This window comes from Poecile atricapillus, chromosome 2, assembly GCF_030490865.1.
Source record: "Poecile atricapillus isolate bPoeAtr1 chromosome 2, bPoeAtr1.hap1, whole genome shotgun sequence".
NCBI lineage: Eukaryota > Metazoa > Chordata > Aves > Passeriformes > Paridae > Poecile > Poecile atricapillus.
This window is the reverse complement of record NC_081250.1, coordinates 10,035,394-10,558,756: the sequence shown is the minus strand read 5'-3', so window position 1 is coordinate 10,558,756 and position 523,363 is coordinate 10,035,394. Positions and strand designations below refer to the sequence as shown.

The window sequence follows — 523,363 nt, the reverse complement described above, 5'->3', positions numbered from 1 at the left end:
AAAAGGAAACACTAAAGCTGATATGTTGTTTACTGAAGGTTCTATTCATTACTGGTTTCATCAGTTTATTAGACAAGGTATTGGCTTGATCCTAAATGCGATTTCAATGTTTGGGTTGGTGCTTTGGTTTTATGCCGCTTGAATCTGGAGATGTCCTGGGATTATTTTTGGCTTCAGCTGGGTTTTGAAGTTCTTCTCAAAGAAGGTCTTGCATCTAGGAAAGAAGAGCTTCTGGGATATCCTCTGTCTGCATGAAAGACCATTTTGGAGATAATTCAGATACCACCCCCCCACCCCCTTTTTTTTTTGTTTTGTTTTTTTCTCTTATGCAGCTATATCTGACCAATTATTACAATGGATGCATGGAAGTATTAACAGTTGCTGTGGTTTATATGCATCTTGGGAAATATTGCAGTATTATTCCTCAGGCTGATGGTTCTGTAAGCTCCTGGACAGGTTAGACTGTTACTGCTCCTATTTCCTCACTACTGTCCTCTCAGCAAGGTAGGCCAACACAGGCATACCAGCCTGCACTGGGCACTGTGAGCATCTCCAGGCTGGAAAACTCACTTAGCCACTGAGCTTTGGTGATGACCTGGGCTACGAGTAGTTGAATGCAACCAGTTTTCACTTGAGCATGGTCTATCCTGTTCTGCCCTTAGGACAAAGTTTTCTACCACTTAATGTGTTAAAATGCATGGAAATTTGTCAGCAATGTTGCCGTAATTCTGAGGTGACTCTGGAGGACCACCCAGCTCTGACAGAAATTGGGGATCTGTTTGTTTGCACAACAAAACTGATTTTCAGCACCCTTTGTGCTGATTTTCCTCAATAAAAAGTGATGTTCAGTGATGGCTGCAGCAATGTTCATGCTAAACACGTAGTTTTGTGTCCTCTTGGGCATGATGAGAGTCAGTGTAGAAAACTACGTGTAATTTAAGCATCCAAAGGTTATTTATTGTCAAAGAAACTGATTCATTACGCTTTCATCCTAAGGCAGCTTTAGAAAGTAAGATTTCATGAAGTTTTTAGTTTTCTCATGTGCTTTTACTTCACAAACCTTTACATTGAAACTTCCTGTTCTGGTGTAGCAGAGCTTTTATGATTGCAACCATTTAAGTCAGGGAAGAAGTGATTGAATTTCAGATTTTGCTGGTGCATAGATGAAAGCAGTGTTACACACTTCATCTCTGCTTTTGAGTGAATAAGCTCTGCAACAGCCTGGTGCCATCTGGTTACGGTAGCTCGGTTACTGCAGCCTCTACTCATCATGGATATACATCTTTGCATATATTTCAATGCCCAACATGAATTGATCAGGTAGAAATTTAACTCCTATGGAAGTGGCACATGTAATACAGTTCCTGAGCTGTTGTGCCAAATAAGCACAGAAATGCTGCAAAGAGGCTGGCTGGCCTCAGCTGTGCCATCCATCCTGCCTGTGTGCTCCCTCTCATCTGCACACTGCTGGCTCTGAAAAGTACCCAGGAAAGGGGAGGGCTTGGAATAGGTCAGCAGCTTTAGTTGTACCAGCAGTACAGTGGAGGAAGGAACAGGAGTACAGTTGGTGCCCAGAATAGTGTCATGGTGATGGTCCTGGCAGGAACACTGTATTACAATCAGCCAAAGTAAACTGAGTGTTGGTACAATTGGCTTACGACAAATGGAAGGCAGAAATCTTGGCTTAGATGTTGCCTCGCTCCCTCCAGTGAACGTGGCTCCATTCATCAAGCTTGGTCATTTTTGAGCCTTTTTCCTCACAATGGAGAGGAGAAAGGGTCCAGTTTCTGCTCTAATGGTTTTTGTTATTATGGTTGTTATTACAAGCTGTAAATGTGCTAAATACTCAGTCTCTCTTATGATAGACTATTAAAGGTCTTTGTGCATCTTGTCACAGGTGGTTTGGGAGCAGTTCACTGTTTTGCAAAATGGAGGGCAGAAGGGGTGGGTGTATGCCGGGGAAAGGAGTCAAAAGATAAAATCACTCCCTAATTTCTCTGAATTCCATCAGTTTAAGGAGCAAATTGCTCTGTGTGCTTGTGTTACACACGTAGTGTGCGGAAGCCATCCTGCAGCCTGATGGCTTCACATCCCATTTGCTGAAGGCAGATGGCATCTGCGGAGCAGTAAATCTACCATGGCCAAGGGTGCTCTGAGGAAGGAGGGATAAATGGAACAATTTAGAGTTGTAAAACATGCCAAAGCTGGACAGATCTAAGAAATCTGCATGGGTGCAATTACTGATACACAATGAAATGTGTCTAATGTCCTCCAGAACAAAATCACAAGCACACTGTGCAGCTTGAGATGTCAGCCCAGGTAGAAGAGAGCGAGATTCGGCAGGTCCAGCCTGTCACCTCCAAGGCTGGGGTGTTTTCCAGGAACCCACAGTTCATGGGTTGTGGCTCACACAAGAAATCTTTGTCACTTTTGCTCTTTTGTCTCTGACTCCAGTGTACTTAGCTCAGGTTTAGGGTGTCAGCATGGGGTGGAGCTGGCTCTGCACAGCAGTGGCTCGCAGCCCCCACAAACCAGCCCTGTTTGGGGTGGGAAGCAGCTGGTGCCTCTCCTGCAGGAGGGCAGCAGGATGTACTTTGTGATGGGAACAAAGGTGGGCAGTTAAACAGGCTCTGTGGGGGAGAAGGCCTTTCTCCTAAATGGAACTTCTTGGGATTCATGATGTCTGTGGCTGGCCTGACCTTCAAAGTCTCTTACTCAAGGATCTTGTTCTCCTTTAGAAATGGGGTGTGTAAAATTCGTAGTCATTTTCCCTCTCTTGTTACAGTCACCTTTTCATCTCTAGTGATTCAGTGCTTTGTATTCTTGGGAGCTGCATGGCTTACGGTAGATGGCAGCTCCCTGCTCCTAAGAATTGCACCTGTTTCCAGAGATACAATAGATTCAGCATTTTGAAGCATTTCAGTTTACTGGAGGTTTACATTTTGTCCCACTCAGTAAAGCAAATTAGAGGAGGATTATCTAGGTATGTGTTCAAAACTATAATTATACAATAAATTCAAAAATGTATGCTCTATCTTTTAATATTTACAGTTGTTGCTGGGTTTAAGGTGTTTCTGTGATATTTTCTTCATTTCTTTGTTTGCTGGGGTCTGTGTCTTTCCTGCATACTGGGAATGCATCCATCTCCTCTGGGATGAGTCGTGCTGGTGCTGGAGGAGGATTCCTGCCTTGAAGCTGTGGCAAATAAGTGTTGGAGAGACTTGTTGATTCAGACAGTGGACACTGAAGTGATAGATTTGCTAGAGTGATTTTCTCAGTGGATTTTACTGCTTGAACTGCCAAACAAATGCCACCTTGGTAGCAAAGTCTTTCAGATAAATCTTTGTATTTTACTTTTCATTTGAACTAATGATTCCTACTGAGACACAAACTGCTGGCTGCCATCCTGAGTGCTGATCCATGCTTTGATCCCAGCCTAGGAAATCAGAAGGCAGCCACACTGGGTTGCACACATGGACGTTATGTGCCAGGTTTAATGTACACTGAGCTTGAAAATTTAAAAAAAAAAGGCCAGATGTGCTCTGTGGAACACTTTTTTAGTTCTGACACAAAAAAGGAGATATGGGTACCACAGGTGGTTCTGGAACGGGAAGGCAAGGAAGTACAGCAGAGCTGGACTTAGCAACACACCTTGTGCAGGCAACACACCTCATGTGTCACTGCTCAGCCTCAGCAGGTGTCTCAGTGGTTCTGACAAGCCAGGATACAGCAGACATAGGCATTGACTTGGTGTGAAAAGTCACTACTTTATTTCTGCATCAAATTATGTAGAATTGACTGGTATACAATCCCCTTTTCCTGTAACTTCAAGTTGCAGGGGTTGCTCTTCAACTGTAAGGGGGTGTGAGTTGCTGATTGTCTACCATATTTCTGTCCATGGTTTAGCAAAGATTTGTTTTGTTTGATGTTGTAGAGTTGGTGATCTCCACAAGGCTGGAGAAATGGGCACCAACAGAAATCCTACAGAGGGAAATGCCAAATCCTGCACCTCCTGCTGCAGGAACAACCCCATGAACCAGTTGGGGTGTAGAAAAAAGCTGGAAAAACAGCTTTGTAGAAAAGGATCTGGCAGTGGCAACAAGTTGAACATGAGATAGCAATGTGCCCTTAGAGTACAGAAGGCCAGTGGCATCCTGGACAGCCTTCAAAGCATTGCCAGCAGCTCAGGGGGCAATGATCCTCTCTGCTCAGCACTGGTGAGGCCACACCTGGGCTACTGGGTCCGGCATTGGGCTCCCTTGTCCAAAAAAAGTCATGGACACGTTAGAGTGAGTGCAGTGAAGTCTATGAAGAAGATGAAGCAATCTGGAGCATCTGTCAGACAAGGAGAGTGTGAGAGCTGGGACTGTTCATTCTGGAGAAAAGACAGCTCAGGGAGATCTTGTCTGTGTTCACAAATACCTGAGGGGGAGAGAAAACACGTTGGAGACAAATTCTTCCCAGTGGTGCTCAGTGATAGTAAAAGAGAGTATACTCTTATGAATATACTCTTCTACTCACACATGAATAGTAAGTTCATGTGCGCATGAACTGGAACAGGGAATTCTGCTCAGGCAGAAGAAGCCCCTTTGGTTTTTCTAAGGATAGTTCAACACTGGTGCAGGTTGCCTGGAGAGCTGTCTCCATTTGTGGAGCTACTCATTGTCACCAGAGTCAGCCTCCCCTGATCCACAGTCACCTTCAGGTGTTTGGCAGCATTTCCAGGAACATACAAATGTTTTCTGATTCCGTTTCTCTGAGAACTGGTGATCTAAAATTCCTGTGCACCAGGAAGAGAACAGCAGGCTGAGCCAGGTGACTGTGGGAGCTTCTCACGCTCCATGGAGGCTTGGGCACTGTGACTGCAAGACACTTCTCCATTAAGACATGCAAAATGTTGGTCCCCTCTGCTTCTTATAGTTGTCATCCCATCCCTTGTCCACAGCTGCCAAGACAGACTGAGCTCAGCATGGTAAAAACTCCCAAGCAAATGACACTAGATTTGACTTGTAAGCACTTAAACGGGGGGTTGTGTTAGGCAGTTGTCTGCTAATAAAACATAAAAGAGCAAGGGATGTGGATATAATTCACAGAAATTAAGTTACAGACCACTAGGCAGTGGTTGGGACTCAGCTTACAGATGTACATAAATTGAATTGTCTACTTGGTCCATGGAGATTGGATCAACAGCCAATGGAGCCCAGAGAGCTGTTCATCTGCATCTTGATCAGCTGAATTTTGATTCTGTGTCTTGCATCTGTTTGAGTAGCTCTTCAGCTCTGTTGAAATATGAAGCCACACATTTACACAGCTTGTATAGACAACTGTAGCTCAAAGGCTTGATCTGTGAACTCAATTTCTTACATGCAAGTGGCCAAGTGATGCAATTTTTATTAATATAAACATGCATACCATGTTTCTTATGACAGTCTTTGTTAGGCTGTGGCTGCAGCTCATAGAATGGTTTTCTATTTGCTATTAAATATTTTCCTGTTCAGCACAAATTATAGAAACATTGATGAGTTCTGGTCTGAAGGGATCTCATGAGATACATGGTGCTTATAATGCCAAAGAAGTGTGTTCAGTGCCCCCATAGTCCTTTCACTGAGAGCTGGACTTGATGATCCTTTTGGGTCCCTTTCCAACTCAGAATATTCTGTGATTCTGAGGTCTTTGGTTCAACATCTTGCTCAAAGGAGGATCAGAGCTGGTTTCTTAGGCTCCATTTGGGCTTTGAAAGCCTCCAAGGATGCCCAACCTCTCTGGGCAATCTGCTCTGATGTTTGACTGCCCTGGTGAAGAAGGACTTTCTCCTTAAACCCTTGTGCCTCTTCCCTCTTGTTTTCCCTCTGCCCTGCTATACAGATCCCCTCTCTGTTTCCTAGATGGCTCCCCATAGGTATGGAGGTAAATTTCCCCAAAATAATCCCACCTCAGTGCTGAGCAGCTCCCTCAGCCTCCCTGCCAGGGCAAGGGCTCCAGTTCCGTGGTGAGCCCTTCTGGACTGGCTCCAATTTGCTGGCTTTATTGGCCCAAAACCAAAGCCAATACTCAAGCTGTAGTCTACCTTCCAGAACTTTTCCAGTCAAAAGAGAATTATTCTGGTTGTCTTTCACCTTTGCATAAATGGAGACTTGAAAAATTTCAGAACTCTGCTTCTCCTAAGAGGCAGTGTAATACTTAACAAAGTCTGAAGTGAGACAAGGAGGCTGCTTATAACCCTCATCATTGCTCCTCTGGGTTAATGACTACTTCTTGTTTGGGTTTTTTCTAGTACCCAGTGGTTGCTATTATGAGACAGTAAATTTTTGAAAGTATGGATTGCTCAGTATAATAGGGAGTAAAGTTCTAGAAAGGCCTTCAGAAAATTAATCTGTTGCCTTCCTTTTGCTCCCTTAGCGCCAGACAGATTATTTGTTGCATTCATTTTGTTTCCACAGTGGAAACTACCTTCTCAAGCAGTCTAGTCCAGTGTTGTCCTGACCTTATTACCCTTTTCCCAGCTTCTTCCCTTGTCCAGCTTCAGCCAGCCATCCTGGCCCTTCTCCCTGCTCCTCTGGGGCATGGGGAAGGAGTCTGAACTAGCAGTGAGCAGGGGCAAAGGAAGGGACAGTCAGGGAAAAGCTGAATAAAGTTCCTCAGCATTAAGAGTGTGAGGAGGGGTTGGAGCCCTGTACAGCCCTGTGTGCCAGCAGGGCTGTGGCCAGCGATGGAGGGAAGGCTGCACAGCCTGGCTGGTTGCCCTGGCCCCACCAGCCCAGCCCTGCTGGCACCAATATGGTGCATTTATTTGGAATGTCTCTCCCAGACAGTGCTGGCTCAAGTGTAATGCTTTGCTGGCATTCAAGTAAGAGGATCATTCCCTGTTGGAAATTTACAATCCACTTTATAAAAACCAGCGTTGTAGTTCTGGTTTGCATTGCAGCTGCTATTTAATCTGGTCAAAGAGAAGAAGCAGAGAACTTGTACAGCATGATTTATGATGTTGTCAGTGTTTTGGCACTTACTTCAGCTGTATGAGTTATAAAACCAAAGACCATGTCTCTGCAACCTGAAGAGTGACTCTTGGCCAAAGCTGTATCGTAGTAAACTAATGGTCTGAATGCCTTTTTGACTGCATCCAAGAATACTTTGCTAGATGGAGCAGTTGCTTTCCCAAAGTGTTCTTTTTTGACTAGGAAATTATCCCTGTCTTATAAATACACTCCTAGTGCATTAAACCCTTGTCAAATGCAGAGTAGCCATTTGTCGTGGCTTAACCCCAGAGATAAACCCAGCCCCACACAGCCACTCACTCACTCCCACACCAGCGGGACCGGGGAGAGAAAATCAGGAAGGTCAAGGCTCGAAAATTGATGGGTTGAGATAAAGACAGTTTAATAGGGAAAGCAAAAGCCACACACAAGTGAAGCAAAGCAAGGAATTAATTCAGTTCTTCCCAAGGGCAGGCAGGTGTTCAGCCATTCCCAGGAGGGCAGGGCTCCATCACACCTAACAGTGACTGGGGAAGACAAACCCCATCGCTCCAAACCTCCCCCTTTCCTCCTTCTTCCCCCCAGTTCATATACTGAGCATGATGGCACATGGTCTGGAATATCCCTTTGGTCACTTTGGGTCACCTGTCCTGGCTGTGTTTCCTCCCAGCGTCCCAGGCACCCCCAGCCTCCTGGCCACTGGGGCCATGCAAAAAGCAGAAAAGGCCTTGGCTCAGTGTGAGCCCTGCTCAGCAATAACAAAAACATCTCTGTTATCAACCCAGTGTTCAGCACAAATCCAAAACACAGCCCAGTACTAGCAACTGTGAAGAAAATAAACTCTACCCCAGCTGAAACCAGCACACTCATTTGTCTTAAGTGGTCATCTGATGGCTCAGTTTATCTGAACTTAGCCAGATAACTGGACATGGCTCAGCTGCTCAGTTTGAAGCAAATCAGCTGCATGCATCAGCTGTTCTGTGCTCCCAGCACTGGTCTAGGACTGTATGAAAGAGGGCTGAGCTTCCTCAGTCCCAGCATCATGGAATTGATTGGCGTTGGGAGACACCTTAAAGATCATCTTGTTCCAAACCCCTGCCATGGGCAGGAACATCTTTTACCAGCCCAGGCTGCCCAAAGCCCTATCCAGCCTGACCTTGAACGCTTCCAGAGATGGAGCAGCCACATCTTCTCTGGGCAGCCTGTTCCAGTAACTCCTTACCCTCACAGTAAATGTGTGTTCCAGTAACTCCTTACCCTCACGTTACCCTTCCCAATGTCTAACCTGGATCTGCCCTCTTCTAGTGCAAGACTGTTACCCTTCCCTGTCACTACACTCCCTGATAAAAAGTCCTTCCCCATGTTTCTTGTAGACCCCTTTTAGGCACTGATAGGTGCTCTAAGGTCTCTCAGCCTGTTTTCACACAGGATGTCATGTGGGACAGTGTCAATGCTCTGCATAACGCAAGGCAGATGACATCAGTTGCTCTTCCATTACCCACCAGTGCTGTGGTAGATATCCACACACTCCATCTAAGAAGACAATCACATTTTTCAGGCACAATCTGTGCTTAGTGAAGCCCTGTTGACCTACCAGACACTTCAGTATTTTCCATGTGCCTTAGCACAGCTTCCAGAAGAATCTGCTCCATGATCTTGCCAGGTGCTGAGGTGAGACTGACTTTCTCAGTCTTCCTTTTTTTTCCTTTTAAAAAATGGGATTATGTTTCCCCTTTTCTGCTCGGTTGGAACTTCCATAGGCTGCCATGACTTCTCCAGTAAGATGGAGAGTGGCTCAACCATTTTATCCAACAGTTCCCTCAGGTCCTGCAGATGCAGCTCATTAGGTCCCATGGACTTGTGCACCTTCAGGAGCCTCCTGGATTGCTTGTGCCCTGATGTGTTGTCCCTCCAGCAAGTATTGGGGTGGTTGAAAACCCCCTTGAAGAGCAGGGCTTGTGAAGCTGCTCCTGTCTGTCTGTCTCATCCACCTGGTCTTCCTGGGGGAGCAGCCTGTAGCAAACCTCTCCCCCATAATGTCACCTGTCCCTTCCCTCCCTTTTACTCTGACCCATGAGCTCTCCTCCATCCCCAGGCAAAGCTCCAGGCTCCCCAACATTGACATAGACAGCAAACACCATCCCCCTCCTCCATCTCCCCTCCCTCTCTTTCCTAAAGAGCCTCTATCCTTCCACTTGAACCCTCCAGCCACAGGAGCCATCCCTCCAGGTCTCCTGCTGGCCTGTGCACATCTCTAACCTGTGATAAGCTCGTATTTGACAGAGACAAAGAACATACATGAGACTGATTACTGCACGTTGCCTTCTGGTGACAGTGAGTCTCAGCCCAGAGGTCTGGAGAGAAAGTAGCATCCTTTGAGAGGAGTGTCTTTCAAAATAATTAGTCACCACTGTTGTTAAATCAACTAAATGTCTCCCACCCGCTCTGCTTCTACTTAAATCCATCGTTGGAAAAAGGGATTTGCCACAGATAGCAAATTGCTGTACTATTTAGAGTATATTGGTTCTTAAAATTACTAAAGTGTGGCATTAAATACTGAATTATCAGTGTCAATTCTTTTTGACCATGGGTAATGTGCTTTTTACTAAGCAAGAAATCTGCAGATAAAGATTTATAGGATCTTCTTTATATTTTGCAGTACTTAAGAGAGTGTCCAATTTCACAGATATTCTTGGACAGGAATTTCCCAGCAGTCTGGCACACCAGCCTTCTCCCACTAGCTTGCAGTGGAGAACTCTACATTTTTCTTCTTGGTGTTCCTGTCCCTGGGAGGCCCAAGTGAACCACCCACATGATGCTGGTTCCACACAGGGAGATGCTGGAGCTGTTTGTGAAACACTCCACAAAATGACTTTGTCTCACAGAGGTGTCTGCAGTATGTTCTCATGTGTAGATACCTAAATGAACACCATGTATCATGCTGTCTTTTCCTAGAGACCTAGCTTCTGCTGGGGAAGCTTTAGTGATGTTTTAAAAACAAAGCACCAATTCCTTGATTGTTTTAACAAAAAAAAAAAAAAAAAGAAAAAAAGAAAAAAAAAGAAAACTAATTCTTTCATGCTCATTTTTAATGAGTTTGCATCCAGTTGCTTCTCTTGCCCTTTATTCAGGGAGATAACAGGCAGATTAAATCACCCCCCTCAAACCCCACCTGGGGCTCTGGGGTCAGGGTTGGACCTGTGCTGCTTAGCTGCAGCTTTGGAGATCTTACACCAAGGAAGGAATTCCCAGAACTCTCCAGCCTAATGTTATTGTTGGTGATCAGGGCTATAATTAAGTTTGTGAGAAGACTTGCTGGGAGATCTGTCTTGAGCCAGTCAGAGCAAGTTTATTGACAGAGCCTACTGAGAGTCTACTGATTATGGCTGTGGGAAGAGGAGGCCTCAGTCCTCCCCACACCTGGCAGTGTTCCTGGAAAGTGGAATTAAAATGGAGACTTGCAGGATACCACATAGAGCTAGGATTGGGTAAATACCCCTCTGTTGTTGTGTACCCCTTGGCTGGGATTAGAACATAGCAATCCATCTAGGTCAAGGTTTTTTAGGTTCTTCAGTCACCTGGGGCCGAGGAATGGTGGCAATGTTTGCAGGTTAGGTGAAATGAGAGCTTTTTGGTGGCAGGGAGGAAGCTGGATGTGTGCTTATGGAGGCACAGCTACCCAGGATAGTGTGTCTTTGGGGTAACCTGAGTCAGGGGCTGGCTGAAGGGGTGGAATCTGTTCCTGCTGCCTTGGTGCTGTTATGGCTTCTCCCAGCAGCGTTTGGGCTGGCATCAGTGGGAGGTTCCCATCACACAGCTTTGGGTTTATGCCAGGGATGAGTTTCAGCACAGCGCAGGTCCTGGGTGTTTTAGTGCTCCCTGAGGAGACAGGTGTCGATATTCACTGAAACAAAATATTTAGGAATGTCAACATATTTTATGGGATGGAATTATTTTCTAATTAAACTGTGCAAGCTGCAAATGCTGTGTTTGTATGTACTTGTGCTTGAATAACTGCTGCTCTCACAGGACTGCAGTCTTCCCAGATCTGGTCATGAGGATTTCCAAACCTTAGCTGCCCTCTCCCTGTGTCGTTACATATTTTCATAGTAAAAAAAAATACTTTTGTTAGTGTCATTAAAAAAAAAAAGGCAGGAAGGCTAGGTCTGCACTGGTTAGGGATAGAGCACAGAGTGAGGGAGGACTTGCTGTGGGAACTGCTGCCTGGTTGTCTATGGCATTTATTATGCCACAGATAGAGATCATGCTGGTTCTTTCTGGCCTTCAGTCTACAAATCTCTGCAGAAGCCCCCCTGCCCCATGCTCTCTCAGGCAGATGGTGAGGCAGATGAGGAGCAGAGAGGCACCACTTCAGCAGGCGCCTTGTTGGTGCCAGAAATTTTAAAAAGTAAGTTGGAGGAAGAAAAATGTGCAACAGCATGGGCTCAGACTTCCCAGTGAGAAGCTCTGTGCTGGAAGGACACACAGGATGGTGACTGGGGAGGAGTGGGGACTGGGGATCAGTGAATTGAGTCTAACTGGAGGAAAAGGAGGAAAGGAGGGAAAAGTGTCACCCCGAAGTACAAAGGGCTGGGATGGTCTTTTCCATCTTGAGCACATTGTTCATCTGGCACTGGTGTGTGGAATGGGGAGTTTGCACTGCTTCCCCGTGTTAGATGAGGATAACAACATCCCTGGAGAAGCCCTGTAAACACTGTGGCACAAAGGACACAAACATCTTAGACAAGTGTGAATTTCAACATGTCAGGTGAGAAAATTAGAATGACAGAGAAGGCATCTGAGAAGCAGGTTGGTACCTGGGATCCCAGTGATTTTAGTGATATCTAGCTGAGAATAAAGGATACTGACAGGGCAGAAAAGAATCAAGGATACAAGGAATGGCTTATCAGCTGAGACAGGGGAAAGCCTTCTGTAGGTGCTATAAATCTGGTTTTCCCATGAATTTGTGAGGCTGGTGACTTATAGCTGGTTCTTGAGGTCTGCACAGCAGGAGAGGTGATGTCTTTCCCAAAATACCTTCAGCACTTTAAACCCAAGTCCATGAATAAATACCACAACACTGTACTATTCTGCTGTCTGCTGGGGGGAGGAGAGAAGTGACCTTTTTGTGTTCTTTCCCTCTCCCTGGGAGCCTGATGGGCTGTGATAACCCACTTAGTGTGTGTGTGGGTGGCGGGTGATGGCGTCAGAGTGACGAGAGGGAAGCAGCTCATTCCATATCCTTAGTGCTACGACACTAAAAATAAACACGTCTCACGTCGGGAGTCTCTGGCTGTGCCTCAGCTCCTCTTGGCTGTTCCTGTCCCTGGTGTGTCTGTCAGTGCTGCTCTGCAGCAGCTGATGCACTGTGCTGCCTCTGAAGCCTCTGAGTCACCAGGGACCGGGCTGCTGGATGGTTTTGTGTGGCAGGGAGCACAGAGGAACCATGGAGCAGTCATCAGGCCCCACTGCTGGAATTTCAGGGATCAGTGCACCTGCAGCAAGCAGCTCCTCTGGGTGCCAAGCTGTGAAGCAGAGATTTGGCCTCATCCCAAATCTACACAGCAGCAATGAGAATGGCAGAGTGGGTTCAGTTCAACACACCTGGCACAGGTGGGCAGGACTGTGCTGGATGAAGGGAGCATCTTTGCTGCAGAGCAGGGGCAGGCAGGCAGCTGAGCTGGCTCAGGTAGGAGGAGGTCACAGGCAGGGCCTGGCCAAGGATGCTGCCAGAGCCCTTTTCCAGGGCTTCCACACCTCTGGCAGCATCCTTGGATCTGTCTCCCTGGGTCATGTCAGGACCCTGCAAACTCACCACTCATGTTGTGAGCAAACAGGCTGTGGCAGCCCAGTCCCGTGGTGCAGCCCTGACTGGCAGTGCACTCAAACACCTCACCAGGAGCTGTAGCAGCAGAGGACATGACGTGGGGCTTGGGCACATCTGGCACACTCAGCTTGGGACAAGAAGGCTTACCTGGAGAAGCAACGCTTTGACAGGTGACATATTTACACATAGCAACAATGGTTACTGCAAACACAAACATGAGCAGTAAAAGAGAACAAAAGATAAAATAAAACCCTGGAGGACTCAGTTGCTGTAAGAAAAACACAAGTGCCATTGCTGTAGGAAAAGCACATCCAGCACCGTCTCCCTTCCTTTCCTTGAATTTCACACATGAGCTCAATGCGTCGCCCACCTGGCTCACTTCAGCCCTGGTGCCTATGGGCACCCACTGGAGCAGACTGGGCTGGGCTGGGAAGAGGCTGAGTGTCGCCCTGAAAACTCAGCTTCTGAGCTTGCTGACATGGTTTTCTAAAGACTTTCCCAGGACAGTAACTGTAAACATAGATATGTGTACATTCTTTCTGTTACATGTCTTGTGATGGGCATCTCTCATGGCCAGTGCAGTGAGAAAGTGTTATCCTGACCATCCAATCCCTGGCTGTGGTCAGAAGCCTATAAATCCTGCGAGGAAAAATAAACTTGCTCTTCCTTTCACCACACCTCGACCTGTGTCTGTGCGATCTATTCATCTTCAGCAGCAACAGCTGAGTTTGGGCTGTGATGTTTGTGCCACCAGTGAGACCAGCAGTGCTTATGAGCCTGCTCTTGATGAGGTCCTCACCACCCTGCCCGAGGAGCTGTCACAAGCTCTTTATCCATCACCTACATTGTTCCTGCTGCATCGTTTCTCCAGTCCTGAGCTGTGACTCTCCAGCCTGGAGAAGAGAAACTGCAGAGAGATCTTCTGTGCATGTAAAATATGTGCTATGGGCAGTAATGAGAGAGGACAGAGCCAGGATCTCCTCAGGATATCCAGAGAATGGAAGAAAGGCAATGGACTCAAATCAAAGCACAGGCAATCACATTAAGCATAAGAAAAAGCTGATTTATGATGAGGAATGTCAAGCACTGGATCGGGTTCCCCAGGTGTTGTGGAGGCTCCATCCTTGGACACACTCAAACCTGATAATACACAGCAATGAGAATCTGCTCTGGCTGACCCTGCTTGAACAGGGGATGGACTGGGTGACCTTAAGAGGTCCCTGATGTTCCCAGCCAATGTGTGGTCGTGTGGTCCTGCTCCTTCATCCCTCCCCCAGCTCCTGCTGGCCACATGACCTGAGACACAACCATGCACTGCTTTCAACAAGTGCTGTCTTCCTCCCAATGAAGCCCCTGGGTCCTCCCCTTATTGAGCAGTGTCAGGAGAGATGGATGCGTCGTCTTACTAAAGCGCAATAAAGTGGCACATTATCTCTGGGCTGAGGGAGATTGCGTGGTAGGTGAGGGAGAAAGGAGCTTCTCTCTTTTAATTGCCTGTGTGACATGAAGGCAAAGCTTGTGGCTTCCATCACTGCCCTCCTGAGCTGCTCAAAGACATTAACCAGAAGAGGATTGGATTGTTTCTTAAATAAAATAAAAAAGGCTTTAACTGGTAGCAAGTCAGAGATTGTAGCATCATTTCAGGCTGAGATGGCTTTAGAATATAGCAGCTTAGTGAGGAGAAGAACATCAGTCTCAGGCTGCTGTGGCACTCCTTTGGCCAGGCAGACTAGTGCTGGATGGGGGCTGGCAGAGCAGGGCTGAGGTCAGTGCAGGCAGCTGTCCTGGAACTGCATCTCATGGGGAAGGAACAGAGCACTGACTTATCCCTCAGCATCCTCCAGTGTGCTTCTGTGACTGTTCCTGTTGAAAGCAGCAGCCTGAACCACATCTGAAATGTTCTTGTGCAGGTGTGAGTGTGTGTGTACCTGTATTGCTCTTTATGGGACCTGGGAGTTGTCCAACCACATGGAGAACTGTTTCCATAAAGAGGGGAAAATTATGTTGGAAAGCTCATTTTCTGCCATCCTACCCTGTTTGTTGAGGTATAAAGATATGTGTAGGATAAGCATATAAGGTGTTACTGCATCACAGGAGTGACTGAAGCTGAGTTTCAAACTCTGACAGGCAAAAATAACCTCAGAGATGCTCTCCCTCAGCTTTTGCATCCAAGCTTGCCTGTACAAGATGCCTTTTCTGTGTCTTCTGCAAGTTTTTTAACCCCTGTGTCACTACCTTCAGAGAACACCCCCTGTACCTTGCTTGTGCTGTGTTTTCAAGTGAGTTCAGGTCCTGGCATTTACTGTGGAATTATGATGATTTTCACAACCTGAAACTGTAGAAGAAAGCTGGGGCTTCCCACAACTAGCTGGAAAAGGGAGCAGTGAGCATGCACCATGTTTACAGCACACTTTGTGGGGGCATATGAAGGCCCTGGAATGCCCTCCTTTACCAGCCTGCAGCAGCAGCTGCCATAAGAAGTTTCCATTTTCCATAGTTTCTTCCTACAGACCCTATGTCAGATTTTAAGTTCCTGAGAACAGTAGGGAGCAGAAGAAAAAGGAAAGAAAACTAATGTCCTCTTGATGCTCTGATTTTGATTTTGTAGGTGTCGTGGTTTTGAACCGGTAATTAACAAAAAGGGGAAAAAAGAATTATTTATCTCTTGCTGTGAGATATGGATTAAAATGAGAGCAAACCAGGCATAAAACTTAAAAGGAGTAAAGAAAGTTTATTGACAAACTATAAGAACACTAGAATAAACTTTTAGAAAAAAACTTTTCATTTCTCACTGCCTACCATTCTTTTGTTCACATGACAACAGAGACAAAAACTTTATAATTTTGATGGTTTAAATAATCTCAATTTTCTTTACAGTCTTTCCATCAGTTTCTGTAAAGAAACAGAAGTTTCTTTCTGTTAATTTATGGAGTTTGTAACAAGAAAACTATTTTTGTTATAGTTTTTCGTTTTTCTGATATCAGCTGCTCAGAGCTACTGTTATCAAAGCCCACCCCTCCCATTCCACATTACTCTGAAATGTGTTATGGGCCATGAGTTTGAGGATAGCATTTTTAAGGATAAGTTAGTCAAAGGAAAAAAAGTATTCTTCATCTGCTTCTGTGAGCTTCACTAGAAAACAGTTTTCTCATTGCCTCTCAAGGCTTTAAATCTCCCAGCACTTCACTATACTACAATTACTTCACTTTTTACTCAAATTTACACTTTGAACACCTTATTCCTCTCCATACTCTATTATGAATTAAAGGAGTTTTTTTCAGGACTTCATTGTCCATCTCCATAGTTTTAACAGAAAGATATTTCAGCTTAATTAAAGCATCTTCTTAATTCTGTACCTTTCTTGAAGTCTCTTTTCTTTCTTGCTACTAGTAGTTTATAAAGTCTCTTCTCATGTTGATCACTCTCCTTTTCTCTCTCTGGATGAAAAGATTAATCCGCAAGTCTCATCTGGATAAGAAAGAGTTAAAATCTTGCCCAAGCTTTTGTAGATGGTTCGGTGATCTCTGCTGAACAGGAGCTGGAGCTGTTTGCGATGAAAAGTTCCTCATAGCTGCTTTTGAAGAGTGTGGTCTCTGTCTCTGCTTGCAGCAGGCTTAGAGCTTTTCTCTTTCTTTACTCGGCAGTTTTCTAGTGAATGTAGTTACAGCAAAACCTCCAGCTGAACCAGAGATCGGGCCGGGCCCGGCCCAGCCTGACCTAGCCCAGGGCAAGCCTCATCTCCCAGCCGGGAGACGAGAGACGCGGCGGGCCCGGCCCGGCCCCCGCCCGGCCGCATGGCCTGGGCAGAGAACCGGAGGCCAGCCGGAGCTCCGCCACCTTTCACAGTCAAGAAACAAAGAAGAACTACAGACTTCTGGTTGGACACTTTAAGGTGGGGTTCACAAGTTGATTCTACTTTTCAATGGCTAAAACTGCTGTCAATTCTCAGCAATGACCGATAATTGGTCAAGAGAAAAGACTCCCAAGAGCCCCCAGCAACTTTAACTTCCTTAAAAGTAAACTAACCCCATGACAGTAGGAAAGACAACAGCAAATCCTGATTAAAGTTTGGGGTTTGCCCTGTTGTCTTTTCTCCAGTAGCAACATCATATTCCACTCTCTGCATCTTATCTAAAGCTGCACTACTGTCCTCCCCTGCATCCCCTCAGCTGCAGATCCCCCTGGATCCTGTTTTTGGCAGGGTACCCTAAAACAGCAGTGGTCTTCCTGGAGATGTTTCCTGGCACCTTGCAGTGCTTGTGCCCTGTGTGAGCAGGAATCCTGTTTATAGACAGATATGAGGAAATAACTGAGCAGATAAACAGACTCAGAGAAGCAGAAATTCAAAGCAGTTCTTTCTTTGTGACACTGAACAGCTCATCACCTTGCAGTGCTTGGAGTTGAGAAGGTAACACACTGAAAAATTCATGTCAAAGTTTTGAAACATCCTGATTTGGAGGCACAAGAGAAATAGATCAGAAACAAGAATAAGCATTTTGAAATTGAAATTGAGTAGTTAGGCAAAATGTACATAATCACAACTTGCTTTCTCAAAGGGAGGATGTGGCTTAAAACTCTTTGTTTTGTCAGGCAGCAAAGACAAGAGGGAAGACTTACTTCTGATCACTTTTCTTAATTGCTTCCTCTGTGACTGTGCAGAGGAGGAAAAGGGAGAGGGGGAGGGAAAACTGTGGGTAACATAGTATTTTCAAGATGTTGTTGGTGCCCAAGGCAACTCCAAGGGAACCCAAAGCAATGTGTTTCTGGAGGGATGAGCAATTGGTCAGGAACCCCCAGCCAGTGTGTTGCCTCAAGGAAGGACATTAGACCTTTTAAACTGCAGTCTGATGGGAGGTGAGGCCAGTGTGACACTGCTCAGTGGCTCAGAGAGCTCTGCCTTTCCTCCTGTGGGACACTGTGGGACATGTCCTCCTCTTGCCCATTTGGTGACCAAGATGCTCAGCCCTGTAAGTCCTCATTAGGCTGGCTTGGCACTGATCACCTCGGGAAGCTGACTGCCAGCCCTGCACACCGGCTTACCGGGATCTCAGCATCATTCCAGGCTGCACCAGTCAGCCCTGTTGAGACTGGGCAAGTCCTTCATCTCCCTTTCACATCGTCTCCCACTCCTGTTTGTACCTGGGATGCCCTGGAGCTCTCCCCTACTGCTGGCAGCTAAAAACCAGGTGACAGCTCCCCTGTTTTACAGGAGCTGTTGAAATTATGGCAGCATGGCTTTTCCCTTACACGTTGTTAAGCAAAATGCTGTCAAGTGCAAGTGCACACAGAAGTGAACACTGGCACAGGGAGCGCTCCCCAGCTCAGCCACCTTTCCCACCACATTTTTGGGAGAGCTGTCAGGGTAACAGTCTGACTCAGCCTGATGAGGTGGTGTTCAGAGGCAGAGATTAAGAGCAAGTGTGAATTAAATGAGGTTCGAAGTGTTCAACAGCAGGCACTTCCTCAGTGTAAACATTTTGTCTCAAAGCTTTGTCAGGTTTTAATCTCAAGGAAGCAGCGAGACTGGAGCAGACAGGTCTTTGGCTGAGATACACCTGTCCCGCCCTGAGCCATGAGCTCCTGCCTTACCTGTGAGTCTCCACTGCTTTTGGCACGCCTGGGTCCCGGTCAGCAGCAGAAGCAATGCCATGTGCGCTGTCCCCAGCTCGCCCTCTGCAGTGTCGCGTCTGGCTCCTAAAAGGCACCACAAACCCTGCTGACAGTGGCTTTTGTGGCATCACTTCTCCTGGCATGCATACCTAAACCGGTATCAAAGCATACAAATAGGATTTTCTCCCTCCTATTTGTCTATTTAGCCTGTATATTTCAACAAGGAAATTGCAGGCTGCTTTCCTTACATTTGTTTTTTCTCTCCGGCACTAGAGGGCAGAAGGAAGGGCGGTGGAGCCGTGCAACCCTGACCTGTCTCAGCAGCTATCCAAGGGTGCAGAAATAAATCTGGCTTGAAAGGCTTTTCCCTTTGCCCATTACGAGCGCTCATCAAGAGTTCCGTGCCCCAGCCTCTTTAGTGTTATTAAAGTTTAATACCTCTTACACTTGTTGATAGTGAAATTGCATTTCAGAGGTAACACAAGGCGAGCCCGGCGTGCTCCCGGGCAGGCACCGCGGCACCCCCGCCTGCTCGGGCCAGTCCTGCAGTTTGGGAAATGGCTTCGTGAGATGCAGAGCTTTGCTTCTTCCCCCCTGGCTGGGCTGCCTGCCCGCCCCCAGCATCCCTCTCCTCCCAAAGCCTCGTCCCCCCCCCGTGCTGTGGGAGGGTGTTTCGCTGCTCCCCAGCAGGAAAGCGGGATGTGCAGGGTGCGATTTGCCTGGGGGTGGTGATGGAGCCACACTATAAGCCAGGAAATAGCAGCTCTTAACAGGCGGGGAGGATTTCTCATTAAAGCCGCCGAAGAAGGGGGCACTTTGGCGGGGCGCACAGACGGGTGCCTCATCTCACGGTTCTTCTCTCGGCCAGGGAAGCGCGGTCTGGGAGGCACCAGGGCTGTGGCACGGAGGATCACACCCCACAGGGATCCCCGCAGGGATCCCCGGCTCCCAGCCCGCCTCTGCCGGGAGGAGAAAAGAGCCGGAGAGCGGGAGCACAGCGTGGGCCGGCCCCGAGGGATGTCTGCTCCTGGCCCTGGCTGAGGAGTCCCCGAGGGAAAAGCTCGGTGGCTTTGACACTGGATTTGCTCCGGGATGAGGAAAACCCAACCGGAGCACCGGTTGGTGCACCCCTGCTGCACCCCCATTGCTGCTGTTTGATGGCTGAAGAGTGAGGGGCAGATGGCAGCCGCCAGCAATTCCTGTTGAGCCAATTCATTTTATTCTGCGCCCGATTTTTGCAAGGTTTCTAATTACCACGCATGACATAAGTAGTCATTTAATTGACAAATAAGACTAAAAATATTCTTCCCTTTTATTTTTCATTCAGTTCATCTCCTCAGCATATCCCTTACTAGGATGAAATTATCTGATATTTGTGGGTAATGGAGGGAAACTAAACTTCTTACATTCAAATGAAACTGCACTGAAAAGGGTTTTCACAGTCTGCCACACTTTCTGAGACTAAGAATTTTATTTTGTTTTCTACCCAGGAAAATGAATCTCTCATATGCTGGCAGTAAAAAGGATGCCAAAAGAGTTTGTGGATACTCCACTGGTCAGGACACTTCATTTGTGGAAGAGCTGACACTGGGATTTATTGTCTTTTCATTTTCATCTCTTCTGCACATTTTTTCAAGAAAAGCTCTGGTTTTTCAAGCAAAATATTGGTTCAACAAGTCAGTACTCCCTGAGTGGAGAGAACAACTCTCCTGACCATCCTATCACAGGAGCTCTGAATGCTGAGGGAAGCTGGGACCAAACCCAGCACTGCCTCACCTCATGCTGCAGCAGCACCTGGGAAGGAGTCATGTCCTGGGTCCCAGCTGTGCTCTGAGCAGACCCAGCACAACACCAGACATTTCCTGCACTCTACTGCAAGGCCAGGATGCTGATATTTGCATCCTGGAGTTAATTTAGCAGCTCGGTTTTGTTTGTGGTCTAATGCATGGTTCTTCATTCCTGGTGTGTACAGGCCCACGCTGCTGAGCCTCAGGAGCCTCTGCAAAGTCCAGCTCCTTCTCCTGGCCAGAGGGGAGATGAATGGAAGGACAGCACCAAGGAGGAGGTGTCTGCTGGATCTGAACTCTTCTTTATGTTTGGACAGCTGACACTTGTGCAGTGAGGCCTGATGGCTGAATTAGACTTTGGTTAACTTAAGGACTATTGTCTTTCTGAAAACAAACCTCAGAAACTGGTTAACAGATGATACACACTCATACACAGATTTTTGGGTGAATAAGTTATCCCTGGCTGAAATGGGTTTGTAAGGGTTCTTCAGCAAGTAACACAGACACCTTGATGACAGTTAGGTTTAATTCCCAAATAACATGTAAACCCAAAAGTGTTTGTCATAAACTGTGAATAAAAAGCAATTGAACAAACCAGAGCAAAACATGTGCAAGGAGCATCCAAGCTTCTGTTTCTGTGTAATGCTGGCAAACTTTCAGGAGGTTGAACAAATCATTGAGTGTTTTACCCAGGATAACATTTGGAAGACGTCAAGAATATATGTCCATAAACACCAAGATGTGGGATCAGAAACGATCCCTACGCAGAGGGAATGAGACTTTGTGCTTCCCCAGTGGAACCAACCAGTTTCAGGCAAAAGATGTTTGTGTTCAGTGCTGTTGGCCTTAAACAGCTGCTGAGCACTCTGCTCTGTTCCTTAATGAGTGTGTCTAAGGCTGTCATGGATAGGAAACTTCAGATTTACCTCTGATACTATTTCTATATAGAATAAAAAGTACCAACTACTTCAAAATCCCTGCAGGGGAACAACTAATAGCATGTCTGTCTCATGAGATCACTCTGTGGGAGAGGAGCCCATCCTTCTTAAAATTTCTGGAGTCCAAACACCATCAGGTCCTCTTACTGCTTGCCAGAATAAACCAAGGCTTGGCTGGTCATAGAGTGCTCCATAAAATATTTTAGTTAACAGAAAATTCGAACATTTGAAAATTTGAACATCCTTTTCCTTCAGCTGGAAGCTCTTTAGGGCAGAGACTTAATCCTTCACCCTCACCTGAGGGGACTCCTAATAAGGTGGAATGGCACAGGTCATTAGATGCCTTGGTTTGTACTGCCTATGGAACTGGTAACTCCCCAAATTGTTATGTAGTACAGTACAAGTGTTTTCCAGGCCCCATGGATGAGCATAGTCCTGGATAAGCAAGGCTTTCTCCAGCCCCGTGTGTTAGCCTAGGGCTCTGTCCTGCAGCTGTGGCATCTCTAGCACACAAAAGACATCATTGTGATTTGTAGTAAAGATGTGCACTCAAGACAGCTACAGAAATGCAACCTGGACGAATAGTGTATGTGTGATGAGGAAAGGGGATAAAAGGAAGCAAAGAGGATTTCTGTGAGCTACTCTCTTGCAGGGTGTGATACCACAGCTCTGTTGCTCTGACCAGATTTTAGGAATTGAGGGGAGCACTTCCAGCATGATTCACAATGGCAGCTGGGGGCACAGAGTGGCTGTTGGCTTAGCAGCAGCTGCCCAGGGCACAGGAGATTCCCAACCCATCCCTCCATCTCTCACACACCGTGGCAGCAGATGGTCACAGAGTGGTACTTGCCACTGCTCCCCTTGCCCACTCTGCCCCCAAAGCCTGCCTGTTAAAGCCTCTGCTGAAAATACTCAAGTGAGAAAGTTCTGAATTTAAATGAATGGGTGAGAGTTTGGGATGAGCTGCAATCCATGCCATGAGCAGTCCCAGTGGGGGCATTCTGCAGAGAGGGGAGGTAGATCTCAGCAGCCCAACACAGCCTGACCCTGCCTCAGTTGACAGCTCAGTCACAGCTAGGCCTCTGGGAATGCTAAGGAACTTTTCCAGGTGTTTATCACCTTCATGATTTTAGAGGCTTAGGGGGTTGTTGGCAGAGCAAGGGGGTGCTGGTGGCCCAAAAGGGCTTCTCTGCTCTGTGTGCTTCAGCACCCTTATGTTGGGAGCTCTTTCTGTACAAGATGGAAAGGGGAGGAAAATCTGTATCTCTGAGCAACCATCACTGTTTCTTCTTTTTAAAGCCTAAAGATAGACTCCATATGGGCTCTGTGCAGTGCAGTCTGACCATACATACGGTAGATCTTTTCTCTTGGCATTTTTTCAGGCAGCAGTAGACCGATGGTGAGAGGCATCCCAGTGGTGGAGCCTACTCCTCCAAGAGTCTTGGCGATGTGTGCATTAGAGAATGGTTCTTCTGCCAGGTCAGGATAATAAAATACACCTTTATTTTATCAACTATACCTTGCTAATATGACAAATATGACATGATATTGCATAATGCCTCACCAGTCTAGAGAGGAGAGATGTGCACAGGAAGGGAAAGCAGGAAGGGTTTGTTTCCTGCAGCACCTGGGGTAGATGCAGGGGAGAATGTCAAAGCTGGTCCTGCTGCCCAGCAGGACACGTCCAGGCTCAGTCAGACAGCCCCAACCTCTTGCACAACCCAGCAGCACAGCCAGCTCCTTTCCTCTTCTTCTCCACAAGGAGGGAGACAAAGCTGAGGGAGTTCTGGAGCTCAGGGGAGGGGAAGGAGATCCCAAGGTCTGATTGCAATGTCTCCTACATGGAGGAGATAAGCAAAGGTGATGCTCAGCACGGCTGCTCTCCCCTCCTGCAGAACTACAGCCCTCCCTGCAAGCCCCACCTCTCACATTCATCCTGTGGGGACTTGTGCAGCATCGCTGAATTGTGGCAGAGGCACCACGCTGCTGCTGAGGGCTGTGACACCCAGCAGCTTGGCCTGTGTCTGGCATGTTTGTCAGTCTCACTCCCCTGTCTCACTCATTTCTGGGGGTACTTACCCAAAAACACACGGTCACGGTGTGATAGAAGTGCAGGGCTTCTGCGGGGAGATGAAAGTGGGGATTGCTGAGAACCTCTCATTTTAGTCTGAAAAGCCAAAAGAGATTTTAAAAAAAATCACTTTCATGTTTTTTCGCTAATGTGATTCTGCTAGTAGGGCCTGTATCACTGGTTCTGTCTGGCTACAGAAAATAAACAATTCCCACCTGACTATTTCCATTCCCACAACTGTGTTTTTCAGCAGCCTTTGGCATCTTCAGACTTCTGCTGAAATGACTTCTGCAGTGATGGAGAGAGGAAGATTGCTCCAGGGAACCATGGACACCGGACCAGAAGCTTTGCTTCTGCTTGGCTTGTTTTACCTTGGCATTTCTGTTCCTCAGATGTGCAGCCACCACACAGACCCATGGAAGGGTGTTCTCTAGCCACCACCAGGAACCCAACACCTGGGAGTTTTTGCGTGTTCCAGGCATGGAAATGGGAGCAGGAGGCTTAGCCTGCAAGCAGTGTTTGCAGGGCTGGTTCTCCCACTGCTGCGGTTTGGTGTCTGTTCATTGCAGTCCCTGCTCAGCAGGCACAGTTCAGGAGGGAAAGCTTTTCCTATGGAAAAAACAAGGGCAAACAGGCAAACCAGTGGAAAAATGCAAAAATACAAAATCCAGGCATGGAGGATTCCTTCTCTGATTATGCATAGCATGGTATGGCAATTTTTAGGGAAATAGCCTCTTGTGGTTTACATGCACCTGGAGACACAACAGCTCCAAGACATAACTTTGCTTTTCCCTGTGTATCTGTAATAGCGCTCTGTGGTTTTGGATCTCAAAGAGCCTGTTCCAGTGGCAATCACTACCCAGCAAAGAGGAGTTTCTCAGTGGTTGCAGGATGTTTCCTCCTGTCACATGCTTGATGTGCCTGTTCTGGGGACAGCTACCTGCACACAGCCATTTTCCACTGCTCATTTTCTTTTCCCCTACCTACTGAGCTGTGAATTCCCTCATGCACCAGTGGAGCTACTGCTCATTAAAACTAATCAGCTGAGCAGATGCTGAAGAAAATAATGGGCCAGGAATAAAGAGAACATTGGTCATACACTGCCAAAAATCTCTGCAACAGGCTTTTGTAGTTCACTGAGTTTTCATTCTATTCCAAATCAACATGCAAACCAGCTCCACCGGGAGGAGAGCAGTTCAATGAGGAAAGGGAACTTCAAATTATGAAGGATTGATTGCCAAATGCTACAGAGGGGACCCATTACATGAAATATTCCACACCGAACAAAACTTGCAACGCAGTAATGGGTGTAAGTGCAAGTCAATCTCATCCAACCACCACCACAGCCATAACTGGCAAAAGGAAAACTCCCTGCCCATGGCCTGAACATCTCCCTGCGATACGGGAAGCTAAGAAGGATGGCCTCACTTTCAGTAAGTTGATACACACTGCAGAGAGGAACCGAGCTCAGAAAATGTCCTACATTAAGTTAATATTCGAGTATACAAATAACTTAGGGCCAAAATTAGCCTTCAGTTGCATTAGTGTAAATGCAGTACAACATCCCCGAGTGGATGAGATTTTCTGGACTGTAAATGGAGGGAGGATTTGGCCCTTGGAAGGCTGTAACAGGAAGAAGGGAGAGTGCATCCCATTATCTGGCTTTGCAGGGGAATTGAGAGTGGTTTGTGTATGTGTGATGCTCCAGACAGCTGGTGAGAGCCCTGCCAGCAGCACAGGCGAGGCTCAGGTACAGCCTGCAGTGCAGGAACCCACTGAGGAGACTGCAAAAGCACAGCAACAAAAGGTGGGGAGGCAAAGCCCTGTTTGCTAAGGACGTTTGTTCTAGCAATTCCAATTAAAAGTCAACATAAGCGCATTTTTAGCATGTCAAACATACCTGTTGTTTTCCTGGCAGGGATGCATGAGGGGCTTCATATTTTGTTTGTTTACCTTGGTGATGCTGCCTGATGCTTTCTCGCATCAGATGCCCAGACAAACATATTTTCACACCTAACATAATTTTCTCCTTTTGCTTTATAATTTTAATTTGCAATAAAAAACATGGAATCTTTTTAGCTTATTATTCACATTGACAACTTTTTGAAATGTATTTGTGATCAGTATTTGATTTAGATGCAGAGCAGAAGAAATGTTAGATAAGGTTTTATTTGAATACAGCAAATATTTTTGGTGACATTATTATAAAACTATCTCAAATATTTTCAGGAATTAATATCCTCTTTTTCTCTTTTTTTGGTAATTTTGCTTGTTGTGTGTTTCTGATTTTTTATTTCTCCTTAATTTTGTTTGCATACTTTTGAAGTCATGTTTATAACCAAGAGCACAAGTGATTTACCAGTAGAGGTGTACAAATGGCAAATTTTCCAGTTTAGGGGCCAAGCTGGGAAATGAGGGGCCAGTGAACTACGTGCATTTGGAGCTGCTTTGAAATACAATATTTCTTCAGAAGCTAATTTTTACCCCCTTTAAGGAGTCAGCTCAGCATCAAACATGAGCAAAACGCTGCATTTTGCAAGGCCATGAAGCCATCTTTCCTGTTTTTTTTCTGCTGTCTAAAACCCTTTCCTGGGCTTTGTTCTCCAAACCTGCACTCCACAGAGGTGAATGCAAGAATGCCTGGAGGACAGAGGATAACAGCATGGGATAAGGAAGAGACACTTTCTTGGAAACAGATTTCCTGGGGCTGTAAATTGGGAGTGAAGCCAGGCTGGGGGATTAAGGTCTGAGTGTCCTCGTGTGTTTTGTGAGTTCATCCAGATTTCCATTCTGGGGATATGTCCTTCTGTAATTAATGGGCCTTAAGCTCAAGTGTGAATAGGAAGCCTGTGAACAACCCTTCCTGGAGCCAGAATTTTGTAGCCTTGGGACTTAACTCTACTCGGTCTCAGTGTTGCTAAAAGCAAGTTGTTCTTTTTGTGGAGCTGCCAAAAGGAAGCACTCGGGACTGTTGGGAGAATTGAGTTCCCAATGCAATCTTAGAAGAAAGACTTTAAATACCCAAATCCCCAAAATTCCATGTGTCCTCTTTTTTCTGCTTCTCTCCTCTCTCTACATATTCCTCTCTCTGGTTCTTTTGGTTTCCTTCTTTAGCCCATGAGAGCGTTGGTTTATTCCCTCAAGCTCTGTGGATGGAGCAGGTCCTTTCCTCCTGTGCAGCCAGCAGAGGGGGTGGTGTGGGTTCCTTTTGCTTTTTATATGAGTGGTACAAAGGTCACATAGGAACATCTGTTTCCCAAGTAATTATTATTCCCAATGAGGGTAAAATGCACAAGACCCTTCTGCACATGTTCTGCAGTTCTTAGTGGCCTCCTGGTGGCTTCTGAAGCAGCTCACAGCGAGGTCAGATGGCCAGCACACGGGTGGCTTAAGAGGACAGGATCTCATTCTCATATCCTACAGAAGTCATGGGCTGATCCCGTTTTCTTATCCATAATGCCTTGCCCAGGCTTTCTTCACCACCCCATTCACTGTCATATCCCATGTCAGCAGCATTTCTCTTTCTCCTATCAGTGGGTCTTTTTTCTTTTCTATAAGCCTATTTCTTTCTGTTTACTTCACTTCATCGCCCCTACTTGTCTTTACTTTTTTTTTTAAATGTTTTGCCACCTTTTCTCTGTTTATATTTTCAGTAACCTCAATCCTGTGATGGAGGAGAAGGAATAAAAATAACAACAAAATCCCTTACTCTTTTCATTTTTTAGATCAAAGATGACTGAGCAACCAAGGGGGAGAATTCAGGGCAGCCTTTGATGCACATTATTGATGTTGGCTTAGCATGAAAATCTCCTTTTGCTATATTTGGCCAATTATCAGAGGTCCACACAATTAACCTGAGACACAGTAGCCCCATGTGAAGCAATGAAATTTAAGGACTAGGGATGTTCATTCAAATCTTAGATGTTTCTGTGTTTGGAGGTTACTTACCCCGTTCCTATGTAATTTCTGGGAATCTTGTGCTGAAGGTTTTGATACTGCACTGAAGCTGAGCTTGGCAGCCTGGCTCTTGCTGGCATCCTTTTTCTCTTTATAGTTTTTGATGACCAGGTTTGGGTCAAGACAAGATGTCACACTGCAAAGACAGAAATTTTGGAGACCCACAGTTCTGTCTTCAGTGGGCGCTGGCATTTTCTGACTCCAACCACTCCTCAGAAAACTCAGTATTACCTGTAGCTATGAATATAATCCTTCTTCTCCATGCAGGATTTGAGAAACTGCACCAGTGTCCAATCTCGGGCTCCCCAGGACATGACAGGGGCAGACTGGAGTGGAAAGCTACCAAAAACAGTCAGGGAGACCTCTCTTTATTTTTTTAATTTGCAGGCCTCAGTGTGTAGTTTCATTCAGACAAGTTATCATGGCTCAGATCCACAAAATGATGTATTCAATTACCTGGGTCTCTTTGGGATCATCCATTCAGAGATGCTGTGAAAAAAGACCCCCCTGGGCCTCTTTGGAGCTGGCTGGTGTTTCCACAAGATCAGGTACGTGAACATCTGGAAGATGGCTCCCCCTCCCTCATACATGTCCCAGTGCTCCCCTCTCCACATCTGGCTCTTCCTGTGCTCAGAGGCTGCGCAGCCAACCTCTTGCCCCTTCTTCACCTTGTCCTTGAGAGCAGAGCTGGTCCCAGTCATCCACGCTATGACACTGGTTTGGAGCTAAAAACCGGCCCGAGGTGCACCACCATTCTGCAGAGGAATGGGCTGGAGTTACAGCCCAGCAAGAAGGTTTGCCTTGCAGGAGTCCCAAAACTTCTGGAAGAGCACAGACAAGGTCTGGATTGCATCAGAGCCAGACCTTCTACACATTCCCTCTCCAGGGCCTGCAGAAACTTCTTCTATTACTTGTAGTCTGGCATGGAGCCTGCTGGCACACACAGCCCTCCTCCCCTTTTGTGGCCTCTGACAGAGGCAACTGACAAAGCTTTTGCTTACACCTGACAGGTCTGAGATCAGACAGCACTGGGCAGCTGATGTGGTTTCCTACAAGCACCTTCTCAGGAACTGAAGATTGCTTCTGCAATCACATTTCTTCTGATGGAGAAGGAAACATTCCTCTTGCACCCCTGGGCATAATCCCATATATCAGTCATGGACACACTTTTTGTGGGGACTCCTTATCTCTTATTCCTTTTTTACAGCTCTAGGTTATGATGAGAGTTTTGTCAGCACTTCTAAGTTTTGTCCTTCTTCCCTATTTGTACGGTCCATTGTTTACCAGCTGGTGTGATCCTACTCTGGCTTGAAGAGAGCAAATTTTGTTTTAGGTGGACTCATCACTTTTGAGATGTCAGATTGCCACTCACAGCAATGAGTTATGTCATGGTGAGTGGCTGCAGTTCAGACTTTTGCTGCAGTCGTGATAATGAACTCATCTCAAACTGAGCAGGTTTGCCTTCTGTCTTGGAAAAAAATGCAAAAAGAGAATTTTTACCTGTTTGTGCCTTGGCATATGGCAGTTATGGGTTTCCTTACCCCTTTTTTGTTCATTATATTATTTTTTATGTTTAACTTTGACTATATGGACAGAGATCAATCATCTTATTGATCTTCAAAGCACTTTCCATTGACACTGTCTGGTCTCAACAACTCTGGAGTGCTTCAGAAGAGTGGATGGCTCATTACTTACAGGATCATCAAAGTGGGACACAGGTAACAACAAACAATCCATCAAATCATCCAGCCCCACCCCTGTCAAGAAGCAGTTTCCTTTTTTATTTCTCACTGGACTGTTGAACCAGTTCAAACCCAGCTGAGGAAGAGCTGAATCTCTGCCTTGTCTCACACACTGTGTGTCACCTCCATGGCACATCCCAGCAGGAGCACCCAGGGCTGCAGGGAAGGGTGGCAAAGCAAACCTGTTCCCCTCAGGGTCACGAGCTCCAGGCCAGGACTCAGGCAGAAACAGGAGCTGCCTGTAACAGGAGCTTGGTAAATTTGTCACTTCTTATTCCAAGGCAGTTTTGCAGATGAAAAGAAGGCTTGAGTCCCCAAGGCTCTCCATCTGGCACCTTTCATGAGCACTAAATAATTTAGTAAAGAAAGTCTTTACATGTTCAGTGGTCCTTTCCTATATCTGGCGCAGCTCAGTCAAAACCTTGCTGAAAATAAAAATGCCAGAAAATATTGCTTTCTAAACATAGTCTGAACACCAAATATTGTTATAGTTAACTTCATCTGACCTTTGGTCACTGTTTTCTGTTAATACCAAATCTACATAATCTTAAAATCAGACTTATACCTGTTGTAAGAGCTTTGTCTTTGTTAATTTCCTGTGCTGCAGTTTGGATATCTTAGCAGGTACTGTGAAAATGCCTTTCTTTGTGAAGTTCTTTATTCTTTTTAGATTCTGCAATTTTCTAAAGCATGGTTGCTAACTGCTGTTTTCCTATGCAAAATAGGTTTTTTTCCTGTTCCTCATGTTCTTTCAGTTTTATATGGAGAAAGAACAGTCTGCCTGAGCTTCACATCCTGAATGCTCCAAAAAAAAGGTTGGTATGTTTGGAGTACCAATTTGAGAAGTCTTCAGAGAAACCTGGTTTGAAAGCTAGGGGTGCTCAATACTGGCTGAAAAGAGCCCTAAAAACCAGAGCACAAAACACATGCCCCTGCCCAGGTATTTCAAGCAGGGGATCTACTGCCATCAGTGTTTGTGAAAGCTTTTATTCCCCTTTCCTTTTGTCTTCTCCAGGCACAAGGGATACAAAGGAAAAATTATATGACTCCTACTTTTAAATACTCATAGATTTTCCAGCGTACCTGCGACAGTGGTGTCTGGGAACCAGTGATGGGATGCCTGTTTTTTAGAGCCTGCCAAGAGGTGTGAGGCTACTCTTCCTGGAAGCCAGAGGAGGGTCCATGCTGTGGGAAGGGAGGTTACTGAAATGGAGGAATGTGAAGCCCTGCTGAGATGGGCCCTCCCTGGTGAAGGAGACCTTCTCACAGATAAAAATACATTTATATTCAAGGAAAAGATTTGGACAGATTGTATTGTATGGGAGAAAGGGACAGCATTGACTGCAGATGTTCAGAGGAGCCTTGGGGAAAACCACTTTTAATGAGCTACAAGATGCACTTCTTGAACCTGGAAGAGTTTGTTATTCCTCTGTCCAAGTTTAATCTGAGTATATTTACTCCAGTCAGAAGCCCTATTCAGCAGGTTCTTACAGCCTGTTGGAGTCCATAGGAGTTGAATACATGCTTCATGCTTTCAAAGCCACAGATTTCAACTATTTTCCCCCCACTTTCTGTGTTCCTCACACACTGGTCTATGCACGTAATAAAGCAACACCAACCAGCCAGTAGAGCTGCCCTGGATCACAGCACTCCATGATCTGCAGCCTCTGCCAACTCAAATCTCACCAAAAGCCACAAGGAAACACTAGGGAATGGATTTTGCCTGTGAAAGACACAGAAAATGGGTCTTCAAAGGCTTGGTGGTGCATTCAGTCAGCAGACACTCACTGCCAGCGTGTCTGGGGAGGGCTCTGGGCTGGGAGAGCTCGGCAGACGGAGCGTGGCGCCGGCTGAGCTGCACAGGAAAGGCTTCACAGAGGGACACACATCCCGCCTGGAAAACTGACCCAGGGCTGGGGCAGCAGTCAGCTGGCATCTCACCTGGCCCCACCTCTGAATTCTGGCCTTGCCAGCTGCCCTTCTCACAAGTACTATCTACTCTGCAGGAATTGCCCCCATCCACAAGGAAAAGATTTTAAGGGGGTATGGTTTTGTCCCTCTGTCCATGTATGCATCTCATGGTAGAAGTGAGTTATTTACAGCCACAGATCTGGGTCTCTGAGAAAACATTTGTCCAGACCTCTGATAGGGATGTGCTGAATAAGTACTGCCGTGTCCTAGTGTGGGTTGGAAAATTGTATTGCATCCTTGGAGCAGGATCTGCCTCTTGGTTGAACTCACTGCCCCACCAGGAGCAGTTGCATTTAGAAACCGAGATCCACATTTGGTGCTCTGGCTGTCACAACATCATGTGGGTGAATCAGGCTGGGAATTAGAGGTATATTTATACAGCTTACCTCCCCACAGGCCAAACTCCCTCTTGGAAGGAGAAGTTCCAGCTTTCTGGCACACAGACCATCTCAGAGACATTGCTAGGAGTATTGTAGGCTGACTGAGAAACACGATGCTGCTCCCAGCCCTTCCCAAGCTCATCAGAGAGCAAAAGGAAAACAACAACTGGAAATGCACCTTTTGGGAGCTACGAGCAGCTGAGCAGGTGAAACCCAGGAGATCTGTGGGCCCTTTTGGGAGGCCAGGTAAAAGCTATGGTATTGAAAGAAAAAATTATTGTGTATTAACATAATTGGATAGAATTACACCTTTTATCTCGTCCATATTTATGAAATAGTGAATGGGGAACCCTGAAGGAATTCAAGGAAGAAATCACCTTACTGAACCCTCCCTGTGAACTGAGGTCTACTGTAAATCACATTCCCCTGCTTTCAGTACCTCACCAGAAGGGCTGAACTGCCCCATTAATGTCAGCTCTGCAATGAGCTCTGCCAGGCCAGCAGGCAGCTGAGCAGGCTACATTTTGAAACTCACAGGAAAAGCAGAATAATCTGACTACTTGGACTGCATAGGTCTAGTGACACAGGCTAAATTTTCTTGTCTCTGCATCCTATAATGCTAATCCCTGACTGATTTACCCAGGAAAATAGACACTTGTCCACTAGCTATTCTTGCAATTATAGTTGTGACAATTAAAAAAATATATCATTTAAGTATTTTAAAATAAGGCTTTTTAATTTTATGCTTAATTTCCTGGGGAGCTGGAAGGTTATGGGCATCTGCTCGGATAACTCTCTTATTGCAACACAAAACCTTTGTAATCCTAATCTGTGTTTTGAGAACAGCAGGGGTAGTTTTACTACACAAATAAACAAACAGAGGGATGAATGGAAATACTGTTCAATTGAGAGTCCCTCATTGATAAAATACCTGTCACATACTTCTGCCTGAAGCACACAGACAAGCTTCTATAGCAACGTGGCAAGTGGTCCAATAATCATATTCCAAGTAAGTCCTAAAAAGGAAAATTCCTACAATCTTCAAATCTATAGAGGAGCAGATGGATGATGGCAAACTCTAAGTGCTTTACTGGCTGCCTGCCTGCCATCCTCTGAACAAGGGCTAATAATAATACCACTTAAAAGAGCCGCTGAAAGGTTAGATTAGTTTCACTGCTGCAATTTGCAAATAATCCAATATGTGAGTTTACTACATCCTTTGCTATGGCCATGGTCAACAAATTCCTGGGTGCAGTATGTTTACCCACTGATAAGGGCTTGTGCTTACCTTTCAGCAAGAAGAAATCAATAGAATGGATCTGGGTCCTTGTGAACTCACTGACAAAATAAAAAGGAAGTTTCACCAGTCCTTTCTTTTTACAACTCCCAGTTTATTCAGTCAAGGAGCAGGGAGGAAAGCCTGCTCCCACTCACCTTCTGGCTTTTTCTGCAGCTTTTTAAGCCTTTCTTGACAGGAGTTTGGAGCCTTTAAGTGCTGCATGTGAACTGAGGGAAGCATTGTCTCACCTTGAATTGCTGGGCAGGCATGTGGTAAATCCTGGAGTGGTTTGCATAGCTCTGCTCTGTCATGGCCAGGGACCATGGGGACCTCTCCTGCAATCACACTCCACCCAAGGGGCTTCATGCTGCCCCTGGCCTGGCCAAAATATTGCACCATTCTCAGCCCCAACAAAACGTCCTGCTCTGAAGGAGGCAAGCATGGGGGGCAGCAGTAAATGCAGTGAACTCTCTCTTGTCAGACACCAGACAGAGACAGGGCTACCAAAATTAAATAGCTGGCAAATAAATCTGGATGAGCAAGTTTGATGTCTCTCTTTTCTGTCCTCCCTCATTTCCTACATGGTGAGGTCTGTGAACCTTTATGTCCAGAGCCATCAACAACCATTGCCCTCCCTCTCTGAGGGCTAATAACCTCAGGTTTGGATTTTACTAGCATACAGGGAAGGCCGTATTTTTACATGAAACTATCACCACAGAAGCTACATAAGGAAACAAAATCATCTTGGAATGACATCATATTGTGGATGAACCCCAGCTGGCAGTTACATCCCACACTCACTCACCAGCCTCAGTGGGATGGGGGAGAGAAACAGAGGCGTAAAAGTGAGAAAGTTCATATGTTGAGATAAAGACAGTTTAGCAGGTAAAGTTGCACACACAAGCAAAACAAACCAAGGAACTCACTCGTCACTCCCCCTTGCCAGGCAGCTGTTCAGCCATCTCCAGGACAGCAGAGCTCCATCACCTGTAGTGGTGACTTGGGAAGGGCTACACAGTCACTCCAAGCATCCCCCCCTTCCTCCACTTTCCTCAGCTGTTGCTGCTGAGCACGGTGTCATACGGTGTGGGACACCCTTGGGTCAGCTCTCCTGGCTGTGTCCCCTGCCAGCCCCTTGTGCACCCCCAGACTCCTCACTGGAGGGGCAGTGCAAGAAGCAGAAAAGGCCTTGGCTCTGTGTAAGCCCTGCTCAGCATTAACAAAAACATCCCTGTGTTGTCAGCATTGTTCCCAGCACAAATCCAAAACCTTGCTACTTTGAATAAAATTTACTCCATCCCAGACAAACCCAGCTCTTTTTAATTCCAAATAGATTCAGAAAATATCTGAATACAAGAAAGATGAGGATTGGCACCCACAAAAAAGACCACAGCCCTTGGATCTGTTCAAATTGACCAGTGTGACATGGAACACACTTGTTCTTTGTTTCCTGAACCTGACATCTCCAGAAGTCTAAATGGTTCATCCTGCTCAATCTGTTAATTTCTTCATTTGTCTTCCTCTCTCTATTTGGCTAGAAATTAATATTTCTTCCATTTTAATTGTGAGTAAACAAGAGCCATCCCAGCTGCACCCTCCTTACCAGTTCCTGCTCAGACCATCGACTTTCTTGGTGGAAAGACCAGATTTCCCCATTTGATGGGAGTTTGGTCACCGTATGACTCCTACAGTCTCCTGGGCAGGACAGGCAGGCTGTGATGCTCTTGCCCCTGGATGATGTTACTACCAGGCTTTCAATCCTTCTGGTCATCTTACTTTTTGATACCAATGTGACATCTCTGCCAAGCAATCCAAACAACACAGGCAGGATAGGTATTTGCTGCACAAGGGAACTTCTTACACTAAATGGAAACAAATCACAAAACTCACCCATAATACTGCACTAACACACATTTTGCAGGGTCAGTGAATATTTTTTTCCCCTGCAGCAAGAACTGCCAGCCCTCCCTAGGGAAGCACTTCAGGCAAACACATCTCACTGCACTCTGGCTTCCACAGCAGACCAGGCTGATGCACAGGGGACACACACAGAGCAGCACACAGACACCCAGGGACACCCATACACAAAGCCCAAGGAAGCACAGCAATCCCCTGCTGACCTGGGAGCTGATCCCAACATCACCAAACAGACTGGTGCAGGACTGTTATTGCCACTGCTGTCAATAGTAACCCATCTCTTTGGGCCACTTAATACTTTCTGTCACTGAGAGGTTCTGCACTGCTGGTGTTTGCAGCCAGCCTTTGAAATGTTGCAGAAGGAATCCCTAGAGCTATGGAAATGCATTTTCTTTTTCCACAAGAATTCACCTAGATTTTGCTGAGTTATGAATTTCGAAAACGGCAATTTCTCTTCTTTCATGTTTCTCCTGGAAAAAGTTAGTCGTGTATTTTCAGACTAATTGATCCTGACTGTTCTTGTGCCCCAAAGCAAGTCTAGAGAGAAGGGCTGGGAGTGCTGGGAGGGGCAGCTCCAGACCCAGGGACTGAACAAGCTCATCCAGAAGGAGCACGGCTGGAACCTCCACGCTGGAGGAGCGATGGTGAGCTGGGGTGGCCTCAGCCACTCCGTGGGTCTGATCACCAGCACTGCCTGGACAGGACATGTGGAAATATGAAAAGAGAGACTTGGGTTCTTCCATCCTCCCCTCTCCTCCTGTCTCTGGGTGTGTGACCCCTCACCCCACCAGCAGCTTTGCACGAGCACCACTTGGTGTGACCAGACCTGGGCAGAGGTGGTGGCAATGCCCAGCAGTCAGCACACCCCCACAAGGAACTGTATAATAAATGCACGCACAAAAAGGCAAGAGCAGACATAAAATAATTCCATTTTTACCTCTTTTTTTTAAAATTACACAGAAAATGACACTTAGCAATACATTAAAAGAATTCTATTTAAGCTTCAAAGTTGTGCATCGGAGATGAAAGAAAGGGGTGATTAGTGTGCAACATTAATTCTGTCCTCTATCTGCATTATGCTACAGAATTTAATTGTTGAATCACTTGTGCCTCAGGGACAGTCCAAAATGGGAGTTCAAGAGGCAGAATCAAGACAATTTTAATGCAGCATTGATTTCTCAACATTGTGGTACACAGGTTTTGCATCCTGAGTTGCTTTTTTGAATGTAATTTTAAAATTAAGAAAAAAAAGTCTACAGGAAAGGAAGTATAATTATTTATGAATGGGAAACTGAGATGTGAAGCAATTAAGAAAGCTGTTCAGCATCACATAAAAAATTGGCAATGGAAAGGAAATTAAACCCAGTTTCCCAGTAGAGTTTTTGATTGCAGGAAACTGACCCATGAAGAAGACTTCTGTGCAACTGTTGTTTAAAATAAGATGATTTATGATTTTTATAAACAACTTTTATCTGTGATGTCTGTGTTTTTAAAGTGTTGGACTCTCCTGTACTTTAAAAGAAAAAGTCCATGTCCAAAAGCGTGTGTAACAATAACTTTATATTGGAATAACTTTTTATAGGAATGTCCTTTCTATATTTTCTATCATTCACCTTATTACATTCATTTTCTTTACTGCAAGTTGAATTAAGAAAATGATGGCACTGGGACAAGCTTTTCTTGCGGGCCACCCCTCCCTCCACACTGCCCTCCTGGGCATGGGGGCCCTGTGGGCTGTGGAAGGCTTTCTGTGCTTCTGGTGAGTGATGCTCAGCACCATTTTCCAAGAAAAGTAACTGTCCACTAGTTTTCTGTCTCTGCATGTGTGCACACAGCACAGAAGATCCTGGCAGGCACCATCTGACCCTGGTGAGGAAAGAACAAGGTACTGCTCACCCCAGGACCCCATTGGTCCCCCTGGCTGACCTGGAGAGACATGATCAAGGAAACAGCAGCATCTTGAAAACAGTTGTGGAGTCTGATTGTCTCAAAAATCGTTCTCAGTAGACAAAGACTTTTGTGGTGGGCTGGGTGACCTTTCTGTGGCTAAGGGGCTGCTGTGAAGCTGCTCTGAGAGCTGAGCTTGGCCTCACTCGTGAGGATGCTCAGAGGTGGGGTCAGCTGCTTCAGCAGAAATGTCTGTGGCTACATCCCTCTTGTCCTTCCTCTGCTCATTTCCAAAATGCCCCATCCAGGTGCCCTGTGGCCACCACAGCACCTGCAGCCTCCAGGGAAGGAGAGTGTAGGAGGGCAAATGAAATGTGCTTTTTCCTTCTGTCAATCTGGAAGGGATCCTAGGAGGCACATCACCCCCATCACTCTTTCCCCAGCCTGTTTCCAGCTCACAGGGGGAGCACAGCTGCTTTTCCCTGCAGCCCTCTGAGTTCAGGAGCTTCCTCTCCTTCCCTCCTCCTGCCGAGTGGCCTGTCCTGGTTTCTCTGTGCACAGCAGCACCCAGGTAACCCTGCCCAGGCCCCACACACCTGGGCACCCTCTGGTGATGAGACAGAGCTGGGAGCCAGGGCAGGGCATCTCCTCCAGGCCCTCAGCCCTGTAAGTGCATCCAGCCTTGTCTGGGGAATGCCTGTGAGCTTTGGGGATTTTGTCCCATCCCTGGATACAGTTATGCAGCCTGTGTTTGTCTGCACAGATTGGTCTGCCTTTAGCTTTGGGCTTTGTGCAAACAGCCAGGAAGAACAGCTGATGGCAGGCACTGAGGATCCTGGGCTCCCCCAGAGGTACTGCTCTGTTTGCAAGGGCTAAGGCTGGAAGGGTTAAGATGTATGTCTGAGCCAGCAGGGATAAATCAAAAATATCTTCTCTCTTCAGCTTCTCTTCATCTACATATATGGCCTTCAGCTCAGCCTCCCACCAGATTACAAGCGCATCCCCACAGCTCCCTGTGAAAGAGCCAGGGCTTGACAGAATCTCTCAGAATACTTTAGGTACAAGATCATCCTCCCCTTAGATAGAACTCTGAATAAAACCATCCTGATGCCCAGAAAGCATCAGTGCTTCTTTTTTTCTGCATGCCTGGGTTCTGCCATTGGGACACCTGGCATGCACAAAAGCCTTTATTTACTACGAGGGATTTATGGCACAGCCAGAAATGGAAGGGAATGCTGCTTGATGCCTTGAAATCACTTTGCAGCTCCCATCCCACACGACCACCTTGGAAACTGTGAACTGCTTTGTGGCCCCTTTTGCAGAAAAAAAATCCATTTTCCCCAGACTTTCCAGGTCACACTTTATTTTTCAGCCTCCCTGAGGATACAGTTGCATTTCCCTCACAGGCACAGCTGAGTAACTGCAGAAAACTGGAGACCCTGGTCAGTACTGTTGGGTAAAGGAGAGGTGAGGAAGTGAGGAAAGCCGGGAGATCATTCTGTGGAGGTCTCTGCAGTGGCTCAGATGTTTTCCTGAAGTTCAGGACAAGCTCACTGAAGTGACTGGGATGTTTGGCAGAGGAAGAAGATCAATCCTTTTATTTCCTCCTGGAGTTGTTGTGTCTCAGAGAGGTGCTGACCGTGGCTTTTCCTCCATGGTAGACAACAGGCTAGAGGGCTGATACAATCCTCAGTGGGAATAGACAGAGACCTCTGAAGTGACCAATACCCATGAAAACTGAATTCAGGCTTTTGTTTTTCAGCTCATCCCAAAGGGAGTTGAGAGCTTCTTTGTATGGTGAGGATCAGCCATGGGCTCAAATCCAGAGCAACAAGCTGGACTCACTCATCCCAGCACTCATCCTCCCATTGAGATATGGATGGATGGATGGATGGATGGATGGATGGATGGATGGATGGATGGATGGATGGGTGGATCCCAGAAATATATCTAACAGGGACATGAGGAACATGAAGGTTCCAGTTAGCTGTTTGACACTGTGGATGAAGTTGTGAATGTCTCCCTTCTAAAGTAGTACCAAAGGCACTGCTGAATTTCCTCATGTCTCTTATGTTGCTCCCCTTGCATGATCAAATTAAAGTTGGCCAGTTTGGTCATAAACTCCTGGGAATCTGTGGAAGTCAATGACACATTCCAGCCAGTTTGTAACATTATTAATGAGCAGTTAATTATCTTGGATGGGAGAGCATCCCTACAGGACTGCAGCATGGAGAGACACCATGTTCTGTAAAAATAGAAAAAAAAGATAACACTGTGATATTAAAAAAGAGCTTGTTTTCAGTGAAACAGATGCTAAAATATTACAAATACCCTGACAGACTAAGCAAAGCTACAAGCTGAAAAGGAATCCTGTTTGTTAGGAACAGGCTTTGACACATCTTTCTGAACTGCTTCTTCACCAACTGTCTCACCCCATCAGTGGGATGAGTTGGGCTGTGGTCTCTTCAAGGATATAGAACAACCTGTGACACAGAAAAAATAATTCCTGCCCAGCACTGAGCCCAGACAGGTATTTTTGCATTTTCTACAGTGTCCCACACTGACTGGAGCAGGGCATCAGTCCAGCACCAACCTGGAAACCCACTGCCTGCACTCACGCTCACCTGGGACACTGGTGCTGCTCCATCTCCACAACCAAGCCAGGGACATCTCTGCCCTCATCCAGGGCCTGAATCCAATCCTGGGCTAAGTCATCCTGTGCCTTATAGTGCAGTGTCTAGGTTGGAGGCTTGAGGTTGGAGGGGATACCTGAGGCTCAGGCTCAGGAGTATTTTCTTCTGGCCATTTTTACCCAACCCTCTCTTTTCATTTGCATCATCTCCATGGCAGGGTCTGCTGTGGTTTGTATGTGTGAAACAGCAGTTTGTACCCAACTTGGTCACTTTGCCTATCTTCTGGGCCTGCCTTAAGGCTGGATGTTGTGACATTTCCATGTTATCTAAATTAGACTGAACCTCATCATATCCCAACCTCTTCCAAAAAGTACAATGTCACACCTGCTCCCTGCAGTCTCCCAGGCATCTACCACCAGAGAGGTTTTTTCTCACCACAGCTTACAAGATCTGGTTCTCACTGCACTTTACCCTAGGCATGTTTACTATTTTATTTTGTCCCCACCTTGCAGTCTATATTTAGGACTGGCTTGTAGGACTGATTGCTGGGTGTGCCATCATACATCTGCCTCAACTGTGAGACCCAGGTGGCTCCATTCTTCCCCTTGTTTCATTGCTAAATCACTAATTCGTTTTACATCAATATGTCAGACAGGATTTTGAAAGCTTTACTCATAAACATGAGCATTTACTCATATTAATAAGCTTCCTTATGTTATGGGTGTGCTTCCATGCCTATTCAATGAGTAGGAGAGTATGACCTCTCAGTCACACTGTTAGGAGGCAAATCTAGCTCTAATTTTGGTTTTACCCATTCCTGATTCTCTTAAGACTTCCAGAAAGTCACATCTATAGCTGATTCTTTCTGAGCCTCACTGGAGGCATGTAGAAACACAGGCAAGGAGCTCAGTGCCAAGGTACCATCTTGCCAGTCCACACATAAGGAAAGGGGGAATGTGGCAGGTTGTTGGGTCAATTTGTCCTTCACCTCAGTTACAGGACAGATTTAACCCTTCAGAGGGCCATGAAGAGCACAAGATATGCTGCTTGATTCTAATTTGAAGAGAGACCATATTATTTTCTTAGGACTTTCTCAAAGTCTGAGGAAGCTGAGAATAATTACGAGGTTAAAAACAGGGGGCAAAGCAATTATGGCTAACTTGCAGTCTCATATTTCTATGGAAGATCAAAGTAACCTATGTACTACAGGAAAGACTAATTCCCAGTGCAGTGTTTCTTACTGTTTCTGCAAATGTTACTCCCTCCTTAGTTTAAAGTAGATTTTTCTACAGAAATTATTCTTCCAGTATCTTATATTAACATACATTTCCATCTCCCATATATATATATATATTTATAGATAGAGATATATTTTTACATATATATGTTCATTCCAGCTGTATCATTCCCATCTCCTCTTTTAATATCAATCTTGGTTTATGACCTCAAATTATTTGCAAGAGGAATACAACTTGTAGTTCTGAGCTTCTCAATATGTTTTTAAGGCCACAAAACAAAATCTTAACTAAAACTTCTTTAATAGGATTGTAGGATTGTCCAGTCATTAAAAAGATGGTACCTCTTTCTGAGGCACAGTTTGCTAGCTATGAGAGTCACACATTGTGCCAGCATGTATCTCTTATTCAGATTTATTAGTGATGGATGTTAAATAAATTTGTTCTAGGAATTAAGTTGGAAAGTGGACAGACCAACCTTATTGCATTTAAATTCATAACTCTGACACTGCCTCTCTTTTCTATGTTCGAGCAACTTGGACAACTTTGTTGTAATAGTTTGTATACAAAACACATACTGGCATGTCATCATTTTAAGCAGAGTTACATTTTGACAGCAGGGTGGTACAGTGAATGAGGTGAGACAAAAGAAAGAGTCCTTGGCTAGGCTCTAAATAACTGACTAATGCTCAGATTTTATGTCCCCATTTAACTTTCACTGGCTTGAAGTAACTGAGTGGGTCAATTAATCCTCATAACAGAAAGCAATTGCATTGCTGTTCTAATCCAGGATGCAGAAAAAAAAACCAAAAACAACCAACTTGTTGTTTTCAAAGAAAGCAACTGCTTTACCAAGCCAGGGTCCTGGACAATTTATTTAGTGTCAATTTGTGACAGCCCCCAAGATCTGCACTGCCATGTCTGTGTATTTAATGTCGTGGACCTGGACATAATTGCTTGTCATGAATGTTGCAAAGTCCATTAAAGAGCTTTTTCCCTTCAGGGGAGAACCAGAGCTGCACCTGTGATCCGTGTGGCAGTGGCTTTGTCTGCAGAGACCTGATGCAGGACTTCCTCATCCTTTGTTCCATGGCCCATCAGGTATCAGATGTGATGTATTCCTGTACCTCAGGCAGCTGAGAGATTTGCTCTGATGGCTTGTTGAGGAGTGTGCTCACGTGGCAGACAGGTGCTCTATGGTTCATTATCTCTATTGCAAGAATGGGCACGTGCATCGTGCACTGAAAACTGTTCATAATCTGCTCTTGAAAAAAGGATTATTATGTATGAATTATTAGATAGAAAATTTCCTCATTAGCCTTCCCACTGTGTTCACTACTGTAATATCTGAGGTCCATAGCTAAATCAGGAGGTGTGAACACACTGAGTGTGGTGTGGCTGGCTTTTGACAATGAGCAGATTGAAGATGTTTCCTACCCACAGGTAGGAGCTGGGTGACTCCTGGGTACCTAGAATAGAAGGTACCAATGCTAAGATGAGATAAAGGTGTAATTTGAATTTTTTCCTCAGATTATTTTGCCTTTTAGTCCTAAGTCCCCTTCAGGAAAAAGTGAGGACTAAGTACAGCAAAAAGAAGATTGTTGCCTATGCTTTTTTCTTTTCAAAGAGGAGGCAGTTCTCATTATAGCCAGTAATATAATGAATGGAACATTCACCCAGGATGTAGGTGATAGGTTAAATTCCTTTCTATTACTGTGGAAATGTCCCACTGATTTCACGTATATCATCAGTCCTTCTTTGATCCAGTGAATGTGCACACTGATCAGATTCTTTGTTCTTTGCAGACTGTCCATTTTTGCTGGCTTTAGCTCCTCTTCCCATGTAGACTTTGCAGCATATCATGTCTTTGAAAGTATTAATAGTTTCTTTGCCACTGCCTTGGTGCTGGGAAGCAGCATTAGACCTCAAAATAAATCTATTCAGGATTCATTTAGACAATGGCTTGTTTCATTCTCTGTTTTATTTTAATAAGCCATCTTTTATATAGGTAAGTTTCTCTGTATGAACCTTTATATACATGGGCCTGTGCATGTGCCTCAGCACCACCTAAGTCCCTGAGGTTTGTTTCCCAGCATCTGTCCCTGTTAGAGGCAGGAGGAGATGGCTGCTGAGCAACATTAGAGAAAAGAGAGACCAATTCCCATGGCAGCTGCCTGGAGAGAGGGAAGGCAGGGCCTGTGGCTGGTGTTTTATCGATTGCAGTGCAGACACACACTTTGCTATGATGCAGTGCCACTCCAGACTGATGTGGGAGAGGTTTTCTGATGGGCTCTGAAGGCTTGATGGCCTTGCACCTGCTGAACATCAGCTCTCTTGCTTTTCTGAGTGTCTAACTGGGAAGCTGCAGGTGCAAAACTTGGGGGATTACTTCAGAGGTGAAGATATAGAAAGGCTCATGACAATAAAAGCAATGACACACAGGTGAAGGTGGATTTGTTATGAATTCATATCTTTTTCAGAGGTCAGACTGACATTCTTCTTGCATGGCTGCAGTGTGGCTCCTGCACAGGACACAGAATCACTGCAGGCTGAGCACATTCCTGCAGGTTAGGCGCAGACCCCCTGCCGCAGATTCACCACTTTCATTCACATTTCACCTGCCTGGAGTCTTACATCCCATGGCAGCATCAAGGGCTTTTGCTTGATGTGTGAAGCAACAGGAAACAAGGCTGCTCAGGATTCGTCTTGATAAAATTCCTTTTTTTTTTTTTGCTGTAACTTCAATTGCTTGCTGTCTAATTAGCCAGCACATTTACCAGTGCTCATTCAGATAAAACTTATCTAGGGGAAAACTGGTGCTTCTAACTCATCATTTGCAACTGTATGAGACTGCAACTGTATCAGATGTCCCCTTATGAATATGACTGACAAAGTTTAATAATTAATGTTTCAAAAAAAATTAGCTGATGAGGCAAACAATACTCATTTCCTTCAGAGAAAAATCAGCCTTTATGGTATGAGTTAATTCATAATCATCTGCCTTGAATTACAACACAACAAAAGCTATTTCTTCCAGTCTTCTATGTAGAAGTAGGAAAAGAAATAATTAGCATGTGATGATGGAACTGCAAAGGGTATCTTTAGTTCGACCATGTAGTCTGCTACACTAGCCACATGTGGAACTCAATATTTTGATTTCAAATGACAGCACTTACTACATTCCTCATTGTACAAATGATTTTGCAGTCATTGGTAAATAGGATTATGTAAAGGCCTGACTCATGGCATGCTGTATTAAAAAGGACAAATTGATGAGGAGCAGCCCATGAAAGGCCTCGGCATTTCTGCAGATTGAATAAAATTGTCAAGAAATTGCAATCACAAGTTTTGCTAGAATATTTTCCTTTAAATACTGAATGACAGACTCCCTTAAAGTAGCATGAAAGGAAAAAATTAAAAAGAAACGAGTCTGTTATCCTAAGTTGACCCTAATAATTGTCACTTCATGTTTAGCAAAAATATTGGGAGGAAGGGAAAATCCAGACTTCCAGGAAAAATATCTCATCAAATTCCTAACTAGAAATTGTATGAAGAATGGTAGACCATAATCTCTGAGACTGGCTCTTTAAAACTCTATATCCCATTCTCCTCAGCAGTGGTTCAGAAGAAAAACTTTATGCAAAGCTGATACTGCTACTTGTCAAATCCAAGGTTTCAATGGGAAATATCATTGTTTTTTGAGTACTATGAAACGAAGAAGAAATGGTGTTGTTGGTGTTCCTGCTTCATCTATTATCTTTTATAATGAAGGAATGATATCCTACTCAAATGCACTTTAGTTCAATCACTGATAAATCAGGAGTCCCTCCCATGCTCCCATCAAAGATTCTTGAACATCTGCAGAATCTGAGCTTTGTTTTTTAAACAAAATCATTTCTAATCTCTGTGCTTGAAGAGGGAAAAGCTTCAACTTTCAAGTATGACCCAAATGCAGGCTGATGTTATTCTCTGTTATGAGCTGAGATAGTAAATCAATAGCAATATGAAAGATGAAATCCCTCCCCATCTCCCACCTTTCATTTCAGTAGGCTGAAGACTCTGAAGATTGTCTCTGAAGGGTGATTTTAGTGTCAATGTTGTTATCAATTTATTTTTCCAACAAAGGCTGTAAGGAACATGGAAATAGGACTGAGAGATCCTTCTGAGTCACAGAACTGACCTTCCTGCCATGGCAGCACTACAACATACAGCTGTCTCCAAGAATGAATAGTGTTATTTTTAAATCTAACTTTGTTTTTTGGCCCACACTATTCTGATTAAAGGCTTCACTCGTCCAGGGTAGCAGGTACTTTCTTCTAAAACCAAGGCCAAGTATATTCAAGATCAGCTTACACCCATCTGAGAGTGTGCCAACATCACTCTTAAGTGTAAATCACTCTTCTCCTTTCTTGATGTTAACCCCACAATGAATTTAGCAGTGATCACACCCTGCTCTCAGCCTTCACTTGCCAGACTAAACAAGTGAAGGTCTGTAAATCTCCTTGAAGCTGGCCACCACTACCCTGATCCAGCTGGAATTTTGTAGGCTATCCCAAGTAAGACTCACCAGTAATGTTATGTAAATGGCAATAATATTATCCTGGTTTTGTTGGGAAAAGTCTTCTGAGAATCTTTAGTTTTCTTTTAAATTCTGTCAGGTCTGAGAAGAAGAAACCAATAAGAATTATCCAGACTGATGAGGTTATTTAAAATATGCCTTTGGGCACCCAGCTAACAGAGTGCCAGCTCTTTTGACTGCTGAGACAGAACTGGGGAGGCTGAGGTCCCCATGCATCTCAGAGCACACACAGCCTGGAAACAAAAAGAGGAACAAGGAACATTAGTTATTATTTCTTAAGTAATTGTTTTTATAATACATTTTTTAAAGCTCAAATTCTCTTACCATATTAATTTTTCCTGCCCTGGTGGTGGCACTCTTTGCTTCACGAGAGAAACCAGTAAGAAAAGCCAGGAACTGCACAGAGCAAGGAGGAGGCTGGTGCATGAAAGGATCTGGTAAGCCTGGCAGTAGGGAGAGGGAGCTGGCAGTGAGAAATCCATCCTGAGGACACTCCTTGTCACAACAGGGCCACTGCAGGGTGCTCCTGCCAGTCCAGCACTCTCCATCATCCATCTGAATGGCTGCCTTGTGACATGGCAATGTCCCCACCATGATGGGAATTTTCATAAAAGATACATTATAATAAAATGCAAATAGTGTACCGTGTCTGAAAATGCCCATAGCTGAGTGGGCATCATAATGACATTAATTCAAGCTTCTAAACAATATCACTGCTATTGGTATTGATCTGACACCCATAATTTATATTAATGGGCTGTATGCACAGTTTAGTTACTCCCTTCTAAAATATCACCTTGAAATTTTCCACTGCTGATAGCACACAGGGGTGTGTCTCTTTCCAGAACAGGTAATTGAAATGTGGCCAGAGACAAAGTAATGGAAAGCAGCAGAGATGGAGACAGAACAGCTATGCAAGAATGCCTGTAATAAAAGAGGAGAAGAAGGACAGAGGATAAAATGCTACTAAAATGGCCCATACTGTGGACTGACTGTATCTGTATAGAACAGTCCTGTCTCTTGCTGGGGTTGTCTCAGTTACACAGATATAGAATAATAATTTGCTTTTGCTATCAGCTTGGCCCAAGACAAGCGTTCTGGCCCTCTCACTAAGGTGAGGTTCCAGCAGCAGGAAAAGGGCCCAGGTCTCTGCCTTGACTCACACAGACCCTGAACTACCAAACCAGCTCCTGTTGGTGGGCAGAAACATCACTGAGGGCAGCACCCCCGAGCTGCACTGCTTGGAACACCCAGCCACCACTAGAGAGAGCACTTCAGACCTGTCTCAGGAAACTCAGAGCTTGCACCCAAGTACTGAGCTGAGAACTTCTTTCTGCTTGTGATCCACACAGACCTGCTCCACTAGCAAAGGGTTTCGCTCTAACCCAAAGCATGGCAGCTGCTGGGCTGGGCTGGTGGAGATGCAATTCGAGCTCTGCTGTGGCCAAGTCCATAAAAACACCTTAGCCTGAATTTAAAAGTACTTCAATAAGTCTTCCATCCTTATGAATTCTAGATTAGGCTGAAAACACAAGTTGTGTGGTCTGATCACTGAGAGTGAGCACTCAGGACCTTTTCCCAGTGTTTCATATTGGTCTAGGGACAGATAGAAGCACCAAGCCTTGATCCTGGGGAAATGAGTGCTGTAAATCAAGCTTAAATAAAGAAACATTTCCATTGCAGTATCTTTCCCACCCTTATGATGAAGCAAATTCACGTGCTTGCTTCCCCAGGTTTTCCACAGTTGTTTTTTCCACACCTTTTTTTTCTGACAGGATATTTATTTTCTCCAGCTGTGCTACCTTGAAACTGTAATTGCAAAGCTCATCTTCCAGTGTCTTCCTGTCTTCCAGTACCTGCATTCCACAACTATCCATCCTATTGAGAATGACATGGGAAACCAAGGGTTTGCTATTCTCATAAACCTCCCAGATGTCATAGATACATAGCACTCTGGAAAATTTCCTGATAGCCTGTAATCTTCAAGAATCCCATAGCAAAAATAATTCATGTAACCAGAAACAAGAAGGAAAGATGCATGCTATCTGAATGTAATTGCAGTGTCCTCAGAGATAATTGCTTGAAGTGCTTGAAAGAAATCTGTCAGGGTGTAAGAGTTGTAGAGTTTTCTCACTGCCCAGGAAACACAGTGCTGCTTTTCCTGGGCTTTGCATGTTAATTCTGTGCAATATCACTGGTAATACTCAGACACTTCTTGCTGTGTGGGTAGGACTAATGCAAGATGGTATGATGCAAATATAGCTTGCTTGCTGAAAGTGAGCTGGGAAATTGTTTCACATGTTCACTAAGCTATACTCCGTGAGGCACATATCAAAATGCATTCAGAAGTGGATGTTATTTCTGTGCATCAAGAACATAAATTAGAATCCAGGTTTCATAAAGACAGCAAAAGATGTGTCTACCAGAATGGAGAGAGCACAGGTTCAAGACAAACAATTGAATGTCCTCAGTTTAATGAGCCATCACAGGCCACCTGAGCCACTGCCCCTAACCATGTACCTGTCCTTCCCCTCTGGCAAATGTGAACTAAAACACTGACCAGACCTGATTTACAAGCTGGTAGGAATGACCATATTTTTCCTGACACTGGCCCAGCTATTGTCCAGTAGTGTGTCCAACCAGGAGTCACATCCTTCTCTGCAAGGTGGACACTTACTGTTTTTCTGGTCCAGGCTCAGGAGAATCAAGTGCTACCAGCACCCTCAAGCTCCAGCTTTGGGAGAGAAAAGAGCACCCAACACTGCTCCCTGAGGAGCTGCCAGCCCCTGTACTGGGAGCTCAGTTGCTTTGTTGAGTGGATCTCCAAAGGTCCTTAAAAGTTGCTTTGATCTGCTGTGGTGCTGAATACAGAATCTTGCTGTGGATTTAATGGGATCCAGAAAAGCTCAGCATTCCTGGAAAACAGTCTGCTTAAATCTGTTGGCATTAAATATACTCAAGGGTTTTTTTACTTGTATTAATTACCTAAGGTGTTGAATCAGCATTTTAATGTCAGAAGTAGTAGAAAGCAAAGCATTTCTACCTCTGTCTGCACTGAACCAATCACCCTTTCATGAAGTGATTAAGGCAAAAGATAATCACAGTCAGGGTGCACTGTTCCTGAGTTACACATACAGCACTGGGTATCTCAAGAGCTGTCATCACCTTCTTACTGGACAATACAGTGATTTTTTTACTCCAAAGAAAGGTGTGTAACTTGCTAGCTGGATGCTCCTGTGCATTTAGAAATAACCTGGAGTACCAGAAAGGCCAGATGCTGAAGAACACTCAAGTTTCAGGGCTTCTTCCCTGACCTTTTGCATATTGCTGAGCATGGCTTGATTTTTGAAGGGAAAAAGCCATATTTAATAATAGTTTACATCCACTTTTTGCAGGAGGCATGGCTGAGTACCGAATAAACTCTGTATTAAGGTTTGTGGTGAGTTCCATTCCATGTTCTCATTTTAACCATTGTGGCATCCCCATTTCCCAACATGAGCGGCACTGGATATGATTTCATCTGCACTCATTAAAGACAGAAACTATCTCACTACATATCTTAAAGATACTTCTGCATTAGAAACTACATTCTGTCTTTCTGAAGTAATTTCTACTTGAGGTATCTAAGTCTTGATTAATGTACATGTACATCTGATATAAGAGCAGTGTCAAGTATTCTTCTCTGTAGCCTTTTGCAACATGATTTGCCTACAAAATAATTTTGAATATTCATGTGAGTACTAAAAAGCCTATTAATTGTTACAGTTTGGGAACATTTTAAACCAATGAGATGAAGGTCAGGTTGGATGGGGCTTTGAGTAACCTGGTCTAGTGGAAGGTGGCCCTGCCCATGTGCTAGATGACTTTTAAGGTCCCTTCCAACAAAAATAATTCAATACAGGATTTTCCACACAGCTTTTACTCATGTATCAACCTTTTTGGCACTGAATATAATCTTCTAGCTTTTCCACTGTAAGTGACCTACAAAGAGAAAAAAAACTTAAGCTCCTTTTTTTTTTTCAGTTCATTTTTTCTGTTTTAATAAATATGACTTCTTGCCTTTATCCCTTTCTGCTGAATTTGGCAGAGGAGAAAAAGACACTGGAGTGCTGCAGACCTTGTGGAAATGGAGAGGAAGGAGACTCCAATTGCTGTCCCAGAAAGAATGACTATGGGTCAAGCCCAGTCACACTGTAGGGCCTGGCTATGGGGACCAGGCACTGAGCAGGAACAGGGTTAAAACCCCCAATCCTTTATTAGAGTTTGAAGGAGGTGAAAAGGTGTCTCTCTCCCTTGCCCTACATCAGGGAAAGCCAAATGTAACAATTCTGATGTATATTTACCACAGAAAAACTGAGTAAAAAAAACATTGTACATTTTTAATCTTGTATTTGAACAAAAAGGACACAAATACAAACCAAGCAAAATTCCCAGAAGAAATCTCATACATCTCTCCACAACCAATGTGACTCCAGCTGAAAGCAGGAGATATGTATTCTGTCTCCCTAAGAAAAACTCAGGCTCTTAATATACTACCAATTAGAGTTAGAATTATGTATGGATTGTTTAAATGGTTTATTGACATGCTAGTGAACTAAGTACTTTGCTTTATTAGTATTATATAAGTCTGTATTAGGAAAGCCATTAGAGAATTTAATCCCTAATAGCAATAATAACTAGCTAGATTTTTGAAGGAAAGGCAAAACTACCTATCTGTCAGTTCCACAAAACAACCATAACAAGCAATGATCCTAAAAGCATATGAAATTCTGAGTTGATCACAGAACTGATAGAAGAGTAACTCAAGAGTTTCTAAATGCCACTGTTTTCTGTGATAGTTTAACCTTTATGTGATATCCCTAAAATAATCAATCATATCTGCATTACACAGAGCATTTATTTCTGATGTATGCCTTTGCATGAACTTATCCATCAAAATTGTGCCCCAGCATTACCTCTTTCACTAAACTGCAAGTAGGTTACAATAGAAATATTGTCCATGAGTGGTTACACTGTAACATACAAAAAAAATATTATGGCTATTTTGTTGAAAAGTATCCATTACATACAATAACAGTGATTGATTTTGCAACATCTATTTTATGCTTCCAAACTACATGGAAAGAACACTTTTCCCGTGGCATTTAAAAATAAGACAACACAGGAGGGGTTTTAGTTCCCTTTCTGTACCAGAAATAAGCATGAAAGGGACAAAATTTTGGCCCATCCTTTTAGGTGCTCAGAGAAAGCTGAAATAACAGGGCTGGTGGTGTCACTGGCAAAGCCATTCAGGTGCCACCAGCAAAGGGTGAGCACCAGGTCTTGGCATTAATGTTACCTGTAAAGGTGAGAAAACAGCAGTTCCTTGGAAGAGGAGCATTTCACATGCCTTGTTTGCTCTGAGCCTAAGAGCCAGAGCTCTCTCCTCTCCCACCTGCAGCACCAGTCCTGAGGCACCATCCCCACAGGCTCTCTCCTGCTTGCCTCTTCAAGGTCCTGGAGAATCCAGGATTCCTGTCACAGCCCAGGCTGATCCCTCATCCCAGCTGAGAAGGTGCAAAAAAGCCCCTGGGATTGATGTGCCCTGCCCAAAGCTTTGGGTCAGAGGGGAGCTTCTCAGAAGCAAAGTCACAAAGAGCACAAAGGGCACAAAGGCACAAGGGAATGTGAGGAGTGTGGATTATGAGAGGCAGCGAAGACAGAGACAACTGGCTTTAGAACTGGAAGATGAAGCTGGGGATCTGGGAGGTTTGTCCCCAGTGTGTTCAGAAACCAAAGTCTTAGCCAAATGAAAACATTATATGAAAGAATATATCAAATTCATGTAAATTGCATTTTCATCCTGAAAATGCACTCAAGCAAGATATCAACTGGCTATTCTGGCTAAAGATATAAAAATATCTTCTTCTCTTGTATGTGTGAAATAGTCACATCAGGTGTTTTTTCAAATGAAATCCCAGAAAACATTCTGTGATGACCTGGAGTTAGCTCACCTGTGCTGAATCAACATCACAGCTCAGAGAGGGGTGAAATCTTGGAAAAACTGAGAATCAAACTTGTTCTTGCAATACAAACTGTTTTAGTTTTTTGGTTTTTTGGGTTTTTTTTTCCCTAGGGGAACTACATATAAGAAAATCAAGGATGCAAGTTAACTCAGTGGGAAGAAGTTTCTCGTACCAATAAGAAAAAATGACAAGGCATCAATACATTTAACAAACTTTCTATATAAAGAAGGTTGAGGAAAAGGAAATAATTACTTGAAATCTTCCCCTGGGCAGAATTTCATTTGAATCAAAAATTTTAATAGTGCATGACACTAAGTCTTCCCTATTACATTACCAATTTAACTGGTGTAAGCATTCTGACTTTGAATTAATGAAACTTTTACTTCATCTTGGTTTTTATTTGTTCCCAACTGATGCAAGCTAACTGATATAACTTCAATTTAATTTGAAACAAAAGTGGTTTAGATAGTTTTTAACTAAAACTGCTTGGAAGAAATGTGCAATCTATTACCATGTGATCTGGAGGCTTCATATCAAAATAAAGATGTTCATATACCAAAAACATGCAAAGGTTTGAATTTCATCCCATCTATTTTTTCCCTGCTCATTAGTACCCAGACAAACCCAGGGTCAGGTACTCACTACCTTCCAGAGGTTTAGCACTTCATACATCTGATAACATTGCAAGACAAGGCAAGAGTCCTCCTCTTGCCTCCAAAGTGATGTAGGGGAGGTTTTAAAGGTCAGTAAACAGATCAGCTAAAAATCAAACCAAGAAATGGTAGGAAAAGAGCAAGAAAAGAGAACGAAGCAAGATCAAGGTGTGTGATTGAAGCCTGTTCTTGGGATGCAGGGTTTTCCTCTTTGGAGAATGCTGAGCTCTCCTGCTTTCTCCAAAAGACAAGATTTAAATCCCAGAAAGTGAAAACTTATCCCTCTTAATTGTGGTGAAAGGGCATTTTTTTAAAATCTCAAGGACAGTCTTGAAACCAGAAGGAAATACTGGAGGCATTTTAATACATAAAAATTGTCTCAGCTCTTAAGTAAAAGTGCTTCCTTATATTGCTAAAAAAATGTTTAATGTTAGATATACATGGTATCTGTGGAATTCGTGGCATTCCCTGGAGAAACACACAAGTACAATTAAATAAGTGGTCCTCACAGCACCTGATGATGTAAGTAAATATTATTCTGTTTTTACACAGCTAGATGTTACCTCATTCTCTGGATGATAACCCCCCAAAAATTAGATTATTTCACTGCTAGCTCCAATGCCTCTGGAAGCCAACAGACCTTAGACAGGTGTCTGTACTTAGAAGCATTAAGAAGATGAAGAAAGAAGTAATTTTAAATTTTGGAACTGAATTTCCCAGCTGTCAATCCTGACCTGAATTTCCTGGATTATTTAAAATACAAATGTAGAAGCTTGTCACCGAAAGTTAAACAGTATAAAGATGATTAATCTGAGCTGCTGACATGGGGTTGTAGGCCAGTGATGTCGTGTTTGTGGACTTTCAGTATTTCCTGGTAAGAATAGCTCCCAGGGCCAGAGAGAAGAGGGGGCAGGAAGCCCTGTCTACTGTTATTAAAATGGTCCACTGAGCTCATGCCTTTAAGGAGGCTCAGCCAAATAAATAGTCAAACATTAACCTTTTTAGCTTAGAAAGGAAAGAAAAAAAGTCCATGCACAATGAAAATCAGTACTGTGGTGAGCCATGCCCCATCTGCAGCCCTGGTCCTGCCCAGATGTTTGGTCCCCCTCTGCTGCCAGATGTGGCTGCTCACAGTGGTGCTCACCATGGAGTGCATTTGTCCACACATCAGGGACACTGAGCCCTGATTTCTCATTTGAGAAGTACATATTAATTCATGGAACCAGAGCCATTTAGCCTAAAAAAGACCTTTAAGTTCATAAGTCAAACCATAATTCATTAATCTGCTGTGTAAGCAAGGTGAAGACTAAATCAATGACCTAAACATTTGCAGAGAGCACACAGAAATGAAAATAACTTGGTTAATCCTGTGTCCAGAACTGAACTCGACTTCCATGTAATTATTTAACAAAAATTGACATAAATGCACAAGTAAGAAATTCCTATTCTGTGCCTCCCTGAGGCAGTGATAAATCATGCACCTTAAGTAATAAGTGGGGGTGTGGTTGGAGCCTTTGCCTGCAGAACCAGCTTAGTGCAAAATCCTGGGCTTTGCTCTTGTGAATCAAATGAAGAAACATCATGCAAAGGAGAAAACTTCTAGCCTGTTTCATTAATGGACATGTAAACAGCAGACACTTGCCATTTAAACTCTTGCAGGATTTTTTATGCAAATGGCCAGTGAGAATTTTTTTCAGGTATTTTGAAAGAAAATAGGAACCCAGATCTTTCAGAAAAGGTATTTCTATGAAGAAGCTTGAGTACAGTTCTCTTTAAAATTTCTCCAGGTCTCAGCAAGTCCTGAAAGACTTCAGCTCATACAGAAGCTGGTACTGCAAACTTGAGTACAGAGAATTGTTGAAGACATCTGTCAGAGCCTCATGGTAACGTTAGAAGGAAGAAGTGGCTCCTTCTGAGAGAAAAATAAATGTGGGAGTTTCAGGACAGCATCAAATTAGACAATTCTCCAAAAAAAAGAGAAAAATTAGCTTGCCTAATTGAGCAATTGCTCAGAGGTGAAGAGCCTGGCCAGAAGGAAACAAAGATGTCTGGAGAGCTGGGAGGAATGAGGGTTGAATTCCCAGAGGGCATCCCTGAGGTTGCACTGTTTGCTGGAGGCTGAGCAAAATGTGTACTTGCTTTTTGGGAACAAATATCCAGAACCAGTTGAGCCAGCACTGAGGTGCACAGACTACAAGGTGATAAAGAGCTGAGTACTGGTTATTTGGATTTAGCTGAGTTACATTCTTACAAGCATTGTGACGGTGAAAGTGATGATGACAGCAGTGTTTTCTCAAATGCCTCAGAAATGCAAAAGCTTTCTACTTCCAGAAAGACAGAAGAAATCAGTTGATGCAGGTAAGTAGTGAGATCAGTAATTAACATACGTTTACTGCCATTTGCTAATGGTAGATGTCAGACATAAGACAGTATGTAATTGGAGCAGATTGTAAAGATAATTATAGAACACTTCTCAGAGTATAATTCAATTTTTTTTTTTTTTTGTTGCTAAGTAAGAAAATATTGAAAATGAAAAGTGGTGCCACAGACATTGTGAAAGTATATGAGAATATTTCCACTGTTGTTTAACTGGGCACTATTTTTGCTTCCAAAAGTCACTGATAATTCCAGTTCTACATCTTGTTGGCATAAATCCTCAATCTCTTAACATAATAAACTGGCTCTCATGTCAGCTAGGAAAACAAATAAGAAAAAATACATTCCTCTCAGAGTGTATTTTTTCTGTGACCACTTAATATTTAAATCACAGAGTTACTGAAATTCTTTGGATATACATCTGTTACTCTGCACAAACAAAGAGTAACTTATCATTCTGATTATTATCAAGAAAGCAGGAAACTCTCCTAGGACTACCCCAAAATATAAAAAACATTCAAAAGTGCAATGTTTCAAATTTTTAGAATGCATCATCACTGCAGATTTTAATCCTAATCCTAATTTTTTTGATAATAATCAAACTGAAATGGATTTAATCTATCTCAGGTAGTAAAAACTGGGTGAAATGGTCAATGTTAAAATATCCTTTTATTTTTAATAGAAAAATACATCTTTTTCCTCATTTTCTGAATAATTTCACATTTATAAAGATATTTTGTTGTTGATTGCTGCAAAACTATGAAAATATTAAGGCATGTTCAAATACGAGTTTATCCATGTCAGTAGAAAGAATCTTAAGATGTTTTCTGATTATTAAAAGTTATTTTTATAAATTAATTGTACATTAACCTGTTGTAATTTTCACGTTCTTTAGGTAAGGTAAAGATGGTCAGTTCAGAGAGGCATATTAGATAACAAAATATTGCTCATATTAATTTTACAATGTACCAACAGTTTTGTATGAAATCTTAAAGCACCAATCTGCCTTTCTGTTGCTAAAAAATATGATATAATGAATTAACTGGCGGGCAAGCTATTAAAAATTGCTAGTTCCTTTTTCATCCATGGATGTTTTCCCTAAAAAACTTCACAGAAAAAAACCAGGAACATGTAAAGGAATTTACTTCAGGAAATTTGCTCTCCTATACTCAACTTCACATTTCTACTTCAGTAGATTAAAAAAGTCACTAAAAAGTTAAAAGATTTTGTAGAAGAAAAGCTGATGACTTTTCCAGAGACTGTAAGCATCACTGGTGCTTCAAACCTTGATGAGAGGGTGAGCAGCTATTATTCCTATAAGGCCCACGGTGGGGTGAGAGACCAGCTGTGCACATGTGTGTGTTTGGATCTTTTAGTGTATTACAGAATATTCTTACAGAATATTGGACATTTCCTATCTCCAGATTCCAGTACCCTCAAATTCTCTGAACTTGTGAAATGTGTTATCAATTCCAACCTCAAACAGAGCAGTGGGGAGGATCTTTATTTTGTGTAAACAGGCTTTGCCAGACTGCAGGAGCCTAATAAACACATCTTATGTGGGACTGACTTTCAAACCAAAGTTAATTTAAACTTTGCCAAGAAAAGCTTTTTATTAGATTTTTGCTTTTAATAAAAAGAACAGTTTATGAAAATTATTAAAATGCACAAAATACCATTGTAAAAAATACCTTAAATGTATAATAATCAAATAGTTCCTTTAAGAACAATGAAAATGCAACACAGAGAGAGAACTATCTAATATATTAAGAGGAAATATATTTCCCAAGGTTTTATTTTCATTCCTTTTTCTGTGCAGTACCTCACATTTAGCCAAGAAAGTTCCCTTTTATGCATCTTAGCTCAAATCCAGCATGTGAGCTAATATGCCCAACTATGTGCAGAAAGAGCTCAGGCATGAATTCATGTTCCCTGCTGCCAGCTGTGCTACAAGGCCAGTAAGCTCTGGCACAGGGACAGGAGGAGAAAGGAACTTCACAGTTTCCCCACTACCAGAGCTCATCTGCAGTGGTGTAAAGGAAGAAAATGACTGAAGGTCATGAAGTTTCCTCTCAGTGGTCCAGGATTTGCTGCACACTCTCCTGTACACTGAGGTAGATCACTCTGTCCACAGTATTCATTTGGCTTTCCTGGGATGCACTTTCATAAGCCATGGTGAATTAAGAAAGGGACTTCTAAATCATTTCAAAGTATTAAGGCAGAGAATGAAATGCCCAGATATGCAGCAATTGACATCTGCCATGTGCCCACGGTAATTAAAGGGATCTCAGGTGTCTAAACAGCTTGGAGGAATGGAATATGGTACTTGCTCAGGTGGCACAACAAAAAATGAGAATCATATGTGAGAAAGGTGGAGTCACTTCCCTTCCCCTTCTTTTTCTCTTTGCCTTCCCTTCTCCATCCCTTCTCTGTCCCCTTCTGCTTCCCCAGGATAAAAATCAGAAGATGTGATTTGATTTATATTTTAAGCATGAAAATAAATTAGAACCTAACTTGGAAATAATTACAGAACCCTTTGCATGCCATTCACAGGAAACTTGATTAATTTATCTAAGTAACAAATTCTTTATTTACAGTTGGCATCAGGTAGCCATCCAGACACATATGTGGTAGATACAGCAAAAGAATAATACATTTCATGATCTGTTTGTGAGACACAAGCAGACAGATGCAAATAGATGGAATGGAATTGGAGAGGTGAAGGGGAAAAAAATATATTGACTTCAACAGGAAAAGAGAAAAGCAGTGCATCTTTGCATAAGCAATGCCAGACAAGCATGTTCATCCCAACCCACAGTAGGATTGTTTCCTACAGCATATTCATGATTGCTTTGTCTACTCTGGTTTTAATGTTTCAAATTATGGGGATTCCACCATTTCCTTTGAGAGCCTCCTCTGCAGTCTAATGCTGCTCATCCCCTGGAAGATTTCCCTGATATGTGTTTCAGATTTCCCTTCTTATTTCCATGACATTATTCAGTTATGTCCTCTTTACCCTGCTTTTTTTCCCCCACTTCAACTTCCCTGATGCTTCTGCCTTTGAAATCATCACAAGCAGCTGCTTGGGCCATCTCTTGCTGTTGCTTCACAGAGTAAGCACTTCTGTAATTTCTTCTGATTTTTTTCCAGTGTTTTTCTGTGAATGACTCCTGCTTTTGACTTTTCTTTTGCTACTTTGGCCAAACCACCTCTTCTCCCCTCACTCAAGAGAGAAGAGAAGCTGACCTGTTCATTCACAGACAGTCCTCTCACTTCTGCTAAGGTGTGCAGGAGACACACACATCATTTTAGGTGCTTTAAGTTAACAGTGTCTCTATGCAAGAGCTTTTTCCTTCCCCTAAACATTTTTAGTGCCTTGTCCCCTTCCTAAATGTTGAGATGCTGTGAATATGTTCTACTATAGACCTGGCTTTGGGCTAAATCTCTGCAATCATGGATACATCTTTTGCTGAGAAAGCTAGGAAAAATACTTTTTTACTTAAGCAAGTTCAACTCTGCATGGTCCTTCAGAGGTTTCACCCAGATAGCAATACCATAAGGTGATCCATAGTCACCAGTAGGATTTGACCACTACACAGGTACTGTTAAGCAAAAATACACTTATTTCTGACCATGGTAATTAATCACTGCATCCAAAATGAAAATAGCATTCTGCTCTTTTTGGAGTCTGGAACGTCCCAACCTCACAACCTCTCACCTATAAGCCTAAAAGGATCTATGAATAAAGACCAGCCAACCAGATCAAAAGTTCTGATTTCTTTTTCACTGCAATTTCAGTGTTTCACCAAAACTATTGTGCAAATTTATATGCTTGAGATTTCCTTCCTGGAGTCTGGGCACTGATACTTGGCACAAGTAAGAAATGTTTCCTCTTGAGATCAGCCCAAGGGAGCAGGTGGTGTATCTGAAGGAGGCTGCCATGGCCCCAAGCACATCCCCATGCCGGAGCTTGGCTTTGGAGCCCCACATCAAGGCTCCCACAGCAATCACCTCTGCACCTCGCCCCAGGTGATGGGATGGCCCTGCCTGACCAGGGGACCCTGTAGACCCCAAAGACCCTCCACAGGAGCCAAGACCCAGAACATCACCCTGAGTGAGTGCTGAATTCAGCCATTTCCACTTCTGCTGGATGACATCCAACCCCAGGTGATTACTCTTCCTTTCAAACACCTAACAGCTGAAACCCTGGCCTTGTCACGGAACAGTCAAACAAATTCAGTCACAATGATGTGAGTGTTCAACCATTTCTCTTTAGGACCCTTCATATAACTTCATGAAAAATTTTTAAAGTGGTAAACACCAGCAGTACAGATCTGTAAAGACCAGGTAACAAGTTAAATAATCATATTGTATCAGTACGGGGGAAGTAAAGTTGCAACTCAGAGATAACACATCGGTGAGGGAAGCTGGACCGCCACAAAGCCTTCCCTTGCCTCCCTCTAGGCTGTCTTCATCATGGTTGAAAAAGCCACCCTGCAGAGGGCTGATACTTTCAGCCTATTTCATCCCACCTAACACAACAAACAAACAAAACTGAGACTCTCAGGTAGGAACCCTGAAGTATATTTGGACTTAATTGCTTTTCTTTGTTTGGATCTGGATGTAATGAACAAGAAAGACCTGGATAAGTTTTTGAATCTGTATTTGAAACATGCAGTGCTCAACAAAAGGTAAAAATTCTTACTTCTGTGTAAGTGCACAGTGCACAGTGCTGGAGGAGAGGCATTTGTACTGCCCTAAATAATGTGTGTCACCATGCTGCTGAAAACAATGGCCCTTCTCAAAGGAGGCTGACCAGGTGGATTTCCTTCTCACTGCATTGAAGAGAAGCCCATAAAAGGTTACAAGAAAACAACATATATGACAACGAAACAAACAGCAGCACCATAAAATTAAGGGACACTTTGTGTGCTCAAGCCTTGTTTACACCAGGCAAACTCATCAAAGAATCCCAACCAGTTCTGCTGCTGGTCTGGCTGGAGTGATGCTGGCATGGGCCACGGTTGGGTGTAAACAGCTCTCCAGTCTGGGGCTGGTAACCAGCAAAAACACGAGAAACCACCAGCCCTGCACATGCTGCAGGGATCACTCCAGTGCTAATGCCTGTACAGCACAGCTGGCAACATGATGTAATTTGGTTCCCTTCCACAACATAATAAAAAACTACTTTGTTTAGTATAGTTGCAGCCTAAGCTTTATCTTTCCAAGAAACTCCTACATCCTTTTCTTTCACTGACTAGAACAGTAAGCTGGCAAGTCACAGCTGACCTGGGGATGATTATGACTATTCCTTTCTGCTAACATTGTGTCCCACAAGGACCTGTTCTACCTTTCAGACTCCCAAAGATTTTTGAAACCATAGGTGCTGTGGTGTTTTGCTCCTTCCTTCTTGTGAGGGATTAAAAAAACCCACCAAACCCAAAGCAAACTAATAATCCCCAGCCCAAACCAAAAAAAAAAAAAAAAAAAAAAAAAAAAGGAAGAAAATATGTACAGAGAAAAAAAGGAAGATGTTCCTTTTGGAATGTATTTGTTGATTGGAAAGGCAGTTTTATTAAATGTTTTCAAAACACCCCTCCTTTTGTTGGAGTGGTGTAATTAAGAGTCCTCAGTGTTTTTTACCGTGTTCACCAGATACTGGCTCAGTGTCAGCTGGTACACATGTCAACTTTTTCATCATATTAACTTTGCTACTCTTTCATGGCAATGTGCACCCATGGGTAAGTGATACACACACTGGAATTGCCATGGCTTGTTTGGAACAGAATAAAGTAGAATTGGAATTGGAATTGGAATTGAAATAGGATAGGATAGGATAGGATAGGATAGGATAGGATAGGATAGGATAGGATAGGATAGGATAGGATAGGATAGGATAGGATAGGATAGGATAGGATAGGATAGGATAGGATAGGATAGGATAGGATAGGATAGGATATGATGGGATGGGATGGGATGGGATGGGATGGGATGGGATGGGATGGGATGGGATGGGATGGGATGGGATAGAGTAGAGTAGAGTAGAGTAGAGTAGAGTAGAATAGAGTAGAGTAGAATAAAGTAGAGTAGAGTAGAGTAGAATAGAATAGAATAGAATAGAATAGAATAGAATAGAATAGAATAGAATAGAATAGAATAGAATAGAATAGAATAGAATAGAATAGAATAGAATAGAATAGAATAGAATAGAATAGAATAGAATAGAATAGAATAGAATAGAATAGAATAGAATAGAATAGAATAGAATAGAATAATTTTGGTTGGGAAAGACCCCTAAGATCATAGAGTCTCCCTCTGTTAAGCTGACGCTGTGCAGTCCTCTATTGACTGTATGCAGAGATTGGAGTGAAAATAGGGTTAGGCTGGAAGTTGTCTGGCAAGTGGGGAAGGAAAAGGGGGTACAGGGTTTTGGAATTTAATCTCTGCCTGCCTCGAGCACATAACTCCTTCCCCACCTTCTTTGGCAAAACGGGACATGCAGCCCCACTCCTGGGAGGTGGCACGAGTGAAACCAGTGCAGCCCCTTCCCGTGCTCCCCCGGAGCCCCCGGCATCCACACATCCCGGACATCTAGTACATCCCGCACACCTCGGACATCCCACACATCTCCCGCACCCCACACACCTCCCGCACACCCCGCACACCTCCTGCACCTCCCGCACACCCTGCACACCTCCCACACCCCGCACACCCCGCACACCTCCTGCACCTCCCGCACACCCCGCACACCTCCTGCACCTCCCGCACACCCCGCACACCTCCTGCACCTCCCGCACACCCTGCACACCTCCCACACCCCGCACACCCCGCACACCTCCTGCACCTCCCGCACACCCTGCACACCTCCTGCACCTCCCGCACACCCTGCACACCTCCCACACCCCGCACACCCCGCACACCTCCTGCACCTCCCGCACACCCCGCACACCTCCTGCACCTCCCGCACACCCTGCACACCTCCTGCACCTCCCGCACACCCTGCACACCTCCCGCACCCCGCACATCACTCCTCCCGCACATCACTCCTCCCGCACATCACTCCTCCCGCACATCACTCCTCCCGCACATCACTTCTCCCGCACATCACTCCTCCCGTACATCACTCCTCCCGCACATCACTCCTCCTGCACATCACTCCTTCCCGCACATCACTCCTCCCGCACATCACTCCTCCTGCACATCACTCCTCCCGCACCCCGCACTCCTCCCGCCCATCACTCCTCCCGCACATCACTCCTCCCGCACATCACTCCTCCCGTACATCACTTCTCCCGCACATCACTCCTCCCGCACATCATTCCTCCCGTACATCACTTCTCCCGCACATCACTCCTTCCCGCACATCACTCCTTCCGCACATCACTCCTCCCGTACATCACTCCTCCCGCACATCACTCCTCCCGCACCCCGCACTCCTCCCGCACATCACTCCTCCCGTACATCACTCCTTCCCGCACTCCTCCCGCAGCTCCGGCGGCAGCGGCGGCCCCGGGGCGCGCGGGGCGGGGCCGGAGCAGCGCGTGGCGCCCCCTGCGGGCGGCGGCGGGGCCGCGCGGTCACGTGGATGTGACAGCGGCAGTGCCCGGCCAGCCCCAGTCGCGGCAGCGGCACCGCAGCGCCAGCGCCGCCGCCAGCCCGAGCCGGGCGGGGACAGCGGGGCCGGGGCCGGGGCGAGCCCAGGGGGAGCCGCCGCCGCGGTGCCGGGCGGCGGCGGGCGGGGAGGGTGGGCCGGGCGCGGCGAGGAGCCGATGCGGAGCGATCGCGGGCGGGCGGCGGGAGCAGCCATGGCGGGGCCCCGCTGAAGGAGGCGGCGAAGGAGGAGGAGGAGGAGAGGGGAGGAGAGGAGAAACCTCCGCATTCCCTCCCTCCGCGCCCCGTCCCCCCGTGCGGACCGCCCGCCCGCCCGCCTCCCCCTGCATGCCCGGCTGAGACCGCGGGGAGGACTCAGCCACCCGCCGCGGCCCCGCCGCCTTCCCGCGCCCCGCCAGCCGCGGACAAAGGGGGAGAGCGGGCAGCCAGAGGAGGGGAGAGCCCGTCCCCGCCGCACGAGCATGGCGGACCGCAGCCTGGAGAGCGTGTCCCTGCCGCTGGAGGTGCGGGCCCGGCTGGCCGAGCTGGAGCTGGAGCTCTCCGAAGGTAAAGGCGCGGCGGGGTGGGCGCGGGCGGCGCGGCAGCGGCGCGGCACCCCCGGCCCGCTCCCCCCCATCGCACACCCTCCGCCCTGCGGCCCTGCGGTGCCGGCCCCGGCCCGATGGCGCCCGGGGGGCTCCCCTGACGGCCCCTGCCGCCGGCGGGGGACCCCGGCGCGGGGGTTTTGTTCTACCTGCGAGCCCCCCGCGCTCCGCCGCGGCGCGGGCGGGGGCGGCAGGGGGGCTCTGGCGGCGGGGCTTGGCCGCGCACGCGGTGGTGCGGGAGCTGGAAAAATCCGTGGGGATGGCTTGGAGGGGCTCCTGCCCTGCCCGGGAAACGCGGCTTCACGGAAACGTGCCGTGTACCTGCGTGCCAGACCCCGCTGTGGCCGCATCGAGAGACTCCCACGGAGTCCACGCAGCGTGTGTGTGTGTGTGTGTCGGCTGCAACAAAACACCCCCTCGTAAGGTCGTTGTGGACAATACCAGTCAGGTCACTCAGACGAAACGAGATATATATATTTAATTGCGGGATTTATTTATTTATTTTTTTATAAATGTATAATTGGAAGCTTGTGGCGGCTTCTTGGCGTGGTTGGTTGTGATGCTCCGCCGGTCCCCGTGCTGGGAAGGCGCGCACGCAGCCCGAGCTGTTGCCGTGGCAGGGAGGATGAGCAGGAGCCCCAGCCCGCCCTCCGCTCCTCGGCCCGGCTCCCGCTCCCCGCTTCCATGTGTGTCAGCGCCGGGGTAGGAGCGACAGGCAGCAGCGAGGAGCGCCTGTCAGTGCCCTCTCTGATGGGCACTGAGCGCCCGGAGCCGTGCAGACGGTTTTAGTGTATCTGATGGAATCGGTGTCTCCCGGAGGAAGAGGGTGGGCAGTATTCATATGTACTGATATACCAACTGTAGCGTTGGCTCTTTCTTGAAACGCAGATCTATCTGCTATTAGCTGCCTCTTCCTTTTTTTAAAAAAAAAAAATAAAAAAATAATGCTGCCCCCAAATATCAGGGTTTGTTCACCACCAAGAGGCTACAGCACTTCATAGAAGGGACAAATGACCCAGCGTGTCCCAAATTAGTTATTGGAAGTGGTCAATATATTGAGCTGTCTGTCTGTCTTCTGTCTTTTTGTAACGGTTTGTGAGGGCTCCGAGCCAGAAAGTAAAATGCGCTGGAGCCAGTTTCATCAGCAGGGAGGAGCTGATGTTGACATTGTATTTTCCTTTTAACGCTTTGAGGGTGAAGAGAATGAGCTACTGAGATTGCCTGTGGCTCTCATTTCTGTGCCTCCCCCTCCCTGATGGGGCCCTGAAAACTTGAAGTAAGAGGAGTTAAATACAGTATTGCCTTTCTGTGATGCACTGCCCGTCCATTGGCCATCGTCTGTGGTAGTGAGGGTGGGAAGAGCTGTTTCTATCATGGTACATGCAATGTCTTTATGCAGAAAATGCTTCTTGGTGTGTGTCACATAATTGTCTACACACCAATGAGATACTAATTAAAACATCTGTTAGTAAATGCTTACCAAAAACCTGAAATCAAACTGGCATAGACCTTCAGTAAATATGCTAATGCAGTGTTCCAAAGTTGTAATACAGTTTTGTGGTGCAGTTTCTGTTGCTGTAAGTATAATCCAAGAAAGCTCTGAGGAAGTGGGACATGGTTTGAAATTGGGCATCTGTATCTGCACTGCCATAGCTTCCCTGCAGCTAGATCTGGAATGAGTTTAGGCCACTGACAATGAATGAGTTTAGGCCACTGACAATATAGTTTTTTATGTGCCACTGTCATTACATGCAGCAGACGGGGTGGCTTGTGTGTTCTGACTGTGGCAGCCTAAATGAGGATCAGTTGGAATTGGGAGGCAGGTAAAGAACAGGCAATATCACATTTTCAGTGTCTTCCCCCAGGCTGCTCTTGGTGTGTTCATAGTCAAGTACATGACAGTGTTCAGTGCCTGAGAAAATGAAATAATTTACTGCTTAAAGCTCCTACCTTTAGGCATGTTGCAACTCTTGGCTGTTCCCAAAATTAGTCCCTACAGAGAGTGGGATCAGTAATTTGTACAGTTTTATTGTGTTGTACAAGTCTGCTCATACTCTGGCCATGCTACTCCTGAGTTAAATGGTTTTCAAGGCAGCTCTCTGTCTCTACACTCTGAATGTACAGAACCTTATGCTTATGCTTCCCTTGGCTGTAATGAGCCAGTCCACTGCCTTCATTCACTGATACACACTTATGCAAGTGCATGAAAGTTCACATGATTGAGGTTTTAACATGTGTTCTGCTCATGATGTGTTAGGGTGTCTCTGCTGCCTTTGTGAAGCAGGAGACTTTTGGAGGCAATAGGCAACTGCATGCTTTAATGTGTTTGGGTCTTATTGATAACACTGGGAGCAGAGTGACTGCTGTAATTTATGTCCCTTTTTAAAGTGCTTTCCCAAGTCAGATTTCCTTGGAAGATGTTTTTTCAAGTGCTGCATTTCTGAACCACTGTATTTGTTGTATTGTTTGAGTATGAGGTTTTTATTTCTGGATGCTGTGGGTCTTAGAGCTGCTGCCTGTACCCAAGCCACATGGTTCTCTGTGCCAAAACCTGCTATGGACATTGCAGCTTTGGGAACACTTTCTGAAAGGGAGCTGCTGCTTTGTGGGAAAGAGAGGAGCACCAGCAGGATTATTGTGTGGTTGTTCCTTGGCTGTGAGCTAAAGCTGTCTCCTTCCTAGCTCTAGGAAGTGTGATAGAGTGGGTCCTGCCCACGCAGTGCATCTCGAAGCTGAACATAAAATAGCTGGTGTCCCTGTGCCCAGACCTGGTTACTGTGCCACTAGCACAGCGGGCACTGTGCAGGTGTTGGAGCCACAGTCTTTGCTGGGAGTTGTCATCACACATTTCAGCTGGGCCGTGGTGTTTTCCCCAGCCCATGTAGCCAAATCCTGAGCTCCTTGTTCAGCTGCACACTGGGCATAGCCTCTCTGGCAGCAGAGATGTGGCAGGAGAGCCTCAGGAAGTGTCAGATAGCACGTGCTTTGTAGTCCATAGAGCAAAGTGCCTTTTTTTTTTTTTTTTTCCTGTTTTTTAGCAGTTGTGCACTGCTTGTTTGTTGAAAGGGAGGAGGAAGGTTGAAAGGACTTTAATGGTGCTCTGTGAAGTTTGTCTCTGTGACAATCCTAACCTGTTGGTTACTGTGGGCAAGCCACATGCCTTCCACCTCACCTTTGCTGTGGTCTGAATGGGCTTTTTTTGGTTTTAACATAGCTATTTAAAAGGTACTATGGATGCAAATGAGAATAACCATTTTAGATTTTGTTAGTTTCATTAGTATGACTTAGAAGGTGAAGATCAGGCAGACTCAGAAATGCATAGCAGGTTCCTCTGTGTCCAGGTTGCCTGCCCCACACGAGGAGCGAGTGCCAGAGGTAGTATGGCACTCCAAAGAATGTTGAGAATGATCACGGTGATGTGGTGGCATGAAGTGTTACATTCAGCCTAGGGCATCAACAGCACACTTCTTGTTGGTGTTTTCACTTCATTTTGGGAAGGGAATATTGCTTCTGGTTTTTCAGGACACAGCAGCTCAACAGAACTTCCACTTTTTTAAATATTTGAAGTTGTGGAATCATCCTTGATTCCAGATATTCTGGAGACATTTGTTACACTGTGTTTGAGTGAACATGCTTGATGCTGGTATGTTTTGTACATGTTCTCTGACACTGGTAGTTTCCCTGAGCTACTCAAGCTTGCATTGCTCAGAAGTAGCCCTTCCAGGCTGATGCAATCAACATGTCACTCTGCAGTAGCTGCTCTTCAGGGCTGCTTAGGATTTTATGAGGTTTTTAGTTTTCTAACCATGTATAAAATTGTACTGGGTGGAAATAGATGAATCATACTGTTTTTTAGAATAGCTTGGGGGTTGTTAACTGAAGAACTGATTAAATAAAACCAGGAGTCTTGAAATGTGCTGTCTTATTAAAAAAAAAAAAAAAGTAATTCTACAACCCCTTCATTCTTAAAAACACAGAAGAGTTTAAAAAATGCTCCCTCCCCCTTTTCTCATTTTGTCCTCAATTTCAGGGTATACAAGGTTAAATTGCCCTTCCAATTATTTAGTGAACCAAAATTAATTGGACAAAGATGCTCTATATTTCTTCCAGTATTTTATCCAAGATAACATAGCAGAAACACTTAAAGAACCACAGACACCACATGGAAAATGTGAAAACCATCGTGTTCAGAAACTATTTTCCCTATGTTCCATACTATAATTCTAGTCCTTTTCCATTTTAAACACGTGAGGCATTGCAGGTTTCTTTTTTTGAAAGTCTCAACTTTTCTCCAAAGAGCACTTTCAAAAAAAGTCTCAGCAGATCTTTAATAAGTGATTACTTATTCCCAAAGGCACTGGATGTGAAGTCACCTAATTAATTTGGTCCTCTGCTTTCATTGTATTGACTGGCTCAATTATATTTGGTAATATTGCTTGGGTTGATTGAGTTACTTTCTGGCCAGGTTTATTATTTTATTTGCTGTAAGTTATGTCTTTTATTGTCTGCCTGTAGTTGCTGGGTTGAGACCAGAGATGTGTAGTTAACTCCTCTTGTTATTATTTCTCCCTAACATTTGCCAGCTGACTTCACTTGCAGAGAGGTTTTAAAGTGTGAAAATTTCAATAACTAGCACACCTCTGTGATTTGGGACGCAGAGTCATCCTTTTAATTCACTCCTTGAGAGATAGTGCTCTGCTTAGAAAGTGAGTATCACCTGTGCAATGACAGAGTGTTAATGCTTCCTGAGTTTAGGTGAGAAATGAACTAAGAAATTCAACACTCACATTTGCTTCGTGTTGTTTTTTGAGCTGTTGGGAGTTGGCTCATGTTTTCAGTTACTTTTCTTCTGGCGGAGAGAGGACTAATTTACTCAAAATACATAAAGCTGAAATTTTCATGTCAATTACATGGAAGACTAGGGCTTTAAGAAAATATACTGGATATCATGGAAATTATGATAAAATCAAGAGCACTGTCAACAGAAACCTTTCTTTTTAAGATGAAGCTACTCTCATCAGCTGTTTTGTTTCTCTGATGGTGCTCAAGTTGGAGAGGGACAGTAAGCTGATTATTTTAAAAACAGGTTCAATTCGTTCATGAGTTAATTATTTGTATTTTCAGGCACTGGAATTTGAAGGGTTTCTTCTTTTTTTTTTTTTAAATTCTAAATATTTTTAATTGCCTCCTTCACTGTGCTATTTGGACTTAAGGGCTTTTAATGTGTGTCAAAAGAATTCTCTGCCACTCCTTCAGTAGAAGTACATGGTAATGCCTTGTAAAACAGACTATGCAAATCTCCAGGATGTTCCCAGAACAGCTGTCCTGAAGGCATGCTGTAAATATACCTTTATTGCCAGCTGATGCTGAGCAGCATTGATGCCCAAGGGTTACACTTAATAGATCATTCAGATGATCTTTACTGTATTGCACAACTGACGTACTCGAGAGGCTTTTCCCAAGGATGTGTGAAAGTTGCCGAGGGGGTGTCAGTTTTATAGGCAAAGCAGGGAGTAAACAATGTATTTCTGAGGAGAACACACGCTGCAAGGAGCTGCCCTTTGCAGCTTCAGGTTACGTCTGGGTGGCTGTGCTGCACAGCGCAGGGAGCAGGAGCCAGCGCTGCTTCCCCTTGCCAAACCTGTGCGCACCTGTGGCTGTGAGTCAGCGTGCTGCCCTTCCCTGGAAAGGTGCTCACCTGCCTGTGCTGATCCATCAGAAGGGAAACACAGTCATTCTGATTCCAGCAAACCAAATATCCTTTGGTATCGGAGGAATTCAGGTTTAGCACACCTCTTTCATTGGGGTTAATTTTTCCTGGGGGAAAGTGTTTTCATGCTGTCTAAAAGCAGAGATAATAAACTGATTTTTGATGCAGGATTTGGATTGGGAACGGCAAAAAGATCAGTTTCTCTGAAGGGATATCAGCAGATTCCTTTAGGTCTTCCTAGCTCAGAATGGATGTTTGTGGTACGGTACGCAGAATCCTAAATGTACCATAGCTCTCCTATACTTAAAAATGCATTGACTGCGTTTTAATTTTTTAAGAGGCTATTTGTATAACGCGTCAAGCAGGACATATAATTTTTTAAAAATAACTGCTTTAATTCCCCAGCAACTGTCAGACAAGATGAGTCACTGCAGTATAAGAATTCACCACAGTGCATCACAGATTTGACACAAACTCTTAATCCATGTAAAATTATGCATGTATATTCCCCTATCTTCTCAGTGGGTGAGCTTCATTTTTGCCAAGCTCATGATGATCCCATTCTGCCTTCTTTCCTCCCCCGCCTCCTTTTTTCCCCCTTTTCTTCTTGAGAACCTCCTTGCAGTCAGCAGCCCCAGCGCGGGATCTGGATGAAGCAGTCTTTTCCTGGCTTGTGAGGAGCCTTTCCTGATTGTTAACCACAGCTCCTGGTTCTCTCCTTGACTGTGGTGGTATGGGGGCATTTCCAAAACATGATTGCTCTCTGCAGAATTCTGTTCTTTCCTTGTATTACTAGGGTAAACATACATTAAAAGATGGGAACTGGTTTATTTAACTCCACTTGGTGTAGAATGCTGGGGAATTGCTCATTTTAGACCTGTGTAAATAAATCTCTTTTTTTCATTTTTTTTCACCCCAGTAGTATTAGCTTGGGCATCTAATTGCTAGCAAGTATTATTTATCCCCAGGATTAAGTATCAAAACAGTGTAAAATATACTGAGGACACCATCATATTCTGCAATAAAACAGTAAATATAGGAGTAGAAATACTTAGAACAATACAGCTTGAGACAGATGCTGGGCAGAAGACTGTGGCCATGGCTTTAGCTGGAGCCTCTTGCCACAGAAGAGGAGTTTCTGTGTAAAGCTGTATGAAATCCTATCAGGGCACTCTGTGCATGGCTTTTGGGATGGAGGGAGGTGTGCCAGAGTGCTTCTTGCAGTCCCTTTTTGGAGAGCAGAGTCATTTGCTGGTTCCTGGCAGTTTGGTAGGCACAGTCTAACTTGCAGTGCTTAGAGCAGCATCCAGAGCCAGGGTGTGCATAATTGCCACATTATTTTACAGCAGAAGTTAATGTTGAAAAGTATATGATGTTTCAGTGATCTCTTTTTAAGACTTGTGTTAAGTGGTTGGATAACTAGAGGAAGGACTCTCATGAAGGATCTTGATAACTTGGAAGAGAAGATGTCTCCTCCAACTTTTGAAGGGGCTGTTTGCTTTCCAAAGACTGAACCATACATATACTGTCATTTAGGATGCTTGAGGGGGTTTTTGCTGTTATGTGTATGGCTGGGTCTGCAGAATGCTGGCAGTGGAGGGGACAGAGGGATTCTTCAAGTGCTGTCTGTGTATGTAAGTAGAAATGGATGTTGGGACTTGTTTGGTCCTGTATCTCTCTGGATCCAGAGTCCGTATCTCCAAACTGTGACATCTGCAGTTTATTCACTCAAATCTTGGCTTGATCTGTATTTAAGATTAAAATATCAAAAAAAGATCCTGTAAGTGTGGTCTGGTAAGAGCTGCTCAGAAGCCAAGGAAATGTTTCTTAATGAACCTGTGACAAATACTGAAGTGTAAACAATGGGGCCTAGTTTTTCACTGGTAGGCTGCTGGTTAAAAGTTTGCCTACACCAGCAAAAATTCAGAGACTTTTGGTTGGCTTAGACACTCAACAAAGTGTTCTGACACTCTTTTTCCTACTGTGTGAATGTCCATGTGTCCATAAACAGCCTGGCAAAATAGAGAGACCCTAGCAACACTCTCCTCAGAGAAAGCAGCCCTGGACTGGTCCATCTGTGTGGACCCTCCAGGAAGAGTTATGTGCTATTAGCAGGATGGCTGCAGGGATATTGCATTTATTACTGCCATTTAGTGAGAAAATAGACCAAACTGGTCTTTGGACTTTTCATATCAACTCTTACTGAACGGCTCTGGAATTGTACAGAAAATTTCTTTCTGGTAGTAGCAAATAATAAAGCCTCACCTTTCTTCTTTTGTGGGGATATCCTTAGTCATATTAACTCACATTTTTCATTGTTATAATTGCAAGGAGAATGAGTGAAGTTTAGAATTTTGTGTGCTATGCCTCTTATCCTTGAAAGAAATATTTAAATGACCAGTTATTTTTTATGAATGTGTGAAGAAATAAAATTATGGCATTGTGGTGGCATGCAAGCAGTTCAAATTTAGTGAAGAATCTTGAAGTAAAAATTGTTTGAAATGCTAGACTTCTTTGGCAGATGCCTGAGGAGGAACCAACAACACTTACCCAGTGAAACAGCAAAATGTAGAAACATCCCTGCTCTTTCCTGAATGATGATAATGGCAAACCCCTTTGCTGAATTTGTTGGAAGAGCTCAGTTTCATTTGCCATGTCTTTTTAGTCTGAAAAAAATAATGGATACTTTCTTTAGTAGATGCCGTAAGTTCTCTGAGTGTTGTGAAGTAAGGGATTAACCTTTTTTAAGAAATAGTACTGTTGGACTGTGGAGTAATGTTTATTTCTGGGAGGGAAAATAACAGGCTGTACTTTTAATTTGCTCTACTTCAAATTTGCTTTGTATTGTAATAGAAAAGGTTGATTTATTATGTTGAGCAGCAACAATGGGACTATCAGCAGTTAAATTTAATAATATTTTGCTTTTATGGTGATGGAAAAAAGTCTTGTGTTTTATGTTTATGAATTTTATGCTGTTAACGTTTGGCACATTCCAATCACAAGGTTTTATCTGTGTCTCTGGCAAACACTGACTTCAGTCACAGGCTTGGGAGAATTGGACAAGCATTTCAGAAGAGATCTTGAAGAGTGACCAAGAGTAGAGGCATGGACATTGGGGATTAAAGCAGTCTTAATAAACATTGTTTACCAGAAGAAAGACTGGAGTTTATTTTGATTATTTGAGAAGTCTTGTGTTGGGGATGGAGGAATACTTTCTCATACTGCAGAGCATTAGCAGTCCAAAACAACAGAAGATTGAACTCCTAGGAATGGAAATTAGACAAATGGAGTTTGAAGATAAGACAGAAAATATTAATAACAGTAGATAAACAGTGAAACACTTGCATAGAAGACTCAACAGCTTTCAAAACAAATCTACCTACAAGTAGAACTGATGGATGGCTCCTTTCTAAGACATAATAAATGTAAGAAGTTTGTGTGTGTACATAGGTATGTAAACCACTGGAGCCACCCTTGACCAGAAATACACTGGTTTAGTGCTTTTGTAGTGGCATTTTTTAAATGTCTAGTCCAATATTATGATATACGTTTTCCTGGAAACTCCAAAAGGCACTGCAACATCTTAGAATTTCAGGTTTAGTATGTTTTCAGTATTTTACTAGAGATGACTTGACATTTACTTGCAGTAGTAATTTGTTTTAAGTCAATATTGAACACTGTAAGGATTGTGCATACATTACAGTTTGAGAGGGTATCAAAGGCAGCCGCTCTGATAATACTTGCTTAAATACTGGCTACTCATATATTTGCCTGTAGCTCAGGGGACTTCTATATAAGCAAGAAGTGGCAGAAAAATAACATTTTTAAAAGCTTCCTTGAAATTTATTGTACTTTGCTTAATCATTGGTTTCTACGTAAAGATATTGTCCATTGTAATAATTTGGATAAAAAATAAGAAAGTACTTACTTCCTCTAAAGATTAATCCTTCTTGCATCCTATGCCCAAGGTTGCTCTTTGCTGTGATGTCTTTGCTTCTGCCTCACTGTCTGACTGTAGTAACTTGTATTTTCTCTTCACTGTAGTGGTAGGTGAAGGGTGTAGGAGCAGGAAAAGTGACTCTGTGCCTTACTGCTGCCATCGGAATGTCTGTGAAAACTGTTTTGTTTATTGGGAGTTTCACAAAGCTGGTGTCTTTGACCTCCAGCAGTCACTTCTGGAGCAAGGTGAAACAGAGAACATACTCCTTTGTTTGCAGTGGGAGAAGATATTTGTTGTTGCTTAGCCCAGACACTGTTTTTCTTCCTGAGCACAATAATGCTGTGGCTGGTATTGTCTGCTAGTGGTAATTCTGAGGAAGATGAGGGCTCCTGGCAAGTCTAATATTTCTTCCTTGGCTTTGAAGGTCAGCCTCCTATCTGTTTTTTGTTCTACCAAAGATGCTGTGTGGCTGAGCGAGGTGATTGGGGTCACCTTGTGAAAAGTGAGGAAGCTGTGTGTGGGATGTATTGAGCCAGAAATAGCCACAGCGATGTTAAATTTCATCTTTGACTGCTGGACCTTTCAGAGACATTTGTTAACTTGTGGTAACCTTGTCCATAAGAGTTTTCTCTCCATAGGATACCTTTCAAACAAGTCTAGGAAGCCTGGATCCTTTCTCATCAGTGCCAGTTTCTCTCTCCTGAGAGGAAAGAATTCCAGCTGGTTCATGTACCAACTCTTTCTACTATTGAGGAAATACTCTGGGCTCTTTTCTTTCATGAAGATCATGCAAAAAACACAGCATCTCTGAAACATAAAGTCCTCTTACTGTGTGATGCTGCTTGTCATTCCTAGGTGGTGGTCTGGCTTTGGCTGACCTGCAAAGTGCTTTTCTGAGTATTTTGATAAGGTAATATCACCTGCAATGTTATGTCTATTGTACATCATTCAAAATGTGGAACTGCACATGTATGCTTCTTCAAATGCCCATTTGTTCTTAAGTGTTGTAATTGGTTACTTCTGGTAAATAACAAATACAATTTCAAATTTGACTTTCTTTATAAGCCACTCTGGTGCAGGATACATACTAGAAATACCACCAGGCCTCATCTGCCAGCTTGATCCTTTGTGCCTTCTTCAGACCAAAGCAAATTGAGTATCTAGGACTAAATTAGACTGACATTGGGAAGAAGAAGAAGCCAAATCTTCTTAAAAGTGAACTTTTAAAACATGAATAACTCTGTGTTCTGAATTTTAGAGGTTTTTTCACTCTATCATAAATCAGACACCCAAAGACATCTCCCCTGACTTTCCCCTAGAGTAAAAGGTTCTTTTGCTCATGGGGACATTGTAAAAACTGGTAGTTTGAAAATGGTAGCCAGTAGACACTACCAAAATGTCTTACTTAAATATTAGTGAAACATATGTGTCCTTCTTTCTCAAAAATTGCTCCCATAGTTGTGTTAGAGTTAAGAGAGGATAAAGCATCTAAGTGGCCACATCCTTCTGGAACACTGTGGCACCTGTTCTCCAGGCTCCTTTTGAGAATACTGTATGACTGTTGTCATGGGCTGGGTTATCCCCTTCACTTGTTTCTGCATTCCACCCCTGAGCCCAGCACAGACAATAAAGCAGCCACACCTCACCGAGTTGGGCTCCTAGGAGAGTACAATAGTAATTACAGTAAAATTACAATAGGAATTACAGTTGAAAGGTGATTGAAATCTCCACAAAATAGCAGTATGGTAGTATTTTCAATGTAAAAGCTGAAGCTTAACTTTCAGGGGCTCAGATAAGGGCGGGGGAGTATAAGTTTTTCCAAAATAAATTCTTGTATTTATTTTTTCACTCGGAACCAAGTCCAGTTCACCTAAAAATAAATGGCAAAAGCTATGCTGGCATCAGGACTGCACTAATGGGTGTATTTCCCTTAAAGCTAGGTCTGTGAATAGTCAGAAGCAGTCTGTGATATTTAAGGATCTGTGCTAGGGTGTATGGCAAAAAGATACAGATACTTTTTCTTCACTTTGTGTGTAGTCGTTGGTGGTAGAACATCTTGCGTTTGAGACAGAGCATTTACTTATATGGAGCAGTGGGCCATGATGTACTCCCAGTGGAAAGATGGGGACCTCATTCAGGACTGGGAAACCTGTCCATATTTAGAGAAGTTGTTACTCATTGGCTGGAAGGCACTCATTAGCACAAAAGCTCTGTAGCATTTCTGGTCCTTTAATATATGGTTGGTATCACCTGTTTCTGTGTGACAGAAAGCCAACATATGTGCCTTTTACTTTCATTTTTAGCTTCTTCTCACCTCTCTGTTTTCCCTTCCCCTCACTGTTTAATTTCTGACTTTCTTCTCTCTAAAGCCATCTGGCCATGGTGTGGCCTGTCAGGGTCATTCCATCATCCTGCCCCACCTTCCTTGGTCATCTGTCTTTCCACCAGGGCTTAAACAGTCCACTTGGTACAGGATCATCATGTAGGTAATTCATGTGATGCCCCCTTTTGCAGTTGGTCCTTTTCCACATGGGAAACATTGCTCTCAAAGCGTGTCAGGGCCAACATGTTGCAAATTGAAATATTTTATTCTTAAGTTGATTTCAGACAAATTCCTGTCATGGAATAATAAACTTGTTAACTGCTGAAACTTACAGGCTGTAGAGACACTAGCTGAGTTACGTGTTCTATTGGTCATGCTTGATGTTTGCTTTTTTGGTTGTTGTTGTTTAGTTCTGTCATGTTTGCTTAGAGCTAAATTAGGGTATCCTCTGTACAGTGCAAGGCATTTATGGAAAATGTGCATCTTAAATTTCTTGAAATCTGATCTGGAGCTAAGTCGTGACATCTATTTTCCATCTAAAAATGCATTTCTCTTAATTATATCCCCATTCAGTGTGGGTGGTTTTTTTTTTTTTCCTCTCAATTCACGTGAAACCCACACTAAACAAAAATACAGCTAATAGAGCCTAAAATTATAAAGGAACTACTTGCAAAGAGCTGGCAATGCTGTCTACATCATGAAAGCAATTTAAATTGTTCAGGCATAAAGCATGGATTAGAAACTGTATCTTCAAATCATCTTTACATATTTATGAGTACACCTGTTATATAAGCAGTGGAAAGTGCAGAGATTCCTCCAGCCCTCTGCCACCGTATGCAGGGTGAAGAAGAACCCAAGATCGTTTGTCAGTTTAAGTCTTTCAAATCCAAAGTGGAGCCTTATCTGCCTAATAGCCTAATACCAGAGAAAGATACTGTTTGTGTTCAGCAGGGCTGTATTCATGTGACTGTCAGGGGCTGAATTACTGCTCTCAGTTCTATATAAAGATTTCTGCTCCCACCCTGCCCCTCCCCGGCACTGTCATTTAGCACAATGCGCAGCATGGCTGTAAAACATCCCTGGCATACTGAAGCGTGTCTCCTTTCACACTTGTATGTGGAAAAGGAGAAGAAAAATAAAGGGCCTTCTTCTTGGCTTCTGTTAACTTCCTAGCTGCAGAGGGTTCAGTGCCAGCTGGGGCAGAGTCATGTTACTTGCACCTATTTTCCAGCTCCAGGCCTAAATCGAGAAGAGTTGGATTGTGTGATTGCTGTATCCTGCACCTCTTCTCTGCTCAGTGCAAGTGCTATGCCCAGTTTAGCCTGTGGTGTTAACATGAGTGCCCACAAAATACAAAATACAGCTTCCTGGGGAGCCAGACTTGGAACAACAGGGCTGAGGGCTATACATGATGTGGCGTGAAGCTGGATTTTAAAACTTTTCACTGTCACTGCTGCCTTATTGCTGTTTGCGGGTGGGTTATGATTCCACTGATGCCTGGGTTTACAAACAACAAAACAAACCCAAAAGAAACAAGAAAACAAGAAAAGCAAGAAAATCTCATAGTTTGTTTTTTTTTTTTTTTCCCTGAGTAAGTTTCTTTTTGTAGCACTTAAAGTTGGATCAATTCAACTTTATTGAATGTGTGCTATAAAGTGCAACTTCAGAAATAAATGCATCCTGCTGAGAACAGGGTCTGAACAGTATGCATAGAGAAAAAGATGGATGCATTAGGAAGGGGTGCATGTATAGAAACATCTAAATCCAGTTTTTCTGCTGAATAAAATAATTTGTGTAACTACCCTGAAGATAAGGAAAACATTTTGTTACTTTGAGGCTATTACAGCTTGCACAGGGTGGTTGTGACTCCCTATCCTTTGAGATGCTCACAATGCTATCTGGACATGGATAACCTGTTCTAGGTGGCCCTGCTTGAGAGCGAGAATTGGACAGGGTGACCTCTTGAGGCTCCTTCCATCCTCAGCCATTCTGTGATAGCCCCCTAAATTTCCACCCTTTCACTGATAAGTAATTTTGTGCTTCCCAGTACATTTCTTGTGGATCACCCACTGTATGTGGATTTTAGAATGGCATACTTGGCCTCTCCTGCAGTGAATTTTAATACCTGAGATTTGCTGTAACACCAAGTTTTAAAATTTTGGATGTAATTATGCCTTGTGCAGTTTAGTGATAGTCAGCAAAAATATGCCACATGAGAGGTGAAGCACAGTGCATTAAACAGATACTTGGTTCTGAAGTTGTTTCCCTTAAAATAATGTTACTGCTTTTTGTATGCAAAACTTGATAATGACAGTAAATTTGCATCTTATGTAAATGAACTAGAATCCAAGCATGGGTAAGGGTGCTTGTGATGATTTTAATACTGTCATTAGGATCATCACTCAAGTATATGACTGTCAATTAAACAATTCCTGGTTTGTTTTTTTTTTTGTAAGATGGAAGTATATGCTTGTTTATATCTATGGAAAAGTATTTCCCTTGGTTCTGTGAGGAGCAGGGAAATGAGCAGACCTGAATGGCTTTGAAAATAATTTTGTTCAATTACTTATTAACACTGATTTTAGATATGAAAATACCTTGAATGTTGATGAGATCTTTTATTATTTTTATTGAAATCTATTTTGAGAGTAGTATGCAGCTGTAATCACGCAGTTAAATAGTGCATATTTTTCAAAGTTTCATATCAGTAATGCAATAATGAGTCCCCCTGGCAGAGGTAGAAATCAGTCACCAATTCTTTGCCTTGTAGAACAACCCACAGTGAGCCTTCTTATGGGAGTGATTTTGTAGCTGTGGTCCTCAGATGAATGTTTGGCCTCACACTATTAATACTTTCTCGGCCACCAGGCTTTCTTTTCCTTTCTATAAAAAGCGAAACTGGGCTGTATTTTTTGGGGTATGAATACAGCTTTCAAATATGGAAGAACTCCCATATCCACATCGTCTCCTGACTGTTCAGTGAGCAGCTGGACATAGCTTTTGTGAGAGAAAGCTATGTAGAGTATGGTCCCAGTTCAGCAAGGCATTTTAGGCATGTGCTTCAGTCTCACTGGTACTGCCAGCTTAACTTAAACCAAATTGTCACACATGGAGTGAACATGTTTGTCTCCTGCATGGAAAAAAAAGGTTGATGGCATCTTCACTGCTTGCTTAAAAAAGAGATTCAGTGTTAAATCAAAGGATCAACAGTCTTTCTTTTGGATTACTGAGCAAATGGAAAGGGATCTTCAAGCAATTTTTGTTTAAATGATGCTTCACTATATGTTTAAGGTCAGGTCATTGATGAATGATGAATCGAATGAACCTATGAATTGACCATACCTGTATCTCATTTTCTGTGCTTGCTCAGTGCTTTATAGAATTTGCAAGAAAAAGCGAGCAACTCCAGGAGAGTGAGTGTCAGCTGAAGAGCCCCCTCATTCAATACATGCTGTGGAGAAGGATACATTCAGTAGCTTGTCAGAAGACACGTGTCATGGGCAGGGGCCTTCTGTCTGCAGCCAAACGTGTGCAATCACCTTAAAATCCCAGTGCAGGTTCTTGCTTTCAGCACGGTGTGGAAACGGGGGAATACAATGCTTGCCTTTCCTCCTGAATACAAGTTGATCTAAGCAGCCATCTTCTGGAAAATGTTTTGAAGCTGTTTCTCTTCACCTTTTGCTGCAAGGCAAGAATCATGAGGAAGCAAGGAAGAATTGCTCCAGCCTTGCACTTTCTGCCTTTTTCTAGCATTGCCTTAAAAAAAGTGGTTCATTGACCAATTAATGTAATTACCAGTCAAAGAAAAAATGCCTATCTCTTGCTTTCCAGGGCTGGGTTTGCAGCTCAGGGGTATTAAAAATCTGGATTCAATAGGGTAATTTCCTGAAGACTGTATTCAAGCCATTCTCTTATGGGAAAAAGAGGCAGTTGAGGGGTGGGTGAGAATATACGTTTAATTTCTTCGCAGGATTTTCAAAATAGCAAAAGAACAGGAGAGGCCAAGTGATCAGTAGCTCAGTCCTTTGACATTGTATGTCAAAGGCATAAATTGTTTCTGTTTTAGGAATTTGAGAGTATATTGCTGCATTCAGCACATGAGATAAAAGATTCTATTCAGGACCATGCAATACATTTATGGCTAGTTTTTAATTTTCATCTTCCTTTTACCATTCATCGTGATGTTTTCCTGGTGTACTTGGAATCTACTGAACTTGGTCTGAAGCCTCATGAGTTAGTTTTGCTTCACGAACCTGTGTGAAAATGTAGTTGATTCAAAAAGCTTGGTCCTTTTGTGGTATCCAGCATTTATGGTGGTTTAGTCCTCTGTTCCTGTGTTTCATAAGATGTGGATAGCAGAAACTTTTGATTGTTTGTGTTGTGAAAGGAATGGTCTGCAAAGTCAAGTATGCAATTGTTTCTACCCACTGCTGCGGGGTGAGGAGGGTAAGAAGTTAGTCTGTCACTGATAGAATAACTAAAATTTAGATATAAGAATGTGGACAAGGACTGTGTATTCCATTAAAGGCTAAATGTGACACATTAAGGAACTTAAGAATTTAGCTGTGGAAACATCTCTTTAGGCAATGATTTATTTTCAGTGATATTTAAGGAAGGAGCTTTTGAAATGTAAAAATCCGTACACAGACGTCATTATTCTTGCAAGCAGTGTGTGAGTGTATGTAGGCATATTTAAAGATATAAAGAAATATACATTCATAGGAGGGGAAGAAAAACCTCACACACTGACTCTTGGAATGAACAAATCTTCCCACTTAAGGGAATGTTATAGGAGGCAGCAGCTCCCTTAGGGATAGGCATGCGCGAGTTACCCGCTCTGAGTCACGGATTTTTCCACAGCTTTGTGGCTCAGATGTGCAAGCCCCTTCCCCACAATGCTCCCAATTCCTTAAATAGCAGCTGAGGTCAAGAAGGACAAGGGACAGATCACTGTCACTAGGAGGCCTTCTAAATCACACCAGGGTATGTGGGGTTTCTTGATGCTCAGTCTCAGCTGTCTGGCAAAAGAAGATAATTTTAATCCCATTATATTTATTGCTTCTCAGTAGTGTATTGGCTTTTATACTGACTCACACCCTTTCAAAAGAGTCACCGACGTTTCTGTTAAACAGACTAAGAAGACATCTTTATTACAGTTAGTTTTGTGATGTGCATGTTTCAGTTCAGTCACCTGAAATGAATTACATGCTCTTGCTGAATTTGCAACAATGTCTTTTGGCTTGGAACAATTAACCATTATGACCTCTGGTACCTCAAAATACACAGTCAATAAAGTAAAACTCTATTGTATATATCTTGAGGTTTACATAAACCTGTTGTGCCTTTCCATTTACAGTGTCTGGCGATCTGTAGGGGCTCTGGCTCTCACTGAACCAAACTGAAAACTGGAGCAAATTCAGACCCATTTCCAGGTTGGGAGAATAATGAGAGAGGGAAGATCAGCTTGGCAGACAAGGACACAGACATACAGAAGGTTTTGGGTTGGAAGCAAAAGAGCTTTGAAATCCAGAGCTGGCTCTAAGACTTGCCCAGCATCTTGAAGCAGAGGTGGATGCTGCTTCTGAGCCAGAGTCCTTCCTCTGTCCTTGGGCTGGTGGCTGGAGGTGCGTGCTCAGACCTCCCATCAGTGGCAGAAGCAGTGTTGTGTTCTTCTCAGAGCCTCAGCAGGGCACCAGCAAAGCTATGGTGGGTTCACATCCAATAGCAGCTTAGTTTGCTGATGCCCATGACCTGTTCTCCTGAAACATCTCTAGATGAATATGTGCCCGTAAAGTTAAATCTCCAACTAACATGTCAATAAGCACTCCAGAACATTTGTAATATATACCAGGAGCTCAATACATTGAGCTGTGATTATCCCCCACGCCCCTTTACTTATTTTTATTTTTTCTGTGATATCTCAAGGATTCATATGTTGATAGCTGTTTCGTTTGAGTTTTTCTTTCAGGTCATAGGAAATTCAAATGTTTGCTGATCACACAGACATGAAAAAGTTCTCCTTGTATTTCCTACCTTATATCTAATGTCTTGTGGATGAACTACGATTCTTAGATGCCATTCTTTCCTGTGCTGCAGGAAAAAGTGTGCTTTGTTTACAGATGGTGGATGTTCTCCAGTGGTGATTCATCTTTAGGTTAAGAACAATCTCTTATGTTTGAGAAACTAATACTGTATATGGGTTCTTAAAAAAGTGTTAGCTTCAGACATGAAGTTATGTATTACTGACAAACCTCAGGTTGATACAACATTGTATATTGAGGTGAGACACCATTATACTTTAAGAAATAGAATTGCTACTCTGGGAGCCCTCTGCTACCACTTAAAGCCAAGAACAAGTGTTACATCTTTCTTTACAGTCTAGTATAAAAAGCTGTGGGGCATTTTATCGTGGATTATCCTGTGAAAGACTGACTGGTCTGGAAACTGCAGTGTGACATTCATGTAGAAGAAATTTTTATCAGAATAGTTCGGAATAAAGCTGTGCAACTGTGGATTATTTTATTTGATTATGGAAATGTGTAGGCACAAACATAGTTGCATGGAACATGGTGCTTTTATTATGGGCTTAAGACATATTGAAGACAATTAGAGCTGAAATACGTGATTATAAGTGTGCATGTGCTTGGGGCTTGCATGGTTAAGGATTCTGCTGTCCAGGGATGGACTGCACACCTAGAAGAAGAAAGCATCCAAAAGGACATGTAAAATGAAAGGATACCTAGGTAATCCTTAAAGAGTTCAACTGGTGATGTATGAGAAAGACTATAAGAGACATCTCAGCCATTTCAGGAGACTACACTGTTCAGCAATTTTTGTTCTAGTAGAAGTGAAGATGAAACCTCCCTCTGCTGCTATTTTTAATCTCCACAATCTTTGCAGTATTGAAGTGTTATTGAGTTCTTTAGCCTCAAAGACTTTCACATCTGGAATAAACTTGTTAATTTTTAAAAATCATCAAGACAATACTTGATTACAATCCTGTAGTACTGTACACTGCAAGAGGAGTCCTAAAGAAGGAATAAGCTTGATGGTCCTTTAAATTATTTTCTTCCACTGGACTAAATGCTTCCACTTTTAAAGCTGGATAAATAGTATTCTGGATGTAGCTGTAACTTTTTTAAAAGGTTCTTTTAATAGGCAGGAACTGCAGTCTTGGAAACACATGTTTCTTCTTATTCCCTCCTCCCCTTTTTTTTATATCTGGCACAGCAATGAAGGAAAAACAGTAACAGTGTCCAGTGGACAACGGGAAAAATACTATATTGGAACATTTCATCAGTGAAGCCCAAGCATCTGTTCTTCAGCACCAAGGCTTTGTTTGCCTTCAGCCAGGCTGTGTTGTTCAGTGGGATTCCCTCAGGTGGCATTGCCTGGCCTCTGTGCTGTCCCCGTGCTCGTGGGTGAGACAGCTGAGGATGTGTGTGGTACCCAGCTGTGCTTGGTTCTGTACGTTCCTTCAGACCCTGACTGATGTGCTGGACTGTGAATGGAGGGACCTGCTAGCACACATTCACTCCTGCCACGTTTGCTGTGGCTTTAGTGGCTGCAGGCAGAGGGAAACAGTGGCAGCTGGATCCCAGCAAGAATGAGAGCATGTCTCTGCAGTTAAACTTTACCAAAAAAAGATGCAACGGGATTGGAAATGTTTGGGTGGGTGTTCCAGGACACTTATTTGACTTTCCCACTCTGTCCCTCAGGATTTTGAAAGCCTATCTCTAGTGTAAAAGTAATTTTGGGGGTTATTTTTTCATGTTGGGTGTATAATATTGGAAAAAAAAAAGGTTGATTTTCAAGGTTTAACATGTTTTTTTTCATGACTCAGAAACATCTTGTGTTTGTAGCTTTTAGATGTTTTTCTGGTAATAAAAAAACAAACAACTCATTGGAGTTTTGAGCGTATTGAAGAGAATGATGAAGGATAGTTCAGACTTTGGAGGCAGCCAATGAGATGTCCACATCAGCCAGCTATAACGAATTAGTATCTGAAAATCAGGGATCAGTTTACACAAACAGCATTTGATTTCTGTTGCAGAGCTCAGGCTGGCATTATATGTGCATTATACACCTAAGCAATTCTTTAGACCACTTTCCTCACATTTCCTAGAAATTATCTATTTAACATATGGATAAGACACTGTAAAATAACCTTGCCTTGAGATGTGGAGGTTTCAGGTGTAGACATCCACCCTTTGTTAGAGATAAGAAGAGGGAGCATCACACAGGATTGCTGCAGCCTCTGCTGAGCACTGTGTGCTGCCAGTGCAGAGTTTATGAGCCTGTGGTTGGTGACCTGGCATGAAGGTGGCTGCTTGGCTTCCTTATGAGGAGGGGTCATTAGTGAGAAGCAGGAAGAAGAAAATAAAACTAACAGAAAAATAGTTTCTGAATTGAAGGCATCTGGTTTTAATCAGAGATGCTAATAAATACTTTTTCTTAGTTTTGACATCCTGTATTTTGGTCAAAATTTTTTCCCTATTTTTTTTCCCCATGAGCTGATGTCATTGCTGGATCCACCATGAAGTTTCAGAACTATTGCTTTTGATTGCATCATAGTGTTAAAACTTTCCAGTTTTGGCCCAGGATGTCTGTCTTAGAACTGTATGCAGATGACCCGTTTGAATAAAATCTTGTAAATTTTAAGCAATGTACATTGTAGAACCAATAGCAAGTTGGATCAAGCTGTTTGTGACTTCAGTGGGTCCTTTTTTAGAATTTTATGCTTGTATTGAGTATATTTCCAAAGTCATGGAAATACGGGAGGCATGAATAGGGTATGAAAAAACACTGATTAAAAAAGGCTGTCTCTTCCTTTGGATTTTTATTTCATGTTTCCTCCTTCGTTGCATCTCTGAAAATACATGAAATAAGTCCCTTCAGACCATGTTCTTGTATACTTACCTCCCAGAGGGTAAAGTTGTGCTCAGGGGGAGGGAATTGGCTCAGATATGTGACTAACAATGCAAGTTTGCTATCAAGAAGGTGTAAAGTCTTATTTACAACAGTTTAAAACAAAATAATAACCAGAGCTATCAGTAAATGACAGTAATGACTGTCATAAAAAGGTACAGTAATTCCATATTTATGAATTTTTTGTTAAAGTCTTTTAATCTAAGAAGTAATAATGTTAACATCTGTGGATATTTAAAATATTTCTTGTCTCATTACACTGATGTGTTCCTCAGCCTTAGTGTGTGTCTCATTCAAAAGAAGTGAGCTTGACTCTCACTGTGCTTCAGAGTAACTGGGCTCCAACTACTGGTGTCGAGGAGAATTTGTAATACCTGAAACTACTCAGGGTAGCATTTTTATTTTTGCTGTATTTTTGGTAAGACCAAAAAGGAAAGGGGCAAAGGCAACACTGGAAGTCCAGTTGTGTCAGGAAGTTTGTGAAAGAGGGTATTGGTATTGCTGCAAACCATTTCTTCTGTCCCTTGACTGTGACATGACTTAAGAAAATGCTCCATTATGAGCTTGTGTTAATGTGTAAGAAAGGCAGTATTTGTAATAAATAAAATAAAGGTTGTTCTAGATATGGATGCTTTTTTCTTAATGAAAACATTTTAACAAACATAGTATTTTCTGTCTTAGCAAGAAACCAAACAACAGTGGAAAAGAATGCCTGATTTCTATTCTTGTCCTGAATTTATATGAATTTGCTGAATTAATCTAGCTCCATTTGCTCATGTTGGATCTCTGTGTGGAAGACTGTGTTTTTTGGCTCTATTGCTTCTTCTAAATGGGTGCCACTTAGTGCAACAATGTGCCTAATGGAGTCTAATTCTGTGATCTGCAGTTTTGGAGTTTTATTATTATTAATGTGTGGTTTCAATGTTTTGGATATTTGTTTTTATGAAATGTTACAGTTTACTTTGTAAGATGATAAATAAAGTTAATAATTAACCGTGTTCTGCCAAGAGTTTGCATGTGTTTTGGTTTTGGTTGAGTGACAAACTAAGCAGCCCCTAACTATATCCCTGGATTTTCTTTTGCTGTTCCAGCCCTAGAGGAGTGGGGTTGCCTCTTGTGCATTTTGGTGGTATCATGCCACATCAGAGGATATCCTTGTGCCACATCTGCTTACATGAACTGGCAAAAATTTCTTCCATTGGTTCAAAAATAATGCAACATTAAAAAATACCTTTGAAGCAGTGGCACTGTTAAGAACAGTGTGTATCCTGATACTTGTTCAGTGTTTCTCATTAATTCTTAGCTCATCCTGTGTGGATATCATCCTGGAATGAAAATTGTAGGCCTGGCTGTGATGCCAGAAATGTAAGTTAATTAATGTGCCATAAAGACCATAGAAACAATATGGTCAGATGACATAACCCCAAATCTCATTAAGAAATCACTTAGGTCTTGCAGAGGAATGTTCTTACCACATGTTAGTTTTCAGTGGACAGTGTTTCTTTTTTGCGTTTGAAATAGTGCATTGTGTTTCAGAAAAGTGTCACACAGTATCAGGCCAGAAATACAGATGTAAAAAAAAATCTTATTAACATTCATGTTTTCTGCACTGGTTCTGGGCAACATTGTCTTCCTTTGGCTTCTCTATAAAGATCTACTGTGACAACATTTCATATTATCCTTCCTATTTCGGTACATCTTTAAAATCAACAGTGTTAGAGATGCACCTTGTACCTTCTATGTTAGTATTTTCCCTTCCTGTATAGATTACTTCTTAGGGCATACCACAGAGTAAATTTAGCTGTGTCCTCTGCTCACAGCCACAGGATTAAGTGTCAGTGTTCTAACTGGCATTGTTTTGATGCAGAAAGTGTCAAAGATGTTCTTGAATTCATTGGAAGAGCATTCTGCCTGCACCCCTGGCACCAGTGGGAGAATTTCAGTACCTTCTGCATCTGCTCACTCACATTGTAACTGCAAGGTTTAAAGGAATGATTCCTAAAATTTGGGATTAACTGGCATTCTTTGGTGTTTCCTCTAAGTCCTTTTTAGTCAAAGATGATTGACTTGTGGAAAGTGTGAATCTGCTTGTTTATATAAAAATATAAAAATTAAATATATAATAATATAAAATATAAAAATATATCTAAAGTAATATATAAAAATATATATATAAAAATAATGTTATTAAAAATTTTAACAGCTCATTTTACCAGTTTCATCTTCAAAAACAACCGAGACGCTTAATTTGATTTGAACATTTTTGGACATAGTGTAGGCTCTGTGAACTGAATATAAAAGGTGCCTAAGGGTTTTGGAGTCACCTGGCTGAGAGCAGTCAGAAGGGTCTGGTCCCTTGGGTGCATGGCTGCATGAGCAGGGCTTTGCTGCAGGCATGAGGGTGTCCTGACATCACACCTGGGCCGTTTGTCGTGGATTTCACGTGCCTGTCCTTGTGAGAGGCTGCTGCTGCTGCAGCCCTGTTGGCCGTGCATGGAGGGCAGTTGGGTACAGAGAGCTTGGAACACCTGCACCCATTTGCCATCTTATGTGGAGCTGGTAAGATTTTTTGGGAATGGCTGGCTGGGGAGCCAGGGCTTGAGATTGAATGTTTACATCAGCTACTACAACCTCCTGCTTCTGCTAAATTATTTTGCCCTGCATCCTTTTTCCTTAGAGACAAATGATCCCACCCTCGAAGCAAAGCCAGGCTGGTTGCTCACAAGGTGTGGGGTGACCCACGTGTGACAGCATGTCCTTGCCACCAAGAGCTGCTGTTCCTGGTCCTGCACTGTGCCCCATGGAGTTGTCTGCTCCCTCAATAAGCACTGCAGTCACTCGCAGTCTAGAGATGCAAAAAACCCCTTCCTAGTGCAAAGGTAAACTGGCCTGCATTGCCAGGAAATTGCTTACAGTGTGAAATGCTATATTAGTGTCACCCAGGCTAAAAGATTTGATGCTTTTTATAAGGTAGCAATCAGTTTTATATGTCTTATTGATTTTAGAAGCCTTCTATTACTCTGTTGGCTTAAAAAGCTGTTTGACCTTCAGATATTATATCTAGTTCACATTTGCGGATTTTGTTAGAAGAATTGAGAGGTATGGGGAAATTTTAATTTATTTTAAAAATATATCATATTTATACTTTTAATCCTGGTCTGTTGGACACAAATTAAGATTGTAGAAAAATGGTAACTTACTGCAAACCACTTCTAAGCAGATTGAACATCGCTGTTTTCAGTCTCCAAATGTATTATACTCCAAATGTATTATGGTCTGATGACTTGAGAAATGGAGACTAAAGGTGATCCAATATTTCAAATATCTTATATTAACAGGAAGCTTAAGAAGATGCTAATTTTGTCCAGTGTGAAACAAAATCAGATGTTAAATTGTCATATTCCTTGATATTATCTCTGGATATGTGAGGAAATTATGCAGTTGCTCTTTTCTTACCCTTTGTATGATAGCTCAATGTGAAGCTTTCAAAATTGGTGCAATGGAGCCTGACCTATTTTTCTTTCATTATTCTTGTTGGGAGCATCCTCGGTTTTGATGAGTGCAGGGCACAGTCACAAATAGCATGGAATGATGTAAATATTTCCTGTATCCCTTCAGGACAAGATTTATAGACCACATTTTCCCCAGCTGAAACTTCTGTGTGAGTCTTATCTCAAAGTCCAGGCAAAGGTTTGATGTGTTCCCTTGGAGCCTGGCGTTTAGTGCCAGTGGTGAGCTGGGTATGAGCAGAGGGGTGGGTGTGCTTCCATCCTTGCCAGGTTTACTGCTGCTTTCACAGACATTTCTCCCCAGCAGCCTGGGAGCCATGCAGGGCTCTGTGTGCACCCTAATGTGTACTGCACCAGTGTTGCTCAAATGCAAGAGCATTTGCTCATGCTAGAACATGAGTATTACTAAATCTCAACTGAATATTCTAGCAAAGTGAGTGTTCATTTAACAAAATGTCAATTTCTTTGACACTTGGACACTCAGAGCAAATGCTTACTTGTTTGACTATCAATTTTTAATCAAGTAAAAACATCAAAATCACAGAAACATATCAATATCAGAATATCACTGAATGGATTATTATTCTAGAGATGTTGTTTGTGCTGCCTGATCATAGAGACAGAATTATAATGCATTTGTTTGTGAGCATGAATACATTAACAGCACTGGTATTTCTCTCTCCGCTTGCTCATTCTGTATTTTTACTCCAGGGTTTAGACTGCTGAGGAGACTTAAGTAAGAACATCTTACAGATTTCAGTCTTCAAACATCAGTTACACTAAATGTCTGCTACTGAGCATGAAGACAAAGCCTTGAAAATTTCTTTTTCTGTGGGTTTTTTTTTTTTTTTCCCTCCTTTCCCCTTAAAATTACTAGATCTATGAAAAGCTGCTCTTCCCTGGATTGGCTGCCTGGTTGCTGGCATGGCCTTCTCTCTAAGTGAGGACTGGAACTGTGTCAGTGGGTAGCTTGTGCCTTGGCTCATAAGTAGCTTAACAACTCCTAGCGAGTGGCTATTAGTAGGACAGGTTGAGTGATGTGAGTAAAATTGTGCTGAAAGGTACAATAAAAGCACCTGAAATATGCAAGTAATATACCTTTGATATAACTAATGTTATTAGTCTTAAAAAGTCTTGCTAAGATGATTTTGGAAAGTGCTAAATACATATAAAGAAAAATAAAGGCAGAGCAGAACTCTCCAGTACAAGTTCCAGCTGTTCCTTTTTGTTTTGACATGGTTTTTGGCCAGATGGGGATTGTGACCTCACTGTTTGTTAAGTAGTACATAGCTCCTCTTTTTTTATGTAATGTGTGACTAGTTTTTTAATACCATGGATTTGCAGCAGTAATCAATAAAGCGGTGGTGGGTATGATGTGTGTACATGTTGCACAAATACATATGGTCAATTAATTGTGAGTGCAGAATCATTTGTATGGAGAAAGGAAATGTTAAGTAAAATAAAAGAAAGTTTATAATTAACATGCTATAAACTTGTGCCTGTTACAGTGTCTGTGCAAGGGGGTGTGAATTCTGTCATAGTTTGATAGCATTTGCTGTCCACAATTGCAAAAGAAAATGGAAATCCTGTGTTGCTTAGAGTAGTATTCCACATACTGTGTGCCCCAGAAGCATGTGAACAACGCAGCACAATACTGCACAATAAATACGAACAATATATAGATTATATATGTGTGTATATATATATATATGTATGTATATATGAAGGAGCAGAGACCTAATAAAAGAGAAGACTTGTAAAACTGTCTCTACAGCAATCTGTATCCGTATTCAAAATGGGGGTGGAAAACTTTATACTGTTGCACAGTGCCAGGCTTTGCTTGACACTGAAGTTGTCACAGGAAGCTCAAGATCTGTTTATAGGGTACTTTATAGCTTGTACTGCTTTTAAAAGCTGCAGGGGAGAAAAGAGTTAATGTTTTGGACAATTATTTATGGCCTTTTCTTTGTTGCTTTCTCACTTCCAGGAAACAAATCTTTAAACAAAGACAAGCTGTTGAAGGGATGCTCTAGATCCTTGCTAGTAACAAGGGCTTTGCTGTTGCTACTTAATAGATTACCTAATTCTAATATCAGAGCATTCTCACTCTCTTCCTTTCACTTCATTACCATGTGTTGAACTTGACAGAGGGGAATTCATCATTGCTGCAGGGATGTGTGGAGAGCAGCTCCAGTCAGAGTGCAAGGGCTGCACAAGTACCAGCTCCTGTTCAGAAGGGCCCAGGGCAAACAGGCAGCAGAGGGCTGTGTCTGCAGGGGGAACAGCAACTAAAATTGAGGACTGATTTCCTTACTGACCTGCTACCCTGTGAGTGCTTGTTGGTTGCCAGATTCTCTGCTGTCCCATCAGCTTGGAGGTTGTCCTCCAGGAATAATGGATTTGTTCTACACAATGTGCCTGGCTCTTCCCATCGTAGCCTTTTTCACAGCCTGGTTTGGCCAGGGCTGGTGGTGAGCTGACATCCCTCCTTTTCCCATGTTCCTCTTATTTTCATCTGGTGCCCTGCACAGAGCCACTCTGGTGCTGGGAAGGCTCTTCTCAGGAACAGACCCAGGCCACTGCTGTGAAGAATGGAGGAACTGATTAGAAATATCCCTGGGCATCATTTGGTAAGAAAGCAAATGCTATTTTATATTTACTGCCAGGCTTTAACCTGAAGCATTCTTCTTCCCACCTTTTTCCAGTAAAGGTAAGTTGTACCCTTTTTCCTCACTGATTTTCCCCACTGAAGTTAGATCCTGCATGTCTTTCACATGAGCTGTTCTGCTTTCATGTGATGTTGGTTGGAGATCTCCCCCAAGAGATCTGGCAGTATTCTGTGTGAGGCTGGCACATGGAAAATGTGGGCAATCCTCTTCCATGGCTGTATGTGATCACTCATCAAAAGGAAGATTTTGCAGTATCTGTTAAACTAAAGGATTTTCAGCTTAAAGAACTTAAATGTAATTTTGTTGAGAAAATTGTTCATTGCTTTCACAAATAGCTTTTATTGATACAGCTGTTTTTCTTTAAAGAAAGCACTCTCTGTGCCCTCATTTCCATATTAACAGGATCAAAGAATGCCCTTTATAGCTTTTGGATGCTGCAGGAATGCTGACGTTCTGATAGCAAATAGTCAGACTTGCAGTCATTTTTCCATTTAAAAAGGTGACAATATCTGGAAATGGTTCCAAAGAAAAATCTGTCAGTCTTCAAAAAGAGGAGTTTTTTTCCTTCTGGTTTATACTGTAGTTGTCTTTGGTGTGCTCTAACTCCAGCTCATTTGTTTCCACTTCTGTTTTGGATATTTTCCAAAATGAGCTTGATTAGAAAAGATCATGGAAATGCCACACTTGGATATATTTAAGCCATATAAATGCATACAGATACAGTGAGGGAACTTGCTCAGTGTTCAGTCCAATTCTCAGATGCTGCCAGGACTAATGAAGGATTTATCATGAAATCCTTTTCAGTCCTACTTCCTGCTCTCCTAATGTTTGTAATTCTGCAAGTTGCAATTCTGGGACTGTGGGTGAGACCTTATCCTGTTCCCAAAGCCACATGCAAATCTGTTGATTCTTATGGTGTGCTTTGAGGTAGTATCATGTCCTGTCTAGAAGATCTGTTTGTTTTTCAAAAGGTACACATTCTGTACAAGGACAGTTTTACCCAGTATTCAGGCAAAGTAAAAGCCCTGTTGGGAAATGCATGGAAATGGTTTTTTACTCAGTCCAACTTCTTTTTCTTAAATCAAAGCCCAAAGTCTTAAAGGGATGCTCTAGGTTACATTACAATGGTACTTTTGGTGCTGCACCAGATAGCAGCAGGTGGAGGAAAAAGGATCTTTTTGACTATGTGAAGTGTCTGCCATTCAAATTCTCACAAGCAGAATCACTTGTACTATGATGAAGATTATAATAATAATTATTATTATTATCGTTATTATTATGACAAGAGGAAAATATAGTAGTGATCATGCTATGTGAAAATGCTGTTTACAGTGTCTTCTTTGCACTTTAGCAGTGATGAAATGTATTTAGTAAATCCCAGCTCTCTAGCTGGGAAGTGACAACATGACATTCTGGAGACTGTGTTCAGAGGTCATTTAACTTCATTTTGTGGGTTGGTTTCAAATGGGCAAGCATCCTGAAAATACTGTGTACTGGATATGTGGCTTCATAGTGGGATGTGCTCTTACAAAGTGGCAATGTGCCTTTTTTACATTCTGTTGCTGTAGCTGGCAAACAGTGGCTTACTGTTTAGAAACCCATGATATTGAAATTTCAAGTGTGAAGAGGAAATGTAATCATTGAAAGACTGTAAGTTTTTTTTGAACCTTTAATGGATTTTTTTAAGAGAGAGAAGACCATGGGCTGAAATGCATTGCTGGAAAATTCTCTCTTGAAAACTTTTTCCCACCTTAGCTCCCTGCTCTCCAGAGACATCAATAGAAAAGCCCCCTGAGGCTCTGCACAGCAACTAAATTTTCATTTTCATTTGTTCTCCTTCAGAATGTCCTTGGGGTTTCAGAAACTAACAGGATGAGAGAAGAGAGATGCATCTGATCCGAAGTGATAATTCGCATGACATTTTGGGATATGATTCTGCAAGGCTTTAGCAGAAAAAATCTGCCCAAATTGGATTTATACTATCCCATCATCCTTATTGAGCGGTAGAGATTAAAATCTAAGACAATATTTGGTTAACACATTTCAAATTTAAACTCAGGTGTGCTATAAAAAACCCAAACAACTGAATCTAAATCCACCAAAGGCAAATGATTAAACATCGAGGAAAATGAAGTATTTCTGTGTGTTAAAGCACACACAGAATGGCACACTATATAAGTGCAATGCATTTGGTTTCCATGACGTTCTATCCTAGCAACACATTTCCATGTTTTGTTCTTTTCCGTTCTGCCTGCTTTTTGCTGCAGAAGATACAGAATGCAGCGTGTCAGTTGAGGTCTCTGGGTGATACTATTGTAGGAGGATTAGATAATTTTAACAACAAAATATGTAGCTAGGATGGTATCTTCCACTTTGATGTGTAGACTTCTTTAAAGTGAGAGTGCAACAATATTAAATACATTAAATCTTTAAAAATTGCAGTTTATCCATAGACCAAATTTTAATTTATTTTGAGTATCCACAGAAACTTTGTGTGTATTTTACTGATTTCGGTATGAGGTTTCCTGTGATCTAATGCTGTCAGTCATCACTGGCTTTAGAGAGACGTAAGATTTGCACAGGGAGGCAATCTGGGGAGGTGAATTTTGGAAGTGGAATAAGAGTTGTATGGTGGCAGCTATGAGTTTTTCTGTATTTTGACACTGTGTGTGCCACAGGGGTTGAAATGAGATGGCATTATCCTTCCTGTCCTTAGTAATTCCAAGTAAGGTTTGTGGAAATACATAATTCTTCAAGCAAAAAGAGGTCAGACACTTGGTGTTTCGTAGCCTGGCTGACCAGTTGCTGGGCACTGAAGCTGTGCTATGTAATTGGAGTCCTCTGTGGTCCCTTCTTTCTGCTTTTCTGCTGCTGAGACTGCTGGTGATAATGGGCAGGCTCAAACAGGATCCAGCATTCCATGAGCTCAATCCAAAGCCTTTGGAAGTGTTTCTGAATCTTTCCACTGATTTTCAATGGCACTTGAAACCAGGAGCTCTGTTATTATCTGAAATTTGAAAGTAAGTTTACTGCCTTGAGGGTCATGTTTAATTTAAATAAATAAATAAAGTTACCTTGTAGGACAGGGGTCTGTTATGTTCAGGCTGATGAATCAGTAAGTCATGTATTTTCTGTGTGAGTAACTGCTCCACATTATGATTCATGGCCCAAGCAATGCTTAGCATTGCAGTTTTGTCTTTAAGCATCGTGAATGAGACTGGAGAGGGTATAAAAGCAGCCTCCATACACTGCAGTAAGATGTATGAAACCACAAATTTGAAGACTGTCAGCTTCCCCTCTCTTGCAGATGCTTTGCTGGGCCACCTCCATTTCAGTTGAAATTTTGTTTGTGAATAAATAAGAGTTGTAATGGTTGTAAAGATGGTGTGACTGAGGTGAGGCTTGGCCAAGTGGAGTTCCCTCTCCCTCTGTTTTGAATCCAATTTGAGTTTTTCCATGTAACTTCTTTAGAAAACAGCAAATAAAATGAGCTTTTGAATTTTCCACCCAGATTTGGTTGGTCCTATTGCCTGTGTGCTGTGGCACAGCAGTGTTCTGTAGCTGCTTGGCATTTGGGATGTGGATTTAACCAGTGAAGTTTCAGTCAAGGTTCTGGTCATCCCAGCTCAACCAGGGGGTCCTGGGCTTTGGTTTTAACATCTGGAAACTCTCCAGATTCTGCTCAAGTCCAAACACATGGAGCATCTCAAGTAAAATTCCAGCTCTGGTATAATATTTTAGTGCCTTAGAGGTGACAGTGTTTTATGTATAAAATAAAACCTGCTAAAGTTTATTTGCGTTATAAAATGCTCTGTAATGTATTTTGAGATTGCTGTGTGGATTATGCTATGCAGCAAAGAAGCTTTGTTGACAGTTTGATTAACCTGTACCACTAGATTTCTAGTTCCTTTATTTTCTGTAAATACATAATAACATACCAGCTAGTTTTAGCTCCAAGAAATATCATTAAATCAATATAGATCAAAATTGAGTCAGAGTGTGTAATGGCTTAGTAAGCTGGGATTTTTCACTAATTCATTTTATAATGGGAATTCTTTAAAAAAAGACTTTTCATCTCATCCATCATCAGTTTACATATGCACAGAAATAAATGGTGATTGGGATATATGCTAGTATGAATAAGATGAGAGTATGCCTATCCAGATTTCATCTATTTTCACTTCCATCTCTTTAATAAACAAAATGTGTAAGTTACCAGGCTTTAAAATCTGACATTGAGCCACAGCATTTTGATATAAGTTATTGGAAAAGAGATTTGAGCTGTGCGTGTCACTGCTAGCAAAGTGCTGAGTGAAACTTGGAGGATGAGGAACTCCAGGTGAGAGTTGCCAGTGCTGCCAGGTGGGAAATGTTGGTCATGGAAAGGAGGGTGGGAGTAGGGACAGCACAGCCTAGGGCTGCAGTTCAGTGGTAGACCAGATTTCTGCAGTGGTTTCTGCTGCTTCCTTTTCCCAGGCACTCACTGGTGTGCCACCCCTGCCTCTCTGTGCAAGGGGATTGATTTGGCTTGAAAACTGCAGAATTGTGTGGCTGGGTCAGTTTTTGGTGCAGTCAGCATCATGGCTCTACAGAATGTGTCAGTGCAGCACTGGTAGAGCAGGAGCTGTAGGAATGGCAGAGGTGGAAAGCCTTTGTTAAACCATGGCAAGCACAAAACCAGAAGCTGCTGGTGAGACAGCAGAAATGGGAGCCTGTGGGGAATGCAAGAGAGATGTGAGAAGGATGGTTAGCATCTGGAGGAGGTAAATGGGATCATAGGCTCAGAGTGTGAGGTTAATACATGTGGTCAGTTGCTAAGTGGTTAATGAAGGACTTTGCTCCATCTTCTATCACGTACTTGTCTGTGTCATATGTCTGATTGAAATGGAATGTGAGAAACATAGAGGCATCTTTTGTATATGTGAAAGTATCCACAGGAGGTGCAAAGGCATTTCATCTCACTTTCAGGAGGCTTTGTTTTGGTCCTGGAATTAAGAAAACAAAACTCTACAGCACATCAGTGGATGTTGATTCGTGGGTTTGGCCTTCAGTGGAGTACACATACACTGATCTGATCTTTTCCTTCCAACATGCAAAGGTATTCTAAAGTAAATATCATCTATTACTGACCACTCTTCCACTTCTTGTTGAGACCACAGTCCTTTGAAAGACTGTTTTATTTATCTTTATTTCATATTATTTACAGATATGTTTATCGACATAATTTGCGATCTCCAACTCTGTGTTGTCTTGAATTTTTGCAATACCTTATTACGCCATGGAAGAGCACAAGGTGAAATAGAATATGTATTTAATATTCTGTTTCTTACTAACAGTGGTTAAAAGCTCTTGAGGTGAAGGAGCTAACTCCTGAGACACATTTAGCAGTTGCTTTGTAAGATGGGTGTCACAGAGCACAAGTGCTGATTTCTTCATCCCTTGCTCTACTGGGCTTTTGTTTCTCTGGAGATGCGTTTCAGTGGGTGTGGAGAGATCTGAATTCATGCACATGCACTTTGTACCACATTCCTGCCTTAATTTAGAACCTCTTGGAGACCAGCTGCAGCCTTACTTAAAAAGAGGAGAGGGTGGGTGGTTAGCGATGGAAGCGTCCTGCAGAGTAGGAACAGTCAGTTACAGTTGTGAATGGAGGTACTTTTTATCTTGCCTTGAAACTGTGTGGCGTATATCTCGATTTTTCAAATTCAACACTGTCTCAGAAAACTAAAGCTACCATTTCTACAAAATTATAGCAAGCAAGAAACCTATAATGAGATAAAATAGAGAGAGATAGGTGCCAGTCACAAGATTTATTAGAATTTTTCAACTGTCTATTAAATTGTTCAGTAGAAGTAGAGGTGGTTATTAAAATGGCAGATATTAAGTGCAGTGTTTGGCTACTGATTCTTTTAGAACTGCCCTGCCAATACTTAATATGAAGAAACTATTTCTGTAGTGCAATTATCACAAAGAAATGGAACTTGTAGGATGTACTATTGATGCACTTTTCTTCAGGAAAACAGCAGAGGGTTTAATGAGGTAGTGCTGGGAACTTGCTCATCTTTTGATAACAACCTTTTAGTCAAAACATGATAAGCATGTAAGGGCAGGGCAGAGGGGTCACTGTATTTGCCAGTTTGTTTCTAAACAAGCTTGTTGATTAAGGTAAAGCTGAGCCTGGAGCCCATGACTTCACCTCCTCAGAGTTCTCTCCCTGGCTGCCAGCATTGTGTTAAACCATCCTGATTGGTTTAGAACTATTCATTGTTGCTGTAGTTTATTTTTTATTACCTTCTCCAGTGTTATCTCCTGGTGTGTGACTAACCAGTTCAAACAAAACAGTGCGGAAGTCTTTCTCCCAGCAAGAAAGAAATAGAATCAGCTTTTAGTGCCAAATTTAAGGTTTATTTCCACAGAGTTGGAATTGATTTTATTGGACAGATCTTCAGGGGCTTTAATCTTCTTCATAGGTGCAGTCTCCCGTGGAGATGGGGAGGCCTCTGCCTCCCTGGGCAGAGCTATTCTCTGCAGGGGCTGCTGGCTGACCCAGCTGGGGGCTGGAGCCCCTTCTGCCCTCCCTGCTTCCAGAACTCTGCAGTTGTCAACCAGGGTCCTGCCACCCTGCAATCTGAAACAGTCTGGTGTCACTGAACACTGCCCTAGTGCCAAGCATATCTTCAGGCAGAGATCAAAATTACAGGTCTCTGCAATTCTGCAGCTAAGGCTGCAATCTGGTAATTAAAAGTGATTTTCCTTTCTTAAGTAATGTGCTTACTTTGCACCTGTCCTCATCCTCAGGCTTATGGCTTGGGAGAGGGTTATTGTAAGAACAAGGGAAGGTGAAGGCTTCTGAAAATGCAATAGATAGTTGTGCCATGTTTGAGGAAGCTGATTAGCTCTAGTATGAAGTGACAACTAGGTTAAAATTACAGGATTTCAGATGCACTTGTCAGGTTCCATACAGTGCTTCAGCTGTAAGCTGCAGCAGTGCCTTACCATAGCTTGGAACACTTAATTCAGGTACCTGAAACCAACGGTGTAGTGTGTCTGCTCTAGTATTTACACCTGATGCTTCAGAACTGGTGTTCTTGTGAGCATGGCATAAGTAAAGCAGTATTTGTTTTATCTGAAGTAAGAAGATGCCATGAAATGTAGTTTTGAAGCTGCCACTTCAAAAAATTGATTGGCATTTTGCAGTAGTCAGACTTGAAGGGCTGGATTGTGGTTACTGTGTGTAAAAGGAGGTGGGGCAGGAGATTAATCCTCTCTGGGTGCCCTACAAAGAGCTAGGCACATTCAGACTGTAATAATGCATTTTTGTTAAACTGGGATTTCATTCACTAATAAACTCCAATCAGCTCCTGTGGCCAAGGTCTTATACTTTGTCTTTCATTTTCTCAGCTTTTCTTTTGACTCCACCAAGCTCATTTTTATTTCTATCTTTCCTTTATTCTTTTGGTTGCTTTTTAGATAACTTTGGTTTAATTGATAACTTGGTTATTTGATCTATTTAGTCTTAAATTGTGTATTTTGGGCTACTCTTGTCAGGTTTTGCTTTTTTCTTTGTGGCTTATTGTTCCTTAATTAGAACCTCATTTAATTTTTAAGGCTGGTGAGTAAATAGGTGTTTTTTTTCAAGAAAAGACCAAGAACAGTATTTGCATTCATGTAACAATTTCCATCCTAATTCCCAAGCTGCAAGCCCTGTGGCTTTGCTGAATTGCAGCCACCTCAGAGGACTGTAGCAGCCAAGTAAAACAAGGCAGGAATCTGTTTTTTTTCCAAAAAGCCCCAAGCTATCTTCTTTGTCCAAGGCAGGCACAGAGTGTATGGATATTTAAGGTCTCGTCTGAAGGATGCAAATGAGCAGACTGCTATGAGTTAGAGGTAATTAAAACCACATATTGAGATAATCGGCCAGTTCAATTCTTGCTTTATTGTAATCTGTTTTTTAATCCGAGGGACTTGTTTTTCACAGTGTTAAATTTTCTGTACACTGACCAATGCACAGGAAAGGTAGCTGCAGGTAGCCTGCTTGTGCCAGCAGAAAAGAAACGTGTTTGTGAGCGTGAACGATTGGCATGCCAGTGTTGGCAGGGTGCATTTTTGTGGAGCCACGTATGGACAAATGGGGAACACGTGAAAATCTACTCTCAGATATTTTATTCCTCATGGAATACAGAGGAGGGCTGAGCCTGTAGAGTCTTTGGTCACTTGGAAATGCTCAGGGAGAGAATTTTTTATACCAAAAATTATTGGTCTTTCCTTTGCCTGAAAAAGCAAGTAATTTTCCATGGCTGGTAGTGGTGAGTGTAGTTAAATCCTTGGGAGGTGGGATGGTATCAACCACCTTTTCCAACAGTGGGGCTGTATGAAACAGTTCCTGTAATGTGCACATTGCTGTGTCTGTCGTGATTTAAAACTAATGTATCTCATGGTTCTTGAGAACGTTTTCATAGGCAATGTAGGGTGGACTGATACTGGTTTTCATCTCTGAAAAATCTGGCCCTTTTTCTTTCATTTTTTTCTTTGAGATTGTGATGGTGACTGTCCCATCCCTCTGCACTGTACAAATATCATGGACTGTGAACTCCTCTTGCTGGGGGAGGGCTTTTGGGGCTGCAGCTCCAGCTTAAGGCTCCCTCTGTAGCTCAAGTGTGGGACCAGGGCTTGGCCATACACTGTCCCCTCTGCAGCAGAGCTGCCCCAGCTGCATCCGAGCTGGAGGGGGCATTTTCCAACATGAACAGCAACTGCTGCCAGGATGAGTCCTTAACAGGTTTTTATTGCACTCCTATTTTTGAAGCTCCTTCTGTTATTTCATTCACTACAGATGATGTGGTCTAAGCTTCATTTGTATTTACCTCGTGAATGAAGCCCCTTTTGCTTTATCTGAACTTGAATGAATAGCTGCTTTTAGGAAATCTGGACCTTAGGTCTGAGAGGAAATAACCCAGAAGCAAGAACAGGAGCAATAACTGATGCCACTGTAAAAAGCTTAGCCTGATGTGGACAGCACTCTTCCAGGACTGAGGAAATGAAGGTGAAGAGAGCTAGAACAGTATGATTTCAGTCTTTTGAATAATGAAAGATAATGTAATGGCCACACACAAAGGATTAATTTTTGCCCAGTGAATTTAATTAATAACTTTCAGGAAGTCAGTTTCTGCCTTCAGTCAAACAGATGAAGGACAGAAGATCAATTTTCCATCTTCATTTGGTTTCTGGCAGGTTTAGGACTTCAGGGGTCTTTTTTCTTCTCAGTGCTCACTACATTTGGCGGCACTTTGTTCTAGATACGTGTTTGAGCCAGAGCAGGGCAACAGGTGGAACTGATTTTGTTAAATCTTATCTCTGTTCATTAATCTCAAATAGCACCATGCCAAAGTGTCTGTATTAAAGCAATTATCATAACCTGTCTTTCTAAATCTGTATGCTACAGCTAATACTTTGGCTTCCTTCCCTCTGATGCTGCCACAGTCTGGTGCATTCTGTGTTTTTGCCTTGTAAGACTTGATCCCAGAAGAAAACTCTGGAGGATGTTGTGGGTTTTTTTACACCTTGCAGCAACTTCCCACCCCAATAATGGATTAAATCTATTTAACTGGGTTAATTGGTGTTAGTGAGAAAAAAAAAATCTGTTCTGGCAAAGGGCTTGAATTACAGACTGAAGTTACCTGTTTTACCTAGAGATCTTAACCCTCAGATAACATGATGCAAGGGACTTTGTGTATTATTGTAACAGGTCTCCTTAACAAGGAGGGATTTTCCCTGCCTAGGGAGTTAGCCTAGGGGGAAGAAAGCCTCAGGTTGAGTTTCTGCTGCACACAGCTCTGGCACCAGTTCTGGTGTGCAGAATGGGAATGAGGTACCTCCCTGGCCTCAGCAGCACTGCCAGGAGTTTGCAATATTGGTGTGATTTGTGCATTGATAAGAGAGGAGGATCTCTTTATATGAGGAACTTGGATAGGAAATGGGTCAGTGGCTCACTGAATGCATGGGATTATCTTCTCTTTATTGTAGAGCTTAACTTTCTTCCTAACTCTTCACAAATCTCAGCTTTGATATGTCTTTATACTGTAGGGAGAAATCAGGCATTTGAATTACTGCTCTTTCTATGATTCCTTTTCTTATTTTTGAAATTGAGTTACTGTTTATTCTTTAGCATTTACTACAGAGATAACTGGTAAAATTTAATATTGACTTATTGTCTGACAGAACAAAAGCTCTGGGAGTTGCATTGTAATGATTTAAAATATTATTACTAGTGAAGTTGTCCTCAGGGTTGAGCTCCATTTCCCCACCTTGCTGCTTTCACAAAATAAGCAAAAGACACAATGTGACTTCTTTTCCATAAAAAGGCAATTCCCCGCCAATAAGATGAGTGAGACTGGCACTATTTTAGTTACTTGGAAGCTTTCTGTAAGAATCCTCTGCCTTGTGTTTAGGAAGCCCATTGCAATTCACCATTGCCTCATCTTGGTGGCCTTGGGTTTGTGTGTGGTGTCATGGTGGCTTATTAATGAAACTTCTTCAATAAGTTCAGTAAGTTTAAATTATGGAGACTAGGACCTTGGAGGTACTGCCCTGTAGCTCGTTTGGTTATTTCTGATGACTGTGAAAGTATGCTTGGTTCATTTAGGCACAGTACCTTTTCTGGCAAAACTAAGAAATCAATCAAAAAGTAAAGGGTAAGTTCTTTAACTGTTTCCTCTGTACATTGCATAGTGATGAATTAGCTTACTATGCAATTCCTTATAGCATGAATGTAGTGGTTAGGAAAAAACTAAGTTATTATTTACTAACAGACATTGAGGCCATTACCAGCTGCTTGCAGATTCCTAGTTACAGGCTTTCTAAAAAGATAATACAATTCTGTAAAGGTTCCAAGTAAAACTTTCAGGGATTATTCTGCAAAAAGTCCTTAGCCCAATGAGGTGTGAAAATTCCTACAGTTTGTTATTTTAATTAGTCATTAAGTGCATGATACTTTTTTTCCCTTGATTTCTTTTTCTGTGGAAAATGCACATGGCTTCTACTTAAAAATAACTTCAATGACAAAATGTCCTGTGTCTTATGAACTCTCAGCAGATCAAAACAGATAGGCAGAATAAGCTCTTGGATTTCTCTTGATGTGTTTTACTGCAGCTGCCATTTCTTTCTGAGCATGACCTCCTCAAGGAATATAGAGCATAAATAGGAATAACATATTTCATAAAAAGATTGTGTTCCTAGAAAGGTTATGGGGATAGAGAATCTTCATAAACATGTTCTCAGTTCTTGCCTGTAGGAGCAGGACTTGTTCGGTTTGTAGTGTTTGTTTCCATTTACTAGCTCAGTGTTATATTGTAAGCAGAAATTCCACTAATGGCTACTGATTTCAGGTACTGTGGATATGTAGATTTGGTAACTATATCATTGGTAAGGTATTAATGATACTTTCTGGAGTTTGTAGTTAAATGCTCTAAGAAATTTTTATTCAGGATCACAGTGCATTAAGAAACTTGTTATGGAAATTTTAAATTGAAGCTTTGCCTGTCAGGGTGGGAGAATTCCTGTCTATAAGTTGTCATATGTTCACATCCCAGTGTTCTAAGTGAAGGCAAAGTGGTTGGAGTAATGTGGGCAATATCAACAGTGTATTTCTTTGTGAAGTTGTTAGGAACTGTATCATGATGGCTCTTACTGTCATAAATCTTCTCAACTAGCAGAAATCAAAAGCCTGAAAATACACTTTCTGGATTTTGTAATCAAGGATTGGGGCTGGATTGGGTGGAACCAAGGTGCTTGATTCAGTAGTTGTTTTGCCTTCTCTGTGGGTGCAGTAAGATACTTTCGGTTATACTAAATCAAACACCAGTCACAAGCATTTAAGTATTTTTAATTTGTGTCCCTAGAAAACTGTCTGTACTAGTCCAGAAAAAGTGTTAAAGTTGGCAGAAGCTATGCTCTCTGCGTGGTAGCAAAAGAGGAATCCCAGATTACCACTTTGTAGCAAAAACACCCTGATGGAAGCAGGGTCAGCTGTTGTGGTTCAGGTTCCGACTCCTCTTGTGGTGGCAAAGGCGCACTCACACTCAAACCAGACTTAGGAAGGATTGGAAGCTCCTTCGAGCTGCCTTGGGAGAGCACTGATTGATGTTGTGTATTGCTTCTTCCATAAAACCTAGTAAGGGGACAATGTTTCATTCTCCTCCCCAGTTCATTAGAGTTAGGAGCCAGAACTGGTAGCAGTTCTGAAGGAAAATGGGAAGAGGGAACCTGGCAGGTTTTTTTTTTTTTTGTTTTTTTCTTTTTTAAGTAACATTTATTCCTGTGGAGAACTGGTTATAATGTGTGTCTTCACCCTTTTTTAAATGAATCTGGTGATTAATTATATTCCACTGTTTCAGTAATTTCCCTGTTTCATATTTTCTTTCTTTTCAAAAATAAAAAGGCTATATTTTTCTCTTCCTACACCTACACTTGAAGTGCATTTTGGCAGGATATATGAATTTGAAATGTGAAGCAAGTTTTCTGAACTGTGTGACTGTGTAATATCAATCCAAATTGGTTACCTAATGAGGAAAAGCATCAGAAGATTTTTGTTGAAGGGTCTGCTGAAAGAATAGTATCATCCTAAATCTCAGCAATGTCAGCCTGAATTCATCTTACATCACGTCTCTTCTAAGCACTCTCTTGGATTATTTAGCTCAGGAGATCAGAGGGAGATGTTTTGAGTTTTTGAGTTTCTCTCTTGTTTGTTTTCCATGTGTACTTGACACCATATTAGGTTTAATTTTATGAATGGCTTGGAAGGGCAGGCCTCATTGATTTCCTGTGCTAATGGAGCTCATAAAGCATGAGGTCCTTCTGGAGCTGTTCCCTGTTGGGGTGTCTGCAGCGCTCCCCCAGCGCAGCTCTGCCTCCACGGGGAGCTTTGGCTGCGGCTGCCTTGTGCTGGGAGGGAGGAGGATGCTCTGGTTTGTGCCCTCCAAGGCATGGCAGGGGAGCAGGCTGCAGCACTGGCAGCTTGCTGTGCTGGGTTCTGCCCTTCAAATGGTGCTGTGCTGCTTCTCTGCTCTCTGCTGAGATGCCCCAAACACAGCGAAGAAATTAGTGTGGTGATAATTACATAGGCTTGTGTCCCAGTGTTCCTCTCAGCTGAGAAGGCTCATCAGCTGCTCCTTCAGAACCAGCTTTGAGGATTTTTTCCTGTCTTAAGAGGCTGTTTATTTTGGAGTGAGGGAGTTTCACCCATACTATAGGTTTCTTAAGGAAGGAGTACTTGTCTCAGGATGACGAACTGCACTCCCATCAAGATAGTGCCTGCTCACCTCCAAACCTTCAGTACAAGTTCTTGGGAAGCCCAGCACGGGGCTGGAGTCACAGGTTGTTCTTCTCCCTACTTCATCTAGCATGGCAGAGCTCCTGCCTTCTGCCACAGAAAGCAAGCAGCTTCCCAAATTCATGGAAATCCAGTACCTTCCCATCCTAGGTGCTACTCTGTAGACTTAATTACATTAATTTTTCAGTGTCTTCCTTCCTAGTGTAAGTGTGGTGCTTTTGGCTTGAAAGTGATGCTGATTTATCTGTTAGCAAATCCTTTTGTGTTCCCCACTCTAGAGGGAAGAGAGACAGATTCTAATCTTGTATCTTTAATCTACCAGTCTAGGAATGTGTCTCCATTTGTTCCTTAAGTACAAACAAATAATTATTTGTGTATTTCTCTAAAGCTGGTAGCTTCGAGGTATTTCCATCCACTGGCTAACATAAAACCTGTTGTGCACTTGTGATAAACTGTGATGAACAGTCTGACATGTAAGCTCTTCCGAACTATTGACTCGGAATATTAAATATTTCATCTTGTGTTTACCATGAAAAACTTAGTTGAAAAAGCTCTGGTTGAGACACTTTTAGGCATTTCTAATAGCTGTTCATGTCAGCACTAACATATGCATATGTGCTAAATATAGAATGCAAATTACCTGTTCTGTGCTGCAATCATTTTTCTAGTTATTGTATTCTTAGAGCTTCATTTATCGTGGTTTCTAGGCAATAAAGCACAGCAAAATAGGAGTGAGGACTTGGAAGAAAAAGTGGCTTTCAATGCTACTTTTTGATACATTTATATTTGCTTGTTATTTTGTGTCTGCAAAGAACAGATGCAAACCTACCCTTCTTAGTTTGGTGTGTTTGCATTTCTGGTTCCTGTTGGATCTAAAGGAAAGGGAACGGCCGTTTAACAGCAGAGCAGGTTTTAGTGTATGACTCAAGCAAAGTGTGTGAGCCCAGAAAAGCCAGTTGCTTCTAAGAAATGCAAATTCCATGTAAAATGGGAAGGAATAGAAATGCACCATTGGAAATGTGCTATTTTGAAATTAAAATGTGATTAGAGACAGTGTGAAATTGTGTTAACGTTGACAACTGTGGGTCTGTTCTCAGGAACAGTCACTGCAGCTTGGAGGGCTGAGCGTTTTCAGCTGCTGGGTTCCTTGCTCAGAGCTCTTTGCTGCACATGGCTGTGGCTTTCGTAGCCAAGTGGCAAATCTGGGAGTTTTCCAATACTTATTCCTCCTGCTTTGTTTCCTGCACAAGCCATTCTTCCTTCACAGGCCATTGTACCCATTTGGCTTGCACTGTTGTACCCAATTGGCTTCAGACACGGAATTTCGTACGGATGTCCTTGGATTGGTAATGCACTGTAACAAGTGGACAGGCAGTGTTTGAGGTGTAGGGCTTAGGCGAGGCTGCCTTTTTCTGAGTTCTGAGCTGCTTTTCTCTGACCCTGCACTATAGCAGTCTTGTGTTTTTAGCAAACTGGAAGGAGCTCCACTGGAATCAGCGTGGCTGGACTAGCCATGCCTGGGACATTTGGGACCATCCGTACTTGGGCCAAAAGATGTCCATGGCCAGGTAAACAAAAGCCAGCTTGTGGTTTAAGTAGAGACAAATGCCCATTTATATCAAGGGTTGGAGTTGCCTACCTGGTTTACTGCTTTTGTTTTCAGGTAGAGATGAAAAATGTTGCCATGTACAGTAATCCAACCACTTGATTCATAGAAGTGTGAAGCTTTATCAGTTATCAGTTTGATTTTGCTTCTTATAGACTAAATGCATTTTACTGAGTGAGTTGTTGAGTGGATGGAGCACATCCACTTCTCTCCTGTTTAATGTCCTTGAAGTAACCTCTATGCTTGAGGGATGATGTTGGTTTATACTCACTTTTTTTCTCTGATCTGAATAAAGTAGAATCTAACTAATGTTAGTGTTTCCTTACTGCTCTAATAATGACCTTTTTTTTGGCACCATCTCATAAAATGAACACAGCCATTTGTAATAAAACAAGGTTTGTGGCTTTAGTCTTGAAATAAAGATTTCATTTTTAAGATTCATGAGGCATTTTTGTATTTTTTTTTCATTTTGCATAATTGTCCAAGCCTTATAACTAACCTTTTCATTTAGCTGAAATAAGTCACTTAAGCAGGCATATTGTTGAAATCATCTAATGTGTGTTTATTATATGTAAAAATTAAATATTGAAGTTAGGAAATGTTTTTAAATTCTTCTTGCTATTTTCTTTTTCTCTGACATAAATTATTCTTCTGGTTGCAGGCTGAAGATGTTTGTACTTAACAACAGTGATAAGAAAAACTAAAAATTTTCTGCCTTTATGTCTGACTACTTTTTCCACTTTAGCAATTTATAGTGGCAGTGGGTATTTTACTAAATGGAAAAAGTGTTCTGGAAGAGATAATGACTTAGTTCCATACAAAGAGTCACACTTTGTTTCTAATGCTCAGTGTTCTGGGTTGATTTTTTGTGATAAATAGATATGTTTATGCAAGGCAACCAAATCTTAATTTGATGGTAGCATTTGTCCAAAGGCTGGTTGTTGCTTCTGGCAGAGTATTCCTTTTAGCTAAAACTTTTGTTATCCACTGTGGCTGTTAATTTCTTAAGTTTCCTTTTCATGTGCGCTTCTAACACTGTGTTAATGAAAAAAAAATAAAAAGTTGAAAAATATCAGGCAGTCACTGCTACCATCCACTGTACTGGAAGCACATGGAAGAGTGATGGAGGTTACTGGGGAGTCCCAGTATGCAGCAATTTAGTTCTATACAGCTCCAACAGAACACAAGCCTTCCTCATAAATGCTGTTAAGCCCCAGTATCTTTAAAACAGTCAAAAAAGCTCTTGCCTGGCCCTTGAATTGCTGAAAGAGTACATTGTAAGGTAATTCGCTGTAAAGTTCTCTTGAAATAATTTCAGTGTATTCACTGTTGGTTGGTCTTTCTAAACCAATCCTATTATCAGGATGCGAATTTGATGTATGGACAAGGCTCAAATTAGGTTCAGGATTTAATTCTTGTCTTTTCACTGCATGCTTTAGATTCAGTCAGTGTTTTATCAATCAAGGTTTTATGAAAGTGAAAATTACTTCTTCATTCTTCTCTTTAAGGGTCTTAGTTTTTTACTACTTTGTCAGTCCTCAGCTTGCCACATCACCCCTTAATACTAATTTCCATTTTAGATTTATCCAGGCAAAGTCACCATTTTAGATTAACAAATAGCTATTAACTTGTGCTAAATCTATTGCATAATCTTCTGTGTAATACAGTGGTATTGATCACTAAAAAGATTAAGTAGATCTTTATGTTTTCAGATGCTTTCAAAAATTATTTGGTCAAGTTAGTGAGAATGAAACTGTAGTACAATTTGTCATCTAAAATGGCAAAAAATCAGTCAGAGTTAAGGATGTAACATTCCTGGATGTGTTTTATGAGATTCTTTTAATCAGTGGCTGTGCCAGTGGTTAGGATCCTGTGGGTCAGCAGTGATTTTATTTCATGACAGGTTTCAGCTAATTTAAAAAAAAATAAGAAATGGTTGCCGATTTGCATTATCCTTCTTGCTTTAAAAAAGTGGTGATTCATATTATCCCCTCCTAAGATACCTCAGGATTTGCTGTGGCTGTGGGAGGAGTTCAGCTGAGAGAGTCCTTCAGACGGAAACTGCCAAAGCTTGCTACTTTAGTCATTATTCCTAGTGCAAGTTACAGGCTTAAGGCTATTATTAGCTTGCATACAAAGCCCCCCCACTAAATACATAATTTGACAACCAACTCCTACAAATTACCCATTATCCATTTCTTTAAAAACTGTGAGCACTTCTGTATTCAGGCCAGTTTCGTGCTTGCTCTTAGTCACTGTCATGGGGCTCTGTGTTAATTTGACTGGAGCTGGCAGATGCAGGGTGTGCTGCTTAACGTGCTTGCCAGCACCTCATCCGAGGTTAGCTTGCAAAGAAATAATACAGGATTTGCTTTCAGAGAGGCAGACTTTGGGTTCAAGTGTTTTCCTTTCCTTGCATTCATCCAATGGCCAGCTGCACAAGTGTCTCTCCAATTTTAGGGCTGTACTTCTGTTTGGATCTCGAGGTTTAAACCTGAGCCTCCAAGCTGAAATGCCTGAATGAGATTTCAAAACCCACTAAAGAACAGGAGTAAGTTTTTTCTTTGTTTCTCCATTGTTAAGTACAGCCTATTCTGTCAGAAGTTCGTGTGTGGTATGGGGTGGCTGTTTTATTCAGAAAGTCCTTATCTGACAGAACTGAATGGAGTCTGGGGACAAAGAGAGTTACTTTCCTCTGTCCAAGGAAAGTGAAGGAATACTTTCAAGTGTTTCTTCTTTTGTTTTCCCGCATAATGGTATAAAGGCTTTCTTTTACAACCCATGGATTGAGTTCAAGACTGCTCAATAGCATGTCTGGCTCTGGCCTTTCATGTTTTTGAGCACAGATCCACAAAGGAAATGAGAAGGGAGCGAGGGATGCTTCCTTCTGCACGTTAGTCCAAACGCAAGAGCTGGATGCTCGGAGTTCAGCAGGCTGATGTGAGAGACTCCAGGTCACGAGGCTGGGACAGTGTCATGCTGGCACAGGTCACAGTGAAAAGGGCTGTGACTCGGTGATGCTGCTGAAGGGCTAGGTCGCCTTCCATGTAAAGCTCTCCAAGAAGATCCCCTTTGGGGTCATGGCTATTTTTTATCAACAGAGGCTGGTTGGCTGTGTCTGACATCTGAATGGCAGCATGGTTCAGACCCTGAGCTATGCAACTCCACACAGGGAGCACAAGGTGGGAGCCACTGGATGAGCTTCCTGTTTACACAGCAGACACCAGATGAGAAATAAGTGGTTAAAAAGCAGTGAATAGTGGAGTGTGTCAAGGAAGGTTCATTTCTTTAGTTCTTCAGTTTCCCACGTTGGAGAAAGGAAAGGTGTGAACCAAGCTCACTGTACTGGAAGTAGCTGCCTGGTGCGTGATTGAGCTGCTCAGAGGTAAGAAAAGAGTGGTCAGAGGTCGAGGGGATGGCAAGCCTTTAGCAAGGGTTGAAAGATATAAAAGGTCCTGGTAGCACTTACTTGCTTGAAAGGAGAAGATTAAGTCCTGACACTGACATTGGCTGGATCATTGGAAGCACTGAACTTGGTTTGAGAGTGCTGAAGTTCCTGCTTTAAGAAGGAACTTCTGTGTTCCATTCTAGGACAGTGTTGCCATTTATTTCAAGTGCTGGCTGTAATGGCTGAGAAAGCCATCGAAAATTTGTGCCTAACAGAGCAAATAATTGCATAAGGATCAAGCTTGTGATCACTCTGAATAAAAACTGGAACATTTGAACTTAAAAACACAGACTTCTTGTAAAATCTCTCCTTACTTAATGATCATTGACATTAACATTGGATTATAAAGACTGCAACATTTCTCTCTGATAATTTTTTGTTTCCTTCCCTGCTGCAGAGGTAATGGGTAGAATAAAAAAATGCAAGGAGCAAGAACTGACCAGCAAAAGTCCCTTTTTGACATGTATTCCTGATGGAAAATAATGATGATTTCTAGAGATCAGCTTCATTTTTCTGTTTATTTGAACCAAATTAAGAAAAAACCTCATTCCAGATGTCACCTTTAGGAGTTTAAAAGGGAGGAGAATCCCACTGTGTTTAACCATGTGAATGAGCTAAGCTTTTATTCTTCCCTGATTAAAATGCTCTGAGCTTGTGATTTTGGTATTTGCCATGTTGGGTTTTTTTTTTAGCAGAATGGGTAAATTGGAAGGAAAATTGAAATGTGAAATCATGGCTGGTGTACATACTCCAGTTTCCATCCCAGGCTTTGCCAAGCAGCAGTTGCATGCTCACTCTCTTTAACAGGTATTATAGTTAGACAGTGCCTTTGGAAGTAGCAAAATAAGTTGTAGGCTTGCAAAATCTTTGAATGTATTTAGCTGGAGAGCAGTAATGAGGTGAGAAAGGATATACACTAGTGCAGACACTGAAGTGGTACTGCTGGTTTGTTCCAAGTAATTGAAGTGCCATAGTGAGAAGAAGTCAGCTGGTCTCTTGTAGAGTATTTAACATCCAGTGCACTGTGCTGGTTCCTTTCCCATGCCATCCCCACCTGTTGTCCTTAGTCCTGGTCTTTGTTTGGGAAGTAGTATCTGTTGAAGCAATTTTGTAAAATAAGTCTGTTAAACTGGGTCAGAATTACAATGAAATTTTATAGTCTATTTACTGCTTTGTGAAGCAAAAAAGTAACCCAAGACATCATGTGCTCGAGAGCTTTGTCATTAAAACCTGAATAAAATGTTAAATTTTTAAGCACCTGAGAATTTTTTCCCCAATTACATTACTGGCCCTAATACAAAAATAAGAAGCAGAAATACTAGGATTATGACATTTTGTTTAAGAGGAATCATACTCTGGTTTATGTTGCAAAATGAACTGCTGGTGCTTTACATTGTATTTGGGGAGGAACTGGGGTTGGAATATAGCTTTAAACTGAGTCAGTGGAGTCTTGGACTCTCTTGGAATGGCTGTCACCAACTATGACACTTGTATCCCATTTTAATTTTACTGAAAAACTGGTTGTGATCGTAAGATGAATCTTTCAGTTTGGCCTCCTTTTTTGATGTTTATCTTTGGGGTACCCAGGGAAACACTAAAAGTAAGACTATAAATTAGAGTGAACCTTGCTAATGAGACCTGTTTAATTACATACATTTGCATGCCTTCAGTGGTGAGGTGAAATTTACTTAAACTCTGGATTCTCTCCCTATATGAAGGCTTTCATTTTATTTTTCATATCAAAGGTCACATCATGGATCATGGGTTGACAATTTTAATAGTTTGTAAAACACTGTATTTTAATTTCTGGTATTATCCTAATTTGTCTTCCCTTGCTTTTAAAGGCTCAGTTGACAAGCAAAGTAGGGCGACTGTCTCTAGAAATTTTTGTTACTATCATGTTTTGTTTAATGCAGAGAAGCTCCAGTGTATTTGACTTTCAGAGTTAGTGAAAATATTTTTTTTGTGTACTGTTCACACTGGGCACAAGTCAGGAGATATGCTTTAGACACTTCCAGACTTAGGGGTATTCTTTCCACCTGATTTGAAGAGTGATGTATCTTATTCAGAAAGCCCTGTGCCATTAAAGGATCACACTCAATATTGTTCACTCATATGACTTACATGTCATCAATTGTTTTGAAGCCTCAAGGCCATTTTACACACGGTTGGACAGTTAAATGTTTAAAATGATTTTGGGAAGGGCCAGGAGCTATAAGAGTCATTGGATTCCTTACTATTGTGTTTGAAATGTTACAAGCAGCAGTTGTGTCCTGTGCATCTGAGGAATGTGGGTAGGTCAGATAAAACAGCCAAGGGCAGCGGGGCGGTTTCGCAGCTCCTCTGTGACAAGACCTCATTAGCAATACACAGTTCAGCCTTGGTTAAGCCTGGTGGCAAATGTGCCATCTGCTTGCAAACAGTCTTGGATCCTGCCAGACCTGTGTTCAAAGGCATCCCTCAGATCTGTCCGAGCATCCAAGTCCTGAGAACGCGCTCATGGAGGTGACAGTTGTGATCACAGGGAGCATCACACAGGGATCACCGAGGTGTGGATAAACTCAACAAAAAAGGAAGCAAAACCCACACATAATATAAAATTAATCTGTGAATTCTGTGAAGTTATTCCAGGAAAACATATGTACACCATAGTAGCACTCAGGTGAAGTAAGCAAAAAGAGGCTTCAATTATAGCAAGTAAAGTAAGGGGTGGAGATTACGGATACGTGCTCTCATGCCTGGGAGCTGAGACTAGTTGAAAATAAATGAGTTTTATGAAGAAATTTCTCCAAGAACAGATTATTGTGTAGTGGTTTCCTGAAACTTCACTACAGCTTTACATTTATATGTCCCTGTTGTCAGGGGTAGGACATTGACCCAAATAGCTGACTAGTCCAATCTGATATTCCAGATCCATTTTGAAAAAAAGAAGGAGACTGAGCAGAAGGATACTACAGTGTAAATCATGATAGCAGAAAATTGTGTTTAATGAAAAAGTTATTTAGTGTTCATATAGGAAGGACATGGAATGAAGCATTTTTATTGCACATAAGAAAATGCATAAAGCAGAAAAAAACCACATTGTTTAACTGTGTGGAAGATTGAAGTTGAGCATTTGAGATTTTAATGAGTCAGGAATATGGAGCACAAATACACTGATACTTCAGTTTAGAAATATTTTGCTGCTTTCTTCCTTTGGCTGAAATGCTGTGCCGTATGTGAATTCTAAAAATACCACTCTCAAGTCCTGTTGTCAAAATAGTTTTCTTTTCCTTTAAAACAGCACATAACAAACTGGCATTTTTGCTATCCGAAATGACTTCTGTGTGTAATTACACATTTTAACTATGCAATCTTAGCTCTTGTTAAGAGCCATGAAAGGTAGGTTTGCACAGTGCAGTCAGTCTGGCTGCAGGGCTTTGCTTGGCCCTGCTCACCTGCTTTGCCAGTTAATCGAGGCTGCTCCCCATGTGGTGACGTTTCACTTTGAGTAGAGGCTCTCTGAGTAATGTTAGGGACAGAAATAGGAATGAAGTTGGCAAATTTAGTACTAGTGATATTTTAGGATGAGGTCTTTTTTACTTACAGTCATTTCATGTGTGGAAACATTGGAAACTTGGTGGTGTTGGTGATGGTGGTGGTTTGGGGTGTGTTTCTGGAAGGCTGATTGTCCCCCATCGTATTTGATGCAGAACTGTGGCCCCGTGTTTAAGTCTTTGTTTTTCCCAGCTGCTGACTGAGGCCTTGTACACACTGGAAGGATCAGTGCTGTGCTCTGGGTTTGTAGGAGTGACAAAGTTTGACAGCAAGTTATGACCAGAGAGAGAATATTTCACCCAATTATTCTCCAGCAGTGAATCTCCTATAAAAATATCACAGGGATAAATTTTTCTTTACCCTGTGTGTAAAGAAATTCTATCTGTCTATATAAAAAAATGTATTTATGTATATTAAAAAAGTCACTCTCTGCTTATGAAAGGTTTTTGGTGAGAAACTGTAACCCCCTTTTTATGTTTCAGGTCCAGTTATTTCTTTCTCTTCCTTTTAAAATTGAGTAATCTGCATTGTCACTCCTAATTCTGTACAACAATGCAGGTCCTGTTTCAATCCTATTTAGAACAATAAGATATCCAATTTGCTGTTAAATGGCTTGACAGACTGTTTAGTTCTCCATGAGCTCTGAGTGAGTGTCAGACCTTCCAACGTCATATTCGTATGTCAGCTGCAATTTTATAGATACTCTTTACCCCTGTAAGTATATAAAGACATTAGCTGGAAAAAGAAAGTGTTTGTTGTTATTGTCTTCTGGAAAGAAAGGCAATTCAATGTTTACAAAACTCACAGGTCAATAAGACAGAGTTATTATTAATGTTTTATTTTTGTAAAGAGAGACTTGAAATTGTTTCAGCTTCAGAATAGAAGAATTGCATCATAAAATCCTGACACTAAATTAGGAAAGGATTATGCTGAAGAGAAAGCCCCATTCATTGCTCAGAATCCTATCACAGACAGAGGGAGAGGACCTTTACCGTTGGCTGAACGGACTGGAGATTTTGTGCATGATGTATTGCACCGTTTTATGACAGATGCTCATTGTTTAGTGACTTTTATACTTCAGCTAAATTCGTACAGCTTACTTTGCTAACAAAGAATAATTATTAGAGTTAATATGCCATCAGCAATGCACATTATAGGCTTACTGGATTTGAGACCTTATTTATCATTTTTAAGAAAACCATAATCTTTTATTAAAATAGGTGTATTTTCCTTTTTTCCCATCTACAAAATAATAAGCAAACAAATGTGAAAATGCAGAAAGAGGGAAATTGGCAAAATCATTCTTTGAAAAGAAGTCAGATTGTTTGCAACTTGTACAGCTACTGTCTAGCACTGTGCCTGATGATCATAATTGGTCTTTCAAACAATATATACAAATTAATTGACATTTCTATCTGGCATTCGTCTAAGATGTAAATATGGGCTTTGATTGCAATTCAGATTAGTCTGAAATTTAATATCTGGTTATAATCAGAATTGCTAAAGATGTCTAGCTAATTTAATTGACATAATTGTTATAACATCTCTAATTTTATGTTGATGTCTGAGGTAATGACTGCTGAGTCACCTCTGCTTTGGGAGGCTTTTAAAATAAAAATGAGCTTACACAGGACTGAGTTGAAAACATGTAAAGAAAGAGAGTTTATATCAGTTTTTCTCTCTCTTTTGGTAGGTTGCTGCAGGGGAATGAATGAAATCTGGAGGTGTACAGCGGTATACCAGCCCTATCATTCTCTAGTAAAGATCAGCATGAAAAAGCAAATGGCTCATTTATTGAACTGAATCATTGTTACTTATTTACAGGACCAAAATAGTTTCCTTCACATAAAAAAGCCTTCAGCAAGTTCTCAGATAGGAGGATTTATTTATGAAGTCTCTCTGGGATAATGTGGGATGATTCACTGTTTTTGCTACTTGCCAAAAATGACTCCAGCAGATTAGGAGAATTTAAGCTATTGTAAGTACTGGATAACTTGTTAAAATAAGCCAGGGACCTAATTCAGCTGGAAGTGCCAAAGGACATTTAAAAATCTACCTGATGGAGACATCTTGCTGGTGGTGGTGCTGTGCTGGTTGGCTGCTGACATCCCCGTGTTGCCACAACCAGTCCAAACTACTTGGGTGGGAGAGACTGAGAAAATGTGCAGAAATGAGGACATTTCTGTCATTCTCCAGCCTTCTGTCTGATGCAAAAGCTTAAAAATTTTCTTAAGTCGGCCGGAGCAGAGCTGAGCATCGATTTATGAGCTAAAATTATCTTGGTTACTTGACCGTAGAGATCAGTCTCCTGACTTTGCCTTCACCCCATGTCTCCAGCTGAGGACAAATGGGTGATTGTGTGTGGAAGATGAGAAACCAAACTGACTGCTTAATTCAGGATGTGCTGACAGACGGACCCTGTTCCTGATTTGGGGAGGAGGGGAGGGGGGAAGCTGGAGAAGCATCAGGGAGAGGGGAGCTGCTGCAGAGGTGCAGCCGAGCGGCTCTGGGGGCTGTGGGCTCTGCAGGCTGTGCCCGAGGTGTGGCTGAGCACTGAGCAGTGCTCGGGTGGCAGCCATCTATCTGACTAAAACCTGGGGTATTATTGCCTTCAGTTCTGTGAATGTTTTATGTTTTAACCCTTGACAGGTGAAGATTCAGTACAAAGGTAGTGATTGCCAAGATTTATTTTATCTGTGTTCTGTGTCTGTCTGGATTCCATTTGCAGGAGGTTTCTCATTTCTAGTGGACTACTTGAGTTTAGGCTTTATGTGCTCAAAATTCAGATGTTCTCTATCAATATAATGGTTGTCTAACAAGCTATCCATCCTGCTGCTCTTGGATTTTCAGTAAGCTTTTCAAATATCTGAGAAGCTAAAGCTTTCCTTAGAACAGAAATTATCTTCCTCACTCTAGTCGGGTGCCTTTTTTTCTTTTCTGATTTGGCAAGTGCCTCCAGATGATATCAGATGTGAGAAGATCCATTCACTACCCTGTCAAAGATGTAGGGTTTTTGCAAGCAGGAGGATATATATCCAGCCTGCTGTGCACCAGTGGTTTGGGTCACCTCTGGCCTTGTCAGAGGGGATGGTCACAATGTTAGTGGGCAAACCATTCCACCTTCATGCTTTTGTAGGAGCTACAGAGGGGCAGTATGTCATGTATTGTTTGAATATTGTTTTGAAATGGAAAGAGTGGATTAATATTCCCTGGGGAACAGCAGGGGAGGTCTGCTGATGTCTCCATCTGCTCGTGTCCCTCCCTGAGAGATGAACCTTGTTGTGCTCAGGAGCAGTGTTTTCACAGAGGTAACCATCATTGCTCTGACATCAGGTGTCTAATAATAACTGCCTGGCAAGTCATCCTCTCTTCTGCTTCACCCACTCTTAGTCACTATACCAGTTTCTGTAGGCTAGAAGTAGTAGGCTATTTATTAAAAGCAGTAACTAGTGAAAAATGGTTTTCTTAATCAAGTTTCTCCTGCCAAGAATATAAAATCAGACCAATTTTAGGTGCTTTGAATCTTGTCCAAGTCAGATTACTTGGCAACTTGTATTACCTCAGCTGCTTCTATACCTTCCATTCACATTCCAGGTGCTGAGGAGCATTATTTGAAAAATTGTGGTTATTAAAACTAATTCCTTGAAATTCTTTGTAAGGGAATAAGGGTATTTGGGTAACATCCTCCCTGTGTCCCATCCACATCTGGCACTGCATTGCATGGTAGAGAGTCTTCATTTACTCTGAAGGAGAGGGTCAAGGTTATCTGAGAATAAATCTCCCTCTCCCTTATCCCTCTCACCTCAGCATTACCCATGGGGTCATGCCTGGAAATGCCAAGACTGCTGAAAGCCTGCCTGTAGGCACAGGGCTTTGTGGTTTTTCTGACCTTGTTGACTTAACAGGTCAGTAGCTGTGCTTATCCCGGTTTTCTAGGTGAGCTCACTTGTCCCCAGGTTCTTGCAGGAATGTGACATTTCATTTCCTTTTTATAATCTGTCACTGATTGACAAGCTCTGCATGGGGAGTTATTCTGACAGCAGGGGAGCAGCAAAGCCAAGCACCCTCTGCTTCCCACACAGGCTGGAGCTTGTCCTGCCTTCCGGGAAGGACGGAGAACCGGGAATGCCCTGGGGAGCTGCTTTGAATGAGATCCAGAAATGTGGGTTTGTAGCAAAAAATACCTTTCTAATTTAGTTTGTTCAATTTTTAGGTCAATATCCTGCTAACAAAAAAAAAGAAAAAGAATTGTATGGATTGGGAATTTCCCAGTGGAAGATTATTTGTGAATAGAAAAGCTTATGCAACTCATTGCTCAGAAGCAATGACAATTTTCAATACCACATGGCAGCTTTAAGTGGAAGCTGTCTAATGATATGGAGACTCCACCACATTGTCATTTTACTTCATTTTATCTACATAGGTTTGTCAGTGTGCCAATTTATGGGAATATTCCTCTTTAACTTTTGCACCATCCTTTTCCTGTATTCATTTTTCTATTTTCTGTACGAACTCATGTTTTTATGGACTATAACAGGAGAGGGAGCACAAATTAAAAATTTTAAACTTTAGAGCTTTTCCACTAAGTTGGTTTATACTCTGTGTTTCTGGGCCAACTCCTTAGTTCCTGGTGTGTTAAAGAGTAGACTTGCTGCTTCCATGGCGATCTTAATTTTATTGCTCTTTCTGTTAGGTACATGACATTTCAAAAATAATTATATTATCAAAGTTATTTCTGGAGTATTTCTCTTTTTGTCAGAGCATTTTGTGCATAGTTACATTTTTCTTCCACTTTACCATTTTTTTGTTCATTCCAACTATATTGCTAAAGTGTTTATGCTCACAAAATAAAAGGAAAAAGGTATCTTTAAGTAGTCTTAGGAAGATGCCAGTGTTGAGCTTTTAAACAGTTTTATACTGCTGGAAAAATGCAGATACTTGGCTGATGTTGGGGAAGAGCAGGATTGGAGTTAAGGGTTTGGATTAGCCTTTTTTGCCACCTGCCTTCTTTCAGCCACCTTTCATACCTCTGGGTTCAGGGGTGCTCTTTGGTGCAGGATGGGTGTGTTTGACAGATGAGCTGACTGGTTAGGGGAATGTGGTTTTAAAAACTGTCTGCACTGAAACAGCTGGAAAACATCTTTCTCACTCCAGCTTCGAGAAAGAGTAATAGATGTATTTGACAGCATTGATATTTCACTACTACTTGCCGTTAATCATTAAAATATATGTAAAAAACAGTGCAGGAAAGCACCAGGACATAAATGGGATTTAAGTGTCCATGGAAGAGACAGACAAGAGAAGGGGATGTGCCTGTGGCTGTGTGAGCGTGCTTGGAAAAAGGACCATGATGGAGAATCTGGGTTCAGGTCTCAGTGCCTGGAGGGTACTGAGTTGGTTTATATTTTATTTATTTAATTGCTTTTGTGAAAGGGGTGTTTTTTTTTATGTTGTGTGGTATTGTGGGGCTACATTATAAATATTTTATTGGAGGAGTAAAATATAATATAGCAGTAATTTCATCTTTCTGTGCTGAATAGTTTGTCTTTTGGGGATGTTAAAAGCTGTTGCTGGTGTTTGATTATTTTACTTTAATAGATCATCTGGAGTTTTAAAAATCTTATGAGACCAGCTGTGAGTTTTCTGCCTGAGAGAGAGTTTGCTGCTCCTTTCCTCCCTTATAGCCATACTGCTTTGCAGCTGCTCAGCCTCAGTGAGGTGATGGATGAGATGGCCAAACAAACTGCAGGCATCAGACAGCTGAGACAGGCACCTAAGACCACAGTCTTTTTAGTCCAGGATCTGCCAGTGAAGCTTTATTTTTAGTTTTTAGGTTTTCTGAATCTTGACTTCTATCAATGACATGAGGAAGGTGGGGCTGACCTGACGGGGGGAGTGTAAAGAAGCTGGAGCCAGGCTCTTCCCATGGGATCCAGTGATAGGACAAGGGGCAATGGGCACAAGCTGAAATGCAGGAAATTCTGATGACAATAAATGAACTAGGGATGTCTCCATCCTTAGGACTATTCAAAACCCAGCTTGTCATAGTCCTGTGCAATTCACTCTAAGCAGTTCTGCTTTGGGTAGAGGACTGAGTAGAGGTGGTCCCCAAAATCCCTGCTGACCCCAATTCCTTTGTGATTCAGTGAGCTGATATAAGGAGCTGATGTGGGGGCTAGCGGATGCTGGCACATGTGAATGCAGCATTCACTTAGATCTCTGAGCAAAACAGTGGCAGGGATGTCAGTGAGTCAGTTGGCAGCATAGCTTGGTACAGCCCATTTATATGGACATCCCTAAAAGTATTCTGCCTACTGTCCATTACTCTGGGAGGTGTTCATACAAGTTTGAGAAACTCATCTTATGTAGGTGTAGGGAAAATTCTTTCCTATGTTTCAGGATGTGAACTGTCTTGCACTGCCCAAAATTAGAAAAACTCTCCACCCATAGAAATGTTCTTGGATCTATATCCTTTCTAACCCCTTTGGTTGCTCACACATCACCACACAGGTTAATGTTAGCTGTTAACAGCACAAAGGGGAAAATCGTGCACCAGGACTGAATAAAGTGAAAGTTTTAAGTCCTATGAGCTGCAGACTCCTTGTTGCTGTTTTCAGGCACAGGAAGAGATGAATTGGATCTGACAAGCCCAGCATGTTCCTGGCCAGCACAGATAGTGTTAGGAAGGGGTAAGCACAGGGCAGCACTTCCCTGGTGAATCCCCTGAACTTCCCGCAGTTGGCCAAGCCAGAGGCTTTCCGAGCTGTTAGCTTGGTCATCTTGGTCAATAGTCAGCTATGAACTTATTTCCCCTGAATTTTTTCCATAAAACCATTTATACTTTTGGCCTCTGCAGCATAGAGTTTCACAATTTAATGATTTTGTTTGTGTGGAAAGGTCCTTCCTTTTGTTTTAGTTTGAGTCTTTTTTAACCCGCTGAACAGTAATTTCTGTGAATCCCCATGAGTTTTTTGTGTTTACAAGAGAGAGGATAATAATTCCAAAAGTTAGATAAAATATGAAACTGCTAGAGAAAATTTCCTCAATCAGATGGACCGTTAGCTTCATCCTCTGTAACAGTTCATTCATTCCTGCAAATAATTAGGTGAAATTCCTGTAAAGTCCTGCGAGTAGTTCTTAAAGAAAGTGATATTCCAGGCAACTGGGCAGCTCCAGTTTTTGCATTGACTTCCTGTCTCTCTGAGAGTACATTAATATTTGTTGGGTTTTTGCCTTTTAACCACTCTTCAGCATTTAAATGAAGTGTCTCAGTAGGTGACAGCATCCAGGATCCAGCACACAGCCAGAGGAGTTGTACAGTTTGAAAAACTCAGTACATCTATATCTGAAGGATTCAGGCTTTGTTTGAACAATAGGGAATTAAAATGTTCCTGATTTTCTATGTATTGTTTCTCTCTTAAGGTTTCTACAGTGACTTTGAGATGTGAAGAGGTGGAGTGAGAAATTAAAGCAATTTCAAAATAGCTCAAAGGTTAAAAAATTGAAACATGTATTCGTGGCTGTTTCAGTTCTGACTCCAAAATTACTGAAGAAAATGAGAACAAGAGATTAGGAAATGGCATTTAAGAGCAGATTCATCCAAAAAAAGGAGTTGAAAATTTTGCAGTATGCTTTCTTTTCTCTGGGATGTGTTTTAAGAGAATATGCATTCCTGTTCCTCATGCTTTTAACATGTATTATATCATTGTACATTTTACAGAGATCTTATAAATTTACCAGGTGGAGTTCAGTAGTAATGGCAGCAGGAAGGGAATTCATTCTACTGCAACTAATTTTCAAGCAGATTATTTTTTAAATTATTATTATAAATATCCAGGATTTATTATTAAAAAATATCCAGGGTCATATGGAGAAAGATATTTTGGTGGTGAATGTTTGAAAAAGTTGGAAATCTATTAATGATCTTAACAAAACAAAGAAACCTCATACTTGATGGAATACCTCTGTTATACAAAAAGTGTCTTAGTTTATGGTAATCTGATCATTAACAAATATAACTGTCCTAGTTTTTGGTTTTGACTTGGGATGGAAAAACTGATGAAAGTCTGTGAGAGGAAAGATACCTCTTATTTTTCTGGCCTCTCATCATCCTCCCACCCACAGCCCCCCAAGTGTGATTTTGTCGGGGTAAGTTGAGTCTATTGTTATGTGTAGTACTCGTGTTTACCTTACTGGAGAATAGTGGGAAAAAGAAACACACAGTATTTGAACTGTGTCTGTTGTCTTTTCCAATTCAATTATACTGTGTAATTTCTTTCAGCTAGCCAGTTTGTTAATGGAGGCCTCAGGTGAGGTTATTTACAGCTGTGATACAGGGGGATGTTTAAGGCAGCATCCTCCTACATTGATCTGAGTTGGTGCTGGACTTGCTTTGGCTCAGCTCTTGCACTGTGGCAATGTACACAGCTTTAGAGACGTGTATGTTGTAATAGCTTCATTATCTGTGGCCACTGGATCTTATTTTTTTAATTTAACACTGCTGCTGCTTTCTCCTAAGGAATAACCAGTGTTTATGTTGCAACTTCTTCCTGTGTAATTAATTGGTGGGTTTTTGTATTGACTCCAGAGAGTCTAAATGGCAAAACAGAAGACTAAAAGGAAAAACGTGCTACATAAGGTGGTTGCCAGAGGTGGAATTACACTATTGTCATTAGGGTAAAAACAATATAAAAAAAGTTGCATCATGTGAGTTTATGTCCAATCAGGAGAACTCTATTTGTGAGATAGCTTTGGTTCCTGTTTGCATATACTATGGAAATACAGTATTTTAAAAGTGAAGTTATGTTTGCAAGATTGTTTTGAAGCATGGGATTAATCAGCAAGATGAATTCTGTATAGGATTAGTTCACAAGGTTAACATGAGCCAACTGGGTTTTCTAAACCAAATGTTTTTATCCATAAGATGCAGTTTCAGGATTGTGTATTTTCACAGACCCCCTTGCAATTAGATTTTTAACTCCTAATTGTTCTGCTTTACCATACAGCTTGCCACTGAGACTCTAAAATGTATCATGAGAAAAGATTTGAGCTAAATATAGCATGTCCTCTTCATTTGAAAATGAAGGAACATAAATGTGTAAATGACTATGGCAATGTGGAGCAGGAGAGTTACTGAATGGCTGCTCTTCCTGCCTCCTTGCTCCCTTTCTGAGCTGTCTTGCTGCCTCTTTGGCTTGTGCACTGTGAGTCACGCTGATGTCATTCCCCACGCTGGCAAAGCAAAATTTGGCAGATCCATGACTCTTTCTATTTTGGGACCTACAGATTTGGGATTTGGTAGCATTGTGTGTATCTGAATACAGGAGTAGCAGTTTTACTGTTGTGTTACCCCCACCATGACTTCATATATTCCACAAGTGATGTCTTTCCCATCAGTTACACCTGAATGATAACATTTTCTTGAAGTTTTTTTCTCTTTCCCTGCCTACTCCTCATCAACGCTTTTCATTAGCGTTAGTTAATTAGTGATAAAGCTTCATAAGTTAAGAACTGTCAATACAACAGAGCCTGGAGGTTGCTGTTCTGGAGGCTCCTGTGTAGTGTGAGAACTCCAACCCCTGCTGTGTTTCTCCTTGCAAGGATAATTTCTTTATTGAAATGGTGATGATCCTAGCAGAACTGGAGATTTCTGTTTCAAATACCTTTTCTGTGCAGGTTCGTCATACTGTGCTGCTTTTTGAAAGTGAAATTGGACATATTACTAGCTCTGTTGAAAGTGAGAATGCAGGTTGCTGAAGCCTAAAATTACTCACCATGATGAAAAAAGAATTTTTATTAAAGAAAAACAGTGCTGTTTCTTTTGTGGTGTGCAAGGTTTAATGACTGATGCATCAGCTATGAAAAACCTTCAGTTTCCAGGTCTGCTGGAAAAGCTGTCATATTGCAGTTGGCCTAGATGATCTTTGTAGGTCCCTTCCTAATGAACTATCCTATCCTATCCTATCCTATCCTATCCTATCCTATCCTATCCTATCCTATCCTATCCTATCCTATCCTATCCTATCCTATCCTATCCTATCCTATCCTATCCTATCCTATCCTATCCTATCCTATCCTATCCTATCCTATCCTATCCTATCCTATCCTATCCTATCCTATCCTATCCTATCCTATCCTATCCTATCCTATCCTATCCTATCCTATCCTATCCTATCCTATCCTATCCTATCCTATCCTATCCTATCCTATCCTATCCTATCCTATCCTATCCTATCCTATCCTATCCTATCCTATCCTATCCTATCCTATCCTATCCTATCCTATCCTATCCTATCCCATCCCATCCCATCCCATCCCATCCCATCCCATCCCATCCCATCCCATCCCATCCCATCCCATCCCATCCCATCCCATCCCATCCCATCCCATCCCATCCCATCCCATCCCATCCCATCCCATCCCATCCCATCCCATCCCATCCCATCCCATCCCATCCCATCCCATCCCATCCCATCCCATCCCATCCCATCCCATCCCATCCCATCCCATCCCATCCCATCCCATCCCATCCCATCCCATCCCATCCCATCCTCTTTTGTAGTTATATCTAAAGATACTGCAGACCAGTTTTTTCATGGAACTAAACACATTTTCAACTACCATGGGGTTGCCATAATTGTAATTTATTTTCCCCAAAGTGGTAGGAATGTAGCCCATACACAGCCCATGTAGATTCTGTGTTACATTCCTGAAGGAGGAATGTCTCTTTCCATCTTGGATTTTATTGAAGTGCTGGGTGTCTGTCAAGCTCACTTTAGCTCAATGTCTAAAATTCTTTGAGCCCTCTGCTTTGCCCTGTGTAAGCCTGACCATAACAGGACCCCTCAGGGATTAGTTTACTCACAAAACACAATAAAGTAGGTTGTGACTACACCTGAATGTTAATGGAAGCTGTAATATAACATAGGCATTTCTCAATTAATAAAGACCTTTTCAATAGCTTGGGATGTAAATAATTTTGTATGTATGCTATATTAAAAATATTGCTGCCTTCTACTTTTTGATCATGTAATAGAAGTCATAAGCTGCAACCAAAGGTAATACAACTAAGTAGTTCCTATATTTTAAGGTCATAACTTATGGAGGCATAAACAGTTTAGTCTTTTGAATATTACTTCTTACACACTGGAAATGGAAAAATTTACTGAAGATAATGTGGCGAAAATTATCTAAAGCATGTGGCATGCACTGCTAGAGAAAAGGAGTTAATTAACCAAAAGACTTCAACAGGGTCTACATACGGCATTTAAACTTTTATAACCTCAGAATTTTGGATGCTGTTTAGTGTGCACTTAATTAATTTTCATTCAGTGAAGGTAAAATTTAATGTGGAAAAGTTTATTGCAGTAATCTTGTAATAAGATAACTACAGACAGAACTGATCAGTATTTAAGGAAGACATTCTTAATTCACCATGTAGGTTGAAAGAATGAGGCTGGGTTGGAAAGTTAGAGTCAATAGCTCAGAAAACAAAATGCCTTCTGATTGCTGCCTCCTTTTTGGTCTTAGTTAGAATTTTGAAATTATGTTGTCTGTTGTAACTCAGATCAGTGACAGGAAAACCAGGGGAGATCTGTGGCAATGATTTTAAATCAACCTTGTTATTGCTCCTCAGGCGCGGTATTGCTGCCACACTCTGACGGGGAAACTCGGTCTTGCAAAATCGTGGCCATTCTTTCCTTGGTTACATTTCTACAGGACCACACTTTTACTTGGGATTATTCAAGTGTAGGTGGCTTTAATGAGAATTGAATTCTCTGTCTTTTGCAAAGCAAAATGCTTGTGTGCAGTGAGATGTAGCAGTGTCAAAAGTCTCATTGTTATCCAAAGTAAATGAAACAGATTTTCTTGTTAAGACCGTAAAAGTCAGCATTAGAACCAACATATTTACTGTGTGATTAAGAAGTTTCTCAACGAAAGTTTTGTTCTTTCTTAATGAAGGAAACTTCACAGTGGATTAATAGCATTAAAACTAAGTCTGTGGAAAACAGATTTAATACCACAATAATTGTTTAAATAGAGACTTAATCACAGTGATTAATGTAGTTCTTATTGAGTGATAATACATTCCAACTCAAAATTTTAACTGTGTTTTAAGTATTACTGTGTAACTATGCACAGTAAGGCTTACTTTATCTGAAAACAATGTTTTATGGTAGGAAGTAAAAGACTAATTTGATTCATATGTGTCTGGTGTTTTTGTTTCATATAAGTTACCTTGAGATGGGATGCCCAGTGGAGTTCACAGGGGCATTTCCCTGGAGGTCCAGAATTGAATGAAGAATGACTTTCACTTTATTTCTTACTACTGCTCACTCAGTGATTTCTGGGTAATGTTGCAGTTTTTATTTCTTCAGGGCAGGATGTTCTCCAGAATAGGAGGCTTTTAGGTACTTCTTAAAAGGGTCAAGTTTTGTATATTGCATGGCAGTGGATTAGGGTTTGAGCAACTCTTCCCTTCCATATGCTTTATGTCTGTTGTTAATAAACATCATGGTAGCTGTGATGGACACAGAGGTGTTCATTCAGTCACAAGTGCAGTGTGTTCCCAGTGGGGTGCTTTGTTACGCTTCATCCTTGCCAGTTTTAAACACTTCTTAAATTCCTTGGCCAGCTGCTCCTGACCTCTATTTTCATTCTATGATTGCATTTTTTAGCAGAGTGGGCCCCATGTAATAAGCATTAAGAATATGTTCACTACCCAGTTTAAATAACAATGTTTGGGAGGAAGACATTGCCTTTTTTCCATGCAACTCATTGGAATAATTTTGTGCATCAGAAAAAAGTCTTGGGCCTAAAAGTGATGGTGTCTCATGTGGGTTGAGTTCAAGGTTGTGACCAGCAGGCTGCAATGATGGCCAGTTTTGGCAGAAATAAAACATGCAAGAGAAATTTTTTTTTGGGTGTGATTTGATTTATGTTCTGACTGTTACATGTGAACAGCTAAGCCATGATTCTGCTTAAATTTAAACTTGCACGTATTCCCACTGGCTGAAATGAGACTGCCTGTGCTTAAGTGAAATGTAGGCATTGGTGTTCCCAGAGCAGTAAGACAGTGGAAAATGCTCTCTTTCATTTGCTGTTTCATGCTGAAAAGGGGAGGGTGGTCTCAAAATTGTAACCAGAGCACTAACAGCTGCAGTATATTTAATTTTAGAATGAACATAACCAAGTAATACTGTATATTTAATTAAGCAGATTGCAAAAATTTATGACACAAACTATAACCATTGGACACATCAGATTAAATGCTGCATTTTAGAATGGCACATTTAATAATTATTTATAGTCTTTTGTTATAAATATTCATTAAATTTTTGGTTATATGTATATATATATTTAATTCAGAAGTATTTATACTTGATCTTTATTCTTTTACTTTATGCTGGGCATAAATTAAATGGTTTGGACTCTATGTCAGGAGGCAAGTTTGTCCTTCGGTTTCACACTATGTAAAGAAATAAAATTGGTTTATTGTATTTTGTTAAGCTTTTAGAAGAATTCAGAATTTAGAAATAGCATTTTGCACAATGGTTTCAAAAGAAGGCTTGGAAAACCTTGGTTGAGTAGAGTTCAAACATGAAAAAAGCAGGAGATCTGAAAAGTTATTGATCTTGGCAATGCTTTTTCTAAGAACTGAGCAAAACATAATTAGTGTTCTGGAAGATAACTGGCAATTAAAAATGGTCAGATCTCCTCAAGAAGAGGCATGAAAGTTCATATTCAGCAATTGAGTCAAACGGAATGGGAACATGGCTTGGTTGGCTGCTCCTTTTCCTGGATAATGCCTGACGGGAACAGATGAGGCAGCACAGCTCACAGTTTCACATGCAGCTTTAGGCTGGGTTTCCTTAACTTTCCTTTCTTAGAAAGAATGTCTTAGCTAAAGGCAAGTCAGAAAATATACCCTGAGATCAGAGCTGCTTTATCCTGATAGATAATTTTAGTAGCAGGACCTAGATATGTCTTTCTCTTTCTCATGGATGTTGTAGTTGTGAGATGAAGAAACACTTAATACCATAAATAGTGATAAAAGCTCTTCACAGAGTACAGTATACAGTTGTATTTTATTTAAATACACCCAGAAATTTTCATTGTGTATGTTTTTATGAAAACCTATTTTAATACGAACTGTATTTGAGAATATTAACCCCAAAATTATTAACCTCCAAATAACCTCGTTGTCATGTAATACAGATGACAGTTTATGCCCTAACGTTATTTTTTCAGAGCTTTCAACTGTGTAAAAAGAAGTATCTCCAAAGCCTAATATATATAGTTGCTGATGTGCCTGGGGGGTTGCAATGCATACTGCCTTAGTGTATTAATGCACGTAGTTCAAATTCTCTTTATTGTTAACTTGCCAAAAATTTAGCATTTCTAAATCATTAACAATGGGACAGTCAATTTGCATATTGGCACAGGGTTATGGTCTTGGGCCAGACTGTAGAGCTGAGAAGCTGGTCTGGTCTCTGTGGCATTGGTAATTGAGATGTTACAGAGTTTCACAGATAAGACCTGTCTGGATCCACACAGTGGAACCTGAAACATTTTTTGTGAAGAGTAATTTTTACCTCTTTGATCATTGGGGCAGTTAAATCCCTGATTTTACAGTTACAGGTAGTTAGCTGTGCCATTTTTGACATCTGTGTTGTGTCCATTGTCTCAGGGGCCCTTTTGTTTCAACAAGCTTGTTTGACTACATCCTTACCATGAAATATGATGTCCTTTTTTTGTTATTTTTAATTGAAATATAAAGGTGGCTGAGCAGTAGGCTGTGATGCAAGTGATGCAGTCTATTCTCCCATCCCCTGGACCACCCAAAAAGCCTTCCTTGCCTTGCCACACTATCCATGGCAGGAAGTTTCAGGATTTCATAGCCATGCAGGACGAAATGGTCTGAGTTCCATCTACTCCTCTTGACATGCGGCTGAGGGTCTGCATGAGCAGAGGAGGTTTGATTCTTCATGTGCTGTTTGCATCCCAACCATCAGTCTTGGGAGGGTGTCCTTGCACAGGGTGAGCCCTCTGCCCCAAGGTGGGTTGTGCTTCCTCAACCTGCCGTTCCTCCAGGTTGGTTCATCGCTATGATTGTCATGGCATTCAAATCCCGGTGTTTATAAAGGTTTACTAAACACTTGAAATTTATTTACTATGTGGTAAGACACGTTTTTCTTTTTGCCTGGCTTTCACTGCATAGATTAGTGTTTTGCCAGGGGTATTGCAACACTTCATTATTTAAGTGGAGTGTTACTTTATAATGTATTCAAGCCAGTGCAAGACCTGTTGTTTTAATGCTATCAAATCCAGGTGCACAGTGATGGATGCATTCCTATCCAACAGAAGATATATTCCCATTTCCTGAAGCTTTATATGCAATCTGGGAATTTAAATTAAAAAAAAAAAAAGGTCTGTCAGGACCCTTGAAGCAGGGTAGTATTTGTTGCCACCAGTGTAAATGGTTTCCGTCAAGGGACTTTCAGGTTTACTGGCTACTGCATTGTCTTCTTCATTCCCTCCCCTTGGTCTTCTTAGTACAACTTTTATGGTTTTATCTAGGCTGTTTATTAGGTGGGAGTATACTGCCATAGGTGTGTGAGATCTAGTCTTGCTAAGCCATCTTGGGCATTTTTCTGATCTGGAGATAATAAATGGTGTAGATCCTTTAATTACAGTAGACTGTAGTTCAAACCGCTGCTGTTGAGCATTGTGGAAAGTAAGAGGCAGGGGCAGTCATAGGAGTTTACAGTATAAATAGACATGAGAAATGAAAGCTGGTACATGAGGGGCATTATTATCTTCCCCAGCTACGAACAGGTAGCTGATCAGAAGTAAAATGATATATCTAGTGCAAGCTACCTTGGCCACATTGGAGGTGAGACAGAAGGAGCCCTGTCATTATATGAATAGTTCTAATTAATCTCTCCTGACAGAGCAATATAGATGTGATTTTTATTTATGTTTAATACAGTCAGTGTCAGGCCCGGTCACTCCAGTTTATTTTACAAAAGTATAAAAAGAAGCTATTTTTACCCCAAAGACATTACATTCCAGGGTAAGAAAAAGTGCTGGTGGGCAGACATTGTGGAGGGGGAGGCAGGGTAAAGAAGGTGTGTGAATTGCAGTGTTGACAGATCTCATGGCTACACAAGAGTCACTCTCAAACCACAGGAAGCACTTGGCATCTTGCAGGATAAGCTCTCTCCAGGTCATCACTCAAATAATATCCTCCTCATTGTACTAGTGATAAATGTCTTTTGAGTGCAGGAGAAGCACTCAAGAAGCAGCTCCACTGCTGTTGGTAAGAAATGCAGGTGCTCAGCATCTTTGAATTATTAATTTAGAAAGAATGAAACGCAGAACACCTGTGGTTTTTGTTGAACTGTTTAATTTATCTAACCTGTGTGCATCCTTTCACCTGTTTCTAAAAAATACATGTAAATATGCTGTATACTGACTATCCTGTTGGCTGTATTGCAGAAGCATAATTGTGTAAGCTTGTGGAGGGAATATTCTCCATATAGATACACCCGGAAGCACTGCCTGGTGATAACTAGGGCCTTTATGTGAAGCTGTCTGAGAGCCAACTGTATGAAGCTTTGGAGGTTACCTGCTTCTTGCTGTAGGATCAGCCAGATCACACAGGAATGAAGGCACTGCAGCGTGGTTTGTCATGAGCTGGGATTTTCATGCATTCCTGCTACTTGGACAGAAATTTTCAGTCCAACACATTAGAGTTTGTATGGCATGTAGCATTTAATTTAAAAAACAAGTGGTATTAAAACAAATTGTTTCTGTTTTGGCATCTCTCGTCTGTATATTTTTTGAAATGTGAATATAGAACACAAAAGAGATTTCCCATAGAACTGGCTGTGATAACTCAGCCCTGTGCAGCAGGAGAGCTGAAGGGATACCTGCAGTTCTTATACTGACCCTGATGGGTCCTGGCAACTGAGTGGAGAATATTGGTTTATTTTGGCTAATGGCTGCACAGAGGCCTCTGTCAGAGCTGCTGAAGCTGTGAACCATCTTGTATAAGGTTAGATAGCAGTTTGGGTGTCTACTTCTGATCAAATTATACTAGGATCCCTATGTGACAAAGGAGCAGTTTTTTCTTGGACACAATTCACCTGATCCTTTCTTCAGACATCTGAGGGTCACGTGAATTGTAGCCCAGGAGTGTCTGTCTCTAACCATTGCCTAGGAGTGGAAGCCAGATTAATGAGATGGATTCATTTGACAAAACTGAGACATCCTAGCCAGAGAATCTCACTATAGGTATTTTTAAGGTTTCTGATCAGGCCCCAGATGGATTGATTCAGTGACTCTACTGGCAAACAATGGAAAAATGGAACAGGAATTCTGACTAGGACTTCTATGTATTCCAGAAATCCAAGTAACCTGAAAAGTGGATTTTAGTTAAAGTTATTTTAAGTCATGTATATATAACCAGCAAGGTAGAAAAGAAGGATTTTTTAAAAAAAAAATACATGGCTTTTCATGCAAGAAAGAATGGATTCCTTTGTCACAGCTGGAATAGGATTTGTTTGTTATAATCAGAATAAGACCTTCTACTTCAGAGTTCAGGGGCCTTTCAGTTCCAAAAGCTGCTTTACAGATTTTGCAGCTATCCAGCTCCAGACTGATAGTCTGTGGATAGCTGCATCACGGACACCAGACACCACTCTGGTGCAGGGAGGGACCACAGCTGATTCTCTTGCAAGACCTGCTTAGCAGAAGGGAAAATAAGAAAAGTCAGAGCCTTTTTTCATTGCTGGACTGCATTTGGGATCATTTCCAGGTATGTTCTTCTATTCCTGGGTTCCTAACATGTCTAGGAAATAAATGCAATGAACCCACACATTCCCTGTTCCAAACTTTCTGGGAGCTGTTTTGGTTGACATACCTGGAAAGGCCAATCCCCCTGGGATGTCACTCCATGTGGGCCATGTTGGATCCCCCGTGCAGGGATTGACAGCATGAGTGCCATGGTCAGGGACAGCATCAGGGACAGCTGGGGAACCTTTCCTCTCATCTCCATCTCAGTCTGCACCCAGAGGTCTGTGACCGGTTACTGATGTTCAGAGGACAGTGTTGGCTTCAGTGCAGTTAAAGTTCATTTCACAGCCCTTTCAGTTTGCAGAGTTGTATTTTCTTGCAGGAGCAGAGGTTTCTTACAAGGCATTTCCATCTATATACGGTGGAAATGTTTTGCATGTTGCCCAGAAATATATGAAACTTTAGGCACTGAGTTAAGCATCCCTTTAGGTGCTTGTAAGGATGTTTCTGGACACTGCTGAAACATCTTCACTGCCTGCATTATCAGGATGTTTCTAGACACTGCTGAAACATCTTCACTGCCTGCATTATCTTGAAGTACTAGTTGCTCACTAGCTAAGTCATACTGGTACTTTGGTATCGTATTTTCTTATATCTACAGAAGGCATCCTAGTTTCCTGGCATTCAAAATTAAATCTTCCTTGGTTGTCTTCATTTAAACTACATGGCAGGCACCAACCCACTGCTTAATTTACATTTTCATGTGATATTTAAAGAAGAAACTTTTTTCCCTGGATGAAGTTTTCTGTTAGCAGAGAGCTGAATTATTTTTATTTCATTACAGAAATATTTTTATTGACTTCATTGGGACAATTTAGTATCAGTGAAGCTAACAGCATTTTGCTTGTAAGCAGCAGAATTTAACATGCAATGCAACTTAAACAAAAATGCAGATTTCTAGATCCTTTTATTCTTTTGAGCTCTAGACAATGCTAATTTAACTAGTGTTGCATCTTGTATTGATTATAGTGCCTTTAGATTTTAATGAACATTTCCATCCTTGGCATTTCAGCTTTGGGAATTATTGGCAAACAAATTAATTTAAGGGTTATTGGTGTATTTGTTTATCAAGATGTTTTTAAGTCAGTCTTTCAACCATTCACAATTGTTCTCTGAGCTGGCATCCCTTGAACACAAGAAATCACTGAAGGCCATCTGTATATCTTCCTGAATTGAACAGGACTGTTGTACAGTAACTAGATCCTTTTGAAAAGCTTCTGGCCCATCTCCTAAAAAAATGGCAAGGACTGGAACAGGGGAAATCAAAAAGAATGAGATTATAATTGGTACTTTATGAGCACTTGTGAGGTTTCTGTAAACTCTGTAGCTGCAGCAGGCTAGGCATGGTCAGGTGGGAAAGGAGCAGAATAGTATGTTTTGGATGAAAAAATGTTACATAATTCCCTACAAAAAGGGGTTGGAATCAGAGACGCTACAGCACAGTGATTGTTTATGCCTGAATGGTAGCGGTTGTACACAGTGAAGATTTTTAGGAGTTGAGCTTTGCTTTGTATGTTTGAACTTCCCAACCATGATGTTGAAATACTAGTAAAAATGCTAGGTTCAGAATACCTTTTAAGTTACAAATTACACTAAAGTTGCCCTAGATTTGTCCTAGATAAGTCAAACTAAAGTATTGAAAACAGAGAGGCTTAGGGAGTTGCCTTCAGAAATGAAATCATTGTGACAGCAGAGTTTTTCAAGTTAATACTAATTCTGACCAGTTGAAAAAAAATCTTTATTGGATGCAACTTAATTAGGTAAATTATTCACATAATTGAAAACACATTAAGGGCCTAGTTGAGGGAAAGGTATATGGGAAGTTATAATGTGCCAGCCTGCACCTTTTAATGCTTGAAATCTTTCATTTTAAGGTTTGTGCTGGTCCTGTTTTGAAGGTATTTCCAAGGTCTGGGCTGTTGATCAAGAGGAAAAGAGATTCAGAGATTGTGAATTATGTTCTTCTACTGGTACCTGATTTTGTCCCTTTGAGTATCTGTGGGAATTCACCTGTTGTCCTCCCTCTTGGATTGTGTTAGCTGCAGGAATGGGTGAGATGAGTGTGTGGGACCTTCATCCATATATGTCTTCAGAAAAGAGACTGTGTTTTGTGTCTGCCTCGGCATCAGCTGGAGACCTGGTGGTACTTTTTACAGCTGCAAAGGCTGGGAACATGGCACTGAGCTCAGCTGCTGGGGGAGAGAAACACCTTCACTAGCAATGTCCCTGCCCAGTGACCCCAAGTTAGGTTTTTTTGGCTTCAGAGGGATTTGGGGTTTACTCAGCCAGAACAGGGGCCATACAACTGGGTCTTGGTGTCAGTAAAAGCAGGAAAGCTGTCAGTTCTCAGATTGAACCTGGTCCCACCAGTGTAGGTGCAGGTGATGGGAATGGAGAACACAGTAACCTCTTCAGACACCTAATGGAACTGATGTGGCTCATTAGCAGGAATGCTGTTTTAGCCTGTTCTGACTCTTTAGAGGGGGCGAATAAAAACTTTTCTAAAAATCTTTGTGTGTTTAGACTGGTCATTTCAGTAGTAGAGCTCTTATTTGTTTGATGAAATTAATATATGAAGTAAATACAAAGACTGAAGAAGGCCAGGAGAGGGGTTTGTTGGTAACAGAGCCAGCAGAGTTTCTCTCAGAGTAGTTTTGAGCAGCACTCACATGTGAATGTTTGTTATTTTGTGCTGCTGCGCTCTTGTTTAGATACAGAAGGTCTCGTATCCTGGGACGGGCCGTGCACTGATTCTGGCTTGCCATCGCAAAACTCTTGAAGCAGCAGTAAACTTGTGGTTTCTGCACCTGTCTTCATGGATTAGTGCCCAGAACCTGTAATTAATGTGAGTCCTTGTGTGTCTAATTTGCCTTGAAATATTAGACTTTCACCCCAGAATGCACTTGGTGCAACATTCAGAACAGCCCGTGCAGGCTGTGGCACTTGACAGGGTGGGATCAATACTCAGTGGGAGCTGGTGGCACCGGCTCCACACTGTCACATGGAACAGCACTGGCTCCCTGGGTGGCTTCTTGGCCTGCTTTTGCCTGTGTGTCCTGCACTGGTTGCGTGCCCATTAGGAAATCCCAGGTAGTTGTATTTGCTCTGTGGTAGGTCCCCATCTCCAGCCATCCCATGTGGCCTTGTGGTGACAGCATGAGGCAGAAATAATGCAAGGAGTGTGTTTTGGCAGTTGTCCTAAAATCCTTCCTAGAAAGAATGTGAAATTGCTTGTCAAGGAGACAGATGGGATTTGGAGGCTGCTGGGCACAGGCAGTGTGAGGGTTCTCCTTGAGCGCGGCCGCCAGGTCCTGGTGACGGCCTGGAGCTGGGGCAGCTCCCAGAAGCTGGCTGGTATTCCATGGGCATCATCCATGTGCTGTTTCCTGGGAGGCACCTTTTAAACTGGTGTGTTCCAAAAGGCTTCTGAAAAGCACATGCATAGCAGTGTCACTCTGAATTGCAGTAACCAGCTTTGTCAGCCTCCTCTTGCAGGTGGCTTTGGTTCACGTGACAGGTGATGAATGTGGGTGTGGACAAGGAAGGGTTAAGGGATATAGAAGATGTCAAAGAGTTAGAGCTTGACTTCCCAGTGTATTGTTGTCGTTGATTACACTGTATAATTGGTATGAATTTATGAATACTGTGAACTTACCAAATTAAGAAATGATAGGAAGTATGATGCACACAAACCAGAACAAGTTGTCAGGAAAGATGATTGAAAAATACCGTGTTAGAAAATACCAAGTTTCAATCTTGTATTCTAGTTTTAAACATGAGAGTTTTTTTCAAATTCTCAAGAGCTAAGCAGCAATAGCTATGGAATATTTGACCAGCAGCTTTGTCTCTATGTAGCTGACACGAAATGCCAGCTGAACTCTGTTAATTGTGATTTTATGCTTTCTGGGAAGAGTTGAATTGGGAGCCTGCCAGGCCCTGAAGACAGAGATGGTAGGATTTGTTTTCCAGAACCAATTTCTGGAAATACTAGTCAAGAAAATGAGTGACAAGTTGTACGTATTCACCATAATGTTGTAATAAGGGGGCTCTGATTTAACAGGATTTTTGCAGTCTTTAGGAGAGGTCACCATGGCCTCAAGGTAATGAGGTTTTGCTCTTGGTTTCTTTTCTGCTGGGATTTCACCATGTGAGTTAATTGTCATATTTGGTGAGGATGAAATAGTGCACACAAGTACCAGCTACCTTGAACTTATTACAGTCATGTTTTACTTTAACCAGGGATCATTTCAATGCTTGGGTAACTCCAATTGCCAAACTCATTAAGTCCTTGCCCAAAGTGGATCATGAGACTATGTTTATGAAATTACTGAAGTGGAACTACTTCAAAATAGTATACCAGGTGATTTTCCCAGTTGTCCCCAACATATTTTTCCTTGTGCTATAATGTGAAGTACAAGAGTGATATGAATTCGGGTTTTTCTTGTATCACCTGGAGATGCAAAGCAGAGCTTATGTAACAGAGAGGCAGGATAATTGAAGGAGCAGTACAACTGCTGAGATACACAGTACTTGATGTCGTTTGTGATAAATGTAGGTAATTATTTTGCTTTTAGTGGTGAAATTAATATAATCTGTCTGCAGTGTTGATCTAGACAAATGCAGTTATAATGTTTTGTTCAACTCAGATCTTACCCTTAGCAGATTTCTTTTGCATATTGTTGAAGAGGAAAACCAACTTCCCTGGTCTGAGATGTAATGGATTCATACTGCAAATCTGGGTTGGTCACTGATCCTGCTCAGTCAGGAGGTGGACATTGGGGCATCTAAATAACCTTTTAATTTTCCCAAACTATTCACACAAATAATATATTAGATTGCAGAGACGGAATTGTCACTGTTGAAGTTAAAAAGTTGGCTGAGTATTAGGGTTGTTGGCATGCACCTAATACCATTCTCATTTAAATTTTCTAATCCAGGGTGATGCACATGTCCAGGTCCCATAGCAGTGACAGAAATGTGCTCCTGTGTGTTGGCAGATCCCTCTTTGGAGGAGGGCTCTGGCAGTGCTTGGCAGCAGGCTGGGCGTTGTGCTCTCCTCCGCGGCTCCCGGGTTGTCATGGGGATGTGTTTTCAGCTGGTGAGATGAAGCAGAAGGGAGTTGCACTTCCACCAGTGAATCAGATCTTACAAATGCTGCAACAATATCACATAAAGGTTTGGAGGCTTCATAATTTTAAGTAGCTCTTAAGAATATTTTTTTTTATCAGGCATGTTGTCTTAATATGAGACCTTGGGTTCACATTTTCCTTCTGGAGGAGGTTGATTACTTGGAAAAATATTGCCTCCTCTAGCTCACATATTTCCAGTTTTGCAGTGTGATCAGTCTTACTTGAACATGCTTTTGTTTTCATGATCAAGATGCAAGGTCTTCTGCCTTTCTTGCTGCTTGTTCCAGCTCAGAAGCTGAAGCTAATCAACAGTGTAGGGACAAAGAAGACTTAACTCTAAATGGGTTCAAAGTGTATCAGCATCAATCCATCAGAAAGGAAATCTAAAATCTATGAAGCCATTGCAGAAGCTGGCCCCCAGCTCTGAGCTAATTTCTTCAGTCCCACTGAAATAATTTCTTTGGTGTTACCTGAATATTCAGTCAAACAGAAAATAAATCTCAGTACTGTTTATTGGAACAGAAATCTTGCTTTCATTTTTTTTTTAGAAAGAGAAACAGGTTTCAAATTTTCCAAAAATAAGGCCAAAAGAGTTCTTCTTGCATGTTATATGTATATCATAGTATCAACTTTAATTACAAATTAAATTGAGAAGACAAGTATTTAAAAATTTAAAACTTAAGCCTTTTTGATGCCTTTGGAAAGCATCAGCAAATCCATTTACAAAATAACTCTTGATTACTGTCTGTCAAGTCATCTTTTCCTTTCAGAGAAACAATCTTAACTTGATTTCACTTTTGTTCTTGTGACCACTAAGCTGATTTCATCCTGCTAACAATATGCCATGTTATTACTGTACCATAAACCAAATTCCTTAAGTCTTGATAAAGTGATGATACTCATCTTCCCAGGATTGTCAGAATTTATTTTTTTATTTTAGAGATAGATACTTGGTAATACAACAAGGTCATTGTTGAAACCATCTATGAGCTACTCCTGAAAAATGCAGTCTGTTAATTTAGGTCTCCATGTCAAGGAAATGTTAGAACAACAACACACATAAATAATGGCTCTAACCTAATCTCTTACGCTACCTAAGGCAGAAAAAATACTTCTTACTAATCTCTGTACCAGTGCCCTGAATATAGTATGAAGAATTTTAACAAAATATCCGTGGCTTGAACTCAGATTTAACTAAACCATTAACATTTAGACTAAAAATGCTGTCTGTTACATCTCAGCTTTGTAGCTGCATTTCAAATCCCCCCAGGCAAATGAAGAGTGAAGGGTGTTGAGAATGCTGTGGAGATTCACAGTTTGCCCCAACTCCATGAGAGGTGAGGAGCAGAACCCTGCAGTTGCCTGTGCTAGACCTTCTGCATCTTTCTGGTTCTGAGGCCACAATTAAGTTTTATTTTAAAACAAGTTTCTTCTCAAAACAAACACAGCTGGAATGGTTTTTTATGACCCTTTTCTGTGTTTGTAAAATTTGTATTTCTGGCTGTTCAAATGTTATAGGAAGATGGCCAAAATTCCTTTAACTTGTTTTCTGGCAGTATCTTTGTGGCTCTTTGGAACTCTTGTGTTTTCTTGTCACTGCAGAAACCATTAAATACTGGGTTTGGAGTAATTCAGTTTACCGTCCTTCTGAAGCAGATATAGGTTTCATGGAGTGGGATCAGGAATCTGAAGAGTAGATGTAATAACTGAAGGTCATATTTGGTCTCTCCCTTTTTTCTGGAAATGGATCTGTTCTGGCCCAAACCATCCAAATGCATGGATGCATTGATTGCTCTTGGTGCTTTGTTTGTGGAAGTTTTTATTTCCTTGACAAAGTCAGTTTTGCCTGTGTGATACTCATGGACAGCTCTGGGACTCTGAGATGAACCAATTGGAAATACATGTTGAAAGTACAGTAGGTTATGTGGATTATGAAGAGAAAATGAAGTCACTACTCTATCAACTTAAGGGCCAGAATGCAGGAGATAACTTTGTGTGTGCTTGACTGTGGAGCAGGGGAACCATCAGTAATTGACAAATTTGCTGTACTGTTGACCGGTATTTTGAATACTGGTGACAGTGTCATCATCTGAGATGGAGCACAGAATGTGCAGAAGTAGCTTGGAGAAATGTAAAATGCATTTTCTTCTCATTTCACAACAATAATAATTTCATTGATTTCCATAAGTATAACTTTGCATAAAGCTGAAGTGAAATCATGATTTTCTCTTTTGCTTCCTATAATTGCTCATGTTTAACCAAAACTTGGGTATTTACAAAATGGTGATTCAATGCAGGGAGGAAGTGCAGTAGAAATAGTGCTGATATTTGTAGAAAACTGCTTTGAAATCTGCTTTTTTATGTTGATGGAAAGATACTTTTTTACCCCTTTCTTGGTGAACTAAGCAGTGATTGCAAGGAGGTGGGAGAACTGTTCTTTACTACAAATTTTCCCCCTTTTCTCTCTTGTCTTGTTTTCTGGCCAATTGAAATAAGGTTTTATCAGTGCATGGTACCAATTGGAAACTTCTTCTGGAAGCTTTTTATGTCTTGCAAATGTCCTCCCACATCTCTTTCTTCCTCCGCAAGCACAGAGGAGAATGAGAAAAAAGTGAGCAACACATTTAGGTAGAGGATGGTTTAACAACCTTTTTTTCTGAATAAGAGCAACATTTCTTTCACAGTAAATGGCTTTAGTATCATTTTTGGTAATATTATTAAAACTATAGAATAATGTGCTCCTTATTTAAGCTAGAAGAACTCCACCAGCAGACTGGTTAACAGATCAAGGCAGTCAGCTGATGAGACACATATGGCAAAAACTGCTGCATATGAATTGTTAATGATCTTCACTGAGGAAAATAACCTTCTTCCTGTTGGTATGGAGCCCAACTGGAGTGTGGAAAAATCCATTAAATATATGAAGATTACAGTGAGTCAGACTTCATATCCTCTCTCAATAGGTTGTTGTGTGAAACAGTGATTTAGACATATTTTCTGCTTTCTATAATATTACCATTTGACCCTGAAACATCACTAGTTGAAACACCATACTAAAGGCTGGATGCTCATCTGTGTGAGGCAGAACCCAAAACCTGGGTTGTCTCTAGAAAGGTCTTTGCATGACAGAATTTCACACGCTGTTGCCAGCGCTGAGCAAAGGGGACTCGATCTCTCTTGGCCAAACACTGTTCCACCTGCTGGCACAATACAGAAGGGTTTGGGCATCCATGTCACCATGGGCAGGTCATGGAGAGCAGCCTGGAAGTTCTGTCCTGCAGGCAAGCAGATCATGGTGGTTTAACAATGCTGTTGTTCATGAGGATGAATGAGATTCTCTGGGAGAGAATTAGAACTGCTTTTAGAGTTACGATGTGGAGCACCCCCCTTCCTCTGTTGGTTGGCAGGGAAATGTGGATATGGCCAGCAAACCTTGTGGGTCCCTACAGAGCTTGCAGGAACAGGGTCTTGAATCTTGTGCCTTGGGGAAGCTTTGCTGTTGTGGGGATTTGCCTGGGCATTTATCCTGGTCCTCTTCTCTGTGGAGGTAGAAGGGGAAAGTTAGCAGTGAGGAGTCGTCTCTGGCTTTTGAGACTCTTTCCACATGTGCCATTGAACACATGCATGTTGCTGACACTGGTGGGAAGCTGTGGGTGAGAAAAACTTCCCTATTCTCTGAGAAAAAATAATTTTACTATGAAATTACTGTTACCAACTTTCTACTGTTATTAGCTTTCTAACTTTCATATTCTGCTATTATCATTGTCATTACAGTAAAGGAATTGCAGTATGCTTGGTTGTAGGCCTAAAAGCAAGGGCTGTCTTAATTTAAGAGCAAAATATGGTATAGAAGAGCAACTTGCTCTTTCACTGTCAGTGCCACTGACTTTGCTGTGCCTGAATGTGGGATAAATTCAGGAGTTACCTTTAGCAACCTGTGGAGCTGGGTGTGTGGGACCCCAGACAGGCAGGCAGCAGGATGGGCAGCTGGCAGAAATGCCTGACCCAGATCGTCTCTGTCTCGTGTCACTGGTTCACTAATCTATTATATACTTGCCAAAATATTTCAAGTACTGTAAATCTCAGTGAAATTAAATGACAATGATAAAAGTTTTTCAGGGAGATTTAAATTCATCATCTTTGAAGGCTGTTTCGGTTAAATCTGCCCTTCTGTAATTTTTGGTTGCGTTTACAGCAGAACTGTTTTTGGATGAGGGAGGAAAGACTGGCATAAAGGGGCCGCAAGTGCCAGTTTTCATTCCAACTCATCATCATCAGGTACTAGAGATTTGTTTGAAGAGAAAAACATCACTGCAAGTTTATCAGTTTAAGAAACTGAGAAAAAAAGTGGAATGCATGAAAACGGAAGACATTATTTCTAGAGCTGTAACATCAGCCCCATTTAGTGCATTTCTGAAACGCTTTCTTACATAACACCACTGGGTAAATTCAGCTTTGCAGAATTTGGCCTTCAGTAAATATTTTTAGGTCTATTTATAGTTTGTTAATATGACAGGGTAAAATTGCTACAACAGAAGTGCTTTCTCTCTGCAGCTTCAAGTATTGTCTGTTTATTTTTGGTACCAAAGGAATATTTAGCTTGACTTTTGCATCTCTGAGGATCGGCAGGGCTAATGTGGTGTTAGCAATTGGGCTAATGGTGCTGTGTAAACCAAGGAGATTGAAGCTTTGATGGAGGTTTCAGCCCTGGCAGTCAAATTAAATGATAGTTTTATTTTTATCACTGAGGAGCAATAAACATTTCCCTACAACATGACTGTGAAGTTAATTTTCAGAGGAGATCTGCACTCCCATTAAAACATACGGTTATCTGGCAGTAATTGTTTTCCCTGCATGGCTTCTTTTTAGAAGGCCTACGGGCTATTTATGATAAAACTGTCAAAATTTTGTATCCTCCTGCTTTACAGATTGCTCTTGGCCAGGATGTATTTTAAGTCCTGCCTGTGGGTGTTATGTAGTTGTGCAGCCTCAGGTGAAAATCGGGGGAGGAACCGTGACTCAGAGGTGAAGAGTGGGATTCATGTACCTTCACTCAGATGCCCAACTGTGAAGTGCCTGGGTCAGAACCGGTCCTTCTGGCTCTGTTTGTAGCCACTGGAGGGAACTGGCTCCTGCCAAGGGTGACTCACCTGGGACTCACCGTGTGCCTGGGGCAGCGGGTGCTGCTGCCAGGGGACCGACTCTGACATGGCTCCGGTGCAGTGGGGTGGGCAGCTCCGGTGGGGATGGCCAGCAGCAGCCAAGGTGACCTTGCAGATAGACCAGCACTCATTACATTTGCATGGGGGACTGCAGAAACAAATTATCAGCTGCACCATGTCAGAGAACACCCTTGGGACTGCTGTCTGAGGTGGTTCACACATTGCCCACCTGTTTGCAGCTCAAGCATCTTTAATCCCCATTTCCTAGCTTGTGTTTGGGAAGGTTGGGAAGGGAACATGCAAGCGTGTATCTGCTTGGATTACGTGCCCCTTTAAGACTGTATTAGAGCTATGAAAATCTTAACTTTTCATCTTCTACCTTCAGAAGAGGGACCATGTATTTTATCCTTGATGCTTTCATGTGTTACAGAGCATGTAAGATAGAAGGAACTAGTGAAAGCATTGGATGTTTGAAATATTTATCTCTGGTTTTATTTTTGTTATGTGGTAAAGCAGGTATGTGCAATTAAACTTCCGAGTGTTTAATCTCTATAACAGATTGATTTGAGTTGGTCTGCCAAGTTAGAAATTGTTTACTGTTATCTTTGTATCCATCATCAAAACTTCAGTGGTTCTTCATGATACATTTAAATATTTTTGTTTCTAATGTGTATCTGATATGACTACAGTTTTTCATGCACCTTCATTGCCTACATAATGCTAAAAACAAGGGGGTTTTGGTGTCAGATGCAAATTTATGGCTAGTTCAGATAAAATAAAAATCTGTTGCTTACAGCTTTTTTTTTAATTTGTTCTTTTTGGCTACAGTATTGAAATGTATTCTATACAGTTTCTGTCTCCAAAGCTTGAGTAGGACATCACAAGCTGTAACACTAAATCCTTGATTCTGCAAAGAATGGTTACTGCAGAGGAGTTACTCTAACAGGACTGTGCAAATGATTTACTTTGCTTTGTTTTTTCTCTACTTAGGGTTCAATTTTTTTCAGTGTATTAGAAGAATCCCAAAGAAGTTTTTTGTAATGTTTATTACATCATTTCTTCAAATTAGAGATTTGTTGTAAATTGTTGTTTGAGCCATTAACACAAGACTTGAGATGAAAGACTGCAAAAATGCTGCAGCTGATAAAACTGCACAATAACTTGCATATTAGATATTTTAGAAATCTGATTACTGTTGTTCTTGACCTTGGTCCTTTTAAGGACACTTTTGACAAGCATGTCACCCTAAGTGTGCACAGGCCTCCTGAAAGTTTCAGCCCTGAAACTCTGACATCTGGAGCAGTGTGAAGTTCTGCATTGCTCTGTGGCAGACCTGCTAGCTTAAAGCCTGTTGTAGGAAGCCACCAAAATAATTTTTTTTTTTGTAAATAATGTTAATTAACAAAGATGTGTGGTTCTTTCTTGGTATAGTGGTGTGAATGCGATTTTCTTCACTTACATATGAGCGTGTTAGGTTGTTACTCTGAGGAGAGCTGGCATTTTGGTGTGGAGAGGAGGGACAAAAATCTTGCCCTGTGATCCAAATAAAAGTCAGAGCAGCCCTGACATTGTGGCTTTGAGCAGTACAATACAAATTTTATGGCAATGTTTTTCATGAGGTACTTGTCCGTGCAGAGGGAAATGCTGTGATGCACACTGGCACTGTTCCCTGGTGATGTGTGTCTTGGGCTGAAAAGCAGAGAGGATTTTGATTTAGGCTTTGCTCTTGAGGCTAATTATTTTCTGTCTTCTGGGTGTTTGTGCTCTGTATTCCATTGTTCCTCTCCAGGCTCTTCACTCCTGCCTAGTTTCATGGGATCCTGACTCTCTGCCAGGGTGTGCCCAGATTCAGGACACCCATATTTCTGCTGGGCTGTGTTGATTACACGCACTTCAGAGCTCCCAAAGGCCAGGGAAATCTCACTGGTCCCACTGGAGCTGGTGCAGGCTTGGCACCCGGGCTGTTGCTCTCGGTGGGTCCTGCCTGTGCCAGCTCAGGGCTGCCCTCCATGCAAGGTGCCACTCTTGGCACATGCTCAATTAACAGCTGTGCCTCGTTATAAAGTTGACTGATTCTTTAACTCACTAAAGGACATATGAGGTACCACACTGTTAATTGTTACACTGACAACTTAAAATACAGGGAACACAGCAGTTGATTATAATGCTGCTCATGCATGTTCTTTCCTATTTTAATAGTTATGTCTGTTGAAAATAAACATCTATTTGAATGATTAATTTTCTTCAGGCTACATGAAGTGATGTATTGAATGGCTTTTTGTTAAAATGTATTTACTGGTGTTTGAGGAGAAAAGAGTCAACCATGTCAGAGCCATGGCTAAATACCTCAACATACCCTTTACATGTAAAATCTTCTGGCATTGTCATCTCAAGTCTGTACTAATTAACCATTGCAGTGTCTTAGGGAGTTAAGCTTGTACTTAAGATGGTTCTGTAATTTTTTTTTAGTTCCAAGCTTTCTCAGTAACAACATCTGGGATCATTAAATGGGAACTACGGGTGAAGCTTGGTGAAGTCCATGGAGTGTCTTTGGGATGTTTTTGGGTTTGTGTGGGCTTCTTTTGCTCTCTAATTATTATTCTTTGCAAGTAAAATTAAAAGAGATCTGTAATTAAAATGTTCTGGGTTTGAGCTTTTGTCACCTTGAGTTGGTGGGCAGCACTGTTGTATCTGCTTAGGTGACAGAAGCATGGTTTGTGAAGCCAGGGTAACTAAGGAGGCTGTCAGGGAGAGGGCTGGGACAAGTCTTCTGCTGCAGTAGAAAAAGAGTGATTTCTATATTCTGTGCAGAAACAACATAATGGATCTAAATTTGGGTTCTGTTTTTCCTATTTTGGAGACTAAAACCCTTTTCTCTCTGTTCCTACTGCTCATCTGGACTCTCAGGGCAGATTCTAAAATGAATGCGCTGGCTGTCTCATTTCTGTGTTTACTCGCTGTGGAAATTAAGCAGAGCGAGCGAGCGCTCGTTGTTTTCCTCGGTGCCAATTCATCCTGGTGAGATTAAGCGGGGGAGAATCGGCTGGGCAGAGATTTCCATCGGCGGGGCCCTGGATTGCCGGTTATTCCATGACCCACATACGTCGGGCCCCGGTTGTGACACGTGATCTTTCAGCTCTTGGGTGGAAACCGATTGTGCACAAAGCCCCCTTTGAGATGTGAATAGATGAAAGGAGATGAAACAGCTGGTTTGGTTTTATCCCGTTCAGGTCAGATATTTTGTAGTCATCGTGCAGCATTAATAGTAATAAAACCAGCTGTTGTATACCAGAAAACTTGCCATAAAGGGACATAATTACAGAGGGGGCCAGTACTGTCATTTAGTCTGTTATCACTTCAAAGCAGAGATCTTAAGTTTAAAGAAATGATGAATGGCTATGACATTACTATTAAAGTATTTGCATTGATTGCTTTTGTGTTTGAAAGGGGGAGGCAGAGATCATCCTTGATCCTGGAGTGTCATACAGACATACTTGAATGCATACATAAAGTACACTTCGTGTCACAGGGGTAAATGATTGATAACTAACTTCTAGCTCTTGAAGTTTTAGTAGAAAAAGAAGCCTAGAGCAGTCAAAGATCAGCAAAACCAGGAAGGTATGAAGTCCATAGTGGAGAGAGAGAAACAGATACCTGGTGGGTGGAAGGAGAGGGTGTAGGCTGTGGAATAAAATTAAAAACTCCAAGCCAGTGCATTGACCAGACCCTTCTGCAGCTCTCCAGCTTGTACCCTTTGATAACTAGCGATAAAACCAAGGAGGATCACTAGTACCAATTGTGCTAGGGTCATTTTTTGTGTGGAAAGCATAATAAATTCAGCAGTTAAGTACAGCACTTACAGTGCACACAGGAATCTGGATTCGTGTGAGCCAATTAGTGAAGGCTGGTGCAAATCAAGATTTGATTGTAGATATGTTTTAAACCAATATTAGCTGTATTTAGGCCAATCCTCTCCCGAGTTATGTCTGTTACTCTTTTTTCTTCTGGGATATGAATAGCTGTCTTTCTGCAGCAGGGTATTTAGGATAAGGCCTTCAAGTGAAGCCTGGGAATTTTAACAGTTAAACAGTTTAACAGTGTTAACAGTTAAAAATCATTTCACTGATTCTGTTTATCAGATTCATAGCCATCTGATTCCTTCAAATATGTGTACAAGTTTTTTGACTTCACTCTTATTTGGGAATTCAGTAAGTATCTAAGAGTTCAGGAAGAGATGAATCACACCTGACATTGTTTACAAATGCACATTGAGATCACGTGTAAAGTTTTCTAATCTAGTTGCCTACATGTTTACATCTCCCAGGTAAACTCCTAGTTAAGGAGTTAACTTCATTGGATTTTGACCTTCCCCTGCCACAGTTTTTTTCTTCGAAGATCTGAAGTTGTAATGTCTTATTATTTTCTAACTTCTAGAATTTTGTAGTAATTTCATTTTGTGTCACCAATGGAGACAAAGTTCTTCTTTTAGGTTAGATGAGAAATCATAAGGGCAGCCAGAAATGTGAAGTGATTTTGAGATCCAGCTCTGCATTCATGTTATTTTAGGGGCATTTTGAACTCTGGTTTATGCTGTCTGTAATCCCCACCTGCCTTGTGCCAGGTGGTGGCAGAGCTCCTCTAAGAAAGGTGTTGAGCTGCTGTTCCTGTCTGATGTTAGCCAAATGGAATTGAAAATAATACGATGATTAAAAAGAGGATTTAATCTGTTATCACCTAAAGAACTCCAGAGAAGTATTTAATGTAGACTTTAAACTTAATGTGCTTGGCCTTGCCAGAGTTTGGTTTCTATTTTAGATCACAGGGTAGAGCAGCTATTGCAAGAGGTTTTAAGAGCTTTTTAATATGAAACAAACAAAAAGAGACATAAAAACTATTTATTTTATTATTTGTCTGCAACGCGTGCGATGATTGCTGTCAAACACAAACGGAATGTTATTATTTGTAACTTATATCTATTACCTGACTCATGTGTTAGCTGAGTCGATGTTTCCTGGCTATCATGATTCTTCTGTGCTCAGTCCTGCAGCAGCGCTGATGCAGCCCCTGGGCTCCTTCCCCAGCAGCTCTGGGGTGTGTGGCTCAGACAGGGGAGACCTGCTGGGCTGAGACAGGGATGGAAGAGCACAGGGATGAGGGGCCTTTTCTGCCAAAATGTGGGAAATGCCATCCCTGGATTGATGAAGCAAACCTGAGATTGTTAATCATCTGTAAATTATGCAAAGCAGGATATGAGCTGAAGGTATGGCCGTTTTGTAGGTAGCTTCAGTGCCAGCTGCTGTTTCAGGCCATTGGTTTCCTACATCTGCAAATAGACATCTCAAGTTATAACTTGAAAAACTTCTTTACTTGTAGGTGGGTAATATGAGCCATGTAGCTACATAATGGTCACAGGGGTGTGTGTGGGAAGGTGTACGTGTGTTTATGGATATAAAGTAAATATTTATGCTAGCAACACCAACTCAGTTTCAAGTAGAACAGAGAAAGCTCACTGGCGTCTTGTTTGTCTGTGAAACTCTTGTGGAAAGATTTTCATTTATTGCATATGACCTATTAGCCCTAAATGCAAACTGGCCAATTTATGACATATCCAGGGAGGGAAGAGGGAAGGGCAAGCACAGATAAGTTTCTTGGACTCCAGGAGTGAAGAAACAGGATCTTTCACCATCTGGGGCAGGGCTGTGCTGGAAAATTAGATGCAAAGAGTCCCAACAACGGTTGGGAGTAAAAGTGTAGATGTTAACCTACATTGATTGTTCAGTCTGTTACTCTGAAAATTTAAGTCATGTTTTCCATCTTTTTTTCCTGAGGCTTTTCTCCATTTACTTGTTTTAATCTCCCTCTTCCATTAATCCTTGCTGAGTATAAATTGTCTTTTAATATCAGAACAATGAAAAAATAAACTTAGTTGTACCTGAATATTTTTTTTTCAAATCGTATTATTTCTTCCTCCTTCACAACCATTAATATGTATCCCTTTTGGTGAGTGAATGTTTTATTCACTCCATAGTGCTAAAGAGCTGGTCTAGCCTCTAGAGGGATTTAAACAAAGTGATTTAAAAGTGTTTTTTTTCTTTTTTAAGAAGATAGTCTTCAAAGAAAACAACAGCAGTGACATTGAGTAAGATTAAAAACCCATGAGGCTATTCTTGTCAACTTTAATATTCAAAATTCAGAATATTTAATGTTTTCTACTCCATGGGAATTATTTTCTGCTAGATAGCTTTCTGCAAAATTTTTCAGGGTGCCCTCGATTCAGCTCAGATAGGGTTAATTTTCTTCCTAGTAGCTACTACAGTGCTATGTTTTGGATTTAGGATGAGAATAATGTTTCAGTGATGATTTAGTTGTTGCTGAGCAGTGTTTACACAGTGCCAAGGTCCTCTCTGCCTCTCACCCCATCTCACCAGCCAGGAGCCTGGGAATGCTGAAGAGGCTGGGAGGGGACACAGCTGGGACAGCTGACCCCAGCTGACCAGAGGGGTATCCCATCATTTGGGGACATGTTCAGTGTAAAACTTTGGGGAAAAATCAGCCAAGGGTGGCATTTGGCTCCTGGCTGGGCATTGGTCTGTGGATGGTGAGCAATTGCATTGTGCATCTCCTGTTTTGTATATTTGGTTATTATTATTGTTACTGCTACTGCTTCAATTCCTGTCCTATTAAACTGTCTTTATCTCAGCCCACAAATTTTACTTTTTTTTCCTCAATTTTTTCCCCCCACCCCACTGGAAGGGGAAGTGAGCGAGAGGCTGGGTGATGTTCAGGTACCTGTCTGGTGAAACCACAGCAGTCTATCCAAAACACCAAACTTGTCAACTGCAATAGAAGAGTGATCTGTGAGGACACATTGGTAATGCTGTGGCATCAGTGGACTTTATCCACTCTCATTAATAAAAATCCTCCAAAATTTGCTCATTTTTATGTCCATCAGACATATGACTTCACTTTCTTTGCTTTATGGGATCATCAGCAAGGCACACAAACAAGAGTTGTTCATCTGGTCATTTATTCTATTGCATATCTGAATCTTTGTATGTTTGCAGCTGAGTGGTGATTTGAAGCCTGGTTTGATGGTGAAGGCAATGCAGCTTTCAAGAGGTCAGGCTGCAGAAAACTGTTTATTAGCTTCTTGGGAGAGTGCACAATGGGCATGTGGTCTAATGAAAGCAAAGCTGCAGGAGTGTTACCCTAAAGAAAGTAATAGTAGTTTTGTGTGTCATTAGATCTTACCACGTTTGCTGGACACTCTTACATTAAACAGAAGGATCATCCCTTACAGTTCACTACTTTTCTGCTATCTGTTGATTCTTCTAATTAATGGCAGAAAGTTGAATGGGTAACACCAGTAAAGACTGTTTTTCGAGCATCAGTCAGATTCTTGGTTTTCTTGGATCCCTAACAAAGAGAAAAGACTGATCCCCACCTTAACAACAATTACCTATATCCCTTTGTGGTTTAATTACAAAAGGGAAGCAGGAAAACTTGTGTGCTTGGGTACCAAGTGTGTGCTGCACATTCCTGCTGACGTCTCTGTTGTCTGGGGTGATCACGTTACCCTGACAACCAAGAACATCCCTGTTTTCAGGGCTGGTCCCTGAATCTCTTTGTATTTTACAAACATTACTATTTTTTTTAGAAGTGCACCGATCTTTTCTTGTACACTCTGAAAGTTGGACATGTACAAACTGCCCCAGCAGAACAACAAAGAGATCTCCTTCTAGGAAGATCGATGACAGACTGCCTCACCACATGTGTATCACATTTGCTTGCCAGATCCTGACTCTTTTGTACTTTCCTCTAAAGCAGTTTCCTATATTATAGCCTTCCTTTAGTTCTGCAGAATGTAGTGATCCCAATTAAAGTCAGTTCCTGTGTTCTTTCTTCCTCGTTAAATCTTTTGTGTTTTGTTAATTTTGGTCAGTCTTACGGCGTCACATGGCTGAAGCAATGAGCAGAGTGACCTGTTTATTCTCTTGAAGCAGTCAAAAATCATAGAAACTAGAACCAGGGGGGAAATAATTTAACATTTCAAGTCCTTAAGGAAATCACAGATCTTTGTAAATGTAATAAGTACGTAAATTTTCTACAGAAAGTATGCATTTGAAAGCATCCCTGCAGACATCAGTCCAGATATGATTTCTTCCTGAATCTCTTTTTCCTATTGCAGAGTAAGAAGTTTAATTACCTGGTAAAATATTTCTTCCATGTAACAGATCACTTTAGTTTCAGACAACTCTATACTGCAGGCCAGTGTCTCAAGAGCTGTGCATTCTGTTTCCTATTTTAACAGTTATTGATTTATTGTCAGAATAGAGCATTTTGATCAATGTGATTTCTTGGTTGCTCGTTTCTACAAATTGAACATAAGATTGTGAAAATTTGTGAGTTAAAGAAATGCCTAATATGTGACAAAAATCTGAATACTGGTGCTTAGAATGTGGCATTCCTTATTCAGGGTCTTTTAAAGACTTCTAGCTGAAATATTCATCATCTTTGAAAAATTTGTCCTGTCTCCAGATGCCCAAGTGCCAACCCTATAAATTGAATGTCAGGCTATGTTTTGTGTGGCTCACACATTCCAACCAGGAATAGCAGCTTTGCAACTGGCATTTAACTAACAGGTCTAATGGCGTAGGACCCAGAAACAGTCTAGTTCCTGCTTTCAATTTCTGTTGGATTTTGCATTGCAAAGAGCTGCAAATGAGGGGAGAAGTAATTTTAATCTCTAAAGCAGCCAGAGCTAATCTATGTGTCACATGTAGAGCATGTCTATTAAGGAAAGGTGGTTTTCTCATATCTGCTTTTCTGAGCAGCAGCACTGTTTAGACCATGAGACTGGTTTTCTGTGGCTAACCTTCATGAATAAAGTGTGACTTTGCTAACTGCGAATTTAAAAATAATTCTATTTTCCCTCCCCCCAGAATATGTTAAAATAATTCCTTCCGTTTTCTTAAATGGAGCTGCTAGTCAGAAGATGTTCAGATGTCAGCAATCATCTCACTTCTTACATGGATCTAAAATGTTACCGGAGCTGTCACCATTTGTCTTTGAAGTTCTCTATTTTATCTCATGCACAATGTGGTAACTCTTCATTTTGAGAAGCTGGGCTTTGGCAAATACTTGCTATGTAACTTGGGCTTGTATTGCAGAGATCCTTGGGCTGGTGCACTGCAATGGGTGTGGAATTTATGGCAGTAATAGAAAGTGGGCTTTGTTGAGGTTTATGGTCCTTAGGTCAAGGCCATTTCACTTGGGATTGCAGAAAGGAACTTTACTGCTAATGTTCATAGGAAATAGGGTTTGGATTAAACTAGAGAGATTGCCCAGTCTGTTACCTCCTCTTGTCTAGAATCAGCTGCATAATATCTCATTTGGGTGATTTATAAAGCCTTTACCTGAATGCTAAACAGGGCACAGATGAAACATTCTGGACCTCTGTCATTCCTTGTTAAGTAACTCCAGACTGCTTTAGGAGGTGCTGAGATAATGTGTAGTGCCCAGAGCTGATTGCCAGGTTTCACTTGTGGTCTAGCAAAGCTGAACAGTGTGGAAGGAATATTCAGGTACTTTTCAGGCTAAACACCTGTTTGTATTTTCAAAATGTTATACAATTGCATGGAATTACTGATGTGTGTCCTGCAGTTTTGTGTGTCTGTGGTGTTGTTTCTTTTCACACTGAACTATTGAGGAAAAAATAGGCTAATATTGGATAAAATATCACAAAATTTAGGATACAAGTAACCTCTTAAGTCCATTGAATTTCCTGTTTGCTGAAAACAGATTATTAGAGATGTCATTCAGAATATTTTCTTTTTGTTAAGCAGAAACACCTGCTCTAAGCAGTTTTCCTGTGCAGTCAGGAATATTGGTTTTTTTCACTGAACATGAAAACCTAGAAGAAATGGAGTATAAATCTGAATTTGAATTTAATGACTATTTCTCATGTTTTCTGCTATTACTCCTTTGTCTTCCCCCTTTCCTCCCCTTCATTTTGTACATGAAACATGTAATATTAAGTATTTTTTTCTTATATGACAGAGGCACTTAAGTCCCAGTAAATTCATTGGGCTTTCCACAGGGCTGTTTATTCTTACTGACATGAACAGGAAATGCACTTGTGTGTCTTAGGAGATTAAATCTGTCTTTTTTTATGACAGCTCTCCATCATGTTTTATTCATCAGAAATAAATGAGACTACTGCTGTTATAATTATTTTAAGGTTTACTCGTGCATTTCAATAGAAGGGGTACTCAAGAACATGGGAAAGGTTTTTTCCTTTTCAACAGAAAGAACGTAGAAATCTGGTACCTCTTTTTTTTTTTTTATTCAGGATGACATATCACACCAAAGCTAGTGACAGGTGGGCAGAAATTAAATACAGCTTAGCCTCAGAACTCTGTCTACTTCCTTGAATTTGCAAATATATGATAATGTTAGTTCCTAGCTTTACAAGTTTTATGGCTTAATGATTTTAAATCTAGAACTGAAGGGGGAAAAACCCCTTTATATTATCATTTTATTTCAGGGTTGTCTGAAGTCTGACATGGCCTGGATCTTACCATGGTTATTACAGACCAACATTACCCTACCAGGTCACTATGCTGGGTGTCCTGGAGCTTTGGCCATCACACTCCAAATGTGAAACTGAACTTATGGTTGCCACATCTTTGTTCCACCACCTGAAGTACTCAAAAAAATAGCCTGAATGCAAGATAGTTTACGGGTTTGATGGGTGCTGGAGGTGGTAAAGGAATGGAGATCAAGATAGAAGACCAGTTGTTTGTGAATGGCACTTTGATTTCAATTTTTCAGATGTCAGAGTGTCAAGGCTTCTTTCTTGACTTCACCCCCTTTCACTGTACAAAAATTTACATCAGCAATTCCAAAATTACTGCTTTCTTTTCTTGGGAGCTGGTGTGCTGTGTGATGGTGGGTGATCTGGGAAGAAGAAAAGAGGAGAGTGATAGCTTTAAAATCTCCAGTGACACCAAATGCTAAATTTGAGATCTCTGTTTCTAAGTGCACTCCTTGTGCTAAGGGCTAGGAAATACAGGATGGTGCTTTCATTTTTTTCCCCCAGCCTTAAAAGCATCAAGTTTTACTTCGATAATTAAAGCTCCCTGCAATCCTTTACAAGGAAACAATTGTGCTATTATTAGCAAGATTAGCTGAAAAAGGCAAATATGTGGGAGTTTGGTTCCTGGTTCTGTTCCGTTTTCTTTTTTTTCCTATGACTGTACCTTCACGAGCCGCAGGCTTTTGCATATATTCATCTGTGTAGGCACAGCATAGGCAGGCACTGGCTTCTGTGGAACTAGTTTTAAAATGCTCTACAGTGCAACAATAATTTTAAAGATTTGATTTAATAAAATACTGTGATGGTTTCATGGTGTGTTTTTGGCAATTTCTAAAGTAGTGCATTAGCTGCTTGTTTAGGATAGACTATGGCAAACCTTACACCCAGAGACTTGTACTTGGCATTTGTTGTAGGAAATCAGCAGGACCCTCAGGGAGGAGGAGTTGGTACTCGAGATTCCTTGGGGAGGTGGGTTACTCAGAGGGAATCAGAGCTCTTGGGTGTAAACAGTTCTGTTTTCCTATCACTGCAATAGTGCTGTGCAAACTGACTTAGGCACAGCCTTTGGTGTGCAGTTCATCAGGATTCAGGGGCTTCCTCAGTCTCAGCCCTACAGCAGGAGGTTTTCTGGAGGCTGGAGCACACTCTCCCAAAAGCCTGATGCCTCACTGTACAAATACAATCAGTGTGGTTGTCACTAAAGCCAGCAGCAATACAGCTTTGTAAGCATTGCTTTGCATGCAGTATTTCTTTTTAACTTCTAGGATAAAGTTGCTCCTAATGTGTGATAAAAATACTGAGTTGAAGGTGTCCAGCAGTCACAGTTTGTATTTGTGTTGCAGTTTTTGTGTCCAAACGCTCCTGAAAGGTTTCCAGTGCTTCTTTCTGCTTCATGTAACGCAGCAAAGCCAATTGCTGCTGGCCATGATTTTGTTAGGAATCTTGGTCTATATTTTGTCCTTTATGTGTTTCTTTGTTTATTGAGAAGTGCTGGCTACACAATGTGTGTCAGCTGTCCCCAGATCCCAAGGGAGTGTCCAACAGCTGTGAGCAGCTGGAACACCTTGTTCTTGGGCCAGCCCTTTCCTTGGCAGTGCCTCACTCTTGCACATCCTGGGCAAGGCTGAGGCAGATACCTCTGTAATCCAAGTAATTGCTGGGCTATGGCCTTGCTATTTGTGCTCTGGGCAGGGCTGAAGACCTACCATATTGAGGGTTTTCCTATTTTCCCAAATTTATTGGGCCCTGTGAAGCAATTCCCTTGGGACCCACTGTATCCTTTTGTGTTGTTTTTCTTTTCTGCCAAATTGTACGTTAAATACGTAAGTACTGATGTGGGTAGTAGAGAACAGAGCATGTATATGCATATGTCAGATATATTTTCTTACTATTTTTGGCAGTATGTTTTCTCTGCTTGAAATAACATTTTGTATAGCTATGTCTCCATTGCTGCCAATCAGGCTTCTTTCCTTTTCTGTTCACAGGGTCTTAGATTTTCATGCTGGAAAGCAATCTTAGATTCTCTAGTCTGCTCTCTTGTATGGCCCTGGTCATGGAATTTCATCCAGTTACTTCTAATTTAGTTAAAATTTAACTATTCAGTATGCCTCTGGTTCTGTTTAAAGAATTCTAGATGATCTTTCTGCTTCCCTCTTCCTTTCCTTCTTCTCTTTCACATTCCATAGGTTTGTCTCCTGGTTGAAATTTTTGCTTTTTTATGTCACATCTTTTTTGTCTCATTGTGGTTTCTCATTTAATATTAATGTCCCTCTCATTTTGTGCACACTCTCCAATGGCGTTTTTTATGGATCAGGAGAAAGGTTTTATCCTTGTTCCCTGAAATAAACTCTCAACTGCTAATGCTGCTGCTCCCAGTAGTTAATGGTTGCTTGGCTGAAATACATGACTATAACTCTGCTTGATCACCTAATTGTGCTAAAGTATACTAAGGAATTGGTATTTGGGGCATGTAAATGTTACCTTGAGATCCCAGGTAAAAATAAAAAAAAAAAAAATTGACCTAAATGGGCAGTTCACGCTTCCAACCCTGTTATGAGACTCAGCAAACAGCTGAATTAGTCATTCTGCCCTCCTGGAAAAACAAACAAACAAACAAGCAAACAGAAAAACAGCTGCCAAGTGGGCATGTGAATGCTGCCTGTGGTTCTGTCCCCAAACAAAGTGCACGGTGGTTCTGTAGGATACCAGTGTTCAGGCACAATTTTTGAAGCTGCATATGCCATAGGTATGCTAGTGCAGTAATTCAGTGTCAAGTATCAGGTGTTTTCTCTGTGTGGTACTTCCATCTGCATCTGAGGGTAATGGGAATTACTGGAATTACTGCTCTGGAATAAGATTTCTCCTGCTTTCTGTTGTAAGCAAAGCATTGACAGAAATTTATGGGCTGCACTCCTACTTACCTGGGTGTGTTCAGGTGCTTTTCAACCACTCTCAGAAGCACCAGACTTTGAATATCTGTGCTTTGTATAAGATGACCCAGCACTTAGGAACGTTTATTGATGGTTGGGCTCTGGCTGGAAGAACCATTCTCACTGGGGTACTGGTATGGGGTAGGGAGCAGGGACAGGGTCAGCTGGCAGCCAAGGGGAGCCTCTGGAGAGCCAGGTCAGTAGCAGCCTGACATTGGGTGCTCAGTTTTATAAAGACTTTCCCCTACAAGGAATCAGTGGGACTGGACACATATGTCTGCCTGTAGATGAATGCAGTCTGTTGTTGGCTGTGTGCATTAGACCCTCGTGATCAGTGTCATTTGAAAATACAGATTATAACTGATGGAAGGAGGCAGCCCAGAGCCACGGTCTGGATGTTGCTGGAATTCAGCAGCATCTGCTATAAAATTGTGGTCATTTGGGAAGAAACACATCTTGGTTGTCATTCTTCAAGACAGGAGACATTAGGCATGTGAATAATCTTCTCTGGACTGAAATGTTAGTAATTTTGGCCAAGGTTTTATGTTAATGCCGTATTTTGTGCTGAGAGATTGTACAAATAGTTTACTGTTACCAGGGAGTATAATAAGTACTACTGAACAGCTGCTGGAAACTTTGGGCTGTTTTAGTGTTTGGTTTGGGTTTTTTTTGGTGTTTTTTTTTTTTGGTTAAACACGGACTATCAATTTCAGTCTGGACTGGAACCAGTGACCAGGTGGTGGAATGCTCTGTGTCTGATAAACTGCTCCCCTGCTTCATTCCATCACCCGTGGAAATATCTTTCAGTGTGACAGATATTTACAGGTTAGAAAACAGAGAACATTTGACTTCAGGTATTTTCACTTACTGAGTTTTGCTAGGAATGGGAATGGGATACCCAGGAAATTAATCTAAATGGATATTAAGGGCACTGACTTCTTATTCTAATATTACCCAAGTGGGAACAAAAACCGTGTCAGTACATTGCTCAGCCTGTAATTATGTAACACTATTTATCTGGTGTGTTGTTTTTTAAAAAGTACTGGTCTTTTGACAACTGTTTGATTCTCCATTTGCAGCTTAGGGCGTTGGCGACTACAGTGGTAAAGCTGAAGTTCTTGCCTCTTGTAAATTTGTTGTGTAGGCTTAAAAATTATTCTGTATTATTTAGAAATACATTTTTCCATGTAATCAACTGTTGTGTATGTTGCTATTTCACTTAGGAGGTATTGAAAAGATTAATCCCATATTGCTCTTTAGTCCTGATTCTCAGCTTCAGACCTGGCGGTGAATCTCACGAATTTCCTCGCACCAGGTGCTGTCACAAGCTGCTGTGCCCCTTTGGAATGACTGACTGGCATCTGCAGTGTGCAGCCAGGACTTCACTGTCTCAGACAATGTGAGACTCCAGATCCAAAACTAAGTTTAGTCTAAGTGGCCATCATGGTCAGGCATTTTCACAGGAACTTAAGAGATGTAAATAGTGCCATCTCAGTAAGGGTGTCACAGGTCAATAAAGTTTTTCAATCCAGCTAAATTCCACACTAAGCTGTCAAGAAGAGTTAACTGTGAATTTTTGGAACATTTTTCTTAACACCCAGCCAGCCTGGTAAACCGTGAGTTTGCATCTGTTTCCATTAGAACAAAAATAAAATTATTTTTACATTAAAACTTTTGAAAATGTGAGTCACTTATACAGCTAACAGTTCAAAACCACAAGAGAAATAACCAATTTGTTTTTTTAAAAATCTTCATAATTGTGACCTAAAGTCACCTTCATAATTGTGATCTAAGTGACCTAAACTTAAGACTTTGGGTGTTAACTTGTTATTTCTAGATTCTAAAAATGTCAAACCTTCAGGCTCATAATTTTACTGTTACTCTTTCTGTGTGTACTTCAAGTGAGCTCATTCAAGAACAAACATGTTTCTATAGTGTGTTGAAAGATACTCAAACTATTTTAATATCTGAACAGAGCTCAATATCAATGAAATGTCAAATGTTTTAATAAGGTTATCTTAGTTCAGTTTATGGTGCATTTTCAGAGGAAGGTTATTGTGTGAAAGGCAGTAAGAGAAATCTCCAATTCCTCAGTTGTTTCATTCCAAAGAGAATTATCTGGGAGTTTGCCTTAAATTAGTTTAATCTCTGTGTATCAGTCGTGTCTGTGTTTCAAATATTCTAACATTTACATTTATGGATTCTTAAATTTTGGACTTCCTAATCCAAACCTTTCTTCTTAAAGCCTGGTCTGCAAGGCTTTAAGCCTAATAGAAAATTTCATTTTAGCTATCATTTATCACTTCAAAGCCTTTGGGGAAAAAATGTCACACCGCTTCCTTGCCAAGTACAGCAGCTTCATTGAAGAGGAAAAACTCCCTTGGGATGGTTATGAAATATATTTATTACTCCTAGAATGAACTTTTAAATGTTTCAGAGAGCTGCTGACAGGAATAAGTGTATTTCTTAGATACCATGCCATCACCTGAAACATGCAGCATTTTCTGAGGCATTCCCAAATTACAAAGATCTGTAAGATCTTGTGAGATCCACCACAGCAGAGGACTGGACTTCTTTGATCCCCAGTTTGTGATCATAACTGAGGGAAGAGTTGGTGGCTGCATTCTTATGGGTGGCTGCCAGCCTTATGTGATAATTGTTGCTAATCACTGAAATCTGCAGCACCAGCTTTCCACTGATCCATCGATGGGAGAGAGAGTAGGGCAGTGTACCTTGCCCCACATAGCTAGTACACATCTCAGCACTGGGGTTATAAATAAAATAATAGGAATTGATGTGCAGCATCAGCCTTGCTCTAAGTGGTGGCTGTTCAACATCCCATTCTGCCCAGTCAGGTGGGCAGTGCTTGGCATGGCAGCACTGCTGGGATTGCTTCCACAAGGGAACATCTTTCAGCTCCCTATTTTCAGGGTGGGTTTAAATTAATTTTGCATGCCTGCACATTCATAATGCATCTGCTTCCTTGTAAAACTGAGCTTCAGCTTTAGTCTCAGGCAGGGAACTCTACTGCAGTTGCCATTTCTTTTAACTAAGCCTCTCCTGGGGTGCAGCCCAGGCAGGGAGACCAAGCAGTTCTTGCTGTAATAGAAAAAAATATCTTAATTTCTTCTGGTCCTGTGCTAAATGGTCTCTGTTCTGGCAACATCTCAGGCCCCTGTGTTGGAGAGATACCATGCTCTCTGTGGTGGTCTGAGCTGTATCTCAATGGAGGGTAGGAAAATTGAGGCTCAGGCAGATGCATTTGTTTAACCCGAGGCATCATTGACAGTGTGTCACAAACTTACAGGACACAATGCCTTTATCTGTCTTTTCCTTAGATACTGGTTTTCTGCTTCTAGTAGACACAGCATACAGTGGCTGGAGATTTTCACATAACCCTTTTGCAGTTGAGTTTGTCTTTTGGGGATCCACATGTTGGTAGCAGGGAAGGGAGTTTCAGGTGCACTGCTGCTCCCCTCGCTGTGCTGCATTTCATCCGCTGTCACACGCAGATCTCCCCGGGCGCCCACCGAGGCTGGTGAGAAGTACAACTCCCTTTGTGCACTTCCTTTTCTTGAAAGGGCTCTGTGAAACTGAGCTGAAAAGCATCTGAAAATAAATACTTCCAAGTGACTTCTGAGCATATAATCAACCTATGTAATATTATAACTGTATTAATGATGCCTGCTCCTTTCAATTATTTGTGATAATCGTTGGTTTCTTTGATTTTTTTAAAAATGCGTTTCCTAGAATAACTCTCAACCTGATTGAGATCTGTGATGGTTGTTGCAAATAATCTTAAAATACTGGGTAGGTCTGATCTAATAGAGGGCATTGGAGAGTAGGCACATGGCTGTGTCTCTGCTGTGGGAGTTTTCAAAGGATCTGTGGTTCCTCCAGACTTTTAAAGTGATTATACTGTGTCACACTTATGAATGGGCTGCAAAGGCTTCTGGGGGGGAGGGGTTTGCTTCCTTAATGAGTATGTTTTCAAAGAAAAATTACATTTCCTTGTCACATGAAAGAAAGTAATGTGTACACAAATGCTAGCCATTATTTGGGAAATGGCTCAGGCTCAAAAATTCTGGCTGGAAACCATTAGGAAGAAAAACGTTCTCCACCATCAATTAATGCATTGTTTTTCTTTTCCTTTCATGTAACTAAGCAGGCCAAGAGATAAGGGGCCAGCTGTAATCCATCTTGTCAGATGAGTTCAGTCACTTCATGTTATACCAGTCATCTGGAAAAAGAAAACTCCATTTCTCTCTCAGATTTTTAGATCGTATTTTTCAACCTATTGTTGCTTTTACCTAATGTTCTTGTATTCTAATGTACTGATTGTGTGTCCTGATCCAAAAATATTTAACACAGTGCCGCGTTTTTTATTAATGCATGTTTAGTTTGATACTTAAAACCAGCAATGTAGATTCTGGAAACTAATTGCTCTTTGTCTTGAAAAGTGCATCTTCATCACTGACAGTAATTAGAGAGGATGGGATTCACAGGGACAGTTTGAGGTGGTGGTGTCCTTGGCTGGGGCGCACACCACGTTGGTTTTGCCACCTCCAGCAGAAGGGCTGAACAAAGGCTTTGGGAAACAATAAGGCTTGAAGTAAGACCTTCAACTTCTGCATCTCATCTGTCATAGCCCAGAATATCTTGGTGCCTGTTGGCAGCCTGAGTCTGCCCAGTTACACCAGTGGCAATATAAGCTGAAGTGCTGGTTGTTTCCTGACTGTCTGTAGTACCACTGGTGGTGCTCAGGTCCAGAGGGAGGGCTGAACATGCACTGTGCACCTTCATCTGTTCTACCAGAGATCCCTGTGTGTGTGTGGCTTCCTCCTCTGTCCTTCACTCGGTGTGCTAAGGAAAATGATGGCAGAAGTTAGTGTTAAAACCACTCTTAGTGGAAGCTTTTCTGTTATCAGCTTTTGCAGACACCTCTGACCAGGAGCGAAATAGGATTGAATCCTGTGAGCTCCATAATGTGGAATATTGGCTGGTGAGGATAATAATGCCCTCAGATCACTTGTTCTGCCTTCTTAACATTTGTATTTTATTGAAGCAATAGAATCAAACCCAGTTACACTTGTCTGATCTCTCCTATGTACAGCTAAGTTATTTTTGGGTGCAAGAAAAGATCTTGATTTGTCAGTTTAAGGAGTTACAGTACAGGCAGTTTTGAATGCCTTTGCTGCAGTGCTGTCCCCCAGCTCAGTGCAGCTGTAGGAGGCACTGGCATCTAGAGCCTGTGTTCTGCACTCATAAAGTTCATTTTAAATAATGGTTTGTTTCAGTATCACTCAGATTTGTATGCTAACTAAAACAAATAGAGCACATTCCCCAGACTTAAACTCACTGGGTTTTTTACACTACTCAGTTGATGACAGATGTTTTTGCCTGGACCACGGGAGATCCCTCACCAGTGTCACGGTGCATTGTCTCTGCCGGCAGTGCCAGCATCCACAGTCAGAGGAGAGCTAACTTGTGAGGACCACGTACCATGGAGCTGGTTCTGCTGTCCAAGGGCTGTACGTGGGACTGCTAAGGACACCCGAAAGTAAAGCAGCTGCAGCTCCAAGGCTGCACACCCTGCATGGTTCTGGGATTGGTCTGTACATGGAAAGGCCGTGGCTGCCCTGGCAGTGGGGCCAGCTGGCACAGCAGAGCCCTGGCCAGCCCTGCTGAGCCTCACCCTCCAGAGCAGCTTGGTCACATCCCAGCTGATGGATGGCCAGCAACTGGCTTGGGAGAGCCCTGCGTGGTTTGGGGCCAGGTGCTGCCAGGGGCCATCTCCCACCGTGGGAGTGCAGACCATCAGGTTCCCTCTCCCAGGATCACTGCCTGGCACTGCTGAATGTGCAGGGGTAGATGGAGCCTGTGATCCTCCAAGAGTGGTTTTATTAATATGAATCTTATGTAGGAGGACAGCTCTCATTTATGAAATAGGTTCAGTCTTGTGTGGGAAGCTGAGGAGAGGAGGAAGATGAGAAGAGGGATTTAACCCCTTGATTGCTGACAAGCGTTCTTGGTTTAAAGAGGAGACTGAATAAGCTATTGCTATGTAACATCAGGTGAAAGTTTGCATAGGTCATGCACTGGCTGGGACACAGCTCTGTTCTGCTGCCTCTGAAGCAGATGTTCAGTAGTTTGTTTGGTACTTTGTAGTGTGGAAAGAAATACACTTTGTCCTTCTGTCTGACCATAGATTTTCAACCAAAATTTAAAATTTAAAGTTGAAAAAAATTCTTCCTTTTGTGTCAAAGATGCTTTTATTTTTATTTGTTTGACTTTATTATCCCACAGACATAGGGTGGGTACAGAACATAGCCTATTGCAGTGTCATGGTTTAGACAAAGATACCTCCATGTTTCTCCACTGCTGATATTGTCATGTACAACTCTGAAAGTGAAAATATATTAAGGACTACTTATGTGGTTGCTGAGTAATTGTAAAAGATAGAGACGAATTCTATCCAGCACCTCTTCCCAGTAACTTGGGATCAGATTAATATTCTGTTTGCTCTATTAGGTTTCTATGGTATCAATTTTCAAGAATAAGTTAAATAAAAAACCTGTTCTGCTTGCTTTTAAACACATGGTCAGGGTGTATAAGAGCAAACTTAGAATCAAGAGCAGACTTAATGGTCTTTTTCCCATCTGCAAAGTATTTTAGCTATTGCTGTGTTTCATTTCAGTCTAAACAATTACATAACTTTATTAATATCTACAGACTTGCTTGACAGTTCTGACACCATAATATAATGGAATAATATTGTTTATTATTGGGTTTTGAAGTGGTGAGTTTTTCCTCATATTTATTTGTGTGTGTATATATATGTCATTTGCTGAATGCCTTCATTCCTTTTTCTCCCTCTTCACTGACTGTACAAATTATATCTGAGGTTGTATAATCCTCTTCTTGTGGTGAACCCGCTTCAGTATGTTCCTCTCTTTGTCTTCTGTCACCTTCAGTTGTCTGAAACAGGAGACCACAGCCAGTGTGTGTTTCTATCCCACACACTCTGGGGATGAGATGTGGGCAAGGAATCTTCCTCAGCAGAAACTCATTCTGCACAGAAGCAGCATGACTTCTTAGCAGACACAGTTAATGATGCTGTTCATTTTAATTCTATTTCAGAACAAATATAGTGGGGTCTAATATGTGTCTGGCAGGTTTCTTCTTTTGTAAATCACATCTTCTGAGGCTATTTACATGACATTTTCTTTCTTCTTCTTTTTTTTTTTTTTTTTTTTTTTTTGTTTGTGTTTTTTTTTTTTTAAATTCTCCCTCTCATCATCTATTTTTGGCTACAATCTGGAGAAAAAAAAATCTCCATCAAATAGATAATACATCCCACAACAGCTTCCCAGGGCTAAACTGAAGAAGAGAAAAATAGAAAGCTCTGCAGAACTGAAAACCATCAGAACAAGACAGTCCTGGAAGCTGAGTTTCCTGCCTTGGAGGACCCTTTCTTTGCATTTTGCAGTTGTGCATGTCTTGTACTACTTCTTTGTAGTGTTTCCTAAAGATTTCTTAATATGTGACTGTGGAGCTAGAAAGAGTAATTGATAGTACATCCAGACAACTTTTTTAAGCTGGAAATGTTAAACAGATTTCTTGGTTTAATTTTTTGTGGTTTTCTGTTTGTTTTGTTTTAAACTAGAAAAGGGAAAAAATTCAAAGTTATATTTAATTCAGAGAGTAATATAGATCTAGGAGAGATTGTAGTTGAATTACTTTTCATATGGTAGAGAGAAGAATGTGCCAGATTATATTTCACAGAAAACATTGTTACATCAATGTTATGTATTTAATCTCAAATTTCTGTCAGATAAGTGCCAAAATATGATATAAAAGGAACTTAATAAATACCCTTCCAGTATTAAAAAGCAAAATCAACTTTCAATGTTTTCATGTGAATGTTCCAAAACATCATATTTTGTGCTGTTAATTTATGCTCTGAGAAAAATACAGTCTTTTTATTCAGTCTACAAGTGTGAAGACTAACAATAATCCTTACCAATTCATGGCATTGGCCATTTGAGGGGAAGCTGCAGATCCTGAGCAATATATGAGTAATCAGTATAAAGAAAATTTCTGTTCTTGTGCAATATATGGCAGTCAAAAGATTTCAACATTTTGTAGACCTTGCAGATTGGTGTGTGACTGTTTTAATCAGGAGCATGCCAACCCACCTGTCTCTTGGGCATCCCAACGTCACAGATTCTGAACAGAGTGATTTTTGTGATTGATTATCCATTTTTGAAGTGAGTTAGAAAAGAAGTGTGCAAGTTGGAAATATTAGCAAAGCATTCCTCTAGAAATCAGAGGAACAAAAGGAATTACATTGTCAGAATTAACTCTTTCCTAATTCATCTTGAAACCACTGAAGTGGCCTTGAAATGTTTTCTTCTGAGAAGATAAACTCATTTTGTTTATGTCTCATGCGTAGTGTTAAAAATCAGTGTTAGGCATTAGCGTGGAGCAGATTTCTGTGGAGAGATTTCTGTCAAGGAGAGGAAATCATTGTGGTTAATTGTGGTGGTGCTGGCAGAGGCTGCTGTTGTGAGCAGCCAGTGGATGTGGAAGGTTTTCCATTGGCGTGTGAAGCTGCTGAGCAGCCGGTGTTGGGCCTCACAGTGATGACTTTCACAGGTAATGGCAATAACATGTTCTGTGATCCAGTTTCTTTCATGAAAGCATTATGAAATAGTCTCGAAGTTGTAGCACTGCATTTTTGACATACTGGCATTCATTTTGAAGTGGTATGGTAGGTACATTACCCATAACAGAACAGGCCTGTAAAACCTGTGTGTGTATCTGTTGGGCAGAGTGGGATTTTCTTGAAAATCCTACCTACAAACCTGAGATAAAACAGAAAACTTCACTAAGGAAAAATGCCCATGTTAGTATTTTCTGCTGTTCACATAGATACTAGATGGAAGCTGTTAGATTCAGAGTTACTTCAAGGAATAATTAAAAAAAAAAAAAGTAAAAGTTGGAGGTCAGAAAATAATTGAGGTCTTGTTAATGCTTTACAGTGGAAGGAACCATGAGATGACAAAGCCCTTTTTTTCAAATCAGCTTTCTGTGGAGAGATAATGGTGATAAGAGTATGATAGATAATGAGTGTTACCAGGATGATGGGAGAGTGTGTCTGGCCACGGGAATGGGATGTGCTGCCTTTGTGTTTGGGAGCGTGATTTGCTGCAGGATGCTGGGGCAGGGCGGGAGGCACTGCTGTCTGCAAAGTGCAAAATCCTGAAAAGAGGTTCAGGAATGTGATGAAAATAATCCAGTTGAATCTTTCAGTGTTGTTTGAGTAAAGATAACTTCTGTATGAGAGCTGAAGCCTTTCAGGCTGACCTACTGCTCTGCTGCTCTGTGTCTGCAACAAAGAGTCCTGGATGTTGATTCTGAGGCAGTGGGGTGGTTATTAAATTTATACTGCTGAGTAGGGCTCAGTAGGGCAACTCCATGCCTTTAGTAGTTTTGTGATACTGTTTTTTCTGAATTCAGGTATTTTGCGATGGGAAGTTACATGTTCTTTAGACGCATGTGTGCTGTATGGGGCAGGGTTGGTGGAGAGGCTGATTTTTATTTTTTTTTTTTTTTGTCTCTCTCCCAGATAGAAGAAATACAGAATTATTTTATTTTTCCAAAAAATAATAAAAAAAAACCCCAAAAAACAAAAACCAAAAAGTATTCACTTACTGTTCAAGCCTAAGGGGAAAAAGAAAATCAAATGTTTTGGGAACTGGCAGGGCTTATTTCAACAATAGCTCCCTTTGTCTTGTTTTCATATATGATGTTTGGGCTTTTTTTATATTTTTTTTTTTTTTTTCTGTGGAGCATAGTTCCCTTTCCTCCTTTGTATACAGATTTCTCTGGTAATTACGAGAGCTTGTCTGTTTGAATTTGTCACATTTTTGGCAGCCAGTGTTCATCTGCAGACAGTTTCTGTAAAGGAATGGTGTACATGAAGCATGAGGAGGGGGGACTAAGGCTCTTTCACTTCTGAGCAAGCTTCTAAACCCAGACCAGACACCAAATAGAGCAGGACAGGCATCCCCATCTGCTTGTGGACACTGAATTTTGTATCCATGAATTGCTGTGTTACTCTTGTATTTCCTCTTTAATGTGAATGAGACCATATACAAATAACAGATGCTCTGTGATGCAGCCATCAAACCCCATTCTTCAAAAGCATCCTCCTCCAAACCTTTCCCATCACCCCAGGGTTTGTTCATGTGTTAAAACCACTTTATAACAGAAGCAAAACACAAACACACACAGACATGCACGCCCCACATTAAGAATATAAAGGGGAAATGGCAACTGCTTAGGCTGCCAAGAGAGCCCTTTGCAGAGATGTGCTGCAGTGGGTGTCCCTGTCTGCTCTCTGACTGCTGGGCATCACCAGGGGAGAGGGAGAAGAAGACTCCTATTCAGAGTTTCACTCTCCAGCCCAGTGCAGAGCTTTCCCATCTCTGTATGAAGTGTGGGCAGACTTCTCCTAGGGAAAAAAAAAAGTCACCATACATTTTCTAGTAGCTTTCTGTCAGGGTAGGAGAAATGAGCTGAATTACAAGTGTAGTAGCTTGTTCAGACTATGTAAACCTTTCTTCTGCTCTGGTTATGAAACAAATAGTCCAGCAGGTAGGGGAACAGTTTGGGATGGTTTGATTACTTTTTCTTTTGAAAAGCTGTTTTCCTCCATGACTTATTATGATCTGGTGTGTCAAACTACTCTTGATCTCCTTAGGAAAAGAGTTGGAGCTATGCTTAAAAAAAAAAATAAATCAAGCTATTTTTCAACTTAGTGTTATTTCTTAGTGTTATTTATGAATTTAATGCAAAATTCTGCTGTCTCAGGATATTGCTTGTATTGTTTTTGCAAATTGGAATACATGGCTGGACAACAGGAATTGCTAAAACAGTAGGAGAACAAAAGTATATACCTCAGTTTTGTGAGCAGACTGCATTTCATTTTTGAAGTGCATGTTACTGCGTGCATCCTGTTAATTTTCTTCACATGAAGGTTTGAAATCTCTGTTTCTTTCCCAGGGAAATGCTGTTCAGTGAAGCTGAGTTTGGCTGTCCATTAAGTGAAACCAATCTGTTGACAACTACTAATGGGTAGAAACAAGTCTGGCAGTAGTTATTTAGGTTGGAGTGATTTGAAGCTTGTCTTCTTCTGATAATAATTTAGAAACAAATAGTAGTTTTTTTGTGGTTTTTTTTTTTTTTTTTTTGTTTTTGTTTTTTTTTCTTAGTGGCTCTAATTTCCAACAGTTCAGAAAGCAGAACGAGTTGGGCTTAGAAAATGTAAACACGGGTCATGCCCAGCCACATTGTGTTACATGTAGTTAGAAATGCAGAGGGTGTTGATTTGAAAGCAAACTAAGTGGTTGTCAGATTATAATGAGATGTCCAAAGTGTCGTTTTAGTTAAAGAAAGTGGTTTGGTTGATGTTGTGTTCTTCCTTGGACAAGGAAGGAAAAAAAGAGGCATTTTACTTTTAATAATTTTTAAGGGAGTTGTGTAAAGTAGAGATGGGGTAATAAAACTAATGGAAATACCATTGGAAGTTGTAGCAGAGCTTCCTTTCATTTTGGCTAGACCAAGATTTCCATTGGAACAGCTTCCAGTGTGAAAACTGCCTCCAGAATTGTTCAGGCTGGTTCTGAAATAAAGAACAAGATGGAATTTCTTTTTACCCATTAAAATCATGCTTTTTTTACATATCAGTAACCCATAACAGGGTCTTGCCTTTTAAAAATCTTTTTCTGTGGAAGCATACCCTAATTTTTGCCAAGTTTTTAAGCCTCTCAAGAGGTACCTTTCTGGGAGGGAGTACTCAGGCTGCTCGAAGCAAATGTTGGGATGGTGTGGATGAGGTGGAAGGTGAGGACAGGAGGGAAGGACAGCTGGAATCTGCCAGGAATAAAGGACTCAAACAGGACGTAGGGCTGTGCCTGCTACCAGGTCTGCAGCCACACCAGGCAGTCTCAGCTTTGCTTTGGCTCAAGGGAAGCTGTGGATGAATATACAGAGTTAAACTTGGGAAAAATCCCAGCATGAAATTTCCTGGCCTCTTTCCTTCGGCTCTCTGTAAGACACAGCCTCGCTGAGTTGCTTTTCTGGCCCCTGAATGAGCCAAGGGGAGCCGGCACACTGTCAAGCTCCAGTCCCTTCCTCTGCTTGGCAGAAGTCACCTTTGTGCCTGGGTTATGAAAACGCATCTTTAGTGCAACAGTTAGAGGGAGGAAATTCCAGGCGAATTTTGGGACAGTGCTGTTAGCTGTAATATTAATCAGCTAATTCACATTGGGAAACCATTCATGAGAGTGGTGCTAGTTTTTTGGGAAATACTGCAAAGCAACTGCAAACCTTCTAGTGAAAATAGGTGCCGTGAGTCTTTTTCAAAGCTGCCTCCATTAGGGTTTCGGTGCAGGAGAGTTTTCTGTATCAGATGAGCACAAGTACTGAATTTGGGGGTAAAGCATCTATCCTGTAGCGAGTTAATGTGGGGGACTTGGAGAAACAGCACACGGTTTGCAGCGAACTCTTGACTTTCCTAGTTGGCCCTTTAGACATGAAATGCTTGGTATCTAATTAAAAACAACGCTCCTGTGAAGAAGATGGGTAACATCTGATTCCTTACATACCGTGTTTCCCTGGGCTGGAGCCCGTCGGAGCTCCAAGGTCACACGGCCATCTTCCCTCTCAGAAATCCCTGCTAACTATTTAACCTTGATCTTCACTTTGCAGCGCTCCCACGAGCGTGTGACTTGTGATGGAATAACTTAACATGCTGTATCCGTAGTCATCACTGCAACTGGCAACGAGGGGATGTGGCTATTTATAAAGCTGTAGGCCATCACACAGTTTTAATAGATATTCACTTCCACATTTGTTTCCATTCAGATACTAAAAATATTAATCTCAGCTGCAATATAAACTGATTTTTTTGATAGCGATAAGAAAAGCTGACACTCAGAAATGCTTTTAATTATTTAGGAGATTGAATTGTGTTTTCTGCATAGGTGCAAACTCTAATTAGTTTCCTCTTACTATTCATTTTATGGCACATGTTTTTTTTCAGAAATGATAAAAGATCGTCAGACTAAAATTTTGCCATTGTGAGGAGGAAAACATGCACATTTTTAGTATATTTTTCCAAGTTGCTTTCTATGCACAGTATAGTGAAAGAGCCACGTGAGGCATCTACTTCATTTGCTGATCTTTTAGTGTTTGCAACATTAGGCGTGAATTACACTTCATTGTATCACTTTGAATTTTTCTTTGTTTGTTTGCTTTATGAAGGGGTTTAAATTGTACTTAGAGTATATTTTATACGCTTCTGCCTTCCTAGAATGTTGGCTCCTTTGGCTTTATTCTCTCCATTTTCTTTCTATGTCTCAAAGAGTAATTTCATGTAATATAAATTTGTTTTATAAAATTTGTGCGCTGCAGTGTACTATAGCTGAGCTTCTTTTCCTCTGAGTGTGGGAGGAAGGTGCTGAAGGAAGCAGGAGTGAACTTCAGACAGGTGCTGTGTAGGAAACCTGAAATGTTGGAAAGGTGTTGGAAGGCAGGAGATACATGCCTGTGTGCCTTTGCAGTCATCAGGACATACTGATAGCTCTTAGGGGGAAAATGAGGGAAAATTTACAGTGACAGTACTACTCCAGTAATGTAGAGCACATGACATGCTGCCCTTTGGATAATTTCTTTCATATTGTTCTAGGTTATAGGCTCTTCCTTTGCTAAGTAGTTTGTTTTCAGATGTCACCGAGCATCTGCAGCCCTTCTTCAGAAGGAGGGTTGTGTCTGTGTGTGGACACAATAATTATAAAAATCAGATCTTTGGTATTTAGGTGGACAGGGTCAAATGCAGCAAATGGGTGTGCTTTAACATCATAGTCCTGAATATATATTCAGTGAATTAACATTTTTTTAAATGAATATTTTAACCTAGTTTCAGCCAGTCTTCTGAAGAGGCCAGAATGCTAGAGGGCCTTTAGACTTGCAGGTGAAGCCCTACTTTTCCTGTTTTTCTTTTTCCTACTTGCCATTATCCTTTATGACTGAGGATGCCACCATTTCTGGAAACAGCAGTTGACTAAATATCCAGATGATATTTTCTGTGATTTTATGGCTCTTTCTACCGTATCATGGAAACATTTCTTCAAAGAAGGATAGAGTTGGTGGAGTAAAAGAAATCCCCAACATTTCCATCCAAAATCCATGTCTGCCTTGGCACTGCATGACAGAAATAGGATGTTCAAATTCTTCTTTCTTTCCAAGAAGCTATTAATGTTGAGCATGATAGCCAGAGAGCCTCACCTGGTGTTTCACATCCTGCTGGGCTTCCTTCTCTGCACTCATTCCTAATCTCCGACTCATCTAAAGTAAGACTGTGGAAGAGGCTGAAGCTGAACAGTGCATCTGAGTGTTGCTCCCAAGTCATTCTCACTTTATCCCCAGCAAATCTGCAGTAGGCTAAACCTGAACAAAATTAATCTATCCAGAGGACTACCAGTGTCAAAGGATAAAATGTGTCCAGTGAAGAGCTCTCTAGAGCCTTTTACTAGACAAAAGCCTTTTTAAAATGTAGTATTTTCCAGTCAATCTACCCATTATGCATCTTTCTATGTGTACATAATAGAAAGCAATTAATTATCAGATTAAAATCCAAATAGCCCTTTGGTAACTGAAAATTCAAATACATCTTGTGACAGACCTGAGCGTGGGTCTGTTGAGAAAGACTGAACTTGGCCATCCTCTTTGTGATGGATTGTGGTGTGATATAAATAGTTGATGCAGCTTCCCAGTCCTGGGGAATACCCTGCTGATGTGCTGTTCTTAACTGATACTAAAGGTTGTGTGTCTGGGACAGAAAGGAGGTTCATTCCATGTTTTCAGATCATCAGGAGGTTGTAGGCAAGAGCTGACCTGGTATCTTTCATTTTTGCAGGGCTGCAAAGTAACAGTTTAAACTGTTAAAAATTTTCTTTACTAAAAGGTGGTTACTAACCCAGAGAGAAAATCTCATCCATCCTTCAGTGACTGTTGCTTCAGGAACCTGTGACTGGAGAAGGAAGAGGTTTTCTCCAGCAGCTAGCATTTGAGTCAGTTTGGTAGGCTGGAATGGCAGGTGAATTTAGGTATCTGGTGCTGAATGAACCTTGAAATACTTCTTGGTGCTGTGACCTGTGTGAATGTGGTATTTGTGTGTTGACACCCTCTATGTCAATAATCTCTTGGTTTTGGTGTTGTGTCGCAAGAATGAGCTGGATGTGTTACAGAAATGCATCTGTCCAGATTTTGTTAAAATAGGGGATTGCTGTGTTGTTTCCATGCCATATGCCTTTCATTTACTCAGTAATTCATCTTCCCTTGTCTTATTTTGAAGCTTTCAACCCTTGCTCAGGTCCTGCCAGCTTCTATTTAGAAAAAAAGGAGGAAGTTTGCAGTACATGGGTTATTTTCAATGTTAACCTAGCCCAAACACAAGCCAGGAATTCTAACTGGGCACTGAGGACTTCCTCAGAGGTCACCAGGAATACTGAGTCGCCATAACATGCAGCTTGATGTTCATACAGGTGGCAACAGAGGAGGAAAGAAAACTCACAAGCCAGACATTTTCTAGGAAGGAAGTGTCAGAAAGCGGCTCCAGCAAAGCCAGTCTCATCATTCTTCACTGACATGAGGGTGGCTCTGCCTCTCCATCAGTTCCCATCCTCCCCAGCTGCCAAGGCTGGATGTTTATCCATTGCACTCAGGACAGAGAAGGGACTTCATTTGTGTGCCACAAGCAACAAAGGACTAGACAGCAATTCCATTGTTTCCATACCAAACCTTTTCATGCAAACCAAAACTGGGTGCAGCAGAAGAATGGGAGGAGTGAAGATACGATGGAAGTCCTCCAGCAGCCAGCCAGTGTCCCAGCTGGAGACCTTGTTTTGTTTCTCCCACTTCCATGGGAGGACCATTAAAAGGGTCCTCCTTAAACTCTGCCGGTTCACCTGTGCTCTGCAATATCACACTATGAATATGTGGTTTAACAAGTAAAGAGAATTTTAAGCAGATTATACAGACAGTTGGAAAACACAAAAAAAAGCTCAAAGCCTCAAAATAGCTGTTTTCAATTTTCACTGCTTGAATAGAGTTTCAGAAGGATTTAACCTTTGTTCTTTGATCATGGCACAAAAGAATATATACATGCAAACGAGGAGGCTGAGGTAATGATTATATGCAAAGATGCTGCTAAGTATATAATTAAAAACTGCCCTGTGAGACACCCCCAAATTTTATATCCTAATTTTATTTTATACTGCCATTTAGGGGAGGGATGAATTCACCTCTCCCACGCACTCTTTGCACCTGTTTCATATAATGGGCAGATTCAAAACTCATCTTTGTAGGAAGTCTGCTCTATATTATTCAGATAATATTATGCAGTATTTGTTAACCTAAATTTTGCCCCCATCAAATACTTCAGTCTAGACTAATTGGCTGCAGTACTTAGCATTTAAATTATCAAGCAATGGGGTCTGTGAAAATTGATCTCCCCACGTTTGATACTAATACTTTGTTTTCTATTTCTTCACTGAGAAAATTGCAGCAATTGTTCTGCAAAGCTTGAAGTGAAGGAAATAAGTGTAGACTTACAGCCACACGAATGTCAGGAGGAGATTTTTATGTTAGAACATGGTTATTTTATGTGATGGGATGCTGAAATCAGGAATTCTGTAACCTTGGAATCATAAAATATCACATTGTAATGCACACCACGTAAAATTACAATGTGATGAAGAATGTAAAGGTAATATTAATGAACCAAGGCAATTCTACGGTAGTCCTTGTAGTTTCTGTCTTGTCAGTAATATTTTTGTACTCTTACTTGTAACTTCTATGGGTTTTCTTCCCTAACATGACTTGATGTCTCTTCACATTTATATGAATGTGAATATATAGAATAGGGCCTTGGTACCAGCAGAGACGTCTGCAGCAGTGCAAAGACTAGTAGTAGAATTTCAGAAATAATGAACTGCAGCAGCCAGGTTTTCTTCTGAGAAGGGCGGGAAATTTACATTTGCTGGGATTTTCTTTTTCCTAATTCACAAGTTACTGTATTGCTTTGAAATAACTTTCCCCATAAAATGTATTTTTCTTACAGAATCTGACCAACAGAAAGCACTTCAGTGTCTGAGATACTGCAGAAATCCATTGCTGTTCTTCCCAGGCAGGAGCATTTCTCAGAGCTGTTAGCAATAGCACTTGCAGCACGTGTGTTCCTGGCTTCTCTATCTCATATACCCCTTTTAAGGAAAGGGAGATAGGGTTGAGGAGTACCAGATACACTTATTGATCCTCAGTGTCTAAGATTATATCTAGATACCAGTGTGCCTCTGTGACCCTTGCTGTAGTTGCACAGATTCCAGCGATGAATGCCTCTAAACAAAATGGGTATTTCCACTGATAAACTCAGACAGAGGAACAAAACAACCTTGTAGATGTGGTGTTTAACAGGTACTGTACAGACTGTAGTCAGAGCAGACTTGCAGTGAGGTTAGATCTGAGCAATGAGCTTGTATTTGGGAAAGGGATTCCTCCTGAGATTTTGGAAGCTTTATCAGGAAAGCATAAGGGCCAGCCCATGACCTAGGAGTTGCAGAAGAGGAAGAGAAGCTGTTGCACTGTCTGCAGCTGATATGTGATATGTGATGCCAATTATTGCTCTTCATGTGGAAATATCATCAAGGAGCTGGGCTTCTGCACTAGGAACTGTTTGCTATAAATCCCAGTTTTATTTGTAGCCCTTTATGTGGAAATGTTTCCCTTTCAGTTCAATTCTTCTAGTGCTCTGTGCCATAAGTTACATACTTGCATTTCATTAATGCTGCTGGCAGTTCATCTCATTGGAATGGCTGCGGTCCGTCATCAGATTCTGCATCTCAGATTCTGGTCACGATGCTTTCGTGCTCCTTGCTTGCTGTATTCTCATCTGGCACAGGATCCTGTGCCTGCAGTGCACTCTTGGCACTGGGCTGCCCTGTAATAACGAATGATTTGTCACTGGGTCACTTGAAATAACAGGCTGCCTTCCTGCCTGGCACTGGGTTTGCAGGAGCACAGTCTCTGCGAGGAGCCAGCTCTGTGCTGTCCCTGTAGTTTTTGCAGAGAGTGGGGAGGCAGTGGGGGGATGTGAGGACCAGCAAGGCGTTGTCAGGGAGGCTGGAGCCAAAGTGGGGCATCTCAGCACCGGGTCCCCAAGGCTCTGCGTGCCCCGTCACGTACATGGCGTGTGGCTCGGGCTTTGTGGGCTCTGAAGGAGCAGCCAGCTGCAGGAGAAGCTTTACTGTGTGAATACAGAAAATAGAAGGCAAAGGAGTGTGGGTGTTTCATGCACTGGGTAGCTGTAATTACAGATTTGGATTCCTGGCAGCATTGAATGCACTGGAGGAGCCAGGGCCAGATGGGCAGAGCCTCCTGGTGCCTACCAGGAGCTGTTTGAATGCATTTTCCTGGTATCAATCACCAATTTGTGCAACTTGGTTTTTTGTTGTTGTTTTGTTTTGTTTTGTTTTTTTAAATTCTAAATAACAGCAAACAAACAGCAAACTCACATGCCTCACACAGCATCTCTTCATTGCTGTTAAAACTGTGGCACATGAACAGAAATTGGAATGAGTCGCTAATTTATCTGAAATGACCACTGTGTTTTTCTTGGGGGAAGAGAAGGTGTCTTCCTTTATAAACTTCTCAGCTGTCTCCTTAGATGTACTGCTTTTCTGGCCTATGTCAGTCCTGCAAATAATAATGTAATTACTGTTGTAATGAAGCTCAAGTAATAGGTGATGGAAAAATGCTATTCTTCACAGCCAGAAAGCAAAATTCAAAGGGCAGGTGCTGTGATTGCTTGAGATTGTACAGGATGTTCATGCAGGATAAGAGTTTTGAGCTACTTTGATAGTACCAGCCTTTTCAAAATCAGGTGCAAGAATAAGGCTTAATACCATTCACTCTTAAGGAAAACTTTGTCGTCAATTTCAGGATGCACTATGAATAGCCTTCATTTAATCAGTTTTGCTTATTGCAGCTAAGCTTTGGCCACATTGACCACCACTATGTGAATGACCTGCCTGGGAACGTGCTCTGCCCTCTGAGGAAAGGGAGTTTTCTTGTTCCACCTGCATTCTGGTTTCTGCCACACCACACCGTGTCCTCAAGTGTGGCTGAACTCATGAATTCAATGTAACAAATCCTTTACTAATGTATGGGTGTTCACTCTTACACAGAAATACAGCTTTAATCACATTTTTTAACTAGAGCAGAAAAGGTAATTCTTAGAATATGTTATTTATAGGGTTTATGGAAGACAGTTTTAATTTTCTTTTTTCATTACTGAAGACCACTTGTTTTTTTACACATCAGTGACTGTAACAGGATTGACTAATGCTTTAGCAAAATTCTCAATGAGCCACAAGCAAATTAGTTATTTCTTCTTCTTGACTATTATGTACTGGTGCTCACTGCCATTGAACAGTTACTGTGGATCAGTAGGTAACAAGAATCAAGCAGGTACGTGAACATTGCATAAGGGATGGAGAATCTTCCTTGATGGAGGCTGTTTCTTTATTTACCTGTCATGTGGGCAACCTTCCTAATCTTGCCTGCAGTGCAATCCTTGCAGCAGATGATCAGCAGCCTCAGTAGGTAAGGGCTGGGCCTTGTGACTTTTCCTGCTTCGATTTGCTTCCTGTTCTCCAGTGTGACAATATCACCTCTCTCTTCCCTATCTCCCCACTCCTTTTAAATAAATCAATAATCCTCAAGGGGCGGAGAGAATGTTGAAATTCAGGCTTTGGCATACACTTGAAGTTAAAAAACAAGAAAGGAGGAACATGAGCATGGTACATATGAATCTCACAACCTGGAGGCTGAAGCCAAGATTATTTATTAATGCTGATGGTAGCAGTATTACAGCACATAAAGTAACTGATGATTTAGGCAAATTGAAAAAATAAGCTTCTCAATAAAAGTGTGTAAATCCTCATTCAGCTTTGGCCTTACTGCCTGTGCTTCTGCTCCTGATGGGGTGGCCAAGATAAATAAAGCTGTGCTGTTATGAGAATGACCCATTTGTGGCTGGAAGAATTGGCAACAGTGTTATGAATCAGTTTGCATGAAGGAATTACTGTGAACATCTAATTAATAGATTTCAGACCAATTTAGTGTTCAGAAATAGTATATGAACAAATTATTGCCATTGTTTTCCTTTGCTGCCTGCCACTTGTAATTGTTTTTTGCATGTTTTCATACATGGTTGGAATCCTGAGAATAACTCGGGAAGAATTCATTACACCTGTTCCATAGGATGATTAATCATTGTGATTTGGAGAGACTGGCTATATGGTCATTAGCATAAATAACAGGTTTTTTTTCTTTTCTTGATCAGATGATTGTTCTGCAATACCTTATGGTCCATGGTTAGGTAAACCTTGGCCATCAGCTAAACTGCTTTGCTCAAACATTTAAACAGAGTACTAAACAGACTGAAGAATCAAAAGAGAAATTTCTAAATGCTGTAAAAGATTTTACTTCATACTATCTTGAGTAATCAGTATCAAACTCACTATTTTCTGAGAGGTGCATTCTTTCCTGATGGAGATCTGTAGGCTGAAATGCCATTCACTGATGCAGTGAAGCTGATCACATTAAAACATCAAGGCATTCCTCCTATAGTCGTGTTTGAGACTGGCACAATATTCTAAAAATGTTGTCAAAAATGTCATAGAGAGGGAAATAATAATTTCCATAAGCCTGCTGTCTGCACTTGGTAATACAGCTGTGTGCAGCCATCGCTCCCTGCCACAGGGGCATACAGCTGGCTTGTGTTTCCCACTTTGGTTCACCAGAACCCTCAGGGTTTTTTGGCAAAGCTGCTTCCTTACCAGTCAGTCTGCACTGCAGATATTTCTATAGGGTTATTCTGTACAGGATGCAGGAGCTCATATTTGTCATTCTGGGTGTCAGAGCATTCCTCCAGCATATTGACCACCCACAACCTTGCTGAGGGCATCCTCTCTCCCACTGTTCAGGTGATTGATGAAGACACCCAGCAGAGTTGGTCCCACTGTCATTCCCTCAGACACTGCTAGAAACTGGTCACTTGTTGGACTTTACCACTGGCCACCATCCTTTGAATCAGGGATACAGTCAGTTTTCCACCCACAATTGCCATTTTTCTAGTTCCTGTCTCACTAGTTTAGCCATGTGACTGAAAAAAAGTCCATGTCTCAAATACAGGACTTTCCATCCTCTGCCCTTCTACATGAAAACCTCCTCCAAACAGTAGGGAAAAGCTCATGAGGAAGATAGCTCTAGAGAAATACTTCTTTTGTAGTCATGTTACATGTTTGATGATGATAGATGCTGTCTGGTTGAGAGTCAGGTCTAGGATCTTCATCACCTCTGCAGCTCAAATATATGGACACACACTTCCCGGTTTGGTGTCCCTGTTCTTGGGTGAATTGTGATTTACGTGTTCTCTAGCAAACAGAGATTATTTTGGCAGTCATTTAATCAACAGACCTGTTTTGTCACTAGTTCCTCTGAGTTTATGGGTCCCTCCTATTAAATGCAAGGACAGGGCTCTTGTTGCCATTGCTCCTTCCTTTTAGCAGCTGTTCTCGGGGCTGAGGCTCAGCACTAGTCTCCTTTGCCAAAAAGAATGGGTAGGACAGTGTTTAAAAGGAGGTGTGATTGCCTAACACTGGGAGGGAAGGGCTTTGAGACCAACACCTACGTCAGCACATTTAACATTGTGTGCTAGGGTGATGATCATATGACTATTTTGTGCAGCAATATGAATTACAAATAGTGAACAAGAAATTTTGGTCAAAGAGAATTTAAGAAAAAAAGTAATGCAAATGTTTGCTTTTAGTTATCCCTTTACATTTTATTTCTTCTTGACTCTTCTTCTCATATTCTTTCCATTTTTCTCTCCATTACTGCTGCCATCAGGTTGTACTCCACATGTTAGGAACTCGGAGTGTCTTTTTAAATATAGATTATTCTGTTAATGTCTGGTTGAAAGGGTTGCAGCATGGTATGTGAACCATGGAGATAGTCCAAGGGCAGGTATTTACATTTCTTGTTAATAGTCTCCTCAAAACATAATTTAGGATATCATGGAGACTCGTGGAGTCATGTTGGGCTGCAGATCAGGCCTTCCTGCAGCCATTCCAGACAGTTCTAGCCAAATGAAAATGCTGTTGCAGTTAATGATATCAAATAGTTTTAGCTTACTATGGTAGCTGGGGGCTCTGTGGCAGAGCTGAAGTTTATAATAGAGCAAGAAACTCTATGGAATGTTAACAATCAGAAATAGATACCTCTGGATACTTGGACATGCCTGCATTTACCCTAATTGTGTTTCATGCCTCAAGCAAGAAACTCCCTGAGTGTGTCACTTAGGGATTTAACTGAAAAGTTCAAGGAGAGACATCTGATTTATTTTATTTTATTTGTTTTGATTTGTTTTGTTTTTATTTGTTTTATTTTGTTTTGTTTTATTATATAAAATGCAGCATGTAAAACTTAAGCATCAAATACTGAAATAGTGAAATTTCCTTAAAACACACATTTAGACTGTCAACAGCAAATAGGTTACAGGAAAATTAAAGCTGAATTGGCATGAAGAACTTTTAGTTTCACGTTCCATTTGGAAAGTGTTTTACTTGAAGGAAAAGGAAAGAATGATGAAAAAGGTGTATTTTTTTAAAGACAACATATTTGAATGGGAAGGAATGTAGACAAATGTAGACCAGGCTGTAAATTAGACTGATGTGGCTGCTTTTCCCTCAGATGGAGCTGGAGCACTTGTCCAGGCAGCTGAGGTGGAGTTTCCCCATAGGAGTACACAAGTGGTACCCTGAGTGCAGGATTTAGGGTGAAAGAAGCTCTGTTTGGGAGGACTGTCATAAATAATTTTCATTAGTACCTACACATTTGGGCCATCTCTGTATGTACTGTGGGTCACAAGTATGTTAAGAATTAAAAAAACATATTTTAGAAGTTGATGATCCGGGTTTAGATGTGTTGCATTTCAATGCAAACAAAACTAAGCTCATGAAGGATCCCATGCATGCTTTGTCCTTAAATCTAAGCACTGTTCTCCTTGAGTCAAGTAAGTACAGTTTCCTTGGTGATCTTCATGTGTCAAGCACTGAAGAATTAACTTTTTGTTAATCCTTTTCTATTTTAAAGAACGTATTCTTAGCAAGAATCAACAGAGCTTGCCAAAGGCATGTTATTAAATAATGGGTGGTCCAAATGTAGGCTTCTGCATTAGGGTATCCAAAATTTTTGCTTAAGCAGGCACTTTTAGTACTTATTAAATTTGTTTACAGATATTATAAGTTACTAGAAATTACATGTTCCCATTTTATTATGAAAAAAAGGAAAATTTCCATATACTGGTCTGTGAGGTTGTATCTGATTTTCGAAGTTAGGAATCTGCAGATATTTGCATATACATAAAAAGCAAAAATGGGGGGGGGAAACAATTCCTATATATATGTATGTAATTTCTAAAACTCATGTCTTTAGTGGTTAGGAAGTTTTACTCCTTATAGAGTTGCTACTCAAGTATTCTGAATTCTGTTTATATGCAAGTAAACTTGAGTCCTAAGCTATTCATGAGTGAATCTATTCTCTTTATACTCCAGGACCACCATAGTAATCCTATTAAAAACCCTTGGTGCTATGTAGCACCAATGAAACTGGAGGGATGCTCTGGGCAAGTTTTTGATCTAAGATGGAGAAGCACAACTTGAGTTTGAGTCCAGGCAAGAGGCCAAGACTCTGGCTGTTGGGTGAAAATGTGTTTTGTTTTGCAAAGGAAGCAACCGTGACAGAGTGGTGTCTGAAATCCTTTAGCACAAATCCAATAACGTTAATCTTATAAGGTACTTCTTTAGTGCAGATACTCCTTTACTTTCACTGTATTGTTTCTTCTTCTCCCTCGCAAAAACAATTTGCCAGAAGTGGAGTTAATCAGACTGTAGTGACATGTATACGAAGAGAATGCAACAAGCAGAAAGGTACATGAAAATGGAAAGTGGAATAGAAATAAGTTTTTCCCAGGCATGACAAGACATGCTGTGTAGCTGAAGGGTCTAAAGTGAGATGATGAGAAGCAGCAGAGAAGAGAAAAAGAGAGGGCAGTGATGCAAAATTCATGTTGTGTGTTCATCCTCATAAGCATATGTTCACACCTTCACGGGGTGACTCAAGGTGTGGACTCTGGAGATAAGTTGCAATCAAGATTGGCTTTTTAAATACTTTCCCTTAAGAACGAGGAACCTGGAGTGAGATTTAGAGTCAGAGAGGGACAGGTGGAAAGTCCAAGGGCCAGAGGTAGTAGAGCTGGTGGCAAAGGCTGAGACAGGTTGTCTCCAGGGAAGCTGGAGCTCCCTGTGGGAGAGGCAGCTGGAGGGCCAGGGAGTGGACAGAGCTGGGGTCAGTCTTATGTGCAGACACCCTGCATGGCAGAGACTGGAGAGCTGAGCAGGCCAGGAGAGCCTTGCACTTTCCTCGTGCTCTGCCCATGGAATTTATTATCTTCATCATCCTCACAAATGAGGATGATGAAAACGTGTGAATGAAACACCTGAAACAGTGAATGAAATATGGGACCTTCTTGTATTGGTGCTTGTCACATCAGAGCGGAATGTCAGGAGGAATCAGAGCTGATCTGATTTTGTTATCACAGCAGTACTGGGATGCTTGCCAAACTGGACTAGAAATACAGTTATATTCATGTTCTTATATGCTAAAAACAGGTATACTTTCAATGGATGTGAGGAATCTGTAGGATATTCTTTTAAGTCAAAGATAATTAGTTAGATAATCCATAAATTTAGTCTGAAGGCGGGTGACCCTGCTGTATTGTGGCTGTGCCCTCAGAAGGGGAGGGGGGAGTAGGCAGAGAATTCCTGATGCAGAGATCAGATCTCTCCTGACTTTTCCCTCTTTCTCTGCCGTGCTGGACATGTGGATGCTGTGTCCCCAAGTAACACACCTTTGTTTAAATTTTGTGAAACTCATACTAGGGCATGACATGTAATTAAGTCATTGTCTTGGCATAAACTATGCCAGTCATTAATGGAAATATAGTTAAGTGCAACAGGATTTTTTTGTTAAGTAGTCTACTTATTTATGTAGTATTGCAAAGATGATAAAAACTGCTGGAGATTTTCCTTATCCTGCCCTCTTAGTTATCTACCCTCAGATCACCTGTAGCACAGAACTCCTATTGCTTTTTTTGTTCTGTCATCCAAACATAATTCAGCTTTTAACAGTCTTGGAGTCAGAGTAGTTCCTCTTTCCTATTTCCTGTCTCTTTACCAAGTCATCAGATGGCAGCAACTCCAGCATCATTTGTCAGATTTGGAGGAGCATGTTTATTTTAGTGTTTCTTTGAAGCTCACCATTGGAGGAGAGGTGAGGGCAGCCCTGAGGTCAGAGCCAGCTCTCTGCTCACATGGTTGGATGTTTGTGTAGCTCTTGGCTGTAGAAGGGAGGCTGATGGCTCCCACCTCACTAGCAGATCCCTTTGGAAGTGTTCCCTGTGAGGATACTTTCCTAGCAGCCACACTAGGAGCTCCTGGCAGAAGGGTGATGTGTGTGTGGCATGGGGAGGTGTGGTGCTTTGCACGCCCTGCTGTAGGTAAAGCTCTTCTGTAATCACCTCTTAATTATATTGCTTTTAGCTCCTGGCATGTTTTCTTGGAGCCTTTAGCCAGAATTTGATGCTCACTTTCCTATACCCATCTGATAAATGGAGACATAGATTTTTTTTGTTAGAGATTGGCTGATTTCCTTCAATCATCTCCTGCTGCAATTACCCATTTCTTAATGATAAGAAATGCTTGACTGATACGGGGTTGGCAATCTGATATAAGGCTGTAATTATAAACTAGCAAGATAGTGCTTCCTTAACATTCATGATCTTAAAAAAAAATAATCTTCCTATCATTTTCTCTATTAGAAAAAAAAGTGAAATATTGGCAGGATTGAGCAAAAGTTGTTCCAAAAAGCACTGCCCTGGGTAATCTGGAGGAGCCCTGTACTGAGATCTACTTTCCTTCTTCTGTCTCCAGTGGTGGCATTCAGAAGCACATAATTTAGGACATGGATATTTTCATTACATGTATATTTCATAAAAAAGTGGAGGCTCTAGCTGAATTCTTAACTTTCTGCCATAGTTTCCAAGATCAGAATACACCACCTTGTATTTGAGATCTTGCAAGTTCCCCAAATCATGATGATGTGTCCAAATAAAATGTGCAGATGGACATGCAAACAAATAGAGCAGTAGATTAATTGCTCTGGGTTTTCTTTATGGTATCATCCACAATCCCTGAAAGCTGCTGTGCATTTATCATTTATCTTGCCAAAAGTGCCTTCAGCTGCCTTCATGGAGCACCAGTTCCTGCTGACCAAAGAGAAGTGGTGTCTTTGCTGCCTTTTCCAGGCAGAGTCCACTCCCTCCCCTCCTGACTGCAGGTCTCACAGGCTTTGTGCAGCAGAGCTGCCTAAGGAAGATTGCAGGTCACTTCACCAGCATTAACCCCTGCACTTTCCACACCTCCAGCAGCATGGATAAGCCATGCCACCATAAATCTGCCTCTCCAAGTCATATCTTAAAGGAATGCTCAAGTTGAGGTCAAGAGAATGAATCTACCTCTGTGGCCAGGGACTGGGACAGCCAGAAAAGCCTTGCTGGACATTTAGTTCCTTTCACCATTGGAAAAAAAAAATGTTCCATTTTTCCTCAAGTCATACAGCTTCAAATTTATAATGCAGTTCAAGAATGCAGCCTGGAAGCCTGTCCTTGCAATACATGGTTTTTCTGTGGAGCTTGCAAAAAACAGACAAACTTGGATTGTGGGGCTAACTTATATTTTTTTGTGAACACACTGATCACAACTCCCATTCCCTGTTCCCCTGCACCATTGCAGGAGAGAACATGGAGAATTCAGGAGTGAAGGTAGGCCTGGGAAGAAGGGAAGGATGTAGGGAAGGTGTTTTAAAGTTTGGTTTGATCTTGCATTACTCTGCTCTCACTTGGTTAGTTATAAATTGAACTAATTTCTCCAAGGCAAGTCTGTTTTGCCTTTGGTAGTAACTGGTGAGTGATCTCTCCCTGTCCTTATCTTGACCCATGAGCTTTTCTTTGTATTATCTGAGGAGGTGAGTGGTAAGAGAGGTTTTGGTGGGCACCAGGCATCCAGCCAGGGTCAACCCACCATCAAAAAACCCCCTGAAAACCCCCACCATGAATATATATATTTTACATATATATATATATATATATTCCCTATTAAGTAGGAATTAATATTGTAATTCTGTAGAAACACTGAAATGAAAAATTGATCTACTTGTTTACTAGCTCGTTAATTTAATTTTTCCCTGGAATAGAATTATCTTTCCAGTTTTAGAAAGAGATAGGAAGAGTGGTCCTCACCTTTCTGTGTTGGTATTGCTGATGGTCAATCTGAGTTTTGCTGTGAAAGCATTTGATTTCTTATCTGAGCAGTATCTGCAGTGACACATCTCAATTCAGAATATTAAATTTCTCCAGGCTAGAGATATGCAATGAGTTATTACTCTGAAAAACGCTTCAAAATAAAATAAACCACTTTGGAAGTGTTCTGTCTCTTTCTAGCAAGGAGCTGCTGAAGGAGCTGGACTTGGAATTGGACTTGCAATGGCCTTGGAAGGTGCTTTGCACCCTCAGTGCAGGCAGGGGGCTGGGATGGGGTGGATGGGAGCTCATTGCTCAGCTTTCCTTTCGGCACCATTGCATTCCTGGGGAGAACAGATGGCATAAAGTGTTTCTTCAGTGGTGCTGTGATGCAGGAATATGAAAAAATACCTCTTCTAAAACATGGTGCAAGAGAGCAGTGAACTTCAGACTGTTAACCTGCATCCAATCTCGCTTAACTTAGAGATGTGGATTTATTCATAAGCATGCTAAATATAAGTAAAATCGCCTGCAGTGTTGTGAAAACCTGAACAGAGTAATACAAAAAAAAAGGATAATATATTTGTGCATAAAAAAAAAATAAAAAAGATTAGTACACAATTAAGAACAAATACTGTGCCATGAAAATATTTGTTTTAACCAGATGGTCTTAAGTAATGCAGTCAGAGCTGTGGTCACAGTACATTAGTTTTGTTTCCATAGTAACACTAGTTTGGCAGACTGAGTTATTTAGATCTGCACTGCAGTGTTCATAGCAGTCTAATCCTCATATACATGCTTTTATTGAAATTGAAAACGATACTTAGGTGATCACGCACACTTAAATGGGTGCAGACATCACAAGAAGTCAAATTCCCCCAAGTAAGAATGTCCACATGTACAAATGATGTTTATTGTGTAATGCTGGTGTTAATTTTGTACTAAATACAGTGTAAATAGAAACATACAACTATATATTTAAATAGAAACACTGGGCTGCCTTTTGGGCTGGTGAGTGGGATAGAGGTAGCTCTTGAGTGGTAAGGGACAAAGCTTAGCTCCAACTTTTCTATTCCTGTGAAACTTTAAGCAAGTTAGAAGGAAAATAATAGTTACTAGTTGTAACTTATGACATGCATACTGATATGTGTTGAGGAGCTGAATTGTGCAGTGACTTACAAGATTTTTCTGTGAAAGGAATCTAATTTAGATGTTGTAAATTAAATTATTTGGCATAATAATTTGTATGCTTACAGAATATGCCTCAAATAATTAAGAACAACGGGGATTTGTGTAATTTGGACTCAAACAGTTTTGCCAGATGGCAACAGCCAGAATTGTAATAGATTGTTTATTGGAGAAACAGGAACAGGTACCACAGGTCTTCGGGGGACAGAGTGGACATCCAGGTCCTGCAGTTGGCAATACCAATTTACTGCACAACAGGGATAATTAACTGTGTCTTTTCCAAGCTGGTCAGAGTTTGCACATTTTCAGACATTTAGGAAATTATTATTTCCTTGAAGCACAGATAGCAAGATGATGGATTTTCTGTACAATACCACCAAAAGTGACCTTGGCTGTCCAAGGTGCTCCAAACCAGCAATTTTCCTTTTGCCCCTTGGCACTCCAGCAACACACTAATTACAGAAGGCCGTGAGGCATTCAGAAGTAGGAAGGGATTCAGAATTGGTTTAACAAGTTTTGACAAAGGCCAATAATCTAGTTAAAAACAAATGTGCTCTCCTTTTCAACCACAAGTGAAGAAATGGAACATAACTTTATCTGAGTTCTTACTGATCATTAAAAATCAGATAAATATGTTATCTTAAGGCCATGTTACTGTGTATGAAATAGACAAACAGTTCTTATTTTTAGCATTAGTGTGTTGAGCACTTATGCAAAAGAGAATGTATTTTACTGTATAAAACTGTGTGCCTGTGGTACTTTATCCAGGGTAACTGGCTTGCTTTTCATTCAAATTATTAGTATCCAGTTATTTTTAAAGTTGTTCTAGGAAAAAAGAAGGGTTGTAGGGAGAACATTTCAATTACTTGATGTGTAATTTCCTCTGCCAGAGCAGGGATGCTGGGCACATCCTTATATGAAGTTGAGAACCCTGGACTGGGTGTCATGGGCCCCATGAAGGGAGATCCACATGGTTTGTACAAACTGAGTTTTCCATCAATCTTTGGAAATACCTCCAACACTGAGCGTCTGGGCAGGCAAGGAAGGGTCAGGAATGTTTATTTCTGTCATGTCAATTCTGTTGTAATCTGTTTTTTTCCATCCATTTTAATTGTTTTCCATAAAATTAGTGTTGTCTTGTAAACCTCAGCATAGTGGCTGACCCTTCATTTTGCATTTTGAAAGTTTCTCTTTAGACTTTGTGTTGCAAAATTATGTAGCTATCGTTATATCTGTGAACAGCATCCTGTAATATAAAAAGTACTTTTAAAGCAAAATGAAGTAAAGATGTAATAAAGGAAAACGTACATAGCAGTCTTAATACCCCACACTGTGCCTGCGTGTTGCAGCATACACAGAAAATATCATGACACTTTGGAGTCACCTTGACTGCGTAAAGAGTGATGAGTTTAAATCAGTTTGCAAATGACGCAAATAGAAATATTTTTATTTCCATTAGAAGAAACACCTGAGAATTCAGTGACTGAAGGAGGTTAGTGGAAATTATTTTGAACTGCTTGTTACAGGCTTTTTGCTTTGCCTTTGATGTAACATTCAGTAGAGTTTACAGAAATAGTTTGGCTCACAAATAATTTATGCCCCATTGATCTTCTAGATCATCCTGAACTAAGAAGAAATTTTGTGGTCAGTCTTTCTTCTCCCCATATGGCTTCATTGTTGGGTGGGGTTTTTTTTGTTGTTGTTTTTTGTTTGGTTTTTTTGTTTGTTTGTTCTTTTTTTTGTTTTTTTTTTTCCTAAAACTTTGCTTATCAGTGGAAGAGAATAAATTTGGTTTTCATTTCTGTGTGGGAAGTGTAAGCTAAGGAATGCCTTTGCAGGGCACTAACTATTAATAATAGATTTTAGAGGAGAGCTGCTTTAGGGGGTGTGTTGGGGCTCTGCTGGCTGTGCACCCTGCCTGCCAGGCAGCTGGAGGTGTTCTGTGACACACAGCAGTGCTGTGGCTACCCTGTGTTCAGGTAGAGTTGCCTGACATTTGGCCAGCTCAGGGCAGCAAACTGAGCCAGCCCACCTTCATCTTCAAAAGATCTTGGTAAAAGTGCACCAAGCTTTTTGCAATTCTGAGCTCTTAAGCAGCTTTCATATTTATTCTGGGCAAAAAGCAATCAAAGAAATTTCCACATTCTGAAGGATTGCTTTAGAAGCTTAAGTAGTGCTGGGAGAAGGTGTGATTATATTTTACTGCTGTAGTGTGTGAAACTATGACAGCAAAATAAAATTTTAAAAAACAATTCTAAGTAGAATTTTTTGTTTCAGTAGGATCTTTCATTGAAAAAAAATTCAATAAAATTTATGAAATGAAAATATGTAGTAACAAAGCCAAAAGTTTCTTATAAAGTGAGTATACACCTGACTATGCTATTTTCTCCTAAATTGCTAAATCCTATTATAAACTTTCATTTATATGCTCCAAGTTAAAAAAAAACCAACCAAAAACTAACCAACAAACAAAAATCTTTTATGGGATTTAGAAAGCACAGAATGACCTGAATATAGGTATGCACAACCTGATAGCACACAGCCATTACACAACCAGCTCCCCAGTGTGCTCTGATCCAATTTCACCCCCATTCCAATTGCTATGAACTGTTGATATCACCTTTAAATCCTGGTGTTTAGTTTCAGTGTGTTTTGATGAAATATGTTTTAATCAGGGAAGCAAAGACCCGGTGATTTTTGATTTGTTGCCCTGCTCAGGAAGGAAAGGACTGGATCCTACAGGAGGTTAAGCTGGAAGCACGCGGGTTTTGTGATTGATGGCATTTCATTCCCATCCAGTGCTAGAGCAGCAATCATGAGCTCTGATTTAGATTATACTCTTCTCCCCCACCAACAGACATCTGTGTCATTTGAACTTGCAGGAATAAATTTACACAGGAGCGAACAGGAACTACAGGAGTTTAGGCCGTGCCAAGGTGAAAAGCAGAACTTTAGACCGAGCTGTTTCTTAGGCAAGATGGTTTCACCACAGCTAAGCCAGCCAAAGAAAAAGACAACCACGTGATGTTTGGCACATGTATTAGCTTCTAACACCTTTAAATATACTGACTTATCCTATCTAACCACGTGAGGTGTCACAGTGCCACACATACATGCCATCCATAGCAGTGTGCAGTGCAGGAACATTTTCTGTGGGGCCTTGATATCTGCTATCATTTTGGCTGGCAGATACACTCAGACTCAGTTGACAGCAATTAACTGAAATAGTGAGAACTGGTAAATGCATCAAAATAGTTCATAACATTTTGTCATTTTAAAGCATCTTCCTGCTATATTTTTAGGAAGAGAGGAGTGAGTTATGACAGTCATTTAAACCTTCCTTTTTTTGGTTCTCAGAAATACCAATGACCTGAGTAACGTGATGGTTTAATTAAACAATGAGATGGGAGATGGAACCAATACCTTGAAGCACTTGAGCACGACTAATTTTAAGCATGTGAATATTGTGCTTGTGCTTGGCTGTTGTCAGCTGAATTGGAATGGCAGGCTGTCAAACTGATAACTGCAGCTACCAGGGTCAGCTGAGGGCTTAAGCATGAGCTTAAGCATCTTCCTCTGCTGTTGCCAGTGGTGGAGCAGGAATACTGTCCTGGAGCATTATGGCCTCTGTCAGGGTGGCTCTCTTGCAGCTCATGTATGCTTTTCTAAAGCACTGCACATTTAACTCTTTTCATTTGGTCTTTTGCTTCTTCAGCTCTTACTATTTTTCCAGTATTGTTATTTTAAACTGCAGCCAGTTTTCTGTTTGTGGAATGTAAGCAAACCCCATTTTGTAGATACATTAGAAAACTTTGAAAATCTCGTTTTTAATTCCAAGTATCTTCTTTCAGCTGCATTCTGTATAGAGCTTTGTCTTCTTCTTAGCTTCTTATCAGTAGTGTTAAGTTGCTTCCAGAAGGAAAAGATGCACTATTGAGTAAGTAGGTCAGGGGAGCAACCAAATGATGGTATTTTTGTACAGAAATGAGGAGGAGAGTTAAGAGTGGGAGTGGAAAGCTGCTCTGAAGGAAGGCAGGTGTCTCCTGGGGTGGAGGGACGTGTGCTGCCCGCAGAGGCTGCTCACGATGCTCTCTCTGCTCCCTTAATTTACTGTACACGTCCAGCTGAGAAATAGGCTGACGTAGGCTCTTTCCTAAAGAGTAGAGTTCTTTTTTCTACATTTAAATGTACAAAACCTGTTAATGTGCAGTAGTGGAACAAAATTATCTATGAGAATGAGTCTCTTCCCACCCAAGAGAGCCTCAGTCACTTCTGTAAATTAGTTGTGAGAGTGGAGATAACTCACTTGAATGCACAAGGTGTAACTGCTGGAGGTTTCTGGGAGATGGGAGTGTATTAAAGGTAATTGCTGTAATGTGACTTTGTCTGACTTTCTTTTCTTTCAGAACTCAAGTTACAACTTAGAGTTTTGTTTTCAAAGTCATTGGCCAAGTGTTGTGTTCTTGATATGTGTTGCATTTGTAACAATGTAATTTTTACCTGAATTATTTAAAACCTTTCTGTGACTGTAAAAAATTCTGCAAACTGAAGTTATGATGATGCTAGACAAATTTTTCTCTTAATTTTTCTTTAAATTTTCCACCTTGTTGTCCTACTTAGAAAAAGATTAGCTTTTTCCTAAAAAAAAATAATTAATAAAACCCCCTAAGATTAATGATGTTATATTGGTGATGCAAGAATGAAAAATAAAATGGTACTTAGACAAAATCTGTATACTTCAAAAAGTATTGAAAACATTACAAATTCTTTAGGCAGGTTTCTCTCTCAAGAAAGTTTTTGAACTTTATTTCCGTGCTCTATACCAGTTAGTTCCATCATTTGTGTTTGTGGGATGGGGGAAGTCTGAACTGCTGACAGTGTCTGCAGAATGGAGCTTTGCAGTTGGCTTAGTTCATACATTTTTTAAGCAGAGGCTGCAGATGGAAGAATACAATATTGCAGGCCAGATGTGGCTGAATCTCTATGTGTGACTAAATGTCAGTGGATCACTTCCATGGTCATGGATTTCAGTGTACTGATAATTATCAGACTGTTTAGACCATTCCTGTTCTGGGAGAGGTTTCTCCAGCCATGACAAGGAGTTAAAATGCACCACAACTGAAGAAATGCAGAAATTTTTACATTTCACTTGGAAACTCCTTGACTGGCAGTCCATGGTGTGCAGAATTTGTGCCAAACCTTTCTGCACTGGGCTGGGCTGGATGGAGAACCCAGGGGGATGAGCTGTGGGGGTTTGAAAACCATACCATATTTTAGGAATCTCTTTACCTGATGTTATGAAAAATACTAATCCATAAAGAGTCTGTGGAGAAGTGGTCCTTTTTCATTGTTATCCCATTTTTTCTATTTCATATTTAAATTTTAAATACATTTAACTTTTCAACAGTTCATGTCAGAGATTTTAAATAATTACTACATTGAGCTAAAGATGAATTTTTAACCTCTTTTCTTCGGAAGCAAAGAACATGCAAATTTACAGTTACTTTCTGGCCCAGTGCCGAAACATCTCTTTTGTTACCATGAAGGAAAATAGAAAGGTTTGATTAAAACCTTGCTTAGTAATTAAATGTCTGTAGTTTTTTTTTCCTGTAGACATTGTACCATTTTGGTGGTACTTGTTGTAAGGCAATGTAAAATTTTAATAAATATCTCAAATGAACCCCCAGACAGTCTTCATGATTTTTATGCTACATTAGCAATTACAGAAATACGCTGCAAAAATAATAAATGGCTGTTAATTGCAAGCATTTAATTGTGTAGATTATTAATTTAGCATGAAGGGCAAATAGTGGTCTATATTCTGCTTTTTGTTGGAGAAGTCTTGCATATATTTTTAAGTTCAGTCAGTGATTCCATTTGGAGTAATGAATGATGTGTCTCCTACTTGGATTTTAAACTGAGCACTTGCTGAACAAATTTATTAATACATAGCCCTGCTTAGCACTGCCTACTCAACATTGCCTCTGAAAACTCAGGTCTGAGCACCCTGCAGTAAACTCTCTTGAGCTTAACGACATTTTAAGCTATGTGATGTGTAAGGCTTGTAGAATAACCTGTATTTAATGGGACATTCAGGAAGCATGGGGGATTAAGGCTACTTTCATGCAGAGGGAACTGGAAAAAAAAAAAGTGAAAACCATTTGGGAAAGGGCTGTGGAGCACTGCCTGATTGCTTGGGGTGGAAGTTGACTCTCCTGAGCTAAAATTAACTAGATCCTTTTTAAGGTTTGCTTTACACATGGTTATCCCATTGAATATCTGTAGGATGGTTTTTGCTGGTAAGAAAGCCATGGCCAATATAGTAGTGTTTCCTGAATTTAGAGCTTGCAGGCAGCAGTGCTTCAGGCTCAGTTTTTAATTTGCACCACAGAAAAAATGTTGCTATGGATAGAGAGTTGTCTGAGGAGGGTTTTGGAGGTGATGGTCCATGGAACTAGCACTAGGAGTGAAAGCTGATGCTTTCTAACTTGAACATATAAGATGGAATGATTTTTTTAATCCTTCTTCATGTTCACCCCAGGTGGCAGCCTCTTCTCCCTCAGCTTCCATTCCATCACTGCATGATGCTGGGCCCTCTCTCTCCTGTTTCTGCCTTTCCTGGCACAGAATCATGATTGTATTTGGTTTTTTTCTCTCTTTTCTACTTTTTCTCCAGCTCATATAAAGCTGCTGAAGGACTGCATAATTTCTGTAGGCTTGTGTGCTGTGTGTCAGATCCTTCACCCCTCTTGCTGCAGACACAATCCTTGCGAGGAACCTCTGGATTTATATATATGGACTTGTCTGGGCCTCAAGTGGAGAAAACCCCCTTAACTTCCCAATTCTCTTTTAAGGGAACAGCTCAAAACTGACTTATTTTGAGCAAAAGCCAAACCCAGCCATGCAACCTATAGCTTTTGAAGGAAGCTGGGAAACTTAACTCAAGAGAGAGCAAATGCTGATGCTCCTTGGGATGAGCTCTTGCAAGAGCAACAGCAAACACATGGAAATAAAGTGTCAGTGAACAGCTACAGAAAATGTATTAATCTGTGAAAATACACAAATCTCTTCTTTGTATGGAATTCTGGGGTGTTTAGCAAAAATACCTAACCATGATTATATATATATTTTAACTAAGGCTATGTAATCACCAAAGACATCCAGGTTTGGTCAGCTGATGTAGGTGAGTACAACAAGCTGTTCTTCATGATACAAAAGGATTTGTGTGTAGACAAAATGGTATTTTGATAATGTAGAATCAAGTGCTTTCTAAATCAAGGTGGTAGCTTCTTTTATTTTAGGTAGGAATGCTTCCATGCTAACGTTAAAGCATGAGTTCCATTTCTGCTTAAAACATTTCTGGTTTAAAATGCATTGGTATGCCATAACCTTTCAATTTGAGGTTTAGTGTTGTTTGTTTATTTTTTTGAGAACATTTTTGAATTCTCTATCAGCTGTTTTTAACTTATATAGGGGAAAAAGAAAGGTTGGGAGGTGCTTTTGTGGGGTAATGTACTAAACCAAAATATTTTCAGGGAACCAGGAAGTTTTTGGACCTGCAGGTCTTTCATTAGAAAAGTATTGTTTTGAGAATCTCTGCCTCTAAATGCCACTGCTCTTTGACACTCTTTCTTCCTTCCTTTTTGATGGTGCTAGTAAGAAAACCAGGATTGTGCTGCCTTTTAAATTTCCCTTTCATCTGTGCATGCTGTCTTCTACGTCATACAGGAGTTCTTTGTGTGGCTGGGGCGTACTTGACAGGAGCACTTATTTTGCCTTAATTAGGGACAGGCAGTGGGCGTGAAGGCTCCTTTCGTAGCCTCGAGACTGTCATACACTCCTCCAAACAAATCAGGCAGTCACCTGATGCAAAACAGCTCCTCTAATTTATATAAAAATGGACATTTAGGGCCCTGGCGGGGGGCGTGGGAGGGGGTTTATAATGTTTATTATCCCACTGGGAAGGATTGTACTTGACAATTGGCTGGAAAGTCCTTGGTGGTCAGCAAAGCTGTAGGAAAGGGGTTTGATTTTTTGCAGCTTGGGCAGTGTATAGTGACTGTGAGAAAGCCTCCAGTGGCTGCCTGGCGTGGCTGCTCTGCTATTTATGGACAGCCAAGCTGCAAGTGGGAGCTGCAGCTCTAATTCAGCTGAATGCTGCCAATCCTTTGCAACATTATTGGGGTTTTCTGCTTGGTTTGTTTGTTTTCCTTGTTGTTTTTTCCTCCAAGCTTTAGCCCTTAGCTATCCACTGCATGGGGTTTTTTTTCTCACACATGCCGCTGTTGACTGCAGCAGTGTCATTATAGCCCTGGTGAGGCCAGGGCAGGACCAGCCTGTTGAAGCAGAGGAGGAATGTAAAACTCCTGGTAATAAAAATAGCCTGCTTTATATTTTACATGTAAACTAAACTTTGCCATTGGTATGGGACATTGCCAGGTATGCATTCCATCTGCTTTGTGACCTCTGTAGGACTAATGCAAATAGCAGTTGACTTCAGATAATTTCATGTTATTTAGCTCGTTTATTTATGTCAGTCAGAAGACAGGAGGACTTTTCTGCCAGCAATGAATTAGTTTCTGGTATTGATTTACTGGTAGTGACATGGAAGAATGAGGAATGACATTTAGTATGGCTATGTCAAAAACTATTATCTTAATATCACAGGGGTCAAATTTTAATAGCAACTGCCATACTGCTTCCCTGAGTAGGGAGTACTTTCCAAAGTGTGGAAAAACATACATGGTATTACAGGATAATAACTGCTGGGAAAGGCTGTTTTTATACTCCAGCAGCCCTGCTTCTCTCTGGATCAGTTGAGATCACTATGTACCATTCAGAAGAGGGCATTTTCTGGTTCCAGCAGAATTGCTGGATTCTAGAAATGCCTTCAAGCCATCTGGCCATGTCTCATTGCATTTGAAGAATGCTGCTGGGCACGTTTAACTCAGTCCCCATGCCAGGCTGCTCTGGCTGGGGGTGCTCCTGGGGAGCTCAGGGGGATGAACGCTACCCTTGTGCAGAATTCAGCATTTCCTCAGAAGGGTGTAACTGACTTCCAGTTTATATACATATTTTATGGCCTGTAATATTTTTACTGGAAATTGTTTTTCTTTTCTTATGTGTACCTCACTTTGTTTTTGAAGATGGTGAATTTTCAGCATTGGTTGATGGCATTTTGAAGAAATGCACATACAGTGTATTCTGTAAAACATTTTATATGTATTTAAAAAAAGATCCATGAAAGTCTTCTCTGCCACAGATTATACAATGAGAACTTTGAGTTTGCATGATGTGTCTTGTTTGTGGAATGAAGATCCTTGCAGATGAGAAGTTTGTACAAGGCCCATTAATTTTCCATTAGTGCAGTGTTAGTAGTTCCCAGGAGCTCTTTTATTGATGGTGGATGTCTATCATTGTTAGTATTGCATGGAATGATCTCTCACTTCACAATATTGTTGTTGATTGTTTCTTTTCTTTTGTCTTAATACTTCCCTTTATTTTGCTTAATCTGTTAATCCTTCAGCCCTCTTACATTTCAGAAAATACACTATTATATGTAAAGCTGTTGTTTTTACGAAAAAAATTGCATAAACCAAAAAAAATCCGTCTGATCTAAAGTTACATAAAGAAAGAAAAATGAAGAATTTTGTGTTGCTTTGCACGTATGCATGGCTTTTGCACAGACATCTGTAGAGAAGCAGCTTCCTGAAATTACAGACTGTTACATTCTTCAGTATTTTCATTTTAGTTGCATAAAAGTAAGTTATGCATTCCTGCAAGCTTTATGGCTTTCTTGATAATTCTGTAGCTGTAGAAATATGAAAGAGATGCTGCACTATGGGTGATCTGATTGTGTTACTTATTTTTTTGTCTTTCCTATGACCTTTAACATAAATGGTGTGATTAAAAAGTTGAATTATCAGTTCTTGGATGTAGTATTCTTTTAGTAATATATTTTGATATTTTTGTAATTTCTTCAGACCTTTTAATTCTGCCACTGTAATTTGTCAGAAGTTGCACTAGTGGACATAAGCAGAAATCTTTCCATTTATGTATTGGGTTCCATTAGGAAGAGTGGGTGCATATATGGGGTTTATTCAAGGTTTCCCAAGGAAGTGGGGATCTATTGCCAGTAGAGGAGTAATATACACACTTGCCAGATAAAACCAAATTTGGGAAGAAAGAATGATGCATAATGTGATGCCTTTAGGAACTGCTTACATTTTGAGGAAGAAAACTAAATATATAGACAATTTTACAGAATGAAATTACATGTTTTTTTCTGCATGGAGCCTAGTTGCATGAATCAAAAAATCCCAATTTTTAGAAGATGAAGCATGCCCAAAAATGTGTCTTTTTCACTATAACTCCTTTTCTCAGCTTTATTTCTTTCCTGTGGTTGGGAGATTCCTGTGCTGCAATTGGTAAATTCAGACCAAATTTATTTCATTTAACTTCAGCTGCTAAATTCAGTCCTAGTTAGTGGATGTGGATGGAATCATCCTTGGAGATTCCTGTTTTATAAACCTATTTTAGGATCCAGTGAATCACCAGCTGAAAGTGCCTGTCTGTTAATGCTGATTCTTGAGGAAGCATCAATCATTTCTGCAGAACAAATGTCAAGCATATATATGGCTAAAATTAAGTCTCATGAATCCAATGTCAGGACCAAATTTAAAAACTCCACATCTTCACTTCTAAACTGCCCAGAGCAGCTCCTCCAGCTCCTTCTGCCAATGGAGCTCTGCCTTTTTCCCTTTTCATGGACATCTTACCATGGAATTTAAACTCATTCTTTAAAGTATTTATGGTCCACACAACCATAAAATGATAGATAACATGGCATTGCTTACTGCTGATCTGTGTTGCTTTCATGTTTACAGGCAATCTTTACCTTCCTGAGTTCCATGAAAGAACTTGCTTTAATTTAATATAACAACTTGCTTCTTTCCCAAGGTATTTATTTTGGTGAGATTTTAGTTTTTGTGGTACCGTGTCACCTAATTTTTGATATTGTAAAGGACTGAAAGGAACACTTGAAAGGAGTTTCTATGACTGTTGGCTTACAAAGATTTTCCCATTTTTTTGTTAAATGGCTGTTTAAATGCCTCTAATAGTTTTGTAAGCACTACATCTTTTTCTTCTTCCCTGTTGGCTGCTTCTCATTTCTAACACAGATATTTCTCATTCTGCCAGATACCGAAGGTGTAATTGCCCACAGTGGATTGCACCAAGAGCTTGCAAAGAGGGGATCATCCAGAGAAACCAATATTAAAGTTCAAGCATTTACTACCAGTGAGCAAATGTCTTCTGGTGCTGTACTGCATTAAATAAAAAGTGATGAGCAACAGAATTGCCTTCAAATCTTTTAGCTGTCTGGACAATGCATCATACTTTGGGGCCCTAACCATATAAAACCCAACTTTACTCTCTGATTGCAAATTCTGAAACCATTAAATGAAATGTGTGTAAAGAAAACAAGAGCCCTTTCATCTTAATCCAAATTTATTTATTTTAAATTTCTACTTAAATATTGTATCAGATGATCTCGACTGAAAAACCTCAGAATTTAAAAAATGACCAGGTCTTGCTAGAATTGCTTCTCTGACACCTCCCTCCTGAGAAATGCAGTTATTTGATTGTGCTTTGTATTTGACTGCAGCTTTCTGCATCTCCCACAGCAGAACTCTTTACAGGATAAATAATGTAAGAGGGAAAAACAAAGTGGCACACTAGGACATATTATTCAAGGCAGTGATGTCGCAAAGCAGCATTTGGGTTGAATCCAAATGATTATTTTTGAAGTACCTGCTGGTTTCCTCTGCCAGGAGTGTGGCAGTGGGGCTGGGGTGGCTGCTGCTCCTGTACTGAGCACTCAGCAGTGAAACCCCAGTGTTCCCTGAGCTGTGAAATGCCCAGCACGCGGCTTTGAGGCAGCGGCTGCTTGCAGGAGCCTGACTGGGTACCAGGAAAGCTAAAAGCTCTCTGAGGTGGGAATGAAGTCTTTGGACATGCATAAAATAGCTCGATTCAGATCTTAAAATATGCAATTTCATAATGGGCTGTGAATGACTTTGATACCAGAGCTATAAAGAGTTTGAGACACATTTTAAATTTTGTTTTTCTGGAATAACCCCAGGGTAAGTCAAGATGCATTGGATTTCATTGCTGCACTGTAATGGGAGGTGTTGTGCGTGAGGACTGGTGCAGGGTGGCTGGGAGAAGTCCCTTGATGTGCCTGGGAATGGTCTGGTCACATGTGTGGCAGTAGAGAGGTTAAATCCCTTTGGCTGCTACAGCATCTGCTGGCAAGGAAAGGAGTTTTCCAAAGTTTTGCATAACGGGACCATTGAACAAGTATGTTTTGAAGTTGTCCATGCAGAAAAGCTTTCTTCTTTAGCATGTCTGTCCTTTCAAAGACAAAATGAAAGTAGGGTGAAGCCTGGAAAGTTAAACAGCTGCATGGTGAAATGAAATATTAGCATTTCAATTTAAAACTGAATGTTTCTGCTCCTAATTCCAGACATTGTGGTGTTTATTGTACCAACATCTGGCTTTTGTCTGTATGTCCACAATAATGAAGCAAGTTTATAATTTGTTTTCACTGCTTAATGCTTTTATCTTCCAACTGATAACTTCTTTATCCTCATCCTCTTGGGTCATTAGATATTGCTAGGTTATTCTTTTTGCTGGACTTTTTTGAGCACTACGAGGAGCTTATATATATATATTTTTCTTTTACCATCAGAGTTCACAAATAGTTGAGTTATAATTGCTACATATTAGCAGATGACTGCCTTTAAATGTGCAAGCCTACAGTAACATGGTCAGGTTGAGCTAAAGAAGTCCAGCAGATAAAATGCAGGACTGGCCAGGGCCTGGCTGCTGCTGGGGCGTGTTTTTGCTTCCCTCTGCAGGTATGCACATCATCTCTTTGGAGAACACAGAATCAATCTATTGACGAGGCTGAACTCCCAGCCCGTCTTGCCAAACCTCAGCCTTTGGGAGCATCCTGGCTCCCCCACTGGGTTTCCAGGGCCACTGACCCAAGGGGAAGGATTTTTCCTGGGCTTCATGCACTGCTTTCCAGGCCATCCCATCTGCAATGGGGCTGGAGCCCAAGCTATCTCCTCCTTACTTTTTGTTCTATTTCTCTCAATTACTTTAGCATTTTGAGAAAGAAACTTACTGGAAAGAAGGGTCTTACTTGAACGTCCCACATAAAAAAGAGTCTGGGATGTTCCTGCTGCTTGTCCTGTGCCTGCATCTGTGACTGCCCTGTAGCCACCTGGCCAGCTGGCTCTAGTCCCATCAGATCACCCCAGCCATGGTGGCTCCTGACTCTTCTTGCTTTTTAATTACAAACAGACAAAGAAAAATTTAACAGGAGCATATATTTAAACAAGTTTTTGCTGGTATTGTGCCATTTTGCACCAGCTTTGTTACAAGGAATATGTACCAATGCCAGAACTTACTGAATAATAGAAAAGAGATAAATGAATTTGGAAAACCTGTATTACACGACATTTGCAAAGAAATTGCTAAGAAAAATACTATTATTGGCCATATGATGTCTATAATGAGACAGTAATAGCAATAGAAAATGCATAATGGAAAGAAACTGTTTTCAAAAGGGAGACAAAGTAAACAATATTAGCTTCTTCAGGAAAAAAACATCATGCTGTCCCAGCAGATAAAGCCACTCTACAGGAAATAGCGATGGAAAGAATAAGAGGAATAGGTTTTGGCATTTCAGAGTCCACTAGCTAAAGGCTACAGTGTGACAGGGAGACCTGTCTGATGACTGCTGGGCTTCTGCCACTAGAAAAGGTATTATGTGTTTCAGGCAGGCATATCTGATAATTTAGCAATATGAAAATGTATCAATGCACCCAGTGTTTAATGCTAGAAGAGCCCAGGCACCCTTCTGCACCAAGAGTGATGAAATGGGGTTGGCTGTAATATTTTGCTTGCCTGTATTTCTCTCAGCAAGCTGTGGAAGCTATTTCTGTAGCTTTAGTTATCGATGTCACCTTGCGCTGTTGCGCTGCTGTAATGGCTTTCACGGGGGGTGATGGCACAAAGGACCATGCTCTTTGCATAAGTGCAGAGGCCATGGAGGGAAATGCAGCAGGGCTGGGGAACACAGGGAGAGCTCTCATTGATTTCCTCTCACAGGCTGCTGAACACTGCGTGCAGCACCGAGCCCCTGGAGAAACCTGTCCAGCTGCATGTGTGTCACTGGCCCTGACATCCCAGGGTGGGGGACACAAAACCAGGGAGTGCTTGCAGAAGGCAAAGTGTTTGCTGCTCCTCCTCCCCTCCCACCTGCAGGCAATCCTGCTGCCCACCCTCCTGTTAAACTGCAACAATGAAAAGAGAAGTAAGAAAAAAAAAATCCCTTTGCAAAAGGCTTTGTGCTTTTTAAAATTGCGTGCACTGGGGGAGAAAAAGGTGTTTAAAAGTGAGTGTTAAGCATTAAATGGAGGCTGGTGATGGAGAGGTTGGAGTGCTTGAGCAGCAGGGCAATGCCTTCTGTGTGCTGCCTTCTCTGGACCCCGCTCCAGAGCCTCCTACCATCATCCAGGTGAACTCCTGAGGCCAGGCAGGCATTCCCTGTTTGGAGGGTGAGGATCCTTTTGGAGTGTATTCACACCAGTTTAAGGGAGGAAGAGCAAATCTCCAGCTGAACTCCTCTGCGGGCTTCCCTGCCTATCAAACCAGGGAATGCAGCCTGATGGCTTTTAAATGTGAAGGTCTCTCCTTTGGAGATGCCAGAGGCAGTCTTTGCATACCTCATACTTCCATGGAGCAGCATTGTGATGTCTGGGAACCTGCTGGGCCTGTCTCCACATGGGGAAATGTGACAGTCTCACACCCTGTGAGGGGCAGAACATGGCCCTGATGAAATGTCAAGCTGTATAAGATGTAAAAAAAAGGGGGGATTTCTTTCTTTTTCCCCGTCCCAATGAAGCATTTCTTAGGCTTTCTGGTTTTAACTGAAAAGGGTTTGTTTTTGCTTTCCCCAGCTGGCAGAACACTCTCTGACCAGCTCTAGAATTTACGCTAGATTGAGTAACACCAGAGTCTTCCTGAATTGGACCAAAACAGAAGTGGCTGCCATGAAGCACTGCTTGGTGTGAATTTGAAGCACAAGGATAAACAGAAAGGGTTCTTCAGTGACACCTATACTATATTTAAAGTATTTCCTGTGCAAGTTTGCTGCTTTTAAAAATGCTTACAAACACGAGAGGTTCCAATTTTAAATACCAGTGTACCAGTCATATGTGGTGCTAGGTGAAAATTTATTTTTATTTTCAAGTTTGGTTGGAAATTGGGTGGTGAAAGCAATGTGTGATGTGTAATAAGCCTGTAGTTTTTCAAATACGCGAAGATCTTGAAGTGGGATTGACTTTGGGGGGGAAATAAGCCAGAAGTCTCCGTAAGCACAACCTGTGTGCAGGCCACACCAGAACTCCTCAGCCTGCAGGTGTTTGCTTTGGCTGTGGAGGGTTGTCACAGCCTCTGGATCTACCCCAGTTAACACTACCAGCTTTCAGCGAGGAACATGTGGTGCTTCTCACCACAATTACCTTCCATAAAACATGTTTCTCAGCCTTGAGGAAGGTGCTTTTTCTTGCCTTCAAACCTCATGAATGAGGGGCAGCCTTTTAATGATGCATACACTCCTTTTATATTCACCCTAATGCCTTTAGTAATAACATGTACTTTTTAATAGCTGTGTTTTTATGGATTTTCTACTGTTGTGTAAGCCCTGTCTCTTCTCTGAGGGAAGATATCTGTGCTCTGCCAAAGCTGATGCAGGGCAAAAGGGGTGCAGCTGCTAGACTAGCACAGGAAAAGAAGGGTGAAGAGTCCCTTCACCCACCTGGTCATCTGACTTCCTAAGAGGACATTTCCTCTAAAACATGTATTAAGAATATTTTTTAAATGTTTGAATTATGTGAGGTTAAGAGGAGACATGGTAATGTTATAGAGGTAATGAGGTCAAGATCTGCTTTGACTTAGTGTTCCTACTTCCTGAAGTTTCTGTAGGATTTTTTGAATTACATTTGAAGTGGACAGTTTTAAACAGACCAAAAATATTTACAGGAAAGTGATGAACAAGGAAGTGGAATAAGAATTTTTTAGACTTCTCTTATGAACTATCTCTTTCATAGATACTTCTGGCTGTGGAGTACTGCACATGATTGCCTGTGTGGTTCTTTCAGCCTTGATATGACTATGTTTCTTTCCTTTCTTATAAAGAGGAAGACTTAATATAATAACTACATTGTAATTTCTTATAATTAATTTATGTTTGAATGGACACAAGTATGGAGCACAACTATCTTTGTGGTCAGTAGGAAGAGAAATGTTGAATTCACAAGCTGTGCTTGGTAGCAGAAAGAATAAATTCAGTCATCATGTTACTGTAAATATAACTTTCAAGAATACCCTTGCTTGCTTATTTCCAGACCTAGGCAGGCAGACATAAATTGAGCAACGCTGTGCAACACCCAACGTAAATATAATAAACATGCGCACAAAAAAATGGTCTGAAAAGAGGGATAGAAATTTGAGAGAAGTGGTATATGTGCAAATACAAGAGCATTGTCCTGCTGTAACTAAGTATTGTCATATATAGTGAAGAAATATATTGCTACCACTTTCCCAACAATCTTTCCTAACCAGTCTAAAGACATATATACAGCTGCCAACTTGATGAAATAAAAATTTGTAATGCTTTTATGTTGTTACTCCAAGGAAAAGCTCTTTACTGCTGTATGAGGAAGAGAGGGCAGTAAGTTCTGAGCCACCATTTTAATAATTTTATTTTTCAATTTAGAAAGCTGTAGATAAATTTTACAATGTTGCTATCTAAAAAATGCAGACTTGTGCTTTTGACTGTCACTGGTAAAGCAGTAGGGTGAAGAGAACAAAGAAGATCAAAGAAAAGTGAGAAAGTTTATTTCAAATACATCCATAAAAATAGTGGGTTTTTAAAATTTTATTAACAATGACCTGAATTAAGCTTAACTAATTTGGGTCCCAATCTTGAAAATAATTTCATGCATGTTTAACCTCAATCATGTTTGTTGTCAGCTAATTACCTCTGTTTACAAACTAAGCGTAGAATGTTTGCAAAATGAGCACAATAGAAAAATTGATAAAAAACACAGATATGCTAATGTGAAAAATCAGGCAGGCACACAAATTATAAATATTATTTCACCTTTTAGTGCTTGGAAATTCAAGAGATGCTAATTCCATGTCTTTTCAGCTACTGTTGAATTTGATGAAACCTCTTTTTCACCTGAAGGAATAAACTAACCAAACAACACAACTGAAAGTTAATGGAAGAATACTGAACTTAATTTAACATTGCAGTAAATTATGGAGACCAAGTAGATTTTTTGGCTTAAGACCAAATGTTGTTTGGTTTGGCAAGAGTTTTACTGGTGCTTGGCTTAATACTGGCTATTTGAATATATATTGCATTAAAGTATTGAAAATAATTGAAGAACTACACACAAAAAGATTTAGTATCACTATGACAATTAGCTATAAAGTATTCATAGTAATGTCTGGTAAATCACAGTAATGTCATTTAAAATCCAAGGCAGAAATCTTAAACTGTGACTTCTGTAATAATTTTTAGTTAAATCAGGTTTACGCAAGTAAAATTTTAAAATTGCAACACCAGATAACCCAGGTGAAAAGCAGGACCAAAGATGGTGATTCTCTCCCAAGTATCACCTTCTTGGTAATGGAGAATGCTTTCTATTTCTGGGGTGGGGTATGTACTGTTTGTAAATGCTGTAAAGCAAAACAAGAACTGAAGAACAGAGGCACTGTACATTTTGCCTTTGAATGATTGACCTCTGTGGAAATCATGCATGTTAAACTGCAGATGCAAGCACATAATGCATGTCAAGGTCACTGCTCGGTGGCACTGCTGGCACTGCCACACGACTTTGACAAACGCCTGCCTGGGTTTGTATTCTTTCCAAATTCCTAACCTGAAAGTTAACTTGTTTCCTATTGGTTTATTTGGTGTGCAAGAGCTGTATTGATGACAGGACCTTTCACTTGGAAGTGAGTTGGAGATGCTGGTTTAGGTAGACTGTGGTGCAGGCTGTGTCCCATATCAGTAGTTCACAAGGAATTTTGAGCAGACCCAGCTGAAGAGGTGAACAGCCTCAACATGGAAATTAAGTTTTGCACTGCATATATGCTCCTCTACTTTGTTTCCTCCTGGAACTGAATAAACACAAATATAAGTTCTCCCAAACATGAAGTTTTTGTAGTATTTCAGTACAGAATCCAGACGCAGCATAATTTGAATAAATCAGGTTTGAACTTGTCAGAAAAGAACTGAAAATCAAGCCTCAGCTTGGTTTTCAGTCCATTAGTGTGAATCCAAATGATGTAAGGGAGGTTTTGGTTGCTGTTGATAACAATTCCCATGAGTTTTAATTCTGCTGAATTAATGTCTGGTATATGTGTGATCTGAATTAAAGCAATCACCTGTTCTTGCTGTGTTGCCCCTTCTTTGATGGACCTGCCCCTTAGGTCACGGACCTTTCCCTGCCTCTGTTACCTCTCAAACGGGAAAAGCAAAGCAAACTCGTCCAGGAGAAATAGAAGAAAATAGAAGATATGCAAATATAATTTATTTGATGTACAAATGGCAGTCTTGGAGTGTTCTTTGTTAGATAAAAGAACAGTGAAAAGCCAAAGGGCAGAAAAGTCATTAGAGAAATTGTGTGTTGATTCCCTAGGTCCTCTCTTAGCTCCTGGAGAAGTTGGAGCTCCTCCAACATGACCTGGGCTTTGGGTTATTGCGTTTCAATGCCCAGGCTGTTGTTTATTATCTCATTTTCCAATGAGCATGGCATTTCTGACAGTGGGGAATTTTTTTCTGAGGATGATTTTAGAGAAGATACTGCAAAGTTTTTCCTACCCTTCTCACCTGGGCTCTAAACAACACTGCAGGGAAGCAGCTGTGATCCTCATTCTCTTCACTGTGCAGCTCCTCCATGCTTGTGTCTGCACTTTTATACCATGGTGCAACTCCCAGAAGCTGCAGCTGGGAGGGACCAGCAGTGGCCAAATCCCACCAGTGACATCAGACACCCACGGTGTGACTGGGAGCTGGTGTTTGCCTTGTTCTCCCCATGGCCTCAGCAGAGGCAGCCGACCTGGACACCCAGCAAGTTGACTGGGCCTCTGTTTGGGAAAGGTCGTGCTAACAATGGGCACACACTGGGGCTCTGCTCATGTGACAGCCAGGGAGAAACCTGCACTGGGCCACAGGGAACCCTCAGTTTTGGGGCAATGAAGGCGGCTTTGTTTCCAAGGAGAAGCTGTTGTTTGTCCAATCTGTGGCTCGAGGTTGCTGCTTGTGTGTGATGGAGGGAGCTTTGTGCTCCTGCCGGGCTGTTTGCATCCCCTGGCAGTCATGCCTTCAGTTACACATGGGCTGTGGAGAAAAGACCATCCTTCCTGCTTGCAAAAACATCAAATTACACCTCCTTTGCTGAAGAGGGGCCATTGTGTTCTGAGCTGGCAAATCACCCGGTTCAAATAAGCTTTAATTTCTCATAGGACCCTATTGTTATCCTGTGGTAAAAGCTACTGTGGGAAATTTCCATGATAACAGTGCAAATTTATGCTCAATTCTTTCTGGCACTGCCTGTGTAGTAAACACCATCAGGAGCAGGGACTGTCCTGCCGTGGCTGTCTGGCCATCTCCTGCTATGTGGTGCTTTGGTCCTCCCTGGCCTGATGGTGGGATTTATTTTGTGTATATTTTGTGATTAACTGTGTCTGTATGTGCTCATCTTCTTCCCCCAGTTCACAGTGTGGGAGCATGAGGGCTGCACTGAAGGACGAGGAAAAAAAATTGTATATGTGTTCAATATCCTGGCACAAAACAGATTCCCTGAACCCTGGGTACTGCTGAGGGAGCAGAACCTGGTGCCTTGTCCCAGGTGCCTGGTGCAAGTGAGCCCTGTCATCCCAGCCATCCCTGCCACTGTGCCTGTCAGCTGGCACTGAGAGCCCCATGCTGCAGCCTGTGCCCTAATCTGACCCTGGAATCTGCTGTTCCACAGCCACTGCCCACTGCAGGCACAGGCAGTGCGCTGAACTTCTTTCTGAATTTAAATTCCCAGCAGAACAGCCAGGTGGGCACTCTCCAGCAGACAGCAAAGGCACGTGGCAGTGTTTGCCTGGCTGGCTGGGAGACCTTGCTGTGGGGCCAGACCTGGCTTGTCACACTGTGGGGAAGGGGTCCCAGAGCTGCTCCCAGCTCAGTGCTACAGGGGGAAGAGTGAAATTGTAGTTTTGAGCGTCCATTGAAGCAGTCTTAGCTCTTTAGATGTGTAAACACATGCACACCATGCAGGCTTATGTTTTAATTTCAGTGTGCAGTGGTTGAATATTTTCCCCCTGCAAATTTCCTGGGCTTCATTTTGACTCCAAGGTCCTCTCTGTCTGCAAAAGGTGCTGGCAGGGGTGCAGTTCTTCACCATGTATAATTACATCATATGTTTCCATTTTAAAACTTTATTGCAGTAACTTGTAAGAAGGGTTAATTAATTACCTGAAATACTTCTGTGCCTTTTTCCTGTTAGATTTTTTTCATTAGGTTACAATCTTATCTTTCTATTTGATTATTATTGTTAGATACTTTTCTGTCTAATAAAGGATCAATTTTATTGCGTTTCAATGAAAAGGAGAAATTGCATGGGCAAAATAATGTTTCTGAGACAATTCTGAATCTGTAAGCTTCTATTTTAGTCTTGCACAGGAATGGCGGCAGTCAAACAATTTCTGAAGTGTCATGTAACTTCACATTTTAGAAACCAGTGACTCAATAAAGTTTATTTAAAACATTTCTTTTTATGACTTACACAAATGTCTTTCTACAATAACTTCCCATTCTTTTTGATTCAAAGATGCAGAGAAAGGGTGTGAAATCTTTACATAGTTTCACCTTTTGTTTCTTGGTAGATGTTAGTTGTGAGACATTCTGGAAATGCTTTACCATTTTGTTTCTGAAGTGCAGGCTGGAAATCATGCTTCAATGTCTGATAAATGCATGCTCTCCATTTTAAACATTCTAGACAAATCTTTTGTAATGTTTTAAAGCTTTCTTTTGCCTGCATAAAAACTTAAATGTTCCTGGCCGTAACTTTGTTCCTGCTTTCTGGCATATTTTTGTTAAAATCTTAAATCCGTGCAGCCTGGAAAATCACTTTCTTACTAGGAAAACCAAGGACTGTGCTTTTAGATTTGTCTTTATTTTACAAAATCAAACTCCCTTGAACTTAGCCACAGTTGTAGTTTTCATTTTACTTTAGTTGTCCTCTCCCTCTGTGGCTTGTATTTTATGGTTTCGAGTAAAATGTAAAAGAGATTGGCAAACAAAATCAAACAAAGCTATATATTCTAAAAATATTATAAATCCTCTTTTTTAATAGTTCTACCCTCAGGAACTCACAGCGTGGGCACTGGCACAGGCAGGCAGATGCAGAGATACTTGAACTCATGCTCCATATGCAGGGATAGAGTACATTTGCATGGGGATGTGAAGGCTTGTGGATCTCCAGGAGGTGAAAAAGCCATGCCAGTGGATTGTGCAACAAGGGGAGAATTCTTCTCCATGTCATAGCTGCATTCTTCTGAACTCCTTGCAGCACTCCAAATGCCTGCTTGAGATAATGGTATCTTCCTCAGTTCTGCCTGCTCGAAGCCCAATATAAATTCTTACCACTTTTCTAAATTCTTTGGTTTAAGTAGCATGCTTTACCTTCATCATACATGGGATACCTTTAGCAGCCATCCTGTGCGTGAGCATTTCAAGGACAGTGTGGGACTTATCCTGAGCTCTCTTGCAGCTCAGCAGGGAAGAGTCAGTTAATTGTATTTAACTACCTTTTTTTCCTTCTTCTGTATGTTCCAATCTTCTAAGTCCCTTGGGTTATTTTTCCTCCAGAGTGGTCACTCTCCCTGTCCCAAAGGTGTGCTTTCAGAGGCACTGCAGTGGATGGAGACTTCCTCTGCAGACTTCAAAGGGTCTTTTAGAAGCCTCTTCAAAGTTAACCACTTGGTCTCTTTTACAACAGACTTTAAGTCCTTTATGATTGCCTCAGTTGGTTTTTATTTTTATTTTAGAGGGAAGAAACAAGGGCATGGACAGGATAAACATCTAGTGGTAGTAAAACCTTCAGATAATTTAACTTCCATTATTGTTCTATCAGTCTATTTATGCACTCAGCAGAGGCAATTAAAGTGTTAAAAACTCTCATTACTTTAAAGTCTTTGATTGTCCTCACAGCTTTGGTCATGCATGGAGAATGTAACCACCTCCATTTCATGCTGATGAAGTCTTCACATCAGCCTGTGTTTTATGTGTATGCAAATCCCTACAATCAAGCCAATTAAATATGAGCTGCACATTCAACATCCTTTGCGGGGTGACCTGTCACAGCCACCACACTGATAGAGGCTGAAGCTGTCATGTGCTTTAGTGACTGGGAGAGTCACATGGGAAATGTTGTTTTTTAATTGAAAACTCATTTCTCTGAGTTAGAACTGCAGTTCAAAAGATTTCTCGTGCTTACTGGTGCATGTGTCTCACCTTCACAAGTCTTTGTTTCGTGGATTAAGTCAACTTCCTTCAGTTGATGATTGCATAAGAAATATTTTTTCTTGGAATATCTATTTTTTAATTGAAAACTCAAAATAAGTAGGTCATACACAGTTTAGTGTTTAGAATGCTTATATATATATATTTAAAAATACACTAAATAATTTAGTTGTGAGGTAAGATGAAACGCAAGATGTCAGGGGAAAAAAAAAATCTCATTACCTGAAGTGTCATCTGTGAAAGCTTTGAATTGCTTGTCTTTTAAATTACTATCTTGCAGCTTCAAGAATATGTTCATATATAGAATGAAAATAACCTGCTAGTTTAGATTGCAGATAAAGTGTGTGATTAATACGTACTTTAATTTATATTCTCCTTCATTTGCCAGAGATAACCATGCTAGTGCTTTGCATGCATAAACAAGAATCTCTCAAATGGAGCAGGAATTCCTGTGCCCAACTTGTATGATTTGTCTACTTGCTTAATGAAACAACTGGGCCCAAAATGATATGTGTCGCATTTGTCTCTTCAACTCTCCACTTCCTGGAAGACTGAAAGTTTGAATTACACCACCTCCAAGGAGAAGGGAGATATTCTTAGCTCATGGAGGAAACCTAGAGAAAACAGACTGCTGTTTGTTCCTGCTCTTTAAACTGTGTCCTCACAATTTGACATCAGTGTCCACATAGCCACCTGACTTTCTTTTCACCACTGACCTCACACATGCTGACTGATAAGGAGAGATGACGAAAGAGACCCGAGGTCACAACCTTCTTTTGCACTGCAGGCAGTACCTGAGATGCAATTAGCAGTGATTCAGCTGGGATCTGATGGGGGCTGCAGGCTTCTTGGTGAGACTCCCTGGTAAATGGCTGTTGATCTTTATCCACTTTAAGGAGAATATGAGCCAGTGCTGACAGCAACTTCTGCACTGTGCCCAGGGCTGGAAGCAGATTTGGTAGAGGAAAGAAGCGAGGAGATCTGAGAACTCCACCACAAGAGCTGTAGTGCCTTGCTGAAATCATTCATCTCAGCAGCACAGCTTGTTTGTGCTGCATCACCTGTCACCTGTGGATGGATAACTACGGCAGGAACCCAGCACAAGTCGGGTATAATGTTCCTCTGCCCTTCATAGAGCCTCCTAGTTTCTGAAAGTGAGGGGCATAAGTTGTTCTATGTCTGGTCCAACATGTGTCTGGACCTTCTTTTTCAATAGATCCATTTTTGCATCTAATCTTACTGTTGCTCTGTAGAGTGTGCTGGAGCAGTCAGTTCCATATGGGAGTGATGTGCCATGTAGAGAAGTACTGCTTTATTCAGTAGATTTAAATCTGCTGCTTAATAGTTATCTCCTATTTTATTAAATGGGAATCGTATTGCCATGTATCTGCTATTTATGATTATATGGAAATCTCTTCTGCCTCCTGGAGGGAACACGTTTTCATAGACTTTCAATATACAGAAGTGTTTCAACAGATCAGTTCGCCCTCACTGTCTGCCTGGCACATTCTCTGTAAGGTGAGGTGAGGTGACTCTCACTAAGTGCACTGCAGGATGGGGCTCACCATGAATTGACTCGATGATGTAGGTTTGAGGTTCTCCAGTCTCTACTAAGGATTGCTGCTGTTTGCTTTTGGCCTCTTCTTGGTTATCTTCAATTATATTTCACAGGCTTAATCCCAATAATTCACACATTTTTATCTCCTTGAATTGCAGTAGGTATGTTGTTGCATAAAAGAGATGAGTAAGGATGGTTTTTCCTGTTGTTTTAATATTCTGTTGTCTGACTGTGATGTTTACCACAGCTCAGCATTTAACTCTCTATGGAGGAGATGATTGAACGCAACCTCTTGGGATAGGTCCTTTCTTCTTTCCCTTGGTAAAGACGTGAATATCACAAATGTATTTGCTCCTATAGCTTTTCCTGGACAAAAACATGAGTGAGCTGGTAATGATATGCAACTAACCTTGCCAGGACTACAGAAAAGCATTGTCAGATATTAATCAAAATGATCACGTAGATCATAAAGGTAATTGAGGAGTTGGAGGAATTGTCGGTCTTTGTACTTAAAAGTATGTACAGTCTCAGTCCAGCCAAAGTGAACAGGTGTTCTGAAGCTGCCTTTTTTACACATGCAGAATAAGCTGTTTGTGTAGCCTGGTGACCTATGAAAGCAAGAAAAAGAGAATGCAGAATCTATTTAATCATCAGAAGGGAAGAAAAACATCATGCTCTGAAAGATTTTCTACTTTTTTTAAGGGTAGTTTGATATTATGGGTAATACACAACCTGGAGATCTGCATTCAGTTCTGGCTGCTGCCATGGACTGCCTACCTGACTTCTGGAAGTTACACTTACTTTATTTCCTCATGTACTAAAGTAAGTATAACATGAGGACATGGTGCCAGGATGCTTTTAGTAATTACTCATTATATTACATAGAAACATTTGCATTGAGATATTGTTACTGTCTTATACAGAATAGCAATGCAAATCATCCTGAGCAGTGGCCTCAAACTGGAGGAGACAAGGGCTACTGCATATCTTTTCTGTATGATATTTGGGTAGATGGATGTGTGGAACCTGTAATTTCCATGGCTTTTGCAATATTAGGTGGTATGTGATTTGAGAAACCTTTTTACCTAAGCTGCATCCCCTGTGCCAAATAACACACACATATATATATATATATATATATATATATATATATATGCATGCAGGTAGGAAACAGGTGAAATACACTCTGTGTTAGTTGCTTTAGGAAGGTAAAATCTCAGATGCTGCTGCTTCATAAAGTTGTCCTTCTATAGTATTGCTTTCTGAAATGAACACAACTATAATTACTTGTAGTGTAGTTCTCTCCTTTAAGGAATCATTTATTTTGGTTTTTAATTTTTTCTGACTTTCCCTCTTCTTTCTTTGGAGCACAAAAAAGGAAGATGTATGTAAAGCAGCAACTTGCCATCAACTTGCCTGTGGTTGGGTGCCAGAGAGGTGAGAGTTTGGGGATAAATCACCTTCCTTGATATTCTTCTTATGAGATAAAGTTGTGATGAGTAACATGCCAAAGCCTTCTGCACCAATGACAAAGGATTTCTTTGATGGGTTTGTGAAATATGTGGAAATGTCTGTTCGCTATTCAGTGTTTCAATTACTTTATTTTATATTTAGTAAATGCATCCATCTTAATGTGAACACAACACTTCTGTTGTTAGTAAATGTGGGAGGGGAGTTAGAGCGGTTCCCTTGTGTCATGTGGTGGTAAATCTCAGATTATAAATCCCAGTATTCACTCTGGAACTGCAACTAGAATGCAGTAGTAATTTCTGATTTTTTAGAAAGAATAACATAAAATTGTATAGAGAGATTTACACAGGAAAATTTATTCACATCACAGAATTAAGTCGCATTTTCCAAGCACGTTAGCATTCATTTCTGTCAGAGTAAATTACAGATGCAAGTGACTGCACAACAGTACTCAGAAAGCTGAGCTTTCAGAGGCTTTTTTTTTGAGTCCATACTGGGATTGCTGCTTGCAGAAGCAGTGGCTGAAAGAAGAGGAAGTGTAATACTAAATTAGGTCTGTATAAATGAGAACACAGGCAGCCTACATGTTGTCCAGTGTAATAATGCTTTGCAACCTTGAATTTTCATGAACAATAGAGGAAAAGTGTTGTTTGCTGAGGTTCACAGATCTGAAATCCATCTCCTTCACTCTTCTGAACTCTCTACTCATGGGGCTCTTTTTTTCTCAGCCACAACCAAAGACTTCATCCTGTGTTTTGATCTTCGTGTCCTGTGCTCAAGAAGGGAACAGCAGCAGAGCTGTGCTCTTAATGTCTTTCAGGGACCCTGCTGCTGTTTACAAGTTTGTGGTGAGGGGAAGAGGAGGAGCAGGCTCTCTTTGTGGTGACAGTGACAGGGCCCAAGGGAATGGCCTGAAGTTGTGTGAGGGGAGGTTTATGGTGGACATTAGGAAAAGTTCCTATCCCCAGAGGTTGGTTGGTACTGAACAGGCTGCCCAGGGCAGTGGTCACAGCACCAGCCAGCCAGAGCTCAAAGAGCACTTGGACAATGCTCTCAGGCACATGGTGTGACTCCTGTGATGTCCTGTGAGGGGCTGTGAATTGGACTTCATGATCCTTGTGGGTCCTTTCCCATTTAGGATGCTCTGTGATTCTGTGGTTGCTTCTCCCAATAGGGCCTAGGGTAGCCTACAGGAGTAGGCTGAAGGATTATCTGCCTGTAGCTGACAGAGAATAGGTTAAAGCTAAAAGGAGGAGCTGTAGGTAGTCCAAACACCATTTGAGTGCCAAGGTTATATCTGGGTTCCCCATGTCCCTCTTCCCTTCCTGTTCTAGAACACAAGGTAATTTTATTCAATTTTTAAGTTTACTATGGATCTATATTATAGGCTTCCTCTATTTCTTGACAGCTGTACCAGAGACTTCCCACTATTGTTTTACTTATTTCCAGTTATTATAAATAATGTATTAATTGATTATGTACTCATATACTCATTTAAAATAAATATATAATAAATATATTGTTATTAATGAATATAATATATGTTATTTTCCACTCATTTCAGATAGCCAGTGCAGCCCATAGCTTTGCAGGAGCCTGCATCCCAAGTTTTACCAGGATCTGTTAGTCCTGTGCTGGTGGGGTAGCCAGATAAGTAAGTAGCTTGCTTAGCTGAGAATCTTTCTAGAATTTAGCAGTGAGAATTGCTGGAGACAGTGTAAACACTCTTGGTGGGAGCAGTACCTGCTGAATGCACTGCTGAAGATCCACCAGTGTGTTAGCAATGCCCTGCATTCGCTGTGTGAGGAGAGAGAGCTGCCAAGGTTCCTGATTTAGGAGGGAGATGAAGGGAAGAAAGCGTCACAAGGCACTCAGATTGCTGAGGTGCAGCTTCATGTGGAAACCTCGTGGTTGAAAGCAGTGCCTGCCTGCAAGTTTGGGTGTGGAAATCCTCTGTAAACCATGGTAATAACATCTCTGGGACCCACTGAGGCTCCATCAGTGGCTTGCCAAACTCTTAAATGAAAGCAAGCAGTGCCATTTTCTCTAGGACAAAGAGGTAAGGTCAAGAAGAGAGAACTCTGTAAAGTTGTGGGTGGTATGGTCCTGAAAAAAGTGCTTTGAATTGACCCTGATGGGAAAGAGAATTCACAAAGTGACAATGTTTTGCAGGAGGAAAGGCAGTAGTGAGCTTCAGATGAGTCTGTGATACTCTTTGGCCAACAAAATTGCCGAACTGAATTTCAGGGATGCATATGTGGGTTTTACATACGTATGTCAATGTCTGTCCCACTCTGTGATCTTCAGTTGTAGTATTAAATACTTTGGCTGAATTAGGGCAGTGATTTCCCTTGAGAAATACTTTGTGTATCCCCTTCTGATCATGCATAGCAAGCATCCTTAATATCTTACATCTTTTCCTGGTTGGTGTCTGCCTGATCTCCTATGAAAGAAATTAAATGAGCCTCTTGGTATGCTGTGAGAAAGGAAAGAGAGCAAGCACTGATGTAGCACATCTGATAATCTCTACATGTGCAGGCAGAAGGGAACCATGGCCCTGGTGTACCTGGACAAAACATGGGCTTGTCTTTCTCTGAGGCCATGGCAAAGGTCATTCATCTGCCACATGGAAAAACAGTCGTGGTTGCTCTCCAGTGACTCCATTGATATATGTACTAAAAATTAATCCAGTCACCTTTTTGATTAGGTGACCAAAAGACAAATAAGCTGAGCTGCTTTTTTCCCCTGTAATTTCTTCATACATATGTATGCAGAGTGTAACTTCTGAAATAAGCCATTGTGCAGTGCTTGACTTTGCAAAAACTTGTGATTTTTAAAGGGGCTGTTTGACATACAGCTTGCATAGGTTAAAGAGTAAAAATTTATACACAGCCTGAGGTATACAACTCAGGGCAAGTGTTTTTTCATGGTGGAGGTATAAAAGCTTGTTATTACACATTATTTATATTCCAGTGGTACTTAGAAGCTGCAGAGAAAGTGCTGTACTAGGCTCTGTGTGTCCTAATATGCTCTGATAGTGCACCTAAAACTACAGAACAGGTCAAGACTACACAATGATGGTTTCTGGGTCAGAAGTAGACAGTTTTGTAAATTAATGTCATTTGAAAGAAAGACATTTCATTTCAGTGTTTGTTCCTAGGAGCTGTAAACTTTACATAAGCCTTTTTGGCAAATGGGAACTTAACCTGATAAAAAAAACTGTAGTCAATATATATATTTTAAAAATTTTTACTTGCATCCTGGTTGTCCATGTTCCTTCCCTTAGTCAGCCATAACCAGCAATGGCTCACTGGTAAACAAAGATACCTCCAGAGCTACTCCTGAATTTGCATAGATTTTTAAAAGCATGGACCACTCTTACCTGGACATGCCTGTAGAGTACCTGTAATCACAACCCAAGTTACAGCTTTAGTATGCTCTGGTGTTTTGAGCCCTTGAAGAATTTATGAGCCTAAAGAGTTAGTGGTTGTATGTTGTATCATAATTTTTGTGCGAAAGAAGTCTCAGATATCTTTATATAAGGCATGTACCTAAATATCAGTGCAAATGCAAGTTGAAAAAGGAAGGACTTCATTCCTCCAGGCTACTGAGATGGGTGCTGATTTCACTTTGGCATTCATTGATACAATATTTGCATTTGATTTTTTAAGTAATCCTGTATTCATGCAGAACTCTTGTATAGGAGTTACCCATGTCTAAAGAAATCAGCAAATATTTTGGGTGTAGAGGCTTGACAACATTTCTTTATAAATTTAAAAGGAAACTGTCCTCTAGCTTCCTAAACAAAAAATAAATGATTTTTATTTTTTATGAATATATATATATACACACACATATACAGTATATATACACAGTGTATATATATATATATATGTACAGTTTCAAAGACATAAAGAAAAGGAAACTGTGTGTGTATATCTGATTTAAAATCACAGGCTATGAAGTTATTTAGAAATATTTATACAGTAACCACTACCTTAACCACTTTTTGGAGACAAGTTGTAGGAAAGGGGTTAGTAAGAGTGTGATGGATGTGATGTTATTTTTCTTTTTGAAAGATTTGCAACAGAATCCTAACAAGAAACAAGTAGAAAGAGGATTCTTTCTTTTATTAGCTGAAGTCTGCTTTCTAACTTGGATGAAGCAAAAATACATCTTTGTCTTCATAGTCACTTCAACGCTTTTACTCTCCTGGGTTTAATATTCTCAAATGAGATAGGTTTAGACTGATGTGGATGTTCAAACCTTTCTGCTTCAATCCAGAGAGCATTCTGGGGTAGCATAATTTTGATTGGAAAGAACCAGAGAAGTTGTGCTATCCTGGAAAAAATGTGGTTTTTACATCAGTAAGTAACTAGGCAGCCAAGGGAAAAAAGAGGGGAACTACAAAGTAGAAAAAAATCCAACAGAAAAACCCACTCCTATGATGACATAATGATTGATGGTACTGAAATTGCAAGCATTATAAGGAAGGCTTTTAGCAATATAGAAATAAATGATGCATATAATATTTTTTTTTGTTTGAGAGTATGAAGTAGTCCAAATATGATCTGTGTGTGATATATGGGGTTTTATTTTCCTTTTAAACCTCTGACCTTGGAGCACCTTACTATAAAAGCAGATCTGTTGAGTTTCCTCAGTTTAACATAGCTAATCTCTATGTTTGGGAGCTGATAAGAGGTTGTAAAACTGGCTCTGGGATAAAGGTGTGCATTCAGAGTTTTCAAGCTGGAGCAGTTGGGTTAGAAGAGAGATGTGAGTGTGGGTGTCAGTAGTTGGGATACGTGGGCAGCGCTGCACAGAACTGGCAGCTGGGAGCTGTGGACTGGGAGCACTGGGAAACTCCAGGCTGGAGCATGATCCAGGTGTTTCTCCCTTCACTACCCACTGCCCTGCCTTACACACAGGGGATCTGGCCTGTGGCTGTGGTAGTGGGGTGAGAATGATGAACAGCACAGAAAAAAACTGTATCTAAAGACTCTTGAAAATCTGGAATTAATTATACTGCAAGGAGGAACTGACAAGAGTGTGTCAAATAATGAATGCTGCAGAGAAGGTATGTCATGAACTCTTCATGGCAGAGGGTAGGGGGATATTTAAATAACTTAAAACTTGGCAAATTCACTCTGAGTTTAATTACATTGTGGAATTAATTCTTCATTGAAACTCACTGGGGCCAAGACTTCAGCAAGATTCAAAACAGGGTTCCAGTTTTCCTAGGGAGCCAAAAGGTACTCTGAGCTGTGACAGTGGTTTTTGCAATGTCGTGCTCTGAGGTTTAGGTGAATCTCTAATAGCTTTTGATACAATAACACTGTGAGGAGAAAGAGGGTAGATTATTGACATTTTCTCTTTGAAACTTTTTGCTTTACTATGTCCTCTAAGTAACTGTATGGGCTGAGAGACATGAAAGAGCATTGGAAGGGATCCAATGTGACTGTTCCTCCATTTTTGACACTGGATGGGATCCAATGTGATAATTCCTGTGTTTCTTACACTTTTCCATCCATGAAAATTAATGTCTTCAGACATCCAAAGCATGACATTATTAGAGAAGTGGCAGAAGCCTTCCTCTTCAGGAAGACACAAAGATGATGCATTTTTTCCATCTTCAATGTACAGGTTTTCAGATACCACTCACTATTTAAATTATATAACTATGGTGGGGATCATGTTTTAGTTAAAGAAAGCATCTGATTCTGGTTTTGCTGTTCCTTGTTTGAATTATATAACAAAGATTGCAGTGAAAACTGAGATGTTCTGATGGGGAGGTCAGCTTTGCAGTGCTACCATGGTTAGGAAGTCATAGAGTAGTGATTACAACAGATGGAAACGGAGAGGAATTCCTGTGGGCCAGACAGTGAAACTTCCAAACTGTGTGCAGAGGGGAGCAGTTGCAAGGTCTGGTATCAGCCTTGGCCGTGGAAAGCCTTAGCTGTACTCAGCTGATCCAGGAGGATGTTAGAATGAGCAATAGCTGAGATTGTAGATGATTAATAAATGTAAATTAAAAAAAGCTTATAAATCTTGTGAACATTAAACAGCAGGGGGTGATTGAATATGTTTGCAATGCAGCTTCATGGTCTGCAGATCTGAGTGAGGCTAGCCAGTGCTCAGGTAGTGTGTGGACACCTGTGAAGCAGATCTGAGCAGCTGATTTGCAAGGCAGAAGAGAATGTAGATAAGAATGAAGGTCACTGAAAATGAAATTGTGGCACAGCCTTGCAGCATCATTGTCCATTGGAAAGAAGAGAGGAACGAGTCTGGGTAGACTTGCAGAAGAAAATTAAGGCGTGGTTTGGCCTAATGTTTCAGGTTTATCAAGTTACTTCTTAAGCATCACCCAGTCCAGCAGCTGCTCTGAGCAATGTCCTGCTGTGCCCATGTGGATTCACAGAGTCTGGATGCGTGGATCTGCTTGTGTAGGGCAGGGAGCAATGGTGTGCCTTCAGCAGGTATTTCATCTGTGGTTTTGTCAGATTTAAGTGGACAGTTGTCCACCCACGTGGGGCACTCAGGCCAGCAGCATTTGTGGGCAAACAGGTGCCTGAGGAGACAACTGCGGGACTGAGGATCTTGGATGGCAGTGCAAGGCCAAAGGCTGATGTGTGATGCTGGTCACATGCATTTCTGCCCAAAGCAACCTGGCTGGATGTGCTATCTGAATTATGCTGAAAATTCAGTGTTTTGTGTATATTTGTGTAAATCCTACCTTAATTCTTGATTTCTTAGTTTCTTAAAAGATGGCTATCTTCCCAGGCTCTGCTAGTCCTATTTCCCAGCTAGGACTTAATAATGGATTATTAAATCAAGTCTCTTGTTGGTTTTCTGCATGTTAAGTAATCTTTATTGGCACTTCTAAAGTATAGCTGTATTATACATGTTAAAGCAAATGGAGTGCTGGGTTTTGTAAGCTGTGTTTACTGGTGTTCCTTCGGTTCTCAGGCTGGCATGTCTGCCAATTTACCTGTGGATCCACAAAATAAATAAGCCACATGGGGAATTCCTGCAAACTGGCGAATTAACAAACATTTGTGATAATAAATAGCTACTTTTCACCACATGACAACTGGAGAACAAGAGAAGAAGAGTATATTTTGACATATTGATACAAACATGCATTCATGGGCTTTCTCAAAAACTTCTAAACCACCAGCCCTGTCTGTGAAAGCCAAACTCAAGTGCTGAAACTTGTCATCATGGAAAATGGCCTTTGCAAATGCCTGCCTGTTAGAAAAGCAGGTTTTGGCTTCTAGCACAGGTGAAAATGAACACTCTTCAGTAAAATTTTGCTTGCTTTTATTTTAGTAAGCATAGCTATGATTTAATTCCAGATTCTTTTTGAAAAGAACTCTATATTGCAGGAAAGAATGAAACAAGGATGTGAAATTAGTGGCTTCTTTTGGGTTGAAATACTTTATTATTTTTTGAAATACGAGGGAAAAGGCTACAGAAATCACAGAATAACCTCATTAACGTATGAAATAAATCATGAACTCAAAACTGAGGAAAAAAAATGCTTGCACATCTGGCTTACAACAGCAAATTTCCATATCTTGATCAGGAGAAGTTGTAAGCTGGAAATGGAGAAAAAGAAGGATGAGAGTATGAAAATCTGATTTTCCAGCTGCATGGAAGTGTGTGCCGTGGACCTAGCAGAGGCTTGCAGATTTCCAAGTATTTCACAGGCTCTGGAGGGCAATAATTCCTATGAGAACAGCTGCTTTGTGCCAACGTCAGTATGAGCTGTCACATTAGGTCTGTAATAATGTTACAGACCTTTAGGAGCCTCCAGAGGTGAACAACAGCAGGGGAAAAAATGTAATTGTCAAATACTGTGAAACCTGTGGAGATCAGGGACATCGATTGTGTCTTGAGGTAATTGAAGGTATGCAAGTATTTTTCCTTTCAAGTTGTTTTGCAGGCTTAAGAGGGTAGGATCTGAGTCAGCCTTTGGGTAATAGGAGTCCTTGAGTCAAAGGATGCATATTTCCAGTGCTTCATAAACACTTTGCCCACATAGCAGGAGAACAGCGAGGTGCTTTTGGGCTTTTCTGTTCCTTTAGTAACATGCTAGGGATTGAGTTGAGTAATCAAATGATGTTAATTCCTCTTGCTGCTTGAGGTCCTTGTGGAACAGAGTGGGAAAATTACATGAATGCATTTTAGGTTATTTCTTTTAAAAGTGGAATTTCAGTACTTTGGTTCATGCAGAAATACCCTAGTGACAGTTTTCAAATGTAGTTTTTTTGCATAGAAAAGATGAAGTGATTTGGGTCTCTTATTAACATGAATTGCAGTTCGTGTATTGCAAAGGCCTTTAAATTGCTGCCTGTTTTGTCATATCTGGCTGTTGGATCAAATAGACTGTCAACAAAATTTCATCATATCAGCCTAAATTGCATTTGCAGGCTATAAAATAAGGATTAATTTTTCTGATTTCTTGAGACCAGAGACAGATTTCATTTACTCTGCAACACCAGAATAGGGAGATAATTTTGCTCTGCATACATTTTCCTTAGTTTTCAGGCTTAGATTTGCTTGAAAATCTGAACTGGTTTTTCTTTGAACTGCATATTAATAGAAATGAGTGTTTAGTTTTTTTCATGTTAGCAGGAAAATAAATACTTCCAGGAACTGTGCAGTTTTGGAAGCCTTTGTCTTTTTAGAAATAGTTTTTGTAGTGGTTATTATATATTAATAACAGTGGAAGAAAAATTTGCTGAAATAGGCAACTAGATAATATCAGCACTGGAATGCTAAAAGCAAAAATTAAAGACAGGAAGGTAAATTTAAACTTGATAGAACACAACCTGAATTATCTTTGATAAGATAGGTTTTACAAAACTGGCTGATCTCTTGCTTTTTTGAGGTAGTTCACTTTTTTTTAGACTAATGAAGTTTGTCTACCAAGGAACCAGGAAAGCCAGTAGTATAGGATTAAATGGAAAATATATATTTCAAGTTGAAAAGATTGAGATCAGTGAAAAAATTCCCCCAGAATGCTAAAGAGGATACTATAGCAGCTTGGAATAAAGAAAAAAATGAACAACAAATGACTACAGCTAAATTTAGTTCCAGATGAGACTCAGTTCTTCCTGAGAGCGTTTGACAAGGTCTTCTGCAGTACATGGGACTCAGTGACCCAAAAGTTGCCATGTACTTGTCTGACACCTTTTAAGACTTCCTGAAGGATAAAGTTGGTAAAATGGGATGTCACTTTTTCCTCAAGTGAAAATGAGCTTCGAGGTTTGTGAATAAAACCATTGTCCTTCCCTCCACAATGCTTCTTTGGGGAAGGCATCACTTCCAGGTTGCTCTGTTCACTCCCCAAGCAGCCTCTGTGGTCTCTCACCAGTCAGCAGTTCTCCACTGGCCTTCAGTGGGACAGAACTAAAATGCAGATGCTCTGCTTTGGGGCTGCTGCCTCATGTGCTAAAGTGAAGTACTGAGGCACAAAATGATGAACAAATTTCCTTGGAAAGACAGCACCAGTGTTTTTGTGCTATGGTACTACAGAAATTCCTGAGTGTGGTGTTTTCTGTCTTTAGCTGTAATATCAGAGTTACATTTCAGCTGTGTGAGAGGTAGAACAGGAGTAACACAATTTTGCACCTGCTTAGAATTATTTGGACTGTGAAATATGCGTCAGAAGATGTTGATTAGATTCATAAAATGTACCTGAATGCAACCTCCTGCTGTGTCTAAGTAGTAAGTGCTCTTCCACTTAGTGAAACTGTGTTCCCAGGTGAAATAATGCAAGGGTCCATTGCAGCCATCATAGCAAGAACCTAACTGAAAACCAAGAATAAATACTGTAGAAAGAGGTGTGAGTTTTTCTAAATTTTTGGGACCTGCTCTATGTTTGGACCATGTCCAGCCTGTCTCGGACAAAATAAACCTGGAGAAGATGCCTTCATGTATAAGGGCACGTGTAAAACACATAAAACTAAACTTCCTTTCTCCTCCAGATTTGAAACAGTATCTTGTGTCTTCGGTAAATCCATGGATGGCCATCCTTCAGTTCTAAGGGAACTAGACATGAGGTAGCTTTGTTTTGCACAGAATAGTTAAAAATCTGCTGAGGCAGAGGATGTGAGTAGGTATTCAGTGTTGTTGGTAGAGTGCTCATCACTCAGAGCAAAGGTGTTCACTCTGATCTGCTGTTCCTGCCTAGCACAGTGTTGGGCTGTGCATTGGAGGAGGTTGTTCCCTTTTGGCTGCTTTTAAAATGAATGTGTTTCTATACTTTGGAGGGCTTTTTGGGAAGGAAACAAGTTATTTTACTCTTGTTAGAAAGCTTGAAAAAAGAACTGGAATTACTGGGGACTGAAATGAAGGCAGCAGGAATGTGGGTTAGGTTTTTTGGGAGAATTGCGTATCAGAACTTGGAGATGTCTGGAGGCTTCCTTGAGAACTGCACTGTTCACATTCATTACCCTTGGGCACTTTGGGCTTAGGAGAGGGTTGGTTCTCAACTGTTGGGAGTAGGAAAGCAGATATGGATGTATCTGGCTTTTATGGGCAATAGGCATTGATGATCCTTGATTGCTTGCCACAAAGTTTGTGATAGTACAGGCAATAACTTATTTACTGAATTTAGTAAATCAAACACCATTTCAGAAAAAAAAAAAAGTGAATATTGCCATAGAAGACATTCATGTTCCCTTCATAAATCATTATTTTTAGAAAAATTCTTGCGAGTCATATGTGTCATGTAGCAAAACACAGTGCACTAAAATTGCAGACCAGATTACTAGGCTCAGTGATCTCCCAAGTGATACTTTTTTAAAGACATTATGGTCACTCAGCACAGTTGTCATGGCAATTCCAGTCCCTGTTCACTACTACTTAAAACTTCTCAATATTCTTCCACAACCATTAGTGGTCTTCAAATTGTATAAAAAGGGAGTATTCCTGCTTCAGATTTCCCATGGTAGTTAAGATATCTGTGCTTTTCTCTCTTTGCATCCAGCTGTCAAAGTATGTGGAAATTTGCATTTGCATGAAGAGGTTTTTTGGGTTTTTTCCCCAGAAGAGGTTCTATTTTTACAAAAACCGTGGGAAGAGATTTGGACATTTTGGCATTCTAATACTACAGTACAACTGCTCTAAAAACCTATTTTTAAAATCAACATAATGTCTTTAACCCACGTTAAGGTAAAATAACATTATTTTAGATATTGTAGATAGAATCAGTTCTATTATTGACTAGTATAACTAATACCAAATACAAAAGCTTTGTGGTGAACCCATGTCAATAGGGAGAATGCTGCAATACATCAGGTCAAAGCAGTCCTTCTCATTTTTTTTCCAGCATATGAAAGCAGGAGTTCCAGATTTCTGTTCTGAATTGAAATTTGGGAAGAGATCTGTAGTCATAATGTGATGAATCAGTGTACTAGGAGCAAAATTATGGATGAGGGATTGTTGATTTTTGGAACATTTGTGTTCTTTTCCAAAAAGATTAGCCCTATTGCACTTTTTTGGTTAAACTTAGTAATGTCAAAAGTAGTGAAAAGATGGTTAAAGGCACAAAGTTGCAAGGTGAATTATTTTCATAGGTTACTTCCTAGAGAAGTGGCAAAAATACGAAATTTCACTATTAATGAATTTTACCATTTTACCTAGATATTGCAGGTTTTTCTTTGTGAAAAGCCTTGAACATATTTTTCTACCCAGAGGACCAAATATGTGCACAGACTTGTTTGGATATGTGTTCTCAATTTTGTTTCATACATCTATTATATGTTCCTGCTTTAGGATTCCTCCTCCTCCTCCTCCTGCTGTATTTTTTTTTTCAAGGCATTTTCAGGGCTGGGAAAAAATCGGGACACAAATTTGCAGTACACAGCGCGGCATTTATGGAAATGTCTGATTTGCTCTGAACTGTAAATTCTAAATAATGATAAGTGAAATTACTGCTGTAATTATCTTTCTGTAGGGAAAAATTTTAACTTGAAATATAAAGCCTGCCTATTAAATAACATTTATCAGGAATGTTTCCTTAGGCATAGATTTCAGAATTGTATTTTATTTTTATCTTGAGCAAGATCTGACTCTGCTCCATTTGTTAGAGACAGGGAGAATAACTAGAACAGGCAAATGCCTCATAGGCAACAGGAAAGCCAGTAGAGAGATGAAAGATGAGCTTCCAGCAGCTGCAGAAAGGATATACACTTCAAGGTTGCCCCATAAGCCTTATAAAGCAATAAAGGAAGGAAAACAACATTATGAAGGGTCCTAACAGTCATAAAATTCCAAAAATGGCAAGGATTGCTTTCATTATATAAAGTGTTCGTTAAAGCTTTAAATAATGAAATAAACCCTTGACACTGAGAATGGAAACCTTCACTGTTCAACCAGCCTCTGTTTACTTTATAATAATCCAGGCCATAAAAGTAGTGCTGTGCAAATTCCCCGTTCCAGGGGAGCTCCGGGATGCCCGAGGACCACACAGCTCCCCGGTTCCCGAGGCACGGGGTCTCAGCAGCTCCTGGCCCGGTGCCACCCTGCTGGCAGACACTGCTGCTCCCCAGCCCGGCCAGCCCCGAGAAAGTCTGAGTCACAAAATCCCTGGGATTGTTTTAATTGGCTTAAATTAGGTGTTTTGGGGTTCCTTTTGGATGACTTCTCTCTCTCCTCCCTGCCCTGTCTCCCCTGGGCTATTTTGTTTTTCTTTTGAAGCTCAGGAGTATTTTGGGTGTTGGAAAAATGTGCTGAAGACTTTGGGACTAGAAAGTAAGTGGGGAAACTCGTTAAAAGGTCTTCTGAGGTTCAAGGTGGAGATACTAAAAAATGGCTGACATACAAAATTATTTGCTGCTCACATACTTCTTTAAAACAGTAGAATTTGAATTAAAACTAAGCACTTGGCTGGTTATGCAGCAGATACTTAATTTCTCTATCAAAAGAATGGGAAGAAAGTAATGGAATACTTTCCAAATTCAGAAGACCTTGAATCTCTTATTTCAGCTCTGTTAAGATAGTTTACCTTCTCTGTTAATAGCATAATCTGTTTAAATATTTTCCCCCGAATTAAAACCATCTTTAGGAAACATTATAAGCTTCTCATTGTAGACACACATGGAGCACTCTTCCTTATCTTTCACTGAAATTCAGCCACTTTCTGCTTTGCTTGCAACAAACAGGAGCAAAATGTACCCTTGGGGGAAAAAAGAGAATTCAGATATAGATGGGTAAAGTTGTCACTTTAAAAAAAAAATTGAAACAAATTGAAACCTTTAAGCTACAGCATAATCTCCTTAAAGGCACTTGAGCAGTACTGTAATTTATGGCACTGGTTCCAGTGAAAGTGTGGGATCCCATTAATTTTTCTGCCCACTGCCATAGTTTGCCATTTGTTTCTTCATCCTAGTTCTGAGCAGTTTTCTAAGCTGCTGCTGTAGTTAAACATCATTTTTAAAAGATATTGGAAAAGAAAATTACTCCTGATATATATTTTTGTGTTCTTGTACGTGTTATGTGATATATTTGTGGAGTTCTGGTATCTCTGTACTTGCACCCTACAAAATGAAATCTTTTGTCTCTTGGCATATTTTTGGGAGACCAGACAGGGAGACTGTCTGCATCATGAGTGGGAGAAGTAAATGACTCACAGTTCTCTTTATGAGGAGCTTTGTTTCATTCAAATCCCTCTTGCCAAGATGCTGACACTGAATTTGAGTCATCAGCAATAAACAAGTCGTACAGAAAATTGAATCTTTAGAGGGCAGAAAATCATGGGCAAAGGAAAGACACTCACCGGCAAGCTCTGTGTTAGTCTGTGCTTGAGAGGAGTTATTGATTGCATTATTTCCTGTGGTGGATTTTTGTGCCTTAAATTAATTCAAAGTCCCAGCCAGAAATTTCATTTTGAAAACACGTATGTGTAGTGAAAACAGCAGCATCAGTCAGGCTTCGAGATCACAGAGTATAAAATTGAGTTTTCACTGCACTAAACAAGGTGATTTTGGTCCCTGGTTTTGTCATCAGCTTTTTACCTATGCTGTGTCTTGAAAGGCTGAGATCAGTAAGAATTTTTGGCATCTTCCAGGAAAAAAAAATTGATGTGGTGAAATTTAGCTTGTATTGGGCTTTGTTATTTCTTTTTCCTCTCCTGTATAATGCAATAATTTTGAATAAATTTGTTTCATATATCATGGCAGCAGTTCTTCAGGACTGCATGTGTTTGATTTCAGAAGTGATAACAGATTAGCTAATAGGTATTTCAGTTGAAAATGAAACTTTTTTACTATATCAACTCAAAGAATTTTACTTTTGTGAAAGCAGCACAGCACCTTATTTTTCTGTGGTACCACTGTTTCTAATCACTCTCAGCTTTGGAAGTGCAAATGCTTTAAAGAAGGGTAGAAATGCACAGATATTTTCATGTGGAAATATTTTCACATTTAATAACCTTCCCTTCAACAAAACACTAAGAAGTCAATAGTTTGCTGATTACAAAATGTGCCTGTTCAGTTTTGGTTTAAGGTGTGATTCAGTGCAGGACATGACATACAAATGGATGGAACTGACTCATGGAGAGGCCCAGAAAGGGGATAGGATAATGGGAATGACTTCAACATTTACAGGCATTTCTTGCTCCTCAAAGTGTCTTGTCCAATGTGGAGTATCCCCGGGGCTCTCTGTTACCTGGCATTCCTTTCTTGCTCGTGCCAGGTTTGTGCTCTGGTTACATTGCTCTGACCCACCTGCCCCAGCTTTAGACCACTGTCTCTGTAATGAGGTAGAAATCCAGCACTTTGGAAGGAAAGAGGAAAACCCATTAAAATTTCAAAGAAAACACAGGGTCTAATGCAAACAGTAACAGTTGTGGTGAGCATAGTCGAATGAACTTACACTCCGGCGCGGCTTTGCTAAATATAGCTGCAGAGGACTTGTTGTCTGCGGGCGCTGGTGTCGGAGAGCATTGCCATCTGCAGCTGGGGAAGTGGCACAAACAGGGGCACAAATCACAAATAAAAGAGATGGCAGTAGGATTACAGACTGCCAGAGCCCTGGTCCTGTATTCGGCTCAGCTGGGCAACCTTCCTCCTTGGAGGGGTGGATGGTCTTTCGTTTGTGCTGTCCTTTTCATTGCAAACGTGGCATTTTTCCCTTTTGTGCCTGGAGAGACTCTAAGACTGATTTCAATAGGAACAAACTTGTTTTGGTGAAAGAGGGTCAGTGTACTGCATGCTTGTTGTTCAGCAGCCCTTGGACAGCCAATTCTAAATATGGAAAAAAGCAGGGTTACATTTGCTCACTGTTGGTGCATTCAGGTCTCTCAGGCTTGTGCATTGTTCTCCCCTGCTGACCCTTGGGCACAGGACCGCCCAGGGAATGCACCTGTGGCCAACCATGGTGGAAAAGAGCAATGTGTCCAGGGGAAAAATCCTGGAGAGTGCTGATGCAAACGAGAGACCAAGATCCTTGGGTGCAGTGAAATGAATGCAGCCTGGGAGGAAGGGAGTGAGAAGGAGGGCAAGGGCTGGGGACCAGCTGTGGGATGAAGCTGAGGAGTAGAGCTGGACAGAGTGCTTGGGAACAGAGCCAAGGCCAAGAGCCATAGCAGCAGACAGGCAGGCAGAGCAGAGGCCTGCAGGGAGCTGCTCAATGGAGATGCCACCTTTCAGCTGTGTGACATTATGTGATGGTGTCTTGTCCCAGCCATCCTCAGAGTGCCCTGCAGCCATGTGCTCCTTCTGCTCCTGCACATCCTTAGTGCTGGAGTCTTGTCATCTGTTCATCCATTAAACCCACTGCCAGCCTTGCCACCTGTGCAAGGAGATCTACATTTGCAGAGGCTTTGGAGAGTGGGTAGAAAACCCAACACATTCTCAGTCTGCTCAAAGGACACTGTGGGTGAGACCCTTTCCCCTCCTTGAGTATGCTGGCTTTTCAAGGGAAGAGTTAGTTAAAATCAGAAAGGTACCATAAATCCTTTCTTCCCAGGGCAAGAAAATTTAATTCCTGTTACTGTTGATACTCTCAAAAAGCCAAGACTAAATGCAGCATTGCACTGTGGAAGAACATGAGCTGGGTGGACCTAATTGCAAAGGGGTTTGCTCCTTAGATGATAGATGTAGAATTATCACATTCATTTGCAAAGGAAGGAAAGACATAGTCCAAAGGTCTTAGTATTGTGTTGAGAAAACTGAGTGAATGGTGATTTATGATAAGAACAGAGTTTAAGGTCACCTAACCTTTGGTGAGCTGTGCTTAGTATATTTTTAGAGCTTACACAATGAGTTCAATGTAGCTTTGAAATGCAATAGTTTTACATATGTTGTAATAATATTTTAATGGTTAATGAGCTATTGTTTATAATCTCAAGTCTGTCTACCTCAAAAACCACAAATGAATATGAATAGAATTAATTCTGGTAAAGAGAACATAGCACTTCCCTGGAGTATGTGATGGACTTGAATTCATTCCACCTCAAAATGGTGAAAGTGATACTACATTGAAAATTATGGAGATTTTATATTTTCCTTTTGCATGTTTTTTATAATTGGTGACTTGGGAAATGGTGGACATGATTATAGAAAGTTTAGTGATTATTTCAAATTTATTTGCTCTTTGCTTCTGGAAACAGAAATATTTTAATACTAAATTGTCTCAAGAGCTCAATTTTTTTGTTATTTTTTTGGTGGAGTCAGTGTTCCGGGGAAGGAGTCAGTATTGTTTCTGCTCAGAGTAATTCTTTAATGGTGAACTTCAAAAGAGTGAGTCTGGATTGGATACCAATTTGAATAAAAGATTATTACTGACAAGAGGTAACACTTGATTTTTATCTTTCACACTTTGGTGTCAAAGAAATAGCTAGTTCCTGTCATTTCATTCCATTAAAGACAAGTTTATAAACTAGTGGAAGAAACTTCAGGGCAGGAATGGGTGCAGGTTGCATGAGCCATGTCTGGAATTTATAGACTGAGGTATTGTTTTGCGTGTGTATGTAGTACCATGTGAGTGGAAGAGTAACCAATAGTCAAGCACCTAGCACCTGTTGTTAATAGTTGCATATCTAAAATGGCATTGCCAACTTGCACATACCACAGAGGAGCTGTGGTTCTCCTAAAAGAGCAACAGTAAAAGAAGAAATCAAAATTTTTACTCAGGTTATGTCTGGAATGTGTGAGACTTTGCTGCTGATGAGCACAGGAAGTCAATAGGAAATTGTTTAGCGACAGTTTTAAAGAAATTTTTTTTCACATTTTATGATATTCAAATAAAAACAAACACATTTTTTCATTAAAACATTTTAATGAAGTGGTATCTATTGTTACTGTCTGGTTTGTGAGAAGCTGATGCTTACAACGGAGAGGGAGCTTGTTTCACCAGCTTGAACACACGCCAGAAGTGTTCAAAATGGGAAGAAATGTGCTTGAAAAGTCAGTGGGTTTGAACTTTAAAGGCTTAAGACCTCGTGCCAAGTCTGCCACTTCTTCCCTATGTAAATATGGGAATGTTATCATTTGAAGTGCTTCAGTCTTGCTCTCCTCACTTAAAAACGCAGATATTTTAGCCGACTTCTTCTGTAGAGCAGTTTGAGATACGCTAGTGAAGAGCATAGGTGTTATTTTAAGGACTGTTTTTGAAGCAGGGGCGAGAGGTTGGCTCGGGACACTGGCAGAGAAGTTTGGAGAATTTTGCCTCCTTATTGGTTACTGGAACCATTCCCAAGAAAAGGTGTTTCAGCAAGATGTAGCAATTAAGGATGTTTTTATGTAGTTATTGATTTCAGACCAGCAGACATTGGTGCTAATTTAGCACCCATTTACCAGAGCAGCTGGGATTGAAATGAGTGTGTTATTCCCTTGGCAATTGGTGTCCTGAGGTAAAGGTTGAGCACAGGGATCGAAGAGCACAAATAGGCTCACGTTGCCATGTCCAGCTGGACACTACAGTCAAAGCTCCTCTTCTTTGTGTGGTTTCCACCCTCCTAAACCCTCAACCTTTACCAATATACAAGTCCAGTGTTGCAAGTGAGCTTTAGCTGCATGATGAGTTCCACAATAACAGATAGGCCTATTGAAAGGGCAGGGAATATCGTGTTATTTAAAAAATCTTTAAATTGTAAAAGCTAACCCTCTTTTTAGTTTCTGTAGTAACTTATAATGAATACAAGTATATATGCATGTACTATATTCAATATTTAGCTCCAGAGTCAGGACCATATCTCTGCTTTGGTGCCAAACTTCTCCCAAACTCTAAGAAGACTAAAAGTATATGTTTTGTTCTACATGACTAATGATGTGTCTTTTTTTTTGTTAAAAAATTTTAACAGCAAAATGTTTTTAAATCTTTATATTAAAAAAAACACAGCTTATGTAGGGAAGCTTGAGATGTAGTGAAGTGTCACTTCAATTGAATTTAGGAAATACAGACGTTTGTTTCCAAATTTTTTTTTTTTTTGCTACTTCAGTGGAAAGCTAGACAAAGAGCCTGTCTTATACTATTTTCTAGTGGATCTGTTTTAGATCTGTTTTGTTTTGGTTTTGTTCCTCAGTACTACTCGGAAATTAGCTAAAACATTTATATTGCAGAAATGATATAGCAGCAGTTCAAGTCTTTTGTGCCTTACATGCTCGATTAGAAAAATCCCATTAATGATGGAAAATGCTAATCAGTGATGTGTTTCACCAGCCACTACAAGCCCACGCATTCTATGTAATCTATTGTTTATTAACCTAATGAAGGTCATTGCAGCTTTTGAAAGCTTGTGTGCAGCAAATCAAAATGGTTTCAAAACTCTGTGCTTCTGGACTTTGGTACTGAAATAAGTCAAGTTTGGATATTTTCTTGCCAGAATGACTCTGGCCTAAATTGGGTTTTTTCTCGGTGGAATGATCATTCTGTGCTTTTCATTTGTTCATTCTAATTGTCAGGACAGATGAACAGTGGAGTAGTGGCTAAGTTGATGGTACTGCCATTAAGTAGCTAGACACTGTCTTTATCCACATCTTATTGATTTTTCTTTTCTTTTCTTGGCAGGTGACATCACACAGAAGGGATATGAAAAGAAGAGATCAAAATTAATTGGGGCCTACCTGCCACAGCCTCCCGGTATGTGTATCTGTGCTTGCGATATATGAAGACGTCAAGTGTACTGATAGTTGCCACTGTAGAAATCTGCATCTCTGAAGAAAGATACGTGGCAGAAACAAAGCTATTGTTATGCAGAATAAGATTATTCCATCCATTTTATGTGTATTTTTATATATATGTCCGCTTTGAGGTGTGTGTACATTTTTTACATACATTGGTGTGGGTTTGGCAGTCATGTCTGGAAAATTACATCAGCCTAGGCTTGTTAGAGAGGCATTGTTTGTTGGAGGGAACGCAAGAATCCAAAGGAAAACGTGATGTCCTAACTCATTAACATCTCAGCCATGGGAAGTTTTCATAACAGAAGTATGCACAGACCTTGAATCTTTGTAACTTCCTCCATTTCTGGGTTTCCTGGCCAAGTTTCACATCTGAAGATATCCTTAGAGTTCAGCTTGTTCTAAGGTGTGCAGGCAGCTGACCTTTTACACATACCTGGTTTTAGTACTAAGGATGGGCTGCATGCACTTGCCCAAAAGGTGTAAAAATAGCTTCAAACTAAATTTAATAATGTATTGCTTCATTGAATTTATTTCATATTTATGTATAAGAACTTTCCTGAGTTCTTTTACTCTTGTGAGGCACTGGATAATGAAGTTCAGTGTGAAATTGTAGGTATTGGTGTAGACCTCTCTTCTGTCTTGGTCTCAGAGCAATGTGTCTGTGCATTCCTGGTCCCACTGACCTTACAGAGGCTCCACTAGGGCTTGGCTGTTCTCTGAGCCTTGTTTTTGTTGTAGGCCTCGGCAACAAAAGTTTCTCCTTCTTTTACAAAATCCTTTCTTTTTAGTGGAATTGATGGGGTTTTATTTAAACTGCTGATGTATGAAGGCACTGTCTTGTTCTCTCTTCATGAGGTTTATGTATCTATTTTCTAGCTCCATAGCAGGATGCTGATTTTGTGCCTTTGGATTTCACTTGGTCTGCTCCAGTGGTGGGAACTCCACAACAGAGACCAGTGTTACAGACACCTCTGTTTTCTAAAGTGATACAGCCTGGTTTGAGGGTGTCTGTGACATTCCTAAACCATTGGGAGCCATTAGAGAATGAAGCAAATCAAATCAACAGAATTACAATACCAGAGGTGCAGTATATTAAACTTCTGGGTATTTATTGGTCCAGCCTAGCTATCAGACATACATTAATCTTCACAGCTGGTTCTCAAGAGACCTGCTTAGATTTGCTGGTTATGGAAAACCTCACAGCAATCCTCAATGCAGCGGCACAGTTGGTACCAGAATCTCTGTATTTTTTTAGTTGTTACTCTCCTTTCTTCACACAAACAAAAGGAGTTCTTTCTCCAGAAAGCTCACACATATCCATGGCTGAAACTGCTGGGGGTTCATATGCATGTGATGGTAAAAGAGAGAACATGGAGAACCCTCACAGATTTACCTGTCAAGGTCTCTACTGTGATACTTAAGTTTTGCAGTGTAAGGAGTAGCAGAGGGATCTCTGTAAGTCAGCCCTGTGGTGAGGTCCTTTCAATAATTTTCATACAGCTGACTTAGCGCTGTTTTAAAGATGGGACAAAATGGAATAAGCATTTTCTACTCAACCAGCTGCTGGAAAATCTCTCACAAGGAATGTGGAATATGGATAAGTGAAGGTAATAGGATAAAAAAAATAAATTTGAAATATTATCCACTGTTTTCTTGTAAATGTATTAAGCTCAGTCATTTAGCTGATGGCTAAATGGATTATTTTATTATAGTGGAAGACACTGCTTCTGCTGTATTAAAGTATTTTCCTCCATAAATGGATATTATTTGTACTTGGGTCTTTTGCTGTCTTTGTACTTTTTGTTTGTTGTGTTGTGTTACCTTTTGGACAAAACTTGAAAAGGTTTGATTTGATATAATCCTTCTAAGACCTTCCTCCTCTGAATGGCTTTAAGTCCCTGCTCATTAGGAAGAGGGACATGAATTCTTTCCAAGAAGAAGTAGGATGACAAAACAGATTCTGCCTTTTGTAAGCCTCTGTTAATATCTCAACAATCACATACATGACCAATTAGCCTTTTTTAAAAAAAACCATAAAAATTTGTAACCTGTTGTGATGGGGAATGCAAGGATTTATAAGCTTTGATGGACTTGGATCTTGGTGTTATAAGGGATTAGAGGTTTTAGAGGTATTTTAAACCAGTATGGAAATGGACATGACTTTTGCTGGGGTTGGAGGCACTGGGAAAGGGCAAGAATTTGCATTCTGTGACTGTGTTCAACAAACTAAAGGAAATCCAAAAGCATTTCCCCTCTGCTGGGACATCCAGTCCTCCTGCTGCACCTTTGCTAACATTCCTAACGCCCATGTTGGCAGAGTGGAACATCGACCCGCGTTGGCTCCGTGGGTGTCCTGTGGTGTCTGTGCGTGCGTGTGCGTGTGTGCTCTACTGCATGGGGGCAGCAGCTCCACTCGTTGCTGTAACAAATGTAAAAAAACTAAACGTGAATTAATTAGTTTTTTTCAACTTGTTACAGCAGCGAATGGAGCTGCCGCGGTACGGTGTAGACTGCAACACAGTGAAGGAGCTGCCAGAAGAATGCTCCGCACTGCCAACATTGGTGTCTGTGACATCCGGGAAGCGGCCGCTAGAGAGAGAGCAGCCAGCACAGCAGGAAACCGGCCTCTCTTTTATTTTCGTTTTGGTGAGCACGATGAATGTATCTTTTCCAGTCCGTATCTGTATATAACTGTGCCTCATCTGGAAGCCTCTGGTAGACGCCTACCTCAGTAGGATGGACATGGGGCTGCCAGTTGCAAGGCAGGACAACCAAAGGATGACATCTGGAAGGCCGTTGCTGACTTTGTCTGCCTAAGAGTGAAGTGATGGGAAGGGAGAAGGAATAGCTCTTCTTAGTAACTTTTGAGCATATTAACACTTCTCTAGCTTCCATACCATGAATACTTTGGAGGAGGTTGGATACAATAAGCTGGTGAAACCCAGGAATGCATGTGTTTCTAATTCCCTTTTTGGCACTGCCTTTTTACAGAGCTCTAGACAGGCCCAAGCTCACCAGATTCCGGAGGAAGCTGTGAAAGTTTATGCACGCCTAGTTCTGTGCTGTTTTCACATAGAGATCTTTGCCTGAGCTCTGCTCACATCCAAGCCATTCAGAAGCAGACTGACTTCCAGGAACAGGAGTTGAGCTGGTAGAGCAGGCTGAAGGAAGAGCATTCCACAGGGTTACATCTCTGCAAGGCAAGGCATGACTCCAGCTATGCCTGGAGAACTGTGGCCTTCCCAGATACCCATCCCTCTGCCAGGACCTGTGGCTTGTAGCAGGCATTCTGTTTTATCCCTGCATTTGTAGCAAGGCTGAAGAGGATCCACAGCCTCTCAAGACACCAGATTTTCTCTTGCCAACCATCTGGGTACATGGAGGACATCACACTCTAGCCTGCGTGCTTGTCTGCACTTGCACAGGCTGTCCAGACATGTTGTAAGAGATGGCTGGAGGGAAGATAAGATTTGCAGTTCTTTCAGAACAAGACATACCTCTAAAAAGATTATCTATTTCAGAAACCCTTCTCCACTCATTTTGAAACCAATTTGCTATAATTCTATGGAGGAGACCTATATTGGGTTCTGACTGTGCTTGTATTTCTTCTCTTACACAGGGCTGCTCTAGGTCAGGTCCCCTCAGTCTGACATGGTTAACTTCCTCTGCCTGAGATTTTTGCAAAATGGGAAGGATTTAATGTAAATTACAATTTGAGATTTAACACTATTAGTGATATTAAACCATGTGATAAATGTAACCAGTAAAAGGGCTGTAGACATATGAAAAGACATATATTGTCTTTTTGTCATGCTTATTGGGATGCTGTCATTTTAGAAAGGGAGAGCTGTTACTTTTCAGAAGTGGGATTAATGAGAGGTAAAGACTGGCAACCAAGTGGTTGATACTCCTCCGGGTGATGTAGGAGTTGGCTCTTAGGCTCCCTGTTTCTGACAGGACAATCCCACAGAGTGTATTGTCACATGCTGTACAGGAATGTGCAGTGACACACAGGGGATGTGCCAGATCCACTGCACATCTGCAGACTGACTCTGCAGTGCATGCACAGCGGGTCTGACACATCCAGATGCTGCACAGGCTGCACATATGCAGAGGACATTTGTACAGCTCCAGCCAGGCTGTCGAACATCCAGAAATCCGGAACGGATATGCTGCATTTGGCAGTGTTAATGGAGAAGGGATGGGGGAAGCTCCCTTTTTCTTTCCCATTAAATCCCCACCTGCTTTAAGGTAGGGAGACGAAAGTACAGCTTTGTTTTCTCAAGATGCTTTGTCAGGATGTGAGTTTGTAGCTGGAGATGTTCTGTGTGCAGAACAGTTTTTCTTTTCTTAGCGTGCCCATGTGTCAGATATCTAAAAATAATAGTGAATCCAGACCTTTATATCTGTACATATATCCCAGTCCCTCTTGTGTGGTGACCTTTCTCTTACTGCCTCTGTTGAGGAGCCATGACAGCCAAGAGCTGAAGTAACCACTTAAACAGGGATTTATTTCAGAATAATGTTCTGAATTTTATCTTGATTTGATCATTCAGTTCTTGTTAAGATAATGTGTACAACTGCATGCACACTATAAAGAGAAACCCTCCCTAGAAGAAAAAAAACCTAAATTACCTGTATTCCCCATAAGCTGTGGTTTTACCCAACTTGCTTCCAGTGTTTTGACAGGAAATTTGATTATTCCTTCACAGAACAGAGACAATGTTGTTATCAATTAAGCATTACTTCTAACAGCTTAGACATGGGTGGTTCATTCTCTCTTAATCAAGTGCTGTGTCTCCACTAGATTGCTTTCTGTAATTTCCCATCATTGGTACCACCAGTGTAGCTCTATTTGTAGTGTAACCATGTGGACCAGTCATCAGTGCTTTATTTATTATGGTTAATAAATCTGTGAGATGTGGTGCTTAAAAGGCACCTGCTGCTCCTTTCACATGCCTAGAGACAGATCCCTGTACCTCCTGCTGCTGGAGCCCCAACAGCACCAGCTTGGGAACATTTCAAGCTATGCAGGGCAGAAAAGATAATACATTTGTGCAGAAGATCCCTTTGCCTCATGAAAAAGCAATTTTCTGTAGAATTACAGGAACCAATTTCCATAGCCTCTCTTATTAGCATGACATATATATATCTGTTCTCTGTGCATATATTTGCATACTTTCTATGTGTATGTGTGCATGCCTTTGCTTTCAGCTATTCCTGCTGCTCAGTCTTAAGGCACTCCAAGTAAACTGAGTGATTACAATTTAATTTTTTTCTTCCACAGACATTATTTGTCAATACAAATACAATCCAACATTATTTGGATTGCAAAGATTGCAAGGAAATATTTAAACAACATTTGATTCTGCAAAAGTACTCTCATGTATTCATTTTATTAATACTAACAAGTATTCCTATCACATCTGCCTTCCTAATTCTCGAAGATCTTACCAAGGGATAACCATGATGGGACATTTCAAAGAGTGTATGTGTTGAGAACAAGGATCTCACTGAAAGGCACGTGCATTGCACAACATGTGGGCACATCCCTGAAGCAGTGAGACAGATGTTTCACAGATGAGAAACTATAGCACACATACAAATGCCTAGCAAGCCTTGGTCTTAAAAGAGAGTTTGGTTTTGAATTGGTGGACGCCTGCAGAGCTTAGTTTGGATAAAAAGGAAGGTACCGAAAGCCTCTGAGAAGAACCCCTTGAGGCCATCACTTAAATATGATGGCTACTATTTTGGTTTTGTCACCATGACTAAGAGTCCAGTAACCATTTTATAATTCTTTGGGTTTTGGTGGCATCTCTGTTTTCTATCCTGTACCAAGAGCTAATATTATTAAACTTTGTTCAAACACAGAACAAAAAATACCTTCCTTCACTTTTCACTAATGAGTACATGATGAAATCAGTTAGTAATGCAGGTAGTGGTTTCAGCACTTGGTATGATGTTTTCTGGGGGGAGGATATTTTTGGTAAACATCAGAGTTGGTGTATTTTTCAAAGAATTTGAGGATTTCTGCAGAAGTACCCATTGATGTTCCTAGAGGCCATCTGCAGAATGTAAGAGCATAGGAGGAAACACGAAAGTGTTGGTCTAAAATCTGACAAATGGGTGAGGAAAGATGTCTCAATCAGAGGTGAACGATAGAGAGTAGAACAGAAAAACACCATTGAGGGCCTTAAAGCTTAACCCAGTGCAGGAGCAGAGGAGGTGGAACCTGTGGAGGTGTTTGAAGAGCTGGGTGCCACTGTCAAGATGAGAAACTGCTGGAATTCACAATGCTGCCTGAATTTGTCTGCAGTGTGATTTGACCAGCCCATTGGTGAACATGTTTGCTTTGTGAATAGGTAGTCTTTTACATATTCTCCAAAGAGAATCTTCAAATGGGACACTGAAGCTGTCTAAAGGAAAATGGAAATCAAACATTACATATGCACTGGAGCTGAAATGTGATGTCCACCATCACTGGGATAAAGAAGAGAGAAAAAGAAGTCTGAGATGTTCATGCTAAGCTTGAATTGAAAGCTAAACCTTTCAAGGAAATGCTGGAAGGCAAAATTGAGATTGTAATAAGGAAAGAAAATGTGAAGTTTGTGCACTGTTTTAAGTCAGGCCAAGAGTAAGTTCACCTGTGAAGAAATATTTTTAATTAAACAAATCTAATCAGAAATTACATTTTTCCAGATTTATCTAGCAGAACATGGCTCCACTTCCCTGGATGTCTTTGGTTAGAAGTATTGAATTTTAAATCTCCCTTGGCTTATCCAGTGAATTAATTGCTTAGTTGTACATTTGATGGCAAGAGTGAAATACCACACTAAGTAACAAGTTCCTTGGGCATAGTGTGACATTTAGCATGTTTACAAAATACACTGTGTGTTCACACCTGACTGCTTTTAAAGCTGAGCCATCAGCCATTGAATAGAAGCTCAGGAAATACTGTGAAGGTAAATACTGTTTCTTAAAACTGCACTGCAAGCACTGTGTGCCTTCCTTTCCCACTGGCCCTGGAGTTGTTTGGTTTATCCTACAGCTCTCTCTCCTGGGGTCACACACTCTAAGTTAGTTTTAGAACAATAGATGTAGCCTCTGTCTAAGAATGCCTTCTATTTCTTGTCAGTTAAACATTTCAGCTTTTAAATATTTTTAGATTAAAAAATTTGACACAGACATAGGAATAAGAGATACATCAAAGCAGCTTGTCAGCTGTCATTAAGGAAATAATTGTCCTCTGTTGGAGAGGGCAGTGCAGCTATTGCCATATTATCAGCACATAGTGTTGCAATTTAGCTACAGAAAAAGTAGTAAAGAAAGGAGGAACAAGGAGGTGAAGGGGGAAAAAAAATTTAAAAAGAGGTGAAACCTGCTTCCAGCTGACAGTTTTGTACCTTCCATGCACTTAAAGCTATCCAGCTTGCAGTGGTATTGCTTAAACAGCTTTACTGAGGCTCTTGCATTTTTAGCTAAATGCAGTCAAGACAGGATCCAGTTTGCAGATTAGGATTTGTGGATTGATATATCTGCATTAAATTGTCTGCCTATAGACCTTATATGTATGCTTCCATTCTTATGTGAAGAGATACAGTTAATTCAGTTGATGAAAGCCAAAGAGCCTTTCAGTTTATTCCAAAGTAGGTAACTCCTTCTGACCACTTGCACAGCTCTCCAGGCTTCACTGGACTTATGGAACTGCCTGAAGTTGGGTGTCTGATGCTATTCAGGACTGCCTGTACTGGAGACATCTGCACAGAGTGAGCACACATAAAACAGGACTTTAAGGGGACAGTGCCATTCTGGTCAAGCTGGGTGTTGCAGTCTGCAACATCAGCAAAGAAATTTATTTAGAATTCTGAGTTCTGGTCTAGATCTCTATTTTTCATAATGGGAGCTTAGTTTAAGCACCTTCTTGTAGACACCTAAATATAGGTGTCTTAGGAGCTTTTGCTTGTATTAGAAACAAGTCTGTTTGCTCCAGTGCACCTGCTGATGCCTGTGTGTGTTGTGATGACCATGAAGCACGGATTTCTAAGCCTCTCATATAAAATAATTGTGTTCCAGGCATATATATTTAACTGAAGTTCTTCATGGCTTGCAAAGAGTCAACCCTAGTGCTAACCACGCTTACCTAGTGAAGTCCTGCTTCAGCTGCGAGACTGGGGCAGACCACGGCTTTATTAAGAGTTATGCCACTTTGATAGTGATTGTGTCTGTGCACAGGGCATTGGCATGACATTGTCCTTTCTCTTAGGAAAGCCATTCATTGCTTTGCCACCTCCTTAAATTTAGGAATCGATCCAAGTATGGATTCTCAAGCCATTATGCCACCAGTTCACAAACGTGTCTGGGCAAAGCTGCACTTGAACAGGCATTAGCACTTAACTCACGGACCCTTGTGCTGGCTGTGAAAACTATCAATTTTTTGGGTTTAGTTATGTTCAGAAGGAGAAGTGAAAAAATATATATTCTTGTTACTGCACTTTACTGCTGGAGCCTTCATGGAGGTGAACAATTCGGCTGTTAACACCGCTTTGTTATTTGTGGCAACACTTCACTGATTTCATGGTACTCATTATTCTGCATGGCTTTTACTCCTACCCATCGCTCAGGAATGGCAGTGTGTAGGTTCTTGCTATTGTGTCCTTTGTCTCACACCATTGCTGGTGCCGTGGGAGCCAGGGTGCACAGGAAGCCAAGATGTGAGTCCAAGCAATCCAGCTAATTCCTGCTTCAGCCCCTTCAGTAGAGAACTGTCATCTCCAGAAGCTGTCTCTCCAAAGTGGGGCAGTGCTTTCTGTTTTTCAACCCTAGAGGAACGTAATACAAAGAGGTCCCCACAGTTGGCTGATGCAGAGCTTCTCCTTGTATTTTAGCAAACAATTAACTTCCTCATATTAATTGGCGTTATCAGTGAGCCAAGTTCACCTGTCCTGCTCCACACTTGGGTGGAAGTTTATTCACTGTTTTTATATATCTGGACAAGTGGGAAGTAAAGCTATCAGATGTTCCCCCCAGATCTCATAAAACATTCTGATGTTCTCATTTAATTTTCTATAGCCTGCTGGTGCAGGATGATGAGTTGGAGCTCCTACTTTCTGACTGTGTGAAGAAACTTCATGTTGCCAATTGGGTCAGAACTGACTTACTTAAAAGAACAAACACATGTATAAAAGTAGAAGGAAATAAAACTTGCTGAAGTGTCTCAGTTTTCAGATTAGATGAGACACTTAATGTATCTGTAGTGAAAACACAATCTCCATAGTGAACTGGAGGAGGGAAGAGCCCTTGGCAGTGTCAGGGAGTGCTGTGGGCAGCAGCACTGCCTGGCCAGTTGGATGTTCTGCTGTCTTCTGCCATGGCAAGGTCAGTGTTCGATGTTATCTTATGTGCACTGTTTATTTTACACCTGAAAAAAGATGTTTGTGGACTGCCCACAGCTGCAGAAAAGGGACTGAGATATTTGAGGAGTCTCACAGTCACTAAGCCAGGAGAAAGAAGCTATAGGCTTGAATGTATTTTGCCCAATGGCTTTCAGGTCTACCTGGAAGATCTCCCTCCTACAGCAGTTGTGCACCTCTGAAACTGATGTTTTTCCTCACAATTTAATTTCCCCTAGATGTTTCTAAAGCCTATTGCATGTGGTTTTGTTGTTTGGAAGATGCAGTTCATCCCCTTTTCCTCTATCATCATGATGGCATACTGCAGTGGCAACATCTCAATTATTTTTGTTTGTTTTTCTCCGCATGCCATTGCTCTACACAAGTCACTTGCCATGGGAAATGTGGCACTGCTTTCTTAGCAAAACTTCTGTCACATAGCATCAGTGTTAGGTGTAGAATTTTTGGGTGTGTCTTTTTAGGATTTTTGTGAATATATGTGATTTCCAGAAACTATTTCATTCCTGACGATGTAGATAAGGACTGGGATGAATAATGGTGCTTAGCATCTCATACAGACGGCAACATAATTTTTGGAAAACTTTCAGTCAAAATTAGTTTTATTATTAACTGTTAATAACTATGTATTGCTCATTTTCAGGGTGACCAAATAAAGAAGGAAAAATTCTGAATATAAAAAGGAGGAGAAAGTATTTATTTTGATATATAAAAGTGAAGAGAAAGTACTCCTTTTGATATTTCAGTGATTTAGAAGTCAGTCTCACCTGACTGAAAGAACATTAAGGGAAGTGAGAGCAAGTGAAATTATGCAGTACTATAGTGTGGAGACAGAGGAGTTAAATGAAGACATTTTATTTGATTTAAGAGAATGAATTATTAATCACTATCTGAGTAGAGGAAAATTTATGGATTTTTTCTGTCTTTTAGGCGCCTATGAGATTTTATTCCAAGCATGTTCTTTAGCCAACCAGCCATTCCTCCACAAAATCAAAGCAGACTTGACATTGCTGATAATCCAAAGATTTAAGAGAGAAGCTGGATTTCGAGTGCAGTTTATTTTCACAAAGAAATAATCATACAATGCCAGCTTTTTTCAAAAGATGCTTTTTAAAGTCTTGATTGAATCCCAACTGAGACTGATTGAAGTAATCACAGGATTTTCAGTTGGTCTGTAGTCAACGTAAAAATTCTTGTTTCCACAAATCTAAACTCTTAGCCTTCTCCAATAAGCTGGCATTAAACAGTTCAGAAGTAGTAGTGGAGAGTTTTTACATTATATTTTAATTGATAAATACGGACATATTTCCAAGCATTGTTTTCTTGAATCCTATTTCAAGTTATTAATCCTACATTTGAGCTCTAAGGTCAAGGGGCCAGTTTTATTTCTGTTTATTTTTTACAGTTACACATAGCGTGTAGCTACTTCTTAAAGGCAAAAAAAAAAATAATCAAAAGAAATAATCAATTTAATTTTGTCAGGCACTCCTGGTTCTTCACCCCTGTGCATCACACACCCAAGGCTCTGTGCTTTGTTAGCTCTAATCTGAATTCATCAGCTGCGCTTGTTTGCTCAGGTTCTTCTCTGGAAGAGAGCAGGGCACCACATCATGCCAGTATTACAGATGCAGGTTTGCTTTCTTTTCCTTTTGTAAGTTTGAACTTTCCTGCTTAAGTCATTGCCTTCACTCTTCTCTGGAAGTTGTCAAAGAACATCAATTTCTAGAAGTGTTTATATATCATGATGCTGTTATATTACTACTGTGGTTTAGGAAGCTTTTGAGAAAATACTATTAAAAAAAATACAGTATGAGAAAGGGATTAATAAAAGGTTTGAATCTTAAAATACTGGGTGTTTAGGCTCAGCATACTCAAATGCTGCAGGTTTAAAAGGCTATTTTTGTTGTTTGCTGGAACAGGTTACTATTTTCAGCCTGGTTTGGTGCAGTTACTGTTTACTTTCTGACCTTTGGTAGCTAAAAATGACTGTAGATATTACTACAGTTCCCTTCCCACAAGAACTAGTTTCCACAGGTTGCTATTGTGTTGTCACCAGCTGACACCATCCATCCAGATGAGGCTTTAGATGATGCACACTAAGATTTCCTAGGAACCAATTTGCAGGAAGGTTTCAATATCCATTGCAATGGTGTCTGCCTTTATTAGCTCATTAAAATATTTCCTAAATACTACGTTATGAAAAGTCATCTGTTTGTGGAAATAAAAAATGCCAAGCTTACTGTCTGTTTGCTCTTTCTATGTTGTCCATGACCCTGGAAAAAAGGTTTTTTAGAGAGAACCAGGAAAATAACGACATCAGAAAAACTGACCAGAGGCAAGTAGCGCGTAACCAATTGACACGACGTGCTTTAGGCACTGAATGTTCATTTTCTACTCCTAGTGTATGTTGAACTCCTCCTCACTATAAATCTTCAATCAGAATGATTGAATTGAAAAAAAAAAATTCAATCAGAATGAGCCATTTGTTGTTTTTTTTTCATTAATGCAGGGGTGGACCAGGCGTTACCACAAGAGCGTCGAACTCCTGTCACTCCATCCTCTTCCTCTCGGTATCACCGTCGCAGGTCCTCAGGGTCACGGGATGAGCGCTACAGATCGGGTGAGTGGGACTGAGGACCCCGGAACTGGAATGAAAATATGAAATGTCTTGTTCTGTTCCTCGCTTTTTTAAAAAGAAGTTTGTTGTAAACTCATGTTGCTATACATGGGGAACATTCACTGTGTGAATAGAGAGACACCGTCCAAGCGGGCAGGAGCGGACTTGCAAAGCCAAGATACGTCTGGAACTGGATCTGGCAGCGAGCATGAAGGGCTGCAAAAAGGCCTTCTACAGGCACACGAGTAAAAAAGGGAAGAGTAGGGAAAACATGGTCCCACTGCCAACTGGGGCAGGAGACCGGGTGTCAAAGGGCATAGAAAAGGCCAAAATAATCCAAGATAATGTATCCTTTGCCTTGGTCTGTGCTGGTGATATTTGAGTTCTGGAAACCAAGGCATCTGAGACCAATGGCAAAGTCTTGAACAATGACAACCTCTGTGAAGGAGAATCAGGACAGGGAATATTTGAACAAACTGAACGAACAGAAGTCTGTGGGACATGATGGGAATGCATCACTGCCCAATGTGAGTACATTTTCAACTCCTCAAAAAGTTGTGTCAGGGGAGGTTTCTGCAGACTGAGAGAAAGCAAGGTTCATTGCTGTCTTCAGTAACAGCAAGAAATAGGATCTGGGAAACTCCAGGGCAGCCAGACTCTTCTCAATCTCTTGAGCAGGTGGTAGAGCGAATAATGCTGGAAGCTCTTTTTAAATATATGAAGGACAAGGCCATGATTGGGAGTAGACAGCAAGGATTTACAAAGTTCTTTTAGTAGGTTGATCAATTCATTCTTGATCAGCCTAACGACCTCCTAGAATGAAATGACTTCTCTGGAGGTTGAAGGAAGAGCAGTGGAAGTTGGATGTATGACTTTAGTGAGGCTTTTGACAGTGTCTCTCATAACATCCTCCTTGACAAATTTTTGGTGAAATTTGGACTAGATAAGTGGACAGCAAGGTGGTCTGAAAATTGGCTGGAATTGAGTTCAGACAGTTGTGATCAGTGACACAAAGTCCAGCTGGACACAGTCTCTGATGGGTACTGCAGGGAGTGAATACTGGCTCAAGTACCCCTTAATAGCTTCATTAGTGACATTGCAGGTGAGACAGTGCCCTCTTCATACACTGGTAGATGATAACAAATTGGAAGGAGTGGTTGATATAATGCACATGTGTAATGCCATTCAGCGGGATCTGGGCAGCTCTGAAACTTCTTTACTCTTACCTGTGAAGGTGTAACTGCATGTACTACACCATAACAGGATGAAGGGTAGGTGTGCTCAGCTGTTGTTTGAACTGCTTCAGGGGCTGCTGCTGTATGAGCATCCTTCTCAGATAGCAGCCTGAGGTCACAAGCTGGTTCATCTGGTGCTACCTCTCTTGCAGCTGCAGAATTAGGGAGCCATAGACAGCAGTACCCACCAACCTTTGTGGCAGAGAGACCCTGGTGAGCTGAGGGTCAGAAGCCAGGGCCTGATGGTTATGGAGGGTCTTGAAGAGAGTAAATTTGACAGTGGAAGCTCTGGATTGTTTTTGAGAGATGCCTCTTGCTGGATGCACACTCATTCAAATATGAAAAATTTGATTTAAGCATAAGAATAACCTTTTTTTTCTCTAAGAGAGGTTGAGCACTGGCACAGGTTGCCAAGGGAAGTTGTGGTGTCTCCATTCTTGGAGCTATTCAAAACCCCACTGGATGTGGCCCAAAGCAGTATGCTGTAGTTGACCCTGCCTAGAGCAGGGAGTTGGACTGGATGGTCTCCAGAGGTTCCTGCTGACCTACTCCAGTCTGTGGTTCAGTGGCACAGCTGAATTTTACTGTACTGATTCTAGTAATGCTATAAGAAAAATATTGAATTTGCAGTATAGCAAGTTGGGAACATCATTATGCCCTAAATAGAAGTACTGATTAACGGAAGATAAAATTAATTTCAGAGCTGAACAGAAGGGTAATAACTCATTTCCAAGTGAATGGGATCCAACTTTCTTCGTGATACTGCTCCAGATATAACACAAAGTGAAGGAAGTGACTGGTTTAAAAGTGGTTTATAGTGCCTTGTCAGAACAAGAAAGACATTGAGGTGCTGGAGCATGTCCAGAAAAGGGCAGTGAAACTGGCAAAGGGTCTGGAGCAAAAGTCTTGTGAGGAGCAGCTGAGGGAGCTGGAGTTGTTTACCCTGGAGAAAGGGAGACCTTATCACTCTGTACTACTCCCTGAGAGGAAACTGGAGACAGGTGGGGTTCAGCCTCTCTTCACAAGTAACAAGAGATAGGACAAGAGAAAATGTGCCAGAGGAAATTTAGATTGAATATTAGGAAAGACTTCTTCACTAAAGGAGTTGTCAACCATAGGAACAGGCTGCCCAAGGAAGAGGTGGAATGACCATCCCTGAAAGTGGTCAAAAGGCATGTGGGTCTGGCTCTTGGGGGTGTGGTTGAGTACTGAACATGGTGGTGCTGGGTTAATGGTTGGTCTCCATAATGTTATCTTTCTCAACCTTAAGAATTCTGTGACTCTATAGAAGAAAGATGAGCTGTGAAACTTTACTCTTTGAAGGTGTAACTGCATGTACTACACCATAACAGGATGAAGGGTAGGTGTGCTCAGCTGTTGTTTGAACTCAGCTGTTGTTTGGCTGCTGCTGTATGAGCATCCTTCTCAGATAGCAGCCTGAGGTCACAGGCTGGTTCATCTGGCGCTGCCTCTCTTGCAGCTGCAGAATTAGGGAGCCATAGATAGCAGCACCCACCAACCTTTGTGGCAGAGAGACCCTGGTGAGCTGAGAGTCAGAAGCCAGGGCCTGATGGTTATGGAGGGTCTTGAGGAGAGTAAATTTGACAGTGGAAGCTCTGGATTGTTTTTGAGAGGTGCTTCTTGCTGGATGCAGTCAGGCTCATTGTGCTGACACAACTGGAAAGTTGTGGAGAACTCCTTATTAAACCTTTTGTAACATATCTCTGGCTCCTTCCATTACTCAAAGAGCTTGCCAGTCCCATTTAAAGGAAAATTAAATGATAAATGTGGTAGAGAAAGTTCATGTGTGTCCAGACCATTCTGATAAATTTTTAAAACTCCCTTCTCCCCTCAGAAATCCTGGATTCATACTGTAGATGTTGCCAATTTTTTGTTGAATAATGGTTGTGGTATCTGCATAATAATTCCTTGATATATAAGCTCCTAGAAGCTTCTCCAACATTACTCTATAAATGGTCTGATTTCTACCCAATGTTTTTAAATAGGTGAAAAAATACTATTCCTGAACTTGCATAATTTGTGGGCGTTCAACACATGGTCCTCAAATCTCCAAGCTGTGACTCGCCAGAGAAGTTCTGTTAAAAACATGTGCATTTGACTGTGAGTCGAAAGTCACCTGCTTGAGCTGTGTTGGCCATTTGTAAATGAAGATGTTGAGTCAGTTTGGGGACTGGCAAAAGGAGACATCCTGCATATCTTCATAGTGTGCCTCTTCTGAGACCCCAACAGTGCTCTGAGTTAGTGTTGCTGCCTCTTGGTTTCAGTTGCTGTCTGCTGCCTTAAGAGAAAAACATTTGTTCAGTGAAATGGTACATGAGGTCCTGTCTTTGGGATGGGGAGAGTTGTAATTGTAAATGTATATAAATAATAAAGACACAAGCTTCACTGCTGAGAAGAAAAGCAAGGAACTCAGTATAAAGGGCTGTTATTAGTGCAAGAGTCTCACTTTAGAAGAGTCAGGACTATACTATAAATTCAGATCTTGCAGCTCTGAAAACGTTCTCAGTGTTAAAACTGAAAAGCTTGACAGTGTTTTGGGGACTTCTGGCAAAGCTCTGAATTCCTAGCTTGGTTGCTGTATAGCATGATTCCTCATCAAGGCACTGTGCTCTCCAGCAAACTGGTTTGAGCAACTCCTGCATCTTCACTCACTCAAAATAAAACCAAATGTAGCAAATGTCAGTGAAAGTAAATGTAAGTATACATTTCAATTTTTAGAAATTATAAGATCATCTTTAAATTTACTTTCAGAGGAGCTTTCCTAAGTTACAGCACAATGTTCCACCCTGAAAAAAAAACAAACCAACCCTGAACTATGTCCTCTCCTTCTATGTATTGCCCCTGTGAGATCAGAAGACTGTTTCTTTCTTGGTCTCTTAGTTACTCAGTTATTACTCTAGACTGCAAACTTGCAAGTCAGATTTCATTCTGGTTATCAGGTTTTCAGATCCAGATTTGCTTCAGGTGGAAGTCTTTGTTTGGCTTGTTTTGCTGTGCTTAATACTTCAGCATCTCTGCTCTCATCACGTTGTGATTGTTAGATCCTAGCTGTTACCTAGAGTTTGTTATCATATTTGGCACATCTACTTGGAAAAAGCCGCAAACAAAATGAATACACATTCTTTAACCAATAAGGAATTCACATCTAGGAAAACATTTCCCTTCCTTCGTGTTTTTGCAGTTTATTTCAATTAACATCTGCAAATAAATCTCCCATTCCAACTCTGATCAAAGTCCTTTTCTGTCTCTTCTTGGTAAGGTTTTCCTAATTGGAAGTCTGAGATTCTGAAAGTCATCCAGTTCTCCTTCCATGTCTTTGCTTTTTATGTGGATTTAGATGTCAGCAAAGATTGTTTAATGAACTCTCTTTGGAGACTCAAAATCATTGCTGCCACTAATATCACCTTCAACTTACTCTCTTGTATTACACAAAATGTCAAACCGTGACATTTTTAATCCCTACTTGTTTTCTTACTTTTATTATTATTATTATTATTATTATTATTATTATTATTATTATTATTATTATTATTATTATTATTATTTCATTAAAGTTGTAGCTAAATTTTTCAGCACTATAATTTTGAAAACCTGCTTTCTGTGATTTTATATTCTAAATAAAATTGACACTTGAGTTTGCGGACACTATTTTTTTCCCTAAATATACTTGGGATATTTTTTCAAGATAATTGGATTTTAGAATTCAGCCTACACTGGAAATTTAGTCTAATTCTTTAAAACCAAAAAGGTTTAAAATTTCCTGGCTGCTTCTTTTTATACAGGAAGGGAGCCTGAAACCACTAGGTTTCAAAATGTCAGCTTTGATCATTTCTCAGATGTCTAAAGAATTAGAAAATGCTATAAAATGTAGTAACTGAATTAGTGCAGGGTTAAGCGATCTTATTTACTTTATACAAATGTAGCAAATAGTTTAGCTGATATTAACCCAAAAGCATTCCTTAATTTGTTTACTACTGATTTAAAAAAATAATCTCTTAGTATTTACTCATTTAGATACAGTATTTGGAAAGGTTTACCAAGTGTAGATCATGGCAATGTTTTTCTCTTAGCAACTGCTATTCCTTATCTGGTGCTTGTACTATAACATTGTCTGGGGGCTCAAGATGACACTGAAGCCAAATGGTGCTGTGGGCTGGATCAGTAACTTTTGCCAGGAGGCTTTTCTGGCCTAGAGGATTTTCAGGCAGGAAAGCTCAGACAGAGGAATTCAGTCTTGCACAGCACTTGTGGCTCTGCATGTGGAACAGATGCCAGCATCGGGCTTGGGCTGCTGATGGGAGTGTGAAGTCAGGCACAGACTGGAGTATGAGTTAATAGTGGTCATGTAGAGACGTAGCTGCAGTTGGCCATGCAGCTTTTGTTTTCCTTAGTGCTATTAAGAGAAACTAGGTTTCTTGGCTACTTTTGGAAGCTGCAGATCCATGGATTTGGAATGGTGTGTTGGGATAAGGAGACAGGAATGATGTGGTGGAGTAGGCAAGGGGGTAGCCTGAACAGGCCAGCTTTCACACTCCTGCCGTGCTGTCTGAATGAGCTAACTCGGTTGAAGACTGACATTTTCAGAGGCTGTCCCTCCATGCAGTCACCAGGGCCCTGTTTGCTAGCTGGTAGCAGCGGCTGCATTCTGCTCTTGCTAACATTGAAAACCCTCATAGGAGGACCTGAAGTTTCTGCCACCATTATTTAAAATGCCATCATATCAGCTTTCTTGCTTTTGGAAGAATGGTCTTAACTGATTTGGTGCTTAAAACCCCTGCAGAGTGTAGCCCTGTGGTGACTGTCCTGGCGGAGCTTGGCCCCTTGCCTGTGGCTGCTGCTGTGGTGGCCCGAGCTGAGCTGGGCTCTGCTGCCACGTAAAGGCTGCAGTGCAGTACAGCAGCAGCTGCTGGGGCCCTGCCAGCTGACAGAGCCCCTGGGCAACTGGGCAGCTCCTTGGGATCAGAAATAGTTTCCTTGGTCGCCATCGATCTCCCCCAGCTCTTTGTTTCCCAGCCGGTCGTGGTTTGCCAGAGAGCATGGGGGTTCCCTCAACTCTCCCTCAGCACCTTTCTGGCAAATAAGTGTGTTATCCTCCCTCAGCTGGGTGATCAACACACAAGGAAGCGAAACATCAGGTCCTTTCTAACTTTGTTTCCAAAAGGACACCCTGTGGCCTTTAGATTAGGCCAAAGCAAGAAGCCTGAATTCTCCATCCCAATGCTGAAAACCAGAGCACCTTCTTGTGTGCCAGGACCTGGCTTTTACTGTTTTCACACTTGTCAGAAGTAAAAACCCACCAAAAACCAGAACGGATAACAAAAAAATGTACACTGATAAAATTGAAAAACTAAAATAAGAGCAACATTAATTGCTAGGGAATGTGGTGTAATATATTCAAAGGCACATGGATGTGTTAGGAATGAGATAGTGTCTCTATAATTTCTACCGCACCAGAATTCACCTCTGATGAGATAAGGCTGGGACAAATGGGTTGGGCCAAGGTTATTAAGTCTCTTTTTTCTCATGAGCTTTGTAATAGGGCTTGAAGATGACCAGAGCACTGTCTGGAGCAGTGTAATCCTTAAGAAAAGTGAGACCAATAAACTCTAAAAACTGAGTTTTCCAGATGTCAGGAATTATGTGGGAAGTAGCAACATAAGTGAAATTGTGCTGTCTGTGTCTGGGGGTTCATGGTCTTCTAGAAGCAAGACCAGCAAATGAGAGCTGGGAGCTGAGAAATGGAATGTTTTGAGAAATACCATTTGTGGAATCAACATCTCTCTGCTGGTAGCATGAAGGAAGGGTACGGCCTGTAGGGTGGTTGTGGTACCTGCACTCCCAGCTGGGATAGTACCTCCCTTCTGATGCTCTTCTGGTGATTATTTTCCCCCCATAATTTAGGTAGTGGAGATGAGAAAGAAAAAATTGGTCTGGTACACCATCCTTGGAGAGCTGCCAGCCCCTGCCCCAGCAATCCCACCACTGCAGGGAACAGCCCAATTTTCAAGTGCACTCAGCACTTCTTTCAAAAGGTATCTTAATACAGGAGACAATTGGAGGTGCTGCCAAAAGTACACCTCTCACAGCTCAAACTCCTGAGCCACCTCTCCCACACTGGTATTCAAAGGGGAAGAGACAGAACAATTTATACTGAGTGTGAAATTGTTTAACTTCAGAAAAAATCATCCCAGGCCAGGTTTGAGGGTCATTTAAAATATGGCAGTTAGGAATGAGAGAACATTCCCTGTAGACCCAAGTCCTAAAGATGCTGGCACCAGACCTTTGGTAGCTGAGCTGCTCTGCTCTAGGAGGTTCAGTACCTGCCTCACCATGTATTTGTTCTCATTTACCGTGAGGTAGGTGTGTGCATGAACCCTAAAAAAGGTTGGTGACATTTTGTGTCTTTACAGCTTACCTCATGGTGAATTGAAAATATATAGGTAATGTATATTTTGTGGTTTTGAAAGGACATTCAAAATCTTGCTCTGCAATCCTGCCAGAACCAATAAAAAATAATTACACTGATACTATGAGAGTTGTGCATGCTAAAGGATGGAATGGGAAGATGGGAGGGATCATTTTTACTGAACCCTCATAATTTAGCATTTCTCCAAAGAATAAGGAGAAAGGAAAATATGTTTAATGTGCTATGTATTAGAATGGGACTGCATAGAAATGTTCATGTGACTGATCATAAAACAAATAATATTTTAACTCTAAATGTGAGTGAAGGCTACTTGTAGCAGTTAATTTGAAATCATTAACCTGGCTGTAAACAGACTTATTTAGAAATTAATTAATCTCCTATCTGATTTAGCTTACAAGTTGCATACAACTCAGTTAAGACGAAAAAGAAGTTGAAGAAAAATGCTAGCAAATATGTAATTTATATGACCACATCCTTGCTTTTGACCCAGCAGAAAAAGTTTGTGAGGATAAATATAGAACTCTTGAGAAAAATTATTTGAGGATCTCCAGAGAGAAAGAAATATGAAGACAGTTTAGTTCAGATTGCATAGTAAGGGGGCCTGAGATGAGGTCACTGTGTGAAGCTGACTTCTAGATTGCATTACAAATGGGATAATAAATAAATGGAGGGATGGAAATTATTAGTGGGAGACCTGAACATTGGGGTTTTATTTCACTTATGGGTGAGTAGAGTTAATACAATTTTAAAACTCAGAGTTTTGAGAAAAACATTTTAAAATTAACTTTATGATAATACCTGAAGAATCCAAATCAAAGCAAAAACTATGCCTCTCAGCAAAACCAGCAGTGGAGTCAGAGAGTTCAATCTGTTGTTTTTGTGTTCTGTTTCCAGCATGTGAGCTCTGTATTTTGCAGCCTGCCCATACAGCTTTCCCAGCCACGTGTTCAGCTTCTCTCTTCCTTCTACCCAGAATTATGGATTGCTGCTGTGCCAGCCAAAGTGGGAGATGACAGCCATGCTTCTCTTCCTTGGAGTTTAGCTTTCTGACCGCATGAGAACATGCCAAGTATCTGGTTTGTGCATGTGTGCAGCAGGTGGGGATGGAAGATGCTCAGGAGGTGCTCAGCATTGGCTGAAGGATGCACAGCCTTTCGTGGAGTGCATGGAGCAGCTTCCTGCACCAGTGGGGCTTATTGGTGGCAGCATCCTTGAAAAGCCAAGCCTTTTCCAGTGGCACATTCATGGCAGTGCACATCTTTTCTAAACCACTGACTTTTAACTCCCAAAAATGGTACAGATCAACAAAATTCAGCCTCAAATTCATGAAGAGACAGCAGAAGTTTCCCTTGCATATCTATGTATCCCCAGTTCCCAGTAAAGCCAGAGGTCTAGTATATAGAGCTTAAATATCCCACAGTGTGAAACTTGCACACATAAGTTGTTTTATGGAAGGTAAGCAACAGTTTATTTCTGTTAGTAACCTCCACAGCCCTCCTATAAATGAGAGTTATCTTAGACCAGCTGTTCTTGCATTCAATTGTGTGTTGACTGTTGTGAGTGCCATATTTCAGAATTAATAGCACACCTGCTACCAGACGGAGAGAAATTAGGTGTCACACTGTTTGGGCCATGTGCTTTTCTATCTTAATACCCGGAGAGATTGTGTATTCTGAAACTGCTTCATTATAGCATCACCCCCAGCAAAGATCTGTTATTATTAGGACTCACTTTCACATTCCCAGGGGTGAGATGGTTTTCAAGGGACTGATCTGTGTTGGATGAACACAGCAATTTTTATGAAATCACTTGTCCTATATCTGCCTGAAAATAACTCAGTGCTGTCAGTACAGGACAACCAAAAGATAAAACCCAACTGTAAGCTGTTCTGATGATAGCACATTTACCATGTTTCACCCTATTTAGTATGTCCTGATTGCATTTCCAATAAATGTAGCTACCAAGTTATCTCTATTCAGAGAATTTACAGGCCACTTATTAGGAAATGAATTCTCCATGTAGCCTTTGTTTCCTTGGTAGCTCTAACAAAGGTGTGATTAAACTCAGAAGCAACTTTTGTGCTTTCAACTACTGGTTTCCTGTAAGACAGCAATTAACAACCTTCTCTCTGTATAATTACTTAGCATTCAGTTGCTATACTTATTGTTGTCTTATCCAGAATTTTCAGCCAAAATTCACCTTTGATAATGCTATTTTCATATAGTATCAGCTGTTTCCCTGTAATAACTAGGAATTGTTTTGATTATTCTGTTGTACTGTGTTGATGCAGCAGGAAATGCCCTTCTTCCATTGCCTCCTCTGTCTGTTCTTCCAGCTGCTTTCCTTGATGCCATCCCAGATGCTTGCTTCCCTATGACAGAGATTTATTTGTGGTTTTACTTATTTGTTAAATGTCTGACTTCAGGGCTGATCCTCTACTGCAATATAAACAAGACATAACTATGTATTATATGCACCTAAATAACCTCTAATTAAAAATCCTTTGGCATTCTCAACTCATTAGAGCAGAGCATCAGCCTTCTTGATCTTAATAATCTGCCATTCTCTGAGTGAGTTAGCTGTGTTTGAGGGCTATTTTCTAACAAGCAAGGAGTCTAAACCTTCTCAGTCCTTAGGCCTGTCTTACTCCCAGTAGTGTCATCCATCATGTTACCAGGAATTGGCTACTAATGCAAAGGAATAAAGGCTGTTTCCAATGGCTAGCTCAAAACAAGGGGGGAAAAAATATGACAAAAAGAGCTCAGGGGAGAGGAATGAGAGGAATTACATGAGGCAGAAGGAAGAAACAGAAGAGATGGATGAATTCAGATCACAACTAGGTTTGTCTCCAGGCAGTTTTATTCTTCTAAGGATACGTCCCCTGAAAGGAGGGATGGAAGAAGAACCATTACCTCACAACAGGCAAACCAGGCTGCAGAAGCTGGTACAGACTCTGTTAGGTAATTCTGCATCTGTACAGAAAAAATTAAGCAACAGCTTGTTTTTTCATATTTGTGTTTCTTAAACAGCTGGTGATTGCATATGAAGGCTTTATAATTCCTGGAAAACTGAAAATGTGAGCAAAACCAGAAGAAGGAATATATTTTAGCAGAAACAGATTCTAAAATCTTGATTCTAGCAATGCACAACTCCCATCTACAGCCAGTCTAATTTCTTGTCTTAAGGAGAGAGAGGGCTGCATGGTAAATGAGATGTAGGAGAGCTACTTGACACACCACTGCAAGACCTGATTTAAGTACAAAGGAGATAATGTTTTTCTTTTGTGTGCTGAGGCATTTTATGCAAGGGCTGTGAGGAACAGTTTTATAATGTGGAATTTTTTTAGTGTAGCTGTTGCTTGCCGTGGGAGGAGCACCCTGTTCTGTGATCCATGCAGAACTAATACCCAGATCCCTGATCTCTGAGGAGTTACTGCTTTACTTACAGTATTTTGAGTGTTTGACATGCCTGTGGAGCAAATGCAGCTAATATTGAATAAAGGAAGCTGCTGAGGCAAGTTAAACTTATGTAGAGAAAAAACCTTAATAAGCCCTCCACCTTGAGGAACAATGCAACTATAATTTGTTGAATAGGTTTTTGTTCTTTTGAAAAAGAAAGTCTGAAGAAAAAGGAGCAAGTTCATTCTGCTAAAATCTGCAAAGGTCTTCAGGAGGACTTGGAATTTGCAGCACATTTCAGATGTCTCAGTTGCAATTCAGAGCTTTAAAGGATGCTGTCTGGCCCAAGTAAGGAATGGGGCACCCCTGTTCATGGGGCGTAAGGGGTAAGGTGAGTCAGGATAATGCTGCAGGCCAGATGAGAATGCACTCTTTGGAAGAGAGCTCTTCTAGCAGCTGTAGAGAAACACAGGATGCTGCAGCAGGGCTCCATATGTGGAGCAGGAAATGGCTGGCCTTGTTCATCACACAGCAGTTGTTTTTTGCTTCGGGAAAAGAAGACTGATTTGCTTGTGGAGACAGGTGAGCCTAGATGGATCATACATACTGTCTTCCCCAAAGGAAATGACTAGGAGAGGGCAGCTTGTCATAGAGGGAGGTGCCCACTTGTTCTAAGTATGCATCTATTTGTGCAAGGAGGAGAGAAAGTATGTTCCCCACAAAAGGCTTCATGAAAACTTTCAAAGAAACTTGTATTATCCCAGAGCCAGTTAAAACCATCCAGCTCGACTGCTGACTAAATCAAAATTTATAGTGTTGCCCACAAAAATGGTTTTAGGTCATCAACAGTATATGGAATAAATGGTTGAAGAACACTGTGAACAAGGAGTCAAAAGTATCAGCAGTTTGAAACTAACAGTGCTTATTTCTGTATTTCTGGGCATTACTATTTGACCTTTGACCACTGCCCACCTATCAGCAGTTAATACAGCTATCTCCCTAACATCTTCTCTCACTCAGTTACCCTGTTTGAGAAAGGTGTCCATATCAAGCTGCTTCTGTGCAGTAATGTCTGTTTTAGTGGGGTTGGCTTTTTTTCCTAAGCCTTTCCAGTTAAGCCAGGAACACACCATTGTGCCAAGTTATGAGATAAACCAGATGAAGGGAGCGACTGCACTAAGCAGAGCACCTCCCAGGAAGGCTGGACAATTCATCCTGCTAATGGCATGAGGAATTTGCAACAGTTGAGTTTCTGGTTATGGAGCTCATTGGCCAAAGCCATAGGTCATCACTCTGGAAGTCTGAACTTGCAGATCCTCATAAAACTGTGCCAGTTTTAATTTCTCTGCCCTTTGTTTTGAGACCTGATCACTTGTATAATAACAGATCATTAGCTTTTTGGAAGGAAACTTTCTCTCTACCACCTGCTTGTTTTTACAGTTCCACTTCCTTTTTATTTCACTTACTGACTTTATTCCCAAAAGCCTGCTTGCCCTTTCTATCCTGTCATAGAAAGTAAAGGAAGAGAATAAACAGGTAAAAATGCTTGAATGCAACAGGGGAAAGACTGGGGACAGAGCTGTTGTGTCTGCAGTTTGCAGCCCATAAGAAATATGTCAGGTTGAATGCTGAACACCAGGTTGATTGGTGTTAAACAACAAGCACAAGTTAAAAAGTGAACTTTCCCAAGCTTGTTGCTTTGCTCTTTCCCATTTATTGATTGAGTACAGACACACAAATTGGGTTCAATGTGTGCTTGGCCAAGATAAAACAGTGGAGGACAATAGCAGATAAGTCACTATGCCTTAGTTCCTACTGCTGTAGAGAGAGGTAATGATATTTTATTCTATGCTCTAGATTTTCTGTTAAGACATTCTTGTGGAAAAGGCAGGTGGAAGAGTAAAATTATATTTTTACCTATAGGTCAGGATCTGTAGTAATTTTATCAGCTGTAACAGTGTAGTTAGAATGTCGCATGAAAGAACATTTTGCCTAAAAGCATGATTTTTCCACTTAGAGATTGGACTTTCGCAGAAGGCTTGAGTGCAATTACATCAAATACATTATTTCTGTTTGAAACTGTATCAGAAGTTTATAGTAGGTGAGAAATTACAGCAAGCAACAGTAGACAGAAGAAGTGTTCTTTTCATGTTTTTTTTTTAATGCAGGCATTTCTGTGTGTTGTTTCACAAGTTTTCATACTTGAAACATTTTTTTTCAGGAAAAATTAATGAGAAATCTGTGTTTTCTAGCAATATTCAATCATAGTATGATGAATTCAGTTAGTATGAGCATTCCAGGGTAGATTTAGAAGGAATTCAGACACTTTTGTCAGACCTGTAACACAGGGGCATCACCCTACCAGAGATGGCTTGAACTTCTAATGTGATGTTCCTGATGATGCTGTGTGTGATGTGTGGAGAATACAAACTGCTTTGTGATGAGGGGATTTGGGGGGGATAGTTTCCTGTCCCAAAGGAACTTGGATATGTCTTTGTGTTTTGTCCTAACGTGCATCGCAAATGTGTTTTCCTTTCTTAAGAGAATAAGTAGGGTCCAGTTCCTCTTGTATAAATTCCTGTTGCAAGTCTCCTTGTATTTTTTCAGTAGCAGTTAGGGACAGCTTTGAGGAAGCAGTGAATTACATACAATATGATGGACACCCGTCTTTGACCAAGGTAAATAGAAAGAGCTACCACACTCCTGTTTAAATTCATGAGAAGCAGATTATCAGGGATACTGGAGATGAATATGTGTTTCAACTTGGATTTAAATCCATGCTTCACTGAAGTACAATAAAAGATTATTAGTTGCATTTTGGTTAACGTTCCTTGTGCTACATAAACAAAGTTGGTTTGTAGACCAGAAAAGCAAAGCTAAAACCTACAGAAAAGCAAAGTATGAGTATGCAGAGTGCATATCTGAAGCTGATATTTGTTGGGAACTAACCTCATTGCTGTTTCTTTCTTGCTGTGGTTGCAGGGTAGATATTGTAACCCATGAGTTGCTCTCAAGTGTAATTCTGAAGTATCGGTCTGGCTTTCCCTCGCCTCTCTGATTTCTCAGTACATTGGGTCTTGGTCTTGAGGCATGAAGGGCTTGAAGGCTGTTCCTTAGTGTAACCAAGTCCCACTCTGTACAATACTGCCAGACAGATTAAGAGCATCTTCAAAACCTACCAACAGGCTTTCATTCATTCTTCAAAAGGAAGACAATACAATCTATATGGGTTGTTACTCATGCTTTACCTAATCCTTAGCCATTCTTTATATGCCTAGAGAAATTTTGTTTAGCCAAGAGTTTTATTCCTGAGAGAGAACATTGTGAAAAGATTTTTCACCCAAGCTTGACTGTTTATGCTGCATTTTATTCCTCTCACCCTAAAACCCTGTAAACTCTTGTTGATGGTCCCTGGATCATCTCTGGATTATCTGTCCTCAGGATTTTCTAGACATGTGTCCCGGGGTTTTTGGTAGCTTCCACAGTCTGAGTAATGCCTTCTAAATATTTGAGCTTGCAGGCTGGGCTGGGAGCAGGTGTGCGTGTTCCTTCTTCCCAGTCAGCTTCCCTCTTGTTTATTTAGAGTTTCTTGTCTTTAACATTGTTTATCTTTCCTGTGAGGTTTTGGGTTTTTTTCCTTTTAGCAATCTATAGTGTGGTTTATTCCATGGTAGCCCATTACAAATAAACTTATCAAGAATGTGCCTTATTGAGAAAACAATTCAATTCCTAGACTCCTGTGGACTCATTTGAAAATTAAAACCCTGCAGAGTGTTTTTAATTAAGCTGATGAGTCCACTTTCTTATATCAAAACAACATCAAAAAAGAAATCAAAGAATTCACAAGTTCTGATTCAGTGTCCAGCTGTCACTAAGCATTTTAATGATTTTCTGTCAGCTGTCCTCCTTTAAAAAAATTTGGCAGAATTTCTTCTCCCTCCTGACACAGTTAAAAAACAATCCCATGTACAATAATTATGAATAGTCCTTCCTGTGTTGATCAGCAAAATTTATTTTCTTCCAAAATTTTTTATTTTTCCAAAAATTGCTGTAGAGTGTTGGTTTCTTGAGCTTTTGTAAAGGAAAAGCTCTTTTTTTTTTACTACTTGATAACTAATTGCTGTTCTTTGAAGGAAATTTGAAGAATTTCCCCTCTTTAACAGATATGAAACTATTAGGTTGCATGTTCAGTCCTGTGTACCTTAATGACACTGGTGTGAAGTGAGCAGGTAGGAATTTATCTTGGGGTCATGCTGTTAGGTAAGACTTACATTGTTTATTTTCATCGTCTGATACCTTTCCCATAAATTTTCTAATACTTTTCACATAAACTTTTCATCAGTTTATAATTATAAGAAAGACCTTAAACTTTCTGCTTAAAAATAATGACTTGACATGAGAGAAATTGCTCTCTGGGTTGATGATAACATTTGTCTTCCTTCATTTTGGTCCATCAGCTACATGGCTCTTTTATCTTTTGAGAATGGTTTTCTAGGTTTGCTGTTTGCTTTTCTTTGCTGATATTCCCATCCTCTTCATGATTTAAAACAAAAGAAAAGAAAACAACTCACAGAAGCAGCTGTTAATGTTCTTTTTCTTACTTTTCCCTGTTGTACTTCTACTGAGAGGTGCTTAAACCCTGGCAGAAGATAGGAAACACCATTATTGGAAGTGAGACACTGCAGCTTATCAGCAGTTTATCAGCTAATGCTTCTAGTCATCCTTCCAGGTTGTTACACACAAATTACTTACCTAAATCTGATTCAACCAACACTTCTTTAAATAAGGATATACATATATATATGTATATATATATATACACTCTTGCCTTTTGTGTTGCTTTATTTGGGGCACATTGCCTGTTGAAAGCTGCCACCACGTCTGTAGGGAGTAGGATAATGATAGCATGCTGCCAGCCCAGCCTGTGAGGGTGGTCTTTGGTCTTCCAGGAGATGCAGCAGAAGTGGGATCACTCTGGATTAGACCTGATTCACTCTGCTCCTGATCCACAAATGGGAACAACTAAACTATGCACACAAATTGCTGTATTTTCTACAGCTGACCAGTAGCAACTGGTTAAAAGGCAAGATGTCAGATGTTATATGCCAATATATGCCAACTTCTTTACACAAGGATCTCCTGCTGGCTGCCATGTCTTTTGCATACATTTACCCCATGTGAGTCTTGTCCCAAATTGATAGAAATATGCAGACAATCAGTACAAGGTAGTAAACTAAAAGCAGACATATTTCAATATGTAGTTATGGTAGTAATTAAAAAATGAACAAAGAATAAAGTAATTACCAAAAAGACACAGCTTTTAAACATGATAAATGGCCTTTTTCAAATTTTGGGAGGCAGGCAGCTATAAATACTGGGAAAGATAGAGAAGCTGTTCACCTCCCCAAGGAGAAGGGATCTGTTTGGTACTGTGGAGTGGGCTGGTGTGAGCTGTGTGCAGCACCTGCCTGCAAAGCACCAGATCTGTGCTTAGGGTGTTTTTTTCCTCATTCCACCTCAGGCCAGCCCTACATAGTACTTATTTTTCTGTGAATAATGCCAAGTGACAGTGCCAGGAAAAGGATTTGGGAATGAGGGACCTGTTGCCATTTCTGTTGAGACATTTTACATTCCTTTTGCCCTTCAAGCAAATGTTCCTGTTCACTTACTCTGTGTGACTTTTGTGTAAATTGGAAACTTTATCCATTTAAAAAATGGACAATGTTAATACACCACAGTTCCACTGAAAACAGCAATGGTCACTGAAGTAGCAGCTCCTGGTTAAACAGAGGTTTGCTCTGGGGAAGTGATGTTTTTGCTCTTCAAATACTGCAGCACTGTTCTGGGAATATCATACAGCTCAAAGGGCTTGTTTGTTAGTACAGCACTTTTCACTGTAGCTGCTTTTTCTACAGTGAGGAGATTTGCAGTTCCTCTGAGATCCTGTGTGTTCCTGGCCTCCCATCACGGGATGTGCCTTGTCAGCCCAGCTGGCACATGCACGAGTCTGTGCCAGGTGTGCTGGATGCACAGGGAACAGCTCCTTTCTGCCTAACTCTGGCTTCAAACCTCTTTCCTTCCAGATGTCCACACAGAAGCAGTGCAGGCAGCCCTTGCTAAACATAAAGAAAGGAAAATGGCAGTCCCCATGCCCTCAAAACGACGTTCATTGGTGGTGCAAACATCAATGGATGCCTACACACCTCCAGGTGAGTATCTCTCTATTTTTATGAGACTTTTAAAAGTGGTTCTTCGTCATTTCAGAACTGCAAATCTGTCAGCATAGATAGTAATGGAAATGTCATTTGATGCACACTGAGCTTAACTGAGGTATGTTTGAAGGGGAGGTGAACTGAGTAGTGGAAGAGTCAACAGGGACAGTTCACATGATTGCTTTGCCCTTGGTGATAACTTAGCTTGCGCTGGTCCTTTTGGACTTACAAGGACCTAGCTATGGTCAGCTTGTCATATTTTATGGTAGCCAAAGTTCCTTTCAGTTTTCTGGTTTATTCCATAGCAATGTAATGTAACATTGTCTTAGCATTTAGTTGTGCCATTCCTTTTCAAGTCTATCTGCTCTTTTATCTACTACACTGTGAAAATACCCCATATCTCATGCTTCTCATGCTCACTGAGTCCAGCTGAGACCCCCATTTCACTGAAGACTGGACTTTGTACAATTGGAAAAGTGTCTCACAGCCTTTGTGGAGTGAGCTTGGGAAAGTTTTTTTTTATATCCTCTGCTGGCTGGAGATCTTCAGAAGATTCTGTGTTTAATATTGTAAAGGAAGACTTTAATTATCTTTTTTTTTTGTACAGTAATACACATGCCATGACCTTAGAGCAGGAGAGGTGCATAGTTATCAACTGACTTGTTTCAGGGCTTTCAGTACTGTACCTTTCTCATTATGCTTGCCTACCTTCCTGAGATTTTCTTAACGACACTTTCTTGAGATTTTTGATATGAATATGAGTTATTTCTATTAAGAAAACCCTGGAGCACTGCAAGTTAACAAGCTGTTTTTAATTACTAGATACTTCTTCTGGTTCAGAAGATGAAGGCTCCGTACAGGGCGACTCCCAGGGAACTCCCACCTCAAGCCAGGGGAGTATAAACATGGAACATTGGATCAGTCAAGCGATCCATGGCTCCACCACATCAACCACTTCCTCCTCCTCAACACAAAGTGGAGGCAGTGGAGCTGCACACAGACTAGCTGATGTTATGGCTCAAACACATATAGGTCAGTATACAGATGTGTTTAATGTGTCCAGTTTAACATGAATTTTGACTCTCATTCAGCTGATGCTGCTATATGAAGTCTTACAAAAGTCTTTCCTGTGCTTCTTCTTTGGTTTTTAATATTTATATATATATAACATGGAGGAACAGTCCTATGTTCCTGTTTCAAGAGAGGAAAAAAGTAGCACTTTTGATTTGGGGGTAAGCTTATATTGTGACAAATCGGATCTAGCTATTGGTTACCAAATACCTTAAAATGTACAATTGCATGGCTTTCATTACTTGGCACTATAAAGGTCTCTGTAGAATTCATCAGTAAGGAAAATCAGTGCATGCATCATTAGGGATTGCTTGCATACGAGTTTCCCCCACTGCTGCACCACTTTTAATTACATAGCTTGAATGATTTTTGATAATGCTGTTAACAGTAGACTTCTTAAACATATTTTTTTCTGCCCTTAATTGAATTTAGAATGCTTGAACTGGGATATCTAGCGATCATACTCCGTGGGAGAGATCATTATATAGCATCAGAGAAGGGAGCTATTATTATTAATGGTTTGTTTATTTCCTTTGGAAAGATCCTAGGAAGTCAAAGCTTTCTTTCCATTAGGGCTAAGCTTCACAGACATTATTTCTGAATGTTGTGCCATTGACACTGGTCTTTATTAACATGAGGCAGCTATTTGATTGGATATGTGGAAAGCAACTCTTGGTTTCCATTCACTCTTCAGCTGCTTATCATACAAGGCCTCTGCTTTGGGTATGTTCTTGCTGGGCTCTGTATTTTGGTCTCTTGCTGAAAACTGTTGCAGTCTTTGTTGGAATAGATAAAGTGATCTTACTACTGTCTTGCTACAGTTTTGTGTGACTGTTCTTCACCTGACACTTCCTTTTCAAATATATGTAATGAGATATATGAAAGCATCTTCAGAGCTCCTGATTTTATGTGCTGGATTGGGAATACAAATCCCTTGGTTTTTGCTATGAGTATAGCTTGATGTAACACCTGTATTTTCACATCATGATCTGGAACTGCTGAATTGCAGTCATGGGAAGAACTTGTATTGTATTCATAAATTCATGCTAAATGAATGCTTAGAACCTGGTTTTAGAAACACATACATTTGGAACACATTAATCATTGCATTTGATTATTTTCTGTGACTTCATCTTGAAATGCTACAGGAAATTATAGCATAGAGAATTAAATTTATCCAAACTCTGAAAGGTTGCATTACTCACACACAAAGTCTTAATGTGTCTTTAAATATAGCTTCTTTATAATTTGACATTTTAGTTATTTTAAATCTGGCACAGTAAATCTTTTATAATCACTGAGTTTGTGGTAAATAATACAGCATTTATGGAGCTAAATTAAGATGGCACTATTCTGCACAAGAGGGAAACTACTATTTCTTATGTGTGTTTTATTGTGCCTTGTTGACTAGAAGGATGTTGCCTTTGAAGGAAGCAGTTGAGCTTACCTCAGTGTATGCATATTTTCATTTATTCTGACAATAAGATGCCTTAAATTGCATCTCTTCTTGGACAGTAGTTGAAGTGTAGTAATGTAAAGGTCATTTGGGCACAAAATACAAATGATGAGACTGGGACCTTATGGTTGTTATCAGTCATTGCTAAAATCTGTAAGAGAAAATGAAGTAAGAGAAGCTTCATAGTTGATAACTGTAATATGTATTCTTCATGGGGGTGAGCTGCATTCTTTAAGAATTTGAAATTAAATTGCTATTTTGTTTCTTTCCAATCCAAGAAGGTAGATTTTTCATTTAAATGTATTCTAAGAGGTAATAGAATTGGAGTATCTCTACAGAAAGCCTGGTTCTTTCCAAGGCAGTGGGCCAGTGATGGTAGATGAATAATAATCTTTGGTTAGGAGAGAAGATGAGAGAGAAGAGTAATCCTGTTCCTTAAGGCTCCTCAGCCATCAGAGACAGTTTGTTCTTGGTCACAAAGAACATATGTTACCATGGCTTGATGTTTGTTTGGTCCAGGGAGTTGTTCTCCAGAGACAGACCAGCCTTCAAGAGAGAAATTAACTGTATATATGTAAGGCCATATTCTGAAGGTGCCAGTTTTGATAAATACAAATTCAAGGTGCATTGGGGATGACCTTAATGATAACCCAAAAAAACCCTCCATTCTGATATCCACTAGGATTTTACCTCCTGAGTGCATTACAGAATGAAAGGGAGATTATTTTCAGTTTGAGTATACTAATGCAGTCCTGAGAAGGGATTTGATAAAAAGCTATGGCTATAATATAATCAGTTATCTTTGTGAATCATTTGGATAATTTGCATAAACTATGATATGCTTTTGATGTTATACTGTTCATTTAATTTGACTGCTGCTTTATTTTGGCCAAAGTTCTAGTTTGGGATAGATATAATTTAAATATTTATTCTCAGCTTTAAGATGTTCAGGAGTCTGCATTAAGCTATAGGCAAAACCTTTACTTTAGCATAGGTATCACAGTGTTGTAATACTTGATACTTGTAATACTGTGTTCAGTAATTCTTGAATTTAGAGGTCAAACCACTGAAATCTGTAAAAAATATCTGATGTTCTGACCATTTGTTGCGTGAGTACTGTGCACATTTCTAAGATCTTCAAGCTTTCTTGTTTTGGTATTACATGGTTTGAATTTCTATGTATATAAAAACCAGGGACAGAAAGCACACCCCAAAGCTCACAAAGGTCATGCAGTGAAATTTACACAAGGCTTCCCTATCTTTGTAAATCTATATAAAATTAATCATCTCACTTCAAAGTTTTGATCCTATAGGTGCATTTGATGTTTCCTTCATATGCTTCAAATATGTTTCTGTTTGAAAATCAAAGGCTTCTATCCACATTAAAGACTACATAGATTGCTAATCAAATAAATAGAAAACCATGTGCCATAAGCATGGCTGATAGTTTTCAGACAACTTGGAAATTCTTGTGTTCTGAGGGGGAATGTTAATTTATACAGGAGACTAGTTTAAAATACAATGTCACCTGGACATCAATACAAGAAAAATCCAGCTAATGGAAAAAGCTGCATCTCTGACTCTGGACTCCTCTTCCCTAACAACCAGAAGAGCCAGCTTATTTGGGAGTAAAAGCTGTATTTTCTTCAAGTACAGTGTTGCAGGAATGCTTTTTGAGTTCCTGGAGACTTTTCAAATACTTGGTGCTTATGTGAACTTCCAAACCTCCACTGAAAGTATTCCTCCACTTCTTTGCTTCTCCTCAGACATGGGGCTTTGTCAGTGCGTGTGCTTTATCCCTGCATGAATGTGCTCTGCTTTTTTGGAACTTTCTGATCTTCATGAAATGGGGTAAATGATGTTGCTCCAGTGGCAGAAATGAAGGGAGCCTTAACTGGAAACAGCTGTTCTGTCTGTGATCTCCTAATGCAAGGATATTGGAAGAGATGGGAATAGGTGGTGACTCAAATATGTATGTTTGATGGAGGAAGTGCTTTGAAGTCATGCAGCTGTCAGGTTCTACTTTTTAGTGAACAGATGTGTCAGGATTATGATTCTTAATGAAACCCCAAACAATTCTTCAAGTTACCTGACATAAGATCAAGCAACTCTCTACAGATTGTGTCCATAGCCAAAGTTTGGATTGACTGTTCTATACCAAAAAAAAAGGGTGCATTTCACATAACATAACAATTATCTTTTCTTTTAGAAGTCATTGGACCAAATCTTTGTATGATTTTCATTTCTCCAAGCCTGACTCTGAGATGTTAACTGAGCAAAGATTTGTAAATCTATGAATGGATGAAACTTAGCACTGTAGATACTGCCGTGATAAGACATCTGTTAAGCAGATACTATAAACGAACACATCAAGACAAACCTTAGAATTCCTCTTCTTCTGGATAAAAGTAAATATCAGCTGGACAGCCAGAGCACTAGAACTTCTTGACTGAACTGTGGTGGCAACCTTGGGAAGAGAGTTTCTTTAAGGCAACTTCAAGTGCAAATACTGTTTGTTCAAAAGGAAAGCCTTTTACAAAGAAGCAAGACTCTTGTTATGTTCTTTCCCCCTGCTCAGCACCATGTGTAACAAAGAATAATTTGGTTTTAAGCATAGAGTTCTGAAGGAAGCCATCCCTGCTCATGTATCTTCTGCCCCATGCATTAAAAAAAAAAAATTAAAGAAAAATCTTTAACTCCACTTCACTTTGCCTTGTAAAGTCTAAAAGATGGAAATACTTCACTGTAAAGATGTAAGCAAATACAGCTCACTTTAAAAATACTTTCTCATGTTAGTAATAGCTGACTAAGTACAATTATTTTCTTAGTCATGATCTCCCATATGCATAGCAAAACTGCATTATAAGTAAAGAGAAAAAGATAAACATCAGCATTTTTAATTGACTTAGTTATTGAGTAATACAATCACGATCTATAAAAAGCTCTTGCCACTTAACAGGAAAGGGCAAAAAATTGTGCTGAGTCTAAAATAATTTGTAATGACAAGAAATTTAAAATGAAGACATTATTCAAGTAATTACTAGCATAAGCTTCATTGTTCAATCTGTTGTACTTCAGTTGGTCACTTATAGCACAATAGAAGGTGTTTGTTTCAGTAAAATTGTAACAATGGATGTGATCAGAAACAAAAGCTCCAGCTGGACGCTTATAAATGTTAGATATCATCTATTAGCATCCTTTTCCTGTATGTGTAGCAAAAACAATTAAGTTTTCTGTGTTGATGGTGCATAAATTTGGGACTGAATGCACAAGAATCACAGTGTTTCAAAGTTCAAAACTCATAAAAATGACAGTGCTTTAAAATTATATTTGAGATTAAATTTACTGTAGAAGTTGGTGTTCTAGTTCTTAGAGCACCATAATGCTTAAAGATAAGGTTTAGTAAGAAGCACATCTTCAAAAAGGTATTGGAATGCAGTGACATTTTTCCAGAATTTTTGCATTTTGAAAGACTCTTACCCTATTGTTAAATAGAATGCATTTCTCTTCACTTCCATGGCAGCAGAATGAAGACCTGCCTTCTTTTGTAACTTAGAGGCTGCTGGGGATCATTTATGTCAATTGAAAGAGAAGTTGTTATTTGCTTGTGGCATTTATCTCCATCTAATCTAATGTGGATAAAAACCTGAAAAAAATTATGGGACAACCTATAAAAAGAGTACAAATATGTAGGAAATACAGACTCAGACTTGAAAACATGGGAAGATGAACTGTGGTAGCATGCTGAGTTATCAGGCCATGAAAGAGAAAGATTATCTCTGTGGAATTGTTCAGCAGTGCTGGCATGAGTCAGACCAAATCGTGTTTGCCTTCTGGAAGGCAAGGCTTTGTTATGCGGAAGAATTGAAATATCTCTGTCTAAAAATAGTAGACAAGCAAGTGTCCATGATGAATGCAAAGTTCATGTTTCTTTACATTTTATTTCTTGCCTCTGATTTCCAAACGTGCTATGATTGACTTATTTCCTTTCTTAACTAAAACTGACATATTCAAAATACAGAGGTTATAAAAGTGATATGCATTGGCACTTGCAAGTGATTGACAACGTGCTGTGTTCTTTTTACTTAGAAAAACTAACACAATAATCCATGAGAAGTGTATTTGTCTGGGTCTTTTCTATTTGCAGATGTCCACAAGCTTTAAGTAAAATCAGATGTCAGTGAAGAACCTACAACCTAATTCTCTAATTCTTTTAGCCTATTGCTTATGTGGTTGCAGATACACAGCCCTGTTTTAATCAGTGCAAACTTTATTTACTAAAATTATATTACACATTATAGTTCAGTATAATAATTTTGTGCATTAACTCCTGTTCATATGCTGGGGAAAAAACCCTCAAATGGTCTCCTTTCCTCTGCCTTTTGCTTTTCTGCCCTTTGACGTTAGAGGTACACGGTTAAACCTTTTAACTTACTTTTCACAGAAAATCATTCTGCCCCTCCAGATGTTACCACTTACACCTCAGAACACTCAATACAAGTAGAAAGACCACAAGGATCAACGGCACGGGTGGCACCAAAGTATGGCAATGCTGAGCTTATGGAGACTGGTGATGGTATGTCACAAAGCAGAACCGGGGTTATTTTGAGTATCCTGACCTTTTTAGTGGTTACTGTATGCATCTGCTCTTGTTTTTTGGGTGTTCTTTGTGTTTTTTTCCCCAGGCACTTTCACTTGTAAACACAAAGTTTCAGCACCTTTACAGTTCTAAAATAATGAATAATATCAATGAAGATAACATAGAGAAATATTTCTTAATCAGCAAAGCTGACTCCCCATAGAAACTGGCAAAAACTCCCAGAGAATCTCTTTAGATTTGCCATTCTCATGCTGCCTGGTTACAGCTAGTCTGTTTTTTTAAAAAGCAAAGAATGTAATGTGCTAGGATGGCTACAGCTTGAAAATTGACATGTTTTAAGTTTTATTCTCTGAGATTTTTTTGAATTTTTTTTTTGAAAAACAGTTATTTGTAAACCCTTCCTTATTTACTGCTCCTCTTTTCTTAAAACTTACCAAATAATATTTCAGCCAGCATGGAATTGTTGACCAAGTGTACTGCATCTAAACTTAGTAGCTTCAGCTCTAAATACCACTTGGTAAAAGCTTTGGAGCCAACCTTATGGAAGGGTAAGAATTTGAAATTCCTGCAATGCAGTGACAGAAATCTATTAGTTGAGGAACAGATGACATGCACAATGGAGAGGTTTTACACTCAACTAGAGAAAAGCAAGGGGGAGGTGATTGATGGGACTATATTATAAGAATGCCCCTTGCCCAGGCTGCCACTCAGAGCTGTGTTTTCCAAAGTGCTGTATGGGCAAGCATGCTCTCTTTGGAGATTGCTGGCTGGTGGGATTGATTGGCTGTAGGGATGTTCAGAGAGTACAGGGGCATGCTGAAGTAATACAAAGACATGAACCATATTTAAGATGGGTACTGGACAGATGTCCCTTGCAGTGTAAAAATAACCCAGAATAAACGATGGGGCAGAGCCTATCACCCACACTCCTCACCAGGCTGCAGTCTAGTCAGACAATGTTGGTATGGCCAATGATCATGGGGAGGGCCAGCGCCAGTTTTCTCACTGACCATTGCTGAGGCACATTTGCTGTAGGGACATTTTTTCCATTGCACTTCTCTCCCTCAGTCTGTGTGCTGTTCCCCCTCTAATTTTGCAACCTTGATCTGACATTGTTGTATTGGTTTTATTTACCTTAGGCACCATTGTTGCTTTTTGCTTATATGTTTTGATGTTAAATACTTGAGTCACGGTATGGCATGAAACTGTAGTTGTGGTGGCCTTGCAGTCCTCGACTTTTTCTTACCCCACTTGACATCTGGTGGTTTCAGTGTAGCTGTCGACTGATGTCTCCATTGATCCCTGTCCTGCAGGAGTACCAGTGAGCAGCAGAGTGTCAGCAAAGATTCAGCAGCTGGTCAATACACTAAAACGGCCCAAACGACCGCCATTACGAGAGTTCTTTGTAGATGACTTTGAGGAATTGTTAGAAGGTAAAATGACTGTTTTTCAAAAGGTTTGGGGATCGCTTATTAAAACTCTGTAAAATGTTTATCTCCTGCGTTGACTTTCTAGAAAGCCAAGTAAGCCCTCCCTGTACTGGCAAGTATCAAAAAAACCATTGGTGTTCAGTGGAAACTGCTGCTAGTAAGCTTGGACATAATGCTGTGGAGTCAAAAATGTCCCTTGTTTGCTCAGCTCCTGGTTCTGCTTGCAAAGAAATTACAGAAGACAGTGTAGGGAAGAGTGAGAGCATTCATTGCTTTGGAACACCAATAAAAGAAAATCTGTTAGTGAGGGAGTATATTAAATGTTTTACACATCCTTTGTGTAACAGTGAAGTATGAAAAATTAACTAAATGTAAAATAGAAACAAAGTCAATAAATGGAGCTTATTTTTAAAAAGACAATTTCTTCTTAAAATTAAGATTTGACAGGATGTGGAAATTTAAATAGTCTTCACAGGAATTTATAAGAAAACATGTAACAGAACATGACTTAAATCAATCTGTTACTTGTTAAACTACATTTTTGTCTGTAGTTCTGCAGTTCATCTCATTACTGCATTTTTTCCAGGAAAAAGTATTCTTCATCTCTCTTTAGGAATAAATAAAGGTTTACTATTTTGAAGATAAATATATGCATGCTGCTTCAGCAGTTTCTTTCCCTTCTTGTAGAACTAGTACAAGAACAAGGACTTTTCATTCCTGAGGTGCATAAATTGCTTTATCTGTGTTAAAGTTAAAAGTAAATTATTCTGTTACATTTCCCTGTTGCTTCTCAATACCTTCTTCTGTGTTACTGTTTTCAGAACATTTTGCAAAGGTAACTTATTCTCTTGATTACACAGGTGTACACAAGGTATAGAATTTACATGGTAACTGTATATCTTTTCATAATCATAAGTTCAACAGCCAGATCCAAACCAGCCAAAGCCAGAAGGAGCTCAGATGTTGGCTATGCGTGGGGAACAATTAGGTGTGGTTACAAACTGGCCGCCTTCCCTGGAAGCAGCCTTGCAGCGATGGGGGACCATCTCACCAAAAGCTCCTTGCCTAACCACTATGGATACCAATGGAAAACCACTGTATATTCTCACTTATGGTGAGCACTCTTTGGATTATTTGTGTTTTTATGTGTTCTGTTCAGTGTGTGTAGTAAATGCATAGAGTGAAAAAAGCCTTGTAATGATATACCTGTTGATGTCTGAGTTGCTGAGATGTTATAGTATGATTTACTTCAGACAGAGGAAAAGAGCTGAGTAGATACACCCATGGAATAACAGATTATAAATTGAAACCACCTTTTAAATAGAAATGTGTCCTAGGTCAGATTTGCCTGAAGATTAATGTCCAAATCCATTGCCCTTGGATATCACCCAGGCTTTGTTCTGCAAAAGCCTAACCTGGTCTACAAAATTCATCAGCTTCCTGAAGAAGTTAATAGGATTTTTTTCTTTTGTTTTACTGACATTGTAGTGTGATTTGAATTATTTCTCCTGACGGGTTAGTTGTACAACTAGCAAATGTACCCCCTTGAAATAGATTTGCTAGGATATATTTTAGTGTGACCTTTGCTATGTTCGTGTAGTTCAATGTGTACTGCCTGACAATGTATTGCAACCAAGAAAGGCCAAATAAAAATAAGCATAAGGATATCTCTGAAAAATAGCTCCCATATTACTTCTAATTTTGAGATGTTCAGGGGACATTTGGGAGATGTTCAAAGGAATTTATTATGAATGTCAGATTTTGAAAGCGAGTTGGAACATTTCCGTATGCTATTGATATGGATATAAAAAATTATTTTGCTTTTTTTATTTCTACCTTCTCAGGGACTTGGAGTTCTGTGCAGAGAATGTTATTACATGCTGTGATATAGAGGTCTGTCTGTTTTGTTCAGGGCTGAGCATTCATATCCATTCACGAGTCAGACTCAGTGATGGTCTCTGGCCAAAAAGTTGTCTGCTGCAAGTTTCGCACTGCAAATACAGTTCAAGGCTTTCAAAGCATAAGAGAACCTCTGCAATTGAGGGTCATGCATGAAACATTTTCACTTCAGGTACTTCAGAGTTAAGAAGTGACTTAATTTCAGGGGCAAACACATGATTCAACATTGATGAAGGTTCTTCTTCCTAAAGGACATTTACTTGAAAGTAGGGAAGAATTGTAAAGTTTGCAATTACATGTTTGCAGAAGTCATGTCTCTACCAAATGCTCTAAATAAATTGGACAGGAAAGGAAATTAAGCTGTTACTGAGAATCAGACCATTTTTCTGAATTTGGGATTCTGTCCAGAGAGTCTGAGCATATGTCCTGCTTTGCCTGAGGCTGTAGGGTGAGCAAATCAACCCGAGGAACATATCTGCTTGGCTCATGGAGCCACCTAGCCTGCTTCTCTGTTCTAAAATAATTCTTTCCCCTTCTGCATTGTCTGAATCTTGAGAAAAGTAAGACTAAAATTTGTGGTTTTGCACCTTTCATTTGGCAGCACTTTGGGATGTGGTTTTCCTGTTGCCTTTTAGTAGTTTCCTGAGGTCAGAAAAAAAATCTGTTCTTTTTTTTTTCTTTTTTTTGTTTTGTCTTCTTTTTATAGATAAAAGAAATTACAAACCAAACCATTTCATAGATTTGCTGAATTCTTCTCTGCTAAGTGCATTTCATGCTGGTATTCTTTTTCATAGGAATTGTTCATTCACTATTCCATAGTAGTTTCCTTAAATGAAAACTGCTTTGGAAATGTCATTAACAATACAGCCACCTGCCATTTCATTGGTAACTTTATGAATGATTTTCCTGTAGCTAGTCCACGTCCTCTGACTACAATATTTTCTAGCAATTGCAGGTATGGCAGTTTTTAACTTGAAAATTTATAGACATTAAGCCTCAAAATCATTAAAGACACTCCTACTCATGACTTTTTATCCTTGTGCATAGTTCCACTGGCCCTGGTAGTAATAAACTTTTGAAAGATGAGCTTAGCCACAGTCCTACCACATGATATTAACTCAATTGAGTTAATTGAGTGACACTCAATTTCCTCATGTGCTTGCTATGATCAGGTGGCTAAAATTTTAACTATCAACCCTGACAATTTTTAGTAGCCTCTAGTTTGTACTCCGCAGTTATTTTCAAGTTTTTTGTCAACTTAAGGAAATGCCAGGAATTTTAGTATATTTCACAAATATTCATGAATTTTAAGAATAATTCTAATTTTCCAAAGTTTTGGTTTTTGAGATGCTGTCATCACTTGCACTTCCTATTAAATTTTTTTACTTCTATGTACTGTTTTTTGCTTCAGTCTCTTCTCACACCACCTTGTCTTCGTGGGAATCCTCTTCCTTTATCCACCAACTTTCCAGTTAGGAGGAGGCTTCTCTTTGATGTCTTTGGATTTAATTCTCAGTATCTTCTCCAGTTTTTTTTGTTCCTGCATGGGTGAATTGCAGGTTTGCCTGCTTATTCCACGCTTTTTCCACCTTTCCAAGATGATTTGCAGGAGTGTCTCTGTAGCTATCAGCTAGATCAAGGCCCATCTTGAGCAGGAGTTCTAATGCTCTCAGCGCCAAGTACGTTTTACCTCCTCTTTAGTGGATTGTTGTAGACAATACTGCCTTCCCATCCATCTCTTGGGCTCTAACTAGAGTACCATACACAGCCCAGACATTTGTTTCTTTCTTCATTTTTCAGACATTCTGAGTCCAAACCTTGCAGGCTGTTTCAGGAGGAAACCTTTTCAAATGGAGGCCTTTTGTTGCATCTGCTTTGTGAAATCTCATCCCATCTGTGACCTTGGTCTCGATTCTTACACCAGGCTCTCTTCTGGCCCTGAAAAGTGCTGGCCTCTTGCATCAATCCAGGATGCTTTCCTATTTGCCCTTGGTGGTCTTGTATGCTGAAAAGGAGTTCTGAGAGTCCACAAAATTCTACTTCTCCAAAGTCCTCCTCACAGCTCCTTGGCTGTCCCTTCCAGAGACACCTTTGAGGGCTCAGACCAGAGGCCAAGCTATGATCTGCTGTGGCAGACAGTGGTGGATCAGTGTTGCAGGGACCACCTTGTGTGATATACTGGGATGGATTTCTGCCCCTCAGGGTGCTGATGTGGATATGTGTTAGTGTGGCTTTGGGTGGTGAGTGGTCTAGATCATGAAGGGCTTCTGGACTAGAAGGGGAACCAGCTCAATGAAGTTGTTCTTACAGCTGTTGCTTAAAATCATTGCTGCCCTCCCATTTCTTTGCAGGAGTTCATCAAATTTGTAATGCCTTGTATCTCCTGTCTTTTTCAGGATGTTTTTTGAGCTTCGTCTTCATAGCATGTCAGGACTGGATTTTTCCATGTGTCTCAGATTACTTTAGATATAATAAATGTCTGCAATTGCAGACTTGATCCTTTTTTTCAAGCAAGTGTTTGAAGCGGTTTGCCTCAGCTCTTGAAGTTCTTCTCAGTGCCCCAGCTGTAATCTTTATTTAATGTACTCAAAACTCTTAAATTCTTTCTGCTGAATGAAACACTATGAATATTACTTATTTCTCAAATATTTTGTTCCTCTGGGAACTTGTTTAAGTGGAGAACATCTTAGTTATTCTCAATCCCTTTATAAATCAAATCACTGAATATGCATAAATTGAAATGTCTGAGATATGGGAAGGAAATATGTCTTTATCAGGTTTTATGAGAGTCTGAACTCTGACTAGAAAAGACAATTTCTGGCTCAGACAAAGTTAATCAGAGTAGTGAGGCATCTGGTTTGGGTATTAATAATGAAGCACTTGGTGATTTCTTAGAGGAGAAAATTGAATAAAGGACAATTAAATCCTATATAGTTCTTATGATATCAGACCTACTTTTCTTACTTAAAGTGACTCTTCTAAGGAGAACCAGAAAGGCTGGAGAAAAAGTAATGGGTTGAAAGTACTTTAGCGATGAACAAGTTTTGAGCCTTCTTTTTGTAACCATTGTTAAAAACAACAAAATGAGTACCAGTTAAATTTGTCTGATTCAAAGAATCTAATTTCCTTTATCTAGCACTATCTGTAGTCATATTTTTTAAAACCATTTTCAGTAGCTCTGATGTAGTACTTCCCACATCAGATGCTCACTAGAGTCAGTAAGGCTCATAAAAAAAGCAGATGTGACTCTCTGGGCAGAGGACTATTTCTTCCATTTGGATTCTGTGGAGAAGGAAATGCTTGGCAAATGGCATTTGTTTGCAAATTGATTGCTGATTTTAAAAATAACTTTAAGCAACTGTAAACATTTCGGGGCCAAAGAGATCCTGCCTCAGCAGAGGTGATGTTGCTCATACTAGAGATATCCTGGCATACCTTAAAGGTAACTACAGGCCAAAAATAGCCAACCCCAAGCCATTTTGCACCTGGTGTGCAATGTGCACCCTTTCCTGACCTTTCAGTGAGAATATCCTAGACAAGGAATTTTCAGCAGGAGAGAGACAGATTCAAGATGCTTCTGACCAAGTAGCTGCACAACCTTATCTCTGAAATAACTCAGGACTCACAGAAGTATGAATAGTCATGGTTTAAATCCCCAGACAGATATTACTCTTATGATTGCTGAGTACTTTAAACCTTTATTTCTTTAGTAAAAAGACTGAAAATTGCTGTATTATATGATTCAGACTTCAATATCAAGCACTGTAATTAGCAAGGTTGCCTCTATTCTGACTGTGTCTGGAGTCCTTCATTCTCTGCAACAGAACATTTTTGTTCTTTTTCTTTGGATTTTTTTATCCCAAAAAACAACATTTTCATTTTCTGTTTAGGCTGGATCTAGAGAGTTCGTGAAGAAAGGACTACCAGAGTAGTAAAGCTGCAGCTATTATTTTGCAAAGCAAAAGAAAAGCCCCTTTACCTGCATAGCATTAGGAAGTTTGCCATTTACACTAGATTAAATAAATGCTCTTGTTTCTATTTAATACAAGGAATGTTCTACTGTGGTATTGAGAAAATGAATATTTGACAAAATTACTTGCAGTTAAACTTTGGCAGTCTCGCAGTTGCTGTGCACGGAGATTGGTAAGCAACTACTGGTTTGGTTTTGTGGAGTTAGTGCTGTGTGGTTCTGAAAAGTGTCCTGAAGATGATCAGGAAATTCAGTGTGGTTTGTTTTCTGAGTTTTCTCCCTGATACAGCTTTTCTATTAAAACCTTCTTTACATTCAACACAAACAATTAGTCCTTTTACAGGTTTGGAAAGGAAGAGGAAGGGGATTTACCTGTGTCATGTGGAAAACACCTAATTTTTGTTAACATATCCTTTTTTGTGTGTTTTTTAACACTTTGTGTTTTCCTTTACCTTCATAATGTGTTGCTTAACCAGATGGGACAGGGTATTATCTGCTTTCTCTTGCTAAATTTTATTGCCATCTGCGTAGACTTAAAAAAAAAGATGACTGAATAAAAAAACATAGAATTTCTGCTGTAGAGTTTATACTGCTCAACTAAATCAAAACCCCAGTGGCAGGAGAAAAAGGACTAGCTCCACATGGGTGCTAAGAGTGTTTGTCACAGCTGCCAGAAGGCGAGATGCCGTTTTCCATCCTGTCCTGCCGAGCACTTCTGCACATGTGATGTCTGCTGGATACGGCTCGGATTCACAGGCAGAGTGGTGCTTGCTGTTACTCACTGGACAGTGGGAACTCTCTGCTCAGTTTGCAAGTGTGTGAAGAACCTGAAAGGCCTCCCTGCAGAAGCGTGCTGCTAGGGCATGGGAGTCTGGCAGCAGCACTCTGGCAAAGTGACAGAAGTGGCTAAGTGAAAACCTTTAGAAGAAGATGTATTTCAGTAAATAAGCAATTATAAGTTAGGCAATGATAGATGGGCAGAAAAGCTCAGTTTCTTACCATTTCTTGGAATTATACAAGATTTTGGAAAGCAGCACCACAATTAGCAGTTCAGTGGGAGGCAGGAACAAGGCAATAAATTGTAGTAGTAACAAGGTGTGCATCAGCTGCCTGTTGTTGGGGTTTTGTTTTCCAGAATTAGCTAGGGGAGCTCTACCAGTCTGCTTTGTATGGGAAATAGTTTTGTAACCTGAAAACTGAGGGGTTATTCATGTTCTTAAACATCTAGTGCCCTTTGTCACCCACGATATGTGTGTGTGACTGCAAGTCCCAGCACTGGGTCTGCAGAGCCTGGGCCCCTTCCAGAGGGAACCCTTGTGCCTTAAACAGCACTGGACACTTCTGTAGATAACAATCCTACATTTTTAAAATGCAACAAATTGTCTAGTGAGATCAGAGCCTGAAGGCACAAATCCTGTGCTGGTGTGGTGGGTAGGAATGTTGTTTGGAAGGACACTGCTGCAGTGGGGATGGGGACAAGAATGTCAGGAGCAGGAGGGCTCACAGGGTCTGGTGTTTAGAGCAGGGAAGCAACAGTGCAGCTCCAGGCTTGGGCACCTGTGCTCTGCTGCAGGAAGGGCTGAGGGAGCTCCCTGTGGCATGCCTGGGAAAGAGGAGCTCTGGCTCTGAGCTGGGACTCACTACCAAATGAAGCTGTTGCTTGGGTTTCCTACATTCCACACCCCCCCCCCCCCATTTTCAAGGCAGCTCAACTTGAGCTTGTCTTGTTTTCAAGATGCTGAACTTGGGCTGAGGACAATGGGACATATCCCCTGTGGTAACAAACAGATTTCCTCTGGATCCCGTGTAACGAAGTGATTTATCCCTCACGAGGATGGGCCCTAAGCCCCATCTCAGAGCGAAAGCCTTGGCTGGAGCACAGCTGGCCTCCTCAGCAGGCCTCCCACTCCCGAAGCACAGATGTGCCACTGTGTGGAGGTCACGGCAAGGCCACAGCATCGGGATTTGTGGGAGAGGTTTCAGCAATCGGCTTTTTTTCACAGCACCATCTAATCTCTCAAGTTTGCAAAGGAAGAATTGCTCTGAATTGCAGCCTAGGCAGAAACGAGGAAGGAAACACTTCAAAGATTTCCTTCTTTATGACATCCTCCGTTTCTCAGAGCTGTTATCCTGCAGATGTGGAGGCCTTTGTGTTTCTCTTGGTGTCAGGTCAGGGAGGGCAAGCGGCAAAGGTGACAAAACAAACCCACGGTTCAGTCCACGTCTGGTCAGAAGTTAGTGCCCCATCCAGAAGCCACTGCTCTGGTCCTGACCATCCATACATCCATACATTCCTAGCACCAGCTTCTGGGTTACTGCTCCTTTGGTGGCCCTTTTTTAATTTACTTTTTTGGAACACAGCTATACACCCTGCTAGAGAAATTACAGTCTTCCTGTTGAACGATTGAGTTCAAAATCTGTCTGGACTTCGCTCTGCTTGCTCACGAGCGTGCCTGGGGGTCCCTGGCAGCCCACACTGGAGCAGAGTTGGCAGCAGCTGAAGGCAGGCAGAGCCTGCAAGCGTTGGAGTGACATTATAGAGTTTGTAGGGTCTTTTTGTTCCAGCCCCTTCCCAGCTGAATGCAAGCAAGCTGCTTCACTCCAGTTTTCCATAGTTTCATACTCAGAGGTACATGTGTGCCTCAGATACTTAACACAGGTTGGTATCATACCAGTAAATAGAGAAGGAAAGGGCTGTACTAACAGAGAATTTGAGTCTTTTCTGGCCACTAGAAAATATTATTGCCATGTTTGTAATGTTCAAAGTGTATTCAAACAGAAAGGTGAGCATTTAGGAAGGCAGTCTTATATTATCTGTGTCTTAGAAGATGAGACAAAATTTTGGCAATAAAAGAGCATCATGACAAAATATGTTTAAACTTATTGAAAATCTTTTAATTTTCTTAAGTTCTCTTTGTGAGAATTTAATTTTGGCATTTATCCAGAACTCTTAGGTGGAGAAGCTTGTACTGCATACCTCTGTAGGAATGCATCTAAATACTGTAATATGACTAGCTGTTAGATTTTAAAGAATATATTTGATGGCACCTGTGATAGTTGAAAAATTAGTGTGAATATGTCACAAATGTAAATTTATGACTTTTAACAGATTTAATCTTTATAGCTCAGATACAACTTTTCACAGCAGCTTCTTCAATGTCTATTTCAAATTTAAAAGTGTTTTGTGTAAAGATGGTTCTCTTTTGCAATTCAGAACTTTTGCCAGGCTTTTGATTTCCATCCTCCAATATTCTGTATCATTACTAATTGCTCTTTTAAATTTATTGCCAGTAAAGCTTTAATGTTGAAAACCTTTAGGAAAAAGAATATTTGCTTTCTTAAGCCATCCTTTTTTTTATCCTGCTCACTTGTCAAGTTCAAGTGTTAACTGTAGCAGCAGGGATGATTTAAACAACTGTCTTTCCATCAACTGCAGGTAGTTCTGTCATAGTTCTGTGAGAGTTAATCCTGCAGACGTATTCCTGTATCTGTGCTGAGTTTCCAGTGAGACAGAATTGTGTTCCTTTCTGAGCAACAAGACAGTTCAACATGCAAATACTGGAGTAACTTTAATAAATTAAAGACTTTGGAAAGCATAGTTTGGTGATACAATATTACTGTTTTCGTAAGAAATAATTGCATTTAGTACTTTCTCCATAACAAGCAGCAGTGACCCTTCCAATTTTCCATAAGTGGGATAAAAGAAAAATCTGGCCTTCTCATCATACTTTATATTTACATTGGATTTGAACTTAAAAATGATTCAGTAGTATTGCATTTTATAACCAGGATGTAGAGGAACTTATTATAGCAACTGCTTGGCATAGTTATAAATAGCAATACTGCATGTTTGGGGGCCTGAACTGCTGAACTCCATAGGTAATCCGTTGTCAGAACCTATTATTGTTTCAGTTATTGGTGAGCATGAATTAAAGATTTGTTTCTGTCAGAATGAATAGTGCTTAAAGACAGTACCTGGGGGCCAGCCAAGCACAAGGGCTTGTTAAACTTGGTGTTGTTCACGTGGAAGTAACACGGTCTCTAAACAAAGGGCATCTGGAAGAGCAAAGATGCCGATCACCTGAAGGATTTTTGAAAGGCCTGTTATGTGGGCAAAGAGGCCATGGTGAGAGAATTTTTCTTTATTGAGTATTGGGGTGGGGACTTGGTAAGGATTAGCTAAGAGTAGTGCTGGAAAGGTGAAGCAAGGGAGAGGAGAGACAGTAAGGAGGAGTACCTGGGACGAGTGAAAGGAATCAGAGAAGGGAAGGTATGGGAGCAGGTGAGAAGGAAAAGCCAAATTAAATGTAAGAAGGCCCAGGATTAAAAGTAGATGTACTAAGGTTCAGAGGGTCCCTGCTGCTTCAGTGTGCCCCTTTGGCTGTGGGGTGTTTTTTGTTTGTTGGGGTTTTCTTTTCTTTCCCTCTGCTTCTTGGGACTCCTTTCCTTTTTCCTTGGTGAGAGAATTGCTGTGGTGAAACCTGAACATACGCTTGAGGTCAGTCTGTGCTGAAATGCACCATGTCCAGCTTTCTGCAGCTAAGCTGTTCGGGTGATGTCTGGACTTGATGTACCAGCCCCTTCTAACAGTTAATTTCAGAGTCAAGATACAATTTCCTCCAAAATAAGAAACTTCTGCCATAAAGAAAGCTTTCTCACTTTTCTTCTTGTTTTTAAAGTGCTGCTGTCTTAAAAAAAGAAGTTCAAAGAAAACTTATGATAAGTATTTAAGTATTTCCACTAGTCCCAGAAGTGGTATCATATTTAGTTGGAAAACTAATATAAATGTTCCTACTGCGTGTTTTCGACTTCTCAGGTATTCTTTCTCTTTAATAATCTTGTAAAACATAAGAATTTTTATATTAATTTTGAAAATTTTGTGTTAATAGGCAAACTTTGGACCAGAAGTATGAAGGTTGCTTACAATATACTACATAAATTAGGCACAAAACAAGAACCAATGGTACGACCTGGAGACAGGGTAAGTATCTCAATGATTATTTGTAACAGTTCAAATCCAATATTGACAAAGAGAGAATGAGGTATTTGGGGTGCTCAGAGGAAATTAGTGAAATGAAGTAATGGGCTGTAGGACAGGGTGCTGAAATCTTTCCTCCCTAAGACTGATCATTCAGACATGTTTTGAACTGCATAATAAGTATCATGAGCAGGTACCCCCTGGACTTGAAATTGTGGCAACATCAACAATAAACATTTCCATGGAAAGTGATTTTTGGTCATTGAATAACTGTCTGTTTAGAAAAAGCTTGCTTATGGAGCCTGGAGGTGTCATGTGGGTAAAAAACTTACTTACTAATGACTTTGTAGTTGTTGAGATGGTAGAAACAAGAGAAGTGTTGTGGAGGACAAAGACAAGCAAAGTCAGCACATTTTGGCAGCCAGTTGAATAAATAAGCGATGCTGACTGGTAACAGAAAGAATATTTCCATTCTTACTTCCAAGTCTGATGCAGCTACTGCTAGAGGCTGAATCTAAGTAGATGGATAAAGCCCAGAGAGAGCAAGAGTTGCAGAGGTAGCACTTGAAGATGTTAAATGAAGACAAGAGCATCCTAGGGTTTTGCTAATATACTTACACACCTACCCCTTTGACTGCCAAGGCTGGTTTAGCCTGCTGATCGTTTTCTCTGCCAGTGTGTATAGAAAATTCCACAGGTCCCACTCCAGTTTGGATCTAAGCCATGGAATGGGTATTCCAGAACAAATTTGTCAGAAATGCAAATTTTAGTCCTGCTATAGTGCTTAGAGTTGTGAATGTGGGATTAAGTTTCCCCCCTCCAGCATCTGATAGCAATTCTCAAACTGTTGGTTCACTTGATCCTCTGGTGCCACATGTGAGAAACATGTCTGCTTGTATTACACATGTCTTAGGGATTCAAAAATGAAAGCATGAATTAATGCTTCCCAGAAGAAAAAAAGAGAAAAAAACCTAAAAGTGACAGTCCTTCCTGTGTTTCTTATTGAAATAAATCATAAAGAAATTAACTAAAGGATCTCTAGATGCTTAATCTAAATTGCTTCCTACAGTGGCATTCAGCCAGGACTAGGATCTGAAGACTCTCTTTTACTTGATTTACAAGTATGTCTCTAAGCAACAGCAGAAGCAAGAAGTTATTCAAGTGTACACATCAAAACAGTCCATCCAGAAAGCTCAAAAAAAATGAAGTTCAAATATGGGCAATGTGCCTCTCCTTATTTACTGTGTGCTGCCTGCCCATCTTCATAGGCATTTTCTGCAGCAGTCACTGGCAAGAAAGGATTTGTGGATAGTTCAGGATGAAAACTGGAAGTTTAGCTAGCACAGGACATGTAGGGTATAAATTGCAGCTCATCTAAAATAAATCAGCCTAGATTAGAGTGAAACAAATGTTTGTAGCTGAGTGCTGAAAGCATATGCTTCATTTCATAAAAACATCTTGCCTGGCATCCTTGTGTAACAGGAACGTGAACATTTGAGGCAACTTCACATTGAAGATGAGGTGTTACAGCACTGCTGATGCTCTAGGCTGATTATGGCTGTTACACCCCTGTTGTAATAACAAAAAACCATTCTGACCTCTTTGAAGGTGACTTTATTCTATGTAATATGTGTTGTGTGACAACACTTAAAGGCAGTTTTAAATACTAAATGAAATGCAGGCACATATGTCTTGTATTTTCCAAATGAGAATATTTGTTTCTTTATTTTGATATGTATAAAATAGTTTATATTTTCCCTTTAAAAACACCTTCTGTCAATACAATCTCTGCCTTTCACCACTACCATTACCTCACCTTCTTTCTTCTTCACTCTTCTGAGCCAAAAAATAAATGAATGTGCCTGCATCTTCTTCCCTGTTTCTGGTATTATGTGTGGCAAAGTGCATTTGCCTTCTACAGTAACTTCAGAAATTTAACCTTGTATCACCCCAGACAGCTGCCTGGAAATTAATCTTGCTCTCTGAAATATCTACTAGCTAACCAGATTCTCATCTGCTAATATACACTGTATGATCTTGTTCCTTCAGCCTTATCCCTTTCTGCTTTTACATGCATTATTTATTTATTTGGTATGAGTCTGTTAGCGATTAATGTTTTTTGGAGAGGAAGTTAATGCCTCATTCCCACTGGACTTCGGTGAGATTTTTTTCACCTCTGTCAGCTCCTTTTCAAACATTCCCAGCCAAACCTTCACTGCCTTTGTGTAAGCAAAGACCAATGCAAAACCCAAGAACCCTCAAAGTATATTTTGGGATCTTTCAGATGTTTGCTGGGCTCAGCAATCTCTACCATCCCCTCCATGCACCTGGCAAAATTCCTTTATTTCCAATTGCACATAGTAAGCTCTGCACAGCCATCTCCAGCACTTGGATTGTTTCATGTGCAAGTGTGCAGATAAAGTAGCAGTGTATTTGCTCTGACTCTAAAGAATTATGATGTTAAAGTCTTCAGCCTAAAACCCAGAGATATTTTGGACCCACTTGGACAAGGCTGATTATATTTCTTCTAGTTTGAATAAATCAAGTTGGTATATGGAAGGTGACTATCCTTGAAGCCGTGTGAAAATTCTGGAAACACAATCTCCAGTAACTGAACCATGGAGCATACATGGAACATTTTATTTCAACAAAACTTCAATGGATGTTGAAGCAGTCAAAACTCAAGAGCTGCTAAGTAGTTTCAGCAAATTGCAAGGGTGATAATATAACCTTGTCCTGTGTGTGAGCCCACAGGGAAGAGGTTTGGAATCATTTGCCATGCCTTTGCATGCCACTGGAGCTGACTGTGCAGGAGTTACCAGCCGTGTCACAGCTGTTTAGGACGTGAGCTGAGAATGCCCATCTGACTGAAATGAAACAAAACTGCAGAGAGGATCCAGCCTTAGGGTCATTCACCACTGAGAGCAATACTGTTCCCTGCCCTTGCAACAAGAGCTGTGGGCTCTCAGAAGTGGCTGGATCCACAGCAAGGCTGTGAACCCTCCCTTCTCCTTTCCCTTAGCTTTTGGAGGATCTCAGTCATTGTCCTGCCTCTGGCAGGGCCCGTAGGAGTTAAGGTGCGCAGCTCAGCACCTACTGAGCATTCTGGTGAATTGTGGTTGGTTTGGGCATTCTTTTATCTAAATAATTCCCCAGCCCTAGCCCTGAAACTGTTAAGTTCAACAAATCCACAGCTAGGTTGGCATGTGATACAGCCAGCTCTGGATGTGACATGTGCCTCTACTTACCAGTTTTTGTGTGCACACAGCACACAGAAACTTTACACTGGGACAGCAGGACAGTCCTAAAATTAAACTGTTGTACAAGGCAAAGTGTAGGGAAACAAAAAAGTGTGTTAATGATTGGCATAGTGACATCTAGGTCTGGATAATTTGATTTGGTCACAGGTACACTTCAGTTTCAGTAACTTCAAATTATTACATTAGAATCTAAAATCCTTCTAATTCCATTTTACTTAGGTTATTTAACTCCGGTAAAGCAATCAGTTAATTCAGAACCAGATGAAAGGTGTTGTCAATGTAGGAAACAATGTAGCATGAAAATATTTAACTACATCCTGAGTAAAAATATTCATAAAAAGAATATTTATCAGAATAAATTCTTTCTGATTCCTCATTCATCTGTCATTAGGCATTTGAATAGCTGTCTTAGAAGTGCTCTGGTATCATCTCTATCCAAAAGGAAACATGGAAACTCCAATTATCATTATCTGACATCTAGAATAAAGCATTTTTAACGTACATCTCTCTCTTTCAGGTAACACTCGTGTTTCCTAACAATGATCCTGCTGCTTTCATGGTGGCATTTTATGGCTGCCTGCTTGCGGAAGTTGTCCCCGTCCCTATTGAAGTGCCACTTACAAGAAAGGTGGGGAACTGAGTTTATTCTCTATACTCCATTTTAGCACATAGGTCAGAATAAATCACAACTGAACATAGCTTTTGAGTACATTTTTGTGATTGGCTAGCTCTGAATCTGAGGATACCAAGATTGTGTGGTGAATTATATATAGTTCTTTCTTTTTTGTGATTGAAAATCTGAAGACGTGCTTGCAGTTTCAGCAAATGCAGGTCTCTGCATGGAAAATGAGAGGAAAATTTTTCAAGAGAACAGCTCTGCCAGCCGTAGATGGATTATCTTTGTTGCCTTTTAAAGCCTTCTGGTGTTGGCCACTGACAAAGAATCATTGGCAACAACTGCTGATTTTCCACCTGTCTCTGCAACCCAAGCTATGTTATAATGCCACTGGTGCTGTGTGTGCTACTTCAAAGCTGTTATGGAAATGCCTTCTCCTGGGTCTGTATGTGCATATGTGTCCCAAAGCTTCTGTCACCATGGTCACCCCTGCCAAGGGTGGCACTTGAACAAATTCATTTCAGGAGTTCTTGCTGCAGAACATACATTGATAGATAAAGCTGACCGCTGCTAATCAAAATCAGTGTTGGTTCAAAGATACAACCCCGTATCCCAGGGAAGTGTTAGGAGGCAGATAGAGCAGTTCCAGCTGGAAGGAGTGTCTGGGGACAGTGAGGGGAGGGGGATCAGTGGTGGAGGTGAGCCACAGCTGGGTCACTTACACAGATTTTGCAGAACCTGCATTGTTTTTTGAGGATGTATGCCTTGAAGGCTGTAAATACAGCAATATGTATTTATTAATTACAAGGGTTGTTTTGGTCACATCCCCTTAATTTACCACGTCTGGCTGCTCCCACATACCCCTTGTATAATCTCGTTTTCATTAGCTACTGCTAATAATGCCTTGCTTCAATTATTTGGTCTGGACTTGTCCACACAAAGAAAGTTCTTTAATCTTTACAACCTTTCTTTTTAAAAAGTAAATTGTTTTGGAAAATGTTGACTGAAGCCATGAGATGTTTCCAAGGAAACAGCTGAGCAAATGTATTGCTTTGGTCACATTTTCAATATTTCAGTTGTCAAGGGCTTTTCTTTAAAGTGTTCCAGTGTTAGAGTACTCTGGAGCAGAAGCTCAAATCTTTGTTTCATGGACAGGAACTCTGCCTTTCAAATCAAAGCCATGAAAACGAGATTGTAAGCCCTCAGAAAGACTTTGCAGTTTGGACATCTCACACAGCCAATTAACAGCTCAAAATATCTGGAGATTCCTTCCTAAATGGACCTGCTTGAGCCTTCCTCATCTCTGGGGCGCTGAGTTGACCTCAACATTTCTCCAGCCAACATCCGTGGTGGGCTCCTGCCATGGTGAAACCAGAGGGTGGCAGGGAGAGAAGGGGTGGGAGCAGCAGGAAGGGGCAGTTGATAAACTGGTGCAGGAGGAGAGAGAGATGGAGGAGGGGAGTGGATCAGACAGCAAGAGACCATGATCCAGCTGAGCAGATTTGAGAGCCACTGAGCAGAAGGAAGGACCAAGGGAAAGAGGAGACAGGATGTGCCCCATGTTCATCTGTCTGGGACTGGAGGAAAGATAAAGGTGAGTTGGAAAGGCCATGCAACAGGAGAGGACCTCAACCACCTTTGATTTGGGGAGTAGGGTTATACTGTTTCATTTGTAAAATGTTGTATTTGAGAGCACTGAGATGGCTATAGAAGGAGGATGGTGGTTTTAGTAGAAGCATTTGCATTGGGCTTTCATCATGCCTTCACATCCAAGGGCAGTGCATTTAGTCTGAGGTAGTTGCATAACACAATGCATTATTTTGATAAAAAACAGAGATTTTGTATGCATCAACAAAATAAGGCCAGCAGAATATGTACATTTTAAGACCTTAGAGAGTGCTCAAATGGGTTAATCCACTTTCATTTCAGGAAGAAAATAAAGAAGCGACATAGTTTTGAGGGTTAAAAGAATCTGTCTTTCCCTGTTACTATTTTCTGAGGTTTAATGACATTTTAAAGCACATAGGTGTAAATTTGATTTATTTTGGAACATCTGATACCACATCCATCCAGTAAACTATAAAATCCAGCTGTCCAAGTAAATACTCTGTGTCAAATGAATAACTTTCCCTAATTTGGCTGTACCTCTTGGGTTTGTTTTTTTAAAATGTGTGTCTCTATATGGATATATAAATATACACTTACACATGTGTGTATATGTATATATTTATATAATGGAATATCTCCAGAGTCAGACTGTTTATCTTTTGTCCCAGTGTTTAAATATCAAATTAATAACACAATAACAGTGATGTCAGTTAAAAAAGCAATGTGATCTATACGCTATAAATAAAGCTATGCAATCTCACAGCATATACTATTGCAAATATCTTTGCATTTGTTTATATGGAAAGGCAACTGGAGTGGAAACAATGAGATGAAAATCGTGTTCTGAGTAGTCCCAGAAGGAATACCTCTGCCTGGTCAAATGGCAGTGGATTGCTTCTGGCATCCATGGGAAGATGTCATTCCTGTCATCACACAATGGCCTAGACTGTTCTTTTATGCTTTCCCATTATTTGTTCTCTTTTCTGCATGCTTCATTACATTCTGGCAGTGGACATTTTTTGGGTTGCTTTCTGGAAGACAGAGATGTGAACTAGCAAATAGACCAGCTATTATATTATATTATATTATATCATATTATATTATATTATATTATATTATATTATATTATATTATATTATATTATATTATATTATATTATATTATATTATATTATATTATATTATATTATATTATATTATATTATATTATATTATATTATATTATATTATATTATATTATATTATATTATATTATATTATATTATATTATATTATTCTTACAGAATAATAAGCTCATACAGGATGAGCTATTTCAGGTAGTTATATTACCAGCCATTTTTAATATTAAAAGTTTGTATTAGCAGCTTTAATACGGTTCTACATTTTCCTAAAGAAGAGTTTTTTCACACCTCTATACAGAATTTTGTCCCTGGCAGTTTAAAACTGGGCAGTAATTTTTCAGCCAGGTAAACTTTTGATTTACAGATTACTCTGCAGACATCTGTACCCACATGGAAGTAGAGGCTTTTGCTCTACCAGCACATAGATTTTGTGTGTATTCCCTTTTCTTTGTAGCATAACTGTTATTTTTTTAAGATTTTGACAGCATTTTTTTCCCAGTTCATTATTAGGTGAAGGTCTGTCCTGCCTTTCTCTTTCCTTCTGTATCCTACCTTTGTGTTGACATACCTGGAATGCCCCCAGGGGATTCAGGGGATGTGTGATCTGTCATCTGGGATGGATTGTCTGAACATCCAGCAACCATGCAGCATTCCCCACTTTTATTCCCAGAACACTTCCTAGTGTTTGGCAAAGAAAAATTGACAATTGGGAATCATGCAGCATGGTTTTGGCTCTTTAGACTTGGGACATCAGATCTAAAATTAAAAACCAAAATCCCAAACCAGCTCTTCATTCTAAAAGCATCAGTCAGGGGTTCTGCAGTCATTGAATCAATAGAACAAGCAGCATTTTTTTCTTCTCCTTTCCATGCATTACCATTACCTTTATCATCAACACTCCCCAAAATTGTTAGAGCTAATCCTCATCCCTTGGTTTGCAGGCTCTGTTCTCTCAGAGTAGTGTCCCACCAAATTTGATCATGTTTCCCAAAGATTAGTAAATAATGTGTCCTATACAGCATCTCTTCCTTCACAACTGTCACTTATGTTAATCTTGTCTGAAGCTGGAGTATTACAAACTTTCATTGTATGTGTGATATGATGTGAATTACAAACTGTGTCATAGAATGTGCTGTCAAAGTAGATGAGATGAGAGTTTCAACATGTTGAGTTCTAGTTCGAACAGTGATTTACTATGTCCCTCATGAAAAGATTTCAAAATAAGGTTTTGTTTCTTTCTCTTTATATTTTTTAGGTCAATGTTTTTTTCCGTTTGATTGGCGCCGTGAAAAATATTATTATTCTGCTTTGATACAGTCAGGGGAGCTAATCAGTTTTTAATCTAAAAATAACATTTTTGTCCTCCAAGCACATTTACAGTTATGCTTAGTCACATGCTGTGAACATAGGAAGAAATCTATCCTTTACAGATCTTCATGGCTTCCTTATCATAGGCAGAATTTGTAGAAGGGTGTGTGTGACATGAAAGCATGTAAAAATTAATTTCTCACTCAAAATGCTATTTCCTAGCCTATTAGATTTAATGCTATGTGTGCTTCCAGCAGACATTTCTGTACTCTTCCAGATGCTGGCTCTCACAGTATGATTGGAAGAATTGTGTATTGTCATAGGAAATCTGGAGATACCCACTCCAGGACACTTGAGGGTTTTTTTTTTAAAGGATGCTTCATACAGGGTAAAAACTGTTCTTCAGGAGTTCTTTTTATTAAATCCTGAAATGCTATTAAAGCTTTAACAGTAGCCAGGGAGGTATATCAATCTCTTCCAAGATGGTGAAATTGTCCCAGTCATATATTTTTTTATAGAAAGAAGAACTCTAGTCCAAAGGAAATATACCTTAACATCTTTCTTAGTGTTTCAGGGCTCAAGATAAAATGAGCTTTGCTTTCTCTCAGCCTGACTCATTCTAGGGCTGTGGTGTGCCAGAAACACTGGTGCTCTGGATGCCTTTGAACATCTTTTAACAGTGCATCTCTTTGTCCCCTGGATTTAAAATATCTATAAAATGATTTATATATTCTTTTTAGTGGCATAGTCTTCCAGTCCCTCCAAAGAAAGTAAATTCCCTGAGCTCCACCTGAGCCCCTGGTGCACACTGCTGGGCCCTGCAAGCCCTGTGCCTGTCCGTCTCTCTTCATACACTTGAACAGTGGAGCACTAAGAAGTCCTTGCTCAGTTTGCCACAGGGAATCTTGGATCCTTTAAAGTCTGTGTTTCCTTACCATATTTTCAAGTTTAAGAAATGCTAATTTCCTGGAGAGAATTGCATATTTCATGCAGTGTCCACTGCCAAAAACAATTGTCTTTTATTAAGATTTTTGGAGGTTAAGGTGCTCATAGTTGCAGATTTCACATGCAAATTGCAGGCAGATAGCAAAGCTGTTGTCTGAGGAGACAGTCAATTTCTTCATTTTAAAGCTAGTTATGAAGATTGTGTCTGCACTGTGTTTATTTTTACTAAGGTCTTTATGTTTTTGAAAAAATATTTCCTCGATGCCTTTTCAGTTTTGGCTCAGAACTGGTGATGCTTGGCCTTTACATCTGATCATTGCCCTATTTGTTCTTTACCAGCAAATTTTTGTTAGGGTAAGGGCACTGGAGATCAAATAAGCATTGTAACAGAAAACAAGATTAGTTCAGTCTGTGATGCTCCACCACATAGTTCTCATTTTGAAAGCAGTCTGGGATTTGCAAGTGAACAGAAGTAACCTTTATCAGGCCAACCTTTGCACAGGCTGTCTCTTCCTTCCTTCCTTATTAGATAAGCACATGCACTCTCACTCACGGAGACAAGATCATAATTGTTTTCCTTCACACAGATACTCTCACAAAGCATTATAGAAATGACATTAACAGCATGCTGAAATGCAACCACACGTGGGATTTTTTTTTATCCTGACAATGAATTATCACTCTGCAGCAGGAAGAAGACAATTTGCCTCCAGGTACTGGTGAAAACCTTTAGGGAACCTTTAATAAAAGTCTGTTGAGAACTTTGAATGGCTGCCTACAGCAGAGAGGATTTCCGGCTTGCTTCATATGAAAGATTGATCTCTCTAGGTGTGTGCAGACATAGTCTAAAGCTATGCACACCTCATTTTTCATACCCCAGCAAGTGCTGTGCCTTCAAGGAATGTAAAATGATAGTTCCAAAGCCAGCAATTGGTCTCAAACCTCATGCTACAGTACCTCAGTTCTGTGTTTTGCCTTCCACCTGCATTACGTGTCATTTCAAACTGTGAATTGTAGAGGATTTGCCAGTGAGCGTCTCTGGCAAGTCTCTCCCTGTCTGCAGTTGGGCTGTGTTGAGTTGTTTCACCTGGTCTCCACTAGCTCCCTGATGTTTCTCCTACCTCCACAACATTCAGGAAAATAAAGTGGGGGGGTTGCCAAGTAGCAGATAACCAAAATATCAAGTAACACTTCTCACAAATCAGTGTATCCTGAGAATCTATTCCCTTCAGAGGTAGAAGAGTGATTTAATTTGAGAGGGGAAGAGGATTTATTTGGGTTTTTTTTTTTGTTTGGCTTTTTATTTTATTTTTTTTCTTTGTGGAAGATTATTTGGTTGTGTCTCTTTGCTACTTACAAAGTGGTTTTCACCATTGCAACCATTCGTATCACATTACTCAAAAGTTAGGCTGATAGCTTTTCTTTGAAATCTGAAACAATCATACCCTTTAAAGTAGCCTTTTTTTGTGGCCACATGTAAGCTTTGACAGCCTCAGACAAAGGACTGCTCTTTTAGCTCAAACTTCATTTTTCAAACACAAATTTTGCCCAAGGTCCTCGCTGTCCTGGGCCTGTCATGCTGAGACATGAGGAGCAGCAAAGACTGTCATGTTTACATGGTTGAGTGTGTAAGCAACATTGTGGTGTGTCTGCAGCATGTATAAAGGTGTCAGATCTTCCGCCTCCTGGCTGTCAGTCCAGTATCCCAACATCACTTGAGCAGTTAGAAACATGTTCTGTGGGGCACCAGTTATCACAGAAGCACCTACATGGGGCAAGGGATGTCGACCCCTTCTTCATGTCCCTGTTCTCTGCAGTAGTTTTAGATTCTGGGTCAGGATGGAGCCACCAGAAGCAGGCAGAAGATGAGGATAACTAGTTATGAGGTGTGAGAGACTGAGACTGAAGGTGGAATTGATGGACACCAAGTAGGAGACTTCCAGACAGCTTCATTGAGTTCATACTGCAAAATCCTCAACTGGAGCTCCTGTGGCCCTTGAGAGCAGTGTCTTTCACAGCACCTCTGCTTAAGCATCTTGATTTACCTTTGTCTTGCAAGGCAGGATTTAGTGTGGCCACCAAAGTGTGGTGTGGGATTTGAAAGTCTGTAAAACACATTGCCCATGCCTGGTGAAATTCTTCTGTCTAATCTCCTGTGGCAGTGTTACATCGCATGATTGTTCAGTCATGTTTTCCTTACAACTGAAAGAATATCGGTACAGAAAAGAATGGGGTGAAGATTTTAATGCTTTTTGAGGTGGGTTGTTCTGATATAAAGCAGTCTGCTATTACAAACTGTAACATGTGCATAGCTTGTATTACGGAATCTATGTATATGTGTGGATGGCTGGAAATGAATGATTAATATTTATGTGGACATCCTCTTGGACAGTTGATATGGCACTGAGGGAAAGCATAGTCATTCTTTCTTGTGTTACCTAAAAAACTCTATACTGTTAATACAAGTTTCTTTTTCCTGTTGCTTTGTTTTGCTGTGAGAAGAATTTGACAGGTGATTTCTTAGCTGATGCATCCCCCAAGGCCATGGTATGCTGATGCTCAAGGGTCCACACTTTCTACTGGTTTCCTTATGTTAGATTTCTTAATGGAATTTGTTTTGTCCATTTCTGTTTACAAAGTTCTGCATTAAATGGAATTTCATTGCTTGAGAATCAGTATTTTCTTGTTATAGTGGTGAAACAGTTTGTAGCAGTCTTTTAAAGGATATACAGTTACAACAACACTGTAATTTAAAATTGAGATCAATGCCATTGATACATTCAAGTAAAAAATTTATATGCCTTTTTTAATTAGTAGTTAGAAATTCATACATATATTAGTTAGCATTTATTGGATTAAATTTAATGGGAAAATTTGAGCAATGGTAGTATGAATCTGATATTTTAAGGAACTCATGACCTTCCTTTATAGATGATAGAGTAGCGGGTCTCAGAAGCTGTCTTGACCAAGGAGCGGTGTTCTCTGAGGAGCACTCCAGCCTTCCTCTTCCTGCCATTCCTTCTGAGGGACCCTCAGGAGAGCCATCCCTCCTGCACTGGTCAGGCACCCACATTTCCTTACTCTGAACAGACTCCAAGAGTGGAGACAGTCTCATCCTCATGTGGAACCAGGATTAGGTCTGGCTAAGTGCTTGTCCCATAGGTTTGACAACAGAGATGTGGACCAGCTAAAAGAGGGTCAGTGAGGACAGTAATTAATGCTTGACAAAGCCCACTAAGTCCTAGAAGCCTCACTGGTGCAGGTGTGGTGGAGCCAACGACATACTCCTCGCAGTGTTGTTCATGGAGACACCAGTATTAGTCTCTGCTGTTCAAAGAATACTCTCATTGTCTGGTTTTATATGGGCAAAGAGGATACACAAGCTTAAGTTTAAAAAACCTCAATGAAAAAGTACTTTTTCATTTTTTCCTGGTTTTTTAAACATTCTGGCTATAATAAGCAAAAGCAAATACAATAATTATGGATAGAAGGAGCTATATAGCGTAGACTTTGACAGATCAGTTAATTGTCTCATATTGCTTGCTCAGCTATCAAAGTTCTGATAACTGCTGCCATATACATATTTTGAGGTGGTATGCAAAAGTTTTTGCTCTGTTCTCATTGCTTCTCCATTTTAGATAGTTTTATTTGACTACATAAAAATTGCATTAAGAATTACTCAGGCTCTGGGACTTTCTTTCCATCATACAATTTTGCTTTGAATAAATCAATAGACTAAAGCAACTGTTCTGTATTTCTGGTTGTTTCCATGGTTGAGTGTGCTCTATGGTTTATTTGAAAGATATTTTAATTTGATCTTTTGAGTCTCTTTAGGTGGTTTTCAGTAGAATAATTCTGTGAAGAAAAGGTTAATATTTCAATGTACATTTACATGTAGGGCTTTGCTCTGTTGAAGAGCCTTGTAGATAGGTGTAAAGTTCATAAAAGAGCAATGACAAGACACTATACATAAAGCAGACGTAATGCTGTAGAAGCAGAGCATTTCCTGAAGAATTGCTATGGCCTAGACTGGGAAATCATTACATGACTTTTAATCTCACTGCTTCTATCCCCTTGATGAAAGTAAAATGTAATGAGCTTACTCTAATGGGCACTTGACTGTATGTAGTGCTCCTGAAATGCGCCTGTAACTACTCAATGAAATGGTTATTGACAAATCAGGTTAGATCAGCATAAATAGGGAAACTCTCACCACTGTACACCCACCATAACATCTGAATGGTTAAAAGCTTTCTCCAGGTGGAAGCATCTATAATCCGTATTATTTCCTAGGAGTGTCACAAAATCACAGTGTGGTTGAGATTGGCAGAGGTGTGTGAAGGTGACCTAGTCCAGCTTTTCTGCTCAAACAGGATGCCCAGGACTATACCCATGGTAGCTTTTGGATATCTCCAAGTATGAAAACTCTACAACCTCTATAAGTGAAAAGTTGTTTCCTGATTGTCAGAGGGAACCTCCTCCGTTCTGGTTTGTGTCCATTGCCTCTGGTCCCACTGCTGGGCAAAGTAAGGAAAGAACCTGTCTCCATCTTCTTCACACTCTCCCTTCAGGAGTTTGTACACATTTATTAGATCCCTCCCTAAGCCTTCTCTTCTTGAGGCTGAGCAGTCCCAGCTCGCACTCTTTCCTCACAGGAGAGATGCTCCAGTCCCTTCATTATCATAGTGGCCCTTTGCTGACTCTGTCCAGTAGCTCTGTGTCTTCTACTTGGAAGCCCAGAACTGATCCCAGCACTGGAGATGTGCCTAACTGGTGCTGATGGGAAGGATTGCCTCCCTCATGCCAGGGCACATTGCTGGTTCACACTCAGCTTACTCTCCACGAGGATCCCCAGGTTCTTTACCAAAAAGCTGCTCTCCAGACCATTCTGGCACAGGGGTTCCTCCACAGGTGCAGGACTTTGAATTTGCCTTTGGTGAACTTTATGAGGATCCTGTGTGGCCATTCCCCCAGGGATCTGTCTGGATGGAACAACCCTCTGTCAGATCAGGCATTCCTCCCAGCCACTTGTCATATTTGAGCAGATGCAAGAGCAGATGCCATCTGATGGTTTCCACTGTCTTTATGATTTATGCTGCTACATACAAGAGGATATCTAGCTTGTGGAATTCCTTTGTCAATGTTCAGATGAGTTTTGATTGACACCTGAAAGGAAATCAATTTAACGGAAAGAGACTGTTTTCTTCTCATGATAATGTGCCGAAGGACAAAAATTATTTCAGCCTGTAATCACTTCTAATCAACTATGTGTATTTTGTCATCTCTTAGGATGCAGGAAGTCAACAAATAGGCTTTTTGCTTGGAAGCTGTGGAGTTACTGTGGCCTTGACCAGCGATGCATGCCATAAAGGACTGCCGAAAAGCCCCACAGGGGAGATACCACAGTTTAAAGGTAATCTAACCCTCCTTTATCGTGGCTTTAACTGGTCATTTACTACAACAAGCTACACTTGTTTAGTGGCTGTGGGTGAGGGAAGTCCTTGCCACAGGAGCAGCTGGGCTGCTGGGACACCACTGTCCTGGTGTGTCACTGCTGGCAGGGATGGCAGTGCCAGCCTCATGGACGGAGAGCAGCACCAGTGCTCCCAATCCAGTTCTCTGCTGGCTCAGCCAGGCTGCTGAGACCATCTGTGACCACAAAAATTAAACCAAGAGACTTAGGACTGTAGTAGATGAGAGATATTCATATGATTCACTCCTTTAGTGAAGTATAGGTTCAGTAAGTTCTGACAGGGGAGTGTTAATGAAACTGCTCAGGTCAATAACAGCATAAAATGCTCAGCCATTCCCTTAGGGACTGCCTGAAGTCCTCAGTAGCTGTGTTAAGAAAGCAGTTCTACAAAATCTTCTTTCCCATACTACACTGAGGTTCAAAGGAAACAATGTTTAGGTAATGGTGACACAGACTTTTCAAGAATAAAACTCCGGCAGGGAAGGCTTTTGCTTTGTCTTACCCAGCAGAAACTCAACAAAAGCTGGCTTTTGTTTGTACCTCAGGCTGGCCAAAGCTGCTGTGGTTCGTCACAGAGTCTAAGCACCTCTCCAAGCCACCTCGTGACTGGTTCCCACATATCAAGGATGCCAACAATGACACAGCTTACATTGAGGTGAGTTAATGAAGATGCATCTTCTCCTCAAACCATTACATATGGCACTTCTGGATTAGGTAAACATCATTATTCATTCAGCAGTCACAGAAGCAAAGAACATACTGGTTTAGCTTGTTAATAAGTAATGTTTTCTAATAAATTCGACCAATACTGATTTCAGAAAAGTCAATGGAATGTTAAATTGTATTTTGGATGTTTCTAACATTAACGTTTTTATGTGGCTGCTGCAGTGTTACATTACATTTGCCTTGAGTAATCTTGGTTCTGTTCAGTTTAGGCTTGCCCACTAGCTTGGGATGGATCAATGACAAGGTTTACAGTGAAGCTTCAGTTCTCATATCGCAACCTTCAGCCCCTTTGAAAGAGAAAGAATTTCTTGTTCAAATGCTTGCCTGACACTTACTGCTTTATGAGTCACACTCCCTACAACAGAACAGCATCAGGAAGGGAAAGTTCGCAATGCTGTTGAATTTAATTTTCCTCCTTTTTCTTCCCATCATTTTCTCTCCCTTCTGCATAGACTCATGCTTCTCATTCAGTGGTGTTAATATTGAATTTAAATGATTCTTCAAAGAGACTAAGTGCAAGTAAATGGACTGAAGGTGTTTCCTGTCTTTGTGCAGTCAGGACAGTGGGCTAGAGAAGCAGAGATGTCTTCATTCTCAATCTTGCTGATTATCTTCATCATGGAGAAATATAAATGTTTAATTTATTATCTGTCACGGATAGTTCTAAGACACTTACATAAAGGAACCAAAAATTATTCCAGTAATCACCAATGGCCTCCCACCTCTTTTCTGCTGCTTTTTCATGAGTCTCATATTCTTCTGATCAAAGAGCTTGTGTCATTCAGACTGTATACATATAGATTATTATCACAGCACCTAGCAAGGATTCTGCAGTCAGCTCTTATCAAATGCCTTATAAGATGCAGAAGGAGAAGCTGGGGTTTAGTGGTTGGCCTATAAAGTCTAACATGTAAACACTGAAGAGACTGAACTAGGTTATTCTCTGCTAAATCTAGCCAAGTCCATTAGTCACTGACATTATCAGAATTGTTAGAATTATGCTTCCATAATGCCTGTTTTCAAACAACACATGGATTTCAGATACTAAACCTGGGAATCTTCAGTCAAAAGGGAAAGCCGATCTGAAAAAAATTGGCTTTTAACAAAGAAATGCCTCCAAAACTCCCCAGTACTGCTGTCTTCTTAAAATAGAGTCATTAGATGTGTCCATCATTCACCTGCAGAGGAAACACTTTAAACATAGCTATTAAATAGTAGAAATAGGGCACTTATTTCACATTGACTTTCCCTGCTTATTTCCTTTTAGTACAAAACATGTAAAGATGGAAGTGTGCTTGGGGTAACTGTGACGAGGATTGCACTGCTGACACACTGCCAAGCTCTGACCCAGGCATGTGGATACACAGAAGGTACGGAGTGCACTCCCCTTGTATCATCCTTAAAATCAAGTGGGGATTGTAATTTATTTCTTATCAATCTCCTACGTTGTTTTCCACGCTTTGGTGCCAAAGGCTTCTAGATTTAAAAACATGACTTTTTTTTCATCTGTTTCAGGAAATATGTTCATGTTTAAAGTATCTATAGGAGAGGTACAAATAATGTCTTAACCAATATAAATTCTGCAGTGGAGATTTACTTTGAAAGCTAACCTTTGAGGTCATCAGTCATGTTATACTGAAGCTTCCTTCCTTTGAGTGGGTTTGCCTTGGGTCAATGCCATGTTCTAAAAAATGAATTCTGCTTTGTTTTTGTTGGACAGCTGAAACAATTGTGAATGTACTAGATTTCAAGAAGGATGTTGGTTTATGGCATGGAATTCTTACAGTAAGTATGTTTTTTTATTCTCTCTGAGTATTTGAAAATAAAATAAACTAACCTAATATGCTTAGTGCTGTCACAAACTGGGATGTCCTACGGTTTCTTCTAATGCAATTTTTTCTGCTTTGAAAGCAAAATAAATGTCATTTAAATCCATGATCTTCTCCTAGTGCACTTACCCATAATGAGCATGGTAAAGATGTCAGTGTATTTTTACGTATCATGTCACGTACTGTGATCCCATTCTTATCATGTTATCTCACCAATATGTGATTTTAAGATCAAACTTTATAGCAGAAACTAATCAAATTAGTACTTGCCTCTGCAGGGATATAATCCAATGGCATAGTTCTATTGCCCCTGACTAGCTTCCCGGTCTAAACTCCCACCAACAGATGTTTTTGGTAACATTAAGTATTCCCAATACTTTAAATTGCATTAATTTTGTACTTGGTGTTAGAATGTCTTCCTCAGTTGACATGGGAGACAACTGACATATTTTTGAGGATTTCTTCTTAAGGTGCTGTTGCAATCAGGGACTGACAAAATGTTAATGATTCACTGATCATTTTAAAAACAGATGTCAAGTCTTGAAGGGTCATTGTTTGGGGGTCCCATGATTTTGTGGGTCCTTAGGACTCCCAGTGATCTGTTTTTCCCATGCAGTGTCCTACTGTTCTTACTATCAAAGTGCAGTAATAACATTTCTGAAGCAGAAACAATTAGGCTTAACACCCATAAGTATCTCATATTAGAAAAACATCTTTGTCACTGGTTGATAGCAAGTGTCTAATAGAGATTTTCTGTGCCTTCCTTTGCTATTAATCTTGTTCTGAACTTCATTTTTTTTCAGTATTTGTCTGTTTTCTTGTACCTATGCTTCTGCCAGACTGAAAGGAGAACTATCTTTTGCAGTTCTCCAAGTGTTTAGATGACTAATCCACTGGGACACTTAACCTTTCTTAAACCTGGGCTTTCCAAAATAAATACTGTATTTAACCTGAGCTGCTATGAGGGGAGACGCGTTGCCCTCGTGAGATATTTCTAAATGGTAACAGAAGTAAAGCAGCAGCTCATTTACAGGCTGTTTGTTTAACACTGAGAAATTGCTGATGGAATTGATGGCTAAGACTGAGAGATCAGTTTTGGATTTGTCATTGGTTTCACTCAGCTGCTTTTTCTAGACTTCCTGGAACTTTTCATGACCTTGTTGAAAATACTGGAATTAGCTCACCTGGAGAGGGACTAAAACCTCCTTCATTTGTTTTCTGTTAAAATAAATTGATTTCTGCTTAGTCTAGGATTTCAATTTCTTTGTCTCTTGTCTTTTAAATAATTTGTGCCCCATTACCATTGGTAGCTTTTAGTCTTTCCAGAGATGGATTTCCATAGATTTCCAAGACAGATATCTTGATGCTTTTGTCCTTTTTAGTACAGTGTTCATATATATGGCAGTTTTTCAAGCTTAGGGATAATATTAACCTACATAGCAAACATTCTTCACCCAATTGTTTTTTCAAATTTTTCCTATTTATAATGAACCTCTTTGAGTATGAATAGAAATAAAATGTTTTTCAGTATTGCATAAAAGTTATAATCTGATTAGTCTAAATCCTTAATTAAAGTATTGGAAAATGGGTGTCTGTTTCATCTTAATGTAGGTAGCTAGATAGGAAAAGATGAACACCAGCACTGACAGACAATAAAATAAACACAGAGTGATTTGCATAGATGCCCCTGCTCATAACACAGCATAAGTAGTTGCCACCATTTTTGTATAAAACCCTTTTATCTTTTTGATTTCAGAGTGTCATGAACATGATGCATGTCATAAGTATTCCATACTCCTTAATGAAAGTGAATCCACTGTCATGGATACAAAAAGTCTGTCAATACAAAGGTAACGAACAAGAATATACAAAAGTTTGATAGTCAAAATCAAAAGTGCAAATTGATAACACAGCTGTCTAGCTTTTATATGGTGTGTTAGTAATTTTCTTATTGTTGTTGCAGCAAAAGTTGCCTGTGTGAAGTCCAGAGACATGCACTGGGCGTTGGTGGCACACCGAGACCAGAGGGACATCAACCTCTCCTCGCTGCGGATGCTGATAGTGGCTGATGGTGCAAACCCATGTAAGCTCTGCTGCTCCACTACAGGAGAGAGCAGAAAGGGGTTGCTCTCTTGCATTTAAAGCTTCAGTCTTCAGCCATCATATTTGCAAAATATGCAATTTGTCTACTACAAAATGTGACATGTATGGAAACAGTAATCAGTTTGGGATTTTTTTCAAAGGATACTTTTCTTTAGCTCAACCTGAAACAAACTTGATATTCCATATAATGTTAGTTGCAGTAAATCCAGTTTTGTTTAACATCGCGGTCGAGTATATAGACTGAATATATAAAAGTTGAAGCAATGAAGACCTTAAGCTATAGAAAATATATTTCCTCTGAATGATGGTTCTCAGATGCAGAAGTAACTGAGCATTTTAGGAGAATACTTATGCTACTCTAGAGAAATATATCTGAATCACTTCATGACAATTAACAGCATGAGCTGTTTCTCTGTGTTATTTATGATATCAGTGTACAGGTGTTCTGCTTGTTTGTAGTAGTTTGTTCGGAATTTCTGAATTAAAGTCTTAATTTCCCATATCCTTAAAAAGAACACTGCAATGAAATTGATACTGTAAATCTAGCAGTAATGGCTTTTCTATGTAAGCATAACGAAAAGATTTCATAAAGATTTCATGTTCAAAAATTAGTCTTTATTCCCTGTATGCATATACACAACATCATAGATATATATGTATGTATATATATATATGTGTGTGTGTGTATATATATATATATGTATATGTATATGTATCTATAGTTGTAGCAGCTATGATGTATTTCCCAGTGGACATGGATTCTTTTAAAATGATTTTTCCTGAAAAGCCGATATATTAAACAGTAAATTTGCAGTTTGAATTGCATCACTTCAGAAATCAAATTATTTTTCTTCTCTGATTGTTTTTGTTTTTTTTTTCTTTACCCCAGGGTCCATTTCTTCCTGTGATGCATTTCTCAATGTCTTCCAAAGTAAAGGTCTAAGGCAGGAGGTCATTTGTCCCTGTGCTAGTTCACCAGAAGCTCTCACTGTGGCTATTCGAAGGTACATGTTACACCAGTGAAAATAGCCCCACTGAATGTATATACGTGGTAATTTGAAAAAAAAAAATCTAAATATTAATCTGTGTATTTAACTTGTATATGATATGTATAGTTTTCAATTTGTTTATGTCCAAGGAAGACATACAAGAAGAAGTTTTAGAGTAATGGTTTAACTTCAGAATGCTTTATGGCTCCCATTGCTGTAATTTTATCTAATTTTAAATAAAGTAAGTTGAAATGCAAAGGCAAATTCTGTAAATAAAAATGTAAAAATGCCACTGTAAGCATAAAATTAATTAAATGAGAGAATTAAGTGGAATTGCCATTGAGAAAAATCATATTCTTAAGTACTCTGTTTAGAGAGAATTATGACATTCTGCAGGTTGTTTTTGGCTGACAGGCACTTTTTAACTGTTCACGGACTCTGAGTAATCATCTGGAAATGCTCTTTGAGTCTGAGGGATTTGTGATTAGAAATTAAATAGATAAATTCCACTAAAACTGCTAAATGCTACTAAAACTGTTAAATAGTATGTATATACAATCACCGTGTTGTTCAGGTTGGAAATGACCTTTAAGATCATTGAATCCAGCCATTAACCCAGCACTGCAAAGCCTTCACTAAACTCTGTCCCCGAGTGCCACTTCCACACATCTTTTAAATACCCAAGGATGGCATCTCAGCCTCTTCACTGGGCAGCCTGTTCCAATGCTTCATGACCCTTTGGGTGAAGAAGTTTTTCCTAATATCCAATCTAAACCTCCCCTGGCAAACTTGAGGCTATTTCCTCTTATTCTGTCACTTGTTACTGGGGAGAAAAGCCCCACCTGGCTACAGCCTCCTATCAGGGAGTGGTAGGGAGTGATGATAAGGTACCTTTTGGGCCTCCTTTTCTTCAGGCTGAGCCCCCCAGCACCCTCAGCCTCACATAAGACTTTCCTCTAGCAGTAGTATCCTGTCAGGAATGCTGTAGCACACAGTAAATGGTGTAAGTATCGTCTGTTTTGGCAGAGTTTTCCTAAAATTGTACATTGAACAATAAGCACTTTGTTTTTAAGTTCATGTTTCTGCAGCCAATTATAATTGTTTCACATGTTAGAACATGCAGTATAAACATGTAAAGCACTAAAATAGCATTAAGTAAAATACTTCCTGCCACAATTTCCTAAATACACCGTCCAAGTGAAATTTAACTAGATTTTCAATTAGCTTTCCAACAGAACATTTACAGGAAGAAGGACATGAGGCCAAGAGTGTGGTTGATTTTCAGCCACCTCATTATTAGTTTAGAACATCTCAAAGCAGCCCATCAAGGACTTACTCTGTCCAGGTTAGTTGTCTTTCTGTGAACTACAGGATGTCAGAGGCTCTTCATTGAACTCCACCAACCTGTTCTCAGCTTTATACAAAAAGTACCAAGTGTCTTTCCCTTAGATGGGTTTCCCTGCCATTGGCTGTGCAGGCCACTTTGGAATGAACTCTTGCCTGTAAGTTCAGGGAGGAAGTGAATGGGCAGCAGATGTTGCTTGCGCTGAGCACTGAGCAGGTTTTTAATTTCCTGGGCCAACCCTGGAAAATTTGGCCCAAATCACAGGTTATGAAGTGGGAGAACTTTCTAATGGCATGGCTGATGGGCCCTTTCTAGACATAAGCTCTGTGCCTGTAGCTCCCTGAAGCACTAGAAATTTATTTTCAAATTAACTAGCATTGAGACCTTACAAAAAAAAAAAATTATTAGCACATAGTATTGTAGATAATTCAAAATAAAAAAATAGGCATTTTTATCTTCAGTGCATTGCTGTGTAATTACAGAGCAGTTTTTACTGCAGTGAATGTTACTGAACATGTCTCCTTTTATTTGAACCCCGTTTAATGGTAGGATAATGCTAGATGAACTTGGGAGATGTATTATTTTTCATTTTGTTCAAGCCATCTCCACTGACAGTAAAGTCATTATCATACAAGTTCCAAAGAGTTACTGCTGAAGTATGCATTAAAATGACTCCCTGCAGAGCAGAGATGCAGAGAGCTCCCTGTTAATGCTCTGACTCTTTCAAAATCTATGGTGTACTTTTACTGAACTTCCTACGAGGAAGAGTAACAAAACCAGTTCTCAGTTGAAATAGTTTACCAAATGACAGTAAGAGACTAGAAGTATCAGCCTCAGCTGAATCACAAAGCCTAATATTCAAAGGGATGTGTCATGCAAATAATTCATGCTATTCCCCTTTGGTTTATTAGTCTGAACCCACTTGCTTAAGGGAATGCAAAAGGGAGTGTTTAAGGACAGAGTTTTTCCCCTTTTAAATGGCTGGCAAAAAGCCGTGGTCAAATAGATATCCATAAGTGGTAGTAGGGAGCCTCTCTCAAAATGCTTTGTGTGATAAGTAGTGCAAGGAAATGGATGTGATGAAAGTCCAGATGGCCTCTACTTCTGGAAGTCTGTGAGAAGCCTGCAGGAGACCTTTCTTCTCAGGAGCACAAAATGTGTGTTTTGGGGAGCAGGGATGAGAGAAGGTTGATCAATAATGTCACTGAAAGTTCTTTTTACATGATGGGAGTGTTATTTATCACAGGTGCTTGTTTACTAGTGCCATTTGTTATGCTCTAATGCATTTTCAAGTGTGCTCACATCCTTCTTTGTTGACAATGTCACTTGAGAAATATGGCTCATAAAACCTATTAATTGAAATTTATAGAGGCCCATAAGGACAAGGCTTACATGAGCAGGACTGGCTGAGGCCCATCTAGTATTTCAAGCACAGTAGAGGAGAAATGTCACATCAAAGGACATTATCTGTTAAAAAATAGTTGTGTTGTAATGGAGCATTTGGGAAAAATGCACGACTGTGACCTAAATATTGGCTGTTTTATCTGCCCTGAAAAGAGCTGGAGTCTGCTCTTCATGGATGCATAATCTGAACTCAGAACCACGTCACCTTCCAGTTTTGCATTTTAAAATGCAGGACAGTGCGAGAGTCCTTCCAGACATGAGAAGCTCTGACACATTCCCCTGACTTGGTAACTTGCATATGTCAACACTCATTTACTCAAGCCACACTCTCCACAGGTGTAATTGCATCCACTGGTGCAGCAGGTGGCTTTACACTGAAACAAGCTGACAGGCATCTTGTGCTGATGCTGTGGAATTTTGCAGACATGTAGGCAATGAATCTGAGCAAACTGAGGCGTTACCAAGAGGCTGCATCCACAACATTTTGACCATGACTGATGAAGTGTAATTTGTTTTCATTTTCATGTGGTAAATTAGAATAGGAAGAATTCAATTATATGAACTAAAATGAAGATGGTAAAGTCCTTGTGTCTTCCACAGATACATGACAGTAAACCTATGCCAGTTGCCTCAAAATAGATAACATACAGAATTTATCAAGTTATTTACTGATCAGTTCCAAATATTTGTAGTGCAGTTTCCTTCCACATCGTCTGCACCATCTTTCAGTGTTTTAAAAATTAGGCAAAAAGCTATTTTCTTGGGTGGTAAGGCAATTGTTATACATTTTTCTGAAAATTAAATACCGGCTGTTTTAGGTAAATGTTGGGGGTTACTTGCATCTCAGCAGCCTCATATATGTGGGTGGGTACTGAATGAGAGAGATAAAAGATGCAATTACTCAGAAATGACTGAAAAACAGGATTTTATCGGGCCTAATAGGGGAAGGGAAAGGAGAAATTTTAAACTCTTGAAACAGAGGAGTATTTGCAATAGTAGCCCATTAAGCAGAAGTAAATGTTTACACCTGCCTGATGTGCCACTGATGCTCTAACCCATGTTTGTAGGCCAACAGATGACAGCAACCAGCCGCCGGGAAGAGGAGTTCTGTCCATGCATGTCTCACTTACGGAGTGATTCGAGTGGACTCTGAAGAAAAGCTGTCTGTCCTGACTGTCCAGGATGTTGGCTTAGTGATGCCAGGAGGTGAGAAACTTCCTTTGAAACTTATTATGATCCATCAATTTAAGTAATTGGCAGTAGAAAGTTGCAGGTGAGCATACTTTTTTGCCAGACTACAACCTTTGGGACTACAAGGCTCCTTGAAAACATTTTAGCCTAAAAGCATTACCTTACAAAACTTTGTGGTTTGGAAATCCCAAGATTTCTTGTTTGCATTTACCTCAGCGTCTGTCATGCTTGCACCAGCAGCATGTATTAAATAATCTGCCACCACATCAGAACATCTGTTCCTCAGCTGTGAGGTGTTGGTAGAGAAAATAAGAAAGTTAAAATACTGTGGCTATAAATATCCATACCAGTCCAACCCAGACAAAAGGTTTCAGTAGGGAAAAATTTCATAGCCTATGCTAAGGATCAATAAAATTGCTATCTGAAAGCCTGCAGAATGTTTTTCCAAAGGTCTTGTGCAATCAACCAGTTATTAGATAGAGGAGGTATGACTGAAAAGTTCATGTTGATAAATTCAAACTGAAATCGGTGCTTCTGAAGAGGAAGATAACACTTTCTATAAGACAGCTACATTTTAAATGAGATGCTATGGGTACTAAAAAGGCCTAATACTGTAATTTTTCATAAGACAATTCTTGTTATGGATCAAAACAATAAAACATAATGATGCCTCTTACAAAATTTCAGTTAAACACTTAAAGGAAGATACAATTGATTGTTGTTTAATAGTTATCATACAAAATATTATAATGGATGTGCCATCTTGCATTTCATATTATGTTCTGATAAATTTAATGCAAGTGCTGTTGTTTATCCTTTGAGTGAAAGGTCATTCAAGATTCTGTACACTTGTACTTAAAGATGTGTTGATTCCTTTCTGCTTTCCTTTGATCATCATATCCTCTTTGCAACTACAAAATCTACCAATCTCTACTCCAACTCCAGAGACTATAACTAAAGCAGCATTTCCTGATTCTTACTAAAATGGTTGACATAAAATAGTGCTTCTTTCTCAGACCAGTGCTTTCTAATCCCTCCTGTTTAGCTCCTGCTCTCTGCAGGCCTGTAAGACCAGACAGAGGGAGTCTGAGCTCTGATAGATTCTCAGTAAAACAACCAGATTAGTCTGCTGGCATATCTTGATCTGTCATATGGTGTTACTTGCTACTTTCTGAGAGGTGGATTTCCTGGTTGCCTGCCTCCTGGCTGTATAGTAATTATCAAGGGCTCCATTAGGATATTTCATTTTGCTCTGACTGAGGCAAACCTGGTTTTCAGTATGCAAAGCTGGGAACACAGTCACATTTCACAGCAATATTACAGATCAACTGCAGTTTCGGAGAGCCAGGCAAATAGATATTGTTATCAGTATAAAGACTGAGTTTACATAAAGATCCTTGCATTCTTCATATAAATATTATTTATAATAGAAAACCACTTGATAATGATGAACACCATAATATTTAAGAAACTGATGTTAGGCATTAGTTTACATGTAATTAATTTGTTTATGACATCTCTACCATGATGTCTTTCCCACAGCATTTATGTTATTCTGTGGTTCATTTTATAATATTTTTTTAATTCCTTGCTTCTCCCTCTAGCTATAATGTGTTCAGTGAAGCCAGATGGAATTCCTCCAGCTCTGTAAAACAGATGAAATAGGAGAACTTTGTGTATGTGCTATTGCAACGGGTACATCATATTATGGGCTCTCGGGTATGACCAAAAATACTTTTGGAGGTAAGTTGACAAAAAATGCTATATAAAATCCTTCCTTTTGAACTTTTTCTGTTTCAAGGTTACATTTGACATTGACATTGACAAGTATTGATATTAGCAGTATAAGAATAGAAATATTAATCAATGCTTGTGGCTTGGGGACCTATAGTCTAGCCAGATAACCTGCACTGAAACCATTTCATTGAGTGCAATAGTAGATCTTTACATGAGTTTACCTTTGGCTCTGAAGAGCTTTTACTTCAAGATTCAAATAAGATACCAGGAGCTGAAAAAAATCAAAAAGAAAGGAGTAAGAAAGACCAAGTTCAAAAGGTAATATTGTACAAGTCTATGTGCAGAATTGCTAATTGCAAACAGTAGAAAGCTGCTTGGTATCTCTAGAAAGCAGATTTCCAACACTTTACCAGCACTTCCAGCATTAAGGATTGTATTTATAAAGAATCCTGAGAGATGTAGTCTTCAAGAGAAGTGTCTAAAGAGCAGAGAAACCTTTTTCTGATTAGTTCCCATCTGCTTTTGTTTGAATTGCCTTAGGTGAAAGCCTGTTGGCTTTGTGGAATCTGTTTTCTGACTCCAGTGCACACAGTGTATCAACACAAGTGTATTGATAGCTCTTTAGTACCTGCTCACTTGTTATTATTAGCATTTGCTGAAGACAGTGTGAAAGGCTGAACAAATGAGAGAAAAAGTGAAAAAAATTGATTTTTAAGCTACAACTCTTTTCTCGTTTAATATTTATGGCTTGAAATGAACACAAATACATTTAGGTTTTCCTTAAAAATTCTCTGTTATTACCACTTTTAATAGACTAATGTGACTAATACCTCCTGCGAAATGCAGAACTGAATGTTGTAAACATTGCACATTATCTAATGAATAGAGACAAGTGGGTATGATTCTACATCCTACTGTTGAAGTCAGGAATCCTACTATGCTATTGTGATCTGAAATTTGTTGATAGCTGATTTTTATGCTGCAAGTACAATTGGCAATACCCAGTGTGAGTGGATAATTCTGGATTTTACATACCTCCGGGGTAGAAAGGTGCTTAAGTTCATTTTGTTGTACTTGCTGTAATTGGGATACCATTCATAATTCATAACTGTCAGCAGTTAACCAGCATATTAGACTGATTTAGACTTATTCTTAATGCTAAGCAATAAACTGCCATTAGTGAGCAGGACCACTCTATTTAAAAGTTAAGCATGTTCTTAAGTGTCCTCTCCAAGTGGATCGCAATTCTGTTTTACTGCATAATTCATGTTGCAGGTATTAGAGTGTCAAAGAGTTTTGTGTTCCTGAAATGAATTATGGCCAAGGAGTATAAGCATTAAATCTGTTCAATAAGAGTCACCCATGGGCATCTGGCAGCAGAATTTGACTTTCTTTTATATGAGCCTTCAAGAACACTATATAGTCATGGTCTTCTACTTGCCATTGTCTTTTTGCCTTTAGACTATTTAAGTTTAAAGAAATGACTGCCAGGAAGTGTGGTTGTGTCAAAATGCAGCTCAGAGTAGCTCACATGCCAAAAGGCTAACACTGTGCTAATTAGGATAGAAAAAAAACATAGGAATCTGTCTGTGGAAGTCACATATGTCTGGTGTTCAGACATTTAGAGAGGTGCTCTATAAAGCTGTATTTTCACTTCCAGGTGTGCTACAGAAGACATTATCACTACTATTCTGAGCACTTAATTGACCTTAAATAAAAATGTGGTCAGCTGAAAGAGTCAAAAATGTGCTGTATCTTAAATAGCTCTATAGCACTTCTAGCCTGCCTGTTTCTACACTGTGCTGGAAATTGGTATGAGGTACTGAAAAAAACCTCTGCTGAAATGTTCATGAGTTAAGCTCTCAGTTAACCTATACACAGCACCTCAGGTTGGCAATCTGCTCAGCTTGGGTTTTTATTTAATACTGTTGATGTTGATTTGTATATTTATGTTATTTTGTTTATTTTTTTAAGGTCATACATGACTCACAGTTTCAGTTAGAAAATGTGTATGGTAAACAGAGTGGGATTGAATTTGCTGGAACTCAGGTACACACAAGTGTAGGAGTTTCCTGATGCTCCCTTTATGGTCAGTGAAGGATAAAGAGCATCACCAGTGACCTACTTAGTTTGTTTCAGAATAGCCATCTGAGAGAAAATACCTGAAATACTTTGCAGCCTGATTTCTGTGTGTAGAACTGAAGACCCGTGTTTCTGTTTTGCAGGTGTTTCCTATGACCAGTTCTGGTGGCCCCATCACTGAATATCCTTTTATAAGGACTGGACTTCTAGGCTTTATAGGACCAGGTGGACTCGTCTTTGTTATTGGCAAAATGGATGGTTTGATGGTTGTCAGTGGAAGAAGGCATAATGCTGATGACATTGTAGCAACAGCACTGGCCGTGGAACCCATGAAATTTGTCTACAGGGGGAGGTTTGATCCTTTCTTTTTTCACATTATGTAGAAATCTTCATTTTGCTTAGATGAGGTGTAAATAATCCAGATGCTTCAGAAATCAGTGCCTGATCTGCATTATAGTTTCCCTCCAGTTCTGTTCATATTTCCTGAACCAGGAGACAGCTGAGGGAAGCCCAAGGCAATGCTGAGGCAGAATTTGGATACCAAGATCTTGAAACTGTGATTACTGAAATTTCCAGTTGAGCAGCTGGTTAATTCCAAGGGTGTTGGCTCAACAGGAGCCTTTCTGTGTGAACTGAATATTTCCAATATGCCTTACACTGAAGTTTTTGAATGTGAAAGTGGTTCTTTGTGACTTCCCTCCTGTGCTGAAACTGAGCAGGAGACATCTAAAACTTCTGAAGAGCCTCATGCAGTAGCATGTGCTGACACTCCCGCACATGTCAGACCTCTCACAAAACGATGCTGCAATTACTGTCTTCTAAGATGGGCTCAAGGAAGGTGCTTATGCTGGCTGTTATATAACATCTTAGCAACAACCTTGGTGTGGCCCAAATGTAGCGTTTTTCTTATTCCAAGAATGTTCACTTCTCAATCCTGCTCTGATATTATGCTTGTATATACATGACTGTAGAACAAGCCTGCTGTTTCGACTCCAGAACTTATCCAAAACTGTTCCTGTAGCTTTTTACTCATAAATATATTAGTAATTGACAAACCAGGAGTGTAACTAATAAATAAAGAAATCACAGTTGTAGAAGATGAATGCAGAAGACAGGTTTTTCCCTCTGTTCTGGCACTAAATACTCTTCTCTCCTCCTATAGAATAGCAGTGTTTTCCGTGAGCGTGCTGCACGATGAAAGGATAGTTATTGTTGCTGAGCAAAGGCCAGATTCCACAGAAGAAGACAGTTTTCAGTGGATGAGTAGAGTTCTCCAGGTAATGCTCTATATAAACATTTGGAAGATATTTTTTTCTTGCTTTATATCCTTTTTATTGATTTTTCAGACCCCTAAGGTAACTGACATTTGTCTTTGAGTAATTGTGAATCCACCTTCTGTTGCACTTGCTCTTAATGAGCACAAAATGAGATTCTTGTGAGTGACAGTTCCTATCTGGGCTGCACACACCCAGAGAGTGATCCTTTTCCTAATTAAAATGCTGTAAGAAAACAGGAACGAATTGAAGTAAATAATAGCAATGAGAGAGTAGCATATGGTTTATAAGGATATAGTCATTCATTACTTTGAAAGGGGAATGAATGGATGAATGAATGAATTATCTACTCTTATTGTCAAAAGCTACCAGAGTCTCTTACTAAACAGTTATAAGCATAGATACAGAGTTGGCCTCATCCAGATTTATTTTTTTTAACAAGTGAGAGAGAATTATTTGTGTCTGGTGTACCATGTTGATAGCTAAAATAAACTGAACGAAACTCAGCCTAAAAATCACAATTTCCCTCCACTGAAATGAAGGAAAGTGATTGATAAGCTCAGATCTAGGTACCTACAGTGAGTGTATCTTCTCAGAGGGACACCTGTTGCAAAGAATCCCATTCCAGCAGTCTGGCAATATCAATACTATACTCAGTTATTTTTTCACCTCTAATGTCCACACACAAAAATATTAGATATTTTGGATAGGGTGGTCCATCTCAGTGGTTAAGCCAATTCAGACTCAAAAGCAATAGATTTAATGGAGATGTAGTCAGATCAGTCAGTCTGTTTATTGCTACCTTGTAAAGCAGTCTCAACTCTGTCTACAGTTGGTCTCCTGTTACTTCTGCTTCCCTTTCCTACTTTCCTTTCTGTCCTTCTGCTAGGACTCTTCTCAATAAATATATTGCAGATATATTTTTTGTTTTACCTAAGAGCCAAAGAAAAAGATCCCACACAATTCAGAGGTGTTTCTATTCATCATTGCATTTTACTGAATAAGAAAGGGAATCTATCTATTGTATCCTTCAAGAAACTAAACAAATAAGCTTTTATCCACCTCAAGACAGGCTTATCTGCTCTCTTGATTCAAAAGACGGCTACATTTCATACAGTTAGAGGCATCTCATATTCACAGTAGATCTAAATTAATACCAAGAAAAGATAGAACCTCTAGCTTGCCATCACACAGAAAGCCTTTGAAACACCTAGTAGCATCTGGGGGAACTGTTGTAGAAGAAGAGGCTTTGGATTGCCCACACTTCTGTCAAGGCTCCTAAAAGGGTTGCAGCTCTGGACTTAACACTTGCCCTGTTTCTTCAGTGGAGCATCTTTGTGACTTTTACAGAGCTAATATCTTTCACAATCATAACCAGTGGAGTTCTGCACTGAAAACTGCAGGAATCCTGTGTGCCAATACTCCTGCCAAGAGTCAGCCCTGTTATTCTGAGTCTGATCAAGTCCTAGCAGTGTCTGAGAATAGTAGGCCATGTATCAAACTACACACGTGTGGCTGCTTTCATCATCCACGTGTGGAGCCTGCAACTCTGTTGTGCACTGCTATGTGAACAAGAAGTTTCTGTCTCCACCACAGCTGAGAGCAGAGATGAAGGACAGAAGCCAGGAACATGTGGGATACTTTGTGCCTCTTCCCAATAAGAGTTTTAATGACAGATGTTGGGAAGTGGTAACCAGCTGTATCTGAATCATCTGCTAGTAAGGCACAAAATAACACTATTACAGCCTGTGTCATGACTCTCAGTGAAATCCATGATAACAAATCTATCAAATTGTACTTGATTTTAATATTATTTGTGAGCTGTCTGACCCTGTGAGTGCTGCCCTGTGCCAGCCCTGCCCTGCACTGCTGTGCCTTGCTGTCTCTTCCCTGCAGTTGAGCTGGATTGATTTGCAGAACCAGTTTTCCTGTTGGTTTGCACATATTCTGACTCTCCTGACCCATCCTGCCCCTTGGCAGGGAGCTGAAGGGTGGTGGAGCTGCTGTACCTGTGGGACTGTGCTGGACTGCATCTGTGGGCTTCAGCAGAAGGATGGTTGGGAGGGAGTGGTCAGGGTCTGGGGTTGAAGTTTCTTGAGAGTAGAAGGATGAAGATCCCAGATCAGCCAGCAGTTCAGTCAGATCCTAGATATTCATCTGCTGCAGACTGCTCTGACCCTTCAGGCTGGGTCGTGGTCCTTGTATGGCAGACTGGATGTTAGTGTTACCAGCACCAGGACTTGACAGGACTAGGTAAAGCCAGGAGATCTACTGCAGCACTGGAGAGTGTTTACCCAGAGAATTGTGTCAGAACGAGATGTTTTCTCAGCTCAAACAACACTGCAGTCTGGACTCTGCAAGTTTGGGTATATCTTGTCCATTTTCACAATGAAAGAGAGAAACAGAGATTTCAGATACTGTTTGATTCTGTCTGGACAGAGTCATTTCAAAAACCAAGCCATCTCATCAAGAGACATAAATGCCAGCAATATTAAAATTGACTGGTATTCTTCTCCCTCAGAATTTTAAGGCTCAGTTCACCAGCTGTCATTCTTGTGGCAATGTCATTCCCTGCTTCAGAAATGTGCCAAACTCAAAGGTGTGAAAGGTGTCAGATTTGAGTGGCACATGATATTTTTGTGGCATTGTATAGCAGATGTATCTCTTAGAGAGAGTTCAGAAGTTTCTGGGGAATCATTGCATACACCCCTCATCCTACCACAGCTGGGTATTGCTTTCCATTCACCACCTGGAGCCACAGAGTTTTATGTTTGAGTAAAAGTGGTTACTTGCCCTGTGATGCTTTTCCTTCAAGCTGATGTCAGGTGAGGATTCCATGATTTATCACTGCTTTTCAGAACCTGCAAATAACATTATGATTAGTAGGTTATGATGGTTTCTGCCAGAAACATGAGACATTGTGTGTTGGCTGCCATAAATATTTCACTATTGCTGATCTATTGGGTGGTGTCTGTAGACCAGCAGCAAGGTCTCCCAATTCTGCTGTGAGAGCTACTTCTGCTGAAACTCCAATGTTTTTAAATGAATTCTTAGTACATCATAACTGTAAATGATTATTTGATTCCCAGAGTATAGATTGTATCTTCAAGGCAGCACGCATATCAATTCACTTTTCTCACAGTTTAAAATTAAAAAGAAAAATAAGTAAATTATATTTTTGAACATTTAACTACTCATTACAGATGCTACTTGTAACTTCTCAGTTTGCATAAATGTCTGAAGTTGGTTTTCTAACACACTGCAATTTCTGTTATAATTATAAGGAAAATAAATCCTTTAAATCTGTGGGGAATTAAAATCTATGTGCATGGATATTCATGTTTGACCCAATAAATTACATAGATATTCTATGCTACAGTTTTCTTGAAAATGATGCAGTTCAATGAACATATTGGGCAATGAACATGGTTGCTATACGATCCAAAGATACTTCTTTTTCAGGTTTTTGTCCAACATTTTATTCAAGTGGGGAGTTTCATAGTTTTCCCTTATATATTTTCCATTCCTGCCTGAAAATCTTTTGCAGGGAAAAGATTGATCAGGGAATAATCACATGTAATGTCTCATGTAAACTTTACCTTACAAAAAAACTAAAAAGGTTCACATGCAACATACATCATTAGGTATAAGGGTTATTTGAAATTTTGCCTTGCTCAGAAAGATGGATATTAAGTTGATAGGAAACCTTTTAACTTTATCTCTGAGAAGTGCACAGCTTAAAAGCAATGTCATGTGGTCTGACAGCCCATCTTTGTAAAAAATCTCCAGGATATCTGCTACTAATATGTGCTTAAGAGGGATAACAAGGTAGCATTTCCTAATAGATTTGTGTGCATTCATCACCAGGTTTTGGTTGCTTTTTTCTGTTGGAATGAGTGTAACAACATTTCAGTCCACCTGTTCCCAGTGAAAAGAACCTCCTTATCACTGACATAGCTGAAGTGTCTTTCCATTGCCAGTTAATTATTAGGGCTGATTTATGCAGTAATTCAGATCAACATGTGCCTATTAGAATGATGAAAAATTAGCTTTTCATTAAAATCGACTTCCTGTGTGATTTTTTAGGCAATTGACAGCATTCATCAAGTGGGAGTCTACTGCCTAGCACTTGTCCCAGCAAACACGCTTCCCAAGACACCGCTGGGAGGGATTCACCTGTCAGAAACCAAACAGCTCTTCCTGGAAGGATCTCTGCATCCTTGTAACGTGCTGATGTGTCCCCACACCTGTGTTACAAACCTGCCTAAACCAAGGCAAAAGCAACCAGGTAAGAGGAGTGAGGGCCAAGGGACTGTGACTTCGTGCTGTGTGCCTATGGTACTGTAAGGGAGCAAAATCAAGTAATTGCTGATACAGGTGAGAATCAGCATCATCAGCTGTCCTCTTCAATGTTCTGTGTGTGTCAAGGACATCATTGGTATTGCTAGAAGCTAGAAACACCTTCACAGAGAGTGCAATGAAAAATGCTAATTCAATAAAGATGACATTTTTATCAGTGCAAGGCACTGCTGAGACCACACCTGGAGTTTTTTGTAAATTCCTCTTCAGTTGTGTTTAAAGTGGATGGAGACCCAACCAGAGAAAGATAAAATCTTGGCTTATTTTGAAGGCTGAGTTTGTAAACTAGAAGCAGAGAGGAAAGACAACTGTTGACACTTAATAACAGTGTTGGAAGAACAAATACTTAAAAAGTGTTCATGAATAGTTAAACCAAAGAATGAGTGGTTTAATCCCTCACATGCATAGGAAGATTTTGTATTACTCTAACAGCAGAGTAGAGGGAAAACCCTAACTAGTTTTAAGATGGTTCTTCAGAAGTTCTGCCTCTTCATGAAGAGTGTTGGATAAAATTGTACAGCAAGGCACTGTCTCAAGAGACCAAGAAAGCACTTGTAGCCTGCTGTAGTCAGTCACTGGTTATTTGTGCCCAATGTACAAGTAAATTTTAACAAATTTTTGCCTTTAAACCCAACTGCAGGTTTTAGTACTCAGATTTATTTCAAGGAGTTCTGGATATGTAGCCTCAGGTTTAAGACTTGAATTCAGCTACATAAGACTAAGTGTTGGTTATTTTCCATTTTGAAAAACATCTTGGGATTAGAAGTGGATTTGCTCTCTGGATCTTGAATATGGTGACTATCCCTCATGAATTCAGTGCAAGTTTGCCTAAACCATCATTGTCTTTTAAAACCATAATCTCAATTTGTGGATATTGGGAAAGCGAGAGGTTAACAGTGACTTGCACTAATCTAATCAAAACCATGAGGCCTTTTCCTGCAACTCTCACATTGGTATTTCCTTGTTGCTGCATCACAAAGTAATTGCTGAATTAGAATCACTGGAGATCATTACAAATATGTTATGTATACACTAAATATTACTAGGGTAAGAGTAATGCCAGGAGCACAGAAACAAAACTGTTAGTATAACATTCTCCCATTTTGTGTTGTTGTGACATACCCAGAGGGTATTGCTTTTATAATTTTAAAGCAGAGTAGTCTGTAGGTGCTTTTGATTGTACATTATCTGGTTACTTACACCACAAACAATCACTTGGACATCACAGGCTAGAGGTAGAGCCTGGTATAAATTGCAGTTTATCAGTAATCCATGCTGGAGAAGCAGAAAACAAATGCCAACATGAGCTTAAATGGTATCTGTAAGACAGGTGTTGTCTCCTAATGGCAGCAACAAAACATCAGTGAAATTCAACTCATGGAGGAGTGTCAGCCATGACATCTTCTTTTCTTCTGAAGTTACTTAACTTCACTCTCAGTCTTATTCTAGAGGGCTTGCATATATTTTATCATATGCACCATCTGCCTTCCTAATCCCTCTCACTTCCTGTCTGTAGCATTACAGAAGTCCTAATACAGATGCATTAGAAACAGGCAACAGAAGAGGGAAACAGAAATGTTGTCACTCTGGGCTGAGGGTCTTGAATGGATATGCCTACAGCAGGAGCTAAATTTTCCAGATTCATCGTATCAAGGTAGAAAAGATATGTCTCTGGCTGTGGAGAGCCCATGCTAAAGTAGAGCTGTTTTGAGAGGATGAATCGAGTCCTGTGTATCTTCCAACCACTTCTGGTCCATAACCAAACTTTGTGTCAACAGAGATGTGCTCAAGGTTTGGTTCTGTGGACAGCAGTGAGGAAAACATCATGTATTGCAAAGAAATCCCATGAATTTTCATCCATAAGCAAAGGATTTTTATTGTGCTTGGTGGATTTATGCTTTATTCTAGAAATTGGCCCTGCCTCTGTGATGGTGGGGAACTTGGTCTCTGGAAAAAGGATTGCACAGGCCAGTGGTAGAGATTTGGGGCAAATAGAAGATAATGACCAGGCCAGAAAGGTAAGCTAAACTTTTCTGTTACATATAGTTAACTTCATCCAAACATACAGTTAACATCATAGAGTTGACATCAGGACACTTAGCAGTTCACAGATATTATGGTTGATGATGATTATTGTTGTTATTATTACTACCACAAATTTTTTGATGGCTTCTTTTTAATTAATGCATATATTTAATATTTCAGAACCTCCTTTACAAATAAATATTAAGTAGATATGAGGAGAAGTCACCACATTTCATTTTTATGGATTTTTGAAATAAGTTTACATGGGACACTAGAAAAAATATGGTGGAAAGCATTCATGGGGCTTCTACCAGAAATCACCCTCTATTATGTAATAGAATATGTAGAAATATGTAATAATAGAAATATGTAATTTTTACCACCTCAAGTGGAATCCAGAGAATTTTGTTTACATATGAGGTCCTGACCTTATTTGTTGTTATTTTAATCCTGGAAAACTAAGTTGAAATTCAGCTCTTTTGGGGGCTTATGTGAGTAATTAAGTTAGTAAATTCTAAGCTGTGTAAGAACCTATGTATTTATAGAAAGAAAAAGAGAGGAAGCTAAAGAATTAAATAGTGCTTAAATTCAGAGGGATCAGTAAGAACTGCTTTTTTGCTTTGGAAGTATATGCAGTGATATATCATAATCCCAGCAGTGGCTTCACTTCCAGAGAGGTGACTGTACCATGCAAAAGCACCTTTCTATAAATGTGTGATGACAAGAAGATTAATTCCTGTTTAGTGCTTCTGGGTACTTTGACCTGGATTTTAAAGCCAAGAAGTTGTTCGGTGTCGTGACTGTCACTCTGCTTTATTGCAGTTCCTGTTCCTGTCGGAAGTGTTGCAGTGGAGAGCTCAGACCACCCCTGACCATGTGCTCTACACCCTGCTCAACTGCAGGGTAAGAATCTCAGGCCATAGCTCCAACAGGCTTGGAAAAGGCACACTGGGATTTCAGCAGCACCTGCTTGTGCTGTGGCTGGATGTGACCTTTCTCTTCTTATTTCCACTAATACTCAGCTGTTATATTTAATGTTCACTGAGGCAGAAAGGAAAAGAGAATAATCGTCAGTTGTCAAGATATAGATTGGTTTTTTTATCAGTGTGCCTTACACATTTCTCATTTCTTTTTCCACCACATACATGTTGTGTGTGAGCTGACACTGCAAATCTGTTTCAATACTGTTGAACCTGTTTCAAATCTGTCCCTGTGTTGAATAACTGTTTAATACTGCTCACCATCCTGATTTCTAATTTGAAAAGCACAGGCTTGGCAAAACCAAAGCATTTTCCCTAAATAACACAATGACTGTTGTTTTTGAGATTGGACCATCTGGGGGAGGTGTGAGAATGAGGAAAGAAGGTGAAAAGAAGAAAATGTATGTCCAGAATACAATCAAGTCTGCAGAAGATCAGTAATAAATCTCTCTGGGTAACCTCCATGAGGTGCCAGCCTGGCACAGCATTTCATTGCTTACTGAAAATGAGTTAATGAATGTGACAGGTACAGAACTTGGCTTTGCTAAGAGTAAAACTTCCTTGCTTTCTGTAGTGTAACTTTACATCCTGGATGATAACAGATGACAAACCAATAATTCTCAAGACCACAGAGAGAATTCGAGTCTGATTTCAAAGCATTCCATCACAGTACATCTACACATATCTGTCAGATCTGGGAAACATACATAGTGTGTGAGGGTGTTCAGGAGAGGGGAGGCCTGGAATGGTGCTGTTCCCCTGGAGTACTAGCTGATGTTGTCTCAGCCTGTGTGGTCTTTATGCAACTTGAATGGGTTCTTAAACCTCCAGTAATGTGTGAACCTCTGTGAAATCACCACTTACAGTATTTACAGAATGTCCTTCTCCATTTTACAGTGCTGGTACAAAGTTCAGTTTGAAGCTACCAGTAAGTAATTAAATAAATTTTTTAAAAATTCAGATTAATAGTTCATATTTGTGAATATGTGAAACCTGCCAGATAAATAGTGAAGTAATGATGTATTTTTTTAATGGCAAAGTAGAAATCTTGAGAGGCAATGCTGTTTATATATCAATATTACACCATTAAAGTACTGCATTGCTGTGTCCTCTAAGTCAGGAGCAAAGATGCTGTGAGGAAGAGTTGATGTGTACTATCCCATCTCTTCCACACATGGCTGTTGCTTTTGAGTTTTAAATAAAGCCAAACTTCCTGTGGTGGCAGAAGGGTTCAAACAAGGGGAAGTAAGGTCACAACGTGCAAAACAAGGATTAACAAAACAAATTCCCATTCCATAGAAGTGAAGAGTAGCTGGATTTTAAAATACAGCTTCTCTGTTTCTCTCAGTGAAGAGTATCTCATCATATGAGATTTGTTTGAGAGCTGTAACGCTTTTTGGAGAGGAATTAATATTTTATGGAAAGGGATGACACATTTGGTGGAGTTAGCCCTGGGCAAGTTTTATTGCCTATCTTGAATTTTAGTTCTGATTTGTACTTTTCCTATTTTGTCTTCCTTGGACATTGTCTGTACACTTTGTTCTAAAATAGTCAGGCATCCTGCAGTAGATGACTAATGAAAGTCCACTGAGATTAGTGTTTTCCTGTAACCCAAACTTTGAGAATTTGAAATATTTCAAAATTAGTGCAATACATTGTTTTTAGTGTGTGTCACGAAGGATTGCAACACCTTTACATTTCAGGATTGCTCATTAAAGGCCCAAAGGGAGTAGTTGCCTGATGCTTGCAACTGATTCTTGTCCAACAACTGGATTCTCCTTCCCTACACTTCATATAAACAATGACTTCCCACTGGTTCACAGGCAGCAAATGCCAGAAGTCTTAAATGTAAACAAGCTCTGCACAAATTCACTTGATTCACAGCAATTCCCTATCTGTCATTAGAACCCATGCTTCTGATGTGTGTGGGGATATAAAGTGTCCTTCTTCTCATAACCATGGAAACAGGCAGTTTCTTGAAAGAAGAAATGGAGAGTTTCAGTACATTCTCCTGACAGGTCTGCAGTGGCAGGACAGCCAGACCTCATATTGCTTTGGCATACTCAGGGCTGGACAGATGGAAGTCATCTCTGGTCCAGCATCCACAGAGCTGCATATGTCTTTAGAGGAAGCTTTCTTAGTGAAATGGTCTCCACATTGATCATAAGATTGATTAAAACTGTCTGAAGTGCAATTCAGTAAGTGTGGTTGCTGAGGATGATGAAGAGAAATGCTGAGCCCTGGCCTAGTCCATTTTATTTCCAGTTGGATTGTGTTCTTCATTGCAGTTTATAATGAAGTCTGTGAATGCCAGGTGATCCTGGTAATGAGGCACTGCTTGCAGTGCTTTCCCTTTGGCAAACTTCTCCCTCCTCTCTGAAGCCTGGTCAGTAAATACTGCAGTGGTGTGTGGGGCAGTGGTAGAAACCAGCATCAGAATAAATGCTTATTATCCCTTGCCTTGTTAAAATAGAGTGTAAAGAACATTTCTTTAAAACAGTAGACCTTCTTGCTTTCTTTCTTAATGAGGATAGTGATGCAATACATTTTTTATTGCATTACATTGTATTTTTGATGCACTGTTCTATTTTAGTGTGTGTCTTTATGTGTTCTTTAATATATGTTTATTTACATATTCTTACCTTTTCCCCCCCTATTTTTTCAGAAACACTTTTTTGTAAGCGAACTTAGTGCTTGTGATAGGTGCCAGGTGTGTCACAGCTGTAATGGAGACTGAATTTCTCTTTTTCCACAGAACAAGTACACAAGCCTGTATGCCACCCTTCCCATACTGCTCTGTCCCTTTCTCCCAGCCCACACTTGGCCTGACCCAGCTCTAGGTGCAACCAGTCTGTCCTGTACATTCATTTTTAGACTTCTGAGGTGTCTGCCTGCAGTGGTAGTGATTTTTGTGATACAGATGTATATATTTTTCTAAATGTGTACTTGTGTGTATGCATATATGTACATGTATTTATAGTTAGGAAGTGCAAGAACTGTAGCACTCATTCAATTTCAAACACTGGGACTGTTTGATAATTTTGGGTTTGCACTACTTGAAATGCTTCAAAAATGCCAAGCTCATGCTGACCAGAGTTATTCAAATTTAACAAATGCCTCTCTTCTCTCTTTCATTTATATGCAATATAAGTGCTTGTCTTTTGTTCCAGACTAATTCTTTTTTCCATTGCAAAGTATTGTTTTCTCCTGTGTCTTTTGTCTTTAAAGTATTTCTGCTGGGCCTTTTGGCTCCGCTCCAGTGTGCGGACAACAAAATGCAATTTTCAGAATTGCTCTCCACAGATGCTCCAGTTTGCTACAGGGACCATAAAGGCACTTCCCTGGCTGCAGCAGGAATGCTGCCTGTGTAGCAAGGGAAGAACAGGATTCATGGGCAGGATATTAGCACACTGCTGTACTGCCTTGGTGGGGGCAGAAACACTGCTGAGGGCAGAAGGCACAGAGAAAGGAATAGAGAACATTCCTCTACTTTAGAAACATCTTTTTTCCTTCCCACCACAGTTTGGCCTAAGGCTGAATGTTTCCATATTTTAAGTTGATTGCATGGCATATTGTGGCTGCCCTTCATTCTGCAACTTCTAAGGTGAGGAGGAAAATAGAGTTTCAGCACATCACGTTATCTCCTGTGACATTTATCTTTCCTCCTGTGCAGGGAACAATAGCCAACTCACTGACATGTGTCCAGCTGCATAAACGAGCTGAGAAGATAGCTGTCATGCTGATGGAGAGGGGACATTTACAGGATGGAGACCACGTGGCTTTGGTTTACCCACCAGGTAAGGAATTGCTGTAGCAGTGCCTTGGGACTCCTGGAAGTTCATCAAGGTCCTTCTGAACAGCGCTGCATCAGGGGTGTTACCATGTACACCTCATTAATTGTCAAAACACAAGATGTTTGCCTCATGCATATTCCTTTGAATTTGGTCAAATGTATTGAAAAGAATCTCTCTTTCTGCATGCACAGATTTTATTTCTTTGGGTTCAGATTAAAACTAACCTGTATTTTTAAAACCTATCTCTTACAAGTAGTCAAATTATTAAGAAATACAGAATCATTATTACAATTTTCTCTATAGATTCTTAATCTAGATAGCTCTCTTGGTTTGGATTTTCATCCTTTTGCATCAGGGCTTTTAAGTTTGTGTTAACTGGTAACACATTTGACATTTGCTTGAAATTATTTCTGATCTGTTGCTACTCTTTTATCTTTAACATTTCTTGTGTGTTAGTGAAATAAACAGTCTGATTTAAGCTCTGAAATGTGATGAGTTTGTAAAGACTGCAAGACACCGGTTCTGTCTTCGTAGTTATAGGAGCAGTTTTGCAATGGTTAATATGGCAAAACCTTTTCCACAGAAGAAGACTAGTACTTTAAACTTAAATGTTTGTTTTCTGCATTTCACTTCCCATGAATGAAGAATTTTATTGAAGGAACAATAACCTACCAGTACTGCAGATCCTTTTCCACTGAAAGAATAAACCAGCCCCCACTGTCATCTTATCACAGCCTGTGCACAGCACCAGGGAGGTGACGGACAGCAGTATTCAAGGGATCTTGGCACTGTTGTCTGTTCAGCCTCCTTAGGTAGCCTGAAGGGTGCTGTTCATTGTCCATCACCTGTAGTCAATATTTTTATGGCACAGCACCTAATTTTATGCTAGAAGCAGGATTTCAAAATCATTACTCCCTTTTTTACTGTAAAATTTTAGGTCCATATATCAAGACCTCCTATGTGAGGTTAAAAATGGCAAGAGAAAGACAGTATTTTGTGAAACATCCAGATGTTCTTTCTGCAGCTGGTAGGACCAAGCATCATCCTACCTCATCCTTTTGCTGGGACATCCCTCTTCTTGTACACTCTATAAATGTAGATTTAGGAGGATAATTAATCTGTAGAAATCAGTCTTTTTTACAGGTTACTTCCTGAGCAACAAACTGGAGTTCTCCTAAATGTTGATATCTGGCTGCAGTTTTGTGTGTCGCCTGTGGTTTTTCATGCTCAGAACGGTGTGGTTGGGAGGAATTAGTGAAGCTGAACAAATACTGACAAGGGGCTGAAAAAGAAGTCTGTTAAAGGGCTTAGTCACTCATTTAACCTTCTGGGTTCAGTTCCAAGTAATATTTATGCTGACATAGAAGTCTGTGATTAAACGATTTGATTTTCAGGGGAGGATTTCTGCTTTGTTCTCCATGCAGGGATAGACCTGATTGCTGCATTTTACGGATGCCTGTACGCAGGCTGCGTGCCAATAACAGTGCGACCTCCACACCCCCAGAACATTGCCACCACGTTACCCACAGTGAAGATGATCGTGGAGGTGAGCAGACGCCTCAGATTGCACCAGTAGATGAAATGGGTGATGGATTTGTGTCTTTAGGAGCAGTAACTTGAGTGAGGGGTGGTTGGGTTGAAGTTTTGTTCCTTCCCAGGACTCAGGACTTCAGTGTGTTGCAAAATCAACACTACTTGGCAACATACAACCTGCTCACTTGAGCTGTCACATTCTGCCCTAGTTACATGACTCCTTTCAAGAAATATATTTAAAGTGCCTCTTTATATTTAGCTGTATGCCAAGAGGGGTAGGATTCCTCACAGGCAGAGCCACACTGACTGCTGAGAAAAACCTCAGTGGGAAGTTTATCCTCACCTGATGGCATGTTCACTCCTGAATGTCCAATTGTTCTGCATTTAAAACAATTTCAAAGTTTCGCTGGGAAGATGTTGGTCAGTCTTTTGTTTCATTCAGGAAAGTGTTACTCAGACTTTTTCATTCGGTGCTTTCTTTTGATATTTTGGCTTTATCTAACAATGTTTAACCTCTGTTGCACATAAATAACTGCAATGTGCTTGTTACTGAGGAAAATAAAAATGGTTGAAATTAGATAGCCAGAAATCTGACAGTTTCTGATTTATTGATTGGAATTCTGAAAAAAGAGATAGTTGTAATTTTTGACTTTCCTCATGGCATCAGATGCCATAAAGTATCAGAAGAGGTATGAGAAATTGTCCTATTATTTTCAGGATTCTTGTTATTTAATATTTTGGCACTTGGCATTTTTAAGCATCAATTGTTAACATACAGAAGTGATGTAAAATGTGATTTTTTTCTTTTTCTTTTGATGTTTAGTAGCTAAACTAGATGTTTGATCTCATGATAAAAAACTGACAAATCTCAGATGACTTGTATTCATTGTCACTTCAATAGACTAACTTTAGATAAAGTGTTGACATTTATTAGCCATATTAATGTCAGTTTGACTTATAACCTCTCAGCTCTGTTTTACACAAGAATTTTTCTCAATTCTGAGATTAATGACCTTGTAGAAAACAAAATATTACTGCAGTTTGTTCAGTGCCAATGCAGTCACACAAATTTCTTGATGTGTTGGGGTCAGCACCTGCTGTAAGATGTTGTATGTCTGCACAGCACCTTTTGAAGTCAGTAAGAATAACTTCTGAGTAAAATTTGGCCTGCATAATTGTGTTCTTGTGATGAGCTGGTAGTTGTAAAATATTACTCAGTTGAGCCCCATCTTGAGTGGTTCCTAACCTGTAGCTAAACCGTGTTCTTTCTCCTTCCCACCATCCTTGTGTCTTTACCTCTGATGTGGAATTCTCCAGGCATGGATATTCTGTATTTTAATGAATCTTCTGATCATCCAGATTATATAATTCCTAAGGAGGCTGGGAACCATCAACTTTTGAAATTCCTTTTATTTATTGTTTAGTGTGCCAAATCAAGATTTTCATGGATTAAAATTAGTGGTGTAAGAATTAATTTGCCTTGACAGGAAATGAAAATGGACTAAGGGCTGCTGCAGTGGCTTTGTTTGTATTCACTTTTAGCTTGAAGCATTTAAACCTTCTATACAGGGCAGTCATGGGATTAGAGTGTCAAGAGATAAAAGCTTGGCTCAGTGATGTGAGCTCCAAATTTCAAAATGTTGGAATTTCTGGTGTTCTAAAAAGTTGTCTTCCATGAGATCATTGTCAATAGAAGCTGTTCTCTTCTGCTCAGTGGTAAAATTTAGTGTACATATGATTACTGATTTTATTAGTTTAAACATAGGAAATTTAGTGTGCAATGAAATATTTCATTTTCTTTCCTTAAAGCAAAAAATAGTCTTAGCAGCATTTGCATGGATTTTCAAAGTTTGGGGAAAAGAATAAAAATGTTACCTTTTCTGTTTTTCCTGTGTTTCATCTTCAGTGATTTCCATGCTCATATGCATGTTTGTCTGAATTCCCTAAGCATATTATTTTTTATTCCTAAGAATAAGAAGTATTCTTATTAAATAAGAAATATTTTTGTAGTTGATACCTATGAACTTTTAAAAATAGGAAAACTAAAAGGAGAATTCAGCATGTATCATCTAAAATTTGGTGCAGATGGTATTTGCTGTAAGCTCACCATTTCATTTCTTAGTGCCACTTGTACAATATCTGTTCTAGAGCTACTTTTGCCAATATCAGAAGAGCTCCCAGTGGTTTATCACTAGCACAAGGCCCTGGAAATACATGGCTACCATAAAATTGACTTAAGATAGTAAAATTATTAATATAAAATGTCAGACTAGGTATTGGTTGATCTGAAAATATTGTTTGTGAACCAAGATACATTATTGTCACATAGTAAGTCTTTTGGACACAGTCTTCTTTACTGGCACTTTGGGGTGAGAGCTGATACAGTGTGTAGGAAGGTCACATTCTCACTATTAAGGCACCTTTAATTTCATTGCAATTCTCTTCTCAAATTGCAGTTTTCATGTAAGTTGTAAAACTCATGTGACTTTGTCATCTTTGTGAGCTGCAATTTTTTAAGCATCTTGCCACCTGCCGATCAGAAAACATGAAGTTGATATACTTGTGTCCTGTTCTGGCAGAAGATAAGTCACTGTCTTGTCCATTTTCATGGGAGAGTTAATTAGCATGCCATTAGCATGTTTTTATTTCTTTCTCGAATTTCCAGGTGAGCCGATCTGCCTGTTTAATGACTACGCAATTGATATGTAAATTGTTACGGTCGCGAGAGGCAGCGGCAGCAGTGGATATCAGGACATGGCCTCCAGTCCTAGACACAGGTGAGTGCTGGGGTCAGGGAACCTCTGTCTCTTTTGTCACTGTGCTTGTCAGTGACATACACATGTTTTCTGTCTCTGTCTCCACCAGATGATTTGCCAAAGAAGCGGCCTGCACAGATCTACAAACCTTCTAACCCTGAAACACTTGCTTACCTTGACTTCAGTGTCTCCACCACTGGCATGCTGGCAGGGGTAAAGGTAGGGACTTCTTAAAGCTTTCCTTCTTCCTGTCCTGCCTGGCTGGCAGGTGGTTGCTCCTAATTTGTGACTCCTCATGATTTTTGGAAGCAGGAATTGAGGTCCTTCCTCCCTTCCAGACATTGTTTGAATCCAGTGGCATTAAATTAGTTTTCTACTTGCTACAGAAATGTGTGTGGTGGTTTTTCCCCTCTCCTCCTCAGACTAAAAGTTTCATTCCATTACTCCTGTGCATAGACCACAAGTTTTTCTGCCTGAAACATTTTTCAGCTTAGGCATCTGTTATTTCCATTTTATGAGGGAAATGAGACTGTCATCCTTTTCCTTCTTGTTCCAGTGCCCATTCATTGCTCCCTTCTTATTGTAGCTTAGGTACTGGCCATTGGTTTTCAATATTCTCTTTCAATTAAGGGACCTGATGATTTCTCTGGTATATTCACCCAGTATAGTACTAGAGTAAGCTGCAAAAACTCATTAATAGATTTGTTTGCTAGGGTCAGCCATCTTGAGCTCTTGAAATCTATGCCATTTTCTCCAACCCTCTAGCCACAATTAATCTGTTTTATGTAACTTATGTATCCCACTACTGGTTTCACCAAGACACAGTAAAATCACTCTTATTCGTACCTGTTTCTTCCTTACTCTTATTTGTTGCATATCCAAGGATTATCATTACTTTAACAATCTCTGCTGATGTATCACACATGGAGCCTATGCTGCATTCCTCATACTCTTTAATATCACCCATCTATCTGCAGAAACTGTCAGCATAATTTATAAACAAAGAAAACACTATTTTCCCAGTTTTTGGATGAAGAGATGGAAGCACAGAGCTGTTGAGGCTGACTGATTGTTAAATGGTTGACCTGGCTCATGGTCATATATTGGACACTTCTGCAACATTCAGTCCATCTAACTTTGAGTAGCTACAATGCCTACAGATGTGGAATAGTCATTGGGCTCCTCAGAGCCAGCAAAGAAAAGCAGGGACTTTTAGGGTGTAATTTATCTGACTTACCTAAAACATCTATTTTTTTAAAGGAGTAAATGTCACATAAGTCTTCATTTCCTCTAGAGAAAGCCTCAAATGATTGTTTGAGATGCAGTCAGCTGTATTAAATCAGGTCTGAAGTACACTTTATCAGACTTGCAGAAATGGCTGCTAACTATGCAAAATGAGTGTTTGGGAAACTTCAAAGATAGTCAAAGGCAGGACAAGTCGATGAGCCTTTCTTAGTGTGGCTAGAGGGAAACACAGATAAATCTATCAAGGAATTCTTGATTAGCTTCTAATATCTGGGTCACAGAGCCTGCAGGCCACTGACTCAGCAGGTTTATGTAAACTGTTACCATCTACTACATCATCATTAGTGACTAATTAATTATAAAATGATCGAAAGAGACCACAAGGCTTATATTCATAATGCAGTGGTACTAAATTAAAAGAAATGGCTAAATAACTCCTGTGGCTCCTGAAAAGTTGATAAATGTTTTGTAATTACTTTGAAAGTAGTAGATTCCACATGCTTTTGCTCTCAACATTTTCAATAGCTTGCATGCAGCATGGTGTAAAAATTCCCAGAATAACAGCAGTTCTATGTTAATAGAGTTCAGTTTAATCCCATATGAAAAAGTTGTCTTGATTCAGCTGGAGTAGAATTAATCTGCAGACTCTATATGATCACCACAGACCCACATTCAGAGCTGCTCATTTTGCATCACTTGGAACACATCCAGCCTCAGTTATGGCTGTCACTGGAATGGAGAAAAAGTCACTTCTGGAACTTTATTCCCCTGTTTACTTTAAGATTAAATAAATTTTACCTTCCAAGTGCCTGTTTTCCTCCATTGACTCTCAGTGAGCAGTGTATAAAGCAACCAGCTCCCTCTGTGGCAGAGATCAAAGGTTTGGTAAGTTAACTCCTATCCAGACTGTATTTCTAACACTGGTGTCTTTCTTGTTACTAATAGAGAGGACAAACATGAAAAGATATTTTCCTGTTTCCATTGTCATTAGAACTTGTAATTCAGGATGGGTGAGTGTGGGAAGCATCCTAAACTAGGAAAAAAAATCAGAAGATTTTCCTTTGGATAGGTTTTTTATTTCTACTTTCTGCTTGTATTATCTTTGAAAGCTTCCTTACCAAGATTTTAAGAGCCTGTTTCTCAACTGGGAGCTGGATAACATGAAGATATTTGACAGATATTTATTTACAGGAACTTTACTAAGTTTATTGGGGAATTTTATTGCTGAATGATTAGGCCCTTAGTACTGCTTTGCTTGGCAAAATCCCTTTCAATTTAAAAAGTGCTTTGGCATTTTTCATTTATTTTGTTAAGAAATACATACTTTAAAAATGTTACTGATGATCAGCAGAGTGTTTCATTCAGTCATTCATTCCTTTATTCTTCCAGAAAGTGTAGCATGTTATCATTAGCTTTGCATACAGCTTGCAGCACATCTTTAAACCACTCACAGCTTTCTTCCTAAATCACTTCAAACTTACCATTCATTCTGTCTCCTCTCCCCTTCCACAATTATTTGATGCCCTCTTGAAGGAAAATTATGTTTTCTAAGATATAAATTACCTGTGCGCATAAAGTCAACTACATTGAGCATAAAGTCAATATTTATTTGGTGTTTTTATCCTGTAATTGATGTAAGCACTTGGTGCAGTCTGGGAGTGAGCTTTCCAATGACACAGTTGATCATTTTAATTGCTTTGCTGTTGTCTTTCAGATGTCTCATGCAGCCACTAGTGCCTTTTGTCGTTCTATTAAGCTGCAGTGTGAGCTTTATCCCTCCCGGGAAGTCGCGATCTGCTTGGACCCCTACTGTGGACTTGGGTTTGTCCTCTGGTGCCTCTGCAGGTGAGGCTTCTCCTCAGCCTTTTCTGAATCACGGTTTCCATTGTACTGTGGCACAACAGAATGGATGATGTGAGTGATGAAAGGATGGGAGGAATGGACAGCGCCTCTGGGACTGCCACAGGCGGTTGGAGTTGCTGGAAGCTATGTGGAAGCTGCTGGCTGGAGGATGTGATTTGTTTGAGCTGGGCATGGCTGTAGGTATTTAGACTTGGAAGTACAGAGCATCAGCAGGGCTGTTCATTGACCTCCTGCTGCTTTACTGCTGCCTCTGCCCAGTCTGGCTTGTTTTATTTGATGGAAGCAGTGCTTTACTAATATTACCTTAAGGAAGTGGTTTCCTCGTGTTCTCTTTTTCATTCTCTAATCTGAAAGGAGGAGTAGATATGAGGGGACTTTCTCATTTGTGGGACTTTCAGGATGTGATTTTTGCAGAGACACAGAAGTGTGTTTTCTTGCGGGTACTTTTATGGCAGTAGCGAAGTTACCAGAAAACAAAACATTTCTAGTGAAATGTGAATTAGCTTTCTTGGTTAATAAATTTAGAAATATAATAAAGAGATTCTGTCAATCCCTATACTCCAGGGAAGTTACAGTTCATCACTGAAAGCAGGTCTATTGATTTATTTTTTTAAAGTTAGCTAGGCTGATGCAGAGGCAAAGGAAAAGAACTGTGGGAGTGTTAATGGAGCCCATTTTGATGAAGGCATCTCAGAGTCACAGTAGTCTGACATCTTTGCTATCTTCAAAGAAAATTCTTTGGTGTTAGCAGTACTGCTATTTTTAGTTACTAAAATAAAGATAATCCACAGCATTAAAAATACTTTGGATAAACTTTGTACCAATTTACTAAATAACTGAAGGAAATATTGTTTGATAACAACTGCAACAATTTATTTTCAGCAGTTATTGTTTATTTAAAAGTAGGCTATTGGCATGGTTATTTCCCTTTTAAAATGTTTGTTATTATGTATTAAATAGGCTAAAGATTAACAGTATTATCTTATTCATTCTTGATCAGTTTCTCTTGATTTAAGCTATACTTGCCTAATACTGTTTTGAATTTTACATAGGGATTAGAGTTCCCTTTGTTTTAAAAAACTTTTGTGTTTTCAGTGTTTTATTTACCCAAGATAAAACCATTGAGGCTGCAAAAAAAAACCCGAAAAAATACAACTTCAGAAATATTGAGATTTTAATTAAATCCCTCTGTTTTAAGTTACATTTTTATATGTTGCTTTTTAAAAGTCAGTCAACTATTTCTGATAAAGACTTGAGTGTTCCAGCATGTGTTGATGTCAGCACTGTTAGGCCAGGGATGGTCTGTACAGCACCATAGGAGAGTTCAGCTAAGGAATGTATCATTGTATAGGATAGTGCTGGAACACAGCATCCAGGAACAGCTTCTCTTCAGCCTCGTGACAGAGCCATAAAACACAGATAAATGTTGACCTGTCCAAAACCCAGATAATTTGTGGTGTCCAAGACCCTCTCGAATGCAATTTTTTTTTTCTTCCAGAAACATTTTTCCAGCCAATACACACTTGCTGCCCTTAGGTCCTTCCCAACCCTGATAGTATTCAGACTTTCAGAAGGAGAAGATTGTTTATGACTGGCAAGTGAATTAAGTCAGCAGGCCTCTGGGAGAAAGCAATCAGAGTCTGTGCTCATTTGTAGCTTACAGAAGGAATAGAAAATTTCAAATACCATTTTCAAAGAAGAGAAAGGAAACAAGGGAGTTGAAGGAACTGAGATTAGGCCAGCAACACTCTTGTCATATGAACCTTCATATCAATCTCTCCTTTGCCACTGATCCCCTGTTCCTATTAAATAAAAAAAACTTCAGGCTGCTAGAATTGTGATTGTCATTTGGAGAAAGCTGCATCAGATACAACCTAATTAATTCCACTTACAAATCTAATTTCCATTTCATTACTATTTTAGAAATTAGTATTATTTGGTGTGATAGGAAAAAATACAGCCTGGAGTTTATAAGGCTCTTACTCCTCATAACTTAAAATTTTGTGACTTTGCATTTTACCCTTTGAGGTTTGGCATAACTGGATCCTGCCCAACATTTCAACCCAGATTTCTAACTCAGAGAATTCTACTCTAAACTTATGATTGTCTGTCACCACTTCAATTTACTAAATTAATTTTTCTAATGGCATATGGAAATGAACTTTGATCTTCAATTTTTTACAAGTCAGGGGCTTTTGAGAGTTAAATAGGAACTCTTTGTTTTAGGAGCCCAGCAGGAAGCAAGAGCAACCTCCTGTGCTGGGTGCAGTTAAAAGTACATTTACATTCCTTTATTAACTAGACCAAAGGAGGCATTTACTAAGAAATTGAAAGAAAATCTAACCTTTTATCCCTGTTGTAGGTGCTTAGATGTTTTGCTGGCCTGCTCCATTGCGGTGCCCCAGAATTCCCCATTCTGTGAGGTCAAAGCTACTTAGGAAAGCTGCTGGAGCATGGAGCCAGCCCTTTGGTAAGTTTGGAATATATTGCATAGTTTTGCAAAGTTTTTTATTTTTTTAAAATTTATTATTTTATGGCCTAAAGGTTATAAAATAATAAAGAAAAGAAACCTTGCAAAGCAGAGCAATACATTAAAAAGATCTATTCGTTCTAAACGGCTGCATGCTCCAGCAGGGTTTCCTTGGAACCTTTTCATTGAACAGCAAGTCCTGGGTGTGGCAGCAGACATCAGCCCCATGTGAGTTCACAAACCCCTAACTTCCTAATTTGAACGAGTTCCTATGATTCAATAAAAGAATACATTATCTTTGCATTTTTCTCTTTAATAATCTCATTTATCCATTTTGAGAAGGTGATCCTAATATTCTGACTTGCATTGAGTTACATTTTAAAATGTATTACATTCTTTAAAAGGAAAAAAGAATTTCCTCAAATGTAAAAAAAAAAAAAAAAAAATTCTAAATCCCATTGTTCAGAAATGCTTCCTGAAATTAAGATGTCCCTGTCTTAATGCTTCTTACTGTGGGGCAGAATACAGCACTCTGCAGTTCGTTAGTGAGGATTCACTTAATTGATATTTGCTGAGTAATGCAATAGAGTAAGAATTTTCCCTCTACTTTAGCCCAGCTAAGCCATCTGAAATTGCAGTTCTACTGTAAAAGTAGAACTCTGCTGGAAGACAGAATCCTTGCTCAAATTAAAACTAAGTGCATTAACTATTTTTAATAAACTTTATATATATTCTCAGAAACTAAGCACGTAGAGGTGTCAGTGAGACTCAGACTGGACCAGAGGAACTGAATTTTCTGGTCTGCAATGGCCATGCAATAAATAACATGACTGCTATGAAATGGTCCAGGGAAGGCTTTCCAGAGAAGGTGCTTTCTCCTGTCCTGCTCCTGCTGCCTCTGTTCCATAGCATGAAGCCAAAATCCACAAAATCCAGGTGGCTTCTGCTGCAAAAGACTGCAAGGTTTCTTAGTAACCAGACAGGTGGAACTGTGCTAGAAGTAAGCTAGGGATTGCTACACCAACAGGAGAACTGCATTTTAGCAAAGTTTGTTGTGTTAGGAATCACTGATTATTGTTTTTGGCTAACTTGAAGACAACTGGCAGGCATGAGCATTTCACCCAATTTTCAGCCCATGTGCAGCAAATTAAAGGCAGGACTGCATAAAGAAGCCTAAATGTCACATCAAAACTGGGTGACTCTGACTTGGGAAGTAGAGGATATGAACATAAACATCTGTCATGTATTTTGCAAAGTGCATAACTGGCACAGGAGGATGGCAAGGTACGTTGTCTGCCCACACACTGCTGTGTGCCAGTTTCCTGGGGAGTCTGTAGCCAGTGACAGTTTGTGGAAGAGGCAATTTGCTTTCCTTCCACATTACATCAGTACTGCTAAACCTGCTTCAAGCCTGAAAAGTTGAAGGGCAGCTGAAAGCCCTGAGTCACCTTGATATGTGAGTTCTGAGATGAGTTGGTAGACTTACCTCACCACCTCTGGAGACATGCCCATACATGGGGTATCAGTGGGGCAGGAGTGATGGTGGTAAGGAACCAGAATGATGCTCAAGGCTGAGCAATGGCCTTTTGCTGTCTCTGGTACTGATGGGCTATGTGCCTACCCGTGCAGTCGTGCTCTTGGAGCACTGTGTGCCTGCCGACATCTTTAGACTCTGCAGGTGGTGTGAGGTCCTTTACTTTTTCTCCAAAAGTCCCTGTTTTTTGTACATAATGGATCTCCAGAACTGAAGATTTAATTTTGGTCCAAGTCCTTTGAAGCCTAAGAGAGATATATGCCCAAATACTGTCCTCAATAGCCTGTACTGTCCTTCCTACAAACTCTAGTCCAGGTGATTGTGAAGGTATTTGTTCTCCCAAACACTCAGTTCCCACACCTGGCCCTCATCACCAAATGCCAAATATCATCTGTAGAAATGCAGAAACCAAATGCATACATTCAGAGGATGTACCCACATGCCTCCTCCAGTTAAGTGGGGCAGCAGCTCATGTCACTCCTGACACGGGAGTGAGGGCAGTGACAGGTCAGTAACTGCCAGAATGCAATTGCAAATTGCACTTGCCATTGTCAGCATTTATTGATCTGCTGAAATTTTTGGCATTATAATCAAATCTCATCTTTTACTGCTAATCTGCCTCAGCACAATATGGGCTATAGTTCCAATTCAGTGGAACATTTAAGTGCCAAGAGGTCCTTCCCAGAATCTCCGTATGTTGCCAGAACAGCCTGCCGACAGCAGAGCTAGTGTTGTGATCAGATGGTGCTGTCTTACCAAAATACATCCTGGTGCTTTTACCTAGAGTATTCCTGTCCTTGGGCAGCCCTTGCTTAGTGCAGGCAGACAGGGCTCTTCACTTACTGCCAAAATCCAAGGCTTTGTCCACCACAGGAATACTTTTTTTTCCCCTGGATTGCACTGCAGTCCCCTAAAAGAAGACAGCATTTCTAAAAGGTGATCTCGCACCTCAGCCACCCCTGCATTTCACTCTGCATCTGCATCCCAAAAGTCACTGTGACAAGGTGATGGACGCTCTCCTCTGTGTCTGCTCCTGTTGTTAAGACTTGCAACAGGCGGTGGATACTCTTGTGACACAGTTTTCTGCAGCAATGGAAGAAACAATCTTGATCCAGTTCCTTCCCAGTATCTACACAAGTAAAATCTTGCACGTAGTCCATTGTATCATATATTTTTGCAGTCTCAGAAAGCAGAATTTAAGTTCAACAGTTTATATTTAAACTCCCAAATCTTTCCTAATATCGCATTCACCCCCCTGCTGTTGCAGTGTTCACCGTGATTTTGTTGGTTCCTGTATGAGAATGGCCAAGCTGACAGCTTAACCATTCTGTCATTGTTTCAAGGTGAGATGGAACTGCCTCAGTTTCAGGATTAACTCTACCAAATATACAATTCCTTACCTGAATGAACCTACTAAACTTCTCTGCATTCCTAGAATTACATGGAGACAGCATTGACAGAATTTCCTATATATAACCTATATATATGGTTTGGAACCATATCAAGCTTCATCCAAAGCAGTCTTGCACAACTGCAGTTTGTTCAAGCATGTGGTTCTCTGGTGTTTGGCATTCGTGCTAAGCAAACACCTTGTAACATCTCACAATGATTTGAAATCACTAGAATGGTATGAAATGTTTCAACCAGCTCCACAAGGGTATTTTTTCCTCAGCTTCTCTCTACCAAAACATGGGTGATAGACAGCTTCTCAGGGGAATTTAAATCTGGGAATTTTCAGAGATACGCAGCATTTTGTGGCTTGGACTGATACACAAATTCTGTGTAATGTTTCAGAGATTGATTCAGGGAGCTGAGCCAAGTTATGGCCAATGTTGTGGTGACCAGGTGCTGCATAAACCACTTCAGCTGTGGAACTGGCACATTCACCCCACAATTATGCCTTTGTAGTTCTTCTTGTAGCTCCACCAACTGCTCTTGCAAATCAGAGGATATGCATGGATTATTAAACCACAGCTCAGTAGGCAAAGCCTGTGCTGGGCATGAAGTTTGCAGGCACAGAATCAGCTGGCTGTAGGTTTGTGTATGGCAGCACGTGTGAGGCTCTCTACCACAGAAAGTTTTCTTCCTGCTAGAAATTTCCTTCCACTGTGCAGTTTCATCCTGAGCTCCACAGTATTTTTGAGGCATTAGAAAATTCAGAAAACATACTAGCAACATCTGAATTTGTTTCAGTCTAATTGGAGTAATTTTTTTTAGTCTAAGCCTGATTATAAGAGAATTTGTTTCCCTTGGTCTGAAGAAGATGGGATATTTTGCATCCAGATCCTCATACTTTGCTGCAGGACTGTTGGTGGAGCAAAACCACTTTCTTGTCCATAAGTTGATCTAGAGAGGTAGACAGTTCACCCTCACACATTAGTGTTGCTGAGGGTAAAACCATTTGTCTTTGGTGTAAATTCTGCTATTTTGAATGATTTCCTGGTAAAATACATTTGGAATCAATCTTCTGTTTTCCTACTTAAATAATGCAGTTTTCTTCTCCAGTGTTACTGTGGAGTTTGTGCAAACACTTTTCAGTACAGGGATAAAGTTTGTTCTTTTGATTTGGTTTTGATTTTGGTATGTCTGCCCAATTGAATAAGTGATACCTAAGGGATCTTAATGTGGTTGTGAGTAATAATCCTCCCACATTTGACACCCTGGCATCATGTTTATTATTGTGCAGATAATTTTTTTCACCTGACACTGGTTTCATCGATTAGAGATTAGGGTCATTGGGAAGGGTTTGAAGGTGAATCTCTGTATACCATATTTGTACAGATTGGAACCCATCTCAGGTTTTCACTTGAATGGTTACAGGCTCCTGTTTGTAAGAATTATGTATTTACCAGACAGATTGTACACATTGATTGTTTGTGGAGCCCTAAGCTTAAAGGTCTTTTGGTCTTACTTCTCTGAAAAACTTAATAGAATTTGCTAAGGATGAAAGAGTGAGGTAATATTTATAGTAAAAATTTGTACTACTCCCTGGCTGGTTTGATCTTTCACTTGAGCTCAGGGCGTTCCCCTTTCAGGTGTGGGTAATGCTGCCAAGATTTCTTTTCACATGTTTATGCAGCACATGCTCAAGGTTCAGTGATGCTTTATTTGGATGCCATGAAAGGGTAATGTTCATTTTCCTGCCATGGCCATCGTGTCAGCCCCATCCCAGAACACATCGCTCCATGGCAAGCCACTGGTCATCACTCACCCAGAGTGGCATAAATGGGGACAAGCAGTCAAAGATAAAATTTCTCCTCTGTGATAAATGAAATTGCTTGAACTGTAGTTCATACATATTCCATGACATCCTCAGGCTCATACTCCAGCAGAGACCTAAACAATTTGGTTTATTAACTGCTGTTATGGCTGGGCTTGTTCACCTTTTTTGCCTTTATTGTACCAAGTAAAGATATCCTGGTCACACAGACCTCATTCTATATGGCACAGCTTTTGAAAACACTCTCATCTGGGTTTGGGGGAGGTGGGGGCATTCACTCACCAGGGAGGGAATGTGTGTTTGTGTGTTTGTGTGTTTGTGTGTGTGTGTGCAGCCCATCTGCAAGGATTGCAAAGGTGCCTGATGTCCACTGTTACAGAGATGCTCATATTCCTGAAAAGAAAGTTCCATTTCATGTCTTACCTCAGAGTCTTGGATTTGAAAACATCAACTTTAGTTTACCAAGCTGGCATTTCAAGTTTTCAAGTCACAAATGAAATTCTTTTATGCATCATAAATCTTGAGGGCTTTTATGGCCCTTTCTCAGAACTTCTATGATTTGGAGGCTTTATGCTGTCACCATTCCGATTTGAAATATCTACAGATCACAAATTGAGATGTGAGGGGACTGTAAAATTGATGGTAAATCTGCCTGTGTGAGATGAGTGAACAACATAGAACCCATGGGAAATAAAGTCATCAAATTGGGAATATTTTTCCCTTGAGGAGAATCTTAGGTACCAGAGAAATTAGCTCTGACATAATTGTTTCCCTCAGGGGCCCCTGATAAGTGTATTTTCGCAATATTTATGCTCCGTGGGTATCCAGTATAGAAGAGATGTAGTATATTTGAGTTTCAAAAGTTCATAAAACTTTCACAGAAGGAATTTGAAGCTACAAGGGATGTTAAATTAGGGCCAAATTTACTCCCGTGAAAATTATTGCAAACCCCTTGCTTGCTTTAGCAGGAGACAGGTTGCTTCCATAATAAGTAATAAAGTACTCTTTTAGTCAGGGTCCCTTAAAATGCTAATTAGTCAATCCAAGGTATTTATCAGCAACACTTAATTTTTCTTAATATTATTATACTGCTTATTCACACCATTAAAAGCTGAGCTATTTTGCTCTTCTTGATACAGTCGTAACAGCAAAGTCTACTGGAATTTTGAGTAAATTAGTAGTTCAGGAGCACATTCTGCCTGCAGTCCTCATGATTCATCATAGACTCTGGAAGTACAGCAAAAAAAAACAGGTTTAAACATTATGTCAAGCTTCTGGAGCTGTGGAGCACTGTAAGGCTTTACATGATTCAGCCAGTGCTGTGATAAACTGTATATTCACGTATCCCATGGCTTGCTGTGGACACTGGTGTTTAGTGTGTGTTAATGAATCTTGTGTCTTGCAGCGTTTATTCAGGACACCAGTCTATTCTGATTCCTCCCTCAGAACTGGAGACCAATCCTGCCCTGTGGCTTCTTGCCGTGAGTCAGTACAAAGTGAGAGACACTTTTTGTTCCTATTCAGTCATGGAGCTCTGTACTAAGGGACTCGGTTCGCAAACAGAGTCACTGAAGGTGAGTGGTTCTGCTGTCCTGCACGCCCTGCCGCCCGCATGGTGGGGTTTGGAGCCTTGAACACTCTGCTGAATGTCTGCTGGGAGGAAAAAAATCATCTGAGGGAGCAGGCAGCTTCCACAGAACCCACTTTACTCCTTGCCAAAGGCTGTGTACCAATACCCGTCATTCCTTAGATCAGAGGGCTGTTAAACATCAAGGAAAGGCTTCTATTTATCTAAGCTTTCTGATGTGTGTTGCAGCCTGTGTTGATAGGTGTTGGAAAACAGAGATTTAAATGTCCAAGAGGCTCAAGGAGTATTACATCATGTAGTGTGTTTTATGAATACCCTGGTTATATGAAGTATTAGTTTGGTTTTGACCCCTATATTTAAATAATCACATGTTAAAAGCACTGTGTTGTTTTAACTAGATGGTCCTCGTTGTATGGAGAGGAGGGTGTATCTTCCTTTTCCCCCCCAGAATTAAAACCCAGGTAGCCAGTTAAATCTGAAATCATCTGGAATTTCCCATGTGCTACTGAAATAAATTGAATCTTGAGATGCTGATATTTATGATGTCTCCAGCCTTTACCATCCTCGCTTAATAATTTCCTAATCAGTTTTTCCAAGTCTAGACATTGCTTCCTGTTTGCTGTTAATCACTGTCATCTGAATTAATTTGGGGAAATAGCATTCCCTCCCTTCAGAATTAGCATGCCTATCATTTCCTATGTGCTAATGTTAAGATGACAAGCAAATATGTGCTTCTTCAGCTATTAGAGTGTCATCTGGCCATCCGGCCTCCAGGAAAAATGGAAACTGTGCTGATACCTTACCTCTGTTCTGGTGCTCCTCTTGAATCATATTACCTGCATAATGCACTTAAGAACTTCTGTTTTGCATTAAATCTGCCCATTTGTGGCCTTTGTTACATTTTGATTTCTTTCTAGGCAAGGGGACTGGACCTTTCACGAGTACGGACATGTGTAGTAGTGGCTGAAGAACGACCTCGGATAGCTCTTACTCAGTCGTTTTCAAAGTTATTTAAAGACCTGGGTCTCCATCCACGAGCTGTCAGCACATCACTTGGCTGTAGAGTTAACCTGGCAATATGTTTGCAGGTAAGATTTTTCACTCCTTAAACTCAAAGTTGTTTTAAGGAATTGGTTTTCAGTAAGAATCGTTCATTGTATTTCCTTTGGCTGTTTGGTCACAGACATACTAAGGAAATGCATGTGGTACTTAATATTCTTGCATACACAGGTAGAAAATTTTGTTACTTCGTCAAAAATTCATCCCCTTCATGTTGCAATCATAGCATTTATTCTGCCCATGAATACAGTGATTCAGAAAAGCACCTGACAGTGACAGAACGAGTACTCTGTACTCCAGAGCCAATATGTAATCATGTCACGTCAACTCCAGTTTCCAAGTGTTTACCTCAGTGTGTTACAAAATGGATTCCTTCTGTTCGTAAAATACTTCCAACCATTACTTGTTTAACTAGATAGATATTTTCTGCACACAAGGAAAAATTATTTTACTATATCCCTTCTGTTTTGATCCTCTAGTCAGAAGAAAAGTCCCAAGGATAATATAGGATGTAACAAGCATTCTCCAGAAATCTTTACTGAGTCATGATTTTAATGACTGAAGGAGCACAGTGCTATCTGGTCTGAATTTCTGAATAGCATCTAGTTTTTCAACCAGTGATAACTACACCAAGCAAATACTTTTAGGTTGATCTAGAGTATTTTATCTTTGAGGACTTCATGTGGTGAAAGCTAACTTGCCTTTTTTTAAGGTGTTCAATTTTTAATTAATTTTGCCTTATTTCCAGTTTAAATTCATCTGGCATTAGATCTAGACATCTTTTATTCTAGAATAAGAATCTCATTTCTGTCACGCATCTAATACACATCTTAATTTTGATATAAAGCTAAAGAATCTTAATATATCCTTTCCTAATCTCTGTCTCATTTTTGTGGGTCTTGATCTCTTTCTCTCTTTCCAAATCTGGTTTCAGAGTTGCACATATTATTCCTGTAATAGTACCATAGGTGTCCTACTCAGGTGTTATATGTTTTCTAATTCAATAACCTTTTAAATCCTGAAAGAATCACCTTCTGCACTGGCAGCTGCTCTGGCTGGGAAGTTCCATATCCATTTGGTCATGTGCCATGTCTCTAACCTCTTCAAAGTCACTGTGTCCTCAGTAGGACTTGCCACACTCTGTGTGGTCTATCCCACATTTCAATTCTGGCAGTTACCCCTGGTTTACATGAAGGATTTCTCATGCAGATCACAGGGGTACCTGCTTCAATGTGGAAGTCAGAAGAAATCTCAGTAAAACTGCAAATAAGAATCTGCTATTCCTTTTCTGATTGTAAATGTAAATATTTTTAATTAAAGAAACCTGACAAACTGAGGTTATGGCTTCATTACAGAGCAGTATGTCTGTGCCTGCTTCAGCCTCTTGCCCTTTTCAATGTTACCAGGATATGAAAACAAGGAGGTGTGCCACATTTCCAGGACTGTTTGCTTTCTCTCTGCCTACAGCAGAGTATCCCTACAGCCTAGGTTGTCTTTAGTTATTATTGTCAAGCATATGACAAGGCAAAGCTGAGCAGGGTTAAAACTCATTCTGTTGCCCAGAGGTAGAGTTGTTTGGTTTGCCATTCTGTAATTGCTGCCATAAATATTCTCCAGGAATAAAAAAGTTTTAGAAAGGAGGGGAAGAGATGACATACCTTCCTTGGAAACAGGTCAGGATGGGGCCTGTCAGCTCTCCCCTGCAGCTGTGGTGGAGTTGCTTCTGAAAGACAACTCAACTTCTCTGGCTTCTGGTCCTTGGAGGGACCAGACATGAAGGATGCTTTAGATTACAAGGGCAAATTTTTAGCTGCAGAAGTTTGCTTGCCACTAATGAAAATCTCCATTTTAGATGTGCACTGATCTCTGGATGGTTCATGGTGGTTGCTTCACTTATAAGTCCTTAATTCAGGACAAATAATAAAATCAGGGGATAACACTAAGTAGCAGTAAGCCAGGTGCCATACCAAAGTGTGGCCTGTTGGAAGTGCTTGTTCTGCCTGGGATTTATGTTTCTCAAAGCAGCCTGTGTGGAGCTGTGTTTTCAATTTGTGACTGAACAGTGTTGGGAGCACACGAGTGGCTGGGTTCTTGCTGATCAGTCCTGCACTGCATCAGGGCTGTTCCCATTTCTCTCTGTGCCCCCTGCACCATTGCCCCACTGCCCTCCAGCAAGCAGGCTGGAGGAGAAAGCTGTCCCCAGCTGACCTGGGATATTCTATACCACGTAATGTCATGCTCAGCACTATAGGAAAAGGGTGGTTGATGTTCCAAAGTTTGTCAGAGACTGGCTGGGCATTGTTCTGCCCAAGGGAGTGATGAGTGATTGCTTCTGCATCACTTGGGTTTTTCTCTTTCCTTCTCTTATTAAACTGTCTTCATCTTGACGGATTTTGTGGATTTTCTCACTTTTGTTCTTCCTATGCTGTACCACAGGGAGCTGGGTGGGTCCTCAGCTTGGTCAACACACTGCAAACATGCAGGAAAGCTGCTCACACTCAGAGAAACTGGAAGTCCTAATCAACATAGAGTTAGGCTGGATTATGGCTTGGCTATGTGTATCTGCCTTTTGATTGGGTTAACTCCTTAGCTGAAGACTGCTTCTTAGATGGTTCTTCACAGAAATTCTTGAAAGTGTTGTTGAATCAAACTGTAAAAGTGGCTAAATCTCTGAAGGAATATTGTTAATGGTAGTGCCTATGGGTTTAGGAACAGCACAGAATGAGAGCCTTGAGTGAGATGGTTAAACAGTCTGGCTAAATGTATAGCTTAATGTCAGGTTTTGTTGAGTTCTACTAAGATGTGGCATCTCAGTCCATAGGACAAACTAAAAACCAAACACTGTCTAAAGAGTGGTGTGGCTGGAATGGAGAAAAGCCACTTCAGGACAGGCTATATGTAGCAACATTATCCTCCCAAGTGGAATCATTTTTGAAGCATTTTAGCTGAGGCTTTTTTGGCAAGTTTTAAAGGTGTTTGAAAAATTACTGAAGGTTTTACTTGCAAGCATCACCACAAAACATGTCATTTTGGTGGAGAATATAAAGATAGGGACTTGCGTGTTTTGAAGCATCTGGCAGTAGGCATTGCCAGGGACTGGATACTGAATTAGATTGAATGCTCTTTCCAAACTGTCTGGAAGTTTATGGCTAGTGGTATTCCAGTATAGCTTGTAAGCTATTCTGTTTTCTCATCTAAGGAACAAATTAAATTTTAATCCCTTATCTACAATATTCATGCAATTACTATTGTCTCCAGTGCATTCCAGAAATGGGTTATGATTTCTGGATTCTTCACACTGCATAAAACTACTTCTTAAGATATTTGAGTCAATAGCATCTGCCTTTGCTTTTTATCTTCCAAGTTATGTCATCTATGAGATCAACACGTGGTTCCTGGAAAACGTGGTTCCTGTGGTTCCACAGGGATAATGATGATCCAGCCTGTTCTGTCTGCAGTGTTTCTAAAATATGTATTTACTAATCACCCTACTAAACATATCTCAGTATTCAGCTACTGACCCTTACCAGCAAAAAAAAGACTATCCAGGTTTCTTCTCTGTGGGCTACCTCTAATACAACTTGGATGTTATTATCTTTGATACCTTCCTGATTTCCAATTTACTGGACAAATCCAAGACTCAGATGTTTAAAGGGGAAAGTATCCTGATTTTTCCAGAAAGCTTTTACAGTTCACCTCTCCAAAAAGAAGAGGAGGAAAGTATATATGTGTGTGTGTGAGTCTGTGTCCATGTGTATAGCAGAATTTAACATTTTATTAAAGATTACCTTCAAAAGGAAATCATTGTGATAATCTCTTTTGTACAAAAGACTCTTAGTCTACCAAATTGTCTTAATTTCCGGGTTGTGATCACTGACAGACTAATGCATTGTCATTTGTATTCATTTCCTTTCAAACTGAGAGCAAATTTAGTATGTTTCCTTTGATGTTGTCATTTCAAACTAGATTTCTAGAGATGTGCTTTTGAAAATAAATAATTCTCTCCATCTTTAGGCACTTAAATACTATTAATATCTGACCTTTTATAGCTGCATCGTCACAGATAATGGTCCAGGGATTAGTGAGATGAAAAAGATTGCATCTAGCATATTTTAATTCTCATTAACTAGCATCTTAACACGAGAGAGAGAGAGAGAAAAATAGATATGAAAAATAGCCGGTTTCTTACAACAGCACAGATGGTTCTCTAGAATTTTAGCTGATTTCCATTTAAACACTTGGAATAAATATTTTCATTTTATTCAACCTGCTATTCAATTTCAGTTGAGGGAAAACTTCTAGAAGTTGTCAATTTTCCTTAGTTAACCCTGAAAATGTACTAACAAATCTGTCCAAGCTAAGGAGAGCAGGATTCATCTTGCTTCTTTTCTATCTCTTCTAACTGAGGCTGCAAGGTTAAGTGAGTTATCCCATATCCTTCAATAGGCAGTGGAATCACAGAAATACTTCAAGAGACATCTCAGGCAACCATCTGGGGATGGGATCCATCACTATCAGGAGATCCTTTCTACCTTATACTGCACAGTTTCTTCTTTAATGGCTGAAGTTGAACATGAACATGAAATGAACCCTTTCCTCGCTGTCTAGCAACAGAGCATAAAGTTACTATTTCTTTTTACTTAATGATAGATCACACTCTCTGAGGATCTTCCATATTAAAAGTAATAAAGGGTAGGTCTGCAAAGAGTGCCACAGGAGACCATGCACTGTGTCAGAGTTATGATTCACACTTAGCAATGTACTACATCTCTGGGTGAGCTCCCTCAGATTCTGTTTTCCCACCTTTGCTATGAGTCATGCCATGAAGTTCTTTTCACAGCTCCAGCCACTGTGCTTGCATAGGTGACATTGCCAAGTGCACACCAAAAATTCCTTTTCTGAGCATCGCTGGAACAGAAACAGACTTGGAGTAAACACTGAGGCCACATCCTTAGGCAGTTAAATAAAACCCAAAAACCCAGTTGTTTTTAAATTCTTAGGATTTCTGATAGCCTACTTCCTGGTTTTTAACTCTGGAGAGGGAAGTAGAGGAGAGCATGCAGCTTGGCCTTTGACTTGAGTGGAAATTAGGTATGCACTGAGTCCTGGCACATGGTCAGCCCTACAGCTGACTTGTTGGGGTGGTCCTTAGAGCAGTTTTGACCTGCAGTGTTTTCCCAAAGAATAAAAGCCTGGCATATTGCTGAGATTTGCTCAGACCGGGGATGGTTCACCAGTGGCAGCCTGTGCATGGGCAGAGGTTTATTTAATCCAAGAGATGTGACTTACAATATACTCATTTTCAGACAGAAAATTCTACATGTCCCATTTTGTTTTCTTGAACACTACCAGGGATGTCCTAAGTAAATATGAGATACTCCAGAAGTTGTGTTGTTTTTTCCCAGTTACCAGCATAACAGATGCTCTCTGTCTCTCAAAATAAATGTGCACAGACAAATTGAGTCAGTCATTCTGGTCTTGGCTTAGACTCTGCTTCCTTTGAAATACTTTTCAGAGTATCCCAGCTGCAACTGGCCACAGAAGGATGTTGCTGATAATTCAACTGCTGTTTCTCAAGCCGTTCTGTGTTAAAAGCCATACTCCCAAAGTCCTTTCTGGACCTGCAGTATAGTCACAGGCAATGAATTACATAACTGCTGGATTTCAGTAACTCTCTGGCTTTCTGGCAGTTACACTGCACTCTTCAACCTGGATTATTAGTAATACCATTTTGGGGCATCAATGCAATAAGCAGATCCATCCTATTTTTGTCGAATGTTTCATCTTTCTTTGCACTCAAAATAAACCTGTCTAAAGGTGCTGCTGTGGAAACTTCCTGCAGTCTTTAACTCTGCTGGCATCAGAAGTCTGGTGAGAAGAATGTGGGATGCCAGGGCTTTCAGGGCTGTTTGTTTTCACAAGCTGTAGGGCAAATCCCACAGCAGCCATCTGGTGTAAGATACTCCATGTGATAGTAGTGCCTTAGGACTAGTCACCACTGAGGATTTTTTGTCTCTTTGCTGAGTTATCAGTCATGGTGGAGAGCTGATGGGTTTTTATCAGCTTTTAATTTTACTGTTCTTTATGTGTATTACACTGTTTACCATAACAAATAGGAATGAAGACTTATTGGGCTCTGAAGTTACTCCGTTTATTTATGATCTTCCAGTAGTTAGATTATCCAACAAGCCTTGATTTTATTTTATTTATTAGGATCAGGTTAATCTGTATGCAAGAAGGTGTAAGTATCTTTCTTTGTTGTATACTAATTTTATTTTTTCTTCCAATAAGAGAGCTTACTTTTGATTTCCAGATGACATCACTTACAAACTTCTGTTACTAGTAAAATGGCAGACCTGGAATTCTCAATGGAATAAAGTGCATTCACATAGGAGGGCCATAATGATTAATGACTACAAAAACAACAATAACAAAAAAAAATCAGTATGCTAGACACGTGTTTTCCACTAACAACATTCTGTAGTGTCTGTAGTGTCCTAAAGCCATTTAAGTCTGTTTGTCCGAGGTTAGCAGTCTACAGCTGTCTCTTCTGTTGCTCTACTAAAATGTTGACACCTCATTTTTTACTTTTTTTAACCTTTAATGGTATAATGGTTAATTTGTAAAATTCCTGTATTTGACATTGTTTTTCTTTTTATTTTACTCCCTGCTTTTTGCATTCTCCTCTTTTTTTTTTCTCCCACCCTTCATTCCCATTTTTTATTATTATTTTTGTCTTGTGTTACCTTCTTTCCTTCTCTCCCTCATCCCTGCTATTCCTGCTGCTGTAGCCTCACAGGCTGGGGAAGCTGGCCGAGCAGGTAGGGGATTTTCATGTTCCCTCAATACCCACCTATCAGCTTCCAACAGTGGGACAGACTAGAAATTGAGTCTGGAGATTTGGGGATTTTCAGATCCTTCTATGAAATTATAAATAAATCCAGTACATTTATCTGGATGCAGGTTTCATCAAATATTAGATGTTCATTGTAACTATTTCATTCATGCTGAAAACAATAAATACCATAGTGATTGTCTTTAATTTTCAAACTTTACTGTTTCCATTATTTTACAAATCAAACCAGCTTTAGTTTTATTTTTAAAGATAACCAATTTTTCCTTGGTTTTGTCTTTTTCTTTTCAACATTGCATATATTTCAAATAAGTTCTCCACTCAGCACTAGTCTGTTACACTGCTGAGTTTACCAGTAGACTGAAAATCGTGTCGTTAATAGCTAGAGAGGATATTGTACCTTGTATTGTGTATAACAAGCTAAAGAGGCTAACATGCATGTGCAGCTCTATTACTCCTGTTCTCCTTTGGTGGTGGGTGATGATCAGTACCTGTTCAGTATCAATTGGTAGTGGTAACACTTTCCCCTGTAGATACAAAAATTAGCTCTTTGTGGGTCTGGGTTGCAACTTTTCTTGCTCAAAACATTGTGGAACCATCAGCCCGCATTGCAGAAATGTAAAATTTAGCCCTAGGCATACCTAATGTGAAGAATTATACTCTACCATGTATCCCAAATGGGACAGAAATCACTAGGAGCTCATGTTGCCTGCTGGTTTAAGTAGTAAACATCTAAGTAACTGGTAAAGGAGTTTGTGCATCTGGAGTGTGCCAGGTTTAGGAGAATTCCTCTGCTGAAAAGAAAATTTCCAACGTGCCAGTGTTCCAGAATGAAATTGTGCTTTTCTTGTAGCTTTGTGCTTAGCAGTAGCGTGAGGTCTGCAGCAGAGAAGAGAGCCCTAGCCTGGAGCATTGAGAATTCACATGATGTTCAGTGGTGATGAGTTTGAAGTTTTGGATAAGGGCAGATCATAGCAGGCTGCAAAACTGCAGAAAAGCTGTGGGTGGAAAGGCCTAAAGACTGCATCATCTCTGCATGAAAGGAAACTAAAATTAGTCTGCCTCTTTTCAAGTAACTAAATATTGTGACATAAAGCAAGGGTTTAAATTATGCAGTGGAAGACTGAAAAGGATCAGAATAATTGCTTAACAGACCTTCAGTCCAGATTGGTTCATGTCATGCGTGCTACCTTTACTATCTTTAGCTTCAAGTATATTCTCTGTTGCATGTATGGAAGACTCTCAGTAAACCATGCTTCACATTCCTGACCATGTGCTTCTGCCATTAAACTGTGTCTCCTCAGCAATTTCCGCCTTCCTTTATATGGCAAAACGTGTTTAACCTTTTTTGTATGTATCCATGTGCTGATTACTTGGCCTTTTGTAGCAAATAAAACCTCTGTTGACATGTGTTGGTTAAGTAGTCTGACTGCTTGATGTTTTTCTGAACTCCAAGGTGACAAGTACCTGATGGTAGGTATGTTTCCAGTGCTTGTTCTGATTCTGTAAAGCTGAGCTTTGATTGATGAATACCTTAAATATAACTTGTCATTTGATTAGTGTAATTAGCGCTGAAATGAATGTTTGGTTATTTGGGGGGTAAAACTCTTTTCTCCTCCCAGCCCTCAGGTTCTGATTAGCTGATGTTGTTGTTTACAGGGAACATCTGGACCAGATCCCACCACTGTGTATGTTGATATGAGGGCACTGAGGCATGACAGGTCGGAACCACCTTTTTCTTTTTCTCTAATACACACAATTAACAGAGTTTCTAGCAAAAAAGCTGCTTACAGCACACCTCATGGACCCTGGAAACCGTTGCAATTCCCATAAATAATTTGTGTAGACTCCTACTAGCGAGCAGACACAGACATTTATATTAGTTAATCAATTTGACCACTGATAAAACTGAGGCATCTGACATCACTACTGCTAAGACTAACAACATTCCTTGCCTTTATTGCCACCAGGATTTCATGACATTTGTATTCAGGTGGTGCAGCCTAGCCAGTCCCCACGGACTGGAGTCCTGTTGGGCCTTTTAGCTTCCTGGAGGTGTCTCTCCTGGCTGGCAGCTGTTTGCCTGTCAGGAGATCATGGTGGGGATTGCTGCAGTTCTTAATGCTGCAGGACTATGAGGGGGTGGATTATTTGCTTCAGCCACTGTGAGCAACCACATTCTGTAATTGTGGGTATTTACCAGTTCCATCTTGAGTGTTAGATATGTATACAGGGAGTGAGAAATAAAATGTATCACTTAGTGGCTGGAGGCAAGCTTGAGATCTCAGGTGTGATTGAAAAAAATACCCATGCACATATATTTCAGTTTTCCAGTACTCTGGTCATGAGTCTCTTTACAGAACTGTAACAAACCAAGAAGTTTTCTATGAACTCTGGAAAAGGTGAACATTTAATTAACAGTCCTGGTTCCCTCAAAAAAATCATTACCCAAATAGAGAGCTTCTTTGTTCTTTTTCTTTCATCCCTCTTAAAAGCTTAACAGAGAGTTTTCCCCCCAACTTTGGCTCTATCTAAGTGACCAGTTCAGCTTGCAGAGTACAAACCTCAGGGCATTGCAGGCCCAAATCACCCTCTGGGGAGCTAGGTCAGATAGACATATATTGTTGCAGGTAGAAGAAAGGAGCTGGAAGATGTTTGACTCACAATTTCTTTATTCCTTTTGCACATAATGCTTCCAGTTCTAGCAATTATGTTTGATCTGTCTTTGGGACACTACTGTCTGCATAACCCAGCCACAGAAATTTGGTGTTCCTGGCTCAGCAACTCCAATAGTGTGGAGGCAGAGTCCAAAGTCATACTCAACCCAGAAAAGAAAAAAGACCTTTTCTGCAGAAAGAGAATGTAATATTCACAGTCAGTAAAAATTATAAATAATAAAAAAATGTGTTTAGAGAGAGGAATTAAGATTTACTGTTCATAAAAATTGCATTAACCATGGGTATACTATTTCCCTGCCGTAGCATGTCGTTGAGAAGTAGGCATCATTATCAAGATCAGGCTTTGCAGTGTGTTAATTTATATTTAGTGACTAGTTCTACAGAACATGAAAGATGATCTTTTGAGCTGGTTCTCATATTGTGGTAATGTAGATTTTAATTTGATGGTTTAAAGCTGTGCCTCATTTACCCAATCCTGCGGAATTCAGAATTAGATTAGTGGGTCATAAATTAAGGGAGAAAACAACTCTATTTGACATAGCATCTTCACTCTTGCTGTTTCTAACCATTTTAGTGGAACTGAATGTCCCTATTACTTAGCAGTATCTGAAAGATTCCTGTAAATATCTGTGAGACCATAGAGTAGCAACCCACAGAGTCTTTGCAGGCCAGCCAGTCAGTCCCCTAACAATATGAGCATTTTACACTTACTGTGAGAAAATGCTTTTCATAATTTGTATTTTAGAAGATATTTTTCAGGGTCTGAAACAGACTGACTTTTTTTTTTCTTGGCATGATAACACTCTCTAGTTGCTTCAAAAAACAGCTGTAGTTCATCTCTTTGAGATTATTCAAATCCTGTTCACATCCATAAAAATTAATAGTCAGTTTCAATAGAACTATTTCAGGCTCATCTGGTAATTACGTGCTTGCACACTTTACAGCTTATGAAAATGTCATTTTCTTGTCAGCATTTAGGTCAAAATACCTGTGCTAGGTACAATCTGTGTGGAGACCTAGTGGTTGTTCGACCAAACTAGATGTTTCTTTATCTCAGCTCTCCCTGGATTTGGATGCTTTGCCTCTTAGGTCAGGGTGGAGGTTTTCAAACAACTTTTTGTGTGTGTCCCTGTGTGGTTTTGAGCTAACAGCCCATTGATTTAGCTGCTGGGACTCTGGCCATAGTACTGGGCTCACCTGCAGGTTCAGGAAACTTGTACCAAGGGGTGCAACCACTTGGTCAGTGACTGGCATCAGTTTTGACCCTGAGAAAAGGTCTGACTGCCTGGCTGTGAGCATCTAGTGCAGTTCTAGGTGCTCCAGCTTCTCAAGTAGCATCTCACATGGAGTCACGTTGCATTTGTTAGCCCTAAGGAGTGTCCCAGACACCCTGAGCTGTCTCAAATGGCATCAGACACCTATTTCTGGATTCTGAGTAGCGCAAAAAGCAAGAATATACAGCTCTGGCTTGCTGCTGGTGACAGGATATCAGCAGCATTGTACTCAGCATTTTACTGATTTTCTACAGCTCAGGGAGTCCTCAGGATGGCCTGAGGAAAGAGTGAGCAAAGACAGGCAAGTCCCACACAGGCTTTTCATAAAAACCAGAAGACTCTTGAGCTGTCTAGCAGGTGGGTGATGTGCCCCTGCAGTGCAGAGCAGTGCAGTTTACAGAGGTTACAGAGCTTAACTCAGGTCCAGAGGACAGAGTAGGTGGATCAATGCTTCCAGCACAGCACAGAGGCTCCTGGCTGCTGCCTCCTTGTGCAGCTCAGGCCATGTGCCCACGGCATCCTCAGGGGGAGACAGGCAGCAGAGCACCCAGTCAGGTCAGTGCTGCACTTCTCTGCCTCCAGGAAAGCAATTTTATTCCCCCTCTCCTGCAAAAGAGGAAAATAAATGGAATAAATATATACATATTTACATAAAGGCCCGGTTGTCAGACTGTTCCATCATATTTCTGACCAGTCATGCTCTCCTCAGAAAGCTTTTCAGGTGGTTAAGCACAAGATCTGTAAATATGCTAAAAGTTGAGAAATGCTTGGAAGATAAGAAAGGACGAGAGAGAGAGCCTTTTCTCATCATGTTAAAACACCATATACTTGAAAGATGGTGGCTTTTACAACATTAGCAGCCTTTTGTACTAGTAAAGATGTAAATTTGAAGCCCAAGCATCCGTTTTATCTGGATTGTTCTAAAACAATATGTATGTGTATTTATAAAATGTCCAGCAAAAAACACATTTCTGATATTAAAATAAAAATTTCACAACTTCTTGTTCCTTAACCGCAGCTTATTTCTCGGTAGGAAAGCTATTTATTGGTAAAACAAGCCAATGCATCAATCTGAGAATAAACCAAAATAAATCTTTCCCATCAACAGGGCAAAAATACTTTCTGGTGTTATGCAGCAGGTCAGGCTGGATTCTCAAATGTTTCAGTATATTTGTGAACATCCCAAACCATATTTTTTTTAGACTCATTCAAAGCTGTTTTCAAAATGTTATTGTTTTAATCTGATAATAAATATTTTTAAATTACTTTGAATTTGAAATTAGCAGGTATGAATTAGAAATAAAATTACATTAAAAATATTGAGACATTTTTACTGCTTTGAATTATTTCTCACATTTTTAACACAGGAATTTCTTTTCCTGAGTATCTGTATCTTTCATATTCTAAATGTTTTATAAAGAATTTCCTCGGAAATTTTAAATAGTGAGCTGAAGGATCCATCTGGTGACAGCTGAGGGAGAGCATCTTTCTCCTGAAGTTGAAACTTGATGCAAATACTGTAAAGATAAATATCCCCTTCCATCCTAATATTATTTTCTATATCAAAACCTTATCTATTAAAAAAAAATATGAAAACCAGTGTTCTACCCTAAGTGGAGCAAGGAAAGATCTACTTTGATGCTGAAGTTTATTTTTAAAAGGATAAGAAAAGTAAAAGGAAATGTATTCATTGCAATCTGTCTACCCCCAAAAGCAGATAAAAATGTCACCAGTGTTCTTGTTCAGTAGCAGATAGTAGCAATTACGAGCTTTGATCTTGTGGGGCTTAGACTCCCAGGGGGAGAGAGCCACTAACTGAGCCACAAATGTATTGATGACAATTTAGGTACCACTTTGCATGCATTTGCAAATGTCATAGACGTGTCATAGGCAGCTGTCATAGCTCCCCCTTATTTTGACTACAAATTGTATTTAAACTGTTTATTGAACTGCATTGACATTATGTATCAAACTGGGCAAGGATGAAGACTTTCAGCCTGTGCTGGTAAATGCTGTTTTCTATTTTATTTAGTGCCATCTCTAGTTTGAACACATGCAAACATCCTTTCCCATCATGTCCTTCATATCCTGTCTTCGAACTTCAGTATACCCTTTGGTGAAATAATAGGTGCATTAAATGATCTTTTAAATTATTCAGTTTCATCTGGTTAAGTCTGTAGGGTAATAAAGATGGAAAAATTAATTTATTAAACTCCTTTGTAATTTGCTAGAGTTCCTTTTGAGCTACATGTAATGGTGAGCTGCTGGGAGAGACAGACATGGTGAGGCAGCTGGCACTGAAGAGGGACTCAAATCCAGGTGTGGGATATTGTCAAACAGACCAGAAGCACAAAGATGTATTTGGGTTCAAGTTATTAATTTTTTAGTCTGGCCATTATTCAATTTGTGGCTTGTGATATCCATAGTCTTTCACTGAAATGCTCCCTCTCCATCATTAGAACAATTACTTTAACCTGATTACCCTCTTTATTAAACAAGCAGTCTGTGGAGCTGTACAAAATAGGTGTCTTTTCCCATGTGGCCAAGACATCTTCTTGGAGTGATGCAAATCAATGTAGCTCTTAAAAAAAAATACCTTGTATATACTTAGTCTGTCATTGGCAGACTCGATTTCTTAGGAGGTCATTTGTGTGTTGTACTAACAATAATAAGCATGTCTTACTTTTTCTTTTGGATTCTGAGAGTATTCAGAGATCTCTGAACTTCCTTCAGACTTGCTCAGACATTGTCTCCCTGACAAAGGTGTTTTCAGAGGATGGAAATTCTGAATCTCATTCCTCAAGGAAAGAAGGGAACACTTGTAGCATTTCAAAGCAATGAGAAAACAATTACTTAGGATTTATTTTTATAGATTGCTTATACTCTAAGCCCAGTCTGAAATCCAGGCTCTGTCAAAAGGAATCGGTAAAGGCTTTGGCTTCATTTTAATATATTCCATCATTTCAGACTTCATGCAGGAGCATAAAAATAGCCTTTTATTATGGCTGTCAATAATATTGTCAATATGGCTCTCCTCTGCATTCTACTGAAACTTTAAGTTATGTGTGCATTGTTTGGGGTAATATCAAACAGCAAAGCTACAGGAGCTTTTTTCCCTTATTCTCAAACACTTCTTCTCCATCTACCTTGAAAAATACTTTCATTAAAGGGTTACCATACAAAAGAACTCCTTAGCTGAGTTTTTAGCTGAGCTGTGGCCACAGCAGTGCTCTGTAGCACAGTCAGTGTGGAGTGGAACCATTTTATATTCACACAGGAGGGAGAAGAGACAGGGGGGAGGTGTGTCAGGAGACTGGCTAATAGCAAGTGACAGAGAAATAGTTACCTTTTGTGAAAATTTAATTGATTAATCCTATTTGAAAGCCATTTTTCAATGGTAGCAAAAGAGAAACTTAGAGTGCTCCCTTGCTGCTGGGGGGAGCAGGGCTTTTCCAGCTCCTGCAGTGGGTTACAGCATACAGAGCCCAGACAGAGAAAATCAGTCCTCAGCTGCTCACTGTCAGGGGTCCAAAGGGTGGTTAAAATCCGTCACTGGATTGTCCTCTTTGACACCCACCAGCATTTCCCTTGCAGTGAGATTCTGTAGGAAGAGGGCATGCGTTGTGTTGAGGCGTAAAATTCCACGTACCTGGTGAGGTGTTCAAATCATCGACCTCCCATGTCACTGTCCTCAGAGTGCTTTAGACACAAGAAGCTCATTTTGCAAATGGGATTGTCAAGTGTTACCTCCAGCAGTGCCATTCCTGTCACCCTGAGCTGCAGGGATATTCTCATATGGGTGGCTTCAATTCCAAGTTCCACACATCACCCATACTTTTTCATAATTGTCTGTTGCTTTAGCTGTTTGGATTTTTTTTCTGTTATCACTGAAACAGTTCTTTCATGAAAGTGAAAAGATTTGCACCCCTATGGAGTTGGTAGAAGTATCTCAGCTGAGAGAAGGGCCTGAAGTCTTTAAAATAAAACCTGAGTCCCTCAAAGATTTAAGTACAAAAAGAAACTATGCAGTTTGGTTTTGAGGAGTCTTTGTAGAACTGCCTGGCTTTTAGGCATTTTGCCTATTAGCTTTCAGAATCTTATTTGTGAATGTAAGCTCTTTGTCATGGTACTGGCAAAACTCTCCTTCTTCTTCATGTTTTTCCTCAGGAGAAGATCCAGCCTTGGCCTTTTAGAAGTATTGTGCTTTCTTTCTGCCATGCAAACACTGCTGTCTCAAAAATCCCCTTGGCGTTGTTTCTGATCTATGAGAAACAAATCTCCCAGAAAGAAAAGTTAATTTGGGCTGATAAGCATCATGTGAACACTTTCAATTCTGGCTTAGAGAACTCCCAGTCTGTCTAGAGAGGAGCAAAGGTTCTCTCTTGCTGTTCTGACTGCATCAGGAGACCTACTTGTTTAATCTCCGTACACTGAATAGTCAGTGATTAGGAATAAAGCTGACGGCCTGGGAAACTGAAGAGGAGCAAATATTGTTGAAGAAATTGTACTGTTTATACAGGAGGATCCAGAGTTATAACCAAATTTGTAAATGTACCTTTCAAAGAGCTTTGAGAGATGGCTCATGTTTCCAGGCATTTCCAGCTTCTGTGCTGGGCAGAAGAAAAGAAGAAATATCCAAGAACTAGGGGGGTGGGAGCCCTGCAAAGTAATTTTTGTGCTTTCTAAGGCAGATTACTTGTCACTGAAGTATTTCCTCCCTTGATGCAAGGCCATTTCTTCCTTGATAAAGTCATCTTCAAGAGAAAAGCATATCATGATTTTAGTGGAACAGGACAATAAGAGTTGGCTCCAAATATGGTTTTTGAGAGAGGATGTGGTTTAGCATGTATTAACTACAAATCAAAAAATTCCAGTTATATTTCCCTAGAGGGCTTAGGGGAAAGAGAATAGTGTCCTGTGTACCAAGTAAGACAAAGACAAAGGGAAAACAAAAAAGCTGTAGCTTTCTAGGAAGATGGGTGTACTGCAGTTGTACAGTTACTGTGTTACTGTTTGCAAGTAACATTTTCATGTCATTCTTCAAGTATGAATAAAAGAACTAGATAGAAAATGGTTCCATTTTTGTATTTAAAAACCAGTTTTGAGTGTAATAGTAATTTCACTGAAATGATAAAATTTCAGTAAAATTATTGTGAATTTCACTGCTTCTTAGATTTCCAGCTTATTAAAATACACTAACATATTTATTCCTGAAGAGTATCTGACACTGTTAAAAAAGGATTTCTCATTTCCAGGTATACTGAGTTTCTTTGGTGTTACAGATCCTTCTCTTTCAATCATGCTTCTCATGGAAGCTGAGAATAGATAAAACAAGCTGGCTGCTCAAATTTCTGAGGAAGATTTGTTAAAAATTCTTCCCTTTTTTGTTACCTACAAGCCATACTTCTTTCTTTTTCTCTCCCAGACTTTGCCGTGAATCTAGCTGTACAGGAATGGCTTAAAAAATGGAATTTTAATTCTTCCATTTTTTTAATGCAAATAAGATGTATTATGTATTTGATTTTTACAGATAACATATTCTGAAACAGTTTCCTTTCCTTCATTTCGGTATATACTCTTAATGGAATGCTAAACAGTGATTCTTTAAAAGTGCCAAGTGATCAGCATAGGGTATGTTTGCTGTTTCAGTAGTGGAGGGAAAAGTGCTGCTTTCCCACACTGTTGCCTTAGAGGGCATTTCACAAGGCATCTGCTTTGGAAGGGGAAATACTTAATGAATATATGTAAGATTTGGAACAAGGCTTTGTAGCTTCTGCAGCCCTAGCCACAGACCGAGCTGTGCTGTAAGAGATGGAGCTTCCTATGTGCTCTCCATCCCGCTTTCCATTCCTCTCTTCCCTTGCCAGCCTTTGCAGGAGGACAGAGCCTTTGCCATCCCACACACTGTCAGGTTTTGTGACAAATAATTCAGCACAGGGTGCTGTGCTGCCAGTTACCCCTGGGAAATGGGCTCTGTCACCTTTGGGACCCAGTCCAGTTTGCCAGCCTCAGGCACTCATTTGGCTCCTGTTGTCAGTGAAATCTCTGGCTGAAGGAAAACTGAAGGAATGGTAGGTTTGGGAAGGAGAGCTCTGAATAGTAAAAGCTTCCTGAATTTATATAAGGATACAACACTAATTTGGTTAGAGATGTAATACTCTCTTAAATGGCTCCTTTCAATGGATCTCAATATGTTGCTTCAAGCCTAACTTGTCCTTTTTATTATGGCATATAATGGAAATGTCTGTGAGCAGAAGGTGAACTTGGGTAAGCAAAGAGTCTCAAGAAGCTCAGCCACAGTTCCCAGTGAGTCTCCTGTGACAGGACAGTCCCTTTTCAGTGCCTGCAGCTGTACAAGGTGCTGCTGCTCATGGCACTGCTGACCTTTCCTTCTGAGTGCCCATCTGCAGTTTGCACTGAACTGAGAAAACAGCTCCATGTGTTGATGTTTCATGCACAAGAAATGTCCCTGGTTGTTGTTAAAGAGAACTTTTTGCAGATTCTTTCCCAAAAATTCAGGGTGAGTCAGGTAATAGTGAAAATTTAGAAGTTAAAGTGAGAGAAGGGGAAAGGTTAAAGAAAATCACTTGATTTCAGAAATTCCACCTTTGTGGGAATGTAGAATGTGAATATTAGCAATGCTAAAATAATTTCCATCATTTGTTAACAACAAATGAGCTCATTTCATTAACTGAGGATGTTTTTAGATCCCAAGTTAATTATAATGAACTTTTTCCCTGTATGTGAAGTATCTTTAGAGATTAGGACTAGGAAGATAACAGGTTAAAAACCAGAAAAAGCATATTGCATTAAACAGAATTGTCAGATCTCAACTATGATTATGAAAAGTGCTGTAAAAACTATTAGTGATAAACACCATGTCCTGGGAGATTTGTAATGAGTAAAAAGATAACAGCTGCAAGCAGCTTTATGCCTGGTTTTGCAAAGCTGAACCTGAAGCACAGAGGAAGGAGATGCTGTGCCTCATGGTGCTTGAGCTGCAAGGTGGAGACCAAATTCTCCAGAGTCCTGGTCCACTGCATTCTCTCAAAATAGTTGTATACTGTGCTTTAAACAATGTGCAAAGTTAATTTTAACAAATTTAATGTGTGATGACAGCTGAACATTTTAAAGTACTTCAAAGCTGAAAGAAAACATAAACTTTACATACCTTTTTTACATATTCCCATAATCTTTTATGATAAAATTGCTATTGATTTTTTTTAATCTGTGAAGCTTTGAGTGTTCCCTTCCTGAACCAGAGTTCCTGCCCCATTTTGGTTCATTTGCAGCTTTTTGAACTGTCTTAAATTATTGTGTAACTTTTTCTGCTTCTTTGTCCAGCCATCTGAAGGATTGGAAGCTCTTACCTTTTGACCTCAGGGAATTTGGCACATGAAGTGTAATTTAAGTTTATAGTGAAGGATTTCTTTACATTAAAGGAAATTATTTAGTGCTAATTCTTGTTATTATCAAATTAACAGAATTAAAATACATCCTGGCATACAGAAAGTTTAAATTCCAAAGTCCCTTTTTCAGTCTCAGTTGTATTTATCCATTATCTGAATGTATCATGTGATAGGAGAAAAACTGCTCTGAGGAGACCAGGATGATGCAGGGAAACTTCTTCATTATCTACATTTTCCCTTCAGCCTAAGTGTTCAGCTGTGCAATTTTCCTACTTTTCTGATTTGCTATTTGAACCCTGCATGCTATTTTGGAAGGCAGAGCTTATGTTCTTTGAGCCATATTTCCTTTTTTTTGGTAGAATGAGCTCACTGACTTGTTAATTCTGTAATCATTTACACAGAAGCATTTTATTATTTGAATAAAGAGAAAATGCACTGACAGTCTTGAGTGTCAAAGGGCCCTGACCCAGTCCAGGATCCCACTGTTACCTACAGTGCCCATCCTTCTTCCAGCTACAGGAAATGAGAAGAGGCTGCATCAGCCCTTTCCCACCAAGAGTCCTACCCAGGCACCGTCTCAGACTGGCCATTGATGTGTATCTGAAAGGTGTTAATGGCTCTTAATGATTGGAGTCAGAGCTGGGAAGTCACTGTGCTCTGGATGGAGCCATGTAAAATGTCTCTGACATTAAATGCCTTGCAATTAGATTTTGGTTATGGTTTCTAATGAATTAGGCAGTTGGCCTTTTTGTCACTTGTAAAAGATCATTGTGTTGAATTCAGAAGAGTCAATTTGGGCAGATGCTTTTCAGCTTAAGGAAAAAGCGTTTTCAAAGCGGTCAAAATACAAATGTTTAATTTTTGCTCATGATGTAGATTAAAACATTTTCAATTTGGACAGTTAATTATTTAAATTTTGAAAAAAACCAAAATGCCCTGAAATATTAAACATAAATAACCTTTTTTTCTGACCTGCCACATGGTTTTTTTTTAGATTTCATTTACAACTTCTGTAAGTGACATATTTAACTTCTTTGTTCCAGTTTAATAAAGAAAATTTTTCAAAACATCAATATCTTGCAGGATAAAAAAATATCCAATTTTCCCCCACAGGCTTAGCTTCTAATGTAAGATGATGGGTAAACTTAAGAAAGGTAAACTTAAGAAATAGGGCTGGAATGAATCCAGCGGTTGCTTTCTGCCGCAGAAAGACTGTGGGCAAGGAGAGGGCTTAAATACATTGGGTTATATGTTCATCACATCCTGTTTGGTTTCCTCTAGGCTTTGTTGCTGAAGGTTTTCAAGAGTGGCAGCATCCAAGAACAGATGCTGAAAGAAATCAGTGTAAAATAGCTGGCATTAAAGAAACCAAAGAGTTGGGCTTCCAAGCTGGCATGCCTGTGAAGTGACATGGTGTGAGAACTGCTCCAGGCAGGAGGAAGGGTTGGTGGGATAGGCAGGGAAATGAGAGCTGGAGATGATGTGTGTGAGAAGGTGCAGTGCCCAAGCCTGGCTGACAGAAGATGCTGGCACACAGGCAAGGCGGAAGAGGGCAATTACCATGGCTCAGCTTGATGGAATGGCAGTAAAGGGAAGACAAAAGTTCAAGATGTGGGGTTTGGCCAAGTGGTAGGGTAAAAGGCAATCTCTTCAGCTGAGTTATATTGAAAGAGAACAGGGGCACTGGGGAAAAGCTCCTTTGAGTTGGACGTGGAGAGGTAGAAATAATAAGAGGAAGCTAACACTGGTTCATGCCAAGCATCGCAGAGTGAAAAAGGTTCCTGGATTTGCAATAAATTCAGCTGAGAAATAAGCCCTGAAAGGAAGTAGAAGAATCCTCATCATTTGAAATACTGTAACAGAAGTAGGCAAAGCACTCAAAAGTGCACTGCAGGGAGCAGTCTTTTTTTGGCAGGGAGCAAGACTTGGATGACCTCATGGCTTCTTTCCGTCTCTATTAGCATCACAGAATCCAAACGCTTTCTCTGAGCAGCAGCACAGACGGCTCTGAAGGATTGCCCAGTTTTGGCACTGTAGTCTTGCTTAGTACCACTCTGCATGTGCCAGCCCCTGCAGATTCCCAAAGCAAGAGTTAATAGCTCTGCTGACAAACTCTCTGACTAGTGTGAAGCACTAGCAAGCTGTGCAGTGCATTTTGGAGAGTTTTCATCACCGAATGAACCAGATCTAAAATGGAGCATAAAATATTTTCAGTTTCATGTCACATAGTTGGGCAGAAAGACATTGCTGCTGCCCCTTTGATACCCCTTTTATTTTGATACCCCTTTGCTGCAGTGCCTGGTTAGTTATAGCTGGCCAGTTCCTGTTATGAAGTCAGATTTCAGTCCTGCTTATCTATAGCAAGTGTTTGATTTAAAGAAGATGGAATATGTTCAATATATTAAATTGTAACAAGAAGTTGACACATACTGGGGGTGTAGCTGCATTCCCTGTTAAATCTCAGGAACCAGACTTTGAAACACTTTTCTCAACTGTACAGCTCCAGTGAGAGAATTCTTTAAGGAAATGTTTTTAGGAACCAGTGGAAAAAAAAGTTATGAAAAATATTCTCTTCTATACAGTTCTGTGTAAATATTACAGTTTAATTGTGTATCATCCCTGGTTATAGCTTTGCAACAGTGAGATGATTCTTAAACATCTTCTGTCTCCCCTCTCCAGTGAGACATTTTAGTGGGGGAGAAACCTTGTGTCTGCCCTATATCGGGTCTCTCATTTATGTTTTCCCTCTCAGCTTGGCTGCAAACCACCAGAAGGTGCAAAAGTAGCTTTCACACCCAAGGGCAGCATGTGTTCTCTCCCATCCACTTGATTTTCAGGCTCTTTGCCCAGTCTGGCTCTACTGCTATGTTCTCCTCTGCCCTTCCCAGCAAGACTCGGTGGCAGAAGAAAACAGTAGGAAGGCTCTGTACTCACTTTGTAAGAGATTGTTTTCATTCCCAACAAAGGCTTCTGGAGCACTGCAGAGAAACAGGACTTGCCCTTCCTGGACCTGCAGTGCCTGGGAGCAGGTTATTAGTGAATTTGGAGAGGGTTTGCTGTCATTGTCCTAGGGAGGCCGCAGGGAGCCATGTGTTCTTTGCCAGCATCACCTGGGTAATTCAGACGTGTTGTTTTTAAGGATCTGATGGGCCCAGTGCTCTGCATTTTTATTCTGCCTACCAGAGCAGCCTTGATAGTGGTGCTGTTTGCTCAAGAGGGAAGCAAAAAAGTTTTCAATTGTGTCTGCATTTGTCAGTGGAAAAAGGAAAATCTCTTGAGGAAGAGTGAGAACAATTGAATTATTTTATGCTGAGGCACAATAAAACTCATTTTAAAAATTATTGCCTAATGTCTATAATTTATTCACAGTATCTAGTCCCAGTAGAGTTCATGAGATTATTAAGCACTTAAAATTAAGAATGTGCATGAGAGTCACTAACATCAGAATCTCATGTTTTACTTATATTTTTTTGAAATATCTTTGTGGCAAAATATTTTTTATTATTTTTGGATTTGTTAGAGGTTTAACAGTGTGTTCCCCAATGGATTGTGAGCTTAGCAGAATCTTTCCAAAAAGGGATCCAAGGTTTTGGGTGCTAAGAGGGCCTTCACAGAAAACCTCCAGGAAATGCCGTTTCTGTGTTTAGTACACTGCCATGAAAACTGGGATCTGAGGCTGGAAGCACAGAGTGGGAGAGGTTTAACAGAGCTGGAAAGTGAGAAATTGCACCTTCTGTGGATCATCATGTGCTAAAAAATCAGGCAAGGTTAAATGAAACAGGTGGAGAAGGGAACTAGAAGAATACGCCAGTGATAATAAGAACAAGATGGGAAGCACAGATGCTGAAAGCAAATAAGGGATTGTCAGATTTATGACTGTTGATTCATTTCCAGAAGTCACACCACTGACTATCGAATGTGTTGCTTTATTATTTGTGATTTTTGCTAGGCCTGGAGTTCAGCAACACTTCATGAAGGCATGTCTTAATGGCAGGAAGGGACCAAAGGCCACCAATATCTCTGGTGCTGGACTAGAACTGCACAGTTCTGACATACACATTTCCTGCCCCAGAGGTTTTTTCTACTGTTATCCAAATAGAATTCTCTTTAAACCTATCTTAAATTACATAAAGTGCTTCCTGAGCTTTGTTTCACCTTCACTCTTAACAGTGCTTGTGGCTGAAGTTTCCTAAATTATCTTTTTTTTTTTTTTTTTTTTAGATTTTCTCAGCTTCACAAATGCTTGTAAATAATAGGTAAAATAACTCTGTTAAAGAAGGTAGTGAGTGGGTGAGATGATGACTGTTTCTTCCAAGAGCAGCTACCTGTCTGTAAATACCTATTGAAAGATTGGAGATGTCAGTTGTTTGGAAGAACTCAGTTAAAGTAATTTTCTATTTCTAGACTAATATGGATTTTACAGAACAAAGATATAGATAGATAGATAGATAGATAGATAGATAGATAGATAGATAGATAGATAGATAGATAGATGAAGGCAGAAATATATAGGCATTAATAGCAACTGGTTTTTGCAGTATTTGATTTCATTTCAATATATACAGAATTATTTTTAAAGCCCTTGCTGTATACTCCTAAATGCTTATGATTTGGCTGCCATTTGTGTGCTCGTGTGCCATTTGGTTGCCATTTGCTGCCACAAGTGTGGCTGATGTAGATGTACCCTTTATAGAGCAGCATTAATTTAGCCTTGCACACACACATTCTAGAGAGGCTCCCATGGCCTGGCTTTCTGCTGCCCCATGTCTGTGTCCCTGGATGAACAAATGGATGCTGTAGCTTCACTGCTTTTGCCATCAATCCAGTGGCTCTGCTGCTTTTCAGCTGGTGGGAGGCTGGGCAGGAAATGCAGAAAGCACAGACATGTTACACGTGTAACACAACAGTGTAAAGAAGGGCACTATAAATTAAAGGTAACACACAGAGCAGGGAATCAGTGCTTCAGGCTGGCTCTGGGAGTTAAGTGGCAGCTGAAGGAGTGTTGAAAAGTGATTCCTGTTACACACCTTGTAGGTCAGGCTGCAGCTGCCCAACTGTGCCTGCTCCAGGCAGTACCTTGTAGTGCACTTTACATCCTTTTCCTCTCAACACAATTTGGAGAAAGGTCTGAAATTCCTGAGTGTTTGGGTTGTATCTTTCTGTTAGTGAGAGGAGCTGTTCACACTGATGTGCCATATCTCAGGGCTTAGCCCTGCCCCATTCATCAAGGTTGAGAGACTTCCCAGAACTGCAGATAAAACACTATTCACTACTCCTGCCTTGACCTCAACAGTCTCACCTTTTATAGAAGACTCTTGGAGCAAAGAAATAGGGAAAAAAAAAAAAAAAAAGGAGAAAGATCTTTTTCCATCTCCTTTCTGCTTAGGGTCTGAACTTGCCAAAGCTTTGTTCTCCAAAGGGACCTCTGGCTGAGGTCTCTGTGTCTCATCCCTCCTTTCCCAAACTGAGCACTGTGATGCTCTATCTATAAAAAGACCTCAAAACAGTCTGAAAAAGATCTATTGTGACTGCTCCTAATAGATGGGTCTCCACCCATCTGCTCCTGTGTTTTTGTCTTCTGATGTTTCATCTTTACCTTTTACCTGGTTGGTTTTTAGGCAGCTTGTATTGTGGGGTTTTGTCTTTCCAGTGTCTGGAGCTGAGGGGAGGCAAGAGGTAAGAACAGCTCTTGGGACAGATTTAGCTTATTTAAGTGGATTATGGATATTGTTCAGGAGTAGAGAGTTAAAGGTTTTCATGGTTGTTAGAACTTTTAAGTTACTTAGGATACAGGAATAACTAGACGTTACCAAATTTTCTTTGCAATGTACTGGCTGAGATCATCAGCTATTTTAGAACTTGGAAGCCTCTATCATTCTAACCTGCTGAGTACTTTTCTAAGGTTAAATGAGAAATTTCCTTCCAGACCATTATACCACTGAAGGAGAGATGACATTCCAGTTCACTTAGTGGGGAAATAAGTTATCTAAAAAAAGGAGACAACCAGAAAGTCACACTCTGAGAACGGATCTGATCTCAGCAGTAATAACATTTTTCATTAAATGATTTTTTTTAATATTAAAATGTTTATCAACAACTGTCCATTGAAAATAATTAAAAGATTGCAAATGCAGATTTGAGACTGAGGCCAGGTTATAAGTTATTTTGATAGGATTTTGATTTTAGCTGTCAGCTACTTGTGGAATGTGGTTGCTCACTCAGCTCACATGCTTTTGTGTCTGTGCCCTGGCTTTTATGATATTCTTGTGGGAAATCAGTATTTCAGATCCCTCTTGTCATGAGTAAATTTGTGCATGGAATTCCATTTACAAAAGTCTATCAAAAACAAATAAAAGGCACCAACTACATTTGAAGAATTTATTATTTAAGAAAACGTTCACACACATCTTTTTTTCATTATTTTCCCATCCATAAGTTTTGACTAATGTTACATATTGGGTCTGATTATGTTCCACATAACAGGATATAAGCTTCATCTCTTCCAAAAATAACATTAAACTCTGCAACCCTTAACCATTCCTTTTAGAAATAAATCTTAATGAAAAGCAAATAAACACAACCCAGTATTATACATATTATTTTACAGAGTTCGTTTAGTTGAAAGAGGATCTCCACATAGTTTGCCTCTCATGGAGTCTGGAAAAGTAAGTACTGAAAGAAGATTTAAGCGTATCTTTCATAGTCTATATTTTCAGTAAATATCCATTTCTGTTCATTTTTACATGAATGTAATACTGGGGAAGGTGCTATTAGCTGTGCAGATTGATGTCCTTTTACTGTTGAGGTTACAGCATGATGGCAGTAACTGATGCATTACTGCTCTCTCAGAACCTGTACCTTGCTCTTTTATGAAGAAATCAATTCCTTCTTTTATGCAAAAGGAAGATATTTCATCCCCTGCATGTCATTCGTGAAGCAGCTGACAAATGTGGCTCTGGTGCCAGCAGTTCCATCGAGGTAGAACCCACCTCCAGTGAGAGCTGCTCTGGGATGACCCACGCTGTGCTCACAGGCTCCTGATCACCTGCAGAGGGACTGTCCCTGCTGGGCCATGCCTGTGGGGACAGGCTGGGGCAGCCTCTGATGCTGTGGGTGCTCATCTAAAGCTTTCTGTCCATCGCTTTGCAGACATTCATGGTCAGAGGATGCTCCCTTTTCTGTTCTAAGGCTCAACATTCACCTCTGTAGCTGCTGAATGTCCATTACATGAGGTCTTTGGCAGATCATTATTCTGGGAGATTGCATGATGCCTCTGGCTTTCTCCTTGTTTCAGGCCAAAGTTTCATTGGGGTTGTTCCTATCCCACTATGTATTCTCATAGAGACAAGGGGCCATTTGGTCAGACTTTTGTTCTGCAGGGGAACATTTGATTTCTGAGGTGGTTTATTGATGGACCAGCATTCACAAAGAGAAGCAGTTTTGTCACATTTCCCAATTATCTCAGAATTTGTCATATCTATGGACTATTTTTTTTTTCCCACTATAAGTCTTAATTTAACTTTTTAAGGATTTTTAAGGATTTCCTGTGGTTTGTAATGAAGGTTTTTTGGAGACAAACCGTCAGTGTACAATTGCATGAGGTGGTATCTGCTTCTTACTGCCTCATGTTTTCTTTCAACAGATCCTCCCAGGAGTACGTATCATTATTGCTAATCCAGAAACAAAGGGACCCTTAGGAGATTCTCATCTTGGTGAGGTGAGTCATGAGAACCTGAACTTTGTATGCTCTGAACTAAATTGCAGAGACAAAGCTATTGTTGTGCATGCTAATGATTTCCTATGATGATACATCTTATCAAATGCCCAGTTAAGAAAACAGTGAATTCTACTGATCTTTATGAAGTGTGGATCATGGTATTTGTGTCATTATTAAAATTGTTAGTAAATTGTTTCTAAATAGTAATAGCTCAAGTTAAAAAAATGAAAAAAATCTGCTTTTGCTAACTGTATTTTGTACTTGGTGCTTCGCTAATTCTGATGGAAGCTTACATGAAAAGTAAGTTTATAGATTAGTCTGATTTCAGCTAGATGGTTTTCTTGTACTGTTCTCCATAATCATTGTGCTTCATTGCACTGAAGTACTCTAATTAGAGGAGTTGAGCAAGATTATATGTTTTTCAAATTTATTTTGTTTCTAGAGTGAGAAAAAAAAATTATGTTATTTTCAAGCAGTTAAACATCTAGTTAACAAAATGAAGAACATGTTCGATCATAATTAAAACCACAGTCTAATTTGTGAGTTTCTGTAAAAGTTCATTAATTTGTAAAATTAAATTGTAAAAATTTCCATGATGCTTTGAGTTCAGTGGAATGAATCCTTCTCAATGGAATCAAGTTCCCTGGCCTCACCCTTTAAAATAATCTGTCTGTCTGGTGTTCATGGAGGATGCTCTGCTGGGGTAGATACACTGAACCAGGAGTGAGGAACTTGGCATGGCTCAGAGCTGCCCTGCCACTTCAACAAAAGTAGATTGGAGCCTCTGTGCTAGAACTGGGTCAGTTATGGGTTCAGAAATAGTGTTAAAAGGCATTTTTAGTATTACCTAGCTATGACTAAAAATATTTGCATCAAGAATTTTCAATAATGCTTCATTCTCGAAAGCTACTTTAATTAATACCAGTATAATTGCTTTTAACTTAGATATGGGTTCACAGCACTCACAATGCCAGTGGGTATTTTACCATCTACGGAGATGAATCTTTGCAATCAGATCATTTTAACTCAAGACTCAGCTTTGGAGACACACAGACTATTTGGGCAAGAACTGGTTATCTGGGGTTCCTGAGAAGAACAGAACTCACTGATGCAAATGGAGGTAAGAGGTTTCTCGTCATCTAGGTCTATGCAAGTAATTTGAATTATTTGAAGGGTGTCACTTCCTCTCTGGCCCTGTGGTACCTAACATGCTCCATCTGTGCAACCTGTAAAACTGCAAAAAACCACTTAGTTAAAATAATCAGAAAATAAATCAGAGGGCAAGATTTCCCTGCTGAAATAGTTGTTTTTCCTTTGCTATACCTCAGGTGCTATAAAACCCCTCCACCAGTGACCTTTTGACACTGTTAATATACTCAGTGCTTCAGCTTGAAAAATATGAAATACAGCTGAACCTGCCATCATTTTTTTTCTCTGACTGCTGTGTCCCCAGGAATGCTTTTGTGCAGGTAGAAAAAGCCTGGTGGGAGTCTGAGCCCTGTCCCTCCTGTAACCACCATCTCTGTTATAAACCAAATCACAGAAGCTGTCCATTCCTCAGATTTTACAGTCTTTAACCCCAGCGGGCTGGTTGCTGAAATGTAACACAAGCAGAAGCCTGCAAATGAAGCTATAGGGTGTTTGGGTTTCTGTCAGGAAGGTACAGGATTCCCTTATTTGTTTTAATGAGGTTCCTTTTCTCTTGTACACATGTATATGGACCAGTGCTGCCAGGCACACAGAGCCTGTGCTTGGGAAAATGTTTTTTTCCGTGATTTTTGAGGAGCACAATGCCACGAGTGGCTGTGGCTGAGCTGGCCAGGGGAGGCCAAGTAGGGTTTCCAGCAATGCTGTGAACACCCCCAGGAGTGATTCCAGGGCCATTAGAATAGCTGCTATTCAACCAAAGAAAAAATTCATCAAATCTGAAAACATTTTAGTAATCCCTGTGGATTAAGGCCTGCTGCTGTGTCCTTATATTGGCACCTTCTGAAGAGATTTACTTTGGGTTGCACAGGCTTTTTTAATTTCATAATGATAGCCCAACCCTAGGAAAATTCAGGATTCTCTGAGGATATTGCAACTTAAGCAGTCAAATAGCTCAGGTATTCTCCTAGTGAAGAGTTGCTCCATTCTCCTACATTTAGCTCCCAGTGCAGAAAGTTCTCAGCCCTTTATTAGGCACACCTCATCTTGTCATTACAATGCCACCAAACAACTGTCCAAATTCATCTGCTTTTAAGTCTATTAGCAAATATTTTTTTATGACTAGCATGTAATGGTTTATTTTCAGCCCAGTATCTTTTAAAAACTTTAATTTCAGCCTCATTTATTTATTCAGTAGGTAAAAAATATGAGCTATAAAAGTGTTCTGTTAAAGTTACCTGCATAAGCAATTTGTTATCTAGCTATAGTACATTTTTAGTTTATTGATAAACACCTTTGTAATAGATCAAAAGCATATGTAGTGACCATCTCAAAGCAATTGGGAGAACATCAGCCACACTGTTAGGATCAAATCTATTTTTTCTCTTTAAAAAAACAGAGAAAACAAGGAACCAATTGTCTATTTAGAGTGCCTTAAAACAATGTGTTCTGCATCCACCTGGGAGAAAAACAGGAATTATGCCACTGTCTTTGGATGAAGATTTCTGCCTTTGTCTTTGTCAAATGGGAATAGTGTTTCTGCCTTCCTTTCTTTTGTTTTTGCTCTGCATTGCACTTCAGTAATGGAAAACGCTCATTAGTTTGGAAACCACTTCAGGGATTCAGAAATTTGAGGATAACTTATGTTTGTACTTATTTTACTTAATGTGAAGATTTCTATAATTTAATGTACTGAAGAATAGAACCTTTCTTTTTTTTTTATTCCTTACCACCAGAACGCCATGATGCACTTTATGTGGTGGGTGCATTAGATGAAGCCATGGAATTGCGAGGGATGAGGTACCATCCAATCGATATTGAAACCTCTGTAATTAGAGCACACAAGAGCATCACAGAATGGTAAGGATTGTATAACACCAGGGCCCTTATAAAAAGCTGAAATATCTATAATGTCTAGGTTTTTCCCTTGGATATTGCAATTGATCCAGAAAATGGCCTGTCTGGATGGTCACAGGATTTATAACCCAGCTGCAAATGTGTCCTTAGGATGAAACTTTTCACAAACAGATTTAATCAGAAAGGACTGATTTCTGATAAGTTCATTCAGTATGTTTCTTCTTTTATTTTTTATTTTTTTTTAAGGAGTAAGCAAGCAAACATTTCAAATAAATGAACACACTAATAAATTTCATTTGTGAACACACTGTTATTTTTGAATTGGTTATTAATAAATGAATCAGTGATCAAATCAAGGTCACAATGGAAATTGAAGCAGTAAATCAATGAGTTAATAATGATGTTGTCTTAATCAATGTATCATCCTCAGATGTACACAGCAGGAAATCATTTCTTGAGGCCGACATGAGCACAAATTGCTTTTCATTATTCTTGCATCAGAAGACTCAGTCAGGTAGTTGTTTTGTTTTGATACAACCTCAGTTCAGCTATTCACTTTTAAACAAAATAAATCTGCCACAATAGCCAGAGCAATTTTGTGCATTTTTCTTTTCAGTCCTGGCTGCAGAGGTGTGGCCTGGAGCAGGAAGCTTAATAATGAATGAAGCACAGCAGCTGAACTGGTTTCTTTAGTAAAAGACTTTGCTTTTTTCTTAAATATAAGTTTAAATGAATGCAATTAGTTGCTTGACTGACTGTAACTGAGGTTTTGCCTTATTGCCTCCTCCCTTGAGCATCATCATTGCTGGTATGGTCTTGTGCCAGACAGACATTACACAGGGAGCTGGGTTCTGTGCCTTCACATAGAGCATTATGAACACTTTGGGAATTTCATGAAATTCCCCTTGAAAATGTGTCAGATCAGTACCAGCAGTGGATGGAAAGTTTTCAGATCAAGCTGTTTAAGGACTGCTCTATTATAAGATGGCCACAGATTCATAAATCACTGTGTTCACCAGTATCTGTTTGTCAGAGGTTTTGGTCCCCTCAAATTATGAGCTCACAAGCAATGAATAAAGTAGCCATATCACACTGCAGAAATGGGTTTTAGTACCAAAAAATGCTTAAATTATGTTCCTGCTTTCAAGATTGCTAAGAGCACTTTGAGGATCCTTTTTGTTGTACAACCATGGAAATCCTGAGTGAGAAAGTGGAAAAGGGTTGAGAGTATGGAATGAATTTCTGCAAGAAATACATGCAGATAATTCTCAGCACCATAACTCCTCCCAGTAGTCAGGTGATAAGGCACGGGAGTGAGAATTCAGAAAACACTCTGTACTGTTGCTACCCTTTGCCCAAAGGCCAATATTTAAGGCCAGTATTTCAGGGTTGTTTTTCCCTCAAAAAGAGAGATTGCTGATGAATTAGATGTGTCTCGGATGCGCTCCCTGCAGAAAAGGGACACACAGTTCTTCAGAGTGACAGCGTCTGGTTTGCTCACAGTTCCCAGCCTTTTCCTAACCAATGCTCTGCCAAAATAACCATCATGGAGTTTTCATTCACAGTTCTTGTCCTGACTGTCCTTGACTTCTCTTACGTAACTTCTTTTTCAGCTTCTTGTAGAAAAGCTTATGTCTTTGTGAAACACCCTCTGCCAGAATAATAGCCAGCTAACTATTTTTAAATTTTCTTTATAATTTGTATATCCCTTTCTGTGGACAGGGGCATGAGCCTCTTTTCTTGTTTCGGTTACGATGCCCCATTAAGGATTTTACTGCATCAATTCCTGTTGCACACAGAAGGTGCTGGGAATGTCCAGTTGATTGAGTGTAAAAACAGCCTCTGAGAAACACAGCTCATTTTGTAGCATTGGACACCATTGAAGGACTTGGGGGTTTGTTGACTGACATGGGATCCTGCTGGGCAGCTTCTGTCATTGAGGATCAGATCTGAAAGGTCGTTTAAAATTATTCTTGTCTCTTAAGAAATTTTTGCACAAATCAACAACCTCTGACTCTGGACCTCCTGTGTCTCAATACATAACAAGTGAAAGAGTGGCACAGTCTGGTTTTATTGTGATGTAAACTCACACTGTGCATTTTGGAAGTGCTTCTAATACCACAAAACATGGTATGTGTTTAATTGTATGTGTTTTAATTAAAGCACAGGGTTGACTCATTTAAATGTCAAAGTCGCAAAAGAGGAACAGAACAGAGCTTCCTGGAATTTGCTTAGAAGTGGTTTATACACAAAGCTACACAAGGTATTTGGAGAAGAAAACAATTAGGAGCTTCTTTCCCTGGAGGTGTTTTGACAACTTCCTTGTTTTTCCTGTAGCATTTGGTGACATGGAAGCAGCAGGAGGGGCCATTCCCAGCTCAGTGCATTGACTGCTTTGCACCTATTGGGTGTGAGTTGATTATTGTGACTCGATTATTTCTTCAGGAAAGGTCAGCCTTCCTGGTCCCTAGCTTTTTGGTTTGAGTTCTTCTATTCATCAGGCCTAGAAAGTTGATATATGCATAAGAGAGATACAAATGTATGATGGCAAATGTATCTTCATCTCAACAAGTAAGAACATAAAGAGTAGTATTTCCTTTTACTTCCAGTGATCACCAGTGAGTTAGAACCATGACATATGAAATGAGTTTTAAATTAAATTGAAGCCTCTTGGGAGTGTCACTGATTTTAGGACTTAATAGAAGCTTCATGAAAGTTTTGGGAATCAGTTTCCTGAATTCAGACAAACTAATTTATTCTAGCCATGTTTTAGGGACCTGCTCCTGAATCTTGCTGTTAATTGCTTTCCCAAGTAACAAGCTAACAGTAGTTTCCAGGCATGGTTTTAAATGCTAACTTACATTTCAATGAAACCTCCCCAGGGTTTTTCGTTAAAATATATATAATACTAATTTAGATGTTTGTACAGCAATCGATAAAAATTCCAGGACCTCTCTGGAGATGATCATCTGTGCAGATTGATACTTCATTTTGTTAATATTCAGCATCAATCAAAACTTACTAGAATGTCTGTGAAAACTTAATTACAAATGAAAATTCATTTCACAGCAGTACTAAGTCAAAAGGGGCCTTCTCATCCTTGGTTTGGCTGCTCATTAGTTTTCCAGATCAATAAGCACATAAGAATTCAATCAAATAGTACTTTGGCAGGATCTGAAATTTTTTTTTTTTTTTTTTTTTTTTTTTTTTTTTACTTTTCTCCTAAAATCCATTCTGTCAAGCATCAACATAGAGTACATTTTCATAGCTAAGTTTTGGGCAAAGGAAGATATGTTTCCACAGTACCTGGATTTTCAGAGCTGTCTTAGGAGGCTAAAACAGTGCATTTATGTCTCAATCAAGCATTGACCTTAGGGTAAGAAGCTCTTTTTGAAGATGGCTTATGTACATAATATATTCTGACTCAGATGCTTATGCTCGAGACAGTTCTGGGAAGTTATCCCCTGATTTTATGAGGTAAAGATGAGTAAAGTACAGGGCTGGATATGTGGCTTACATATGTAGAATATTATTATTTATTCTGTGGAATAAGCTAGAGGAAGAAGTGTCTTAAACACCTGCAAGGATAAATGAGATTGCTCTTTGTGGCTCAGCTGTGCTCACCTCCCATGAGCTGCGAGACTCTGGAGATGTGAGAAGGATGGAGGGAAGCTGTAAAACTACTCTGGATGGAAGCGTACACCAGACTTTGATACCCTCCCAGCCTCCATATTTGGAAGGATAAATGCATTCTCCTTAGCCAGAAATGGTCCCAGGTAGCAGAACCCAAAATTTACCTGCTTTGGCTCAAGGGCTTAACCAAAACTTTGGGGTATTACAAAGTTCTTTTAGCAAACAGGAGATACTGGGAATAATGGTGTCCCTTGACCATCTCCACTGTTATGAGGAATGTTAAAACTCTGGTCCCCTTAAACCAAACAGAAATAAAACAGCCAAAATAAAACAGATGGAGATACAGCCTTATTTCTGTGGAAACTAGTTGGTCCAGAAGAATTGCAGCTTTTTTGTGCTGAGCTCTGACCTGCCTGGGCAGCAGCCAGCCCGTTCCTGAGGGCACGTAGCCGTGTGTGCTGAGCAGGCGCAGGGAGGATGCCCCCTCCCTGGGCACCCCTGTCAGCTGCACTGTGCCATGTGTCTCCCCAGGGCTCCACACCCCTTCACTAGCAGGGGTTATCCCACAGACCTTTCGGCTCAGACTCTGCTCCTGCTCTTCTTCTTGGTGCCTCCTCTCTTAACCTCCTTGGTTTTCCGGGCTGCTCTTCAAAAGACCCTGTAAAAAGCCCTTCAAAATACCTCCACACACACATCGCTCCGTGAACACAGCAGAGCTGTGGCACTTCCCTGGCTCCAGAGGGAACCACACTGTCGTACTACCTCCTTCCATGACAGGCAAGTTTCTGTAAAGTTCAGCCTAATGCTTAAAATTGCAGCAGTATTAAAGAGAGAGCTCATGGGGCTGTTCTGCCCCTGCCTGCAGTGTGTTCTCTCTTGCTATTTGCCCGTTCTCCTGAACATGGAAAGAGCCCAAGGAGCTCCAACAAAAGATAACCAAGGTGCAAGAAAGGAGATAAAAAATGAAATGGGTGAAAAAACCCCCATGACTAATACTATTTTTTTTTTTTCCAGTGCGGTGTTTACCTGGACAAATTTATTGGTCGTTGTAGTGGAGCTGGATGGATCTGAGCAAGAAGCTTTGGACCTTGTTCCTTTGGTCACCAACGTGGTCCTGGAGGAACACTATCTGATTGTAGGGGTGGTGGTGGTTGTGGACATTGGTGTAATTCCTATCAACTCCCGTGGAGAGAAACAACGTATGCACCTACGAGATGGATTTTTGGCAGACCAGCTAGATCCCATCTATGTGGCCTACAACATGTAGTCTTGTACCTTAAAGCTTCCATGGACTTTACTATAGATGTATAAAATTTTTTTGTGTCCACTAAAACAGTGTGCAGATAAGATGCTGACACTCATCAGAATGGAACTGTTTCTATTACGACTTTTCAAAGCAGTCACGATTGGCAGGAAATATAATGTGAAATGTTTTCTTTTACCACTAAATTTTAGAAAAGAAGGACTATGGGGTAAGGCCCTTCAGTGTGTTGGAAAAGCCCATTTTAACTTTTTTTTTTTTTTTTTTTTTTTTGCTTACTGGACAATATTGCTTTTTGAGTAAATGTGGCTTTGTATTTTACATTAAGTAAGCTGAAGTAGATTTTTTTTAATTCTGCCCTCCAAATGGATTCTTTTAAAACAATTTGCATACTAATACAAATAGTTGTTTCCTTCATTTGTTTTAATATGTCATAAAAAGCTGATGAATACAGATCCATTACTAACTTAAGCCATTTTAGATCCCACATCTTAGGAAAATATGTAGTGGTACGAGGAGAAAACCCAAAGTAGCACCTTTCAATTAGAAATCTTGCAGCTTTCTGTCAGAGATGCTGAAAGCCCAAAGGCCAAAGAGCCTTTGCTGTTAGCGTTAGAATGGAAGAAATTTATAAATAAGGTGTATTTCGGCAATGAGCTTGCAAATATCTTTGTACTAAACTAAAAAGATAAAATAAGTTAACTACTTCTTCTGTAATTATGTACAAAACGTTTAATTTATTTTGATCTCTTTAGAAGTATAAAAGAGAAGAAACATTCAAGAATATTAAACTCTTGAAATGTTTGCTAATATAAAAACAAAGTGTTGTATTATCTTGAGTGGATAGTATCACATCAAATATATATATATGAAATATAAATTCACTAATGACAAAAGATTTTAAAGTTTAAAATGCAGTACTTGTCACTTGCATGGTGTCTCCCACTGTAGATAATCAAATGTTACTCACAAATTTTTTGGAAAAAGAAAAAAAAAGCAATCCTGGATTGCTAAGTATCCCTGACAAAAAGAATCCTCTAGATACCAGCAAGTGAAATTATTGCTGCCTTTAAGGCAGTGAATGAATTTAAGACTAAAAATGCACTACAATAATTTTCTTTTCTTTGCCATGGAGGCAACAATAAATATTCGTGCTGGCATGTGCATACACTTGTTAGACTTAGAAAAGGCAGGTTGAGGAATAGCACTGTTGTCTAGCTGCAGAACTTTGTTGCACAATTTTTTTCATTGTTTTAGTTGGTGTTTTTACTGCTATAAGGAAAAGTTTTGGGGTTTTTTGCACAGAGTTATCAATTTGCCTCTCAGCTAGGACACGTAGCTCGGTGGCCAACGCTTCCAGTTTACATTTACAGGAAACGATTGTTTCAATGGTCTTTAATTTATTCCTTAACGGAGAGGAGCGTACAGTCACTACCGCCCTTTGGCACGGATCGTGCATCTGCTAACTAGTCCCTAAACGCATTAAAACATCAGAGGAACCCATCTGCCTGGTTAAAGAACGGAGGAGTCCCGTGGTCTCCAGCCTGAGGCCATCACGGGAGAAGAGTAGGAAAACATGCATCACAGCTGCCTTCATTTTACTACCTTTGGAGAAAAGAGGGGTTTGATTCCCCAGTTCTGTTGTCTTCCCTGCCCCCCCATGCCCCCTTTTTTAAAGCCTTCCCCTTCCTTCATGTGGTTGTAACTGAATTGACCTGTTTGTGATCAAGAGTGGGATTTACCAGCTGCAGTCCAAGAATGCTTTTCTTATTTGTCCCAAATGACGTTCATGTGCTGGCTCTCATTACCGGATATGCATGACTAAGATTGTTGCAGGGCAAACGTTATCATGTTTATATCACGTATAAGGGAGTCTCAATGCTGGGTGTTAAAAATCTTTTTAAAAGGTAGGGACGTTTTAGTCTGCATGTACAGTACAGAGCATCTCACCACGTCAGACACGTTTTCTTTCAGGCCATCTCTTCCGCCCTCACTGTCCTGTGAATAGCCCTATCCATGCTCTGCAGACCAATCCCATACTTTGTCAAATTCATTTTCTGCTCCCTAAAAAGAATAAAATCTGTTCTTAATGGCAAGTTGTTGTAAGGTTTCAGACAAGATGTTGATTGATTACAAACATAATTGCAGTGTGTGAACTAACTTGTGAAGTCCTGCTATTGCTGATCTCAGTACTGCAAAACAAATCTCGCTGTCGTTCAAAGCATCACTTTAACCTTCACGAAGTCAACTTTGCATTTGTAGAGAATAAAAGAACTGCAATGCAGTTGTGAAATGCAGTTAATAACAGCTCTCTTCTGCAACCTGTCATCTGTGGTTGTTAAATCCTGAGTTAAGAGAAATGATAAACTGAGTTTCTGGTTTTGTTGTGCAAGCAAAAGGAAGGAAACATTTAAGCACCATCAGACTGAGCAATAAAGAAGGATTGTTCTGTATTAGAAACTGTACTGTAGATAAACCATTCATGAGAATGTATAAAATGTTTGTCTTGTGACCTTGTGCTTTTGGAGTCAGACAAAACCATGTAATCAACTCGATGCACATGCACAAAAAGAGAGGGTACACAATGAACATTTAAACACAAAACTAATCAAACAGGAGCAGATTCCTCATGGTGCTTGTTTATTATATATATTTAATCCTGCTTGACACTTTACCCAAGGGAAGACTGTCCCTTTTATCAGTTGAATGTTAGCAGCGTTATTTCATAGAGTGTGGTGACTGGTTAGAGAAATTCATGTAACTCAGCCAATCACAGATTCAAACAAAAATTTTTATGTGCAAAGGACAGCAACCTTCTTGTATGTTAAACCACCAGTACGCTTTGTACATCTGTGATAACGCCTGTTTTATATTCAAATGAACAAATAAAAGCTTTTATTTTTGTTGCTCTGAAAATATCAGTTTCTTAATTAGTCATCTAAAATGGAGCTTCCAAGAGCTGCGGATGCTCGGTGGAGGAACATGGAGAGCTATACTGTAATTTTATTTTGTTTACCTCTCTTGTTGCATAATTTATTAGTACAAATCATTATACTTTTAACAATGTTTAAATACTGGTGTGGGCATTTATTGCTGAAAGACTTTCATATGGCAACAAATGTTTTTTGTGAAATGTTTTTTTAATTCTTTTTAATATATTCAAATATACTGTTCACATTTTTGCTGAAAGTGTAAAGATTATTGTAAGCTTGGTAACATTTTGTGAGAAGCAATAACAAGCATTAGTACTGTAAAACTCCTCAAATTTGTCACTTATCACTTTTGTTGCAAGGTCTTGCTACTGACATGCTGCTAATCAGTCACCTAAGGAAGTTACTGATCCAGGTTTTACAGCTCTGATGGAGCTTTCTGCCAGCGGAGGTTTTTGGGTTACAGCTTGGTCACACACAGATGTGGGGCTAGAACCTCCCTATCTATTCAGTAGCCTTGGGCAGCCAGATGATCGCTCTTGGAAACATGATCTGCCCATTTCCTTTTTGTAAAAAGACCTTGATTTCAGAGCTGGCTCCCAGCTGCTGAGTAGCAGCATTCCCAGAGAAGAGGTTTGGCCCCAGCTCTTGTTTTCCAAATGTGATTTCAAAGGGTGAAATTCTCAGTCCTCGTGTCTTTGGAGTCCTGACGGAGAAATTCAGGGTGTAAAATCCCATCTCTGATGGCTCAGATTTCAGGTTGCTTATCACAAGAGGTAGGTATGGTTTTATGGACCCACAGTTACCCTGAGCACAGAGAGAGATACAAAAATTGCGGGAAGGAGAAAACAAATTAGAGATGGCAGAAGGAAGAGGATGGCAGAACAGCAAGTAGTTCCTGATTCAATTTTACAAATCATTTAACTAAAGTAAAAAGGGGATTGATTTTTATGTTAATGGGATTAAGGTTTTTAAAAGTTTTAAGTTTTAAAAGGTTTTTAAAAATATTTCAATTCCACATTTTAAAAATAATTTCGGCAAAAAGTGCTATAACACTGCAAAATTGGTGAGAAATCTCAACCAAAAAAATCATAGGGCTAGAAGAATCATGCACAATAAGAACAGCATCATTTTTTCATTATCATGTTAATACTAAGAATGTAAGATTTGGAAAAAAGTCTGATAAAAGAATACAGCTTTCCTTTTCTGGTTTTCAACACAAATATTTGTTTTGTTATTATTATGTTATTATCAAGGGAGGGAGGAAGGGGTGTGCACAGACATCAACAACAAATTCTCATCAGCCGCCTTGTGAGCAAAGCTGATATGGGGGGAGTTTGGAGCTCCCTCCAGCAGAGCTTCTCACAATCCCCTGCTGGGCCACAGAACCCTCTGCACCCCTGGAGAGGCAAATCCAGCTGTGGCTCTTCCCTGGACACACTCATGGTTTGAAGGGGCTGGGCTGGGCTCTGGCTGGATGGGCAGTGGGGAAGAGATGCAGCCTACAAGAGTCATCCCAAGGGGCATGGATGCCTCTGTCCCCAGGGTAAGAGCCAACCCTGATTTTGATTGATTGATTGATTGATTGATTAAATTATTTATTTTATTTTAAGAAGTTTTTGCTTTAAAACTGAGATTTGAAGAGGTAAAAGAAAAAAGCAACCAGATTCTACATGGGGAAAGCAGAAATTAATCATGGGGGGTGGGGGGATAAAATATAAAATAATATATTGTTAATTTTTTCTTAAACATAAATGTATGGGGTTTTGTTTTGTTTTTATTCATCTTGAGTGCTCCATTTGGCAGCCTACCCTCCCAAAAACTCTCACTCACCTTACCATGATTTAGGGTTCTCCTTTTCATGGTTTTTCTGTTCTCTTTTGAGGGGTATCACCTTAAAGATGGTGCAAAAACCCTCTCAAGCTTTGCCTTATTTGTGCTGAACCTGGCTGAGATCAGCATCTCTGAAACAGCAGCTCCCCCTTTCTTACACAGCAGACCATGAAGAGGCCATCTCTGCACCTTCTGGCATCATCCTGACACTGGGAACTGCATGGCATTTCAGATTCCCTCAGGTTCACTAAGCAGGGTATGCTGCATCATGCCAGTCAAAGTCAGAGCTCTTCTTTCTGGTCTGCACAAAGATTTCTCCAAAGGCACTATTGTATCCTCTTTGATCCACACGGGGAAAACCAAGTCTTTTTCCCAGGGATCCCACAACACATCTAATAATAAATTTAAAAGTTACTGCAAAATATTCTACATCAATGACCAGTTTATGGCACAAAAGGCACAAGGTTTATGGCATTTAAAGGCACAAAGCTGATCTTGTTTTAATTTTGTGCTTTGGTAGATTGATGCTCATAGGCTTGTGGAGAGTGGCTGGAGAAGGGGATGAAGCTGATGGAATCTACACAGGGAATGACTTCCAAGTGTGACTGGCAGCACATGGGAAAGGTTTGGAGATGTCAGGAGAGGCACCAAGGTAAGCACTGTACTGAGCTATCAGGATAAAGACTCCAGTGGAGGAAGCCATAAATGAAAGGCAGTTTTAGGAAGAGCATTTGGTGTAGCAGGAGAGGCCAGGAAAAAGAAGACTCTGAATATGGAGTAAAGATCAAACAGCTGAGACTATCTAACCCTGTGACATCAGGCACCCAATTTCAGGGGCCTACATTTTAATTTTCTCACCTAAGGGAGTGCATTTCAGTCAGGAAGCTCCAGATGCTGGGACACACCTCACTGCTTTTAGCCCCAGGTTCTGACTGGGGGCCTGGATGAGCTACTCCTGCTAAATTCAGCCAAGAGGGGAAGTGTATGGAGGTGGGAGGACAGATATGTGTAAGGCATGGACAAACCAACCCTAATGGTTTGGAAAACTAAAAAAACAACCAGGGCTGTATTAGGTAAATGGCAGGGCTGGAGAGCAGAAACTCTGGGAGAAGACAAGAGTAGGAAAAGCAGCTGCAGGCAAGAAGAAAATAATGTTTCCATGAAGCCAGGGAGGTGAATATGGCACGGCAGATTTCATAGAGCAGCAGGAGACAAGAACTTGAGCCAACAACTGCCCAAAGGAAATTAGTAGCTGTGGAGGTACAAAGGAATTAAACTTTCCATTGCAGTCATACATGCTCATTAGCATTTCTAGGATGCCTCTCTTAAACATTTAGGTTTGGATACTTTCCTGAAATCCACAGGAGGACTTTTTTTTTGCATACCCCACTCCCTCCTAACCACAAGTAGCTGCGAGCTGGAGTGGGGCTACACCCTCGTGTGGCTTTGCAGGGTCCCTGCGTGGCTCAGTCCCTGCTGGCTGCTGCAGGGGCAGGAATGGACTTGCACAGCCTGAAAATGCTTTCTCTGCCAGGGCAGACATTGGGCATCCACTGTGGAAACCCACAGCCTATCCTACCAGGGTGTAGGGCCACAAAAACTGAATGGGAATGTTTAAGTTCTTCTCTCACAGCTCTTTGGTTAGCAAAGAGAAAGAAGTGTGGTCTCAGCTATAATTAATTTATTTTTTTCTTCAGAGGAGGGAAGTATTCTTTCATCTTGGAGCAAAGTCTTTTTACAATACAAGAGGCTTTTAACTACTGTTTTAAGCCATAATAAAATGACTGTTATAGATCACTCAGTTATGAAAATTTTCCAGCAAATCCCATGTTTTCTTAAACAAAAACTTCCATTAAAAACTCCTGTTTCCAGTGGTACCTAACAGGGCCATAGCCTTGCTGCCAAACTGGTGTGACTGCACCTTGCTATGCCTGCATAAGCCACATGTGCTGTCATTGCACTTCACTTACAACTACCAGCACCATTTATCTCTCAGCATGATAAAGCCAGTGCATCCACAGGAGAGACACAAAGTCAGGATGCAACCTGCCATTTTGGGATGTGGCAAAGTCCCATTTTAATTTGGAAATGCTGAGCCACAGGAAGAATAATAATTAGGTCTGTAATGGGACAGGCAACTCCAGACGCTCCTTTTCTTCACCAAACGGAGACTGCAATAGTTGGGAGAGGTGGAAACTCCTTTTGCCCAGGGAGGTCTGGAGCAGGACCACAACTGGGAGAAAAAGCAAGTTCTGAACAAGCTGCTTAAGAGAAGCCCATAAATAGGTTCTGTCTCTACAGATGATTCTGTACAGAGAGTGTACTTTAGCCTTGGGCTAAAGAGAAAGGCTCTGGAGTGGAGGTAGTACCAGCGGCAGAGATCCAGGCTGTGCCAGGCTAAGGAGGCCTCTGGCTTTTAGGCTTGAGCTCCTGCTACTCTCTCGTTGCCAGGCCCCTCTCTATGACAATTGTCCTTAGCTTTCCAAGGGAGGCCCCTGCATCAGGAGAAGCCTGAGGTGGCTCAGAGCTTCTCAGCATCTGTGGCACTTCAGGACAGATCCAGTCCCTGCACCTGCAGTGTGAGCTCCATTTCCCAGCCCCAGAATCCCAATGCCACCCCACTGACTGGAGGGAGAGAAACTCCAGGGCTTGGGGGCTTTCCTTGCAAGTGCAGCATTGCCCCCACCCAAATTTGTCAGAGAGAGGCAGCAGGAGCACCACTGGTGGGAAGGGCTGGGCAGTGCTGGGCTCTGGCTCAGCATCCAGCGCTGACTCCCAACAGCTCAGCCAGCATGGAGCAGCTCCTGCTGTGGAGACACTGGCCCTGGGGAGCCCAGGGTTAAAATGCTGCTGGCTCCAGTGTCAGTGGGAAAGCAGAACGAGCAATTGCATGACTGAGCTGCACATCTTGCATTTCTTTGGGGCAAAACTAAAAGGCTTTCCAGCCCTTGTGGTCTCTATGGACTTGTGAAAAGACAGGAAAAGGCTCTGTCACTCAGTCAAGTGTTGTGTCAGCCAAAGAAATTCTCTCTCCAGCACATAAGCCACGCATGGCAGAGTTTCTGGCCATGCTCCTCCTTTGGGAAGGAGCTCCTTGGCAGGGCTGAGATGCAGGGCCAGCAGCAGGGGATGTCCCTGCCTGGGGTTTGGAGGCCTCATCCTGCTCCCCCCCCATCACAGCAGACCCACAGACGAGGACAGTGAGCAGGATGCCCCTCAGCTGAGGCACAGAGGGGTGGCCCACACCAAAACCCTCTTTCCTGGTGACAGGGGCTCCAAGAGTTGTTGTGTGCAAGGCACTGAGTTCCTTTTCACTTTTAATGAAGCCATTTTTCACCTTGAAGGCTCTGTTACAAGGGACAAAAGCACATTGCTGTGGCCAAGCATGGTGGGATCATGGCTCAAAACTGGCCCAGTGCAGAGCTGGCTCCTACAGCTCCCCTGGGAGTGAGAGCAGGAGAGAGGAAGAGCCAGAATGTAGCAGCAAGAGGGGCCCCAAGACACCTACAGCAGCTATTTGTAAAAGCTACCTTTCCTGTTAATGAAGTAGTTAAATATGAAAGTCCTCCGGCTTTATTAATAAACATTGTTTTGTTCTGCAGAAGTCCTTTTCCAAACACTAGTAAAGCAATTTGTGTAACCAGATTCACAGCGTCTTCTGAAGCAGAACTCAGTTTATTTTTAGATACCTCTCTAGGGTAAATCCTATTTCCATTGAAGCTTCATGCCAGCTTAGTTTTCACTCAGGGAGTTTACAGCAACTGGCCGGTGGCTTTGTAAACAAACACATTGCTCTGCCTTGTAGCATGGAGTGTTCTGGCTTTCCTGGCATTTTTTCTGAATAATCTTCAATTATCAGTCCCCTTCTATGTACAAATTATCTACAAAGTAGATGCTGTGCTTTATTTCAGTCTCTTCATGGCAGTTTGCCATCCCTGAAGGGACGAAACTTCCCTTCTATGTCTCATTAGTGGCTCTAGGGTCATGGGGCTGGAGAGGTCCTGGGGCAGGCATGGCCCTGGGGAGCAAGAGGGACAATTCAGAGTTAATTTTCTCTTGGTTCTTTTTTTCTGATTTTACAATTTTGAACCTCTACTAACTAGCATTTCTCTTTCAAAGAGCATTACTCAGAGCCTATCATAGTTTTGAGGCTTTTGACACCTAGAAATAGGTTTTATTAGGTTGAAATATGGGTTTAGAAGGTCCAAGATAGTTGGTTTTATTCCTTTTACATTACCTATAATCATCTCCCACTTAACCCCAACAATATTCTAGTATTCTCACAAATGGATGGGCCTTTCTACTTGCAGTTGCATTTCCTTAATATGAAACGACACAATAAGGGCCTCTGGTTTAGATACCCCCCTCAATTTACTTTATGAAAGCATTTGAGAAGCATATGCACAGATCACATATGTACTCTCAGTCAGGGAGGCTAAAATTGATAGGGTGGCCCCTAACTACCAGTAACAAATCCCAAATATATTTCACATACTTGGTCATTTAAGACTGTGAAAGGCAAACAAGCCATGAGCTGGGTAGCTCACTCCACCTAAAGGAAGCAGGAGGCAGAAACCACAGCTCCTCCTTATTAAAATAAAGGAATAGCCGGAGTAAAAAAAATAAATAAATAAAATAAAATTAATTAATGACAACAACAACAATAATGATAATAATAGGAAAAGTCAACAATAAGTAGTTTAAGCCTTTAAGACTGATGGTCAAGGACCACCACCTGCAGTGGTGATGCTGCAGGAACTCAGAGAAGCCCCAACTCACCCTGAGATTCCTGATGGAAGGAAACTTGCAGAGCTGGGGCAGTGCAAGGATAACTCTGCTCCTCTGCTCTGCCAGCTGGCAGTGACAGGACCCAGTGTGGGACAGGAATGGAGCACGGCAGGTCACAGACAATCCGTGTTACATTGTGCAGAAGCTGCCTTGGCATGTCCAGAGAGCTGTTTGATCCTGATACTGGCCCCACTGGTGTCACCTGAGCTGGCAAATGCACGTGGAGAAGGGAGTGGAGGAGCATTTTCACTGGGGATTTCTGCCATTGGAGTGCTGGTGTGCAGTGTTGAGCTTGAAGAGTGACCTCAGTCATCAAACGGGGAAAATGCCCTGGGAGGGGAGCTGAAGGGAGATGCTGCTTATTCTTGATCCTGCTTTGCCAGCTTGTGTGATTCACTATGCTGGCTGCTGACACCTAATTGAGTTTCACCAAGATGAAGGAATAAAATTTGGCTCGTGTAAGAACAGAACTGTCTGGATAGTAAAATAATAAAAGAGACTTTGGGGGATCCCTTGTGACTTAAAGGTCTTGCCAGGTCTTAATTTCCATAGGGAAATTCTGAATTCTGAGACTGAAACCAACTCCCAGAGCGTCCCTACTGCAGCCCTGAAGTCCCGATGGAGCCCCAGGATGCCGCAGTGTGCCTTTGGCCTGTCCCCATGTGCTGTTTCTGCAGGATGTGCTCCATGGGCCCTCGGCCCCCTCGGACACCTCACTGGCACCAAGCGGTGGCTTCACAAGCGAGTGCGACTGCGCTGCTCAGGGCTCGGCAGGAGAAATTCCGCTACTCTCAGGTGAACTTCGCTCCTGCAGTCCCTCCAGAGGGAATTATTTCATCAAACACACAACAGGCACAGGCTCAGGGCTGGTGACCGGCTGAGGGAGGAGGCAGAAGCGGGGCTGAGCCCCAGCCTGGCGGAGGCCGCTGCAGGATCTGCTCCAAAGCCAGGACTCGATGGGTGCAACCCCCGGGGCCTGCTGGCCCTGCACGGGCTGAAAGGACTCGCTGTCGGTGCCGAGAGCCGTGTTAAATGTTAAATGTTAAATGTTAAATGTTAAAGGTTAAATGTTAAATGTTAAATGTTAAATGCTGAAGCCCTTCCATGGCCTGCCGGCTCCCCGGGAGGCAGGAACAAGGCTCCGGGGAGCGCTGCCCCAGCTCCCGTGCACAGCCCCGGTCTCCCTTGGGAGAGCCTCAGGCCCGCCCACCCCAGGACGTGAGGACAACGGGCCAAAATCAACACAGTCACATTCAGTGAGGGATTTTTTTAAATACATTTATTAACCAATGTTAACACATTAAATGACTCTATATATTGCTAGTCAGAGCAGCTTACAAAATGCCAGAATGCATCATAAACTGGACAGCCACAATGAATAATTACAATGTGCATAGTGGCTAAGCTCAACACTTTAATATAGCTTTATGATTTGCAGAAAAATTAATTTTAAGTCATGGTTCCTAAAACAATCAATTGTAATTTTACCTAAAACTTATACAAAACCAGGCCACAATCTTTTTTTTGTTTTTGTTCTTTTTGTGGTTTTTTTTTCTTTTTTTTTTTCTTTAAAACACACAGTTTTCACGCTGTAGTAACTTGGAAATGTGCAACCGTGTCAACAGAGACAAAAAAGCCAAAGTAACACGAATCTTACTTTCATGCAGCTATCAGTTAAATATTACATATTCTGGAATGATTTTACACCAAAAATATTTCCACAATACTTGCTTTCATAGGGGTGGATCGAAGTTTTGGAACTTGTAAAGTAATCGAACAAGATTGATTTTTAGTTGTGAAGTGTTTTACAGTCACAACACAGAGGCGACAAAAGTTAATTACACATTTATCAGGCAATAATGTAGCTGTGGTAATACAAGTTACCATCTACTTACTATTTTTTCCAATCAACTTACCATTTAATTTCTGCAACATATTGGGCATTATTTGGCAGTATCTAGTCAATTAACTTATATCACCACTGTAAGTAAAAAAGGTCAGGAGTTCAGTGGTAGTTCACAGAAGTCTTAGTTATATTTTTGTCTTTACAATGACCCTGACAAATCCTAGAGAAAACTTTTTAAAAGGCTTTCCTCCTTATTCTTCAGCTTCCATCGTTCCATCATGTAATTGCTTTCAATAAATATCAAAGATCTAAATAAATATTTACAAATTATTCCTCTAACTCCTCAAAAAATAGCTGGATGATTAATGGGCAAATGACTCAGTCTAAGACCAATCTTTGAAAGAAACTAAGATGTGGAGACACTTTAAAAGAAAAGCTATTTAAGTAAGCTTTACATCTATTTAAAAAATTGTCTCTGAACATGGATGCAATTAATATATCTATATATAAAACAAACAAAAAAGAAAATAATTTTTCAACTATCGATCCATTCCTATTGGTAATGCTTCTTAATCCAGACATTCCGCAAAATACAGACTTTTTACAAATCACGGCATCTTTAATACAAGAAAATTAACATGCATTATTCTTCATTCTGAGTACAGTGATGGAGCTCATTATTAGGCAATGACCCATTACTACAAACATAACGGCTTCTGTGAAACTTAAGTGCTTTTTCTCCTTTTATTATCAGTTACAATGGACCAGGTGACACCAGATCAGAGGTGGTCAAAGGACATTGAATTGGGGAGGCTGAAGGGGGGCGCAATAAAGTAATTTGTATGCCTCAAAATTCCGAGTATGAATAAAGGTAGTTGGTTTTTTTGTTTGTCTGTTGTTTTTTTTTATTATTTTTTTTTGGCTTTTCTTATTCTTGTTATAAGCACTCATGTTAGAACAAAGACGAAATGTGCAAACTTCAAAATTTAAATATTCATTTTTCTCTAAGATCCAGCTCAGTAAAAGATTACCCCAGTTCCCTGTGATTTTAAGCTACAAGATCAAAGCTAATATTTTGTTATAAAAGTTATATATTGAAAAGAAATAATGAAAATAAAACACAGTTGGGAAATATTTAAGAAAAAATACGCAGGACTAGCACCTGCTGTGTTAACCCTGTTCCCTAAATTCAATCATGTACCCACTGGTATAACCAATAGATAATGCCTTTAAACAGTAAAATTAAGCTGAACAAAACCAGCTCAACAAGGTTAAGAAATAAATGTTACATCAAGGTAGTATGCTTTGATTTTCTGAAACAGTTCTGTACTTCTTACATTCAGAACTAGTTTTTAAATGTTCCTTTTTGTTAAACTTTCATCATTTTTTTGTTTTTAGATCTGCTGTTTTTAAAGATTAAAATCCCTGCAAAACCTAAAAATGTCTTAAAATTTGCTGAAAATGCAATAAATCCTCTAGTTTAAAATTATTTGAAGTAACCTGCTCCCACAGATGTTCAATTAATTTTGCTGACAACATTTTGGAGGAGCATTTTTAACAGAAGACTGAAATAACTGTGCAAAATTTCTTTTACGAAAAGTGTTTAAAGGCTGGTGCAAAATGGGAAACAAATTCTAAACAATTTTGGCTTTTTTTATTTTTTTTTTTCTGAAACAAAAACCGCTCTGTCTGAGAATAGCAATCATTGGGGTGGCGCTCTAGGGGAGAAGTAACTCTTTCATCTTTTCCTGCGGCAGGTACGTTTGTGTTCGGCATGCCAGTGCTCCTGCTGACACTTGATGGAGCAGTAGGAAGTGTTCCAGCAGCAGTGGTACATGGCCTCCTCTTCACAGTTGTAGCACTGGGGAGAACAAGCGAGATGGGATTACTCCCCTGGCAGCTCACCAGCATTCCCCCACCCCGGCACACACCAGCACGTGCAAAGCAATGCTCCTCTCATTTGTGCTCGGGGGCACCCAGGGGCACCAGGGCATTTTTGACACGTGCTGAGTGAAGCAGCAATTTCAGAATATCCACACAATACCTTCCTATTTTCCAGAGTCTGGATTATTGCTTTTCAAAAAAATCATCTCTCACTTAAGAAAACTCATCTCTCAGAATGGTGGACTGATATTTTTCAGCCACACAGCACAGGAACCATCTTTTACCCTACATTTGTGTAATAGCACCCTGATCTATGTCTTAAAAGCTACAATAAATCAACAGGCATTGCTGGTGTGAACAGGCTCTGTACAAGCTTGAAAATCAATGTTTCTGAGGTTTCTTTATAAGCACAACCTGTCCAGAGGTTGCTGGGGAAGATCCTTTTGGTCTAGAAAAAGTCACAACAGTAACATCCCAGGAGACAAGAATTCCTGTTTTGTTATAGCCCATCTGGGGTCAGCCTGCAAGGAGGCTGCTGTCACTGGGGTTTGCTGACTGCCAGCCAGCACTGCCACCTCCTGAAGGGAAAACCTTGTGCTCCATTAGTGCTACTGAGCAGATCAAAAAAGAGGCTTTTCCTCCAAGTCTTAGACAAACCCAAGAAGGCCTGTTGTACACAGGTTAGTGCTCTGGGCTCTTGCCTTTGTCCTGCCTGCCAGAACTGTACAAAACTCCTGAAAGAAGGATGCTGCACAGCCCATGATTTTTGCAGAATTATTTGGTTCTGGGGAAAGCTGCAGCAAAGATAATTTCTACCTCAGAGCACAGAGAACGGCCCCAGCCCTCTGATAGCTGGAAGAGCTACTTGGGAAATATCCCTGTGGCCTCTGAGGAACTAAGAAAGGGAATTCAACATTCTGTTCAGCACTATGGGCGGCCATCAAGGAGGTACAGTACCCCTACAGGCATTCTTCAGGTGGGTTCATGCCCCTGCATAGCAGGGAGTGCTGCAAAAGCATTAACTGACAATTTGACAAAACTCCATGAAGTAAGGTGGCATTGCTGCTAAGTTACCATTTATACTTCTTCATCCAGGAGAGCCAGCTTCTAACAACCTCAAAATTGTCTTTCTGAATTTGGTCTGCTCAAAATCAGCAAGCATCTTTAGGAATCCAGTCTGAAATGCTTATTGCATGATGGGGAACAGGGGGAGGGATATCACACAGTCTGTGCAGGCTGCTTTCAAACCACAGAGTAACACAAAATTTACTTTTTATGTCCTGTCTAGCTACAGCTTTGCTAATAAAACAGGGAATTACAAAGAAAACAGATGCAACTGCCTCGAAAGAAAAACTACAACCCACACTACTGAAAGACAGATCCAAGAAAGCCAGCATTTACATTGGCTAAACTGATAACCATTTATTTACATCAGCAATAAAGGGACTGCCCTAGCTGTGTGAGAAGGGAACCTCTCCATTTTCCTTCCATAATTTAGCTCCTGGGAAGTTTATTTGTAAAAATGTCTGCAAACAAGTGTCCTCTCGAGAGCTGTTTTCCTGGTTTTTCATGTTGCTGGCTGCACACAAGCCTGTGGGAGCCATTAGGATCATCTGCTGGAAAGGTGCAGGAACAGCTGTGTCCCTCCATTATGTACAGCATGGGCCTCAGCCCAGAGACCAAATTCACATCTGCTGGCTTGGAGACATCAAAAAATGCTATGACAGGAGAGGACAACTGATCTGTGGGTCCTGCACTTCCCTTTACATATGCTGGCCATAAGTGTGGGATGTAAATCTCCACTTACAAAGGGAAAATAGTGTCATCTGTGCTGGTACCAGCACATGTGGCACTGGAGGCAAAATGCCAGCTGGCCTCAGGCCTTCTCTTTTCTTTGTATTTTCCTCTTTCTAAATGTTATCAATCACTTGGGGTTTTGTTTCAGACAGTACACATCACAGACAATGCTCATTCACTTAAAGACCACCTGTTGCAAGTTAAAATAAATATATGTGTAAATAAATTTGAAAGAAAAAAAAGTTAAAAGCCTATGGAAATGACCTATGCACGGACTTAAATAAGGCTTATATACAAATAAAAGAACTCAGAGAAACTAAAACAGAAACATTGTCAAGACCAGCACTCCAGCCTGTACCCTGGAGGCCACCAATCTGCATAATCTCATTATTGTTATTCCTGCCTTTACATTTCTTCCTTTGTTTGCTATTTACTTGAGGTATCTGTATTAAACCCAAATTTTATGAAGGTATAAAAATGAAATTGGGCTAAGCCAAGGCGATTATGACCAGCTAGAGAAAGAGTAACTGTTATTCTTTAACTATGCATTAGTCTTCTGAGGGCTAGAAGTACATCTCATTTCCCTGTACACCACCAGCAAAACGATCCCTTCATCCCAACTGGACTGTTTTTTTAGGTATGAGAAAAAGACAAATACAGTGTGAATAATAGCAGCTGTATTCCCAATCCTAGACATCAGCATTACACAAAACTAGAGGTCTCTGCTCCTAATTAAAAAGCAAAGCCCCCAAAACTCATTTAGTATGTGTGTTAATTACATGAGATTTTGGTAAGGAGGTATCATTATAATAGCAGCATACAAGTGCAGTACTACACACCAGGGACTGTCATTAGTACCACTGAAGGAATAATCACTGGGGAGTTGTGTAATTGGACCAAGTCCAGCTGCCTGGGGCTGTGTGTTGGCAGGCAGATCCATCAGCTTGAATGCAGAGGTGTTTATCCTGACCCTCCCTCTCCTGCCACATGCAAACCAGCTGTCTGCATGATGCCTTCATTTAGGGTGGTGATTGACAGATAGTTCGAGGCCACAAAAACAGGCAAGATTGTCAAATACTTTTTCTATCTTTTGATTGTTTTGCTCAGTAGAGAGGCTTTATGTCCTCATTAACAAATTCAGTGATGTGGTACCAGGGCATTTTCTGATTAGTCTGAAGGATATGGTAAAGGCACATTGGAGCAGATAAAAGTAACTCCAGTCAGTCTCTTTCAAAAATTCTGCCTTCAAAACCACCAAAAAGCAGGAAGAGCTGAGAGTCCAGCCTCACAACCAAGTTATTGTGCCCGAGTTACTGCATGTCAGCTGAATGGTGACAATGGTTCACACGTGTGTCTGCACTCGTGACAGAACAGAGGTAATTTGATGTATTCTATAGTGGAAAAAGGCAATTCCATTTCCCTCTCCAGTGCCACAGGTGAGCACATGCACACAGGCACCAGCAGCTGAACACAGTAATTCCATCAAGTCAGTCACAAGCAACTTCTCTGGTCTGCAGAGACAGGTAGACAGGAAGGAATTCTCTTATTGACAGAGACCCAAGCACTGCACCACATAACCGACAGTAAAACCTCTTTGAGGAACAGAAATAAAGACTCTACAGGAGCTCTGGCATTTGAAGCAATTCTTCCCTTTCCAAAAACCAAACTCATAACTGTGATATTCAGCTACTGACTGTCTCGCCTGAATACTTTTTCCACTCTTCTCCAGAGCAGAGTTTTCCCTGCAGGGACCATCGTTTCATGTAAGCACAGGGACTAATGAGGCTGAGCAGCAGCAAAACAGCCCTTTATAGCAAAGGGGGCTGCAGGGAGGTGGCAGGACTGGCTGTCCCTTGGCTCATGCTGTCTCCTGGAGGCTCCTGCTCCTTTCCAGCCCCACCAGTGCTGCAATCCTGTGCCCACCCCTCTGTGTGTTACAGACAACTGTCACAGTGCTGTGTGGCTTCTTGAACAATGGCGTTCACTCCTGTGTTCTGTGAAAATCAGCAAAGAAAACAAGGATTTTGTGCATGTGCCAGGTCCCAGCTCCTGAGGGGAGCAGTTTCCACCTGCACTCTGCTCCTGGCTAGCAGCACAGTTTATGGTACTTGCAGTGTTTGGCTAGGGGCTGTACAGCCATGTGGGAGAACACACTTCAGCCTGAGAAAGCATGAGCCACAATCCAAATAAAACCAGGGAAAAGTTGGTGGCGTGTAACAGAACAGTAAGTTAAATGTCTATTTTCGTGTTTCTAAAGGGCACACCAACGTGTTTTTTGTAGCTGATGCTGAAAATTTACACTTAAGGACCAAACAAGAGAGGAATACATTTCCAAATGGCATGTCTTAAATATAAAGGAATATAAAAGAGCTGTAGAAAAAGCAAGGAGAGGAAAAGGCCAAAAGGATATCACTAATAGCCTTATTAGCAGGGGAATCTAAATTGATGCAGCCAGATATTGTACCCTCTGAGGTCTCAAGATCAAAGGAGTGTGAACATAATGCAAAGCATGTCTTATACAGAGTAAAACTGCATTTGGAAAAAAATATTTTTTGATACTAAGATCTGATTGGACTTGAGAAGATATTGCTGTTAGCACTAACAAATTAAGATGGAAAGTAACCAAAACACCAAGTTGAAATTTGGAGAAGATTTGAAACAGTAATATGAAGGAGAAAGCCTTAATGCTGAAAGACCAGTGCAGTTAAAAGCAAGGAAGAAATCTCCCTCAACTGGCCTGCAGGATGCATTATACATTTCCACTTACTCTCTTGCGATCAATTTTTGACACTTACCCACTGCTTCTTCTTGGTCTGGGAAATCAGTTGCTTGTGTTGACCTGCTAGTTTCTTAATTTCTTCTAAAAATTCTTCTTTGCACTTCTCCTTTACCTGCTTACATTTTCTGTCCATCTCTCCTTGTGCATTGGCCACAGCTTTATTTACAGCCTGCCTTTTCTCTTCTTCCATCTCTGTACGCAGCTGCCAAAGACAGTCAGCAAAACAAGTCAAGGGACAGCTACTCGAGTTAGAAGTGTCATATTTAAACCTCTACTCTTTATACCTCTATTAGTGGTGCAGGTAGAGGTCACCTAACTAGAGATTTCTCCTATTTAGGAAATAAAAATTACTCAATCAGAGATATAACAAAATTTTAAATCAGAATTAATAAAAATAAAAATGTCACTTTATTTCTACTCTGCTAAGCACCTACAACAACAGCTACATAAATTCTATGAATATTTGCTCAATTCTCAGTTTATAAATTTATTAATTTCTCTTAAAAAGAGATTTTGTTTTTTCCAGATCTACAGCTGCATATAAATCTATAATAAGTGCAAAATGGAAAATAAAAAATAGAGTATTGAGTTCATTAAGAGATACCTTTTAGTATTCATTGTCAGTGAGGTTCCTTTACCCTTGCTCAGGTACCTACACGTTCAGTGTCTTAATCCTAGAGGATTAACACTTGAACTCCCTAGGTTCATTTCACAGTCCTTCATCCAGAAGAAAATTCATCTTATTTGTCTTATCTTAAGACAGGTACTTAAGAGAGGTCAGACAAATCATCCTCCAAATTGCCCTGCTCTCTCCAGCCAAAGGTGACCAGGTCAAGCTTAGACATTGAATTTTAAACAGGTTAATATTAGATAAGAAAATTCAAACAAATTTCAGTGACCCTATTTGATCTTTAGGTCAGAAGATGGAGAAAAGAAGAATTATTTATGACTAGCAGTTGAACAATGACATTGTTTAGAATCACACTTAACAATGGAGAGAAGGGCTTTGGAAACAGATACTCGTGAATGAACAATTAGTTTCAGTTTTGGATCACAAACTGATTTCACTGGACAAGAATCAAAAAAGCCAAGAGTTTTCTGTTTAAAGTAGGTTTGTTGGTATAGATATGGTCTAAAAAAGCCATAATGGAGACTATTTTTATGTGGTCTCTTTGGAAAAGGCTTTTTATTCATTTTGGTAAGAGCGGTTGTTACAAAAATAGAAAGAATGTGAAAAAATCCCCTGAACTGCCTCTCCTCAACCCAGTGTAGGTGGTGTTCAGCAAGTGTTACCTTTTCCACTGCCTCTCGCACAACTCTCTCAGTTTCTCTTTTGTGATCAGCTTTCATCCTGTCCTTGAAATCGTTAAAGATTTTGGTGTATTTATCATGGCACATGTTCTGACACACTCCATCATTACTGGTCTGGGTGCTCCGATGCAGCATTTTTGGAGAAGAGGCACTTAACTTCTTGGTCTGAGTTGAGACTGAAACTTTTTCAATGGGCTGAGGCATTGTGGGAATTTCCTGGCTTGAACTTACTGCTTCAGTTTCAGGTTCTGGCTCCTGCAGAGAAAGAACAAACTTATCAATCAGATATCAAAATAGAACAAATCAACCTGTTAACTTTTCAGTTCCCCCAAAGAAAAAATGTTACTTGCCTAATATCAGTATAGTTAATGTGAAAGGTGTCTGTTGAAGACCTGTAGTGCTAATGGGATGTGGGATCCCAGTGGAAACCAGCTTGGGAGTGGGCAGGCTCTTGGGTCAGTCTTTTCTGACTTCAGCCAGCCTCACCTCCCCAAAAGTATGAAAAACCTCAGAGGCTGTGCTGACTCCTTGGGATTGCTAGAGGTTTACTAGAGATATTTTCTCCCCCACAATATTCTGCCTAAAGAGACTACAGCTGAACGGCCAAGGCTCCTGAATTGTTTTGGCAAACTCTGGGCTTACTCTGACCCAACAGGCTGCAGTGGAGTCTGTGATATTCCACTGATTCCAAAGAACTGCTGCAAAGATTGATTGGTACTTCAAAGGTCCTTTGAAGATGAAAGGCTAATGAGAGTCTACATCTTGATTCCAATAATATAGAACTAGACTTGGATGACCACAGAAGCTCTGTATAATTACACAATTATCAAGAAAGAAGTCACTGTTACTGTAGTGTACTGTGCTGAATTTAGCTGCCTGTGTTATTACAGTGTAGCACCAATTGCTCCTGCTCTTTAGAACAGATCGAAGTTATACTCCTGGAAATGCTTATTGCTATTTCAAGTGTCTGAAGACACAAACGATTTTTATTTAAAGGTAGATGTTTTAATGCTCATTTAGCAGTGTAGAGACACAGCCTTGCTCAGGACTGGACTTTGTGCCTGCGTGTGTGATGAGGCATTGCTCACACCATTCAAAAGGCTGACTGTGTATTCCCTTTTGCAATCAATTACTCCCTAAGAGGTCACTGTGATTGACTTCTGGATCACTGATCAGAGCTAAGAAGGCATGTTAAGACATAAATATATGAAGCAAATTACAGTATTTGCTTGACAGAAAACACAGTAAGAATGGCAAGACATCCTCCTGTAATCTCCCTATCTTGCACTCAAACCCAGTTTGTGCCCCAGGGAGCACAGACTGTGTCACTGCCTCCATCCACGGCGCTGCCTCCCGCAGGATCAGGTACAATGGGGAGGCAGCTGCCCAGGAATTAGGAGTGGCCATGTCCCTGTTCCAGCCACCACAGAGAGCTCTGCTCCTGCAGTACCTGCACCCTCCTCTGCAGCGGCACCCTGAGTCCTCTTGCAAGGAACGGGCATATGCGCACATTTCTCTCAGCGTTCCTCGGGCAGCTGGAACAAGGCCAGGAAAAAGTCCTTGGCGGCTCGGGAATAGATTTACGGCTCTCTCTGTAAGTGCCCCCTTGTGTACACGCGCAATAACGCAGCCCTGGCTTCCCTGATCCTGCAAGCGGGATACGCAGGGAAGCCCCACAGACAAAGTGGATATGGTTAATAGTCTCGATTGCACTTCCTAATTTCTACCGTTTATGGACTTACTGATATCCTGAATTTGTTATTAAAAAAGAAATGTTGTAAGTTGACGTGATTTATTCACGACACAGATATGCCCATGATGACACACGTTACTTGCACGTGGGAGGCACAATTACATTTGTTAGCTAGCAGTACCAGGCTGTGGGGCTGGAAGACTAATACTGTACCATCACTAAAAGGTAACTAAAACTGAAGGCGTGCCTATTAAAATTTCGGACTTTTTGTACTTTTCTATCTCTACAAATACAGTAATTGAGGTTACTCACTTCTTTCTTGAGTTCCATACTCTGGTTACGTCTTCCTTTCTTTGCTCTTGGTTCCTGAGTAACCTTCAGCTGTGAACATTAAGAAAAGCATATTGAATCAACCCAAACCAAATTCAGGTAAGTGGCTTTCATTGTAGTGTAACTGATGTGCCTTCTATTGTGATTATTTGCAATTATTTAGGGTATCAAATAGAAATGTTAATTAAATGTTCTTAAGTGAGAAGTGCACACAATAAACTTTCTACATTATCACTGATGACTATGACTGCATGAAGGAACAAAATTAATGAACAAGTTCTACCATTCAATATGCACTTGCTAAAACACTCTTAACCATTCCTTTCTTCATTGCAAACACAAGTTCATACACTTGTTTTCTGAGATATTCTGGTACCAGTGACCCAGACTTAAAAATCAGATCTTGTTGGATGCTAGAAAACAGCAGTGATTATAAAGAGAATATACATATGTAAATATGGGAAGATCATCTAGACTGGATTATAAATTATACCTAGAGGGGTATGGAACTTTATGCTTTAGAATAAAAGTCAATCTCACAGTAGAAACATGGATGAGATCTAAGTGAGTGGTAATTATCTTGTAGATAAGTTCTTACGCCTCCTTTTGAAGCACTCAGTACTAGCTAGTGTTAGTAAGAGGATATTGCAGACCACAGCAGAACAGTGAGTTTGATGGCTACACCTGTGTTCCTGTATCTGGGAAACCAGTAAAACAGGTATAAGCATTAGCCAAGTCAAGGATGAATAGTTGGCATTGAAGACTAAATATGTAAATGGACACTTCAGACCCTGTGACTGACATTTCAGAAAAAAATGGGAAAATACCAGCTATCTTTTACTTGTGACCATTTTCCTTTTTTACCACAGGCTGTTGTATGACTGCACACAAGACTTTAAATAAAGGGGCTACAAAGGGTTAGCTAAGCAAACCAGGCTAAAAAGCCTTAAAACCACTTTGATAAGGAACAACTTCCCACCACAATATAGAGTTTTATAAAATTTTATATTTTTAGTTCCAAATTGGATGATAGACCTGTTTGACAAAAGGAAAAAGGAAGAGGATCAAAATATTCCTATTTTTTTTTAATACAGACTTGGAGAAAGGAAAGTGGTTTTAAATGAGGAAAGATGTTGGCAGGGAAAGGGCTGCCAAAAATACAGAGAAGCATCCTGCAAACTATGAAAATCTTACTGCCAAGTCACTAGTAGTTAATATATTAACACCCTCTTGGTTAATGAATGATTTGTAAAGATCAGCTATGATACAGGAATTTCCATGTGGAAATGCCAAGTTTTGGAAATTGGCCATTTGTGCTCTTTGTTAAAACAATGTCATTTTTATTGTTTTGCAGAATTATTTTTAATGACTAATCAGTTCCTGGTCACATGGTCCTCAAGTGCAACATTTGCACTGAACATTAGTTGGACCTGCTGAAAATGTCACGGCTGGTGTTACTTGTGGATCTGAAGGCAGAACAGAGCTCAAAGTGAACATACTCCAGCTGTGAAAAGGCTGAGCAGCTACAGGGCTGTCCCTTGATAGGGCTCCAAGAAGACAGTGTTGCAGTCCATCTGATATCTGTGACATTTGACTTGAACATTCCTATTTAACTTTAGAAATCTTAATCTGTCTCATCAAGGTGCTGTACGTGACAAACGCTCTGAAACTTCACAAAGGTCATCCAAAAAACAGAGGAAAGAAGAAAATCTATATTCTTGCTGTCATTACTGAGCTACAAAACATAGGGAGAATAAGTCTTTGAACCCTCTTGTCATCACAAACCTGCAGACAGAGCACAAGGCTAATTTAATAGCACATTAATCAAAAAGACATTGTCTTTGTACTCTTTAATGAATTGCTAATACCGCAGCAGCACTCACTTGCTCATTGCTAGTGGAAGAGATACTCGACTCTGCCTCCTCCTCCCCTTTGTCCTCATTCTTTGATTTCCAGAATCTCCCCTCACGAAGAAAACGCTGGTGCAGTTCCAGTTCATCACAGGCCTTCTTCCATCCCATACTGCGTTTCACGTGCAGCCGGTGGATGTTAACTGTGATGTCTTGAATGTTTTCAGAGGGGATCCAGGCCCTTTTGAATACACAGCGCAGACAGGTTCAGAAACATTAAATACAGGTGAAGGATCTCGACCTGAGAAACTGACTTCAAAAGCAGTTTTTCACAATGGCCTATCACTGACAATTCCTTTATACTTTGATTTTTTTTTTAAACTCAACACATTTGAAAAAAAAAAAATGGACTGCATGCTGTTAGACATTTTTGTTTCTATAAATACTCGTTAGCTGTTGGTGCTATGACTAAAAGTCTCTCTCATTTTTGATGAGCCACAAACCTTCCCCAGCACTATCTCTTACCTGCTCTCTCACTAAATGCCCTGACTCAGACACAGAAACATTTTTTCACTGGAGGTTCATATGCTGATCCAGTTTAGCTCTCGAACTCTTTCCTAAAACTGTCAAGGATGTACCAACTCATCACCTTGAATAGAGACATTTTGTGTTCTGGGCTCCTGTCTATCAGGACTGAACTTCCATGGGGACTGTCACACTTCTTTGGACTGAATTCATGCCAGTGACATGGTTCCAAAGTTACTTTGTCCTCTCAAATATATTCAGAGAATCCTCAGAGAGTCAGATGGGCAGGTCTTGACATTTTGAAAGGTTATACCAAGCACTAGGCAACATTAGACATTGAAAATATAGAGTCACTGCCTTGCACATCTGCCTAACAGATTAAATATTCAACAAATGACATGTTTGTGAAAAGATTCTTGATTCTTGCAATATAAATTAAATTCAAGTAAAGACAAAGAAACAATGCCAATTTACATCAACCAGGAGTTTGGCCTCTTGTCCAAGTCCAGCATAGTAACTAAGAAATGGTTCTCTAGTTAAATATCCTTTGCCTTCTGTATCAGCACACATTTAAGAAGTTGCAAGCACCTCATCCCACGGGTACCAGGTTACTTTATTAAGTAATTTTAAACTGTGTGAACTTAAAGCCAAAGATAACTTATGAAATAAACAGTGTTCCTAAACAGATTCAAGGAAAAAAAAAACATTCTGTGACTGAGGCCCCAGTAAAGATCCTTTACTTACTTTATGACTATTAGAAAGTCTTGGAAGTTCATATAAAAAGTGAAAAGGTGTTATACACTATGCAAGTTACATGAAAGCAATTTAAATAAACAGTCTTCTAAAACACTGTTACTGAATTGTCTAGGCCCTTTTGGGATGCACCAAAATACACCATCTCCTGAGAACCCTGAATTACTTTAGAAATGTCTCCTCTCCTCACATTATAGCCATATAAATAAAACAGTAAAAAAATCCAAACAAGTACATCCACTGTCACACTGCTACAAACCTCCCCAAATGCTGAACAACCAGCTGGAGAGAGAACCAAAAGCTGATCTCTAAGAGTCAAGTTTCCAATGTAAAAAGGGATTCCCTGAAATTGCAAACTGGCTCCCAGCAGGAGGCCTGTCAATGTTCTAGCAGTGAGACACAAACATTTGTGATATATATCATGGTACTAAACCACAAAATTGTAGTCCCTCAGCTCAAATGAGAAATTGCCTGCAGTCAATACTGCTGGTAGAAGGAGTACATTTCTGTCCAATTTTCACCCTGGCCTGGATTAGCAGACTGCTACACATTTGAAGAAACAGTTGAAGTTCACTTATTGTCTTTAATTAAAATGGCATTAAGGAACTCCCTTCTGGCAACTGTGGAAAGAGAATCTCTGAGCCATTAAATCTGGACACTTAAGATGTGTTAGACTGAACTTTAAATTTTCTGGAACAATTGTGGCAAAGTATTCAGTATTTCTAAAGTTGGCAACAAGCTGAGCCAGGATTTGAAACATGACAGATGAGATAAATTCTTTTAATATTTTTTGTAAAAAGCAGCACATGGAATTAATAAATTACCTTTGGTGGTGATGGCCAAAAAAGCGAACATCAACTTGATTGTCCTCTTTCTGCATGACTTTGGCTGGCCAAAACCCAAAGCCTTTCATTTTGGCCCAAACCAACTCGTGATTAGGTATCTGGAAAAAACAAAAAAGTTGCATTTATTAGTGGATATGAAATGTAATATTGCTATCTCCCACAAATATTCTGCTGGAATACTACACTAGTGCTTTAAGAGTATGGTTACTGTTTGTGTCTAGTGCTATTTTCATTTTTATCTTCTTACAATACATTTCCTTGTTAGATAGATTGCTTGGATCAATGTAAAAAAAACCCAAAACTACAAAGTCTGAAAAGGGTATAACTGCCTATTGAAAGCAGAGATTTTGAGCAGCCTAAAAATTAACTTGTCTTTCTAGCTTCATTCAGGAGCAAAGTTTTAGTTCTGTAAGCTCCTTATTTTCTTGTGAAACTGTTGTAACTGGTGGATATCCAAGTTTTATAACATATATTGTTACAGCTTTGAACTTCAATCAATACTTCACTTGTATAAAAACATCCAGGCTTACAGAGTATTAACCATGCTTTTGAAACAGGCCCTCTGAAATGGAATATTCAATGCATTAATGACACCAAAACTGCAGGCTTTCATACAGAAAAGCAAACAAATAAAAATCTGTGTCAGCAACATACACAAGGATAGCAGAACCAATTGTCAGGTCGTGCATTTGACAAATAGAAACAGTTCTTGCAAAGCTGCAGTTCATCCAGCTGAAAAACAAAAAAAAGGTAAATAAGCAAAAACCATCCTATTTATGTGATTTCAGTAGCATCCCTCTCCCTTAAGTAGTAAAAATTTTCAGCCCTGCTTGCTAATTTGGTGGATTTACTTCTGTCCGTGCAAACTGAAGGTGTGAAACTGAGGTGGGCTGTGAGAGGCTGGAAGACAACCTGAAGAAACATGATTCATGTTTCAGAAAACCCAGGCAGAGGGAGAAGACTAAATCACATATTAATGATCTATTATAGATGAAATGCAAAGAATAGTTCTTAAAATTCATCAAATATTTAAAGTACATTGTGAAAGAAGTAATTCAACTGTACAAAAGGAAAAAGTGTGCCAGCTCCTCAGCTGTACTTTTTGGTCTCCTCTGAATGCAGAGAAACATTTTGATGACAATTACAGAATTTAATAGGAATCTCAACCTCAGATTCAATTTATATTAGTAAGTACAATTATTTCTAGTCTAAATCTATATTAATTGATAGTTTCAAAACTAAAATTTTAATATCAGTGTTTTTAAAATTATAATCTAGTTGCAAAAAAACCCCAAAACCCCAACAAAACCCCAAAACCAAAACCATAACCAACCAACAAACCAACAACAAAAACCTAAAGAAAAAGAAAAAGGAATTCTGAATCAGCTGCTAGACTGTCTGGAGGAAATTTATAACTCAATTTCACACGCTTTTTATTTTGTAATACAAAGAAAAAATTCTTAGATTCAGAAATGAAAATCGAGTATCTTGACTACATCTTGGTTACTTGGTAGTACTTACTTCATGGCAGGTGTCTTTGTAAAGCATCCTTGCTATATCAGCTTGTTCACTGTCCGCTGTAAATTAAAAATAGATGGTATAAACAATCACAGTATGATCACAGTGCTCACAAAGATTTGCAGCTGTCATTGCTGTGACTTTCATGCTATAATTGTTGTGCTTAAGAAGACAAAACATAATTTGATAACTTGGACAACCCTTCCATTTAAAATTTTCTAACAATCAGTTCAATATTTGTTTTTTGTGTCACATTTATATGCCACAATACCACTTTTACACTGAACAATGTAAGTACACATCTGAGGAGGAGCAGCAGCAGGTAGACACAGTTGCTTTTAATATGGGTTCAGTTCCTTTCTCTGCTTATGTCTTAATGGCACACTGCAGTTGTCCTAAAACATCTCCTCTCTGCTCTGAGTGATGCTTTACAGACTGTGTATCACTGAGTCTCCCTTCACACCTGTGTATTCCTCTCTGGCACATTCACATCTCTCCCCACCAGCCATAGTGTGAATCTCCTGGGGCTGCAAACAGACTGGTGCCACCCTCCTGCCAGTCTCCATGATGGGGGCTGTGTCTGCAGGGGAGAACCACATCCGTCCTGAAATGGTGCCCCTGGAAAACAGGACCTGGCTTATGGACAGGGTGGTGGTGATTTTTGACTTCCAATCAGTCACTCATTACCTCCCCAGTGCCTGGCAGCTTCACTGATGGCTGCAACAGCAGTACACTCCTGGTGTGGATGTAGCTACATTTACTGTCACAATACGGCAGATAATGCCCAGAAGTAAAAGAAATATATCTATAGTACATGTTTCTGCTGACACAGCACAGAGAACCCTACCCTAGGAAAACATATGTATATTTGCAAAAATCTGCAGAATAGACTGACTTTGCTGAAGAAGAAGCAGGATAGAAAAAGTTTAATTCACACTCAGAGGTTTAGCCAGAGAGGATGAATATAGTTCTGTAGTAGTTGGGCCAGAAAAGACCAAAAAAATTCCTTATGAACTTCATTTTTAAGGGCTTTCAAATTTCCTCATCCACACTTAAGACTACTTAATGCCAAATTCATCCTGGAATTGTGAATTTCCTACAAATAAAGACAAATCAAACAAGGCAAGCAGTAAATATAGTATTTTACCTCCATAGAAAATCACTGTGTTGTGTAGAAGCAGTTGAGCATCTGCTTTGAACTCCTCATAACTCCTGTACTTTCCTTCATTTACTTTCTGCAGAGAAGAAAACACAAGACTGTGAGAAAACTTCAAAGTGCTCTACCTGCTTTATGCATAGCAGCTTTCACAGAAAGCTGCATTATGCAACACAGATCAGACACTGCTTTTCCTGCATACAAAAGGAATACTTACAACTCTTTGACATGGTTTGTTAGTACCTGAGAATTGCCTGCCCTCTATGCAATGCCCAGAAGTAGAATAGATTTTTTAATACTTGACCAAGTTTAAAAAAGATTTTCCTGGTTGTAACAAGATGAATGTGGAGTAGCTGCAGCATAAGGTGTGGCCCAGAACATTTGTTTAAACTAAAATATGTTCCCTGAGGTGAACATTTTGTACCTTAAAATATCAGCTAGTTTCAAATCAATGTTGACTGCCTTTGCACTTCCAGGATCTTCACTTTGTAGTCTGTGTTATCTGATGAAAACTGATTGTCTCAGTCTTCCAAACTCATAACAAATGCCTACATGGAGCCATGCAATTAATTTTCTTAGTATGGCCTTGTCCAACAGGGAATGCAGCATTTTCAGTTGTGCTCTCTCAAGAACATCTGTGACAATTCCAATCACCAAACAAAACAACACCAGCTTATAGAATGCTATCAAGGCCAAAAGACCTTCTTTAGAAGCAGGAGAAGTTGACAGTGTGAAAGGAAGGCCTGATCTATTTTCAGGCTCAACAAGTGTTGCCAGCACTTCTAGACAGGAAGCAGTGCTGGCCTCCAAAACTGTCAGTGAAGCGATTGTTTATTTGTGCATTTTAATAATAAAACAAAGGCTCTTCACATTTGTGCTTGAAAAGGGCAAGATATACCACAGCACTGCACAGCAATCCAGTTGCAGGAATAAGTAAAGAGGAATAAAGATGCTGTTCATTATGATCATGTGCAGTTGATTTATATGAGTCATGATCAGACCTTTGGTTCAGAAAAAAAGGGACAATGTATTTATTTGTACGTTATTTTTGGAACGATTAATGCAAAACAGATGTTATGGGTGAGTCTGGTTTTTCATAATCAACAAAGTGATTGTTTTTTTATGAATCATTTAAGTGTCTGTAAAGCTGACACCCACACAAGGGCATAATGATTGAAATCAGAATATGGTCAAAAACCTTGGGCCAGAGAAGCACACATCGGCACTCCAGTCTATATTCATTGATTTAGTTAAACAGTACTTTGAAGATTTTAGCTACCTGCAGATCCTGGTATAACCTTAGTACAAAAAGAATTGGGGATACTCTGTGTCTGAAAAATAGGCACCACTCAAAATGGTTTTACTCTGTTACCTATTTATGAGGAAAAGTTTGACATGTTAAGCTTCCATATCTAATGCTGGATACAATACTGAAATACTGATCATAAAGAGAATTAAACAGGATTAGGACTTTTTAGACTTTCACTATTAAAAGACACCAAAACCAGTGTAGAAGTTAGAATGCAAATCACTCTACCTCCTGTATAGTAGGAACATCAACAGCTGAGTGCACCAGCCTTCGATACATTGGATGTTTGTTGTCCTTCCCTTTCTTGTTTAGATCTATAGCCTGAAAGAACCATGAGACAGTGTTTGTTACTGCATTTAGAATCTGCCTGAAACACATAAAAGAGGATTAGAAAATGCAATAGTTTGGAATATTTCAGGTGGGCACTACACAAGGACAAATTGGGGATCCACAACCCATGAGATTACGCGTGTCTCAAACCTGAAAAAGGTCCATGTCAGAGGAGCCACAGGCCCATGGCATAGTCTGGTGATACTGATGCAAATCACTGATAAGTGTATGTAAAAACACACAGAGTGCTTATGACAGGAGAACTAAAAACCACCCTCTTGTAGCCCTCCTCCCTGCACAGTCAAACCTGGGCCACCACAGTGCTCCTCTGCAGTGCAGCACAGCACTGAACAAACCTCGCTGTCTCAGACTCACCCGCTCCTTCATACGAGACACTATGAATCGCAGGTATGTGCTCATCTCTTGTTTACTTGTGTTCTTCTTCTTGATACTCTGCCAAAGAAAAATGGGATCATATTATTATTTTAAACTTGACTTCAAAATCCAGACAATAAACATTTTCTCTGCATTAACACTTGATTTGAAAAGGTAACTTTGAATCACATAAAACACTATTTCTTAGGGAAAATCTTATCTGGGAAATTAGTAACACTAACACGCCACAACGACTATATATGTTGCTTTGAATTATGTCTGGGCTGAGACCTTCAGCTACAGAAAAATGACAAGTTTTATTTCCACTTGTATCCATAATAGTTTGTCAAAATCTCTCATAAAAAAAGTGTCTAATTAGAATAAAGCAACGAAGAAAGTCATTTTAGGGAGCAGCTAAAAAATTATTTAATGGTCTTTTTATTAGCAAGGCATTAATAATTTTAGTAAAAAAAGAAATAATTTTAAAAATAATATCCTGTACCATCTACAAATTATGTGCTTACTAAGCAAAATGACACCATCTGGGAGGAAGACAAATTGGCTTTAGCCAGTAGAAATTCAGAGCACTTTTTACTGCTCAAGAAACATAGCAGTCTGGGATTTTTGTGGTTCTTCCTTAAGAAAATTTAATCCAGATTCTGGAATACAGATCACTACGTTTTAGCAGTTCAGGATCCAGAGCTTTTCCCTCTCATCTTAGACTATTACAGAGACTTATCCCCACCCTTCAAAGTATAACCCAGCTAGTGGGAAGCCCTGCATACCGAAAATGTGCTGCTAAAGAGAAGGTGTCTCTCTGCAAATGCCTAATGTGCTCTTACAAAGCAGCCTTTCCAACCCCAGCTCACAGCAGCTGTGCTCAGCTCTGCATGGCCCTACAACAGCTGGCTGGAAAGTGCTACCTTCTCCTTGCTTTTACCTGCAGCAGATCTCCAAGACAAAAGCACAGTGAAACAACAGCATGGGTTCCGGGTCTATTACCCTGAAGTGTTTCTAACTGCTCACATCTCCTGCAAGGAATTCACTTCTCCTCACACCTCCTTGTGCACTGACTGCCAGGCTGAGTTCTCTCCTTCTCATGCCTCATTTCACCACTTGTGTGCAAACTATGTGGACCAAATGGGCTCAGTGACCCCTGCATCCTCAAAATCTGATGGTCTTTAGCAAGATCCACATAATTGTGCAGATGATGGCTGCTTAGCAAACACAAGAAAAAAATGAATCCATGTTCTAGTAGGTAAATTAAAGAGGCTTAAAAATTATCAGTCACTAGAAGTGTGCTATTTTTCATTGAATTACTTATATATGACTCTGGACATAGGGAGCACAACACACTGAGTACAGAGCACTTGCTTTTACAAATTTACTTGGCAAGAGTACAATTACACATTAGCACAAAAAAAGCTGATAGGATTTGATAGTGTCTCCCCTATTTATATTCCTCCTGCAAGACATTGAGGACACTGAAAACCACAGGCTGTTCCCCTGTGCTACAGCAAACTTGCAACCTATACATTTCAGGATTGTACTTACTACCTTGCTTGAAACAAACTGTACGGAGCACTACCTGCAAAGCTGCTCATTTAATTGCTTAACAGCAATTAGAATCATTACAAACTGTGCTGAAATACCAGTTCAGTCACGAACCTACTCAGATACTGCATTCTGCATAACAACACTACAGCTTCTTCCTGACTGGGAAATTCTCTGTGGTGGAAAGGGCCAGCCCCAGGTATTTCTAATACCTACAGGTCCTTTAAGCAAGTATTAATGGTTTCCTGGTCTTCCTTCCTTCCTTCCAAACTCTGGACTGACAGAGAATTTATCCTGCACTATATATCTGAATCACATTCTGTATATTCATGTTTCACTCTGACTGCCACGAGAACGTGCATTCTGCTGGAATTCAAATCACCTACTCAGTTTCTCATAAACCAACATTGCCACTGCAAATGAAAACCCAAATGTGCATTAAATTATCTGCATTATGAAACACTGCTGTCATTTTGTCATTTCAGGCACTGGAGTGCTGTGTGCTTGCTAATGACACAGCATTTTAAAAGACTGAAACTTATAAGGACACAATAAAACTCACATGCACTGACTAGTCCTACACCTCTTTTTCTGACACGGCTCTGAATTTATTACCCTTTGAAAGTATTTCAGAATTCATGTGAACCGTTTTTCATGCCTTGCTGGGCAAGACAGTTTGAAAGAGACTGTTGAGATAGATGGTTTACAGTCTTATCCTTCAGATCATAAGAAAAGATAGATAGCTGGCTTTGTATAGTTATCGATGTCAGCAATTAATATCCTCTTAAGCACCAATGAAAATGATATAATTAACTTGCCAATTCTGGCAAACTTTAATTTTTCCACTTTTCCTTCAATTCCCTACACTGATTTATTTTAAGAAAAACTTGATCTCCATGTTCCTCTACTAAATTTTGAAAGGTAATAAATTTAGGGAATTGGAACCCATGAGCCAGCAAAATGTCTTTTTATGGCAAGGTTGCTTACTCTTTGCAGAAAGCAAGTTACATTTCTAGCATTTCATTCACTTTTCAACAATAATTAGCCATTTAGGAGGCAGCATTCACACATTTTTTGGAAGTTATAATGGAAAATGTGTAAGTTTCTAATTAAAAAAAAACCTTCTTTGTATTTTGAAGACTTGTAGTGTTCTCAGAGAAGTCAACTTAGAGCCACATAAAGCAAGAAAATAGATAATACTAGATGGGGACTATGATTTGCATAAAATCTATTTATATTGCTCTGACACAAGATAATATACCCACTTTCAGGTCCCCATTATAGGCAGAATGATATAGAAGAAAATATAAATGAAAATTAGGTCTTCTAATTTCCTACTTTCAGGAAACAAAAGCAATGATAGTGGCAAGATCCACTCTCTTTTGTCAGATCTACTGAGATACTCTCCTGGAAACCTTGTTCAAGTTCAGGTTTGTTTCAAGGAGACTGCTGTGATTCAATCCAGCCCCCAAAATGCCAGGATCCTTATACTTTTAGATAGCCTATTTGTGGGATAAATTATCTTAATATAGGACTGTACCAGGTCTGGCTGGGATGAAAGCAATTGTCTTCACAGCAGTTGGTATGGTGTTGTGGTTTAGATTTGTGACCAAAACAGTGTTGGTAACACATGGATGTTTCAGCTCTTGCTGAGCAGTGCTTGCACATGTAAAGGCCTTGGCAGTTTCTCACTCTGCCCCACAAGAATGGAATGGGGGGTACACTAGAGGCTGGGAGGAGACACAAGGCAGACGACCTGAACTAACCAAAGAGCTATTCCATGCCATAAAACCTCATGCTCAACAACAGAAAGGAAGAGGAAAGGGCCTAGGGGGAATTTAGCCATCCTTAACTCAGGAGCTGTCTGGGCATTGATCTACCCATGGGGGTGGGGAGGGATTGCCTTTGCACCACCTTTGTTTTGTTTTCTTTCTCAGCTGGGAGTTGAGACATGAGGGTGCAGCCCTGTGGTGCTTAGCTGCCTGCTGGGATTAACCTGCAACATGGACAATTCCTCAGCCACACCACTGCTTTAGAGAAACCTGCAAACCTGCTTTGAATCAAGGTAAACTAAAAGACTTGGTCAAGCCTATGTGTTTACACAGGGGATGAAGGAGTGAAGTAATAACCTTCACAATAGCAATCCTCATGTGGAAGATTAATGAGATTTGGTAGGTGAAAGGCCAAGCCTGCAGCCTAACTCTTTTCTTGTGGGTGCAGGAAATACCTTATATGAGCCTTATTCTCTGCAGCACATCTGTTTCTTAGAAGCTGGTACCTGAAGGTTACATTGCTCTTTATTTTCAATATTCCAGATTAATTATACTGCCTAGCTGTTCAAGATAGTAGCAATATATTGCACCATACAGGTGTGACTTATTTAGCAATTCTGACATACTTATAGTGCAGGGCTTCACTGCAAGCCTTTACAAACCACGAGGCTAGAGAAGCCAGAGGCATTTCCGAGAAACACTCCATCCTGCAGTAGCACCAGGGATGATGGAAGTGACAAATCTCTGCACTCTGAGTTAGCTCTCAACTCCCAGGGTGGCAGTGGCCACTGTGCTGCAGTTGCTGCAGTCTTCCATTTGGAAAGAAAAAAAATAGGGAAGCTCTAAGAAATGAAAGGTGTCAGTGCCAGCATTCTGTCTAGCTATAAGCATTTAAATTACATTTACACTGTTTAAAGAGGTTTCCATTTCCCTAAAATCTCCCATAATGAATATTTTTTCCCTTCCTCTCTCACCTGTCCTGTGTATACACTCATCAAAGAGCTGCATTTTAGTTCAGTGATGGATTATATGAAGGCTGCTCAATGACAGATACATGTTTCTAAGGCATCATTTTCAGAAGCAATTCAGGTTTCCAGGGGTTGCAGAGAGGAACTATGAGCATGAGTCTAACATACACTCACCGCTGCTCTTTAGAAACTTCTTGCTTTACACACTGGCCCTTGGACTTTTTTAGGGCTTAATTGCCAGAGGAATTTGGTGCTACATATGGAAAGCTTTACCGCTCTGCTGCCGTCTCAAACTTCCAACCCTCAGGTCCTCAGATTTCCTGTACCATTAAGAAAGGTATGCAGCACATGGAATGGGTCTCTGAGCAATCGATGCACTGTGTGCCCTAAGTATCACACAGAAAAGCTTCTGCAGGAGCAAAATATGCCCTAAGACTTGCCTCTTTCATGATCAGATGTAGTAAAATTAGACTTTTTAAAGCATCAGATGCTTTTTGAAATGTTACAGCTGAATCCACAAATTGATTTCTACTTGTATGGTGCATTAAGCACTTTCTGAATATGAAACATCATATGAATTAAATATGCTTTTATCTGCACAAAGAAGGTGGCAGGAGGCTCTAAGTGGAGGTTTCTCAGTTTTCTCACTGCTGTGGACACATTCCTTTATACTTTAGTCTATCCTGTGCAGTGCCCAGTTCTGTCAGCTCCCTGATTTACTCCAGGGTGCATGGGGGGGACTGGTGAGGACAAGCACCTCACAGCTGGGGGCTCTGTGCACTGAGCCATGTGCTGCTGAAGCTGGTCCTACACTAGGACTTCCCTTTACCCATCCATCCACGACTACTATTTGTGTGATCATGCCAAATACTGTTTCAAGAATATGTTTCCCCATACAGGTCTCAAACTCCCACCATAACACTATGAAATAAGTTAATAAAGCTCTTTCCTCCTTCCTTGTATTTTACATTAACCACCTTGACTGACAGCTGGTACTTAAACCCCCCTGATCTAAGCACTTGAGTAACTTCACTTAAGTAACCTCCATCTTCCTGTGCTTCTAACTTTCTAATGCTTGTCATTCTCACTTGTCAAATTTTGTCTGAAGTTGATTGTGAACTGCATAATGGTTTATTTTTATGTACTCTAGGAAATGCTCAGTATAGCAGCAGAACTCAGAAAAAGCCTATCTATAGAATACTTACCAGCACAGTATTTAATATCTTAAGCTCTACAGATTACTTTGGTCTCCTATCTATAAACTCCAGGAATACTGGAATACCCACTATGATAGGTAAATTGGCTATAAGTCCTTGCAAAGAACATGCATGGAACACTAATCTCTGATCAGATGATTGTAAAAAACTTTAGGAGCCAAGTGAAACCACACGACTAATTCTTTCTTTGTGTTTCATGAATCAAAATCTATTTCTCTGGGACAAATAATATATCAAAATGCTTCATTTTGTCTTCTTATAATATTTTTTTTTCTAGATTTGGATTTTTAGACAAGAAATAATACAAGTCAGCTACACCAACATGATTGATATTCTTCTATTTGTAATTTTTTATATATCTATTCCCCCTCCAAAAAATTAGTATTTTGGCAACACTTTTTGTAGTCTTTAGGTACTAAATTAACAGCTGAAAAAAATTAATTCCCTCATTTTATTTAACTGAAGAGAAGCAATAAATGTAGAAGTTTCCTACATCCTTCAGAGACCGAGTTGACTAACCCTGTCTGTAATGGACCACTCCAGTAGTGAAAAATGTAATCTCTAAGCTCATTCAATATTAAGTTTTTCTCCTGTGACCTGTCTACCAGGAATTTTGCTGATAATGCCAATTTATTTCACTTAAGACAATGATTAGTCAACAGTCAGGGAAAATTTTCAATCAGTGCAATGTGGTTTGAATTGAACTTTGTTTGACTTTTGACTCCTGCTGAGAGTTATATAGGGTACAAAAATATTCAGAGTGGTACCATCAATTTAAAAAAAGAAAAATGAGGAACTGTAGATTGTTGTTTATGGATGCAATAGAAAAAAAAACACAGACAGGCAAACAGAGTTCAGAACAAGGTTTGAAAGGGATTGTTATAAATGATATGGGAGGAAAAAAAAATTTAAAGTTATGAACAAATCTTTAGCAATGGCCTTTATAAAATATTTCTGAGTAGTCAAGTGTGCAGGATAAAGCTGCACAGGTTGATCAAACTAATAGAACCAGCAATTGTGAGATGAAAAATCCAAAGGCTTGCTGACCTTGGCAGCATTACAGAAGCAATCTTTACATAAGAATGAATTCTTTAATTATTTCTCCCAATATATTATGTTTTAAACATATTTTTACTTCACCTTTATAAAAAGCTTTGAAATCTCCAAGTCAAAAGTGCTATGTCCAGTTATGGAATTAAATATGAAAATACATGTATCTCTTTGTCCCAGCTATCACTTTTCTTGAAGATACATATTTACTGCTGAAAATGCAGTGTAAATCCCCCACTGCCCTTATGCGAGATGGTTAAGCTCTGTTATGCCCTCTGGACATCAGCCAGGGCTCTCTCCACATTATTAGTTTTTTTGAATGTAGGCCACTTTCTTGCTTTTAAAATGAAATTAGAGCAGTCATTTCCTAGGAGGGTGGGGAGAAAGTAGCAGAATACTGAAGGATGAATACTGACACAAGGATGCTGACTCCCTCACTTACAGACTGTGCAAGCCTCCTTAGTCCAAGTTTGCAGAATTAGGGCTTGAAGGGATTTGAATTAATGACAAGAAAAAACAGGAGCTGCTGGCAGAGGGGGAGAAGGATGCCATGGCATTCACAATGGCAATATCCACAAAAATAGGTTGATCATCACCTGAGGCACTAAGCAAGCCAAAGGCCTCTGGGGCAGGAAGTATTTACGAGCCCCTAAAACCTCTCTTTAATATTTGAATAACAAAAAAGGAACCAATATGCAGAAAGATAGGCAGAGAGCACATGGCTCGAGTTTCACAGGATTTTTTTTTTTTTAAGGTAAACATTTATTTAATATCATTGCCATAAAGGACTTCAGGGCTTCATGATGAAAGTCAAACTGTTCTCAAAGCTGACGTATCAGAGCATATTTCAAGCAATGATTCAGCATTTCCACTCTGAGGACATCCATGGTACAAGATAGATGTTATGAAACCACCTCATATACAAGGTGGCATAAACCATCCACATTCTCTACCTTCACCAGGCGTCATCTAAAATTCCTGGCAAACTCAAGTGAAGACTGGATGCAGTTTACCTAAATCTAACTAATTATAGGAATTATCAATACTTATAATAAGACCCAACAATTCTTAGAGATTTATTTAAAAAACCTGAAAGTAATTCATCTATATATGGTCATACTTTTTGTTTTTAGCAGAGGGAATGTTGAGTAGCTAAATTAAATGCTAGCAGTTCAATATGGAGAATACAGTATATGTCTTTATTCTTAACCGTTTTTTCCCTGCCACTACTTCTTTTTCATTACTTTCAGCTTCATTGAGGCAGGCCTGATTTTCTTCCTAAACCCAGAGAGCTCCCAATCTGAGGCAACAGCAACAGGTTTTCTGGAACTCATTCTAAGGTAACAACAGTTAAAAAGTGCTGTTTTGAAACATAACAATCCACGTGTTTTTAACAACTGCTTCCCCATCCCACTAAGTGCCTGAAAACTTACATTCCTTGCAGCACAGATCATCTTAAGGTCAGTCTGCTGCTTACAGCTAATCCAAGCTTTTAGCAAAGGAATTGCCTCTGTCTCCAGCAATCCTAGGCAGAGTGGAACTGGCAGTTTTATGCCTTTCTGTAGCAACAATTTTATCTGAACCATTCACATGCATTATTCCTTCCACAAGGGAGCCTAGGTCTGTAGGAAGCCTAGTGAAGTGCTCCATTTGGGGAGGTGACACAGAGATGCCAACAGCAACAGGTATTTGGCTGATTCAAGGCTAGGTACCAGTAAGCACCAGAATGTTTAATCTTCTAATGATATGTACACAACATATCTGCCCATTCTCGGAAAGTATATAACAAATGCTTTTTGCTGTCTCCCTGCCATACTCGTAATAGCATTTTTAAAGAAAAAGCAGCACAGACATGGATGCCATGAGTGAAATCCAGATTGCCCTTTTTGCACCAATAGAATCCACATCAGTAAATGACAAGTAGGATTTAACTCCATATTTTTGATACTAGCCTCATCAATAACATGATTGTGGCTTTATAATGTGAAAATACCATTCCAATAAAATATTAAGAATGCAAGTCATCAAAATACAAAAATGATTCATTGAAACAACATTAAATAAAAACAATAGCATCTTATACAGCAATTTGTTTACGCTTGTTGAAGGTTCCCACACTTCACTCAGGTGCTCACACTCTGGCACAGGGTACTGTGCAAGTAAAACTTGCTGGAGTCTTCAAAAATGGCCATCTGCTACATGCACCACATTTTGGTACCTCTGTACAGATGCTCTAGGTATGTACCATTGTTTCAATAGTCAGTTCTTTACCCATTAACCTGGCCAGACCATCTGGGCACCTTAATAAATCTATTAATGAATATCAATCTTCTAATCAGCACATTAAATCTCATAGGTACTCACCCTGCAAACTGGGCACTGCCAGTGACTACTGCTGTCTCTAAGCCTGAACTCATCAGACAAACACTTGGAATGATACACACGAAAACACAGGTCACATATCAACACCTCTCCAGGCAAATGGCATTCAAAACAATACCAGTCATGATTTTCTGTTTCCCAGTCCTACAAAAAATACAAAATATTTTGGTATGACATTCTGTCAAAATCTGCAGGAACTAAGAACAAAATTGATATGTCTTGAAATCCAGCAGCAATTAGACATTATAAACATTTTAAAGAAGTGTATAATGTTTAAAAAAACAGGGGAAAACCTATGTGCTTAAAGGTCTTCATCAATTTAATACATAGTAATTCCAATAGAATATGAATGCCAAGTTTTAATTTTTTCAAGTGTCTGATTAGTTGCAATTTCAAATATGAGCTCTGTCCACAATGAAAAGTGGGTTTGTTTTCTACCTTTGTGTAAAACATTTGTTGACCTCTCTGTATTAGATTGCAAACAAAAGTTTGTGCGCCTCAACAGACCATAGCTATTTTCTTGGACTATTTCCCTTAGTTTGATTGTTACATTATATTTTCAACTGTAATTTCTGAAGGGTGGTCCCTTCCAGGCTCTTTACTCTCTTAAAACTGACAACTTTTCAGCATCAAAGTGTTGAGTTACAAGAAATAAATGAAATCATGAACCAATTACTGCAAGAAATGTTTCTGCTAAGCAATCCCAATGCAATCCAAAAAATATATGTTTCACTTGCCCTGCTCAATAGCACCGGGCTCATTCCTGAAATGTTCTATAGAAGACAAAGGATATGGTTCTGCTGATGCACAGATGTCTTTAATATACTCTTCCTTGAAAATTCACCCCCAACGGCCAAATTCTGACCTTTGAAACGTGCACAAGCTTTGCTGAAATAAATCAGAGCAGCATGCATATAATTTGGAGGCAGAATTTTGCTCTAGGAATCTATAGTTCTAAAACCAAGCAGAATTGCCAGTGGCCACTGTTAAATGTTTATGTTTGTTATCTGAAACGCCATGGTTTTCTCTACACTTAGAAGAAAAAATAGCTGTCATATCTCAGATAAAACTCCCAATGCCTTTTCATGTCAAATGTCACTTTTCAATGGGTAGAGATCTCTGAAAAAAACTACTCCTATTCTTCAATAAATTATCTTGATAAAAATCTGGTCAAGCTATTTCTAATGTCATGTTGTAAAGGTGGAGTTAGCAATTCCCACCAACTGCCAGCACTGGCATTTGTCTGATTTTCATTATTCTGTGCCTGGGAACTGCAGTCTTTGTGTGAAAGGTCTCCTCCGGTGGAGCAGTGTAAGAAGTGCCACACTCAAGTGGCGCTTCCAGTCCCTTGTGCTGAAGAAGCTGTGTTGTGTACAGAACTCATCTGACCAGAGCCCCATGAACACAAGAGTTTTTGGGACAGCCTCAACCCAGCCTGCCTGCACTAAAGTTGATGTACCATGAATGTAGGATTGCAGGGGCAGCAAGTTTAGAGGGGGAAAAGCCGCCCTATGAAATCTTCACCAGTTATTTTTGAATTCAGAACTTTGCCCTCCTTTGTTGTGCAGATTAACAGTGTAACTTGATCTTTTGTCATTTCTCTTCATTTCATTTTATTGGCAAATTCTGTATATCTCAAAATGGCATAACACCACCAAATTTGGCTATAAAGAACACATTATTGTTTCACCAAATCTTTCCCCTTCCAAAGTCCAGTGGCTGTGTACTTTGGGAGCCCTTTCTTGAGGATATTTTGTAAACAACTAAAGATACTGCATTGTTGGTACTTGATTTGCCCGCAGACTGAGAAAAAAATCACGATAGCGTTTTGTATTTAATTTATTTTAACTGTATGTATGAAATGAAAAAAAAAAAATCATGTGGCTGCAAAGGGCCAATTAAACAAGAAAAATAATCAGTTTTGCTTAAATGTATAGATAAAAATTAAACTGAAAAGACCCCAAGAGGTCATGCAATTTCACCACAGAATCAGGATTCCAAGATTCTTAATTTTTATTTGTGCTAGTTACATATTCGTATCTCCCAGATATTCCATTGTTAAGAAATATGCTGGCTAAGAGACGTGGAATTTCATAAACATACGGAAATATATTTGCTGGCAAGGAAAATCATACACTCAAGCCAGAAACCATGACGTTAAATAAAACACCAGAAAAAGCTTCCTTCAGTATTCAGTATATGTAGTTTTGAAAACCTCATTATTTCTAAATACAAGGTTTTCCACAGAAAAAAGTTTTAGTTTAATGCAGTATATTTAGTGCATAAATATACATCAAACATTCATTTGTGCAATATATTTGAGAGGCTAGTAAAAAAAGACAAAAAAAGGTACATAACCCTTGTGGACTATTGACTTCAATAGCGAGGTCAGAGGCATTAATTTTCCTCCAACAGCAATGAAATGTCGGTTATCGCTTCTCTCGGTTTACCTAAGTGTGAATGGGAGGGGAATGTGCTCCCAGCACTCTGTTTATCCACGTATTTATTTATTTTCATGCAGGAAATGGGATTAGTTTGGCCGTGCCCAGATCAGGCTGCCGGCGCTCGGGGTCGGGCAGGTCAGGACGCTCCGGCGGCCGCGGGCGCGGCGGGGCTGCAGTTCCCGCTCGCACCGCCAGGTGTCGCCGGGCGCTCCCGAAAGCGGCGGCCCAAGGGCAGCGCCGGGAGCTGCGACATCCGAGCGGCCACCGGCAGCCCCGGAGCCCGCCGCGCACACGGGATGCACACCCAACTCGGGACCCGCAGGGATATGGATGATGGTGGTGGCTAAGAGAGGAGACTAAGCTATCCTAATGGAAGACAGAAACGTAATAGAAAATATGACAGAATTCAAAACCACATAGTGCAAAAATTGTTCACCTTGTTTTTTGCTGCTGTCTGGGAAAAAGGCTGCATACCGTAGGCCTTTCAAAATAAAAACAAAACAAACTTTGTATCTATACTGTAAGCCATCTGATTATCAGGATATACACAAGGCTAGAAAGAATTCATGCACAGTGACCAGGAAATCAATCTGTTAGTTCTAACTTCTGGTTGCATACATTTCCTCCTGCATTCCTGGAATGCTACCTGGCACTTTCACCACATTTTATTTCTTTAAAATATCCCATGTACTTAAATGATTTAAAGAACCCAACACCCATCATTCCTATCCATATACACACCCACCACCAGGCCGATTTAAAAATCATCATGAATATGAATGATCGTTAATTAATGCACTCTCTTTGACACATAAACCTTCTGTGGGCATCTAAAAAAACCTTCTAACATACATAATTTACTGCATAGAGAGCGGCCCCACCAAAAGCAAAGCAACACCTTTGCTGCACATTATCAAAGGTTAGGCTATCACTTTATGAATAAAACTCACAGTCCTTAATTGTGTATAAAAGGTGATACATTTTCCCAGGGCCATGCAGACCGAAGGAAGGATCTCCGCCACAGGGGCTCAGTTCCTGGCGCAGGGCAGGGAGGGTCTCCTGGGTCACTGTGCTGGCAGACAATGGGAATCCTCTGCCGGCTGCCCAAGTTCAGCGGTTCAGCGGCACCAGTGACTGGCCCCGAGACGGAGCGGATTTGGCAGCAAAGCTGCGTAACTCAGATCCAACAGGAGGCCTTCCCCCTTCGTTCTGCCCAGCTGCCCGCTGCACTCGTGGATCTATGCATCAGCAGCGCAGCAAGTGAGTTCGGGGGACTGTGTGTAATAGCCAAAGAACCACGCTCTGTTAGGCAGAGCGGGACCTTGCAATCATATGGGCCACATGTGGTCACTTGTTCTTTATACCCAAATCCGTCAAACATTACATCATAAAGGTCACTTTGCACTGACATAAATAGCTGAGATTTCTCAGCGACGTGAGTGAAGTACTGCAACAATTTCAAAAGTACATCTTAATTTATGACCGTCACGTAAGCTTACTTTTCTTTGTCATTTGTCTTAAGTAGGCTGTCTTAAAGCAAATACATACATTTATTCTGGAAGTACAGAAAAATAACATGGGATAGAAAATGTCAGGCTATCCAGAACATTTGACAATTTAAATACAGATAAACCCAACAGAAAGGAATGAATCACCATGTCGTAGCCTTTACTGTAAAATAAAATACATAGTTGTTGTCAAGGAAAGAATAATTTTAGTGCACAAAGAAAATGTCCATTATAATGCAAATGTACATGGAAAAGAAATGCTTACTCATTAGTAATGGAGATTTACTTAGCTGTAATTGAAATAGGGAATCTGTATGTTGGAGAATGTGACATCCTGCTGTACAATTAGCATACCATTAAGTAGGAGATGTGAAGCACATACTGACAGTAAAATTAACAATAACTTAGAGGTCACAATTGTAACTATTAGGTCACTTCCACAGCACAGCAAGCCCGTAATTATTATAAAAAAAAAGATGTTAAAACAAGTAATAAATTTTCATTTTCATACAAATTATATGTAGGCATAACACATGAAAACAGTATAACCTCCTTTCTTAGACTTTGTCTAAAAGGACCACTTTGCCTCTTTATAATGCACATTCCATTAACATAGCTCATTTCTTACCTGTTAATCTGTTTTCTCCAAGTCCCTTAATGGTAGCCCAGATACTCGGTATTAAGTCACTCTACTATCAGGTGGAGAGAGGAAAAAGGAGGGGGGGAAAAAAGCAAAACTCTATTCATGAGACTCCCCCTTATGGGGATTTGCTGGTTTCACACTGTTGAACTAGATTTCCCAAACAATCCAAATTATGGATATCCTTTGGACCCAAACAGTAAGCTAAAAAAAAAAAAGGGTCACATAGATGGGACAGACAGTTATAAGTCAGTTACCCTTTGGCACAATCATGTTTATTTATGAACAGTATACATACAGTTCTGTTGTCCTAAATTCCATATGAAGCAAATGAAGGAAATCATTCATGGTTCTCAGCATTTCCTGTGTGGCACTTGTCCCATAGCCCTCTTTGCACTTTTTTTTCCCCCAGGTGTTCTGTTGTAAGTGCTTCTCCAGTGTTTCTTTTACGTGTGTGCTGCTGTGGTGTTCCTCTCCCTCTCCCCTACACTCATGCACACACACACAGTTCCTTCCAGATGACCAGATTTGCATTCAGACCCCCCTGTGCACAAACTCCCTGTCAGCCCTGCATGGTGTCTATGTTTTAACAGTCCCTACAGCTCCAGGTGCCCAGTGGATAAGAAACTTAGAGCAGTTTTTCACTAGTCTAAAGGAAGAGTATTAGCAAGTACACAGTAGATTTCACCCACTGTGTATCAAAACACTTGGCTTGTCACGATGGTAGAATCTAGAATGGCAACAAGGTCCATGCCAGCAGAAAGAATTTAAAAAATATAAATTATTTTAAAATAGTAGTATTTGCATGTTATATTTATTTCAAGAAATTTTCAAATTACCACCCCAAGACTTTAGTATAATCTTTCCATGACTACTTCATAACCCTTTAAAGAATGTCAATAAATGAGTTTCTACTATTTCTCAGATTCCCATTTCTTTAACATGCAATGAGATAGGTCATGGCCAATTTAAAGATATAGTTCTGAAGCAAATGTTCTGGATTCTGATATTTTAGGATTTGGGAACAGCCATAAGGAACACTTTAATCTCTTCTCACCTCTATCAGCTTTAACATCTGAGTTCTTTACATTTTCCCCCCTTCAACTAAGAGAGAAGCTTTTAAAATCTTGGGTTCTGATGTCAAGGTTTCTTTGCTGGCCTTCAGTAACTCTTCACTGGAACCCAACAGAGTTGACTACCAGTCCATATCAAGTAGAAAGATACACTGAAATAAATGCCTCACAAGAATGATGCACATTTTTTTCACGTCTTTGATTTTGCTTAGGTTTGGCAACATGCATCCATCATCATCATCTGCTATTGGGAAGTAATTGCTATCTTCTCTACTTAATCTGTCATATTTCAAACTTTCTGCTGTAAATTAAAAGCTTTTATTATGTAAGAAGGGGTGGTACTGCATTCTAACATGGATATATCTACCATTTCATTACTCTTCTCTGATATCTGGGTCCACTCCTTACGAGGACTCAGAGTATGCTGCAGGAACCTATGCCCCCACTCACATTAAACAAAGCAGAATCTATTTCTGTCTAAACACATTTTCCATTCTTAATAAATCAGTTCCTTTCTGTCTTTTTCAGGCAGCATCTGCTCCATCAAAGCTTTCTCAATTAGACATGAGCTTTACTAAAGGTAATTGCTAAAACCTTGCAGTACATCTTTATGACTCACAACTATCGGGAACCGCGGTGGGAGTGCACTACCTATGAGACTTCTGTCCTCTGGTGCAGAACCTGAAGAAATGCTTCTTACTTCTACATTTGCTGCAAATAGCTACTGCCCACTCCATTTATCTGTTTTGTACTTCTCTCAAAGTGTCAATACTGGAATCCCTGCCCCACACTAAAGGGAACCTGAAACAGGCTTGGACAGGAGCAGTTGCTAACAGCCCTGATGAGCTGCAGAAATGCTAAACCAGCTCATCTTTGAAATGCCTCCCTTTGTCCATCTATCCACTGCTTTTGCAATTCTGTTCAACTTCCATGTAACTTCTCTGTAGTAAGAGGAGTTTTACAAAGTGTGGCTGATTATCTGTAGAGCTGCACAGATGGGAGCCTTACTCCTTTTTTTTTTTTTCAGAGTGCAAGTGGATGTGGTATGTGCACACTGGCCTCTATTTTAAACAGGCTCTATCTCACTGGGTATACTAGCCAGTAAGAAATCTCCAGCTTATCAGGGGTCTCTGGCAGATGTACCAGTTTCCACTCAGACACCAGCATGCACCAAATAATACCTGGGTTGAACAAACATTATGTGTCATGGAATGTCATTCCCAGTATTTTTTCAAATGCACTGGGGATACTGTGTTTGTTTTTCACTAGAGGCCTTAGCTTGCTGTGAGGGCAGTCCTCCTGCTGCCCTGTGGCTCAGCCTTCTCTTCGTGCCACGTCCCTGGCTCCATCATTCCTTAGCATGCATGAATCTTCCTGTAAACATCCTTTCAGTAGCCTACAGGATTTGCTTTTATCTTTTCATCAGAACAATGATGAAAAGGTTAGGCTTCAAACTGAGGAAGGTGTGATTAATTCCTTGATGGCTCAGAGGACTTACTCCATCTTTGCAGCAGGTAAATGGTGAGTTAGCTGTTTAATAAAGTATTTCCCTTTCATCATTGCTGTAAAGGATCCATATTTGATCAGGACGATTGCTTTACAATGATAAAAGTTTCTTAGATCATCACATGTTTTACATTTAATGCTAGAGCAATGCTTTGGGGTAAATTCAGCACCAAAATAAGCTTATTTTCTCCCCTGCAGTTTTCCTCTAGCCATGTGTTTACTAGATATATTTCTTCCTGTTTTGCATCTGTGTTTTTCCTACTGCTTTTGCTCATCCAAAGTGCTCAGCAAATAAACAAGCATCCATCTCTCTTTCAAAGCCAAAAAGACTTCAGCAGCTAGAATCCCTTTGTAAAAATTGTTTCACTTTATCTTTTCCTTCTTTTTCTAGAAAACTACCACAGCAGGTAGCTACAATGTGTGCTTTTACAGACAGGATAATCTATCCATTCAGGTCAGTTGCCTTTATAGATTCTTTCCTTCACTGACCTGAGTTTTATCTTTAAAATGGATTCCCGTAAATTGACTCTGCAGGATACTTTGTAGGTATTCATTATTCATATTTTATCACAAAGAAATCCAAAGTAATTGTGAATTTGTATGTCCTCAAAACTACTGAGCTTTATTTCAAGTACATTTATTTATTTATTTATTTATTTGTTAATTATGGCCAAGGTTTTATCATCTCAGCAATTAATTGGAATTTCTTGTTTTACATGATTTTTAAATTATCTTGTTTTAGAAACCTGTTCTGTTCTAAAAAGAACCAACACAAAACCATCAGTCAGGGGAGAGACCAAAATCTCCTTCTCCCTAGTGCATGTATTTATGGGCTTGTAACAATCCATTTCCATTTTCTTCACTAGTAACTGCTTCCTCTTCTGATGCACTGATGCAGGAAGACTCAGGCTCTGCAGAGAACTCCACATCCTCTCAGAACACTTTTGGCTTTCTTTCACTGAATTTAATCTGCAAGCCTAAGTTTGTCTAATTAATTTATTGACAGTTTGTCCTAGAAGTCTTCAGTTTCTGGGCAGAAATCACCCAAGCCTTCTCTGGATTCCTGCCAGGACAGGTAGATTTTTATTCAGCTTCCCACCTGGCAGTCATGTTCTGGGCAATTTGGGGTGATAGGCCCCAAAGCAGAGAGCCAGGCTCTAGCTCCCAATGCTAAATCACTGAGCTTTTTTCTAGAAGTATAGGTAGCATGTTAGCAGCCAAACTGACTGTTTAAACCCCTGTCACACTTATCTGCTCAGCCTATGAGCTGTGCTCCTGAAGTAAGGAATAAATCTCAATTTCCTTCCCAAGAAGATCATGTTTGAGTAGTAGCAGTGTACATTATTTGAGATGAGACAATACAAGTATTCTTCTCCAGGATATTAGAAATAGAAAATAATTTCAAGTGAAAATGTTTTTTTCTTTCTTCACATTCCAAGCAAGTTCAAGGTTAACAGAAACTTTCAACTTATCTCCTCAGAAACTGGATTGACTCTGCTGTTAATGTCACAATTTTTGACTGAGGTTGAGTCAAGAAGAGGTGTGTAGGCTATTTGCATTAGGGAGATAAATCAGTGATGGAGTGAAGTATTTATCAGGTGCAATGCCTTTTATGTCCACATTATGGTTTTGTTCCCCTAGAAGGAAGGTGAATCCAGATCAGAAATAAACCATCTCTTTGCTTGTAGTTCCAAGTATCCTTTCAAGAACTGTGCACAAAAGTGGTCTTCTTCCCTTTTCTTGTTCAAAATATGTTCACATTGCTTCTCTGGACTTATTTTGTAGTGTTTCTTTAGGTTGATATTTTAGCACACAGAAATATTTTATCTGAACAAGCAGTACACACAGAAACATTTTATCTGAACCAACAGCAGAGCCTCCTACAAAGGTTCCTTAAATCTGCTGTCCATGTGTCCTGTGCTGTAGGTGTGGCTGATATTGTTTCAGCTGTCAGTTGATAGAAGGGCATGGGGACTGCATTTATTGTGAATGAAGCATAAATATTAATAAGCCCACCAGCTTCAATGAAGTTTCATTCAATGACCAGCATGACACGATAATAAAAGATTCAAATCAGTTGCCAGAGATACAGAGCATTTTGAACCCAAAAAGTTAATAAAAGCAACACTACTAGGTCAGGGTGGGTACAAAAGGGGTAGAAAAAACCCAAGATGGGTATTTTCAAAACAAACTCAAGACAGACTGATCTATGTCATTATTCTATTAGCATAATTTAAATCCCATGATGGAACCTTCCTACAGACTAGTTTGACTACTTTACTTCAAACTCAAGGGTAAATTCTCATTCTTTAAAACAACCTTTCAATCAGACAAGAATATTTGGTGAAATCTGTGAACAACATTACCAGTATCCCAACTCCAGAATGAAGAGTGAAAGCCTCAAAGAAGGATACAGCATTACATCAACTGAATTTTTAAAAGTCAAGTTGGCAAAGCTGAGAGAGCCAAGTGAAGATGCTGACAAGGTTGTTTTACCAGTTTAAAAGAAGCAGCATCTCTCTGCAGTCAGATGGAGTCTACTAGTGTCACCTTCAGTAATGTGAAGATCCTGCAAACATTGTGAATTCCCTTTCCAGTGAACAAAAAATAAGGATGAGCAGAGGAGAGGAAGAAATACCCCTGAACAGATGGGAAGAGAAAAAGAAGACTGGAAAAGGAATGCAGAGAATTGCTCACTATTCTTAACCCATCTAGAGGCAGGAAGAACCACTGGAGTGGCTGTGAGGCCATTCTCATGAGCTGTATGTCAACAGCCTTAATGTAAAGACAGAAGAGGGTCTTGGCTTTAATGCAGAAAGAATTTCTTGTCCTTGAGTTGGGAATTTAGAATTCTAATTTGCTTCTCTAGGACAAAATATTCTGTGCCTTGATTTGATGATTTGAATATATTTGCTTTTCTGAATTTTCAAAAATCCACTTATTTTTGGTTTATTAATAAGCAGAATCACATCTGCAGTCTGTGACAATAATTTGCAAGAAAAATGCAAATGGAGGCACATGGAGGATTGCTTTCATGGCAGTCTTTTGGAAAATTAAGCTCCAAATGATGGGACCTTAAAGGATGGAAAGACAGACAGAAAAGACTCAAAGAGTTTCAGAAGCTCATCTTCCTTGAGTGTTCTTGTGTGACCAGGCTGGTATGTGGCCTGACCTCAAAGCCTCCTCATACTCTCCCCGATGTCTGGTAGTAAGGGATGGAAGCCAGTTTGATTTTTTTCTCTCATGGGATCAATCATTAGCTCTTTGCATCAGTGGATCACCAACTGTAAAGAACACTGACACTTTCACAATAATTAGGAATCTATCTGGGACATTCCAACCTGGAAAATTCGCAATTTGTCCAATGTGTGAAAAATATTCACTTCTGTGGCTTGGCTATGTTTGGCTTTGCATCAGTGAATTCGCACAGGACTTTACATTAAACGCAATACGGACGGATAAGGCAAATGGTGAATTTTTTTAAACAATGAAGGAGATTTTTCTTCATTTGGTGTGACATGTTCTTCCTCTTTGTGCTCTCCAGTTGTAAGAGCTTTCATGATGAAGGCACTGGCTGTCACTATTGCTGTTTCATATTATCCTTCTGCCCTTAACTGAAAAGAATGGGATGCACATTAAAACCATTCCTCAGCCTAGTTATTTAGAAGCCCCTAGCTTGCTAGCAGGAGCTGGTAGCTATTCAGGCTGGCTTTGGATTGAGGTTTGGTTTTGTCTGTTTTTGTTTGGGGTTTTTTTTATTATTTAAAATGTATTTTATATACAGAAAAGATTCAAATCCTCACAGTGACAGTTCTTAAGCTTTTTACAATTATCTTCACATTTATGGAGACTCAAGATGACATAGCCAGTTCAAAAAACAGCTTCTGGCTACCAATACTGACCTAGCATGGAAAAATCAATATAATTACAAAAGCAATTAAGCGTGGCAAGCAAGGAATCAAGCCTTTGCTCAATCTAAAGTAATTTAGATTAACACAAACATAACAGCCAAAAATACTCCTTTCTCCTAGACTGATCCTAGTAAAATTGAACCTGCAGCACATCAAATCACAAAAATAACTGGGTGTGCACCTAAGGTCGCTTGGGTTAACAAAATCACCTTCAAGACTCACAGTGCTGACAGTGGGTTACAATAATGTTAAAATGATGGGAATACAGACAGAGTGAAGAGATGGATTATTTAGGCAGCCTCGTGACTTGAAAGTATCTGGAGTTGCTTTGAGCAAGCACCAGTACTTTCTCAATTTAAAATACCAGAAAACTCCCCAGTAATGAGTGAGCACATTGAGAATACATGTGCATGTTGGGGAAAAACACATTGTACCTCTAATGTCTTCTGAAAGCAGGAAAAATCAAGGAAACTTCCCCTCCAAACAGTATGCTCTCCGCTAAACTAAAACATCTTTAGAGGGAAGAATTGGAAAGGCAATAATTTAGATACAGAGAGGACCAAATAGACAGGAGAATGGCTGTAACTGACCCCCAAAATCAGACTTAACTAGCCAGAAGAATTGCTGGCTCTTTCTGTAGGCAATCAGTTAAATGATCAGAAAATAGAACTCTGTGAAAGAATAATTTCTTGAAAATATAATCACCTTTTATGCATTCTTCAGTGAAGAAATAGCTCACAGTGCCTTAAGTAAGTGTGAAGCCTCACTCTTCACATCTCATTAGGGAATTTGGCCCTATGAACCATTTTTGAACCACAGCAGTACAGTGGGATATGTAGCAATCAGATGCAAACAATGAACCCATGTTATGAACACATCTCCATTTTAGAAGAGCCAAAATATTTTTGGCTTTATGAACACAGGAAAATTGAAATTATACATTCATAAAGCCTCTCTCTGGGTCAGAGCAGTTTTATGACTTTAATCATGAGGAGAAGAACTAGCATATTAAATGCTCAAAATAGCTCAGTGCACACTGTCTGAAGAAAAATGTAAATGAGTAAGACAAACTAACTCTAAAAACTGCATCTAACCCCCCCAATAAAGCTATAGGACATGGTACTTAAATTCAATTTCTTTCCTTGGGGTTAGGCACTGTACTATGGTACACAGATAAAAGTACATAAAAACCACGGCAGAACAGAAAATAGTAATGAATAAGTAAGCAGATTCATCGTAATTTTCTTGAAGAACTACGTTTCCTTTCTATTTTATCAACTGTGTTCAAAACATAGTTAACAACACTGATTTGCAAATTTTTTTCTAAACCCAAACAGCAAGGAGATTTTTTTTATGCTGATAATAAATAGCATGTCCAAATTCCAGCAGTTCTGTGAGAAATAGAAACAAAGCATTTAGAAAAAAAGAAAAAAGTAAACTTCCATTATCAGACTTCAGGACTGACATTTCCCTTGCAAGGCAAGAAGCTGAAGAAATTTTGTTCAATTGTATAATAATGCATTAACAAACAGAAAAATGCAAAATTCCTAACTAAAATACTGAATAAAAAGGGAAAATAAATTCTTCCCTCATTTATTTTGTGCAAATGCATTAATCATCTGCAAGATAAGAAAGCCTGTAAGATGAGAACACATTTTGAAAATGTGCAAAACATCTGGAGACATGGCAAATGAGCAAACAAAATGAATACCTGCACAAGCCCTGGAGGTATAATATTTGCAGCAAAGTTCTTGTTTAGGTACCAATCCATAAATGTCAGTTGGAATACAGTACATTTTGCTACTGACTCTACATTTTAAATTTAGCAACTTAGTAAATTTAGTAACTCAGTCTTAAATCTGATCACTGGTTTTTTTCCCAGTTTTTCTGAACATTAATTTTCATGAGCCATCCCTTTTGGAAGAGCCTTCTGATGCCCTCAAACTGTTTTGCCTTTGCACCTCCGCTTGTCTTTTTTATATTACTAAATATGTGAGGTTTTGCTAAATTTTTTTATCGCAGCTTCAACATACTGCTAGAACAATGAGAGCAAAGTAGTATAATTTTTCTGAAGGCTAAGAGTAATCCTATCAGAGATCATGTCCTTACTGCATAGACTTATCATTACATCAACCTATTGGATAGGGCAGATGTTTGGAAACACCTAAGCAAGCACCACAGATTATCAAACGAATCTTTTTGAAATAGAGCTGAGTTTTCATAATCTCTGTACTTTCAATTATTGTCACTATTTATCAGTCTGTAGTCACCATCACAACCAGTACTTTCAGGTCATGTGGCATCCTCTAGTCAAGCACCTCTTACAGTAACAGACAAAGGTGCTCAGCAGTTTTGTGGCCAAGACCAGTAATCTTTTTACTTACTACAAATCAGATCCGAAACTTCAAAAGTGTAAAAAAACACTAAGCAAATAATCAAATAAAAAGTGGGAGGAGGGATGACAGGAATGTGTCCCTTCTGGAGCAGCCTGTGTTTGCTGACTTCCACTGTGGTGCCAGGAAAGAAGCTAAAATCCAAAAGCATTCCTGCACTGGTGTCAGTGGGTGGTGGATTGGTTCTTGAGTCTTCTCTTTCCCATTTTGAGCTTTCCAAGTTCCTATAGCACCAGTCAAACCAAATTTGACAATTAGGTCAAGGGTCTGTAAGTGCTAAAGTTTGAGCCTGAAATCCCTATTTTAACATTAATAACCCTGCTTTGAAGAGCTCCATCTTCTCCAAGCGCACCTCCAAAAAAGAATTCTGTGTATTTGTTCTCACTGAAATGTAACTTGAACTCATGGTTCAACAGCCATTAGTACCAGATTTGAGCAGTGCTGAATTACAAAGAACTACAAACTGCCTCTTGATCAAGTGGAGACAAAGCATCTGTAAAACTATCCTGTGTGTCCAAAGCAGAGAGCATACCAAACTTCAGGGGTTTGCACAAATTGTCAGAGAATGGAAAATACTTGATCTGATGTCGAGTGATGACAATGACACTTTGTTACTCATTAAAACTTTCTGAATAAAAGAACAAAGAGAATGACTTTATACCAAGTCAGTGAGTTTTGCTTCATCCCTCTGCAGCATTTTGATTCAGTATTAGGATCAGAAAGGTTGGGTTTGGGTACTATTGAAACATGGCCTGGATCAGAAGCTGATTCTTATTTTTGCATAAAACTGTTAATTAAGTCAAGTGTGGTGTTCTGAACTTCTGAGACAGCCACCACACGTATGGTCACAGCCCAAAGTATGAGTGCTTAGCAGTCATGCTGAAAATGCAGTCAATGCTTCTAACTAAAGGGTTATTCATAATGTGACTTCAACAGCATTTTTAGTCAGGTCAAAGACAACGTTTTTTGCTCAGACATTAAATAATTGTGTAATTCTAATGACTCACTTGGAATTTACAGGATGGTTATCTTTTAAGTTTTGTTAAACAAATGTTGCTAAAAAACAGCAGGAACATTATTTGAATGACTATATATGAAATGGCTATTGTGAGGCATTTTGAAATTTTTTTCTTTTTTTCCCTTCTCTTAGCAATAGAGGAAACAAATATACAGAATACTTGAGATAATCATAGATCTCAGGCTTTATGTCTTATTGAGCCTACACAGTTAGTATCACCTCTAAACAGATGAAACTGATGTAAGAAATACCTAAATGAGCTAAGCTGGAGTTTTGAAATGTTTCCTCCCAGGGAGAACAGTAACATACCCTTTAAAGGTTTCCTTGAGGGTTTCTAATGAAATTAGAATGAAAATCTTAACAGTGACATAATGTACATTAAATACAATGCATTGAAATTAAGGTATTTCAATATTTTAAATACATGTAAGTGGGATAATTTTGATGATAATGTTTTCTGTTATGGATATTGCTTGTTTCCACAAAACCAAAAACAATACATTGTTTCACTTTCAGGATCTTACTGATAACAGCATTATTGCAATGGGTGTTTTGTGGTTTTTAGAGTTTTTCTGAGTTTCCTCAAAATGCAATGTATTAGTTATGTCTGAGACAATCCTGACTCTTTTATCAGTATTTAATGTAGTTTATATTCCAAAGCATTAGCTCCCAGTTCAGGTATTTTAAAGCTTTGCAAAACTCTTTTTAGTTAGGAGAATGTTGTCTTGTAAATAGAGAGATGGGGCTTCTGAACAAGGCAAAGCAATTGCACAAGGTTCTTCCTGGTGTACATGACTATCCTCACTTTGTGAGTGTGTTCCACCTCAGCTGTGGTGGGATATCAAAAACATGCTTTTTTTCTCTTCACGTAACCTTCAACCTATTTAAATGGATTTTAATATTTATGTTACACATCCAGTGGAACAATATTTGGATGCCTGTAGCTGATTTGCTAAGAAAATCCTTTCTAATTGAATGCCCTGGTGTTCACAAATATCAGTAAAACACATCTTTTAATGTGTTTGCATATAATTTTATAATTTCATGTTGCACTTCTGAAAGGGAGTTCTTTGTTCTCCAGATTCAGATTAAAACAAGATTAAAAAGTTCATGACTTTTTTTTTTTTTTTTTAACTACACCATCTTTGGGATTTGAAAACATCTGAGGATTTCAAGTAATACCAATAATATTTACTGTCTTCCTGTACAGCTGTAGAAGAGAATACTACATAAAAGTGAGGCATAACCGAGAAAAGGAACTTTGCCAGTTTTTCATAGCAGAAAACTCAGAATTCAAGAGGAAAAAGCTTCTATGGAATAGAAAAGGTTAAAAAATTGAAGAGTGCATTACTTCCCTGTTCACAAGCACCAACACAGAATCTATAAATAGCTTTAAATATAAATTAAAACAAGTTTTTCACGCTAAGATATCAGAAATCGTGATTTATTTTCTCAAAGACTTTATACTCACAATCTCATCTCCTGGCAACCAATATCCTTCTTGTTCAATACCAGCTTTTGACCCTTTACACCCCACTGTCAGGGTTTCCACAATGAGCCCATCCTTGACTGCTAAACTCAGTTGACGTGTGGTTTCTTTTGGATGCATACCATGGACTCGAGACATATACCTGCACACAAAGCACAGAAGTCTTTTAGTGTTAGTTTTAAATTATAAATGTGTCAGCAAAATATAAACATTTGCAAATGAGTTAAAATAATACACGGTCTAAGTTTTAGATTATTTTTAAACAGTCAGAATTTATATAACTTCCCCTTTCAAATCAGCTTTTTTCCTCTTGCAGCTACCATGAACACATTTAGACAAGTAGTAGCACAGTAAACTTCCACCAAAGAATCCCAAAAAGAACACATAGGGTGCTTGGGCTTGTCTCTGCTACGTCCATTTGTGCCCTTTAAATTACTTTAAACTTGCATATCTCTAACACTTCCTATAGTATACAGAATGCCACAATGTACAGAATGTACAATTAATCTTTGTGATGCTTGTTTGTACAACACATTTACGAAAAATGTGAAATTTATATATCACATATGAAACCCCAACAGCTCAAGTTACTGTGCTAAGTGGTTTTTCTCCTTTTCTTGAGTTAACCACAATGATCACACTGACAAACTCCCTTGGTGAGAAAAGAAAAAAAACACACGAAGCCTTAACTGTGTATATACATGAGATTCAGCTGTGTAATGTTGACCTTTATCCAGTCTAATTTGCTTCTAGGCCAACAACAGATATTAACTTGGAGTAAACAACACAAAATTATCTTCTCCCAAATAAAGATGACCTCTCTGCCTTAAGATCATCACAATTCAGGTATTTTAATAAAGTTCTGAGAACATATTTAGGAGCTGCTGCACACGGAGAGCTGCAATCGTATGCAATCAGCAGACATGTGAATTGACTTGGAACCAATTATTTTGTGGACAATATTTTCCTGCTTATGGATCTCTTAAAGTTACAGAGCTAACTGAATGTCTCTCCATTTTTGTTTCTCCAGGTACTCTGTATTTACCTGTTTACTCAGAGAGAAATTTGTAATTTGCCTGCTTTAAGACAAAGCTGTCAGCTATAGTATCCTCACCTTCCTGTTTCGTAATGAATTCCAGCAACCATAATTCCTTTGTGACTGCCATCACAAATACCTTCACAAAAAATGTAATTATGATCACAAGCAAACTCAAGAATGATTTATTTTAAGGCAGTAGCATTGCATTAAAAAAAGGAGAGTTAAATAATTTCAGATTTTTTTAATAACATGGCTGACAGGAATTTTTAATGCCTTAGAAGTTATAAACTTACAATAAGGAGTGAAGACCATCCCAACAGTCAAGTCTTCAACAACCCCCCTCTTTGAAGACATTTGCCTTTTGAACTTCTTACTGTTTTGTATGAATAAAGATCTTTCCCTTTGCTTCTTTCACTCTCAGGCTTTTGCTGGAACTGGTTTATGCTAATCTGATATTTTTGTTTTGCTCTGAACTGTATATAAAATCGTACAGTAGATTTCTGACTGAGTGGAAGTATATATTTGTATAGTAAATTATGCAATAATCAAAGCAACACAGGACATTTATAAATTTCTGCTTGGTATCAGAGGCATTTAAATAAATGCAGCACATTTGCAGGATCTTGAGGTTTATTTTTTTTAGGATAAAAAAATCTCAGAGGCAGATGCTGCCATTTACCATATTTTACAATGTCTGCCATGACATGGTCCAAGCCTAATTGGTATGTGCATGCTAGCACTGTATAAAAGGTAAGAAACAAGAAATAACAATATTCTGAGCAAGTCTGTGTTCCAAGCTAATATATATGAATCTTCTGGTGGTTTGCACATAGGATCAAGGACCAAAATCAGAAGATAAGGCACATCAGGTCTATCACCTTGGCTGGATGCTCATCTGCCCAACCCTATACCCCTCTACTTCTACAGAAAACAAAACTCAACATGAGCCTGTTCACCTGTTCAAGTGGGATTAAACACCACAAAAAAGTTTTCAAAGTTATCCAAATTCCAAGGTCTGAACCAGGCAGAGACTCAAGTCTATTTACTTCACTTTCAAACAGAGTGCAAGTGAACACCACTGGTCTATAGAAGCATAAAGTGTTGAAGCTTTAAAGCCACATGAAAACAGCTGATTTGCTTATATAATCATGTTACATGTATTTCATGTGTGTGTGCATATATGCACATATTTATGCAAACACAAGTAGCTTCTTTAAGTGCAAATTATCCTTCTCAACATGTTACTCTTTTTTCACCAAATTTTCATTTTTAACTCACTACTAACAACCTCCCCAACAGTGCCATAGCATTCATGTGTCTGTAATTAATTCAAGTCCTTAATAGGTCTCAAAATATAGAGAATAGGCTAACTATCATTCTTCCCATTTTACTGACAGAATAAATCAGTCTCTGAGCATGGAAGTGATTTCCCTACACTTATGTGGTGGGCTGCTAGAGGTCTGAGAACAGAAATCAGGTATTAACGCAGTGCCATAACCCTCAGGGTATCCTGCTGAAGAATCCATGTATTTTGCACTGCATCATCCCTAGTTGCAGAAACACATCCCAACCAAATTCTTAAATGTAAGCTACAGGTTTTGTGATTTCTCACTCATACCTCTGAACAGAACAGATATATAATACAAACCAAAAAGCCTTAAACCAACTGTAATCAGCTAAGAGCTTTAATCTGCCTATTTCCACTGTGGCAGGTTGTGCACTAATGAAAAGGAGCTCAAGGCTCAGATTCGCCCATTTCTCAAATCCAATCTGTGTTCTCAACCAGAGTGAAAGTACTGCTACCAACTAAATTATCTCCCCATTTTGTCCAGCTGTAAATCTGGAGTAGTAAATTCCCAGTGGCTTTTTGAAGTATACTTTAGTCAATGTTCAGCTTGTGCCACTGGAGAGCCACAATGGCTATGTTCTCTATTTTAAAATAAAATGCTATCAGCTTTCATAGGAAAGAACACACATGTAAAGAGAATGGTTTTACTTCAAAGAGTAAAACTGCTGTTTGAAAAATCCACCCTACTGCAAGTTTTTATTTTATTCAAACCTGTGAAGTGTACACGGCTAGATATTCACAAAGACAAGAAACAACACTGTAGGGTTTGGATGAAAACTTATATTGTTTCTTTTCAACCAGAAAAGACAGGAGGTAAGCAAAGATGTGACTATTTGACTATTATTGACTGTTTTCAAATCAGAAAAGTTAAGTTCTTTAATAATGAAATGTGAAAAACTGTCATGACGTGAAAATGCTGAGAACATGGAATAAGTCAAAATCCAGGTCAGAGACAGAAAGCATGATGTTTGGAGTCCCAACTACTACATCAGCCTCATTACTAGATCAGTGAAAAACCAATATTGAGATGCCTTTGTGCAGAAGTGACACCACTAATTCACAGAGTGCAAGTCTTTTCCTGGCACTGCACGCACTGAAGCATCTGGCACCAACAAGTTAAAAAACAAGAATGGGAGATAAAGCAATTCCTGACTGCTGCTTTCAATAAAAGCTGATTAGCCTTACCATGGAGCCAGGGAGTTGAAGGAATACTGATTTGTTACACTATTGCCCAGTCCTCCATATCAACAGATTTGGGAGTGCAATACAACCCAGTCACAAGAAGTAAAGCAAATACACTCAAATGAGTGAGAATAAGGCACAGAGACAAAATAAAATCCTCTAAATCAGCAAGCCAGCGCTAATCAGATAGGGGGCTGAAGAAACCATTTCAAAATACAATTTAACTGTGCTAATCCCTACTATATAAAATGAGGGTCTGTCTGATGAAAAGTGGAGGTTAGGCCTGATAATCTGCATGTTAAATTCAAAATCTCACCAAATGAGGCTGCTTGTCTGTAGAATATTGAAGCAACTGAACTGCTGCTGAAAATTAGAGTGTTTATAGTTCAGTATTTTCTCCATTTATGAACTGGCAGTGCAGACCTCCTTGACATTAGCACAGAAGAATCCAGCAAATCCAGCAAAATTACAGTTTTTGTAATCAACTTCTAAGGGCCTAGTAATGCATGTTTTCAATTATTGCAACACCACTTGGAAAGCAAAGGATAAGGACCTTTAGCATGGAGTTTATTCATTGCCACCCTTAAGCAAACCTCACTGCCATACCATCAAATGTATATTTAAATGTGGTTACTTTCAGTAACAAGGTACTACCAACAGAATCAGAATATATATATGCATCTGTCTGATGGCAAAAGGCAACCTTTAGAGGAGACTCACAAAGGATAATCATTAATAGATTCGTAGATTGTATGTGGACGTGATGCTCCTCTGTATTTAGTCACAAAATATCAACCAGAGAGACAGTGAAACATCAATTTCAAACCTCTTTGGGACTACAGATGAATGGTAGGTGCAAATAACAATAAAATATTGTCATATTCTTCAGTTTATATTATTATAAATATAAATTTATAATATAAATTAGTGTTACCCATCATAAAGTCTTGACCACCTCTCAAGCACATGCAGGGGGGGGGCCTCCAGCAGTTCTCAGAGGGGCCACACAGCCACTTGCTGCACACCCCACCTGAGCCACACTGAATGGTGGGGAGGAAAAATATGCAGGGAAACCTGGTATGGGCCTTTCCAGACTCTTTCCTTCACAGCAACAAAATCTCCTCTAACTCATGCCCTACTTCAGTGACAACTGGATTTTGCCACCACCTCCCTTTCCTAAACAAACTGGACTGCAGGAGTACCTGATCCACCTCTAAATCACCTGCCTGCCCAATATGTATGACATTCCAGAAGCACCAAAGTCTGTCAGCATATCACCAATTCACTCCTAAAACTTCAAAATACTTTTCTCAAATTAGCCAGTGCCCATAATGCCTTTTTATAAAAACCTACATCTAATATATGTGCTTAGTAACACACCTTAAAACTAAAGAAGATTGGTTTGATCTTAGAGGTGTGGAGGAAGCGACTCTAAAGCTGTGATCACCATGGGAGCAAAACAGACACAAAAGTAAAGTAGCCAGCACTTGCAGGGGATCAGATGCTGAACTTTTCACCTACAGCTGTCACACAGCTCATAACTCCTGCCTGGTGCTCTGCAAGACACAGCACGAAGCTAAACCCTGTCTCAAAGAGTCAAATCTATATGGCTTCAACATACAGCATGGAAAAATAGCTAACTCTGCTCCCAAAGAGTCCTCTTGAAGGCATCTGTGGGCTCCTGAGATGCAGAAAATGGTTTAAATGGGCACTGCTATAGTGTAGCCCATACAAGAAAGCTGGGCAGAGAAGGAAGGAAGGCTACTTAGGGTAGGAACCTGACACAGGTATTTTAAAAAAACCTCAGTTTTTCTGAACTCATAAGGAATTGCATTTTCATCCACCTGAACTGAATCAAAAGAAAAGCACCGAAAAAATGTTTCAGCAAATGTATCTGTACAAGACTGAAATAAAATACATATCACAAATAGCTACAAAAATACAACAGTATGGCAAGTGTAGGTAGATGTTAATTTTCATGGCAAACTCTGTAATCTTGGTCTGATCAATTATCTCTCTCTATGCTGGATGCCTCCACCCTCCCCAGTGCAAATGGAAGTAGCAGCCTGCCGCTGCCAGCAGACTATCTGCTGATCCAGGGATGAGCTGAGAACTGATAAATTTGAGGTCTGATAAACTGAGATCTGATAAAATTGAGATCTGAGGAAATACAGCAGATCCCATTAAACTCAACTGAAAGTCTGACATTAATTTTAAATGTTAGCTACAGGTACATAAAAATGTCCTAGATTCAGGGACAGACCTTAAGGAATAATACATAAAATAGAAGGAAAGCAGCCAAAAATCTGAGTTTTATATTGTCTTCCTACCTCTAGTGAGAAATTATGCCTGTTCCCTCAGTTTCAGGGCATGACAGCTATTTTACAGGAGGCCCACACATTTCTTTTAAGTTTTTTTAACATAATCTGCAAAGAATAGGCCAGTTGGTCATATTGAAAGAAAAAGTTGAAGAGATGGCTGTGATTAATTAATTTTTTTTTAAGAAATACTGCTCCATGACATAAGAATTGAAATACACAGGCTCAAAAATCAGGAATCCATCAGCTCTCCTTGTGGAAAGCCAGGTGAGGATCTGTGCTCACAGCTGTATCTCAAGGTCTCACTCTGAAGCTCAGGTTGCCTGCTTCCCCCATGTAGCACCCTGGTACCAATCAACTCCCATAAAACACAGACTAAACATTATGGGTATTTGACACAGATATTCCCTGCTTGCCAGAAAGTGAGAGCTGGTCCGAGAGCTGAAGACAGCACAGACACACAGAGAAAGTGGAACTGGCTACAGTGGGGACGTAGCAGCTCACTTTTGTTTTCTAGGACACTTTTTGATGTATTTACACTTTCTGAAGTTTCAATTATACAGATTATATTCACTAAGATAAACACAACCAAGGCACAATGTTCTCCCTGTGTATTTATACTCCACAATGAGATGTAGGTACAGGAACAGGCTGCATTTGATTTCCACTGCACTACACATATCAATAGCACATGCACAGACCACGCAGGCACTGACAGCACTGCTGCCTCTGCAATAAAATACTTCTTACATGATCTACATTTTATACAGTCCAAAATTCCAAGAATTACAGAGAAAACATGCATTTACTTTTCCCTCCGACATTAGTATCTGCAACATCCATTTTGGAGACACATTATCCAAGCAGGAAATGTTTTTAAAATTTATTTAATCTCTCCTTTGTAGTCTAGAAAGTCAGAATTTGCATGAATGTGGAAACTAATTTTGTGCAGTGTTTTTATAAAACAAAATGAATGCATAAGCTTGATAGTGCAGCATTGAATTTCAGCAGTTCAGCTAAATTCATATTTGCCTGATGTTTGTGCTGCTGCTGCTAAAAGGAAGCTAAGGAGTGATCTTGTTTGTGCGCACTTTAGAAATCCCAGGCACCATTCATGCACCTATAACTATAATCACCTGGGTCATTTCTGTAAAAAGCACAGTAATGTTAACCCAGGTAATTCCCTGATTCAGTATTTTAAACTCCACTCATACTTCACTATATGCTTTAGGTTGTGTAACCCACCAGCAAGACCACGAAAAGCAAGAACTTTAGGTACTAAGCCATTCAACTCATATCCAGAATACTCCCCACCACCATCTTATGGAGGAACTCATCTAAAAAAGGGCTCTCCTCTCATTTTTCCAGCCTAAAATCTCATATGTGACAGTGCTGGTAATGCACACATGCATGCACTGAGCACGACTGGCAAACAAGCACTCATCGTTCGGGGGCACTGCATGCACAGGTACAAATGCTCGTCTATCTGCAGGGCCACTCTTCCACCCAGCTCTTTTCTTTGGATGTACTGAAGAGACAAACAAGTATTATGTGACTCAGAATGTAACATCCCAGCTAATACCTTGCAAATGAAATATTTAGTCAGCTCATATTGAGCATCTCAATTCAAAACATGTTAAAAAAATGAAGCTGGATGCTTTCATCACTCAGTTTTTTAGAGCTTTCTATCTAAGTACCATTCTTATCTGAGTTAAAACCTTTCTGGTTTTGGGGTTGGTTTTTTTGTGTGTGCTTTTTTTTTTTTTTTTTGTTACATTACTTTTAGTCTAGCTGAGTTTCAGAATCATCACTATGTCACACAAATATTCACCTTATTACCATCTAGGGAACAGCACAACGGCTGGAAAAGCCATCAGAGCAGGGCTGCTGCTCTTGGTGATGATATTGTTTATATGAATGGGAATATGAAACCACAGCCTAAAATAGACAGTATGAGTAGTGCTTTGGAGATCATTCTCTCTCCACTGATTACAGAGAAAGCCTTGATGAGCACTTCAGGTCAGATAACAAGCTGTTAAATGGCCATGTCCCGCTCATTTTTATCTCTTACTTCTAATAGAAAGTCACATTTATTTACAGCAAAGAAACAAAACACAAGCTAGAAGTTCCACTTTCAGTTATTACGATGATGCTAAGATTTGGGCAAAAAACATAATTGTTGTGACATAAATATTGTTTTGCTTTTAATAATTAGAAATAAAGGTAGCCTTTTATGTATTTTTCTGTGTAAATTTACACAATTTCAAGACGAATATCAATGGAAGTATGGAGTACATGAAAATGGGGACAGTGATTTTCGAATCAGTTCCATCCCTTTCCTTCTCAATATTCCTACTAGAGCTTATAGTTTGCATGGATTGTATTAAATATTGAATATTACAGCTTTTATAGTAACACTTAATAAGAGGAGTTAAAATGAGTATGCACTTACTAACAAACATCAAACAAGGAGTATGGCTGTGGTTAATAACAATGTGTTTGTGCTGGTACTGTGAGTCGTTTTATTTACCATACTCATGTTCAGCCCAGAGATGACCTCACTTACCAAATCAATGAAGAACATTGACCTCTGAGACAGAAAAAGAAAAATGCCACACTAGCAATATCATGTAAGAGCATTCCTAGGAGAAGAATTATTAGATAAGGAAAATTGATCAAGCAAAATTCATCAGAACACCTGAGCACTAATTTATTTTTTTCAGAATGAACTGTAGGAACAAGATGTGCCTGCAGTAATATTTCTGATCAAAGCAAATACACAAAAAACTCCACCTCAAGCTCTAGTTCTCAACAAAATAGTCATTTATGCTAAACCCTTACAGGTGTAATGATTAGACAGCCAGCTACAGCATCCTTTCCCTTCCCTATATTCTGCATAAAGCAGGAGAGAAAGGCAGTGAGGCTGGAGCAATCTGTCAGTCTCCTGGTGAAGAGTTTTCCACATCAGGCACTGAATTAGTCTTTGACAGCCAGCACTGGAAAGCAGACCCAGCAATTCAGGAAGCAACAGGGGACAATGCCTCAGTACCAAGCTGATGGAAAAATCATCCCTAAGAAATTAGAAGTAACACTGTTTAATACATGTGAACTTCTTTTTATGTGTTCCTTTAACCAGTTTAATTAACATGATTAAATAGAATTGTTACACAAATCGAAGAAATAAGCTGTATCAATAAAGGAGCTCAGTGGGAAAAAGAGTAATTATTAATACACATTACAAACTTAAGATAATACTTCAACCAAATGTACTAATTTAGCAATTTTAATTCCACTACTACTTGGAGCAAATTCAGATATAGAAATGCACTTTTTATAAGAAAACTTTACATTTTTTCCTGCAATGCCTGTTTCCACTCTCTTTAGTCAGTTATGTTTAAAGGCAGCACTTCAAATGGACCATTAATATGAGCAATATTAAAACTAAATAATATCCAAACCAAAAAATAACTCCAAAATCTAACACAAAATTAAGATTAAACACCCTATAAACAGGTAAAAGTTGTATGGTGAATCTATCTATCTACAAAGAAAAGGTGAAATTCAATGAACATATGCCATTGTGAACACCCTTTGTGCAATTAAATCACAATCTTTCATTTATTCTTAAAATTTTTATAAAAAGAGTTTGGCATAGTTTCTTACTTTTCTTTCAACTTTTTTTTTAACCTGGGTATCAAAAGTAATTATTAGCTTGGTGAATATTACCTCATTGGTCAGTCTTAGTACAATTTTACAAGCAATTCTGTGTATCAGTTATGATGCAATAACAGATGAGAACCCCTGTACTTTCCTGCACATATGCAACTCTCAGTGTTCTTTTTGCTACTTTATGGAATACAACTGAGCTTTTGAAAACACAACAAATTTAACCTGAATCCATCATTTAACCTCACTGTGAAGCCATCAGTATAAAAAATTAATGTCAAACAAGTCAAGCATTTTGGTGTCCAGCATATTTTTCTGCAATGTAGTGCTATGCTTGTAACTGCTAGTTATGCACCCATAACACAATTTTTATATATGACCAAAGTACTTGCATTAAAAATTCTGTTATTAGGGAATCAGATGGTCAATTTTAGACTGGTTTTTGTTCTATTAATATAATGATTTTTAACTAAATTGGTCAAAATATCGCTGAAAAAGCAGAGAAGACTTTTGTTTTCTGCAGTATGAGCTCTGACTAAAGATTTACAAGCCTTAAAACTCCAAACTCAGTTCATTCTCTTGATTTAACATAAAAACAGTGTTCTGAAAACAGAAAAACCCCACACTGGTTTGGAACTTACTTAAAGAAGTAGCTGAAGTTTATCATGAGAAACAGAGAAGGAAAGTAAAAGAAATTACAAAGGAGATTGATATAGTGGAGTCAGAAGAAAAAAAAGTGCCTTGTCTTTACCTGTAACAGGAAACACATGAGGAGGTATTGAAAACTAAGAGTTTTTTACCCTGTCACCTCCCAGTGATGTATTCTGTAATGCATATTATCTATAATTCTGCCAGTCCAATACTGAAGTCAGTTTTCTCACAGGTGAACACTGAATAGACAGGCAGCCTCTGGAAGTGACTATGTAGACTGCTGAGGAAGTATCATGCTTTCTATTATCAGACCTTGTACTCCACACTTTTGCTTACCCTTGCATAACTAGGAATTGCTATTACACTGCATATCACAGTCAAAAAGTCTTCAGTGTACTGGCCAGGGTTTCAATAACACTGTTTTCTTCAAATAGTCACATTTAAAACATACATGAAAATTATGTACAGATATGGAAAAGAAGCCAGTAACTCTGGTAAAAAGTGAACTCGTGTGATCACTGAATTCTCCTACATAACAGGAGGATGTTCAAACAGTTGCTTTCAGGTAAGCCTGCTCTCCAGCAACAAAAAGACAGATATTTTAGGGGAATGGCTTGACAAAGGTTAAGAAACCAACAAAGAAAAAAAACAAAACATTTCTAAGCTTGTATTTCAACCAAAGAAATATCAGGTGGTACAATACTTCTGTTCATACAAAGTTTAACAACAGGATTATCTAGTTATAAATCCAGAGTCATCTGCTCTTCTAATCTTTCCCATGGCATACTATTTTTGCTTATGCATGACTGTTTAGTTTAGCAACATGTAGAATACTAGGAAGACTTAAATTTTCATCAAAAGTAGTATGAATAGTAACAGGGTTTTTTTTTTCTAGTAAATATCTAAGCTTCAAATAAGCAATTTCCTTAATTAATTAAACTTGTTCTTCCAATTTTTTTCTTGACATTTCAAGACATATTCTTTTTTATATACTTGTGTGATTATTCCCTATCCATTCAAATCGCTCATTTTCTTATTTATACTCTATTGCATTTATTCTGTACCTGAGAATAAATTGCTCATTCTCAACTTTAATCACTGCTTCTATAAAGGGTTTTCTGTTAAAGTAGACAGACTAGAAAGAGAACAGCAAAATAACTAAGGCAACAAAACCAGATATATTAACATAGCTCTTCTCAGACATTGACTAGAAAAATTCCAAAGACTGATATTTGGAGAAGAAATCCCCCTCCTAGGTCCAGATGTCAAACTGAGAGGATCACATACTCAATCTATGACTTTTACCAACTCCATCTCAACTCTGGGACCAGAAAATCTCATTATTTTACAGTAATCTTTCATACTCAGTAATTCTTTTCTGGCATGCTATCCCATCAATGCTGATTAATGTCAGTCTGCACAGAGCTAAAAGAGTCTACTTTACACTGGCTTGGGTTCTGCTCATTTCTGTTTGACGTTCTGATTGAGCTGCACCTATATTAAATTACAATAGCAAGAATGAGTCCACAGAACAAGTATGGGAAAAACAGCTGTGATCATTTAGGGACCTAGCACTAGCACCATCCTATTTGAAAGCCAATTAAAAAAGATGAAAGTCTTTGTATCTATTAATGAAAAAAAAAATTCTTGTATCACCAATGGGGTAAAACAGCTTTCTGATTGATGGAACAGATGGTTTTGGTATCACTTTATCTGAAAATAATATCAAGTGTGGAATTATAGCATTATCAGTTTTATCCCAGCTAATGGTCTATCCATCAGCTTCACTGCCCCCAAAGTTGGGATACCTCTACCTTGTGTCCTACAGCCACTCTTGGTTTCATTCCCTAACTTATTCTCAGGTTCTTTTCTGGAGAAAGACAAGTTCTCCCTCCAGGGAAAAAGCAAAACATGGCCCAGGGCTTGGTTTGCTCATGACAAAGATCCCAAATGTGAACCATGCCAACAGTGGCTCCTTCTGCCAAGGGCACCCAAGCCAGTTGCAGCACGCTGTGTGTCCTCAGATGGCTGCACATCGTGCCCAGCGGCGAACTATCGTGTCTCTATCTTCAGGTTTCAAGAATAGCATTGCTGTGGGCTGTGTTATTTTTGGAACTTAGAACTGAGGAACCACACACACATAGAAAACAAACAAAGAATATGTCAGGGCCAAAGAAACACTCTGTGAGCCAAAAGCAAGGAGGTGTAGCCCCAGCTCCAGAGAGTGCCAGAGCATTTCCTGTCACCACAGAGATGGTATAGACACAGCCTATAGAAGGGACAGAGAGAGAAGCTAATCAACTTAATTAATCATGAAATGCAACAAAGGGAGAGAGGAAAAAAATCATGAGGAAGGATGTGAGGAAAAAAAGAATTGTTTTGGTTCTTTACATTAGTCTTCATGGAACAGTTTAGAAACCAGAATAATTATCTTTTTATAATGAAAAAAAATCTTGAAAGCTGACAATAATAGTTCTAGAATACCAGATTTGCCAACTGGGTATGTTAATAACATTAACTTAATAGCTAATGAGCTATGAACTAATCATAAAGGTTATGAAATGTTCATATATTGCTACTGAGGAAACCAAGTATTTTGTAAGAAAAGGGGTATATATTTAATTAATAGTTAATTAAATCTTAGGAGTCCAATTACCTGCAAGGGAATTATAGAGAAAACATATAAAAGAAACTGGAAGACTGGAATAGCCAAAAAAAGAGAACTTTATAAACATGTCTGTACAGAAATACTTACCAATCTGCTATGCAACTGAATGTCAATAATTTATCCTACTCATCTAAATATGCATGCCTTTTTCCCAGTGTATTTTAAGGCATTTTATTCCATAGAATCAATTATTGAGGTTACCCCAAAACCAGAACAGATGGAGGATAATGAGGAAAAAACAGGAAGTCAAAGCATAGTCATAATTTTTAACACAATTTAGGGATGAACAATTTGTCAGGCTGCACTCTTGACAGAGGATTCACAGGATATGGAAAGCCATTTCTTCACAGCAAGACATTTGTCTACAGCAAAACTAATACCAATAATGCCCATCTAAATAATTGATACACTAAGGTCAAATTATCCCAATATCAAGTCTAGACAGAAGAATAGGTCATATTTCTTGATAAATACCTCTTAGAAATGTAATTTTGTTATTAAGATATGGGGTGATTTAGAAATACTAGCTAGTTTTTGTAGTCGAATTTTAAACTATTGCAATTCATTGACTTGAGATACCCTGTGACAATGTAAGCCAGGAGAGAATATTTATTTTCTGTACCTTTACAGAAATGCTACCACTGCCTTCAAGTGAGCTCTCTCATTAAATAAAAATGCATGGAATATACTGAGGCTTATGTACAAAGGTAGGAACTTAAACATATATTTTAAAGTCCTCTTCCAAAGGTAGTTTGCATTCAGAGTACTAATTCCTTTAAATTCGCATCACTCTTGCTTCTTGTTAGTATTGGTTTTCAGTCCTTCATTCAGTTTTCAAGTTACTGAAGAATGCTTCTCTCCAACCCATGAAAAGTGCATTTCCAACTACAATGTATCCTCACAGGAAGTCAGTAAAACTGCTGAAGCCCTTTCATATCATGATTTGTCAAGGTTTTTTTTCTGAGACACTGAGTCTGTGCAGTGTGGTCTCTTTCCTACCAATGCCTTAAGTATTTATATAACACTCCAATTAACTCTGTCATACTCTTACCATTTTTACAACAGCATTTTTAATTCTTTACAAAAACAGACACCTTTCCTGTGCTTCTTATTTCTCTGCATGCAATGACTTTTCTAAAAAAATTGCCAGAAGTTCAAAAAGCTTACTAATTAATTTCTTAAAGGCTCTAACTTGCATATTCAAATTTTCCAAGTGACTCTTCCCTTGATGTAAGACAGTTTTCAATCACTTCTAATCACGCATTTTTCTGTTCTTGCCTTTCCCCCTCATCAATTTAAAAAGTAAAGCATACTTGATCTAGTCTACTTTTAATTAAAGGGCCTCTTTCCTTATAGGTTTTTCCTGATAATATCAGAAGTACCTTCTAGTGCTCTAGGCTCCTCCTACACTATCCTCCTACTCTTATGTTCTCTACAGAAAATGTGTGCCTAGTTCGGTTTTTCTTGTCTACTCTCCACTGACAGTACTTTCTGGAAGCCTTCCTTTACCCAAGTAATCTTATATCAATTATACTTAAACTGCACAGGTAACAATTTGCATGTGTTATATAAATTTGTCTGTTTTGCATATTGAGTTGAAACAGTTCACAATCTACAAACAATGAATCCTCTTTTTATATTACAAACATTTCCTCCCAGTCCCAGGTCATCAAAAGTAAATGTTTCTTGAGATGTACAGTATCTTCTACTCAGCACCAGAAGACTAAGAAAATTAAGAACTAAATTAAATAAACAAGAATAGATAAAGAAGAGGGAGACAACCATGCTGAATGCACATTAGGAGAAAACCAACAAATATATTTGCTTAAAAGTAGCAAACCACCTAATGAAGAAAGCAACAGTTCTTCACAACAATTTGCTATAAAGGTGTTTAGACTAACAGGTCACAAAGTATCCAGGACAACATGTCTCTAGCAGCAAATGAATGCTTAAATCAGGAGAAAAGAAAATCCATTCAAAACCAAATCATGAATCACCTTTTCAACATGTGAAGTTCTCTGAAAGTACCCACTTGACACTTCCTATGACACATAGGAAGACTGTTACTTACCTTAAATATGGATTTATGGATTTATAAAAAAAATTCTCTTACTGTTTTTTATGTATTCTTACTCAGGAACATGACATGCTTCCATAATGTCAGTCATTATAACTTTCTATTATTCCCAAGAGGTATTAACACTTCTAAAAAATGTTACTAGTACGAATATTAAAACCCTCTTTTTAGCTCCAACTATGTACACATGCTCATAATTTTCAATTTTGACCACTGGCTTTGAAAATTGTTAGTATTCATATGTTTGCCTACATGCCCAGACACTGATTGATCTTTTAAGGAATTGCAGTTGACCTGACCAAATGGTTTTAAGCCTGGAAGAATATATTAGCTACTCAGTTTTCATCAGAAGAGATATTCTGATGCCATGGTAATTTTGGAACTTTATTTTGAATATTATGTATTATGCATAATCATTTACTATGTCATCTGTGTTTCTTCATCAACCACTAGTACCATACAGCAATTCAAAGGTCTTTATCATTTCCTTGTCAAAAGTTATCTCCATAGGAATGTCACGTAATAGAAACTAGATCAATGTTCATCACTCTTGTCACTGATGTGCATGGGGTGAATTTACAATGCCCAAGCATTTTTTGGATTACTCTTCACTGCTAACAACTTGTTCATCTTTCTCAAAGTACTAAGGATTCTTGTATTTAAGTTTAGTCACTTATTTTTCTTCTGATTGGAAATGAGTCATACAATCTGGTTCTAGACTTTTTTAAAAAATCAAACTACCCATCAGTTACCAAGAGCAGTACTTCTTTTTCTAGTATCTGATTGTTTGTTTTCTTAACCTTTTTGTAATGATTTGTCTGACCTAACTTTACCCAGCTAAATGTTATTCCCACTATCTTAAAGTAGGCATTTCTCATAAGACTGGGATGAATTCCCAGCTAGACATGCCTGTCTCCCTTTATAACATCTAAAAAGAGCACAAACAGCTAACAAACTCAGCTAATATGTAGCCTAGAGCAAGTAATTTGAAATGTTAAAACAGAAAGTGTATAGCATTAGTTTACACACTTGTCTCCTTGGAGACATGATGAAAATATGTATATATGCTTTAATGCTTTCTAAAACTCCACTGCAACCTCAAAAGTGAAATTCCCTAAAATACAATCTCCTTCCAAACCCTCTTGGAATTCCCAATCTCTGTTTGAGAAATTTGCAGTTTGATGGTCCATTTTTCTTGCAGAAGCCAGGTACATTAATTCATTTGGGATGTCATCTTTCCTCCTGCACTTCACTGTCCATTATGTTTGGAGAACCTGAACTGTTACACTTCCACTTATGAAGCCAGTTTTTCCTGTCACTACCACCCCAGAATTCAGAACTTCCAAAGTCTGTCAGTGGACCCTTGTCATGGACCATGTTATAATGATTTTCACTTTGTTAGTCACCTGCATTGTTTGTAACTCTCCCCGTTAGTGGTCTCTGGCTTCATTATCAGTTCACATTGGTTCTGGCAACTGAAGAGTTGCCAGCTGGTTACTTTAGTTCTTTTAAATTATTCATATTGATTACTTTGACTAATGTGACGTACATGTCAGCCTGAAAATGCAGACAAAGCAGAGAGAGCCACAAAGCCCTCTGTTTTTATTACAGTGTAGTAGCTGCTACAAGTAATATCATAGACCTTTCTACACAGTGCAAGCTCCACAGAACAAAGAATATATATTTCTGTGTGTATCCAGCACCTAATACACCTTGATGAATATTTTAACAGTATTAATCAAACGTGGTAATCATCTTATGTCTTTTCTAATAGCATCTTATGCACATCTCAGCAAATATGGCTTCTTATTTATTTGAGCAACCTAACACTTCAGATTTCTCTTTGCCTTCTGGGAAAGTTCTACACTAACCTCTCACATTTTCCTAAAGAAATAGATTATTCACAGATTTTATTGCCCTTTTCTCCTTAACTGTTGTATCTACTTCTTGTATTTTGACCAAGCTATCAACTCCAAAATGCTAAATTCAATTAAAGTACTAGAAATGTTACATATTTCCTAATGATGCTTATGCAAAACAAATACAAGGTAAGATCTCAATTCGATGAATTAAACCTCACTTTTGGATCTTCAGGTGTTCACTCTGGTAAATTTGGTTTTTTATACAACATTAATTAGCAACATAGAATTGCATGTAACTCTTTCACAGTCTCTCACAATGTTTACTATCTCTGTCTCTATGGGCTTTTAATAGTATCAACCTTCCCTCTCACCAAGACTTTTTTTGGAGCAGGTCACTTACTTTGTAATACGGTCAATGTTAGCAATTTGCTTCTGGTTCCGGATTATTTCTATAGCTGCCCAAAGATGCTGGATAGCTTTTGTATCTGCCTGTCGTCTCTTCGTTAGGCGTGCCATGACCTGTTTACCCGGTCAGCTGCAGACAATAAATAAAAAAAATAATAATAAAAAAAAAAATTACACCAAAAAGTTAACCATGAATTATAAAATAAATTACATGAAACATAATTACAAGGAAAAATGTGTTGTTAAATAGCCATGAAATTTGTGTATAACAACATGTTTTCAAGTGTTTACAGAGCAGTAAAAAGAGAAAAAAAAGTCATCTACAAGAACCCCTTTCACATAATCTAAACAGAAGACAAAAGGTAAGTAGTAAAATATATGAAATCAATAAATTTAGTTCATATCTCAGTTCCCTATATTTGGTAAAAATGCAAAACTACCCCAGCCTGAAGCTGCCACAGCCTCCCACACTGCCTAAGAGGGCGAATGGTACTTGACTGCATCATACAGCATAAGCATGAATTCTGACACACAGAAAAAGCTGGACCCACAGTTTAACATAAAACACAGTTCTTGGAGCATTACCTTCATGCTCTTATCATTTACAGGTATTTTTAAAACATCCATTCTATGAGGAAAAACTAGAAGTATATTTTCATGGATGAGAAATATTAACAAAAAAAAAAATTTGGAGCAGTTCCATTTTCTGTGACATGCTAAAACCCAACAGGACCAAAGTGCTTCTGATGGCATTTACCCATCTAACCAACCCTGAACAGGAACATAATGAGCATCTGGCTTTGTTTACAAATTTTCCAAAAGCTGGAGGCAATGAGTACAGATAAGCCATAAATCGCCTACAGCTCTACTACAGGCACCGAATCCCTTTTTAAAAGCTTAACGATGCATTTTGATCACTAAATAACTTTCTTCCATTGCCACCACTTTCTCAATGAAAAAATGACTGATTTATGAGTGCTACCAAGGTCTATAATTTATTTTAGAGCTCTGTCCTCAGAATGAACTCTGTGGTATGCATGCAGATATTTGTAGCTAGCAGAATATTAACTTCAGTAACCCAAAATAATACAAAAAATGCAAAAAAATTTTACCATCTGTGCAATGTTAAAGATGGGAATTTAAGTACTAAAAGTGTCCCTGCTCTCAAATTCAGAAAAATGAAGCAGATTTGAGTATTCTATCAGTTGCAGCAATGTAATTTTCAAGTCTATGGGACCTACAGTTACTTATCAAAGAAGGCTCTCAAGTTTTAGATCTGATATAAGCTCCGTGACACTCACTAACTTTACAGGTGCAATGAAATGAATGGCAATGTTCCATTATTAAGGATAAGACAAAATTAAACAGCATTATACTTTATGTTATGTAGCCCATTTAAAGAGGAAAAAAAAAAAAAGGAAAGAAGATGACGATGAGAAGTGGTATGTACATGCCCAGGTCCATGAGGCATTCCTGGCTGCAGGAGATATCAGGGAAGGGCAGAACACAGCAGCACATGAGAAGATGTGATGTGGTCACACATCGATCCCACATTTCAGCTTTAGAAATCTCCTCTCTCTGGGGTTAAAAGCAAGGGCAACTAGAGGGATCCCCCAGAAAATAAAAGGCCAAGAATACAGTTTTGATGGAAGGATAAGAGGGAATGTGACAGACATACAGCTAAGAGTGACAGCAGTAGATAGCATCGCCTGACAATGATTCAGAGAAAGAAAGTCTCCATTGGGAACAGCAGGAAAAGACACTGCATCCCTGTGAGCTCCTCTGCATTCATTTCACAGAACATGAGGCCATTGCAAGTTAAAAAAAAAACACTGCCAATTTGTAAAAGAAACATGTAACTATTTGTAGAATTTAATTTTTAAGAGAAATAGAGTAAATCACAAATCTTAACACAAAACGCAATAATCTTTACAGACCTATTGTTTTAAGATAAAACTTCTTTCCTAACACAGACATGACTGAAAGATCATTCTTCTTATTCCAGCTCTCTACAAATTCTCTGCTACAAAAGCTGTCAGACTATACGGCAGCCAGCAAGCTGGACATGGGGTCTCTTGCATAGCATCACATCCCCATGTGAGGAGCAAGCGCTTGTCCTTCTTGACCCCGATAGCAGTGTGAAACAACAGACCAGTTCTCAGTTTATTTAGTAATCCCAACTCCTTCAAAAATAGTCGCTGTTTTTGGCAGCCCAGCATATGGCTGCCGTGTGAGCGTCGCACCCGGCTCAGGGGACAGTGGGGTTTTCTCTCACAGCCCCGTGACGCCTGTGCCCAAGGGCCTCGCACAGTGCCAGGTCCTGGGGATGCCACCTGTGCATGGCCCCATGGCCCCACCCGGCAGCCAAAGGGAAGGCTGGCCTTTGGGGATAAGGGATTCCCACTTCCCCGGGGTGGGAGAAGAAGCCCATGCTCGAGGCAGGGAGAGGGAGAGTAAAGGAACACTGTGACCATGAGTTCCTGAAGACCTGTGGCTGCAGAGTGTCAAAGGCCCTATGGGATCACTGTTCCCTTTGGAATGTGCTTTCAGAATAAAGTCTCCGGCCAGCCCCTTGCCCCATCCGCTTGGGCTGTGTCGGCTTGAAGCAAGCCCAGGCCATGCCCTGGGCTATGGCTGACTCAGCCCTCAGGACAGGCGTGCACCTCCCATCCCTGAATGCTGCAGGGCTGCCACATCACTGGGTGTCAGACATCACCCCAAAACACAACCCATGGCTGGCCCCCAAAGGGCAGGGTCCCTGCTCCCACTGCTGCACACACGGCCATGGCTCTTCCCCTCTGTTTGTCTGGAAATAACGGCAATAGGGGCACACATGGGACACAGCAATCACACCTGTTCTATTTCCTTTTTTTTTATTTGTCTATTCAAGATACAATAATTTTAGCAGGTGTTCTGCCTTCAAAGAATATACATTTCACTTTCATAACTTGGGTTTACTATTTAAGGGCACTTTCGCTAAACTCAGGAGTTGACACTCTACTACTGAAATAGCAGTTCTTACACACCATATTGCCAAAAATACAAAAATAGGCTTGTTGTTTTTTTCCAAAAGCCCAGACTACTTTAGTGTTATTTTAATCTTCTAATTTCATGGTGTAGAAAAAAATACAGAGCCTTCTTACATTACAGAAAAAGATTACAAGATTGTGGCATATTTCTTGCTGTTCATTGCAGTCACTCCTCCTCTATGGTAAAACTAACCACAACAGTCTACTCCCTGCACTCCTGCAAAAATATAAGCACTTTTCTATATTATTGCAATATTTTAAAGGGAACTTGAATCCAGCTGTTAATAGTTCATACAATGCCTTTGAGTGCTACTTCCAAGCAACAGAAATCCTCCCAGCATCTCCACAGGAACAACTTACTCATGCAAATAGTAGTTTACATTTTAACAGGAGACATGTTAGAATCTTAAATCTGTATTTATCACTCCCCTTATTTGCTTATGTGTAGGTTCACACACACAAACACAGGAGAGAACGAGCATAAACATGCGGTGTGTGTGAGTATGTGTAAAAATCTATGGCTCAGAGGTTAAGTATCGAAAGAGGCTGACTCACTCAGGCAGTCTTTTAAAGAAGTTTGAAGTCCAGAGACTCTTTAAAACCACAATACAGCATTGTACATTTACAGATAAATGCTTGGAAATGTTACTCATCCTCCTCTTTTGCTATAGCATTCATTTAAAAATCCTGGAAAGAAAAGCTTAAAGCTGAAGTAAACATTCATTTCCTTTGTATGATCTGCTGGGCACTATGCTCATTTAGCTATGGTATGCCCTGTCCATACAAAATTATTTGCTCCATGCCACTTCATGTTTTGTTAGCAAGTTTATGGTAGGATGCAGCTTCTGAGAGAAGGCTGCCAAACAGAGATGACTGAAAATCTAGGAATTTCTATCAGCAGGATCTGTCTTAGATACTGTAGGCATCCATGAGACCTGCAGAATACAAGAAATATCCTCCTAACAGAGAAAGTTTTATGTGGCTGATGCACCAGTTCCCATACTTCCATCACACCCTCACTCACACAGGGCCTAAAGCAAACTATTGATGTTCTCAATTTCCAACTCTAACTTTTCCTCATGCACTCTGAGTATGGTTTTACTGTACTTTGTATTTTGAATCCCTCTTTAATGTCCTAAACACAATGTGAAAAGTATACCACTTTTCTGTGTGCAGCTTCCCTCGAGAGCCAAATGTTACCCACACTTGTTAGAGGCAGGCTCAATGAATACAAAGATAACACACACACAGCAAAGCTTATCTTCCCTGGGTCCCCAGCGCAGCCTCACTGCCACGTGGCAGCAGTGGCACAGCAGTGGCAAGGCGGGCACTGTCAAAACAACAAGGCTAGCAGTCATTAGCACACACTTGGCTGAACCAAATGCTGTACAGCTGTCTGCTGCAACAGTGGTGGATACGGAAATCTGAACTGCAAGTCAAAATAAACAAAAATCACCTTGCAGCACGTCAAGGAATTTAGCCCAAGGAACCTCCTGACCTGCTGCTTGCATCCAATTTAGCAGATACTATCGAGCACTAAGTTTAGCTAGAAACTCTCCCTACATACCAAAAGAACTCAAAGGTAGTCAAATCTTGCCACATGTCAGCTGTTAAACACCATCGTCCAAGCAAAATACGATGCTTCTGAAAACTTAACTAATAAATTGGACTTTGCACCAAAGCAGACGGTGCTACAGTTGGGTGCTGCTGCTCTGATGGGAGCTGCTAATTAAGAGCTGACAAATAGCTTGTTAAATCCTCTGTTGGTACTTCACTGTAAGTGAGGCTACCTGTGGTGCTCAGCCCTTCCAGTGCAAAGTCAAACAGGTTAAACTCCATCCCTGCTATCAGCCACCATTTGGCTGGGACTCCCTGCGCACTTAATTGCAATGGAAAGAAGGTTTAAGGAGTTGATCCTTGCTACTGCTCAGCTACTGGTTGCTGCCTTTTGGCCTCGCAGCCCTGGGACTCGCTACTGTTTCTTCCACAATACACAGTGAAAGATTTTAGGCTCAACAGCAGGAAGAAGTTAGGCTTGGTCGTAGTTTTAGTGGCTTTCATGCTGAGTTTGAGTCCATTGGGAACTTAAACACAGACTCAATTTCATATTTATAAGTACTTTATAATATGGGGTCTAGTGTTTCTTAAAGCTTAACTTTTTATAGTAGGTATAAAACTGTATATATAAGCAGTACAAAGAGTTCCAAATTTCTAGCTCTGTTCTTGTACTAAATAGGAGTCTCTACCATTAAAATCCAGATTTGCAAATTGATGCATAGTTTGGGTCCCTGGACTTTATACAGATCTTCACTCTACTGTGAACTTCTGCAAGCTTAAAATTTAGTTTACAATTTAAACTGCTGTTGAATCATATCTTGCATCACTGGTGTAGTGGGAGTGTGAACTCTTAGTCTTCCCCTCCTACAACAATTGTGATTAAAAGTGGTAATTATTCTATTTTTACATAGGGAAGGTACAGGTGAAAATGTCTTGACTGAGCAGCAGCATAGGTCATGCATGGGGAGAAAACCAGAGAAGGTTTAATTTCATGTCTGCCTTCCATAGCTGGTGATCCAAAAATGTGGGGAGAAGCTGCTAGGGTGAGGAAAAAGCTTTTGGAAGGAGAAATTCCATATTTTGCTTACCATTTATTTGTCTTCATGAGTGTGGAGGATTATAGGCATAACCAAGGATTTGCTGGCACCTGGTAGCAGGAGATTCTCTATTGTAAGACTGTAGGTTATCAAAAATAAAGATTTTGCATACAAAGCCATTTTCACATGTTGAATAACACAGTGGTTTGGTATACTAGATATTTATTTTGGACTTAATCCCAATCCACTAAAATCAACAAATGCCTTTCTGCTGACTTTCCAGGGTTTTGGAGTAAACTTTCAACTGCTGTCTGATTGCCACATCCTCACAATGAAGAACTTAGGGATGTGTTGAGTGATGTTAGGGAAACTGAAAGATGTAATAAAGGCTTGTGACTGAAATAGGGAAGATTTCTTTGTTAATTAAACTAAACTCAAAAAATTAGACTATAAATTAATAAAAGTTACTGAATTCTTTGGTGGTTTAGTTTTTTTGGGGTTTTTTTGGATTTTTTTATTAGGAGATTAGTTCAGGCTGTAATGCTGTCCTTTTGGAAGTTATTAAAATACAGATTTTTGGATGTTGAATGCATGTCATTCCTAATGAAAATCTTTTCATTTCACTGTTAGCTTAAGGTCTACACAGTCTAATCAAAAGAGGAAAGTTTATTAGCATAATTATCCTAAATATTTCCCATGTGCAAGTGCAATACCCCTGCTGATCTGTGCAGCTCCACCTTTGCATTTCCCAACTGCAAGGTTTGTAACCTTGATGTCATGCAACTTTTTGAGTGAGGTTTTGCACAGCCCCCTGAAGTGCAGTACAGACACAAAACAGGACTGCCTGAATATAAAACTGTAATGTTTTGCTTTGTTCTCTCTGCAATTTAATTTTTTCCCCAACTCCTGTACACAGAATACATGAAAGCTTTTGCTTTTACCTTATGCCATTTCAAGATGGCAGTGAGCCACTGTAGAAATCTGAGCCAAGGACATTACAGAATTCAAGGCCCCAAGAATACTTTTACTACACATATGTGCAAGGTCTATTTTAATGCCTGATACCGCATTTATTTCATCTGTATTGTATTCTATTCATAATGATTAAGTGTCCTTCACTGGGGCTAAGGCACATGGCATTTGAATGTTAAGCTCAGACATTCTGAATCACCAGTATACAAATGGTAGAACTCTATTTTTCTTTTGGAGCCAAACTTGGACTTTCTTGTTTAATTAACTCACCCTGTTAGAGACCACTTGACACAAATGTTGAGGTGCCATCCCAAAAGAGAATTTCTGAAAGTGTAAGTGCAAACAGAGTATAACAAAATCTCATATGAAGCATCAACACAAGATGCTGAGAAAGACTGAATAATAGCCATATACTCCAAACAAAGGCTGTCAAAGTTGTCTTGTCAGCTATCAAATACAAATATATGTACAGGACTAAACTGCATTCTGCTGCCTCTCCAGCCAGTCTCAGTCTGGAATTTCACAGACAACAGCAAATGCCATCCTAGTATTTGAAAGAAACAATCCTTTGTTCCTGTCTGGCAGAAATCACTGAATAAAGAACTTTATCTAGCAATGCAAGTCTGGAAAAGAGAAGAGCATAGCTGCCAAAGAAAGTAGTGTAATTGAAAGAGCTGAAAGCAAAGAGCCAAAGTGGCAACCAGCAATGTAACTACACCAGTTTCTTCCAAATGACTTTTTTTGTAATGGTCATCATGTTTTACTCTCGGTACTGTGCCTAGGTAAGCTGAAGCTCATCATGTATTTTTCACTATGATCTGTGTTAAGACAAGGCTCCATACTGATCTTCTAAAATAAGTAGTATTTTCTTTAATATTTCAACTTTTAATTGGTATTCAATGCATAGAGAGTTTTTATAGCCAGTAGGAAAATTAACAGTTACATAGGAACACCAAGAACCACACAAGTTTCTGTTTTCCTGAGAAAATATCCTTTCAAAGCAGTTCTGAGGAGGTTTAGACTGGACATTAGGAGTCATCTCTTTACCTGCAGGGTGGTCAAACACTGGAACAGACTTCCTAGAGAGGTGGTTCATGACCCAAGCCTCTAAATGTTTAATAGGCATTTGGCATTTTCCCTTAAGACCAGGATTTAAGTTTTGGTCAGTCCTGAAGTGGTCAGGGAGGTGGACTAAATGATTACTGCAGGACTCTTACAACTGAAATATTCTTTTCTTTTCTATTTTACTCCTATTTCATATGACCACCAAAAATGCACACAACTCAATGCATTTATCAAACTTCTAAACATAATTCCAGTTAAAAATCAATTTAGTTTGGTTTGGCTAAGGCTTAATTATTGAAATTGAGTTATGCTAAATAATTTCCACAATGAAGCCTGCACTAATGTAAGTTGCTTTAAAAACATAGTTCTTGCAAAATGATGCAAGTTTCTCATGAAGATAAACTTCAGCTTCCATAATAACAAACCCTCTTATTTTCAGGATGATGATGTACTGAACTAATATTAAATAGACTTTAAGCTGTTCATCTCCGAAGGCTACTCAATGGGGCAAAGAAAATCTATATTTCTATACAAAAGATGGTCCAACACGAGTAGCTTCAACATCACTAAATAATACATGGCTCATACAAGGTGTAAAAAGATCATCCTACACACTTCTTGTCCTCTATCATGAAAAATAATGAATTCTCATCAGATTTGCTCATTTGGGGAATTATCAAAAATAATGCTTGCACCCAAGTTGCTGTCAGCAGCACTCTGGGCTCCCTGTAGAAAAGCACAGGCACGTGGACACAAGCAAGCCTTCATGAGGGAGGCTTCAACTAACATGTTTTACCTTCCATTTGTCACAGACTAAGAGCATGAAGAGGGTCAGTTACAGAAGATTAAATGACACATGGAGATAGGATCATGTTCTGAACCCACACTGCACACTAACACAGGCTTTCTGCAGTTTAACTCCACCCACTACCAAATTCCATAGTTTCCAAAGCAGCCTGAAGCTAAACCACTGAAAGATGCTCAAGTAGAATCCATGGAAGGAGTTAACTCCTAGTGAGCAGTCTGGGCTATTTCCCCATGTAGACAAGCCCTTAGTAAATAGATGCTTCCTGTCCTCTCACTTGGCTGTAGTGAGCAGAGATGATTAATGCAGCTATGCATCCTGACAGGCTCCAGCGCTCACTCGGTCATAAAACGGGAAAAATCATGGCCAAAGAAGGCTGATGGTGAGGGCTGAAATTTCAGTTTGGATGATAAATAGACGCCACTTTGATTCTGCAACTCCCTCTAATAAAAAGTGATAGGTGGAAGACATCTTAGAAAATGCTAAGAAATATAAATGAGAAGAGTAGCTCCTTCTCGGAAAGCAAGCTTTTGATCATCATCTTCCTTTCTGCTCTGAAAGCTAAGGAGCTTGGTTGTTCTGTAAGCCTCAACTGGACTGATGCAGTAAATTTCTCTATCAGTAAGTAAGGTATAATAAATAAGGTATGACGACATAAATAAATAAATTATTTTTCATGGTATATTAGCAGGGAATGTAATTCTGCATAAGGTCAGTTTCACACTAAGCAATGACAGAGATACATTTTCCAGGTTAAACGATTATGAATGTACGGAAAAGTACTAAATCATGAAAAAGATAAATTACTGCAGATTATGTAAGCTGTATGGTATAACACAGAGCTAATGTTGACTTTTTTCCAATTTAATGTGAGATTCCAAATTGCTAGGGTTTTTTCTCTTTCTCTGAACTACACACAACTGATACTATCTTTAAACTACAAATTGTGATTCTGGTGGTAGCAACAGGACCTAAACCTTAGATGTTTGTAACAACTATTCCTCTACCAGGCTGCATTTTTATTGACAAAAGGCAGCTGAATCAATTTTTGTTGCTCCTTAACAAAAACAAAGTCTGCCCGAACTTGTTTCTTTCAAAGCTCTTCTTTTTGGCCTCTCCCTCTCTATAAATAAAAGCACAGCTACAGAACTTCTAAAACAGCTCAGATATTGAATTATTTTAAAAGTGAACGTGTCATGCAGTCATGACCACTTTTCTCCAGCAATCAGGCCACAAGCAACATTAACTCAGAGACTTCCTCTTGTCAACAGTCATCTGCAGGAAAGCTGATACTATATAAAGAAAACAAGCACAATTCTGAACCAACTAAGGTTTCCAAACTAAAGCTCCTTCAAGCCAATATGCCTGGGCTCACCCTTGAAAACTTTCAGAAATACACTCAGAGTGTTAAAACACATTGATCTGTAACACGGGTAAGATGAGCCTAAGAAAAACACTGCCAAAGCTTACAGGCTTCTACAGCATTAATCAAAAGAAACTTTCAGGCAGGGAGAGGATCAAATTGTAAAATCTGAGCTTTAGATCCTGCTTCTGAAATTCAAGGTGAATATCAGAAATAATGGACCTGAAAGTTTCATGCAACGCTCTCCCAGCTGTGGGACAGTTCATCAAGAACAATGCACTGTGGAAATGGAAGCCTTTCCTCTAGTGGTCACCTTGCTTAACTTTCTCTTCTATGTTTCTTAGAGAATGTATTTACTAGGTTGGGCACAGATATCTGGCATAAAATTTGAAGTTATATTTGGAGCGTATGTTCTCTCCTTCATAGGCAGTACCCAAACTGACTAATTACACGCATTCCTACACAGCTTTTCTCTCATCCTGCCCCAAACCAACTCCATCATCACTTCCTAGTGAAGCCTTAATCCCTATCCATGTCTAAGGTCCTTTTTTTTTTTTTTTTTTTTTAAATACCTCAAAACCAGGTAATTTTTTAAGTTTGCACTTCTTACTTCAGATTGCTCTGAGCTCTTCCCCCAAAGCACTCATGTCTGGACAAGGACAAAGCTTGCCTAGAGGACAATTTACAGGCATGTGAGAACAGCAGTTTTCATGAAAACAAATGTACAGTAAAAAACAACTGCATTCATAACTAAACGAATCCTGAAGTGGAAAACAGCTGAGCATAATTATGATCCTTTTCTTTTTATCTTTGCTGCAGAAGCTAACAAATGGAAAAAATGAAGAAAATAAGTTTCAAGACCATAAGCTTTATAAAGAGAAACCTTAAAAGTCAAAACATTACTCAAACAAAGATCTTTCAAAGATCAGAGCAGATGATGGAAGTATGTTGCTATTACTTCAGATAACACCAGTTTCTCAGCAAACCTGCTAATAGCTGACATCAAAAAAACCTCATCCTACCATTTTAGGACATTTGGTATGTCCTTCCTATTTGTTCTTTAAAAGAGGCAGGGGAGAATATACCACTTAACTTTCTGAACAGCTCTTGGTGTGGGGCTCATTGGGTGGCAGGGGCTGGGAAAAGGGTTTTTCTGGCACAGTTTTCCCCAACACTGTAATCTGGGGCTGCACTCTCAAATTTGTGGAGCTGTTTCCAAGACCTCGGTGGGAGTTCTAGTGTGACCTCTTTTTATATAATTTCTATTACCTATAACTTTCAGATGCTCCCAACTCCTATTTCTCATCTTCTCTTACCTGAAGCCAACTTACATGTCTTTATTTTTTATTGGAGAACATTCTTCTCAAGGCTTCTTGAGGACCAGTTGCGGGTGAGCAGAATTACGCATTTTTTTCCTGAAAATCCACTTCACATCAGCCTGATTATTGCATGTTATATCTGTTCTGTACCACTTCTTTGGTAAAATTAATACTTTGACCAGTGGCTTGCTATTATATTCATATCTATGTCCATGGCATATGCTGGAGCTACTAAGAGCCCTGTGCTGCTCTGGGACTACAGCACTTTCCACTTGCAGAATGATGTTCTGTGTTTCCTCTGGCGGGTGCATCTGAAACCTATTTCTTAAAGCACTGATGATGGTGATTTCGATGACATAGAGCAGATTACAAAGGCCCTTTAGGGAGGACATTACTTCACGAACACTCAAGAGCTCTTCCTGCTCTATCATTATCTAGGGCTGAGGTTTATTAAAGGCAACAGGACCATACTGTTCTGTTCTCCGGCATTTCCTTTGGACACCGGAACATGGGATTAATAATTTTGTCAGCAAAACTAGGACTTCATTTTTCAGATTATTTCAGTTTTCACTACTGCCAACATTTGGCTGGAGTTTTATTTTGCTCCTTCAACCTGAATGCAGATGAATGATCTGGAGCTCTGACACCAAAACTCAGCCCTACAGCAGGGATGAAATTCCTTGATGTGCAGGACATAAGTGAATAGTGTGCCATCCCTGTGGCTACAAACAGAAGTAAAAGCCCAGAAAAATTAACTAATCCTATGATCAGCTTCTCCTAAATTTCAGAAAATGTCATTCATGAAATTCAGCCTCCTGTTGTGATTTCTGCAAAAATCTTTTCTGTGTAATGCAAAGAAATTGAACTGCAAGAATATCATAACATTATGGTGCTACCACAAGGGCCAAACCTGTTGGCGTGGAATTTGGATTTCTAATACACTGTTCTGTGTGTGAAATAAAAGACTGGACTTCTGGCAGTCTTTCCAAAGTATCTTATTTCATCATGTGGCGTTCCTTCAACCTAGGCAGAAGAGCTGAATTCCACTGTGCTGCTGGAGCACCTGTCTGGAATGACTCCAGTTGTGATGCCTGATGCTGAATGAGGCATTTAACTTGGGGCTACTTCACCAAGCACTAGAAACCACCTGAAACACTTCATCATCCTCTTAAGCTGCTCCCTGTCCTACGGGACTGAATGCAAAGTGGAAACAGAGAGGGTCATTTTCTCCTGACAGGGTTTTTGATGCTGGATTACCAGATTCCTTGATTTCAGAGAGCTACTCCTCAGGAAAGTGGTTATTTTCTCGCAGGGGTGTAACTTCTTCTCATAGAGGTTAAATCCATTAATGAAGAACACCAAGTCTAAATCTGGAAGGACTTCATAATAGTAGTGATTTCCTTATAGGCTTATATGGCTGCTTCTCTTTGATACACTTATATGCTAGAATTCCTTCTGAAATGGTTTCTAGAGTGTGCTCAGCCCCTATTTCTCACTCATTCTTGCCTTTTTCCTAGAGATTTAATTTAATTTTTCATTTTGCAATTTTGAGTATGACGAGACATAAAGCAAGACTATGAGAGCTTCTTTTACATTGAGGAGCAAGGTTTCTTTGTTTCAGTGATGCTGAGGCCCCGGTGGGTGATCACTAAGTGACCAATGCCTTATTCTACCCTACACCATGAAATCTAACATGTTTTTCACTGTTTTCACCTTCATTAATAGAAACAGAATGTATTCATCCAAATGATGACATGCTGAAAGAAAACCTATGGGATACTGAACTGGTCATTTTCAACTGAAGAAAGACAAAAAAGGTATTGTTTTTAAACGCTTCACATCTGTTCCCCTGGTGCTCAGAGACTGAATTTTACTACCTTTTTCTGTTGCAAATAGCCTGTTATTTATTTTTAGACATGAAATTTCCTACTGAAATCAACTATGCATTTAAAATCTTTGCTAAGTTGCAACAACCAAAAAAATCTCCATTTGAGGATACTTTTTAGGTAGTGTTTGTTGGAGACTGCTGCCACCACAGTGGTCAAACCAATTTAAATCACTATGTTAAACCAACTGCAAGAAATTTTACTGTCCATTCCAGCAGCATGGCTGTTAAACCAGACACCGTCCTGTCTTCATTCGTGCTCTTACTGCAGCCTTTGAACCATAATGGTTTTGGTGTGCTAAAGAAGACACTGACATTCATGTCAGTCTCTGGATTGCAGCATCTGAGTTTATGACAGATGGGAAACCAACAGAGGAGTTAAAATCCTGTGAATCCACACACAGCTTATAGCCAGTAGCCATCTGGCTGGGGATCTACATAATACCGCAAGAGGATGACGAAAAAAAAAAAAAAAAAAGAAAAAAAAAGGCAGTTTCATTTGCACTTCCATTTCTCATCCCCTTCTTTGTCCTACCTGGTTTGAATATACTATATAACATTAACATAAATAGTCTTTCTTCTTTTTCATACAGGTTAAACAACTACAGTGTTTTCTTACTAGCACTTTCCACACAGAAAAATAAATTCAGCGTTAGGCAAAAAGTCCAACACATGACAGCATATAAGGTTTTCTATGGTAACAGACAAATAGGCAGCATTTAAGTGAAGTGTAAGCATTTGAGGAAAGAACAGAGAAGGGAAAGCACAAGCAACCCCATTCAGCAGTGCTTCCAGTTGCTCTAAAACCAATTCCAGGCAGAAAAAAATGTAACACAGGGCCCCTAAAGTATAATTACTTGTGAAAAAATGTGGCCAACAAAAGTTACCTAACCTGTTCAGAGAAGAAAGAAGCTCTTTACCCCTAAAATGTGATGGAAAGGCTGAAAATCTGGTTTTCAAAGCAAAAAAAGAAAAGCTTTAGTAAAAACCCCCTTTGCACAGCAGTGTGTTCAGCTGGCTTGAGACAGGAAACATACAAACCTTCCTTACAGACAAAAACCCTTTTTTGCCTCAACCTGCTGAAATGTTTAGCTAGGCACTTTCAGCCCCTGCATGTTTGTTGGGGTTTTAGCTTTCTCAAATGAGCAGATTTCTGATGTAAAGAAAGACCACTACACCAAGAATTCTTTTCTCTGTGAGCTGTGTTGCAAAAATGAGAGCATATTAAGCAACTTGAGAACAGGAAATAACACTGACAAACAAAACTGATATTCTTTCCATAATGTGGTCACTCAGAGGAGGACATTTGAAACTTCATCTCCCCAAATCAAGAAATGTTTATTCTACTTTTGGCAAGGCTGCTGAATGCCTCTGTGCTCCCTCCTTCAAGTGTTTCATGATTCTTTCAGTGAAGCAGACAGTCACACTAGAGTAGAAATGAACGCTAAGCTGCACAGTTTTCTCATAAAGCTCTCTCCCTCAAAAAAATCTTATTTTACTGGTCCCAAGATGCTTGGTGGAAGTCCAGTAGTAGATATGTGGGAATGTATCTGAGATGCCCTGAGCTCACCTGGAGCATCTGGCACTGCAGGTGTTGGGTGATGAAGCTCCAGCCCCACAGCCAGAGTCCTCCTGCGGTTCTGTCCTTTTGTTAACGCAGCCTCCAACGTGAGAGGCTGCAAGAAGGGATTGAATGCAGACATCTATTCCTGAGCTAATCACTCCACGCTCCCTTCACACTTGACATGATCTACTCAAGGCTACAATTCATCTTGTTGTGAAGCAGACATCACAAATAGGTCAGATGAATTAAGCCCTAAAATTAACCATTTCTCTCCAGGGAAGATAAAGTGAGATTAGATGAGAGGTTCATGTGGCTGGGTTTAAATCACACAGAGTGCACTCAGCTGCCTGTTTTAACCAGTGCCCACACTTGCCTGGTATGAGGTTGTGCTTATAACTGAATTTCTTACATCTCAGCTAAGGGCTCTAGCCAGCATATTACTGATTTTTCTGCTACTTTGTCTTTTTTGGATGAAAAATTTCATCAATATGTTTTCATTTTCCATATGGACATCTTTGAACAACTGAAGATATCTTACTTTCCCCATCTGCCTAAAGAAAAAAAGTGCAGTTGTGTTTTTCATTGAGAAAGGCTTAAATAACTGTATTTTTTCTTAAAAAAAAACACCCCAAACAAAGGCAGGGATATTTCCTTTATAACCCGAGTAATATCACTGCAATTCGAGTAAAAGGGCTGATTAATGAAAATGTCTGATATATACTATAATTTTCAATGGGAATAATGTGTATTTTGAATTTTTTTTCTTGTCAGATTGAGTTTTTAATTAAGAAAAAGTGCAGTGTAAGGCACTTTTTAATTTTTCTTATAAGAAGTGTGATTTTAATAAATGTAGCTATCTATTCAGACAAAATGAAACTGCAAAAGCATAACTGCAGAATTTTCTTCAGTGTTTTACAACTATACTTTGATCAAGTAGAAACTGAGCTAGAAAAGAAAATTTATATTCTTAGTTATTTCAAGAGGGTAACTTTCTCTAACTTTTACTCCTAGGTCACAAGGCTGTTTATTTCAGCGGTACCTTCATTTAAAGCAAAGTACAAATTTTTCATCCCTTTTTATAATGTTGTGGCCTTTGTCCTCTATATCATATCACTACTGGAACCATTATCTCACCCTCCTGTCTTTATCAGCACTCAGTTAATCAAATTTATTTGGTTGGTCTGAGCTTGATTCTTACATGCATTTTCTGATTACCTCCAAACAGTTTAACAAGTTCAATAAAAAGAAGCTGCAAACATATAAGCAGTACAAAATTTCCATACTGATGTCTTTGTCTTCAATAATTTAAAATAAACACCTTCCTTTATTCCTTCAATTTGACTTTGACCTTTATGGATTCCATGGAAAGTTATAAAAATGGAATGTAAAATAAATTTTAAAATGCTGAAATCCAGGTTTCAAGCTCTGTTCCCAGAGAAGCTGTATATGGAACTACATCCCATGGGCCAGCAGACCTGCTCACAGGCCATGCCCCAGTGCCTGCCAGGACTTCACATTGAAGGAGTCATCCAGGACCTCACAGTTAGGAGTCATCCAACACTCAAGCCTTTGGTCTCAGAAGCCATCTTTATCTCTTCCTTTGATTTATTAAGGGTTAATACAATGTTCTTCTACCTGCTGAAACATGTTACTCTTTCCTAATTTCCTGACTAAGAGGAAGCTGCATCTAAATTCATTCCTATAGATTTTACTTACAAAGAAGGGCCTAACAAGGGGTTTAACTCTGTATATACTCTCATACTGCACTTTAAATAAAATATTTTAACCAGCAGTTGTTATTTGGAGCAAACCACAGAAATAAAAAGCTAAAGCAAAAATCAGATATATAAAATACACTTCCATTTTTATGTCAAAAGAAATTACCTACTTCATGCATTCAATTATCTTACTGCTGCTTGTAAGAGATGGGGTTTTTTTGCATGAACTATAACAACTGATTTTTACAAAAGAGTTGAATTAATTCTAAAAGTAATGTGCAAAAAAATGTTCAAGTTCACTTCTATTTGATGTTGGCACAGTCAATTTTGTGCATTCCCAGCATCAAATTGCCAGGATCTTTTGTTTCAGACCATGCCAGCGTCATTCAGTGCAGCAGCACTAGAGGAAAGCAGGGCACTGTTCTGTGTGAGCATTTGATATGATGACGTACAGAAGACTGTATCCTACCCCTAAGAACTGCTAGGAGCAATGCTTCAAAGAAATTCGGCTCTACAAATAACCAGAATGAACCTTACTAATTGCAGAAAGCTTTGCAGGTGACAGAGAGGAACGAGGCCTTTCCAGATGCTACAGGTAATGCGCTTATGTCTTAAATCATGAGATTTGATTACTTTTCTCTAGGCATGTTTAGCTGCCACTGTTATTAGACTTTATATCATCAAGCCCTTTTTGAAAATTGAACCACTATATTTAACTATATTATTTCCATGGTATTCTACAGGTTAAATGCCTGCTGTCCAAAACATTATTTATACCTTACACAATTACAAGTTACTTGTAAATATCTGATTTCTTGATCTTGTTTTATGAAGCTGAAAAAGAAGAAAGAAACACTGCCTGATCATTTCACCTCTTATTTTATATTACTAGATATCTCAAAAGTAATTTTTTTTACTATTTTATTTCCAAAATAAACACAATACACTTCCATCCCACACCATCGCCTCACAGACAACACCTGTTACTCCTCTTTATATTACTTATACTTCTGTACCTTATAGGACTTTGAAAATTTTAACATTTTAATGTTATGACTGAAAACATTAAGTCTTTATCTCTTCTTTGGTTTTTGGTCTCTCTTATGGTTACCAACTGCAGCAAGATGACTTCCTGATACAATCCTTTAATCCAAACCCCTCCGGCAGGACCACAGAGGAATGAAAAGGAGTTCCAGAGACATTTTTTCCCCTTCAGCTATTCTTTTTAAGAGTTACGTATTTTTCTTTACTCTTTGAAGACATCTGCATTAAATTAAGTACATAACAGTAATCCTAACAAACCCAAAATTTATTAAAACAAAGAGAAAATGGAATTAAACCAAAATAAATTGTTTGCTTAATGTAGCTGAATTTACAGTTCTCATACATTAAACTAGATAAGGCATAAACCAGATAAGCCTGACTTCAGATAAAAAAAAAAAACAAACAATCTGTAGTTTATCCTTTGAAGTTAAATACCCTTTCTGACCACAGCAGTCAGCCTGTCAATGCCACTTGCTGCTTAGAGACCAACAATTCTGTTTTTGTCTCCCAAAGATATGCTTAATAAACCCTGGTTAAGGTTTCCCAAGCACTTCTCTGAACACAAAAAAAATGAGCTTTGGTAAACAATTTCAGTCTCCATCCTCTGAAGAGTTACACCATCGAGGAAACAAAAAAACTTAATTATGATTTATAGCTGCCTTTTCAAGGTTTATGACCCAGCTCAAATATTGTCTTTTGCTAACCATCCTGGCTGGCTCTCTAGGTTTTGGCCAGACCCATGGGCAAATCTCAAGTAAAGTACACTCCCTTCCTCTTCCACTTGCCACACCTGATGTGTTACAGACAAGGAATAAGGGTTGCTCTTAAAATCAGTTTCATTTCAAAACAAAGTCCAGTGGACACTTGGAAAATAATCAGTCTTGGTTGATGTCTCAAATGACAGATTGTTTCCACCTCTATAGGTTTTAGGACTCACATACACAGTCTTTGCATGAGTACCCTGTGTCATTTAGCAGGTGGCATTTCCCTGATACAAGCAGAGCATGACTCTTGGAGGGATATAGTAAAAACTGATCTGTAATGGAGACTTTTGCCACTTTGGAAGTATAATGAAAATGGCAGGTTTGTTCCTTCTCATACATAGCCATGGATGCAAACATGCCAGCAAAAATAGCTTAGATAAGCAGGACTTCCTTCTGTTAAGCAAATAAAGACAAACTGCAAACTGCAGAACAGGCTCCACACCAGGACACCGAGGTGCCAGAAGAATGAGTGCAGTGATGAACAGATCCCATCGGTATCCTGTGATATTCAGTGTGACTGTTCTCATCTTAGAGCATGGTCTAAGCCATTCTCAACCTTTTATTCTCCAGCCTCTCCAATAAATTTGAAATTAGAAAAAAACCCAACTTCCTAGACAAGAGACACTGAAGCCATGAAAGTAATAGAGGTATTACAGAGCTACCTAACACTACCCAACACAGCCCCAATGATGTGATACAGCCCCAGAGCTAAACCAGGGCTACTGTAATCAGCCATGAAAAAGAAGTAATCATGACTTGGAAGCAGATTGCTACAGGAGAAGGTTAGCCTGTGACTCCCAGAGCTGGGACTATGTCACATACCATTTTTGGTGTAACTGGAGGCTTGGAAGAAGCCTTTCACCAGTAGGAATTCAGGGTGCGGCTGCACTTTGGTTCCCTAAAGCCAAAAGCAAATGACTTGTGATCTCAGATCTGTTCAATAGAACATTGTATTAATTTATTTTTTAAATTATGAAATCATACATAGGACAGTCTTTCCAAGCTCCAGATAAAGTTAATTTCAGTCATTACAGAGGCAAGCAGAGTTACTCAAACATTCAATTAAAATAACCTTACAGATCTGTATTTAAATTGTATCATCACTCTGATGATATCCAAAGCAAAACATAAAATAAAGGTCAAACTAGAGCACACTATGGAGCAAGTTAATACCCATGAAAAATGAGCACAAGGAAAACAAAACTATTCCCCAGTGAAAAATGGTAGCAGAGGATGCGAGAAGAAATGTTATTCCTCTCCTTTATTGCTGCTCATCTAACAGAGAAAAAGAATGAGAAAAGGAACTTCAAAATTTCTAATAGTAAAAAGACAACCCTGCCTTACCACATAACAAGGAAAGAAAGAGTTAGAAAAGAAGGTGCATAACCAAAATAGGACCTCACTGCTTGCACATCTCCCTCTCAAGCTCCAGGACACACAGACCCTGCCATGGGTGATTTTATTTCTTTTAGTTTGCTCAACAGTCTCTTACAATGAAATAATTTTGTAATTGACTTAAGGCAAGGATTCTTTCTTAAAAACAACCAGAAAAAAATCCTAATGCTTTGGTAATCTCTCCCTTAATCCTCTCTATACATTACCACTGGAAAACACTTCAAAAACTGATTAATCCAAAGATAATTATACTCAACTGTTCACCAATGAGGAATAAGAATGTATTGGAAGGCAGCTAATACACATCTTCCTAAAAGAAATAAATTATTCTTTCAAAATGCTTTCAGATGTACATATTGATAATAACAATAAAAGCTAATGAATCTCACCTAAAAATCTCTAGTTGATTCCTTTAAATTCCTTTCAAAAGGAAGTTTTTCTCAATTTATACAGTTTCTGCACACATTTGAGATGAGTCCAAGAATCAACCAACGCATTTAATTATTTCTACCGCAGAAATGTTTAGATAGCATGCCTATATCTGTGAGAAGGCAAAGGCCTCCTTGTTTTTACAGGAGAAATATGTAATATGTTAGCCATAAATTAGCATGCTACTTTGAGTAGTAACCATGAAAAATTAACCTTGATACAAAATTCAAATTATTCAGAAATACATTTATTTTAGATCCTGACCTTCTGGCTACCATTGCAGCAGAATACAATTAACAGTTTTCTGAGGCTCTCACAATGTATATTCAGAGGGTTTATGACTAAGTGATACATGAAATGATACAAGAGACTCTTTGAAGTATTGCAGATAAAAAAGAACATTGAAAAACAGTATCTTCTATGTTTACACACAAATATTCTGCATAAGCAAAGCCAAGCTAAATACATCACCCGGATAGTTTCTTTACTGGTGGTGAATTCAGACAAATATTATTTTCCTTACATTAAAAATATGACAGTATGGCTGAAGTTTGTTAACAAGCTAATGTTTTAAACCAAGAAAGTGAGGATAGAGTGTATTTTAAGGACTTATTTAAACTCTAGTGTCAGAAAGGTCAGCAGAATTTTTGTAATTATCCATACTTGGGGAGGATGCTGGAAAAGTGGGAGTTGAGGCCCAATTTCAGGGGTAGGTAGGTGTGTACCAATGCTGCTAAACATGCTGAAATTTTTTATTAAAAAACCTTCAAGTACTTTTAGTTTTAATAACTGAATTATCCTATTGCCAAAACCCTACACAAAGTGATTAACAATTGTGAATTTGCACCTAGGGTCTGCACAATCATTTATGGACCAGTGTAGGATAACCAACAGATGTACAACCCAAAACAAATACTTGTGATATTTCTGCCTTAGTATTTGCAGTCATTTATGGAAGTTAAGGTAGAATCTTTTAATACTTGGTCTATAAAGGTGTGATTCACCAGGGCTCTTTACAGCGTGGTTTAACTGGGATTCAGGAATGCTCAGCACCACCCTCCATAGCAAGGAGCTGTTCCACACCAGAGCTGGAGCAGCTGATGGACAGCCCAGGCTGGAAGTGCTCAGCTGCCCTGCTGGAGTGCTGCACTTGCACAAATAATTAAGTATTTATTCTAACATGGCACAAACCCTCATATCCTAGATAACTGCACACTCCCTAAGGTTACAGACCAAATATCTGTGTGCCTCACTTACCCACTAAATATAAAAGCTTAAGATCATACTAGGCAGGAGAAATTAACTCTCATATACACTACAAAAACCTTCAGGGAATAAACATTTATCACTGTGATACTGACCATTAGTTTGTACCTGGAATTTAATTTTTTCTCATCCCTGTAGAAGCAAGAATTAAAATTACAGTGTTTTTTCTTCTTTTAATTGTACTTTTAATTGTACTGACTATAGAAAGCAAAAGTCTTACAAAATACAGGTATTTTTAAAAACCATACCTACTTCAATTTTCACAAAAGAATCTGAAGAAAGGAAATTATGTGCTACATTTTCTTAATACATCATGCCTCCAGTGACCTTCAGCTCTGATGAAAACTGCCACCACTCATTTTTTAATTACTGACACAAAGCTCTGGATTAGTTAAAGAGCTTATGAACTCTTCAATACTTCAAATACATTGTTAAAGGCAAAAATGTAAATGGCCTTCATTCATACCATTTTAAATGCAGGTGACAATTCTCACAATGACACTGTAAGAAAGCAGAAGAAATCACTCTCAATGGTTTTGAATGACCCCAGGACAGAAGCTGCCATGTTCAGACCAGTGTGAGAGTGGAGATGGTCGTGAGATGCCCCCACCACCACACAGGAGCACAAAGACAAACAGAAAAGCCCTTGTTCACACGTGCCTGGCAAAGAAGAGGCCCCACAAGGCCAGGGCCTGAGAGGGAGAGAGCTCCTCAGACAGATCCCATGAGGGAAATGCTTTCACTGGAGACAGCCTGGCACCAACTGTGCTCAGAAACCAGGCTGATGATGGGATGATAGCAGGACCTGCATAAAGGTAAAAACCAGCAACAGAAAAATTCTATGGGATGATTCAGGCTAATTCTGGAGGAGAAAACACTATCCTCCCCTGGGTCAGGTCCACAAGTTGATTCCATAGCAAAATCCTACAGTTCAAACCATAAATGGATGCATTTGGCCAGTATACTCAATACTGGACTTGTCATAGGATACAGAACTCCAGGGTACTAAATATCATCCAAGCCCCAGAAAAATATTTCATTTCCAAAGCTCATAGATAACCCTTCAAGAAGATACTAAGACCAGATGACTGGCTAACTAATTTTCACTAGTGTAATTCCTAGCATCCTGCAGAAGTTGATTTTTTTGTAAGATCTTCCAAAGAACTTCAAACGCCTGCCCACAATCTAAAGCTGGGGGAGTTGAGTCTTTGAAAGGTTAAAGGGCTTGTCCAAGATCTGTAAATAGCAAAGACAAATCTCCAAGCTCTATCTCTCCTCCCTTACTCTACCATCGTGAGTCAGAAATAATCCTGCACCAGGGCTTTATCCCAGGGATTACAAAAATTATTTTGAAAGACTACATATGAGAAAAATACATAGATCTAAAGTTCTGACATGAATTCTAAATAATTAGATTTTAAGAGAAATAGAGTTTCAGTTCAATTCTCTGCTCCAGTTATAGTCTCTCTTCTAAACATCAACTAAAAGAAACGCATTTCAAAATAACCAAGATGAATAAACAATCTTTTCAGCACAGCAGCAAATCAGGTAGATGGATGTCTTAAAGATATGAATTCCAAGTTTCACATCTCATTACTGCCTACAGCCCTCCAGTCTCAATCCTGAGAACAGCCAATAGCTTTTATGAATAAGCATGTTCTGGAAGAGACGCTGGACTACATGGCTGATAAACAGACAGATAAGATGGAACAGAAATACAAAACGTCAAACATCCATTTACCACAGGTACCAGCCCAGGAGCCTGCAGTAATGTTTATGCAGATAGGAAAGCAAAGATCAAAAAGAAAGCTATGCAAATAGTTTGCTTCTATCATTTATTATAAGATTTTGGCTTTGTAAATATAAATCAAATACAAATGCACAGCACTGCCAGGGAAATAAATTATATTAGATATCTATACATTAATGTATTCTAGTAAACTAGTCTAAGGAACAAATCTAGCCATAATTCAGTCAAGAATCTGTACGGAACCATACTATTAAATTTCTATGGTATGTGAAGAATAAAACAAGTCTCAGCAATACAGTTCTTCAAATCATATCAAAAGCAAAATGACTGCAAACTCCTAAAGCAATGTTACTAATTTATCATTGCTACAGCTTAAGAATGTAGCCACATCACATAAATTGCTTCTCCTCATGTAGGATCTTAGAATCACTTAATTTGAAAAAAAAAAAAAAAAAAAAAAAAAAAAATCCGAATCGTATTACAAAGAGACTGCACTTTTATAGCACAGGAGGTAGCAGACAGTGAAACTAGAAATAATATAATGGCATGAAGAATTATATGCATTTTGCACTGGACTTATCATTTATATGATAAATAACAAGTGCACAAAAATCTGAGACACTCGATTGTTTTTCTTGAAGAAAAAAATCTGTTTGGTATAGGGCAGCTAGTTGGAAGAAACAGATTTTTCAGGAAGTCTGAAATGAAAGTGGGCAGTAACAGCTAAAATGTATCTCATACAACAAAATGCCTTCCTAACCATTTTGGGATGTTACAAGGTGTACAACTACTTCAATTAAAAACAGGAGAAAGATATTCAGAATCCTAAACAACAGCTTTGCCTTCCCTGGATCTCATCCAAGAAGGAGTAGTAGATTTCATCATTTTTTTTCTCTCATAATTAAAAAAATGCTGGATTTCTCTTCCACTCAATTATATATTTTTTTACAAATCCTTATTTTCAAAAAACAAGAAGGCAAAGAAGAAGGGAAACATCAGGGCACCTTATTTCCTTCAGGTAATTCATCACATTGATACAATTTTGGTACCCTAAATTCTATTTCTCCCACATTCATGACCTCCTCACCGCTCTTCTCCCTAGCCACAGTATCTGAGTACTTCTCTGCTGAATTCAGTTTATTTTAGTCATTTTCCCACACCAAGAGCCTTCTCAGTTGTCCAACTGATTTGCTATAAATTTTCTTGGATTGTAAGCCACCTCCCTGACATCCTCCCCTCTCCTTATATCTTGTTTCCTGCAGTCGTGGGAAAGGGATACGAGATGTTTCATCTGTGCTCTGCCTGATTTTCTTGAAGGTCCTTATTGCCTTTTAGTTTCCATTTGCCAGCATCTCAAAAAGCCCAAAGATTTTGTAAAAAGCAGCATCAATCAATAAACTACAAATATTCTTTTATATCACCCCAAAACTGCTTTGAAATTTGAGTGCATTTAGTGAACATGAAAATGCTAATTAGAAGGAATAAAAAATAAACGGACTTATGTTTTTAATTGGCCACAGCTAACAGTTAGAAGAAAGCAAACAACGAAAGTACATATTGGAAAGCAAATCTCATTATTTAAAAATGTAATAATTCTTTTTATTGGAAGTGTTTTAGCTGCTGTTTCAAGTAAGCTATATGAGGAAATGTGAGAATTATATTGTCTCCATGTATTCAATTTTTAAAAAAATAAATCAGTAATTTTAATAATTTATAATCCTAGACAAGAAAGTCTTTTTCTCAGTCTACTTTCTCTTGTTTTTCTTTAGAAAAGGAAAAGCTTGTGTAAAATATGTGCAACTATTTTTCTGAGGAAGAATTAAAACAGACTGCCTGACCTGATAAGCCCTCTGCAAGACTCAGCTAAAAGTCTAAGAAATAGAAAAGCTGAGCTGCAGGAAGATTGCAATGACTATTCTGGTACTAAGTCTCCTGTCACATGTGCCACTCCCATCTTTTTTAAGCAGAAATGACAATGCATGGCCAGTTGCTGACAGCCAGCTTCAACAGTATAGCCGATAAATTTGTTTAAGAAGGTCTGTCCTGCAGGTATGTCCAAGTTCACTTCCTGACAGTGCTACAGGCTAGAGACACCAGGAATGTTTCTTAACTGGTTAAAAAATTTCTATTTTCTTGAGATTACATAAATTATCTTCATTTTTTTGTAAAATGGAAAAAAAGCCAACATACACGTGCTGATTACTGAACTCTCCAGTCACACTTGAACAAGGATATTCAGATTCCATGAGTGAATACTCAGATTCCTTGAGTGAATTATACTAAGGAAGAAACCCAAGAGGGTGTTTCCAAGCATAGGACTCATGTTCAACAGCACAAGCACCCTCTGAGCTGAAGCCTGAAACTTGACAATTTCTGTAACAAAATTCAGTTCTCTCAAAAGTTCTGAGGGCAGCTCCAGACTGTATCACAGTGAATGTCTCAGCTCACTGATGACAACAGAACTTCTGATGTCACAGCAAAAAGTAAAAAATGGGCTATGAGCAAATGTAAATTGAAATACATTTCACTCTTCCCAGAGTCAAGACATTCACTCTGAATGAAAAACTAGGAGTACAGCACTGGTAGGAGAATTGCTAGCAAGATTAGTTGCCTCTTAGTGAAGATTTTAAAGGAAGTTATTTCTCTTGAGGAAAATGATGCAACTTCTCATGACATTCCTTCCTAAGTCATAAGCTGTTTCTCAATTTCAAAGTAACATTAATTTAGTTACTAAGGACAAAATTTGCTAGTTTTATTGTAGCGCTTTCTTTAAAACTAATCAGATTATCATAGCAGCAAATGTTTTTCACTATTTCTAGGACCTAAACACAATTCCATTTCCTCCTACTATGGGGGTACCAGCAACTTGAAATTCCAGCCATTTTTACTGAACTACTAAACAATTTAGCATATTAAATCTGCTTGCTGTTTTCTTTTGCACTTGATTTCATTGTTATCAATACCACCTTCTCTCCATCTTATCTCTTCTCACTTCTAATTTTCTATTCCTCTAGCTATAAAAGTATTGGCATATTACCTTTATCACTTTTTGCCTTAGAAGCAGACCTGTTCAGAGAATGAAAAGGAACTGTATGCCTTAGCAACTGTTCCCCCTCTAATTTATACTCCAAATGCCTCGTAATACAGCAAAGTGCTGATACTGCTACTTTACAGGGAGGAAACCATGGCATAGAGAAGTATATTCAGAATCTGTTACAAGCACAAAAATGAGACTGGTAAATCACTGCAGAAACCTGATGAGTTACTCTCACCAGCCCATGGTGGGCAGGCACAGATCCTGGCTCACAATATTTCAGGCACAGTTCTCAGGAGGCTGCCAGTCATGTACCTGGCAGCAGGGCCCTGCTGATGCCATGAAGGCTGAATAAACTCAGATCACTGGATTTGGAAGAAACCAATTAACAAGGGTCGCTGAAGCAAACACCAGCCTAGCACTCAACACTGAGACAAGTCTCAGCCTCCATTTTGGGAGCTCTCAGCTATCCAAAGCACAGGGTATAGGAGTTTTGGGCTCATATCCACATAGGAATTTTAGTGTGCAGTCTCCACAGGGTGAGCCAGTTTGGCCATGTTTGCCCTACACAGTAAACACTTAAAAGCAATCACAATACGTGTGGTACAGACATCATGTCAGTCTGGCTTCCAATCCACACTTACCCAGACTAGCTGTGTGCTGCCATCCTCACACTAATACTGTGGCTTAAGTGGCTTTTTACTCTTCCACAATCACCTCCCTCTAGACATATTTGTAGAGATCATAAGAACCACAGGGATTGATCAAAGACACATTTACTGAATTCCTGGTGTATGACATGAAGCTACTCAATGAAGCTACTCAAATATACAGGATACTCCAGGGCTAAAGATGGAGAAGGTAACATAAGTAACCTTATATAATAATATATGAAACATAATAGTTTCAGCCTCTCTGTTGGAACACCACTGTCAACATCTAATTCACAACAAATCTAAATCCTAGCTTATTAATATAAGCAGGCTGTAAATAAAAGCAATAAAGATTAGGTATTTTTACTGACTCAGCAAACAGACCTGCATGTTTCAACCAGATGCCTTCCCATCAAAGACACCTGTAAGGCCCACAAATACCAATTCTTTCTCTAAATCAAGCTCTGACTAGAATAACTGACTCTGCTACAAGGAATCTAGAGAATTTTTTAATTTGAAGAAAACATTAAGTATCCTGAGCATTTTTATTGTGCTGAAGAGAATGAGTCCTAAAGAGAAATCTTTCCTTAGCTTGGGGCCACTAAATTAGTGTTGGCTACTTGAATCCTTGGAGGCAAGGGTCTCTAGCCTTTGGGATCAGGAACAAACCTCAGCTGAGCAAGTTATAGGAATTAATTTAAGGAAAACTGACCACACATCTGTTCTCCTGCCTGAAAAGTTTGCTCTAATCCACTTCAGTTGATGGGGTAGAGAAAAGCAAACAAACTGGGCTGAGAGCTCTCACAGTACCTACAGCAGACATTCCTCTACAGTTAATTTTGAGAAAGCAAGGTGACAGGAGTGGTAAGTACTCCATGGTGAGTAGCAGCTGGATACGGTTATTAGTGTTTTTTCCACAAACCATCTTGGCAGCAGATCTCGTAGCTTTGAATGTTTTTATGCCCACAGCACTCTGTAAGATATGTTTTTCTTTTTTTTATTTTTATTTTTATTTTCTTTTTACTGTTGGAGAACCATTACACAAAATGCTGAGTCTGGAAGGCCTACTGAAAGTACCCAACTTCAGCACCACAATTGACATGGTGTGCAGTTCAGGAAGTCTGATAAGTGGTTTTTATGCTTTGCACTCTGCAAGATCAAAATAATTACACTCAATAACTAACAGTGTCCAGGCAATTCTGCTGTAAATAGTCCTGAGCACCTCCAGTTAGCTTATAGCCAATGCACTATTTTGGTGACTATGTAAAACAGAAACAGTCCCAATCACAAATTTCTACTATAGACAAAAATAACATGAGCACATTAAGCTGCTTTCCCCTGTCACCCCTGATGAACTTCATATGGCAACCAGACCAAAAGCCCCCGCTGAGCCCCCGAAGCTGAATGTGAAACGGAAATATCACAAAAAAACAGTACCAGCATCCCAGAACATGACTCACACTGCGTAAGTACCGAATCACTACATTTAGAAGATTCTCATCTGGTTATTTTGTGTGGATAGATCAAGCACTCTGAAACTCCATTTGCTGAAGGAAGCAGACTGAGCACCAGGGCTCCTCACTTGGTAGTTGCCTCCTGTGCTAGTTAACTTCAGGCAAGTCACTGCATATCTCTACACTACCATTTCCAAATGCAAAACTAATTACACTAATCCCTTTTCTGCAACACTTAAACATCTATGGATGAAAATAATTATCCTAGGAACTATTTATGTTTATTAGAGCAAAGAAGTAAAATAGTGCCTGGAAAGCCAGGGCCAAGTCTCTTCTGTCAATCTGTCCCTCCTGACAAGTATAAACTCTTAAATACAGAAATTACTACAAAATGCTGTTTAAAATTGATGGACCTTCCTGAGCAGAGTAAAATGGGGAACTGCTAAGGGAAAAACACTGAAACAACAGAAGGAAAGATGTAAACTGTCCTAAGGGCCAAATTTTCAAAGACATCTGAAAACAGATATGATGTCCATACATGATGAGATTTTCAGAACCAACATTTATTCAAAGTCCTGCTAACATCAATTGCAGCTAATTAGTGCTGCCTTTGCAGACAACTGCAACTTTAATCACTCTGATCATTGAAAATCTGACCCCAAGAAAACAAACTAAAACAACACTGTTTAATGTTGCTTGTATGACTATTGTGGAAAAATCCTTTAGACAGAAATGTGACTTTTAAACTGCAGTTTAGCAATCCATAATTGCTAATGAGATCATGTGCTGTTTTGTCTTGTGATAATTTTTTCCTATTAAAATCTTCTTTTTTTAACCTAATAAGCACATCACTAGTCTAAGCAGGTTCATTGTTCAAAGTTTAAATTTACAGCTAAAATAAAGAGAGGTTTCTTACAAATAACCAGAATTCTTTCAGACATTAATTCTTCATGTATATTCAAACTACTGGGCTACATGTATGTCCTTTCACTACAGACCAGTCTTTTACCTTTGCAATGAATAAATATATAAGCTACTGACTGCCACTTTTGGTTTCCTCCCAACCAAAGAAAGAAAACTCAGATAAATTACAAAATTCTGAGGGAGAACAAAGTAATCAAAATAGAAAACATTTATGTGAACTAAACATATTTTTTAAAAGTTTCCTATTGGTAAATCAACTCTTTTTCTATTTTGGGTGCACTAGTACAGTTTATCACAGTGCCTTCGACAGCTACACCTGGCCACTGAGCTCCTGAGGGCATGGAATCTTTTACAGAAACCATTCTAAGAGCACTGACAATACATGGTGAAGCTACTGATGGAACTACAGATAGCATCACCTTCAGTACCTCAACTATTTCTTTAAAATGTTTTACGCTCCAGAGAAGTACTCTGTAGTGACAGTGGGAGATTCATCTTAGCTGTCTGATAGCAAATTTTGACAGCCTCCAACTGACTTCGACAGTCTGTGTGGAAATGGCTGAACTGTTAAACCCCCCAGAAAACACACAATGAATAGCCTGAAGCATTTAAATGTGTGAATATAGAAATAGACAATCCACAATATAAAAGTATAAAATAACAACTTCTGCTTTAGAGGTAGAACACCAGCAATAAAATTTTGAGTTTAAAGAAAACCTGCTGATTAAAAAGTAAAATTCTACCACGATTTGAGACAGAAAATGAAGAATGTTATTCATAAGAACATATGTGTCTCCTGCAAAGGCCTCTAAGGAAGCGGCCTTGATGAAAGCAGAAGTAGTAAACACGAAGCCCAAGACCTTAATGAGGCTAAGTGAGAATTCAAAATCTTTTAGCCTTAAGCAGATATTCCATAACAGCTTTAATAAATGATACAGAAGGAGAAAAAAAAGGTAAGGAGCCACGTGGATCTTATTACCATAATCTGCAGCATGTGGATGCTGGATGGCTTTCCTTGTTGAAGTATTCCTGACTTTTTTTCATAGGAAGAAATCTACAGATGACAAAAAAAATCCAACTAGACAGACACTAAAGTGGGTAAGATACCTGTCTGTCTCACAGCACTGACAGATGGGGCTTCAACCCTTTCACTTACACACAACAGGTTGGCTGCTGTCACAAGGGCTTGTGATGACATTTTCATTGGATTTGATAAAGAAGAAGTAGGTAAAATTATTTAAGCTGGGTTACACAGAAAAATTCTTTCAAAAAACAAGGCCAAGCCATTGAACAGACCAAAATTAAAAGAACAGCAGTTTTCAGAAGCCCATACCTTGTTGTTTTTCTGTTGCATAAACACATAGTATATTATTTACTATTTTTACTAGAAATTAAATTATGTAAAAAGAACTATTAACAATAAGAAACGCCAGTGTTAATATGTAAATTCTAGGATAGCTTCAAAATATTTTTTTTCATTTCTAGAAAACCAAAGAAACCCCAAACCTCTTTTTGTGAACAAATTATTTGAGTTGGGTATGATTTACCTCACAAGTACTAGTCAAAAGCATTTTTCTTGAAATTATTTTCAAAATGAAAATTGTTTTTCCATCTACTTCTAATATCTTTGTCTGATGGGGTACATATGCACTGTGGATGAAGCATCTCTAAACAGACCAGTTATTTTTGGATGAACACTGCACCAGTTCTTGTAAGTATTAGACGGCTATGGTTATGCAGTATGGTCTAATACTGGATTATTTTGATCTCCTCTGGAAATCCATTCCAGGTTAATATTGACTATTAATATCAATCAGTTTTAAGAGCAAGCTTGCAGCTTTGAACTTCATATCTCTGCAAAATAACTCTCCACAACAGGATGTGGCTTGGGTTCTTTTTTACCTACCTCTTCAGTAACAAAACAGCAAGTGCTTCCTACTGTAATTTAAGCAGGATTCTGAGTGACTGAGTGGTAAATGATAAAATGTGCCTTGGTATGTAGCAGAGAAGCATTTCCATGCCAGCAGATGATTGCCACGTGCAGATCTGTGATTGCCTAAGTCCTTTTGACATCACCACATAAACTGGCTCCCACTCCCTTGTTGACACACATGTAAAATCCATGCCTGATAACCTTGTAAAAATACATACAGTTTAACTACAATACAAACAAGCATTATTTCTCCTACCAGTGAATTATATCCATTCCTGCTGCACAATATATCATATGTTTAACAGTGCACACTCCTCAGCAACTTAACCCATTTCATAAACTCTGAAAACCTACCTCTTCTATGAATGCTATTACTGAATATGCCACTTCATATTTTCTCTGTATTGTATCATGCCACACTATACTTATTCATGCAGAAATACCAAATGTAATTTGGAGCAGGGATTTTCCTAACTTTTTTTATCCTGTGCTGTTATTTTATAAGTTTCCAAGTACATATGCATTCCTATTTAAATAAACAACAGTAACAAAATCCAGATGAAACTCTACAGAAATGTAGCTACTCAGAATGTAATTAGCCAAACTGGAATTTGTCCAGGGCAACATCCCTACTCTCGTGGAAAACACCAACAGATCATACAAATGGCCTGAATGGGTCAAAATTTTAAGTACATAAATACACACTTTAAATGAAATTTCCAAACACAATGCACCATCATCTATCACTTTCTGATTATCTAGCTTAGCTATCAAAGGTGCCAGAGCCTCATTAGCAAACACCATCTCAAGGCTACCTCCATTGCAGCCTGCTGGGTCTGAGACGCAGGAAGTGAAGGTCATCATTTAAATTCAAGACAAAGCGACTGTAAATCAGCACTTCTGCCCGATGTGGGGCTCCTGCGACAGCAGCTCACCAGCAGCTCTCCACCCAGTCTGCCAGCTCAGTTAATTTCATTAATTCAGTGGAACTCAGAAGAAACATTGGAAACCAGGGCCGTAATTTCAAGATGTCAAGAGCCCTTTTTGTTTCTTAAATTTAGCAACGTACATGTGAAAAGGTTTGATACCCACTGCAATATTGCACTTCATGTATTGTTTGATAATCTGGTCACCACACCCACCAGAATGGGCTGAGCTCAAGGGATGCTTGTTTGTTCTCCTGCCAGGACTTCAGCCTTCTTTAACACCCTGTCCTTCAACAGTTCCTAAACTACAATTTAGTCACCCAAACCCGCTTTTAAAGGGCATCTTCAGCTCTTCAAAACTCAAAAGTATGTTGCATTAACACTGACACTTCCCTTTTATTGTCACTGAATTCTTATTTTCCTTTGACATCCTGCTGATTTCAGCACCTTTCTTTCTTTAACCTCACCGAGTTGCCTTTCATGACTGAATTGCCTATTTACCAGTAAAGAAATACACAGTGAGGACACAGCACATTCGTCTGAGTTTGCAGCCCTTTCAATGTTCTTCCAAAAGAAAGAGAGCAAAAGTATCAGATCCCTATTAAAACTGCCTCACTGAGGTCTTACTCAGCAGTGGGATGGCATTCATTAAACCTTTAGTCAAATTCTTCCTCTACTGTTGAACTCCTCCTGTCCACGTATCATGACATTACTCCAAAAGAATGACATCCTAGAATGCCCAAATGAAAGAATAGCAAGAAGTTGTACCAAAATTGTAATAAAGTAACACAATCATAATAAAGCAGAGGAGCTATTAGAAGTCAGAGAGTGAAACCACTGAAAATCTGCTAATTAAGAAAACACCAAATAAGATGAACAACTGACCGCTTCCTCTGTTTAGTCTCTCTGCTGAAGGTGCAGAGAGATACCAGGATCATGACTTCTCATCTGATGAAGCTTTCAGTATAGATCAGGAAAGGACAAGGAAATAGGCCAAGGGATCCAGATGCAAACAGATGGAACTGGCATGTCTGGATTCTGAGTCTTCATGGAACAAGAGGGAAATAGAGTTCCCATCTTCATATGAAACACGACTTTCTTGTTCCACCTGCCCTCAGACAGACAACAGTACCTCACAAGAGCATGAATTTCTCATCTCTGCAGGGAAATGACTGAAAAGCACATGGTGACCCGCTAAAGATGACCCTTTAAAAACCATTGTGCCAAGTGCATCACTGCCTAAGAATTTACCATCTCTCTGGACAAGATACTTGCCTATTGCATACCAAGAGGAGATTTATTTGATTGAGAGTAGCTCCCTCTCAGAAACTACAGGACACTTAAAAGCATCACGACCTTTTCCTCTGCTTTTCACTGCCACCTATTAGCTACTGTTACACTTATTTCCCTTCTTATGTATTTAGATTATTTGGTTTTCATAGTTGCAGCATTTAAGTCTAAGGTATTAAGTTTTCTAGTTAATGTTGACATAAAATACAAACTTCTCACACTTTCTTTCACATGATTATACTTACAGAATAAGCCATTTTCAGAGTAATATTTAAATTCAGAAAGTTATTTGGGGTTATAATTTTAAAATGTGGCTTTCATTTTCATGCTCACAAACTATGTCTGTTGTGAAAATATTTCATACAAGCTGCTGCCTAATTAGATGACTTAATGTTTCAAAACTCTGTATTTTAAAGTAAAATAACTGCCAAAGGATATCAAAATCAGATTTTTCCCTTTGTTTGCTATGATGTGCTTTTTTCTACTTATATTATGTACAGAACAAAAAAAAGAGTTGACTGATAAGACCATGAATTCACATTGTGTTTTCCTTTACAATGTTCATCAGTTAACTGAGGTGTTCATAGGTTGTTCACTTTTTTCCTTTTTTTTTTCAGAAGTGACATTTAGAGGCCAATAATCCAAAGTGCATTACTGAATACTTTACAGTGCCCAATAGGTAGACGACTTAGCTGCACAGTGATTAAATGATTTAACTGTTAGATCAATGAATGCAGCATGAATTAAAATGGCTGCAAGCTTTTCCAGGCATAAGATGAGACCTAAAAAAAAAGATACCTTACTTTTTATTTCACATTTCAAAGAAAATATAACCATTTCTTTTAAAAAGAAAAAAATACATGTTTTCCTGACAGAAAGAACACAGCTTTATTCTAATATATAATGACTAAACCATATATTTTAATTGTAAAAGATCTGACTACATTTTGCCATTCTCATACTGAATAACCTCACTCAAGAAAAAAAGCAGGCTCTGCTCAGGAAACATAATGGTGTTAGGATCTGGTCCAAAGTGAACTGTTATCTCACGCGTGAAGATAATGAATGTTAATTTAAAATAATGTTCTTTCAACTCCAGGGTTTTTTTCATACAATCAATCAGGCCTGAAAGTGTGTGCGTGCACGTTCTCTCTCGCATGCACTCTCTCTGTCACTCAGCCATGAACATTTCATTTTATATTCTCATTCCTAGAGATTCAGGAGAAAATTTTCTGCAGGTGTAAACTAATATTGGTCCACTAAAGTCAACAGAGCTGCACCAAATGACATTAGCAAAGTCAGTGGTCCTGTCTCCTGTGACAAGGGTGTACCTGACTTCCACTTAATGCGCATCTCACAACAAACTCTCCCTTTCTTCCTTTCATATGTGCATTTCCCAGCTCTTGCTGGTACTAAGCAAACAATCACTACAGCCTTTCACTAACTCACCCCTCCAGGTCTCTCATCTCCATCAAATCCCTCAGAGAAGCAGGTGTAAGATGGCTCTTTCCTGCAACCTAGGAAGAAGCTCTTGGAAAATGTGCAATGAGAAAGAGCACTGCAGCAGGAGGCTGCAAGGCATGTGGAGAGGACAGAACAGGCTTGACCTAAAAAGCAGTAGCTTTCAACATTATAGCTAAAATATTCAGTTATTACAGGAAAGAGAAATTAAAACATTCCAAAAATGGGAAAAAAACCAAAACTTCTACAACATGATTTAAACCAGGAGCCATTATCTAAATTACTATTGTTTGGAACAGTATGGGAAACAAGTATTCTGTAGCTTACTACCTCAGAAAATTGTCTTATTTTTGACATCTTTTTAGGAGACATCTGATGGCTGGAAACAAGACTCTGGATTACATGACATGCTAGTTTGATCAAGAAAGGCAGTTCTGGAAAAAGAGCCAAGCAGAAATTTGGATACCATTCCTTCCCACTGGCCCAGGAAACCCTGTAAGTGCTTATCCACTAACTTGGCAGAGCAAACCACATTCAGCTCCTCACTCCATGATGCACCTGTACTCCAAGAATCTGCACCACTACACAGCTGTAGCTGATATTTATTGGTATTTCCTGAGCCTGTGTGAGGAACAAAAGTCCTTCATTTTATTCAAAGCTCCATGTTTTCAGGAATTAGTGCTACAACTTAGGCTAATACTTGGTTGACTGGAAAATGGGTTATTTTTATAATACTTTTTAAAACTACAGAGAAAAAGAATATTAGCATGAATTAAAAAAAAACCCAAAAAACAATAAAACTGGCTCCTGGAGATGGTTGACTCTTAATCTGTATTTCCTAAAAGGTGCAAGTTCAATAACATGAGGAAATTTCATGTCTGGAACCAGAGAGAAGTTAGGAGTATGCTTCCAATTAGGAGATATACAAAGAAGCCTTCTGGGAGCCAGCAGAGTGGAAAGTGTGCAGGAAAAGGAAGAGTCTCTTTCTTACAACAAATATTTCCTGCAAACCTATTTATTTCAGGTCAGAGTAAGCAGAAGATGAACACAAAGCTACAAAACTGAAAGACACAATTACAGACTGGCAGTGTCCATGTTTCTCACTTTCCAGCACTGTCAGTCTGAAATGCTCCCAGCTATGCATCAGCACTCTCCTTCAAAAAAGTTATGTCAGTGAAACAAAACATTTTCTTTTAACATGCAAACAAACAAACAAACAACATTTTAATATGGCAGCTTTTAAACAGCCTGATATTCCATTCTAGTCAGACTGCTAAGAGGTCATATACCCTGAGTTATCCGTTAGCAACTGTAAATCCCTTCTCACTGTTATTCACATTTTACTATGACCAAGAAGTTTTAAGAAAGATATTTTTATATGGCGAAAAAAATATAATTTTTTTTTTAAATGTTAGTGCCAATGCCAAATTATTCAGTGTGCTGTATTATATACAAATGTCAGCTTGCATGTGATGACTGACACTGAAGCTTCCTGAGAAAAGTCCATGCAGCCAGTTCTTAAGAACATCCTAAATTCTCAACTATAGTGAAGCTTAAAATGGTGCCAGTCTGGTTCCTGGGAAAACAACTAATAACAATTCTTAGATTTTCAATTAAAAAGAAAGAAAAAAAGTTTTCTGCAATTTTGAATATTTAAAGAAGAACAGAAGCACAAGGTGAGGAGAACATTACCCTCTCTAAACAATTTGTTGCGTGGAGCAAAAAGGATTGCCTAAATTTGAGTACTGTCCACAGGTAAATTATAAGAACGGGATGAATCAAGATAGCTTTCAGGATTCAGGTTTTTAATTTTGTTCTATGGTAAAAAAAAAATTAAAAATTGCTTAATCTGCTTGAACATTCACAATTTCCATAATTTTGAAACTATGTTAAAATACAGACTTTCCTGACATATTTGTTTTCTAGCTTTCCTGATGTAAAAATAAATATTTCTTCTCATAATATTCTTGGCTTTTCCAGTAGGAATTTCTTCTTTTACCATCTTCTTTATCTATAATTAAGGTTTTCTATAACACACAGGATTTAAGATATACAGAAAATGGCAGAAATCACTAACAGAAAAATATTATCCATGTCTGCTATGTTCTTTTCATAAGCACTGTAAATTCCTTCAAAGATATGTAGGAAAAGTGCCTTAACTTCAATGGAAACAAGCATTAATGTAAAATCTAGCATGTGCAAAAAAACCCAAGTCATACTGTTGATATTGAAAAGGCATAAAAATGCTCATGTAACACTGCTACGTAACTCCATAGAAGAAACAAAAATATAGCATTACATTAAATTTTATCAGCACAACTAATTTTGACTGTGTTCTTCCTTGAATATTGGAGTCATATGTAAGGTTTTAATTTTTAAAACTAGTTTGTGGAATTGAACTTATTCATCAGTATGCTCCAAGGCCTATGCATTTTCATGCCTGTGGGAAACAAGTGCTTATATGATCAAGGTCTCCATCATTATATTAATATTAATCTATGGGTAACAATGAATTTTCTGCAGTGAATATCAATTTTCATCAGTGAACAATCAGTGACTGTGTGGCCTGTGATTACCTTTTATGAAATAGCAATTCTTTTGTTTTGATTTTGAGCAAATTTGAACCTGGATCCTAGTAACTGCTTGAGGGAAGGAGATTATGCATAAACTCTGGGTTTCAGCTTGTCTCTGAAGTCAATGACAGCTCATAAGACACTGATCACAAAATTAACAACCGACCAGAAGGAAAACTGGAGAAAGCCCCCCACCATTCTGAGGCAGAATTTCCACTTCAATTTGTGCATGTGAATGCACACACTGCAGTGTTATGCAAGGCACAGACACTGTCCTCTTCCGAAGTTTTCTTTTACAAGCAATGACACCAAGAAAATAGCAATAAGGCGCAAACAGCCAGTGCGGACTTGGCTGGCGCTTGCTTTCTGACCTGAGAAGTATCTGTAATTGCAAACAGGTATCTGTAGTGTGAGATCCTCTCCTACTGAATGCATAAATGTTGTGTGAGCCTGAACAGAAAATGATAGCGTGCTAAGAACGATAAAGCTCTTAGATCAGTCTCTCAGATCTTAAAGATTTGTTGAGCAATAAACATATCTTACATACTTTTAATTTTTTTCACTGTGTACTACATCTAGCTGCTTTGGGATTCTGCTAAACATTTTCTCTCAACTCCATTTTGTTTCACTTCATCGTTTTTCCAGAAGGTTCAAATAAAACCTAATGTTGACAGATAAGAATCGCTCTGCTATAATTAGTAAACTAAGTGCCATGTCCCGTGAGTCACAGCACGCAATTCCCATCCAGCTCTCTTTAAAACACCAGATAACAATGCCATGCCCTAAGTGCATGGGATCAAAGCACAAATACCCACTTGCCAAAACACTGCTTTGCTTGCCAAAACACTACACCTACTAGCAGAGTCTTACAGCCTGTAACCAAAACATCGTTAAGTCAGTTGCATTAAAATCATAGATTTGGATATAATGCAAGTTGGTTTAATATTTAACACAGTAACAAATATCGGAGAAGTGAGAGGTAAAAAGGAATATGTGTAACTCTTCTAAAGTTACTAGACCTCAAATCAATAGTATCCTATTATGGATAGAAAATTAAATAAGCCAGTGAGCCCAGCTCTTTGCATGCAAAAAATGCAATTTCCAAAGAAAGGGTGAAAGGGATATTACTGGTATTTTTGTTGGCATGTTTAAATTAATTTTTTAATGAATAAGTGGATTATAGTACTTCAAATTTCACCACGTCTGATGCTAAAATTGTTTGTTAAGAATTAGTTTTATATGATAGTATAAGTGATAGTTGTATGAAAACTCATAATCATGAATTCATGTTTTATTCTGCAATTATTTAATCCTGGAATTTAAAACTAAATATACTGTGAAGGTACATGCAAAGGTATTCTGATTGTTAGTAATACGCTAATAAACCATATTTCACTTATATTTTTTAATACATTTCTAATTTTGAAATTACAAACACTACTGTCTTTTTAATAAATAACATACTTTAAACCCAAATTATTTATCCATATTTTGGTAACAGACACCTTTTGCATTCTAGTGATGTGTAAAATGAGATATTGGAAGAAAATCAAAACCTGTTTTTTTGTACACAAAACTCTCAATAGCTACACTTCGTATATATCTACATAGCACAACTACAGGATCAGGCTCTGATGGGATATTACCAAAGCTGGCTAAAATTAGACACCATGAGCTTTAACTTGAGTTCATGGGCATGTCAGTATGTATCACCGCTGTGCCTGCTGTCACCTGCCCACAGGACTAAAAGACCCTGGTCATTTCAGGGAGAAAAAAAAAAAGAAAAGAAATAAATATGAAGGAAATCTTACTAAAATGCTAGGTTTAGCACTCCCCCCCCTTCATTTTTTTTTTCATATAATTCAATATTCACAGCATGATCGAAATAAATAAAAAGAGTTCAGGCTTTCACAAGTTACTTGATGGGAGACATTAGTTTAAAGAGATTATAAAATTATGTTTAAATACTACAACTGAAAATATGGTGAAAAAAATAATGGGCTCAATCCAGCCCTTGTGTTTCTGGGAGCTGCATGTGGAGAGGCCTTGGAAACCAGATGGCCCCATGTGCCACAGGAGCACACCTGTGCAGGCTTGAGGCCACAGTGTTTATTGTACTGTACACAGCCACTGGTGTCCATCAGTTACCTCCACTACACCCAGGAATGAAGAGCTTTGTGGAGTTTTCCACATTTGTTTTGCATTTCATATACTCTCCCCAATAACAAATAAAAAAAAATCCTGAAAAATTGAGTCATTACGTCATCTTATAAACTACCTATTTTGTAGCCTGTACTCTCTCGACTGGAAGATTAAACCTTAGAACAATAACCCAATTATGAGCTAAATTTACATTCAACTGATGAAAAATGATCCAGAACCTGACAAGAATAATCTTTGTTCGCAATGTTCAGCACAAGCAACACTGACAGCCTAAAATGTATGAGCTATATAAAAGATGACATACACTGCACTGCCCAGCTACCAAGGGCACCATGCTCCAGGTACTACACACATACTACGGGAGTGTTCACCACATCCTGAGACTAAACAAACCCAACAAAAACCAAGGCACAAAACCCTCTGCAGAAAAAGAACATGTTCCTACATCACCTCCTAAACAATCAAAGCAGGAAGGATAGCTAAACAAAGTCCTATTATATGGAAGGAAAACCACTGCAATTAATAAAATCAGTGGTCAGAATTTGAAACAAATTAATTTATTTGCTGGATAAATATGAGAAAAATAATTGCTCCAACAATTCTGACATAACTTTTGAAAAGATCTCCAGACTCTACTTCATTCAGGAAAGTAAAATCTTGTGTGCATTTCATCAGTAATTTCAAACAACTTCACATTTTACAAACCAAGTTCATCACTGGAGTGAGGCACATATACCTTGCACAGATTAATTTTGTTTATAGTTCTAGTTAGCATTTGTAACAACCCACATTATGGGTAAAATACATTTTTACTGACATTTATGCTAATCTGGATCTAGCTAAAAAGTCATTAAAGAAGCAAATTAGATATTTCCTCAAGACATCTTCATCATCACCTTGTCCTCTTTCAGAACTTTTAGCCTGGACTGATTCACACTGCCTGAAGTCTTCACACAATTGCAGAAATAAATGCTCTGAAGGACTGTGGAAGGCAGTTACTATGAAAATTAGTTACAGGTATGTCCAAAATTTGTGAACTTTAGCTGACTGAAATTGGATACTCAATTTCAAAACATGTCTCCTAATTCTAAAATTCCCCCTCATTCTCCAACTGTGTGAAATGAGACAATTTGCTAACTAACTAGATAATGCAGGCATATACAGACACATTTAGATGCCTAAAATGAAGAAAACATCTTCAATGTTATCTTTTATCTATTTCCTTTTGGGGTATTTTATTCTAACCCAGTGACTGCAGATGACACAGTTCAGTGGTCCCCAAGCTGTGGTGCACTGCTAGAAATGCACAATGGTCTAGATGGAGCCTGAGCCACTTCAAGGTAAGTTTGAGGCCAAATTGACAGTCCATCTGCTCAGGGAGCACCACATCACCAACAGCACCCAGTATGTTTTATTTATGTGCAGGCAGAAATACCAAACACACTTCACAGCCTTTCACCATCTCACTTGCTTTTGAGATGACCTTAGGCCAAAAACACGACCCAGGCACTTCTGCTGCAGAAGCCTCAGGTATTCCTGAACAGTCCCTTCCCAAGGCAGGGGGAAAGCCAGGACCCTTGAACAGTAGATGCCCACAGAATGCCTACTGCCTGCAAACAGTATGGACACACAGCACACAAACTACCAGTCACACATTGTGCGCACAGCAATTCCAGTAAGAAATTCTTGTCACTCCAATACTGCTCACTTTTTTTCTGACAAGTTATAAAGCATTGCTCTGGCTCATACTACAGAAGGACTATGTCAAGCTATTAAGAATTTTGATTTCTGGTGAACAAACTCAACTTGATTTTTTTATATTTGTATTTAATACCCGCCAAGTGTTTGCTTAGATTTAAAAAACAAAAAAACCAACACCTTTAGAAGTGAACTACCCTGTAAAAGTTGTGCTACAAAGCTTCAAACTATTGAAGTGTCTTCTTGCACATCAGCAAAGTTTTAACACCCCCTCCCAACGACCACAGACTCATGACTCCCCTTACAAAGTTGGTTTCAACACAAGACAATTTCCACCACATTATCAAGTTCATGAGGTGGAAAGGAAGAGTCATTTTTCTCACTCAGACCTTTGCTACTGAACCCAATACCAAGTTGCAGATGCAGAGACTGCCTTCCATAGCACAACCAACAGCCATCAACACAGTCACTTTTGTTTCCCCACTCACTAAAACCAAACTCACCATCAGCAAGATAAAGTGCTCTCTGTTGACCTACCCCATGAACCATTCCCTTCCCTCCTTTCCCCATCCAACTATCTGGCCAAAGCAAAGACAGTTTGTTTAGGCAGGGAAAAGCTGGCATTTTAAGGCCATAAATCCACAGTGGAATTAATTAATGCCATAAATCCCATAAAAGTGGAAATTATTTTGTGGCCACTTCCACTTTTATACAAAACATTAGTCAGCAAACAGTCAACTTCCCTAAAGACACACTCAAGAGTGGCTGATAATTAAAAAAAAAAAAAAAAAAAAAAAAGACAAGTGGAGAGATGCCAGGTCCTTCATACAGAAGGATGAGGAGCTAGAAAAACCCAAAGAAGTGCAACCTGAACCACAAACTGGCATTTCCCCTCCCATCTTCCCCCCTCCTCACACCTGTCTCAGCATTCACCCCTAAAGAATTAAACAATTTCCTACAAAGCCAAGAGAAATGAAAAAAAAAATCACCATTAAGTAGGATAAGAAAGCATTTCCCACTCTTTTCTACTGCAAAAAGATCCTCTTAAAACTACAATAAATACAATACAGAGACCATGCCAGATGCTTCCAGGTTAAATTATAAAATCAAACAGCACCAAATTAAAGTTTTTTCACTCCTTTTCGTCTTGTCAAACCACCCCATCTCTAGCATCTGTAAAGTTCACAGAAGACCAAAAACAAATTCCCAAAGTCTGCTGGTTTCAGGATAAGCCCCAAAAGACACACAAAGTTTCACAAATCCTTAACATCAGCCTTTTACAGGGGGGCTGTTGTCTGGAACACACGGAAGGTCAAGAAAGCGCACCGAAGCTCCCCATCATCCTTACCACGGGCACTCCCACACCCTACACTTCCATCCTTTCTCCGAAAAAAGGAGACAGGCCTCTGAGCAGCCCCGAGGGAGGGGGTGAAGGCGAACACCCCACAAAGTGCACGGAGGGCAGTTATCTGCAGACACGGCTTCGGGGGTGCACACGCACAAAGACCCCCACAACGCAAACAAAAGCGAGCCCGTCGCGATTCCCCGACCCGCCGAGTCCGGCGCAGCCCCGGGAGGCCCTTCCCGGCACTGCCCCGGAGGGCGCAGGGAGCCGAGGCGGGGGGAGCGGAGAAACTGCCCCTTTTACCACCCGGGCGCTGCCCCGAAGCACACGGGGGAGGCGAGGAAGCCCTCGGGGCTGTGCCGGGGGGCAAGGCGACGCCGGGTCCCCGCTGCCCCGCCGGACGGCGAGGCCGTCCAGGTAGCGGGGGTGGCACCGCCCGCAGCCGCCGGGGGAGGAGGGCCGGGGCTTCGAGTTCACCCTTTCCCCGTCCCCTCCCCTGCCCCCCGCGGGCACGGCAGCCATGGCCCCTCGCCCGGCCTGCCGGGCCCCGCCGTCTCTCTCCTGGGGAGCCTCGGCGCTGTCGAGCAGCTGCCATTACTCGGGCCAAGACCCGTCCTCCAAGCAGGCATCCCCCTCCCCAGCGAGGAAATGCGGCGGCGGCGGGGGTGTGTGAGCGAAAGGAAAGCGAGGGAGAGTGGGGAGCAAAGCGGTGGCCCCGCGTGTGGGAGAGAGCGGGGCCGGAGGGTGACGGGGCTGAGGCCGGGCTGCACCACACCCTGCCCGGCCTCGCTTCTCACGCGAGTCCCCGGCTCCCCCGCGCCCTGCAGGCCCGCGCGGAGCGCTGGAAGCGGCGGTTCTCTCCGGAGCGCCCCTCTCCCCACCCCACCTCCTCACGCCCCGGCCCTGGGGCTGCCTGCAACTCGGCACGGGGGGCGCGGAAGACCCGCCGCCGCCTCCCAGCCGAAATTCGACCGGGGAAGGTGTGGGGACAAAAATAATCGCCGTTAATAATCACACGCGCTCCGCCGCCGTCCCCTTCTCCTCCTCGGTTTCCAAGCGGGCTGCCAGATAATCCTGCCCACTCCGAAAAATGAAATAATAATAATAATAAAAAAATCCCGCCTTCCATCTCCCCCCCCGCAGCCCCACACATTTTATTATTAAGTATAATTGCTCCCCCCTCCTCACACGGCACCCCGCGGGGAAGGATTGCCCCCTCCCCTGATGCCCAGCCCTTCCCCTGTCCCCTCTCCCCCATCTCCTTGGAACAGTGTGTACATGATTTTGTAGTTTTTTTAAGGCGCCATGTTTATAATCCTCCATCATATTAAAAAAAAAAAAAAAAATCCACCCAGCATGAGACACGGCGTCTCTCGCACCCCAAAGCCAGGGAGGCAGACACAGAAATATCCACAGGGCTGTAAATTCACCCCCCCTCCCGCACACACACCCCTCCTCCCCAGACTTAAAAGTCTCTCTCACCTTGTGCTGCTGGCGCTGCTTCTGCTGCTGCAGGGGGGGAGAAGTTAAGCCAGGGGAAACTTTTCAATCCCTTCCCCAGGCCGCTGCTGCCTCCTCCTTCCACATATTTTTCCCCTCAGAGTTTTATTGTGTCTGAATTTTCTCTCTCTCTCTCCTCTTCTGTCTGTCCACAGTTCAGGTTTCTGGGGTAAACAGGGTTTAGGATGGTGCTAGGGATATTTGGGAGAAGGAGAACTCTAGTGGTGTCTGCTGGAGTTGCTGTTTGTTTCTTTTATTATTTTTTTTTTTTTTAATAATACATTTGAAACGGATCTTTAACTATTTATTATGTATGTATTTTGTCATACTCTTACGTCTGGACCCTCTCTTGTTGCAGGGGGAAAATGTGGTGCCTATCCAGCCTTGATACATGGAAATTCCTCCTGTCATGAAGTCCAACTTGGAGAAATGACAGATAATGGTTTTGAAAGTAGACACTCACCTTGAGCAAAAGAAACTAAAGCATAGATAATCAGCGGTCTGTCTCAGGGTTGTCAATACGTTCTGAGCTGCAGATCACAGAACCATAGAATCATTTAGATTGGAAAAGACCTTTATGATTATTGAATCCAACTGTTAGCCATACTTGCACTGCAGGGTAGGGAAATGCATATTAATACAAAATACGTAACTTTATAGGAACATATACATATATATTTAAATAGCAAAAACATGTACATTTATTTTTTTATGGAGATAAAAATATGGAAATATATTCTAAAGTTTCTGAAATTCTTCAGGAATTATTAAATTAATAAGTACCACAGTACACAATTAACTTGACTAGAATTTTACTTTTATTAAAATATACTTTTATTAAAATATACTGCAAGCTTATTTCTATAAATTTATGCATGCAAAAAATTCAGTCATATGAGTAGTAATTCATATTACTAAAATGATAGAAGGAAATAGTAGTGCTAATGTTGAAAACAGATGCATCCATTGTGCCTGGTCAGACAAAGATTAAACAGAGTTTGCACACTGAACAGTGAAAGTTTCTCCAGTGTGTCCAGTAAATAAAATTTAGTAGTGTTTAAACCCACATAGTTTCTTCGACACTGCTGCATCAGGACATTACATCCACTTCAAAAATAAAATGCAAATAATGGTTAGTTGCACAGATGTGATAAAGTCTTACTTCTGTTATGCATTTAAATATGAAAGAACATTTTACATTTTCTAAAATAAATAGGTAGGAAAGAAAGTGCTGGTAATCTGCTTTCAAAAAGTGCTTGAGGCGTTGGGCAGATACCCAATAGTGGTACTGTAATTTATTAACTGCATTGTATTGCTTGTATTAATAAAAATTAATAAAAATTAATTATTTATTAATTATAAACATTAATATATTAATATTTTTAAAATAAGAAATATTAATAAAATAAAAATTATTTATAAATAAAAATAAAAAGCACATGAAATTTTCAGGCAATTTTTTAAAATAAAAAGGGATTTACCATTAGTATAATAACAAAAAGACTACCTTATGTTAAGCTTTTATTTGTGATGTTTGCTGTGATTTTTTTAAGGCTTGTCATTTTCAAAAGTTTGATAGAAATATATGCCAAGTTTCCATGGGATATTGCTGGCCTGCCTGTCTTAGCTTTCTTTGAAACCTTCTGTTCAAATTGCATCTGAGCTGTATTTATCTACAGGGGGGAAAAAAGAAGTTTGGGTCGTTACAATTATTGCTGTTTCTACCATGCAGTCAAGCCAATAGCTCTACTCAAGCTGACATTGTTAAGCTGGCACGTAAAGCTGACATTTCTACATCCAGAATCAGAGGACAAACATAGCTAGCAGCCACATAACCATTTTTTAATTCTTAACTCCAAACAACCAGGTGTCCCAAACAACTGGGTCGGCTAGGGAGATTTGCCATAATTCCAAAACAAAGCTCCAAAGCCAGTCTCAGCTTCTCTAGTGAAAGATTTACTGCTCTGCTGCAGTGCCTTCTCCTTACCTATGTAAATATTTATTTAAGGCAGAAGTTCAGCTATCTTCAGTATAAAGAGGTTTTAGACCTTTATCTCTCACAGGACCCATAGAGAGCTGTCAAATAAATACTTAGGCCACAGTTTCACCAGCGTGGAAACACATGGAGCGCAGAAGCCTTGTGGCTTGCCTACTGTGCCGGTTTTACCTGGAGTCTACCACTTGCCAACAATCTCCTGTACTTAACGTATTTATAAAGGCTAGTCTGGACCACCTCCAAATATTTCTTTCATGATACAAATATTTGATTTTGGAAAGAACAAGGTATCCTAAAGCAAACAAGTAGGGAGTGTCTGCAACCATAACCAACGTAACCTTTGCTGAGCTGGTGGGCAGTGAATTACAGCAAGTGTAGAAAGACGGGCACAGAGCTTATAAATGGGTGTTCATGGGCCTTGTTTTGGGATATTTTGATATCCTCACTAGGTCCCCTGAGTAGCTGTTTGCATTATATAGCCTTCAGGATGCACGTTGAAGGATTAAAAGAATGCATTTTTGTCTCGTTTTGACTTATTTTATGTGTAATGTGAAGACTTTTAAATGCTCGTCAGTGTACAGCTGTGAATCCCGGCTAGGCGGGCTGGGCTAGCCCCGACTCCCGCGTTTACCCGCAGCAGCTGGGTGTCTAACACGAGCCCTGCGGCCGGTCCCTCCCGGCCATTCACTTTCACTGGGAGCGGGGGCCCGCAGCGCCGAGCCCGGCAGACAATGGGAAGGAAATCCCCCCTCCCCCAGCCCCGGCCTCGGAGAGTTTCCTCATCGCCATGGGCAAATGTTTCTTCCAACAAAAAGCGGGCTCGGGGCCGCTGCAGCCCCCCTTCCCCGGGGCGAGGGCGGGGGGCGGTGCGAGGCCGCGGGGCCGCTTTTCCTCCCGCCCGGCCGGGAAGGGCCCGGGCAAGGACGAGCAGGAGCCGGGGCTCTGGGGCAGGAGCGGCAGCTCTCGGGCTGCAGTGGCTCGGATGGGAAAAGGATTTGCTGGTCCGAAAGGTTAATGGAGTCGGCTCAAGTCGCCTGCTTGCTTACGTGGTTGTGGGGAGAGAAAACGCACCACTGCGTCATTGTTAGAAAGAAAACATGATAAAGTTACTTCCTTCCGAGTAGAAACTACTTGCCATAGGAATACATTGGTCTGCTTGTGCTGTGTGCTTTTGTCAGTAGTGCTGCACTGGTGTGTAAATAGGCGATTTGAAGGCACTGCTTACCTTGGGAAGGGATTTGAAGCCGGTATTAAGTGCATAAACAAGAAGCACGGAATTAGCATCATCCAGACCAAGAATGTAATCTACTGCTGTGAATTAAAGGGGATACCAAGCAAGTTTGTGGGAAAGAAACCCTTTGCAGGTTGGAGATACATAAACCATTACTTGGGAAATCCCTGAGCTGAGCCCAGTTGGAGGCTGTGACATAACAATACTCTGTGTCCTGGCTTTACCGTGTTCACCCAGGTATGTCCACTACACTTTCCAGGTGTGGGTATACCAACACTGCCTAATGTCGTGCAGACTGGTAAATATGCTTCCATGTTCCTTTTAAATTCTACTCTTCCCATCCTCCTTTTCCAAAGATCATTCTATTTTCAGTTTACTGGAGAACACACTCCTGTGTGTATATGGATTTTTATTCTTGCCATGATCTGCCATTCTCTTGCTCCAGTGGCTCAGCTGTCAAACCTACAGGTGAACAAGTACATCACTGCTGGTGGGTTCCAGGTACTTGGGCTTGGTGAAATCATCTGTTGAATGCTGCCCTTAGGAGAACAGGGAGTGTTGTATCCTCTCCATCGACTTGTGGTCGGCTAATGAATGCATATCCCTGCATTCTCCAGGATTTTCTACCATCTTTTTGGCTGAACCAAACCCACCCACTCTAAGCTCAAGTCTTTATCTGGCTTTGTAAGATAGCTGTTTTGCTGGTGGTGCCAACCCACTTCACTGTGTACTCCACTCCCAGCTGCACTGAAACAAAAATAATTTGAATGTGTTTCCTGAGAGGCAGGTCTGCTGTGTTGTGATCACAGAAGTATTAATGCAGAAAATTAGTGTAAATTTTTCATCAGGACAAAGTTTAGCAACACAGTTTTCTTTGCAGTAAAAATCTCAGCAAGGCATTTAATTTAGGAAGCTGGGGGAAGGGAACAAAGACTTAATAACAACAGTCTCAGGAAATCCATGGAGCTGAAAACAGTTGGAGGATGGGAGAGTCTTAAGGAGAAGGTTATGCTGTTCCTTTTTTCCCTTGGCATTGTAAAGAGAATGCCAGGCTCAAGAAGGGGACACAGAGCAGAGAACCCCCAATGTCAGCTGCTCCATGAAGCTGTCTAAGGATGAGTTCAAATCACCCAGAGATGCTGTCCTTGCAAATGGCATGATGAGGATTGAAGCAGACCCTACAGCAGCCAGGATCCTTCCTTCCTCCCTTCCTCTTCAGCTTCCCTCTCCTTGCTGTATCCCTGACCATGCACCACTGGATGTGTGGTGCAGGCTACCCACAGTGCTCAGAGGAGCTTGTACAGGCAGAATTTCTAAAGACGTTCTGGGGTGTTTATTGAAAACAATACACTGTGGGGAGGTGGATCTTCGGTCTGACACCCTGTGGCCAGTACTCGCATGTGTGAGTTCCTTGTGGGTATAGCTGGTAATAAAAAAAACAAACGCTCAGGACTAAGTCTAGCAAGGATACATGTAGAGTAAGATACAAAAATGAACTTTTTTTTTCTTCACTGTGTTCTCTCTTTACATTTTTATACACAACTGGGAATAGAGGTTTACCCTAAAAAGTTTACCTGTGAGTAAACTGACATATGTTTATGACATATGACATGACATGTGTTTACAGCAGCATTATGGTTCATGAAAAGTGTATGCCTGATTCAGAACAGAGTCTGCCAAAGAAAACTTAGCTCCATATTTTTTAACTAATTCTAAACAACAGAGCGAGTTTGTACCAGTTGTATGCTTTGTGGAAAATAAAAATCTTTAATGTTAGTTTCCAAGTGTACATCAAATTTATCTCACACACGTTCTGTGTTGATGTATTATAGGAAATAATTTATATCTATGCAGAATAAATGCTCAAAACTTAGATTTGATTTTAGACTGAACAGCATCAATTGTTATTTTATAAGGATACTGTGACTGTAGAAACATAATTTGCCAGAAAACCTGCGGGGACTATGAGGAAATAAGTAGTACCTTTTGTTGCTAAATAACGACAGAACTAGAACTTTCATGATGAATGCCATAATTTTAGGGAAATAATAATTACATTGTGCATCATATAACATGCCAGCATAGAAAACAAGAAGAAAAAAAATCCTAAGTTTAAAGTAAGTGGAGGCTATCATTCCAAGACAGGGGACATACATAGATAAGGGAGGTGCATGCATTAGGAACATGCCGAGATGTTCAAGTGCCTTTTAAAAAAAGTTAGCTCTTGACAAGCCTGGTTTAACCTGTTTTGGTCCAGCACTGCCTTTAAGCTAATTAGTGCAGAAATACTCTGTGTCTGCCCTTTGTGTCAAAGCCTTCCATGTTCAAACTTGGCTTGTTAGCTCCAAGGTAGTGCTGGAACCAGGCTGGTTCCATGCATTCATGTGGCACTTCTCTGGGCTTAACAAGCCCTTCCAGTGTACAGACTTCTGTCCTTGCACAGAGCAGAGACATCCAGATGTTTCTGAAAGAGAAAATGTGTTATCACTAGTACTTAACTGAAGCTAATAAGCCATGTTAGGCCAGAGCCAATCACCAGTTGTGGCTCTGTACAGCTTTTTCCCAAGCTCCAGTTTCCAGGAATACACTGTTTTGCATTGCATTAGCTCCAGTCTCACTCTGTTTATTTTTCCAGTTGTGATGCTATACAAAAGAGGAAAAATTATTTCTGGAAGAGAGCTGTTCTCGAATCTAATACATTGCCTGAGCTAAAGATCCCTACCAGACTGATGCTGGCCTGGCATGAAGCCATATTCATGTGCTTGGAGCTTTGATGTGTCCTGATATCATCTGCAGCTTTACTACACCTCTTGGAGATATCACTGATTGGCTGTACAAGGATGGGTTTAATTAATAGCAAAATTTGTGTCACTTTTGAACCATTATGGTCAAGATGAAAGCTAATGTAGGAACAAAAAAAAAAAAAAAAATCCGCATCTGTCATGCTATATTTCAGACACCTTAGTTGAAAGCTTTTTATATTATCCAAAGTTAAAGATAATGTGTTGGATAAGATAAAATAGTTTTGATCCATTATCACCAATTTAATTTTTGTTGCATTCTGTAAGGACTCACATATTTGAAACCAATTGTAATATTCAAGTCGAATTGTCCTTTCACTACCAACCTTCTTACACTGATAGAATTGGAAGAGAATGCCATGACATGTTATCCAAAGTGGAACTTGCACAATGAGACTAATTGAAATTACTGAATTTGAAAAGAGTACTGGGAGAAATAGTTTGTGTATTGCTTGATCTTGTATGTCATGTAGGATATGTATTGTGTATAATTCACAAGTAATAGATTTCATTTACATATTTGTCTGTTTACCTACTTATCTTACTTATAGCTACATTATGTTCAGCATATGGCAGTGTAATCAGTTAAAGTTTTCTCATTAAAAAAATAATTTATTAACACCCTATTAACTTTAATTAGAATAATGTGGGGTTTTAAAATATCTTGTAAATTTACCAGGCATACTAATCAAAAGCCATGGTTAGCTAGTAGCAGGGTAACTAAATTAGAGTTACCATTGAAATAGTAACTCTAAATGTGCTGCACTGCTGAACTTTAAAAGTCCAACTTATTTCCTTGATCCTGAATAAAAAGAAAAATAAAAGGAATCAGATTTTGACATCCTGTACATGTGTGTCACTCAGGGCAATCTTGATAATACATTTTCTGTTCAATATCTGCACTTAATAAATTTTTTAACATTGAGACATAAATCCACATATTTTATTTCTAGTATTTGCATGCTTTATAGCCTCTTCTTAGTGCTGGACTAGTTCTAATTTTGTTCATTTTTTAACATAAAAGGAAGATTTATCATCCCCACTTTTCAATTCTTAACTATAGGTCGTGCTGCTTTTCATCTCAATAATTTATGTGAATGTTTTCCCTTCTGGGTGACAACTATATTGCATTCACTTTGGAAATGTTGCCTTTGAATGGTTTAGCACAATTCCAAGGTGTTGGGACAGATATACAGACATGTTTTTCCTTCTTTCTCCCATAGCTCTGTAGAGATCTAGGGGATCCTGCCCAACGGCCAGTTGCATAAGGGTTGCATTTATTTTCTTTTTTATTTTTAGGAAAAAAAAAAGCACTGCATATAGTTTCTTATGCATTACATAAGATCAAGCTAAATTTGATGTGTCACTACAATTTTTTAGTCTAAGAAATTCTTGTGTGACTTTTTAAACAAAAATAAAGCATAGTGTTAGTATTGAAATCTGTGAGTGAAATAAGCAGGAAAAATTGTGAAATACCAAAAATAGAAAGAATTGTTCTTGGAAAATGAATCAACAGAACCGGTGTTACATAATCATTCTTATATTTAAAACTACTTTTCTAATGCTATTCAGAAAAGTTGCAAACTGGTAGGTGTGCACATGGTAGAAAACAGCACAGTTCTCTGCTGATAACAACTCGGGAAGCTGCAAGGAATTTACAAAAAATTTCAAAGGGGATGCTGTAATAAATATCAAGCAGCAAAGCATTGTAATAATTCCTCATAATATTATTATTGGAAAAGGGATTGAATTTCCAGATGGATTCTCTATTTGGAAAGGGGGCAGGGTTCCCCCCTCACCCTCTTAGCCAGTGTGCTGCATTTTAGAGTTAAATTCATAGTGCTTGATTATATAAAAACAGGACAAATCAACTCACACAAAAGTCCATGTTTGAATTCTTATCCTGGACTAATTTGTGTCTGTAAGAAAATTTTGCAGGGGTTGTAAATGAAACACTGTATCAGTTAGTTTACCAAAAAAGTGACCATTCACATAGGAAGTTGTATTTGCTTTCAGCTACTGATCTGTGAGCATATGAGGGCACAGTACACACCATGCATAGGGGGAATAAGGAAGATAATATGTGTCTTCTTAAAATCAAAGGACTCATGATTACTCTAGCAGGTGATCAAAAATATTATGAGAGGAAAAAAAATGAACTCAAAACACCTCTAAAACTAAACCACTAATAATTCTTTTAATAGCCTGAAGGTTCAGACTGAGCCATCTCAAAATATTTTATGCGCATCTCTATGCAAAGGGATCCCCGAAGAGACGAATCCTTTTTGTCAAGTTGTATGCACTGTCCAGTGTGTATGAGCAACATCTTCAAGCAAGGACTACAAGATTAAAAACTTCCCTCTCCTAGGAATTTACTGACTAGGAATGAACTCAAAGTATCCCTGTGGTGGTAGTATGGCTGCTGGTCATGTTAGTGTACGGGAATTCTGGGGTCAAGTGTCCCAAATTTGTATCCTCTTTTATATTTTACTGGTTAGTAAGGCCACCTAGATGAGAGGTGACACTGGTGCTAACAGTGAACTTCTGCCTTTTCATTACCACAGTGAAATTGTTCGGTTCTCCAATGGTAAAAAGGATAGAATAGATTTATGCACACTATATAAAACATGATGTCCATAGGGAAAAAATTATAAACTACGGAACCCTTGCAGAACACTAATTGAATTGTTAAATTATGTTATTTACAAGCATTTCCATTCAGTTCCATGGAACTCCCAGGCTGAGGGATGTGGGGAGGTATGAGCTATTTGTAAGCAATTAACTTGCCATGAAGTAATAATGGGAGTAACTGTTTTAAAGAGACATTCCTTCAGAGTAACAGAGTCTTGATTATTTTTTGCCTGAGTTACTAGATTTACACAATTAAGACAGACAAAATTCTGCTCTTGAGTTCTAGCAGAACTTTCCTGGGAGTGTTTAAGTCAAACCTGAGCTCATTATCTATGACAGGAATGTAATTGTACTGTCTATTTTGGGGGAATAAATACCTGTTCAAATATGATATTGAAAAATATAAAAAAGCCTTTAAAACTGACAAGCTTATGAACTGTTAAAGCATTAACAAAGAGATGCTTCCAAGGTTTCTCACAGATGTCCCTTTAAAACAAAAATAAATTTAAATAGATCATTCTTCCTTGGAGAAACAAAGAATAAAGACCAGAGTTATATGGCTACAGAATGTAAGACTTGTAGCTTAGTAACTCTGGAAGGAGCCAATAGTCATGTTGGATAATTAGTTGAACAAGAACTTGTGTAGTTAATGAAAAGAGAATATTGTTGCAATAAGTAAGGTAAAGTAGAACGGATTACAGGAAGTGTAAGGAGTTGAAGACCAAACTAAAACGAAAAAGTGTTTGCTACAGTTGAAGCAGTAGGTCTACAGCAAAGTTTTTACACAATTGACTTAAGGTTTAGATGGTGTATTTGGATATTGTTTTTGTACCTGAGACTTCAAAAAGAGGTAGTAAAGAATAAAACACCAGAATAAAATGACATCTGTACAAATTTCTAGTAGAAGTTTGTGTTAGCATTTTGATAACTAAAAACATTGCTGATTCATAAATTAATAAAATGTTGTCCTTCACTGTTATCTAGCCCTGGCAACAACCTACACAACATGCCTTACATTGAGGTGGCTAAAATCTGTTACCTGCAAAATACAATGTTCTCATCTAAACAGTCTATTGGCAGTACTGTCTGGGTTGTAATGCCCTTAAATTTGGCTTTTTTTTTTTTTCTTCCAAAACCATGTTAACCATGTAACTAAATCTGTGACCACGTGCCAATGCCTGTGCTTGGACCTTAGCACTCCTTTGTTTATACCTACAGACATTGCTTCTTTATTATACTGCCTGCCCACTCAAATTGATAGAAATGTATGTGAGTCCAGTTAATCTTAAGAAAAGTTAATCTACCAGACAGCCCTAAAGTCAAAGCAGAGTTCCAATAACCATTTCCCTAGACAAATAACTTTCTCGCTATTAATGTGAGCAAACTGTTTGCTTCAAGTCTAGCAAGCAGTGAGAGATTGATTGGAATGTGCATCCATGGAAATATAGTTTACAATTACTAGAATTAAATGCATCAAGTCTAGTGCGTGAAAGACATTAATTTAACTGTTTACTATTCGGTTGTCTTCATAATATACATTGCAAAAAAACTGAAAAGCTTACTTTCTCTGTATGGAAGGGTTATGATTTCCAAGCAATTAGGAACTTCTATTTCTTAAACAGCTTTTTTAACTTGTCAAGACATGCATGAGTTAGCAAGCACAATAGTATCTTAATATTTGAGCATACACATACAACCTGTCTTAGTTAACAACATCAGAAATGTTAAAATAAATGTTTAAAAATAAGTTTTCTAAGTCAGAAAAGTTAATACAACCCTAAGCTCCTCATAGCCTTTATTTTGAAAGAACACAATGTGAAAAATGGAAACTAAAAATGTAGGGCCTTTATTAATAGCAACAACTGTCATGTATTCATTTTTTTCTCTCTCGGATATTAAAAATGGCTAAATAGAATTGATTAAACTTTGCTTTAGAGCTGTCCTGGGAAGGAAGTAGCGATGACAGATTTCATCCAACAAATTACATATTTTTTTAAATTGAGGCTTATAGTAAAAATCCTTGGAGATATCATACAGCATTCCTTCTGTGATACAATGAAATAAAGAGGGGATAGTGGAACTCCACTGCCATTAGTCATTTTAGAGCCATAGAAAACATCTGCAGTCCAGAAGTCTATTGCTCAGCTTACTTGTGGTTTGCAGGACCATATGTGTGAATCATTTAATTCAACAATAGAACACAGATCATACTGATTATTTTTGTCACTCAGAGATATTAGTGAACCTGTTCCACAGTTTATTTTTGGAAAATTTATTCTGTTTTTCAGATAGTCTAAATATTAGTTGTACTAACATTTAGAAAGCACAACAAGTTGTAAGTAAATTTCACTGGAATTTTGGAATGGTCAGTGGGGTCAAAAAGGGATCTGGTCCCCAACATCTTTTTCTAAACACATCAGTAGTAGTGTATGCATCTCTCATTTATTAAGGCCGTGAAAGTTGTAGTACTTATAGAGGTAAATAGTGTCTAAATAGAGGTACAACAGTATATGGTTAAAAAATCATTTTTTTGGCCATGAATAAATGTCAGATCTTTAAACATGGTGCATTGGTAAAGAGACGCAGAAAATTGAAGTTACAATGCCATTTTAAAATACCTGCTGAGAACCATGTAGAATTTTGAACATGCTTTGTAGACTATAGTAAGAGTTCCAGCAATGCCAGAATTTCTAAGTATAACTCTGAGAGATAAATAAAATAAAATAAAATAAAATAAAATAAAATAAAATAAAATAAAATAAAATAAAATAAAATAAAATAAAATAAAATAAAATAAAATAAAGTCATGACTGATTTCTTGTGCTTTCATATTTCCCCTGCATCTGTACAGTCAGACCCTCTGTTACTTTACATCTCTAAATTCAAACGTAATTTAAAGCCCTCTTGCAGTCAAGAAAATTTAGCTTGAATGACGCCTTCATAGCTGTTCCATTTCTTCTGTTTACATTGAAATCAAACAAAATAATCTCATAGATTTGGAGGCTGTTTTTACAGGCATGAATACAACAGAGAAATTGGAGATCACTTTTAATATTTTACAAAAGTGATTTAGCAAGGCAGAACAGGAAACTCTTTTCTTTCTAGCAACTCAATAAATCACTCTCATGCTACTAAGTTTCAGAGTTTACTGAAGGTCTCACTTGTAAATGAGCTGGGGCCTCCTTTTTCCCTGGGAAATTTTTGTAAGGTGAATGGGAGATGAAATGTACTTCTCTGTGATATAGGAAGAGCCTAATCTGAAATCGAGTGAAACGACTTAGAGTCTTCTGCCTTACACAATGGGAAAGAAGTCAGAAATGACAAGCATCACTTGCAGAGCCCAGGCTGCATCAGATGGGATAGTGATTCTTGAAAGAGAAAACAAGCACAAACCCATGTATCTGGGGACAACAGTACCCATCTTCTGTCTCCTATGTGCTGGTGGTGACAGCCAGGAAAGTGAGGGCAGAAAGGACCTGAGACCTTGCTCAGCTGGAGCAATCAGCAGCTGCCCAGTCAACAGAAACACCAGGGAAAAGAGAGGCCAGGAGAGTAATGAGGGTTTTTAACCAACCTTGTTGTCTTGCTTATGTTTTATCATTTTATCTATTTCTTATCACCTTCAATATTGATTAAGGGAGCACCAACTTTGTGAGTGTTCCATCACAGAGAAGGACTTATGTGGACTTCAAGGGAGGAAGGAAGACACTGGAGGCACAAACCTTCAAGTCAGGGTGGACATTGCTCAGGAAGGGATCAGCATTATTACTCTGGTATGGCCTTGATTGAATATATAGTTTCAAATCTTAGAAGCATTTGTCTGCAACTGGGTCAGTATTTTATTTTCTAAGATTTTTCTTCCCCATGTATTTTGTCAGCAATCAAAAGCTTGAGGGAGGAGGAGGGAAGACTTTGCGCAAAACACTCAGCCCTGTATATTTGTGCAAAATGTAAAATAGATGCCTGGCAGGCAAACATAGAGTACATACTGCCACAGTAAACTGGTGATTGCTTTCAAACCACTGCTTTCTACTTCACTGCACATAAATAAGATCCTCCTAACCTCTTTCCTTGAGTTTTTACAAGAAGAAAATCACAAGACTTCCATGCAAGAACAACTAAAAGCAAAGTTAGAAAGATCATCTTGGAGAAAAAGGGTGGATGGGGCTCACTGCCAGAGCGATGGACCCTAAAGCATTGGTGCTCCTGGTTTGTATGGACCATTTGAAGATACCATTCTCATTGCCACCTCCAAAGATGTATAACAGTGTAATAGTATAACAGTGACCAGGTCTGCATCTGAAAGCACCATTTGCTCTGTCCTGGTAAGGCACTGCAAACAGAAAAGTGACCTGATTATACTGCCCATGAATGGTTGCATGCTTTTCTGTCAGAAGGAGGGATTTTATAATTCTGAGATATTGTGGGTTAACCCCATCAGGATGATCAGCTCCATGCAGCAACTCACTCACTCTACCCAAGAGAGGAGGAGGAGAGCACTGGAAGGGTAAAAGTGAGAAAAGTCAGGGATCAAGATTAAAACAATTTAATAGGTAAAGGCAAAGCTTCACACTCAAGTAGAACAAATAAGCAATTCCTTCACTACTTCCATGGGCAGGCAGATGTCAGCCATCTGCAGGAAAGCAGGGCTCTCTCATGCTTAACAGTGACTTGGAAAGACAAACAGCATCACTCCAAGTATAGTCTTCATTCCTTATTTCCCCAGCTGTTATTGCTGCCCATGACTTCACATGGTGTGGGATACCCCTCAGTCAGGTGAGGTCAGCTGTCTGTCCCCTTCCCACCTGTTGTGTACCCCCAGTCCTCACTGCCAAGGTGGTGTTGGGAGCAAAGAAAACCTGTATGGGGAATAAAACAGAGAGCACAATGGAACTGATAAAGGAGCCTAGTATCTTAGGGCTAATCAAACAGAAACCATGGGAGAGGCAGACACAGATAACTACTCCCTGGAGTAGAAGTGACCAAGACATATGTTGTGAAACAGGCACATACCTGAGCCAGGTAACTGATGTCATGAAGCATGTGTACCCAATAGGAAATGGTTACCAAAAATAAAACCCTATATAAGTGCCATACAAGTGAAACCCTATATAAACACCTTGTATACTTAACAAAATGGGTTTCTGATCTCAACTCGGATGTCCCTGTCTCTCAGTCGCCGATAAACCTTGACTCTGTGTAAGCACTGCTGAGCAATAGCAGAAACATCCCTGTGTTACCACCACTGTTTTGGCCATAAATCCAAAAGAGCACCCAACAGGCTGCTATGAAGAAAGTGAACTCCATGCCGGCCAAAACCAGTACACAAGATAAAGTTATTACAATTCATATGCCTCAAATCCATTGAGGGCATTCAGTAGCTTCTTGATAAATCGAATATCTACCATAACCATTGGAGACAAGGGCTTCTCTGATATCTGCATAAAGTTCTGTGTTGACTTCTCTATATACAGATGCTCAGTCTGGGACTAGATTGCTAACCAAGGAAAGCAGGCTCTCATTATGTCCTCCCTGTGCAGGGCTTTTGAGTGAATTCTCTAAAAAATCACTTTTGAAAATGTGTTTCAGAGGCTGATTTTATTTGCTGCCATCCAGGACATAGTCACAAATTCCTTTTTCAAACAATATTTTATTTGGGAACATGAAGGTGAGAACAATGTTATTTAATTCTGATGGTTGGAGATTCAAATACTGAAGAAAATTGCTTTTTCCCTTGTTTAAAACAAATTCAACCAATGACAATACATTAGTTTTGAGGTGGATCTTCTTTTAAATATTCTAATCTAAATTAATTTTTAAGAGTATTCTGGAAACAAAGAACAAAAAATGAGAAATTCTGTTTTGGAAGAGTGAAGCCTTTAGTAACAGTTCATATAAAAACATAGTGTAATGAAAGATTGCTGGAGATGATGAAGAGGAACTTGAGGAGATGAGAAAGGAGATATAATTGCCACCATGAAAGCTTTTTAACAAAGACTTTCAGACTTGGTGCATAGTGGAGGTGGAAACAGCACATAATATTTTATTGAGGCTGGGACATTGCTGAATGTACTCCATCCACTTTAGTACACATATCAAAATGTAAATGAGAAAGAAATCAAATATTGCTATGGATGCTGATTGTATATTGGAATGTACGAATTTGCCATTTGTGAATATATCAGTGCTGAAAATCCTAGGTGCCCCTTGTTTGCGTGAACATCTTAAAAGACTGCTAGTTTTTCCAACCAAGTTTTATTGCAGTTGTAGTTATAAAAATAAATTCTAAAAATCCATTCACTATGTGGTATTAAGATTTATTTTTTATATCTTGTGGGGGTACTTAGTCTCTGTTGGAGAGAGACTGTCTTTTTCTACTCTTTGAAAGAACATGGGCAAGCTAAGGAATATTTGTAATTTCTCTTCAGGTCTGTAGATTGCTTATCTTGCAAGGCTACTATCAATGTCAGTCCCGTGATTTGGCCTGCAGTGTTGAAAATGTTTTTCTTTGTTTCTTCCAGACATTGCCAGTGTTATACCAGATCAGCTGTTGACATTACATATGGGAGTAAAGTAATGAAGCTCAGCTTGGAAAAAATAGCAGTACTGGTGAGGATGTGAGAACACTCCTGGGTTTGCCAGCATGGCTTGCAACATTTGAATTGCCCCAGGCTGGGAGATCTGAAGGATCACTGCTCGTGCTGTGTCCTTTCACAGCACTCATGTCTGTCTGATTTGCTGGTGCATGTTGCCAGCATCACACCTCTCAAGAATTCAGAGCTTGTTTAGCAGGGAGCTTATACTTCTGCAGCCTTCTTGCTAAGGGGGAAATTCTCAGTTTTTGAAAGCCCAATGTTGCAATGTAAGAAGTTTTTTACTTTCATTTCTGTGGAGAGGAAATGGGGCATTTAATGAGGGTTTATTTGATTAATTTATCTGGTAATGACTGGGTTTTAATTGTTTCAGATTTTCACATGCCAAACTTATTGGGCACGTGAGTACATTTCAAAGGAATTGGGTTTTTACTTTAAATAGTGATTTTGAAAAAAAATTGATAAGTAGGGAAAAGGAAAGTATAAAAAGGGATAAATCATTCACATGCCATGTTTTCCTGTCTGAGATAAACATCAGATAACAAACTCAGGCCCAAAGGGTATATGTTGGCAATCAATTCTGCTCAGCCAGACATTCATAAATATGATTTATTTAAATTATGTAGTGTTCAATAAACATCAGAATCTTTATTTATACCTCTTGATTTGCCAAAATGTTTTGCTTAAAATCTAAGGCTATGAGGAAATATGATAAGGACTACTGTCACCATCTGTTGAAGGAGAAAACTTGACATATTTTTTGGAAGAAACATGCATATTTTCTTCTGAAAAAATATTATGAAAGATTGCGTATGTCACGGTCAAGGAGCAAAAGGAATGTAAAGAATATTTTAACCTACTTTTTATAGGCAAGTAGCTAAAATAGTTGTTTCAAGAATGTAGTGGGGTTATAGAGAACTAATAAAGAATTTCTGAAATCTTCCACTACCTTTCCTTAGACAAATGTTACAAGTGGAGAGTTTCCTTACCTTTAATTTCTTTACCATAAGCAGTTTGTTATCACAAAAGTGGGCTTGCCTGTGCATGAAAGGGCTGTGTAATTTCAGAACATTGTGGAGAAAGAATAATGAAAGTAATTTTTATGTGAAGCAAATTACAAACAAGCAGGAACATGAATATTTGGCACATTTTAGGAGACTGAACTTCACAAAACTTGTTAATCCCTATTCACAGTGGTCCCTGTAGATATTCTTGGCTTTCTTTTGGCTTCAGTTCACTTTACTGTTGTGACAGCTAGAAGTTATGTGTTATTTTAACTCTCAAAAGCCATAAAGGGATTAGGCCCACATAGCACTAGATTCTTCAAGAAAATACAGAGAAATTATTTTCCTTCCTGAAGGTCTTACTCTCTTGTCTTTAAGGTTGCAGAGAGAAAAGGCAGGGAGAAGGGATGTGATTAGGTATGTAGAAATATTAATTTAGTGCACAACTTTAGCTTTGGTTCTTACTTGTATTTTATTGGATCATATGTAAACACTTATTATAATTTTATTATTTTGTTCTACAATGGTTTCTTTCTCAAGCCCTTTTTGAAGGGAAAAGGAAACTGAGGAAACACACAATCACATTTTGTTTTTGTGAGAGAGGAAGAGAGAAAAAAAAATTGTTACAAGTTTTGTGGAAAGTTGTAGTAAGATAGAGGGAGGAGAGTCTGCTGATCATTTTTTAGATATCCAGATCTGCATTGCTACAAAAAACCACTGGATGTGGCTCCTCTCTCTGAAGACCTGCTTTTGCCTATTGATAAACATCTATGCTGTCACTTTACTTCATCATATAACATATATTTGTAGTTTTAACATTAAATCTGCTCTGAAAATGAACTGGGCTATCTAGATGTATAATAGGGCAGTTGGGCATTAATTTTTTTAAAAAAATTCTCTGTTCTTTAAAAACCAGAACACTCTGTTTTCCTTAACAAACAATGTCCTTCAGCAAGGGATTAATCACGAACAAAGGAATAATATTTGATAAATATTACATGTTGAAAATCACCAGGAGAGGTAAAATAACTAGCTGGTCCCATGGAACCCAAGCAATTACAACAGGAATATTTCCTGGACTAGTAGTGGTAGTTTATAAAATGGTTGCCTCCAGGCATCTAACACAAGTTTCTGTCACCTGAACAATCGTTCAATCTGTTGTGTCTGCAAGCAACACGAATCCCACTGTCCTGCAAGAGACAAGAATCTCAGAATCACTCCTATGGGGGTACTGCAGTGAGCTTGGAAGTAATAAGAGCTTCTGAGAAGACACATCTATCACTACTCTTCTGTTTGTGTTTGACTATCAGGAATGCAAAAAATATTAAAGTATTACAGGAGATTTTATACCAAAATTGTAGATGAGATACATATGTCTGACTTGGCTTAGCTTAGAGGAATTTTAATCAATTTCCCAGTGAATTCATTTCAGTGTTGCACATTTAGAAGCTTTTATTATCTTAACCCCTTAGGCACCTCTGATACCAAGTTTTGGCATGAAGCAGTTTGCTTTCAGCTACACCTGTGCAATTTTTCTGAGTCCAGTATGAAAGGTTTTTCTCATCTCACTCTCACATAAGTATGATTACAGAACTGAAAACACCACTGAGAGCAATGAAACAGAGTGCTGATGGAATTGGAGCACAAAGACTTGACATTGCCCTTTGTGAGAAGGTACAATACCTTCACAACCACACTGAAGAGCACCTTTGGCAGAACCAGCATACAAAATGCATTCATTTAAAAAAAATCTGATAATAATCAGTTTTTATCTAGACTCAACTGTAGGATTAACGAGTTGCGTACATTCAGTGTTCTGCTGGTAGATTAGATGGCCTCTTCATTCCAAAATGACTTGAAGTAATGGTGCCTTGATATTTTATTGACTAAACCTGTCAATCCTCTGAATTTTAAATCCCATCAAAGGTTTACAAAAAGCACATCTGAAAACCTGGAAACCTCATTCATTGTCCAATCTTTAAAAATTGGGTTCTGAAATAAAGAAGAGGTTGCTTGGTTTAAAACCTGCATTCATTTCAATTTAACTGAAAGGTAAATATCTTATTGGTTTAAATGGTAACAAGAACAGATTCTTGATGTATTTTATGTCGGGGATTTGCAAACTGTTCAGCTTCTGCAGCACTCTGAACTATGCTTTAATTGAGTTATGCTCATAGGAGTTAATTTTTCAAATATATAAAAAAAATACAATCCAAAGCTTTCTTTCAAGTTCTAGTCTGCATATTCCTGGGGATTTTAATGCTGCCTCAGTTTAGTAACTTAACATTACATAACATTAAAAAAAAAATCAGACTCTAGATATGTATTTGAATGTTGTCTAATGCGACACTTTTATGTATGTCTAGAAAATTAAGATATACCAGTTTTGTTATTTATGATTAAAGTCATATGAAGCAGAGGAAACTAATTTTCCTTGAAAAAAGGCTCAGCTGGCATAGGTTTACTATTGGTTATTAGGATTAAGAATAAAATTTTAAAAGTAAATCCGCTTATAATAGGGCCAGATCCTTAGAAGGTGTAAATTGTAATGGCTCAATTTAAGAAAAGCAAGCTCTGACAATTTACATCAGTTTAGGATTTGACCTTCTCCTCAGAAAATTATTTCTCTCAAGATCATACTTCCTATATTTGTCTTACTTTGTGGCTGGCAGAGAATTAATTAACACATAATTGCTTTGGTGAACTCAGGATAAAACTTCTCTGTTCAAGAACTCTATTCATTTACTGATTAACTTGCTTCATGGCTGAGTTAGTTCTGCAGGGTCATGCTGTACTAATGACCAGAGCACAGGAACGTTGTCAAACCAATGAGGATGAGGTAGGCTTGGAAGTATTCCAAATTCTGTTCAATTAGTCACTGAAATTTCAGCTTTGGGGACAGAGTTGAAAAGTAAGTTGAAGAGAAAGTACTTAAAGAATTGGATTCCTATTCCAGACGGAGGGAGTGGGAGGGAGACATTACTGGATGAGATTCAAAGAAAGATGAATTGAACAAAAATGTGAAGAAATAATTTTTTCTGAAACTGTATAAAAGATGCTACTGATGATTTTTCAAAGCATTGCAATTATTCCTTCTTTAGTGTAATTTAATTTTGTTCTTCTCTGACACTGCTTGATAGTGCAGTCTCTGCTAGTATGACAACCTGCATGCATACTTACCTTACATAAAGGCTCATCAGGTCTAGCTCAGATTTTTTTAAAGTTTCCTCTTTCTTTTTCACAGCCTAGATTTTATGCCACAGCACACTATTATATGTAATCCAAAAAATTGCTGTGTTTAAGACCCGAAACTTGTTGAGGTCAATGAAGGGTCAATTGCAAATACTCAGTATTCCTCAGAGAGGTCCCAGAGACAGGCATGGTCTCTGGACACACAGTTCCAAATCCATGAGCACTACTGAGATAATGACACGTGAACTCAAAGAAAATAGGCTGCTCAAAGATTAGGGGAGACTAATCTGCATAATTCTCCTAATCTGCAGTTCTGTTACTGATTTTTTCCAATAGCACTCAGTTGAAATCTTTCAGCAGGTGCAGTACCATTCTAGCTTCACACAGGCTGCCACAAAAGCTGGGTTTCAGGAAATTGGGCAGAATCTTCCTAATCGCATCTTAGATTTTCAGCTATATTCTTCTAGGCTGCTGAGAATTATTGTAGCACGTGACTTGAACTTGAATGGTAGATACTAAACACATCACAAATGTGATTTTTGAAATAACTCTGGCTGTATTTTTTTTTTTTTTCTGGGTGAAAAAATTGATTTCAGCTTTACCTAATGGAATCATCTCCGGTGAATTAAATTCTATCAAAAGATAAGCTCTATTTTTAGCTTTCACATCAGTTAGTAGATCAAGTGAAAGCTGTACTTATCAGCTTATTTTGACCTGCCAGCTCCTGTCAGGGTTGCAAACTATCTGGACTTCAATGTTACCTTGCAAGACTTCACAACAAATATGAAAACTCTAGCTTTTCTCCTGTCAAGAAGAGAAACTAGTACTGCTATTTCTCACTCTCTAGAATCTAGTCAGTATTTTGATTTAATTTTGTAAGTGAGAAGTGAAACTCAATTCATTAAGCTTCAGAGCTTTGTCAAAATGTGCAATAGAGAAAATCATTAAAGTTAGGTGCTGTCAACAAAAAGAATTTCAGCAATGTGTGTCCAGTACTGTAAGGACAATACAATTATGATTAAGCCGTAAAAATTGTGTAAAATTTTAATAATATTTAGATGCATATAATAATAATGTACAGTTTTAGCTTAATTAGAATGACAAATAAAGGTCGATTTGTTTGACTTAGGTGTTTTTTTAAACTACAGTAAAGTAAGTTACCAGAAAACGAACCAACCAGCTGAACCCAATAAAAATTGTTTCTGGTGTTGAAATTTTTCAATTTATTTTTTTAATCATTCAGTAAAATTGAAACTTTTCATGTCAATAAATCCGCTATATTGCACAGCTGGACTCTGATATTCTGCTTATTTTGGCAGAACATTTCTGTAGAAGTTTTTACATACCTCTCTGCAAAGCAGTGAATGTGGTTGAAAACCCTGCCAAATTCCAGCTAACAATACATAATAATAATATACTCAAGATCTTCTAGTAGATCAAGAGGAAGATTGGACTATTTTTTTCAACCATTTGTCTGCTTGAAGCTCTTTCTTTTGGAAGAATGAGGAAAAGATTTTATTTTCCCTTCCTCTCCCACTGCCAGAAGACAGAGCTATCCATGAAGAAGCTGAAAATTTTTGGGTAGATTTTCCCCCTGCTCTACTGAAGCCACTGTCACACCATGCAAACAACTTTCTGTTTCTAAGCTGGCCCAGATGCAGGTTAAATGTTAGATTGTACAGTGACTGTCATCAGCCTTTGCAGATTACAGAATTCAGCTTTAGGAAAGGTTTTGGGGGAGGTGGCTGTGCTGTGTGTCAGACTTAAATCAATTTAGATCATGTAAGTCTTGCAACAAGCCCTGATAAAACACGTTACAATTATACAACATTGACTTAAATGAAGAACTGAGAGTAAAATGAGAACTCTACTTTAAAATTATATTTATTAATGTGTTGATACTGTATTTTTATGATGGGAATGGCATTAACTTAACCAAAGATTGCTTTACATTTGAGCTAGTTGCAGTAGTCAGTGGAGAAGCACTTACTTTTGCTACTATGGTCTAGGTATAAATTAATTTTGTTCTCCAGATGGATAACTGAAGTGGAGCAGAACACAATCCCAAAGCACATTTTAACTCCCTATAAAAAGACACTGAAGTGTCTTGTTTAGCTGTAAATCTCCATGTGGCTGGTGTCTGAAGTTAGGTATGATGAATACCATAAATCAAGGGTAAATAAAATCTTCTTATTTAGAGGTGTTCTCTGTAGAAATTTTAGGACTTTATATGTTACAGTGCATTCCTTATTTTGTAGTCAAACATCAAGAGACCACTACATTTTCTAAATGTCCAGAAGAGAGGGAAGAGACAAGTCCAAAAACCCTGATGTAGCAGATATTCATTTTATGAAGAGTCACACATCAGTCACACATCAGGAAAAGGTAGGCATTGTCAGTAAAAATTCAGATGACTTTACAAGTTAATTATATAAATAAAATATGCTGGAAATTTTAAAGCATAAATGTGGGCCTGCTCTTTTCTTTAATTTTTGAACTATATATCAAACCCAAGGACAGAATAAAACACAATTATGGTTACTTGTGAAAGTAAAGAGTAATGTGAAAAAGTTTACCATGGATGGTAATTTTTATATATACATATATATATATATATAAACAGAGATAAGTATATATATATTTATATTTATTTTATATTTATATTTATTTATATGTTTATATATATATAAACAGAGATAAGTAGAAGTCTTTTTTGTTTCTTCCTTTACATTTATATATTCCACAATTTTAATTCTCAGAATAAAGATGTTTCAAATTATTAAAATACAGAGGTAACGACTTTCTCTTTGGAAAATGGAAAGAGAGCAAGGTCTCTGGAATAAGTTATCCAGACTGTCCTTCCATGTGGGGCAGTGGGGAAGTGATAGGCAGTCAGCCCACACCAGTCCAGTGTTTATATTGGACCCATCACAAGGGTATTTGCACTGCAGTTCACCACTGTTTACCCCCATTTCCATTTAACAATCTGCACTCCTTCCACTCGAGTTTTGAGGCAGAGGCTGTGCACACTGATATCACTGACTTTCTCACTGCACATCACCTCTTGGTCTCTTTGGCAATGAACAAAAGGAGCTTCTCCAGAGGAGGCAGCAGCAGCTGTAGAACACCTTCCAGCTGGAGATCTCTGGCAGTTCGGGGAGCTCCAGGTGCATCGATTACCGGGGGAAGGATCTGGTTTGCTGAGTGCAGGTCACTCTTTCAAATTCAGCTTGTAGTTGAATCTGATTGATAAGTTGATGCAGAGCCTTTCTCTTAGCAGGAGTGGTAGCCCCAGATTATAGCCCCTCCTTTCGGCTTCCAGACAATGTCGGTTTTAGGTTTCTGTGCTAATTTTTAAAGCAGTGTAGGACTCATGCCACCAACTATCTGAAGGAGCATTTTTTTAAAAAAATGTCAATCTATTATATAATCAGTGTGCAGAGCAATGCAGAGTGTGAGACCAGCATCTGAGAACTGAAGATAAAGCCTTGGCATCTAGAAAGTTTCAAAAAACTTGCAAGAAAGTGGTTGCATCAGTAAGTCCTTCCTGAGAACCACATTCTGCATTCTGAAAGATCCTTTTCAGCAAATGAAGGATGTTCAAAGTCTTCAAACTCTGCCACCTTTCCCCCTCAAAAGCAAAGTGAAAAAAAAAAAAGTTAATTGATTTTTTATAATTACCATGACTTTTTCAAAATGTGTCCATTGTTCCCAGCCTTGACCCTAGTCCAAAATGAGATACAGGTGTTAAGAGAATGTGACTTTGTTTGTTTGAAAAAAATGTTCAAAATTGCAGTGATACATGAATGTTCAAGATTTCAGACGAATAAACTAAAAATAATGAATGACCTGTAGCTAATTAGCAGACTGATTGCAGGCATTAGTTTTCAGTAGCATGCTACTGGAAATTGCTTGTAACTCCCATTTTATAATAGTAAACACATTTGTCAAATGTCAGTGCACAAACGCTACCTCTGCATGTCACAAGATGGCAGTGTAAGAACATGCATAGCATTTGCTCACCGAGTGCTTTCATTGCCACAAAATGCTGCCAAACTCGCCTGCACATCCTGCGGCATTGGCGGCCAGACCCTTAGAGGGACACGCTGCAGCTGAGCGCTGTCTCCAGGACATCTCTGCACACCCCTGCTCTCAGTGGCATCAGTGCTGTCTCCAGGACATCTCTGTACACCCCTGCTCTCAGTGGCATCAGTGCTGTCTCCAGGACATCTCTGTACACCCCTGCTCTCAGTGGCATCAGTGCTGGGGAAGGGCAGGTGTGCAGAGCTCCACTCCATCCTCACACACATCCTCCTTGGGTCCAGGGTCTTGCTGATCATCCTGTGAGACTGAGGGATGCTGTGTATATGGAGCCTTTATCCCTCCTCATCTCTTGAGCCCAGACTCAACTCTCTGAGGTAACAGTCTATTAGTTACAGAGAAATGTCTTTAGCCTGATAGGGATGGCAGTGACACAAGATGCCCGAGGGCTGCTGCTGAGTTGGACAAGAGGCAGATGGAGCAGCAGGGGCAAGTGAAAAGTGCTGTGTGAAAGTCCCTGCTGTGCAGCGGAAGGTTTGGGAGCCTCCTTCTTTCTACCTCAGACACCATGTGAGAGACTTGTAAAAGTAACGTAATGTAAGTGTCATCACATTCATCTGCACTGTGGTTTCCAGCACCATGTGTGCTGTCAGGACTCCTCCAATCCCTTTGTGTTCTCCTTCCCATCTCTCTGAATGCCCACAGAAGTCCACAGCACAATGACAGGGAAAGTATCTGAAGTGGGTTGTACAGAAAAGCAGAGCTGTGTAACCACTGCTCCCCCAGGACCCCCCATAGAAACCCAATAAACTGACATCCTGCCCACTTTGACTTGCTTCTGTGAAAAACAGGGAAAGATTTCTAGCACCTGGCCCAGCTCTAGGCCATTTGCTCTGTGAAGGGACAGTAGTAGGTAGTAGATCTACACGTTTCCCTGACAGACTGATAGGTGGAGGCATGTCTTTTGTCTGGGTTCAGGCAGAGTGGTGTTCCCTGCTCGTGCCTGCCCTGCCTGCACGTGCCAGAGGCCAAAGGTGCAGCACAGCCTGCATGGCTGCTGCTGAACAGCACATGGGACTCTGGAATGTGTACCCCCTTCCATGGGGTGCAGTCCTTCAGGAGAAGAATGCTCCACCATGGGTCGCTCAGGAGATCAGAGGTCCTGCCAGCAAACCTGCTCCAGCATGGGCTCCCCTTGGGGTCACAGCCTCTTTTGGGCATCCACCTGCTCTGGCACGGGGTCCTCCCTGGGCTGCAGGAGGATCCCTGCTCCACCATGGACCTCCATGCAGGGACACAGCTGCCTCACCGTACTCTGCACCAGAGGCTGCAAGGGATTGGAACACCTCCTCCACCTCCTTCTGCACTGACCTTGGGGTCTGCAGAGCTGTTCCTCTTGTTTTCACTCCTGTCTCTCTTGACTGGTGTAGAAGTTGTGCACTTTTATCCCCTCTTCTTAATTCATTAGTCCAGAGGCATCACCACCCCTGCTGATGAGCTTGGCCTGGGCCACTGCTGGCTCCACCTTGGAGCTGTCTGGCATTGGCTCTATCAGACATGGAGGAAGCTCCCAGCAGCTTCTCACAGAAGTCACCTCTGTAGGCCTCCACCACTAAAATGTGGCAAAACAGACCCAATACAAGCCTATTGAAGAATTAGGAAATAAGTTCTATAATGGTGTTGTCACTGAGGCGGGGCCCAGACAAAAAAGAGTGATGAGTCAAACTGGTAGTCTCAATCCACCGTAACACTGGATGTACTCATGTAAGCAATTTATCTCTTTCCAGACAGCAAGGACATTGTGTTTGTTTAATTTCCCACTCTTCCCTTGACTAATAAAACCATTAATAAAATAGAATTTTATATTTTACAGATTTATAATATACTTTTACCGTATCTGTTCTGCAAGCTAAGTACTTTTTATTTTGGTTTGAAAGTAAACTTATGCTTTTGTAGTGGAATGAGTTAATACTTTGTGCTAACTTGTGTTTGGTTGCTGGCCTATGTGCAGTGAAATAAGGACCTATTTCCCCCTATTCTCTTATTTTTAGGCTTTAAATCCTGGGCAAACCAGGGACATTTCTGGTCCCTGAAATGCTGTTATCTGTCTGATACATGGTTTGGACATTATCTAACAGCAGCTTTGCCTGTCCTAGGTCGGACTTTCTTTGTGCTCACCCTGCACAGGAGTTCTGGCAGTGAGGACTGGCCAGCCCAAAGAAGCAATTGCTTGCAGGTCCTTGTTTTGGAGACAATGTGAGGTTGCTAACATGGATACAGAGCACTCACTGCCTTGGTCTCTGTGGCCAGGCATTCCCAGTTCTACTGGGATAGACAGAGCACTCGTGACCAGTGTCTTTAGATTCTCACCCCAGCTGAATGCCTTGGTTTGACTTTCAAGCAGTATCTGAATCTGATAGACACAGCCTAATGATCGTATTTCTCTCATGTTTTCTTATGTTAGGTCAACATGTGCTTTTCACAATTTACTGTGTCTTGAACACTACCAACATAATTCAAAAAATAATAGAAGTGGTGAATTACGGTTAGAATTACAGAAAATTCCATGTTGGAAGGGGCCTCTGGAGATCATCTGTACCAATCTCCAGCCAGCAGCCAGGAATTAGATTTGATTTTCCAAAGGACTGTCTAGCCAAGAAATATTTCTAAGCCAAGGGGATTCCACCACTTTGCTGGGCTGCCTGTTCCAGTGTTTAATTCTTCTCAAGATAAATAATCTTTTTTTTTTTTGTTTAATCCAAATGAAAATTCCCATGGAACAACTGGTACCTGGTGCCTCTTGACCTGCTACCATGCATCCTACAGAAGAGAGCACTTTCAGCTTCCCTGTAACTTCTCTAAGGTGTTGGAAGACAGTGGCAAAGGAGTTTCAGGTAGAGGTGGATTGGAGATTTCTGTGTGGTTATGGGCACGCTCTGTTAGCTGTCTGTGGTGATCACATGAAATATTCTGTGCTTTCAAAGGTTTTGTGAATCTATTTAATTTTGTGAAGATTCAGGTAAGAGGATTAAATGCCTTAAATGATGGTTTCAAAGCCCACTCTTTTGATGGGAGCTGAAACAGAATCAAAATTTGCATCTTTTTAGCTCCAAGTGTATATGACAATTTCAAAAGAGCTTGGTATTTGAATCAAATTTCTGTCTCTGAGGATTGAAATCCTGACATCAGCTGCAGTGTGCAATGGTTTCATTGTGAGCACTGGAATATCATTTGATTGCATTTAGTTTTTCCTTGTCCTGCCAATGTTGGCTCTGCTTGTTCTGAATTTTTCCAAATTACCACAAGTCAGTAGCTGATCACAAAAATAAATCAGGTCCTTTCTGCTGATTTTTTTCTCTCCTATGTCTTCCCTGCTTTCTGTGGGAAATGTCTACCACTAAGCTAGTTATGCTGATTAGATGAGTTGAATTTTTCATGTAGCTCTTTTCAAATGAAGCATCATATAAAAGCAATAACAGCTCCTGAATAACATAACAAATTTAAAGAATAGAAATAGCAAATGAGACTATCAGCTGGTCAGAGGACATCAACATTTCTTTCATAATTCTTTTTTTTTCCTTTTGTTGGAGCTGGGGTAGTAAGGAAAAAGCATTTATAATCCTGTTATATAGGAGCTCTCCAACAGAGGCAGGAGTGATACAGCTCAATTTTTCCAAGGAGCTTCCCTGTGACCATTTATCACAGTCAGATATTTGACTCAAGTGCAAAAATGTAGAAAACTAAGGTTATATCAGGTCTCCGAGAAACATTAAGAGTAACCCAAACAGTAGAGAAAAGAACAAAACAACAAAACCAAACCAAAACAAAACAAACGACCACATAATTTTTCCTCTCACAAACTGAAATTTTATCTAAATTTGCAGCCAAGGTGAGAATATTTTCCACAGAGGAAAATGATAAAGACAGGATGAAAGATATATGCTGAATCTTGTTTTCCCCAGAAATATGCAATCCAGTTTCCTGGTAGGGATGTTATGAAGTGTGTAGCTGACACTAGGATAATATCCACAATCTTTTTGAAAGATTGTATGGTGGATGGGGTTTGTTTCATGTGTTTTTGGGGAAATAACAAACAGTAACTGGGAATATGAGACACTTTGACTTATTCTGAGCGACCTATTTTTTAGAATTTTTAAAGCCTTGAGGCAAATCCCAAACTTTGACCAAATATTTCCAAGACACAGGCAAGTTGCTTCTTCAGTTTAATGCCTGTAGATTCCACATTGCATGCAAAGAAATTATGTTTAACATTATTGTAATCTTGAAACCAAATAAGCTTTAAGAACAAAACGTGCTTTGTATCCAGGGGTCCTGAGTGTCAGGCTGCCTGTGTGAAGCGGGCACATCCTGGTTTGTTATAAAAAACAAAACTGAGTTTGCCTTTTTGCTCAGCACATCATTGCAACACAAGTCATGGCTATGATGAGCATCCAGGGAAAGCCCCAGAGGTACAAAGACCACTCCGCAGGCACATGATGTGCATTGCCACTGAATTTCGTGTGTCAGTCTGAGAAGACATTTTACTGTTAACCATCAGGACACAGGCACTGTCTCACTGGTGAAGTCTTCACAGCAAACCATGACATTTACTGTTATTTATTGTTATATTTCTAGGACTCAGAGGGCAAGCAGAGGTGTATGTTTGGGAGAAGGACAGCCCTCAAGTTTTCACTTAAGTGTCAACACATTGTGTTTTCCTTGCTGGAAACTGCGTCTTCCTCTGCTGAGGAAACTCTGTAACTGCATTTGGGAAAACAGAGTAAGACTTGGTTCACAAGTTCTGGATTTTAGTTTTGTTTAATACACGTTCATGGAAAATTCACAGAGTTGCAATTTACTATGGTTTTTTATGTTAAAATAGGAAGTATCTTTGTACAAACCAAGTGCTTGCAAGTAGATAACTGAATTTTCTAAGGACTGCAGATTTGAGCTGTAGCCACATTAACATGAGCAGAGCACAGATCAGTGCAGGCTCTAACCAGTGGCCGTGAAAACTTGCCAGTTTTACAGATATCCTCTTCAGTCATTAGACTGCAAATTCTGCCCTTGTGTTTTAGGTTTTAATGGTAAGTTCTTGGCAGATGGGGGTTACACGTGTGAATTCTGAGAGAAACTTCCAGCAGCTTTCCCTATGCCTGATAGAGCCAATGCCAGCTGGCTCTGAGACAGATCCACTGCTGTCTGAGGCTGAGCCCATCAGCAGCAGCTGTAAGTGCCTCTGGATAACATAATTAAGAAGGGTAAAAAACCCCTAAAACTGTGCAATAGTAGCTGGAGAAAGCATTGGGAATATGCAAGAGAAACAACTCTGCAGACACCAGGATCAGTGAAGAAAGGGGGAAGGTGCTCCAGGTGCCAGAGTGGAGATTCTCCTTCAGGCTGTGCTGAGGACCCCAGAGAGGAGCTGTGCCCCTGCAGCCCATGGAGGTCCAAGGTGGGCACCTGGTGGCCATCCAGAGTCAGCCCACCACACACCTTGCTGCAATCAATGGCAAAACTCAGCTTAGCATCAGCATGGCCATAATGTTATCCAAAGAATCTTTTTCAAACCAGTAAAATCTTTCAAAATTCAGGAAACTTTAAAATGTGCCCAGCCTTGTGGCAGTTTTTTGTAAACTTGGGGTGCATTTATAGCAAGAACATGTTTGCAAGATCCACGTTAATGAAATGTGCAGCAGGAGTTCTCAGCATGCACAGTGACATTCGTCACTGTCAAACTTCCTCTTTGAATTCACATCCTCCCAATGTATTAATGAGGGCTTTAATCTCAAAAGACAAATCTGATCCACAATTGAATTCATGGGGAGTCACATTCCTCATGCATGAGCATAGGAAAACCTTGTAAGCTCCCAGCTGAGCTGCTAAGGCCTTTGCAATGTTTTGTGTGTGTCCTCCTTACACTGACATCACACCAAACTCCAGATTTTCTGCTTTGTGTATTCAACATAAATTCATAAGGGTTTTGGCCCTGTATGCACCAGCAAGATGTACCAGATATTTTTAGAAAGAAAAAGTGTCAAGGACAGATTAAAAGGGTTGTAAAAATTTCTGCCAATGTTCAGCTCATGGGAGAATAAGCTTGTAGCTTTGAAAAGCAGAGCTTGTTTTGTCTTTATGCCTGGCATGACAAATCCTCTGTGTTCTGTAAAATGTTTTTCTCTCATTTGCTTCTGTGTAAACCTGAGGTTGTTTGGTAGAGACACTTCACCACGGGGTCCACTATAGGCATGCGTGAATGATGGAATTAGTGAATGTTTAAAAATGCAGAATTTGTAACCTTGTTACAGTGCTTATGAATACAATAATTCACTTTTTTTTCAGTGTATATAAAATTTTTCTGGAGAACTGTGGAGTTAATGGCACTCTTAGATTTATTTTTCCAAATGAATATGAAAAAATATTTAAGAGTTCACACAAACCATCTCAAAAAGAAACACAGCTAATCTTTCATTTAATACGTATACAGAAACTAGACAAGTTTTCACCTATAAACGTCCTTTAAATAAAACAAATAACAGCAACTTTTCCAGTAATTCACTTTATAAATATTCTGATAAAATCTCTTACAGTGTTGTTTTTCTGGAACTCAAATATTCTGGAGGTAATATGCTGGCACCTTGGAAGGAACTGGCAGTTTGTGAATTCAAGTGATCATGACTGTCACTTTTTTCAGGAGTCCATATCTCACAGCAAGAAATGAATAAGTGCACTGGTAATTTTAGCCAGCCCCAAACACATTCTGGAAATAATACATCAGGTCAACTCATAAGAAGATTTTATTCCTGTTTTAAGCAGTTGCAGCTTGGGTGATTTTTTTATTCCGACTGTTTCAGAAGTCAGAATATAAACCATGCCCTGAGTGACAAAGGGCTGATGTAGGTTAAAATATGGTTTGGGTAGTAAGTAGCTAAAAATAAGCTCATTAGCTTGTATCTTCAGGTTTTGATTTTGTTGAAAAAGGTTTCATTATTTTTTTTTCTATTTGGTTTCATCATGATTCTTTAATTCCTGGCTTGGGACAGTGCAAAAAGCACAGTTTTATAAAGTACATAGCAACAGCTGTTTTTGTGGCGTTCCTGTCCTGATTTCTCTCATAACCATTAAATATCATGAAGAAAAATGGTTCTAATAATTTTGGACTTTTCCCATCCATACTTCTTCTTCAGAAGGTATATTCTATCTTTCTCAAAATGTCTTGCAGGCAGAATAAGGCAGGCTCCTCCTGCATTTTCTCCTCTCCTGATCTGCTTCCTCCCTGCCATGCATCATTCACTCTACTAAAAATCTCATATATGTGCTGTCTCAAAATACCTTGTCTTCTGCTGTCTCTGCAAACTCTGGTGTCTGCAGGCTTCTCTGACAAATGCTCTGCTCTATCCAACATTTTTCATCTATACTTCTATTAATCCATTAAGAATATTACTGGGAAACTTAGCTTTTTTTGCTTGTTTACAAATAAGAAGGAGAAAGGGTACAAAATTATGTTATTCATTACCCTTATTTATGTGAATACAGTCAATAGTAAATCACAGAATTGTAGAATGGGTTCAGTTGGAAGCAGCATTAAAGATGATCAAATTCCAATGCCCCTTCCGTGGGCAGGGACGCCTTCCACTACACCAGAGTGCCCCATCCCACCTGGCTTTGAACTCTTCCAGGGACGGGGCGGCCACAGTTTCTCTGGGCAACCTGTGCCAGTGACTGACCTTCACAGTAAAGAACTTATTTCTAATATCTCATCTAAACCTCTCTCTGTCAGTTTAAGGCCATTGCCCCTTGTCCTGTCACTCCACCTGTTCTTTCCACTTGGCAACAGTCCCTCTCCAGCTATCCTGTACATATGAGGAGCTGTTACAAAATCCCCTCAGAGCTTTCTCTTCTCTGGGCTGAACAGCCACCGCTCTCCCAGCTTGTCTGCATAGGAGAGCTGCTTCAGCCCTCTAATCATCTTCATGGCATCCCCTGGACTCACTTCAACAGGTCCTGGTCCTTCTTTCATAGATAGCACAAGAACTGTGTGCAGTGCAGCAGGTGGGGTCTCACCAGAGCAGAGCAGAGGGGAGAATCCCCTCCCTCACACCTGCCCATGGGGCTTTGGATGCAGCCCAGGGCTCATTTGGCTTTCTGGGCTGTGAGTGCACATTGCTGGGTAATTTTGAGCTTCTCATCAGCCAACACCCCTAGTCCTTCCCCCCAGGGCTGCTCACAATCCATTCCCTGCACAGCCTGTGTTTGGAATTTCCCCAACCCAAGGAATTGCACTGGAGGGTGTTACTCAGTGCATTGATCCCAGCCAGGCAGTGGAGAGTGACTGGTGGAACTCTGATTGCAGCTGTCACACAACTCCAGTTTATTAGACTTGACACAGTACTAATTGTCTTGTAATCATTGTTTTACCTATACATTTTACCGATATATAAACTGGGAAAGCAAGCTTTATAAACAAACAGAAGAGAACAACTTACAGAAAAAACATATATATTCCAACTCTTCATTTATTCTCTCCTGGTTTCCAGACAGCCCTGTGATGTGGAGACTGAAGGAGCTGCTCACACTGCACAAGAAGGAAACCACATTCTTCTGGGCCTTCAGAGGGAACACATATGACATCTATTATTGTTCTGAAATATATGGGGCATGAAAAAAGAACCTGGATTTGTCACAGAGCCTGGCATCTAGTAGAAACCTCTTGGGATGAAGAGTCTAAATTTGTAAGCAGAACATTCACTGTTTCTCATCACATCAGCAACCAGAGTTTACAAGCTGAAGAGCACAGTGCTGGTTGGCTTCTCCAGCTTTAAACATGCTGACAGGAAGTGAATCCTTCTGCTTGCATTCCAAGCACCTGCTCCTCAGCTCAACTCAGCTCAGCCACACTCTCACAAAAATGTATTTTTTATTCTTCTTTGATGAATCCATAAAAAAAAAGTCACTGAATCCTAGAGTTTATTTTGTCTTGCTGAAGATAAACAAGCAATATATACAAAAATGCAAAGGCTATTTAAATGGACTGTAAGTTAAAATCCAGCATATCACCTGAAAAACAGGGAAATTGAGGCCTGGATCTGAATATTTTGACTTGGGCTCATTTTTGTGATAAATAGTGCACTTGGAATCTGTGTTCATTTTAAAGAATTAATATTATAATTGTTAATGCACATGTATTGCAATGTTAGGGTTTTGAATTATTCAGTCACTAACCAGATAGCAAACATGAATATGAGAGTTATGCAGCAGAGAATCATACTTCCTTTAAATGTAAAATCCAATAAAAAATATTGGTTCAGAACTTCTGTATTGGTGTGTCCCTCCAGCAAAGTGTACACAGGTCCAGACACTGGATATAAATGCAAACAGCTAGAGACTCTGAACTACAAACTCAGATTTTGTGATATGTGCAAAGGATGTGTATTATCCTTCAGCATACTCATACATTAGCACTGTCTCCATTTGTTCTAAGCCATATCTATAGATAGAAACAGAAATACTATATACAGAGACAGAAGCATTGGTATCTAGAATGAAAAACACCTTTTATTTCTTTCCTTAATAAAGAAAACTGAAAATTAATATACTTTTAAAGAAATCCAAGGACACATAGGACATAGGTAAATTCTTTACTGTGAGGGTAGTGAGGCACTGGAAGAGGTTTCCCAGTGAAGTTGTGGCTCCCCCACCCCTGGACATGTTTGAGGCCAGGTTGGACAGGGCTTGGAGCAACCTGGGTTAGTGGAAGTTGTCCTTGCCCACAGACAGGGGAAATTCAAGATTTCTACCAACCCAACCATTCTGTGATGGAAAGATGCTTTAGTGTCCCATTAAGGAAATCTTACAATTAAGTATGATTGTGTGTAGAGTTTGTATGATAAGTATGATTGTGTAGAGGCAAGGTGGACGTAAGAGATTCCTTTTCATAACCATTTCAAGAGTTCCTGAAAACTTTGACCCAGATAGACAGAATCTGCCACTTTGATTAAAGGTAAAAAAAGAAAACAAAACCCCCTAAAACAACAGCTTGAGGAGTTATATCTTGACACAAGGACTTGTCTTTAGGCCATCCAATATTCCTGGCCCATCTCATTCACCCATTTGCAGGATCTATACTTTTGTGGGCTCTTGTTTTGCTTTTTCTGATACCGATAGACCCAGGAGAAGAAAGTGTCTAGCAGAATCTCTTGTATTCAAGGTGATAAGTATATCTTGGGTGATTTGTCATGGTTCATTTAGGTTCTCATTGTGATTAATCTTTTACTACATATGTATGACAGCATTTTGCTACTTTGCTTCTGCATAATTATTTTATGTAACTTCATTCATAGAATCATAGAATATCTTGAGATGGAAAGGAGCCATTGAGTCCAACTCCTGGCCCTGCGAAGAACCATCCCCAAGAGTCACAATGAGCATTGTTCAAGTGCTCATCAAGCTCTGTCAGGCTTGTGCTCTGACCACTTCCCTGGGGAGCCTGTTCCAGTGCCCAGCCACCCTCTGGGTAAAGAACCTTTTTCTAATATCCAAGCTAAACCTGCCCTGACACAACTTCTGGCCATTCAATTGGGTCCTGTCATTGGTCACCAAGAGGAGATCAGTGTCTTCCTCTCCTTTTGCCCTCATGAGGAAGGTGTAGACTGCAATGTTTGCAAAAGAACTTCTTTGGTGTAGGCAAGCGCAGCAATACTTATTTCACCCCTGTGTAACTAAGTCATAGTCTCCTCTTGCTTGAATACTTTTGGAAAAGGATATTGTGAATCTTTGTAAAGTTTGGATCCTGTCATAAACCACACTTCAGGGTCCTTGGTTCTTGCTAATATGCTATAAAAGAACTTAATGTCCCCAGCCCCAGCACTGTTAATTCCCTGCAGGTCCTCAGCTGCCTTTCAGGAACACAGCCTGTATTTCCTAAGCCTTTCTAATGTGTCCTCTTTTCTGACAGTTACAGTTACTACAATATCTGCCCTTTATTTTAAGTATAAATGAATTAATTACTTCCAGGAACCCAAAAGAAGTATTTTTCATTTTAATGGATTTCATAATGTCTGGGAAGATAAAATTCCATTAAGAGCATGAGTCTTTAAAGATGAACCAGGGCACAGAGTCTTTCTAGGACATGTCATACTCCCATGGTTTATAACACTTGTGGAATTTCAGACTCTGGGCCAAATACTTGCCTGTGTGCTGAGTTTTGGAAATACGAGAGAAGAGAGAGAAGGCCCTGAAAAGGACACTTTGAATATCTGGCTGTGAAATGTTGGTAGCAATACCTGTTGTAGGAATCCTAATCATGGCTCAAGAACTGCATAAAACCAGAGCAAAACTGCAGTCACTGCCTTACAGCACTGAAAATGCAAAATATCAGACAAAAGAGCAAAAGGTTAGTTAGAACTAAATAATAAATGAAATTACTCTCAGGAGAAGGTAACTGCATTGGACTCTGAGGTTCATCTAAAGGGATATCACTAGTCTGAACTACTCCACAACCTCCCATGACTAACAGAAAAAGAAGCTAACAAGGTGTTCACTTTCATCATTCCTTCTCTTAGTTAAAAATGGTGGTTGTCACTCTTTTGGTAGAACCTCTGGTCAGTCAGGAGTAATTACTTGTGATAACCTCAGCCTTTTTCTATTTTCTCCTGGGAAAAGTGGCCAGCTGAAGGGATGCTGGGATGCTAATTCAAGTACTTGCTTGAAGTTTAAGCACAGCTTTAAATAAAATGAACTGACAAAAAACACCATGGTTAGAAAAATCACTGGTATTTAGTTCTTAGCTACCTGGGGAAATACAGCTCCATATCCATTCCTACTGGCATATGTTAACCTGTCTTTTCCTTTTAAACTGTTTCCATTAGATGAAATAGAGTGTGTCAGGCCTTAAATCTTCTAGATAACAGGACATGGCAGTTTGTCATTTAGGACAAAAATAACTTCTGCTCCACCGTCAGAGTTCATTACTGTCAGCTGGAGCAGAACCCTGCTTAGGAAGTACATGTCTGAAGACATGATACATCCTCTTTGCATTTGTGAAGGGTTGTATGTATGTTATAGATACTCTGAAGATAAGCACTGCATGCCCAGTCCCTCCAGGGACTGTCCAGGCTGAAAAGACAGGAAAACTTTGACATGCAATTTATCACTGGAGACTAAAATATTCATTGCCACCAGGTTAAACTCAGACTAAGCCCCATTTTAATCTGTACATTTAATCAGATGGCTAAAGTCATTGCTTTTCCAGGTATTTGATAAATTAAAGAAGAGTTAGGATAAGACTGTAGATGAACTTGGTCTTCAAATATGCTTTTGGATTTCCCTGTATTTCAAGATTCTTGGTGATTTCAGGTTAGGGAGATGACCTCAGCTAATCTATGCCAGTATTTTCCCAGATGTTTGCTTGTGAACATGCCATCAGTGGAACTGAAAATACTGAAAAACAACTGGAACCATGGAAGGTAAGCGTTAATTTATTTATACCAACCAAATTTCTGACCACAATGTACAAGTCTAATATGCTTTGACATCCAGGCCCAGAACAGCAGCACACAAATATGTCAACATTACGTTATAAGGAACAAAACACTCTTGTTGAGATCTGATGAGGAATTTCCTCATTAGTGTATTTTAGTGAAAGATAAGTAGTAACAGCCTTGTACTCTGCATGAGCTGTCAGAACTTTCCATAGCTCTGGGAACTTGTGAAATACTAATAATGTAACATTAGCAAGTCTCGCTTATTTATTCAGCTCCTGAATGAAGAGATCAGCAGAGCAGCTTCCCTGCAATCTGTTGACATCACAGAAAACTAAACTTGAAAAAGAAAGATGAAGGGGGCACCAAGCCTGGTAAGCAAAGGAAGATGACATTCATGAGCCAGCCAAACACAACATTAACTCCTACAAGGAAAAATCACTCTAGGTACAAACAAGAGAGGCTGCCCACAGCAGTTTTTGTTTGAAATCCACAAAAAGGTCTAGTGGCCTGCATTTCAGATATCCCCAAGTGTTCTGGACAGCCTCATTTTGGACTGCAGAGTTGGTCATGTCAGTGATTATAGAAAGAATCCTCTGGGAAAATAGGTGCCTCACTCACAGCTAAAACTGCTCTGATTCTGGTCAGGAGCTCCCACATTTTTCCATCTTGCTCAGAGCACCATAACACTCAGCAGGTGCCTGAACTCAGTGCAACACAGGACAGCTGTTGCTGTTTCCTCTCCACAAGAGGTGAGGAGGAAACATCTCTTCCAGACCTTCCATAAGGACTTTGTGGGTTTGCAGTGCCACAGACCAACCCAGCAAGCAGAAAGGGCAGTCTTGGTGAGGTGGGGGTTGCTGGAGATTGGCCAAACTACCAGATTGTGGAAGAGGCTTCTAGGACAACTTTCCACTAAAAATTGAGCTATGGTGTAACCTCAAACACAAGAAAGGTGAAGTAAAAGGAGAAAAATTAATACACTGACTGTAGCATTCTTTTGAGGGAAAGTTTGGACTTGTCTGGCCTCTTTCAATAGTTATTTTTGTGCTTCTTAGTCACTGTATTTCTTTATATAATGCTGATTGCATGTGAAATGTATGAGCTAAGTTGCTGTTGATGAGTAGGGCCCAAATTCTCACTGGTGAGGCTACTTCTGGCTTCCTATTGAGTTTGAGCATCTGCTGAGTTTACACATGGATTAATTAACTCTTCTCATTGATTCTTGGTTTGTCTTTCACCAAACTGAGCTGAAAGGGAATCATGACCTTGCCTAGTAAACATGTGTTGAGCATTATTTATAGCTAAAACAGGCGAAGCATTTTTGGCTAAGCAAACCTTGGTGCTGGTCACCATCCTCTCTTAAACGTTCCACCTGCTTGGCAGAATGAGATGATGAGCAGATCTAATCTTTGCCCATTTGGTGAAAGCACTAAAAAACCAAAACCATTTATTGATCCAAACCATTTCATGCATACATTTTGTATATATTGCACAGTATATAGTTTATATATATATATAACTATATATATATATAGTTATATACAGGGAATAGTTTTGCTTTTGGTTTTCAGTTGCAGTTCACCGTATTTCTAACATCATTTAGGTCTTGATCAGTTCACAAAGCTTTTAGGGCTTTGATAATAGCTTTTCAAAATCACATGCTTTACTTGAAGTCTTGAAACTTTCTGAACACCCAGATTAAGGTATCATGTTCTAACCCACCATTCTTGCTTTGTTCAAAGCCATTCTTATTTCTGCTACACCTCTCTAGACCATGCAAATTTTCTTCCTAGCTGCACTTCCCCATTTAATGCAGCTTTGCACTCGATATTGCTTTCCTTCTGATTTCTTGCAGACATTTCCTGTTTTCTAGCTGTAAGCAGTTTTTGTTGAACTGTCCAGTTTTTGTTGGTCCCTTAGAGGAACTTAATTCCTTTCAGTTATTGAACTTTGACCTTGGAAGGACATGACCCTTCCCATTGACTGTACAGAGCAATGTAAACATCAACTTGGCTTTTTAAAATCAACCTCTGACTCCAGCCACTGAAAATTTAGGGGCTGCAATGCTGGTATTGGAATTACATAAACTTTCAGGAGATTTCTTGCCCTATCTGTGTGATTTTTAGGACATTTAAAATGCTAACACATTTATAAAGTTAATGTTACTGTGTTAGTATTTACAAAGTGCTTGCAGATATTTAAGAATTGATACAGAGAGCTCTGCTATATAGTGTGAGAATTTTGAAGCAAATTATTTAGCATTAAAATATTATATTGAATAATCTAGGATGTGGAGAGTGGTCTCTGTACTGGAAAGAGTTATTATTTCAAATTGCATTTACCACCCTGAATAAAAGTTGCACGATTTTCCGTTTACTTCAGACATTCAGTGAAGAAGGAAAAATCTGGAGATGGAGAGTTTACTACTAGAGTGAAACACTCTGAGAAGACATTTGCTTTTAGAGGCTAAGTTAGTGTACATTTGCATGGTTTATATTTGGCTGGAGCAAGTAACAGAAGCCATTTAGTCCTGAGAAATGTACATATTGCTCTGTGATTCTGGTGTCATTTTTTGCTCTGTAACTATGCAGAAGTTTTAGTTATGGGGGAAGTTATGAGAAAAAGCAGCTGTCTGGCACATGATAGCTTCTCTTAAAGTGGGTGAATCAAAGTAAAACTTGTGGTGTTTGACATGCAGATGTATTAAGTGTGCTGTTATCCAAAGGTCAAAAAGATATTTATAGATTAACTGGTGTTAAAGAAAATATTAACTATTTGCAAACTTAGGGTATACTCGGGGAAAAAAACCCACACTTCTGTAGTTTCTTTCTCAAGGCATTATTTTATCCTTTGTTTAATGACAAGACATAAGTTTACTTTTCCCTCTTTTGTTATTTTCAATAGAAAGGCAAACTATGCACTTACTCAGAACACCAGTGTTTATGCAAGGGAGAAATCCCCACACAGTGACTACATAAATGTTGTATTTAAAAGCTACCATTTTCTCCATTAACACTTCTTCAGCATTAGCCAAAAAAGTATCAGTTTTGTTTCTCGTTAATTAAGGAGAAAACTGTACCAATTTGAATGCCATTATACAGGCGTTCTGGAGATATTGTGATTTTAAATAATTTTGGAATAAATAAAATAATAAAATTATGTTATCCCATTTAAGCCTTTACTAGAGAAGTAACAACTTGCAGAACATTTTTGAGTTGGGAGCTAGACAGAATTCTTTGTTTAACTAGTTGTAAAGTCAAAAGAGCCTTTATTTGAAGTAGCTCAGTTGTATACATCTTACATTTGATATATTTTGTCAGTAGCATAATCGCAGGGAGGTAGGATTAAGCATGCTAATCTGAAACAGCCATATTTAGAACATACCCATGAAACAGCTCCTTAATCTCAGATGACCTCTTAAAAAAAGAGAATTTCTGGAGATTTGGATGGTCCCTGAGAAAAAAACAGAATCCAGCCTGGAGGGGTTCAGCTCTTGGACTTCCTTGCAAAAAACACCCAGAGTGTCACAATCATCCCAAGGAGCATTGTATTCCAATAAAACACCACTGCAGAAAAGTGTCAAATTTTATTTTACTTTATTTTACTTTATTTTACTTTATTTTACTTTATTTTACTTTATTTTACTTTATTTTACTTTATTTTCCTTTATTTTCCTTTATTTTACTTTATTTTACTTTATTTTATTTTATTTTCCTTTACTTTATCCATAGATTTTTAGAGTGTTAAAGAACTGAAGGTATGGAGAAGTGTTTCAGATTTCAAGCCTCTTTCCAGACAGTTTTGGAGTGAGAAGGCAGCTATCCCAGTTTGCCAGAGGTACCTGGGAGGCACAGGGGCACTTCTCACCCTCTCATGCTCTCCCAACAGCTGCTGCATTCCTGCACTTCAGTAATACCCACATGATGGCAGAAGAGAACAGACAGCTGCAGACACAGTCTGACTGGCAAGTTCACTTCTGGTATTTCTATAAAATACTTTCTATATATATCTATTAAAATATATAAACATCTGGAAGTATTTAAATATATAGAATAAATGAACAAATATACAGTTATATATATATGTATGTGTGTGTGTATATATAGAATGCATTTATAAATATAGATTTCTGATAAGTATGAGGAAAATGTGGTTTTAGTTTTGGATGGACCTTACTGTTCCTAGGAATCAGAAAATAGCAGAGATAAAAAAAGAGTTGACTTAAATCCTCTTCTTACTTTCACTGCCAGAAGTTGGTAGTAGTTTGTTTTGTCTGTACTGTTCCATAGGTAAAAATCTATGATTAAATGAGACTGAGATCAGACTCTGAAAGGGAGAAAACCATACAATTTCAAGTACTTGCATGGTCAGTGAAACTCCAATTTTACTAACTTAGAGCATGCTGTGCTCAGTAACTGAAAAAACAAGAAAAAAATTGTTTTTACCAATCCACATTTATCCAATCCACATTTTACTGGATACATTGTGCATACCGATGTTTAAAATCTCTCGGCCTCACTAATCCAAAGTGATCTCAGACATGCAATGTATTTTTATAGGCAGCCTTGTAAAAAGTAATTTTTCTTGGTTGTATGTCTGAAAAATGTTGACTACATTACACACACTGCATCAGCTCATAATAATTACTAGAGTCACAAGAAGGAAATTTAGACCAAAATTAGCAAATTAATTATATGTGGAAAGTTATCAGAAACTAAGATTTTAACACAGGACTAAGGCTGTCTCCCCCAGAAATTCTTCTCCCAGCTCTGCCATCTGATTCTTTGTATACCCACAAATAAATCTAACCTTTGTGTTTCTTATTGTCATGAAGATTAATTAGGGTTAGATTGCACAACACTTGTTAAAAAAAACAGAAAATGCTGAGCATTTTTATGATGAGGTTGAAGCTCCTTGATTTGATACGGGTGTACAAGTTGATAGTCTTTTAATTGCAAACTCTATGTAATTGACACTTGCACAGTGGTTGATTTCTGATTGCAATTGTGTATCAAAAGTAGGTAAAACACTGTAGTTAATTTTTAATATTAAATTGTAATTAAATGCTACAGGCATGGTCATCTCCTGGTTCGTGGAGCATGCTCCTGTTCCAGAGCGTGTTATTGCAGGGCAGCTGCAGCAGAGAGGGCACCAGCTCATTCATGTATGTTAAACACTGTGGTACCTGCTCTGAAGGTGAGAAATGGTGGCTGAGTCACCACCAGTGCTTCATTAGGCAAAAG

At 40.0% G+C, this 523,363-nt stretch overlaps 2 protein-coding genes across 8 annotated transcripts; one reads left to right on the top strand and one right to left on the bottom strand.

Moving 5' to 3' along the window:
* Nucleotides 1–61,574: 61,574 nt before the first annotated feature.
* On the top strand, nt 61,575–369,500 carry DIP2C (disco interacting protein 2 homolog C). Its single transcript, XM_058831787.1, is given in 41 exon segments — nt 61,575–61,978; nt 226,140–226,211; nt 228,734–228,901; nt 238,172–238,282; nt 255,444–255,569; nt 256,395–256,604; nt 262,544–262,675; nt 264,013–264,132; nt 265,046–265,243; nt 274,888–274,979; nt 278,754–278,864; nt 289,123–289,246; nt 289,852–289,961; nt 291,300–291,402; nt 291,753–291,817; nt 293,618–293,711; nt 293,825–293,944; nt 294,854–294,968; nt 298,770–298,819; nt 298,822–298,908; nt 300,498–300,532; nt 300,534–300,633; nt 302,854–303,064; nt 303,875–303,989; nt 308,073–308,274; nt 310,254–310,363; nt 311,193–311,273; nt 315,024–315,147; nt 316,569–316,690; nt 319,343–319,454; nt 319,543–319,652; nt 322,393–322,523; nt 331,171–331,339; nt 332,271–332,441; nt 339,204–339,233; nt 340,925–340,986; nt 357,234–357,291; nt 358,269–358,343; nt 359,289–359,463; nt 361,226–361,349; nt 365,994–369,500. Coding segments are annotated over 41 exon segments (4,863 nt in total). The 5' UTR covers nt 61,575–61,893; the 3' UTR covers nt 366,247–369,500.
* A 7,807-nt stretch (nt 369,501–377,307) lies between these two features.
* On the bottom strand, nt 377,308–482,339 carry ZMYND11 (zinc finger MYND-type containing 11). 7 transcript variants are annotated; one of them, XM_058831552.1, is made up of 16 exons: nt 482,132–482,339; nt 438,229–438,363; nt 421,000–421,159; nt 407,916–407,960; nt 405,018–405,179; nt 396,093–396,170; nt 395,616–395,708; nt 394,070–394,157; nt 392,926–392,981; nt 392,059–392,136; nt 391,384–391,502; nt 389,315–389,522; nt 387,414–387,482; nt 385,391–385,663; nt 384,114–384,299; nt 377,308–379,498 (listed from the first exon to the last, which is right to left on the bottom strand). In XM_058831552.1, the coding sequence occupies exons 2-16, from the start codon at nt 438,342–438,344 to the stop codon at nt 379,376–379,378; spliced, it is 1,854 nt and encodes a 617-aa protein (XP_058687535.1). In that variant the 5' UTR covers nt 438,345–438,363; nt 482,132–482,339; the 3' UTR covers nt 377,308–379,375. The 7 variants fall into 7 exon arrangements, with proteins under 7 accessions (XP_058687535.1, XP_058687537.1, XP_058687538.1 ...); XM_058831554.1 differs by lacking the exon at nt 482,132–482,339 and adding an exon at nt 481,536–481,686; XM_058831555.1 differs by lacking the exon at nt 482,132–482,339 and adding an exon at nt 480,953–480,972.
* Nucleotides 482,340–523,363: the final 41,024 nt, after the last annotated feature.

Excerpts from the sequence above, each read along its gene's own strand:
- ZMYND11 (XM_058831552.1), bottom strand. The coding sequence starts at position 438,344 with ATGGCACGCCTAACGAAGAGACGACAGGCAGATACAAAAGCTATCCAG. Across the intron at positions 394,158-395,615 it reads ATGTTCCTACTATACAGGAG|AAAGTAAATGAAGGAAAGTA; the intron begins GTAGAGTGATTT and ends TCTTCTCTGCAG. Across the intron at positions 391,503-392,058 it reads ATTGGTTCTGCTATCCTTGT|ATACCTAATCACGAGTTGGT; the intron begins GTATGTTGCTGA and ends TGTTTTTTCCAG.